Source organism: Larimichthys crocea, chromosome XXIII (assembly GCF_000972845.2).
Source record: "Larimichthys crocea isolate SSNF chromosome XXIII, L_crocea_2.0, whole genome shotgun sequence".
NCBI classification, from domain to species: domain Eukaryota; kingdom Metazoa; phylum Chordata; class Actinopteri; family Sciaenidae; genus Larimichthys; species Larimichthys crocea.
In genome coordinates, this window is record NC_040033.1 from 10,778,564 (window position 1) to 11,355,279 (window position 576,716).

General features: G+C 41.5%; 21 protein-coding genes, 1 long non-coding RNA gene and 2 other non-coding genes across 46 annotated transcripts; 11 read left to right on the forward strand and 13 right to left on the reverse strand.

The window, feature by feature from the left end:
• Positions 1-1,642: 1,642 nt before the first annotated feature.
• trnay-gua (transfer RNA tyrosine (anticodon GUA)) lies at positions 1,643-1,728 on the reverse strand. Its single transcript is given in 2 exon segments — positions 1,643-1,678; positions 1,692-1,728. It is a non-coding gene; the product is annotated as a tRNA-Tyr (tRNA).
• A 387-nt stretch (positions 1,729-2,115) lies between these two features.
• trnaa-agc (transfer RNA alanine (anticodon AGC)) lies at positions 2,116-2,188 on the forward strand. Its single transcript has one exon. It is a non-coding gene; the product is annotated as a tRNA-Ala (tRNA).
• Positions 2,189-5,096: 2,908 nt separating this feature from the next.
• Positions 5,097-9,936, forward strand: trim55b (tripartite motif containing 55b). The gene is made up of 8 exons (XM_027274014.1): positions 5,097-5,732; positions 6,299-6,468; positions 7,079-7,256; positions 7,357-7,452; positions 8,148-8,381; positions 8,473-8,495; positions 8,861-8,985; positions 9,083-9,936. Exons 1-8 carry the CDS (start codon positions 5,604-5,606, stop codon positions 9,253-9,255), a joined length of 1,128 nt encoding a protein of 375 aa, XP_027129815.1. The 5' UTR covers positions 5,097-5,603; the 3' UTR covers positions 9,256-9,936.
• A 1,444-nt stretch (positions 9,937-11,380) lies between these two features.
• crhb (corticotropin releasing hormone b) lies at positions 11,381-12,640 on the reverse strand. The gene is made up of 2 exons (XM_010734210.3): positions 12,418-12,640; positions 11,381-12,025 (listed from the first exon to the last, which is right to left on the reverse strand). The coding sequence occupies exon 2, from the start codon at positions 12,003-12,005 to the stop codon at positions 11,499-11,501; it is 507 nt and encodes a 168-aa protein (XP_010732512.1). The 5' UTR covers positions 12,006-12,025; positions 12,418-12,640; the 3' UTR covers positions 11,381-11,498.
• An 18,952-nt stretch (positions 12,641-31,592) lies between these two features.
• rrs1 (ribosome biogenesis regulator 1 homolog) lies at positions 31,593-32,996 on the forward strand. The gene has a single exon (XM_010734191.3). The coding sequence runs from the start codon at positions 31,646-31,648 to the stop codon at positions 32,723-32,725; it is 1,080 nt and encodes a 359-aa protein (XP_010732493.2). The 5' UTR covers positions 31,593-31,645; the 3' UTR covers positions 32,726-32,996.
• A 2,252-nt stretch (positions 32,997-35,248) lies between these two features.
• Positions 35,249-39,036, forward strand: si:dkey-97a13.12 (vexin). The gene is made up of 5 exons (XM_019273685.2): positions 35,249-35,468; positions 35,704-35,735; positions 36,216-36,383; positions 37,333-37,409; positions 38,108-39,036. The coding sequence occupies exons 1-5, from the start codon at positions 35,402-35,404 to the stop codon at positions 38,364-38,366; spliced, it is 603 nt and encodes a 200-aa protein (XP_019129230.2). The 5' UTR covers positions 35,249-35,401; the 3' UTR covers positions 38,367-39,036.
• Positions 39,037-41,397: 2,361 nt separating this feature from the next.
• mybl1 (v-myb avian myeloblastosis viral oncogene homolog-like 1) lies at positions 41,398-54,016 on the reverse strand. 3 transcript variants are annotated; one of them, XM_019273673.2, is made up of 16 exons: positions 53,540-54,016; positions 50,576-50,675; positions 50,212-50,283; positions 49,867-49,959; positions 48,877-49,097; positions 48,575-48,776; positions 48,411-48,485; positions 47,998-48,108; positions 46,896-47,135; positions 46,420-46,785; positions 46,165-46,304; positions 45,911-46,025; positions 45,690-45,806; positions 45,497-45,601; positions 44,995-45,186; positions 41,398-44,566 (listed from the first exon to the last, which is right to left on the reverse strand). In XM_019273673.2, the coding sequence occupies exons 1-16, from the start codon at positions 53,560-53,562 to the stop codon at positions 44,441-44,443; spliced, it is 2,298 nt and encodes a 765-aa protein (XP_019129218.2). In that variant the 5' UTR covers positions 53,563-54,016; the 3' UTR covers positions 41,398-44,440. The 3 variants fall into 3 exon arrangements, with proteins under 3 accessions (XP_019129218.2, XP_019129217.2, XP_019129219.2); XM_019273672.2 differs by having other exon boundaries at positions 46,420-46,803; XM_019273674.2 differs by lacking the exon at positions 47,998-48,108 and having other exon boundaries at positions 46,420-46,803.
• A 3,336-nt stretch (positions 54,017-57,352) lies between these two features.
• Positions 57,353-68,912, forward strand: sgk3 (serum/glucocorticoid regulated kinase family member 3). Its single transcript, XM_010734166.3, has 17 exons — positions 57,353-57,642; positions 61,674-61,858; positions 62,019-62,102; positions 62,317-62,389; positions 63,243-63,318; positions 63,556-63,631; positions 63,947-63,996; positions 64,129-64,186; positions 64,544-64,627; positions 64,724-64,855; positions 65,402-65,514; positions 65,923-65,959; positions 66,349-66,435; positions 66,780-66,875; positions 67,052-67,207; positions 67,415-67,504; positions 68,000-68,912. Exons 2-17 carry the CDS (start codon positions 61,763-61,765, stop codon positions 68,168-68,170), a joined length of 1,479 nt encoding a protein of 492 aa, XP_010732468.1. The 5' UTR covers positions 57,353-57,642; positions 61,674-61,762; the 3' UTR covers positions 68,171-68,912.
• A 93-nt stretch (positions 68,913-69,005) lies between these two features.
• mcmdc2 (minichromosome maintenance domain containing 2) lies at positions 69,006-79,306 on the forward strand. 4 transcript variants are annotated; one of them, XM_027274237.1, is made up of 15 exons: positions 69,007-69,211; positions 69,318-69,448; positions 69,528-69,587; positions 69,707-69,902; positions 70,075-70,197; positions 70,291-70,392; positions 71,739-71,867; positions 72,001-72,238; positions 72,318-72,523; positions 72,605-72,801; positions 73,234-73,413; positions 73,542-73,681; positions 74,135-74,244; positions 74,454-74,648; positions 79,204-79,306. In XM_027274237.1, exons 1-14 carry the CDS (start codon positions 69,115-69,117, stop codon positions 74,618-74,620), a joined length of 2,076 nt encoding a protein of 691 aa, XP_027130038.1. In that variant the 5' UTR covers positions 69,007-69,114; the 3' UTR covers positions 74,621-74,648; positions 79,204-79,306. The 4 variants fall into 4 exon arrangements, 3 of the variants coding, with proteins under 3 accessions (XP_027130038.1, XP_027130036.1, XP_010732434.3); XM_027274235.1 differs by having other exon boundaries at positions 79,190-79,302; XM_010734132.3 differs by having other exon boundaries at positions 72,635-72,801; positions 79,190-79,302.
• Positions 74,892-77,458, reverse strand: LOC104921577 (uncharacterized). Its single transcript, XR_797073.3, has 7 exons — positions 77,326-77,458; positions 76,343-76,393; positions 76,170-76,233; positions 75,866-75,937; positions 75,410-75,468; positions 75,140-75,192; positions 74,892-74,995 (listed from the first exon to the last, which is right to left on the reverse strand). It is a non-coding gene; the product is annotated as an uncharacterized LOC104921577 (long non-coding RNA).
• Positions 78,187-79,885, reverse strand: tcf24 (transcription factor 24). The gene is made up of 2 exons (XM_019273671.2): positions 79,111-79,885; positions 78,187-78,865 (listed from the first exon to the last, which is right to left on the reverse strand). The coding sequence occupies exons 1-2, from the start codon at positions 79,585-79,587 to the stop codon at positions 78,755-78,757; spliced, it is 588 nt and encodes a 195-aa protein (XP_019129216.2). The 5' UTR covers positions 79,588-79,885; the 3' UTR covers positions 78,187-78,754.
• Positions 79,886-81,407: 1,522 nt separating this feature from the next.
• Positions 81,408-87,327, reverse strand: ppp1r42 (protein phosphatase 1, regulatory subunit 42). Its single transcript, XM_010734103.3, has 9 exons — positions 87,191-87,327; positions 86,169-86,367; positions 85,921-86,087; positions 85,686-85,824; positions 84,782-84,898; positions 82,995-83,112; positions 82,667-82,801; positions 82,231-82,315; positions 81,408-81,812 (listed from the first exon to the last, which is right to left on the reverse strand). Exons 2-9 carry the CDS (start codon positions 86,298-86,300, stop codon positions 81,734-81,736), a joined length of 972 nt encoding a protein of 323 aa, XP_010732405.2. The 5' UTR covers positions 86,301-86,367; positions 87,191-87,327; the 3' UTR covers positions 81,408-81,733.
• A 2,148-nt stretch (positions 87,328-89,475) lies between these two features.
• On the reverse strand, positions 89,476-94,512 carry cops5 (COP9 signalosome subunit 5). Its single transcript, XM_010734089.3, has 8 exons — positions 94,234-94,512; positions 93,843-94,077; positions 92,652-92,780; positions 92,174-92,239; positions 91,796-91,881; positions 91,483-91,594; positions 90,600-90,748; positions 89,476-89,757 (listed from the first exon to the last, which is right to left on the reverse strand). The coding sequence occupies exons 1-8, from the start codon at positions 94,368-94,370 to the stop codon at positions 89,670-89,672; spliced, it is 1,002 nt and encodes a 333-aa protein (XP_010732391.1). The 5' UTR covers positions 94,371-94,512; the 3' UTR covers positions 89,476-89,669.
• Positions 94,513-94,692: 180 nt separating this feature from the next.
• Positions 94,693-106,834, forward strand: cspp1a (centrosome and spindle pole associated protein 1a). The gene is made up of 30 exons (XM_027274417.1): positions 94,693-94,860; positions 95,290-95,428; positions 95,515-95,597; positions 95,690-95,787; positions 95,903-95,983; positions 96,520-96,621; positions 96,762-97,123; positions 97,245-97,322; positions 97,911-98,002; positions 98,084-98,180; positions 98,280-98,337; positions 98,562-98,890; positions 98,983-99,107; positions 99,774-99,861; positions 100,011-100,194; positions 100,555-100,702; positions 100,808-100,954; positions 101,072-101,139; positions 101,330-101,473; positions 101,590-101,733; positions 101,826-101,924; positions 102,006-102,066; positions 102,160-102,286; positions 103,006-103,145; positions 104,209-104,346; positions 104,428-104,462; positions 104,560-104,623; positions 105,179-105,288; positions 105,478-105,619; positions 105,938-106,834. The coding sequence occupies exons 3-30, from the start codon at positions 95,549-95,551 to the stop codon at positions 106,129-106,131; spliced, it is 3,504 nt and encodes a 1,167-aa protein (XP_027130218.1). The 5' UTR covers positions 94,693-94,860; positions 95,290-95,428; positions 95,515-95,548; the 3' UTR covers positions 106,132-106,834.
• arfgef1 (ADP-ribosylation factor guanine nucleotide-exchange factor 1 (brefeldin A-inhibited)) lies at positions 106,523-154,068 on the reverse strand. 2 transcript variants are annotated; one of them, XM_019273707.2, is made up of 40 exons: positions 153,684-154,068; positions 137,100-137,130; positions 134,598-134,754; positions 134,187-134,333; positions 132,847-133,026; positions 132,338-132,391; positions 129,773-130,124; positions 129,112-129,231; positions 127,851-128,098; positions 127,418-127,551; positions 124,515-124,749; positions 123,401-123,500; positions 123,020-123,159; positions 122,800-122,908; positions 119,869-120,070; positions 119,656-119,767; positions 118,456-118,661; positions 118,246-118,330; positions 117,942-118,107; positions 117,313-117,464; positions 117,099-117,227; positions 116,852-117,010; positions 116,237-116,381; positions 116,014-116,104; positions 115,629-115,669; positions 115,315-115,484; positions 114,605-114,756; positions 113,465-113,637; positions 113,167-113,327; positions 112,632-112,762; positions 112,308-112,437; positions 111,885-112,020; positions 111,383-111,521; positions 111,032-111,104; positions 110,721-110,874; positions 110,491-110,630; positions 110,216-110,387; positions 109,953-110,091; positions 108,088-108,205; positions 106,523-107,933 (listed from the first exon to the last, which is right to left on the reverse strand). In XM_019273707.2, exons 1-40 carry the CDS (start codon positions 153,805-153,807, stop codon positions 107,712-107,714), a joined length of 5,829 nt encoding a protein of 1,942 aa, XP_019129252.2. In that variant the 5' UTR covers positions 153,808-154,068; the 3' UTR covers positions 106,523-107,711. The 2 variants fall into 2 exon arrangements, with proteins under 2 accessions (XP_019129252.2, XP_010732371.2); XM_010734069.3 differs by lacking the exon at positions 132,338-132,391.
• Positions 154,069-155,301: 1,233 nt separating this feature from the next.
• Positions 155,302-172,154, reverse strand: cpa6 (carboxypeptidase A6). Its single transcript, XM_010734057.3, has 11 exons — positions 171,795-172,154; positions 169,217-169,292; positions 163,284-163,408; positions 161,299-161,413; positions 160,687-160,788; positions 160,480-160,584; positions 159,304-159,414; positions 158,720-158,810; positions 157,661-157,863; positions 157,380-157,464; positions 155,302-156,624 (listed from the first exon to the last, which is right to left on the reverse strand). The coding sequence occupies exons 1-11, from the start codon at positions 172,025-172,027 to the stop codon at positions 156,410-156,412; spliced, it is 1,461 nt and encodes a 486-aa protein (XP_010732359.1). The 5' UTR covers positions 172,028-172,154; the 3' UTR covers positions 155,302-156,409.
• A 7,622-nt stretch (positions 172,155-179,776) lies between these two features.
• On the forward strand, positions 179,777-265,440 carry prex2 (phosphatidylinositol-3,4,5-trisphosphate-dependent Rac exchange factor 2). Its single transcript, XM_019273722.2, has 41 exons — positions 179,777-180,271; positions 195,975-196,046; positions 197,059-197,181; positions 198,630-198,734; positions 200,620-200,721; positions 201,688-201,849; positions 205,091-205,224; positions 206,011-206,114; positions 207,627-207,776; positions 208,346-208,487; positions 212,639-212,739; positions 213,725-213,828; positions 213,927-213,976; positions 217,791-217,866; positions 218,671-218,743; positions 220,272-220,414; positions 220,759-220,851; positions 221,978-222,126; positions 222,251-222,336; positions 224,321-224,457; positions 226,120-226,237; positions 226,899-227,083; positions 228,973-229,134; positions 231,256-231,478; positions 231,568-231,775; positions 235,206-235,385; positions 235,471-235,565; positions 236,522-236,604; positions 237,376-237,466; positions 239,635-239,763; positions 240,662-240,703; positions 241,895-241,992; positions 242,097-242,243; positions 244,791-244,893; positions 245,062-245,205; positions 245,318-245,432; positions 255,045-255,111; positions 255,554-255,744; positions 259,009-259,111; positions 262,545-262,612; positions 264,516-265,440. Exons 1-41 carry the CDS (start codon positions 180,134-180,136, stop codon positions 264,559-264,561), a joined length of 4,842 nt encoding a protein of 1,613 aa, XP_019129267.1. The 5' UTR covers positions 179,777-180,133; the 3' UTR covers positions 264,562-265,440.
• Positions 265,441-265,664: 224 nt separating this feature from the next.
• On the forward strand, positions 265,665-321,956 carry cxxiiih8orf34 (chromosome XXIII C8orf34 homolog). The gene is made up of 16 exons (XM_027273988.1): positions 265,665-266,001; positions 266,095-266,260; positions 277,059-277,203; positions 277,431-277,562; positions 279,586-279,705; positions 279,926-279,954; positions 281,203-281,366; positions 285,221-285,387; positions 297,992-298,127; positions 302,286-302,371; positions 302,485-302,558; positions 309,296-309,422; positions 313,150-313,640; positions 315,376-315,472; positions 318,137-318,175; positions 319,000-321,956. Exons 2-16 carry the CDS (start codon positions 266,192-266,194, stop codon positions 319,005-319,007), a joined length of 1,884 nt encoding a protein of 627 aa, XP_027129789.1. The 5' UTR covers positions 265,665-266,001; positions 266,095-266,191; the 3' UTR covers positions 319,008-321,956.
• Positions 321,957-322,486: 530 nt separating this feature from the next.
• On the forward strand, positions 322,487-404,538 carry sulf1 (sulfatase 1). Of its 11 annotated transcripts, XM_019258549.2 has the most exons (24): positions 322,488-322,643; positions 359,249-359,317; positions 360,570-360,648; positions 368,922-369,281; positions 382,622-382,920; positions 383,378-383,617; positions 384,268-384,419; positions 387,069-387,238; positions 390,046-390,196; positions 390,291-390,466; positions 390,591-390,719; positions 391,296-391,352; positions 393,654-393,780; positions 395,941-396,148; positions 396,717-396,963; positions 397,048-397,144; positions 397,251-397,345; positions 397,519-397,590; positions 398,383-398,555; positions 398,648-398,790; positions 398,915-399,038; positions 400,485-400,518; positions 401,508-401,558; positions 402,325-402,504. In XM_019258549.2, exons 5-24 carry the CDS (start codon positions 382,746-382,748, stop codon positions 402,356-402,358), a joined length of 2,655 nt encoding a protein of 884 aa, XP_019114094.1. In that variant the 5' UTR covers positions 322,488-322,643; positions 359,249-359,317; positions 360,570-360,648; positions 368,922-369,281; positions 382,622-382,745; the 3' UTR covers positions 402,359-402,504. The 11 variants fall into 11 exon arrangements, with proteins under 11 accessions (XP_027129799.1, XP_019114094.1, XP_027129800.1 ...); XM_027273999.1 differs by lacking the exon at positions 401,508-401,558; XM_027273992.1 differs by lacking the exons at positions 400,485-400,518; positions 401,508-401,558 and having other exon boundaries at positions 402,325-404,538.
• Positions 404,539-405,238: 700 nt separating this feature from the next.
• Positions 405,239-442,362, reverse strand: slco5a1 (solute carrier organic anion transporter family member 5A1). 4 transcript variants are annotated; one of them, XM_027274002.1, is made up of 12 exons: positions 442,251-442,328; positions 441,822-441,897; positions 441,687-441,737; positions 440,327-441,320; positions 421,830-421,962; positions 421,513-421,730; positions 416,866-417,030; positions 412,837-413,035; positions 410,109-410,268; positions 409,352-409,593; positions 409,162-409,226; positions 405,239-408,186 (listed from the first exon to the last, which is right to left on the reverse strand). In XM_027274002.1, exons 4-12 carry the CDS (start codon positions 441,282-441,284, stop codon positions 407,729-407,731), a joined length of 2,598 nt encoding a protein of 865 aa, XP_027129803.1. In that variant the 5' UTR covers positions 441,285-441,320; positions 441,687-441,737; positions 441,822-441,897; positions 442,251-442,328; the 3' UTR covers positions 405,239-407,728. The 4 variants fall into 4 exon arrangements, with proteins under 4 accessions (XP_027129803.1, XP_027129804.1, XP_027129802.1 ...); XM_027274003.1 differs by lacking the exon at positions 441,822-441,897 and having other exon boundaries at positions 442,251-442,362; XM_027274001.1 differs by lacking the exon at positions 441,822-441,897 and having other exon boundaries at positions 441,636-441,737; positions 442,251-442,362.
• Positions 442,363-465,787: 23,425 nt separating this feature from the next.
• prdm14 (PR domain containing 14) lies at positions 465,788-471,059 on the reverse strand. The gene is made up of 9 exons (XM_010733995.3): positions 470,871-471,059; positions 469,268-469,943; positions 468,967-469,020; positions 468,706-468,866; positions 468,335-468,605; positions 468,050-468,252; positions 467,556-467,657; positions 466,628-466,847; positions 465,788-466,293 (listed from the first exon to the last, which is right to left on the reverse strand). The coding sequence occupies exons 2-9, from the start codon at positions 469,899-469,901 to the stop codon at positions 466,142-466,144; spliced, it is 1,797 nt and encodes a 598-aa protein (XP_010732297.3). The 5' UTR covers positions 469,902-469,943; positions 470,871-471,059; the 3' UTR covers positions 465,788-466,141.
• A 1,808-nt stretch (positions 471,060-472,867) lies between these two features.
• ncoa2 (nuclear receptor coactivator 2) lies at positions 472,868-526,209 on the reverse strand. Of its 4 annotated transcripts, none has more exons than XM_027274062.1 (22): positions 525,921-526,209; positions 511,262-511,347; positions 502,590-502,697; positions 501,710-501,882; positions 498,010-498,113; positions 495,220-495,397; positions 493,480-493,668; positions 491,311-491,412; positions 489,969-490,109; positions 489,574-489,721; positions 487,705-489,058; positions 482,029-482,227; positions 481,620-481,826; positions 480,653-480,856; positions 480,196-480,325; positions 479,906-480,071; positions 479,487-479,783; positions 478,960-479,037; positions 478,287-478,767; positions 477,264-477,441; positions 476,670-476,874; positions 472,868-475,533 (listed from the first exon to the last, which is right to left on the reverse strand). In XM_027274062.1, the coding sequence occupies exons 3-22, from the start codon at positions 502,676-502,678 to the stop codon at positions 475,522-475,524; spliced, it is 4,635 nt and encodes a 1,544-aa protein (XP_027129863.1). In that variant the 5' UTR covers positions 502,679-502,697; positions 511,262-511,347; positions 525,921-526,209; the 3' UTR covers positions 472,868-475,521. The 4 variants fall into 4 exon arrangements, with proteins under 4 accessions (XP_027129863.1, XP_010732269.2, XP_010732278.2 ...); XM_010733967.3 differs by having other exon boundaries at positions 479,897-480,071; positions 525,921-526,208; XM_010733976.3 differs by having other exon boundaries at positions 478,530-478,767; positions 479,897-480,071; positions 525,921-526,207.
• A 1,628-nt stretch (positions 526,210-527,837) lies between these two features.
• On the reverse strand, positions 527,838-534,764 carry tram1 (translocation associated membrane protein 1). The gene is made up of 11 exons (XM_010733949.3): positions 534,462-534,764; positions 532,874-532,937; positions 531,691-531,809; positions 531,492-531,608; positions 531,342-531,400; positions 531,144-531,228; positions 530,850-530,920; positions 530,628-530,732; positions 530,393-530,536; positions 529,710-529,861; positions 527,838-529,426 (listed from the first exon to the last, which is right to left on the reverse strand). The coding sequence occupies exons 1-11, from the start codon at positions 534,585-534,587 to the stop codon at positions 529,356-529,358; spliced, it is 1,113 nt and encodes a 370-aa protein (XP_010732251.1). The 5' UTR covers positions 534,588-534,764; the 3' UTR covers positions 527,838-529,355.
• A 2,556-nt stretch (positions 534,765-537,320) lies between these two features.
• xkr9 (XK, Kell blood group complex subunit-related family, member 9) lies at positions 537,321-539,954 on the forward strand. Its single transcript, XM_010733938.3, has 4 exons — positions 537,321-537,413; positions 538,131-538,574; positions 538,918-539,129; positions 539,220-539,954. The coding sequence occupies exons 2-4, from the start codon at positions 538,141-538,143 to the stop codon at positions 539,855-539,857; spliced, it is 1,284 nt and encodes a 427-aa protein (XP_010732240.3). The 5' UTR covers positions 537,321-537,413; positions 538,131-538,140; the 3' UTR covers positions 539,858-539,954.
• Positions 539,955-576,716: the final 36,762 nt, after the last annotated feature.

Here is a 576,716-nt window from a genome sequence, read left to right on the forward strand (position 1 = left end):
CGGCAACATGATAGTATTGCTAGTTTATTATGGTATATTTGTATTTTTTCCATCCCTGATCACATCCTAAGTGATGTTTTGAGGTGAAGAATTACATTCTAGTGGGTCATTTGAGGACACATGTGCAAATGCCGAGATAAACAACATTATGTGAGAATGCATACCAAGACCTTTTAAATCTCTGGCAGTGACTATTACCATCTGTATGAATACAATATGACTTCCACCTAACTGAAATATTTATACAAGAGAACAGATGGCACCCTTTGCTCTGCTCCCTATTCTGGCCTCATATACACTTTTATCTTTGTTTATGAGCTTGTAGACCTTTATGTGTGGTTGTGTGTGAATGCATGTGCCCAACACACCCTCTTGTGTATTTTGTAGCCTTGGCAGTACCTGTAGACCCTTTTACTAGAAAATCAAAACAGCATGTACAACCTCTGAGCAGAACAGGGGAAGGAGGTTCACGCTGAGCCCTTAAAGACTTTTTAATTAATACTGAATGAAGTGATGTGCCCACAGCATCACAAAGTAACAAGGGAAGATCATTTTAGTAGAATACTCGACTACATAGACAGGAGGAGTCAGTTGAATCATGCCTGTACTTATCATATAAACCAGTAAAACATGATTTTCATTTCGAATTAAATTTTGAATCTTTAAAACTTGGTACTTGCTTTATAGCTGTGGCAAAATGTTCTCACTTTAAAGTATGTCCTTGATCTGTCTATACTTGAGAGACCTCATAAATGAATGAAAATAAATAAAAACACTCATACACTTGTATGAAATTAAGCACTCTACTACTATTTAGATGTTTCAGTTTGTAATTTCCATTACAATACTGCCGACGAGAACCACTAGACAGAGGACAGCATCTGTGTAAGAACACAGAAAATATCACCCTTTACAAACAAAGACACTTTATTAGTGTGTGTGTGATGCTCGCTGCAGTGCTAATTATCGTTTCTGAGTCACCCATCTAAATGTGCCTGTAGTACATTTGTAGACCAGTCAAAGCAAATGATAATGTTTGGTTTCACTTTGCAACCAAATCAGACACCAAACAAGTCCACATTTTTTATTGAACATGCAGATCAACAATGCAGAGAAAAACTGGCATGTTTTCAGACAGAACAATGGCTATAATTGAAGTATTTTGTTAAAAAAAGAAACTCTACAAGATAGTTTGGTGAGTTTAGTTGATAAATGAATACACAGATTTATACAAGTGGGGTTGCTGTCAACTACTAAGCTTGAAGCGAAGCAATACAGTCGTCCCTCGCTATATCACTGTTCACTTTTCGCGGACTCGCTGTTTCGCGGATTTTTATCAGTGTAATTTTGCATGCTTTTTTTTTTACAGCGTACTGTACAGTATGAGCGCGCATTTTGTTCTGCGTCCTAAATTGGCTAAGGGAGAACCGCACTGCGTCCTGATTAAGGAAGTACTGTACATATGCGTGTAAAAAGGTGTATAAAAGTGTGTGGTTAGGGGTTTTACGGCCTTAAAACATGTATAATACTTGTAAAACATACTTCGCGGGTTTCGTTTATTGCGGGCTATTTTTAGAACGTATCCCCCGCGATAAACGAGGGACCACTGTATACAAAAATGCATATTCGGAAAAAGTAACTCTCCTTCGAGCCGGATTCGAACCAGCGACCTAAGGATTTCCATGTATCCGCTACAGTCCTCCGCTCTACCAACTGAGCTATCGAAGGGAGGTGTTTATCTTGACCCAACTCACTCTTTTTATACCGTCATGTAAATACGACGCAAACCGAGTTAAATTAATGATTTCGTGATAATCATCGCAAGGTCGCGTCTGCTCCAGCTCAAATTGTTTAAACTAGGCCGAGACAGACGAGATTATCCTGAGTTGTATGACTCGATATCATTGGGTTAGCTGCTAGCTCGCTACTGACGCTAAGCTAACTCATTAATGCTTGCGAGTTTGTCGTAATAATAGTAATAATACCAAAAGGACCTCAGCATTCATCCGTCACGTACAGTACCACAAGAAACCAACATTATACCAGACATCATATACGCGTTTCTCGATATTCTGATGACTGCAAATTAGCGAGCTACTATAACATGTGTTCGAAGGGGAATTAGCTCAAATGGTAGAGCGCTCGCTTAGCATGCGAGAGGTAGCGGGATCGATGCCCGCATTCTCCAAAATATTTGTTTTCGGCTGAGATGAGTTACAATTTTTCTACAAACTACAGTGCCAATTGTCAGAGAGATGTTACAGAATGTTCCCTTCCTGTTGTAGTAAGTTAATGTTATAAAAATACCTTTTAATGGCAATCTTCAGTTTGTCGCACGAGGTTTCCAGCGATCTAAATAAATAGCATACAGGCCAAGTTAACATTTCAAGGGGGAAAAATTCATTAGATGTTACTAACCAAACTTCCCCGGAGTTTCTGTGCTCTGTCGTCCAGCAGGTTCTCATGGATCGTGGCTGCTGCTGTGATCCTGCACGACATCCACTACATATATTATTACATTTTTATCATTCATTGTGATTCATTGTCATTTTGTCAGTCATTGTAATTGTACAATATGTTTGTGTTGATTTGTCCTGTACACGTGACATCCATTGCACGTCTGTCCGTCCTGGGAGAGGGATCCCTCCTCTGTGGCTCTTCCTGAGGTTCTTCCACCTTTTTTCCCTGTTAAAGTTTTTGTGGGCAAGTTTTTCCTCATCGAACCGAGGGTCTAAGGACAGAGGGTGTCACCCCTGTACAAAATTGCCCTCTGAGGCAAATGTACTTTGTGACTTTGGGCTATACAAATAAAATTGATTTGATTTGATTTGATGTTTATGTGTTAGCTTAGTACATTTGTTTAGTTTTTATATACCCCCTTTCTATAAAAACAGCTGTGCATGTATTGTTTAAACACAAGATTTAGTTAGAAAAATAAGCTAAAGTAAGGATCATTTGTGTACTTTTTATTGATATACATTTTACACATGCTTGACCTCGACATCCAACAGATTTGTAGAAGTGATGCAAAGCCTCCACCCCCCTCTAAAACTGGACACTATCTGATCTTTTCACTAACCTAACAAGAACTATCTGTTGACTAACCTAACAAAAATATTTCCTAACCTGTTTACTAAAAAATGTACTAAACTAACTAACTAGTTTGGATCAGATAGTGTCCAGTGTGTGTGGCGACAGCCTGATGAGGAATACCAAGACAACTGTGTGTTGCCTACAGTGAAGCATGGTGGTGGTAGCATCATGGTCTGGGGCTGCATGAGCGCTGGCAGCACTGAGGAAACCGGAAACCGGCCGCAGGGCACGATAACGACCCCAAACACACCTCCAAGATGACAACTGCCTTGCTGAGGAAGCTGAAGATGATGGTGATGATGGTGATGGTCACTCTCCAGACCTAGACTCAGTGGAGCACCTGTGAAGCATCCTGCAGCAGACGGTGGAGGAGAGCAAGGTGTCCAACGCCCACCTGCTTTGTAACGTTGTCATGGAGGAGAGAGAGAGAGAGAGAGAGAGAGAGAGAGAGAGAGAGAGAGAGAGAGAGAGAGGAGCAGTGGCAGCTGCCTCAGACACCGATAGGGCAGTGGCAGCTGCCTCAGACACCGGCAACTGCTGCAGCAGGTCAGTGGCAGCTGCCGCGGCAGGTCGGTGGCAGCTGCCTCAGACACCGGCAACTGCCGCGGCAGGTCCATGGCAGCTGCCTCAAACACCAGCAGCTGCCTCGACAGGTTAGTGGCAGCTGCCTCAGATACTGACCTCAGATACCTACAGCTGCCACGGCAGGTCAGTGGCAGCTGCCTCAGACACCGGCAACTGCCGCGGCAGGTCCGTGGCAGCTGCCGCGCCAGCTGCCGCGCCAGGTCGGTGGCAGCTGCCTCAGACATTGCTAGGGCAGTGGCAGCTGCCTCAAACACCAGCAGCTGCCTCGACAGGTTAGTGGCAGCTGCCTCAGATACTGACCTCAGATACCTACAGCTGCCACGGCAGGTCAGTGGCAGCTGCCTCAGACACTGCTAGGGCAGTGGCAGCTAGCAGTGTCTGAGGCAGCTCAGGCTGCCACCGGAAGTGAGCCAGCCCTTGCTGTGTGTCTGTGCATCTGTCTGTCTGTGAGAGGGGCCAGGTGGAGTCCACCAATCAGAGCAGAGCAATCAACCGCAGCCGCTCCTGTGACATTTAATCAGAGCAGAGCAATCAACCGCAGCCGCTCCTGTGACATTTGACGCCTCTGAGAGGAAAAACTGCTTGAAAAGCTCGATTTCTGTCCAAAACCACATTTCCAATCATTTAAACCGGCTTCACTTTTAGCATCTCAAGCTCTTCCTGAACGTCTAAATATATATTTTGTAGTTAGGAAATTGGACCTGAACATAGGAGTAGATGCGGCCGTGCAATGGTGTTGCTTGCGCATCATCGTTAATTGTACATATTAAGTTTATTGGTATACCGCACATAAAATTGTGGTAAAATTTCTTGTGGCATTAAAGCCAGCTATATGTATTTATATGGATATGTGCGTTCAAACACAGAGTAATACATTACTTACCAAAGCACGGACGGATAGTCAGAGGGGAAATGATCGCGACGGGCCAAAATATAAGCAGCAGCGGGAGGAACGTGATTGGTCAAAAGTAAGCCCACAGGGAGGGACGTGATTGGTCAAAAGTAAGTCCACAAGGAGAGACGTGATTGGTCAAAAGTAAGCCCACAAGGAGGGACGTGATTGGACAAAAGTAAGTCCACAGGACGAACGTGCTCGGCTGATGTGGGCTTACTTCGGGTTTACTTTGGGCTTATGCGAGAGGTAGCAGGCTCGATGCCCGCATTCTCCAAAATATTTGTTTTAGGCTGAGATGATTTACAATGTTTCCACAAACTACAGTGCCAATAGTCAGCCAAATGTTATAGGATGCGATCCCAATAAAACACAATGTTCCCCTTCTGTTGTAGTAAGTTAATGTTATAAAAATACATTTTAAAGGCAATCTAAAAAAGAAAAGAAAAGAAAATAGCATACAGGCCAAGTTAACTTTTCAAAGGGTAAAATTTGATTATTTGTTTAGTTCTTATATACCCTCTTATGTAAAAACAGCTGTTCGTGTATTGTTTAAACACAAGATTTAGTTGCTAAAGTAAGGATCATTTGTGTACTTTTTATTTCTATACATTTTACACACCTTTGACCTCGACATCCAACAGATTTGTAGCAGTGATGCAAAGCCTCCACCCCCCTCTAAAACACATGTACATACACTGCATACACCACAGTCACAGTCACACACAGCAGTGTGTAGAGGTGGATGTAGAGGCCGGTGTATAGGCAGCTGTTCAGTACTGCCCTGCTCAGTTTCAAATATGGGCAAGGTAAAAATGGCAACCTTAGACGTGACAGCAATAGCTGCTAAAAACAGAACTGACACCAGCGAGATAGGAGCCCACACCCGCTAGGACAAGAGCAGCAGGGCTCACTCCTCAGGCCTACTGTCGATCGCTTTCAGAAACTAGACTACTTTATTAACTTCACCAGCTTTTGGGCGTCTTAGCCAGTTCAGTTTTGATAGTGTTGTATGTCTTGTTAACGTCCAAACATGAACAGCATGGATAACCTGGAGAAACAGCTGATTTGTCCCATATGTCTGGAGATGTTTACAAAGCCTGTGGTTATTCTACCCTGCCAGCACAACCTCTGCAGAAAATGTGCCAATGATATTTTTCAGGTAAGCAACTAAACAAAAAGACACTTTTTTGTATTCAGAGAAACATATTTATTAGTTTTAGGAACACTGTTGATGTATATACAGCTTATGTCATGTAAACTACTAATATTGTTTAAAAAAAATGCCCTACAGGCCCAACTAGGAACTATATGTTATCATATGTAATTAGTGTTAGACTGAAAATCAGCACATTGCGTGTTACAACCTTGGCTATATTAGGGGGTAAACACACTTTATCCACCTCTTTTAAATGAGGCTGAGACTTTACTATCTATTTTCAGATTAACTGTACTGTATTAATCTGTATTCACTACTACACACCTAATTAAAGTGTTCATAATGAAAATGTAAGGCTGCGTTTACAAACATTATTGATTTAATGATTCATTACCATCAGAAAACTTGAATTTAAATGAAGTGTCATGTGTTTAAGTCCCTGCATTAAAAGATCTGTTAGCCAGTGTGGGGGTGGTAGCATATGAAATAATGATGCTTGCAATTGAGATGAATCTATTTATTTAAACCCTGTGCTGTCATACTGAATCATGTGTTTACACTGTCCACAGGCGTCAAATCCGTACCTCCCAACAAGAGGTGGCTCGTTGACGTCTGGTGGCCGCTTCCGATGCCCGTCCTGCAGACATGAGGTGGTTCTGGACAGGCATGGTGTTTACGGGCTCCAGAGGAACCTGCTGGTGGAGAATATCATCGATATGTTCAAACAGGAGTCCAGCAGGTGAGACAGATCAAACACAGATGTACCGTGCTCATTTGAATACGTATAAACTGGCGGTGTGAAGGCAGGAAATGTAGCATTGCTGGTTGGGCCTCAGTGCCAGTGGCTTCTGAGTCAGATAGCTGAATTGGATGACAAGGGGTTTCTAGTTTTAGTCATCTATCTACACAGATGGTGAGTAGATGGTTGCATAGCCACAAGACTTGTATGACATATGATCCACAACAACCATACACTCACGATGCTCAACCTCATGGTGGATCAAAATTAGATATCTGAGTGAAATATTCTGTGGATAATTACAGTAACTGATGTACTGAGTGACATTTAAATGTAAGTACGAATCATTCATAGAAGATTGAAATAATAGTAGTCAATTATAATGCTATACACCTGCACACATGCCTCTACAATGCAGTGTTCCGATGATGTATTGATTACAGTGCGGTGCAGTCCATGTGCATAGCAAGGCAAGACTGATGGATCATCAATAAACTACCGAGATGTGTACCTGTGGCATTATCAAACTGACATTACGTGTCGCATCAATATGCGCCGAAATGTAGCGACCTGACAGGAAGATCCCACTGTTGTCTTTCAAACTCAACAGCAGCAAGCCAGCGCCGGAGAGAAAGCAGGAGACGCCCATGTGTGACGTTCACGAGGATGAAAAGATCAACATTTACTGCGTCACCCACAGTGTGCCCACGTGCTCCATGTGTAAGGTATTTGGTGCTCACGTAAACTGCGAGGTGGCGCCCATCACCAGCATCTACCAGACAAAGAAGGTGAGGCCTGAAATACTCATGGAGGTCATGAAGAATAAGAACATTCGTCACCATGAAACATTTATTCGGGTATTTACCCTGCCATGTCCTTGCACCCCAGACAGAGCTGAGTGACGGGATTGCCATGATGGTTGGTAACAACGACAGGATGCAAGGCATCGTTAGTCAGCTAGAAGAAGCCTGTCGTGCCATAGAGGTCAGTGTCCAACTGCTGCGGCGCCTGCCCGCTCACTCACACAGCAAGCACTCGCTCTGTGCACACACTAATGTACCTGCACTCACCTGCACAGACGTATGAACAGACCGAATGTGTCCTTGTCACCCCCCACTCTCTCTGCTTTTATCTGTCTCTGAGATTCAGACAGAGAGATGGCGAGAGGATAAATTAATGTTTTGATGCCTCCGCCTGTCTCTCTTTCCCACATTTTCTTCTATAAGCACTTAGCGGTACACTCCATCCTGCTTCTGGCCCAGTGTAATTGATGGAGGGAGAACAGACAGCTTTCCTATGCTTCACGTGCCACAGTTGGACATAGTAAGAGAGGAAGTTGGACTGGCTCCAGTCCCCCATGTGTTACCCTCGGTGTCGCTACTCAGGACAGACATGCAGAATGAGCTTCACTGTCCTGCCTGCACATATGGCACTACCGGATGGGTGGAAGACGGGCGAACTGGAACATTTGTTGTTCACAGTATTTACACAGCCGTACACAGAAAGCATCTATTACCTCATTTTCTTTGGCTTGATCTAAACTCTGTTGTACCCAAGAGTTGCATTTCATTTTTACACCTACAAAACTATGATAAGCAATTAATGAATGCACTTTCAGATGTCAATGTATATGCATGTGTGCTTGTGTCTGCTTCCGTCTCTCACTCACGCACGTTTAGGAGAACGGTCGGAGGCAGAAGACTCTGGTGTGCGAGAAGTTCGACCAGCTTTACACCATCCTGGAGGAGAAGAAGAGGCAGATGAGTCAGAAGGTGACGGTCGAACAGGAAGAGAAGGTGAACTATATCCGGAGTTTGACAAGGAAGTACGGAGACCACCTGGAGGAGAGCTGTAAGATTGTGGAGAAGGGGATCCAGACTATGGAGGAGCCGGAAATGGCTTTATTTCTACAGGTCAGAGTCAATACCAAATGGGGTTCAAACTTTTAAACTGGTTGCCAGTATTTTATGTATGAGTTGGATATTTGTTCTTTCTCTCCTTCAGAACACAAAGCCTCTCCTCAAAATGTGAGTACATGTTTCTGACTCACTGTTAGAATATTATATTAATAACTACAACGGGGTATGTCTATTTTTTTCTTTTTTTTTGTTCCCTTTTGTTGATTGCAGTGTTTGGTGTCATATTCTTGCGAAAGGATTTACCAAATATACATCTGCACCTCCACATAAAGCCAACAATCTAACGCAGCAAGATCACACCTGCTGTCTGGGAGCTGTCAAAGCTAATTCTGTGAAATGTAGCAAAGAGCTATCTTTAGCTGTAGCCTCCCGAAATAACCTGTGGAATGTGGTAAAAATCACAGATTAATGATGCATAACAAGCGTGTGATTTTCTTTCCTTATAAAATGCTAATTGCACTTTGTGTACTCAGGATTGCAGATGCATCCAGTACAGCACACTTGGACAAAGTTGAACGTGGCTATGAGAATATGGATCATTACAAAGTTGAGTTCAAGAAAGAGGGCAAGGCCCTGCGCAGCATTGACTTCATCCAAGGTGACAACAACAGATTTGACGGTGGCAGCATTTTCCTGCTCTCAGCTCAGACTTGTAATAATCTTCACTTTTATTTCCCTTCCTGTTCCTTCTATAGATGACGAAGACGAGGACGAAGAGGATGAGGATGGAGAAGCAGGCGCTGAGGAAGGAGAGGGGGCTCAGACTGTTTTAGGAGGTAGTGCTGTTTCAGCCGCCTCTGTCCAACCCTCCGCCCCACAACAGGTGAACTCCCCCCCAAGCACAGCCATGAGTTCTGCCTCGACCTAGCCGTCTGCCACCCACCCACCGGCCTAAACAACCCCTAAACCAGGAGCAGAGTTTGCTCCTAGATGTTAATTTCAGGTCAGTTGTGATACTTTTTCTCCCAGATTGGGGAACAACGTGACGGATTTAGGTCTGTGCTGAAGGGAAAGTCTGAGTTGCTGAGGTAGATCTAAAGGAAGAGACTAAAGTTGCGATTCCCTTCTCTCTCTCTCTCTTTAATTGTGTTAGTGTGCATCACTGCATACTCACTGATCTTATGTGCTTTTTTGAATAATTAAATACACATTTTAGTTCCTCCTTTAGCTGTTTTTTGACAGGCTTTGAGTGTCTACTGGTTATTTCCAGAATTTAGACGTATTCATACATTTTTTATGTAGCTGACCTTTAGCGACTCAATGCTTAAACTACATGATTAGAGAGGACGACAAGGGGGCCGCAGGTATCCCTCCCTGTCGTATACTTTTTTTTTAATGACCGATATGACTTTATGAGTAGGGTAGCAGAGTACAAAACTATCACTGTAATATTTCAGCGTTTCATACATGCAACAGCCTGTATTATGTGTTGTGTTCTTTGGTGTGTAACACAGGTATATTTTCCTATCATGGACAAAAAACATCATGTTTTTGCCCTGTTATTGTGTATGATATGTTAGTGTCATTAAAACAGAATTGTACAAACACCTACAGGATTTCTCAAGTCTTGGTTTGATACCACAACTGTTTCATCTCTCTACCACACGCGTCGCTGTACTTTGTGTGGCAATTTGTGCCTGGACTGAATTACCAATGAAATAGATTTTGTGTAACACCCTACACGTTTGTGCGTCTGTGTGTGTATGTGTACAGAAAAAAAAAACTCCTTCCCTTTATCTCCCCTTCACACACTGGTTTGGTTTATTTCTGTCAAAGCAAAATCCACCCAGAAGACGTATTAGCGCCAATTTTATATCTTGTTCAGACAGTTTATCTACAGTGTGGTCCTGATATCGTTCCTGGCTACAAACTAATGTCCATATCAGAATGCAGCGAACCTCAGGTTCCCAGTTCTCTGTTTGCTGCCTTGCGATGGTCTCACCTTTCCTCTGACTCCACTATTGAGGTAGTCCCATGTAATTATTCTGTGAGTGAGTTGGATCCTTTACAAATGGGCTCAATGCAGCACTAAGCCCTAAGTTGCTAAGTGGGCCAAACAGAATAGGATGACTCACACCCACAGCTCTTGTTTAGTTTACCCTAACACTGTGGGTCAAGGATCATCACAGCATGCACACAAACACACACACACACACAATATCTTTCACACTCATTAGCTATCAGTGGTGCATCTTTCAGTTGCCTCTTGCTGGTATAATGAAGACTGCTTCATGAGGATTAAGGGTTTAGGAGAAAGGGGCGCCGGATGAATGTTCTTACAACATCCTTATAAACATGTTTGATAAATGTTTTTTTTGTCGTTACAGCTCTTTTTGTGTTTGTGTGTAAGAGAGGAGGCACGGTGTTAACCCACGACTTGGCTCCAGAGCAATGCCACGGTTACACCATATAAGATTTTTATATTCTGTTAGAAAAACCTCTCTTGATCAATCAATATTTGTGTAGGCAAGACGAAGAAGATGCAGTGGCCATTTGTGCTCTCTCTCCAACCAACTGTTTGCTTTTTGCCATGAACCTTTATGCAGTTTCTCCAATTTAAAATCTATATGTCAGGAACCATTACGAAGGCGTACGTTAATCTAATTAGTAATTAAAATAAGTGGGAATAGTTAGCTTTCTATTAATTCATATGTAAGGATATTCACAGAGAAGTGTAACCATTGCTTTTAATTTTTTATTAAAAAATATAGATATAAGACATTCTCTTGCACAACAGAAAATGACTGGTTGCACATAAGTTTATTAACAAACATAAATGTCATAAATACAGTGATTCATAATCTAAAACAAAATGCCAGTTTTTGTCAATGCACTATTCCATGTCTTAACCAAAAGTATTTCATCTCAAATATGAAGAACGGTGTTAATTCTACAGATTTGACACCAACATTAAAATGGCAAGGTACAATCGGATCATAATAAGTCAAGCCCGTTCCGCTCCATAGTTTGAGGTTAAAGCTATAAATAATAGAGTGATAAAGCAGCACTATATTGTACAGAGCATGTTTTGTGCTGATGGTAAAAATGCAAAAAAGAAAAAAGAAATAAAAGAAAAGGAAGGGAGATCTTTGGCGGACTGGAAAGAGGTCTTCATTTCCCGAAGAGCTCCATCATTCTTCTGTTATTTTGCGCTTGCTGGGCCAGCTGTTCCGCCCTGGACATCTCCATCATCTCCCGGAGCAGGTGGAAGGTCAGATCAAGGGATATCGGCGGGTCCTCGGACCTCCTTCCCCTCTCCATCGACTCATCCTCGCGGTCTCCGAAGCCGCTTATGAGCGCCCTGATGTTCCCAACTTTCCCTTGTAAAAGACGCCGCGTCAGCTGGAGTTGCAATGCTCTGTTGTAAATAGCAGGTGATCCGCCGGGATACATGGACGATGATGGGAAAGAGTTAGAGTCCCCGTTGCCCAGTCGGATGAAATACTCCTCTCCAAGCCGCTCCAGGATGGGACCAGACTGCTGTTGCTGCTGGGAGTTTTGGGTTTGGGGAGCTGGGACGCGCAGGGCACCGCCAGGGCTCTCAATAGCCCGACATTCGTAGCGGGGTAAGAAGGCAACTAGCAGAATCACGGTGGTTCCAAGTAAATTGAGCTTCATGTCAGGATATCAGCAGGAATCTGAGAAGAAAAACAAATGCCTGGGTTATTTTCATCTCATGTTTATTTTATCCAAATTCAAGAGAAATGTGCTGCGTAATGAGAAATTTACGCACGAAAGAAAGACATTATATAAATGTAATGTGGCATATTTCATGCGTAAAAAGAGGATTTTTAGATTATTATGGATAAACTGTGAAGGTGTCCCTGCCACCCATGCTTGTTTGAGTACTATAAAACAAAATCAAGGACAAAAATCTACTTTTGTAAATAAATTTGTTAAAGCAAAGATCTGTTTCATCAGCTCTGTTTGAAGTTCAGTTCCGCCGAGAAAATGAGAATATGTAACAAACCAAAGAAGGCATGCAGACAAAGTCACAATATGTATTAAAAATAAATGAAGCTTTTCGTACCTTCAGTCTTTAGAGGAGGTCCAGTACAGACGTGTAGGTTGCCAGGTAGTTGGCGAGATGCCGCCCTCCTTCACTCCTTTGAAGAAACAAGTATATAGTTACTTAAAGAGTAGATGCTGAGTGGACTTATATAGCCAACCTCACTATAAGTGTCGCGCTTCAAGCTGAGATTGAGTCTGCGCGTTCTTGCATGGGTGTAACGTGAATGGACGCCTCTGACAAAGTGCTTTAGTTTAGATGAGATGAGTCATATGTGAGTGTGCGCGCGCGTGCACGAGCGTCTACCTCTGTGCTTTCAGAATAGCCCTATAGGTGCCACACCTGCTGGCATTTTCACTTGAATGAGTTAGTTCGGGATAATTGCGGTGGATTCTGAGAGGAAAATGCACAAAAGTGAACGACTGAGTATAAGGTCAAGATAAGTTTGACATTGTGCTGTTTTCTTTCTTGCTTCCACAGCTTCATGATGTGTCCAGAATTGTATTTAAATGTGCTTTTGCATGACAGAAATACACCTTATGAAGCACCTTTTCATTTTTGATCCACTAAGGTAACACTTATAGAGCCATAATGCATAAATGCATAAATAATTATGAGACTAAACAGAGTTGAAATGCATCAAATAGTTGCAGGCACAACAGGTTTATTTTGGTGCAATCTGCAGGACAGACTTTGTTTCTGCATGTTGCACCATACTAATGATTCCAAAGCTGTCTCTCAGTTGACCTGTGTTGTATTCAGCGAACGTGCATCAGCAAACAGCTCTGGCTGAGAGAGGGGCATTGTCTTCCAGTGATTCATTGCTGCTGCACATACGTACGTCACTACCTCTGCCACCGGGTGCCTCGGCCACCTCACTCCAGAGGGGCCCATCGCCAAGCCACGCATTCAAGATGGAGAGCTTAATCCAATACCAGATGAGCCATTTGAATTTTAAACAGTTTGATGACAAAAAAAGTTGAAGTCCCACTTGTCGGTTTCTCTGTATGTTTCACACTTTATACGTTACACCTCATGACTAATACTCATGTCAAAAATGTTCAAAAGTTGGCATTTTTTCTCACAAGTATAAACTCCACATATTTGTTAAGTTACCTTTTATAATAAACACTTTTCCATTAATTCCTGAACAGTACTTTTTTTTTCACCCAGACATTCAGCCCGGAGAAAAAGTTCCAGACATACAGTACATGCAGAGGTCAAAGTGACTTAGCACACACTGTGCACTCAAGTAAAAAAACAGTCAATTTAAGAGAGAGCAGAGGCGAACATTTGATTTTTGTAAAATGTAATCATGGAGTAGAAGGTGGATTTTCCTTCATGAATATCTGCCATCTTTTTCAGAAATTCACATACGGAAGGTGGATTAGATTAGTGAGTAGGCATCAGAGTGTGATTTTCAGATGGTGTGAAATTGTTTCTCCTATAGCATCTTCACTTTGTCGCTCTTTGTGCTCGGTGCTGCTCCAGGGAAGGTGTCAGGTCCCATCATGAGAAACACATGTTGGCTGACACAAATAGAAATCACCTCCAGATGAGAGATTGACTGCTCGTGGTCAATTCATGTCACCTCATTTTCAAATCACTGTCCGTGCACAGATCACTGGAAGAGAAATCCTCTTCTGTGACGCCACACCGGAAAAGACTCAGGCTTAAAACATTATCCCTTTGTTTCCTCAATTAGAGCAAGTCACTCAGACGATTAGATTAGATAAAATTTTAATGGTTCCTCCAGGGAAACAGGGATGTTGTCACTTATTATGGCCTTTGTGGCTGACCTCTTTCTGCTGGTAGACAATGAGAAATAAGCATGTTAAGATGAAAATCTGTCCTTAGGAAAGTTGAATCCTCACAGCAGACACTGCAAACTGCCTCTGAGAAAGGATTTCACTCCACAACTCCATGGCAACAGATGATTTTAATTGATAATTTGCTTTTCCAATGGTCATCTGCATCAAAGAGGGACAAGTGCTTTTTACCAAACTGTCCCTTCTAAAATAATTGGACAGCTCTTCCCAGTGGATTGAGCCGTGTTTCCGGTGTGCACCTCGACTTTGACAAACTCATTTTAACAAACAAGGTCACTTTGAATGTTTAAATGAGTATGAACAGGTATTCTGGTGTTGATTGCTGGGACTGCAGCAGAGCCCAGGGCTCAACACTCAGACCACCACCTGACCTCAGTACTGTAGCTCAGGTGTCCTTCTGGTTTATAGTCCAGTGATATAACCTGTTATAAGAACACCTCTCTAATAGAAGCGAGAGCTTGGCCTTTCATCTTGAGAAAGAAGACGTGGAAATTTTACAGAAACGGCTTTCTTCTTTTACAATTGACCACAAAACTACACAAGGCTTTTAAACAATCAGCCCCACTAGATATGTAAGTAATTAAATGAGTGAAAATGTTCAGTCATGGTAGTTTAAGGCTAAATAGACTCATTAATTATGCAGAATGAAAGCTGCTGGCTAGTGTCTCCTCTTGATTTTAAAGTATTCTCGGTGCATCTTTTAAAAAGGAGCTGTTTTGAATTTGTCCTGACGCATGTCTCAACACATTTGAAATGATAAAATACAACAATCCTCTGCAGCTCTTCAAATGATCACCTTTTGAAAAATTCAATGTGAGACAGCTGGCTTTTCCCGGGTTTCTCCATTTCCGTTTGCATGCATCTTAACAGTATGTAGGCAGCCTGTATGAGTACGTGTGAAGCAAAGCTGTCCATAATGCAGCAAAAAAAAACCCTGAGGGCCATTCTGTCTGTATGAATCTAATGTGTAGCTCTGAAGGTGTTAAACCAGAGGCTTCCCTAATGCTTGTTCACATAGTGGATGCTTGTCTCCTCACACAAGGGTCATGGAAGGAAAACAACATCTGTAAGGACAATGTTTAATCTTTTCTAATTATTCATGGCTTCAACTTTAACAATTACGCGGAGCAAACATATAAATAACTTTAATTTAAAAGGCTTATGTTTAAATTGGATAGTAGATACTTTGGTTTAACCTTCTGTCTATGCATAATGTACTGAATACATTAAATTAAAGGAGAAGTCTGGTGTTTTTCTATATTTTTCTTATTGCCAACAAATCCTATGAAAACCCCAAAACCAACAACCTGCTGGCCCATCCTTTATTACTTTCCGACACGTCTACCCTGTCTGTGGCATTCAGCCACCAGCCTATTTGTTCTTATAAAGGCGTACATCTTTTTAAACGGGTCACAAATATATAGTTTCATTTCTATAAAAACCTCAATAATTTCCTAGAACAGCTGCAGATTTTTGTCAAAGGTTACCCAAAACAAGAATCCATGTTGCATTTCTTTCTGAATACGCATTTGGTGGGCTTGTTATTGTTTACAGCACCGGGATGGCGGATGTTGGACATAAAATAAAGTGCCCGTGTTCATCTTCATGAACGAGCACGTCACCCGGTGCTACAGTGTGGCTCATTGATGTGTTTTTAATAGGTTTTGAGCAATAATGACGCTCTATGGCACAGAGGAATAAGATATATCATGCTTTGGAAATCCAATTCAAATCCAATATTTGTTGAAATGATCATTTAATTGTTGTCATTGGAGGAAAAGGCCATTTTCATTATTTCATCCTGTCATGTTCATAAAATGAGATATATGCTTAAGGGTTTAGTTCCATTTCATGAAATGTTAAATGTAAAATAATCTCCTTCTGTGCATGAATTCATGTTATCAAGTGATATTTTATTCACTGTATATGAATAATGTTTTACTCAAACGCATGGCAGCAGATGTCCACTCTTGGACAGTGTAGATTTGATTCGCTTCTTACAAAGATTGCCTCCTCAAGAGAAATCTAGGGCAAAGCCATTCTACCAAAATTTTAACCCAATCATTTGTAACCTATTTGTTTCTATCAAACTGCGTCTGTCAGTTTGGACGCAGCCATAAAGTGTGATAGGCAGGAGAACAAAGTAACTTGAGGGCCTTGGCGCAGAATGATTGACAACCATCATATGTACCGACACTGTCAGTTATCATACAGGCCAACATGACAGAAGACAGCCAGAGAAGAGGAACATTTCAAATGGTTTTCTTTATTTTAGACCTGGTTTGTCTCTGAGCGCCAGCGACCTTAAAAAAAAAACCCTTTTCTTTCAGCGCAGCTACCCTCATTTCATGGAACACAAAGGCTAAAATTGTTGAACAAATTTCTTCCTGTTTGTCACTTTCTCACAGTTCATCAGGGGTTAACTTGAATGTGTTCATAGAAGGACTTTTTATCTGGCTTAATATCCAAAACAAGTTCATCAGACGGAGTAAAGTTGCCAATATGCAGATTAAAATGGATATGCTTGCTATTATATAACCATTTTTTCCCTTATGTAATATTTTAGTGTGTATTGCAAAACCCTATCTTGTGCTTTGTTTCTAAGAGCGCCCAGTTTTGGTAGATTTAAGATGTATTTATTGTGAAGTGGACTGCTAATGAGAGGAAACAGTCAGTGTAGTTGGAAGCAGCGTGGCCTTTTCTTCCTTTCTTCACCCGAGCATGTCTGCTGAAGATTTTGTCTTTCCTATAAAAAGATCACAATAAGTTGTGTTCAACATAAAGATAACCAAAACTGCGTCATAATATAAATGCACATCTATCACCACACAGCAATGACCAGCATAGTCAACACATCTGACATCAATTATGCCAGAGTTGACTTCTTGGCTTTTGCATGCAAGAAATTGAAGATGGGATATTCTTATTCTGAGTGATGACTACTTCACTGAGCTGACAAGAAGGTTTCCAAGAAAGCCTTTGTTGTACAAAACTGGTTGCTTCTCACCCCGTCTTAAAGTCGAGTGCACAAAATCTCTCGGTTTTAGTGGGCATTTGCTCCATAGCGCACATAATGGATGTCCTCCACCACATTAGAACCCATGCAGGCCAGTGAACATGCAGTGAAATCAGCTGCAGTTTATACAAGATGTGTTGCATTGTTGTTTTCCAGAAAGTGCATTTCGAATAGTCTAACGAGGAAAACAATGGGCCCGAGCTGTCAGTGGCAAACAGGGTCAAGAAATATGTTTACAGCCCTGAGCACACGAATATAGTCTTGATTTTGTCTTGATCACATCAGAAGATAATCAGGAGAGTGTCTGTCCAATAAAAACATGCTGCACATAACTGACCTCATTATCTGTTTGTTTTACCCCTGAGTAAATCGAATGACTCATCCTTTGTTTTGTTTTCTCTGTTTTACCGGTTAAGATCGGAAGATGAGTGAGGGTTTTCTACAGTAAGCTGCAAAGCATCCCTCTTCTCTAATTATTTGTGTGGGTGTCTATGTTACCTCCTGTTCTCTCTGACCATCAGCGAGGAGCTAACAGACACTGATCACAAAGTGGCACTAAGCCAAAATCAGAAAATGAGACAATTACAGCAGCACTCTGGAAGAAACAACTGAAAAAAAAGGAGAAACTCTTTGGCTTTTGTGTCTGTACAATGAATAATATGTTTTTAATAAATAAAATTGTGGTGCATAAACTGTGTCAGAGAATCATCGCTGGACTGAACTTTGTTCCCTGTGATTAATTTAATTGAGTGGCTTTAATTTAAAAGCTTCCTCCCTTGGCATCAATCAACTGAACTAGTCAAATAAAACTAATGCAATGAATCAATCAACAGAGATACACATATTAATCTGCTCCTCTGTCAGGAGCCTTTCAACACAGGCTTAACCCTCCCGGAGAGAGGGAGAGCGTGAATGTATACTGTATGGATGATTAGAGATACAGAAAACACATACGTGGGGAAACAGAGAGGTGGAAGATAGAGGTAGCGTCAGGAGGGATGGCAGGTAGTTGGACACGCAAGCCGGTCTCATAAATTCATCAGCGTGATTGATTGGACGACTCAAGAGTGACATTGTTTCTTGGGATGAGCAACATATAGAGGCAGCTGTCAGGGAGAGAAGAGGTGCCAGGAACTGCACTGTCCTTCACTGTCTGCTCTTTATCCCGTGATGATGGGAGGTCATCCAAACATTTAGCAATACGGAGGATCTGGTATGGCTGTCCCTTGAGGTGTTTACGTAGAAACATAACTTTGACGTTTGAGGACAGGGAACAAGCACAAAGTTGACAGCTTGTGTCAAACATGATACGTAGATTATCCCAAGAAATGTGCCTTTCGGCATAAAGTGCCTTCAAAAATCATCATCTGCAGACTGAATTAATTTTAGATGAGGATCTCTTAAATTCCTTGACATTTTAGGAAAAGCGCAAAGGTCAAAAGGTAACAAAGTTCACCCATCGGCACTTTTAATTATATCAACGCTTAAAGTTATGCATAGATAACAGCGTTCCCGCTTTGATTAACAGGTAGGTGCCATTAAACATGATTTGTTTGAACACCCAGGTGTCATCCGGCCTAGTTCAGGTCCGCCAAAGATTCACGTCTTTGCCGATTTTTAAATTAGGCCAGGCAGAAGAGGCAGGATTGCCAACATGGTGGCCAAATGGCTCTTTAGAAACCTGTGGATGACGTCACGGACAAGACATCCATTCTTTAAATTGAGTTGAGATTATTTCTATATTACCAGCCTTAAAAGGACCAGTGTGTAGGATTTAGCGGCATCTAGCAGTGACGTTGCAGATTACAACAAACCCCCTTTCCACCCTTCTAAAACTTTCCTCCTCCGTGCTCTCTAAAGTTTTATTTACTGGCTTCTGTACCGCTAAAGGGTAAAAAAAAATTTGCTTCTGTTTATATGCTCTGAATTGCAGCTGCCAGGCTGTTGTTACGCTGCCAAGCATATTGACCTTGTGAAAGTCTTTGCATCCTGATATGTTAAAGCACCGCTGTGTCTGAGCCCAGAGGATACGCGTGGTCCTCACACAGCCACCGCCTCAGCTTCTGCAGTGACGGTAGCACGTTGCAGGTTGCTCACGATGTAATCCATCTTCTTCTTCTTCTTTCTTTTCTTTTTTTTTTAACTTCAGTTTATCCACAGTCTCTGCTGCAGCTGTTTTGGCAGACCTTAGGATACCCTGCTGGCAATGCACTGATGCTACTACCAGTTGCCTGTTTTGTTTTTGTTTTGTCTCATACAGGGTTATCTGTGTCAAGAGCGAGACCTCTGCAGCCCTGTTGTGTATTTTATTTTTTTATTTTTTTGTTCTAGTGCTGCAGCTCACTGCTTAACCGTCTCTTCCAGGGTCTACTTTCACTACTACAGATCCTATTTTTGGTCTCTCTTGGCATCAAGTTTTGCACATTTAAATCCCTCTGTTAGAATTAAGTAACCTCGATCTGTAGATTTAACAGTTTCAGTTTGCTTGCTAACACTGACCTCTGTATGTAGTCTAAGCTGCTTACCACATCCTGCCTCAGCTCCTAAATCTCTTCTTTGTTGCAAGGTTCACATTAAACCATCTTCTTAATCTTTAGAAAAAGCCTCTCCAGTATCTAAAAATTTGTATCTTTGCCATGCAGTGTGTCTTTCTTTTACCTTACACTTCACATTAACACATTATTTCCCGCTGCAAATCATCATAAAAAAAACTAAGACAAATATAATCATAATAACTGGTAATGACGTAACCTTCAGTGGTGTTTTCTTTCTAGTCCGCAGTGAAGTTTTTGATTTTACCTGCCTGTCAAAGCGCTGTGATACAGCACAGACATGTTTTTTTTTAGATATCTAATCATATGACAATTAAATCAACTTTGTTGACACAGAGATAATTATGATCTTTGAAACTAAAAAATAATTTACGTCGCGTGACGTAAAAATTGACGTTCGTCTCTTTCGCCCTTGCCTTATCGAGACAGCAATTTAGATTAGCTTTCACGATTCCTTGCAATTCAATTACGCCGCCTTTTAAAAACTCACTAAGTGCTGTGTGATGGCGAGGGGTTGTGATTGCTGCACAGTTTATTCTACTGCAGGATACCGTAGGCCTAAATAGAAGAAATTAATTTCATCTCAGGTCTGAGTACCCTCATTAACATAGCTAATTGTTGTTTGCACTTTTACATATTAAACAGAGAAAATAGCCAAATGTTACTCAACAAGTTTGCTAAGAACTTTGAACAGTTTGATTACTGCTCTGTGACCACAGTTTGCAAGCTGTGTTTTGTAATTAGACGGTGTGTGTGTGTGTGTTTTTCTCTCTCTGTTCAATCCCTCCTGATGTGTCCAGTTCACTGGGCTGTGCATACAACTCCCACACAGGCGATTGTCAACTCAGGTGGGCTTCCCCAAGCTCCTTGACCCCTCTCAACATGAGCGAGCATGAATTACATTAGCCACAGTTATGTAAACATTAATTAGACGAGAGACTTAGATAGTGGCACATAACCAATCTCTCACTTTGCACTGAGCTGGAAGGGTTTTTTGTATCCTAGTGCATGTGTATGTATGCATGGGTATGTGTTTATATCATGCTCACGATAATGCATACACTAATAAACCTCCAGCTGAAGGCAACACGAGCTGAGACTAAGTATACGCAGCCATCTGCCTGATTGAGTTGTGTGATATAACACAGAGCCCCGGGGTGGATAAAGTTTAGTTTAACTTGGATTGGCAATGACTTTCAAACAAGGCAGAAGGAACAGGGGCCTAACTAACCACAAGTAGGTTGTAGATAGCCTGAAGCAATTCACACAATTATAGTCAAGATGCTGCTTTGTTGCACCCCTCCTCCCCGCCTGTAACGGCATGTAAAGAATCACAAAATGGATCCGGCATCCGTTATCTGTTCTAAATCATCTGTGACACTGAATCATCTTGTTTTATTTGGGAGTACATATGGAGTTGAGGCCTTGCGGCTGTCACTCTGCGTTACTCTCCACTGACACCATGTACACAAGCAACGAGCAAATGAAACCGGAGTGTGAATTATCCATAAATCTGTTCTCGGGAGAAAAGTAAGGAGAAAAATAAACCTGAGAACGAGCACAGCAGTGGTGATGTTTGGCGTTTCATTTCACAAACGCTTGTTGTAGGAATGAAAAAGTGAATGTGTGACGAAGGTTAAGATCTCAGAGAATTACTGATCTCTGTCATTCAACAGCTTTCTCCACTCCAAAAATGACATTGACACAGTGACGAGAGTCCCAAAACCAACACCTCACATCTAACATCAGAGGACCGAGTGAGTGTGGACAAAATAACAGAAATACCAGATAATATGAAGCACCTAAAAGGGAAGCAGCATCACACTTTGCTTTAAAAACAGATTCAAGCCTTCTTTAGATGCTGTCACAGCCTGAAACTGTGTTTGTGTATCCTCTTTGAAGGATGAAGGAGGTGGAAATCTGCTTTTTCGTGCAGAAGTCCAAAACTCCGAACAAAACCATGAAGTTTCATTGATGTTCAGATCTTTTCATTCCTCAGGGGAGCAGGTTTCTATGCTCCTCACGCCAGTTTTTTGCTTCTTTGTGCACAGACATAGATAGATAAAAGTGGTTTCTGAAAGGCAGCCCTGCCATACATTCAAGCTAAGGTCATAACCTACAGTTCTCTTCAGAATCAGAGACAACGGTGCCAATTCAATTTAGGCCACATTCAAGGCTGTACATTCGAGGCACTTAACCACTACACTCTTAAGTGTCCATTTGTGACAGGTGCTCCTCTTTCCTGATGCACTTTGTCCACGTCCAGCACCTACTGTCGTGATTTCTGGTAATTGGCCCATTGTGCTTTGCAAACATACATTAATCGTTTAAAGCTGATACATTTGCCTAAAAGGCAATCAACATATAAATGACTCACCTTCACATTTGTACTTGTAATGTACGAATCCCATTTTGCATGTGGTGTTTTGTACAAAAATTGCAAAGACCCAAGATTGGCTTTTAAATGCAAATCAAAAAGAAATGAATTTCAGCCAATAAAATTGCAATAAAATCTTGATCATAACTCATTAATCTGAGCTTTACTTGCTCCTGATCATTCTAACACAAACTCTAAGATCAAATGTTATTTTAGGTCCCATTTTGTTCCAAAGGTACTCTAAACCTGAGTCGTATTGTGAAATTCTTCTAAATTGTTTTACTTACTCAGACTCTCGGGCATGTGGAGGGAAAAAAGGCAGGGATTAAATTTACATTTCAAAGCGAGCATACCGATGCTCGAGGGTCCCTGCATAGATGTATGTGATCCATATTATTTATAGCTCAGGAACGTCCCCTGGGATCCTGATGCAGTTCGGCGTCTGTCATGCTACAAGTGAGGACAGTTGGGTGAATGTAGCTCGCAATTAGTGACTGTTGCATCACGTCAGGCCAAAGCGTTGCATGATGCGTGACCGACATTTATTCACAGCATTGATCGGACAACTTTTTGGAGAACAAAGCAAACTGGCTGACAGGAGTCACTTTGAAGAACGTAGTCATGAGAGCAGGAGAAGGGCTTTATATTGTATCATCGCTTGATTCTCTGCTCCAACATATATCAGGGATGTTTAGCATGCCAGCGACACACTGACACTCTGTTAGCGATAAGTGACAGTGGCCCCGAGGATGAGTGGAGCAAGGTGACTTCTGCCCTTTTGCTAATGAGCACTGCTCCTCTGACTCATTCAACAACATTGACTGATACAGGAGGAGTCGCTCCTGTTGAATGGTGCAGTATTCCCTGGTGATTATGTTGGAATCTCAGCCTCGGGGTGCAATACTCTGCACTGAATATATCAGACAAAAGAGCACTTGCAAAGAGTGCAACATCATCACCCGCTGAAGATGTAAGCAATGTTAGAAATGGACTAATGGGTTGTCCAATTAGAGAGAAGGAAAAAGGAAAAAAATGCAAAAAGCTTCACGGCCACTACCAGAATAAATTAGAGTTACAAAAGAAGCCAAACGAAACAAGTTCACCTCTAAACTTGACCTCTGTGTCAATGATTTGGAATAATCTTTTACATCCTGAATTACATTTTCACTTTCCAGCTCTGCTCACAACTGATTAAGGGTTTTTTGAAGTTCAGCAGACAGATAAAATGTCCGAATGACTCTACAAATCCCTCTTGAAAACATCAGCGATGCATGACTCGCAGCCCACGAGGGAGACAACAGCACTTCCACGGTGTCTTCAGTGCATCTCTGAAAAGGCCAATTTGTCAGATGTCAGAACGCATATTTCGCTTGAAACAATTTCTTTCGGTATCATTTTTTCCCCCCTCTTACATTCCCCGTGGTCCGTTGCCATCAAATCAGTTGGCGTCAAGTTGAGTAGCACTTAGTGACTAAAAGCCCTCTTGTCTTTGATAAAGCATGTGAAGGGTACACCACCAGGATGGCTTACTCTCTTTAGTATATAAAGCTACACTTTCACGCAGACTGATCAGCGCTCCAGTGATATACATGAAATTACACGCGTCGTGTTCAGCTCTTAACTGTGCGCATCGATAATGATTAGGCCTTTCTCCAGAATAATGTCTGATTGACCAAATTCTACATCCTTCCTGCAGTGAACAATTCTCCAGAGGAATTAGTGGCTGTCCGCATTCATTAAGCTCAGTATCAGTCTAATTATGCGCCAATGTGCACCTACGGACTAATTAACAGGGGATCAATAAGGGCCCTGGATGCCCCTCACGTAAGGGCCCTGTGCTCAGCCCACTCATTATTGGAGCTGCACTGAAGCTTCAAAGAGGATTTCTCAGGCTTTACCTCCAGGCACTGGATGACACATTAGGTTACACAGGTTTGGCAAAAGTTGGTGTTTCTGCTCCTCTCTCTCTCTCACTCTCATTCTATGTGTGTGTTGCTGGATCTGATTATAAGTATGTGAAAAATACCACAGGCTGTAGAAGAAGATGACAAACTATTTAAAGACACTCCACAAGTCATGAGGCCCAGTGGAGATTTAACATGATTATGAGGGTGGTGAAAGACTCTGCGAAGGAATCTGCGACAGCACAGATTTAACCACCGTACGTCTGCGTTGCATCTCATCTAACTGTGGCTCACATGGCTCAATCCAAAAGTACTTATACGTCTTATGTTTAATTATCAAACCAAAAGTGTAAAAACAACAGTTCACTGTCTGGCCAAGACACTTACACTTCATTTTTGTCTTTGTTCATAGGACCAGCGTGTAGGATTTATGGCATCTGGCAGTGCAACCACCTTGCCTACAGCAAAAAGAGTGTCTGCTTGACGTCACTCACAGGTTTCCGAAGAGCCATTTTGAGGCGAAAAATCTCGGCCACAGGCAGCTGCCATGTTGGCTTACCTCTTCTGCCTCCCAGCTAAGGGAAAAATCGGCAACGACGTGGAACATTGGCAGACCTAAGGCGGACTGAATGAAGCCTGGGTGCTCAAACAAGCTATGTGTAACAGTGCCACCTGTCAATCAAAGCGGCAACACCGTTAATTATCCATACTTAGATACATACATAACATTACTTACATACATAATATAATTTGAACTGAGTGAGTTAAATAGAAATTCAGACTCCGTCCAGTTGTCATGAACAAGGACATTATGTAAACTGTTTTTGTACCAGGCTGTAAACATGTTTATTTCTGCTGTGAAGTTAGACATTTTTACATAGGGGCTTATGGAGGGAGATTCGTTCTGTAGCCAGCCTCGAGTGGCCGTTTGAGGAACTGCAGTTTTTGGCACATAGGCGTCACACAACCACAGAGGTTGTTGCTTGCATGAAACACACCAACTAACTAAAGCCGGTTTGTCCGCCCTGGGCTACTGTAGAAACAATGCAGTCTGACGTGGCGGATTCTGTGGAAGAGCACCTGCAGGTACAAAAGTCTCATTCTAAGGTAACAAAATTACAATGATTCTTGTTTTCAGGCGATTATACACAAATGAAAACATAGTTATGCATATTATATATTTAATTTCTGTCACATTCTGTAAATAAAATTGAATTTCACAGCTTGGACCTTGAAACACACCAGATATGTTAATTAGTTATCTTTAGACACACAGAGCTGGCCTAACTGTTTCCAGTATTTGTGATAAGTTAAGCTAATCTGCTGTTGGTGTGCTTTAACTTTTGTGACATGTGAGAGGTATCGATTTTCTTAATTAACAAAAATGCAAATAAGCAAATTAGAATTATCAATTTTTGGACTCACAATGTGATGTGGAATTTTCTATCCTTAGCTAACTTGAGGTCATGTGGAGCCTTTGAGGTCCTCGGCAGTATTGATTGTTTGTCTTTGACTGGGTGCCACCATATCTCAACACTGTAGTGGCCAGGGTCGAAGAGGCCTGTTGCTGCCTTCATAGACATAATAGATAGCTGGCTGTCGACGTTCCAATCTGCGTAAACAGACATCTGTATCTCCAGACTAGATGCTGACAATAACGCCTGCATGAATAAAAACATTCTCTTTGACTAATTCTGGGCGTATAGTATTTGTGGTGTTATCTTGGGGTTTAAAGGTTACCCACCAGCACGAGTTCGGCAGAATGTGAGACCGACTCAGGCACTTCTGATGAACTTTGAGAGTGTCTCTAATTCTCCTTGATCAAGCATCAATAAATAATACAGCATAAGACATCAGAGGCTCCTGAACACTTTCTTCCTTCCTGACCTCACCATTGACCTTTGACTTCAGCAATTTCTCCACAACACAATAGACTAAATAGACCAAAAAAAAGATCAAAATGGATGCAGAGAAATCATCAGAACATTTCACATATTCTCCTTCCCTCCACCTATGTTACCCACAGTGCAACTTGACTGTCATCATTTCGATATGAGATCAGGTATTATGCTAGAAGCAGTTAATGTAGCCTTAAGCCATCGGCCTCAAGCAGATATAAGATAAGAGCCACAGAGATCTGGCAAGTTCAGAGTTTCAGTTTTATTACATTGACTGATCTATTGGTACTTCTGGATTTTAAGTTATCATATGTTAGATTGAATTAAAATGACAGGAAGGCTCCGACCTTATACAAGGTGCTGTAAGCTGACGAAATAAAACAAGAGAGAAATGAGTGATGAAGGAGACAGAAAAGGAACCTTCAATCGAATCGTTTCATCATTTTTCTCGCAAAGTTGTGAGGCAACTTGGTGCAGCCCCGGCTCAGCAGAGTACAGGGTGTACCTGATGATGTCACTGCGATAAGCCCCCACAGTGCTGCTGAATACCAAACTGAGGGACGACCTCTGTAAGTTGCCATGACACCAGGCACTAACCAGCTCTGTCTGGTTCCAACATCCAGCATGGAGCCTCTGCAGCACATACACACTTGCACGTCATGCACTCACTTATAGCATGATCGTGTACCTCCTCACACACACACACACACACACACACACACACACACAGTGGTGATGTGTGATGTGTGTAATGATATCTCAAGGACTCTCCCCTCCATGTCATGCTGATTCCAGGAACCCAGCCAGGTTTTGGGGAGCAGTTGCAACTTTTTTTTCGCTCACGTCAGGGTGTGCACTTCCGGGAGACAACAGCTGTGTTTCCCGCACACCTGCACACAACACACCCACTGTGACCTGGCTCCACAGAGCTGGGTAATACCTGCCACAGCGTGAGGTCTCAACACAGGATTACCTTTTTTTTTAAAAGATCTAAAATGAATACAAGAGATGCAGCAAAGTGAGCAAGCCCTTGTTGATGCCCCTTCATCAGAAAAAAAAAACAAGAAAACAGATGATGCGGTTTATCTTGTGGCTTGTCCTTCTCGGAGTGTGAGATACCATGCCGAGCAGGCGGTAGTTTAGGAGCAGCAGGCGGCTGTGAGGCAAATGGTGTTTCTGTCCCAAACACAGCAGATCAATAAAGGCTCTGACCTCAACTGTCATCCAAGTAAACTCTGTTCGCCAGGGGACGTTCATTTCCCTTTCACAGCGCAAACAGGAAGTAGTGGATGTAATCTACAGAAGTGCCTAAGCCTATCAGCTAACAGCTCAGTCATGTGGATTTTTAATTTTGCATGAGCAGCTTAGGGTAACCTTACCTTATTGATTCCTCTCTGAGAAAACATGTCACGTGACACTCCTACCCATGATATTACCATGATGGATCTATAGTTCGCTGTATGTTCAGGGAATATTTTTAAGCCTGCCTGTATGCCTCTGTGACACGTGTGAACCTTAAAAATCCTCCTCTACTGGCTCAATCATTCATTTGTTCCCCCTGTGGAAAAGCAGGCTTGTTCTTTGAAGGCAGTAAACAGCATGATATGCCAGAAAATCCTTGAAATAAAATGTGCAAAAAAAACAACTTTCTATGTCCTCCAGCCAAGCAGGTCAAAGAATTTTATGTAATAATACAACGACTATAAATACACGAGCAAACTGTCAGCAGCTAATCACGTCAGATTTATGCCAGAATGGTGCTGATGAGATTACTTTGCCCTCCTTCTTGTATCTGGCCCTCCGGCGCTTTCACCTCTTCTTTGATGCTAACGGGTCAAGTTTTGGAAGCAGGGGGAAGTTTTAAGCCTCGAGCCAGTTTTTGCATGAATGAATGTCCTTTCTTTCCCCCTGTGATTCATGAATCACAGTGGCCAACAGTCAGTAGGTATTTAAAGATGAAGATGACAAAAAGTGAAGCGCACAGTTTTTTTTTTCACATGGGCAACATTTTAAAGAGTTGTTTCTATAACGCATCTAATATACTACAAAGGCTTGAAAACAGTGTGACAGTGTAAATGTAGTAATGTGGAATGAAACTTCACTTGTAGAGATTTTTTTTTTTAGAAAACTGTTTCTTTTGCATGTTTTCCCCTGAGATTTTTTATAGTATCATACATACAAACACCGTGAGGGCATCGCCTGATGCAGATACAGCTGAATTATAGACATAATCCAAAAAAAAAGAGCTTATACCTGCCAGAAATGGACACCAGCTTGTCCACTCAGTCCAGACTTAAAGGGTTAGAAATGTATTTATTTGAACTTTATTCAGCCAGTTATTATCTGTTTTATAGTAGAGATCTATCTTTTTCTAACTTTTACTTGTAACAGAGTATTTCTACACTGTGGTATTGCTACTTTTACATATGTAAAATGCTTCTTCCACCATCATATATTACACTGTGAACTCAGGTGAGACTCAGTCAGTTGGACAATGTCAGATTAAAATTCCCCTTCAAGTCCAAAATGTCCAATTTTTCAGGAACTTAAGGGGGAAAAAAGGAGTGAAAGAATCAGCTTGGTAAAGAGGATTGAGCTCCTTTTGGCTGAAACTAACAAATAAAAAATAAAAAACCTGCGAGGGTTTTCACATGAAAGCAGCGATATGTTATGGAGAGAACTATTTCTAAATCTTATCCTTTAAGCACATTTAAGAGCTGTGGAGACGCAGCCACAGAGAGTGCCAATGACTTTGCTCCATGGTCACAGCTCATAGATAACTTTATCCGGCCTGTGATGTGTATTCTTCCATAAAAGAAACACCATGGAAAAACTAATCCTGTTTGGCTGAATTCACCCCAGATCAAAAGTCAGCAAAAAACCTTCAGCACTTGTGGAGACAGTGGAAGACACTGGCTGCAAGGCCAGCAGCTAACTAGTGGACTGTTTAAATTGGGCGACTTTGGAGGATATACATCCACGTCACAGGGGACCTTATAGCCTGCTCTAAATCAGGACAGGGCCACTAATTACGCATTTCCTCCTCACATCTCCAAACACAGCATCACTTGTGACCTTATCTCTGTGCCTGTCAGAGTGTTAGCATTCACATGGCAAGTGTGGCGATGAATGTAATTACTGGAGCCCAAAATAATAACACCGTCGCCTTTGAGCAACCACCAGCCAGTCAATTGTAATAAGACCCCCTCCTCCTCCTCCTCCTCTCTCTCCCTCTCCATCTCCTCCAAATCAGTGGAGACAAGGACAAAAATAGAGTTATTAAGAGTCCTGGATCTATGGGAGAAACACATACAGAATATATTACAGAGAGGGGAGCATATTAATACTTCAGTGAATTTAATCTCTCATGAAAACACTTATAGTAATCCTATTAGGAAGTTTATCACAACTTCATAACTTTAAAAGAGTCACGGTGCAGAAACTCAGAGAAGCTTTAATATATTCCTAAATTGTTTAAAAGAGTATAGACTATTTTGGAGGAAACACTGCACTGCAAACTGCTATATTTTTATTTTCCTCTGTTTGAAATGTAAATTTCATAGTTCACAAATATATTTTTATTTTCGTTTTTCATGAATCATTGTTATTTTGGTTTTCATGTCCCAGCACTGTCGTGTTTTGTCACTGATGTATTGTATTTTTAACAGTAAGATGCACTGTCTAAACCTTCTTAAGCCTGCACACTCATACAAACCAGCTACTGAACATTATTAAGTATACATATATATATTCATTTTTGTGTATGTGTGGAAATAAAAAAGTTGAGCAATCCCCATCTGGGCAGTAACTATTTCTATTTTGGATCAAATCATAAAATGGATTGTTGAAAGGAAGAATACTAAAAACAGTAAACTGTAATCCAGTTTTGGTTTCTACATGAATCAAATCTTCAGTTTGTTGTTCAAAGCTTTTTGGTCAGATTGGGATTGGTCATATAGTACAACATTTCCATCGCATAGTATATATGCATATTTATTTACATTTTACAATTGATTTGAAGTAGATAAAGTAGATACTAGGAAAGGACAGAAAGGTTTTTAAAAACGAGGATTAGGCCCCATAAAACAATCCCCCAAATAGGAATAATAATAATATTTTTATCTCTGCAGGATGATGTATGTGCAATTTGACACCTGAAGGCTCTTTTCACATTCACCTGCTGACGGGGAAAAGTTTCTCTAAGGAGTCTAAGGTGTGAACATACAGTACAAGATGACTTTGTGGCATCACAACTAATTTGGAGTGTGACACGGAGACTCATGGAAACTCCAGTGTACTGTACATACGCAGAAAATGAACTTTTCAATGAAGTAGGAGACACGTGCCTTTTATTTCCACCAGGATCAGGTTATTTCCCAAGTAGGTTTTAGAATTATATATGTACAATATGTTATGTAAAGGAAAAGAGCTGTAGAGTGTGCAGGATATTTAAATGTGCAACATAAGAATACAAGATTCATTCATGTTGATTATTTCACAGCAATAATTGTGCTGTATACACACAAGGTGTGTTAGTATTTCAGACAGAAAACAGGCAGATGATATACACAAAAGGCACGAGGTAGATACAGTATAAATAGAATAAAGTCTGAAGAACTTATAGTTCTAATCATGTAGAAATATAAACAAGAAAAATAAACACACACATAAACTCTCTGTGCAGTAACTTGTGCATTGTGCAATCTTATTCAGAGAGAAAGCCAGTGCAAGTTATGTTTTAGGGTCTGGTCTGCACTGGGAAAATAATTGCACAGTGTTGTGTAGTTTAAGTAAGATGTAAGATGTATAGAGATATGGCATATGAAATTATAATAACAGTGCTTAAAAAAACAACTATATCTCATTGAGAGAGAAGATATAATGAGTGTCTTGAAACATATCTGAAAGAAAATATTCTAGAGAGAAACAGAACTTGATATCACCTTTCTGTACTTGTAGCATTACTTTTATAGTTAATATGTGTCGTTATTGAATTTAAAAAGTTCAAAATGACACAAACAGACAAAAATGAAGTGGAACAATCTCACATATAATATTATATATGAATGTCTTGAAACATATCTAGAAGGAAATATTATAGAGAGAGAAAGCACTTTTTTTTCTTTCGTATGTATTGATATTTGATTGATATTTGATAGATATTATATAAATTATATTAATATTTGATCATATATTATTTATTTGTATGTATTTATAGTTTTGTGATTGTTTATTGTAGCCTTACTTTCATAGTTTCTGTGTTTTTGTTTAAATGACACAGACAAAAATGAAGTGGAACAATGGTACATATAATATTATATATGAATGTCTTGAAACATATTATAGAGATAGACAGCACTTTTCTTTTTCTTTCTTATATATTGATATTTGATTGATATTTGATAGATATTATATATATTATATTAATATTTGATCATATATTATTTATTTGTATATATTTATAGTTTTGTGATTGTTTATTGTAGCCTTACTTTCAGAGTTTCTGTGTTTTTGTTTAAATGACACAAACAGATAAAAATGCAGTGGAACAATGTCGCCATCTCGTGGCCACACGTGGAACTGCATGCTGCAGCTGTGACCCGGAAGTAGTTTAGGTGTGTTTTTCTCTCTCTCGCACGTTGGGTGCTGGAGGTTTTAACGCCACTGTCCAACATGGCCGCGTGCAGCGTGGAGGAGCTGCTGGCTAAAGCCGAGCGAGAAGAAGCCGAGAAGCTGAAGAGCATCACGGTCCACAAAGAGCTGGACGTGGAGTTTGACATCGGAAACCTGCTGGCCTGTGACAAAAACCGCATCGAGTCGCGGGACTTCAGGGGACAGAAGAAAGAGGACTTCCTGCGGTCGTTGGCTCGGGACAACACGCAGCTGCTCGTCAACGAGATCTGGAAACAACCCACGGAGAGAGTCGAGGAGGCGATAGTGGTCAAACTACCCGATTCAGTGACCCCGCTGCCCAGAGAGAAACCACCTCCGAAACCCAGACCTCCGACAAAATGGGAAGAGTTCGCCAAGCTGAAGGGCATACAGAAGAAGAAGAAGACCAACCTGGTTTGGGATGAAACTGCCAAAGAGTGGAGGAGGCGCTGGGGCTACAAGAGGGCCAAAGATGACACCAAGGAGTGGCTGATCGAGGTGCCAGAGACCGCAGACCCTAATGAAGACCAGTTCGCCAAACGCGTAAAAGCCAAGAAGGAGAGAGTGGCCAAAAACGAGTTCAACAGGCTGAAGAACATCGCCAGGGCGCAGAAGATTAAAGTACCAGGTGTGGGGCTCACCCCTGCAGCCCAGCAGTCTAAAGACGACCTGTCCAGAGCTGTGAGTGTGGCCAAGACCTCCACAGCATCCGTGGGGAGGTTTCAGGACCGGCTGCCCAAAGAGAAGCCACCAAAGAACACAGGCAAGAAGAGGAAGTTTGAGCCCCTCATCGGCAACTTCTCCAACGAGAAGCAGAAGCAGCTGGACATGCTGAACCTCATGGACAGCAAGAAGCCCAAGTTGGACATCACCAAGGCTGTCAACAAACAGATGAGAGAGGAGGACAGAGAGGAGGCCGCCGCCAAATACAAGAAGGGAGCGGGGAAGAAGGGACGCAAAGGAAACATGTCAGGAAAGGGCAAAGGAAAGGGTGGGAAGGGGAAAGGAGGCAAATCTGGGGGAGGTAAATTTGGAGGGGGTAAACCTGGCGGGGGTAAATTTGGAGGGGGGAAGAAAAGAGGCAAACCTGGGAAGCACTGAGGACTTTAAACCTCCTGCCTACACCTGTGTGTGCCTTGGCATCAAAACATCGGACTGGACTTGAATGATGCGATGTGAAGTGACTGATCTGTGAATGAGGGTTGTCGTGTTGGGACTGTCCAGGAGTTTTTGTGGCTCTATCACTGTTTGAGCTGTCATCAAATCTGTAAATATCTGTCCCAGCGTTCATGAGGCTGACTGACTTAATATGTGTATTATTAATGAAAAAATACTTTAAAGTGCAGCCCAAATTAAAAAATCAGGTCATTGATTCCTTTCTTGTTTTGTGAGTATCTTAATATAACTTCACAGCAGATATTTTTCATATTTCTTTACATACATTTGTTTGTAATAGCAGAAAAAAACAGATGCAACTAATAGCATTGCACATATTTCCACCTGTGTAATTTTCTCAATGATTACACAAAAGATGTCCAATGTGGGGAAAAATGTATGATTTAAATCAAAAGTATTTGAAATGTTGTAGAGAAAGACTTAAATATAGAGTGTATTGTTTATTTGAGACAAAATATAATATTTTGATCATTTTAGTCAACGAGAACTTAAATACTGTTTTGACAGTAAACAAAAATACGTTGGAGTTATAGTAAAGTAGTTTAGAAAAAAGGTACGGTCGAATAGTTAAATTACCTTATGTCCTTTCCTAAACACTTTTCCTTGACCTCGATGGAAAACGTCATGAGGTCAAGGAGAGATGTGAAGGAGAATTCATAAGGACTTAGGAAAAGTGCTCAGAAAATCTGACTGCACTTTTTTTAAATATATTTTTTGGGGATTTATTGGAAATTGTAAAGTGTTGAGAGAGCACAGGGGAATAACAGGAAGGACTGTGCCTTTGTACATGAGGTATGTGAGCTAACTGGCATTTTGTCATGAAATAGTATAAACAAAGGCATTATCAAGAATACTAATTAAGGTTGTGTTCCATTTATTAGTATTACTGCTAACAGCTGCTGTGAGAAAGGTTTCTTTGATTTGTTATAGCAGGAAAATCACAGGTGTTTACATTAACAGTGGCTCTCTGCGTGAGTCCTCTGAGTCAGTATGCACTACACCAAGAACAGCTAAAAAGAATTCAGCCGTACTTCACCGTAGTAATTCAAACCTGTCAAAATATAAACAGCAAAAAGGCCTATTTATCGGTCTATATGTTGAGTGATAAGCATGAACTCTGTGCTGATATTAGACTGAGTTTGTGGGAAAAGTTAGTAGGTCTGGTGTTAAAAGTTTTACATATTAAAAGTCTGTTGCAAAAGCTGATATGAAAAGTGAACTTCATTTGCCCTGACATTATTACTTAACACTGATACTCTTAAATGTTTGAACATTGAGGTGCTCTGTGCACCGTGTATTCTCTTCTCCTCAGAGGTAAACATCAGATCTCTTTTCTAAGCGGCTTAGCTTTGGTTTTCGGTTATGTAAAGGCTTTTCTTCGGCCTTGGTGTCTAGACAGGAGGCACCACACTGAATTAGGAGCAGAGAGAAGAGTTAGAGATAACAAAAAAAGTTCATCAAAGAGCATTCGACTCAAAAACAGACGGTGAACTGATGAAATTTCATGTGCTACCTGTTTTGAAAGAGAGTCCTTGGGGCTAGAGGAGGTGCAGGACAATGAAGTGTTTTGCAGGACAACTTAGGTCAAAGATAATGAGGTTAATTAGTTGTCTCATTCATTTTCAGACATACACATTTCTCCTTTTTCAGTTCACTAACCTAATCCACATCTTTCCTGACAAGGTTTCAACCTTAATCCCTGCAGACAATGATTGCTTTTAACTGGGAAAATTAAATCAAGGCAGTTTACTCGCAGTAAATGAAGTCGTTTTGCAGTTAAACTTCATTGCATGTCATTTCTACAATGCTTTTAATGGTTTGCAGCAAACAACTTCCATCGCTCAGATCATGATTGTCTGGCTGAGTGATCTCTCGTGTTATTGATGGATGCTTTTTAATCGCTGACAGAAGCTCACAGCCAAGCTCCATCGCACCAGAGCGGGAGAGGAGAGGCGTGTGTGTGTGTGTGTGTGTTTGTGTTTGTGTGTGTGTGTGTGTGTGAGGAGGGGGGGTTCAATCGCCATCTGTTGAGCAGTCCGCCACCCCGTTCCAAGCCCATTCATCTTTGTCTCTGCTCACCCAGGCCACTGGAAAATGGGACACAGTCAATAACCCTAAATCAATCAGGCACTCTTGATGAGGTAAAATTATGAATTCTCATCCACGTCAGGCGAACAGTGGCAGCGGCCTCTAAACTTCTCTCACATGTGACCAGATGGTCAAAGAACAATAGGAACTGGCATGAAAAAATGAGGTGGTCAAGCATGATCTCTGACATGAAGACTGCCTTTTATTCCACTGCTGAGCTAAAATATTGGAAAATAAATCGATCTCTAGTGATATTTAATCTTGAAAATTAAGAAAAACTCCACTTTTTGTCTAATAATCAAACACTTTCCTGCCTCAAACTAAAGATTTTATTCGCCCCTGCTCTTGTGCTGTACATGTTTGTGTGTGTTGCACCCCTGGAAGGATGCGTTGTTGCTCGTGTCCAGCTCCAGTCAGTGCTGCAGTGGATTACTCAGCTGCATTTACTTAAAGGTAGTGCAGAGAGAGTGCGGGAGGCTTTCGTCTTCAGTGTGAAAGAGTCAGATCTTCAAGATGCAGCGCATCTACATGCACAGCAATGAACACTTTGAAGTCTTCACCACTGTCCTTGCTCCACAAGGTGAGTGGAATCATATCTGCAGTGAAGTGTGGCGTAGCATGACATTATTTACATTGTTAGTAAGAGCGAGACGGCATATCAGTGTCAGATGATTAATAAATAATGGGATAATTTTCTCTCCCTATGGTGGATTGTTCATTTGTAGTTGTAGCGTTTATGTAAAGAATACTTCAGAAATCAGAAAACTAATCTTTTTTCTTTTTGCTGATTCATTTCCACTCTTCATGGTTAACAGGCAGGTATCGATACAGAGCAGAGGCTGAAAAGGCAAGTTAAACATTTATTTAAAAATCCTTTTAATATATATGAATAAAAATGTTGCATTGGCTGATAATAAGCAGAAATATGAAGCCAAACAACTCATCTAATGTTTTCTACGTCCTGTATCTACTGGAGATTGGTTGAGTTTGACATTGATGGTATATAAAGTCAGTCATTTTCCTTTGGCTCTATTTTATTTGATCTAATCTATCTGTGATAACTATATTTAGGAGGAACACATAATGAAGAGTAGACCCAGATTTAGGGTTTCTATTTCACTTGCACAGCAGTTAATCTCTGAGTCCTGACACATAATCCTCTCCAGTCTGACCTGTAGACTGCACAGACAGCCTCCCACATCTTTTATCAGCACAGCTAAAATGAATGCAACAAACTGCACTTTATTCATGTGTGAAATTTCAATAAGTGCATCTTGCAGTTTGAAATGTAATAAAAAAAGACTGTAACTCTCCCTCTGTCCTTTAGATGGTAGTGGTGCACAGCTACAGGCCCCACTGGCCAGATGAGCTTGAGCTGTCTCCAGGTGACGTCATCATGGTGCTGTCCAAACATGAGGAGGAGAGGTGGTTTGGGCGGCTGCAGGACGGCCAGCGGGGCTACTTCCCCGCCTCCTGTGTGATGGAGCTGAGCCAGGTTGGTTGGCTGCCTGAATGAGCTCAGCAATGCAGCATTACTGGACTGTGTTGCTGCTGCTGCTGCTTCTGCTTAATGTCAGAAGGCAGATTGTACTTTCTGTTCTTCTTGTCCTGCTCTTCCACAACAGTGTAGCTTTTAAACACCATGAAAACATAGTTTATTAATCAGGATTGATTTTTACAGAGGCACTCCAACCATTTTGCAAATGAAGTTCAGTTACTCATCATAAGTACATAAGTCTAATAACCCCAATGATGTCATGTTGTCTGACCAAAAGCTCTACAAACTGGCAAACTGGAGTTGTGCTCTTCGGAATAAGTGAGCATTTGGGAGGTCTAATGAAATATATTACTGAGTTGCATTATGGGAAATGTAGTAGTCCTTTCTTTTAGTTTGATCACTGCTGGAGACTAAAAGTCTGTCACACCTTGGCCTTTTTTTAACCTGTTTCTTGTGAGTTATGAAAGAGTATGACTCAACCTCTGGAGCATCCTTTTAAAATTAGGAAGAAAATAGAAATAGAAAATACTTCACCTTTGAGTTTTTAGGCATAAACAGGACAACAACTATAACTTTTCTATTTTAAGCTCTCTGGCAATGTTTCTTTGATCATGAGTGTGTTTTGCAGCATAAATAAACGTAATATAATATTATATATGAAGGAGTATAATATTAATATTATAAATAGAGTTAATTCTTGACTTTTACTATAACAAAATCAAGACCAAACTGTACAAATTAATTTATATTTCTGTACTGTCACTATCTAAATAAAGAAATCCATTAAAGCTAAATACAGTCAGCAGATTTTGAGTAGTCCAATGTGATTTAATGTGAAAAAAAAGTAGCAGCAGATGAAAAGGTAGTGGAGGAAGCATACAGTTTATTTCAGGACATCTGTAGGACATTTTTAACTCAGACACACTCAACGGTTTCTATTTTTCAGGTGATTCTTTCACAAAAAGTCCCTCCAAGGAGCTCAGCCTGCCACAACGTTTCAGGTGTACACAGCAGACACGGACAGTAAGTGTTAAACTCATACAGCAGCGATAACAACAAATACACACACGTTTCCCCCCCTTCAGCAAGTCCATGCATACACATCGTGCACACACCCAGCAGCTGTTTCATCACCGAACCCCCACACATCCCCCTTCCCTAAATCCCATCCCATTGCTCTCCGCCCAGCGCCCCTGAACAGGTGGCCCCTCTCGTCCCTCATTAGTTGACAAAGCACACTGATTACTAACCCCCCTAAAAACACACACACACACACATATGCAGGCGTACACTCACACACACACAGGCTAGTCAATCCCCTCTCACTGCACTGCATCTCATTAAAAAAGGAACAGGAGGGAAAGGAATGACTTTTTTCATCTAAGAAGATCTGAAAATGTTTGACAGCTCAGTCGAAATCTTACGGGAACATTTATGATAGACGGTCAAATGCAAAATAAGTTTTTCATGAAGGCAGTTAATTCAGCAGAACTTGTTCGACAGGTTACTGTATCTCTCTTGTAGTTTATTTAACAGTAGGGGGCATTTATTTTTGACAGCCTGCCACTGAACTTTGCTCACACACTCACATAAACACACACACACACACCACACAGAGCCCTCTGTACAGCTCCGTGCCTGTCTTGTCTACTAGCGGTGGAATTTGGGTCATGAGGAATAAACAGGCCCTTTGTGTTTGTTATTTCCTCTTTGTCCCCCAGTGGACACATTCTGCAGGCACTCAGGAGGGGGAGCAGAGGAGGTGGAGTAGGAGTAGGAGGGGGAATGGGGCTGGATGGGGGCCAAGGCAAGAACGAGGGCCCCTTCCTGGTGCGGAGGCCCCAGATCCCTGTGCCTCAGCCCGTGGCCTCCCAACCTCAGACACACAGATCCCCAGGCCTGCTCAACAGGATCTTGTCCAAGTGCCGGAAAAAGAGTGAATGCCAAGGAGCTACAAACGGGGCCTTCGAAGGCGACTAAGAGGCCCTCGTCTTTGTCCTGGGTGGCTGAGCCGGGTTCACTTTGGTGGGGCTGCGTTGGGGGTGTATGTGTGTAAACGGAGGAGCCTCTGAAACATGAAAAGACAAGTCTTGAATATCCTGATGCAGGCAGATACTCATCGTCATGTCAGGTGTTCTCGACTTGGCTGCAGATTGTTGAATGGTGAGTGCACAAACCTAAACCAGTGATGTCACAGAAGGAGATTTTCCTATTGCATCCAATGGACTATGCCTGATGTGACATCACTGATGGGGGGGAGTGGCTACTAATGTAACATACCTGAAAGTCTGAATGTACAGAGAGCTGAGCAGCTGCTGTTTTCTGCCTTGTTTTGCAGCATAGCAAAATCAAATGCCAGACTTATGCTTTGGAAAATATATAATTACAATCACAGCTATAATACGGGTAGTAAAATAGTAGATAGTAATAATCAATGAAGCATTATGTGATGCTTCACTGATCAAATGTTGTCGATTTTAAAGCTGTTACAGAAGAGAAATGTTATTCTATTTTATTACATATTTTATTGTCAGTGCGCAACTTCATCTGCTTGCGTGGATCTGTTAATATGTATATTTTTGGCTGCTTAATATGCAATTATTACGATTATAAAACCAGTAAACCCTTACAAGGCTAGCCTCTTTTTATTTCAGTGGAAACATCCGTCACTTTATAACCTCATACTTCAGCTCCTGTTCATTTTTCTTTGAACACACTGGGCCTCCTTCCTATTTAACAGTGCTGGAGTCGGGGGGGGGACTCTCTCAAGCGAAAGGAAGTGTGATTGAGGCCTGCTGAAAGCCTCGCCAAAGGACCAGGGATTGTGCCGGTTGCCCCGGCAACACCAAAGCAGCTCTCAGATGTCGCATGTAGTCGTCTTCGTCTTCTTCTTCTTCGGCGGTGCCTCCCAGCATGTCTCCGTAGCAGGGTCTCTATAGGGTGGGCTGTAGATTACCTCCTTGCAAAACCAAACCTAATCCTAACCTTGGCCTTGACCTCCGTAGGGAAACACACTCCTCCTCCTCTTCCTCCCCCACCGTTTGATATTCACTGTTGTATAATCCTTTGTAATAAAGGCTGTAGGAGGCAGTCACTCTGGGGCCAGTGTTTGGGCGGCATGTCTTGCACTGGAAGGGTGTAAATGTTACAAAGAGAGATAGCTCCACTGAGCAAAGTCTGATTCATGAGAAAAATATCTGAGTGGGCCATTCCACCGTCATTACAGCTTATCTTGAGCTCGTGACTCTCACTTCTAGATAGTAGGAATTTACTGGGAATATTCAATATTTCAATGACCACATATGACAGGATATAAACGAATGTAACGTGCTGCTTTTTTCACCTGGGAGTATAAATTGTAGATTAGTGCTCACTTATAAGTGGTAAGTCATTTCAGATAAGGTCACAAGATTTTTTTTTACAGTTTCATTTTTACACTGAAGTAAATCACCCACTGTAGGTGTTGTTTCAAAGCAGTGAAACTCTCCAGTCAAATGTGAGCCTGACTTACCTCACACGGCGCTGACACACACAAGTGGAAACAGTGACCTATATAGGGTGGAAAAGGCCAGGGTCCAATTTTAATACACACACACACACACACACACACACACACAGACACACAAACCCAGTGCTGTGGACTCTCCCGCCTAAAAGTGCCCTATCCTTACTGTGTTGTGCTGGGTGTCTTCAGGGAGGATAGGGGAGAGGAGAGAGAGAGGGAGAGGGGGGAGGAGGGGTAACAGGGTGCCTGCCAGATGACTGCTCTGTCAGCCCAATAATGGGCTGCCATCTGCTGTCTAGCATACACAAAGGCAAACAGTGTGTGTGTGTGTGTGTGTGTGCTTGCTTTTGGGTGTGTGCTCAGAGGAAGAGGGCAGGGTAGATTTGGTTGGTCGCCTGCAGGCTCTGTTTCATGTCTTCAGTGTACAAAGTGGACACAAAAATGAACACACACACACCTCCATTAATGCCTAGCTCAATAAGTGTAGACATGCCGGTACTGGACCTGTACTGGATAATAAAAAATGGGTGGTGCCCTCTATGCCATCAAGTTTTGCTGTATATTCAAATTTTAAAAAATGGAAAATATAAATCTCCCTTGCTTTTAATAAATGTCACAATAACAAGCACCAAGTCTTGTCTGTATACAAACAAGAATGTGTCTATACGTCAATAAGTCACTAAAGTCTAAAGGACTGCTTCCCTTACATACATGCATGAAGCATAAGGTGGAGGGCTGATGCCAATAACCAATTAAGAGGCAAAAGGTCCCTGACATCTTTCAACTCTTAGCGCGGGTCAACTAAGAACAAAGGATCCTCTTGTACAAGATCGAGAGCGATGGGAGGACAGATTGATTAAGTGGACGTGGCGTGCATGTGGCGCCCGTGTGTTTATGTGCACATTGTTTATATGCATGCGCGCTCCTGCTCCTTCAGCATAAGGCAAGTCGTCACGTTCTTTGCCTCCCTCCATTTGGGGGGCAATTGAGTGAATGGGCCTGTAAAACCAACAGCCCCGAGGACAAAGGAGCCCGGGGGCATTAAGTCATGGGTGAGTGGGCCCCTTTAGGGCCAGCAGCTGACCCTGTGGAGAGGCCTCTTGTTCTGGTGGAGGGGGCTCGTGTCCCTGGACCCCAGGCCAAGTTGACAGCATCCCAACATATACATACACACACACACATGACAGAGGGGTTCAGCTTAAACCACTCTATCAGTTGTAAAGGCTTAACAATTCTCCTACACGGCTGTCAAGTCCACCTGGATAAAAAATGACAACATACAATGAAAGTTGGGGGATTTCCATATTTCCCCACCGAGAAAATGGCTTTCGAGATTCAGTTTTTGGCAAGAGCTCAACAGTTTGGTATGCCTGCTGTGAGCATGTCAGAAAAACTAAAGGATCATCAGAAATCTTTATTATGTGGGAAATACCATGTAACCTATACTAATTTGGGGCACTTGGCAGAGAGAGATAAAACACCATGAAAAAACATAGACACACAAAATTTTAAATGCCATAGATGTCATGCAACGTGTGCATTTATTTATTTTTTTCCAAATTAAGTACACGGTTACAAAGACAGTTGGCAGGATTTCTATGGTACCTTATGGTTATGATTTCAACTGAAAATGCTACAAAATATAGAGCGAGTGTTACACCTTGTGATTCACCTCGTCAATTAAAGCAAAGTCCAGCATCTTATGTATTGCTCATGCATAACTACAGTAGTATATAACAGCTGCTACTATCCTGTATATGTACTTAATTCCCTCAAAACCTATGATGTTACATGGCCGAATGTTGTTAAAGGTACAGACATATTAACTCGGACTTAACAAATGGAATGTACAAACCAACAAACAGAACATATAACACAATTATATACAGATTAGACACATTGCAGCCACCAGATTCATATACAAACGCCATGTGGATGTTAGTCTACTTCCTGTTTTAGAGTTGTGTTTTTACTCCTGATCTTTCCACTTGATCTCCCTGACAAGATTCCCTTCTTATTCACACTTAAAATGCTTAATGCAGGATAATCCAGATTAAAACCGGATTCACTAATGCCGATAACACAAAGAAGACCGTTTGGAGCTATAGTGTTACTTCACCAGATTATAGAAATGTTTGCTTCAGGGTGGTTATAAACGATGTGAATCAGCCTGTTAACATGGAAGCACAGTGCAGTACATTTCTTCAGAAATCACACCCAAATTCGTGCATATTTATGTTACATTTCAAGAGTTTTGTTTCTTGCAAAGAGTGTCAAATAATGAGTGAGAAGATAGGGGGTTTGGTGTCTTGCTCAAGGGCATTTCAGCAGGATACAAGGTTATTAAGATACTTGCTGTTGCAGGGATCAAATATAGGTCTTGTAGTAACAGGATGATGTTAGTTAGTTCTTAAAAATGTTGTATGTAAGGCTTTAAAGTAGTGCATACATTTCTGCAGCAGGACAGGAGTAAAATGTTGAAATCAAGCAGCGAGATCTTAATGTCAGCATTCATTACAAAACGGGGAGACAGCTGTCCGACACACACAGACTCTCACACACACACACTCACACAAAACAAAATTAAAAATAAGGACAAGAGCTACAACATCAGAATGAACAAACATTTAAAATTAAATGATGAGTAAAAAGTGCAATTTGTTTATGATTAGAGGTCGGAGATGGAGTCCTGCTACCTAATAGCGAAGAACGCATTTGAATCAAAGGAGAAGAAAATGTGTATCTATATGTATCTAATCTATATGTTACAAGATCACAGATACAACTACACAACGATTATTTGCTAAATCTTGCCTGATCAGGAAAAAGTTATTATTAACATATTAAATTAGTGGCAGTGCATGTTCTTCTAACTTGGAGTAATGAAACTGAATGGTAGCCCAATCCTGATTTTGAAAGAGAAAAGACAATAAAAATCTTCAATAATTTCTCTCTTTTTTCTTTTTTTTAGAAATAAATAAATTAGTAGACATTAAATAAATAAAAACCTACAGCCTTCACATAAAAAGTAAATCCTTCTCGACCAAATGCTTCGTTGTAGAACACTGATGACATGAAAACTGGTCTGCATCAACTGCGACACACTAAAAACGACTGACCAAAGCGATGGTGACCATTCATCCTCGATCACAGAGAGAACTGCTTTAGTGTAGTGTAGAGCAAGTGAGGGTTTTTAGGCTGTTTTGTCAGCAAAGTTAAACTTCTTAAAAACTCATGGTGTCCGATTTTATATTAATATCTAAGCTTTAGAGCTGTCAGATAATAAATAAAACAAACAGAAATAAAACATTAAAAAAGGTACCCTTCCATTTTTGAGGTTCTTACACGTGTACATTGCAATGAAATACATTCAACCGATGTCTCGACGGACACTATGGCCTTGGAAAGGAGACGTTGTGTTGTTAATAAAAAAAGATACCATCACAAGTGCTATCCAGTTTGCCCTTAAAAACACTGCGCCTTTCTCAGCAGCAAAAATCAACTCAGTAGTGCAATACTGACAGCTTCTTATTTCCATCCTCAAAAACTTCACATCACCGTGGATACGCATTCAGCAACGTAACACTACCGTCACGAAAAAAAAAACACGTAACTGCATTTTTGCTTCTAGGATTTTCAAAGTGATTGTTAATATTATATTCTATGATGGAGTATTAGAGCCACGCGTAAGAGGAAGTTTGATTTGCCTTTTCGTGAAATAAAGTCGATATTTCAGGATTTAAAAGAATAAATCAAACTGTAGCTAAAATTGTGCCTCACAATCGTTTTTTAGTAACAATTAAATTATTGCTCATTTGGCACAAAAATAGTGTGGTAATAAATGTTAATACTCGTGCCAAAAATTGCTGTTCAGAGGGATAAAACACAAATTTGGAAGAGGTGCTCTTTTAACTTGATTCTCATTTCTCATTTTTCCCCTTATGCCTGTCCCTAATACTCTTGTATATTCGGTATTGTGTATGTATGTGTTGTTAAAAACCCATGGTGTGATTTTAAAAAATACATGGGTGTCAAAAAAAGCTACACATTTTTTTGCATGTACGTGGTTTTTGTCCGATAACAGCAATGGGGCAGTTTAGCAAAACAAGCCGGAGGAGAAACACAATGAGTAGCGTTACATTATAAAATGTCTTTCTTGTCATTTAAACAATATATTAACAATATAAAACTCAGAAGCAGCCACTGCTAGTAATAAACACTATTTCTACAGCCTACTGTATGTGCAGGTTGTTTCAACGTTACTGACTAGTGCAGAAAAAAAGTTCTAGCCTGTACAAAACTGTTTATGTTGCCAGGTTGTGTGTATTCAAAGGAAAAGACGAGCCAAACCGATGAACGAGAAGCAGGCAGTGACCTAGAAATGTGTTGAAAACAATACCAGCAGCCGTGCCTTTCGTGGACGTCCTTGGCAGTGCATTTCTGCTTCAGAAATAATAAAATAAAATCATTTGTCTTCACTGGATTGTCTCTTACGGGATTCAGTGGAGGTTTCAGTTGTTGGACGGGCATAGTAGTGTTGCCTGCGCCTTTAAAGCACAAGGGCCCTTGAGATAGAGCCAGATGACGGGTAAGGGTTCAGGTACTGACGGGCCTGTTCTGTCATGATCAGCTGGTCCTCTGTCTTTCCATAAACCACCGCTTCCCAATCACTCACCTGCAGAGAAGGCAGGCAACGATCACCAATGGTTGCCAAAGTAGCTTACACATCATTATGCAACACATCATAGGGACAGTTTATAACATTATGTATATCTTAACAGTTGCAACTTATTTATTCAAAAGGTTCCTTGTGAAGTTTTGGACCTCTAGTAGCGCTATGGAGCAGTACAGGTGGCGGAAACATACTGAGAAATGCTGCAACCAGCACAGGCTACATACATACTTACAAAACTTTGCAAGAGTTATGGGGAAGGAAAAGCTTCCATGATGTTTGGATACATGCAATGTGTTTTGTTGACTAATGCTTAATGTAAACAGAACTTGTGTTTGAAAACTCCACAGACCCCCTTTAACAAATACCAATAGGAAACTCAATCAGAAAAAATATTTTCTCCTATTTTATTTAAAGACTGCTCTACATACCTGTACGGTGGCGTGTTTTGGTGCTTTGTGGGAAGCAAGAAGCTTCTTCATCCGGGGGCCAGTAAAGCGATGAGGATGAACGGGGACTAATGAGGGCTCCTCTTGGCTAGAAGACAAAGAGTGGCTACACTCCTCCTGCTCGGAGATCGGGGTGATCAGTGAAGAGTTGGACAGTAGACTTTCATCTGGCACCTGTGATATGAGGTTCAATAAATGGAGTTGTTAAATAAACAAGGCAAGAAATGATGAAGCTAAACCAAATTCATAAAGTATAAGTAGCATTTTATAGAGATGTCTGCCATTAGAAACCATTTCAAAGGCTCAATATACCCATTTATTGATAATGTTTATACCAGAAACTCCAGAAACTGAACGTGCATGTGTATGAAACACACTTGGGAATTTCCCAATACAGCCACATCTCACTATTATTAGCCAATGAGTTGTTTCTCACCTAGCTAAAGGATCTGAACCAGTGATTTTAACCAGTATCGTGACTCACTTCTGCGATGTTGTGCTGCTCCTGGAAGAGTTGGACGTTTAGGCAGTCTTTCCCCCAGGGGTCCAGGACAAGAGACTTACGCACCTTTCTAGCTGGGCCATCAATCTGAAATCAAAGGACAGAAAATGCTCTAGTTCTATTTAAGCATCACAATTGAGCTCATTAGGGAAGAAAGTGTACATGCCATACGTACATTATGTTTCCACACTCTGTAGTCTGGCTGGATGTCTGCTCTGTTAAAGATGTCCGCTCCAGTCTCCTGTTTTAGAACTTCTCGAATGTCTTCTTCTAGGAAAGCCAGTGGTTGTGGCTGAAAAACACGACACATGTGAATATATTGTAAAAAGATCATGCAGTCATGGACTGCACAAAATAAGAAAAGGTTATTATGAACAGCCACATTTGACCTCTCACCTCCATCTTCAGTGGCCCGTGCATTTTCTCCTGGGCAGCCAAAGCATTTTTGAAGGGAGTCGGTGTCCTCGGGGTTGGGATCATGACAGTTTTACGGAACTTGGGAGTCCGGGATCTATAAAGTTGACAGAAAGTTTTATACATCGAGGACTCTCCTCCCAACAATCTGATCAACTTAAGATTAATAAAAGGATTCCAGCTTTTATGCCTTTTATCTTTTGTGAGACATATACAGCGTTTATATATTTATTTACCCATCATTCTCTTTCTGGTGCTTAGGTGTTGTTTCTTTTTGGAGTGGCGTGTTGAGAAGACACCTTTGGCCACACACAGGAGTTGAGGTGAGGGCAGGGTTATCCAGATTCAGATGCTCCGCCCCCGATATGTTACAGAACTGAGAAAACAGACAGACACATTAGTCACGTGAACAAATCAACAACATCAACTCTACGAGGACGTAGTCAAGCTGGGGCGAGGATGAGGGTGTGTCAAAGAAAGAATTCATTTACTCGTGACGGGGTGAACGGCAGTGACTTTGTGGGCGTTTTCTTGGGAGAATTTGAGATATTTTCCAAGAAGGAGGAGCAGGTCCTGTCGCACAAAGGGGATGGTTCCCCCCTCTCTCTTCTCCTTTTCCTCCCAATGGATGCCTGGGAGGGTTTGGATGAGTTGATAGGAGTCAGAGAGGTGACACCGACCAGCCCAAATGCAGCACAGTTCTTATCGCGACCGGAGATGGCAGTGGGAGTGTAGCCCATTGAATTGTCAATCGTCCTCTCTTGCAGGAGACTGGCGTAGCCGGCCTGGTTGTGTCTGGGTGGTGTCGCTGCCTCTGACAAGTCGAAACTGGCCACGTCGCTCCATGCAACAGGGTCCTGCAGAGCAAAACACATCTACAGTAGATCTTTAATACATTCATGACTTCCATTCAGTAAATTCACACTGACATACTTTTATATTTTCTTGTGCTCCTTCTGTTACTCACTGAGTCAATGAGCTCCATAGTCTCTGCAAACTCCGGTATGGTCTGCAGGGTAGAGAGCACAGTGCTGGCCTCTACGGCCAGGAACTTGCTGGGGGAGACAGGAAGCTGTGGTGGAGGTCCCTGTGGGATCTCAGGGCCTCTCCAGGACCTTCTCTCCGCTTGCTCCTCTAGGCTGCTGCTACTTGTGGTCATTGTATCATCTGACACACTGTCGGACCAGGCTGAGCACTGCTCCAGACTCTGATGGGGGCAGGATTAGAGAAAACTGGTGTTAGGTCTCTGGCTCCTGCAGATCTGATTTAATGGTGCGAGATTGGTAGATGTCAAATAACATCATTCTAAATTTGGATCTGTTTTAATATAATCTGTGACTAAAGAAAAGTGTGGAAAACACTAGTGATGCTACAAGATATCAAACCAATCTTCACCATTTAATCATTCGAGATGAAGTCACTGACTGTGAAGAATGAATGGAGTTAATTAAATGTGAAGACAGTGTCAGGGAGGGACAGGACAGGAACAGGAGAGACAGAGGAAGGTGCTTGGCTCAAACTGCTGGCTGAGCGTGGGCATGGGGAGGGGGGATGAAGGAGCGGGTTCATGTTTGGAACGATGGTAATGGGGTGGAGGTAGGTAGGACGGCTACCAAGCACAGCTTCAGGCCAGTCTGAATGAGTAGCGAGATGGGTAAGGTAGTTACTATAGCAACACTACAGCAAATCAGGCTACAGACACACATACATGTGCGCCATTCTCGTTTTCACATGTATACACTGCAAAAAGTCATTCAGGTCTCAAGTCTTAAAATGTTTTTCCCCCTTAAAAGTAAGGAAAAGTCCACTGAGAAGATGGGATTTATGAATTTTCTATAAACAAGTGTTAAGTGTAAGGTGTTGGAAATAACACCTGGCTCAAGAAAATCCATAACATTCTCTCTGTATCTCATCTCTAATATCTAATTTTAAGACTCAATGTTGAAATCAATAACACATTTAACATTACAAATGACTGTTAAATAACTTTTTACAGTGTATGTAAGCTACAAACACACGCAGGCTATGCTGACTAAGTATGCAAACACACGTTCGGAGTGTGTTCTTACACATGGACCTCTGCACTGCACTTGTCGTTGGACTTCATTCTCTGCTGACATAAGCAGCAGTTCAAGCTCCTTAATTCTTTGCTCTCTGTCAGGATCATCCAGGCAGGATGGCTGAAATAAACAAACGTCAGGGAAGAGAGGTCGAGAGGACAGGAGGAAAGGAAGAAGTTAAGAAATGCAGACAAAAAAAACAGATTCACATATAAAATATTTATGGGAGCATTTGAGATTTACTCTCTTTCTTTTTTTTTTAATCTGTTATTGAATGTTAGGTGAAAATAACAGGACGTTCAAGTGTTTGATTTGAAGTCCAGAGTTAGCGATCACAAAGAACTACAGAAAGTGCAGAAAATAAAGATTGTCACAAGTTTTTTTTTCCCTCTAAAATGCAAAAGAAATACACAAAGACTCACCGATATGAAGCCTGAATTATCAGGAAGACTCTCCATCAAGTGTCCACTGTGAGGATCATAAGGATATCCGCCCATCTAAAAACAGATAATCACACTTAAATAAAGGAATGAAATTAAAGACATATGGAAACACTCATTGTGTGGAGTCCAGAAGGGAAGTGGACCTGGTTGGGTCCAAGTATCGGCAAGGGACTGCGATCGCAGTGCTGGGGCTCTGTTGGAGTCGGAGGACACGGTCTGTGGTGGCGTCTCTTCGCTCCAGTATGAGAAGAGGTGAAATTTTTGCTGCCATCTTGCAGGTACCCCTCATGCTCCACCTTCCTCCTCATGGTTGAGTTCCAGTGGTTCTTGATGGAGTTGTCCGTCCTGTTGGGGGAGAAGATCGGTAACATTTTAGCAAAAATGACTCTGTTGATGACCCGAATTGGAAGTGGAGATACACAATGTGCGCACAACATTACGTCACCTTCCAGGAAGAAGCTTGGAGATCTCTGCCCAGCGGTTGCCAAGCCGTTTGTGGGCCTCATAGATGATTCGGTCCTCTTCCTGAGTCCATGAAGACTTCTTCACCTCTGGGTTAAGGTGATTATGCCACCGTTCACGGCACTGCTTTCCAATCCTTCCCTGGAGGTGCTTAGCGATCACAGACCAACGCTTGGGGCCATACTTGTGCACCAGATCAATAACCTGCGTAAGTATTTAGTATTAGTAAATTATAATAAATACACTGCTGCATATTCGGTTCTTTGTCATGTTTTGGTTAATGACAAAGATGAAGTCAGGCTCTTATTGAATTCATTAAAACTTCAAGCTTGTATAAAAAAGGAAATCGCATCTTTCTCCTTTTCTCATTTATAGCCAACAGCAGGGCCAGTGTTTGGAGAGCTTCGACTGTAGAAGCAGCACAGCTTGTTTGGCTCTTTCCCTCAAGGCTGAAAAATGTTGTGATGTCACCATTGGCAGCACAAGCTATAATTGATAGGTCTGTGTTTCTGTTATGATGCCAAGATGTTGGAGGAATGAGGCACCATTCTTGACATTCTTGAAGAATCGTGATCCATTTATGGAATGCATTGTTGATCTTAGAGCTGCGGAAGAGATATTAGAGCTTCACTCTGTACAAAGAAGGGCCGGGCTCTAAACTAGTGACTTGGAAAGTCTGTGTTTTATTAGGGATGACGTAGTGGAGCCTTTACTTTGCAAAAGGGGAGGAAAAAAAAAAGGGAAGAAGCTAAGGCAAAGAAAGTTTTAGCGGGAAGTGAGCTTGCGCATGTGCACAGCCTCGTTGGTCTTGGAGGTAAAAGATACATTGCATATTGTGGCATTTGTGTTTGCACTGTGTTCTTTTACTGAGACTAAGCTGCTCTCCACACAGCTTCCTTCTGTCTCTCCTATCATTTACCTATTTTATCATCTCTCTTTCTATCTAGAACAGGCTACTCCCAGCTCCTCTTACCTTTTGATCCTCCTCTTTTGTCCAGGGTCCTTTCACCAGCTCGGGGTTGAGCACCTTCTGCCAGCGGTGCTGACACTGGCCATCTGTCCTCCCCTGTGACAGAGACGCATAAAGCACAACACCTCATTACACCACACCACTACCTCACAGTTACACCTACTCTTGACAGCTGTAAATACATCTGCCTCTCATTTACGGCACCTATGACTTCACTGTTGAGGAACAAGGCTAATTATAGATTACTAATGGTTTGGATGATCATTCACTGCTCAGAGAGGTGGACCAATGTGGCAGCAAAATACTACTCTGAATACTTATTAAACAATGCAAGCACATTGTACTTACTGGGAAAAAGTTAGATATTAATTTCCAGGAGTCGGTTCCATGTTGCTCTACAAGTTTTTTCAGCTTTTCATCCTAAGAAAGAGGGGCGGGAAAAGGAGACACAGAGTGAAAACACTACCCACCCTGAGGAACTTAACCTAGATTAACACACTGTCTACTTTCACTGCATTACTGATGAAAAAACAGCAGTGATCATGCTTAAGATTCAAGAGACAAACTTAAACATGTTCTTATTTGCAAGAAGATAAAACACAAATATCATACAGTACCGGTATAAGTAAGTAAGTCAACATTTGAGTCACTCAGAAAAACCTACAAAATCCCCCATAAGTCCAGACTGCACTCGTGCCTTTGATAAACTTACCTCATCTCGGGACCACTTTACTTTACACAGGGTCTTTTTATCTTTGCTCTTCTCTTTACTCTCTGGGTCTGTGGAGTGTAGCTCTTCGTCCTCGTCATTGCTAAAAATGCACAGGGCGAACGAGGACAGGGAGTAAAAGAAGAGCAGATTTTATTAACAACATAGAGCCAGAAATGTTCTAAAAAAAAAAGTTCAAAGACTGTAAGCAGGGATAGTGACATAAATATGGCACTGCATGGAAATTTGCTAATACAGCCACTAGTATCAGTACCTCAGTTTCAGATTAGTCATAATAATATATGCAAATGCAAACATGCAAAGCTCTCTGCTTGTAATAGATATCCTGTTGCACACAGTTTCCCTTACTAGGGAAAGACACAATGGAGCTTAACAAATAGACAAGTTTAAGTAGATTTCTCTAATTAATTTATCAATTTAAATTTGGTTTTTCATTTTTTGTAATACATGAACAGATAAGTGAAAGTTGGTCACCGGTGAATTTACTTACATTACTTAGGTTAACCTGACATTTATAATCTAAGTAAATTCACCGGTTGTGGTGGAGCATTACTCTTTCCATGTCACAGCCAAAACAAGCCAGACAGGACGATAAAAGGAAACATAGAAACATGGATGGCATCTGCAAGAGGCTTTCAGTTATTTTAAGTGATTCAAGAACAAAAATGATACAACAGCACTGACCCTGACGCCTTGCTAATATTGCCTTCAGACTGCTTTAGTGATTCAAATAACCAATAATGTAATAGGTAAGCAAACACCTCACATAGAGACGAGGTTGTTCATGAGACTCATGGGTTTCAATGTGAAATATAATAACAATGTATGAGTACAACTTGGTTTAGGGGGGCCACAAGCGTCTGACAAACCTTGTCAGGATAAAAAGGAAAGAAAGAAACGACTTTGGTTCATACACGACTGCATACAAGAACACAAAATTCCTCTCTACTGACACAAGAAGTTGGCAGGTAGCACTGTACTTCTGTGTTCCCATAAAAGTTGCTGCTGGGCAACACTTTCTTTGTGGTAGTGGAGAGGAGTTTAATAAAATGGAGGAGAAATTAAGTCATCCATCCCTGAGAGCTGGTACTACACAGCAGACCTTTACGATCACATACACAAGAGGAAAACAGCGCTTTCCGTGGGTCTCGAGTCAGACTGCGTATGAAAGGTCTTCTTCAGTGTAGAAACTTGCCCACTGCAATTGAATTTTGACGTGGCCTGATTTCCTCTGCAGAGCAAAGAGAAGTGGGGAAGTGTATCTGGACCTATGGCTGAGCAGGAAGGAGGGGAGTCAAGGGGCTGGAGAAAAGGGGCAATCCCACATAAACAGGCTCTTTCACCTCCAGAGGTGTGGGAGTGTGTGTCATTGAGATGGAGGAGGCGGTGTGCTGGGGTGTGGTCAGGGGAATGGCAAAGCCCTAACGGTCCAGTTCGTTCAAAAAGTTTAAAAAAAACAGGAAGACTTATGTAACCCCTTCACATTTTGTTTAACACATCATTTACGGACCTAAAAACTATAAATGGAAGAATATAATAGTCAAATGTGCTTTATAGGTTGTAAAAGGAACAAATGTGGTATCAGCTGAAAGCTTCTGTAGCATTAAAACAAACAGAAACCAATGTACCAAACATCAGTCATAAACAGTTACACAGTTGCACAGGATTTGGGTTCCTCAGGTCAAACCCAGAGCTGTGTCCTTGTGAAAGAAAAGAGGCACCCACCTCTCTGTGCGTGCTGTGTGGTGGAGATTAGTCAGAAACAAGCAATCAATTCAAGCTCAATGCAAATAGCACTAAATCTGCAACTAGCATTAGTTCTGTTGTTGGTTGATCTGGTGATTTCCCACAATCTCCCACACCACTTCATAAAAATAGCTTGTTTTGTCAACACGAAACCCCCAAAAGACTTTACTCTGAGATACAGCTGAGAATAGTGGTAAATCTTCACATTTGAAATCTGTAAATTTCTGGCAGATCTGTTGATAAATAACTTAAAATGTGTAATTGAAAAAAATTTGGCGGATACTATTATGTTGATAAACTAATCCGTTAACTATTCCAGCCCCTAATTGTGCGTTTTAAATATTAATAATCATAACACTTGTTTTCAAGTGGCTGTTGTTGAACGTTTATCGATGTGCTGCTACCTCGGCCACTATAATTTGACAGTCTAATCACAAACTGACATGTATGTTTGTTTTTCTCAGGTACTTTTTGAAGATAAGGCTTTGGAAAAACAAAGAAGGCCTCTGGGATATATATTTTTTTTTTTTATCTCACATGCTTTTTTCAAAAACAGAAAGCCAAGAGCTGGATACTATATAAATTTTATATATATATATATATATATATATATATATATATATATATATATATATATATACATATATCATATATACATATATACATATAACCACACACATACATACATACATTTAAACACAATTATTTTTTACAGGATGTAGCTTTTTCTTTTTCAGACTGACTGAAGAAAAAAAGGTTTTATTTATTGCACCCAGTCTGACTGACTTGTCACTTTTAACTAATGTGTCTCCAAGGATGCTGCTGTTGCATAGCTGCTGTTTGACAATGGGCAGCGCGCCTCCCATTGCACAGCAAACATATCATGCAGCCTATGCATACAGTATTGTTAATACAACAGTACACAGAAGACAGACAACAGTAGGATAGAATTACGAGCTGCAATTACAACTTAAAGGATCGTGCATTAACCATGAATTATGCATTTGAATATGCATACTGCAAAGTTACCACTGCAGTATAGCTGTGCATGCACACGTGCAGTGTACCTTGTCCTGTCATGAATGAAAGTTGGTGCAGTGTGAAAGTCCACACTGTGATACACTTATGTTATTTTTACTGTAGGTGCACAGAAGCACCGGTGACTGTGGCATATAGCAGACAGTGTTTTATTATTATTACCTGCGTGGTTTCACGTTGTCCATGACAGTCGGTGGGATGATTGAACCTTTTCAAAGACGAACCTGTGTTTGCCGGCTTTATAAAAATCCCACGTTAATACATGTGTATCCATAGAAATCGCTGTCTGTCAGTCATCGCTCGTTTCCTCGCTAGCATTATGCGGCTAGCCAGTGAGCTAAGTTAATGTACAGTCCATAACATTACGCTCTCTGTGTGAAAGCCTGACTCAGCGTGGTGAGCATCGTTCCAAAAAACAACAAAAAAAGCGTCACTCCGTCCTCTTCTTTTGCTTGTTTCTAAAAATAATAATAATATGGCAACATAAAGAGCCGATATCACGCAGGAGAGACTAACTCATCGCTTCATTACTCGCTGTTTCCGTCTAACTTGTCTGTGTTTCTGTTTGGCGTTATGATTTTTGTCCATCCCGCCGATTCTCGCGCCCAGCCCTCTGCGCAGGCGGCCTCGCCTCTGATTGGTCAGAAACGGGGCCTTGCGAAAAGAGGGAGCTGGTACTCGAAGCTGATAGGACAAGAAACGAGGAGAGGCTCGCGTGTGATTGGTTAGAAGTGGGAGTGGGTTTTAGTTTGATTGGTTGAGAGTGGGAAAGAGGCGGGCGCTGAGTTATAGACGACTGTGCTGTCACCTTCTGCAGCAGAATAGATCTTTTCATCAAGGCGGCGGTGGCTCAAAGTGGGCTGCGGGGACTCTCAGAGGCCCTTCAGGGGGTTTCAGGGGCTTCCCGGCCTCACAGTTTCACTAGAAGCAGGCGCCCATTAATCACAACTCAAATCCTGTCCCCTAATTTATAGAGCTGAGAGGTTATTTACATATTTAACAAGAAGTATTAATAGTAGAAGATAACTCTACTGAACATGAAATGTAGATTTTTACCAGATGGTGGACATGTATGTTGAAGTGCATTGTGCATTGATGTATGCCACTTTATGTTGTTGATTCAAAAGGCCAATGCCTTTGAATTGACATGACTTATTTCTTCAATATATGATGCATAATAATTGCATCATATTTAAGAAGAGGCTTGAAAATTACTCAAAACTAACAGAGAATATTCACAGCATTCAAACTCTGGCATGGATAATACAATGTTTCCTTTTCCTTTGGCACACAACCCTTTGCATATCTACAGTACACGGCTCTGCTCCTCCTTTATACTATGTTCTGCTGACATCTTGTGGACAAAACTTTGGCATCTGTTTATTGGTTTCATTCATATAAAGCCAAAAAGATGTTTGCCACTGGAAACGTGTTTTTCACATACTACCTTATCTGAGCGTTTATACAGATTGCACTATTATTCATTTATTACATCATATCTTGTTTTTTCGCCTGCGCACTATCAGCTCCAAGCAGGTAGGTCAGTGGTGCAATGCGTCTTTATGGATTTTGACAATGGATAATAGACATAGTTATAGACTACACGAAGTTCAGTCCATTTATCGCCTTTTGTTATCAAAATCTATAAAGTCTCAGATTATCTTACATTTGTCACTTGTAAGTCGTTAATTTCTAATATACACTGCATAATTACCTCATCACAATTTTGATGTAGTCATAATTAGAATTTTATATTTATCATTCATGCTTCTTGGTCTATTTATTTATTTTTCTTGCGGTAAAATTAGAATATATACGATTTTTTGGATAATGTGCATGTCCTGCCTTTCTACCTGTAGGTGACACTGTTTAACTTGTCAATGTTGTCATTCCCGAGTGTAAAAATAACCGTGTGAAGTAAACATCAAGCAGGCCGGAAATTAGTTAAAGTGCTTCTCAAACTAAAAGCACGAATTCTGTCAATCTAAAACAATGATAATGTGAAATCACAAAAATCTTTCTTAGATAAATACTACAAACCACAAATACTTCCATTAACTTTTGCATATGCACCACTAAATTACAATATCACCTAAAGGCAATAAAGACAAGGCCTTTAAACACGATCTACATTATTACCTAATGAAATCCTGTCTTGTAATTTTTTAAATTTTTTTAACTGATATATATTCCCATATAAATTTGTTACATTATATATAATTTATACACAGTGCACTGAATTAACTGTTTCAAAATAAAAGTAGAGACAGTTGTGATAGAGGAAAATGTTAGTGCTGTTAGTGTCTATGTGGTTGGTCTTAATGAGTGTAGGTGGAAATGAAACAGAAAGAAAATGAAAAGTAAGAACAGAATCTTATCTTATCTTATCTTGAATGCAAAGGAGTAAAATGCTTAATTTGTTTCTCTGATTATCAAGTAGCATCAAAATAGAAATAAATGAGGCTGCTCCCCCTCGCTCCCTCAGACCTTCCTCCACCATTCACCTGACTGTCCACTACGCCCGTCTCACCACCATGGGGAGCAGAGCTTTCAGCCGCTCTGTTCCCCAGCTCTGGACCTCTTTACCCCCCTGTCATAAAGAAACATCAACTCACTCTCACAATTCAAGTCTGCACTTAAAACCCACCTGTTTAAAATAGCATTTTCCGTCTGATTCAATTGCATTGTCCTATTTTAACCTGTTTTTAATGTTGCATTCTTGCAATTTGATATACTTTATGGTTCTTTTTGTTTGTTTCTGCTATTTGCTGTCTACTCTCATTTATTGCAAGGTGTCCTTGGGTGACAGAAAGGCGCCTATGAAATAAAATGTATTCCTCTTCTACTTTCGGCTTTTTTCCTTTCAGGGGTTGTCACAGCGAATCAGTTGCCTCCATCTAACCCTGTCTTCTGCATCCTCTTCTCTCACACCAACTACCTTCATTTCCTCTTTCACTGCATCCATAAACCTCCTCTTTGGTCTTCCTCTAGGCCTCCTAGTCTGGCAGTTCAAAACTCAGCATCCTTCTACCAATATATTCACTATCTCTCCTCTGGACATGTCCGAACCATCTCAGTCTGCCCTATCTCCAAAACCTCCAACATGTGCTGTCCCTCTGATGTACTCATTCCTGATCCTATCCATCTTGGTCAGAACCTCAGCATCTTCATTCTGCTACCTCCAGCTCTGCCTCCTGTCTTTTCCTCAGAATCAGAATCAGAAGTACTTTATTAATGAACGGTATGTAAACGGTATATATAAACGGTAAGAGATAGCAAGAAAAACAGTATTAAGAAAACAAAAAATTATTTAGAAACCGTCTAGTTGTACCCTCGCCTCTTGCGAGGTCACTCTAAACTCTTCTCTGTGGTCGTCCCCAAATGGTGGAATGACCTACCAATGGCTACTAGAACAGCAACATCCATTTCGACCTTTAAAAAACTTGTAAAAACCTTTCTGTTTCGAGAATGCTTCCCTGCCTAACAAAACTAACAAAAACTAACAAACTACTCAGTGCTCCTTTACACCTTTTCGCTTATGTCCTCCTCTGTAAGTCACTTTGGCTAAAAGCGTCTGCTAAATGCAATGTAATGTAATGTAATGTAATTATATGTTTTATGGTCAATAAGTTGTGCATCTTTATCTTGACTTTGCCTTCTTGTTATTTATTATTATTATTTATTAATTTTGAATTATTTTTGTTGTTGTTGTTCTTCCAATGTTCTATTAGCTTAATCTTGTAAAATGTGAAACTCAATAAAAAATGTAAATCATTAAAAGAAAAAAAAAAAAAAATTAACAATATACCCTATACAGTGGCACTGTCTCTAGACCAAACAACCTCGCTGGTCTCACCACAGTTTTGTACACCTTTCATTTTAGCTGAAACTCTTCTATCACACATGGCATTTATTTTGAAAAGCCGCCCCGGATGTGCCCTGGTGTGTTCCGTCTCTCGTGTCGGCGGTTAGTGCAGTTGTGAGGTCCCGTGACAAATTTCATTGGAACTTTCTACGTCCAGGAAAGAGACACTGATGTTTCCTGCTTCTCTTTGAACAAACGCTTTATGGGCAGCGAGAAGACACACTTTCAGTTTTATGTTTTGTTTTTTTTTTGGAGGGGGGGAGAGAGAGGTGGGTGGACTCTTTTTGTCCGAAACAAAACGGGAACAATGTTTAATGTACTGACAGTTTAAAAAAAATGCTGTAACATCCCCAACTGGACCTACGAAGAACAGATGAACACCGCGTCAAGATACTGTCAGGTACGAGATGTTCGTGTCCTTTCTAACCACTAAACTCTATATAAGTAAGAAAACGTGTTTTGTAGGTAGTAGTAAAGGGATAACTGTTAGCTATTACATAACATTAACTTTTTATAGTTGGGAGACGAGATAAATATATAAACAACTGACTTTGCTGTGTATCATACATTGTGTACAGTCAATATTAGACGCAGGATCCTGGTAGTAAAGTCAAAGCTTTCATTTCGTGTGTGTGTGTATGTGCGTGTCGGTATTTCGGCATTTGTGTGTGTGTTTGCAACTCCTCCCTCATCTGGCTCAGTTTTTCCTCCTCTCCTCTCCTCGACATGGAGATGTTTTTTTTTTTTTTGTTTTCTCCTGTAATACACGTGATCTGTGCTGAGATTTAAACAAAAAAAAAGTAGTGTTAAGTTAACGCACAGCCTCAGGTGAACAAAAAAAAAGAAAAAAGATTGAGCTCACCAAACTGCTTTTGCCCAAATTAAACAGAAGTAGGCGAGGTCTACTTTTTTCTTTCTTTTTTTCTTGCAGTGTTGCGTTCAAGGAACATGTTGTCCAACCCCCCTCAGTAATTGTTCTCTGTGAAATTATGTCAGACCTCACTCATCCAGTGTTGTGTTTATTCAGCTGTGTGGTATGGACAGTGACACACAACCATTTCTAAGATGGATGATGTGTATATGAATATTTGGGCGACGACAAATACAAATTTGTAGTGCCACAAAGGATGCTTTTCTTCATAATCCATCTTTCTCCATGTGGAAATCTGCTTATTTTCCATTTGTCGGGGGGGTTCACAGCTGGTTCCTTGATGTAACAGGTGGCACCAATGACCATGTTATGTATACCAGAGTTTCCAAGTCATAGAAAAGTTGGACTTCATAGCACAGTATCTGAGAGCTCTACGTTTGTGTGAAATGTGGCGTGGGAGTTCAAAAGTCGCCTTGGCTTTGTAACATTCTCTGATCTAATTTTGTCACTTTGTCAGCATGCAAAGTCGATTCGAACTTGTTTCTAAAAAGGAAGTCAGCACCGCCAGTTTGCAGACAGTGGATGTCTGTAAGCTGTCTGGACAGTCAAGGTTAAGTTAGGCATGTGTCCAGATGCTGAGGTCAGTCGCACGTACAGTGAGGGTTGACTGAGTTCAAGCCCTTCAGCACTTCTCCAGCTGCACTTCCTCAATCAGAGATCTGTGTCGGTTGCATTATAATGAGATACCTCTAAACCAGAATAATGTTCATCCTATTCAGTTTTCTCCCGCGTGAAACAGATATTACGCAGCAGGTGTATTGTCAACGTTTAAACATTTTAAGTTTGTCTAAACAGATTCGAGTACATTTATTTGTGTTGAATTAAAGTTAAAAGCACCTGTTCAAAAAGTGACAGCTCTTCTGAAACAGACTGTCTTCCTGTTTCAGGGCTTTTTGTGGTTATGACCACCAACATTAACTATAGCAGTCTGTGTTTGTGAGTGGATGCATGCCTGATTAAGCTATCACATCTGATTTACCATTGCTGGGTGACTTCTGGCTTGTTTTCTCACTAAAAATGCTCGTCACGCGTGATACACAGCCGCACACACACACACACAGAGAAAAAATACGTACGACATCCTCATAGGATGTCCACAGGCAAGGATGTGTGTTTGAGCTAAGCAGGAAGAATGCTATTTTTGATCCCCTGTAGTAGTGTAGCGTATTTGTGCCTGTCAGCACAAGTTAAGTCATGTTGTGGTGTGAATACAGGGCATGCTGAGCTCACACTGCAGCTAGGGAACATTTCAACACGTTTTTAATCCTTATAACAAACTAGACAATGTGTGTAAGTGGGGTGTGGTGAGCTACAGCATTCCACGAAGGAGTAGCAGTGTCAGCCGAAAAAAATCGTAGCCGTACTCAGCGGTCATAGGTTGTGATTTCCTTGAACTAAAATATTTCTGGAATGTTAAAAAGTGGGTCCTACCCAGTGACGTTCAGAGTCAGCTAACCATTAAAACATGCACAGATGTGAGGCAGCTCATTTGCACATACTTCAGCAACTCTCTTCATTTAATAGCCACGTTTTTGTTTTTTTTAAAACACAAAAAAGACCTGACTATTTCCCACAAGGGTTGCAAAGCCAAAATTTGTCACCTGCACATAGCTGGTGGTTGTTTCACACAGTGATAGTCTTTTTAAGATACATAACAAGAGGTGTAACTGACACTTAATCGATTAGACAGAAAATTGAAAAAATACTTAGCAGACTACTCTATAAAAATAATCATTAGCTAGTTACAGGCATTGTTTTAGTTTGAACTATTTCAAAATAAAAGTAAAGACAGTCGTGATAAAGGGAAATGTTAATGCTGTTGGTGTCTTCGTAGTTTGTCTGAAAATGAAACTAAAAGAAAATTAAAAGTAGAAACCCGAGGAGAGAAAAAAGGAGCCTAGTGATGAAGAGGGCATGAAGGTCCATCTGATTGCACACATGCATTTTAAAGAGGCCTCTGGTCTTTTCCTGTACCCTCACCCCAACGTGAGCAGAATGAGATGTCCCCTCGGGGGTGCGTTCAAGATCAATACGCAGGCAGAGAAAGTTAAACCAAAACAGGTTTTTCCGTGTGTTGTAAGCAAACAACTGTGAGATTAACAACGGCGGTGGTTCGAGAGACAAAGCTACTGAACAAACTGGGCTGATGTCACCAACATCAAACAATGGACAAGTCAGGGCGGCGGACAAAGACCTTTGTTATAAAAAAAAAAAAACGGACGTTACATAACTCACGGTGAAGGAAAAGAGGTATGTACTCTGTGTGTGATCACACAGTGTTTGGTATTTACCTTACACAAAATAGTTATATATCATGACCTCAGGTCAGCTGCAATTCTCTCATTAGACTCTTTGCAATAATAATGAACTTTGCCCCCCCTCCTTCGCCTTCAGGGAGCCGGGGTCGTGACCTTTTGTTACTACACTTGTCAGAGGAAGGAGTCTATTACGCCTCAGCCCTGAGCTTTATTTCACTCTTCAAACATTGTGGAAGAACAACTCCGGGGGTCTTACTCTTAACCTATTGTGTAACTCCTGCTTCAAAGACCCCTGGAAGGTTATTTTAAAAATACCTTTCTACTGACTGGACCATGCGAGAAATGTCACAGACCCAGCATGTGTAACAGAGATAGTGTGTGTGTGTATGTGTGTGAATGAGTGTTTGGATGTGTGTGGGCGTTCACATGTTAGAGAGGGTACGTGTGAGATGAATGCACGCGGAGGAGTCTGCACAGAAAGAGACTTGTAATTCTCATGTGAGGGAGATTGATCGCATCATTAAATGAGAAAGAAAGAAAAGTCATTAACCACTTAGCGCTGTGGTGTTATTTATCTAAGAGGAGGACGGGAGGTGGGAGGAGATATTCATGCTTTAGAGGAAGGAGTGAGTTAACCGGTTACTCAGGGAGGGAGCCAGCCTGCTGTCATGTTGCAGCTTGCTGTGCCTCCTGTTGTTGCCTCTGTAGTTTTGCTACAGTCTTTATCCTTCACGAAAGCACAAGGATTTCAACCAGCCCTGCGTTTACAGGCAACATATCACTTGATGTTTTTGCTAAATGCCTATTAGCAGCATTTTTAAATCTGACCATTTGCATCCCAAACAACGTGTCTTAGTGATTTATTTATCGGCAGATTCAAAGTATTTAGACCATCACTATGTGGCACTATAACTTGTTGAAAACCATACATATAATAGTTAATTGCAGTTGTTCTGAATGCTAATTGTCCCAGTAAATGGCTGTTTAAAAGACGGGATAGATTGATGGATGAGCTGATGTTTCATTTTGTCAGCAGTCAACAGGGCTGTGTCACGCTTCACCCATCAAAGAATTACCTCGAAGAATCAAACTAATTAATTAAAAGCTGCTAACAAAGTTTAGTATCTGTCAGGTATCGGCAACATGACTACTGCAGACTGAAATGTGTTGAGAGCAGAAGAACATCAGTTTCATTTCCTGAATAACAGAGAGGTCTGTTCTCTTTTTTTTTCCCCTCTGCAGCAGTGACCCAGGATGGGGATGGGCCAGTTGTATACTTGAAGTTTCATCCGGAGGAGGACCCATTACTTTATGACCTTGCACCTTTTTGAATGCCGACAGCTTCTAAGATGGAGGAGCAGCCCAGTCTCCCCAATGTCAGCATACCCTGCCACAACGAGCAGAGGGACAAGAAGAAACGTTACACAGTGCGTGCCGAGTTTTTGTTCATTGTTCAGTTTGCCCTTTTGAGAAGAACACATCAATTTAAATGTCAGGTGTCAAGTGTCTATAAATGTTATTGCTTTTAAATAACAATTTGATACTACTACTTTTTTTTTTACATGGACTTTCTTTGCATTTTTTCAGGTTTACAAAGTGATAGTCAATGTTGGACAACAGGAATGGTTTGTCTTCAGGCGTTATGCAGAGTTTGATAAACTCTACAACATAGTGAGTGGTGAAACAATATCATTTTGATTTTACACCATACCTAACACATTACCATAATTCTGTTTGTGAGTTTTTTGATTCCCTTAGTCTTTAATTCACTAACTTTTATGACACACTCACATTGACATTTAGAATAATTATATACTTGTGACCATAGATGTTTCATAACCCTTAACATCATTTTCTCTGTTGCTGTCATATTTTTTTAATGCAGTTAAGGAAACAGTTTCCATCTATGAACTTGAAAATTCCTGCCAAGAGGATATTTGGCGACAATTTTGACCCCGGTAAGTGTTAATGCTGAGCAGCACCCCCAAAAATCAAGCATAATAAAACCTGTCAGTTAAACTTATCATGACTTTCTCCTTTTTACTGTATGTACACTGTTCACTAGTATTTATGGGAAATATTTGACTGTTTTTATTTTTTTATCAATATTATGTCTACTATAACACTATTATAAATCTAATTTAAGGCCAGTCAGACTGGATCTATCACACATGAACACACTGTGGTGTTTTAGGGAGTTTAGTGTGCCCCATGGAATTAAAATGACCAAAGACGTCAGGGCACATTGTCAGACAGATCCAGAAAGTTCAACTTAGCCAGAGCTACAGCTAGAGTACATAAGGCAACTGCAATTACAGCTGCGTACAGTAACATATATAGGCCATTAATACAACAGGATGTGTGATTAGGTTATAGATCGAAGTATTGAAATATATATAGTAACTAGAGCTTGCTCTAATTATTTAAGGTTTAAAAGTACAGTACAGGCTCGGCCTTGATTCTCTATTCACAGCTGTTACTCTGTTAACAGCAGTGTCTCATATGAATGAATACATCACTTAGTTTTTTAATGCTTGCTTTGACATACAGTATGTTGGTGTTCATGGTTGCTGTCTGCTTGTGAAACACTGTAAAATTGTTATATATCTATATAGTATACATGTAAATGCAGTGAATGCAGCATTTTGGGTGACATAATTTAATAGACTGCTAGTTTCTCTCAGCTCCCCCAACTCACAACAGAATCCCAGTCCCTGATGTTAAACGAAAATATGCATTTTCTTTTTGCTTGATTCATGTTGCTTGGCTAGAGTAAGATAGTATTTTTTAATATATGCATCTGCCCAATAGAGTTCATCAAGCAAAGAAGGGCAGGGTTGCATGAGTTCATCAAGCGAATCGTCTCCCATCCCCAGCTTTGCAACCAGTAAGTGTTCATGTTTATCACTGTCATTATATTACATTATATTGTTGACTTTACTAAGATGAATGGCTTCAATGATCTGAATCCGAAAGTCTAATAAGATCAAATTTGTTTATCCATGCTTCACACTTGGCATAAATTAGATTAAAAATATGGATTACGTCTTTGTCATGTTTTACTTGCTAATAATACTTTGCGTTTGTTTTATTTAACGGCTTTGGTCCCTCTTAAACTTTACAGTCCAGATGTGAGGACCTTTCTACTGATGGACAAAATGCAAAATTTTTCAGATGCCTCTGAGGATGAAGATGACAAAGTAAGTAACTCATCAACCAATTTTATTGGATCAGTTTCTATTTTTCTTAATTTATTTTTTTGTTTTCCTGCTGATAGTCCAGATATTTTGGAGTAGTTAGGACCTCCACCTCTGTTTTTGTTATGTCCAGGCTGTGTTGTAGAGATGTTGATTCAGCTCTATCTCCCAATGTGTAGTTTGTAATTGGTAGCAGCTGATAGAATCTGTTTAGATGTCTCTGATCAGCAGTTAATCAGTGTTGGGTGTGTGTTAGTTTTAGCTTATAGTTACATCTTGAAGGTTAACCCAGATAATGTTTTCTCTGATGTTTAACAGAACAACTCTACCTCCAGAAACATTAACCTGGGACCCTCTGGAAATCCACAGTATGTTTACTATTTAAATACTCCTTTAAGGAAACATAATGTTTTAGCACAAAGCAGGTTGCTTCAAACTTTGTTCTTGTGTAATCGTATACAGTACTTTGTATTTTTACATCAGTATCATTTTTATTTCAGTGCCAAACCCACAGACTTTGACTTTTTGAAAGTCATAGGGAAGGGGAGTTTTGGGAAGGTACGTGACCAACACAATGCTGGAAAGTACTTTCTGTTCATGTTAGAGTGAGAATTGTAACAGGTACAGTCTTAATTTATGGATCTGTTTAGATAACGTTATACAAGAATAATGTCGATTTACAGTGTGTGTATATATATATATATATATATATATATATATATATTTATATTACATTTGTGAGTTACATTTATGTGTAGCGCTGCCTTGAAATGTTTCTGTTGTTGTTTTTGTATCTGTGTAACAACAAGTTTTAGTTCTGCATGTGTTGGCCTTTGTAGGAAGTGAGAATGAGATCTGGAATCACTCTGGTTTACACTGTTGATGCAATGCTTAACATGCTCTCTCGTGATGCAGGTTTTCCTTGCAAAACGCAAACATGATGGAAAATATTATGCTGTCAAGGTCTTACAGAAAAAGGTCATTCTTAACAGAAAAGAGGTAACTTGTCGATCAAATATGACTCCAACCATGTCCACATTTCAGGCATACATGTCTTCATTCTAATTCTTCTGCTAATTCACTCCTTCCAATCAGCAAAAACACATCATGGCAGAGCGCAACGTGCTGCTGAAGAATGTGAAACATCCATTCCTTGTTGGACTTCATTATTCCTTCCAGACCACAGACAAGTTGTACTTCGTCTTGGATTTTGTCAATGGAGGAGAAGTGAGTGGTTTCAGTTTTTTACCACTCACACGGTAATGAGTCACAAAGCCAAGAACAGCTCAGAATGGCAGGAACACAGGAAATATGTATTAAACCGCTTTAATAAATCTCTCCAGGGCAGCATGTTAAAACACTTCCATGTGTGAAAGTCTTGAGAGATCACGACATTGCTCAGAATGGCTCCTGAGTGTTACTTCCTCTGCCGATCTTCTTCAAGTGTGATCAGCTTTTTTAAAGCTGCCATGTGTGACTTACTGTGTGGGAATGACTAACCACTACAGTCTGTATCCAAGTTAGTTTGCCTCTTGCCCTTCTGAATAAGTTGACCACAAAGCCCAGTAACATGTAAATTAAATCAAATCAATATTTTCCAGTCAGAGTTATTTGATGAATTAGATGAATCAATTTTTATACATAAGGACTGAAGTATTTTTTTTGCAACTTTATCATATCATGGTTAATGATTTTAATTTTGGTGGTTTGTTTTATACAACACAGCTGCCATGTAATTCACTCCAAAAATCAAATGGAGCTTTTTCATTTCAGCTTTTCTTCCATCTTCAAAAAGAGCGGACATTCCCAGAGCCCAGAGCAAAATTCTACATTGCTGAAATGGCAAGTGCGCTGGGATATCTGCACTCTCTCAACATTGTTTACAGGTGTGTGGCGGTTTAATCAAAGTGTAAACACATGCTTAGATAAGTTCATTAAGGATCAAACTAAAAGATGTCTTGTCAGTTAATGTAAGTCAGATCTATTCAGAGCTGTAACTACTGTTTGTTTTAGTGTTTTAACCACCTTACACTCTACAATTCCTCACAAGATTTTCACCTGATTCACCATTTCTTCACCAGATCTTCATATGAGTAGATGTAATTTACAGAAATGTACATTTCAGTTAAAATAAATCAGTTAAAAGACTATATATAATACATTTTATATTTACATTTGACTTTTTCTGTTTGCTGGTCAAAATATCTGAGGGATATGGGGTTGCAATGGGCGGATGTTTCCAGATCCTAGCTATGGCCCTCTTTACTAAAATTCATTTGTGTTATTTTGTCCAGAGACTTGAAGCCAGAAAACATCCTCCTTGACCATGAAGTGAGTGTCTATTTTTTTAACCAAGCACACAGCTATGTAATTCATATATAATCATGAATATACCCGGAAAAGCTGGTTGCAGACTCATTACAAAAGACCATAACATGTGCAGCACAAATGTCATTCTTCATGAGTCATAATTGTACCACCAGTGAACAACAGTGTCATTTCCAGGTCCAGCTGGACATAATGCATGTGATTGGATTAGATTTTACTAATGATTTTCCTGCCTAGCCTTATTGAAAAAGTAGGGAGCGATGAATGGGACTAACTGAGCCACGGTGCAGCCAACATTCCTGGGCAACAATAGAATCCTCAGTCCCCGAGGATAATGAGCTGCTTGTGTGGCACATGTTGTCTGAAAACGTCCCCGTGTCCTCTCTTTAAAGGGGCATATCATTTTGACGGATTTTGGATTGTGCAAGGAAGGCATTTCCCAGACCGACACCACCACGACATTTTGTGGAACACCTGAGGTATGGCGACTTTGAGTTGGATGCCTGATAACTGACATTTTTGCACCAGATTGTTCCAAAGAGGTCTCGCCTTCAGTGTCAATAAGGAGTAATCATTAACAGACTTTTTGGAATAAATCGTTGTTTCGTTAAAGATTTTACAAGTTTGAGTGTATTCCATGTAGCGGCTATACTGCTCTATGTGTTTGTGTGTGTGTGTTAGTCACATTTTCCAGGAGGAAAACTGGCTTTTATGTGCAAAAATAGCTGATAGGTGATATACATTTAATTGTTGTACTTTAAGCCAGGAGGGAAATGTAAAAGTTAATCTTATATTATTATATTTGTGTGATTCTTCCAACCAGTACTTAGCTCCAGAGGTCCTGAGGAAGCAGCCGTATGATAACACAGTAGACTGGTGGTGTCTGGGTTCAGTGCTGTATGAAATGCTCTTCGGCTTGGTGAGTTTTTAGCTTGATCCCACAGTTAACAGTACATTTCTTTTTGTTTGCTTTTGATTGGCAATTGGTTGTGATGTACTGCGCAACTCCTGCTACTACTGCTAAGTGTTAAGACACATCATTGTACCGCCACGCTCTCTTACATGCCTCTACTTCTCTTTTATCTCATATCCTAGCCGCCATTCTACAGCAGGGACACACATGAAATGTATGACAACATCCTCCACAAGCCATTGGCAATGCGCCCTGGTGCATCCAGCACAGCCTGGTCTCTCCTCCAGGGTCTGCTAGAGAAAGATGGCACACACAGACTGGGGTCTAGGGATGATTTTGTGAGTGGGATTATTCATTGCACTTGTCTAGATACAGATCCGATGTGTACAGGAGAATTTCCTTTTCTTGGGCTCCATCTGGTGGCTGCTCTGTATACACCGTGTGACTGTTGCTAATGCATTACAGATGTACAGTCATTGATGACATTTCAATCAGCTAACGTTCTATAAATAGAAAACATCTGGTTACTTATTCTGTGTTCTCAGAATGAGATCAGAGCACACTGCTTCTTCTCCTCTATCAACTGGGATGACCTTGTACAGAAGAAGATCCCTCCTCCATTCACACCCAACGTGGTAAATAATTGTTTCTTGCCTAGTACTCAAAGAATCCAAGGATTTGGACGACATTATATGTTATATTTCATTATAGTTAAGCACTGCTATTTAGTAAATAAAAGTCCTCCTGCGCTCAAACATATATTTTCTTTTTGTTCCTTCTCAGTTTGAGCTTAATTATGCAGAATGATTTTTTTGCTATTGTCTTTGATTATACACTAGATTGCACAGGTATTTCTAATTAACAGTGGATGTTGCCTAATTAAGTACCATCTTTTAAACTACTTCATAAAATTCATTTTATACTTAATTTCATGTAATGTTTCTTAATTTTATTAACTATTTTGCATATATTTGACTGTAAAAACTGTTAATGGTAACTTTATTGTTGTGTTTTATGTACTCTAATTTAGTCATTTTTATGAAGAGAAACATGCATTTGTTTTATGTGTTCAATGAATGTTAATATGACCCATGTTTCATTCTCCCCCTCCTCCTCCAATGTTTTTGCAGAGCTCTTACTGTGATATCTCTAACTTCGATCCCGAGTTCACAGATGAGATGGTTCCCAACTCCGTCTGTTGGTCTCAAGACCATTCCATAGTCAACGCCAGTGTAATGGAGGCAGACGATGCTTTTGTGGGCTTCTCTTACGCCCCACCGTCTGATGACTCTTTCCTATGAGCACATTCCTAATGAGGTCTTCACTCGCCTTAACCATCATAACTTCTTTTGACTAAAGGGAAGAATTTATACCATGGATGAACTTGTTCGATGAAGCCAAAGCAAGGAGCTGAGAAGAAACTCACGACAGATTTTGGTTGGAACGAAGTGTGCCAGAAAAGTCTTTATATTTTACCGATTTGTATTTATATAAATATATAGATATATAATATACATAGCAGATGATATTTTTAAAAATTAAGGATGGATATCCTCTATTAGTGTAATTTCTGGTGGTTTCTAAATGAGCCTTCATAAAGCCTTAAATTTGTCCCTTAAATGAAATCCATAAGCAGTTTTCTGAGAAACTTGAACAATTCACTGGACTTAAAGAAAAAAAAAAAACACCATTTGACTGTCAGATGTAAGTGTGTTTGTCCATGTAATTACTGTACAAATAAACTCATGTATCATATTCATTTTAACTGAGCTGGAAATAGGGATTACTTGAGAGACCACTAAATAAAGCATTTTGGTTTATAGGTCACTTTGTAAAAAAAACAAAAAAAACAAACGTCTTCAGTTACCATTTCGTTTGTCTTTGCTGAGTTATTTTTCTATTGAATTGTTTGTGTTTATTTTCTTTTTTTTTTTTTGCCTTAACACATTTGCATAAATTAGAAATCCACAATGCTTTGCTTCGCCTGGAAATTAAGTAGGCCTATACTCCTGCTGCACAATAATAAAAAAATGTCAAAGTAAAGAGTCTGTGTATTTTTATATTAATAATATATCTTTTAAAACGTATAATTCATAATACCTTTTTTTTTATTACGTTGTAATCGTACCATATCTGAGCCTTTCTTTTACTGTTACCATGGCAACGTGGTTGCAGCTAGCGCGCCAAGCAACCTGTAAACGTTAAAAACTGTTAAAAAACTACTACTTCATTACATTAAGTGAACATGGCTGACATTTTATCGTTAAAAGAAGCAGCTCTGGTCTATTTGGACAGAAGTGGTGGCCTTCAGAAACTGGTTGAGGACTGCAAACCGTTCAGCGGTAGGCCTGCTAAATACTAAAGCTAAAAATGACGCAGCTACTTTTAAAGATAATGTGGGAGTTGTAGCCACATTGCTAACTCCTTTTGCCCCCTTTTGCTTTCCAGACCCCCAACAGGTTGAAGCAGTCTACAGGTTGTGTATCAGTGTGAATCCCTCCGATGTGATAGAGGTGGATCCCGTATTGGGTGACTGTGTTCTGCATAATCCTTTAGCAGCAACTGCGTTGTTTAAGTCTGTAAGTGGAGACTGTGAGCTAAGCTAAAAATAAAATGTAAACTTACTTACTGTGTGATTAACTACATCTGCCTCTTTAGGTCTGCTTCCTGGCCATAAAGACGCTTTCGCTTGTTGAAAAAATACACACAGAGAGTCAGGTATGAATGAATGGTGTAGGTGTTTCCTCCCATGCAGCTGACAGGGGAAGTTTAAACTTGAGAAACTTGATTATCAGCTCGGTCCAGTGACAGTGTGTCATCTGATTGTTCCCTGTGAGGTCAATGTGATTCTGAAGTTGACACACCTGCCTCCGTTCCCTGAGTACACGTTGGACCTCTGTAGTTTTCCTCGAGGGTATGGTCCAGTGAGGCCGGTCTCCATGGAGGGACTGGTCATTGCCTTGACAAGAGTCACGAAATACACACAGGGGGCAAGGTTCCTCTGCGTTAATGATGACTGTCCCTGCTCTACAGGTAATGCAGGGAAGACACGCCGTCACATCATGAACCTTTCTAGTCATTCTAGTAGTATCACATGTAAACACAGTTAGGTTTGTACACAATGAATGTAATTCTCCTACAAGTAGCATTCATAGACTTAAACTTGGATTCACATTTGATTTTATTTCCCGGATGCTGACTTCAGGGTTTCACCACATTCGTGTCCATGCACCTGGAGCCACAGAGTCAGCTACCGTGGGAAACAACTTCAGCTGCATGATCTGTAGTTACCCACTGAAAGAGGATGTGAAGTTTAGAGTGTTGGGAGGTGAGAGTGATGCCTCTGAATGGTGGACGTCACCGGAGATATCTGAAGAGGTTAAAAGAAAATTGTGCATTGGTGTGATCTGTATGTTTGCAGACAAACAACTTGTGGAGCTCATCCATGTCAAAGCACTGGATGGTCTAAGTGCCTATCAGCAAAGCTCACTCAGGTACCAGTCTGTCACCCTGTTTCTCAGAGGTAGGTCTACTTCAAGTTTACAGAATGTATGGGCTTTATATCGCTCAAACACAGGCCCACTCTATAATTGTGCCCCCTATTATGGCATCACACAGACAACAAATTGATTAAATCTGATAATTGCAACATAAAATATGGAAAACAAAACTAGTAGCCTGTTTCCATCTGAGAGAAGTGTGGGGGTGGGGGGGGTGGACTAGCAGCATGAAATACAACACATCATAATGAAAATAAAAACACACATCAAGGGTTCGCATTAGGGTAACTTAATATTAAAACAACAAAGAATACACAATGAAAACAAACAAGTCCAGAGTGCAGCTAGTTGTTTATTTCATCACTGATCCGCTCTTTCAAACATGATTTGAATTTGTTTGTTTTTTGGCATGTCAAAGTCTGTTTAATCTGGAAAACAGCTGCAGAACACAAGAATGACTTCTTTCCCTCACAAAATATAAACTAAGCAGCACAAAATCAGATGCTCTACCCCTGCTGTAGTATGCGCTGATGTTGTTTGTTCATCAACTAGTGAGCTGTTTCAAGCATCCAGCATCCATTTCAGGATGCAACCACTTTGCTGAAGTGTCCTTGATCCTCTGTTGCATAGCTGTAAAGCACATTGGCCTTTTTATTTGTGTAGCACAGAACAAATGAGTGCTTTTAGTTTGAGGCCCTGTTAGGGTTTTTTTTTTTTTACGTTAAAAAGGCTCAGTTTTCATGTGCAAGTGAAAATCTTGAAGGAGACACTGTGCTATAGATTAATTTCCTCATTTAAAGGGGTATTATTTGTTTGTAAAATCATATTCTCATCCATTATATTCACCCCAAGTCCTGAATAATGTGGTTGTAATAGCTTATATTTACAGACAGTCAGATGTATTGAGGTTTGCCATTAATTTTCTCCGACTTTCCGAATGAGGCACACTTTGTAACACAAACTTAGTGGGGGAGAGTTCAAATAAATAGATTTTTGTGCAGCCAGCCGCACACAGTGCCTCATGGTGGGATATTAAGTGTTTCTGTCCCCTCTAATAACATTGTCCAGCCAGTACCCCTGAGAGCTTAGCAAATCTCAGCACCAGGATTAACATATTCTGTTGACCCAGTCCTGTAGAGGAATTCAATACACTGGGTTCCCGTTACTAAACATATATGTTAATAAGTGCAAGGAACACTCATTAGCTGGCGGTGCAATTCGCACACAGAGAAATCTTTGTTCTGAAGGCCTCACTCTGTTTCTCTTGGCAGTGGTTTGTAGGTGGCATGCATGTTTCTTCAATAATCACTAGGCAGCACAGAACAACCCCGTTTGAGTGTTATTGCTTTGTTTTCCCCCATTCACACAGATGAGCTGTGTAACTCAATGAGAATCGGTCGGCTCTACAGGGTGTTAGGCATTCCTGCGCATGTGCACCAGTGGCCCAGTATTACCTGGAGTGTAGAGGCAAATAGTGTCCAACCGTGGGAGCCAGAGTGTAAGGCAGTAAATGATCTTATCCTAAATCCTGCTGCAAATCTGCAGAAAACTCACATCTCCACACTGCGTATTATGATTAATCAGAACAATGTTCTTGTTTTATATACAACATCGTGTATTGAAACCTACAGATCCCCATAAAGTCAGCGCCAGCTTCCAGAAGCTGTTGAAGTCCACGGCTGGTTCTCCCTGGAGGTTCTCTGCCGTTGTGGCTCATTTCTTTGGGTCTGACGTGGCTCCTCCAGGCCTCTACAATACCTTAAAGCTGGGCTTGTTGCTCAGCTTGGTGCAGACGAGATCAGATGAAAAAGACACATTTCACAACTTGGATCTCCTAGTTGTCACCACTGACACTCTTATACCGGACAGGTGAAGTGGTCTGCATGAGCCAACACAAGAATATAAAGCCTGAGATTTAATCCTTGTCATTACCCTGTGTTTGTGGCAGACTAATGATGTACAGCCTGGCCTTGGCGTGTCGTGGGGTCAGGCATCAGGCCTCAGGGGAGATGTTTGCATCTCTGTCCAAGGACCAACACGGGACAGGCACTGCTAACATCCATGCTGGTTCTGCCCTGCTAGCCAGTGGAGGGATTTGCATGTTGGGAGATCTTGGCTGTTACAAAAAGGACAGATTGGATGCCATTCAGTCGGGTAGAGTATCAAAGTGCTTAAATTAAGTTTTATGGCATTAGCTATAAAGAATATGGATTTCTGCTACACTTAAAAAGCTAGTGTTCTTTCATCCCACTGACTTTTTCTCAGTTCTGGAGAGCTGCACAGTGTCTGTGTTCATCCCAGGGAAGAAGTATGGTGAAGATGCTGACCAGCAGCTTTCCTTTCCAGTCCAGTGCAGCTTCTGGGCTCTCACAGAGTCTACAGATGCCTCTCGACGGTCTGGGAGGGCAGACTACGCCATACTGGGAACAGCAGTGGGTTCAATTACGACTTGGTGTTGTATAGCTCACTTAAAACATGGTCTGAATGTGCAATAGCAGGTCTGTGTTAAGATTAAAATATTAGTGAAACTTGTCCTGTACGAGTATACAGCGAGTTCAAGAATTGTCACGTTTCATTCCACACAGATCTTGTTTGTAGATAGTACGGACAAAACAGGAAATTTAGACAATTTACTTTTCTTGAAGGAAGTGCCCTGCCCAGACAACATGACTTCACCACAGAGCCCTAGAGGAAAATAAGCGCTTTGTTTTGTTTGTTTTTTTTTGCAGGGGAAAGGTTGACAATAAACTGTACAAGCAGTTAAACAGAAGTTTCAGAGATGCCAGTTTACCTCACTGTGACAGGTTAACACTTTAAAAAACATTATGCAGCTTTCTGATGCCCAGTCTCTTCTCTGTGAGCAGGAAATGGGTCCAGTACCACTTCAGCTGGCAGATGCCTTTGGCCTAGTCATTCAGTGTAAAGACATGGCAGGAGAGCAGGCCCTACTTGCTCAGACAGTCCACACCCTGCAGCAGGCAGTACATCCTGGAAAACCCCTGTACTCATCCTGCTGGGAGTTTTCTACTCAAGACTACAAGGAGGTGAACAAACACGTTATGCTACCAAGTCCTTTGCATATTTTTTTTTCATTAAAATCACCTGCCTTAATTTGAATGTTTATACATCGACCTTAAAATACATTTGCTGAAATGAATTTTACGGCTTCCAGCTGGTGGCTCATGCACAGAGTTTGCAAGTGGAGCTCACCCCTGAAGCCGAGAAAATAATCCACGGTTACTACATGGCCAGCCGTAGAGTCCGGACACAGAGTCAGGGTGTCAAGATGTCTGTGGCCTCTATCAAACTACTGTAAGCACCCTCTGAATGAATGAGTTTTAATATTCTATTTTTACTTTCTGCATCACAACCAGAGAAAGTAAACATCATGAGTCATTGTCCAGTGTAATGTCACCTATCATCCACTAGATGGAGAACTTTCATCCAAACTGTACTCTCAAATGACTATTTTTCATTCGGTTATGACATATGTTTACAAATGTTTTTCAGTGTGGTGACATATTTTACGTGAAGCTAAAACTATGAAAATAAATCTGTTTTCGGGCCACAAGACAGAAATGTCACATTAAGTCTTAAATCTCAAAACATTTACATGGCCTGTACAAGTTATGATTACTTTCAATTATCTGTTGCCATCCTACTTTATACAACTTTACAGATTTTTTCATTCATCATAAAAAATAATTTAAAAAAACCCACTCAGGCAAACATTTATAAATGGTCTTTCATATGTTTTTGGCGAAGGATCTCTTTGGCTGAGGCTCACTGCAAGTTATGTCTCCGAACCCGTGTACTGGAGGAAGACGCTGTGATTGCTGTGCTCCTCTGTGAAAATTCAGTCACTCTCAAGCATGGTAGTATATTTTTTTGGATCACCCCCTCCTTAATGCTACCAGTAACTACAATTATGGCACTCATGAATTTAATGTTGTATTTTATGTCTATCCTGTATTTTTAATATGCTGTTAATTCATATAAAACCAGTTACTGTACATACAGCTTTATTAAGCACCTCAGACATGTTTCAGGTTTTTTCTCAAGGGATACCCGTTTCTTCCTACAGGGGCCTCTGCTCTCGTTATTCCACCAGATGCAGTGTTTCCTTGTGACCTGGGAGATGTGGATGGTTTGCACAAGAGAGACGTGACCCTGGATGAGCTCCACCAGAATATCCTACGCTTCATCTACGCCTACGCACCAGGAGCAGACGCATACATCACGGAGCAGTAAGGCCTCTCCATAGGTTCAAAAATCACAGGTAGGCAGCACAAGATCCCACTAACCACACCTCATTAATAATGACTGAGTACTGTTTCCTACATGTCTTCAGTTCGACTCATCAAGTCAAGTCAGACATACAAAAACACCTTGAAATTAATAGTAATAGGTGGGTAGTGGTGATATTTACCAAGATCTGAATACAGCACATGTCTAAAAAGGAAAATCTCTAAAAATACTAACAGAAACCTATGCAGGGAACAACTTCAAATGAGTCAAGCCATTGTTCTTGCAGACAGGTTTTATTAATGGACAGCATCAAATTTCAAAAAGAAATCTGGCAAATAACTCATGACTTCCTCCAAACGGCGATCAGCTCCAGCAACACTGTAGAAAAAAAAAGAAAGAAAACACGTCAAGGACAGTACTTTAAATTACTGAGTGTCCATATTGAAATTAAGCCTGTCAACAAATGTTGCCTTCATATGGAATTCACATTTTAGCCATTTACAGTTCACGTTTGGCTCTTACCTTTCAAATGAAGCTGCTCCATAAGCAATCTCAGCTGCTTGGCTCCATAAACCCTGCAAAATCCATAATATATAAATCAGTTTTGGAGGGAAAGTGATTTGTGGTTTTACACCTTTGTCTTTTAGTTCAGTTAGTCACATTCTCAGCAGCCCATTTTGGTCTGATGGGTAAACGGCGAAAAGGTGAACTCATCATTACTAGTCCTAAAGCAAACATGCCGGTTTAGATTAACTGGGACAAATAGAAAAGTTGAGCACAGCTTTTACTTACCATAGATGAGATGAAGCAAACACTTCAGTGTTTTTGTTCTGTTGGTACTAACAGCTCACCTGTAAAGGGAATATGGAAGATTGTTTAATTCCATAAGTCAAGTGGATATTTCCTGTCTGCACGTGACTGAAATCCAGACTGTCAGGACAATAGTGCAGTAGGCTGAGTAAAATGAAGGTTTCAGCTGGTAATTCAGTTGCCACAATTCTCACCATTCTATTGTCTGATGGGTAAACGGCGAAAAGGGTGAACTCATCACTATTTCCAGCTGCAAGAGTTGCTACTGCTCAAGCTTTAGAAAATCATCCAAGCAGACAAGCTATTTCTGACTTAAGCTGAGCAATTCCCTAAAGTAATTATACTTCGGTCACTCCCATAACTCAGTCCCAATTATTATGTCTGGTGGATAAAATTAAAGTATCAGCATAAAGTGTACAGCAGTGCCAACAAACTCACCTCTTGACCAGTACACGAGAGAAATGATTACACATCTGGTGCATCTCCAGACTTGCAGCACGTCAAATGCAGCTGAAGGGGGAAAAACAAAAAAACAAGACTGAGACGAACTTCCCAAATAAATATGCACATCTCATTTACTCTTTGGTAAAAACCAGTCATGACTGGTCTTAATGCGCTGGCAAGTCAGTTAGTCACAGTTTCACCACGTTATTGTCTGATGGGTAAACGGCAAAAATGTTAAATCATCACTATTCCAGCATACTGTAAAGCACAGCAAGACCAAAAACAGGTAAATGCTCACCTTAAGTTTCACATGGTCACGACCAAATATCGGCCATCTATCGTTTGCAGTGGTGACCTGACATCTGAAAGTTTAAAAATAAATAAAAATTAGTACACACGGCACTTATTCATAGTTGTTTCAAAAGCCCAAAACCAATCCTGCAACTTTTTTATAACAAAGTTTGAGCTTACTTTATCAGGTGTACCAATCGTAGATCGAGCTTGCCATCTTCATCTGCACACCTATGAAAAAGAATAAGTCAGTCTTAATACATGTTCAATATTTTCCCACAAGACCTGTACTAGTCTGTCAGAGACTTCAGATAATTACTCTCTGGAGCGACCTATTGATTTTCAGCTCGCATGAATAAGACGTACTGAAGAAATAGCCAATAAAGTGACGTTCGGTGACTGATCACCTGAAGGTCAAAGGGTACAGTGTAACACAGCTTGGGAGCATGGCTAACATTGCAGGTTTGAGAGCCCGGGGTTCAACAGCAGGTCACGACCTCTGCCATGACCTTATGTCCTCCGAGGGGGCCATGATGACTTCTCCCAGTGAAATAATGGGAGAGGGCAATTCCCTGACCAGCAGCTCTTCTGCTGACCCCTGGACACAGCCACATACGGTCAGGGCTGCGAGAAGGTGAATGACAGAGGGCGTTTTTCCCTCTTTTGAACTGTCCACAAGGATGATTTATTGCATCACATCAGGGATGAGACCTGTCTATAAGCGAGACATCAAACCTGGCTTACTAGTAAGTTTAGGCCAACCTGAAACTCAGCAATTCAGCATAATTTAGATTGCAATAAACGTAATGCATAGAATATATAAACACAGGATGAAGATATATATTTATATAGTGCAGGCCTTGTATTGGGCTAAATCCACACCACAAACCACGTGTTTTTGTAGTTGCTAAGCGTCGTGACTAAACAGATAAATTAACCTGCAATATCACGCGTAAGCTGTTTTATTTGACCTTATATATTAAGTGACTAAAGTGTGTTTTGTTCAGGTCCTCTTGAGTCTGCGCTCGTTTTTTTTCCTCCACGTGGCCGAAGCATGAGCTAGCTCGCTAGCCGTGAGCTAACCAGCAATGCTGCCGTTCAGGAGCTAAAAACACGTCCACGACATGCAAACATCTTCATCAAACAATCTTAGTATTGCTTACCTCCGTGCTGAAGGTTATACACATGGATCTGGCTTCGTGGTGTTCAGACATGACGAGGAGCAGGTCTGCTCTCCGTCCATGGCTGAGGCTGCAGAGCAAGAGGACGGACTTCCGGCTCCGGCTCTCTTTTCAATGCGCCCCGAGGCTGCGCACTGCAGCTACAGCTGAGCAGTGACTGTCAGCACAGACTACACACTAACGCGTTAAAGCTCAAACTCCAGATAGAAAAATCACAAATGAATGCATTCTCTCAGTTTCGTTACACAAAAGCAGCTTATAGTGGAAATTTAGACTGTTTCTTATTTTACTTTAGCTCCCTAACTTAACCTGTTAACTCCCTAAATAATAAAAATAAACATATACTGCCGTTTGTTTCCTTTTTATGCTGCGCAATGATGTGACTCACACACACATTCATCAGTATTTTAAGAAGTCACATCAGATATAATAAGTTAAGCAGACACTCTTGCTACTTTTTGCTCCCACTTAAATGATAAACTGTCAAACTGTTAAATGTGGAGAGGCTCATTTGCCCCAAATTTCAAATTTATTTGTACAAATAATTATTGTTTGCTTTCTTAAACATGTTGACACTATAAACACAGCTGCAACACCATAAACTATGTATATGTTTATTATCATTTAAGCCTGATGGCCTGCTGCATATTCTCCAGTCAAGTGCAGTCATTTTACTGCGCTTAAATTTTTCTATTGTGACCTATTAAAATTATATTACATTTTATTTAGCCTACAAGCACCACGGCTTTGATTAAATGTTACTAATTATCGCGGGGATAGTGCGACTGTCTGCCCACAAGAACAGTCTTAAATGGTCAGAACTTAAATTATTATTTCTAAATAAGCCTAATGAAAAACCTTCATGGATTTTCTATGATCATGAAAGCTTGTAGGAGACTCGTCTTCTTTCACTGAAGTCATTTATTCACAAACACATTTACAACCATGCATGTAAAAATAAGAAGGAACATGAGATGAAGAGTCCTCCATTGTTGACTCTCTGACAGACCACTTCACATGACAGATGTTAAGTTATTCACACATGCATTTAGTGCAAATGTTTTCAACTGAAAGTGCACACCTCAAGCATGACGGGCTCATTATTAGCCCGCGGAATTTCTGCAAATATCATACCTGGGACATGTATGGAGCTGCACAATGCAAGGGCAAACAAGATTAGCCAGAAAATAAAACAACAGAGATAACATAACGTATGCTTTCTCAAAAAAAAAAAAATTAAAAAAATGACACAATAAAATTCACAATATATTAATTTACAAATGTCTTTCTATTGGTAGAGCTTTAGTGGGAGTTAAAAATCAGATGAGCGTAATTGTTTCACAATCATATGCTGCTGCATGACCTCATGCAAATATGAAATCGTTTCATACTGATGGTTTAAGCCTGTTTGTTACTGGGAGGTGGACGATGACGGGCCTTGGTTCTCTGACTCTGAAGGATTTGTGGTGTTGAGGAACTGTCCGCTTGCTCCGACGTACAGTCTGGATCGCATGGGCCATTTCTGCAAAGACATTTCATCTGTTATTAAATCAGCCTCTAAAAAAATAATAAATAAGGTCAAAGCATGATGATGCATGGTTTGGAAATGTTTTACATCAACTAATTATAACTGATACCTTTTACATTTATCCGTGTAGTATTAAAAAACTATTTCACAATAAAAAATCGTAATTGACAACAAAAACAAATAAACATCTAACATTATTATTATTATTATTATTACTTTCTAAATGTATTGTTACTGACCTTGACTGGATGCAGGTAGCCATCACCTTTCAAAGAGTGTAACGCCTCTGTTTGCTTTGTGCTCTCTCCCTCCTCCGAGCCTTCTTCTTGCAGTGTTCTTGTCAAATGGGCAATATAGGTGGTGGCCAGTATCAACACGTCGAGTTTGGACAGCTTGGTGTCCGGCGGCACGGACGGCAAAGTCCTTTGTAGCTCCAGGAACGCGGTTCTCAGGGTTTGCACCCGGCTCCTCTCCCGCGCTGCGTTAGCTGCTGCCGGGCGTCCTCTGCCGCCGAGCCCGCCGGTCTGGAGCACCCTGGCCCGCTGGAGGTCCCGACGACGACCGTCCGGACTGGGACTGGAGCTCGGACTGGATGTAGGGCTGTCATCCACCGCCGCCCCGGAGCAATTACCGCTGTCCATTCGGAGCGTCTGCCTTCCAACCATCGGGGTGCACTCACAGACCTGAAGAATTACACAAGATGGATGAAGACACATGAAGCAGTTTTTTAGTAGTTTAACCTGGACTTTATATTGTGCAGGTTTTATTAAGCTCAAGTTATTTTACACGACAACTTATGCATTATTTATTGTAGCCTATATTTGCATCTGCTCCACCTTTAACTTAAACTTGATATATATTTATATAATTGAAGTTATTGCCTTTGCATCTATTTATTAAACTTAAATGTTCTACAGTCCATTACTGAAATATGTGCTGTCAAACTGCATGTTGCTGCAAAATAAACACAACACATTCCTAGTCAACAAATCATCCACTAACAAACAAAACTTTAACATGACAGAACAGACAGCTGTCCAAAGCTGCACCAGAGACACCTGAATTCATGCTGACTGCTCAGTGACATGTCCAAAGACCTGCAGTACAAATGAAGTCCGTGCCAGGCGTGTTGCCAGTGTACAAACTCATGAGAGCAGTTTCTGGCCGGCGGTTTGATATAAAATGTTTTACCTCTGGTTTCTCTCAAAGGCGCTGTCTTGAAAAACGACATGAAGGCAATCCAAAAGAGGGGCTTCGATAGGAGAGAGAATTTGCTCTTCAAGTGCAGAAGAATCCCAGTCCACGTCCAGCTTATCCTTATAAAGTGGTGCGTCTGCAGAAAAGGTGCGCACCAAGTCCCCGTACGCTCATCCAACACTTCACCTGTGTGCGTAAAAGTCTCAGGAGCCCTTAATTTATTGGATACACAAAGCGGCGGACAAGTATTTCACTCCGACGTAATTAATCACTCGGCCCATAACACTCCCTCGCAGTGCAGAAGACTGCTCTTTCCCTTTCCTAACTTATTTCTGTCTGAGGGCAGCAGAGGCTCGTTTTCAACGCCAGAGGCAGGACTTCTCTTTTCCTTTAACTCTGATATGTTTTCGGACATATCCCACTCTAATTGGCTGCGAACCTGACACTGTATTTTCTTTAGAAGCCTATCAAAAAGTGGCACCGGGAAGAAAGTTAGTCAGAATTAACCTCCAAAATGTGGCTCGTCATGGTCAGAAATAAAGGTTAGTCTTTCAAAACGCTATTTGCAATAGACCTTGAAGACAAGCTGACAAGTGTAAGGTGATATGCAAAACATTTGACTAATTGCCAGGGTGTCTTGAATTGCAAGCTCATTGGAACAGCTAATAAATAAACTCCTGCGCTGCAATCAACAGGCAGGCATTGGAGGAAATTCTTGCGAGACTCACAAATTAATCACTCTGATTTCCAGGCGTCCAAATGGAGATGTCGGCAAATTAATGAAAGGAATTATTCATAATATGTATATCCTCGGACTGTTCTTAATAAACATTGTTTTTGTAAGGATGGAGTAACAGTATTGCTCCGGGCCACTAATTATAAGGTAAGTAAAAAAAAAGGTTAAGTAAGCTTGTTTCCCTAATAACCTTTCAGGGGTTACACACCCACGTGGCTCCCAAATAACTCATCCAGTAACAATGAGGACAATAAACACGCCCGTATTGTTACTGTATTTGCTATAAAAGAGGCTTGAATAATTTATCACGTTTGTTTAAACAGAAGCTTGTGTTAGTTTTAGATAATGTAAAGCCTTGTAATGGCAAGGCAGAGTGATCATTTAGATTGTGCCACCCTGCATCTCATGGTTCACTTATTTGCCCGTAATACATGCAGAAGAAAAATGACATACACCACCAGAAAATGCAGGACTATCAGCAAGTAACAGTTTGAGTTGGATAGATTATTTATACCGTCAGACCCCAAAAATGTAATTGGAAATAAACCAGCTGTGAAAGTGAGGGAAGTAAATGTGAGCAAGCCATTAATTCACTGTTTTATTCTTTTATTTTGTTAACATTTCCAGACTATTAACTCATTTATAGAAACTTACATTTAGTTATAACAGAAAGATTTAAAAAAAAATGTTGTGGGGGGAAAAAAAAGTCACATTTATAAACCACTATCATCCGAGTTCAAGGAAGCTCCTGCAGCTATGGATATCACAGCTTGTGGGTGACAGCACTGTCCTGCTTAATATACAAGGATAAAAGATCTGCAGCTGTGATGACTAAGGTGATCAAACAAAGCAGTAGCAGGGTTAGTCCTGAGCTCTGGCTAATGTGTGTGTGTGTGGAGGAGGTGGAGATTTCAGTGGACTGGTTTGTCTTAAGCATCAGCGTGACTGCAGATGGGCGATGAGACAGGCGCATGGCTGAGAAGTCTGCATTTTTTTACATTTTGCGCCCTATGATATCAGAAAAAGAAGAAGCATTATCAGTCAGGGAATATTTTTCATGCATTTCTCTGTGGCTTTGAATTTAGTGAATGTTTAATGGAGACTGCTATGATCACAAAATAGTATAGAATTGATCAAACTGACACAAAATGACTGATACTATTTTACAGTAAAACTAATCTAAATAAATACATTTCTTCTTAAATTTTGAGAAGAATTGTGAGACGGATCAGGATGTGGGGGGCGAGTCTATTAGCACTTCTTCATAATTTGTACATTTCATCATATAATATACAAATTCTGTATGACAGCTGAGAATTTAATGTCTACACTTAAATTGTTACTAAGTAATAAAATGGACAAAAGTGTGTAAAAAATTTGGACTCTCCCACGTTAGCTGAGATCTGTTTAAACTATGATATCAGACCTGATAGGCTGCTGCGGATTCCACCTCTGCAGGCTGTGGCCGTGGATGTGACCAAGATGTGGATCCTGACCCATGTTGAAGTAGTCTGGAGTACAAAGTCACACCAGAAGACACACACACACACAGACACGCAAACAAATTCAAATGAGTAAAGCATAATAAAGTTAAGGATGGCAACAGAAAAGACTGTGGAAGTCTTTAAAATACAATTAACACTTTTTTATGGTTTACACATTTTCCAGAAAAAAATATTATATATTATCAGAATGTGGTTGTTTTCAATAATATGGCTTTCTACATTATCACACTTAAATAACTGCTACATTTAATTAAATCAAAGATCTGTCTGTGCCAATACAAAAGACAGAAAGTCTTTGAATTATAATTAGAAAATAACTGAGATAAAGTGGTCGACGTTAGATTAAAAAAGACTTACTTGTTATGGGATAGAGGACCGGCGGTCCGGCCGTTATTTGTTTCTTGTTTTTTTTCTTCTTTGCGTCTTTGGATGCTTTCCAGTTAATAAGAAACTGTCTGGTTAACTCATTAATTTCCCTGCCATCGAGAGTCACTATACAAATAAATAAAGAATAAAAAACAAGAATAAAAAACAAGAATTACATTTAAATTAAAAAGAAAAACGTGTATATTTTTTTACTTTTATCATGAAGTGGTGGCTTAAATCTTAGCCTGGGAAAGTCGAAGAAATAAAGTACATTTTCAGATTAGGATGCCATAAAGCAGGAAAATGAATAATATCTCACCGAGGCTATTGCACACAGTTATCAGGCGGTCTCTGTACTTTGGTTTTTTACACACAGGATTCCCACTCAAATCCATTTGAAGCAGCTGAGGCCAGTGGCTGAACACATGCTCTAACTCCTGAAAAATAGACAAAAAAGGGAAACTTCAACTATATGTTACGTTTTCATTTTAATACTAACAGTTCAAATGGTAATACTGTGTCTCTAAAGTTCAGTATTCACAGGAAACAATAGAAAACTATTTAAAACAAATATGCATATTTATAATATGATTAATAATCAAAACATTAGGAAACTTTTAAAGACGTGGTATAAGTGAATGGCAGTGTGAAGTACAAGGGCCAATGGAAAGCGCATAAACAACACATCAGTCTATTTTAATAAACAGTGTCGCCGGTGTCATGTAACTACAAGTTTTCTCCTGGGGCAGTGTGAGACTGGCTCCTCCAGCCAGTTGCCTGCAGTTGTATGTTTATCTAAAGGCACATTAATCCAAGCCTGGAAATATGAATACTCTCTGGACACGCTCTGATTGTTCATTGCCTTCCTGTCTTGGCCAAAGCGCTTCCACTTTTCCAGCTCGTGCTGCAATCAGTTCAGAGGGGACCCCTGAGCACCGCGCGCTCCCAGGCTTTGATAAATGATCGTGTCAGGGCCGTCACTCAGAAGGCCCTCACCGAAGAGCAGCCCAGCGCCAAATTGCCCCCCACGCGGGGGCGTGGAGAACAGCAAAGGCTGGATACTCACTAAGCCTGGCTGCTTCTCTCGCCTGGACTAATGATGGGCCAGTTATGAACCTGTATTTGACCAGGGCTTCGATTCCCCTGTCCTCTCTGCCCTGCACACAGCTAACGGTCTCTGAAGATGCTCCCCATTTTTCACCCTGGCTGACTGCCTGTCATAATCTATTTTAAAAATCTATAATGTTTCCTCTGGATTCTGAGCAAATGGCGCAGGAGGAGGGATTGATCCTTTGGAGTGCTGTCTTTGCAGGATCAATAGTGGCAGACGGGTTGTATAAATTATAGGAGATATCTGCTAAAAATGACACGTGTACAGCAATTACCTGCATCAACGTCTCAAAACAAAATCACTTGTGTTCTTAGCAGTGTCGTCAGTTATAAAGTGTTTTCAATGTGTTACTCTGGTGTCAAAGAAACAAGAATTAAGCCTTTTAAATGAAGTAATTAACCTTTTAAGTGAATGCAAACTAAAAAATTACTGCCATGAGAGAGAGTACGCCTCAAAAACAAGCAGCTCATTTTTCAAGGAAGTCAGAGAACATAAATCATATCTCTGCCTCGGATGAATCTCCCATAATGTTAAGTAGTGGTGGTTTAGGGTATCAAATAGAGGATTCTGAGGCAGAGAGGAAAAATCAGCCTCCCAAGGAAAGAGAGAAACTTGTGCTTGTTTAAAGCTGTCAGCGAGAAAAGTCTCAGGGGAATAGCTCGCTGATTTGTTGAATAATTCTGACCCTGTGCGAGTCATGGAGACTGGGAACCTATGGCGGGATTTGCAGGATTTGGTTCTTTAGAACCCTGTTCTCCATATCATTTCACACATCGCTGCAGAAAGCTACGGAACAATGTTAATACTGACACGATCAACTAATAGCCGGTATGTTGACTTTAATGCAGCGTGTCACGCATAGTTGCTGTGATGTGGTGCCATTCACTTTGACTGCAGTGCACAACATGCAGCCAGTTTCTACATCTGTCACACCGGAGAAGACGATTTTAATGGCGACACACTTTTAGTGAAGTGTTTGAAAAAGCTATATTTACCTCCATATTGTGCAATTTATTGTCAGCAGCAGAAAAATGCTGGAGCTCCATCAGCACCGTCAGGCCCTTGATGTCATCAATGTTGTTGTGACTGATATTCAGGACAGAAAGAGATTCCTGTGCAAAGAGATTAATAAATAGAGAAGAGTTCAATACAATACATTACTCAAAAGGTAATCAAAGATATTCAAATATGTAACATAAATTCCCCAAAAAAGGCATTGCAAGTACATTAACATGAATTTATAATGGGCACAAAACCATCCTTAGAAGAAGCACATTACAGTACTATTATGTGTGGCCAAAATAAATATGCACTTTACATTATTTTCACTTTTTTCTTTGCTTGTGATCCACCGGGATTAATCATTTAGATACTTTATATGGCTCTTTATATGTCTGGACTACTGGGATCACTTCCAAATCGGACTCTAGATAGTGCTGTTGCTAAATATTCATCTTGGTTTGAAGTTCTATAATGGCACATTTATAAAAAGCTGGAACTCTTTAAATTTGCACAGCAATTTCTTTAATTATCCAAACAAACAAGAAGCTGAGACTTTTGGTGTGTTTATCCATGGCCTGGGCAGTAAAAGAAGTAAACAAACCTAACTGATTTGTCAGACCAGAGAGAGAGCAACAGAGGTCTCATTGACATCATCAAACCCAGCACAATACTGCTTTTACATGGATCACTGGCCTCTGAGAAATCTGAGATCTTTTAAACTGGATGTGATAACCTCCCAGGTTGATACAGCACACATATCCTGGTGTTTAATAAGAAAAAACAGACCTTCCTTTAATATTTGAATACATTTAGAGAGCCCAAATTATGTGTGATTGCGGGACATCCTTTGTTTCCTCGTCCTATCTTTGTGCTGAACAGAGTAAAAATAGGTCATACAGCGAGTGAGAGGAGAGTCTTGGGGTCAAGGAGCAACTTTTCCCCTGGTGCCAGCCTCTGATTCTCCAGATGAAGCTCCTTGAGCTCACAGAGGGTCTCCAAGCCATCCACCACTGCAATCCTGTTTCCACCCAGATACCTACAGAGCAGGAACAACCACACACATGTTCACACACCGTAGACTAGAATGATTATCACAGCACGGGACAACAATCAATCAAAGTTGTCTACTCACAGTTTGGAGAGCTTCTGCAGATTGGAGAGATTATCTATCTGACTGATGTTGTTGTTCTGCATGTACAGATGGGTGAGGTTGAAGGCAAAATCCAGGTTGCAAATGTGCGTGATCTGATTATCGTACAGGTAAAGGACGGTGAGGTTTCTACACATGGAGAGATCACCCTGAAAAACAGAATTAAAAAAGTGAGGCGTCGAAGAGGAACGGGGGAATCAAAACACCAGCGTTAATTAATGGCTACTTACGATATCTTCGATATTCTTGCTGGAAAAGTGGAGGTGGGTGAGTGTCTTCAGGTACTCTGGGAAGGCGAGGCCCCTTTTCTTTTTGAAGTGGTTTCTGGATTTAGCAATCAGATCTACGGTCAGGCGTACCATGGTGGCTCAGAGAGGATCCTTTTCAGCTTCAGCCAAGCATTCAGCCCACAGTGACTAGATCTGTCCGCTTGGGAGAAAAAAAATACACGTGCGCTGAAATAGACCTTAACTGGCAAACAAATGTTCCCCTGAATAACTATTTACTAACACAAAATACTATCGCATTTGTAATCACAAGTGACAGGCGAAGATTAACCTTATCTGCCCTAAAAAACCTAATTGTCAATTCGCAATCGGAGATAATTGATGAAATAAAACATCGTTATTCTCCAGGAAACTTGCTAAGAGGCCAAAGGTTTGGCGACCCCTCCATTTGTGTTGTCAATTCCCAAAGCAGAGCTTCAACTACTTCCTTTCATTCAGTACTCATGGGGCTTGTTTATTAGCTTGACCCCATACTGAGATATGAAAATCTGCACTTTGACTTCACATTGCAAATATGCTTTATTATACATAACCTCCCCAATAATAGTGTGTATGTGGGGCCAAAATATGGTGGTGGTGGGTTAGGGACAAAGATGTGACAGCAGGTCTTTTCCATACTTGATCTCAGGACATCAGGCTGAGGTTACAGGAGACAAGAGACACTGATCAATAAGCAGTGCTGAACTATGGACAGAAGCTATAGGCTAACTGGACTCACACACCCCTGGGTCTGTCCTCTCCTGGGACTTTGGGGACTTGCAGTTTATCACTGTCAAAGAAAGTGCGACACTCATGGATGAGACAGGAGATATCAGCTAAAGTTAATGGAGGTATTGATAGGCGCCGGTTTATGGATGCTAATTAGCGATGGCTACTTTCAACGTAGCGTCTTCTTGAAGTAAATTTAGCACAAATTAAATTTATTACTCTGCAAAACTATAATTTATATAACTAAACTCTCCTACCTCTCGACGTCCTTCAGCAAATGTTTCAAATGCGAGTCAGTTTTCTAAAATAAAAAAGGAGTTGTAAAGCGAGCCGCGGTTCAGACTGCTGTGTTTGAGACCATCATGTTGCTATGGAAACCACGCAAGCAACGCGTCGGTCACAAAATCTGCAGGGTCACAAAATTCTTTGTAACACCGGTGAAATAAATGTAATAATTTCTGTGACATTTGGGATGCTTGGCAGTGTTATTTGGGGTTATTTTAGGTAAGTACCAGTAGTTGTTGAATGAACTAGTACATTGATTTAGTTTTTAAATATATTTATTTGCATTGAAATTGTATTATTGCAAATAAAAGAAAGATAAATGGTCATAGATGTATTATGTTTTTGATTGAAGAGAGTGACTAAACAAATTCTGCTTTATTATTCTATAATCTAGAAATGGCATTGGAGGAATTTAACAGGAATGTCACACTATCCAAGTCTTATAATGGCCTTATTACACACACATTACCACAAATCACACTCACTGTACTAAATGTATACTAAATCTTTATGCTGTTTATATATTCTGCTTGCTTCTTTCTAGCTGACATGACATTTCCCCAATCTGTAGTGTCTATCTATTTTTCAAAGCACCATACCACAGCCCACTTCTCCCAGTGACCCCTGGCATTGTTAATCTACATCATGTCAAGACCCGGGTTTCCTGTAAGTGACTTGCCTCCACTTATGCGGGAGCACATGGTCTGAAAGGAAGTGTAGCACCTCCAGATTTCTGAGCTGGGATCAACTTCTTCACACACGGCACCACCGCTTGTGGGATTAATTCCTCTGAGAGCCAAACTAAACATCACATCTCCAGATCTTAGATCATTAGATCTATAGGGCATAAATACTATATCTCCCCATAGCCATTAATCATGAGCCTTATCAATTTGCTGATCCCATATCAGTCAATGTCAAATCAGCCAGCTGTATTTTTGTGTGGACAGCAGAGAAGGCATTCCACTGCAATCTGTGAAAGCGTGTGTGTTACACTAATGGAGAACATACTGAAATAGAGAAGAACATACTGTACTGTGGAATTAGAAAATTGCTAAATGTTAAAAGAGTAAGGTAAAAATACACGGCTAAAGGACTTTTGGCTGCCCACAATTTGACTTGATTAGAATTAACATAAATTTTCCTATTCCACCTTTAGTCATGCATACAAATGTCCATCTGGTGATAATCACAATATTTACATGTCCAACGAGTTCAATATGTTCCACTGATACTTAAATCACCATGAAAGACCAAACATTAGGTCAAAGTATTTTAGAAAAGCATACTCTAAATACTTTCTCAGCACTGTGACAGTCATCCATGTAATGCATTTAAATAACTGGCAAAAACATGAGCTATTCAGTAGACCGTGTGCAGAAAAACTATTCAACAATTTCAAATTCCTAAATTACATTAATTATAATCTAATAAGTCTCCTCTTCCTAAACTGCTGTACCGAACACCCCTCCAATTTAAGGCATGGCTTAAATACTGGTAAAAGAAAATCATTATAAGAAGTGGTGCCAAAGCTCATGCACATGAGAAAAAACAGACACCTTCACTGCCCCACTGGGACGGTCTCCTCTGCGATACATGACATCAAAAATATACATTTAGCCATTACAATACCATAAAAAAAAAGACATGACACAAACCCAGGCCAATGCGGCTGTCTGTAAAAAAAGGCAGACTCGGTGAGTGTCTGCTTCGATGGAGAGCAGACACGGTAGGTGAATAGACTCCAGTGTGTACAGCTTCTGTTTCTGCGCTGCATCACTGCCACACCACAACCTGACGAGCTGCCGGAGTGTGTACCACCGAGAGCCAAACTGTGCTGGGAGTGACTCCGCAGAGACATCCCACACATGGCAGCCGATTCCCTTTGAGCCTATGCAGAAGCTTGAGTTTGTTGTTCCATTATGTAATGCTGTGACAGGCTACACTTGGATGAGTGACTGGTGCTAGGTTAGACTATGCATTAAATGCAGCCGCGGTGTGTATGTGTGTTCATATGTCGGACCGCAGAAGAACACGGGCCTACGTGCGAAAAGATTTTTAGCAACAGCCAGAACATGAAGGGAAACAATGCCACAGTGCCTCACACCTTAAGAATATGTAAAGACTAATGACCACCTCATAGTACGCAAGTGAAATTCTTAAATTTCCCACTTAAAACATACTTTGTTCTTTAATACAGACATGCATTTCCATATATAATTTTGTTGAGAAAGTATGAAATACCCACATACGGCTCTTGCGTTTTATGTTTTATTTTATTTCCTTAATGTATAATCCTTAACTACTTCTAGGACAAAAGAAGAAATACAATTAACAAAACTCTCCCAAGGTCAGTCACAGATAACACTACCCTTAGCAGTTAAACACAAACCATAAACCAATAAGTGCTAGACATGCACGAGAAATCCAAAATCGGCTCATAGTTCAGGTTTAATTGGATGTGTTGATTTGATTGAAGAGTTTGTCCTTAATGACTTGAGACATCAGGCCATGAATTGCCTCTATGGTTGTCTTGCAGCTGAAACAAAACGCAGAGAGAAATGGAGATTAGATCAATGACCCCAGCAAAACAGACGCAGTGCACACACACACACAGATGTAACATCTAGTTACTATTAATGAAACTAGTATAAATAAACAAATTAAAAGACTCAGTTTTCTGTTTTGGTTGGTTTAAATCACAGAAGCATTTAATTATAGTGCATTAAAAAGCAAAATAATAGAAAATAGCGCAGGTTTACACATTTCTTTTTATTTTATTTTTCATGTTTGAATTGCTCTGCTTATAATTAAGACACATCGGAGAATATCAGCAGCTATTTTGAAAATGAATTAATTGTTTAAATCATTCTGTGTTGTTGGAAACTGAATCTCTAAACTGAATCTGGTCCTACAAAACAAAACACTTAAAGGTGTCATTTAGAAAACTCTGATGGGCACTTTTAATTTTTGTCTGACATTTGATAGAAAAAAAGATTCATTAACTGAAAATACAGTCGATTATAGCAGACTGAGTAGTGACAGAAATATTATCAGCTGCAGCACGAAACGTTGATTTTTAAATTCAAACTGAACCACAAAATATTTCTAGTAGTTATCCATCATACAAGTCCCTAATTACACTATTTTCCTTTGTTGAATACCATAACATAAGGACAAATATGTGTCATCAACAAATGAGTTAAATTGGCAAATACTGTACATCACACAGTAACAAAACATGATGAAATAAATTAAAAGTAATGCCATCATCCACTTTCTTTTTAGGATCTATAATATACAGTAAGCAATGGGAAGAACACTGAAAAGACAGTTCCCAAATTAAATGAAATTCATGTTAGCTCAGCGGGCCAAGCTTACCTATCTCGTGTTGCTTTGGCCAGTTTGTCCTCAGACTTCCTGTCATGTGTGTCCAACCCGAGCATGAAGCTGCCTCTTCCGAGCTGAGCCTCCGACTGCTCCAGCTTCTCCGACAGGTCAAACACCTGGCCTGTGGTGTAGTCCGAGTTCTGACCATCCAACAAACGCACACACAGACACAGAAACCCATTCATGCACAATTTGTCCACAAAAGCTAGACAACAGATTTTTCAAAAAAAGAATTTTGACGGTGGCTACAAATCTGTCTAACAAGCTGTAGGTACACTTTGTGTGTTGTGCTGAATGAAAAGAAGTCGGTGAAAAGTTTACTTAAGGTGAGGCCGTGTTTTTAGTGGAAAAGGTAATTAAAAACACAATGACACAGGGGCCCCTGACTAGGGTGACAGTGTAGCAACTGACAAAGCCTGTCACCCAAGGAGCAGCTCGTTCTTGACATGTAGTCAATTCATCTTCATCCAGAATGCCAAAGAGCCAACTGTTTGGATAAGCCTGATGCCTATTTAGGCTGTTTAGTCAAGCTCGGGACAGAGTGACTGCATCCACAAAGGGAATTCACATGAGGCGCTTTCAATCTTTAGAGTGTACTGTGGGGGGAGGAGGAGATGAGCCATGGTGAACCACAACAGTATCTGTATCACTGGAGTCAGGTCCAAGTTTAATGCTTATATCCTTTGTTAAAAAGTTTCAATTAAGCGTATTATTAAAATCAATAAACAAGGACTCTTGGCTACTAAGCAGCAATTAATCACGACATCACAAGCGGGCGACCACATGTCTCAATGAGTTATAGAGTAATAATTAACCATAAATCAAAATGTCAGACAATTAGCAAACATATAACTTTTTGAAGTTGCCTACATACCGTGAGGAGACTTGAGGAACTTAAGGTATTGACCCAATATTTATTCCAAAGGAGTTCCAGCAGCTTTCGGTCAAGGGAGGACTTGAAGTAAGTTACCTCCAAGGCATAATACCTAAATGAAACAAATCAAAGCGAAAACATGAGCCACGTATGGCACACAGTCATACATTTATATGCACACTATATTAAAAGTACTGCAGTTAAGGTAAGGATTTTTAAAATAGAAATGTACTTGATATGCACAAGTATTGATGTAAATATCCCCAACATGGTGATATAGGGTGAAGAGTAAATTATATATATTAATACTCACTGTTTACAGTGAACACCAAAGTCTTCAATCTTGTTCAAGGGGATTGTCTGGTATTCTGAGGGTCCTTCATCAGGAGGTTTATAACCCTGAAAATAAAAAATAAAAAAAAATACTGAGAAATACAACAATCCAAACAGTTTTTAGGTAACATAACCAGATTATTAATTACAACACTATTGTAAAATTAAGTAATAAGATAGACTTCAAATTACAAGATCATAACTTCTAGTTTATTTACAAATATATACAAAAACCCAAATTAAAAAACTACAAACATGAGAAAGAGCACACGTGCGCATGAATCATTGCTTAGCTAATTGTTTTATTACTTTTAGAATTAAGAGTCTCAAGAGACGTTATCTACAGTCTTTGTTTTACCTTTGGGTAGGTCCTGAAGGCGCCAAGGTTGACTTTCCCCGCAGAAATAGTCCGAGTAGGGTCGATCTTTAGGAAGCAAGATACAGTAGAACAGGAAAACAAAGTCAGGGGTCATACAAACCTCCAGGGACCACTCAAATCTGGCCACCAGGAGCATTTTACTATGGCTGTCAGTGCGCTGAAAATACACACTTAATTATATGCCGCCCATGGCATTTAAGCACTGCCTAAGCCAAATGGAGAGTAAATAGCATATATGGTTGCAATAGCAAAATATTCATCAGTACTACATGGAAACGTACAACTCATACATCAACAATCTCACCCCCTTCTCAGTTACCGTCACATTAACTTGTACTGTCATACTTAGAAAGACTTCCTTTCCTGAATACCATTTTAATGGGGTGCAAATTAGAAATCACAGTAAATGAAGCATTTAGCTTGAGAAGAAAAATGTTTACTATTTCCACGTTCTTACCACGACGGCCACGAAAGGCTCCTGAAACTGCTGGTTGAGCATCTGAGTGCTGACGTCTATGCCCGAGAGCCAGCATCCATAACCCGGGTGACTGTGGTACCAGCCGATAGCATTCTCCAACCGGCCAACCTGAGGGATTAGAGATAGATGTAGGTTCTTATTACTTGCATGAAATACACGATTATACAAGAATACAACAGATTTTTTTTATTTTAAATACAGTGAGTATAAAAATATTGATCAAATATTATTATTACTGCTGGGATTTGGTGCAGTCCATAGATTTTTTTTTTTTTTTTTCAGGGAATAATGGAACTTCAAACTACTTTGAATTTAGCAACAGTATTAAATTATGACGGATGCTTTGAAGAAGAAAGAAACATATCCAGTCGTGTAGCAGCCATGTGAGAAGACATATTGACGTAAGACGTATTGTGTGATACAGGTGAGATAGCGGTGAGAAATGGATAACGATGATCTGATATATGTAATCTTATACTTCAAGAATAATTTGGCTTAGCATAGTGGGTTAAGCCGCCGCCCCGTGGGTAGAGGCTAGAGTCCTCACTGCAGCTGGCCCCGGTTCGAATCCCGCATTGGACCGCCATTTACTGCGTGTCACTCCCTCTGCCCCCTGCTTCCTGTCTATCTTCAGCTGTACTATCATTAAAGGCATAAAAGGCCAAAAAAATAATCTTGAAAAAAAAAAAAAAAAAAAGAAGAATTTGGCTTTTACATGTTTCAAAATAAAATTCTCAATCAATCAATTTGAGTAATCAACAGAGAAACAGTTTATGGATAAAGTACTGATTTGATTTAGACAAAATCAGTAAATGAATCCTTCTACAGATCAAGCTATTTCATCACACTGCTGCAATATTATTAAAAAAAAAACAAAATGCCCATATGGTATTCCTGCTCATAGTTTTTTGCAACATTGCATATTTTTTTTTATTTCCTAATGTAACAAAAGATAATAAAGGCATAACTACCATAGTATTAATGGCAGACACATGTATTAAATCTGACACCCAAGCACTTATTAATGGCTTAATGTCTAGTCCACATTACAGTAAAGTTGCCCAAACATCTACAGAAAGTGATGCACAATACATCCTAACAGCATAAGGTGTGCATGCAGTCATTAAATCTGTGAGACACCGTATTATTATTGGCAGTCAGTGTCCTGACCTGTTTGGCGTTTTCAATGTAGGCAGCCATGTATTCATACGCTGCAGCCTGGGCGTTGACCCGAGTTTCTGTGCCCTCCACGGGCAACGCGAAGCTGTCCATGATGATCATAGTCTCACCATCCACCTTCCCCAGCATGAGGCCCATCACCTCCAGGTTTCCCCCAGACCTGGCGTGCATCACCATCTTTAACAGGGCCAAGGCTGAGATCTTGCAGTACTTGAAATAGTGGTGACTATGAGTCAAAGATATAAAAAGAAAAGATTTAAATATCAGGCTTGTTGACAAACAAACCGATGCTAGTTTGTAGCCAAGCTATCACGGGTGTTTTAACGATAACACACGACAGTAAGCATTTACGGTGACTTAAACACTGACAGCTTGTACTCACTCTTTTGTCCATGGCTTCGCAGCGAGGATTTCTTGTTGTTGTTTTTTGTCATACTTGTAAATTTCATCTATGCTCTGAACTTCCTGCATGCTGTTGGTTAGCTCCCATGTTTTCTGAGCCGTGCTGCTGCCCGCCATGATGAAACAGCAAAGCCAAAACAAACGAGTAGTTAAAAAAAACAACCCTACGTCTGCTCAAATACACGAACAGCTGTTTTTTTTATTATTATTATTATTTAACCGAAGATTTTGATACCGTAACAGGGCCAAACCTCCAACTGATCAGGTAGCCATGACAGTAAATGATACCAACACAACCAAAGCGCATTCACGGAGGGGGGGCGTTTGTCTCAGTGTTACACAAATATGCTGTTTTTATATCTGTATGCTACGTGGCATTTTGTGAAAAAAATTAAAACAGAGTCACGTGTAACAAAAACATTTTACCCGAAGCGACTTTTACCGTGGTTATCGCTTAAATTAAAGTACGATCACCCCTCTGACAGGATGCATGGTTTCGTCCTGGAAGGGCTTTTACTATAACCGTCGGGGACACACTGACATCTAGCGGCAGTCTTCAGAAAAGCAGGCTCACTCATTAAGGCGTTTGCAATCACGAAAAACAAAGGTATTTTTACTTTAAAACTGTATTCACCATTCATTAATGACACTAAATTCGTCACCACATTAACGCAAACCGCTAGTAATGCAAGTTTGGTACTTCATTTATATTGTTTGTTGTTAGGTTAGCTGGTAAACCTGATTTCCCGCTGAGGTTTATAAAGTTAAAACCATTTCAGCAACCCACATCGTAAAACAACCAATATTACCAACTAATATAGCAACTATTACAGTGATTTTAACGGGTCTCAGTTATGTTTTCTTTGTTTTAAAGCTTCAAGCTTGCAGGGTTAGTTAGCCTCTCCCAGGAGGACCTTTTGTGTCATGGTTGCCTATAGCAACGGAAAGATGCTTTGCGCCATGCTGACAATCTAGACAAGGACATTTCTCAGACAAATAATATAAATATAATAATATACATTACAATCTTATGTAGAACATCTGTGGCCTGAGTCTCAGCTGAAACTATTACATATTTTGATGGATGTACATATTAATAAATGGACGACAATGGGACGAGCATGAAGAGGAAACACCGAGATATATCAGTGTGAATTCGTACATGCAAAATCGAGGTATGTGAAAATGTGGTGATTGGATTATTACCACAAAAAGCAAATGCACTTTATGTTTTTACATCGTGTGTGAATGTTCTCTCCAGTAAGCGGCTGTGATATAAACAACACTGCGTGGATATGCCTCCAGCATCACCAGCACAAGGATTAAACCCCAATCCAGACAGAGGTATTGTAAATGTGTGGATCTGGAAAGATTACATTCTTTGAGCATAGGGTTGTGTCATACAGTTTATGTGTTTTATATTTGATACTTCCCAGGTTTGGGCTTAAGTTTGTTGCTGGGAACTGACTATGAAAGGAAGAAGTATAAACTTCAGCAGGAGCTCCAACTGGACTACAAACAACATGTTGCCAAGGTCTGATGATGTATTCATAAACAATCTTTAAGACATGTTTCACTGAAATGGCATTGTTTTGCATTTTGCTGACTCACCATGCTGTACTTTGTTGTCATGCTCTCTCTCTCTCCAGAAAAAGGACCTGAAAACCAGTGAAGCTCATCCGCAACCCCAGGGTCTTTCTTTACCTATTGATGACAAGACAACATTTCAGGTGTGTGTCTGTGTGGGTACTTCATTAAGTACATTTGTGTGTGTTTGTCTGTGTGTGTCTCTGAATGTGACACACTCACAACAAGACTAATATCATCCTCCGGAGCTGGGGATTGTGGCTTCAATTCCCACCTGGGTCATGTGCTTCCATTTGTATGATTGTGTGAATGATTGTAATTTATAAAGGTGTGTGAAAAAACTAACTACACATAATCCAAATAATTTCCATAATTAATATAAAATGCAACATTGTATCTATGACAATATTAGAGACTCAGTTCCAAACCTTTCTGAGAAAAACTGAACCACAAACGGCTTAAAGGAGTTACAGATGAGACAGTGATATATGAAATCTTCATGAATGTGTCTTATATTCAAAACATGAGCTTCTACATATTTATGCATATTTAATTTGATTGTTATATGTGTTGACACATTTGAACACAGCACTGAAAATATGTAGCTAGTAAGCTGGTGCTCTACCTGAATGAGATGGCTGCTTCAAAGACTCACAGACTGAATTTGTTTCTCTCACAGGAAAAACTAAGAGAGGAGAGAAATAAAGAATACAACCTCTTCCTACAGGAGCAAGCTCAAATCAAAAGTCTAAGGAGGAGAACACTTCCTGTCACTTCAAAGGTAATGAGAATTATCAATAAACAGCACGTTGAGCTCCCTAAACAAAAAGACTTGGTGTGTTTGGTATGTGTTGTAAAACTTATGCACTTATAGTGCACAGGTTTAAAATACCTTTAGGTTTTTAACATTTTCAATTGCAGCCTGGACAGGATAAAGCTTCAGATGCTGTGTGCCTTGCTTCTCCCGCGTCTCCTCTACCCATCCTCAATGCCCATACAAACATGCACCCTCCTCCCAGAGAGCGCCCTGCATCCAGGAGAGATGCTGCCACTCTGACGGAGGCAGTGGATAATGGAAAAAGGACAGGGGTTTCAGGTCCAGGCCATCGGGGACGAAAGCGATGGCAACTCCATAGACTAAAAGAGCCCTATAGCTCAGAGGAGGAGCTGATCACAGACACAGAGGAGGAGTTGGAGTTCAGACACAGGAGGAGGCGAGACAGACGCTCTCCAGAGCCTGAGTACAAAGAGGAGAGGAAAACCAGAGAACGCAGAGCTAACAGGTGTAGCTTTTTTTTCTGTAGTATGATTTTGAGCTATTTTAATCTATTACATATATACCAAAGACAGAAGGTCAGGTATGATAATATTACTCTCCGTCTCTCTTGTATATCTCTATAACAGAGTTCCTCGCGACTTAAAAGAGGTGGAGGACCCTGCTGTTCATGATCAGAACAACAATGAATGGGTTTGGAAGTCAGGGTAAGAAAGATGACAGCTCAGGTCTGCAGAAATGACATTTGTAACGCTGAAACAGAATTATTAATTATTAATGGAGACAGTATTCGCAATAGGAGATGGAGAGCCAATAACATCCTCCTGGAAAGTCACATAAATTTTCTCAATCAATAAAGTAATGTGATTGAATGAGCCAGCACAGGGTGATTGTAACACAAGGCAGGTATTGATACTTGCTGCCACGCTCAGTTATTGCCCTCCAGCACTTTTCTTACATCCTGTTGCCTTGAATTTTTTTCCCTTTTTTGCCATTAAGTCGAGCCACTCTCAATAAGCTGTTAACGATGTGGGGTGGTGAGGTAAGGTGAGCCTTGGCCCATCTCCAGGCAGACAATTACTCAGCCCTGCTCTATCAGAGGAGGTGGATTGATTGGAGAACTCTCCGTGACTCTGAGACCAGAAACCTCTGCAGGAAAACTGTGAGGCGGTGTATGATGTAGAATGGTAGCTGGGTGTGGCTCAGATGGGAGCTGATGTGCTTTGCTGTTACCCTTATATGCTGATAGTAATTGGATGACTCTTGTTGTGTGTCTGTGTATTTGTGTTTAATAGTCCGCAAATGCCAGACAGCATGAAGACGGCTGCAAGATCAAGACCTGCTACCAGCAAGGATAAAGCAGAGTTTGCTACTGGACTCCTGATTGGTAATTCTTATTGCATGGTGCCCTTTGGAGTTTTTCAGCATCATAGTTGACAGCACTCGTGTGTTTCTGGTTCTCATGCAGGAGCAACAGAAGAGCAGACGGCCTCTCATTTGAGGAAAGAACAGTATAAGCAAGAGCTGCTGAAACAAATTGCTGAACAGCAGGAAAACAAGATGAGGTGAGTATTTATTTACTAAATCAACATTTTCATTAGAGTTGTTTCAGTTGGCACGTCCATGTAAGTCAAGAAGGCACAAAGGATGATTTTTTTTTTCAGGGAGAAGAAACTTGAGCTGAGGGTTGCTGCAACAGGGGCCACAGACCCCGAGAAAAAGGTACAGAATGACAAGACCTGGCAAATGTTTTATTACATGATTCCATGATGTGATCTTCTAATGACGACAGCTCGATTAACACGTCATAAACCGTTTATCACTGTTACTGATGAGGCTTGTATTAATTTGATTATATTGTCGCATTGAACAACACCTCATATTGAAGTTTTCTTAATATTTGTTGCCTGATGGAATTCATTTGCATGATTCATCACCTCTTCTAGCCTGACCGAATCAAGCAGTTTGGGGCTGTAAATCGGCATTATGACAGCTGGAGAAGAGATGTCCCGTACAAGCCTGGAGTAGATGTGGAAACTGTAGGGAAGGACCCAGATCCAAGGCCTAAAGAAGACAAACCTGCTAAGGACAGAGAACAAAGAGCCCCTCCAGGAAAGTACCATGTGGACTACAATACACCTCTCAGTCAGCTGACAGGGAAGACGATGTCTGGGTCTGAAACAAAAGCAGCACGAGGTGTCTCCTCACTGGATTATTTCAGTGAGGACTACAACAGGGATTTCTCAAACATGATAGGAGAGGTGGCCGTCCCGAGGTAGCTCACCGTCGCTCTGTGTTCCCATACATGAATGAAATCAACGACTCTGCTGTGGATTCACTGTTGTTTCTGTGATTGTGTTTTTTCAGGGTTGCTGGCATTCCTCCTCCTGTTCCTCCCACTGTAACTAATAATCACCAGACTCCTTATGATGCAGCGTATTACTACTATGGAACCAGGAATCCATTAGATCCAAATCTTCATTACAATCAGAGTATAGTATAACAACTATCTTCATTTATGTATATTTTATGGATCATCTACTGCGTTTTAAGATTGATTGATTTTCAAATTGTATGGAAATGTTTGGAGGTAGAACAAAGGCCAATCTAAAACAATGCATTACACCTTGAGAAATAGTCAGCTGTAATGTAAAGTATGCATATTTGTAGTAAAACCTTGCATGTTCCACTGGCAATGCTGTGTCTAATGTCTTCACGGTCATAAACTGACTCTAACTGGTATCTGGCAGTTTCGCCTTAGATAGGAGTAATTCACATTATCTTAAATAAACTCCCAGACCTCTCTGTAGAGAATGATTACCATTTATTATGGAGCCCCTTTATCGCCATACCAGTGGCCAAGAGGACTTGGCATAACAAATCATAAATCTCATTTTACTGCAGAACTGATTTTGTTACTAAGGGGGATATACAGTTTATTCAATATGAGTTTAGTAGATCCAGATGGATCTCACTTCATCCAGCTGGTCTGTTTGGTTACATTTATTTTCTTTCCATTTGAATTTTGCTGCCAATTTTTCTACCCTGGTCTGAGCTCACAGACTTATTGATGTTGGAGAAAAGAAAAACTGGCAGACAGCTTGAAGAGATAACTAATGAAACTGTAAAATCTGTTTGTGTGTATTATCTTGTCTTAGATGGCTTGCCTGAAGGGGAGAAGCAGTCTGGGAATTTCCACAGCCCTCCTCCGAGACCACCTCCACTCAGACCCACTGGCCACGCTGAGTTAGTGTCCATCATGACTAAGTTTATTTAGATACTGAATCCATTGTACACAATTTAAAATCTAAAATGTGCTGCATTCCTATTCTTTACACTGAAAATCAATTTGCAGAGTGCAAGTGTTTACATTTGTGTATTTTTCTTTCTTCCAGAAGAGGGCTCTCACTGCATGTCCTGTCAGTACCTCCTGCACACTTGCCTCTTCATCATTTCTCACTCTGTCTTTCTGCTTCTAGAGTACCTGATCAGCATAGATCATCCCCCTTGGATTTTGAAGACAAGTCCAAGCAGAGGAGAGAGAATGCACTTAGCTACCAAGAAGCACTCAGACAGCAGGTACAGCTACAAAATATCATCTGACAATAAATAGACCACCATGTTTTTATATATAATGACTTCACAAATTACTATGACAGTTTCCAGTTTGTGTTTTGTGCAGTGTGAGTTTTCAGCAGTGAGTTGGATGTTTTTAGGCAACTCTGTTTGGGTAAGGGGGTTGAGGGAGCAGCACACTGTCTGCCATGGTAATGATTGCTACAACAGGCTGTTACAGGAGGAAACCAGACTATTTCTATGACTCATGTTAGAGACAGACCAGATATGTTGACAGTTAGATATCAGACTGTGGCAGAGTCAGTATTTCCCCTTGGATAAAAAAAAAACTTTTGAAATATCCTTTCTTCCATGTATGTGTAGATCAAAGAAAGACAGGAGCGTAAAAGAAGAGAGAAAGAAGAGAAGGAGCGATACGATGCCAAGATAGAGGCTGAGATGATGGCGTACAACCCCTGGGGGAGAAGTGGTGGAGGCGCTCCAATCAAAGACCAAAAAGGCAACGTTGTCAGTAAGTCAGCTTTTACTCTCTTTTAATGAGGTCTGAGATAAAACCTGATAAATCATAATAAACACACACTGCGTTTTATGAACTTACGTTTCCATTCCTTTCCAGATGACCTGAGTGAAATGCACAGGATCAACGAGGAGTCATATAGGAATCCCGTGTCCAGTAATAGTGGGCAGATACAAGGCCTTTTGATGAGGGATGAACACACTTCTGGAGTTGAAGCCAGGGCTCCCCTTTCTCATCGACTATCAGGTAGTGATTGTGTCAAAGCTGTGGTAAACAAACACTAGTGTATTTCAGTCTGCTGTGTGCACTGTGCATGTTGCTCGTCTTTGGAGACAGATTACTTTCTGTCTCACTTCCTTACAGGCTTCAATGATCAGCCGACAAATGAGCTCCACATGCAGGACAGATACAAAAAAGACCTTAAACAGCAGGTGGGTCTTAGGCCACTACCTTCAGTCTATGTATGTAACTGCTTTGCCAAACAAAACATGAAACGCTTTAACATGTGTTTCCCTTTTCATTAAATCTTTATTGGTTCCAATCAATAAAAAGTGTTCCCGAGCACTTTGATGAAGTTGTAAATGAACTATAAATGTGACCTAACCTTCTCATTACCAACAGATTGAGGAAAATAAACGAAAGCAAGAAGAAGAGCGAGAACGAATGAGGATTGAAGAGGAAAAAGAAGAGAAGAGGCTGGCAGAACAAAGAGCTTGCATACAGCGGGAATACGAAGAGGAGCAAAGGAAGGTAAAGAAGGTTGAGGTGAGGAGTTCATCTCTTTAATGAAAAGCACTGCATCGCTCCTTCTTCTTTACAGTCGAGGGATTCTCCTCACACTGCTATTGCAATTGAAAAACAGTTTTCTTTACTCTCTGCAGCATAGCCTGGAAAGTTGGATCCATGAACCTAAAACACAACAGCAGCAGGAGGAAAAGGATGTGAGGCAGAAACAAGAGATTGAAAAGAAGACACCAGAGAGTGCCAGGGACAGAGAGGAGAAAAGGGAGCAGCTGAATTATGAGGTACACGAAGCATGAAAAGTCATTGGTACTGTAGCCTGCAGTTTTATTGAACTTTTCCGTCACATAATGCGATTCTGCTCGTATATTTGCAGAGAACGCCGTCTCCTCCCGTCCCAGCCTTGCAGCCGAAGCAGAAAAATCTCATCGCATCCAGACCGTCCTCTGTTGTAAGCCAACTCTCCTCCAGGACTGTGAGTCACTTGTAAATGGATGCAAATATTTTCACATTAAGGCTGTTTTGATCTAAATCTAAATCTAAATTTCCATAACAGGAGCGTTCTGTGTCAGCACCACACTACCGACCAATCCCGGTGAAAATACCCCAGCCACAAGGTGAGACAGTCTTGAGTTCTGTACCCCTTCCTAAAAAAAACCCAAATGCCTGGCTGCTTGTAGAACATAAATTACCACCTCTGCTTGCTACAGATGGTCAGCAGGAGGTGCTCAGAGAGTTGTCAGCCCTCCGGAGGTACCTGAGGAAAGAGCAGAGACAACTGGAGGTTCAGCTGGGGCAGACGGATCAAGAGGAAAGTCACTACACTCCAACCAACAGGTATTATAGTCAGACACCCCTGAACAGCAGGGGTAATTTGTGCAGGTACAACGTGCCCAGGATTAATAGGAATCAGGAATAGGATCATTTTCTTCCTAAGAAGAGAATTTCTAATTAGAGATCCTATTAGATGTGCTCTACCCCTTCAGGTCCAATTTAACCTAATGCACCCTCAGATGCATTTAAGGTGAAGACACAATACTAATTGTAAGGAGGCTTTCTTGTTCTCTGAGTTAATGAAAATGACCCAGGTCAAATGGGCTATCGTCCAATCTCCATTCAAATGGAGAGTTCATTACTGCAGTAATTTAACAATATGATCCCCCAAAAGGAAAATTTCTGTCTTCACCGCTCTAACCACCCTGAAGAACACACGTGATATAGCATGCGAGTAAATTCCCCACTGAAAACACAGGAATGTACTACAAGCTACCTGTAAAGTCGCTGCTTATATTCAAATAAGTTTTTTTTTTTTGAAAATCATCAGAGAAATGCCTTTGAATTAGTGCCAGGTCCACTGCTTTTCTTTGGTTCCAATATACAGTAAGCTGCTTACACAGAAAGCCCCACGCTTTAGACCTCATAAAAGCATTTGGAAGTGCTTAACACACGCAAACCAGGTGTTATGTCCTTACTATTTCAAAAATACTCACTAATCCACCCTGACTTATGGGGCCTGGTGTTTGAGTGAAACTGCATTATTTTCTTTCTTTGCTCAGGCCCAGAGGACGGCCGAGAGTGGATGCCTTCGAATCGACACGCAAGGATGCTGTCCAGCCGTTAACCGGGGGTCCCCCCTCTGATGCTGCATGTGTTAATATGCAAAATATCAGGGAGTTCAACCAGCTTAAATACAGAGGTAATGACTACTGATCAGATCACCCAAAAAAGAAAAAACAGTCAGTTCTCCGTGTGATCAGTGTGCCTCAAACATGCCCTGGACTGCAGGATCATGAGCAGTGATCCTCTGCCTGCCAGTGCCAGTTCAATCCTTCCCTATGACACAGAGGTTAACAAGTAGTCATGACTGCAAGAAGAGGCCATACAATGTATTTACAAACTGCAACTTAGACTTTTCACGGTGGTTAAATCTCTGTGCGAGTGAAACATCACTCATATAATAGTGGTGAATTGAACATCATCCCTTGATGACAAAAACCACTGAACTGAAACCAATCGCAGAGTGCTTACTTTGCTCCTGTACTCTGAACTGGCCCATTTTTCCAACTTGGAGAAAGCGATTGAAAAAGCCTTGAAATTGCCTTGGTCACGGTGTTGATGTAAGGACAAGAGATGAGGATCACTGCGGTCCTGTGGTGACCAACTGGCCATCGCCAGATGGTTTTAACTTTCCAGAGCCTCATCAGTCCCTCTAGCCACAGTGAAACTTTAATCTCATGAGGTCATATCAGTGACAGGCAGTTTGGCAGCATAAACAGAGAATGTAATGCAAGCGACCAAGGAAATGGCTTTGGATGGGTTCCCAGACCGAGTTAATGTAGGGGTCTGAGAGACACTCAGAGCTCCAGCTTGTATGTAAGACCAACAAAATAGGAAGAAATGCTATGTTGTGACGAATTGACTAAATTACTTATCAAACTTCCACATTTAAAGTATGGATTTATGCCAGCCTTACGTCCTAAAGCTGCATCAGATCCTCTCAGTCGCAGTCGAACCTTGACTGGATGTAGCTCGGCTGTGGAACTGCTGAGTCACAGCCAAGCTGCTGTTTCAGAGAGGGAGCGATTAAAGATCACTCTAACGTGGATGAAAAATGTTGATTTCTCTTGTCTGCCTTTACTCTGTGCACTCCCAAGCTTATTTTTCTTATTCTCATCACTCTAACGCTGCATCAATTAGAAAAAAACAACTTGACTGCTACTATAAGAGATGTGGGACAATGCCTTTCCCTTATTTGTCAGACACAGCATCTCGTGAGGAGGTCCGTCACATGTACCCTGACCCTCCCACTGACGAACAAAGTCTGGATATTCAACAGCAGGCACTTCTTCGTGAACAACAACGCAAAATCAGACTCATGAAGAGAGAGGAAGAGCCCGGTCAGTGAGCGCACACACACACATTTTTTCTCAAACTGTTGTGCTTTTTTTTTTTTTAACTCTCATTTTGTTTCGCTCCAGACTTTTTGGACCAGCAACTGAACCACTATCGTTCTGTGAGTGGTCGTTTAAATATGTATTTTCATTGGAATAGACTTTGCTATTCTTATGGGTGCATGTTTAATTGGTGCCTGTGTTCATTCTTTCTCTCAGAGGAACAAACATGGACGCTACATCCACAGAGACTCTGTATTGCCGTCTGAGACTGCTTTTTTTGGTAAGCCTGGCTAAACATAGGCTGTTTGCAAGGACTGTGGCTGTTCCTCTTTTCTCCTTCTTTCAAGTATGAAGAAAGAGTTCACATCAGTGAGGACAAAATATGCTTTTGGGCTTCCAGACCATTTTTTTTTATAAAAGGTGACATAGCTTGGGAGGTCATCTACATATACCCTCACAATACCAAACTACAACAGCATTTTGCGCCAGACTAATTTAACTCTTTGTCTCCGTGCCAGACTCATTGTGACGCATGCCAGCTTGCGTCTCTGTGTTGCCGCCGGTGCCAGTGCTTGGTGCAAGGTGCATATGCCAGCTGCATGGTGGCGATAGCACAGTGCCAGCCATTGGGAATGGGGGCAGTAGAGAAATTGTTAAAAAGCCTACTGCAGGAAGTGGGGCATTTGAACACCCTCTACCCTTTTCTAGTGGAAAGTTTTGCTGAATGGAGTGATTCTCATACTACACATTATGTGAACTGAAGGAACTTTTCTGTCTCTGTCCAGCTGTAAAGAGATCTGCGTGTAATGATCCGTGACTTTTTGGGCTTTGTCAGATGTTTACAGTGGTGATCCATGTGAAGAGCAGGTTCATCAGCAGAGACCCTCCCAGCACTCAGCACAGCACCGGGAGAGGACAGCCCCACGGAGGAGACATGACTATGATGTATGGTGCTAATCAGTAAATGGATTCTTTTGTTTGCTTCAGGTCAAAACAATCCGAGTCACTACAGTGCGAGAACAGCATCTCTCTCTCTCTGATGCTTTCAGTGCTGTGTTACTCAAGTTCCTTTCATTTGTCTGATTTTACAACATCAACATTCTTCCTTCTGATCTCTTTGTTATTTTAATACAGGAGGTGGCTTTATGCATGGATCAGAGCCATAACAACCAGCCAGATGGTCAGTCTTCGAACTTTGAATCTAAAGTCAGGGCCCGCAACCAGAATCGCATCATAAGACGAGACACTTGCACTAGTGATCACAACAGCACATCAGGTAACAAGAAACATTCTACAGTATTTAAACAAGTGGGGGCATAGAGGAGTGTTGACCCACTGAGAAAGGATGGAATTAATTCCTCTCTTCCTCTCATCTTATGTTTCATTAGAAAGAAAAAATGCATATTACTGAGTTTTGCCACCTTTTCTACAAAGATGAGACAGATGTTAACTATTGTTTTAGAATAATTAAAAACTATTTTGGAAATGATTACAACTAAATAAACTGTATAGTAAATGTACATGCTGAATTTTAAATTCTGATTTCCTAAAGCAATGTGTAATGTAGAAAAAAATAAGCCTCTGTACTCTCCAGAGAGGCTGCATGGTGATGAAGTGGATGCCTTGTCTCTGCGCTCTGCCTTGGAGAGGCGTGTCTCCGTGGAGACCGTAGCCACAGAGCCCTGGCTGCGGCCTGGCACGTCGGATGCTGTAAAACGCTCAGGCTACAGGGAGACACCGAACAGTAGGATGGACGCTCCACCCTGGCTGACGCACCGTGCCATATAGCTTTCCATTACTTGGTATCAAAGGATAGGAAACTGCAGAGTGAGGAGAGTTCCTCTTTTCTTTGGATGCAGGTGGCGGCTCACCTAAACATCGAATCACTTTCCACTGACCAACAATTGTAGAGACTGGTTAGATTACTAAAGCTTGCTAAGGACAGAGTCTGTAAAAATATTGCTCTCAGTATGAAAAGTGCACTTTTTACCCTTAGAATTAATGGCTTAGCCCGTTTTGTATTTTCCATATTTGTACATGTACCATTAACACGTGTTAATAGTTATTTTAGTTATAAATATACACCATTTTATTTTATAATAAAAAATGTTTTGTGATTAATGGAGAACAATAAACAGTCCTGTCATTCAGAAGTCAGTGATTCAGCATTTCAAATCAACCAAGTTCAAAAACTTTATTGACCTAGAACCTGATTAGAATGCCAGATGATGTATCGTACAGAAAGTTGTACATAATCTTTTTTGCAACATAGAAAACTTTACATTGCTGTATCATATACATTTTGTTTTCTACATCCATGAGCAGGAATGCATCCCATTCATACTTAAAGCACAGCTAACATTTGTCATTTTCTCTATACATATTACTTTCCCCCAAACCAAAAGAAGAAGAAAAAAAACAAAAACATTAAATATATTATTAACTTTTGATTTTGTACACAAGAGTGAGAAACTAAACTCAAACATTAAAACAGACTAGTGACTCAAAAGCAGCTAGCATCAGGTTGCTCTCATTATCTTCCAGTTTCAGAAGCCCCAGTTATCGCCGATCTCCGATAAAAACCTAAGAACATATAAAATGGAATAATTTAACCCTTCACTTTCCACGACCTTCATCAATTACAAATCATTCTGTATCTGCGGGAGATGGTACAGTCAAATAAATTATCACAAAAGTAAAATCTCCAGTGCATTCAAAAAAAGATATCAAGTGCAGCAAATCCAGAGGAGGAAAAAAAATAAAATAAACAAAAATAAATGAAATCTAGTGTTATAAGATTATATTACATAGCGGCAGATCTGTACAACTAGTTTCATCCAAGAGGCTATCAATACTAATGTTAGCCATCTGCGGTGCAGACAAAGAGATCATTACTATCAATGTGTGACAAATGTCACATTTCATAGTTACTAAATATGTCTTTTTGCATGTTGTTGAAACCATTCATTCTTTACTTGTTAAATATACAGTAAGAAGCACACATTTTTTTTGAAATATTTCCTTCTGAGCAGATCAGAGATATTGGTAACTATCAGTTGTTTATCAGTAGTTTTATCCAGTGGATGCATCGCTACACCATGTACAAGACATTACTGTTTTCATCAAGTTCTCCGTCTGTTTGTGTGTATAGGCGTGCCTGTGTGTGTGTGTGTGTGTGTGTGTGTGTGTGTGTGGTGACGGGGGTTAAGGGTGCGGGTGGGTGGTAGCAGGTAGCCAATTAATAATCAGCTATTTAAGTCAAGTGTTGTGTATGAACCACGTGGAGCGCCCTGAGATGACGCAGGGTCACAGCGCACAGATCTAAAAAAGGGTGGTGGCCCCAAGTGGAGCTGTTTGTGGTGCGCCCATCATTGGGCCTCCTCGCCGGCCTCCTCCCCCACCTCTGTGTCGGCCTCCTGCTCAACATGTGCCGGCTGAGGTTCTGGTTCGGGCTCAGGCAGCTGTGCGATGTGAAACACGAGGCCGATGCGCAGGTAGAACTTTCTTAGAACAGCCCGGAGCTCGGGGATCAGGTCGAACTGCATGATCTCGCACAGCAGAGGGTAGTATCTGGACGCATGAGCCTTGAACTGAAGGTGGAGGAGTGATAAGACAGAGAGAGAGAGAGAGAGAGAGAGTGAGACGAAGCCAGAGTCACCGTTGTCTTTGTGCTACACAGAATAAACAGACCCTATTAGGCGGTTAAGTCAGGAAAAGATGCCATCGAGTGTTTCGGCTCCTTACCCTTTCATCGCTGATCTTTAGCACCTTGGTGAGGAAGAGCAGCAGCAGGTTAGTCCAGGCCTCTCTGTGGCTCTCTGAGGTCAGAGCCAAGAAGTATGCTACAGCCTCACTGCACACGCTACACAACACGGAGAAAGAGAAACATTTCAGAAATGTGCGTTTACACATCAAACCAAAGGATTTTCTCGTCCAACCCTACGGCTCTCCTCTGACATCGATGCCATCTGTTAGCCATTCATACGCCTTTCTCCTCCCACTCCAGTCTCCTAATCGCCTCCCAAATCTGCTTTGCACCCTGCACTAATCAAACCGAACACGTGGCCTCTGGTAAACAAGTGTGTGTGTGTGTGTGATTTTATCAATACGTGTGTGCCCGTGTTGCTGGTGAATGACAGGATGACATGTTTGATAAAGAGGGAAAGAATGCAGAAGACGAAGCGTGATGACACATAATAGTGTTCCACGAATAAGAATTTCTGAGCGACTCGCACACACAGACACCATCCTCCTCTTCTCCTCTTTTCTCTAATAATGACTGCAAGTAGGAGAGACAGGCAATGATCCTGCTTTATCTTGATATCATCATCAATTCGAGGGTGAGGCTGGGAGAGAAAGGGACTGAAAAAAAAATACATTCAGCAATGACAGCGGTGCTCACTGAACGATGAAACTCAATGGAACTTAGTGTGCTGATTTCTTTTTTGGATCTTCACAGCAGACAGCGTACGTTTCAAAGAGGTGCAGATCTGTGCAGGCGCCGAATCTTTGCCACAAGTAACTGACTGTAGATAGTGACATCAAAACAGCCTCCCCTCCCTCTCTGGGGCCAGTGTCTTTTTGATTTCTCCTTCCTCTAAGGTGGCTATTGACGTTTCTGCCCAGAGAAATGTGATTTCTTTATTCCCGCGATGAAACTAACGATGGTGAGCGACGTCTCGGGCTTCACTCCAAGTTTGACCAATTTGCCCTCAGCTCAGAGAACAAATACGTACAACTCAGACGCATGCACGGACCTGGTGTGGACCAATTTAGTCAATATTAATATTTCACAGACATACTGGCAGAAGCATCCCCGATACAGTGCCAGTTGATTCTGCAAGAATGATGGTAAAAAAACCCTTAAAGATCTGGAGGTTTTTCATCAACTAGAAACTGCCCCCGTCCGACTTAATGATTTTTATTAAAATAATTATTTTCTTCAGGATGTTTAAACGTTAAAAATATAAAAAAGCAACACTGAACTCTTCAAATAATAAACATAATTAGAGCAAAAAATTTCCATCCATCTATCTCATGCACGCTTAATTACACCATGACTTAAATAACTAAACAAGCTAATTTTTGCTGTTCTGAATGCATTCATTATGTTTCTTTTGCCAACTACCAGCAACAAAACATCCAATTAGTTTCTGGATTCTGTCAAATTGAAAGCACATTTTCAGGCATATGGACACATAAATTCCAATTGTTTCAACTGTCTCTTAACAGATGTTTAGCAGAAGTGTTGTACTCTGCAGACGGCATCATTAGTGGAATGAATACAGAGACGAAAAGCGGAATCCATTATAAAGATCAGTCGTTTAACCTGTTAAGGGGAGTCTGCCCTGCTGCGCCTGCTAATGTGGTGGTCACTGACAAATGCATCTCGGTGCACTTCAGTCATTTTCTGTGGGCAGACTGTGAAACAGTCACAGGGGGACTTGAAGGTTAACTGCAAAGATGAGTACCAGAACAATATGAGAAGAGTGGAAAATCATATCTGATATTAATGGAGTAGATGTAATCTTCAGATCCACAGACTAAAACCTGCTACGACTGAACTGAAGGGTCAGCAGCTGCAGTGAGGTCACATGTTTGTTCCTTACTTGAGCAGTCGTCTCTGGACCTCCTCCCAGGCGTCCCGGCGACTCTCGTCGGTGTACATGCGAAACAGGATGCGTAGGCCGCACGCCAGGCTGCTGGTCTCCTGCTTCAGCAGGTTGGGCTTTGACTTTCCTTTGAAACCTTCAACACACGCACAAATACAGACACTTTTAATTTTATATTATGATACATTATCCCAAAGCTGTCCAAGAAGCAACACAGCCTGAGGTAAAGTGCTAATCACAGTCTCGCTTTCGTGCCCTACCTGCTTTCCACAGTAAAGTCCTCTGATCGTTGTTGGAGTTGAAAGCCTTGGCAAAGCAGTGCGACTCCAGCAGGCAGTCCAGCAGCTTGAAGAGCTGTTCTGAGGTCAGGTAGCGATACATGCCCTGGTCCTGGGTCTCCACTGGGACGTCTGCTGCATACACAGCATCCCTCTACAAAAAGACAAAGCATTTAACACATTATAATTGACAGCAGAACTAAAACTCTGAAACAAAAACCACAACAAATGATTCTGTTAGCAGATCATGTTTGTACCTGAGCAGCAGCAAAGTTCTCAGCGTCTTCCTTCTTACTGGTGGCAGGAAAAAACACAATGTTATCAATGGTCTGGATCAGCTCCAGCTGGACGACACACTTTATCAGCAACGCTGAGAATAAGCGCTGCTCCAGGACCTCTGTGGAACATACAGGTAAACCTCCATCAGAACACTGTCACACACAAACAAACAACGGAAGTCATGTTTGAGTAAAGCCACAGGGCTTACTTGTTGGGGTCCTGCTCCTGGAGCCATCCTCACACATGCCCGAGTTGTACTGACTCTGCCGACGGTTCTCCATGGCAACCCTATCAGCGCTGCTGATGGAGTGCTGATCATCAGAGCGGGACTGGATATCCACTGACTTCTGGGAAATGGAGTCCTGAGAGCAAAGAAGGCTTAGAGTTACTGCAAGCCTATGTATGTATACACATATATTTAAAAGTTTAGTTGATGTACAAAAACTTATGTACAAGACAAATGTTTTGTTTCCAAGCTGTAAAAAGTAGGCAAAACTTAAAAACACTGCATTTCCTCACCAGCTGTTTGTCTGACAGAATCTGTGTCGTCAGGTGTTCTCCCTCTGCTCCCGCTGGCCTCCATGTTAACAGCCTGAAACACAGTTTACACAATAAATCACATGAAATCATGGATAGAATGAAAAACAACTTCCAGCCAGAAAATGAACTGAGCTAGAAAATCCATCAAGCTAAACGAGTCTTAATTTGATTAAAGACTTTGTTGATTGCTATTTCCATTACTTTAGAAATGTCTGTTTGTATTTCAAAAAGTATGAGTATGAGTATGATTTTAAATTGTATTTTTTTGTGTGATTCTATTTGTCCCGGTCTGACTTTGAAAAGCAGGTGGTTTTATATTCAGCAGCTTACGCATGAGGGATGGTGGTCTTGAAGATGTCCAGCATGCAGTTACACGTCTTGTCCCAGGTCTCCGGAGAAAATTTCTCTCCGTTTAGGATGACCACGTTCTCTAGACAGTTGGTGCCTGAGCGGGCGAGCTGCTCATTATCTACAGATGCACAGATGAAGAGGAGGAGGAGGAGGAGGGAGAGACAAAGGAAGTGTAAAAAAAAAAAAAAAAAAAAAAAAGCTGTATAGATATAATGTCCTCTGAGATTTCTGTCATTTTTTTAAAATCTGTTTTCCCATCAACAACTGTAAAATATGAAAAATGTATCGATTATTTGCTTAATTTCCGTCTTCTTATAAAGTGCTGCTCCAGTATTGATGCAGCACATAAAAGCCCAGAGGCAATCTTTAATTTCTGCAGCAAAGTCCTGCTCACAGCTGCTGCCCTAATGCCTGTTTGAACCCTTCCACTGCACACAAATTCAACTTCAACAGGAGACAGAAAGGGTTGCCGTGTGCTCACCTTGCTGGACACACCAGTAGAGTTGAGACAGAATGTCATCCAGCAGGACGTCACTGAGGGCCTCAAAGTATTGGGTGAAGACGTCACAGATGGCATAAAGTGCATGGTTGCAGGTGGTGGTCATCCACTCTGCTTTCTGAGGGTGCAACACAACCTCGGTGAGATTTTTTTTTCCGATCAACACAAGAACAAAAACTATAACACAAGAGGGATGCAGCGATTATAGGCTGAGGAATAATCACAGTTTCACCATTATTCTCCCGCTTTGTTGCTGCGCTGAAAGCCCACTGCTACTTTATTAATTGTTGTTTTGGTGAAGGTTTATAGTCAAATTGTTTAATCGCTGCATCCCTGATGGTGGCTGTATTTCAATATTTACTATACTAAATAATGAAAACAGCTAGATTTGAAAGGCTTGTGTACCTCAGTCTGTTGCTCAGGCAGCTTCATGTTGTCAAAGATCCTAAAAACAATTCTGAACAGGTCTTGCCACCAGTGTTTCTCAAAGGTGTGTCCGTAGGTCTTCATCACTTCAAACATCACCGTCAGCCCCCTGGGAAATGCACACACACACACACGTTCTTCTACAGCTGACACTTTCTCTTGCTCACAACGTCTTTTATATTTCGCAAACACTGAATGTGCCTGTACTTGTCTTAATTGCTCAATTAAAATAATCCAGTTTTATGCCTTCGGTGATGACCACCATCTTAAAGTAATAGCAGGCCAAAGGTGAACACCACCTACCTGGTCCTGACATCCAGCTTACACCTGTTGATGATGCAGGACAGCTCGAAAAGAATGGGGAACCAACCCCGCACCCACACGCGGTCCTCAGGCGCTACATTCATGTCATCACTGGTGTAGTCTTTGAACGCCTGCCAGAGAAATAAGAGCCATGTTCACCGCTTTACCACTTCTGCCTAAGGGGAGAATTAACCCTCCTGAACAAACACACATTCTCACACATACTGTGGGTGGCCCCGATACACACTATACCCACTCAATCTCTTTTCTGCTTTCCTGATGCATAGATTATCCCTTTTATGATGTCAAGGGCGAGAAAATAATTATAGTGGTACGCCAAAGCTGCCCCAGTAAACGCTTGCATGAGGCACATTTCTCTATTATTCTTGATTCAGTTATAGCATAGCTTTATCTCATTTCTTGCTGCTTCAAAAAAAAAAAAGAAAACAATAAAATTCATAGTCTACTTGCCAGTTATGGCACCTTCACAGTTCGAAATAAACTGTTCTTTACCACAGCAGGGTGTGATACTGACCTGAGGCCTCTCTGAGACATATTTGGCGCAGTGTCTGATGAGGCGGATGGCTTCCATGCTGGTGTCTGGGAAGGAGGCATTGCAGGCGAACTCTGACAGACACTTAACGGCATCCTGGAAGGAGTCGATGGTGGCCGCAAAGTGCTTTTCAAATACATTCGCTGGAAGGCGGAATAGAGGGAGATTGAGGCAAGAATAATGGAGGTGGAGGGAGGTAACGATAGATGACAGATGACTGTGCATGTCTGTGCGTGTGTGTTTGTGTGTGTGTGTGTGTGTGTGTGTGTGCTGGACTTACTGACGATATGGCCGGTGGTCTGAAAGGCCAGCTCTACAATGCTCTCGTCCTGGTCAGAAGCAGCCAGGTGGAAGACGGAGAAGATGTTCTTCCAGCCTGAGCGAATATTCGCTGCCTGGGAGTTAACCATCTGTGCTATACAGCGCACCACCATGTCTCTGATGGTGGGAGACCTGTACAGGAAATAGGGTGTAAAAGAAAAAGACGTGGAGGAGGAGGAGGAGGAGAATGAATCGAAAGGACAGGGGTGAAAACAAAGAGGAAAGAGTGTGGAAATTAAGTAGGAAGACTCAAATCAATTAAAAAAGAAGGTAATTCACCTCTTCATTGATGTCAATTATCTTTAAAAGCTCTTAATAACGCCCCTGAATCCCACCATCATTCCAGCACTGGCTAGTCTTGGCACAACATGTTTTTACAGCAACTGTTGCCATAGCGAAGAGCACTCCTAATTGCTCAGTAGTTATGAATGAGAAAAAACTGCCTCCACTTATCGTCTCTCTCTGTCTGTCTGTCTCTCTCACACTCACCAACACACAGGAGCGGAGCATGAGTGAGTCTAATGGACACACTGCGCTGCAGGGTTTACATGGCTGCCTGCCATCTCCTCTCTGCCGAGGCTCTCAGCCTGTTCAATCTGTGGGTGGATTTATACTTACACCGCTACTCCTGTTTCACATGAATGAAAAGGGATGCTGCGGTAAAACAGCTCGCCTTTTTTTTATTGACGTCGACAATTACAACGGCAAAAATCAAATTCATGACGGCTGTTGGGAATCTATTCAAGACTTGATTCGGAGCGAGCAAGGAAATGAAAAGGGCTTTTTACACGAATTCACTGAAAGGGTAACGCAAACAGACTGAAATGGGTCAGTTGAAATGTTTCGCTTGGCAAACAATATGCTTACTCACTGCTCTGAGAAAGAGAGACGGAAAGAAAGAGAATAATAGATGAAGCTAAGAGCTGCTACAGAGGTTGAGGATGGGGAGGAGGGGAGTCCGCAGCCATGTGAGCAACAGCCCAGAAATAGTAACTACTCAAAGCCACAGTACAGGCGTTGTGTTTTGCACCAACCGATCTACATGGGATGAGGAACATGAGCACACACTCACAGATAAATGCACCACTTGTCTCTTTACCTGTTCTTTTTCATGATATGCTCAAAAGGCCTCAGAAAGTCTTTCTGGAATCTGAAGTTGGCCAGCTCGCCCTTCTCCAGAAATTTCATGGACAGTTGCCTGAGAGAGTCCACAGCGAAAATCGCCACATCTTCATTTGTATTACATCCAACCTGCACGGAGGTAAAACACATCTCAGTAACATGACACTATTTGTTTTTGTTGTTACATATTTTTAATGAATTCAACAAGTAAGGCGTAGCTTTTACTAGAACAAAATGTTCCTTCAGTGAGACTGAAAAACAAACATGTGCACAGATGAAACGGTTCACCCTCCAGCAGGAAAACAGAAAAATAAAGAATAAAATCCACTTTCCAGCATGATAAATGACAAACTCAGTTTGCAGCTACAGAGTGAGAAGAAGAGCCTCAGTGAGTCCTTGAATAAAAGTACCAAAAAGCTTTTCTGGCAACAATTTGTGTTCATCAGTGACTGAAATCAGCCTTCTGTAAAACAGAAAGATGGGAGAGAAAGTCGACAGTCCTTTTGTAGCTCATCCAGTCCGTTCCCAATTGAGGAAGTCCATCCACAGGATTTTATACATTTTTAATGATGCAAATAACTAAACAAAATAAATATATCTGACACTATTCTTAGTTTATCTCTCTACAGCAGAACTATACTGTATCCACGTCTTAAAAACGCGTTTCTGTAACCAGTCCTCACACACCTTGTTGAAGTGGTCTCCGATAACCTCCCAGATCCTGGACCACTGCAGCCTGATGCGGCCCATGTTGTAGTAGGAGATCTCGACTATTTTTTGCAGGCTGAACATGCGTGGGTGTGTGGGCGAGGCCAGCTCATCCATGGACACAGCACACAGCCAGCGCACGAAATCGACTGACGAATAGAGAGAAGATGTTGGAAATGAGCGAAGAAAAAAAGCTGCTTTGTACGGGCAAAGTGACTCACGACGATCAAAAATAGACAGAATGTACCTGTCCTTGGAGCAATAAGAGTAACGCAGTACGTAGCTAGACTCACCTATTGCATTACCATCCAGTCTGGTAGAACCGGTGAATATCCTAAAGCAGAAAAATATGTGAACATTATTATTTAAAAGCCACATCATGTGACGAGATTTGACAACACAGATTCACATTTATGCCAAAAAATACAGGCATGCATGTCTGATGCAAAAATAAAATATATGCTCAAAACCTTTATAACCATGCCTTTTATTGTGATTTTAATCAGTGTTACTTTGAATGTTTTGCTCTGATAAGAAGTGGTTTTCATCTTATTGAGAATTTCTCTCCTGTCTTTGTTTGTACTAGAAACTATGACCAACAGTAATTAGTAATAATTAGTTTAATATGACTTGGAACTGAGTAAGTATTTATAATTAAATCCAGGGTGACTACAGTACCTGTCCACAGCCACCACCACACTCTGAGAGCTGGTCTCGCCGATGGACTCCTGAATACTAGCGATCTGCTTTCGGTCCACCGTCCCTCCGACTGCAGAACAAAGCACACAGGATTATAAATCATACAGAGAAATGAAAGCACTTTACCATTTTAATACTAAAACGGGACAAGGCTGTGACACTGGAATTGTTTTACAATATGTATTCATAAGCCGGCGCTGACCTAGACCCAGGTACTCGTCATTGCTCTGCTCCTTTGTGCTTGTAACAAAGCCCTCTTTGCCCCGCACCGTCCCTGAGATGTAGCGTGCCTTCACCCCTGTGCCGATCAGCTGAGCCAGCTCCAGCTGACTGATGCACTTCATGATCTATGAAGGGACAAGACAGAGACATTATTAGAGAAACAAACATGTCGGAAATAATAGAGATTGACACCGTGAAAACTGGAACAGACTTGAAAGACTGAGGAGGGAAAAATAACAAAATACCCAACAAACAAGCAACAGATATGACTGTAACAATTAAATGAAACATTACGCTACCAGTAAACCAATTAGAGTCATACCCGTAATATTGTTTGGGTCAGCAACTGCTGTACTGCTTGTTTAAAAAGTAACAAATGTTAAACGCTGTATTGTTTTAAATACAAATGTTCTTTTTTAAGTAATAACCCTCAAGAGGCTGTGTTGGTTTGTTTCATGCTGTGCCTGGCAACCACTCTAAGACAATAAACCATGAACATCCCAGTGGAAAAATAGGCCTGCTGTGGCTCATAGCATGAATCATGACAGAGACACAATAGTAGAGAGGAAATACAGTAAATGAAAGACGAGCAAACCTCGTGCCAGGAGTTGCCCAGGTAGTTGCCGTCAGTGTGGGCCACAGTGATGAGGGTCTTGATGGTGTCGATGTTCTTCTGCTTCATTTCTGAGATGCCAGAGCTGGCTGTCAGCAGAGTGAACCTGGCCAGTGCCTGCACATATGCATCTCTCTCCAGCTGTTGCAGAGACACAAAGACAAGTCGGTGTGTGTCAACATGCTGCACGTTGAGCGATACAGTAATCCACCAGTTCAGACTGCAGTACCTGTATGGAGAAGATGCATGCTATCCTGATGGCACAACGGATTCCCTCCAGACACAGTGAGGCCACGTCGGTGTCATCGCAGTCCTGAAGACCCACGCTGAACGCAGCCAGGAAGGGTGTCCATGCCAGCTGAGGACCAACAGAGTGAATTGAATTTGAATGTGTATGTACGTCATAGCACACGTGTGTGTGTGTCTATGTCTGATCGTGTTACCTTGAACATAGGCCTGACGTGCTCCAGGTGTGTGGCGCTGGTGAAGGGAGCCTGGACGTGACTGACGGCCTCCATCAGAGCTTTGGCCGTCTTGGCCATCTGTTCCATCTCCACGTTGTACAGCAGACGCCTCTGCTTCTCACTGGCAACACCTGAGCGAGAGTCAACACCAGTCGTGAACACAAACACACACTGAGCTTTTTACAGCAAGAAAAAAAACTCAGCAATGAAAACAGTGCAGCTTTTCATCTGACAAGCTCTGCACTGTGGAAAAGAAGCTGAACTATCAAAGACAAAATATGAAGTCGGGCTCTTCATGGCTGTTGAAACTTTTAACAGCTCATTTAAGTGTTTCTCACAGAACAATTTATTCCAAATGTGAACAAGCCAATGCACTGCCTATTACATCTTTTTATTATGCATATAACTCTGCTATTTAATGGGTTATTGTGACTGACTTTTATTGACAAATCAGCAGCTAAATCTAATCACTTTACATCCGACACATCACATTTAAATCGTCACAGCAACAAAGATATCAGGTAAACGGCTCTGGAAAATAACTGGAATATTTAATTTATCGTTGTGTTTATTACATCTTTGTGACATCGGATCGCAGTGAGACTCACTCTGCTTGTTGGATTTCATGGTGAGCTCTTTCGTCTCCTTCATGGCGATCTTTTTCCCCGCGATCTCGTCGTAGATGGCCGAGAGGTATTCCTCAGGTAGGTCTTTGCTGTCGTTGATGCCACGGTTCATCTTGATGTATTGCTCCTTTGTCATTTTGTTCTTCACCTTTTCACAACGACAAGGATAAGGGTCAAAAGCCGCTTATGCGTTCCCTGTGATTTATGTCGTGCTGATATCACAGGGAATCACCGCTGTTAAAACATGTTCCCAAAGGCCGCCACCTCACTCAGGTGAAGTGCTTACCTGTGGGCTGTGAAGGTCTGTTGTCAACATAATGATTGAGTAGGCAAGAACGTATGCGGTGTCAGCACTGGCAAAGAGGGTTTGCCTGAAAAATTTAAGCGAAGTGGAGGTTAGGGAAAGACAGAATGCATATTAATATCACAGCGTGTTGGATGTGCGCCATGGAAAATGAAATTCAGCTATTTCCGCAGCCAGGAGACGAAAACTCACCCCTGATTGCATTCGAGATATCTTGCTGCGAATTTTTCCATAAGCCGGTCGATCTTCTGGGCCTCTCCGGGGAGCCGAAAGCCCTCCAGGAACATCCGTAGTGCAGAAACAAAGTCTTTGCCCTGGAAGTCCATTTGATCCACGTAGGCGTACATCACCTCTTTATTGAAACGGTCGTTATCTCCGAGGAATTCTCCCACTTGGGTCTAAGAGAGCGAAAGCCAGAGGTCAGTCTTATTTTAACATGTCGATGAATGAAACACAGATATCAAACCAAGACAGTCCAGATAACAGAACCTATAGGCTGTTTTTCTTACCCTCCACATGTTTATTGTCAAGCTATCTATTACGTCTATGAAGACAACATGGCAAATAGAGAGATAGGCTCAAGCAAAGCCAAACAACTACTACTGCCGAGGACCTCAAGGCCCACACGTGGCCGCGTGTAACCTAAGGACAGAAAATAAGAACCACTGTTCTAACAGCAGGACTACGTGAATTCTATAAATACACGTAAGCCTTTCTCCTGTGGTGCCACTAACATCTAAGGGCCTCTCGTTTCTAACCAGGTGTTATGAACTCTCTTTAATGCTGATTACCGCTGTGCAGTGACACCCTCGAGGCTGTCAAGTCAAGGCAAAGTGTGCTCCTCATTAGAGTTAACATTTACACTGCTTACAGGACTCTGGGTTAGAGTGGCTGGGTGCCTGTGTAATGCCGGCGGACAGGCGTTAAGTTATTGCATGGCTTCTGTGTGGTTTGGCTACCTGATGCACAAGGCTGGACTGGCTAGTTGTTTATTTGCTAAGCGGTTTACTGCTACTTCAGCTCTTAGACACTCATTTTCTTTAAGAGGACTCCACAGACAACCCTAATAAAAGGTGATGGAGCTGAACAAGCTGTCTGTTGTCCATTCGGGATGGTGCAGACTTCAGCCATCCAAGATATATTTATCTATCTCACATAGATCAGAGACAAAAGCCCTCAAATCAGGACAAAGGTGGAGGCTGGAGGGAATGCTGATATGAGCACACACAAGACACATTTTTGTGGTGGAATTCATCACTTCTTTACATAAAAAAAGTAGAAGCATGTGGAATATGCCTCATCTGACATCAGTTGAGATGTGAGCACAGCAGCTCTCTAGTCTGTGCTTGGTTTTAGCTGTGAAACTGAACAAAAAACAGGGTGACTTATTACCGAATCAAGCCTCTCTTCCTGGTGCAGGAACTGAGCGAGATCCTCCGGTGTTGTGCCCAGCATGCCTTGCTCTTGAAGGTACTGTATCCCTCTCTTTGGTTTCTTGTTGAACCTGTGTAAGATCCAGAGACACGGAACAAACTGTAGCCGATGCAGCGTCACAATATCAACAGAATAAGATTAAAAAATGTAAGCTCGCGCAGCAAAACGTACAGGTCAATGCCTTGCTCGATGATCTCCTTTTGCTGTTTGAGAACCTCAAACTGCTCTGGGTTGTCGGTGCCTGACATCTGGGTGCTGTAGCTGCCGATGCCAGACGAGGCTGTGGAGTCCAGCGAGTTAATGCTCCCATAGCGGTTTATGGTCTCGGGGGCCTTTGTTTCTGAGCTCTCCTGCTCTGATGGTTTCTCTTGGCCTGAAGAGCAAAAAAAAACATGAGATGAGATAACCCAGAAGGGATGAGCATTTCTATTATTGCTCTATGAAGAAACTGCCTTAAACCATCACAAAAGGTGAAAGTTTTTAATTGAAACTCTGTCGTTGGCACAAACTCAGCCTGGAAGCTTAAAAAGTGAGTTAACTTAAAGCTACTGTGGGAGAGAGACTTCGGTAATTGAAAGAGGAAACTGCAACACACAGACCAAAAATGACCCTGAGGCCGTCTTAATGATTGTTGTTGGAAGGGAGGGTATGCACACTGGCGTTACTCGCACGCACATAGGACCACAGCCTAATAAAACTCCAGAAAATACACACTTTTTCAGAGCAGGGCAGGGTAGGGAAGGGAGGATATAATAAAAAAAAAGGTAGGTTATCTAAAAAAGCTGCAGGCATCCAAAAAGGAAGCAGCCAGAACATAAAGGACAAGAGAGGTGGATTTCTTAAGCCTGCTGAGACGAGCTCAAGGATCTGCTGCTGTTGCTTCTGGAGCAGGTCCACTCTGTAAACCTTGTGCTAGAGCCACACGGCGTCTGATTACCCACTGGAAACTCCTTAAAACATTCAGGACAGTGTGACAGTAATGTGAGCTGGCAGTGTGCTTCCCTTTCTTAGGCTTACAGAGCTAAGAGAAAAAAAGGTGAAGGGACACAGAGGGGAGTTAAAATGAACTGAAGGTTTAAGCTGAACACTGGGGAAAGACTTTATAAGATATTCAAGCAACATTTGTATCCATCGAGTTCTCTGCTATTAGTTATAAGTGAATCCATACGTGGTTACAATCTATAGGGTGTAAGTGACTAACCCTACAAACAACACAGGTTATATGATGCAAGACTAGTACAAAAATCACCTGAAGCTAAAGACACAACAGGTTTAAAGCGACGATTCCCATCACAGCAACACGTTCTAGCAAACACTCCACACTGCTCTCTATTACCTGCTCTTGCTTTGAGGTCAACCAAAAAAAAAAGAAAGAAAATGACACAACAAGAGACAATTCAAAGAGTGAAGGTGACGTATTGTACTTACACAAGTCAATGTTTACTATTCAAAAATCACATCACACTTCTGTTGTATGAGGAGGGGGAAACAGTCTTTATTTGAAATCCCCAACAGCCGGCAGTGTGAATTTAACATTCAACATTCAAATTCTGACCTCTGAATTCCTGCTGGATTACTAATGAGTTGTCATGAGTTTTGGCAAGATAACGTCCGTGTGAGTTAACGCAGCTGCCTCAGCTGGTTAGCCTTGACAGCTTAGCCCGAGGCTAGCCTGTGGATAAGTCCCAGAGACTTGTGGGATATCCTTCCAGCCCTTTCACTTCTCAGTTTGAGCTCCTCCTTTGGAAAACAACAGAAATCCTCTGGTGTGTGGAAGACCCAGGGGCCAGTTTCACATACAGGATACGCTCTGTATGTTGTAGATGTTGCTCCGCGGCTCGGCTTCAGGTATCGCTTAGTTTTAGTTTTTAGACTAAACCTTCTGGATTAGCCTGTCTGTGATGGCCCTATGGGCATTATCTCTCTGCCTCCCTCAGGCTGGAGCTGAGCTGATGAATGTTCGCTTCCCTTCCCCCTGATGAATGCCAACTGTCAATCCCGCAAACGACTGCAACCGAGCTGATGGATGCGAGCTTTACCACTAACCCCAGTTAACCTCAACGACGAACTGCTGCCAAAAGCTGGGAAAGACTAGCTGTAACCTTGGCAGTTTCGTCTCTCTGGCACAACACAAGTTAAATTTTCCACTTTTGGGGAAAAACAACAATCTGGAGTTTTATGGGCAAAGCCAACAAAGCGTGATATTGCGAGCACACAAACAATTCCAGCATGTACCATCTGTATTTCAGCTGTGAACGTAAAATCAAACAACTTTTGATGCCATCTTGACAGAAAATATGGAATACAATGATGCATCGCTGACTTCCCCTTGAAGTTTAATTCATCCTTCAAAAATAGTGGTAGGATTCAGCAGTCAGAGATCAGTTCTTTTATTTTTAACTAGACTAAAAAGCAAACATGAAATCTACCACTTGTGTCTTGAGACTAAATATTTAGTCAGTGTGTAACAATAGACACAAAGGTCATATCGTACTCAGTCTGACAGTCTAGATAAACACACTCATGTTCAGTGCATCACAACTTCTGCCACTCCCTTCCCACACAGCCAAAACCTCAGACAAAAACCTCTTGTTCGAACACAACATCAACCAAATCACCAGAACGGCCCTTTCCAAAAAAACTTTCTCATCTCCGCCCATCACTCTCCTTCCCCGCGGCCAAAACTTTATCACATCCCGAATAGACTACAGCAACATCATCCAAAGTACTAAATAAATTCAAACACATCCATAAAGCTGCTGCCGTCTGCTCATCCAGTCGGCCTGTCCTTCAGAAACTCTGCTGGCTCACTGCCCTACAAAGGATCCGATTCAAAATGTATTCTCATAACTCACAAATCCCTCCATAACCAGGCTCCCTGCTACCTCAGTGACCTGCTCCACTACCGCAGCTCCTCTGATGCCTTCCTGTCTCTACTACTAAGAGCTTAGGGTGACAGAGCCTCTCTGGAAACTTCATAGACTCTACCAACATGTTTATATTCACAACACTACCCAAACTCACCTTTTTAAAACTTTGTGATTGTTATGTTGTATAATTTATTTGTGTTGTTACTAATATTATTATCAGTGTGAGTCTTACCGAGGCTGGTCTGAGAGTTGGGGTTGACGTATTGGTCTTTACTCCATTCAACCATACATTTCAAGATGGACACTAAACATTCAAGACCTTTCTTCCTCAGGGTCAGCTCCTAAAAGGAGATGCACAAAAAGTTAGCCCAATTATTCTCTAGAACATTTTAAATGCTCCTGTAATAAGAAAAAAATAAAACACCAGAATAAAGGAAGAATAAAAATATCACCTGTACGGGTGTCGTGCCAAGTTCATGACCTCCGCGACCCTGTGCAATTTTTGAGAGGTCATTGACCAATCGCTCAAATATGTTAGCAGCATTCAAGTCACAATCGTAGTTTACGTAGATGTCCACCACACTCTGGGCATCTGAGAGAGACAAATGAGACACAGAGGGAGTTTGTCAGCGAGAAACAGACTGATTTTATGGAGCCTAACACCACTAAGTGTACCTTTTATAAAGACTTTTATTACAAATCATAAAATTAACTGAATTTTTTTATAAAATATGATGTGATTTAAGCACATTTAGCAAAACTAGAAGCTTCTCTCCTACGCCTCTATTTACTGCCTCATTATCATAAGCACATGAAAAAAAAGAAAGACACACCTGCACATATTCTAGTGAGGGTTTGTATGACCATCCACTTGTGGTCGTAGGAGCTTGTGGACGTCTCAAGAATGTAGAGGAAAATCTCCTTGAAGAACACCTGCAGACAGAGAGTCCACGTGACAGTGAGAAACTACGACATGTAAAGAGGAGAGGTAAAAACACCATCGACTGTCTGCGTGACCAACACGACACGCAATATTCTCCGGGAGCCCACATGAGCTTCCATCTACGGTAAACATAGAGGGTGATTAGAAAGTTTGAACCGACTCAAACAGAATAATAAAATGGAGGAGCAGCAGAGAGCAGGTCATAGTGAAACCCTCAGTTGCACCGAGGTGGAGGAATGTTACAGCACTCTGTGAGAAACCACATCTCCCATACATCATTTATGTCAGCTGCCCGCTGTGCTGAGAAATGTCGGTGTCAATATCAGAATATAGAATATAGTGCATGTGTTGTTTTCCAACCAGGAGAGACTGGTGTTAATAGAAAGAAGAAGAGAAGCACCGTGTCTATTTAGGTAAAGCAGGTGAATATAAACCTATCGTGTGCTGTGGAAGGAGGACGAAGCCGGGAACAATTTTAGAGTGCTGCTTTTATAACTATAGTCTGTTACAGTTGATCTTTTTTCAGTCTTTCCCCGCAATCTTTCCACTTTAGTCACAACTAGTCATTAATTTACTGTTTTTCCTAGAAAGACTATCAGCTGACAGAGAAGGTGTGAAACTGTCGCTCCTTCTTAAGAAGTGGTGGGTGGATGTATGGTATAAATATAGCTACTGCGCTTAGCCAACTAGTTCATCAGGTTTTCCCTGCATATATAAAATCAAAATAGAGCTGGGGAAAACAAGTTAAATGGAAAAGAACAGGACACTAGACAGCACATAGAGGAGGTCAGTGCTGAAGAATGGAGGATGTGTTGAGTTATACTCAAGTGCTCAAGCTGTAAAAAAAAAAAACAAACTACATTGGGTGTTGACAAACCATGAAAATGATAGATGTATTATAGTTTTATCTCATTAAGGTCTATTCAGGCAACAGATATCTTTGTCATTACCTTGACATTTTGACAAGCTGACAACTTAAACCTGAAATTTCCTTGATGTTTTACCTCGATTTGCATCTTGAGGTGCGTCTTGAAGTGGGACAGCAGAGTGAGGAAAATGGAAAGAGAGAGTTCGAAGACCTCAGGCACAGAGGAGACGCCGTTCTTGGACAGGGCCACGCACAGGTACTGCTTGATGGCGTTGATGAACATCTCATTAGTCTTGAAGATGGGCCCGGCGTTCTGCAGAATGGAGAGGAGCAGCTGGAGGGACAGGACCTTTGATCGCAGCTCATGGGACCTGAGGCGGAGGTAGAGAAGAGGCAGAAGTTCAAGCACTGTTTCCATGCATGTGAAGATTATGCAGTGCAGTAATTAAAAGTATTTGTGTAAAGTCAGAGAAGAATGCCAAATATTATAGTAGTTCCCAAAATTATGCAGAAAGTGAAGGTCTGAATCTGTCTGCATCTTTAGCTCTTCCACTGTATTGTGTACCCCAACTCTTTGAGAATAAAGCTGGCTCCTGCATAAAACAACTTGAGGGATTTATTCCAGCCATCTGCTCAAGACTCTGGGAACACAATGTCCAATCTGATGAGCATTAACATTTCAGACATACAATAGATGCAGCGATAAAAATGAAATAAGTCTTACATGTCCTTCAAGCCAAGTTACACCTCATAGAAACAGCCTTGTAATGCACACTGAGACCACATCATACTATATCTCCCCATCGGAGAGTTAAAATATTCGACAGCAAAGAAATGCTAGGGCGACTGAATCAAAGCTTCTGTGTGTGTGGAGCCTCAGCTTGTCTGAACTGTTTTTTTCCCCCGCAGCAGCAGGACTGAAATGCTGGAGCTCAAAAAACATACTTTCAGCCACTTTAAATTCTGAGATTGGCTGCTTCCCTGCCATGTCTACCATCTCTGGCGAGCAGACTAAGTTTGATTTAAGTGGCGCACAACAAAAATATGTCTCTACTTTTTCCTGCCCAAAAATATGGACTCTTACTCTTTCCAAAAGGGCTACATACAGAGACATTGTTAGGTAAATATTTATATATACACGATGTTTACAAATCAAGAAAAAAATTTGGTAATATAAATAGCTTAAAATGAAGTGTGTAAGATTCTGGCTCTCTATTTTCAGAATAAGGCAGAAATGAAACACAATATTCATACTCATCGCCTGAAAATAAGAATCTTTTTATTTTTTCTGAACCACGATGAGTTCAAATGGAGAGAGATGGTAAGGACTACACTGTCAAATTTGACAAAAGTCTGATGTCCCGGTGAAGAGGAGCAACAATTTTGTTATCCCTATAATAATGTGTCTGATAATCCCTCTTCAGACCAGATGTGTACCTTCTGATCCACCATGCAGATACAAAATACTCCCTGACAGTAATAATGATGCAGCTCTTCAGTCTGTGCAGTGTTTGTAAAACATCACACAGAACAACCTTGTTAGGAGGGTAAAGGTTTGTGTCTGGCAGTGACACACAGACACACACCGCACTCTTCCATTATTTATGACTGAGCTTATATTTTGCGAAAAACTGGAAAGATTAGATGAATAAAAAAGTAAACAAACAAATATCTATATCATCACGCCCAGACACTGTGTGAATTGAGTTATAAACAGAAACCAGATGCAGAAAATCCAGTTTCACAAAAGCTGCCTCTATCAGGACGAACCAATCAGATGACTCTGTTTGAGCAGGCCAGAGCACGGTCAGAAGAAATATTGAATGATGGCACAATCTGATTATTTTTCCTCTCTGTGGTGCTTTGAAAAAAAAAGGGGAACGACTAAAAAAGGGGATTCTGCGCTTCATGAAAGCAGGAAGTGATTCAGAAAATGCTGAGCGATGCCTCATTGTCTCCTTCATCACCACTTATCAAACACTATCGTTATCACTGGAGCAATCCTCATTATGAACCATGACTCACATCTATTCTTATACCCATCGCGCTCACATCGAGGCGGTGCAGGGATGGTCACAGTGGTTTGACTAACTATAGAACAGAGCACAAAATGACTATCGATGCGTTCAGGAACAAAAGCTGGAAAATATCTGAATGACAAAGAACACATTTTCAAACATCCGTATTATGTTTCCACCAATATAACCTGGGTGGTTTGGCAGTATCATGAAGTGGAAGTTCCCCTTTCTGCTGTGTATCCAGTGTAAAAGGTTCACTGTTGGTAATGTTCAGGCAAGTAAAGCAGCAATAGTTAAAAGAAGAGTTAATATTTAGTGGTAAAGATTTGTTTAAGTTAAAAGAGCTGAGGTTAATGTTTGTTATGGCCTTTATAGGAAGGCATAGTGTAACTCAAAAGCAGGGCTGCAACTAAACCTTACTGAATAATCTGTGAGCTACTTTAATTGATTTAACTGATTCATTGTCTGGTCTAATAAAGAATATTTTCATAAATCTCCATTGAAATTTCACAGTGCCCATGGCGACATGTTCATCTTGGTTTAAAGATACTCAGTGTATTACTATGACTAATAAAACCAGCACATATTCTCATTTGAACAAGTTTTGCCTACAAAATTACTTAAAAAGTTAAACACTAACAAAAATTATTGTCGATCAATGTTCTGTCAATCGACTCATCAAACAATTAACTGCTTATTTCAGCTCAAGTAACTGAATGCAAGGAAGTACATGGACTTGAAACTTTAACAAAGCAAAAGACTAACGATTGCAAATTCAGAGTTCACTCAAAATATTCTACAAATTTGAGAATTAAGTAAATCCATGTTGTTTGAGATAACAACAAATGTAAATGTGTACAGATATTTATTACTCCAGCCACCAGAGCACTATTACTATCAGACTACAGCCTATTTCTATATGCACTTGTTAGACTTAGAAACAAGACTTTAAGAAGACCAAGCTTTCAGATAAAAAAAACAACCAAACAACAATATTGTAATCTGATTTTTGAATTCTTACTTAGGATCTGGTGGTCCATCTGACAGCGGCTTCATTGACAGCTTGCAGAGTGAGCGAAAGACAAGGAAGGCATCTTTCTGGAGGATGTGAGAAAACTTTGCTCCTGGTGGCTGACCGGGTGCTGCTCCTGATTCCTACAAAGTAACAAAGACAATAAAAATCAGTGTGCAGTTAGCAACGTATTCTTTCTGAATCTCAGATCCTCCAGCCTATTATTAGTTAGTAGTCATAACAGTGCAAGTGTTTTTCAAGATGTCTTCCGATTAAATCAACTAGTTAATTTTCCTTGGACTCTCACCCAGTACTGCGATTCTCCCGGGCCAAAATGTTATGATAACACATAAATATCAAACACTGACTTTAACAAACATGTAAAGCGCTATAAATCTTTAGCAGCATGTTTTGTTTTACACAGCCCTGGTCCGTCCTTCACCTGAGTGTCATTGGACGAGACAGACAGTCTGTCATCAGGCAGCGAGGGGGTGAAGCTGGCAGAAATAGGTGTGCCGGGGATGCCGTTGGCATGGACATGCTCGCTGTCACTACCCAAGGTGCCCTCGTCCTCCAGGGAGCTCTGGGTGCCCTCTGTCACCGCCTCAGCTGGCTCCAACTCTGCCGGCTCACCCTCACCACCAGGCTCTTTGGTGTCAGAGCAAAGGTTTGTGGGGTCCAAGCAGTGCCCTGTGGTAAAGATGGAGCAGAGAGGAGTTGAATTTATTTCTAGTCTGAAGATAGTTAAGTACTTTGAAACATCCTCTACCAGGGCTACATCGCCTGACATTAAAACTGTCAGACTGCAATCTGTAATTTGATGTGACATTTTGGTCAAGTACAAAGAGAGAAAATGACAGTGGCACTACAACAGCATGTTCAGCAGTATATAAGAGAAGTCGGGTTAAGAAAGAATACTAAAGCGCATTTCTGCACAAGATCCTCTCAACCACTAAAGCCTGTTTGTCAAATTGCTGCTCAAGGGTAAAAGTGCATTTGTAAAAGGAAGCACTAGTTTTTTTTCTGTGTAGTAAGATGATTGAAGATTCAAGTCTTTTTTTCCCCCCAACCATAGAAAAAAAACAAAAAACTTTTGCACACAAAGACAGAGCTAAGAGTGCGTTGCCTTCTTTCTTTCAGCATAGAAAAGAACTTCAGGCGGCTTGACCTGACCCAAAATTATACCATAGCTTCCGAGAAGGCTGGGTTTTCAGACTTCTGCGTGTCCTTTAAGACACATTTTGTACCCGGACAGGTGCATGTTACTTGTTAAACAAAAGACAGCCTGGAAGCCCAGTTCACTTGTTTGCTGAGGTGCAGGTTGTATAATTAGTGAAGTGTGCCTCTCTCCTTTTCCATATGTATTTAAGAAAGGAGAGAGCAAATAATAGGAGGAGGAAATTATGCATGTGGCTGATTCATGATTGATAAGGGTCAGTTTTGCAGTCGGTGGGGAAGTAAATATTCAAATAAGCCATAGTTTACAGAACTAGAACTGTCAAAGACAGCAAACACTACAACAGAGGGTGAACAAAATAAAGTACTAAACAAATAGCAGAGGGGCAGCTATACGTTGAACTGCTAATGCACCACAACAAACACACTCACTTGATACTTAGGAAGTAATCCTTTCTTTTGTGTGTATGAATATCTTCATATATATTTATATTTAGTTTGCGTTCTCCAAATGAAACACATCTCACCTCCTGCAACAGTGTTAACCACCTCCTGCAGAATACTCTGGACGATTTCCTGGGCTTTCTCCTCGTAGTTTGGGGTCTGTGCATCCTCTTCCTCACCTGGATGTTGCTGGGCTGCTGCATCTAAACAACACACACATACACACACAGTTGAAGAAAAAAACCCTTCTTTATTGACTAAAGCACTCAGCGGGAAATCACATCCGTTCTGCTGTAAGCACAGAGCTTTCTCTGGGAGCATGCATTCAGTTACAATGTGATTGACAGGCTATTTTTTAATCCTGCTTCATATTCTTCATCAGTGAATGAGCCATTGTAGTGTGAATGTGGTATCAAATGTTTGTAACAGTAAACACTGGTTCTGGCTTCTTTCTTTCCTTTGAATGAAATTGCACAAAATGTCAAGAGGGAGGCTTTTATCGAGCTTATTCGGGGGGTTTATTGTAATTCTACGCGTTGTTGTTAGCAAACACACCAGACTAGGATGTACACAGCTAAAGAGATGTTTAAAATATCTTCATAAATAAGATCTTAAACATTTCTGTGGCTGTTTATCAAACGTGTATGGAATGTGTACAGGATATTGAGGCAGAAGACACTATAATATGTGGAGGGTCAATTCAAAATTGCATAAAGGGGTCAATATAAAATCCAGCGGGCTTACTCTGTGCTGCTGCAGTGGCTTGATCAGCCTCAGTCTGTTCATTTTCAGTCCCGCAGAAATCAGAACCATTCTCTGGATCTGGGCTCTCGTAGACGGGCCCCTGTTCTCCCTGCTCCTCCTGCTCCCCAGACACAGATCTGCTGCTTCCCTCCAGGGCGGGTGTCGAAGGGGTGGACGGGGTGGATGGGATGGTGATGCTGGGAGTTGTAGGAGTGACGGGCCCATTGGCCTCCAAGGCTGGATCCTTGGCCGGCGGGTGAATGGGAGTCTGGGGAGAATCTGGCTCAGTGTGCTGCGTTACCGGGGAATGCTGCCGGTGACGATCTCTCTCCAGCTGCTTTGCTTCCTGCAGCTGTGAGGGGGTGGAGGTCACACACACACACACGTACAAGAAATAAAAAAAACAAAAAAAACAAAAAAAAAAAATACACAGACCATACACACAAAAAACAGGAAAAGCATTCAAAGAACGGGCACATGCAACACACACATACGCACACACAGAAAGACACAGGTTAAGACTATGTAAACAAACTCATAACAGCAATTACAAGTTTGTACAACCTGTCTAGATTCTCTGAGGGCTCACTAAACCTGAAGCAGAGCCACAATGCTTCCAGATGTCAAAGCAGAGAGCAAGGGGTTCTTTCATTGTAACATCTAAAGAGTGTCAGCATACATTAGATGTGTACTCTTATGGAAATGTATATGAAGACGCACTCACTGAGAAGTAGGACATGCTACTAAAACAGCGATGAGACAAACTTTGTGGAATCGATTCATGCTGGCTTGTGTCTATTTTAGTCCGTTGGTGGCAGAAGGTGTTTCTGATGGAAAATGGCTCATACAGCCGTGTGTCCTGGCTGATGCGTCACGGCTGACATAAGCTACCACTGCTCCTGATACGGAGTACTTGGAAAGTGTTGCTGTGCTTTAGTTTGGTAGGTCATGAGCAAAAAGTGGGTCACGAGACATTTGCACACGGTTTGTGGTTTAAAGATTATGTGATGTTAGTGGATATCGTGCTATTGCAGATAATAGATTGCTTCATGGCAGTGGTAAAGTTTGGCTTTGAGCAGAGGAAAAACTACTACCGCTGATCTCTGTTGATCTTGGAGGAGGAGGAAAGAAAAAGTACTTAAATGCACAGTTACACACTTTTTCATAGCAGACACCAATACAAGTTCCAGAAAAGAGGGCACACAATTACAAGCAGTGGAGGTTCTCTCAGCCAAGCTAAATTAACAACAGCCCATGGTGCATTTTCAATCCAAAGTGCATTTGTAGATTTGTCGGGCGTAAATGTTAAAAACAAAACAAATTATAGACTTGACTTGAGGAGTGACTTAAAGAGAAAAGGCACGGTGAATAAAGAGGAACGTGACTTACAGATGGAAATATAAACAATGCGACACATTTACAAAACACTGGTGATGGATGGAGATCCTTCTATCTACAGCAGACGAGATTTTTTTTAATTGATAAGTGTAATTAACAGCATTAATCTGACAAGTGCAGGGACACTGGTGGCAAATGTGTTTTTGTTTCAGTGAAGCAGTCATCACCCACTCTAGCCACGAGTCACAATTATACAATCTGTTTCATGCTGTTCCTTCGTAGAACGTCTCACAAGCCTTTCACATCTACTTCTACACACACAAACTTATTAATCCCATTATGTCTTGTTTTTTAAAACCACGCTTCCAGACACTGTTCGGATCTAATTAAATGAGCCTGCTGCTGTTGCCACGTTTAAATGTAAGCAAACTAAATTCAGTGACACGGCATTCTGAATGAAACAATTAGTATTGAATATGAGCAACAGTAACACGGCCAGATGACGCACCTCGGCTGGAGGGGACAGGCAAGGAGGCAGCACAAACAAACTAAGCTCATTATTTAAATGCCACCTCAGTCAGATAGTCAAGGCTCAGTCCTTGTGAGAGTGAGCCAGACAAACACAGAGTATATGTGTGTATGTGATCACACTGTGCTAAGCTGCAGTCAGGAGGATGCATCTACACACAAACACAGAAAGTGGATCTCCCTGTGCAGTAGCGCAACACTATGCAGGCAGTGACAACACAACAATAGGCCTCTGCCTCAAAGTCTGCCTTGTGTCTCTATCTCTCTACCCCTGACTGCTTCTTTATGTTTCTCCGTCTGGGTCTGACTCAATACCAGTCGCTCATTGTTCTAAAAGAACTATATTAGGCCTTTGGAGAGACAAACATAACAAGAAAAGCTGTCAGGAATGAGACAGGCGCAGCTGACCTGCGATAAAACATTTACCACACCCGGGTGTGAATGTACAACTCAAATGTAAATCGGTGCAGAAAAAGCAAGATGATTTTTTAGGCAAGTCAACAGAAGCCACGGCAAGCATATGGTGGAAAAAAAAAGGTACACAGCATACCTGCTCCTGTGCAGTGTAGGAGCAAAGGAAGAGAACGGGATGAGTGCATGAATGGATGACGATAAAGCTTAATGCGCAAACACAGATAACACAGAGAAGAGTTTAAAGAGTTCTGATCAGGCAAGTCACGGCAGTCCTGCACGCTTTACCTGGCGGTCACGCTTTCTGGAGGCCAGAGACCAAGATAGCTTGTGATTTGTAAGCTATGTGTCCAAAAGGAAGGGAGGGAGGCAGGTGAGGAGGGGGGAAAAGTGTCATTCAAAAAGAAAAAGATGACATTAGAGCAAGCTTTTTTTTTTGAAAAGGCAACACCTAAAAATGTCCCTCTGGACACAAAGCAAACAGTAGACTTCAATTCAATTAGGAATAGGTGGTTTGAGTAAACCATTAAGCAGAAAGCTTTCACCACAGAATATAATGTCTTTCATTATATTACAATCCAATCTGACTCCATGCCAAAACAGTTTTGAATATCGCTAATTTGTTGCAGCGTTTCTTAAACTGCAACCTCGCATATTTTTGAGTCTAAAAGTTGTAGTTTGTTTGATTAAAGAAAAGGCTCGAGGCGGGAGTTGCCCTATCTCTCACTTTTGTGCATCTGTCTACATAAATAGCACTGAGTGTTATAAGTGAGGTGTTTCCAGACGGTTGGACATACTGCTTGATTCTCCATGCGTGCAAAGATGACGTTGAGCATCTGTGTGAGCGTGGCCTTGGCTGTGGTCTGGTTGATGAGGTTCTTGCTGGCCAGGTAGATGTTGTAACACGTGCGGACGGCCTGCAGCACGGTGCCCTCGTGGATCTCTATGTGCTGGGAGGTCACCGCTGTCAACAGAGCCTGGAAGAAAGAGGAAAGAGAGTGAGTGAGAGAGGGGAAGACGGGTGGTGGCGAAGTGGCTGATACTGATACTGCCGTTGATCGTTTGTTTATAATACTTTGAATACTGCTTTATTATGACAGATTTCCTTTCTTCAGATGGGCCATGGTGTATATTTTGAAGATGAAACCTCATAACGTCTCTAAAAGAGACAGTCACACTTACGTGCTCTGGAAATTTTACACGCCAGTGTTAAAAAGGGGCCTGAATCTTTTGCCAAGTCTCGCTGGTAGCTGACCTGCTCAGGACCTGGTCACACCTCCAAGTTATAGAACAGATGAGAGTATATTTTGCCTACAGTACAACACCTCAAAGATCTGATTTCTTTGAATGCTTTTAAATCCATATTAAAAGACCTAGAGACTGAATCAATGGGGTGTCGTTGTTTCAACTGATGATGTTGAATTCATGGCTTGTATTGCACTTTTATTATTTTTCAGATTTTTATTATGTTTCGTAGTATTGTCTGTGTGTCTTGTATCCGTTTTAATTTGACTTGTTCTCAGTTTGTGGTGCTGCCTGTCTTGGCCAGGACTCCCTTGAAAAGAGATTTTTAATCTCAATGGGATTTTTTCTTGGTTAAACAAAAGTTAAAAAAAAACAAAAAAACAGGATGATTATGTAAGAAAAGCAGGAATTTGTTTTTAATTACTTGGACACTACTGTCTAATCAGGCCAGATCATTGGAGGGCACACTTTAGTCAGTGACCTTTAGAAAGGTCACGAATGCTACAAGTACAACAAATATAATTACACTGTTTACTTGGTGTGGAAGATGGGAAAAATGTCTACTGAGCGCTGCACTCTCCGCTTCACGCTTTAATCACTTAGTTAAGGCTCGTCTCCCTGTAAATTATCACATTTATTACACGATTACACACTGAACTACAGCTAAATGAGACTTTTCAAATGACATATTGACTCATAAACTAAAACTCTGGACCGCAGCTACATATAGTGTTGCCAATTAATTTAATTGGCTATCAGTTAACCGAACTGCATATCAAAGAGATACAGAGAGACAGAAATCATCATAATTCTGATGGTGAATTAAGGCATTAATGCGTGTATCTGTGTAATACACTGCGACGTTTCAGAAGACAAAAAGACGGCAGCACACCTTAATAATCTGTAGTTGCACACCCTCGTCAGTCTGCGGCCCTTGGAAACAAGCGCAGATGGTCTCGATGATCCTGTCGATGAGCTTCTTGCCCGGGGCCGTGCTGTCCGGGGCACTGCCCGTCAGGTGGCCGTACGCTATCAGCTTCTACAAGATGCATACATATGCAAACACGCAGGCACACACACACACATACAAAAACAACTTGTGATGCTTAAGAACATGACATGTTAGCCTTTATTGTCATGACATTTTCTGCAAAATGACCTTAGTGTGGATACTTGAATGTTTATTTTTAAGTTGTCTCTGGCTGAAGTTGGTGTAAGAACAAATAAAGAACCCACAATAGCCATACAGAAACACTCGTGCAAACATTTGAGTGTCTGTAGTCTGACTTGTCCTGCCACTGACCTGTAAACAGTCGAGCGAGGTGATGACGATGCGAGGACATTTGGACTGACATGCTAGCTCAAACGGCAAGAAGTACTTGTCGGCTTCAATGAAGTTGGTCTTTGATTTGATTGGCGGTAAAGTGCTGGAGCCCGATTTGCCGTCTCCACTGGGCGGACTAGGGAGGAACAACACGGAACAAAAGAAAGAGAGAGATAGAGAGAGCATGAAATAAACACAGCGATCACATGGTTCAGTCTGTCAAGCAGAGTCACTAGAAAAGAAGCAGGGTTCAAAAATCAGCCTGACACGCACTCACACTCCCCTGGACATTTAGGCATGACTAACAGTGCGTGAAAAAAAAGTGAGCGCAAAGAACAACGTCTTCTCTTCCGCAGTTGTAACACGACATTAAACATGCTAAATCTAAAAACATCTTGCCCTGCATCCTCTTCCTCAGGGAAAATGCAGAGTAACAAAATCTTTATTACACCGAGTTTAATGTAGTGCCTGACTGCTTCAAATTTTTCACTTGATCTCTCTCTCGGGAGGGGCACTAATCCCTGAGGTTTGTTATTCAGCCTCAGACTTTGCCACGTCTTCATGCTGACAAAGCATCCCCAAGCCTCTGACTAAATCTTAAATCAAATTATACAGCTATTATTTGTTTCTGATTCTTTTTTGTAAAGAGCAGAGACGTGGACATAAAATATGGATCATTGCTTTCAGCAGCCATGTGGCTACAGCATCCACGAGCACAACCACCACACCCAGACTGCAACTGCTGGAATAACAGAGAAAGGGAGGGAGGCATGGAAGGAGACGGACAGAGGGAGGGAGAGACGGAGGGGTTGCATTGTTTATGTCTTGGCAATGCAAAAGGATGACTCCAGCTCTTTTTAGAGGAACGACCTCAATGGGTATAACAGGGCACAATCAAGAGAGGAACAGACAAAGAGTGGAAGGTCGAAGTGCTTTGTAAAGGAAGGGAGATAAAAATGTTTTAAAGGGAGCTATTTGGAAACAGAAGAGAAAAGACTGCGGCGAGCAGTGCGAATTAAAGAAGAATTAGAGAGATCAAGAGATCAGAGAGGAAAAACAGTAGAACGGAGGAAGAGTTAAGAGGAACAAAGAGATATCTGAAAACAAAAGAGGAAACAGGCAAAGTGAGCGAGTAGCATGAATTAAAGAGGAATTAGAAAGACAGTACAAATATAAAAACATAAAAAATGTTCTTTCTTTAACAGCCTTCTCATCATTATTGAAACATTTTGGACCATTTTTTTTCGACCGTGATTCAGCAAACAGAGCATCCACTCCGTCGGCTCATCTGTATGGTTTCGACCCAGCCTCCATCCCTCTCAGCTATTGTGCTGTGTGTCTCCAGGGAGCTCTTCTCCTCTGGCTTATTCTTGCACTCCCAGCTTAATATCAGCTGGCCTGTCCTCTCCTGTATAATCAGCCCAACGTCAGACTTAGCCTGCTTATAAAATATAATATGGCCATTAACTGGCTTTCAGTCAGACAAGAGGGGTCTGCATCTACGACTCCCTGCTATCGCGGGCTCCTTTATATGAAGCTAGCAGCACATGGGAAGGTGGCTCTGCACGGCAGTAAATCGATGTAATATCAATACTGTCATGTATGATTAAATGTCAATATCTGGTTATAGAAATACTGACACGCATCTTAAATGTCACACTTGAAAGTTCATCCTTGACCTTGGAAACAGCAGTTGCACCATTTTATTGTTTTATCTATGGTATAAACAATTCACTCAACTAAAAACCTGTTAAATCACGATGCATATTTATATAGTGGTATAAAATGAATATTCTGTCATACACCAGTACTGTTGTTAAATCTGGTCTCATCAAACGACACTGCAGTATGAATGCACAAAGGGAAGCAATGTAAAAAGGACTGCAGGCTCACAAAATTATATATATATTTGTATTCCTGTGAGACTATTGCATTTATATGACATGAATAAGAGGTGAGAGTTAGTTAAAGGACCTGAGATGAATTCAAATGCAGCAACATTTTTTTGTGACACTTTATACACATGGGTGTGGCTGCACAAGTATCTATCTTTGATCTAGAAGTCTTAACCTTAAGGGGGGAAAAAATTTGAATGGTTACTGGTAAATGCTAATTTGAAGAGGATGGAAAAAGCTGGAGAGAAATAATGGGCAGTGAATATGTAGCATGGAAATGCATAAAAACGGGGAGAGGGAAATAAAAATGAAACGGCAGGAGGAAGAAAAGATGGAGAAGACGGGGAAGAGGAGAAGTGGCACTTCATGCTACGTTTCATTCCAAAGCACACGTAAGCTGGCAGCCCATACACGAACACACCGTACACACACACACACACACACACACACTGAACACAGGAGAAAGCAACAGAGAGTGTTGCAGTTGAGCCATGAATTTTACAGTGCCCGAGCAGGCAGACAGAGACAAAACCCATTAAATGACCCTCAGTGCATTATTGTGTTTTGTAATTAATCAATCACTTACCTTAGTTTTTCTGATTCCTCTTTGATTTCCTCTGAAATAGAAAGAAGAAGAAGGGAAGAGATGTTAAATTAGTCAAGTATGGAGCCTTGGAGTATAACATTTTTTTGCCATATTTAACTCTAGTTAATGATACTGTGGGGAGTAGAGCACATATCGGGCCTGTCAAAACAGATGATGTGACTTGTCTATGAAGGGGAGAGGCTTTTTAGAAAACTCCTGAAAGCACAGCTTAAGTGTTTGCACCTCAAATCAGACGATGTTTTTCAGTGCCTGTGTGTGTGCAGCCATCAATTTTCCTCCCAGAGATTTAGGCTGCAAACTGTGCTGCGCTGACACTGACATTTAACTGCACATATCTGACAATGTCAAAAAAAAAAAAAAAAAAAAGAAGCAAAATGCAATGCGGAAAAAATATGTGCGCTAAATGTATTCACGCAGAAAAATCGGTGCGCTGCGTTTCTTTTTTCCCCCCCTAAACCGTCATGGCGACAGGCTTGTTGACGTCCCACCACCAAGCAGAAAGGAGCCTGGTTAATGTATTGCCTCAGCTGCAGCTCAGCCCCAGAAATGTAATCATTATTCACTCTGTGCCGCGTCCATGAGCCAGGCCAACATTTGTGTTTATTTCACAGATCTCCAGGCATGAAAGCAGTTGTATGAACTTGCTGAGCACTGGCACGGAAGAGCAGGAAAAAAAAAAAAAAGACAGACACACAGAGTGAGGGATGAGAGAGAAAGAGACAGAAATAGAGCGAGCGAAAGAGAGGCCAATTGGTACTAGACATTAAAAAGGGGGGCTTCAATGAGGAAGCTTTTAAAAACACAGAGGCAATCGGCAAAGTCCTCACCAGCCTGCGATGGTTGGGAAAAATCCCAGTAACGCAATGACCAATTATTTCCCTGCTAGAAGGCTAACAGTCCTTTCAAAGAAATCCACTCGGAGAGAATATTTAACACTTAACACTCCGTGGAATTAAATAAAAGCTGATTTCAACCATGTTTTACTGTATTACCCATGAGGGACAGGAGGGGGAAAAGTCACAAGTGGTAGAAGCAAAGCCAAACATCACTTTTGATTTTGGGGCGTTGATGCTGATTTATACATGTGACTGCATACATGCAGTCACATATTGGCCTGCACGACTCGTGTGAGTATCTGTGGACCCAAATCCAAGTGCTATCAGCACCTTGTCATCATTTTCTACTCTATTATTCTGAGACTGAGCAGGGTTTGTGGATCCCTTGACCCAGGTCTTGGCTATATTACAGTTGCGTGCTGTAATGTGTGTGTGTGTGTGTGTGTGTGTGTGTGTGTGTGTGTGTGTGTGTGTGTGTGTGTGTAGTAACCTGAGACTGTTGTGATGGCTGTGCTGCACTGGGCAACAAGTCAAAGAGAGTTGGTGGATCAGGTACAGAGTGACTGAAGCCTTCACTGTCTACAGACAGATTAGGAATGTGACTAATGATATTTTTTTTATTATCCATAAGTCTGTTTTTTTTTTGTTTTTTTATGAATTATTTCATCTATAAAGTGTCACTGAGACCAAGATGATATGATTCAATTGCTTGTTTTATCCCACTAATAATACAAATATATTAAGATTTGTCCATTCGTATATATATATATTTTAGAAGGTGCAAGCTGCGTATGTTTCTTGATAAATGATTAATCAAGTACCAACAGACCATTATTTGAATTATTGATTCGTATTTTAAGTTTATTGTGTTCATTAATTGAGTAATTGTTTGGCTATAAAATGCCAAACAGGCCAAAACTCAACAGTATTAAAGAAAGCAATTTTTACTTAAAATTGACTAATAATTTAATTACAATAATGTGAAACCTGTTTGGAAATATAATGATATTTCTGAAGCAGATATTCCAACATTTTTGTGACAGTTTGCACTGAATTTGATATGCGATGGATAAATGGATGCTTGACCTGAGATGCACTTTAGCTGCCGCAGTAAGATGGAGGTTACAGCGTTCATCAATCTAACTTTGGGCTCGGAGACAGACTGATGCAGTCAGTGTGTATGAAGCATGAGATTTAACAGGAACAAAGAAAAACACACAGCAGAGAGATAAAGAGACAGATGGAGAGATGCAGATGTGGATATGCTGCGAAGATCCCAGGCACTGCTAATGGACGCGTTATAACGCTGACAACGTTCTCATATTAACGCTGCCCTTTTGCTTTTTATTGTAGGGAACATTTTTGGAACATCTCTCATTATACCGTATTTGTTTTTAGTACTTTTGAGCATACCGTCGCAACTGTCTCACTGCAGATAAAACCTCAGAATTGTATGAATAAGTTTTGGTTCCTAAGCGAGAGGTGTTGGTGCCTTTTAACTACTTTTACGGCTACTTTTTGTCCTGACCATGCATGTGTTATAGCATATGACCTGAATTTAAAGTCAGTTGTTTTATCACTACGGCTGGAAAAAAAATATCTTGTTTGTGATTAATTTATCTTCAAATTGTTTATTTTGTCTGACCACCACTTATTTAGCACCTTTCTGGTCTTCCAACCATTCAAAGCGCTTTCACACCACATATCACGTTCACCCATTCACACATACACTCATAAACTTATGGCATTAGCCGGCATGCAAGGTGCCAGCTGCTCATCGGTTTTAAGAGATAACCATTCATACGCATTCACACATCGATGACGAGGCCTTCGGGAGCAATTTGGCTTCAGTATCTTGCCCAAGGACACTTCGACATGCAGACTGGAGGAGCTGGGGATCAAACTGCTGATCGTCTGATTAGTGGACCCACTCTACCTCCTGAGCCACGGCCACAAAGATACAAAACAAAGGATAGTTGCAAAATGTCATATTTCGGATGCTGGAACCAGCAAATGTTTTGCATTTTCGCTTAATGAAGGATGAGTTATCAGAATTGTTTTTGATTCATTTTCTGTTGATCGACTGATACATTAATTGTCACTATATAAATACTGGATTATGATGCTGATATGAGTATTCATCCGTATAATCCTCTTGCTCCGTGTATCCCGTCCCAAACTCTGAGATTCTTAAAAACCAATCAGCTCCAGAGTTTTGTTTGTTTGTGTTTTTCCACTAAAGTGAAGTATAACCCGATCTCTCCCAGCTCCCCTTTCACTTTAGCTAGAGTGCTAGACAAACCAAACATCACAGAGCTGGACTCAAAAGTAGTCCAATATCACACTGTACTGCAGGCGGTCTCTGCCTCCAGCTCTTCTTAGCCTCTGTGTACATCTGCTGCTCTGCAGTCTATAATATAAAAGTTACAGCAGGACTCTTGAGGTGAAATTACAAACTTGCTGGCCCAGGCTATTCCACTTTTAATATTAGCCCCATGACATTTGATTTATGAAGCACAGGGTTGTCAGATTTATGCAAATACATGCACAAGTCAAACAAAGAGACAGACAGACAGGTGGGCACACAGGCTGATGGGAGTTGTTACATTGACCGTGTAAGTAACAGTCGGATTAATTAGCTCGGTGTGTCAGGACTGTGTTGATGAGGAATTGTCACCCCAGGATTTGAACAGTGAAACCATGGCAACGGTGGGAGGTGGTGTTGGTGATGAGAAAGAAGAGATATACAAGCGCTGGATACTCTCGGGAATGGGCAGGCGCGAGCCGAAAATTAAAGCTGTGGAATCACGACTGATCTGGCGGCTACCGGTTTCAAAACAAACACACACAGTTAACAGAGTGCAGACATATGCCGGGAGAGGAAAACACCAAACACCAGACACCAAGCCTACAACAATTATTTATTCATGAACACCTTTTTTTTTTAAAACCAAATTAGCCATGATAAAACTGTAACAAATGTTGCACTAAGTGAACCCAGTAAACGTGAATTAGTCATCACAAAATGACTAATCATCCCAAAAAGTCCCAAAAAATTCATAAGTACAGGGGCACAAGAATAATTCACAGGAAGATCAAAAGTAGCTATAATTTAGTTGACAACTTGAATAAAACCAAAGCCAGAAGAGCATCTTGTACACATTAAATATCTGAATACAAGCTTAGAATATGACCTGAGCCCAGACATGGCAGCTTTTTGTCACTTATTTGCCCAACCTCACTCAGCTCTGCAGCAGCCATACTAAATACTGCTGACCTTGAAGATGCTGTGTTCTGTTTGTCCGAGGGCCCGCCCTCAGCTAATCAAAGGAGAACCAACAACGGCGGCAGTTGTTAAAACCTCGTACACGCTAGTTTCACACAAGACCACGGTAATGATGATAGATGAAACCGAATGGCTCACCACTTTTCGATCTAATGAGTCCACAAGAACAAGACTCTACTTTTTGTGAATCAACTTGTGAAACTGAAACTTGAGACACCTACAAATGACGTCTCCACACATCCTTGATTATATCTTAAAAGCTTCTTTCTGAGAAGTCTAATCTGGCTCAAAATAACTCATTGATTTGCACAGGAAATGCGCTGTTAGAGGATTGCTATAATTTTTAAAAAATCATAACATGTAACACTGAATTACAGGCTCGATTTTGCTGTAACATCCGCGTCGTCGCTGTGCTGATGCTTCGGAAGATGAAAATAGGATTACTGACCCTCAGCAATCTCCCCTGAGGTTGAAACACTGCTTTTACCAAACCCCAGTGGGGTTGTGGCATACATAAGACACCCATTTTACTGACCAGATACATTAGAGAGAGCCATCCTGCTCTCATGCGAGCTATAGCCCTGACCAGACCCCAACATAAAGCCTTCAAGAGCTCCATAATATATGAGAGCAGTCCGCTAAACCCTGAATCACCTCAACCGTTTCCCCTCATCTTCAAGCTACTTTTTCTGTCTCTTACCCTGACTTTGACCCAGATCCTTACAGTAGATGACAGTAAGACATTAAATGAGCATTAATGTCAGCACATCACATTCCCGCTCAGCCTACATTTAACTTTTACTTCATCATCTAGAGACAAGTGGGTCAGATACATGTAAAAATCTCCTTTTTTTCCTCTGGTGAGTTATTACACGGGGCTACCGCTGCTAATACTTGAGCAGCAGTGACCATAAAGGCCAGCCCTGACCGAAAGTCAGTCAAGATACTCCAAGTGTAAGCCTTTTACTCTAGTTTCAGTTTGGACAGAATCTTATATACCCCGAGGCAGTCATCTATTCCAGGGCCCCCTAAAGCTGCCTCTAAGCTTGGGAGAAGGTCAGTCAAAAGCTGGCTAATCATTTCTCCACTGCTCTGGAGTGACTGCAGTCTCCAAGCCTGGATAAAGGCGAGTGTGGCCAGAGAGAGACTTCTGTGAGCTAGCAAGAGTATGAAACAGATATTGATATTGTAGTGTGTAAATTATCAACAACCTTTGTCCTTCTGATGGGGAAATAAAACACTTCCTGATACATTCAGCTCTACAACCCTGCCCCCAGTCCATACCATGGCACACGTAAAAGATCGTGTCAATGCAGCCAGCCATTACAAAAAAAATGACACATAGAACCATATTAGAGACAAGACTGCACAAACATTCCTGCATGTCAGCCTTTGTGACAGACTTATTAAAGTAAACATAATAGCCCAGGTCACTCGGTACAACAAACTCTGATATACGACACCTGCACGACAAGGCAGTCTGTGAAAAATGCATGAGACGATGACGACATTGAGACAACAGCTTCGGCACCTCAACCCCAAAGTCAACTCACGCAAAACAACCGAATGCCACCCCTGTCAGCATAATGGAAAACACCTACAAGGTTAAACTTGCACACACAGTGCACATGTGATTAGTACTGCACTGCACTGTATGAGGACTGTGAAGTATAAGTGAGAGCTGCTGAAATCCCCCCACGAGAAGGATAGCTGTTGTTATGAGACAGAGAGAGAAGCACAGCAACCTCACAGCTTCAGGTGACAGTGTGTGAATGAGAATCTAGGATAAACACACAGCCTGATCTAGGCTGAAAAAGCGGCGACATCGCACTCAGTCGCTGAACTTGACGGTGAGCAGAGACAGGTTTCTGCAGCGCTTTATGTAATACATGTTTCAAAAGGGGCTTATCAGTGGTGATCCCCCCCCCCTTCAATCACACTTAGACTGAGCTACAGCAAAAGCTGATCATGGCTTAGATATCAAGTGCACAATGGTGCAGTCAGCCTATTAGGATGCAAATGTGCAGCCGTAATAGATAAGGATGATGAATCAGCAAGGGAAGTATTTGGGAAGCTGTAGGTGAGAAGCAGGATTGTAGCGGTGTTAACAGTTCAAATCCCCAAAGAATTTATAGAAAAATCCGAGCAGAGTAGGAGTAAGAAATCCAAAAAAACTACTACCAAAATCCCTGGAGCATTGCAGTTTACACCCCTTTGCTCCGAATGTGAGTTTATGCATCTGGTTGCAAGTAAACAGTGTTACTGACATACATATTCATTAAACCTTCACTGAATAAATAAACACTAGAGACTTTACTGTGTTTACTACGACATACAATGTTGCATTTGAGAAAATGCAGAAGCCGTTAACACATACAAGTGGAATGACAGTCTGCTTTCGCGGTGTATCACGTCAAAGTCCGACTGCTTCTGGAGGCAGCATGACAAAACAACCTGCTTCTCGTCTCTCACCACTGACAAGAGCTGCTCGCAGGCTAACTCCAGCCTCCTCCTTCCTGGGCGCCACCCTGCCGATAGTAGCGTGACAAAGCACTCCTCAGCTAGCAGCAGCAGCAGAGCACCCTGCCGGGAGTGTCCGCCATGGGGGAGGACAACTCGCCAGAACCATCAACACTGGAATCACAGGTCCTATCCCCTCCCACAGTGTGTTTGGGTTCAAGGAATGTGTGCTTGTGCAACAGTGCATTACAGAAATGTAATGGGATTAGCTACTTGGGCTGCAAGTAAATAATAATGAGCAGAAAATCTTTCCTGATAAAATTATCTTGGAAAATTATGGATGTAATTATAAGTATTATAAAGGAATTCACTGCTGAAATATGTGATAAGTGATGACGCTGTCCATCTGAGGGGCCTGTGCCATTAGAGACAGAAAAGTAAAATAAAGTGAACAAATCACATGAGAAAGAATATTCGAAGGAATATTAAAAACACACTTTTACAATTCACTCAGTGCCACTGTGACACAAATAAAACACAACAACTGCTCTCCAATTAAAGGCTCCCTGTGGAGTGATTAACCTAGTAGCAGTAGAGAGTTGTTTTTACAGGACTTTCTAGGATCTCCCTTTTATTTATGTTGTGCATGCATACAAGGGACACATACACATACAGCCAATGGTTTTCATCAACAGGTGGCGCTAACAAGCCAAGATATGCAGCAATGTACCAACAAAGACAGGGAAGACAAAGACTAATAAACCTGAAAACAGCTTGTTACATGTTTTATGATGAAGGGAATGTTTCTTAAAGTTTGTCTAAAGTAAGAATAATATATGTTCTGAGTTTGTCAGACCAAAGAATGAAGTGTTATTAACCACCCGGCCAAATTTAATGATTAAAAATATCGACAAGTTTATGAAATTAGGTGTCAAAATCAGGTGAAGATGAGCAGTATTCTCAGTGCCAGGACTGCTGGGGCGTGTCCACTGAAGCCACGTCCACATGTGGGAGCGGTTAAGCAGCCATTTTGAAGTGACTGAAGCGTGTCAGATGAGTTCAGGAAATAACATGACTAACTTTGAAACACTGAATGAGATTAATTAATCTCTATCTCTCTGCTAGGGGTGGCCTCAACGTGTCATCGAGCCACGCTTTTAAGGACCGCCCACAAAATCCTGGACTGAAAACTGGTGAAAAACTGTTTAAACCTCTAACTCCACATTTCAGTAATTTATCGTACAAAGTCTTTTCACATGTTTTCAGCAACTATTTACCAACATATTTAATGTATTTGAAAGAAATCTCAGAATTTCCATTACACAAACTTTAAAGACAAACGTTTTCCTCATTACTTCACTGTGACCATCCATCAATAATACAGGTCCATGACACAGCTGCACATTGTCCACACATAGGGCCACATTATATTTGTAAACCAGTCAAACCAGTCATGCACGATAGCTTGGATTACCATTTCCTTTAGTGTTCTGTTAAAAGTCTAACTTTTGCCTGTGGAAAGTGAAGCATCAGTGTAAATCTGATGCGAAAGAGTTTGGACAGGATAAATACGTGAATGCAGTTTTTAACGAGCAGCAGCTAATCCCAGATAAAGTAAATCTGCAAAACGTGTACTGTAAATAGAGGCAGTGTAACCATTACTTCAACCCAAAGGTTTCTGCTTGCTGACGCACGCTGTCAATGCAGACACTTCGTTTTAAAACACCAGGCTATTTATTTCCTCATGCAGCTCTGCAGTTCTCCTGCAAAACTATGTGCCAGGAAAGGATTCCTAGTGTACAAAATGTGATCTTACACCTGAAATGCAATGGATTACAATAAACAAAGTAATAATACAGATATATATCTAATTAAAAATGCAGTGATTGACCCTTTTATCAACTGAAATGCTGCAAAATGAGAGAAGATATCTTTTACCAACGCCTAGCACAGATCTGTCTGACAAAGTACCTGTATCCACTTACTCGACTCTCCTAGGCTCATCTGACTGGTGTCATTATTTAGAGTAGGCATCCAACAGTGTGTACAGCAGGTAGAGCCATGCAATGACAGGCCCGGGAGGCTGCACACACCTGGGCAAATATTCCTGCTGACTAAAGCTGTTGGATCAACGCTAATTCAATAAGCAGACGTTCTGCCAGCAAGACGATCGCACATAGGATCACCATAAAAACATACACAGAGATACAGTACACACACACGCACACTGAATGCGCATGCACAAACACCTAAAATCTCATGAGAGAGCCAACATTTCATCAATTAAGACACAGCAGAGCCTGCACACTGGCAGCAGGGACAGAGATAAACAGACAGCTCTCTGGAGACGCTCTGCAGTACGTCACAAGGCCGGCAGCAAGAAAACAGCTCGCCAGGAGGGGGACAACGGGTTCAGACACAAAATGAGGAGAAAAGGCGACAGGGAGCGGGGACAAGGACGAGACCCGGCTTCCAAAACAAATCGGATATATAAACCTGCCTCGAGCTGTGGTTTGTGTCCGCGTGCTGTTTGCGTGTGTGTATGTAGGCGCTCATATTACAAGGTTACTAGAGGGGAACTGTATGCTTGGTGTCATTTAAACACTGTAGTGTGACATGTTTTGCTCTCTCTCGCTCTCTCTGTGCGCATTAGAAAGAAGGTTGAATGCATCTTAATCACTTCCTCCCCTTTGGCTGGGTCACAAATTTGCAATATGATAACACAGACTCCTTCTTAATGGGCTTCCAACAATCTCCACACACACACACACACGCTCACACTCAGAGGAGAGGTTAGAGGTCATTCTCTGACTCATCACCTGAGCAAGGAGACAGACACCCACAACTCCTGCAGTAGCATTTCCATTTCAAAGAGCTAAGAGTCCATCTGCATCTGGCACGAATCCCATGCTTGGCTCTAACCACTCCATGCAGATCAGCTAAAATTCGAACCAGTGCCCGATTGTTTCCACCTCAGTGAAATGCAGTAATCACGGTAACTGTGTGTCTCCAGATATGGACCACTGACTATGCAGGATGTTCAAACAGGTAAAGCAAAACAAAGGTGTGTGCTGGGACGAGATAAGAGAAATGAATCGAGGAGACAAGAACAGACTTAGGACTTACATGGACATAAACTGGAGCTTTAACATGTAGTTATATGAAGTTTTATCTCAATCCAGAGTCTAACACTGACCCCATTATGCAGGCCGTGAACATTATTACATCTCTGGTGTATTCATTAATCAAGCAACAGAGTTTTGTAATAAGATAATGTCCACAGGCATTATAATAAAGACTACACTGCAGCTTTGCACCGCTAAGATAATCTGAGGATGAATCTACGTGTTGGTGTCCATCTCCACCTCCCACCAAACACAGATAAACACGGTGCAGCTGCGACCACCACGGAGAGCCTGAGAAAAATCAGACCCCTGACATTTCTATTGTCCGGGGCTGAAAGGGAAAGGTTGCACAGCAGTAATTACATTTGGAGGGGAAGAAGGAAACACTGTCAGAGGTTGTCTGGGCTACCTAATCGCGCGTGCGCTCGTGTGTGCGTGCCTGTATTTCTGCGTTATGTCTGTGGTGTGTGTATCCCAACCAACCCCCTCACTCACACTTGCATAAGCCTGTGTCTAATCAATAGTCTCACTCCCATAGCTGAATCAAGGTTCTTATTTTCGAGCCAAAAAGTCACTAAGCGCTCGGCCTCCACAAGGCCTTGATTACTCAGCTATTGGCTTTGTTATTGAAATGAATTCATCTATAATAACTCCGCTGCTGATACATGATTTGGCACTTTTCGGCCGACCTGCCATCATTCAGGCCGCAGCATGCTTAGCAGCAGTTAAAATGTGAGTAAGCGGAGTAAAAATGGAGCACTGGGGTGAGAAAAGATGATTTTTGAAATCTCCTCACAATATAAACTACAATGATATTGTGGCTGTCTTTAACATTACATTAGCCACCTCACTTGGGATCCAGATGTGATGTTAAACAACCAGATTGTCAAAAATCACTGCAACAGGTAGTTCTGTAACGACTGCACACCATACGACTTGAATTGGTGGACATGAAGTGGTGGACAGAGTCACACAATAATATAGCAAATACCCAAACCACAGAGGGGACAAAGCAGCAGCTAACAAAGTCAGCTCCCCTCACTGCTTAATCATGTGTATGGTTGTTGGATTTTGTCGAAAAATGGGTTTTAATTTCAGTTCAACATTACGCTAATTCCCCTCTGTGTAACATTGCCTCTTTCCTCACAGGCCTTCCTTGTTTTGAACTGCGTCTTCCTCCCGCCGTCTCCCTCAGTAATGGTGATGTATCATACTCTTGGCACCGACTTTCTTTAGATTAACACAAATTATAGATCAACAGAAGACAGAGAACACAAACAAATACAAAAACCAGGAGACGACACAGAAACGGAGGAGGAAAAAAAAGGGGAAGGGTTTCTCTTCATTCGGCTCATCTGTATGCAGTATAATTAATTTATCACTTATCCTGAGACTGAAGGAGGCATCAGTGGAGAGGAATAATGTATTATGTATGGAGGTATCAGTGTTAGAAAAAAAAAACACAGACTGTTACTTCTAGATTCAAAACCGTCTCCTACGTATAGATAAAAGGATTATTTATGCTTTCAGAGCAAGCACTGGCCATGCCATGTTGACTACTCCACCGCTCATTATCTGAATACCAGTCAACCTTTGGGGGTTACAAGCAGCTTAAGTGTCTGCATTTAGTCTGGAGGGGAGAAACGAGACAGAAACCAGGCACGGGGCCTCACCCTGTCTCATTTCTCCCATTACTTCAGTGCAATGTAACACTTGATTGTGGAAGAATTTATCTCAACATATCTTTAAACACACACAGCACATTCACAATCTAGGAAAGAACTTTTGCCCTATTTTAATCCGTATAATGAATAATCTTTCATCTTTATCAAGCAAAAAGATAAAACTGTTGCTGGTTCGGGATTCTCAAATGTGAGTAACGCTGTTTTTAATGCATTAAATTTCTTCGGTTTTCGTACTTTTGGTCAGACAAAGCGGTCAATTTGAAGACATCACCTTGGGCTGAAAACTTGCTCAAACCTTAATAATCAATGGATTAGATAATTATGCAAATAATCACAACAAGCTAGAAGGAGAGACACACACTTCTTGAACAGAGTTTAGTCTATCTTTCTGGAAGCAGGTATAGGTGCCTTTCACACAGGACCATAACACATACATGCACACATATTTGATTCCAGTTTAAGTCAAACAAACAGTATAACAGCCTTAGGATAACTCATCTCTTGCCATGAACATCTACAGCTCCCTGACAAATAAAAGGTGACATGAAAATGTAGCTGACGGCCACCATCTCTTCCCTCATTTACACTTTCTCATCCTCAGCAATGGCTGCAAGTTTCATCAGCAAGGTTGCCTGACGTTCCCCCCGCTGCATGGAAAACAGAATAAAACTGCCTGACTTCAGCTTCTCGGTTGATGAATTTCTGTCAGGAATAGGAAGGATGCTGGGTTTAAAAAAAAAAAGGTTGTCAAGTACACAAATCAGGAAGGCTTTTATTATTCAGTAAAAGGACAGACATTGGACGCTGTAAGGGTCTTTAGGGAGTCATGGTAAAAATCTTTAATTAACAAACAGGATCTAGTGCTTATCACGGGTGAGCATGTGGTGAAGTATGGTGCAGCTTATCGTGAGGGAGCATGTGTTCGCAGTCCTTAATGATCAGAGCTACATTCATCCCATTAGCTTCCCTGCCAAGTTTGCCAAATGTAAAGAAAAGGTGGAGCGTGCAGGCGGTAGTCTTGAGTTTGGTGCAAAAGAGCAGCTTGTAAACTCTGTTTACAGCTTTTATTCAAGGTTCTTTTGACCTTGGATGGGAAAGATATTTGGCCCACAGTTACGCCACAAATGCTTTGGCATTACTTGTCAAATGATGTGGTTTTCCGTTTGGTCTAATTAAATCTTGCAGTGAAGAAAATGCCGTGTACGAGCATGAATCATTTCTTAATACTCAAAAGAGTTTAAAATTAGGTGCACTGATGTTAACGAACTAATGATTGTTGACTTTCATAGATCTTGAATGTGACTGTTCAGCAACAAAAACACAAAAAAAATACAAAAACAACTGATTCACAGGTATCTTTGAGAGGTGCCGGACGATGAAAAACTCCAAAAGAGGGAACGGTATTTTTCAGATTTAAATTGGAACTAACTGATTAAAGGCTAGGCTAACAAATAGGCTAATCATTACAGCTCCAGGTTTAACCAACATGTAACAACATCGCCTGACTTGTCTGTCTGCAGCAGACATTACAGTTTTAAGAGGAATAATGCTGATGAATTTAGGGGAGTAGATGAAGACTAATGAATCAATTAAAGGAAACAAACACAGCATGCCAAGATTCAGTGGACCATGTCAATATAGCTGCTAGCCCCTGGTTAACTGTAATTTCTTTTGCTTGTTGCAAAACATTTAGATTTAATAAATGACGAACCCCTCACACCATCAGGAACACACCACAGGCACTCGAAGCATCGGCATCTCCGAGCAACCGAGCAAACTGACAACGACACTCTTCGTAAAACTTTGTGGCATAAAATCCACACACTGCTCTCACATAGAGTTAGACTAGTCTAATTGTTCCTTACCTGCCACAGCAGAACTAAAAAACAAGCTCCTGATGGAGAAAATCCAGTATTTAGAAATCCATGGGAGTCCTCAAGAGTTGGTGGACCGAACCAGGAACAAAAGACGACTGAATAATGGATTTCATCAGGTGGCAATAAAGTGGCCTTAGTGGCCAGTAAGTTGTGTTGTTATAAGTTGTGTAGGTAATTAAAGCTATGGGTACTGAGTAAATACCTGAATTCGTGATGAGCAAAGACATACTGAGCTTCAGACAAAGCTTGCCTCAAGAACGTGAACAGAATATGTATCTGCAGGTTCCCAAAAATTGAAGGGAGACATCAAGAATGCAGCTCAAACTTGTTTCCGGGTTGCTGCGACCTCTGCAGCTGACCCTCAGATCACGCACCCTATGGGGAGAGATAATGAGCGTGTGCTCAGCAGGATGCAACTCTTTAAGTGACTGCTAGCTTGGAAACAGGTTCTCACTTCTTTTAGAGCCTCGGCTTATAAAAAAGTCTCTTGATTTAGCTCTTTATACATTCACAGTGTGACTGTTTCTTTCAACAGCAAGAAACACACATGAACTACTTAAGTCAAAAGAGGAAAGTTTGGCTTTAGAAACAATGGAACCATCAACAAAGCCAGCGTCATATGAAACTGGAAACGTGTGACAACAATGAACCAAAGATGCTATGTTTGCGTCTGAGGGGCCTTTTGATATTTTGAGTTAACCGTCAGTCATACCTTCTTTCTGCTCTGTAGCTGGGTTATCAGACAGCTCCTCTTCAAAAGAAGCCAAGGACGGTGTGATCCAAAGATAACAGGACTGTGCACCGCTGCAGTTTGGAGCGTGTGAGAAATTGAGATGGTATTCTTTTTTTTTCTGAGAAACTGCTGAGTGACATTTTGATAATCCAAGAGAAAGGTCAGTTTAGTAGCGAGGAGGATGGACTGTCTGGCAAGGACAGTCTAGCCAGAGACCTTTACCTCATTCCTATACATTAAAACTCTGCAGTGATTCACTACCAGGAAGGGCTGCAACCAAAAAAACAAATGAGCTACCACAATATATATACACACCTAAAACTGTATGAAAAGCTGAGTAAAAATACCATCTTGTGTTATAGAGGGAGAGATTCAAACAATATCTGTAGTGTCAATGAACAACAGGGGAACTTTCAGTGACAGCAAAGAGGAAACTCTGGCACAGGCACTCTCTCTGAGATGTCTCTGAGCCCCCAAGAGCTAGAGGGGATTATGTAAGTCACTCAGTATACTGGGTCACCCAGTCGTTTTTTTGATATGCACTACAACTCCAGCGCTGCTATACTCGCTACAGAGACTCTCATTTTTGTAGAATTTTAGCGTACGGCTGAGCGTCAGTGTGAAGCTACAATCAGCACAGACAGGTAATTATAACGGGATTTGATACAAATGTATTTTGCACCGCAATGCCACGCCGTGGTTGGGATTTTTACCTGAATATCATTCTCTCCTTTTTCTGACCTGAGAAGACCCACACAGCCACTGACTGTGTGACTAATACTGCTTGTTTAGAAGGGAAAGTACACCCTAAAATAGACGCCAGTGTGAATTTCAATCAGCAGCGTAGAGACAGACTGTAGTCATGATGTCATCTGGATTAAAAACGTGGAGCTGCTCCATAAAGAGTAAACAATGGAACAGCAGCGAGGGTGCTATACGACAGTAAGAAGACATGATGGCATTATTGGTTTATGGTAATTTTTGACTATGGGATTTCTGACTCACAGTTGGACGACCCACATTTCAATAAAACCTATAGGGTGAGCGACAAATTCACTTATAAAGAATAAAGGCTTGGTGACATCAGCGGTTAAAGTCCTAATGCAAAGAAACAACACCGCCTCCCTCTCCCTAAAAATTGCACCGTTTTTTTCTTCTGTCGCTCTACAGACAATAAAGAGAGGGGAAGGAATACATCGCTCGTGTGAGTGGGTTGGTCTCACAAAACATCAGAGCAAGCCTTGACAAACAACGATGAGTGTATTTAGCCTTCAAGGCCACTGCAAAACCCTACGACAGCTGAATGAGCTGAGAAAGGCAGCAACTGTCAGGGCAGGTAGGGTGTTTGGCTGGGGCACGACATGGACTCATTGTTTCTCTGCTAGTGTCATATTACTCCCCTTTGCAGGACAAAACCCAGCTTGTTCCAGCAGATAAAAAAAAAAAAAAGTCTTGACAAAACACTGACTATAATATTATGAAGGCAATATTTAATCTGCTCTGATATTATATGGATTTCTGTTTTGTCTAAATTTCTTTAAAACTGTATAGTTGTTATTAGTAGTAGTCACCCCCCAAGGACGCATTTCGGAGAATACACCTGCTAACAAATAGTTTAGTAAAGCCAGTTAAAGTAAAAACCGGACGTTAAGTGATGTCGACTTCAAAATAAAAGCGGCGTAAATGCAACAACCGCAAACCTGCTTGTGGAAAAAAAATATATATAATAAGAGAAAGTCTACAATTTCATAGTAATTATTGCCACGTCTCTATTTTCATTATTTCCTACTTTGTTCACCATTACGTGTATTTTTAACTGTACTTTTACTGTAGCTATGACCGGAAATGCTACGGTGCTACTTCTAACAACTTGACAATGTTCTTAGCATTAGAGGTGCTAGTGACAGCTGTCACCTTTTTGCTTTAACTACACGTAGTTTTACAACATAATAATAATAAAAGATGAAAGCCCGGAGTAGTTAATAATTAAACACATTCATAAACAATAAGATGCATTCAAACACTCCCTGTAATGAACGGGGCACGGCTACGTCTGTTGTGTTACCAGGAAGAGACACAAACATCTCACCTTTAGCTAGGTTAAACACATGAACTGAGCCGTTTCCATGGAGATACTTCACACTAAGACGAAGGTGTAAGGTGTAGTTGTGGTGTAAGTTGATACTGAAGGCGGGTGGAGACGTTAGCAACTTTGTTTTCGTCCCGGTGTGTCCGGCCTGTTCTCACGTCGCTACTAGTTTCGCAGCATCGGTTTCAGTGTTGCAAACACCCACCCCTCCTGCACCATTTCCGTGTTTTATACTGGATCTTTTCCACGACAGCTCCATGCCACGTCAATTAAACACGCAGCTTTTTGCTCTATAACAACCCGAGACAATAAGACACTTAAATGCATATGGTGGTGCCGAAACGCTGCGACGTCGTTGCTGAATTAACCGGTTAATAAGTGAAAAAGGGTGCATGACGTGTCTAAATCAATGAGTCCAAGAAAAGCTATGTATAAAAAACAAATAACGTGATGCTAAAGCGACAAGACTTACCTAGTGCCACCTCGCAGGCTTTGCGCAGTTGTGAATGGTGAGCCTTTTTCACCTCCTTGTCGGCTAGGATCTTTTCCAAAGCTCGTGTGAGGAACATGTTTTTCGTCTTTTTGCCCTCAAACATGTCGCACCGGAATTTGGGGCGAGGTGTGTGTGTGTGTGTGTGCCTTGGTCCCAAGAGGGAAGAGGGAAGGGGTGGGGGGTGGGCTGCAGCCGCCTCGAAATGGAGATGTATTCCTTTACAAATGTCAAGCCGCAGAGCCCCCTAACAGACAAACATAAATACAAACACACAAGGTGGGGTAAATCCCTCAGATTTCCATTAACGACCTGCCTCCTGCGCCATGTTGGAGAGAGGAAACGACGTCACGTAACGTTTGAGGACGGACGGCCGCAGTGAGGCAGCATGGAGAGAGAGAGAGGGAGAGAGAGAGAGAGAGAGAGGAGTGTAGTCTTACAGATCAGCTTTCACCACATATAACATGTTTAAATCTACATAATCTGATCTATACACACATGTGGCTCACTCAGCTCGGATTGTAAAATAACTGGTATTAATATGTCATGAATCAAACCCAGCGTGTCATCTTCTTTTTGCTGAATAAAACATGACACTCTCACACTCTCACACACTAAGAATATATGCACATTATTCAGTACTCATGTGAGTACGTTTATGTAAGCCTCAATGTGAATATGAACAGGAAAGTTAAGCATCCAATTTGTGATTATTTTTTTTTTACAGGTATATCCAAATTTAATTGAAGACATTTAGAATAAGTCTTTTTTTTAAAATCAAATTTCAATCAAATCAATTTTATTTGTATAGCCCAAAGTCACAAAGTACATTTGCCTCAGAGGGCTTTACAATCTGTACAGGGAGTGACACCCTCTGTCCTTAGACCCTCGGTTCGAGTGAGGAAAAACTTGCCCACAAAAAACCTTTTAACAGGGAAAAAATGTGGAAGAAACCTCAGGAAGAGCCACAGAGGAGGGATCCCTCTCCCAGGACGGACAGACGTGCAATGGATGTCACGTGTACAGGACAAGTTAACACAAACATATTGTACAATTACAATAACTGACAAAATGACAATGAATCATAATGAATGATGTAAATGATTACAGTAACAGATATGGCAGTAATAATGACAGTAATAATATATGTAGTGGATTTTATGATTCTCAGATGATCATACTTCAAAAATAAGTACGTTTCATTCCAGCATTTAGAAATATTAGTGAAGTAAATACTCTTTCCCTTGCCCGTATTAATTAAAAGACAATTGAGAGGCTAGAGTTTTGATTAGTCCTCCATATTTCAGCTTTTTTTTTTTTGTTTGTCTTCCACTGTCCACAACATTGTAATTATGAATGTGTGAAACCTGTAATTATTCAGATTTTGTTAAAGCAAACAAATGCCCATTACTTTGTAATCGTATCTCTTTATTTAATCCTTTGCTTGATGCTTCACCTCAGCTGTGACTGTGTGTACCCACATGTTTAGCGTCACTACATCGCCTTTTGCAGCCTCTGGTAACATTTGGCAACAAGTCCAACAGAAAATACATCCATAAAATCTGGCAATTTGACAACACAGATTTGGCAGTTGTGGGAGGCAGAGTTCACTTTAAACTTTGGGATGTCTTATGTGTCCGTTTCTGAATCCATAAATAAGAGCTGAGCTGCAGAATCAGAGACGGGATATGAGGGGTGGAAAGGAAAACGAGGAGGATGCTTTAAAAGAGAGAGCTTGACTTAAAATGTTGCATTTGAAGCTGTTATTTTAGAATGACACTGGTCAGTGAGTTTATTATAACGAAAGTGACTAAAATAATGTTTATTATTATGTGTACAAAACATGTAGAAAACACAAATGTAGATTTAATTTTAAAACAACAGACTGACAAGTAGAATGAACATTTACTGTGTTATATAACAACAATTTATTCAAGTCAGACATTTATTAGAATCTCATGTTAAGCACATAAGCTGTCAAAAGTAAACATTTTGGACTCTGTCGTTGATCCATACCTGAGTAATGACACAGTAAGCTACTGAAGTGACAGGTCATTCTTTCCAGATCTCAAACATTTAACGAAAAGACATCTCAATTAAAACTAAACCCAAGATTGTCAGGTGATAGCATATTGTGTACACCAACAATGTTGCAGTAATAAAGGCATTGACACATTAATGTTATAGTTGAACATCTAAACCGGCACTTGGTAATAATAAAAAGCAAACAGAATAAAAATAGAGATATGGGTATATTCATTAAAAATAGTTTGTTTAACATAATATATTTTCAGAAGATATTAAAATCTTAGTTGTTTCCTTTAAAAAAAAAAAAGTGCTGCTGTATCATGACAAGTGCTCACATGACCACCATTCACTAGAAGAAGCTTATGTTATGGAAAAGTCTGCTTTTTTTGTAAATGGAGATAATTACATGCTAGAGAGGATGTTCCCTCCTGTATATGTATATTAACAGACTGGTCACTTTGAGGATTCATGGTTATTGATACAAAAAAACATCATTTCATATGATACCAGAAAAGGAAATTGAGGTAAACAACCTCAAAAACAAGAAACGCAAATTAAAATTCATGCTTTGCTGGTCCTTGTCAGTTCATCTCCTGATAATATCTGGGAAGAATATGAAATCTCAAGAGATATATGAGGTGTTGAGATAAGTAACTGTGAGGGTTGAGCTGCATATGTGCTCATATATATGGAAATCTGTCCTTGTGTGTCTCACACTTCTTCAGGAGACCTGATGCAATGGCCTTCACTGCCCTCATAGTCTCAGTGCAGGTCGGGTTGATCAGAGATTCAGGCAGGAGGAAGCCAAAGTATCCTGTATCCCTCAACTCGAATGCGAATGCATATGGGATCCCGTTTCTGTAGGCCCAGTCTATAGAGCTGCCAGAGCTGACATCTGTGAAAAGGTTCAACAAACAATAAAAATGTATTTTACAAACGTCAGTGGTTGTTTGCATGGTGAAACATAAATACATCTGACAATCAGTGGTGCATAGTTTTGCATTTCACAGGAAAATACTGTAACTTTTTACTGCACTACATTTTATCAACAGCTAGAGTTAACATTCACAGCAGAACCAGTTTATGGTCTGGTTTATCTCATGCAGTGTTATAGTAGTTAAAATGAGCTCCACTTTAATGTACAGCTTGAATATATACATCAATAATAATCACCAGAGAATATAATATTGTAACCCTTCTGCGAGTACTTAAGTGCATTTTGTTACTACTTCTGTACTTTAGTACACATAAAAGTTTAACGCAAGACTTTTACTTGTAATGGAGCATTTTTGACTGAGGTCATGCTACTTTTACATAGTAAATTATTTGAATATTACTTCAACCACTGCTGACAATAAATCAATTCAGTTTTAGCTCATCCTGAAAGCATTTCATTCTTAATGGTAAAACATCTCCATCTCTGCATTTAGCTCCTCTCAAAGGGTAAATACAGCATACTGAGTGCAAGACTTGATTGAATTTATATGCAAAAGAAAACTGGCACTTCTCCCTACTTCATAAGATGACTAAGCATCTATTTTTTTTGCCTGCCATTTAAAAAAAACACAGAAATTAGAAGGTTTGACATGACAAAAAGTCAATTATTTTTGTTTTCTATACCTGGAAGTGAAGAGAAAATATAGTACTCACACAGAGTTGTGGAGGCAGGTCCATATCTATACCTCACTCCATAGGCGGAGTACAGGGCTGTCACTGCATTATGAGCTGCTAACTCCTGGACAGTGAAAGCACAAGACCGCCTCATTAGTGATCCTATACGTCTTTAAAGAAGAATTTAATATCAAAGCATTCCTGTTTAGTAACTCCAACATACAACCATACAGTAGGCCACTGGAAGGTGATAGATAGATACAATATTGTTTTAAAGACTTGCAGATTATTGGTTAATTATCAAGCAATGGATCTCTTACCACGCAGTTGAAGTTGGGGATAGTGGCATATTTGTAGGAATAAGGGTAAAGCAGCATTTGGGCGTAGGCGTGGATGGATATATATGCTTTGACACGTTTCTTGTGCTTGCGCAAGAACTTGGCAACAGCCTTGACTTCAGGTTCAGATTCAGGGAAGGGGCCGCAGTAGGTGTCATCACAGGGATGAGAGGAGGCACCCTCATCTAGGGAAGGAAAGGAGGAAAAATAGGCCTCTTAATCACACCATGTGATCAAGATGGACTTTATATATTCTGGACACAATCCGGCTTCAAAAATAAAACAAATTCAGACAGACACAGATTGAAATCACCATGTTCACATTATAATGCCAAAGATAATTGAAGTCAGAGATAATAAGGTTCCAAAATGCTTTGCAGAAACCCATTGCCAAAACCAATCGATAGGAATAAATGATTATGGTTAAATTTGATGTGATCTATAAATAATAGAAGCAATGTGATGGTCATATTGTTAATGAGTAAGTATGGACTTCAGCCAGGCTGAAAGTTATCTTAGAACCGACTATGTCCTGTTATATGCATCTCTGCAGTAGTCCCTTACTCAAGTAGAAACTCATACACATGGGTGGATTAAAAACAATATATGTTGTTCCTTTTTCCCGTTTTTTTTTGCCAAAGTCATAGTTTTCACTGACAGCAGATTACCCAGAAAGATTACCCAAACACCCAATTTGTGAGGTAATATTCCTTCAGTTTCAATTGTCTCTTAACTCACATCAAATCTCTATATGTCTGTCTGTACCGCAAATCTCTCTGCTATAGTCTCAGAGCCCTCCTGCAGTGATGATGATTCAGCAGAACCCCCACCCCCCCTCCCTCCAAGCACCATCAACACCACCTCCCACCAGACACTAAATGGCATCAAACAGAGATTGTTGTCACCACACAAATATTTTATCCACAGCTTACACTCATTAATAGACAGAAAACGACTACATCAGCAACAGATTATAAGGAGTGTCTTGCCAGTTTCGCAGTGTGCGTGTCTCTGTATGTGTGAGAAAGAGATCAAACTCACCACACCATTTCACTTTCCAGTTTCTGTTAGCGTCCACTCCTCGGCAGTGGAACTTGTGATTTTTTGACCTTGTTTTCCTCCAGAATCGATCCTACAGGAGAAAATAAGGACACTATGATTGTGTGCTAGATGTCTATTGACAATCAGACTCATCGAACAAATGGAGCTACCTGCCAGCTCCAAAAAAATCCACCTGGCACTCACACAGCTCTGGTTGGTCTATTACTAACCACAGATATGTAGACAGTAGATGAGGGCCATTTTTCACTCAAGTATACATAGATACAGCAATAAAGGACCACATAAAAACCATCCTCGTTTCTCTCTGCTATATACTTCTGATCCTCTCACAGAATATTCAGTATATTGCCTCGAACATATTTCTGGGCAGAAGTGATGTATCACCAGTTTTTATTCTGAATAGTATTTGCTCTGGAATAAAATAAAGAGGCTTCTCGATTGGGCCCTGGATTCTTCTGTAAAAACGACCTTCCCTCAAAGAAAACAATCAAAACTTCTGACTCATACTGTTTGAAAAAGAAAGCCATCGACAGTAAGATATTGTGCATGCAGAAAGACAGTACCGTCGTCCAGCTGAAATGATATCCATCCACGTTGAAGACAGGCATGATGTAGAAGTTGAGCTGGTTAAGGAGTCGTCTCATCATAGAGTCATACTGGTATGAGTTGATGGCCTTAAATTATAATATAAAACATTATAATTACAGAGCATTGACTGATCACACAGATCTTTATTGTTTTGAGCTCATGCATGGTTGTTTTTAAATGCACAGTAGATTAATACTCTGAGGATTGGCATGGGCACTGTGCTAATACTGCTTGTACCTGCTCTTTAAACAGACTCAAGGTTAATGTGCCTTAAGCCTTAAACAAAGATGGCACCCTGACCTCCAGTGGTCAACCTTAGTTACTACATTAAAGTTGATTCGTATTCTAGGACATATGTTCGTGCGAAGTGGAGCATCTTTGACTGTTTCCCTGAGACAAATGTTTTCGTTTCTTGTTCTTTTCTTCTCCTTTCTTTATTTTTATATCACTCTGTTTCTGATTTCCTGCTGTTATTTGTCCTATTCACTCAAAGAGACAAGAAGAATTCCAATATTGCACTTGTAAATCCTTGTGAAGTCCTAAAGTGAACTAGTCATGTATTATAGTTAGTCTCTCGTGTGTCTGTAGAGCACAAAAAAACATTGTTTTATACATACTACTTTATAGTGACACGCTGAAGCAGTTATTTTTGTCAACATCAGTTCATTTGGTTTGAAATATTTCTTGTTTGAGCATGTTGCTATCATGTAAGTATTCCTTAAAAGAGGCTGCTTAATATTCATAGACTTTCCTTTAATTATTTTAACGTTCTGGCACTCACTGTGCTGCAAATCCCACTCATCTGGCATCTATGCAGTATAAAACGAGTCATTAAAGGTTATTGCAGTAAATGTCGGGCTCTGGTCTGGTACCGTCCTCATTTCAGAGGGTACTAACTAAGACTTTAAGGGCGTGACGGAACTTGTGTAAACGTCTGGGTTATGTTTAACATCTGAACAATAAAGGGTGTTCTTGACAAGTGAACAGATGTTCATGCTTTGTTGAAGACCCTAGAGACCAACCAAACATTACAAACTGCTTGCTGCAGGCCGTCATTTAAGTTAAGACACTGTTGGAACATGCATTCGTGCAAACAATGCACAAAGTGCAAATGGTGTATTTAAATTAGGAGACTGGAAAAAGAAGACTACCTCTTTGACAAACCACTGGCAGAAGGCAGGTCCTATCCACTCTCTGGCGTGGACACCACAGTCGATCCACACAGCTTTTTTCTGATGACGACTTCTCTTTCCTATCTGGCAGGAGACAAGTGCTGTCAGTTTTAGAGTAGCATTCATTTGCAAATGCGCCTGTGTGTCATTTTTCATGTGCGTGTCTCACTTGCTTTCTCTCCTTACCTGAAGCACATAAAGCGGTCTCCCCTCGTACGACTTCCCGATGGAGAACATGTCAACCAGGTCGGAGTGGGTTCTGTTCATCTCAAACATCCAGCTCTGGATCTGAAGGGCAGAAAATAATGTAAAATTCAAAAATTTGTTTACAAGGTTTACAAAAGTAAATGGGGAAAATAGTGAAGTGAAAAGATAAGTATGTCTATAGAGTATGAGCCTTTGTTTGCGTGATGTGTCTGCACAGGCACAGAGTGATGCATGCATTTGTGTTTTACAATGAAGGAGAGGATCAAAGCTCGGAGTACTCAAGTTTTGTTTAGGCTCTGAGGAAGTGTGTGTGTGTGTGTGGAATTCATGCTACTTCGTAGGGCCTGACAGATTCATGAACCAGGAGTCTGGTAGAGCTGGGAAAATAAACACTAAAGCTGTGAAGTGTCTGAAGAAGAGTGCATGTCCCTATCTGTGAGGGCACGAAGCAGTAGGAGAGAGACACCTGTGGAACGGTGTAATTGGGAGTTTGAGAGCACCTTGGAGAGGATGTTTGTTTACTTTCTGTGTGCATTGGATTAGAGAGCAGAGGAGAGTGAGAGATAGGTAGATGGTGCGCTTTACATCTACCTCTTCCAGAGAGTGGTAAACCTCGTAGTCATACTGAGACTCTGACCTCCGCTTGCGAGAGGAGCGATATCCCGTCTGCTTTTCAATTTCCTTCTGTAGATTGGAGATAAACACCCTGTGGATGGTAGAGAGTGAGTTAGACAACACATGGTAGACACGATAGCCAACCATTGTAACACTGCAAACTATACACTAGGATTTCCAATATTTCTTCTTGTACTTTCTAATAAGCTTTATAAGTTGTAACAGCTGTAAATCATTTAACAATGTTTTGTAGATCAGTAATCAGGATTCAATAAACACCTTTGAGTTACTTCTGATTATTCATTTCTTACATAACTTGCTCTATCTTTTGAGTGAGTGAGTAAGCCAATGATAAAGTCATAATAAGTCATACTGTAGAGCGGTAGTTAATTGTTAGTAAAGGGCTCTTTCACTATAATAATCCAGAAAATGTAATTTATAAGTGCATTCATGACTCTTCAAATAGCCTAAAACTGTGAATTTTAGAAATAGTACAGCTACCACAAATATGATAGAGATGATTGGCTAATCAACGAATCCTTTCAGCTGTATACATAACTAAATAATCTAACCTTTCTGAGCTTTCAAGTGCATCTCATGGTCTTCAGTATAGAGCTGGCACATACAGGTCACGTGGGTGAAACTTTAGTCATGTGAAGGGTGTGTTTCGATAGCTGGCAACCTAAATGTTGTTACTGTTTTCATTAATAACTCATCTATTAAGTACAGATAAATTTATGAATAGTCATTAAGAAAACCTTTTATTACAACTTAGAAACACAAAAGAGAGATACCCATGTAGCTACTGTATAACAGCGTGCATGGAAAATGGCTGCAGATTGGTCCTGTTAAGTGGTTGTAATTAAATTTCTATACATTAGGAATTTCTCATGGCTTGTCAGTAGTTTTCTGAGTGTGTAAGAGTGTTTTTACTGTCTCAGCTTGACATTTGCGTGACATGTTTATAGCTCTGCACTCACAGCATTAACTCTAACATGATGCGTCTAAGTGTCACAGAGTGTTGATGGCTGGTATGAAGTGATGGATCAGGGGTTCTGAATTTATTGTTGACTCATTCCTAATGCCAAGTACACAACTGCTTTCACTCGTCGTCTTCTTTTCCAATATCTGAACCAGTTTTCTGCATCAGCACTCAACCTCTTTGAAAGCACAAATGATTCTACTTATGTCGCTGCTGTCTATCAGTAAATCAAATGTGTTGCAAATTATCCAAAACCATAATTATTATCATCATTATCTGTTTATAGACTGCTCACTATGCCTCTTCACTTCCCACCCCAACCTAAAACAGATGACGTGTTTTTATAGCAGCTATGTGGGACGCCAGAAGAACATTTCCTCACGACGACCTTATATATACAGCTATATCCATAACTACCTCCATAACACTAAAGAAAATGGATTATTTCCCTGAAAGTAGAATTTGATCTTTGATGCATCTTTCCCTCAAAACCCAACCATCTACCAAAGACGGTCCCCTGCAGTGTTAACCATTTTCTCACTCAATCAACACAGAGCAGAAATAAAAGGATCTGCAATTCATCCCCGGGGACGAGACGACAATGGACTTCTTTCTATCTGCGGCTGCGGCTGCTTTGATAAACCTCCATCACTTCAGCGTTAATTTTGATGAGGGATGGGGTAGAGAGATGAAAGGGAACAGATTGGGAAAGGGCTTATGATGTACTGGGTGTGTGTTTTTTCGTGAGTCCCAGCTTTGAGGAAGTATGAGTGTGTTTTGTGCATGCAAACTGACTCTGCATGTGCAAATCGTATATTCTGTCCAGGGAAAGCTGTGTAATTTCAACAGCCTTTGGATAACAGATGTGTCTCGGGGGCTGCAAACAAGATTACCAAAATGTGTGAGAGTACTCAAGCAAGCACGCATGTGTACTGCAGTATGTCTCTGTGTTTATGACTGGCGGTCGCTTCAGTCTTACCGATAATCAATATGCTCCTGCTTTAAGCGTGCATGTAAACCTTGCGTGTCATTGCGCTTCACATGGACGTCCACAGTGGCATTGTGAGAGATTAGAGTAGCACTGTTGGGCTGCCAGAGGTCCACCTGAAGGAACAGGATAAATATATTAGATCAGACGTTACAGAGATACAAACACCAAAATTTCAATATTAGTACATACACTGTATATATCATGAAGTGATACTGGGGTGCAGATGTTTTAACTCATCGAGAGTGTGTGTGTGTCCTGTTTTTTGCATGTCTCGTCCACTTCACTTATTTATCCTGTGTTTACTGAGGCTGGCAGGGAGAGATAATTAAGAAAATTGTACAAGGACAAGAGAGACAGGTTAGGGAAGTATCATTTGGATATGAAACATAATGCTCATTACTGAGCAGAAAACCAAAAAAGGACATTATGATATTAACTGTATCAGTGGGGAGGTGTCCGAGACAGCCCATTTAAAAAAAAATGTATAAGAACAAACTGTTAGAGCTCCTCAGGGAGCCTTTTCTCTGTAACCCCTTTTTGTGTGTTGCACTGTTAAACACTCCTTCTTGTACAAGAATAATGAATTCAACCTAAACTTTGACACTTGACGAATCCAGTCTTCCTTATTCAAGGGTTTTTCTTAAAAAATTCCCATAACAAGTAGTATCAGTTAAGAAACTGTAATGAACAACAATATTTTGACTAGAATGTCTGTTTTTGTTTAACTCAGCTAATTAAATACCTGACATCTCAAAGTATATCAAATGGATATACTGTTAAACAGTTTTTTGGCTGACTTGCTGTGACTTTATTGATAAAAGATGTGCGGTGCAGCTACTTTCCTCTACCAATATGAAAACTGATAGCTCAAATCATGGTTTCTCCCAAACTGAGACAAATACAAAAGGTACAGTCAGGTGTGACTAAATAAATGTAACTGATTGTGGAAACACTGAATTTAAGACAAGGAAAATGATGAGATTGACATGAATCTTTATCTAATCTGGCTCTGCTATGTTTTGTCTGATATCTTATCCACTTAACAAGATGGGTACTGGATTTACTATTTACGACAAAAACACAGTAGACCACTATGTAATGTTATGTCTGCCATCTAAACTAAACTAAACTAAACTAAACTCAACTAAAGAGCAAGACTCGACTCCGAAAACAACCTAATCATCTTCTCTTCAGGGTGTTTAAAAGAGCACCAAACATTTGGTGATGATCACCAATTTGTGTCGGTGAGACCTGAACAGTTTAACATTCCTCTCCTCTCTACCTTCAAGCGATGGACTAAATCAGGGGGAATGTTGATGACGCTTAGGCGTTAATGGTGCAAAGCGCACTCTGATGTGTCTCGTTAACAACCTGCAGCGAATGACTCTCCCTCTGCTTCCCTCTCTACTGTCTGACCTCGTATTCGCAACAGAAATCCTGTCTTTCAGAGCCTGTTATCAAGGCGTGATAGTCGGGTCTGTTAACTTAAGCTGAAACAGACAGCTCACCGGCTACGTTAGCCCACTATATAAACACAGACACCATGTGGTAACTGATAAAATAACACAGAAACTAAAAGAATTTTCCGAGCACTGATGTACAAATGATACGCACAGTAGTCACTGCAAAGAGGATCCTGCATATTCAGTGCTGAACAGACATGTGTGAGTGTCCTCAGCTGGATTTAATTTCTACTGTAGCATGGGCGGCAGAGACATGCAGGCTGGCACACATGCTTGTTAATGTGTCAATTGGTTTAATGGTTTACAGCAATGCATACCAGATTAATTTAACTTTGTTTAGAGCCAGAGGGGTAGAAAATCCTTAACTGGAATGTTTGGTGCCCTCCAGTATAAACCGCTCTCTACTGCTGCACTTTTATGGCGTTTCCAAATGGTTAAGTGCCACAAATGTTTCAGCACCGCTCCTCTGTTAGCCAAACAAATCCAAAACACATATGCCTAAAAGGGCAGGTTCCTGATCAGATAACACAACCCCTCACAAACATTTTTTTTCAATTTAAAACTTTATGGTTGTTATTTATGAGCCCTAAAGATGCATTCTTTGTCTGCTTTATAAGTCTTCTGTCTCCTGATTTTTTAATGTGATTCTTCTTTTTTTTTTTTATGTGCGTGTGTGTGTGTATCTGTGTATACGGAGCAGCTATAAATTGAATTTGTGTTGTTTTGGTTGATGTAATACTGACATGGGCAGAAGAAGAAAGGAAAAGTTATGGTTCAATAAAAAGAGTTGGGTTTCCTTAAGGCAGATGAGGTGAAGCTGTAACTGAGTGTTTATATGTCAAGTGAAAGAAAACGAGCCAAAGTAAAACACGAGTGAGTAAGTAAATATGTTATAGCCATAATAGGTCTAATAGAGTTACATGAGAAGATTGATACCACTCTAAGCAGCTGTAGCAGCTTAGCTTAGCACAAATATTTCAAACATGGCGAAACAGCTCCCCTGTCTCTGTCCAAAGCTTACAAAGTCCGCCTAGAAACATTTCTGAAGCTCACTAATTATCGCTTTATATCTTGTTAGTTTAATCTGTACAAATCAACAAGTTGTGGCTGATTTATGTGCTGGATTATTTAACGGCCAAGCATAGCAACTGAGGTTTAGTTGTCAACATAAGGTTGCCAGGCAGTGGAGAGCCCAGGAAGTTAGACCCCTTCTTAAGCGAACCAGCTGTTGGTTCCAGTTTCATCTTTTCAGTATTTATCTAACTGTCAGCAAAGAAAGCAAATAGGCGTATTTTCTAAAAAAAATGTCAAAATAGTCCTTTGATATTCTGTCTAGGGGTTAAAGTGGGCTTTAGCAGATGGGGAACTCTAACATCCGGTGTAATGGATGGAAAAAACAGGTAATTTGAAGATGTATACAGATCCCAGAACAATAAAGGAGTATCAGGCCAGTCAAATATAATTTAATACGTCAATAAATAATACTGTTGGTTAAATATTTAAGCAAAAAATCAAAAGAATCTTTTCCTATGAGCTCAGCTCAGATGTGTTCCAGCCCTCTTTGATTAACTTCAACTTCAACCTAACTTAATAGGCAGGTTTCAAAGTATCATCGTCATTTTAGGTGTTTTTCAAGCAAACAAAATGGAATTAAACCAAGTGATCAGCAAAAAAAAAAAAAACCTTGTACAAACATCAATCATGCATCACATAAGATCCATCACAGATCCAAAAATGAAACATTCATTCCTAAAATACTGTATAGCTGAGTTTAAATGTGAATTATAATGAATTATAGTATACTTAAGTCTCTTCTCGTGATGAAACAGTCTGTCAGAAGAGATTAACTGTAATAATGATGTCATTTATAAATAAATGCTAAACCAGCTTCACAGACAGTAAATAATGGAATAATGAATTGGATGCAATGACAGCAGTGATGGTAATATTTTTGGTGCATGTCTTTCACGGATTTAATTCCTGGAAAAACTTTTATGATCCAGGAAAGAGAGAGAGAGAGAGACAAAGAGACAGCTTCTCTATCGTGAGGATTTTCTTTTCCTTTTCTCTGCTTTGTGTAATAAGAAGAATGCCGACCAAGTGAGCAATCTAATGCCATCACCATGGGTTTAAGGGAATTGGCATCAAGGTTTTTCAACATTCTTGAACAAAATGTTTAAATGATAAAGTTAGCTACAGCCATAGTTTACAAAGAACCACTCCAGCAACTGAAGTGGTAATGACAAACACCAAAGTAATTATTAACTTTTTGTGAAAATTCAACATGTAGAAATCTTATCTTGACAATGTGTGGCTTTTATGAAGGTATTTGCTCTACTGGGTGCATTCAGGAGCTGTTGGGTTTCTTTTCTAGGTTGCTCAGAGTTCAGCTCTCAGTCTAGGTTTACTTCATCCTTGTATTACTTTTTAATACAGATAGTTTCACTCAGGCTTTCACAGCTCTTGCTATCTACCATTTATGTTGCTTAAATTTGTCCTGAAGTGTTTTTTTGCTGCTCCTGGAAATGCAGAACACATTGATTTTTGTGTACCTGGGTTTTTTCTTGGGAATCACCAGCAGGTGCTTGGAGTGGTGAAATCTTTCACGTGTACAAGTTAAACAACGTGTCAATCAGCATAGTAATAAAAAAAAATTATGACTTGAAGAAATGTGTTATTTTGTTGACAATGGATCTGATTCTTGATTTCCTTGCAATCTATAGTGACAGTGGTTGTTTATTACTTGACCTCATGCCTAGCAGGAGGCTGAAAAATGTTTCTCTGGCGCTGGAGGCATAGCAGTGTGGCTAAGCTACTGAAAACACATTTCACAGCTGTCCAAACAGTAGCTGCCACTGTCTCGGTTGGCCTTGGAGCACCGTGTCCGCTGCCCTTACATACATAAAACTCCGTCCAGGTCCTGACCAGGGGCCTGGCTCTCGCCCGTTATTCCTCACCGCAAATCATAAACATTTACTGAACCCTCTTTTGCCCTCTTCTGTTCTTTCCCTACTCAGAGCTGTATTGGTTCTGGATCACTAAACGACAGCCTGACCTGAACCCAAACAGAAGCCTTTCATACAGAAAATGTTGATGAGACACAAACACAAACCAAGCAGACCAAACCAAAGTGGAGAAACGGACCACACTGCCAAAGGGCTGTAGAACTGCAGAGACTGAAATCTCTTCAACCCTAACAGAGAAAGTCTCTAAAATGTTTTCTTTCTTTTATTCAATTAGCTGTTCAGTTATGTTGTTTGTAACTTTTATTTTAACAGCTACATAAAAAATTCAACAAAAATAACAAAACCTTAACTACACCAACGATCACAGAGCTTTAATGGCCTCTATTTTCACTGTAATTAGTAACAGATTACATAATGCCTTCCAGGAAACATCCTGGGAAATTATTGGGGGAAAGACCCGTAAAATAAAATGTGAGATCGTAATAAAGGTAATTAAACAAAATAAACCATGAGATGCAGTTCAAAGCTTTAGCACTAGTACGTATAGCTAAATAACTCACGCAACTTATGGTAAAACAAAAGATTCCATTAACACATGGCTTTGTATTGAAGTCAGGGGGTTACAAATACACAATCACTAAATCATTTTTGTTTCTTTCCAAATATTTCATAAACATTTTTCTAAAATCACTGTAGGGCTGCCTTTCATTTATCATTGCTCTGTTAGTTTCTTCAACTACAGTAAGAAACTTTTGTGCAATCAGTTTTTGTGTTGTCATGCATCTATTAGTCACTAGTTATTACTATAAAGTAATCACTGTCATCTTATATTCACAAATGTGCTTTGGTATTTTATGAGCACAATTTCCCTAATTGCACCAATAATCTGCAGAGGAATAGTTATACTCAAAAAAATGATTTTCACTTTAATCTGTTCAATCAATTATTCAAAGTAGTTCTCTGACTATTTCTTGAATAAGAATGTCTATGCTTGTCTATGCGAAACGTCGCTGTGTATTTGCAAACTAAAACAATGTACAAAGGGAGGTCAATCCATGCTCCTGAGGCTGATGGGTAATTACTCCCAAATGAGTGTGGGAATAAAGGCGAGGCCTTCGTGTCCTCCAGGATCTTTGAAACACATGTTTATATAGTTTCTAAACTGCAGCATCATTATAAAGAAATGTTTTGTATTTTCCTCCAATTCCTCTCTTGGGGTTTCTCTCTGAAACGCAACACAAAGCATCCTATCAACAATGTCTCAGACTGTCAGACCGGGAATATGTCGTGGCTGTGACAGATGACCACACTCGGCTGCTCCTTGTCTCTCTGTTTTGACTATCGCTGTCCCCAGACCTCTGTCACATCACTTTCTTTTACCACCAGCGTCACCCGTCACTCTGTCTGTGAATGCTGGTCAAGTGTCACAGAAGGACCACTGGGGGCCGGTGTAAGAATGTAATAACAATTTTTAAAAAATATATGCACCAACCTTCATATGTCCCAGGATTTTCTTGAGCACTTGGACCTCCTCATCATTACTCGGAGTTATCCTGAAGACTTGATCACTGCAAAGACAACAGGGCAAACAAGTGTCGGCTTACAACTGGGATCAAACTGTCCCAAAGGGTTTTTACGGCACTAAAATTGACTGCGACGTGGCTTGGATCCATTTCAAAAAGGCATGAAGTCACAGGTAATGTAAGCTCCTTTTGTGTTGACGGAAAGTGACACTTATAATAGCAGATGTTGGATGGTGAACTGGGTGGTTCCTCTTTTATAGGGTGGTTCATCTGTCCTGTGGATGACAGGTTCAAACCTCAGTCAAACAATCTGCGTTAGACATCATTATAGGATTAGATTTCATATTTTCCAGCTCTGCAGATAGCACCTGGAACTTGTTTTTTTTTTTTTTTGGCACATTCAGATGACGACATGAGGCTTAAAATGAATCTGTAGTATAGTGAATTTATATTAATTCTGCTTTTGCTGACATTGAGTACTTTTATTTACCAAGATTTAAGAAGGAGAGTCAACTGCTATAGCATACATGAGTTAAATTTGTTCAGTATGCAGATGTATCATTCTTAACATGTTGGTTTTGGCAGATAATTGTGACTGTGATCTGAAGCTTTAGAGTCTTTCTCACTCAATCTGCAAACCACATCTTTTATATCACCTAGCGATAAAACAAAGATGCTCTTTATCCTCACCCTGCTTCTTACATAGTGTTGCTTTCTGTTCCTGGAGTTGACCTAAGAGATAACATGTTGCCAATAATTTATTATAGTCTCCTAATTATAGACTATCTATGTCTGCTGAAGTTACCTGTCTGTGTGCCAGGTTGTATGTGTCCCCTTTTTTAAGAAATCTCTTTCTTCCTCTCTCTTGGTGTCTTCATCTCTAATGTTTTCTGATATTTCAAAGGTTTTTTTTTTTTTTTTTTACAATGTGTCACACAGGATATTGGGGCCCAACTAAACAAATGTGGCAGCAGGCCACTTTGAGGTTTGAGGAACAAAAGGGTCCGGGGTGTCCCATGTGAGCTGACCACAACACTCATGAAAATCAGCCTGTTTCCATGGCGACGGCATTGATAGAAAGTGGACTTCAAAGCAAACAGGCTGTCAGTAGGGTTTTTTTCATTTTATTTTGGAGGAAACACAAATGGAAACACGTATTTCCCCTTCTGAAACATCAGAGAAACGTGTTTTCATACCAAATTAGAGTGGTGTTTTTTGTTTTCAGTGGAGCATACAGTTCCACTGGAAAAAAAAATAAAAAAAATAAGTGGCACCCCCAGAGCTCTGGTCCAAATTGAACCATTTTGTAATTTTTTTTGTAATTCTCAAAAATGACAGACTGTTTTTGTTACAGTGTTGGCCTGGCAAGGGCCTTTTGCTTTGCATCTACCAGCTGCAGGGCTTTCTGAGCTAAAGCTGTCCTTAAGTTGTCAGTCTGCTGATTCCCACAGCAGTACTGTCTCTGGGATGGAAGCAATTTGCTTTTAAGATCCGGTCCTTAATTCAAGACGTTTACTCTTAGCAGTGTCTTGATACTGTGATAAAGTACAATCATCTTTTCTCAATATCCAAATCTTAGTGTTCAATGATGTCAAGATGATCAATCCATAAATGATATGAAATATCTTCTTTTTTTTTCAGGCAAGAGTAGAACAACACCCACCATGGGCCCCTGCACAGCGCTATACATATTTGGACTTTTTGTGTCAAACCAGAGGTGGTGTGAGCTACACAATTTTTGGAGCATATCCAAAATATATGTTGTTTGAGACAGACGAGGAGGGGGTTTCCAGCAGAGGTGGGCTCCCTCCGCTAAATTACATGAAAAGCTCTTTTGAAAAACAGACCATAAACCCTGACATGCCCCAGTCATGCCTTCTATATGTTTACCCAAATTACTATGTATTCATCTCCAGATGGTCCCATTTGGAGACCATCTATTTGTCCAACTACCCCCAAGATTTCACATCCAAGGTCAAATCCTGAATTATATTTAGGGTCCAGGTGGAGAAGGTGTGCGCCCCACATTCTGCCTCATGCAGGCAGACTGGTATGTCAAAGCTTTGGACAGAAAATGACTGTTTGGAAAAATCTGTTCCCTCTTGTGATCATAGAATCACATGGCGACACAGTGAGAGCTGGAGTTTGTTGCCATCTTACAGCTATAATTTTTGAAATGAATACTTTGTGCATTTTTGACAGGCCACTGTTGCTGCAAGCATCCCCACTCTCATCTGTGCCTATCATGAGCAATCTGAATGCCTCTCTGCAGCACAGAACAGATACAATCTTATCCAAAAAAAAAAAAAAAAACATCAGACAACTTGATCAGTCTAGGGTAAACTAAAAACAGAAGTTAGTGAACATAAAGACTTTCTTTGTTCATTCTCTATAGGCTCAACATAAGATAAAGGTGGTGTCTTGGTGTTTATGATCTCCGCAGAAAACTTCTCATCTGGCTGTGCGCTCTTTCTGCAGAATGAGAGCGCATGATCCTCTCTAGCAGACGCTGATGAGCCCCAGAAATGAATGGGGGTCTTTACTCACCCTGCGTAGCGGTTGTTGTAGAGATAGGCACCGACTGGACATAGCACGTTGCTGCAGATTATCACACAAGCCAGTAAAACGGAGGCGCGAAATGCGCTCCTGTGGTCCATCCTTGGCCAGCAGATCAAAGGCTGAAGATACCGATTATAGGCTCCCCTTCTGCAGGACGCACGCCGACTTATTAGAACATAAAGTGTGATTGCAACCCAAAAGGACTCGGTCCAGCGCACCATCAGCAGATTGGCAAAGTGACTTTTTCTTTTGTCGCGCTGCGCTCTCCGGTAGTTGTCCCTCTGATACAGAAGGTGCAAAAGGTGAGAAAGTCGGTCATCTGGTACAGGGGGGGAAGCATTTACCAGCTCTTTGAAGCTCTGGAGGGAATTGTGGGGTAGCAGCTCTTTTTAAAATGAGGAGGACCTGAGTCACGTGGCCCGGTGTCGGCGAAGTTGGTAACTGGATCCCAGATCAGTGGTGCGCGCTGAGCGCTCAGGGGATAATCTATAGAGAGCCGTGAACACATGTTTGCATTCGCTAAATGTGACTTTTAAAGTGTTAAATTATGTTTCTCTTAACACTGAAAGTGATGCATAAAGTTTTTTCTGTGGAGACATGAACTGTATCGCGTAACTCATCTTTATCACAGAGGAACAACAGGCTTATTCTTCCAGTGCGCTCAGCTCAGGTCCTTTGAAGGAGACACTCAGCTCTTTTCTCGTCTTGATAAAACATCTGAGTTTTCATCTCACTGCCAAATGTGCTGCTGATGTCCACCGGTTCACATCATACACATGATGCACATTCACATTCAGTCAATCTGATATCCCAGTCAGCATCATATTATAGTGCTATCATGTAGTCCATGTAACTTGAGTAGTAGTCCCACGTGGACAGGAAGAAAATAATGAATCCAGAAAACAATAAGGGAGTATTGTTCATACAGACTTTAAGAGCTCATTGAGCTCCTGAATCCTCAGCTTCCTGTTTGCTTATACCTCTATACCCCAAAGCCAATGTGAGCTCTGTCAGTGCCTTGGCTGGGCTCCATCAGGAATCCCTCTGTGGAGCTTTAGGTGGCTCTCCCTGTTATTCTAGGCTTTTCGTGCCTCCGTTTGATCCTCTGCTTATCACCCAACACGGTGATTAAATGTCTAAGTCAACTGCCAGCCTTTTTCCTTTTGTGATTGCATAGCAGCAGCACATTTTTCACATGCTTCTCTATAGTGTCAACAGTGCGCCACCTGTTTTACACCCAATTACCGTACAACAGACCCAAAACACTCCAGGCTCCTTCTGAATCCATCCGCTCCAAACACAAATAGACATTACAGTAGACTGGGTCAGGAATGCTTCAGTGCACAAAAGTTGTAGATAAGTGCAGTAGGAATCTTAATTATATAGTTTAGTTAATGATATTTACAGATCACAGGTGCTCAAATAAGCAGAGGAATTCATAACATGATGACTTGAGGAAGGGATTTATGTAGCAGTGGGATTGTCTTCTCTTTCATTTAGTTTGAAAGCTTTTAAAGATTTACTGACGATACAAACTAGAGACTAATAGCCATGATGGCTTTGAGATGACATACTGTGAGTCTTATTTGACTTGTTGACATATAATAGAGCCAAAAGCTTAAAGATCGGCAGTTGTTCATTAGCTTGGCATGCTGATATATTCACTCCAAATGACAATGACAACATCTTAATATGAAGGTCTGGAGTCTGGAGAAAGGTATTGCAGTTGTTTGATGGTAGCAATATTCTGTTGTCTGGGTACCTGTTGTCCATCAAATACTGCACCATACCATGTGGAAATGTTTATAACCCTGCTTCATCTTCTTATTATTGTTCCCTTTCAATTCCTGCAGATCCCAGACCTTTATAATAGGTTCAAAGTTCCTAAACTTGAAAGAGAATTGCTTATAAACTCAGTGGCTCATAAACTGGTTCAATGTGTGACATAAATACACTACTGCCTTTTGATACCTAAGTATGCACCTTTACATATTCTGAATACTGTGAATACTTTGCAGATTCCTGCATAAATCTGTAAAGCTCTTTTTATTTAAATAACAGATTGTACATATTTATAATATCTACTTAGGATTCATGACCTGTTAGTACTTCTTTCTTTTTATTTTCTATATAGTTTTCTACTTAATATGTTTCTAATCTGCCAAAACACCAAGGTAAATTTGTTGATGATATGTTTTAGACATCCACTCCATAAAATGATCAACCATTTCAGTATGACCTCGGCTTTAAAACAAAGTTAAACACAATAACATGGATTTTCATGTATCTTGTACATCTGTGACAGTTTATGTGCAACCACTACTCTGCCCAAATCCCAAATAAGTCTATTTGGATTTCTTTTAGTGGAGTTTTATAACTGTAAGATGTCTATGAGCTCTACAACTTGACCCCATGCATAACATATTAACATAACATACTGAATAGAATAACATACAGGACATTTCTCACCATTTTGTCACCTCCATCTGAAGTGAAGCCTATGAGAAGAGTTAAATCTTAAATATTGTGTTTTGATAATGTCAGAAAGTTGCTTTTGCAATTTTTATTATTACTATTTAGTAGAGTGAGATCCCAAACGATGATGAAATAAAGTGAATGTGAACAAAATGTCAGGGTTTAAGTGATGGTACTTATGTATTAATTGCATTTCAGTAAGGAGCACTTCATCAGCACATCAAAGCTGATTCACAGTGAACACATCTCTGGTTTAAATTCCATAAAAATCCTTCTCGTCATTGGAAAATGTCGTCAGTACTGAAATTGAATGTACCAGGGTTTAAAGAGGGATTTTCTGACAGACCTATCTTTCAGAAATAATATAGACCCAGAAACTAAAGTGTTTTTGAGCACCATGACAGCGGCACACAGAAGCATATTCATGAAATGCTTGCTTTGAGTTCCATGTATATCATGTTCGGGGATTTGTGGGGAGAGCGAAAAGGCTTGCATGTAAAGGCTGTTACGTTGGCTGGTCATTTAAGCATGACGTTGGGCATGCAGACGTAGATTGAGGGCACAGTGTGGTGGTCTCTGTGTTGTTTTTAACACACAGGAACGCAGACCTGGGCATGTGGCACTGCTCTGGGCTGTGGTCTGCGGGAAGGTGAAGAACCAAGCATCTTTCTTAGAGCTCAGTCTAACAGCGTGCAAATCTTAGAGTGGCACTGAGGTCCAGTAAATCACCATGTTCCTCTCTGACTCTCAAACTGTGCTGAGGGGTGTGAATGAGCTCTTTGATAAGCATGAGGTCTGAAAGTGGGGCTTGCGCTAGTCATGGTGGCGATGAGGGGAGGGGGTGTGGTCAAACTGTTGGGCCTAACTGCAGCTCTTTGTGATGTCTTTAGGGCTTCTTCAGGATCTGAGAGGTCCCAGCTGACCCTGAACAGGGCTGTGAGTGCAACATCTATGACCCTTTGACCCTGAGGGGAGAAGTAAAGAAAAAAGAGAAGTGGGGGTTAAAGATGATGTGCAGTCAGGGAGGCAGCACAAAGTGGACCATTTGGCAGCTAGAAAAAGTCACAATGAATGGAGAATTTAGGGGAAGATAATCTCAATGACAATGATTTAATGTTTGCAATCATCAATCATTGTGAGATCATAGATTAAACATCGGTTACACTAAGCATTGCTCAGACATCTGCAGCCCACAGATCTCCATCTGTTAGATTACAAAGCACAAAGACTTGCTTACAGTAATAGAAGTTGGGAATGAGAAGCACAATGAAGAACAGGGGGTCTTGGCAGTAGAGCACAGTGGTTAAAGAACAAGCGTACAGTCAATAAAGTGGAAGAAGATTTCTGTGCTGCTTCGGTTATTGTTGCTCCAACCATCAAGTCAGCCTACAGTAAAAAAGAGGCTGGTCCCTACCTTGTTGGCTTTTTTCTCTTTAAATTACCGGTAGTGAGTTTTTTCCTTATGATGTTTAGAGGCCTGAAGAGGTAAAACTGTTAAGTAATTCACAGGAAGAAAGGAGGAAAATCTGGGGAAAAAAAAGAAGACTTTTAGTGAGCTGTAAAATCTAATTAATCTTTAGTGGAATACCTTCCCAAAAAAAGATTTAATTACAGGATCAAAATCCAATGTACAAAGGAGGCAGTGTGTAACCTACATTTAGTGCACACTAGAGACCTGGGAATTTAACTTGTTTAATATTGAAGGTGCAATATGTCTATAAATGTCTATGAAAAATCAGTGTTACTACTGAATTTAATCCAGGCATCCTCATTCAGTTCAATTGCCAAGTCTCTTTTCCGCTTATTTAATACTAACACAGTGTATTCTGTAGAAAGAGAGAACACCACTTTGTAAAAACCTTCCATAAAATAATTACTCTTTCCATTTCTTAATAAAAAATCTTCCACATTGCATAGAGATGGCATAACCCTGAAGTCTGGTCATTTAGACAACAATGGTGGATTTGAAGAGAGGCAAAAAAAAGTGAGATGACGGTATCCCAAATTTGGTTTTGAATCTAATGAAAGGATTTTAAACTGTTTTTTTTGCAGCAAATAAGCAGCAATTCTAATCTCTTCATCATAACATTGATTCACTAAATAGTGTTTTCTATGCCTGGTGTAAATCATTTCTTGTTAGAGAGATGGCTCGTTATTTTTACCACAGCATCTCAATATCATACTGGGAATCAAGTATTCATATACTGAATATATATACAGTGTGTATATGATGTATTTGATTAATAGCTGCAGGGATGTAAATTATATCCCTGGTAAAATAGGAACATCAGTCCCTCAGGATATGTAAACTTGTACGAAACGAATAATATATACATACAAGTTGGTTTGGTTTAGAAACATGCCAGGACTTCATAAAAGCACTTATCTTGACTTCCTGTTGTGCACCACTGCAATAGGAACTATTAACTAAACTAAATTAACACCAATGCAGAGATTGTTATTCACTTTATCTTAAAGTTAAGTATGAATGGCGTTTTTGTAACATAAATGTACTCACTCATGGCTGTAGTTGTGTCACATGTGACATGGAATGGCTTCCCTTGGCAAATATCTTGTTTTTCCTGTCTGTCATTTAAGATCTGCCAGGAAAAAAAAAAGGTTTTATCTAATTAAAAAGTACCCACAGCTTGGTCCTAATATAGGCTGTAGTGAACCTGATTTCAAATCCCACTGAACAAAAGAATATGTTTGACTGACAGTACTGCAGATATGTGACATTGTAATGTTGGTTTTGGCTGCTATAAACTAATTCCCTGAAGGCAATAAGAAAATAGGGGTTTACAAGGTCATATCAGTGTAACTTAACACTGTTATCACCGCTCATGTTTGATGTTAAGTGCAATAATCAGAATAAAAACAGCTCATATCAGCCTGACACTCCTTTTCCAATGGGAAGAACAGAACACTTCCCGGCAACCCTCAGCAAGGCAGCACTAAACCACAAATAATAGAAGTTAATTCCAAAGACCAAAGTCATGGGCAATAAAATCTGAGGGTCTGGAAATTTACCTGCACTGGAATGGCTAATGTGAAACCATAATTAAGTTGGTCTACCGCAAATGTCGTCAAGGTTTCTTTATTTTTTCAGACTATGACCTAAATTGAGTACATTGGCACTGAGAGTCAGGCTCATTCAGACTTTGAAGAGCTTTGTCAATAAATAGACCCATTATGAGGGCTGATCTGCGGCTCTGTTTGATGGAAAATCCCCTTTTGATTCATAGCAGGATCAGTATTTTAGTCAAAAAACAACAGTGCACTCTGGTGGTAGCAAAGAAACATTACAGCACATAAGTGCACTGCCAGGAAATACACTAAAAGTGTGCATTCTGCGTTTAACCACCAGAGTATACTACATGTCAAGATTTACTCAAGTTTAAGAGCCATGTCCTCGGCTCACCCCACAAAACTGACACTAACCTGTAAATGAGACATAAACTAGATCCATAAAATAAAGACTCCCTCTGGTGCTAATACATTAGGGCAGCAGTCATCAGTTAATCCCTTTTTATTGAGGTGGATAAGCTGAGAGACATAAAGAAAAATGTCATGGGACAAAGTGTATGAATATGATACAGAATGGAGTTTTTTTTTTTGAACCCCTGCTTGTTGGGATGTTAATCCTTAAATCATTATTGTGGTCTTTAAATGGCTCCCCTAAAATCCCCTCAAAAGACTTTCAAGCTGCTGAATTAAAGATGGTTTTATTGTTGACTGCGATGCTTTTGTAGCCAGGGACAAAAAAAAAGACTCTAACTATGTCTAATTCAATGTATAAACACTCATCCAGCTTCTTAAGTAGCTGCCCCTACATTGTAATGTGAGCAGGGAGCAAGAGGGAAGTCTGAACATAGCTTTTCACCTATGAAAGTGAAAAACGTGTCCTAATTAAACACTGACTGACCGCTGTTTGTGTGTGTGTGTGTGTCTTTTTCCATCTCTGTGTCCATGCTTTTATACTTTCTTCCTGGATTTTTTAATAGATGTAGTCTACAAGGATTCATGCATTATCAGCTTATTAAGATGAGTTGAGATGCAAGAGCAGCGGCTTGCTTAATTAAGAGAAAGATCTGACCTGAAAAAAAGAACACCAGGCAGAGGCACTTTGCTGCAGACAGGACACATTTGTAACAAAAGAACTGCCGCAAGACATTCTCTGAGGTTATTTACTGTGGTGCAGTTTGTATTTTTCAATTTGTCAAGGCTGTATCAATTACACTTAATTAGCATGAGCATGTGTTGTCATTAATTGTGCCTGCCAGACAGAAACAACATAGTTAGAGGAATAATAGCTTCATTATGATAGTACTGTGGGGGGAAAATAGTGTTTCTCCTACTATCTGTGTCATAAAAGAGATTTTCGAATCTGCAAACACAAGCAGGAAAGTGAAGCGACTTTAGGTTTTATGCAGTGCATGTCCATCTTTGACTCACTCTCTTCTTTAAGTTCACTTAATGCACGTGTGTTTGTAGACAATATATCCGGTAAACACATATGCATTTTGAAAATAGAATCATTGACATAGGCATAGTGTGAATTGGGTGTATGTTTCAGCCCTGTGATGGTGTACAATGCCTCTTGACCAAAGCCAGTATGAATTTCCATAAATAAGAGAGGGACACAGGTATATATGTCTCAAAATATCTCATAACATCTGTCTGGATTTTAAATTTCTACTCATCTAAAGACTCAATAGTGTTGGAAATCAGGTTCCCTATACAGAAATATTGGCGATATGGTAATTTGCAACTAAACTGAAGTTTTATGTTTTTATTTTAATCACTTAATTTACCTCTTACTGTGCTTTATGACAAAGAAAAAGAAAGCAATTGAAGTACTTATAATACATCATAATTATCTTGCATGGTTAAGTTCTGCAGTGACACTCAGTATGGTTTTGGCTCTGTCTTGACAAGGTTTCCAGGGGTTTTCAAACAAGTAAGGGAAACTTTAATTTGCCATTTATTTCACTCAATAAATTTCAGCGTGGAGAAAATGAGTAAAAATGGAGTAAAAGTGTAGGCTGTGCTGCTGTGCTGTATCTGATCTCCATCCTATCTTTACAGAAATAGACTGTGTCATCATCTTAGCCTCATGTAATGTGTCTCTGTGGTTATAGGACACAAAGTTTGTGAACATCCTTGTGTCCTGTGAAGCCACAGGGAGATACAACTAGAAAAGTACAATAACCCCGAAAGTACAGGTGTTTTCCCTTCAAAATAAAAGAAAAACGCATCATAAGCAGGTATTAATTCAGCAAGTGTACATTAAATTCCCCCTTAAGTCGCATTCAACATTTTCCAGCAGCAGATTCAATCGATTGTAAATCCTCTAGAAGATCATGAGAAAGTGTTTATGTTTTTATTTCTCAGAACCTGTTGCTGTGGTTTTATTTTGAAAACAACATCCGGACATGAGTGTGTATTGTGTTTAACTTGGCTGGTCCTGCTCTGCGTTAAAGGCTGCTGGGAGGCTGGATGAACATTTTAGAAGTCACATGGACTCAACTTTCAAACTGGTGTCCTTTACTTGTCCGCTCCTCTGTGAGCAGCTGTCTCACGTTGTGTTGTGATTTCCATCTTAAAAACTTTTCAAACTTTTTATGCGTTTTCATCCATTATCCCGGCATTGTTTTTATTTTTTATTTTTAAAAAATATACTTTTCGTGGACTTCCAGCGCAGAAACCGGTTTCCCTCATCAGTTTTTGGGGGGAATGCTGCAAACTTTGCAACACCTTCGCATGTGAAAACAAAAAAACAAAAATCACTTTGGTGATGTGAAACTTTTTTTTTGCCGAAGGGAAATAAGGTTTGCATTTATTTACTCACAATGACTGAGGAGAGCAGGAGTGAACACAGAGCTGAAAGCGGGAAGGATCTGGAGAAACAGCTCCGGCTGCGAGTGTGCGTCCTAAATGAAGTTTTAAAGACTGAACGGGATTATGTTGGGACACTAGAGTTTCTCTCGGTGAGTTTTTGAGAATAATTCTAATCAGAGACGACACAAAACTGCACATTTAACTCAAGAAAATAAAACCCCAGAGCAAACAGACAAAAACAGCCAGCCTGTTTAGTATGCATGGTGCATCAGTATGCATCAGGCTCCAGACCAAGATGTGTTACATGTTAATATCCTGCAGCACAAACTCCCCCTGCATGCTCCTGTTTATTTTATTAATGTCTAACACGAAACTTTTCATTTGTTACCTGTAGCGCTCTCTGAACCCGTCCAGTTTAGTGGAGATATTAACTTTTCAGATTGCAAGTGTGAAATTGGGAAAGCAGACACAAAAAAGGCATGGCACAGCTTTAGTGCTTGCACAGCCAGTGTGATGTTTATAATCCTCTTCTCAGTCTACTCATCGGCTGTTAGAGGCTCATAGTGGTTTATCTGGCAATAATTTATTTAAACAGTCATCACTGGGTTTTTAAAGACCACAGATCACAACAAAAGAAAGTGTTTAAATGTCAGAATTCTCATAATATTTACTACTTAGGAAGTGTTTACCTCTGGATTGTTGTCCCCATTTTCTCAATCATTCCATGTTAACCTGAAGGAAAGAACAAGCTAAAAAAAAATTCATCTGGGAAAACGTCTATAATGACATCTGTATTTCAGCTCAGTGTCTTTGTCACACTCAAGCATGTAACTTGTGCTGTTCCATATCATTACCTCACTTCTCACACAGTGTAGAAAATCCAGGAGAGCGAGTTTTACTGCTTCCAGTGCCAGCTTCTGATCAAATCCAGAAGCAGGGCGTCTTGCCAAGGACGGCACAGGTGGACTCAAATGAAAACCACTGGCACTCAGCTGGTAACACATCTCCGGCCGCACACTGTGCATAACTCTTGGTTGCTGCAACACAGGATTGATGTGCTGTCAGCTTGATGGCATTACATAAAAGTAACACCTAACCTCAAAGGCTGGAGGGAAGAGAAACTTTGGCAGTGTCTCCTGTTTTAAAAGCAGAACGCTGTGAAAAGTTGCCACTGTGCAGAGTTGATGATCAAGTCTTATTTGACAAACAAAGCTGAGGCTGCTGAGAATGTGAGAAGTGAAATATCTTGCAGTAAAGCCCTGATATGATGTGATCTGTGCTGTGGGTTTGGAGGGCTTCCACCGTGTTTCCTCAGCAGTTTCAGCTTCTCCGAACAATGGGAACTTTGCCGGGAAATCAGGTTGAAGGGGCACTGTGTTGTGTGTCATTAAGAGTGCTATTTCCCAGACCACATTTATGAACGTGTACACCCTGACCTCCCTCCCACTGCCCAGATGTTTCCAATGTTGGACAGAGAGACCAGGGAGGGGGTGCAGCTCTATCTGGCCTTTCTTAGAAGTGGCATCACTGGAGAAATGGAGGAGGCGATTACATTAGGGAATGTGTCCTCTGTCCTGGTGGTGGGGGTTTGGGGAATGCAGCCAGCCCTCCTTCATCTCCCCTGTTGTGCTGGAACTGGGATTCATTTCAGAAGTGTCTGATCCTTACAAGGCAACTCTGTTCTGGGACTGGGAATGTCAGGATGGATGGATCAGATTGAGATCTCACAGTGAAAGATAACTATTGTTAGTTTAGCTGCATGTCATAGCTGATGGGGCTGGTTGATGTTGATGATAAAGAAGCTAGAAAGTGAGTTAAAAAGACAAGGAGTCACAATTATCTACAGTCTTATCATCCGTGAGGTCCTGGGGAGCATCGAGGAAGATACTCACAGTGATCAAAGACAGCCCAACTTGGGAGAGGGGTCACATTGAACACTTTCATCTGATCACACACCCAAACGCACGCCTGCCTCCCCCGCTTCCTCTACTGCCAGTTACGAACCACACAAGTTTCAGTGTGTCTAGAGGTCAGAATGGAGAACAACCCGCTCCCCCCCCCCTCTGTGAGACTCCCTGGTGGGATAATCCAGGGGACTCCGAGTACCAGCAGGGAAGGCGTAGACGGGATATTGCTCGAAGGGTGAAAGGGAAAAGGGTAGAATGGATCTTTGCAGTAGATATTGCCAGATAGGGTGAAGGGGGAGGAGGGGGGGTGTGGAGATCTCCACAAGTGGCTGGGCTTGGTGCCTTTTCTTGTAAACCATATTTCCTGGAGGAGGAATTCCTCCGAGGTTAGGAAATGCTGGGGAACAATGAGGCTCCGGTCAGTAGCCGAAGTTGAACAGTAGAGCAGAGATTGCTGCTGCTGATCCGTGGGACTTAAACACAATGCACCTCGCACATGCTTTACTCTTAAGGTAGTGGAAAATAACAGAGATGATTAGAGCAATTTGTCTCAGGATAGTCTGAGTCCATTGTGCGGGCGTACATAACCTCTCGTGGGAAAAATATGCAGATTGCATCTTGAACGTCTCAGCATTATAGGCACCACCTTTTGGACTGCATGTACTAAACTTACACCGTAGTCTGACAGCGAGAGGAAGGCTTCTGGGGAAGCTGTCTGAAATATCTTACATAATGAACAATTATAGCTGGAGATAGTGGGCGGCGGTGGTCACTGGTGTTTATTTTGGACGGCTACGAGCCAATAAAATGCCGGTCATTCTTAGAAATGTCTCAATGAGGGGAACAAATCACGACTTAATGTAAACAGTCACTTTAATGAGGTGTTCTGTAGTTTTCTTTAGTGAGCGTGTCAAATGAAATACTTTTTCTTAAGCTTCTGCCATTGTTCACTGTTGATAGAGAGACACTGAGAGCCATGTGCTTGCATGATAAGCACTTAGGAGAGAGAATGCAAGAAAGGACAACGAAGGAAACCTTTCATGTCCTGATTCTGGAGCGAGATCTCAGCCACAACTTAACTTAATATATTCCAAAGAGCTTTGCAGTGCATTAAGTGGTCCCTCAGCTGTTGCCTTCCTCTCCCCAACAAAAGCCTGCTGAACTACGAAGCAGCCACAGTGTAATGTTTAAAACATTATTAATCCCTTGCATGAATTGAAAATTAATAAATGTGGTTTAAGATATTGTGGTGCGACAGAATCTCCACATTTCAAGAAAAATTCCATATGTATTTTCAGATCTTTTGAATGCAGCTGCATACGATTATCCTTGTTATATTTTGGGGTTTTATGTGTAAAGATTATTGGTCAGCAAACACGTCGTTGGTCACTTTTAGTCAGTAAATTTTTCAGAGAAAAGGGCTGCAGGAAGTCATGTCAGGAATCAAGCCTAATGGAGAAAGCAGCCGCAAGGAGGGATAATTTACTGGCACTCCCAGGTGTTCAAGTGAACCGTGTGTTAGTGTGTGTCTGTTTGTGTACAGAGGTTTCTCCTGTCTCGTTCTTGCAAGGTTTGGGTTTGTTTACATCCCAGCTGAGACGATCAGGTTGGCTAGACCAAGAAGTTTTGCTTCTAACATATGAGAAGTGAGCAGTCCTGAAGGTCACGAAAGGTCCTCACACACAGGTCACGACCTCCTGTTCCTATCTCTTTCCTGTCTGTTAATCTGTAGACTTCATGCCAAATGCCAGCTCCCCTCTGTGTTCCGTTGGAAACAGGAATGGAAGATGCTGGCTGGTCAGTGTGTCCTGATTTGACAAAAACTCTGAAAACAAAACTGTGTAAACAGAGAAAAGCTTTCAGTGTGTGTGTCTCCAGTATCAGGCTATATATGGATACATGTGTTTATGTAGGAAAACAAAGCAAAAATAATCTTTTTTCGATTTTAAGAAATCATGTCACAATTTAAGTGAGAATTATTAAAGTATGAAAACTTACCATGTAGTATTTTACTCACAGTAAAAAGCTAATTTAATTGGTTGTTGACCCGTGTACAGGTGAGAAGTCAGAAATGTTAAGAGCTGCTGTCTGGTTCTGTTGGAGGAGGAGCAGAAGGAGATTCAGGGTTAAAGAGTGCAAAAGCAATTTTCGTTTATGTGTTTAATTAGACTGACACCACGTGATATAGCCCACAGTAGAGATTCTACAAAGCTATTTAAATAGTTTTATAAGTGACAGATCAGATAAGACGGTCTGTATCTGCATTTTCATTGCTTACATTAGTTTGTCTCTACCCTGGGCTGCACTTGGTGATAAGAGATTCCACGGAGAGCAGCATGTTCGCATAGGCTGCTGATTCTGCCCCGATTGTGCTCTTCTTTATTCCGTAATTACTCCCTTTATTCAGAGCTGATGGTCGCCCCATCGCACTGTTGCTACCTCCTATGCCATCTAACCTGTCATGTACATCAAATATCTCTTTCTGCTGCTCTTTCTATCTAGTTTTACACCACTGTGTGCTTGAGGAAGCAGTGACTGTATATGGTCCATCTATTATGGATTATGTGTTGACAAGATGCAAGGTGCATTTTTCCATTTTCTTTCTGTGTAGAGGTTTATTTTGATCCCTACTGCACTAAATTGGAGCCTGTTTCTACTTACTTACTTATTCCATGTACACAAGTGCCTGTTCTTTTATGTTTGTGCGTGTTTGTAAGGTGATACATTTTTCTCCTTGACTCTGTTTTTATAATTGGATTAGGTCAGTCCCTCTACTCTGAGAATACAGATAGTTTCTCTCTTATGTCTGTGCCCAGTGTGAGGCCCCTAAAGTGATGATGTGGCTCTCTTGCATTTCAATTTCACACCACTGTTGCCACTACACAAGAGGCCTGCCAGATTATTGGGAAATGCATTCAGTCTCCGTTTGCTCATACTGTATATTTATTTTGTGCCTTTTTAAAGTTTTGCAGCATCAGTAGATGCATTGTGTTATAAATGTGTGCGTAAACCTGTTTAGCACCACGTCTTAAAGCTAAATCTGTCTTTTAGCCAGCCTGAAAATGAATGATTGTACGGATTAGCTCTGCAACAACAGAGCCCTCTCCTGCAGAGCATTTTGTGTCAACCTTGAGTCCCATATCAATAAAAACAGAGTGGGATAATCCTTCATCTTCGCATTCTGCTGTGGGAGCTGCTGTGTTTTGCATTCCTTTCAATATTTTATCCATTTCATCTTTACAAAGAAAGATTTAGCAGTTTCCTAGATGCAGCAAATGTGATTAGCATTGGAAAACATTCAGTAACATGCATGGCTACATCATGCCAAATTGTAGAATAAATATTGAATATTGTAATGTTCAGAGAGTCTTGAGGATGAATTTGATTTTAAGGGTTGTTTTTAATCTCTCTAAGGTTGCCAAAGTGAACGGTTTTGCTTGGGTAAAGATCCTCTATGCTGCTTCTGTTTAGACATTTCACCTATATAAATGTAGTTTATTTTAAATAGTTCACCATTAATATTCACTGTTTAGGTGAGTGCTAAATTACAAGATAGATACTAGGCTCATGTCTATATGGTGAACATGACACTAAAACCAGCAGCTGGTTAGGCAAGTGTAAAACATTTACGTTTAGTTGACTCTTTTATACAAAAGGACTTACAGGGTGCAATTTGGGGTTCAATATCCTGCCCAAGGACACTACGACATGCAAACTAGAGCAGCTGGGGATCGAACCACCGATCATCTGATTAGTGGACAACCCGCTGTATCTCCTGAGCCATAGCCGTCCGTAAAAAGTGGAAACGGGGTGAAACATCTCGCCTGGCTGATAATGAACAGTGATAACAAAATCTGATGGGGGAGTTCTGATTATTTTAGACTGAGGGAACCAGCAGAGACTCAAAGTTTTTACACCTTTTTGTTCATAGCAAACAAATGAGATATCATATGTTAATTATTGAGCTTTAGAGGTGCTTCTGGGCAGATTTAGTTCGCTGTTTCCCCATGTGTCCAGTCTTTATGCTGAGCTAACCAGCTGCTTTCTTCTAAACTGCAGTTGAGTATTAGTTAGAGACAAAGAAACTGCTTTTAGTTCCTTTCTAGTCTACTCAGTGACTATTGATGACTGTTTGGTTACAGTGTTTTACACCTTCTTTCTGTCCCCTGAGCAGGTTCTTGCACTGTAGAGACTTCTTTTGCTTTTGTGTCAGAGGCCATTTTTCAAGCAGGATTTCCTTCCTTCCTGGCCCTCCCCGTCTTTACATTGTGCTGCATGTTTCCTGCTTCAACACACACACACACACACACATACACACACACTCGCACACTTCCCCCACTGTCTACACCGGGCCAGGGAAAGAAGAGTTGCCCACTTGGCAACGTTAGGCTTCATTGCATAGGGGATAGGGCTGCAAGGACCCCTGCATTGAATCCATCAAGTGGATTCAGCTCAGGAGGCAGAGGTGGTGCTGTCCTGCTGCCCAGAGGAGAAGGCAGCCTTTGATTTAGCCAGTGCCAGCTGCCTGGTCACATGGTGCTTACGTGCGTCAAGTAGAAGAGTGGCGGGACTACGGTAGACACTTGTCAGGACGCTCATGGAGTGTGAAGGAGGTCATCATCACAAGGGGGCCTGTGTTTTAGCTGGCGTGCTCTGCCGCAGGGAACACACACACACACATATGCACACACACACACTCAGATCAGTATGCCTGCCGTGTCGGTTTAGCACTCTCAAACCTGCTTCAGCATTGCCATAATCTTCCATGACAGTAGAAGAAGTACAATATGTTTACAAGTTAATAAAGGCTGTTCTGAGGCTCATTTACCAGATGAGGGTATTGTTTGTAAAACAAAACAAAACAAAAAAAAGCATGGACCATGTGGTTTGGTATCATAAAGTCTCCCATAAACTCTGTATTTCAGCCCTCGCTTCTTTTCAAATTTTGACTTTTTTTTGATGAAGTGTCCTCGGGATATGTTTAGACGAGTTTGCATGCTCTTTCTTCGTGGTTTAAACTCACACTTTCCATGGCATTCATGTCTCTGTCCATCCTGCATTTCTGGGCTCAGAATCCATAAACATCCAGAACAGCCCAGACAGACATGATGGGAAATTCCACTTCACTTCAAATTATTTAATTAAGCACTCGAATCAGATTTTCTATAGAAGCCTTGAGAGTTAGACAAGTATCTCTCTGTCTGGAAGCACGTCTTGTCCATAGACATCCTTTCCTCTGTCTGTCTGTCTGTCTGTCTGTTTTATTTTCAGTTTCTGAAAATGAATCTTTAATACCAACAACTGGACCTTGTTTTAGGCAATGAGCAAGCCACTGCATTCAACATTTCTAAATAGCTAAAAACTAGAGGTCAAATGAGTATATTTTATCAAGTTTTTATGGCAAATGCCGGTGCTGTAGTACTTAAGATTTGTTTTGAGACTGCACTTTTACTTGGTCTTGTCTTGGTCTTAGAGGAATCAGGCTTTTATTTCAAGACTGATCAAGACTACAACTGCAAGGATATCAGTAAGTTGCCTGTGCATTGTCTGATTTTTTTTTTTTATTAACAGCATTACAGTGATGTAAAACCTGCTTCAAATGCAACCAATAATAACTTGACTCATTTCTAATTTGAAATTTATGTTACTGTTAATGGTCACCCCTCCCCACCCAACCTTCACATGCACTCCAGAAACGTGAATACAGAAGATGAAGAAGCTGTGGCTGTCTGGGAGCCAAACCTTGTGTAATAAAATGTAGCTACCTAGATCACAAAGGGTTAATCTACAAAACAGCTTTAAAGAAAATGAATGAGGTGAATATTAGCTACCTAAGTAGGCTATATACTGTCTGGTCTTGGTCTTGGTTTTGACTTGATGTCAACCCCTATCAATAGATAGATCAATAGACTCATGGCTTTTCACATTATACAGTCACTTCCTGCATTGTTCTCATCAAGACATTGATTAAAGCAGTTTTAAAGTTGCCGTCAGTATATTTTAAACAGATCTGTTCGTGCCGTGGTTATGAAAATTTCACCTTGTTGTTTGTACAAAGTGAAAATGTCATTGAAACGCCAGTCGAGTTGAATGCAAAGATCTACATTTCTGTTGTGATAAAGTTAGATATCTGTTGCAAAATCAACCAGGCAGGTGCCATCTGGGAAACTCGATATCTAAAATGTACGCTTTAATTGAAAAATAAAAGCAAATATCCCTGAGTAGCTAAATTACAAAGAAAGTCCAGGAAAAATAAATCTATTACTCCTTTCTTCACAAAGATGAGCACACTGCTTTCTCATTATTAATAACATTTATCAGCAAAAAAGTAAATTGCTGACTTAAATAGTATATAAGCTAAAGAAGCAGAAGTTCAGGCTGGTTTCCATTCTTTCTTATTTGAAAGACAAAGTGCTCTAAATCAAGCTGAGGTCTATAGTGCTCCGTTGCACCCATGTTGGCTCGGTGCCTCCTGCTCTGTCCATTCACAGACAGAAAGAAAGGCATGATGAGTAAAGCCCTGGCAGGAAGGGATATTTGTACTGGTGGGAATGCTCTCAACAGTTGTGCTTGTGGAGAAACTAGTAAGGTAGCTGTTCAATTCTCCATTGACAGAGTCCGGTTCTATGTGTGAGGCTGACGCTGCAAGTTTCCTTTTTTCTTGCCAGTCCTGCTGAGATGGATGGTAAGGGAGGAGGGGGCCTCCAGTGGACGATTTGAAGTCTAAAGTGGTAATCAAATACAGTCTGGGTGTGTGACAGTCATGCTTGGAAGTGTGCCACAGATTGGGAGACTGATTATTCTGCTTAGTCATCTCGCAGATCAATTCAGAGTCCTGGTGTGTGGCTCTGATGGGAATTGCCAGCTATCAGTGGGTAATGGTTTGCTCGGCTGCACATGGAGATTGGGGAAGCATGGCAGGGTTGGTCTCTAAAGACTAACTGTCATCTACTGGTGGCAGGTCTCACTACTTAATATCCAATTTCACAAGTCAAAAGATCTTCCTAATATGCTGAAGATGTCTGCCATTTCTGGTGCCGTGATGGGTGAAATTGAACAGACCCACAGCAGGTCAGGTATTTAGTTTAACGGACATGACCACAAGCGTCATTTTATGCTTATGTGCTTATTTCACTCCAGTGTCAACTTTGCAAGTAGCTCTCCAGGAGTCGGGCGCAGACATCGAGCAGACATATTCATTAGATAAATTGCCTCATTCCAGCTCCAGCTGTTTTATGTGTTGCCTTGGGTGCCAGGGTCACTGGAAGGACGAGAATAGCATCAAAGAGGACAATTTTTCTTTACCCTTCACAGACAATAGTGAGTTCTTGGAGATGCCTCAAAGCATATTTCTGGGTTGGTCTGAATTTTTTGGTTAACAATCCAGATTTTTTTCCTGCATTTTTCACAAAACAGGCATTTCCTAAAACAATAAACTTTCAAATGATATTCCAGATATGCTCTCTTAATGTCCTAAAAGAATTTTTTTTAAGCTATAATACTTCATTTATTTGTGGGAGTCAGCTGGTGCTTAAACAGACCTTTAAACTGAAAGGGGGAAAAAGACAAATGAACTTTTGTCCAGCAGAAGAACCTGTATTCTCTGTTTTTAATTAAAACCTGAGGCCCTGCTTTGAGCTGTGCAGATGAGCCTTAATAGTCGCTCCCAAGATAGACATATTAACATTCCCCGCTGTATTTATAGCGTCTGTTTCCTGTATACATTCCCCGTGGAAAGAAACGGGACAGTTTGGGAAAACTAGCCAGAGATCTAATACGATGGGAAGCTCAGGATGACTCCTGGAGGTGTCATCAGGACCTGTTAAAGACAGGAGGCTTCAGGGAGAGAATCACTACAAAGAGCCTTTTCTCTCTTTTCCGGATGTTCCCCAGTGTGCTCACAGCGTCAGAGACAGACTCTGTCTCTGGTCAGGCCTTTTTGGGGGAAGTTCGGTTTTTGCTTGCCAGGAATTTGGTGTGTGTGTGTATAGGTGTGTGTATTGGAGGCCTCTTTGCAGGAGATTTAACCCTGTAATGTTGAATTCCCGGTTTAAAAGCAGTTCCTCTGTGCAGGAAGTATGGTAAAGGCACCATATCCTCCCTACAGGGTTGTCGTGTTAAGAAGGCCAAACAAGGCCGTCTTTCTTTTCCTCTCTTCCTCGCCCTCCTCTACTTCCTCTCTATCTGTTTATTCTTTCTGCTGCATCTCTGTCAACCTCCCTCAAGTTCTCACCAATGCAGACACGTGCACACACACACACAAATCACAGCAAACACAGAGACTCAGGTGTTTTTGGAGAGCTTGCCTGAGGTTGCCAAGCTGCTAGCGCACCTGTTACCTGCTGTCCTGCTGTACTGTTATGCAGAGTGCTTTACTTTTCATCCTGCCATCCTGGGGGGGACAGATGCATGACAAAGAAACATACACATACTGAAAAAGACTGTTACATTAATGAGCATAACTTCACAGTCTGGTGATTCACTACAGTGGGCTCTTTCGTTTAGAAGCTTTTGTTTGTGTCTCCATCTCTGGCTTTGAATGGTCTTTGTCTCGTCTTTTTTTTTTGCTTTGTTTTTTTACAAGAGACTATTCTTTCACAGATGGTGGAATAGACTCTGATAAAATACACATATCTGTAGAAACATCATTATAAATTGTAATCTATAATTTACAAAATTAAATATAATACAAAATGGACAAATTCTTGTGTACACAGAGAGTTTATGCATGTGTGTTTGTTTGCCAACTCTCCAATCATGACAACAAAGCAGATCAGTGAATCACCAGTAGACAAAAGAGGTAGTATGTCCAATAGACCCAGAAAGGCCTATTCATTCTTCCAGAGTTTATACTGGTGACCAGTGCCAATGAACTCAGATTGGACCTTTTTCCATTGTTAGCAACAGATCCCACATCACAGCAATAGCAATCAAACTTTGGTAACAGAAGAAGTTTTAAAATTGTGCTGACAGATGTACTATATGCCTTTTTGTTTTACTCCTTTTTAATAACTCTGCTTCAGTATTTTTAATTTCAGGGAGAGCATGGTGTTCTACAGTCGAAGCAATCGACCCACAGGGACCTAAAATGGTTGTTTTGCGTGTAATACATCAAACAGGGCCTGTGTTCCTGCCCACTCCTCCAATAGCTTTAACTTAAATGCATTAGCAGATGTTTGAGGCTAGCTTTGTACTTGATTCAAACAAATTTTTGTAGCATGGGAGCAGCTAAAAAGCTTTCTGTTATTTTCTTCTTTTTTTTTTATCAAAGCAATTTGCTACATCATTTTGCTCTCTTGGATCTGTTTAACGCTCTTTTCTTCTCAGGGTTGGGATTTGTATTCCCATCACAGCCCATCTGCCGGGTGTGTGGCTGCGTAACGTGATCAACAACATGCTTTTTCTGTTCTCTTTGCACTTTCTTCGTTCTCTTGTCCGCTTAATTTGCATTTACTCTAGCAAGCACATGCTCAGTTGGCAAAAATACTGTACACACACTTTATTTTAAATCCCAAGAATGTCCATCATTGTCCTCTTGTTATATCATTGTTAGTGTACATGTTTGAGGAAGCAAGTGGCCTCTGTTTTTGCCAAACTCTCTGGTGTGATTCATCTGTTTCATTGACACGGAGATTAACATATACAGGAGGAGTGGCTAGCCTTCCGCCAGTTGCATCTTTCCAATCTGGCAGAGGGATGCCGAGGGGGGACAACATTGCATAATGTCCATTCACAAAGTGTCCTGAACTCACTTGGCGCAACCACACTCTGTCGGCATGGAAACAGCCCTCCAGCCAGTCTGTTACCCCTCTCCCTTTCCTTTCCCACCAAAGTCCAGAGGATGCTGGGTGTAATTCCAACTAGCCTACTTTTTTGCTGCAGTTATTGAGCGAGCTGTCACTCATGTTGGATCGAGGCAGTTTTCCGTTCCAGAGCAACTGCTCAGTCATAGTAAGTAGGTAATGGGAAGGTCTATAATGCGGCCTGCAGGTCTGCTAACTAAACCCGATTTCAGTCTCCAGATTTGAGTTTTACCGTGACAGTGAAGGTCAGGTTGTTATCCCGTTTTCTTCCCACACATTTGAGCAATACTGCTTCACAAGCAGTACAGCCTAGGATTTCCACTACCACACCTTTGTTGCTCACAGCATGCGAGCTATAGTGTTGATTAATGGCAGGTAGAGCCACATTCAGTGATTGGACCAATCAATTCATCAGACCCATCTGCTCCGTGGAGTAATGAAAACTTTAATGGGGTTTTAATGTGCAGTCTCCTCTCAGCCATCAGAGTGGCAATCCAGGTGATTATACCTGGGCTGCGGGGAATGAAATGACATTCTGAGAGAGGTTTTTTTTTCTTGTTGATACATGATTAAGGATAGAAAATGTGCGTACTGTATGTTCAACGGATATGACAAGAAAATAACAGCTGCTGCTTAATTCTTTTGCCAACTAAAAGAAGAAGAAAAAAAGTGATTTTTAGATTTGAACCGCTTCGAATGAGTGATGTGTGTGTATCTTGGTGTGTTTGTGAGGGTGAGTGGATGCCATATGGGAGATAATTTTCTCTGAATGTCCAATGAAAAGAACATTGCAAAAAAAACGCTGATTTTGTCCAACTCTTTTATCATCTTTGTCTTCTGAACCCTTTACTCTAACTTTACTGCCAATGATAAAAACAAACTATACTCAATGCAAAATCTGCTTGTGATTCAGTAGAGGCCAGTGCCCAGACATGTTGTATTCCTGCTAGACAGCACATCCAGTCCTAGGGAACAAAATGTGTCCCTCTGGAATTCAATTGGTCGTTACAGAGTATGAGGACAAAGACGGCAACCGTGGTGGACGATGAGTGGAAATGAGTTTCTAAAAAAAATGGACTGAAGTCAGAGGTAGAGTCAAGTCTCAAAACTGCATCTTTTAAATTGAATTAGTTTCTAGTTAGTAACTATTAACAACATAGACCGAACAGTATATTCTCTCTTGTACCCAAAGCTTTAAGCCAGAGAACAGATGCTCTGCTCCGCTATCCAATCGAGACAAATCCTGGACATGCTCTGCTGACACTGAATTACAATACTGGATTTGTATGACTCATACAACACTAGATTTAAATACAATACATTCAGGCTTTTACAAAAGCTGTGCATTATGTACTGCAGTGCTGTCAGGTACTGTAAATGCAAACCTGGAAATGGGCTTATATTCACAGTCAACCTGGGTGCTGTTATTGTGTCCATAAATCCATTCAGCTTCCCATTCACTGTCCGTGGAGCTGCTCCAGGATCAGTCTCTTAACGACGTCAACAAGGCAGTCTTGGCGGTGTCTTTGGAAGAGACATGTTCGTTTTCCACAAATCAAGTCTGAACCGTCCACACAACTGGAGGAATAACATGAGCAGCGTCTCAAATGAGTTGTTCAGACTTTTGTGAGTCTATTCTCTGTGTGGTATTTATCTTAAACTGTGTGATAGATGTTTTCAATTTTACAGCATCACTTCTGCACGACAAAAACACTTCCTTATCTTTTGGGTGATAACACAATTTATTATCTCTATCCACCCAATCAGATTTAGAGTTCCTGCACTCCATAATGCTCCATAATTTTTCTTATATTGTCATAGGCATCTGCAGTGAGCCCCCCTATAGCCGTAGATATACCGTGTAATTAGTGCTTTGCAGATAAAGTGATTATTTCCTATTGAATTGACTCTTGCTATTATTATTATACTATTACTGAAACTGAAGTCATAGACTTCCTAATGAGCCCGTGTTTGATGTCACGCCTCAGTGACGGGGCTGAGGATGAAGCAGGGTTTTTGTTGCAAATTAGCACTAGTTTTGCTCAACCAAGGTCTTGTACTATAAGCCCCGTCAGGCCTTTGCGAGGGTCTTTCGAAGTCTGCTCCGTGTTTGTACAGATTAGACTTGCTAATCAGATGCTAATGCTTGTGAGTGGCAGAGTTGCGAGGCAAGGCAGCTACAGAATGGTAATCAGCGTAGAGTTGGCCTACAACAAAGAGGCTGATTATTTAAGCCCACTTTCTTTCTTTTTTTTTTTTTCCAACCACAAGCCCAGATTCAAGCATTCACTTATATACAGTTCCATTTGAAGTGTTGCTTGACGTCAATACAGTGTGATTAAGATAATTTCAGTTATTTTTTGTCATGTCGGTGTGTTTTCCAATGGAGCGTTGCCTTTTGTAATTAGCTGGAAATTGAGATTTGACAACCGAGTTAGCCAAACCACCTTTCCATCTGCTCACAATTAATCAAGTGAAACATTTCAATAAGCTTACTGTTGTTGTCGCACAACCACTCACTTAGATCTTGATGTCAAGGAATATTTCTTGGCTTGTCTGCTCATTAAAATAAGCTGTTTACATCCTTTGTGGTTGCATTATGTGAGCTTGCTCAGGTCAAGCTGCCTGCTGTGTGGCTGTACTGGGTGACAGATGGCATTATAGCCCTCAGTGGGGCAGTAAAGGGATGTTGGGGGGTCAACTGCATAGACAGATGTAACGTCACACTAAAGTATGCATCACACTGCCTTTCAGTGTGGAGCTATGGAGCTGCTGCTGCTGCTGTTAGTTTGTTTCATACTGTACCATGAAATTAAGCTTTGTTCTGTTGAAGTGTTTTTCTGTGTCAGAATGTGTTGTCTGAGTGCCTATTATGTTGTCTGTCATGCTGCGATGGGTGAGTAGGACTGGTGTGATCAGTGACAGGTTATTGATTAAGTCAGAATTTGAGTTTTGACAGCCCTGCTGCATTCTGGGAGTTGTGTTTACTAAATGGTTGATGGATGGATAGACACAGCTGGAATACAACTGCTGGTTAAAGTAACCTCGCTTTTCTGTGGTTAATTTATCATCAGCCTCGTGAATCTTCCCACCGTGTTTTTAGCAGACAGGTGCGGCGTAATGAAATCCAAAGTGCATGCTTTTATTTCTACTCAGAGATCTCATCTCTGCTTTTATCTTACTTGAGTTACTGCGTTTTATGCCATTTGTGGGATAAATGAAGTTAGATGTGTGACATGGGGGAAATAAAAAAAAAATGTCAGCAAGACAAAACCCACATCACACAAGTGTGATTTGTGTGATGTTATGCCAAGGACATTTTTTTTTTCCTGCTGCTTAACTTGCTCTTATTCAATTTTGACAGCAAGATGAACAGCAGGGACGTTGTTGTTGCTATTGAATGCAATATCTCATCTACTTTATATTTTATGAAAGTTTTCATTTTTAAGCCTTGCTTTGGATTTCATCATGGCTAGTGATGTGCATTACAGACATCAATCAAAATCAAGTGTGATGCCGTCAATTTTCTGCACAGTTTTCTACTGAAGATAGATTCCCGAACCGTAGTACACACTACACACATGAAAATAAAGAAAAAGAGTCTTGTCTGGTACCAGTTGATGGATGTCTTCTTCTTTTAAAAGTTCTCCCTCAGGCAGAGTTCAGAAAACGACTAATTCTTCCTTCACATTTTAAGAATATATTCGAAGCACACCCTCTTAATTTGCCATTTTCACAAAGTGCCCTGAAGCATCAAATGGGTTGTCAAGGGTTTGTGCAGTGAAGCAGCCTGGGAAACCATCGTCCTTGGGGACTGAAGAAAGTAAGAGCACTTCCCATCCATCTCAATTCAAACACCGTTGGCCTCTTCAACTCCTAGCCACTTAACATCGCCTTATCCTGCGCCGCAATTATTGTGTTTTTTTTCATCTGGTGCAAAGATTGAGTTTCTTGTGTATCAGGTGTCCAAGTGTTACCAATTCGCTCTGGCGACCAAGTGTTGCAGCTGCACACAAAGCCTCAAATCTAGTCTTCTATTTGTCCCGTTAAAGGTACAAGCGATCAGACCCCAAAGCGTAATTTAACACCTGGACCAGTTCACATGTGTTAACTGTTGCTTTTTCTTTTCTGCTCTGCTTCAGGTGTTTCTACATCGTCTCAACCAGTATGCAGCCACCAAAATCGACAAGAACATCACAGAGGAGACTGTTAAGGTGAGGGTCAATCTGTGAGGTATGAGACCGCATAATTAAGATTTGTAAAAATATTAAGGGCAATTGACTTTTACTCTGCCTGCACGTATAGTAACATGATCCATGAAAAGACCGGAAATTACACTGAGAATCTAATAAAGTGAGTCTCTTGTTTGAGGTGCTCTTTCAGCCTAAAATAGGCAAGTTCTGAATGAAGAAAGAAGTAGTGGGCGATGCAGGAAGCAGCTGTAAATATCATCTATTTATAAGTGATTCCGGCTGGCGGATAATAAAGGATGCTCTCTCACAGTGGGAGTGTGTCTGTGGCTGTTTCAGTAAGCTTGCTTACTCTTGAAGGTAAACACACATTCAGTGGATATTTACTGCATATCCCGTGTTTTGGAATACGTCTATCCATGCTATGTTTTGTTTGGGAACATGCTGTCCAGAGAGGGGTTTGGATAACGTGGGTCATAATGGGGTTGGGCAGCAGCACGCTGTGATGTCACCAAGCCATGACATCCAGTCCTTCAGAGCAGAAGTGCATTGAAGTGCAGGTTTTGCTAGATTTTAGGCTGTTCCCAGTATCGCTAAAGATTTTTTTTTTTACCCATAAAAGACTTCTCTGGTTTTCATGCTTTGATTTTTATTCCACTAGCTTCTTTCTCTATCCAAAGTCAGCATATTGTTTTGTCTTTGTCCTAATATCGCCACAAAAATGACATAAAAGAGAAGTCAGCACCACATGAAGGCAAAGTTTCCATACAACAGATCTTGAAAATGCACTCCCTTTTTTTTAGCTTCTTTGATGAAATATATCTAATAATTTTTGAAATTTAAATATCAAAGATTTCTCAAGCCAAGATGCCCATTACAAAGAAACCTCAGTCCTTCTTCTGTGGCCTCATAAATTCCTTCAGCTAGTGCCACTTACCACTCCTAGGAGAAAACAGCTACACACAAACAACATAGACACTTACAATCCTACAGTCACTTGACAATCCAGTGTCTTTATGTGCTTTTTCTCTCTAAGGTTTTATTCTCCAACATTGAGGAGATTCTGGCTGTACACAAAGACTTCCTGTCTATGGTGGAAGAGCTGCTCCAGCCTGACCCGCATGCTCACCATGAAATCGGGCGCTGCTTCTTGCACTTTGTAAGTTACATGTCATTCACTACAAGCCCCATAACTTAATGCATCCTCTCTTTCAAGTCGATCATGTCACCATCTTGTCCAAACTCTTCTAGTTCGGTCACAGCTCTGTTCGCAATAAACCTAAAGAATCTCTCTCCTACTTGACTATCAGAGCTCCAATGCAGTTATAAAATGATAAGATACACCACATGTTGTCAATTTATCTCCCAGGGTTACCCATGATGATAGAGTGCACATGTGTGATTTGCTTGATAGGGCTCGCATATACTGCTCACGCCTGCTATAAATCACATTCCTTTGATGCAGGGCCTTGAGGCACACTGGCATATAATAGGTTTCAAAGTCAAATAAATCTTACCATCCTTCTGTTGGGCCAAAGGTGACTTCTCTGGACCCTGATGTAGCATTGGACTGCTGTTGATACAGGTGAAAGAGAGATAATGTAGCAAAACAGATGGCATAGTTATGTTAAAGTTGGACAATGTCATTAAAAAAAATTCACAGCATAACTCAAAACCCGTGACTCATGACCATAATTCAGTCATGGGTGACCATGTGAGTCCATAGACATAAGACTTGGACACATTTTCTATTTTTCTCCCTTCTCGATTAGCTTTTTGTCGTGGTTTCCTTCCCTGTAGTGATTTATTGATGCATTGAAATTTCCAAGAGAGAATTACACAATCTAACTTTACTACAAAAACACCAATAGGTAAGTAAGCCAGCTGGACAGGGCTGCTCAAATCAAAGTCCCTCTGTGATTCAGGCCTGAAAATTAGTTCACGCTAACTAAATGCTGACTGCACCCCTCCCTGTTGGACTACAGTAAAATCAGCCCCCAGGGTCAAAAAAAATACTCTTTTGGGGGGTTCATAAACTTCTTTGAAAGCATGATTCGAAAAGAAGGGTATACTCTACAGTTAATCATAAAGTTGTATTTTTCTAAGCGCCCCCGCTTGTTGTTATGACGGTTATGTCTCTTCACATCACCAGCTTTGTCCTCTAAGGCAAATTAGCATGGCTGAAGACCATGTACTATTTTTGCTGCAGTGACTTTGTAGTGAGTGATTTAAAGGCTGTGTGGTCTGGTCCCACTGCTGTCTTTCAAAGACAATGGAATATGAATGTCTTGAAAACTGCTTTGGTGGAAAGTTGTTGGTCATATGGCTGCAAGACAGATGACAGCATACTATATACATGATGGAGAGGAGGCTGAGGAGAAGAGTACATACCCACTGTGAATGCTATAATTCACGTTCGCTGTGTGGTCTGTTTTTGCCTTCTTTTCTTTCGTTTTTTTCCTGATTTCTCGTCAGTGTTTTTGTCTTCTCTTTTGCCTTTTTCTCTTTGACTTTGTCACCCTCTTTCTCTTACTCTCCGACTGTAATTTGTTCCTTGTACACCTCATGTATCCTTCTCACCTTGTCTTTTTTTTTGGGCTGTTGCAGAGGAGCCGTTTCCAGATTTATGATGAATACTGCGGGAATCATGAGAAGGCCCAGAGGCTGCTGCTGGAGCTCAATAAAATCAGGAGTGTCCGGACATGTTTACTGGTGAGAAGTGGCTGTAAATGCGAACATAATGTCTAATTTATAACTTACAACAAATAAATGACATCCAAATTAGTCTCAGAAGAACAGTACTCCTGTTTGTTCGTTTCTAAATGATTTTTTAAATTAGTTACAACATCATCAATAGTTGCATAACTCTTTCTAGCACATCACGTCTTCTTGTACTAGATTATTAAACACTCCTATGATGAGATAAGAATGGCTGATCTTCAGCACCAATCTTCAAGTCCAAGTCGGGTCACGTGTGATCAGAACTGGACTGTTCTCGTATGCAAACACACGTCGTACAAACACACAGTCACCCACACATGGCAGCTGGACAGTGTAAGAAACCCTGTACTTTATGTTCCAGTGTGTCTGACAGCTGATGTGACTCTGCCCCTTGCGTGGGTGGACTCCTCTTCCTGTCCCGACACTCTGAGAGTCTTTTAGGTCCACAGGGGAGCATCATGTTGTTAGAACAAAAGATGACTACATCCATTTTTCTGGCATGCTAAACTGTGTTTGCGAGTGCATCTGTGTGCGTTTTAAGGTCAAAATTGTTGCCCTTTTTTCTTTTCCATCGCCTCTTGCATCTCTTCACTCAATGCTGTTGCAGCCATATTTTTCCTTTTATTTATATGCTTTGACAGTTTGTATTACTAGTCCTTCTTGCCACTCCTTTGCCACAGAGTGACACTCAGAGTATCACTGTCACCCGTAATGTTTTAGGACATCCATAAAAAAACGGAGCACTTTGAAATTGGGATCTACAGCAGAGTTGCTCACCCAGAAGAACCAGAGTATGACCACAGACTCGCTTGTATTGATTGGCTGGTTCTCTGGTGAAGCCTGTGACCTTTTCCTTGAGACTGGAATTGATGGAGTCAGAAATGAAACACACACTTGCACTATATACACAACATCAGATAAGTGTGTCCGTGTGTGTGAGAATATCTGTGTCTGATTTACTGTCCATGTGTGCCTTTAATCTAGGAAGCCAGAGGAGGCAAAGGTATTAATTGACTTTGATTTAATGGAGTCTTTATGGCCTTGACCTTTCTGTGACCTAGCCTTCTACCAGGGCTATATGGGTCTCGTATTACCCACCAACCTTCATTTAGCTACGGGCCAATATACCTCAGGTCACCTCCTTGGCCTTGCAGTGACCAGGGTGGGGATATCCGCTAACCTACACTAAACCTTTGGCCTACTGGCTACTATAAAGCCTGGTTTGTTGTTTACTCTGTAATTCAGCACCTCATGAGAATTTCAGGTGAGAGGAAGGTGAGAATGGATATTAGCAGTTGACCTCATAACCTGTAACCTACCACATGTAGGTGAGGGTCACTTTGATCGACCAAAGTCAGAGTTTATCCCCTTTGTTTATTCTACATCTAAATTTAGGCACCACCATTTTCAACAACTATTGGATAACGTGCCATGACATTTTGTATAGACATTCATGGTCCCCAGATGATGAATCATGCTGAATTAGGTGATCCCAACTTTTCCTGTAGTGCTACTTGCAGGTTCAAATTCAGGTTGTCCAATAGTTTGGTTTATCACTATAATTCCTGCAAGACTAATAACATTTCTTACATCACTCAAGCTCGTTTCTCACTCAGGCTATTACGATAACACGGTGACCTTTCTACTACAGTAACACCATCACCACACAGAACAAGTATAAAATACTGCTGATACTACAAAAACCCTTCTGATATATGTTGCCAAAGACTTTTATTCTAACACTGCTCCTGGCAAATTATTACATTTACTTCACCATGACTGCTGAATTTAAATACAAATGTTGGACTGCGGCTATTATCTGGTTCTCTTTGCAGTAAGCATTAGCCTTTTTTAAACCTCCTCTCCTCTCTTACAGAACTGCATGTTACTGGGAGGCAGAAAAAACACAGAGGTCCCATTGGAGGGTTACCTTGTCGCTCCTATACAGAGGATCTGCAAGTACCCACTGCTGCTCAGAGTGAGTATGGACTTGTGCATGTTGTGGAGATACCACAACTTTGTGCCATCTCTGTAGGGCACTACTCTACTCCTCTTTTCATCCACCACCACCTTCTCATTAGTTAGGGCTGTCTGGTCCCATTCACATCAACCTCTCCCTCGCTAATGAAACACTGGTCTCATATTCTGACACGTCTCTGCTTTAGTACTCCAGCACAACCACATCGCAGCAATAACACAAGACCTATCATCACCTCCCCTGACCAGCTGCTCATTCAAACACTTTGACTGGGCTCATTCATACCTGCTCTCTGAGTTGTTAGTTTTGAAATTTCCATTTCCCAACTTGAAACGTGAGCGAAACCAAATACACTTTCAAAGGCTTGTTTGAGTTTGTGATCTGCGCTGTCCCATCTCATTCATCTTGTTATGATCTATTAATTCACCCAGGCGTTCTCTAAACAGCCACCAGCATGGGCACAGAGAGAGATGTAATAATAATAAGGGGGTAATCTGATGCTCTGCCATTTGAAGTCTTCCAGCTGCTGGGGCCTCCTCCTCCTTGAAAATGACACAGATCGCCATCACCGGCTGCAGATATATCAAGAACGGTGTAAATCAGCCCTATAGTAGCTGACACGATGAAAAACTGACACAGTGTTTAGACTATAGACGCAGAGATTGCCATCGCTTATGCTAGACTGTTGTGTGCAGTGACAGAGGTTTTAATTGCTAAACTCCGTAACCACTGAAAGGTAAGCGAATGCAGCCTGGATAGGAAATGAAATCTATTTTTCTTTCATGCTTATCTACTGGAAAAAATGGAATATATATTCATAATTACGTTTTCATCAGTGAACAATCACCTGAAAATAAGAATAGTTGTATTTTCATTTTCAAGCCTTTTATATCTACAGTGAGAGCGGGACCACTTCCACGGTGTATGTGTATGTAACTAGTTTTTTTGTGTGTTTTACACATGCAGGAGCTGCTGAAAAGGACCCCTAGGAAGCACAACGACTATGCCCTGGTGCAGGAATCTCTTCAGGTGATGAAGGCTGTGTGCTCCAGCATCAACGAAGCCAAGAGACAGATGGAGAAGTTGGAGATTTTGGAGGAATGGCAGTCCCACATCGAGGGCTGGGAGGTGGGCCTCAACTACACTGTATACACTGTTTTGAATCCCTAAATCCCATCCAATGAGTTCAACTTTAATGGCTTCTGACTTCTTGGTGTGCTGTCAGAGTTAGCTTATGGGTTTCTTGTAGCCTTTAACACATATAGTTTTCCCCCCACTAAAGCTCAAAGTCATGACTTATTGAAAGCCACTTACCCTATGCCAGCAATTCAACAAGAATTCCAAGTGGCGTGACTTTTGTAGCCTTTTAAGCTGTCTTGTTCTCTCAGGGAACAATGACTTGTATTCACAATGGCCAAATTCTTTCTGCCTGGGTGAGCCTGTTGCCTGTGGTTAAAGCGGTCATGCTTTAGGGTGACTGATCCAATCATCATCAGGTAGCACTTCTTGGTCTGCGAGTTGCCTTAGATTGGTTTTCTTCCTGAGTTCAGGGATGCCTTCAGGGTACAGTGTGTCAGATTTAGGGGCTCTATTTACAGAATATGGCAGAAGTGAAATATAATATTATAACTATCTTTCATGCGTCGTAAATAATCACCTGAAAATAAGAATTGTTATGCTGAGCCATGTTTCTACTGTAACAGTCTTACCAAATACTTGATCTAGTTACTTTACCCTGGAATGGGGGGTGAGGCAAAGGGGTTGCATTCAGAAACTACACCAGGATGCCACTAAATCCTACACACTGGTGCTTTAATTAGGGGTCAGTAGGTCTAGTGGTTGTTGGCAAGAGAAAACAGCAGTGGTAATTGTAAGAGGCTGGGATTCTTATGCAAGTGACCTGGCTTCATGCAAAGAGAGCCTAAAGGCTTCCTGGACACATGCAGACAAATACACATTGCCAGTGTTGATACAGCTTCTTACTAAGGTGTAGGCAGTAACAGAGTGTTGCTTCTTGATAAAACTCAGGCCTTTAACTCAGATATGACAAGATAAAAGCACGATTAGATTTCCTTGCATGTAACAGATGTTCACGTTTCGGTGAATGTGTTGTTTCAGGGTCTGTGTTGTTACAGAATTAATGGGGCATTTAAAAAAGGCTTTTAGTAAGTTTATTTTGGTTCATAGTAAAATATAATGCAGGAGCATAAAAGGTTGGGCACAAAAAGCCCCAAAACATCTTGAAACCATTAATATAGAAAAAACTTCAAGGCTTCTAATGGATTTAGACAGATAATTAGGCGTATATACAAAATTCTGTTGTACACTTAATTAATCTCAGGATTAGGTCACAAAATAAACACTGCAGGTTTGGGGTATACTGTATACATATCCCACATACACACACACAAATAGTTCCAAATCTAAGAATAGTGTGATCAGAATGAGGCTTAGTGTTGGGTGGGGTGACATCTTGTACTCGATCCTGACTGTAGCTACTCTGCGGTTTCCCCTCAGCACTTTTATTAATTGTAAACATTAGCTCATTCTGGAGCAGGACCCTGTGACTGTTGCACGCCAGGCTCTGCAGCTCTAAATGAGATGGAACTAAAGAAGAAGAGAGAAAGAAAAGGGGAAAATGGAGAGAGAGAGAGAAAGTGATGGTTGCATCTCGCAAAGCATGTGTGGGTGTTTGAAGAATGATGGAGGGATGGGGAGCGCTGTTTTTTCCGTTCCTGCTCCTCCGCCTGGACTGATTGCTTGTTAGTGCTGACCTGCTCCACAGCTGGCCGCCTTCGGGGCATCCTGGCAGGTTCACCTCGCGTGGGAGAGACAGGGCGATGGCCCGCCGTGGTCACCATGGTGACGACTGCCAGCATTTGTCAAGGCGGTGATTGCCAGTTGGTTAGTGTTGCAAGTGTCTGTGTTTTGTCACTGTGCACCATAGAAATATGTTAATTTTAGAGCAGCGGGTAGTAGTTTCCAGTTGTGTTTCACTTCACATTCTGTTCTCTTGTGTAAGTTTAATTAGTGTTCTTAAAACCTACTTGAGTTGCGGAGTTTGCTTGATTTGGCTCTAAATAATTTCAGTAAAATTCTCTCATCTCGTCAGCTTTGACAAAAACCACTTCAGAGTTCAACACAAACTTTTCTACCATACTTTTTTTCTTTAATTAATGGCATGTCCTGTTTTGTCATTTCTAATTTTTTATTCTTTTCTGTAGTTGTTATGTCTGGCAATTGTCTGACTATAAAAATAGAGGGTTGAAAGTTAGATGAAACAGATGACCAAGGGTTTAAAGTGTTGTTTGACTTTTAAACTGAATACACCCTCCGTGGAGCTTTGGCTTGGAACATGATTGATGTGAAGAGTGATAGAAAAATGCTGAGAAAAAGAAAAAGGCTAAACCAGAAGAGGCAAATGGGCAGTGGGTTTCAGTTAAAAGCGCATGAAACACAAAGAGGAAGTGTCGGTTCTTCCATTAAGGAAATGCAGCTTTATAGTCTGGATCAGTGTGATGTTGCTATTGGCCCCTTCAAGTGACCGAGACAAGTTGGCCTTTCCATGTCTGGTGTGCACACATTCGCTGGCTGCAAATTAGTTTAACATCTGGCCATGAGCTGGGGAGTTAAAAAGCCCTGAAAGAGCGGGGGACTTAAAAAAAAAAAAAGTGTGGAGGAAGGAGTGAAAGAGATAGAGGAATAGACGAGGGAATCAAGAGGAATGGGAGAGAGTGAGAGATAATCAGCAGAAGGGAAGGGAGGAGAAGGAGAGTGAAAAGGGCGAGGAAAAAAGAAGGAAAAAGCAGGATAGGTTTTGGCCGGCTGATGTCTCCAGCAGGAGGAAATGCTTAGCACATTTTCCGGCTCTGTGCGCATGGGAGTTATTTTTAGCTCTGAAGGGCCGATCAAACGTGGTACATAAATTCCCAGAGCAGGCAAGGTAGGGGAAAAGACAGCACACTTTATCACTTGCAGCAGAAACCCCCAACCAATATGGTGACCAGGCGCGACAATGCAACACATAGTTTGACTGGACGGGATGTTATTCTATAGAAGCCATTAACCGCCGTGCATTTTAAAGTCCCACAGCAATCTGCTCCGAGGAAGCAGGGAGTGTTTTTACAGACCCCTGAGAGAGGGAACAGGAAAGGCTGGGATTTGTAATCCCTCCTCCTGTTCAGACACTATGTGTGAACATTGAATAGTATCGAAAAAATTTGTAAAAAAAAAAGAAAGTTGATTTGCTAGTTGGAATAATGTATTTCCAGCATTCCCTTGTGTGTTAATTTGTGTCCAAGCATCTGTTTCACTCTTCTGTTTTTTTTTTTCTGTCTGTTTGACCTTTTGTCCACATGTCCGTTTGCAGGGCTCTAACATCACAGATACATGCACGGAGATGCTCATGCATGGCGTCCTCCTGAAGATTTCAGCTGGAAACATACAAGAGAGGATTTTCTTCCTTTTTGACAAGCTTCTGGTCTATTGCAAGAAGAAAAACAGGTGCCTTGACTTTCTTTTATTCATTACTCTGCAGACAAAATCCACAAAGCAGAAGACGGATATAAATTCTCATTACGGTGTATATATTTTTTTATGAGACTGAATAAAAATATTGCTTATGCTAATTTTCTTTATAACTTCTCTCTGTATCTGTAGTTCTACAGAACATTTAGAGCACTGCCCTTATAAATAATTCACACTTGTTTTGCTTTTTTCTTTTTAAAGAAAGAGGAGCAGCAAACACTTTTTTCAGTTTTGTGAGGGGGTTTAAAATGCACTTATGCACTAGAGGAGACACGTGAGAACTCGGGGAAACAAGGACATTTGATTTGCCTACATACCATCTGTGGACACATATTCTTTTTCTAGTAGATTTCATGTGGAAATACACTAAATAATATGAAAGTTATTATGATCAGTGCAAGTTGAGTCAGGATTGCTGACCACTGTTTAACAATTTAGAAATAGTCTCTTCTGAATAAAATAGTCTCTATTTTGCAAGATCTGTGCTGCTCACACTAAGCTACTGATGCAGCTTTTGTTTACTCACCACCTTCCAAGCTGCCGCCTGCTTCGATTTGCTTTTACTTGTATGGGCTGTACATAGTGCAGTGTCTGCAGGTAGTAAATAAAAACAGATCCATTCACTGACCCAAGAAAGTTGCTATGGCTTAAACTCAATTAATTTGTACATATTGGCAAACGTTGGGTGATTATAACAAAATGTAAGTGAAACTAATTGTGCAGTAAGCAATGACATGATGGTTGTTCCTCTCTCCATTCAAGGCGCTTAAAAAACAGCAAGACTGCCACAGAGGGTCCTCGCTACCTGTTCAGAGGGAGAATCAACACAGAGGTGATGGAGGTGGAAAATGTGGATGATGGCACGGGTAAGTGGTCTTGTGAAAAGATGCATTTACTTTGGACAAATAAATGTTTATGTGGCTAGATTTTCTTTCCCTTTTTGTGCTCCCTCGCTTTCAGCTCCTCATTTTTTATTTCAGCTCTCCTGGCAGCAGAGGTTTAAACATGTGCCATAATAACCAACACAGGAACGTTGACAACATAGTCTTTGGCTTGAGCTGGTGCACAACTGTGTGATTTTTATACTTGGATCGCCGATGGAAAAATAAGATTTACCTATAAACATTTTTTTAGACCTCTATAGTTATATATCCTTGGGACTGCGCTGCTGCTAGTACTTGGTGAACTCGGCTTGTGTCTTTTGGCCTCACATAGCCACTGATTATCATTTATATTTGTAGAAGCCACCATTTCCTCTTCAGCAGACCTAGATGGGCAGTAATATTGGGTGTTTTTGGTGAGAGATGGATGGGTTTAGGTCTGGAGAGGGAGGATAAACACGTGAGGTAGGCGGCGGTGCAGTAACTCTTGGGTGTTCTGCACCACAGGCGGGAGATCTCGATCTGAAATCCAGGGCGACAGGAATATTTTAGCTTAGATTCCTACGTAATGAAAGCACCGCGACGTTTTCCCAGGCGCACACTTGCTGCCTGAGGTTGAAAAACGCCCTCGAGGCATGCCATATAAAGGACACCACATTGTAGATGCTTTTAGACGTGATTGTAATTGATGATTGTAATGGTTTGCTTTTTGTTACACCCTCCAGAGGGAGAAAATCAGAGGTCAGACTGGGAAGCTTTTGAAATGTTCTCTAAGGTGGAAATAATGATGGAGATTCAACTAACGGTCAAGAGTTCATCTCCATTGGCTTTCGATTTTTTTATACTTGACTGTACGTGTTTGATCACAAGTATCCATCAGCTCTGTGGGAGTATTCTGACGACTCAGTAGTAGATTATGCTGATGGATGGCTCTTTTTCTGTATGTGCGCTCCCTCATTTATCTCATTAAAGGAGAAGAGCGATAATCAATGAAGCACTCAATAGAGGCCATGAGGGCCGGCACTAGAGCTAGAAAAATGAGTCTCGAGCGAATGTTTGCACCAAGATGGAGTGTATTATTCTCAATACTTTCATAATGGATGTTGTTTTTGGAAAACAGACCCCACACTACTGTACGAGAAAGCCTTAATTCATCAGATAATGTGTTGTCTGTTCTTGTCTATTTTCTATTTGAGCACAATGATATTTTTCGTCTTTTTCCCTGAAAGTCACTGGACTTGTGCCACATGTTATTGCTGTGTTTTATGCGGTAACCCTTGTTTACTGTGAACCCGATTTCCAAACAACTCTGTTTACAGTGTCATGATCAGTACGACCACTAATTGACAGCCCTCCCCTTCAAACGTGAAAAACTCCTCTGTGCCTAAATGAGTCAGAAAAGTGGATTTGTGTTGTTCCCCACCCCTCGCGAGGAGAGGACTTTATAAAACTAGTGAAGTCAAACTCTCTGCTCTGCTCTCCACCTCTGCTTTACAGCTGACTACCACAGCAGCGGGAACATAGTAAACAACGGCTGGAAGATCCACAACACGGCCAAGAACAAGTGGTTCGTCTGCATGGCTAAGACCCCGGAGGAGAAGCAGGAGTGGCTGGAGGCCATCATGAAAGAAAGGGAGCGGAGGAAAAGTAAGAAGGCGCTTCAGAGTATCAGTATCAGGGTGGGGGTCGGTTCACTTTTAATGCAGTCACTTAGGGAAACTCATTTCCTTTTTCTTTTTTTTCTTTTCAACATGTGTCTTGAATCAAATAACTGAGAATATATGCTGTGCTCGGGAAAATCAATACAGAAAAATTTAACCGGCAATCATTTAAAGTGAGCCCTGATTAGCTGTGGGATGTGAAAGAAAAGAAAAAAAAAAGTGAGCACTGCAGCATTACTGTGTGCAGAGTGTTAAAACAGATTTGCAGGTTGTCACTCATACAAGGAAAACTCACAGTGAAAGGCAGCATATTTTCAGTTTCTGTTTGACCCATTTTGAGATTGTGGACATGATAAACTCCTCACAGTCTCAGTCATTAGTCCTGCTGTAAGCACAGACGCTGAAAGGTGCTAATTACCTTGTGAAATTGGGACGCATTAACCTTCGCAAGCGATCAACTGATGTCACATCTACTCTAGAAGCTGAGTGCAAAGATTATTTATGCCACGATATTGACAGGCTTTTTGCGCCCGCCCTCCTTCCTCTTCTGCATAGGTCTGAGGCTCGGCATGGAGCAGGATACGTGGGTGATGGTGTCAGAGAAGGGAGAGAAGCTCTACCACCTCATGACCAAGGGTCACCTCATTAAAGACCGGAAACGCAAGCTCACCACCTTCCCCAAGTGCTTCCTGGGAAGGTAAGACTCATCATGCCGCCTATCTCGACACTTCGGTTTGTCCGGCGAGGAAGCTGCTGAGTGTTCAGTCCCTGCGGTTTCCTCTGTGTCACATCGGTGTGAACTCTGTAACTGTGAGAGACTAAGTGAGCGTCAAAGTTGATGACGGTGATGTGACGCTCTGAGATAAAGTACATATTTAATGTGTACTTCTGTGTATTCTCAGATGTACGGCTCTTTGAGAGGCCTTGCACAGTATTAAGTGAGTAATATTAGCACCTACAGTATATGGTAATATCTTCAGAGCAGATTACATGTAAGACTGTTGTAATATAGATTTACGTCCCTGCTTTCATTTTTAAAATTGGCAAGGATTTATAAAGCGAGCAGCTGGGAAGAAGAAAGCGTCGGCACTTTTTGTTCTGGAGATTGTGTGTTATGTATATCTGCAGTTTCAGTCATGGGAAAATCAAATCCAGCCAGATTTAGCCCATGAATCTTATTTAAGGATTATTGGTGTGGTGTCTAGGGACGGATCGGCCATCGAATGCCAGTCGTAAATCACAGGGAGATATCCCAGTGCTGCTCAGCTGACTGCCCGCTTTCTCCCTCGCCCATGTTAGATTACAATAAGCTCTCTGCTGAGGAATCCATGAGGTAACTGCAGCAGAGGGCCCATTATGCCACAGGGCAGCTGTGTGTGAGCGTGTGTCTTTGTATCAACACTGTATGTGTGCGCTTGTAACATGTCGGTCGTCTTTTCGCGTCCTTGAGTATTCACAGCTTTGCCAGCGCACTTTCCATGTTTACTTTTAATGAGTCTAAACATGCCAATCCAGCCTCCAGTCCCTGATAGGTGAGAATATTTACTGTAAAGGTTGTTGGAAATCCGGTCCTTGAGCTATTTTGAGCATGCATGAGTTAGTGTCTTCCTCTCAGTGTTTGCCTTTCATCATATAAAATCAATGATGTAGATGTCTTGCTGTCATATCAGTTTGCCAGGTTTTCATGCATTTAAATCAGTTTTTGATCAGGGTTTAATCCTGTCCAGGGAAATACTTCAAATTAAAAGTCTTGAATTCTGGATCTCCTGCAATAAACTTCAAAATGCACTATTGTGGGTGCACAGACTGTAACTCCAATTACTGATGTATGTAACGGTGTCATATGACCCCTCAAAATACCTGCTTTTTTTTATTGCGCCTTTTGGCTTCTTACTTGATAGGATATTGCACCTCTTCGTGAGAAAGTGCAAAAACCCATATCCTCAATTTTTATTAAATTTTTCACATTCAACACCAATTACTTTTTTGCAATGATGTGCACATTATAGACCTATGTGGGGAGCACACATTGTGAGAATGAGAGAGTGACAAAGCTGGATCTGGATAATAAAATCTGCAAACATCTGGCTGTAGCCAAAGCGCTCTCCATGTTTGAAAAAGAAAATTGTATGTGACGGCCAAATGTCTTTTTATAGAGTGATGACAATATGCAATTTTAGAAGGGTTGGAAATTAAATTAAATATTTTTACAAGACAATCTTGGTTGGATGTTATTTAAACTGTGCTCCTATCTTGACTCTTGAAATCCCATAACAAATTTCCCTTGTAAACGCCCCACTGCAGCTCCGAATGACCCGTGTTTTTCCATTTGTTTTAGATTTTTACGGAGATGTTTTGACTGGTAATAATCACCCGAGCTTAAACAGTCATTTCAAAATCACTGTTATTTTTAAAAGCATGGAGAAAAAAAAAAGAAACGTCAACCAAAAAGTCGAGTTGGACATAGTTGTGGCCATGTTATATCGCATGGTGGTTTGGAATGAGGAGTTACTTTCTCCTTTGGTCCATGCAGACAACACCAGATCCCTCGCGGTCTGGAAAAGGAATGGATCTGTCAGCTAAAAAGATTAAAAGGATCAGATGGTGGTCATATGTGGGCACCTCATTGAGTCTGAAGAGATCATATGGTGAGAAAGCAGCTCAGGGAAGCTCCCTTTAGAAACCTATCCCCCTATATATAACCTGACCAACACCTGGATGACCACTTGTGGGTGTAAAGATATCTCTAGCCTCCTTTGTACTTCCCCTGTCTGAGATGACTTTGGAGATGATTACATGTAGGCGTAATTGGTGAATTGGAACCAGCATGGCATGTCTCTGATGAAAGCCACATTGCCTATGGCTTCAACTCAGCCCACTCCCTCCATTGTGAAATGCTTTGCCTTTATTCTCCTTCCACGCCTCCTCTTTCTCTTTTTGATTTTTTTTTTTTTTTTTGAAGGCCAAAAGCTATTTTTGGGTCTCGAACTCCTCCCCTTGAAGTGGTACAATCGTATTTGTGGTTTGGTTCCTGTGACAGTGTAATTCATCAAGGAAAACGTGTGTGACAGCCACCTAGCTTGCAGTCATCATCCAATTTTAAACTTGGAATAAACAGAAAAACAAAGTGGTAGACTTTTCTACATATAAGAGACAATAGTGTCTGCTTGTTGTGATAGATGTTGATGAAAAGGTTAGACATCCTATGAGAAATGCTCTTTATCTTTGTCAGCCTCCGCTCTTTCTTTTTGACATTACTTGCACCTTTTGCTCTATCAGTCTTAGCATGAAGACTGGAAACAGGAGGAAACAGCGAGCACAGCTCTGTCTGAATGTAACAATGTCCACTTAACTGCACCTCCAAATGTCACTAATTCACAGAATATATCTTGTTCGTTTAGTTTGTGCAAAAACTGAAGTGTTTCCGAAATAGTTAAGTTGGGATTTTACAGCTGACTAAGCAAACTAAGTGAGACTCCTTGTCTCCGTTTTTAAAGCCCTTGAGAACTTAACATAAAACATTAAGTAGGTCCAATGTATTAAAAATGTAATGGTCAAAAACTAAGCTAATCTGCTTCATCAGTACTGTCATCATTTATTCATTCAAATATTGCCATGTGACCTTGTGACTTCAACTGTTTTCCAACTTTCCAAACCATTAAGAGTAGCAAGAACCAAAACCCATAAAACTCTCATGTGAAATAAATGATTTGTCTAGCTTCTAACTTTTCAAAGTTCACCAAGGACCCCATTGTGTATAATAAGAAGTTCATTTACAAACCTCTTGGTTTTGAGGTCTTAAAGTCGTAAATATTGATATATTTGATTTGGTCAGTTTCACCCAGCTCCACATGTACATTTAAATCGCATGAAGCTGTTTATTGCATATGTGACCCTAATCTGCTTGAGGCCATGAGAACTGTGTTGTCCAAACTTTTATGGTATTTTTCCTTCCACGGTTAAGGTATAAAGGTTGACAAATTGACGTTGTTATAGACTTGTGTTTTTCCCTTGTGGTCTGTTATGGAGAGAAAAGACGCCAAGGATGAGTGGTTAAAGAGTGTAAGATGTTGAATGGACAGATGAGAGGGTGGAGGTGGGATGTTTGTTCAGTTGTTTCTCTAAAACCTTTTAGAATTGCTCTTCTTGGCCTGACAATGAAACTGGGCCACCTCGTCACGGCCTGGGAGTGAATTCCACAGAATTCCAGTGGTGCTGCTTTCCGTGTTTGTTTGGAGACCGAACATCAAGGATGTAATCATATCGGCTACTGCTACTCTGCCTGCTCTCTCTCTCTTTCTTTGTTTTGTCCACTTACACTCTCCCTCTCTGAGTCACTAAATTATGGAGAATTATCCCATTTAGCTCATTTGGGGCATCGTAAGTTCAGATGCTGTTTGTTGTTCTGGCGGCGAGTTTGTAAATGACGCAGAGCAAGAAAATATCTTGAATTTTACATCATGAACTTTGCAAGTTCCGATTAAATCCTTGTATTTGAGAGTGTTATGTTGTATGTCTAAAATAAATAAAGTTAAACTAGACAAAACACAAACTAAAGGTCCCTAGTTGTTTAAACTCACAGATATGACTCTTCACAGTAAATAAATCATTCTTCTTTGCCAAGATAGTGTTTGTTGCCACATCAATTTAGACTAAACTTTGTTTGTAGCATGTTGTAAAGGCTTTCTATAGTTTTCCAATAATCAAGAGTTATCAAACCTCTCTCTACTGATCACACACATTGTCCTTCATGCTGCGATGGGATTTCTCGTGGGGATTTTTTGTTGTGTTATCCCTGTTTGATTGTGTGGGTGTTATATTATGCCAGTGTTGTTTGTGTCTCCCCAGTGAGTTTGTATCTTGGCTGATGGAGATCGGTGAAACAGGCAATCCAGAGGAAGGGGTTCACCTGGGTCAAGCTCTGCTGGAGAATGGCATCATCCACCATGGTTGGTTCTTACAATTTTCTCCTTTCTTTTCTCCCACTCGTTTGCTGTTCCATATCTAAAAACCAAATCTACCGCAGTCCAATTCACTTTGTGCTGCGCAGCGTAGAGCATGCCATTGCCTGACCTAACCTCTAGCTGTGTCCAATAAATGTTCCTCATTCACTGAATATTTTTCCTCCCTGGCTTGAGCCTACGGCTGCCTTATTTATGTTGGAGCAGGTGTCCCATTTAAACACTCCCTTGACACAATGTTTAGGTAAGGGATTATAATTATTAATCTCTTCTTGCCGTAATGTTTGTGTTATAGTTGCTCAGTGGCTGTTCTGTGGCTTTGTGTAACAAGTGTAGTTAGTGCATGAGGCTTAAGCTGGCTAATGCTTTGCATTCACACTAAATGGCGCATACTGCCCTGCATGTAGGTTTTCCCTCAAAAGAGTAGGGCCCCAAGCCAAGCTGTATCTTAAATCACTTGGGGGTGCTTTATTGCTTCCTCACAGAGAAATGAGACTGGGCTTTAGAGCTGTTTCTGACAAGGAGGAATAACTCCGAGCCCCTCTGAGCTCTCTCGCGCTGCAGTTAGAAGTCCCCATGTGAAAAACGATAGAATATCTTTTCATAAAAAAAAACCTTTAATGGAACCTGCATGGCTTTAGCCACGAATAGAGAGCCAACTGTTATTACTGTTAGGAGGCTCCTCCACAAAGTGCCCTAAAGGAAGAGGAGCAGGGAGCTCTGAGCAGCTGTGTTATCTGTGACCACTCTGTATAAGGTTTGAATCTTCCTCTTGTCTGGAAAGCTTGTTTCACCATGCAGCCCTGCTTGGCTTGAATATGCTTTTAAACCTCTTATACTTTCAAACTTGAAGCAACATGAATAATGCTCCCTCAGGGTTTGGGTTTGACTTTTCCACTTGTTTTTTCTTCGTCTTTCATTTCTGGCACATCTCCTTTCAGAAACCTCCTCATGTTTTGTATTGCATTTTTAGTCACGGACAAATACCAGTTCAAACCTGAGCCTGTACTTTACCGCTTTCGCTACGACGATGGCACCTACCACCCCAGAAGTGACATGCATGATGTCATATCTAAGGTAACAGTGCAACAGCAGAGCCTAATTTAATATAAATTACATTTTACACACCTATCACTGATGTAATGGAGATCTTCTCTCTTGTTTTTTTCTCTCAGGGTGTTCGACTCTTCTGTCGTCTTCACAGCCTCTTCACTCCTGTCATCAGGTAAGCAGCCATTTTCCTTTACACTCTATTACAACTCAGCCAGGTGGGGCTCCAGTAGCTTAGTATCTGACTCGTGCTCCTAAAAATAGCTCCACCACAAAGCAGCCAGACTGGAGGAGAGAAATATCATGGTGAACTATGAGCTCATTGTTTTTAAAGAGGAACTGACTTAGGCGGAGTTGGCGCAGATGGTGATGGAGTGAGGCCGGGCCTGTGGATGATCGAGCTTGGCAGGTTTTTATCTGCCCGGTCTCAAAACACAGATGTGGTGAAGGAGTCATATGGGACACAGATAAATGGCTGACATTGTGATGAATCGCTGTTGGTGCTTTTGAGATTTAGTGTTCAACGTTTAATAGCCTTTTGGAAAATGACTGCATGTAAACAGTGTGATAAGTCACAGATAAAAGTTTCAATGCTTGGCTGTGGAAATAGTTGTGGTAGCGGAAATCACTCCTAACTAGAAGTAACAAGGTTCACTTATTAGCTTATTTCCTTAAGTATATTCCTGTGCAGCAGCACATCCAAATTCATTCTTGACCTTTGAAATCATAGTGTGACACAACTATCCCTTCTTAATAGCTTTCAGTCTGTCAAGATGATCCTCATCCGCATAAATGTTTATTCTTCTTAATATCTTAATATTTTAACCAAACAATACCCACTCAAGGTCTTAATACTAGCTTTTTTGGTGCTTTCACATGGTCTTCATCAGCATGAAAGTTTGTTGTTCTTAGATTGGCAACTTTAACCCTCCTCAACTTTTAATTCCTAAAAATGCTAGATATTAAATTTAAACAACTACTGAGCATATCGACATCTCCATAACAATATCCTCTGATGAAGACCATGGCATACTGTTGCAAGCTCCAAGTAAGTAAGTAAAAGGATAGGATGAAGCATTGGAGCAGTGCGACAAATGCTTCAGACAAAAATAAAGTCATGATCCTGCATTTTTCCGAGCTTTAAGTAAGCCAACATGGGCGGGAAATTCCCCAAAATGCTATGGATGAAACTTAAATAGCTTTTATGTCCACATCTATCTGCATGAAAGCTAAGAAATGTTGTCTTCTTTCTATTCTCTGTTCTCTGAATAAGACTGTGTAATGTGGTCTAAAGCTTGGAAAAAAACTAATAAGTAGACCCTGAATTATGATTGTTATGTCAAAGGGTATTGTTCGTTTTTGTACTTTCCCCTGCGGGTAAATCCAAACCTACGGGTGATTCTTGGTCATTTGTTGTGTCTCTACACTATGTTTAGATCACATGACTCAGTCCATTCATCACAGCTACAAATAGCCTAGTTTCTATTATAAAGCATTTCACAGAAGCCATTCAGTTACAACACACAGGTCTTAGACATTTTACTCAGGGTGTTTGACGGCATATTGATCCTGTGCTCTTAAAAGGTGCGGCACAGAGTCATGCTGCTGGAAGCAAACATTGATTCCAATTCTTCAAAATACAGCATGATACAAAATAGCCATTTGATATCTGAAGTTCGGCACTGTTGTTGTCAAAGTTTCAGGCCTGAAATCGGATGAAGTTTCTGTGTTACATTATATCTCATTCAGACACGCGCTTAATTGGTAATTAGTGTAAACATGTGAAACCAGAAACATCCAGCATGCCCATGAAATAGTCATTTAAACCGAAACAGGTGTTTTTTGAGCTTTTTTGGCATGTGAAACATCACTTTGTCCAACAGAGTTTCGAAGTGGAGCAAACTCATTTTATAGAATCATTTTGCAAGCATTGCGTTGGTTTTCTAAGTGTTGTAAATTCCAGTTGATCAGTGTTTGAGGTGCAGGCTGCTAATGTGTTTTACCGCAAAGCAGGTTGCCTAATTATGCTGGATTTTAAAAAAAGCCTGATGAAAAGCTTTAATTTTACACCAATAAAACTGTCCCATAGCTGAAGGGGGCACACAGATCCTGCATGTTTTCCAGCATAGAAGCATCTCTGTATTTCTGTTTGATGCAAGCCTAAAGGGTGATTTTATGCGTGTGTGTGTCAGCATTCAGTCCATCAGGATTTGTATTGAGGCCAAATCTCTTTATGTAAAAAACTCTTGTTGGTGCACTAGAGTTGTGTGTGTCGTTAGCCAGCATATCCGTGCAGTGTATTCTTACTAAGAGCCCAGTACAATGCATCACAGGGCCTGGGAATGCCAGAGTTTAATTGGAGCAACCAGCCCTTGCCTAATTAGGTATAATTTCCTGGCCAAGTGACAGCAAATAAGTAACGGGGGGGGACCTAGGCTATGAAACCCTCACACCCCCACACAGCTTCTCTTCCTCACAAAAAAACTGTGAATCCATCCACTCTAGGGAATCTGATCTGATTACACAGTTTAAAATGTCCACTATCAGCTAACACTGTGTACATATTTTAATGATACAGTGAGAAGACATTTCAATATGCACACAGGGAGGGCTGCAAACCCACACAACACAGCGAAGGTGACTCATAAATTATCTTCAGAAAAAAATTGGGAAAAACTGAGATCACAGTTCAGCGTCTGAGAAATATTGACAAGTTTTCTTCATTATGCCGAAGAATTCTTCAGAAACTCAATATTTATGGATGTAGGTGTGGGATTTTCAAAATAACTAACGATGTGGTACACTGTACTTGAGTAATTCATCAGGACTGAAGCAGTTGATTAAAGCTTGAACTTTCAGTACGCTCTGTGTAATATATTCCAAAGAATGCTTTGAAAATGCAACATTTGCCTACATCATCCTCTCCGAACAAAATGTCAAGGCAAACTTTCCTCTTTGGACAGCAAGTTTAAAAACCACCTCTCTGACCTTTCCCTCTGTTACTCCTCACACTGCTGTTTCCTAATGCCGGACATATGGCTGCCCACTGAACCGCTTTTTCCCCCCCCCATCTTTCACTCTGACAGCCTCACTGTGTACCAGCCGCTCTATTCCCATCTCACCATGTCGAGGATCGCATTCAGGGGGAAAACAGAGTTCATTTTGCCTCTTCTGGTCCAAGTGGTTTATGCATGGCAAGGGCATGCATAATACCAACACTAGGGTCCTCATCAGAAACCATCACAGGCTGTCAAATACAATTATGCAGCAAAATTTTCCATTGTGGAGGAAACAGGGCAGCATTCGGCCTCTCACGCTTCACATTATGAAGAGCTTTAGACAGCTGAGATTGGACTTTAACTTGGCACACATGTCATGTTTGACTTGTCTGAACTGTGTGTGTGTGTGTGTGTGTGTGTGGTTGTGTGTGTGTCTGAGTGAGTGTTTGCATGTGGTGGAAATGGTGAAGTGGTGTAAGTCACGGTGGTTCTGGACTTTCCCGCCCTACAGCTAGGCCCCTGTGCGTCCCCGGAGAGGCCCCTGTGTTCATGGGAAAGTCACAGCTCGATTTCAGACAGCATTCTCTGGGTCTGTGCGGCTGTGTGGGTAACACTGAGAACAGCAACACCAAACTGACATGGGGCACCCCAGTGCCAAACGCTGCAGGGGCCGTTACCAGCCATGCTCGGAGGAATGCTGTTTTGTTGTCACCAGCTGTCAGAAACTCACTTAGATTTATGACGCAACTGCCAGAGCTTGAAAAGTGACCACGCCTTGCTGACAGTGGGAATTATTAGTCCTCTTTTTAGGCATTATGTTTAAATGGACCAAGCATTTACTGCTCTGCATGTTAACCATCTGGGTTTAATACAGTTAAACTGAATGACGGAGTTTAATAGTAACATGGCATAGTTCATGTCCAAGTTTAAAGGTATATTTTTGTTTTTCTACTCCTTCTCATGAAGTTTTGTTCCCTTTTGCCCATCCAGGGATAAAGACTACCATTTGCGGACCTACAAATCAGTGGTGATGGCCAACAAGCTGATAGATTGGCTTATTGCACAGGTAAGGCCAAAAACTGCTTGATCTGCAGTAATGGTTGAGCAATATTATCATATATACATATATATTCTTTCAGAGGAATCTCATGATATGATTATATAGTCCTATTGTTTTTCTGCAGTAATGCATAACTTAAAACACATCAGTTCGATTGTTATCCGTGTCGTTTTTTGCGGGTCACTTCAAATGTGCAACAGAGGAAAAGAAACTGATACAACAAAGTGTTTCTTGCCATCAGACTTCAGACTCTCAGCGGAGCCAAATAGGAAACGAAGAAAGAAAAGCAGAATTGATTTGACAGCTGAGCTTTATTGACTTTGACAGGAAGCTTTGAGGTTGACAGATTGATAGTCCTGTTCAGGATGACAACAAAGAAATGAAATGTATATGGCGACCACCACAGAATCAATGGCAGACATCACATGTTAGTGTGTGCATATAATTGCGTTTGTGTGGTAGTCTATATGAATTTGACCCCAGCCGGCGAGTAGCTCCCACTGAGACTTCAAGAGCTGTCACACTATGTTGTCTAGACGTGATTTTGGCAGTGTTTAAGATGGAGCGTGGAGTGGCTCTCCTGGCCTCGGGGCATTTGGATGCTGTAACAAAGGAAGGGGGAGTATGAGTGTGACATTTCCCTAAACACACAATGTCCTTTGTTCTGTCTCTCTTTTTGCTTCATTTTGTCTCATTCTCTTTTGCCTTTCCCCCCCTTGACTCATTTACTCTGTCCCCTTTTTGCTTAAAATCTGTCTCATTTTTCCACTGTATCCTTCCTCTTTCTCTTTCTGTTTTCTTCTGGTGCAGGGAGACTGCAGAACCAGAGAGGAAGCGTTGATCTTGGGGGTGGAGCTGTGCGACAATGGCTTCATGCATCACGGTACGGCACTTTTCACTGCTGAGGGGTTTCAACAGAGCAAAAGAAAAAGAAACTGTGATCCCGCTGATCACAAACCGTGGAATCCTCACCATCATTGACCAAATGAGAGTTGAATGTTTTGAAGAAACCGCACAGAGGACGCCTGGCATTTAGCATCCTGTTTTAGAACACAACCACTCTTGTTCTCTTTCCATTTCTACTTATAATCCCTTTGACACACTGCAGAAATAGAATATTTTTTCCAATCCAGCAAATGAATTTGTATGTGTGCATATGTCTGGTTAGGGCTCTGATTGCATTCAAGCATACTATCATTAACTCCATGCGTACTTGTGTGCATATGACTTCAGTAACCAAGCACAGGATATATGCATGGTTTGCTTTAGCTGTGAGAACTTGGCATGTAACACATGGATGTTTGTCAGCTTAAGTGCAGAACTTGTCAGTAGCCATGGTTACAGTTTGTTTATCTGAGTCAGGCTTGTTTTTAACTCTGCACTTCCCACGTGCCAAAGTCCACATCATACACACTGCTGTATGAGTCATAGTGTGTCTCCTCGTACCTCTGATGTAACTGCTCTGAACTACCCACAGTTCAGGCCTCACACTACAAATTACCGTCACATCTATAAAGCATAGCAGTCTCAGTCATCAAACTTCCTACTTCCTGTCACTTCAACAGTCTTCAGGGTAATTTTTACCATTCGTGCCAGTAAGTTTTTTGGCCCGACGATGTAGCTATTAAAACTACTGGCGCTGTATCGGATCTTGAGGGGAATGAAGTGAGGGAAGAAGGTAACTCTTGTTTTTCCCCTCAGGGCTATTTCTTCATTTTAAAATTGAAGTTATGGTGAAGGCGTTATGTTGCCATGGAGACTGGGTTCATTCGAAAGTGATATTTTATGACAAATGCAGGGTCTCCCTTTCTCTCATGATGTGAATTAGTGCAATTTGGGATACATGGTCCATTTGGCATCTGACTAATAATGATTAAACCTCTGAGCTTAATGCAAAATGTTTGATTGAATGAGAACCTGCTTTAACTTAATATGGTTGTGCTTATTTTTTCTGTATTATTGAAATATGAATGCATTTTCTACATTTCGAAGCGTCCATTGGTTTCCATTCATTTCTCTACAATTCGTCAAGTCTTCATAAGTGTTTGTCAAAGGTACAGAGCAGTTTTGAGGTAATGCAGTGCATGTTCTTCAAATCCAACAGCTGTCAGAAATGCATTAGCATGAGAAAGTTGATGTTACTTTGTCAAAAATGACAAAAATGATTGATTACACAATTTGAGCAAGAGCCTGTTCACTGATTTTCACACGATTTAAATGGAAACAAACTAAAAAAAAACTAAAACAAAGATGTTTGTAATTACACATGGTCTGCAGTCAAGGAGCTAAAACTTTTCAAACGCCGTTTTGAAGTTTAGTCTATTTGCCAGTAATATGACTAGTCAGCAAGTTTTCATTTGTTTGTTTATCTGATATTCGTTCATGTTTGACTTTGTTGTTACTTTCTTCAGTGCTGGAAAAGAGTGAATTCAAGGACGAGCCCTTGTTGTTTCGTTTCTTTGCTGACGAGGAGATGGAGGGCTCCAACACCAAACACAAACCCATGAAGCATGACCTGAAAATAGTCGAGAATGTCATCTCCAAGTCTCTTCTGGTGAGCGCTCTCTAACAGTACTCTTTGGTGGCTTATTGATTAGCTCTCAGTCTATCCAGTATGCTGTGACTTTGCTATAACTCACCCACAACTCAAAACAAACCAATGGCACAGTAAGTCATTAGGAAGCCCACAGCTGTGAGGAGGAAAAGTCATAACACTGCAAAAGTCCATTTTATACTTCAGTAAGCATTCTTTTCAGAGGAGTGAGCAAATACGAACATGGCCGCTATCAGCCTGTACCAGTATCTGCTTCTGGTGTGTGTATTTGCGCTCTGTAAAAATGTCTTGGTCTGCTGGCTTGGGATTTTGCTGATGGGAGACGTGTCGTTTTTTCCCCCCAGATAAGACCCAGTGATGGAGGTTACGGCTTTACCCTGGAAGAGAGGAACAGAGTCCCCATCATCAAATCTGTAGAGAAGGGTTCCCCAGCTGAGGTGTGAATGCACACACACACACATACACACACACACACACACACACACACACACACACACACACACACACACACACATACCCACACACACACACACACACACACACACACACACTTTTACTCCACACATGTACTTTTCCTTAACACAATGGATACAAAGAGGACAGAGTACATGTTTATATAACATTACATAGTACAGCACAACTAATGTGAAGGCTTTTTAGGCTTAAATCCAGGTGGTTGCAATTTAAGTCAATTTCACAAATTTGCGTTCCCCGAAGTTGAATTGTATGTGGAAAGCAATGTACAAATTCCTTTTCCCGTCTCTGCAAATCCACTGAGTGCAACCATTTTATTTAATTAATTGGTTTCCAAAAAGGTTTTACCTTCAGTATCGTACAGTGGAGAGTAAATCCATGTAATCCCTGCTATAGCGAAAGTAGCACCCAAGATCCAAGGGTGTTTTAGCTTTACGGTTTTCAGACTGCGGTTCAGTGTATCCTCTTTTTCTGTATTTAATTTTCTTCTTCTCCAAAGCTGTGATGCCTTTATAGCAGAAGCCTTTTTTGTTAAAATGTGGTTGGATCATCAGTCATAAAAAATCTAAATCTCTAAACTGTTTGCTCCTAAACTAAACCTGCTTCATGGTGATGGACACTGATGCTAACATTAGAAGCATTTTCATGAAGTAGAGCACATTAAAGGGCGCCATATTTTCTGAGGTCTCCTTTGGTGTTTAGCTTTGATCTGCTAGATGGAAATGGGACAGAGGAGTCTGAAGGCAAATATGATCAATCTAAGCGCACGACCCGTAATTCCCTCCAGCCTTGAAGTAGCACTGAATGTGCCTGGAAGGTCTGGATTGCATATTGCATTTTGTGTGTTTGCTTTTAAATATTCAGTCTGAGACAATGAAATCCACAACAGGATCCAGCTGTACACTCATAGATAAAAGCTATGCCATATTGTCTGGGAGTGTGTACACTTTTCTTTGTGATATATAGAAATCCTTTGGGAATATTGCTATACCAGAAAAATTGACTTCTGATATTAAAACAAGATGCTTGCCTCTGTACTTTTCTATCACCTATTCTTTTCTCTTCTTTTCTATTGTATTCTGCTGTAAGATGGCTGGCCTGGAGGTGGGGAAGAAGTTGTTTGCCATAAATGGAGACCTGGTGTTCCTCAGGCCTTTCTCTGAAGTGGAAGTCCTCCTCAGGCAGTGTTTCAACAACAAGGGACCCATCAGGGTGCTTGTCAGCACCAAGCCAAGAGAGTACGTCTGATCCGCATATGCACATGCATTAATCTGTGCATGCTTTATGTGTACAGGATAACAAAGAGACATTGTCAAAGTCATGTTGTATCAACTTTCTTATTTTCCCTCCTCTTGTACCCAGGACGGTAAAGATTCCAGACTCTGCTGATGGATTGGGTTTCCAGATTCGTGGTTTCGGTCCATCTGTGGTCCATGCTGTTGGGAGAGGTAAGAGATCGCCACCTCCACCACTTGAGCTGTCTGGCCTCATCAGAAAAGGGCCTCCCATCACCTTTTTGCTATTGTGGCACAGCTGGCAAGCAGCTGCCACAGCAATCTTTTGGGGAGTGCGTGACTTGGCCACAGGAGGCCAATTTTCCTCGCTCATGCTCTCCATGTGGCTCAGCTGGTTGGTTCATGGTGCTGCCAAAACGGAGAATTATCTGGTTATTAGTCTACTTCCCGCATTGCAATAATTCCCATTTACCTCTTCACATTTTCCTTCATGGTTCAGGTCCTCCGTCTGATGGAAAAGTGCTGATCATTTTTTTTTTTTCCAAAAGAGTGTCTCTTTTTCTCCAAACACAACATGTTTAGTAGCACTCCTCTCAGGTCTGGCACAAGATAGGATCCAATCCAAAAACAATCCATGCCCTTGTCTGGCCGTTCTCAGGGGAATTGAATCTTGTTTTTTTTCCTTAAGCAATCTAAGTGGGATAGCAGGGTATAAATGTGTGTGTGTGTGTGAGACTGTGACTATGACTGTGCTTGTGTGTCTGTGTGTGTGATGGCCTGATGATGTGGTTGCCTGGGAACCTGCTGTGTGTTCAAGTAGATGCTCTGATCCCCCTGAGACAAACCTGATGATGTAGGAGGTGTCTAATCCCTTGGATTGTCATAACGGCTGCTGTCCCCTGGTGTCTAAGGTCAACAGGAGCAGGTAATACCAATTAGAGACAGAGACAAGGAGATCATTAAAAATTAATTTCAAATTGCACTTCAGTGTATTGTCGTCGTTGATACTGGCATTGTTGTTGTCGGTTAGCTCTCGTTTCTGTGATGCTTTTCACGCTGCACTTCTTCAAGGTCACTCTTCAGATTTTTTTCTTTAAAAAAGTTTGTGGTAAATTTGACCAGGTCAGTTCTTCACATTGGTTGAAAGTGAAATATTTTCAACAACTGCAAGATGAAATTTTGTACAAACATTCAAGATCCCTAGAGGATAAACCTACTACTGTCTTCCAGTTTTCCTGTAAAGCAACAAGCAAGTTGAAATTTGGCCGATAGTTTGTTTTTTGACCAAATACTATCAACTTTTTTCTAATTAACAAATGTCAGTAGTGCTGACATGCTAAACTAAGTTGATGAAAACACTGATAATACCACTGAGCCGTGAACCTTTCCATTTTTATGCAACTAGAACATGTTGTTTCTCTTGTAAACATAAAACACCATGTTAATGATTTTTTTTTTCAAAAAGAGACACACCTAAGACAGCCTGTGTGAAACAAATATTAATAAATAAAAGCTGTGTTCAACCCGCAGGCAAAAATAGATACACACACACACACACACACACGCGCGCGAAGCAAACCAAGCTGAATAACATGAATGTTAGAGGGCTGTATCTTGTACCACACTTGTTTAATCCATATCCTGGCCTTGTCCGTAGTCTGCTTTTATTATTAGGTACAGTCGATCTGTCTAATTACTAAAACAGCAGAGGAACCTCAGCTTTATAATTTTATTCTTACAATACTTGGCAAAAGGAATCCAGTTTCTGTATATTGCAATTTGAGGTATGCCTAATGTGTGTTTAAGGAGCTATGAAAACAAATGGTAGGAATATTTAGTCTGCCATGCACTTCCTTCTGATAGCTGTAAACCTTGAAGTTCTCTTATGGTCTGAATCACATCCCTCAAAGAGGCCTCCGTCTACCCCAGATAAACAACTTCCCTCCTCTCTACGCACTCTCTCACACTCCTCCAGAGCTGCCAAAACAGGAAACTAAAGTTGCAAATTCAAAGACGAAAAAAAGGAATGTCGTTCAGCCTAATTTTGTGTACAGGATGTGGAATATGTCACAGTTATTTTTTGGGACGTGCCGGCGTTGTGTTTCATCCGGATTCCGCTTTCACCTGCATAATTATGCACAGTAGTTATTGCCCTTGACATCTCTCCTTTTCCTCTCTTGTGTCTGTCTCACCCCAGGCACTGTGGCAGCCATCGCCGGTCTCCACCCGGGCCAGTGCATCATCAAGGTGAATGGCATCAATGTGAGCAAGGAGAGCCATGCCAGTGTCATCGCTCATGTCACAGCATGCAGGAAGTACCGACGGCCTACACAGGTGAGGCGGGAGGAGAAGGAAACGGGGGGTAAACTGCAGGGTACATCCAACTGGACACTGCAGATTTTGGAAAGTTTTACTTCAGGGGGGAAAGAGTTTACCCAATATTTAGTTTATCACACATTCTGTGTGAATACTGTGAAGATATATTCCCCTGAGTTTATCCCCCTGCAATTATGTTTGATTTGGAGGTCACACATTCATTTCCCATGACCTACACTTGTTGAAGTTGATATAATTTGAAATGTATGTTAAGTGAACTGATAGTTACGCAATGAGACTAAAAGGAGGAGAAGTGTGGGAGATTATAAAAGAACAAAAGGCACAAAAAGAGGGAAACAAAGACTAGATGACCGTGAGAATGAAACACAGCAGAGAGACTTAGCTCCCGTTTACCTTCATCTCTCTCTCTCTCTCTCTCTCTCTCTCTCTGACTCCCTCTTTCCTTCTCTTGGGTCATTACGCAGAAATAATAGTAGTTTTGGCTCCTCCAGCGCTGACCCCTGGCTCACAGTGGTGGGCCTGCTCTGGGAGACTGGCAGGCTGCAGAGAGGTGGGAAAGGATCTGGGGGTGGCTGGGGCTCAGAGTTGGTGAGATCCCTGAAGGCAGGGTTGAGAAAGATGAAGGAAAATATGGTGAATAAGCCAGCCAGGGTTTTTTTTTCTTCTTCTTTTTTTTTTTACCCTGGGAGAGTGGTTGACAGCCGGTAGACTTGTGGTGGGCAGAGAAAGCAAGTTGAGTCCACCTGTTGAAGGTGGGAAAAACGTTTGAAAATAGAAACCTAAGGATGTGTGTATGGTGTGAGTTAGTGTAGTGTGTCACTATAATTGAGCCCCGTGGGGACTTCAGGCTTACTGAAGCACTTCAGGGTTCTAACACTACTGGAGATCTGGTTTACATCAAGTACGGACACAGAGGAACCACCCTCTCTCTCTTTCTCTGTCTCTTTCTGTGTGTGGTTGTACGCTAGAAGACCACAGACCAGTAGGCAGGCACAGCATGTAGCCTTGGCAGAAAACCCACTGTGGGCTTGGGTGTGGAGAGAACAGACACAGACAGATACACAGACTCACACACACACACACACACACACACACACACACACACACAGAGCTGTGTGGCACACTAGAGCGAGTTGATGAGATTGGCATGGGTTTGCTTTTGCGGTCTCACCAAGCACCGTATTCCCATATGTTTGTGATGGCTTTTCACTGTATGCTTTGCCAACCCAACTGTGACAGCGCACACCATATCTGAGCAGAATCAGCTAAACATGCTGTATCAGACCCAAACCTCAGCTCAAGTGTACACACACACACACAGACACACACACACAAAGACACACACATGAGTTCTGTGTACTCACAGTTTTATTTTTTCTCATTTTCCATGTGCGACTGAATGCCACCTGTTAACCACAGTTGTGACTCAGTTTAATTCCAACAAGTTTTAGAGTCCAAGTTTCCTCTAATTAGAAAAATCAAATTATTTGATGGAGACAAGCAAAACATTTATGAGTAACAGATTTTGTTAATTCTTGGTTCTTCTTAAAGTGATGTGGCTCTCTTGCCACTCTTGCCAAAAACTTTCTATTTCAATCGTTTTTCTAAGTTCTGTGCAAAAACATTCTCAATGAATTCTTTTATTGTAACCCCGTGCAGCAAGATACCATTAAGTGGGTGTACAACAACAGTGAGAGCGCCCAAGAGGACAACCAGAAAACAAACCAGAAGCCAACGCCTGAGGAGAACGGAGACGGCTTTGAGTGTAAAGTAGAAGGTGACCATACACACACACACACACATGCACACACACACACACACACAAGCACAAAAGCACAGGAAACTACAGGAGAATTACTCCTACGGGAAAATAAATTCCACTCAAGGTGTCTGTGGATGTAACACAGGCTTGTTCACGGGAACACAAGCCCTGTCGTGCTCTCCACTTAACAAGTCAGACGCAGCTCCAAGCAAGCTCATCTGGAGAGTGTTAGTCTGTGAAATAGTCGCCTCTTCAGGCTCATCAAGTGTTAATTTTCCCCCTACGATTTATGGATCCCAATGAGAAAGTAAAACAGGAGAGCTATTCCCCTTATAGCAAACAGCTCCGGAGCAGGATTTATTGCCATATTAAGTCTTCGAGTTAGCATAGGGCCGGTTAACTTAAAGCCCTTGGAATTGCTCATCATTTGGTAATTTGGTGGGAAGCCATGTGGAGAGGGTTTTTCTCTGAAATGAACTGCAGATTTGGTGGTCTGAGGCCTCCTACAGTGCAGAAAGTGCTATGATGAAAACACTTCTTGTGGTGAAGATCGTGAAACTTTGTGTTTATCACAAGAACATGATCAGAACATCATTTATGTGATCCGTGCACGTGTGCTGCCAGAAATCTGTTTTCACCACTGTCACTTTATACTTCTGTGTTTCTACGATCTCAGAGGTGATGGACAAATTCAACACTATAGCCATCATCGACGGGAAGAAGGACCACGTAAGTCTGACAGTAGACAACGTTCACCTGGAGTACGGAGTGATGTACGAGTATGACAGCACAGCTGGCATCAAGTGTCACGTGCTGGAAAAGATGGTCGAACCCAAGGGATTCTTCAGCCTCACCGCTAAGGTATTCTGTCTGTTCAGTTCAACAATGTGATCTGATAGCTGTGTAACGAGATGCTGACACATTACTCAATAACAATACATGTGTCAGGATTAATGACAGTATGTCCAGTTTAAGATTCTGGACATCTGAACTGGACTTTAGGCTGATTGGTTGGTTGAGCATCTGGTTAATGAGCCGTTTATTTTTATTAGGTAATTCAATAAATGTGCTTTTTTGGATTTCGCCTCCAGGCCAGGTTACCCACAAAACACCAGGTCCACTTTATGGTAGTTTGATTAATTGAAGCACAATATTTACACTTTTACCTATATTTGATATGCTGTCTTTTACAGTATAAGGGTTTGTGTTGAAATCTTGTTGTAATACCTTTATTATTTCAGTCGATATTATGCTTAAATTGAGCATATTCCTTACCACATTTGTGTTTGATCACATGCATCACTTGTACTTTATTAGAAATCATCATAAACCTGCAATGTGCATTTCACAAAAAGTGGGAGGACTAGGCCCTCATCTAAGGCCTCGATACAGCCCTACAGGAATGTCTCGTTCACTTAATGGCAATTACTTAGAATTTATGAAGCAAACATGTCGTTTAAGCTTTAGACTTTGTGCAGCAGTCTGTGGATAACATAGAGAGACAGGGGGAAAATTTTATTACCTTTTAGCAGATGAATAGCACTGTTGTTGGTATTCATCACCTCAGAGCTGAGCTATACTTGATGAGGGAGAATAATGAAGACATAAACAAACCATGAAAACGCTTCTGTCTTTCACCGAGTAGCAGTAGATGAACCTGACTGATCAGGACATTCATTTTTCTTTATATATGATTATTTATGTAGGTGAAATCTCAGTAGAATTTCGAATCAAGAACTTTGTAACGGCATCTCTCCTCAAAATGACGCACAAATCTCACAGCGTGTTTTTTTTTTTTCTTTTTCGATTTGAATACTTAGCCGGATACAGCCAACAGCTCCCCTGGTGCGTAGATTGAGTGTCTTGATGCTAGTTAAAACTGACAGCTTTATTTTAGTCATGTTAGTTCCCGGCTGTGTTAAGTGCATGCTTTTTACATCCCAGCGGCGATGTTCACAGAATGATCATTATTGATTTAGGATACACAGAGGAAAGAAGATTCACTCAGACTTGATGCACACATGCTGGTCTGGGAAATAAAACACAGTTTGCAGCATCTTTCTGCCAAATCTCATGATGAACAACATTACTCTTCTTCATTGTAAATTAGCAGAGATCACAAGTTGGGTTCATGTCTTAAACTGATCTAGATTTACAGCCCTGGTGTTCTAAAGTCTTTCAAAGCAACATCTTAAATGAAAGTCAGTGACATCAACACATATAAAACTAAAAAAAAAAAGTAGTTTCCAATTCCTCCAGAGTGAAAGTAAATTTAGTATTATTACAAACATCTGCCCTAGCAGTCCACTATGTCCTCTGAGATTTGTGTGATGTTGAATTTTAATACAGGTTTTTTTTTGTGCTCCAGTCTACTATTACATTTCCTCCCCTGCTTTTTCTCTCTCCTCCATCGGGCATCTCATTAAGGCGGCTCAGAGATTTGTGTCTCTCTTCCCCCCTCATATCTAATCTCTGATCTGGAGAGTCAGAGTCTACATACGTGCAGCATATGTAGACTCCATTTATCAATAGCGCATGGAAATTTTTAGATATCCAAGTTAAACCGCTCATGAAATGCTTTGGAGGAATCAGCCCCCAAGCCAAACGTTATTTTGTTTTCCGATGAGAAAGAGCTCGTTCATTCATTTACATCCCATTAGTTGTTTTGTTTTTTTTCCGAAAGAGATTTTTTAGAGGCATTTGCGTAGCAGTTAATCATCCCTGTCTTTGTTTGCCCTTTCTCTGACCAGATCCTGGAGGCGCTGGCGCGTAACGATGACACGCTGGTGCAGATGTGTGGCAGGTTAAGTTTCAGCTGTGATGTGATCCCGGAGGAGCTGCAGGTACGCTTCAGTGCCATGTGTGGCGAAAGGGTGGAGCACATTAATCGGCGTATCACCAACTACAGAAAGGTAACTATCCTGTGCTGCTGCTGTGACAAACAAAAAGGCACTTTTTTTCTTTGATACAGTATTTCTCTTCACTGTTAGCTGCATACGTATATGTTTTTACACACATTGAAACCATAATGGTCTTCTGCAATATTCTGTAGTTCGACAGTAATAGAAACAGGGTGCAGCCAGTGTAGAAACGCCACTTTTACATAGTTTTCGCTGTGGTTCCATGCTGTGGTTCTTGTCCTTAAAGAAAGAGTTGAAATCCTGCTGAACCACTTCCCCGTAGATGCACTGTGATAGAATTTCTATAACCTCCACTGAGGAAAACATAGTAAGATGTAAAAGACGTACTGTAGATGTCCTTGATGGATGCTGGTTGTCATCAACATGTCAGATGTATGAAACACACTCCAAACAAGTTGAACACAAGTGTCAGTATGTGAAGGCTGCTGTGCTAGAATGTAATCAGTTGACCTGAGACTGAGGCAGAAATATAAAGATATCTGTCAGTATCTTGCAAACTTGTCACTAAGTTTGTGAATATGTGTGCAACTCGTAGCATTATCTGGCGCTTTGTTTGTAACTAGGTTACAGCTGGTTGTCGACAGAGCCAAAGTATTTTCAGCACTTTTCATTCACATCTGTAAGCATGTGTCTATAGGCCAAACATCTCAATGCGTGCAAATGTGCGTGAGAAGGAATAAGCAAAAATATCTGACTCAACATTCGAGTGGGCCTTGGATTAATTACCAGTCACTTATAAATAGCCCTGCGTAGCCACAGCCAGGACTTTTGTTGTGTAAGATCCCCTCCTGCACTGGAGCATTCCTTCTCAGACCCCTAGAGAGAAAGGAGGGGGGGGGACCAAAGTGGAAGAATGAGAGAAGAAGCAAGATGTGAGAGAGAAGGAAGGATGAAAGAGGAAGGAACTGACATGAAGAGACAGGATAGATACAAGGATGAGGATGATGTTAACCCGAGGCGTGGAAATAAGAGTTCACAAACCTCTAGAGACAGAGATGTGGTGAGACTCTTTGGTCTCAAGAGAGGGGTCAGCTCATGGTCCATCTGGAGCACATCATCTCACTCGGAGCAGCAGCTTCATACTGCAGCTATCTGAGATAACGGAGAGGACATGTTTGGTTTAAGTTCCTTAGGTAACATATACATTATGTAGTGTTTATATTGCTTGACAGCCCAAGTTGCTAAAAACTGATCTGACGGCTCATGGCATCTACTGTGTAAAATCCAAGACAGGATGTGATGGAGGGTTCAAGGAAAGTGCAACCAAATGTTGCAAAAAAGAAAAAATGTGTTTGTGATATTCTGTATCAGCTCTATTGGATCCGAGCAGTCCTTCAGGCTCCCTGCGTATTTTGTTTTACATGGAGATGCTATCTCGTAGCACAGCAGGGATGGGTGGAGTTTGATGTCCTATACAAGTTTCATAGCATTAAACCACCAAGGAAGATATCCTCTCTCATTCAACAGCGTATGCTATCCATGTGCTGTTATCTGAAAGGATCTTTATTTTTTATTTTGTCAGTGGGAAGTGTGTTTGATATTGCTGTAATAAAAACAAAGCCACAGTTCCTTTGCAACAAATTCAAGACATGAACTCACATCCTGGAGGTTACAAATCAAATCTTGAACGGCAAAAACATCATTTCATCATGTAATCTAAACAAAATGATGATATGAGCTGCTATACATCAGCTTAATTTAATTCACATCAATAGAAATGATAAATGTGTGTTTGGGGTCTGGGGTTCTTCACATATGTGAGCAATGATGATGGTATGTGTCTGTGTTGGATCTTTGATTTGGTTGAGATATTTGAGCAGTCACATAAAATGTAGAAAGTGTACAGTAATGGGTGTTTAAACTTCTTCTGGTCATACATGTGAAGCAAGACAGTACATGCAGTTGACAGATATTGCTGTAGTGTGTTTCACATGGAGCCTTTTATTCTTGTGCCGGTCAGGTACAAAGACTTTTGAAGTCTGCCTGTTCTCTCATTTCAATTCCTATTCCGTACTTTTGATTACTATTGATTGTGAACCTACCTGCAATATCTTTCCCCATATTTCTCACAAATTATCACACCTCTCTCTCTCTCTCAACTTTCTTTTACAGTTTGCTCGGGTTCTGAAGAACAGAGCGTGGCCCACCTTTAAGCAGGCTAAAGCCAAGGTGTCCCCCCTCCACAGCAGTGACTTCTGCCCTACAAACTGTCATATCAACGTGATGGAGGTGTCCTACCCAAAGACCACCACCTCTCTGGGTAGTGCCTTTGGTGTGCAGCTGGACAACAGGAAGAACACGCTGGAGAAGGGAGGACGCAGCAGTGTTGATCAGGGTGAGTAAGAACGGGGAGCATGAAATCCTTATAATGCATCTGAATCTGCTGTGAAATCACAGACTTTTTACTGGTTTGTTTTGTCTCAGGTAAGCTAAACCCCATGGTTAATGTCCAGCATACTATCACCACTATGGCTGCACCATCGGGTCACAGCCTGGGCAGGACAGAGGGCCATGGCCTTCGTTTCCTGCTCAGAGAGGAAGACCTGCTCACCTTGGATGCGTACCAGAAACTCCTCTACAAACTCACAACAGTTGTCAAGGAGATGGAGACACATGGGGCCCATATTCATGAGTGAGTGGCTATATGTACATAGTTACAGTATATACAACATCTGTACCTGTACGGTCACATTAATGTTAAGGTTCAAAGTGGTCTAAATTGCAAACATAAACACCCACACAAGAAACACATGTTTGTTTGTCTCTCGTATGCACAGACCTCCTGCAAATCATTCCCATGTGAGACACGATGTTCTGTTTCATTAACTGGGATCGAGTTTGAGATTAATCTATTCCGACATATTACCCACAAATTGCAAAAACAAAGAGTGAAACCGATGTTTTTTTTTTGAAACACTTCAAATCCCTTTGTGTTCATGATAGAAAGAGATACCATCCTGTTGATTCTGTTTTTGATTTGATTGAAAATGTCCTTTGAAATCAGATTGCCTCATATAACAATCTGTAACTTTTAGCACAGCCTGGTCAGTGTGCTGCATCTGGCACTGGGCGGGCATACATTTTGGTTATTACTCTAGCACCTGTGTGAGTGTGTGTGTGTGTGTGCTGTGCTGTGCGTGAGAGCGAAACAGAAAAACAGATTTTATAAGTCAATTTGGTGGATTTTCTTTAGCGTATGTTTGCACAACTTGTGCACAGGTATGCTCAAGCTCCATTTCTGCTCAGGATTTTAAATCTGATATGGTATGTGTGTCTGTGTGTCTGTGTGTGTGTGTGTGTGTGTGTGTGTGTTGTTAGATCAGGGTTTCCTGGCTGGCCACTCTGTGTTCAGTGCGGTCGCTGGGTTCATTGTTTGGAGGCACACGAGTCTATGGAAAGGAAATGGGAAACACCGCTCCAGTTTGACCTCCCCCACCACCAAACAGGAAATACAATCTCAATGAAGTGGAGGGTGTGTCGTTAGGCCAGGTGCCCTCTGGAAATGCCATTCAGCAACAATGGACGACTGATATATGCATGCACAGTAGAAAAAAAACACACCAACACACACAGACCTGCTTGTATATTAATAAAACCTCTAAAATGATCAAAGTATCAGATGTCCCGTGCAGACGTTGATAATTATTGGTGGGAAGCTGACTGATTACAATATATGTGTGTGTTATGAATCTTTAGATGATCATCTGATTGATTTAGTCATTAGAAGTCTCCTCAGCGAAGGCAGCAGCCTTCGCAGAATGACATTAAAAGTCGGTAGATGGAATGGAGCTGTCACCTAACCGTGGTAATAATGAGTGAGTCCACAGCGGGGCTCTTAATGACTGCGTCTGGACAAATTTTGTCATGCTCCTGTCGGTGCCAATTAGTGTAGTCGTGTCCACATGCATTCGAATAGTCTGAGACACAGCTAGCGCCGGGATAATGACCTTTACCATCCGCTATCTGTTTAAACATGCAGACGTACACACACATGCACACTTTGCATGCGCTGTGTGGGTGGGTGTGTGTTCTGTTTCACAACAGCGGAACTAAAATGGGATGCGTTGGTAGTGGTTGCGGCCTGTGTGCATTACTCTGACCTCTGCGGGTGTGTTCAACCCTCCTGAGCTCTTCATTAGATTAGTTTGCATAATAACCTATTTGTTGACTGGCCTAGGGTCAACGTTACTTGTTTTGTGCACACACACCCCTTTCTCTGCTATCTCTGCTGGTTTTGTTGAGGTCTCTCAGCGTCCCTTTGTCCTGTCTCATTTCCTATATGTCTTGCTTTCTACACACCCCGTCAGCCCACATAGACACTGTCGTTCTCCACTCACCGCACTGGGTGTAACTAACTTTGACAGCACCACTCTATAGTGATATAATAATGAACTGAAGTAGCTATATTTATGACACACCCCCACCATTCCCAACCCAAAGTCAAGAGAGGAAGTCTACCGGTACATTCATCTGAGATTAGAAATATCCTCAAGTAATTTAGGAAAAGAAAACAACTGAATGTAGAGTGGAGTTACATAATTTCTTGGCTCGTCCTAGAGTAATCCATTTTGAGGCGGCGACCTGTGAACTTTTTGGCCTCTGGGCCACAGACGAGGGGTCACAGCTGTGTGTGGACGTGCCCCGTGGCGTGCTTCATATCAGGACCTCCTCCCTTCCTGGATCAAATACCCACCCTCCCCTACTCTCCTCCTCCATTTTCACATATTTTCCTTATTCTGCGCACATCATTAATAGCATCCTGACTGGCAGGGGTTTCACAGCTATAGGGCCCTCTGACTTATTTACCTCAGCATGGATTAACGCATGCAAATGTCCTATGGCAAAACCGCCTCATGTGGAGCTTTGTAATGCAAATACACTTATAGGTGCAATGGAGCGATTGATGTCTAATGATTTAATGTGTCGAAGTGCGCTAAAGAGCTTCCTGTGAGAGATTAAGAGATCTTTCTGATTGCTTGCGATAAGCAGCGGTGTACTTTGGCCTGCTCTCGTCTGTTTTCTCCCCCTCTTTTCTCTTTCTGTTGAAGCCCCTTCTGGGATCCAGTCATTGTTATTCTCTCTCACTCCCTCCGATAGTTTGCGCCCCAAAGGCCCCAAACTGCGCTCCCTTCTTTATTAACCAATAGCCAATCACAGAGCCCGGAAAGCTTCTCCATGGCGATGGAATGCCACTCTACTTTGGAGGGGCATTGTGGTGGCTCCAGGAGTGGACCATAATGAGGGCATCTCTGTGGCCTCGTCAGCCTGTGAATGGGTAAAAAAGGGCATCAATGAGAGAGAGGAATGGGAAAGGAAAAGGAGAGATGTTTAAAAGCATTTGGGTAAGCATGATAGAGACAGGTTGTTTACTTCACGTAGCTCTGAGCAGCCTTAAGCCGCTCCTCCCTACTGCCTCTGCTTTAAAATGTCCTTAACGCTGATGTTATGACACAATGGAAAATGTAAGCGGACACAAATTAAAATAAGGTTGAAAATGTAAACAGACATTGCGTGTCAGAGTATGTGCGTGTGGAGAGAGAGCGAGAGATCAAAAAAAGTCCAAGCCCAGCATTTATTGGAATATGGCTTTAAATGCCACCATGTGTTGCTGCAACTGTGAAAATATCCCGGGCCGGGTCTCTTCCTGCTCTTCTGATAGTCGTCTGATACAACACATGCCGCTGGTAACAGCGAGAGCTGATCCTTGCAGCGCAGTTGCAGCCTGTTGACACAGCTGTACCCTGCTACATGTTTGAACCTATTAATATGATGTGGATCCCTGACCATCTGAAGCTGTTGTGCGGAAGCCAAGTACAAACAGGTCGGGATTTTGTTTGGCCATCTCAGCTGTTGGAGCCCCACGTGCATACTACATACACTGTATGTACAGTTCAAAATGTTACAGTGCGGGGACACACGTAAGAGCTTCCTGTGTTTCATTAGTCTGATCAAAGAGGATGTTTTTATCCTGCTGTCGCAATTGTTAGTTTTGGATGAATGTAATAGCTGTTGTAAGTAACCCCTTCTCTCTTTCTTTCTACTGTTTTCTTTCTCTCCATCAGCCTTTTATCCTCCATCACCCATCCTCCGGCAACAGAGGCAAGGACCCCAGAGAGCTACATATCAGCAGAGAGTGAAGGGGAGAAGGGGGAGCGGAACGGGAAGAAAGTGTGTTTTAATGTTGCAGGAGACGAGCAGGAGGACTCCGGACATGACACAATCAGCAACCGAGACTCATACAGGTAAAACAAAGTGGAAGAAATGGCATACCATATTGTTGCAAGTATATTTTCTCTCTAATGTGTATCTGCCTGTTTTTTTTCTCAGTGACTGTAATAGCAACAGGAACTCCATCGCCTCCTTCACCAGTATCTGCAGCAGCCACTGTAGCTCCTACGTTCACAGCGATGAGATGGACTCAGGTACACAAATGCTGACATTAGTCTCCACCTCACTTCAAGTTCAAGTTCAAGTTGAGACATACCGAGAATTGAAATTACGTTTCTCTCTGTCCAAACAGCACTAAACATGAAATATAAAATACAAGATATAAGTGAAGATGTAAACATATATATAAAATAAAAATTATGAAATAAAAATAAAGAATAAAAATATATATATATATATATATACACACACACACACATACAATATATACAAGCTAAAAGACATCCGGGAATAGAAGAGTCTGGAGATATAAATAGTATGAGCCGTATAAGCAGAATTATCAATATAAATATAGTATGGCGATATGATATAAATATAAATAAAGCAGTATGGTAGAATTGTAAATTGACAGAATTCAGTAGGAACAGGTCTATAGAATGGAATATGTAAACAGGTGTACATAGTTCACACATAAGTTGAAGATAGAAAATAGCTATAACTTACAGTATATGGCCATAATCAGCACAATACAGTGTGACTATGTGACAATAAAATGTTCCCATTTGAGTGTCATAATCCATAACCCCAGTCAACCACAGCACTGCCAAAAAAAAAAAAGTCCCATAATTGACGGGTCATGATTATAATCTAGCTGCATGATTCAGGAAGGCAAGAACACAAAAGCCTGAAGTTGAATCTAATTGGATATGACAGCCGTTTGGCCACACATCCCAGCTGGATTTGTCATTAACATCTTACACAGCTGTGTATCCTGTCAAATATCCTTTCCCTCCGTCTCTTAGGATGTTACACACACACAACCATACACACACATTGCAGCTATAGGTGATGTCAAATGTGTTTCTCTTTAGCCTCAAAGCTAAGAAGTTTTACATTTGAAAGAAATGTATAGATTTGGAGTCTGGAGTAAACGTGCATGTGTTTAACACATTTCCTTTAGTGCAGTAATGCTATAACCACATCTCTGCAGGGGATGAGATGCCCTCCAGTGTGTGGCTGTCCCACGACAAGCAGAAGAAACTTCACAGCTTTTTGGAACATCTGTTTAGTCAGGTGGGTCAGCAAAACATCTGCACAGATGTGATTGATGTGACTTATTAGTGCTAAGACCAAGAAAAACTTTTTTAGAAAAAAAAAAGTTGTTTTCTTTCCTCGACATCCCTTAAATCCACTCCATCTTGCAGATAAACATTCTTGAATCTTTTATATTTTATTGATCCCCCTAAGAAATACATTACATAATGTTTTTGTTCTCTTGTTAAGGTGGAAGGTCAAAACCATATTTCATGTGCAACTTAATGTTTTTAAAGAAAGAATTTTGTGCATGCAGAACAGATATTGTGGGTGTGTTTTTTTTTTTTGACAGCCTTAAACTGACCCATGACCTTTCTGACACCTTTGAAGCAAAGGTTGACCATATCTGATTACACACACACACACACAGACACACAGACACACACATACATGTATACACCATGCGCTTGAATCTTTATGAGGATGTCTCCATCAGCAGTGGAAAGGCAAAAAAAAAACTACGGTGTGCTGTCTCTGCACTTTTGGGCTGCTTCCTGTCATTTGTTTTATTGTAGAGCAGTTTCCCCAGCTTTGTTTACATACTGCATAGCAAATTGTATTCATTGAGACTCTGTGGAATTGTGTGTGTGTGTGTGTGTGTGTGTGTGTGTGTGTGTTACAGAGAGAGTGAAAGAAGCAGGTGTTATGTGTGGGCAGCAGTTTTTGCTTCCCTCCACATACTTTTGATCTTAGGTTAGTGGGAAACTGTATCATGTAAGTGCTCCAACTTGACCCTTTTGCTTTCTTCAGGTGGACTCAATCACCAGCATGCTGAGAGGAGCAGTGGTAGCTCGGGCGTTCGAGCAGACCAAGTGCTTCACACCAGGAAGAGGATTACAAGGTAAAACACCAGGACTGTTGTGATGTGCTCCTGGCTCTGAAACACTCATCTCTTAGCACCGTGTATCTAGTAGTTTGAGCAAGCAATTGTAAAATCTCTTAGCACCGTGTATCTAGTAGTTTGAGCAAGCAATTGTAAAAAAAGTTAACCTTTCAGGATTAAAAACATATTCCACTGCAGCAGTATATGCGTTCCTTGTGTGAGGAATGGGTTTATTTGGATGGCGTAGCTCTGCTTCCTGGGCCATGCTGGGCTGCACATAGGGCCTGAGAGAAGAAAGATAATATTGGAGAAATTCTTGAGCCCATCCAGCACCAGTACTGAGAGAAAACAGAGCACATGCTGGAAATGTCGCAGCCGCCGCAGCCTGCATATAGTGGCTGCAACTTCCTGTTGTGTAGTGTGTGTGTGTGTGTGTGCACAGATGTGATGCGGTGAGAAACATGGGGGAAGGATTGTAGGTGGATTCCAACATCCTTTAAAAAAAAATGCTTCCCATACATTTTCTCCTCTCTTTATTCCTCTCAGATATCCCACTGCACTCGACTCTGAAACACTTGACATTGTTGAAACAGTCCCACTTAGTTCCACACTCATCTCCAGTTTAGTTATTGTAGTGCTGCTTACTAGTCAGTGGAAAATGTGAACCGGCAGCAACTCCTGTGCTCGTGTGCTATCTCATCATGTTGTTTTTTACGACGTGTTTATTTGCCGCCTCACCTCATCTTTGCCTTGCTGTTTTTACCCCACTAGTCTATTGTTACATTTTATATCTCACAGGAAAATGTAGGAAATGTTGCTGGAAGGGGCTAAATTTGTCCTTATTACCCCCCACAAATATAAACTGGCTTACATTGCCCTTTCTTGATCTTTGGAACTCGGATGACTCAACCCTTTTCAAGATTAGATAGTGGAAAACTAAGCTCAAAAACTTTAAAAGTGGTGCAGCATGGACTCTGCAGACTTTGCAAACCTGTTTTTGTCTGTGTTGTATTATGTCAAGCTTTAATAAGCTCTGATGTGAACTAAGTTTGCTTATTTTATGTCCTTGAAAGTGACTTTAATGGAGTGTGATGAGCACTTAAAGCCAAAGAGCAGATTACACAGTTATTCTGTATGTTTTGATAAGTGTTGCTTCCAAACACCCCAACCCATTTGGCACACAAACTCCCCTCTCATCTCAGGCTGTCTTGAAGTGAGCGTAGATCTGCTTGAACTGAAAATAGGTCTGCTCATGTTTTGTGTGCGTGTGTGCATAAATGCCCTCAGGAGGGATGTGAAGGCCTTGATCACAGCTGATCCATCTCCACTCCAGTAATGTGTGTGGTTGATAACAGAGCAAATAGGATTATCTAACAAGTGGAGCGTTCCTGCATCTGATCTCTCACTTTCCCTGTCGGCCTAAGACAGACAAACGTACACTCCAAACCCTCTTGAAGCCTCTGTTAAAAAAGCCGCCTCTTTATCTTTCGTCTCCAAAGTAAACTTCATTACAAGTCATTCTGTCTAGTTTTGAAAGGTGTTACGCCAGATTGACAGACCTTTATACGCATGTTTTGCCACTGCAAAGACAAGATAGATTAGATTGTGGGTGGTCTAACACTGGTGGAGGAATATTGCTTGGTTCTAGGCCTGTCCGATTTATGATTCTTTAAACATTTCATATAGAGAGGGACAGAAGGAAGAAATAAAAGAGAGAAATAACATGCAATTGATGTGAGAGGAGACATATAAAGAGTAACTGAGATGTAAAGAGTATGATGAATAGAGGTGATTTTGAGTCTAATGTATTTATTGACTGAACAGTCTCCTAAATAATGGGAGTAATAAGTGTGTTATACCTTTAAAGAGTTATCATGCTCTAACTGCTTTAGAAAAGTAACGGATGTTTTATGATGCCAATAAACATCTGCAAATAGAGTTGAAATGAGAGTCGGGGAGAAAGAGAGGTGAAGAAGAGTGAATGGTGGTGAAGGAAGACGCATGAGAGGGGGAATGAAGAGAACTGTTTATAAAATAAACATCTATTTCCTTCCTCACTATTAAATAATGCAAAAGGTGGACAATTTGTCATATAAACCCACTTTTTCTTCACACATACAGTCATACATCTACCTGCTCTAGGCGTATTCTAACTCTCTGTATTTATCTGTGTGTGTTTCTGTCAGAGTTTCAGCAGGAGATGGAGCCCAAGGTGAACTGCACCAAAAAGTTGCGCCTTCACGTCAAGCAGGATCCTTGGAACCTCCCCAGCAGCGTGCAGACCCTCACGCAAACCATCGCGAAATATGTCGAGGGTCAGTGTGCACCCTATCCCTTCCGAACACGGTTAACACACCCACACTGTCACGTGCAGTATTTCATGAAAAAGCATGCCAGGCTTTAGGAGGTAATGCACATTCAATTGACCAATTCTCCAGTGTGCCTCATCGTATTTATTAGATGCAGTAATAGCCAATGTAACAGTTACAGGCAGTCCCAAACCACTAACTGTGCTGCTCTCTTTAAACTTTAAACCTAAAACTACCCTGGGATACATCAATTTGGAACTACAGAATAGGAGCTGGAAACAAGCAAGTTGCACACTGTGACATTTTATTTTATCTGCGCAGACAGTTCAGCCTCATTTATTCGGAACATGAGTGTGTTGTCTTGTGTATGTTGGCACACAGATTGAACACACGGACACATATGTACATACAGACACACCCCAGGCAAACACACTGAAATACAAACAGCCCAAACCAGAGACCAGCCACATGACACTCCTGGGAAAGGTGAGTTGGCGGTCACGACTGAGAGTGTACAAATAAGCAGAGTCAATATTAATGTGCAGCTTGGCCTGCGTATACCACTTTTTTTCCCCCTACCTCTCCCCATGATGGCTTTTTCATGCAGTGCAGAGTCCTGCCAAGCTTCCTGCGGCTCTGATATGACTATAAACAAATAAGGATTTATGTTATTATCTTTGCCTGTGGCTGAGTTTTATGATTTTTTTTTCTTATATGTGAAGATAAACAGCTGTGGAGCTAGGATGAAGCCGAAGAATTATACAACATCGTCCTATTTATGGCTTGAAAGGTTTGAGTGTATAGTATAGGGTCATACTCCTGGAGTAAGGGTGTAAAGCTCTTTAGGAGTTAATATAAGGTTGTTCACTGCCTCACTGGATTGCTTTTATTTGTTTCTTTTCAGAGGTGAAGACACGGCTGCTCTTGGTCTTACTTCAATATACAGGTTGGTCTGTCTCCTCCTGCAGTAATGCATAAATACAGAATACAGCGTCGACTGAAATTTTAATGCATTTTGCACAAAAATAAATAAATAAATAAAAACATATCCTTCAAAGAAGACACAAAGTAAGATCCTGCACTGGTGAACCAATCTGTGACCTCAATTCAACAAACAGGGAAGAAAGAGGCAACTCAAAAAGTAAACATGAATATAAAGAGGGAAAAATAAGAGATATTTATAAACTAGGAGAGGACATTGAACATGCTGAGAGTCTAGTTACATATAATTAAAACATCTGCAATTATTTCAGAGCATAATCTCTGATTATATATATCGATAATTGTTACAAGTACAAGAACTTATGTGTTGGTGCCCCCGGTGTCCTGTTCGGTTCTGCTACTTTAGTCTATGTATCTTTATTTTGTTTGTTTTTTTGTTCTTATCCTTATAAAGTTAAATAAGAGTAACAACAGATTATGAGATACACCATAAGGCTTCCTCAGCACTCATAGATATGAATAAATTAATCTTGGCACTGGCACTTGGCTTACAGCACTACTAAACTCGGATGCCAACCCCTTAAGAGAAACTATGCTGATGAAATTTAGATGTTGTGTTTTTTTAATGTACGTCTTGGAAATATACGTTAATAAGAAAATGTAAAAAGGGCAGATTTTAGTTTCTTAGGTTGTGGTGGGATTGGTTAATAGTGTCAGAGAGTTTGCAGTCGTTCCTACAAACACATTATTCATTTCTGTGGGGTTCATGAACTCATTTTTTACTTTTTCAGAGGGCCTATTTCTCAGGAAAATATGGCAGCCAATTATTTCCCACTTGGGCACATCTGTCATTTGCTCTCATTTTTTTTTCCTTCTGATACAATATTTAATATTTAATAAAAAAGAAAAAGCAGCCGAGACGTTTTGTCACCTTATTCAAAGTTTAAAAATTGCCATAGCATAGAGTCTGACCTAAAAAAAAGCTGTTTAATTAGCATAACAAATTTATGCCACTCATTTTTGTCACTCCTTTTCTCGTAATGTGTTGCCTCAGCACTTTGCAGCTCAGATTTTAATCTTCGTTCATTCAGTTTTGTGCGTCTTTCATCGCTCTCTGACTATTTCTCTCACTTTCTTTTATTGTTTGTAACATTGCTTTCCTCTCGGGCTCACATCCTCTTTGCTTCTCCTGTAGACTCAGAGATCCAGTTGCGTCGAGATATGGTGTTCTGCCAGTCCCTGGTTGCAGCTGTCTGTGCCTTCTCAGAGCACCTACTGGCCGTCCTCAACCAGGTGAATTATACATACTTATTTATGGCTGAAAATATCTCTTTCATGTTTGCTTGTTTGCTTGTTTTACTCAGCTCATTCCTTAGTTTCTTTGTGTCCACTCTCAGTTCCACAATGTAGGCAGGGAGCCGGACCAGGACAGCTCGGACCCGCAGGACCTTCAGGAGGCCCAGGAAGCCAGCCGTCGTTGGCTGGAGCAGATCGCCAGTGCTGGGCTGCTCTTCCACTTCCAGTCCCTCCTCTCCCCCAATCTGGTGAGCGACGTGCCAGTTCTCAGTTAATCTGCTTTAACAGACACTGTGAAAAAACAGGAGTTCCTGTCTGTATACACAAATAACCATGTGGATTCATTGTAAACTGACCAGTCCTGTAGTTGTGCATTGCCAAAATATAACCGTACATATATTTACATTTGCCATTTTGGCTCTGAGTCCGTGTAACGCTGTGCTATAGTGAAGAAAATAAGATGGAATCTACAATTTACCCGTTTAGATCATCAATCAAGATGACGCTACTGGGCTGCATGGTGGACAGTAAAAAAAAAAAATCACTAGAATGTGCTGAGCTTTATACACAGCGTGCCCACAGTGACTGTGTAGGGATGTGGTCTGAATCGCTGAGGTGTGCCACTGATTTGCAGAGCCAGATCCCACAGCAAACCTCCCTACTCATTTGTTACTCAAATAACAGACAGCTTCACCGTCATTTGGATAGTTGCTGTTTAAGCTGGAACTGTTGTCTGGGGATATTGTGGAAATGTCACAAACAGCCAACAACCTTAAAAAAGAGACAAAAAAATGTTGATGTGTTAAAAATGAGACTTTTCAGAACTAACTTTAGGTTATCTTATATCACACATTCACTGAAAAGCTACTAGAGAGGACGGAGACTGAGGTTAATAAAATCTCATTTTATATTGGAAAAAAGAACTTGGGAGTCCGGTGAAAAGACCGTCCACAGAGGAGTTAATTATGAGCAGCCACTGTGGATTGCTAAAATTGAACTCAGCACACACCATGACCTCACTAAGATCCATATTAACCTTTCCCTCTGAGATTTGCTTTTAATCATTTCGAATTTTTCAACCATGTTAAAGAAACCAGAACTCGAAATTTAAGCAACTAAATGACTGTAAAATATTCTTCCAAAGCCCCTTAGTGTTTCTTTTCTGCATTTTGCGTCATCAACCACAGAGAAAAACATTTTTTTTTATTGGGATGAGGTACTTAGATTTAGTTTCTATTTCTATCTTCATTCACTGGGAATTTGAAACACAGGAAGTGCTTTAAAAAATTGTGTTTTGGCGGCTTACGTCAGGTCCCCAGAAATCATTGGCGCTTTTCCCTCTTCCTCCTGCGTTGCTGTCTCTCTCTTTCTGTTTTTGTCTTTCTCTCTCCTCCTTTTTTTCTCAAGACATTTCTCTTTCAAGTGTCCCCGTGGAACAAAACAGGGTCTCAATACCTGCAGGTGATTCCAGTGAAATCTCAGCACGCTCCTTTTTTTAGGGCACCACATGAAAGGCACCAAACTGGGGATGCTGCTGGATGTGTGTGCCTCTATGTCTGAGTGTTTGTGTATACTGAATGTGTGTGTGTGTGTGTGTGTTGGGCGTTTTTATGCAACACCCTAACCCTAATGAAGAAAAGAAAGAGGGGAGGGAGGGTGACAGAGGAGTGTAGAGTGTCACAGTCTGAAATATTTGACCTGCTATTGCTGGGGCCATAGGCAGATGTGCTTGATGATATGTGTGTGTGTGTGTGTGTGTGTGTGTGTGAGGATGCTGAGTGCTTGTTTGAAAAGGAAACATGCGCACGTACAATCAGAGATATAAACAAACGCAAACAAGCTAAAGCAAACATAAAAACAGACAAAGACGTAAGCGTACACACGCTGTCATATATACGCAAACACAAGTCGTCTCCGCAGATCGGCAGATTTATTTTTAGGAATGTACGCAAATATACACGCACACTCTCAAAGAGGTGCAAGTAACAAAGTTCATTTGCTCAAGCTGCTATGCTTCTTTACTGTAGTTACTAGGTTATTCGCAGATTTAGATTTTTTTTAGATGAGCTGATTAAATCTCCCCCCACCCGAAGGCGAAGGGAGGCTACCCTCTCGTCCACCGGGGTGAACCCCAACGTACAGGCGCCGAGCCAGGGGGGAAACAAGCATTCCCACCCCCGCTCTGCGCCTCTCATGGATGGATGGATGGATGGATGGATGATCAAACCTAGTGAATTTCATCAAATGACAAGCGATATAAGTAGCAAAATATCACCTCCATAAAAAAATAAAATATACATATACTGTGTATGATAATATCACACCATGAAAAGGGCCTTTCTGCATCTCTTCAAAAGGAGCATGAAACACTGGTGGTTTAAATTATATCACACAAGGAAAAATTAAAACAATTAAAATTTCACTGACCTTTTTAAACTTTTTAAACCACAGCCAGCCCAGTTGAAAAGTTGTACAGTGTGACTCTCTCTAAGGTAGTCATCAGTTGTTAGGGTAAAGGTTCAAGGAGCTTATTCTGTCAATGTGCAGAGTATTGATCAACTCACTAAGCCACTGCTTGACTGTGGGAACCTCATTTTTCTTCCACAATACAAAATGTTTCTTGGCTGAGGACATTCTGTACAATGCTACTTTTCACTCTAATAGTACTCCTAGTCCTATAAATAGTGTACAATTGATGAAGTTGTCCTTTTGTGTAGCTCCTTTTTTACCAGGGAAATCTGAATGTTTTCTCCACCTCTACACTCACACTTGTATGTTATCTTTCTTTCTTGCAGACCGATGAGCAGGCCATGTTGGAGGACACTCAGGTGGCGCTGATTGACCTGGAGAAGGTCACATTCTACTTCCAGCAGTTTGAAGGGGAGCCACTTGTGGCCAGTATGTACACTTACAACCTTTAGCTCACACGTATCTTGCATTCATGGCTTTTTTAAATTTTTAAACATCACTCTCATTCACACCATTGCTACAGGACATTTTCTGAAAACAGGCTGAGCTTTAAATAATGCTGTTAAATAATCTATTACCACCCCTGCCTTCTGGCAGACATGCCCATTTCATACCAGGTGGAGGGCACCCGTCAGACCTTGAAGGTTTGCTTCTACCTTGAGAGTTTCTACTTCTCCCAGTTGCCTCACAGGCTGAGAAATGGAGGAGGCATCAAAATCTACCCTGTGCTCTTCACACAAGGTATAGCGAGTTTAAGTCGGCATGTGGAGCAGAGATGAAAGCGGCTTTATAGATGATCGTGAACACTGCAGCATCTTTATCTCCTTAACTCTTTGGTTTGATCCCTCTCTAGCACTGGAGAGTATGGAGGGTTACTACTACAGAGACAATGTGTCCGTGGAAGAATACCAGGCTCAAATCAATGCTGCCTCATTGGATAAGGTCAAACAGTACTACAAGAGACTGAGGTATGTTATATGCGACATATATACGCAAGTACTTTATATATCCTGTGTGAACTGGCACTGCATTAATATAAATCAACATGACCTCCCATTCAGGCCAGGCTTGACTCTCAATGCACAGCAGGGCCTCAAGGTGATTGGCTGAGAGATACACAGCGGGGATGTTTTATGATTGGTTGCGAACACACACAGCAGGGGCAGCAGTGATTGGATGAGGGTGCCCAGCGTGTCACCTCCGCTGATGTAGTGCTTCTGTGTAGCTTCTGCACTCAGCCACCTCACACCCCATTGGTTTGCTGCACACCCGAGACCCTCTGTGATTGGCCAGGCATGGATAATTTAATGAGGTGGAAAACGATAGGAAGGAAACTGACACTTTTGGGAGTTGAAAATAAAGCCTCTGCTTTATTTAATCTCCTGAATGTATGACTGTGCGGCGTGCTGTCTGAATGTGAATGGAGTTTCACATTAGATGCCACCTCGTGATTTCAGGGACTGAAAGTCACATTTAAACCAGCTGTGTGTAGTCTGTGAGTGCCTGTGAATGCACAAGACTCATTAGGATTTCATATTTAGCAAATATTGGAGACTGTAATTAGCAAACGAGATGTTGCTTTTGCAAAATGTCCTACATTAGCGCAGATCCGAGAGATTTATGGACACTCACTTATACCTGATCCTCTTGAAGTCTGCTAATTAGACAATCTGTTATCATAGATAACAGCCTTCTTTCTCTTCATATATATGAGTTTAGTTTCAGATGAGTTGCTAATTTACTGCAGATACTGTATCATCAACATAAAACGATATAGACCGATACCATCTAGAAGGAATCAGTCACACTCATGGAAAGCCACTGGCAAGCCTGGCAAGAGCGTATTCCCTCTTTGAATACCTAGGAGGGCGACTGGTCGACACATCAGCTTCGACGAAACATCTGCCGCTGATTGTGTGGATAATTAAACACAGAGCAGAGCTCGCAGCGAAACTTCATCTTGTTATTTAGGGGCAATCTGCTATGGGGGATTGGATGATTTACAGCTTGAGCAGTCATGTGTCATAGCAGTACCGATCCTCTGCGACAAAAACATTAATTTACTGGGATTGCTTTCCGCTGAGAGTTTTTAATTTGTTCGCAGCGTTTAGCTTTGATGACTGAAAAGAATTTCACGGATTCATTTCTGCGAGTGTCTGATTTCCCAAAGCACAGTTGTGGATACAACATTATGCTGGGTCATTTAATCTTTTCGCGCATCAGGCCTTTCCAATTGTCCTTCTGTCACTTTGTGTAATGATATTGTGCTCTAGATCTTCTGGGACTTACAACCTTTTAATAGTGAAGTATTGGCATTTTGTGGTATCTCTTTAATTTTATTGAGTCCTTGTTTGTAGACTGCAGTTAGGACTTCCTGATCAGTCTTTAAAATGTCACCATTCTAATTAAGAACCACAGGGAGAGATATGTTATGTGTACAAATGTGCTAGGGCGCCTGCAGCACATTTGTAACATCAAATTAACTTAATAAACTTTCATTATTTAAACTATAAATGCAGATCCTTACTGGAAATCAGCCATGTGATTCAGAATAGCCTGTGTTTTTGTATGCATGCACGTGTACTGTACATTTATGTACAGTTTGACCTGTGCAGAAAGAGTCTAATTGAATTGACAGCCGAGGCTCCAGCTGTAACACAGAGCAGATGTGTGCTGACAGGCAAACGAGAGTTAGAGGTGCTGGCTAGGGATGTGGGTAGGCAGTGTATTTCAAAACCCCAACTGGAGTGAAACTGTTAAAAAAATATATATATATCTTTTCTCAAATACTCAATCTCCTTTTCAATCTCCCCACCTGTTGGAACCCCTGAAGTGCAGATCATTTATGTCCAAATCCAATCAGCTCTCTGAACTCTACAGACACTTTTCTGGTCTCCAGCTGTGTTTTTACTGTAGCACAGTGGGTGAATTAGTAGGTGTTGGAATAATGCTTCATACAAGTCACCTTTTAAAAGAAGCAGTGTGCAGGAGTCTTGTTGCTGCAGAATATCTCTTAAAAGGCAAAGATACAGTACAATGGTTAACAGCGGCAGAATGTAACAGTACATTTACTGAAGCTACAAATATGAAATACTACTTTTATGGTACTTTATACTTACACTGACAGGGAAATATTGTATTTTTTACTTTACTACATATACTGTATGTATAGTTATACACTATATAGCTATAGACAGCTGTAGCTCAATGTTACTTTGCAGGCTTAAAGTACAGAATAACTGATAAATTTGTAAAATATGATGCATTGTTCCAGAAAAAACTACCCTACAGGATATAACGTCATCAGAATTATCTCTATGTACAACAGGAAAAGTCTACTTATAGTACATATTACTGGATCAGTAAGACATAATCCAGTATATATTTGATAGTTAACATTATATGCATGATTAGCATTTTTGACATCTTAAGCAAAAGTATATAAATATTATTAGCAAAATGTACTTAAGTAACAGTATCAATGCATGCCCTGGTGGTAATGGTGAGATATCTAGAGCTTCCGCCAACTGTTATTTTCATTATGAATTTGCACACTATTTATTATCTTGATTATTCATTTCGTAAATTGCAATAAATAGTGAAACATGCCCAACTTACTTAGTAAACTAAACTTACTACTTACTGAAACAGCTAAAACACTGAATCAATTAAAATACAGTAGTTGCTGATTAATTTTCATTTCATCAAACTTTGGCAGGTGACTTGCATCAGAAGTATGTTGTTTCTTCCACTCACTGGTGTTCAACACTCAGTGAATACAGTGCCTATGTAATATTACCAGTAGTTTTCTTTTGCCATGTGTCTTTAGGCTGACCACAGACCAGCCTGTGATGTCACTCCTCTCTCTATTGCTGCGTTCCAACCTCAGGCACCTCGTTATCCTTGGAGCCCGGCCATGGCAGTGTTGGGTTAAACCCACACTATGGGCTGGAGCCAAAGGCTGACTGACAGAGAGAAACAGCACATGCAGTACTGAACTGAATGAACTTCAGCATTTTCATGTTGTCAACCCCCCCAAACACACTCCTCTTACACCACAGACTCAGATTTAAAAGCCCTGAGACGTAGTTGTTTTAGGAGCTGAAGTGAATTTTCTAACTGTTAACATTGCATGTGGAGAAATAATAGTGATGAGGATGAAAATTTGCATTTTTGCTCATAAATGCTTGTATTGGGATCATTTATTTTAAATTAAATTAACAAGAAAGAAAGTTTCTCATTATGCTTTGAAACCCCCAGAACCCTGTTGTGATAAAATAAGAATTCTCAAAAGTTTCAAAGGTTTTGCATTTTGCATTATCCAGTTTCAGAGCAGCAAATTATACCACTGTGGGGGTTACTGTAAGATTTCCCAGCGGCCTTTCTGTCTCTGCCTTTCAGTTTCCTTACCCACACTAAGATACAGTATGATTCGAGCAAACCTGATGAAGTCATTCAGGTCTTCTGCAAAACATAAACTCACTGACTAAATCACAAGCACATGGCTGGTGCCACAGGAGTCAGCGGCATATAGAGCCAGAACATGCATGCACATTTTCAGGCTTTCATAAACCATCTCAGATGACAGGATGTTTGAACATGTACCGACTGACAGTTTCCTTAGTTGTAGCCTCGTTGGTTCTCATCAAGCAAGAGCACACTGTTGACTTTAATGAAGGGAATAAAGTAATTGTCCCTCATTTTCCTGTCAGAAATTGTGAGATATGTGTGCAATTGTATCTTTTTTTTAGGGAAGAAATGGAAGAAAGAAATGCTCCGAACATAAAACATATTATCCTTCAGGACGCCGTCAGAATGGAAGAGGAGAAATTGAAAGGGGACTATAGATCACCAGAGCAGGTTGGGAAGATGGAGGGGATTTCAGCAGGGGGAAGAGGATGATGGGTTGAGGAGGAGAGTGTGCAAGAGAGGGTTAGTCAAAGGGGGCAGGGTGGAGATGGGAGAACCAGAACAGAGTCTTGCAAATGTTTTATTCAAGGGGAGAGATTATTGCAGGCTTGTGGCTTCGTCTCATTTTGCTCTTATTGACAGGAATTTTCAGGAGGGAATCGTATATTCCCCTTGCATGCTTCCTTGCTATTGATTTAGGGAGCATGGTGCAACAAGCATTGTGAAAGAGTAACAAGAAAAAAACCCAGGATGTACTACATGCTGTCTGCCGGTGAATCGTATATGTGACATATTGTTGCAGTAACCTGTGAGTGTAAGTTAAAACCTCCTGGCACGGCTGAGGCAGGAGTCTTGCACTGGATGCATTAGGCTTTTCTCCCTAATTGAAATGCATTTGGCAGTAGTGAGTAAATGTTTGGCACTGTATCACAAGGTAGTTGTGAAATTTCCACATCTCATGGCTCCTTTGACGAAACTGCTTGATTTATGTGGATATTCAAACCCTCCACAGTCTGACAAACGGCGTATAATGATGGTATGGTGGCGTAAAGGATGAGCAATAAGCTTGGATGTATGGCACTGTCCAGCAAACGGCATATATTATTATTATTACTACTACAAATTCTTGTATTTTACGCTTTGTTAGTTAAAGAGTCATCAGTCATCATCACGACACAGCACGGCTTCTAGGTCATTTGTGCTCGCAGTGTTTGCTCTCCCATCAGAAAGAGGGAATTGGTAATCACACCACTGCAGTGCAGTTTGTCTTGATTAAACAAAAATGCTTGATGCTTAGTGCAGGTCAGACAGAGAGTGTCAGATTCAACCCAGTAGCCAGCTCCCTCACTCCGTCCTTTATCTCTGTTACCCCCCTGGCTAGAGCAGAGATCGATTCCCTCACTCTTGTTCAGACGTGACCCAGTGTTTAGAGTGTGAATATGCAAGATACAAGTGCTGCATGCACAACAGCATGATTAATGCTACTCTCCCATGGGGTAATGACTGCTACCTCAGGTTAGGCTTTGTAGTCGTATATATACATATTTCTGCATCACAAACATGTGACCACATCCATATATAAAAGTCCTTGACAGCTCAGCTTTGTGTAAATCATGTTGTTTGTTCTCAACAGGAGACGATAGATGGGTGTGGAATCACTTTAACTTGTTCAGCACACAGACATGAATCCCACCACTGTCCCCAACATCAAAACAACACCACAAATCTGTAGCTCAAACAGCAAAGTTGTTCCATGTAATTGATGATAGTTCTGGTCTTCCCTGAGGCAAGGCCATGCAGCAATGATTAATACAACAATAGCTACTGCAGCAGGTTGCCACATTTTCCATATGATATATATTAGTATTGTAATGCACCAGTGCAGCTAGTTTGCTAAAAGTAGGATTTATAGGATGGCTGCATCTGTAACTTGAGAAATCATTTTAGTTTTTCTCAGGCTGAAAAAATACTTTTTTTACTTGAGCAATCATAACTCATTACGGCTTTTATCTTAGCTTCAGCAGGGACGCAGTGGAAATTTGGTCATTTATTTGTTCTAAACAGAAGCAGACCTTTCCTTCTATCCGTGTTCCTCCAGTTTAGGAAGTGATGAAAATGCTACAGTGTTTGCTCCGCCACTGGGAGTCCCAATTCACCAGAGCACCAGAGAGAAAGGTGGTGAGGCTTCATTCTGCTCCAGCGCGTGTGCATTGAACCCCTGTTTATAAAGCCCAGTAATGCCGAGCATCAAAAACCTGGTTCTATTTATCATATCGCTTTGATTCTTGCACTGAACGGCCGTAATGATGACAGTTCTGCACTTGATGTTTAATATTGTAAAAAAAAAAAAAAAGACCTTGACTCATCTTTCCGCAAGTAAAAAAAATCGCCTTTTACAACGAGCCAAGAATACTTTGCATCGAATTATGTGCAGCATCAGGGCCATTAATCTTTCTCCATTTTAAGCCCATTGCTATTTTTTGCATTGTAATATATGCAGTAACTGCATGTGTGTCTTCAATGATGGTGATTTAGTGATAATGTGTTTTCATCTGGCTCTGACACTGATACCCCATTAGCTCTAATCTGTTTTTTGGTGTCAAGGACCAGACATTTGTTTCCTGGTCTTGCCTGACTTTGCAAAAGCCTCAACATACAGTATGAGTGAAATAATGTATTTGTAGGGATTTTATCATCATTCCACAGCTACCTTTGCAGAGCTACTACATTATTCCTGGCATGTGCTTCCATATTAAACTGTGGCTGACATATAGCTGGTCATAAATATTTGGCTGGAGGTGTAAACAGGAAGGAGATGTGGGGTAAGGATACGACCTCCAGCACACTTCACACACACGGTCTCGATGGTGTATCATCACTGAGTGGCATGACGGCTCCTGGAAGTCCTCATTAGCCCCTAGGCAGCTCTGCCACACACTGCAGGGATTTGTGGGGGATTTAATAACGCCGAGTGTCATTCGTCATGGCGGTGTGAGTGATTTACATGGACCAGCATGCACCTCTGCAGGATCACATATAATGTCATAAATCCTAGACACTTTACTTGTGTCCTCATGAGGGAACGGGTGTGAAACCAAATCCACAGAAGACGTTTATTCGACACGTTTTTTTTTCTCAAGTCTTTCAAGGTATTTCAGGGATCATTTTTGTTTCTTTTGTACTTTTCGATCGGAGGATGTCATTCTAATGTGCCCATTCCCACACTACTTTCTCTGAAAACATCTGTGCCTCAGATCCTTCTTCTTTGACGCTGCAGCTGACTACTAATTCTCTCGTGCTGTAAAAGACCTCTAGCGTCCTATTGTCATGAAGGAAGCAGAAACAAAGAGAATTAAGTATTCTCATCGGCCCAATAAAATAAAACCAGCTACACACTGAGCAGGTCATCTCTGGCCTGCAGCCAAATCCTCCATTAGAGTCCCATGTAAAAACCTGTTCTCCATGTGTGTGTGTGTGGTCGGTGGAGGGTTAGTTATTGCAGAAAAAGCTACAAGCAGGCTGCACCTATATTTTCATTTTTATTTTTACTGAAACATGGGAATAAAGTTAACAGAGTAATGAGCCTGATCACACAGAGTTTTCTGTTTAGATTCACCCTGACTAACAGATGGTGGTTTGAAGTTTTAATTGGTGTTAAATTCCCTTAAAAGACTTGAGAATTAACCTAGAGACATTGATATTTTTTAGCTTTAATGTCTGAAAATGCTAATGGATAAGAAAAAATGGTAACAAGCTTGTGAATAAGCCCTCAATGTACTGCCATTAAAATGTAGCTGTTGGAGTCCAGGGGCTTAAACCCAACAAATGATAGACACCCAGTGGTTTTTGACCTTATACCTATGGTGTATTATATACTTAACCACATGGCGTTGTGTTTTCACACTGTGTGTGGGCTTAAAACCTCATTTGTCATCCATAATAAATGTTTGTAAGGTGCTCGGTTTCCAAAACCTGACAAAAAAATCATTGGTTCAGATGTAACGCAGGTCCTCTTTAAACCACACATCACCCGTAGTCTGACTCCTATTATTTTGTCATTAGAGACCTCCAGGAGAGTCGGCCCTGGTCCTCAAGCTGTGGCTGGTGGTATTTTTTGAACAACTCTTACAGCAATAGGATGAAATAATCAGTGGGTATTATGACCTTGCTTTTGCAGAAGAGGCGTGCAAGGACAAGACGAGGTGCTTTTTATTTAGTCTGAGACAGGTAAACAAATGTGTGCAGATGAAGTAGAGGCAGAAGTCGAGTCGTCTCAGACAGATTCTATTATGGACCTTTAAAGATAAATGTCTGAGCAGCTGACCGATAAGCAAGAGAGACAAGGGTGAGTGGACTCACAGTTGAGGGAGACAGATAACAGACCATACATGCAGCAAGAGTCAGACTAGGAACTATTTCAGGACAAGGTTTTGATTTCCATTAAAGTTTCTTTTGTGTTCTGTTATATCGCTTCACTGAATCTCGCCTCTCTCTTTGTAAGACCTGTTGAGAGAATAATGTTTTGCTAGGGAACTGTTGGATCCAGCTTTTAGTCCCTGCAGCCCATGTTTAGTACGGCAACACCCCACACACACACACACACACACACACACACACACACACACACACACACACACACACACACACACACACACACACACAAAGAAGTGCGTACACATACATACACAGTGTGCATGCCCGGCGTTTACTGTAGGAAATCCAATATTTAGAGCTTTAAACTGTCAACCCGACAAATCACTGGCACGTTATCCTTCATATAGTTTGTTGGCCGGTATGTAAGAGGTGTGTATTGGATGCAGAGGTGCGTGTGTAACTCGTGAGCATCTTTTGAATGATAAGGCCATCTTGAAACAATTACATGGGCTGTTAACTCCATCTGAAACCTTAGCAAACTCTCGCTCGCAGTCATTTAGTAGAGCACGCCACAAGGTTAAAGGATAATTTGCTGGATAGGGATTAAATACTTGGAAACCTTCAGCAAGTGAGGGCATAAACTGAACAGGTTACTCATCCTTGTCGAAGAAATGTGTGTTGCATCGATGATTTATATGTGAATGAGCTAAAGTGAATAGGAAACAAGCGTAAAACATAGCCTCATTAGCCTAAATGGTTGAAAGCAGTGTACTATGGAGGGTTAAGGACCTTCCTATATGTACTGTATGCATCTGTAGCCCCAGTGGGTGCAGCTATGTTCCCGACAGTTCCCTGACTTTAAAGTGTATAGGTCATGTTTGTGCGTGTTCTCAATGACTGATCATTTCAACTCAGCTGGTTTATAATCACTATAAAATCTCATATCAGGGTAACTCTGCTCTGATGAATTAATTTCATTAATATTATGTCAGCCAGAAATACCACAGTCATAATGAATGCCTCCTTGGCCTGATTTTAATCACTTAATAGCAGAGCGAATGCAGATGAATGAGCCCCGCTTCAGTGATTCTTGTAAACAATTTTCCTCCATCACAGACTGGCGTTGCTGCATCTCCCAAAAATACATTTTTTCCCCCTTACTATTTGCAATTTCAACAATGTACACTGTACACCACGTGTCGTGAGTTATTATAGCGTCTGTTGAGAAGTAATGGCGTATGTGTTTTTATTACAACCGGTTCAATGTGGTGTAGTGTATCTATTTTTAGCACACTGCTGGATTACTGAGATTTGATGGAGTCACAGACTGCTGAGTTTGCACCAGTGGCACTACACGTCAGATGGGCTCATTGCGGCATACATCCTCTGTGTCTGCATAAGGACACCAGTCCAGTGCTGCCTCCAGCGTGCGAAAAAGGGAAAAAAAAAAGCCACTGTACTCCATGAATGAATGAAGCAATGGCATTTGGAGTGATGCCCAGGACAAGAGATGCTTAGTCTGTGTTTCTGCTGAGCAGCGCCCAAGTTACTTTCATGATTGATTGTCAGATGGTGGAGCTCCATAATGAGCAGGTGGCCTACTTTTCCCAGAAAAGCAGCCAGAGCCCTTGATGACCTACAGTAATGATGCGGGATAAAGAATGCCACTGTGTTTTTTTCAGGCGATGGAGCTTCTAAAAAACAAACTTGTGTGATGATTGCTAAATAAAGTCTACTACAGTACGTCACCACTATTTTCCCCCCACTCCTTATATGAACTGTTGTTTCTCCCCTAGGGCTTTCTACCTGGATCGGTCCAACATGCCACCTTGCTCTGCACCCAAAGCTGCCCTCATAGATAAGGTAAGAACAGCCTCATGCTGCATTCGTGACCTCATGGAAAAATTGAAGAACGGGATTAGATCTTAACGCTGCATTGTGGAAGTGTTTGCACATGTAACTCGTTGGAACCTCCTCCAGAGTTTCTAAATCAACTGATATGAAAAGTCAAGCAGGGAGAAGAGCTGCAGCAAATGCCAGTTTACTTAAGCAAGCAGCATTAACTGCATTAGTGTGACGTAAAGTTCTAAATATTCCCCAAATCATACCTGCGATTACCTAATATTGCCTGTGGTTAGCACTTGGAAGCAGGCACACTGTGAATCTAACTGACAGCACAAGCACTTCACATTCTGCAGATCTGCTCTTTTTATGCACTGCTTTGCTCATAAACAGCTTGCTAGTGGGTTTTTTTTCCCCCCCTCGTTGGATTCTGCACAAACCCTCTCCTTCTGTGCCTACCCAGCTGATGCGTCCCCTGAACGCTCTGGAGGAGCTCTACCGTCTGATGGAGAGTTTTATCAGTTGTCGCCGCACTGCCGCCTGTCAGTACACAGCCTGCGGGGCTTCAGGAGTGGGGCTGCTCACTGTGGCCTCTGAGCTCTGCTCTCGTCTGGGAGCCACGCACATCGTCATGTGCAACAGCGGCGTTCATCGGTGAGTGTGTGTGTGTTTGGGCACGTACGCTGTACATGTCTTGATGATCCGCCTCCAGTTCAATTATACGTTCCTGCTTATCGTTTTCTTCCCTTTGACAGCTCTCGTGCAGTTCTCCTTTCTCTTTCATCTCTCTTGAATTAACCTCAAACCTTTACCATTTCTACCACACTGATTCAGAGCATCTCTTTTATACTCTGACTACCTCTCAACCTCACAAGAACCCTTCACTCCTCACCCGTGGCGATTTTCTATTAATACGCATTTCTCTGAATTAATTACAACCAGGGTATTTTAGTTAATATGGCCCATTGTTCCTCCAGATTAGAGACTTTTAAGAAGGCATAGCACTTTTCACAGGAAGGAGACAGGTCAATTACTTCCATTCTCATTGAGTTCTATATATGGCTGCCTAATTCACCTGCTGCTGAGGGCACCATTCATCAATGCGCGGGGACGGAAATATCCTGATCGTTTGTCACCACTGATCTCCAGTTCCAGCTTCCATCTTTCATCTCTTACACTGATCTTTTCCTCTACCCTCCCACCACATCTCTCTGATACCCTCTTTCTTTACCCCATGGCAGTTTCCATATCTTCTTGTCTCAGTCACACACACAGGCCCACACACACACATAACACACACACGCGCGGGCACACTCACCCATTCGCCGGATGTGACTGATGACTTGATAAAGTGCCGTGGATAGAGCCGCCTGGTTGCCTGAGCTCTAATAGAAAGTTCCTGTCTGTGCAATGACTGCTGGTACTTTATTAACCCACAGGCCGTTGGTGTATATGTGTGTGTCTGTGCAATTATACACACAAGCCACAACTCACCCACACAGGCAAGCTAAGTGTACCGTGACACAGCAGGTGACAAGGCCTGCCATATTTAGGATTATTTGTGAACTGGCTTTCTCCTTAAACACTGTTTTGCCCTCCAAAGCTGCAGACTGACAGGTGTATTGGATTCATAGGGGAGCGGGTTACTTCGCCTGATGCAACTGTCCACGAAAATCAATGTTATTAACTTTGACAGTCAGGGTTTTTATGTATAACCCCCTTACTATTGACAGAATACAGATTATATATGAATAAACCAATTTCATTGCTTTCTCTGTATAATTTCAACATTAAATTATTATTTTTTAAAAAGAATCTCTGTATTGCTCATTTAAATGGTGAGCGCACAAATCTGGCATAATTGAAAAACCTATGAAATCAAGCCAGTAGATTAGTAATGTGGAAATTGCATTATCAGTGTGGCAGCCTTCTCAGGCACTATTGATTGGATTAGTTGACTTGATGGATGAGTTTTAATAACAGTGAAAGCGTGATATTTTGGGGGCATCAGCAGTTATGCTGCGCTCCTCTCTTCTCCAGATTTTTTTTTTCCCCCACAAAAACCATTAGAGAGGCAAAAGATGAGTTCACTGTCTGACGTGAAAATGATTGCACAAAGCTCTGATTCACAAGGCACTCACTTGAACAAATACTTGGTACCTTATCCCTGTTTTTATTCATTATAGTCACATTTTCAAGCACTACTCATTCCTCCTCATTCTGCTCCCTGCATCTTCTCAGTCGCTCCTTTCCTTTCTTTTTGTTTGTCGCTCTCTTGTTTCTTCTAATTTATCAGTACGGACTTGGCTGTGGAGGAGTGTAAATGGGATATGGGCTGGAACAACATGAAACAGATGGGTATAAATCACCTCATCCTATCTAGCCCTAATGAAAAGGGAAGCCGTGCAGCCTTTCATACACACACACTCACACACAGATTTTGTGCAGTTCCTTCATCCTGCTCCAGCTGAAGAGATATTTAAAGATCCCCCCCCCTCCCTGTCCTTTGTCGGTGTGGGAAGCTCAAAATGGGTGCTTAAAATATTCCGGGGTGGCCCTGCAAAAGGACATCTTTTGCAATTTTCCACTGGGATATCTTTTTGGCACATACTGGAGATGATTGTTGAGTTCATTACTTTTATCACATCATGTTGTGCTGTTATGAAGTTATGCAACTGGAACTCGAGGACACTTTTAAATCTTGATATGATTGACTCAAAGTAATGGCTTCTGGCAGCAATAAATCCCTTAACACCCACCTCATTTTTAAGTTGGTGAAGTGTGAAAACCCTACGACAAGAGAAGGAGCTATTAAAACAAACAGCTCAGATTTCTTAGCAGTCACATGGCAATGTGACTTCATGAAACTGAGCTTGGCAGCGTTGGGACTCTGGATAGTTCAATTTGCAGTGAAAAGGCTCTGGATCGATATAGTAGTACAGCTTGTTATCATAGAAAGGTCACCAGCAGCCTTGATACCTGTCACTGCTTCTCTAAGGATTCATCCACATGCTGCCGGCTTCCTTTGTGTGTGTGTGTGTGTGTGTGTGTGTGTCTATGTATGTGCCTGGCAACAGAGTTTGCTGTAACCAATGAATCACAGACTCACGTCAACACTCGTTTTACACACATCACACCCTTATGTTAGTGAGAGTACATCGCCTCTGCCACAGGAGACGCACTGACTTGTCCTTGGACCTTTTTCTCTCAGTCACAACTAGAAGTATCAATCCTGATGATGCGAAAACAGGCAAGCCTCCTCCAAGTTCTGAAAGTCCGAGATGATGTTTAAGCCTCTATTTTTCTTTTCTGCTCTGCCTAAAAGCAAAGATCAGGTTTGTTATTCTCCCGATGCCACGTGTTTGCTTGCCATGAGTGACATTTCTGCAGCTAGTGAAATGATTCATTAGGGAGGAGATGAGCAAAGGTGAAGCAGAGGGAATGTGACGACAATGACAAGGTGTCAAGAAGAGGAAAAAAGCTCGCGGAGAGATTCGATAGAGTCGTACTGAATTCTGCATATCTGGATGGAGCAGAGAGTTTGAGTTTTGGGATGCTTTTGCGTTCTGTTGATGTTTGTTTCAGTCTAAAGTCTCACTTTCTCTCCATCTGTTGCAAAGACTGCTTTTATTGCCATGAAAGCACGTTGAGAATGAGATGCCGTTGAGTCAGAGAAGGTGTTTCTTGTCACTGTCGATGGTTTTATTGTGTCAGGTACAGACTGTATGCTTTGATAGTAGGGCACCTGTGAACTAGAAAATAAATATGTGTTTACCATCACAAAAAAAGCATCAACAGGAGGAATATTCTGCATTATGATATGCTCATACCCCAATTCAGCATTATCCATTCCTTCAGTGAGCGTCTAATGAAAATGCAGATGAAGAGCTTGACTTTGTTTTCTTCTGTGACCAACAGCTGCACCCTGAGTGTGACACTGGAGCAGGCCATCCTGCTTGCCCGAAACCACGGCCTGCCCCCTCGCTGCATCATGCAGGCCACTGATGTCATGAGGAAACAGGTATGTGTTTAGTTACTGTGTGCATAGCCTCTCTTTTTATTTCTACTCTCAGCTTTCTGTTAGTACTGCTACAGTCTTCTAATGCTGCAGTCCCCACGGTGGTTTTCTAACTCCAAGTGAATCTGTGCATCAATCCACAGCGCAGCTTCCACATCCAAAATCATTAGATGAACTGTATGCTTCATTGAGTCAAACTACAGTACGAGGCCAAAACAGTATTAACAATGGATTTAACAGTGTCAATAGAGGATAAGTTATGTCCTTTTAGCTTCCATGGTCAATATTTGATTTCTTTTAGACAATATTACCTCAGTAGGAATTACATTTTTTAAAGGCAGCCAGCATTTTCGGTGATGAAAGTGTTTGCTGCCGTCCACAAGCAATAATATTTATAATATAATTTAATCGCTTCCCCTGTTTCACCCCTATCTGATCTCAATTTTATCATATATGCATTCACTGCAACCTGAATATGAATGTAACCAAATGAGGGAGTTAAAAAAAGAAAAAAGCAATAAGGCGCTGAACAGATTCCGGAGCTTGTTTGTTTGTTGGCATGTCTATTTGGGGTCAAGGGATGGAATTTCCATTACTTTCTCAGTGCATACACATATTCACCCCACAAAAGGCTCCAGCCGTGACCAGATCTTGGCCCATATCTGAGGCTCTCATTAGAAGTTCTGTGAGTGGTAGTTATATTGCTGTTTGCAGTGAGAGAAGAGGTTAGTCGAGAGGCTGCGATCCTGCAGGAGGAAAGGCATTTAATTTCTACACTCAGAGAGCTGGGCTGCCAGCCAGGAGGGTGCAACTCCTTACATTGTGTGACCTTGAGTGCTACTGTATGTGGCTAGGAGTAAAAAAAAAAAATCCATCTTATGACTGGCGTGGTTTGAGATATTTTTAATGTAATACGAAAAGGTACACTTATGAAAATCCGCTGTTTTGGTTCATTTATCTTGTTTGCTTGCTAGAGCAGAACTTTTCTCATTATATTTCTTTTCACTGTGTCATTTTTCTACATCTGTAGTTATGTTTTTTTTGTTTTTTGTTTTTTGTTGTTTTCTTGCGTCACCACTGACCTAGACTTCGCTGAGAAGCGGTGCTTCAGTCCAGATAGAGAGCAGAGGGAGGTCTGCTCCTCTGTGTCTGACTGTGTGTGTGTCCTTGCTCTCAGACATCAGCTGATGAATCTGATGAATATGAATATCACACAGGGTTCAGATGGCGCCTCTTCTTTCTCGCTGAATAGTCATACTTACTCACAAAAAGGTTATCTGCACAGCATCCGGCCCCAGCAGGACCCATCCATCAAGCCCAGACAACATCATCCAGAAGAGAATGCATGAATGATTTGTGCAAAATGGGTCCAATCACAGCTTGATTTGTAATCTTCTGCATAGCAATTTCTGTTATTTGGACTGAATAGGAAGAATATATATAAGATTACATAAACTTAAAAAAACTTTTTTGGACTTTTTTCCCCCGTTTCAGCATGTGGAAGAAATTCTAAATGCTTTCTGAATGCTTTATGTATTTAAACTTCTAGTAAATCCAGAGAAAACTTGGCAGCCCTGACGATGACAGATTAAATGGAATAAACTAGATCCAACGTGCTGAATAAAAAACGTCCCTCCTGATATTTATTTCACTCTCTCGTTGATGTTCCAAACATTAAGGCTAAGAGCATCATCTAGAAAAGAATCACATACCATGTTTTTGTTATTCAGTAATACATAAATGTGAAAAAAATAAATAAATACATGCAGTATTTAAAATCCATGAGTGAATCAGTATGCATAATATACAAGCAGTGAAGGACTTCATGTATTTTGTCCAATAGATGTTCAACTATATGGGTACTGAGTATTTTTATTCAAGCTAGTGACGTAACCTGATGGATTGCAGTGTGGGTCATTTGTCAGTTGATCTACCACTTTGGTCCAGACAAAAATATCCCAAGAACTATTGGATGAGTTGCCATGAAATTTTGTACAGATAGTTCTGATCCCCAGAGACTAAACTATAAAGACTTTGGTGATCCTCTGGTGTTGGCATCACTGTGAACTTGATATTTTTGTTTTTTTCTTAGATATCTTGACAGCTATACAATGGATCGCCTTGACATTTGCCACAGGGTGCACTGTGATGACTTTGGTGCTCCTCTGACTTCTAATTTAGCACCATCACCAGTTGAAACTTTTGATTTATGTAATACTTTACAACCGTTTACCTGCTAAACTAATTACATTCTTGCGAACCTCAGCTGTATTTTGTGTTTGCCGATAATAATCACATGTAAACATGCTAAACTGAGACGCTGAGCATAGAAAACATTATACTTGTTAATCATCAGCATGCCACCTTTGTCATTGTATGACATGCAGACGTCATCATTTATCTCAAGTACAGCCTACATAGCTGCTAGCATGACTGTAAACTCGTGTTTACTTGTGAGGCGTGTCAAAAACAAACTCCTCATTATTGACTCATCATTTGTGTTTCAGCGATCTTAGGTATGTAAATGAAGTTACCGTAAAAAGAGCTGTTTTCCCTTTTGTATCTAACTCATCTGATCCACTCTGGGTGTCTTGTCCTTTGGGGACATTAGGGGACATCTCTGTCTGGAGGCATCAGAATGGATGGCTGTGATAGGCATCGAATAATTGCTGATGCTATCCTGCTATCTGGACGTAACTTGTGGCAGACAGTGAGATGGCAAATGGCAGAGTTGTGACCAAGAGGTCCGCTAATGCACTTTTGGCCAGTCGCTCCCTCTCTATTCAAAGAGGTCATCAGCATCTCCTCTTTGAGCAACGATTCGATCGTGTTTTTTTTGCTTGCATGTGTGCGTCACAGAGAGAGAGGGGGCATATTTGTGAGTGCAGGTGTTCTTGTCTCTAAATGAGAGGCTGAGTTGCTTCCTGCCCCCCTGCAGTCGTGTATCTTCCGACTGCGCACAGCAAGCAGACTACAGGAGCATTAGTAAAGAGCAGACATGCTCCTGACTGGGTATAATCAAACTCTGCGACACACACATACAGGAGCCATTTATCTTCTAAATGCCTTACTAATTACTTTTATGTACTTAAAAAGACTATTCTGCATGTACTCTTTTGCAAACATGGTTAAAAGAAGACAGATACTAAAGATAGGCAGCACACAGCAGCTATAGTTTCAATTTTAGGGCCTTAACATGCAACATATCATTATTATATATTTATAAATGATGTTTAAAGTATTATGGGGGGGAACTTCATTCCATGATATGTATTCAGGCCAGGGTGGTGTCCTATCATAGCTCATCTGGGGCCTAGCAGATTTAAAATATGTGCTTCTTGTGTTTCTGAAGTTCTCCTCTCTATAGTATTATCCTTAGCTCCTGTTGCACCTGATCCATAATGTCATGAATTGTTTATGTGTGTTTGTCTTTTAGGGGGCAAGAGTTCAGAATTCTGCCAAAAATCTGGGAGTGAGAGATCGCACGCCGTCATCAGTCCCAAGGTAAAACTACACTCACGTCCTGTTATGTTGGGCAAGTTCAGCATTGTAAATTAGAGGATCTTAGCATTGCTTTGCATAATATGGCTCATTAACTACAAATCAAATACATTACATTACTGCTAGCCATTTTGAAGACAAGTTTTTGAATGATTTCCCCACTTCCAGGAAGCCATTTGTTTCCATTAATTGTACTTGGACATTAAATCAACTTGCAGATATTCAAAGAATGCCTCAGTTTGAGTCGCCTTTATTTTTGTTTAAAGATATATTCTCACATCATATTTGGAAGCAGGGGCTGTTTTGAATCTTTTTTTTATTGGTGCTTTCATGGACTGTTTTGAAAATTTGATAGCCTGCAATCAAAACATCAAAACTAATAGATGTTTGACTGACTCTGACTGCAGATTATGTGGATAGTCTAATTAATAGATCTTTGACTGAGTCTGACTGCAGATTATGTGGATAGTCTGTAATAAGGCTGGTTCTGTAATAGAAATAGCTGATTTTTGGAAGAGGTCAAAGACTGAAGGAACAAGCAGTGGGGAATACTCTTTACTATTTTTACTTTCTATCTTTCCAGATTTAAAAATCCCACCACACACTGTATCTTGTCCTGACTCATGAATCTTGGATATACTTACTTTAACTCTTGAACTTGAACATTATGCACCCGACCATGAGGCAATGGTATACATTTGACCCAAAGAATAAATATAATATATAGTATATAATAAATAAATAAAGTGTTCCCTGAAAGATAACAAAGCAGTCTAAAAACCTGGCCAGCAGTATGAATACATGCAGCAATAATGTCCATCTCTGTGCAGTTAGTGTAATCCAGCCTTTTCCAAAGTGCATGTATTTGTACTACACTGTAGGTCTATGTAGGTGCTTTTGTGCAGGCCTGCGGCCAAATGGTTCCATTAGAGGGGAGCTCCCTGCACTCAGTAGCCCCAAGATGAGGACAAGGACTGCCTCAGCCATTTGGCTGTGACATATAGGCTTTTGCGTGACAGGCAGCCCTTTTGAACCTTTTAGTGAAATTGACAAATACAATTAAGTAGCGGGATGATTAGTGTTGAGACATTATGGTCGGAGAGCAAAATTGCTGCACTCTCAGTAGGTTTATGTCATAATTGTTGCAGTGTGAGTGACTGCTGCAGAATATGTAAGTGTGCTTTGTGGAATCATGAGACATTTTTGGTTGTTCACTGATGCGTAGATGATAGGTGATGTGGAGACTCATCAGGTCTCATCAAGACCAAAAGATGCAAATAGTGCAATTGATTCTTTAAACTACAGAAGACAGCCGGGCTGTATTTGTGCAGCTCATATTGGAGAAAATTGTAGAGAGATTAGAAAAAACCCTGATCAATGAGGAATAATACAAAATAAATGTGCTGTTAAAGTGATGGTTTCTGTTCATTAGGGCTGCAGTAATATTATATGGACTGTAAGAAGTGCAATGGTAGGATTAGTTTTTATGGACTTCATAATGGTTATAGCATAAAAAGGAAGGCAGCCAACCAGTGTGCAGAGTTTCTAATTCCCCTGCAACAGCAAACAAGTGTAACTATTGCATAATTCAAAGTCATATTTTTGTTATCAAGCTGTATTATACAGTTTTTACACTTGTGAAGATGAAAGCTAAACTCAGACGTCTTTTACTGTTTGAGCCTAGTTAATGTTGTCTGACTGGATGCATGCTGCTAAGGACAATTATTTTTCCAGTGGTGACAGTTTTCTTCCCAAGACTGCAGCTAAATCTGTGGTTATATTTCCTTTGCAAATATTGAAGTGCCATTTCTCAACAGATCATCTGCAGATCATTGCTTTGTGTTGTTAACGGGACGATACTAGAATGTAATTAAATGCCATTCTGCGTGTATGTTTCTCTGATCAGATTGTACAAGCTGTGCCAGCCTCCACCCCCTGACGGTGACCCATAATGCATTGTATCCAGGAAGCTGAAGGAGTCCCAAACATCCATTTCCCTCTGTGCACCCATGAAGGATCAACCTAATTAAAAACAGTTATTGGGTCCATTTTTATAGCTGCCTAAAGTGTAAATAGAATTTAAAAACCGTAAATAGTATTTTTAATACATTATATTTTTCACTGTTGTACTTTATACATATTTTAAGTTCTTTTTTTCATATAGTGCATCCGACAAGACAATGATTCAGAGTGAGAAAAGATTTATACCCTGCAGTTATATTAGCCCAATGAAAGGAATGAATCCCATCAGTTCACTGTCTGCGCATTACGGGCTGAAAATCATGTTTGTTTTCATGAGGGTCATTTGCATTTCATCTTATTATTTTAATTTGCATATGAACTAAGCAAGATAATATTGATTAAAAGGATATTGGATGAAATTTGGCTGTGTGTGGTGTTCAAATTAGCCAATAATTTGTCTGCTTTCTCCTCAGCTTTAACCGCTACGCTTTATCAAAATCTGTCAGTATCGGATAACCATATGAATGTGTGTTTTTGTAACGTTCCTCGTGATGTTTATTCCCTTGTAAATATACATGTTTGGAGTGCGAAGGTGCTTTAAAAGAATGCCCTTGTTTCCCATCTGTCTGTTACATGCATGCATATGAAGATTTTCAATGGTCTATCAGTATTAACATATAATAGTTTTTTTTGGAAGTAGAGCTATGAGATATATTCTGTTATTTTATATTGACAGTACTCAGGATTAAAGTGTCTCTCTGTTACTTATAATTGGATGCATTATTGTAGATGGATGTCTAGCTCACTACTATGCAAACAAACAAGTGGTAATAAAACTGCATCAATAAGCTCCTATAATGTTTACTGTATACTGTTTGTCTCTGTTTCATTCATCTAAAAACAGTTTTCTTTACTGTCATGTATAAAATATATAAACATTAATTAAAAATATTTTTTACATCACCATTTTTTTCTTGCTTAAGAAGCTTATTGGGACAGTGGAAGTAAAATGAATTATTATTTTTTTTAATAAATAGACTTTGTTGAACTTTCAGCTTTGCCTTCACTAATTAGCAGGACTCGCCACACCTGCGTTAGCGCACGTGCTGTTGCGCAGTCGTATCGCGCGTGGACATTCCGCTCCGTGCTCAGGTGCGCGCGTTACCGCGTTGAACGCAGCCCGCCGGATAAACGGGAGCGGGGTGGCACCGGTAACACTGCTGGCAGCCAGTGAGCGCAAGATTTGTAGTCTCTGTCACAAGAGCAGCCGTGCTATTGGTTTCTATAGGGGAAGGCTGCCGAGAGAGAGAGTCAGTGAGGCGACAAACTGGGGATGGTCCCGGGCTGAGTCCTCCACAATGAGCCGGGCTCAGAGCCGCCTGCTCCTCCACACTTGACGCAAGCCCGTCTGAACTTAACACGGCTCCACGGTAAAAAGACACAGTGGTTGAGGTGGTGTGGAGCTTCTTTTTTTTATTTTTTTTGTAATTTTTTTTTTTTTTTTGCACATTTGTGTCGCCGAGACGTCTCTTGAAGGACGAATGACACCGGCTCACCTCATGGTTTCATCCCGCTGAAAGAAAGAAAGAAAGAAAAGAAGGAGGCAACAACACTTTCCTTATGGCGTCTCCACAACAGTCCAGAATTCAGTCGTATCTGGAAAGGAACAAAATCGGACCCCTGTTTGAGGTGAGTGTGTGGATGGAACTCTGAAGTTCTTGTCTGCCAATTTTAAAGGAGCATTGCTTTGCACCACTGACTGCGTTAATCCGCTTTTAAAATGTAAGTTGCGCTAAACGATGAGCACATCTGCAATGTGAGCTGTCACACAGAGGAGCTGGATTATTACTCCACATGTCACATACATGTACTGTACATGCCACGTATCATATGTTGATAAAACTGAAATCCATTTGATTCTCTCTCTTTTTTTTAATGCACTTTGGTGTCATTTCCTTCCTCAAACGTCCCACTGCTCTCCGTTTACCGGAGCACAGAGCCCCATAAAGGAACACTGGCTGCTGTGTTTGCCCTCACGTTTCACTGCTTAGCCTTTCCATCAGTGATTTGCATTTCAAAAGATGATGCTGTGCCACTGCCTGACTCGACATTGTTACAGTTTTGTTGGAGTTGGGGAGGGGATGGGCGACACTCAGTTGTAATTCATACTGCACAGCAGGGCTGGCTTTACTGTGCGTTCTGCTACAGAGGACACAGCCTAACTGATTACCTGGCTCCCTGTGTGTTTGTCAGACAGGGAATCTGTGTGTTGTACACTTTGTTTGGCATCTAAGCAACCTGGGAGGTGAGGGGGGGAGCATGACTTCATCCTTTGTTTGCTGTTGGATTTCCTAGCTGAAAGCAGGGACTGCACAGGTGTGAGCCTTGATCAGAGTAAAGACAAAACTGTCCACTGGCTTTTGTCTGACATGCAGCAGATCTGTGTGTCTGTCTATCTATGGGGTTTTTCCACCATGCAATACAAAGCTGGGGATACAGTAGGATGACATGAACTGTGTTTATGGTGTGTTGGCAAAAAGTGCTGACATGTCAGTTTATTTGCTTCATCACACACACAAACACAGGCTGCACGTTAAACAGATGTAAGAGCACTGGTGAGGCTTGTTTCAGCACCGTGGACAGAGACTCGTGTCTACACAGTAGCGTTTAACCAGCGAAAGAGCCGAGAAACCGTCTCGTGTGTTTGTGTGAGGCCACGGCAATCAGTAAGGCTCAACTGCACACTGATAGTCCTCTGTGTGCTCTCTCTGTTTGTTTTTCCTCCCTCCATCTTCCTCCTCCACCTGTCTCCCCCTCTGTACTCTCGCCTCTCCCGTTTGTTGTCTCCTTTTTTATGTGACAATTAAAGACGATTAAAGCAAAGTGATTTAAAGGGGGCGCTGATTAAAAACCTTTGTTGTGAAGATCAATGAGCTTATTTCCTTAGGATTTTCACAAGTGTATGTGTGTGCGCTTAAGCAGTTTTTATGCTGACCAACAAGGACACTGAGTTGTTTGGACTGTGGATGGTGTATTGTGCGGTGTAGATTTTCAGGGGAAACTGACATTTTTTATTTTTTTTTTTAAAGTAGGTGAGAAAGAGGTAGTAAGAGGAGGATATATGAAAACTCTCCTGGGTCTGCCACTCTCCTCATGAGAAAATGATGTAGCTGCTACCTGCCACAAAAACCCTTGTTGTCCCAGAGAAAAAACCCATCCGTGTGCATTCGGTTGTGAAGAATAATAATCCAGGAGGGATTCAGCAATTCTTCTTGCAATTTTCGCTTTTCATCAGATGTAGAGAATCGGTGCAGCTGAAGTGATACTACTAGTTGTTCTGCTAAAAGTTTTGATTGCCATTTCAAACATGAATACAGCACTCCCAAAGCTGTTTCCAAATACAAGCACACAATGAAGAAATAAGTATTTTTCTGCTATTGCAATACAAAACAAAACCTTGCAATACAAAACACAGCAACATAATGGCAATGTGATGGCAAATTCATAATTTTTGGGCTGTAACAAAACCAGCAGCAATAATTACAGCAATTAAGGCAAAATAGTAATTGGACTGCACGTATTGCAGCACACTGAGGGTTTCTATAGTAAATCACAATTTTCTCAGACAGAATAAATGGACTGTCTCCCACTTATCTGGTTGTTTTCCAAAACCGTTCACAGTATTATTCATTTAAAAGGCTGTTATACTCTTTGTTTATGTACACATACTGCCTACTTAATACTTAATGTGTTGCGGAGCCTTTACAAATACAAGCATGTCCCGCAGCATCTAAGATATGAGTGGACATGTATGTTAAAGCACCATCCTGGGTTCCCTACTTCATGTTGTGTAAACACCACCTCCAGTTCCTCCACTTTGAAATTTGTCTCGTCTCCTCCTCCTCCTCATACCCCCAGCACACAGCTGCAGTATTAAACAGTCTGTAACAGCGAGTGGGGGTTCATTTACTCACTCTGATGAGACACAGCTTATGATTTGCCATAGAATTGATTTTTTTTTTTCCCCCCTCACTAATGAAATGGTTGCTTTGCAGAGATAGCAAGCTGAGTCAACACCGACTGAATATTCTCCAAAAACTGAAGCAGCCTTTCATAATAATTGAAGTAATTGCACTCCAGATTGTTGTCAGCCACTTTCCCATTTTAGCAAATTGATATTCTTTTCAAACACCTACTCTTTTCCAATCACTTAACAGTTTCAGTGTAGTGTAACCTTTCAGATTTTCACGTTGCATTAAGAATTCCAGTCAGTATAGTTAGGTATGCTTTTTTTAAAATAAGTTGTATGATACATATAGGAAAAAGATACAGCAAGCATTTCTGTTAGCAGTTGTCTCTCTGCAACATACAGAGGATAAAAGTCGTCCTCGTCTCTTCTTTGTAGGATCTGTGGGATCTATCTGCAGGCTTCTGGCATTTAAACTTGTGTAACAGGACCACTCGGAAAAAATGAGCAGACTTTGCCTTCATCAGCAGACAGTGTAAAACCTGCTCTGATGTTCCTCCCTGCTGTGAACAGTCAATCATATCTTAGACGATATAATTGTGCTATTGGAACAGCGTATAGTCTGGACAAAAAAAAATGTCACTAGTTTGAACTGGAATAGCGTTCAAATGTTGTGTTATAACACAGTTCTGTGGAAGAATTGGATGCCTTTGTTCATGGAGAAGTCTGAGTTTTCCCTTTGGGACTTTAATGGCTTGAATGTACGTCTGATAATATCTACTGTTAACTGAGTATTGGTCTCAGCTCTGGGGATTGTCAAGGTTACTTGCTGATATTATGAAGAACTAATGAGTGAAAAACTGCATACACATTACAGTTATGTTTACTCTTTTTATTTGTGCACAAGAACACATACAAAACATGCACAGTGAGAACATTACATAGGTATTAAATGGATTATCATCTATCACCTCATGCTTATCCTATTTCATGTGTATATTTTTGTCAGTCTTTTATAGTTTATAGTTTAGTTTATAGTTTTAGTAGTGACGTGTAGTTACAGTCTAACGTTTCCTTTCACATAGAACAATGATTCCAATTAGTTCTTCTCAGTGAGAATTTAAGATATTAGATAAATAAAGAAAAAGGGACAGTATTGAACGTTCACTCTGTTTCAGTCAGTCACTTTAAGTGTAGCAATTGAAATCAGTGAGCTAGTGCTCCTACTTGTGGTAAAGTTAAATGGCTTTGCTTCTCCCAATAAATTTCCCTGAGGAAACTAAGTCGCTCCTTCCACGTGAAAAAGGTCCACTCCAATCTGTTGTGTAGTGTTTCTAATCTGCTGTACTGTAAAGAGTCATGGACACACACACACACACACACACACACACACACACACACACACACACATGCCCACTGTCTGACCTATTGATCCACTCCCTTAAGAGGTAATTTATTGGATGTGGTGTGATTGGGTATGGGCTATTTTCACCTACATTACTAGCAGGGTGCTCTGTCTTTTTGTCTCGGTAAAATGACATAAGTGGTATTTCTGTATGCATGTAACCTTCTTTTAGTATGTCATAACCATTTGATTCACCATAGCGATTGATTTTTGTATGAGAATTTCACGAGCTGACTTGCATTCAGTATCAATTCTGTACATCTGTAGGAAAAAAGGCAGAAAACGTGTCATAAATAGTCAGCATCTGGCTTTGAAATTTTTGTTATTCTTGACCCTCTGAGATGCATTAACAGAAACACACACAGACAATTTACACAAGGTTCAGATACATCAGGAAGAATCCATGAGAGGTCCTTTTACATCTACAAACACACCTGGAAACATTTCTGTCTGACAGGGTTACTTTGTCATTGGAATACCTCCTACACATCTGGTAATAATAACCCAGTAATTTCATCTTGGTTGTGGGTTTTCTCATGTATGTTTATTATTTCACCTCACTGTTCAAAGCAAAAATCTGCAAAATGTGATCAGTTGTTACAGAAAAATGCTGACCATTTGATACTTGCTTTTATTCATGCTGGAGAGGTTAAAGATGATGAATGCAGGTGCATCACCTTACACCTTCATCATGTCTAGGCATGATTAAGTACATAGATTTTTTTTTATTATCCATGCCATGGGGATTGTTATAGCATATTTACATTTAAACATTAAAGATGCTCACTCTGACTTCAATTTTGAAATCCTATTATAAAATGTGAAGGCACGCTAAAAGTCAATACAATCAATTAGAGTAAAATGATTTGCAGTTTCCTTTGGCAGTTTCTTACGAAACCATGTGCAAATTGAAATGAGGCCTTTCACTTTGTCTCGTGGGACAGGGTAAGATGGTTTAATTCATATTCAATTCACATCAATGCCAAAATTCAGGGGAGAGATACAGTTTGTGATTGGTTAAACTCTAAAGATGCAATGTACCAGACAAAACAGTCTTCAGATCAATTACAGCATGTGTTCATTTTCTCCAAACCACTTTTTGTTTAGAGGACTGATGGAAGTTGATGACTTGATATGACAGGCATTTGGTGATGCATGGGTTAATACAGCTCCCCTTCAGGCACAGTTCGTCTGTAATTACTACAGGACAGACAGCTAACCAGGCAACCTACGCCAGGTCCTGGTCCTGGGGGAGTAAAGAAAGGGGGCGAATAGGAAAGGCAAATCTGAGAGATCAGATCAGACAGTGAGACGATGAGTGAAGTCCAATATGAGGAAGATTTAGAGCGTGCAGCGTGAGGCAGTGAGTGGGTACGGGAAACTGAAAGAGAAAGGGGAGTGTACAGTGGCTGTGGTGCATGCTAATAAAGTTATCATGTCCACTGAGCCTGAGCCTGAGGATGTTGATGGCTGACTGCTGTGTGTAATTGATAGTCGTGCTGGTGGTGTGGAAGAGCTGATCATCTGATACACAATCTTGTCTGTTCGCCTTTATTTGTCCAGCTGGTGACTAGTGTCTGTGTTTGTACAAACAGGGGTTAATATGTATCTATGCACATGTGTACTTTATATACTGTATGTATTAAAAGTATACTGTATGTGTTACAAGTATACTGTATGTATTACAAGTCTGTGAAAGGGAAAATTCACATTTTTCTATGATAAAACAATATTCACATGCAGTTTTTGGTCACTGTAACTCAGTTTCATTGTAAGTAATTGGGGAAGACAGCCATAGTCCTCATTCAGTGCTTTCCAAACAGATGCAGATCATCTGAGTTTGACAAATCAAGCAGGAATCTTTCAAAATGAGTCTTTTTAATATACATACCTTCTTTGTGCTTCTCCGGACAGTGTTTCTTTTTAATCAGAACACAGATTTACCAATTTATATACCTGTTTTCTTCCTTTTTAAATCTCTTGAGGAAGAGATTTCTACAAAGCGACATGTGTATACATGGGCATGTGAGGTTTTTTTTTCTTTCTTTTTTTTAAGGTGGACTTGAAATGTGAACCTTTCCTGAAAGGCTTAGTTATGATAGCTTAACTTTTGCAAAGGTGCCTAAATCATTGAACTGCTTGAGCTGTAAGAATGTACTTTATAGTGATTTATTCTTCATCGTCCTGCCCTAAAAAAATCTATTAAATATGCAGCACCATAATTCACTGCTGTCCTGACCAAACCACCTGAGATCAGTTTATAAGGCTGCAGCTAATGGTTTTCATTATTTGATTCTTTTTTCAATTAATTGAAATTTTTTTTGAGTAAATAGTTCAACATGAAGACATCAAGTGGAAGTATATAGTATCTATTTAGATTAGCATAAATGGGAGATTAGAGCCCATAGATGTGAAGCATTTTCATCTGCCGCATATGAAGATGGGCAATGTGCTCTAGGCACTGTATATGGTCGAGTACAGCCTGTAGGTGAATGATGGAAACTCCCAGTTGAATCTCTTGGAAACATCCTGAAGGTCATGGTGGTGATAGGGAAGAATTGCGGTGATATTTAAAGAGCAGCATTATACTTTTTAACTCGACAGATCATTGGTCAGATATGGTGGTGTCAGATATGTGAGTGTAGAGAGGTAGATTTCCAATGGGATAAAAAGAAAAACGTAAAATACTGACATTTGAGAATAACTTTATACTTTCACACTATAAGTGACATTTGGATACATCTTAAACGAATTAGCTGATTGAGTGACTCATAGTGAGCTAGGTCTCATCACTTATGGTCTTATTTCTGAAGCTGCAAAACATGGTGTAGTGTAGGGTGTATGGTGTATAGTGATGAAACCTCACTTGAGGCAGTGCTGCAGGACAGAGTAAGTGAGGAGTGAGGGCATCCATTTCTTGTGTGTATCAGTGGGACAGATAAAAGCATCTCTTCTGATTATCTGGTAGTGCCAGCCTGGTCAGGTGACATTGCCTCTCCCACAGTCTCCTCTTCCGCCTGATCTCTCCTGCTCTTGTCTGCCTGCTTATTCAAGGTCTGGATGTCTTCCAGTTGCATCTCTCCCTCTTTCGTCACATCATTCTCCTTTTTTTTTTTCCAATAATGACCTCTTTCTGTATATGAAGCACATTGGAAAGACACACCGATGTCACCTTAAATACCCTATGATATTACTACACTGTATTCCCCTATTTCATTGACAAACAGCAGGTAAATCAATGGCAGTCAGTGGCCTCGAGTTCAGGGACAGGGAGCCCTCTTGGGAGTCTCGGAAGTGCTGTTGCTGCATGTAAATTTTTTATATTTAAAAAAATGTTTTTATACGAGGACAAACCTGAAGAAAACGTGTCAGGTTTTATAGCTGATCAGAGGCATAGTTTTTGAGTTTCTTTTTTTTATTTTTTTTTTAGTCCAGAATGTGCAACAATGATTTTTAACCAGCCTAACATGAAAATATAATGTAAATACACACAATATTTTGCCGCAGTATTCCTGTCTAGCCTCACAGTTGCAGCTACAGACAGACTTTGTCTCGTCTCAGTAGACTGCAATGGATACACTGCCTCCCAGGAAGGCAGGCATCATAGAAAGCTGGCTTGTGCTGCCTCAGTTTCTCCTCACATCCAGACATCCATAGCTCAAGCAGTCCATGAGGAGTCTGCAACAGCTGAGGCTAAAATTCATCTGCTCACAGGCTGACAAGAAAGAAAAGAGTAAAGCTTAGGCCAAGTCACTTAAATCACAGAGCTTATGTAGCTGCATCAGTTCTGTCAGTACCATTTTTTTTTTCCAGTCCACCTTTTCTCCACTGTGCTCACACATACTGATAACTCCTTTGATTCCCAAGAGAAATTTGTCTTTTTTTTAAGCCTTCACAGAGAGGTAAGTGTCCAGGTTCAGAAATAGAGAAGCACCCCTTGAGAAAGAAAGATTTCTCAAACTTCTGAGCAGGGTGGGTGTTCTCTGTCACCTTAATTTTTCTTTTTCCTCTTCATACCACTCCATCTCCACTCTGTCTGTTCTTCAATATACCACCCATACATGACCTTCCTTCAAAACTTTCCAGGTTTGCCATCCCCTTCCTTTTGAACTCTGTTCCACTTTATTTTGGGGAGTTTGTTTAAGTTGCAGGGATACAGGGAGCATCAGTGAGAGTATCATGATTGTCATTGTCCCCAGGGGGAGTTCTTGAGAGCTTCCAAGGACACGGGTGTCCCTTGGCTGGCTGACAGCTTGTCAATTACCGTCACCAAACCAAACTGCCTGGGGGCACGGAGATATCTCACCCCGACAACAGATCTGCACAGATATAAACTGAACGTCTTGGATGCTAACTCCACCTGTTGGTCTGCTTATAGTACACTGGTGCAGGCGCTAAAGCTTTCTGCATCTTTTTATCTCGCTTGCACACACACCAGCATATGCTAGAGATGCTGTTTTTGCTGATGCAAGCACTCCTGGCTGCAAGTCTACTTCTATATAGAAATGTTGACCCATTTGAGCCTACATCTTACTGTGGTTCCTGTCAAAGATGATTCAAATAGCATGGGGTTTTGAAACAGAACTCATGCCATTTAAAGTGCCTCATTATCATAGAAAGTGAAAGTGTCAGATTCTCTTACCTTGCTCTGGTGTATATGTGACTTATGTAATGTATGCACTATGCAGATACTGTGGAGTTTGTTACTTATAGTATGTCTCTTTGCTTTTTTTTATGACTCATATCGTAGATGGTGAAGGACACAAAGGTACAAAGGGTGCATTAGCTCATTCAGCAGCCTGTGTCATACTGGCAAAACACTCTACAGAATGTGCAATCAATATATGTTGGCACGCGAGCATTTTACTGTACAGACGTGGGCAGAATGCAGAGTTACCCACATGTGCCGTCGTTTCTCGAACAATCCCCAGAATCTACATTATCTATCCATCTGCCACCATTTGCTACATGCATCCAGGTCATCCTTGCATTACTCTCTCTCTACACACATCTGTGTGTGCGGTTTCCACTGAGAAACACAATCATGAAAATCATCACGTGGCAGTCATCTATAAAAAGAACTGCACATCCTTCCCTTTACCCCCTTCCCCACAGAAAACTATTAAGACTTGGAAAGCCTGTGGTCCTTAACAGACTTCTGCTAGTTTGGCTTCCTGTATAATCTACCAAATTACAACCTTCATTTATAGACCTCCTGTTGGTAGGTTAGTTAAATTACCCACAGGAGCTACTAAGCAGTAATTACAACTTTTACATCTTAGCATCGTTAGTGGTTTATAATTGTTAGACACAGGCCACAGAAATCCATTACATAAGCTCTTAGTGCTCAGTATATCCTCTTCCAAGATTTTATCATATGGCTATTGCTCAGAAATGGCATCATTGTTCTTTCCTGAAGAGCTTAGATCACTTCAACTTTATCTCTTACAGGCAGAGGAGCAAGGTTTTTCCGGCCCTCAGATCTGCAGTCTGCAGAGAAACATTTCAGCATGTTCCCTGTTTGTCCATTCACATGCTGTTTGCTGTCAGAGCTGCTGTAGACTCTCGGGCAGGGCAGGAATGTCCCCCTGACCAATTACCTGATTAGCTTTCTGAGCACACACAGTGCAGCCAAGGCTAGCCAGCACTAATACACATGTAGAATGTCTCCCTGCAGCCCAACCCGCCCACTAAAACACACACATGCAGATATATGAGCATGTCCACAAGGGCAAACCCATACCAGCTACATGACTCTGTTTGTTCACACATAAGAATGTACAAATGATATGCTTGTCACACACACACTCATTTTATCCATACATAGCTGCCAATTCGCTGCAGTCCACTAATGACTCTCTTTGCTTCTCTGCAGTAATCGTCCTGAAGTCAGCCTCAGCTGCTCTGGCTGGCTTAAACTGGTCAAACAGAGTTCATTCTCATATCATACCATACCATGCCAGCACACACTCACACACAGAGACACATGTTCGTTTCACTTCACTCATCAGCTTCGAAGAGACAGTTATTTCCTACAGCTGTGATAATAGAAGTAATGCCTTGTACCAAAAACAGTTTTTGGCATTCTGTGGGAAAAAAATCATTACTTTTCACATTGAATTTGTACTTTTACCTTGTCTGCTATTAAGTTCATTTTTAAAGAATATGCACCATGGCACAGTACAGAGATAGGACGTGATTGGTTCTGACATGACTGGCACAACTGATGTTGAATTCCCATCGTGGATTTGACGGATTTTGAATTAGCATGCAGACTAAGATGTGGCCTTTTAACCCCAACACCTGTTACTGTTTCCTCCTTATGAGCTTTCATCCTTACTGCAGTACCTTTCTTCTTTTTGGTTTGTCCTATGAGCATTATTAGACCTTCCTGTTCAGTGTCTCATGTCCTCACAGTAACTTTCTCTCTACTTTTCCCTTTACATCCTTTTTACACATTCAATCAAATCAATTTTGTAAGAGACAAGTAGTGGAAATTAAATCATGGATTATATTTCCTCATCATACTTCTTCATCATTATTTCCCACAGTGCAGTCTGTCGGTCCTATCCATATGTCTCTACATGTGTCCGTTCTTCCACCAGGCCCAATATATCAGATACTGCTCATTCAATATCTTATATTATCAGGGAATACACCATCTTCTTGCTTTGCAACACTATTTTAAAAATGCACAGATTGAACAAAGGCTGTTGTGTTTGTTAACTTGTTTGTCCTTGTGTCTTGGCAGACTGATTTGATTTCTGATGAAGCTTGCTGACATGTTTGGTACTAATTGGTACAGAAGGGAAGTGCTCCCATCTTTGGGGACATGGTGTCTAGTTATGTTTGCCTTGACTTTTATTATTTAGGATAGTGACACTTGGTGTAGCACATTCCTGAAACTACCGTGAAGATAAGGGGATTATCCTACAGCTTTGGCCAGTTCTCCTCTCACATACCCTCCCTTGATAGTAAAGTCTACAAAATAGTACTGTGTAACACTTGTCTTTCTCCACTTCAGCATGGTGGGTAGTCCACTGGCCACACTCTCTCACTGCTTTTTGTAATGCCACTTTCATCTAACTTCTCTCTGCTTTACTCTGCTCCTATAGGAGTTGATGACCAAATTGATAACTGAGACTCCAGACCATCCAATCCCTTTTCTCATTGATCACCTGCAGACCAAGCAAGACAGCCCTGGCAAGCTGCACAGAGCTCTCTCTGGCTCCGCAGCACTGTGGGCGCAGAGCTCCCCAGGTCGGTACGAACAGATGCAAGTATGCATAATGTACACACATTTGTCTTTGCATATACTCCTCTCCATAACATACACAGTATTTGATGACTATGCTCTAAGAGACCTAATCTGCATCTGTGGACAGAGACAACAGAGCTTGCAGTGTAAACTTGGCCTGTATTTATGCTTTCTAGAATTTGCATAACATGGCATTATGAACAAAAAATGTGACTATCTCTATTAACAGAAAGCAAAAACCCTCGAAGGGAGTACAGCAACTATGAGAAGCCATGGCAAATTCACCCAAAGAAACCGAAAAAATCCAAGAGCGACCTGGCTGTTTCCAGCATCTCTCCTCCCTCACCAGAATCCAAGTCTTGTAAGTTTCTTTTTTGGGTCCTACTTTCTGAATTTCTTTTTGTGATCACGTCAGTTGCACGCACACACACGCACAGACACAATCCATTTTAGAACATGAAGCTGCACAGTTTTGATACATGTTGTATCCCAATTACACGCACCATTGGGTTTAATCTCCATTTTTAATTTGATATAATTATATCTAATTAAAGTTAGTCACAGTGTATAGTCCAGTGTCCTCCTTCCAGCCTCCCAGAGGCCTGCAGATGACTTCATTAGAATGTGCCACATTTTACAGACTTGCTGCTGCACTCCAAAGATGAATTGTGCGCAACGTTCTTACATTAATGCAAAATGGATGCAGATGAGAAGATTTTTCTGGCAGTAACTTTTTTCACTTCACTTATAAATTACTGTAGCTATGATGTTCAAGTGAAGTATTGCACTTGAGACAATGAGGCTAGGTCAAATGGGGAGCAAGCAGAGCCATGCACGAATTCAATAATTTAACATTGTGCTCTGTCACTGCCAGACAAAGTCTATTTTAGGCTGCCGTCTAAGCATTTTTCACAATCAAGAAGAAATGGGTGTAGGGATGAGTGCATGAAGTCAGAAGAAAACAAGTGAGAGGAAGAAGTCAGAAATAAAGTAAGCGACACTCAGCACATAGTGCTGCGTTTACGTTTGGAGCATTATCAGCATTCCTGCTACCCCTTCAGAGTAAGAAACCTTCAAAGTACATTTAAAGTCAAATCACATTAAAAAATCATGCATAGGTGTTTTGGTGTGCAGAGCTCATGAAAATTTTAAATCAAACGATCTGCTGCTCATCATTATTGCACAGTGTAGCCAGACCAACAGAAAAGCTGTCATAAATATACAGAGGTTACACCATTATGCTTGATCTTTCTTTATGTGTACAGTTGCTGAGCTCTGTGCTTCACTTCTACTTGACTGATGCTTTAATGGGTGGCCCCAGTGGGAACTGAATCCGTAACCCCTTAATCTAGGTCATTAAGATACAACACAGCCCTTTGCACAGAGCAGCAGCAACAACACAGCACACATATGAGCAGAGAGAGGACAGAGAGGCACTCTTTGCCGGAAGTAATGAAAGAATTTTTTTTTTCCCCCTCCAGTCTGCATTTGGCAGAGACATTTGCTCTGTTTATGGTTGTTACAATGCCAAGCAGCTTAGTCAGGGTAAACAAGGGTAGAGGATGGCAGATTGTAGCAGCAATGCTGTCAAATAGTCACATTCAAATGTATTTATTTATCTGTGTGTGTGTGTGTGTATACGCGAGAACAGACTGGTGATGTTTACTCTCCACACCTGCCATCACATACTGTATGTGTTTCAGTCAAAATGATGCAAATATCTTCTGATATCGTTTTGCATTATATTCTCATTACCATGTCTGTTCAAGCAGTGAACAGCGGGTAGCAGACCTCCAGTAGCCTACATTTGTTTGGCATCTCTTCATAACCCACTGGTTTTTCATGTTAATTCAAATTCAGCTGTGTTAGAGCATAAGAACATTGAATGCGGATGAACTACAAATAGTCCCTCTCCTATAACAGAATGTCACTCTTCCTTTTGTATAAATAATGTCTGAACCCAATGATGAATTAACCATCATATACAAGCTAAGAGATGCTGTTAGGACATCAGGCAGGATATCAGTGCAGTATGTGGGTCATTTCCTGCTCCTGTTTGAGTTATTTTGAATGTTAATTAAAGAGACTGACAGACACTGTCCCCTGGCCTTCATTCAGTGAGCTCTGTGCTTCTGAAAGAGATATGTTGACTTTTCTGCTAGTGTTTTCATTCCACTCCATCATGCAGTAGTTCCCAAAGTCCTGTTTGGACAAATGTGCATAAAGCTGTGGTGATCAAATCACAGTATGGTTGTTTTTTTCTGTTCTTATTTTCAGAAAGTTTGGTCGGATTTATTGTTATTAAACAAACAAAAAAAATCAAACAATCTTTATTTGTGGTGCTTTCAGAAAATGTGACAAAATTGTATGTTTGTGATGTTCAGTGCCGCGGTCAATTGAGTACCCGTCCTGGGACTGGAGGGAGAGCCGGGACTTTGACGAACTCAACCACATTCTGCAGGAGAGCAAGAAGCTGGGAAAGGCCCTGGAGAGTCTGTCACGCAGTGAGTGGCATACACGGAACATACAGAGCAGTGTTTAATACATCTAAACATGAAGAAGTGAAGTGAAGACCTTTCTGTAAATGTCTGTAAATCCTGAGAGGAAACCGGATAGAGCAGCTAATCGTACAAGCCCACTACTAAACTCAGAAGCAGCCTAAGCTGGATTTTGAACTGTGTTAGATGCTTCTCTGTGCTTTAAACCACTTTCTTCTCTCTGCAGGCATCGCCATCTCAGATGAGCTTGACCAGGTAGACGTTAACCTAACTGGAGTCTTTATTAAACTCACACACTTGCATTGCAGTCATGTGGAAATGGAGCTCTGTCACTCATCACTCTGCAGCATCACTCACGCTACATCAAGTAAAAGCCATGTTTCATAACTTTCACTCGGTTGACAGAGCAGCACAACTCTTTTTATAATGATGAACTGCTATCTCATGGGAGTGATATGTGAGAGTGATACTTCAGTAAGCATGTCCTCCATCTCCCTATCCTTCGCGGCTTCAGTGTGCATCTTACCTTCGAAAGCTTTGTCTGAGCTCCATCTTTTTTGTCCTCGCCTGGCCCCAATTCTCTCCCAACACAATAGTGCAGTGCCTGCCCAAGCTGGAGATGCACAGAGCGATTTGGAAATGATGGGCCTGGATGAGAAACACAACATATGTTTTGACAGGGACTTCACTTTTTGCTCAGTGCAGCAGTACATGTCCAACTTCCTTGGCTCTCAGCCCAGAGATTTTCCTTCTTTTCTGCGGGACGGGGCAGGGAATGAATACTAAACACCTGCTCCGATCATGCAGAGACAATAGTATTTGATACTATCCTGGATTTAGTCAAAGGCAAGCAGACACATCTTTGCTTTTTGTACTGAGCAGGGTTGCAAATGTATGCCGACTAGCTTTGGGAGAAGAATGGGAGGGAGATGAATCTCAGACAATACTTTGCTGTTTTTTAAAACTCCATTCTCTTAAAAATACATTGTGTTAAAGCAACATTGCATAGAAATTGGTAGTTTTGCAATTTAGGGCCCCGAGTGCAATACCACTGTCATAAAAAATGGACAGCTGTACACGTGTATTTGTTATGATCACTTCTAATCAAGAACTAGTCTTTGCTAGTGTGTAACAACACAAGACATAGCAGCCAGCTAATATTACTTCCTTGTCAGCAAGATCAAGTCCAGCTTAGCGTAGGCCTGTCAGTCTTTATTTTACAAAGCCTGCCAAAAAGTCAGTACCATTGTCTTCTTTTATTTTCTCCTGTAGCTTCCTCCATCAACTTCCTCTTTGGTCTTTTTGCCTCTGGCATTATGTCCATAGAGGCTGCTCAGCCCAGTTATATTGCCTACTTGCCTATCACTGGTTACCCTGTGTCTGAAAAACTCCTTGTCCTGGTGGTCACTTCCACCTGCACACATTTTCATTTAAATCTGCATCTTTGTCTTTGTCTGTCAGTCTGTTGTTTTGTCTCTTATTATTTTTGTGTTGCTCTTTTAGAACTTGGGAGGCTATAACTCAGTCCTGCGTCCTCGGGTGGTCGGGGAATGGGTTGGTCGAGAAGAGGAGGATGCAGATCCGTTGGCAGCTGAAATGCTGCATCCCCCAGTTCCTCGAGCTAAAACTGAAGTGTGCTGGAGTGGAGAGAGCAGCCCTGCTGGGAGGTTGGTGTTTGGCATTATGTACATATTGAGTCATCTATATAAGTGTGTGTGACTCATTCAAATGATAAAAAAAGTTTAAAACTTACAGAAAGTTCATAAAGCTATTGTTGGTTCTTTTTAAAATGAGATAGACTTCTAACTGTGCTGCCTGAGGAATGCCCATCTGAATGGGTTTGATAATCCCATTTCAAAGGCACGATCAAACATGCTTGCCATGATACTGCTTCAACCCAATTTTGAATTAAAACTAACCTCATTTCTGTGTGCTCAAGGCCAGAGGAATTTTGTGCTTGTTATTTAACAAAATGGCCTGCCTTTGACAATATAACTGTTAAATCATTTGTTGGCCTCTCAGTAAGGATTTTTTTTTGTTAGCTGTTACTGCTCTGTGTATGTGTGTTTCACATGCACTGCACCTTCTGATATGACTAATTAGAGGAAGATCGGATATAAAACCATAAATCATGTGCGGGCCTGAGCTGACATACACACAGTGTTAATCTCATTAGGTTACTGTATGGGTGGATTATAGGGAGGAATCACTTAGTTAGAAGTCTGAGCTGGGAGATAGGGATATGTGTGGGCTCACTGATGAGCTCTGCTCTGTGTGTGTTTGTAACTGTGACATTTTGTGTTTACCTTATGAAGAGTGTGAGAAGGTTGTTGTGTGTTTGGACTGATACAGCATCCCAAAATCAGTTTCTGATAGAGGTAGGGGTATCTGATAGATCATTTATATCAACTCTGAATTGCATTTACTGAGAACTTGCTCCCTCTTGAAATCCCGTTTGAGGGTTGAGATCACTTTCATATCCTCTGAGCTGTTTTTTGGCCAAGCCACAAAGTCAAAAAATAGGGAGATCTGAAAAACAAACAAAAAAAAAATTATTATTTGTCTCTATTTAAGGTCAGGATATGGTGTAAGGCAGAGGTTTTCAAACTGTGAGGCTCACCTCCCTGCCAAGAGTTGGAGGTGGGGGGCATGGGAGAGTTGAAAGATGGTGGGGTAGCAGAGGCAGCGATTGTGAGGCAAAGACGCTGTGTGAGGTAAAAGGGACAGGTGCATTCCAAAATCAAACAATGGGGGGTTCATTATTGCTTTCTTCGAGTTAGAAATCTGACCAAACATACGATACACATTTTTAAAAAAGCACGATTACATATGCATCACAAATAACCTTCCGTAAATCTGCTAAATATGCTTGTTACAACTCAGAACCTAACTGAGAATCACAAGTTGAAGTTTATTTTTGTATCAAAGTAATTTATTGTTGGTTGCCAGCACATCTATGATTACATTGCAAACAAGAACTGCTAATAACTAAAATCTTTAATGGTGCCAATTTGCCAAAATGTAAACAAATTAGGGCTTAAAAAAATAATAAAAAACTGAGGGCGACTTGAAGCAGGATTTTGTTGGTTTCTGGTTTCTAATTTCTATCAGATGAGATAAAAATGACCACTCTGAGCAAGTGGAAAACTGGCAACGACCAATGCTGCCCTATCTTAAAACCCCATCTGAGCCTTAATAGGCCATCCCCTCTGGTGCTCATACACTTTCAGTCTAGGGTACTCAGATTTTCTCATGTATCTGACCTTATTTGTGAAACCAGTCCATCTTTCCCCTCTTACTTTGGTAGTTTACTTGTTTTCATTTTCAATTTTCTTGCCTCTGTCGCTCATTCCAGCCCACCTGTCACTGAGGACCAAAAGCAGAGCTGACAGGTGCTGGTGGCTCTCTGTATGATTGGCTGCAAAGTTTAGAAGGATAAGTGCAAGGGGCACATGGGAAATCAGATGCAACTGTGGAAGACATGTATAGAAAATGGCTTATTTTGACACAGTCCATTGCACGGGGACTTCCTTATCCCATGTCCATGCCATAAACTGTACCTCTCTCTTCTAACCTCCCTGTTATGTCTTTAGATTTCTTCCTGAAACACCAACATATACTGAATCCTTATAGTACGGAAATATGATACCAGGGAAAAATCATGATAAACACAGAGCGAGGGGAAAGCCAGCTGTACACCTGCATTTTTTTTTATGGTCATATTTATCCTCTTAATGACAGGGTTATACCACCTGAGGTTGCTCCTTAAGGAGGAAAACTTGCTGACACTGGAGCTGCCAGCAGGCAGAGTGAGCCAGAGATTTTCAGAGGAGATATGAGCCCATAATATGGTGCAACACATAAAAATAACTGCTTAATATAAGTTTTGTTTGTTGTCCTCAACTTTACTTTCTATTAAAAAGGTAGTTTGGAACCACAGGAAAATGTTTTGATCAAAGAGTTTGGTTAGATAAAGAAAAGAGAACAGTTGTGCAGAATCACTCCACCCACCTCGCCTTTTCATATTAGCAGATTTAATTGTCACAGAAATACCATATGGGAGAGTGTGAAGACCTATCTATCACTTCATGACCCTTCGCAATTATCTGGTAAATAGAAGCATTAAACTGAGATAAGCATCAAATTAATACTCTTCCACTGCTCTAATCCACGCCCTCAGCCTGTGGGATACAGAAATTAATTTCTCCAACATGGAGGTAATGCAGAAGTCAGCCTTCATAAATGTATTTGTAGCTGTAACTGTATAGGAAGGAGACATTATTTGGTAATTTTTTTTCCATTAGCCATTTAATTTTTCTCCATGTGCCAGGCTTAAACAAGGGTAACAAAATATATTTCTGAGAAATGAATAAAAGCATTTGATTTATTTTCATCTATGTATAGTTTTTAATTTAAAAACGGCCTCAGAGACTGCTAGGCTGTAAGTAAATGGGGATGGATACTGCACAAAGGATATTTTCATAGCTGCATGCTCTTGCTCATGTTTATGGCTACAGCATATATAATAAATGTTAATGAAAGTTTTCATGATAAAATGAATATTGCAGTATGAAGACAAAAATCAATTCTGAATGGAAAAGAGCAGTATTCAGGTTCATTATTAGATTTTAGCAATGTTAAGTGAATCAGATTTGTATAAACATTTTATGTTTTTTATTAAAAATGCAGAATCTGCTTCTCCCCTTGCTTTACTTCAGTGATCAAAAGATTAAAACAAATCCCTCCTCTGCAAGTCATCTGTTCCATCTTTGTTTAATAATCTGGATTTGATTATTGTCTCTTCTGCAGACTAAAAACTATAGAAGATGCTTTAAACACCTCATATCCATCAACATGCTTTTAAAACCTCCATGGCTTTTTAACCCTACATCCTCTAAATACTACTGCTAATGGTTTGTAGTTAGGGCTACAAATATTTCTCTGTTGCTCACCTCAAAACCATTATTTCTTCTTATCTTCTCCCTGCTAACCATTTACAGCAAGGGTTTCTACCCCTACATGGCACTTGAAATGATTGTATGGTATTTTGTCTCTAACAACCAGGGAATGGCTGCCAAAAGCAACAAGTGGTGAAACTTCAACACTTTAAATGTAGTTACACATTTGCAGACCGCTGATGCAAATGCAATATTTTATACTTGCTGAAAAGCCTCAGCCAGATACAAGCCCGACAGTTAGTCAGGATATAATTACTATAGGAGCATAATTATTATAAAGACGTGTTCTTTTTGTAGGTATATGTCTCAGTACCTGACAGCATGTTACTAATGATGATGATAGCTTCATATTATAGTGCTTTATTTAAAATGGGGATTGTGTCTGGAAAGTAATCAGCTACAACGGATGTATGTAAAGTGATAAAAATGTATTCGGTTATTTCAAATATTTTTTTTATTAAACGTTACATATAAAAATAGATTTTTGTATGTGAATAGAAAAACCTTTGTGCTCTCACTGTCTGCTCCTAAGCCCTGACTCCTCTTGTGTTTGCCTCATCCAGCTTGAAGATGGAAACAAAGAGCAAAGGACTAAGGGAGCAGCAGCAGCATCACAAGAAGCTCCTGGCAGCCATGTTGTCCCAGGACTCCTTTGATTCGGTCCATAGCCCCGCTCCCTCCGTGGCAGAGGAAGAGATGGAGGATGAGGATGATGCCATGGAGCTTCTGGGTAATGTCGTATTCTGTGCATACAACACCTTTTTACATAAGCAGACACACGTCGTGTAAACGGTGTTGTGCAGTGTGAATCAATTCCATTCATTTCTGCAAATAAAAGTTTAGATTAAAAAAGCCATTGATCATAGCGCTGAGCTGCTTTTGAGCCAGACTGACAGACTGGTGACGATGCGTTACTGTGTGTGTATAGGTATCAGCAAATTCCCTGTTGGTGAGTGAGACAGACACTTGTTTTTTTACCATCTTAGACTCAAGGAGAACAGCTTGCTTTGTTTACTGTGTGTGTGTGTGTGGTAAAGACTATCAAATTACAGCTGTAACATTTCCTATTGATTGTCGTTCCCCTTGCAGAGCTCATTAGCGGTGTAAGTTTAAGATACAATCAATCTGTTTTGATATTCAGAAGTCTAAATGTATTTCAAAGACTTCATAAAAACTACAATGCTATAATGTGTTTAAGAAGTATAAAGCTTGTTTTGGGCTTTGAGGTAGTATGAGACAAATTTCTGACTTGAAAAGATCAGGAGGATGGGAAGGACATTTTTACCTAGTACTAGTGTGAAGGAATGAACACGTTTGCAGTGTTTAAAAAAAAAAAAATACAGTACCTTCTGTGTGTGAAACATTTATAGATACACTGACCTTGAAAGCATTAGACATGTTGAGTTGTTTTTTCCCAGCTGGAAAAATTGTTGCTCTTGGCCTTACGTGGTTACTAGTATTGAATATACTTTGTCCGGCTACATACATGTAAACAAATGCTGAGATATTTTATCAGGCTAAAGTAGGAAAGCACTTACTGAGAGAAAAGTGAACTATAAAAAAAATAAAAGTGGTAGATTCCTTTAATAAATATAGGGGCTTAAAAGGGAGAAATGGTTGCACATATGCAGACTTGTAGACGCGTACTTACTGTTCTATATGTAGTTGCTGGATGAGCAAAGCAGCAGCAGTCAGTTTATGTATGGTACTTAAAAGCACTTTAGTAGTAGCTGTTAAAGGAAACTATGCTTCCTGTTTATATAGTCTGTCCAGATGCTCTCAGCCAGTTAGTCTAGGTATTCGCTCTGACAACTGAAGAATCACAGAGAAGAACTTTGATTTACCTTTTGTGTGTGTGTGTGTACATTCCTTCATGCCGGCCATGCCTTCAAGTACTGACTTACAGTAAGATGAATGAGCAGGTGACAAAGGAGGCGTAGAGAGTATCTGAAGTAAATGCTTGTTTTGGCTTCATTCAGTAGAAGGTGTGAGAGTTGGTCACCCTGTGTCTGTGCAGACACAGCATGTAATGCCTCACGCCAAATTGAATTTGTTATCCGAAATATTTTTTGCGTGGTGAAGAAACTGTGTCACTTGTCACCCTGCTTACTTCTCTGCTGTGTGGTCATATTTATATGCAGGGGTGATCCCTTAGAGTAAGGCAGTGCAGGAACAAAGGAAGGTCATACACCCATATGCATACAACAAGGTATGCAGCACAAATTTTAAAGTTAAAGCATAACTTTGACAATTTAATACACTCGTAACTCAAGAATCCTTTAGAATTGTTGAAATGCTATAAAAAGTCAGCATTTCTCCAATTACAACTTATTGTTAAGTCATGTACTTTCTTCTAGGTTCACTCGCAATGCCTGACATACAGTACTTCTTTGAGGGATGTCAACCCACAACCTGATCTTTTTTATTTCCTTATGTCTACAACATGGGCCCCAATTACAGTGCTTCAGCATGACTCCAGTCTCCTCAGAGCTGCTGCTCTGCGGTAACACAATCTATGTATGTCTTTGCCCTCTGCTGTACTGTCACAGCACTAAGGCAGTTGTGCTTGTTAGCAGCGTCTTTTCATTGGGGTCATTCACAGGGTCACGTTTCTTTATTGATGTGTGGCACAGGTTGCACGGGCAAAGAGCTGGAGCAGCAACGAATGATTGTTCTGATTCTCAAAACTACGGATTGTGTTCAAACTAAGTCAAATAGCCAGGATTCATTCACTCTGTCAGCATCTAAAAGTTTGAAATGTTTCGGTCCACCAGTGACTCTAAAACACGTGCATTTTATTATGGTAATTGTTTTTATAGTAGGCTCAGTCATCGACTGCTGTGAAAAAGTATACATCGTATTCAACTGCTCGTTATCAAGCTGCTTCTCCATAATTGGAAGAAATCTTGTAAACACATTGTATATAGCAGACTTGCTTTTATTTGAACCGAACATAGTTGTAATACAGGACAGCAGTATATAATACCTAGAGATACAGCCATAAAGCTGGATGTTGATGGTCTGTGATGGCCCTCCTTAATCATAGCTCTGATCCCAGGCATACTCCCCTAGTGGCTTTTACACTATGGACCAGGGCAGTAATTCAAAGAAAATAATGCAGCAAGGTCATTTCTGATCCTCTGTCAAGGCCTGGTTATGGTCCAATCTGCAGGGACTACTGCTGCTGTGTTGACTATCATTCTGAGTGACTTGCCTTGCTACTGTAGACTTGATGAAACTGATGCTAACCTGAAATATGGCCTGGTGAGCTTGGAGAAATGAATGACCCTCAGGAGAATTTTTGGGCCTCATTTAGAAAGAGTCTTGGCACAAATTCTGTGGATATGACCAAATGCATGCCAAAGGTGACTGATGATACTTGGCACGGATGGTGATCTTGTGATAGTATATTGATTCCTGAAGGAGATATTTATCTTTTTTTTTCTTGCTGGTGTCCATATGAAGGTTAAAACATATGGTCTGCTTCTTAGCAGTACTCCTGCAGCTGGTAGGGATTCGTTGACTTGCCTCAGGACTCTACACTGTGGAGGGTGTAGTGAATCAATGGATGCTCTCTGAAACTCTATGATGTAGCAAAAGATAAATGTACTGCAACTGCAATTAGTACAGTTATCTTAGCACTGCTAATGTCATAATGAACATGTAATAATATCAATACCTCACTCCATTACTACCATTTTTATGTCATTAATACATAGCAAACATTTTTTTTGCTTAACTAGCTATATGGTACATTTCTACATGTGTCTAAAGGTCTCTACTTACTCTTCATGTTGGAGGCACAATTTAACCATTTGCTTAGGACGCCCTCTAGTGGCTAAAATGTGGCATTACTGATGCTGTACATAAAGTCTGTTTAGAAACATCGAGCCAGGTCAAAAAGTAAATCAAAACCCTTATTAGAGTGTCAGATGAGTACATCTGAATTTAAGTGAAGTGGCAGAAAATATGCACAGACTAATGATTTGCAATCAGTGTATCCTTGACTAATACGGTATCATTAGACAGCTATTAAAATAAAGGTTTTGGATTCAGCAGGTTACAATCATTTCAAGTGCCATGTAAACCAAAGACAGTCATGTTTGCTTATGTTTCATATACCACACATTTCAGCTTCTCAAACATCTGACTTCACACAAACACGCAGTGTTTTATTTGGTATATTGCAGTCTCGTACGGTGAGATTCTGATCACAGACACTCATCCCTAAGGGAACATATGTTTACTCCAGATGCACATCAGTAGTTTTTTCTGTTATCAGATAAGCAGAGCTCTGTTCGTCATACCTGCTTGTTGTGCTGACTGGTGTACCGACAAATTCACACTACCCAAATGAGAGCAATTATATTAGCAAGAAAATGAACAGGTCCCATGGTGCGGATGTGATCAGTCACTTTTTGTGTGTCTAAATCTCTGGAGGATATAGAGAAGAGAGTTCAGAGCTGCAGTAAACACTGAACATATTGCAAAATATCCACTGGGAGGCAGGAAAGGAGCACCAGTTTGTCCTACTGTGTAACAACTACAACTTGTAGAGAATAAGACGCGTAATAAAAGTCGGCTTAGAAGATTCCAAAAAAGTTAGCAACTAATTTCCATTTCGATTTTGAGCAGAAGGGTTTTGAGAATTGGATGTATTTTGCCAGCACCTGAATAAGGAGAGAAAATGAGAAAATAATAAGATCTTTTTGGAATGGTTTACAGTACTGCTAGCCAAGTTAGTCAAGATTGAATACAATTATAAAAACCAAAGACATGGCTTAAGGTTGATTTTGTTTTGTTCATATTGTTCCAAAAAAAAAAACTCTAATCAGCTTAGCTCTTATTGATTCTCTAGTTGCTTGTGGGGATGGCACTGTGTTTTCCCAGTTGTTTTCATTAGCTCTGTGCTTAATATTTACCACAGTCAAAACCATATTGAAAATGAATATGACTCACATGTTCTTGTAAAGCGATGGAAAATGTCAAGTTTCTAGCTTTTGCTGGGCGGCGAGACCACAACTTTATACTGATCTGAAATAAGAAACAAGCTGAGTTCAGTGTGTGGGGAGAAACACCCTGTTTCTGGCCTTGCAGTGTTATTTTATGGTAAGTTAATGAGACGCGTTAGCCAGTTCCCCACTGTAAACTTGTTCTCGTCATCTTTGGTGGAAGTGTTCCATTTCATAGATGTACCCTTTTGAATAAAAAAAAAAAAGTGTTATTTACATCATGTAGACATTGACAAACATTATCATTTGTCAAGTTTTATAATGAACATGTACAGTTGTTGTTGTTGTTGTACATCTTCCTCAGTACTTACTTAAGGAGTGATGGAGAGTTGATGCTCCAACTGCTTGTATTAAAGGTTCAAGGGGTTAAAGAGTTTTCCTTAGAAGGAACACTTTCAGATGTTGCTTTCTACTTGGGAGAGCCTGTGAGAGGGTTGCAACATCCCACTTCACATGCATACACATTTTCACAGCAGTAGAAAGTAACAAAGCTCCTCTCAGTGTGAATCATCCATGCTTCAGACATCAGACCCCTCCGCATGAGTCCACAGACCCTTTTAGTATGTTGACCCACTCTGGCATGATTCCTGAAACAGGAGAGGAGGACGTGAGAGTAGCTTTACCCACTCTTGCTGATTCACAGTGACAGTGAGGATCTGATGGGGGCAGGATAAGGGCAGGATAAAGCTATGTCTGATCTTTGATACACAGAATAAAGCGGGGTCTGCTGGATGAGTTACAGTGCCTGTGTGTGGCTCTTTTGTTTGAGAACATCGTATCTTCCTTGATCAAGCAGATGGTACCGTACAATAGCACCGTTTTTGTTTTGTTTTTTGTTAATAGAAAAGGTTTTCAATCTTTACTGTCTTTGCAACCATGAAATTTAAGTGAAAGATGTTTTATGTTAGGAGTTCATCTACTGCATATAGACCCCTTGCATCTGAGGGTGATTAAGGTCTTAGCCTTTCGACCCACGGAGGTCTGAACATTTACTTAGTCCTACTAAATGACTTCCTGTGTTGAAAGAGCAAAGCTGTTATTAGTTTTATGGCAGATAGGAATGACAAATATTTGTTGTGAATATTAAGAAGAGGCCCCTTAAAATTCTTGTCATTCTATTCTGCATTTCCTGAGAGAAATATCCAATGGAAACAGTGTGTTTAAAAACCAGTGATGGAAGAAATCTTCAGATATCAATGCTTAATTGTAAGGATCCTATTAAAAGTGAAATCCTGCATTGTAATATCCAAAGAAAAATAACATGTATATCTCAATATTACTTTTGTGATGGTGTGTAAGCCCTCGTATAGCTGTAATATATTCAAAGATTCCTCACAGAGCTGCTAGCATGGCTGCCAAAAGTGGAGCTAAATTGACCTGTTTCACATTCTGTTGGATAATTCAAACAAACGCGTCATATTTTGTTAGTTTATGTCTATTTGTTCATCTTAATTAGTTCGGTAAATAGTACAGAGCAGCAAAAACTGCATATGACATTAAGGTATAAAGTAGTATATAAAATATGGAAATGCTCAAGTACAGTACAAGTATTGCTTTTAGTTACTTTCCACTGTCGGGAGCTTGATATGGTAATGTGACCCACAGTGCCTGTGTGTCCCTGCATGTGAAGGACTGATTGCAGCACTAAGAGCTGTCTCTTTGTCCTCTGCCTTACAACATTCAGATTTCCAGAGTTAGCAGACAAGGCACGCACTCCCTGACGCCAGCAGCAGTAACAACTCTCCCCCCACACACACAGACACACTCCCGTCACCCCCATTGCCCCCTTCATCCTTGCCCAAACAACCAAAGATACAACAGTTCCCCTGGAAACAGCGTAAACCAACAACAACACAGCAGTATCATTGCGGTGCATTGAGAGAAGAGGGAGGAGGAGGTGGAGGAGAACTTGTGTCAGCGCTGAGTTGCCTCAGCACTAAATCTTTCACTTGTAATACAAGCTTGAGAGGGCTGGGTTCACCTCTGAAGGTTTCGCCGGCTTGATGGTGAAAAGAATGTCCCCAGTAAAAGTCTAACTGCGCCCAATTTGACGCCTGTAAAAGTCTCCACTGTGCAGATGGATACACTAATCGAGAGGCAAATTGCTGTGGTATTACGGTGGTATTACTGGAAGCAATTATCAATAGGAAAGTAGACTGCTGTGATCATACCATAAATCTAGCAGTAGTCATTACGCAGAGTATGGCCAAGCACCAGCCAGCACACGTATCTCCGGTGTGCATAAGCGCCTTAGATGAACTGAGCAGATTATCTGAATAGAAGGCAGCTGAATGGACACAGTAATGCCGTATTGTGGCTACTCTGGGCAGACAGAAGCAAGAGATTGCAGATAGACACCAAGGATGATAAGGGACTCGTGTGAATAGAAGCATTGTGTTAATTCAGTTTAATCGGCCCCACCCTGACCATGTTGTGTGCAGCTTTCTCTAAAAGTACAACAAACAATCTAAAATAAAGTTACATCACTGTTCTCTGGCTCCTCTGGCAGCACGGCTTGCAGCAAGATTCGGATTTAAGAGACAAATAGATGAGAGAGTTATAGACTTGATGTCATTATGCAGTAACTGGTATGAATGTGTGAATACAAATGTCGATCTCTACCTGTATCTCTGTGTGAGGTAGTGTGTGTGTGTGTGTGTGTGGCTGTATCTATGTGTTTATCACAAACAGGCAGGGAAACAATGATCTACTGAATGAAGTGTAGACATTAAGTCGAAGGAGAGAATTGTTTGTACTACATCAAGGCATACGCCATCACTCATGTTAACTGATGTTTGTTTTGCTAAAATTGCTCTTCTATCATCAACATCTCTCTGGACTCTTCTTGTACAGGCACATTCCTGTTTGACGGATGACTTAATTCTTTTATAAGAGATTAAAATCATCCTTTTGAACTGTAGATGGCAGCCTTGATCCTGGCAGATCGCTGATATATTTACTGCATAATTATATTTACAAAAAAAATTCTATCTTGAAGCTCAGAGTTCATGTTTTAGCAACAATTCAAAATTCTGTTTGAAACCTTCAACATACAAGAGCTCTCAAGTCACTTTTCCTGCTACACCGTCTATCATTGTAGTGCATCAATAGATCAAGCTCTGCTGTGTCTACGCCGATGTCTTAATCTCTGCAATATTTGCGGTCAGAAAGCGAGTTGAAAGGAGGTTTGCACCAAGGTCTGCGATAAGACTTTCCACAGGCCTCAGAGCTGTGATGTTACCCTGCTCATGTGTGTCCCCATCTGATTCTGATCAAGGTTTTTACTGCCGCACTCGGAGTTGTGGGGTGCTTGGAGCCTAACAGGCATATTCTTAGGCCAGGAGGGGAGGAGGGTGCCATTGAAAGCCGAGACATAATTATGAAATGTAAGTTGGAATATTGTTTTTATTACAAAGCCAAACAAATGTGTCTGCCGCGACTCACATCAAAGATGTCTGTGTGACGACTAACCGCCGAGTGCAGGCTTTGTGCTCGAGGCTTAATGAAAAGCAAATGCTGGTTGTATGTGTGAGGGCAACAAAAGTGTGAGGTCTGCAAGTGTCACTGTAAGCGTTAGGTTGAGTACGTGTCTGTGTGCCTTTTTATCTATATCTAGTATGCCGCTCACATGTGGGTCTGCGTGTGTGTGTGTGTGTGTGTGTGTGTGAGAATGCAGGCTACACGGCAAGGAGCAAGGCGTGTATCATTTACAGGCTATTAATTAGAGCCCGGCGTGTGGTGAGACGTCGTCACTGCACATGAAAGAATGGAAAATTCAATTATTTCTCATAGAGGCATGAGAAACAATAACTACAGTGCTTGATGAAATGCTTTAGGTTTGGTGCAGTAGATGAAGTGTGTGCGTGCTTGTCTCCCCACTTTACGTGTGGGGTAGCACATTAGATGAACCCCCCCCCCATACATCTGTCAACGCGTCATCTGACTAGGTGTATATTAAGTTATTTTGAAGGCTGTGTGCTAATTATGACTCCAGCTCTGTTTTTAGCTGTATGAAGAGCAGCAAAGAGCCAGCCAGTCCGTCGCTGTCTAAACAACATTAAATTACATGGAAACTTGGAAAGACACAAACACTATCTGTGCACTCTGCGCTTCTCATTTTCTTGTTTTACTGTGAGTGAGTGATTGCGGCACGGAATTCCACATCGCTCAGGCCTTTTGTTGAGATTGCATCGCTCGAATAGTTTCCATTCCCCCCACCACCCCTCCTAACTACCCCCAGTTCAGAGCCATTTTATTTATCTGCCATGTCTCATCGTTAGACAGGGGGAGCACGCATGGCTGCCCCGGTGCCCAGGGAGTGGAAATGTGACGGGCTGACAAACGGGCGAGTGTGGACAGACGTTTGTTGTGTCTAGACAGAGGCCTGGGAGGCTGTCATGGTCTCAGGGTAAACTGGTCTCACGGGAGACACACTGTAAACTTATCATGGTGGTATTGTGTGGAAAGCATGCTGGGCTCTATTGTGAACATAGAGAGTATGCACTCAGTCATATGTGTTTGACTAAGTAGACGCGGCAAAGAAAGGAACACTTCGACACACTAAATCTTGTGTGTGAGCATGGATTTGGGAAGGTGAGGTGTCTCTGTTAGACGCTTTTGTAACATTTTATTTAGGAAAGTCTGCCTATAGATAGACAATGTGACACACATGAACATATCTAACTAAGTTTGTAGTTAAATCTAACCAAACCACCACAGTGGTGTATAATATCAGAAAATAATTTTATTCGTGAAACTCTTGAATTACTAAATCTCAACAAATACGCTGTTGAAATGTTACAAATACTCTATAAACTCTGTAGACAGACTATCCAAATGTATGATCATCTTTGATAGATAATTGAACATAATTTTGATGCTGACATTTAAAGTTTAGTTAGGAAATATGGCCAATTAAATGGTGCTCCATAATCTGAAATCTCTGTTTCTGTTTGTTTGAGACCACAAAACTCCAATTTTCTTGACAAATAAGAAACAATTGCTGCGGTCATATGCAGTCATCAGGCAACAGTGTGAGCGTATGTGTCAGAATACTTGTGTGCATGTAAAAGCAGTCATTTGCAATGCTAACACCAAAACCTCAACTGGTGAGATGCAAATTCATCACTTTAGCACTTCATACACAGGCCCTCCTCAGAGACAGCGTAGTGTCGACACAGAAATCTGTCACCTCTCCTCCCCAGTAGATGGGAGTTGGATTCATAGAGGGCTGATATGGCTGAGGTTCAGATTGCTGTTGCACAGATGAAGGGCTGTCCTCTCTCTTAAAGCCTGCACTTGGAGAGACAAAAGGATTTAAACTTAGAATAAAGATTGGAAAGTCACACTTCTTTCTTCACAGTCGTACATTTGCGCTTTCATACCTGCAAGCTATCCCAGAAATCTACTGCATGGACCGTGAGCAGCAACAGTACACCAGGAAAAGCTCACCTCTGCAGTAGTTGTAACCTTTTCCTATTAACTCATCTCACAAACAAGCAAGCACATACAAAACCAGTTAGGCTGACAAGCAATCACGATTCCCTTCACGTTTGCATCTGTGACTGTTGACATTATCGGGAAATATTGTCCTCTCTCCTCTCATCTGGCCAAAAGTAAGAACCGCTGCAAGTGTGGAACAAATTGCTCAGCTACATTGATTCAGAACATTTTTTTTCTGTATGGGATGCACTCCAGATAAAAGCCTTTGTTTACCTCAGCGACCTTTGAGATTAGCTTTTCCTTCCCTCAGACACTGAGGTCTTTCTCTCCATTATTGTGTCATTTTATCTTGACAGAAGGAAACAAGTCCAAGAGACAAAGCGGGAGTTGAGGTGACAAGCAGCTGTGTACACTGAGGTCATGTTCTTTTTTTCAGGGTCAGAGCCGCTTGCTGTTATTCTTTCGGTGTTTCATGAAAGCTGCAGCTTCGCAAGTGAATGTTTCCAAGTGTCAAGTAATGATTTGCATCATAGGCTATGACCCAAAGAAAATCTGGCATGTCACATTAGTCAGTTGCCAAAAGGGGGGATAATGGTTCGAAGGGGAAGAAGTGGGAATGGACGAAGAGAAAAGAGGGAAAGGTGAAGGCCCAAACTTGAGCAGTTCCCACGACCAGCAAATTGCCCAAATCGCTGGTGGCTCTCTCTGTCCCCACCCCCCTCCAATGCATACCGTGATGAATGGGACATTTAATATTGCCCTGCTTAAGGGTATTACTGGAATGTATCTGTCCTCCTCAGAACACTAAAACAACACTCGTTCTCAGGCAGCCTGGACACGATGTGAGTGGCATGACCAGACTTTGTTAAAGCTATTAAATAAAAATATTGATTTTGGTCCTTTTCCAACTGTTTTTGGTGTTTAAGACCGTAATATAGTCGGAACTAATTAAGAGTTTGTTTTGGCTGTTTGTTGGCTGAGCACTGAAATAGTTTTCATTTAAAAGACATGAAATATGTTTTGTTTAAAAACTCAAATCGGGAGTTAATGTATTATCATTATTCATTTATTAGAAAGAGACACACTGCTATCAAGGCTAAAAACACACTAAAAGTGTGTTTAACTCCATACAGACTTATTATATTTGCTCTGGCATTGTGGTTTGTGGAAAAATACTAAGCTAAGAATCAATTAACACAAGACTCTGCTAATCAGGTGAGATTAGTGGATTAGACTGTCTCGTCAGAATGATTTCCTGACATCTAGAGGAGACAGGTAACATTTTCTGGCTTTGTGCCACGCTGATGGATAGAGGGAGCGAGTTCTCATGAGCAAGTGTCATCTAATCTAATCCAGGTGATTAGTCATGCATTCTCCTCTTTCAAGGTGTGAGGCCCATTTTTTTCCCCAAAAAAAACCGAGGGCCAGGTAATGCGATCTCTCAGTGAAAAGTATCAATGTTGGTTTCAAATGACTCGACACACACATAGACAGAGACAGGCACGAACTGCACAGCACTGTACGCACAATGACAGAAACAATGGCAGCCAGAGTGGAGAATACACTGCATGTCCTGAAGGCGACCCCCACCACCCACTGGCAAAGCTCCTAAATTCTTCTGGTCTGATGGGAAGAATGGGACAAATATTGTTATGGTGACCGGTCAAAATGTTCTGTGTAATTCAACATGTGTTTGAAAAGCTTGACCAGCACACTTAACCAAGCAAGAGTCCAGATACCCACTCACTATTCATTCTCATAACAGGGAAAGTACTGCAATATGTTTTATCTCTTGATGATGCATTCAAAACCAAAATGGTCTGGCCGGTTCTGACTCTCCCTTTTGATCCTCAGCTATATTTTAAAAACCGTTACAGTTCTCCTCTTTGCTACAGAAAACATTAACTTCATATTATTCTACTTAACTGCTGTTCTTTCATAAATCTTGTTATTGGCATGATTTATGTTTTCTTTCCTTATCATGCCAGTTCAGTGTCGATTAAAGAAATGTGTGTCTTGATGCTGAAAATGTAGCACGCTGGTACAATAACTGGTGATCCCGTTTTGTCCTGTATCACATCCAGATTTGAAACTTTCAATCTTTACACATGGAGGGTTTCATCCCAAAAGGGAACAGCTGTATTTTTGAGATAAAGCAGAACGGAGAGCAAGGGCAGACATAAGTAAAGTTTATTTAACATGTACGTGAGGGAAAAAAAAGTAAAAGGCACCTGTTATCTCTGTGTGTTTGTGTGGGTGTAAATGTGTGTTCACATTGCGGCTGTGGAGAAAAACAGACAGAGTAAGAGGTTAGGTCGAACAATACTGGCGTGTCTGATACATATGGACTTCTTTAGAGCGTCGGAGGGGAGAGGGTCTATGTGTGTGTGCTCTTGAGGACACAGGGAGAGATCAGACGAAACCCAACTTTCCAGCTCTCCATCTCCCTCTTACCGCTGATTTCTCCTCGCCGACTTCATTGTTCTTTGTCCTTTTCCTCCTCATCTTGTTAGCGTACCCTTCCTGTCTCTGTGCTGCCATGATGCGGCGCTGTCATCAGCTCTTCCACACCACTCCTTTTATAACAAAGGGTTTTGTGTTGATGACGCAAAGTGAATGTGTATGTGTTTGTGGATGTATGCGTGTGAGTGACTGAGCACAGCAGCAGGACCCAGTTGAGAATGTTTATTTACTGTGATGTGCTTGCTTGCTCCATTGACTCTAAGCAGACTGTCATCACCGGGCATCAAATTGACAAAAAAGAGACCAAAGTATGATTAATGGCCGTCTTTTCTCTCTCTTGTTTTCTCTCTCTTTTCATTGGGTTTCCTTCACCTTCCTCTGTCTCTTTATGTTTCTCTTTGGCTCCCTCCCCCTCAGAGGACCTGGATGACCTGCGGATGGAGGGTGTGACGGGCTTGGCTCCATCCGGCAGTAAGTTCAGCCAGGGACGCAGCTCCTATCAGCCTGAACCACAGGCCAAAGTTACACTCAACATCTGCTCTAGGTGTGCCAGGTAAATGTTACCACCTTCTCTTATCTGGTGAAGAGATTTTGTTTTTCAAAACAGCACAGCCCTCAGTCTGTTCAGGGCTTTAAAGGAATAGTTCAAAATTATCTCATTTGCTTTCTTGCAGAGAGTTATGAGTAGATCAATAGCACTATCGATGCAGTAAAGGTCAGCCAGTAGACTGCTTTATATGGGGGGAAAAAAACAACAAGTTGTAGTTTTAAAAGAGGGTTATTTGCTCGACCAGGCATACGAAAGTTACTCCTTATGTCTTATCATAATCATAAGAAACCCGCAGAGACATCTAGAGAGCACTGTGCCAGGCCAAGAAAAAGTCCAGCACACAACTCCTTCTAAAACATGATATAAGACATAACGGGTTAATCAATTACCTTTAGAGGTGCTGGTAGATGGATTTTGTTTGCTTTGGACAGAGAAAGATTTTCCAGTCTTTATGTTGAGCTAAGTTAACCAGCTGCTGGCTAAAGCTTCATATGGTATTGATCTTCTCATCTGACTCTTGGCAAGAAAGCTAATAAACATATCTTCCAAAATGTCAAACAATTGCTTTAAGGTTTTTAATTCTATGAATTCAACTATATTTTAGCCACGGTAAACTTGCAGCATTTACTGTAATTGTAATTATTATTTTCTTTCCATCATCCAAACTTGTTCTTACCCTGGGTCATGTTTCCCCTTCGTGCCATACCTTCCACTCCCCCACCCATTTTTTTTCTGCCATCTGTATCAGACGTAACATACCTTAGCATTCAGAACGGAGAATAATATCATATCTGAAGTGCATTCCGGTGTTGCCTGTTTTCACAAATCACCCCGTGCACTGATAATCGTCTCCGTTATCACCCTTTCTCTCCTCTATCTTCTCTACTCTACTGTTTTTTTTCTCTTCTGTCACATTTCCTGTTCCCCGTGATCCACAGCATCAGTCAATAGCTCAGATTTCAGAGTGTTGGGTGTGATACCATACATGTAGGCAGGTGTGGGCAGGACTCTTCCTTGATGCCAGTCAAAGATAAACTGGTATCTGTTCGATGAGACGCCAGGCACACATCTGCCAGCATGGCCTTCTCTGTTTGGGGTTTGGAATTTGCTTGTTTCCTACTCTTCTTTCATTCATGCTGGTTATCAGTTTCGCTCCAGAGGTTTTGCAGGAGGATGAATGGTATCGGTGGATTTTTTTGTTGGCAGTTTATCGACTGGATGTTTTTAAGCAAATAGTTTATACCTATGGCTTATCATTGAGTCCCCGGGTCGGATCAGTGGCCAAGCAAGCAGCATCTGAGTCTGGAGTCGTTTTTTGGCTCATTTGCTGAGTTTCTTTTTTTTTTTCCTTCTTTTTTTCTCATGACATGAAATGTCAGACATCTGTTCTCCTTCTCTGTCTTCTTCTCTACTCCTTGTTCAGTCCAAATTCTTGCTTCGTCCTCTATAACCTGACCACAAATCCTCCCCAAGTTTTACTGGCGAAGGAGTCGTGGTCTTTCGTAGTCATTTTTGGTGAGTGTAAGGGCCATAAACAGATCACTAAGCTGGAAAAGTGTTGCACGCATGGTATGCCTTTTGTGCTATTCTGAAGACACGTAATTCTGAAATCAGGAATAGTGCAGGAGTTCATGCATGCAGACACAGATGGATCGTGGATCTGCACATTAAACGTGTGCGTGCATGTCTTTGCACGTATTCACACAGAATGCCTCTGTGAAGGGAAGATGGCGGAGGCAGAGGTCAGGGAGCAGTTTGAAAAGGGGCAATCCTTATAGAGACTTTGTGCAGTGTCCACTAGAGCATCATGCCTTAATGGAAACACCTTTCAGACATGCTTCTGCAGACACTACAGATTTAACCATTTACTCAGGCTGAAGTTTTAAAGCTGAAGGTAATTTTTACAGTTAGGTTAGTATAAAATGAAGGCGTCTGAAGATTGGGACACTCACAAAGCTAGTAGGAACTTGGCTGGTCCTGTATCAAACTGTGAAGACTGAAGTTGGACAAGCATTCCTCACATACCCGTCACCCCTCAGGCTTCTTTTTCTGCCTGTGAGCTCTGATGGCTTAGTGAGGTCCAGCATTCTGTGCGTTGCACTTTTGTTCCAAAGCACATACACTGTATTCACTCCCTGTCGTTTTCGAAGCGGTCAAACGAAACCGAGCCATTTGGCTTTACTCTGTACTGCCCAAAGCCAAAGAGAGGTGACGCTTACTTTCACACCCACAGCGTGAAGGCGACAACTCGGTTCCTCCCCTGCGAACATTTATTAATTTCCAGCTGTGCTGCTGTATGTTACTGTGTTCAAGATCCACCTGTACAAAAGACGTAAATTAATTAACATTATACAGACAAAAAACACTTCAAGAAAAGACTTTAAAGGAGGCTTTATAGTCATTGAAATACTGTATTTGCTATTTTGGGCCCCAGGATTTAGTTATTAAATGTATTAATAGTATATATTATTAGAGATGTTATGTATATACTGTACATTTTAATGTGTGTATTATCTTGTAGTGTATTGATAAAATGAAAGCAAGTACCAAAAAACTAGAGACTTCTATAATTTTCATTGCATCATTGACTTTAAATTGATGACAAATAAGCCTTTCATGATAGCATCACTTTTCCTTTTGAACTAGCTGACCCCAAACTTTTCCCCAGCATTTGGACACCTTCCTCGGCCATTGTCTTTTTTTTTCGCCCAAACTTCTGTCCACACTACCAAACAGTCCAGTCAGCCTGTGTGGCTCCTAACCAGCAGTGGCAGGTCAGGAAACACGCTGCTTCCTCTGGCTCTCTGCTGGTTGGTTGAAGTGTAAAGTGCCATGTGGCCTGTGTGTTGTGGGCATGTCTCTGTCTCTCGGGCTATAGCTGTGGTCGCACCAGCATTTCATCCACCTCCTTCATGCACTCGATCAGTTCTTTTAATGGCTATGCACTCCTGCCACAAAACCTCCTGTGTGCAAACGCATCCCAGCTCTTGGGCAAAGTCCGAGAGGAGTCGGTGGTGCGGTTCAAGGAAATTGGTAGATCTCCACAAACCTCACTTGAGCTTGTAGTTCTCATTAAATTAATTGTTTTCATATCAGGAATGTACTGAGGGAATGGTAGTCAGGACTTGTGGCCATGAGCAGCTTTTGTTCAGAGAATGGGAAGGGCTTTGTGATAGTCATCTTGGATATTTTAATGGTCTTATAAAGACCATTAAAGAGAGAGAAAGACAAGAAGAAGGATGTATAAAGAAGAAAAAGAAATAGAATACACTTTTAAAAAGCTGTGTGCTGCTTTTACCCTCGTTGTAGAGGTGGAAACCATGAGGCCCTGCGGCTGTGACAGAATGCAGCCATGCCATAAAAGCGCATGGATTGCTTTTCTTTGTCTTTAGCTAATGGTTGCGCCAATGACATAGAAATATAGCACGCAGTGAAAACAGCTAAAGTAGTGTGTAATTAGAGTTAAAATGTGGTATGATTTACAGTTGTTAAAATATGCTGTAGAAAAATATCACACTGATGTTGATGTGTATGAATTAGTTTGCAGAAAAGCGTAAATTCCGTTAAATGCCACTTGTAACATGTTTATCTATCCACTGAAAGGGGGAGAATAAGGGAGACAAATCTTTCAGACCCGCATCCATTTCAGTCCAAACTGATATTTTTGGGGAAGAAAAAAAAAAAAGCTATAGGGGCTTGGAACGCATTATGATAAAGAAGTGAATGATTTAAGAGGAAGCAGAATCTGTGCCAGCTTCTGAAACAAGTGAGCTGTCTACAATTATATCCATGCACCATATGTCTGTGAATGCATTACTTTGGTTTCATGTCAACACAAGATTTCAAATGTTCTTTTTCAGCAAGATGAAAAGCTGTGATGAAACGATAGAATTTGTGCCCCAAAGTTGACCCCCGTGTTGTTGTTTTCTTGGTACCATCCCAGATTTTGCAGGAGAAGAGATTGTTAACTCACTAAACACTTCCTCTTTGTTTTATCGCCTCAGACTGATAGAGACTTGCTTGTCTTTTTACTATCTGGCATTCAATTTACAAACATGCACTGCAGTCTTGTGACTGAAAAATGCTGATTTCTGAGATTATATAAATGGACTCGACTACCAAGGTGTACAGTAGTGTATATGTGTTACGTGTTGTCTCTAGGTTGCAGGGGGACAGCCTATCAGACACCAGATCTGAAGAAGAGCACAGGCCTCACATATCTGAACAAGCTGTACCTGACATCTCATGTAAGTTGAACAACACAGCTCAAATTTTCTTTAAATTTTTGTGGTCTCACGCTCCGCTCTCTCCCTCTTTTTTTTTTTTTTTTTTTCCTGTTTGTGTGTGTTGTCTGGAGCAGCTCCATTGCCCGGGGTGGACACAGTGGCGGGACGGTTGCAGGAATGCGAGGCCTTGTCTCAAGTGTCAGCCTCTGTAAGTGTCCTCCCTACATCCATCACCAAACAATTAAGATCATTTTACAGCCATCAATTACCATGTCGCTTTCTCCTCCTCAGCCTCTATTGTCCCGAGAGTGAGTGAAAAACCACCTCAAGCTTCTTGTTAATAGGACAGGATCCAAGAAAAACTGATCCATCTTTATGTGGGCATTTCAGCTTACACAACAGTTGATAGTGTTAAATAAGTGATACCCCAATCAGAAATCTCCCTATATCACTTTGCTGGTCTCTCGGGGCTCTGAAAAGATATAAATGAAAAGAATATCTGGTGACACAACAATTGAGGCTTATTTAGACGTTTTATACAATAGGCCTAAATATTTATGGGAGCACACACAGTTTTGTATAATACAAGGCTTGCGTGATAACCTCACATGCTTCAGGGGAAGAACTCCATTGTATAGACGCCTAATGTGGTACACACCAGACTCAGACACAGGCAAACACTCACATGCTGTTAATAAAGCGGTCAGCTAAGACGCCGGTACCTTTGTATAATTACCCTCCCAAAAAAGCCAATACTTTTTTTTTTTTTTTTCTTCTTTTAATATAATTGCCCAATCTAAGTGTTAGACAAGGCTTTTTACGGCATTTTCTAAAGAAAGAAAGGGTTCGGAGCCAAGGAATTGCTCCGTGTGCGGAGCAGATGCAGTGAGGCTCCAGACTAACTGGGAGCAGACTTCTAGAGACTGAAGTCCCCATTGATTCAAAGCCTGTAGTCGGAAGTCTGATGGATTAGGCCACTATCCAGATATTCAAAAGACTGTGCATTATAACAACTGCCATTCTTATAAATTTCAAACATTATCCATTTTTTAATATTTCAAGTGTAAAAGGCTTGCTCACATACTCAGATTTGAGCTGATTAGTCTACCGCTGACCTTCATGTCTACATGAAGCCTTTATTATATTTATTTGCTTATACCACAGGGACTAAACACTCCCAAGTCTTCATTTGCACTACATCTATAAAGGTTGAGCAGTGTCTGGCACATTTAAGAACAAGGTACTAATGTGTCCCACATGGAAGCCACAAGTGAAAACGTCTCCTGTCATCTACTGTAGCTGATGTGGTTGTTTTGTGCTTAATTGCTTATGTTTGGCTGTCTTTGAAAGGCAAATGCATTTGTAATAGCTTGTTAGTTTAACTGGTTCTTCAGGGGCTTGTGGACCACAATCACTGCCACCAATACAATGGTTTGGGAAAAAAATGTAATGTATTGTATAGAAGCAAATGCAATGCTTCATGAGCTTATTTAGAAAAAACAATGGTCATACAGTATGAGACATAACTCAACTTATTATTTCATATTTTCTGCTTTAGTGCTTGCTTATATTTGTACGTATATTTGTGAGAATCTTCCTTGCACTGGTGTTGCTTTTTCACTTGTTGCACTGGTTATTAGTGGTAAGTAAGAAAGGATGCATGCAACCTTTTCTAGGTTTGAAATTTTTAAGATGTATTTAATTATTAGCACATTTCATCACGCATGCATGGCTGTCGTTAAATGAAGTATGCCTTGCATTGTGCATTGCCTTGGTTTTGGCAGTAAAAAGGTTGGTGATGTTGGAAAGTAAACACTGTTAATGGTTATCATTATTAGTCCGACAGGCCCCCTGCCTGTGCCAGCTCTTTTAGGTGATAATTGCCCCATAAAGACAAATACTTTCCTAAAGCAATCGCCAGAGCAAATTCCCCAAGCAAAGTTTCCTTTGTGAGTGTTAAATGATATGTTTTAATCAAATTGACTTGTACAGTATGGGTGTTACCATCATAAAACCTGCCAGGGGGAACAGTTCATTTGTATGGTAGAAATAAGATAATTAGCGTGATGCAATGCCATGTGCATGATACAATGCAGAGCCGTTGCGATGGCTTATTTTTGTTTCCAGGGAATTTTGGCAGAATTTCAGCCGATACACTGTATGGCTTTTTATATTTGGCACCAGTCTGCTCCCCACACCTCTACAGTCATGCATGCATGGTTATCCTCTGAGCAAATCTTTGTGATTTTAGAGCATAGCCCATATAGTGCAGTTTTATTCCTCCAAAGGTTTATTTAGGATCTCAAGATTTTCTACACTAGACATTTAGTTATTTAGTTTCTTTTACATTAATTTGTCTTAAGACAGAGTTGTGTTGGAATTCTTGTTATCATGCATTTCAAACAGTTTTAAATATTTAATTTTAATCTAAGAAAAGTATGGTGGAACATTTAGATTATTTTATGCTTGCTGATCTCTTAAGCAGATATTCTTTCAACATGCACCTAAACCTGAACAATAGCCCATCTTCACTGGAAGCTGGTACTATATAGTATAGCTTTGTCAGAGGCTAAGCTTTGATTGAGAGTGATGGAGCACGTATATAGTATAGGTAGAAATGCTTGCCTTAATTCTACGTATATCTCTGGCATTTGCTGTTTCTCTGGTCCACTCTCTTGCTGCTGTCTTTTCTCTGTTCCGACTCCTCTCTCTTGGTCCAGCACGCTACTGTGTTATGAGGGAGAGTGATTAGCTAACTGGATGCAGGCATGGCAGTCACACTCCCCTGGCGCTGCTCTCCTGAGCCCTAAACAATATCTTACTCAGTATGTTAAGCCTGTGTAATGAATATGAAAAAAGGGGAGCTAACTAATGTCAGCTTTTGGATTTAGCGATCACCATAAGAGGTTATCAATGGATCTAATAAGTATATTTTGAACAATATTAAAGTAAAAATCCCAAAATGAATTCTGTTGTAGAACTTAATATATTTACTTCACAGTATGCATCCACAGTCTACATTCGACTGTATCTGTGTTCCTCCTTGTGTAAACAGACCAGAACAAGACTACTCTTACTTGTACAGAAACCCTCACAGCAGAATTATATATGTATATGTATATGTTGTGGCATGCATTGATTTTGAGGGTTCTGCTAAATATAGAAGCTTTTACTTGGCAACACGTTATTTGTTATGTGACTGTGAGCTATATAGCCTACGTTTATCTTCAAGATTATGATTCCAATCTAACTGCTATTCGACACTCACTAAATGAACAAAGTACTCTTTCATTTGCCCTCTTACAAGTTTTCACCCCTTGTGCACTCCTGTTGGCGCAACACTTCATTTTCTCTGTTGGCTGTTCTTCCATGACTGAAGGATAACACTTGAATAAAAGTCTTAACTGTATTATTGTCAATATCCTGTTTGCTTTTGGCAATGCTGGCTCAGTGTTTGGGCCGCTGAGCCTGCGAGTCCTGTATACAGTCCATAAAATCCATTAGGTGATTCTGCTGTGAGCCAAAACAACAGGCACTCATTACAAACTGAGTGTTGCTCCTCATATACCATAGATATGCAAGCTACTGCAGAATAAGCTACAACTGCAAAATCAGTTATTTGGAAAGCATACAGTATTTGTGATTTCTCACAGTTAAGTTTATTGGATGAACCCATTTGTGGATTTGAATTTAATAGGAAAGATATTCAATGAAATACGTAAGTTGTCTAATCAAACAAATGGAGGAAAGTGTATGTATAATACTGGTAATGGTTGTCTTGTGGTGACGGCGCTATCTGCATGTTTAAAGGGCTGGTAATCAGTAAAATCCAAAACTTTGTTGTTTGGTTAGAATAAAAATAACCCAGGGCTACAATACGCAATGTTCTTTATCTCATATATGTGCAGATGAACTCCTTATGCTGACAAGCTCCTATCTGCCAGGATCTTCTCTTCTGTCAACTCATCCTCAACCCGATTTGACAAAAAGCAGTACTCGCTGGGCTGCCATTGGTCTTTTGCTTCTGATTTATATCATTTTGGATGTTTTTTGAGATTTCCATCATGGATTTTAAAGTGATCCCATGAGATAATAGTCTGGCTTTGCAAAGCTCACGTGGCAGTTATCCAGTCATACTAAAAGTAAAGTTACATTTTATTAGTCTGTTCTGTTTCAGTCTTCTTCTTTGCTAGAGGAGGTTCTTCAGCATCAGATGAGTCATGCTACCAAAAGGAAAAGTTTTTCTATTTTAGAGACTATAGGTATTGGGAACTACTTTAGTTCAGGGAGTAAGTAGCCCTGATGCTGAAACTAATGCTGCTCACCTGTGTGTGTCTGTGTGCTGCTGTTTTATACATGGTCCTCTGTTGGTGTATGTATTTTGTGTGTGTATTAGTCCATGTGCTACTCTGCCTGACCACCAGTCCATCAATTGTGCTTTGCAAAGCCAGCAGTGGGCTCAAACCTCCAACCCAGCCCAGCCATGTTTGAGGTCTGTGACTGCATGCACACATCCCCAGCAAGTCTTGCTGTATGGAGGGCAATTCTGGACTGAACCCCAGATTGTGCTGATTATTACTGCTGACCACACACGTATAGCTGCACACATGCAGGCTATAAAATATTTAACTCTAGACTTCCATCCTCTCTCTTTCTGTCTTGTTTGGACTCAACATGGAATCAATTTGGCAAGAACCGAGACCCTTGTTTGTTAGTTGGGGAGAAGCACCAGAGGGTTTTTCCCTGTTCTCTTTTAGCTTTTTTAGTTTTGTCATACTGGGAGGGGGATTATACAACTTGGGTTTTGCACCACTGACATTAATATACTCATAAGTCATTGCAAAATCATAGTCGCTCTTTAGTTTGGAGATGAAAAGGCATTCCTTCCTATCTCTATGTCTCCCTAGATTAAAGCATCCAATCTAAGCAACCAAACAAAGGAAAAATGTTTGACTCATTAGCACTCGTGTCATACGTTATTGCTAGATAAGGACAATGGTTGCTCTAAACTATGGTGGAAGGGAAATCCCTTTTCATCACTTCATTGTGCCTCTTTACTGTGTAATCAGGTCCTTGTTTTGCCCCTATGTTCCATTTGCAGCCTCACTGTTTTGTACATGATCTTGTGATATGCACGATTACGGTACACCAAACATGTTGACATCTTCCAGGTGACTTTGTAAATATGTCTGCCTTCACCAAACTTGATGAAACAACAGTCATATTGATTGTAATGTCTGTTTATTTATTGATGTTATCTAAGGATGTGAATTGCTTGCAGACTCAGTATATCCTGTTTGTTTGCCCAGCAATGGCATTGTACAGTACCACCAGCCTCCAGTCTGCAGTCTCCAGGATATATGGTCCTGATTACAGTATACATACACTTTTCTTTAGTGGACAGAAGAGCTTGAGGGTAGAAGCAGTGCAAATTTTAGGAAATGGACATTGCTGATAAGAGAGAATCTCCATTATATATTAACTGGTCTTATACAGCATATTTCTATATAACTATAGTTGAACCTTGACTTGTATTTCCAAAAGAATCATAGCTGTAACGCCATTATAATATAATGACTTACAGTATAATAAAGCTTATGAGAATGCATTTGGGAAACTTAAAGAAGGAATCTGTTGGTGGCCTTGTTTTCCAGAGCTGAGAAGACCCAGAGAGAGAGAAAGACAAGATGATGTCATGCTATTGGATTTGGGGGGGGATACCACCAAAGAGAGAGAAATAAAGTTGGGAAGGGGATTCAGTTGTAATGTTCAGCCCGCCTTGCTGCTTTATGAGGGCTGTAATTAAGGATTTGGCTTGTGGTGTTGTGGTCCTGCTGCCACAGAGGGCCTCATGTATATGACAGGCACAAAGATCAATGCCATAGACTCTGGAATCCTGTTCTGTCATTTATCAGAGGATAGCAACTTAACTTGTTTTTCGCTCTACCTCTTCTTTTGAAGAAAACATTTAATTGCATCAAATGACTGGCTTGTTATATCCCAGGTTTGTCTTTAGGTGTTGTTAGACTACACCGCATGGTATATCAGCAGATCTCCCAGGGCCTTACTCTGTGTCAGCACTTTGTCAAGTCAACTCTGTCTCCCATTAAGTTCTTAGCACATCAGATGATGTAAGCGCTGGCATCAGAGCTATTATAACGTATCTAATGTAAACCAAACTTACAGGAGGTAAAATTGTGGCTGACAGATTTTATTTCTCACCTGTGCTTAAAGCTCATGTGCACTTGGTCCGTTGGCTTGACAGATCATCTGGCCACTTGTGTCCCATCAAAGGAATAAATCAGAGGATTAGGCATGCTGCCATTACAGGACTTGGCAACCTGAGTCTGCTTAACAGGTCCCTTTCCAAATCATACACTTGGCCTGAAAGAGGTAGGAGCAAAACAGGCCAATGCAGCCCCTTTAAGTGATCCAATCTGCCTTTTTTAGAATTTATCTCCTTTCATACATTTTGGAATATGGAATATTTTCTGTATAATACCTAATATTGCGTGCTCTTGAACTCTCCAAAATGGCAGATTTATTGTTCCTTAACTGCTTTCGTTCTCCAAAATGGCAGATTTATTGTTCCTTAACTGCTTTCGTAAGTTTGCTGCTGTCAGGCTATTTGCCAACAGACTAGTGTGCATACAAGTTCCTATAGATTAACTGATAGCTATTCAAATATGTCCTGAACCACTACTGAAAGTCCATCGTCCCGCATCCACTAAACAGAGCGCACTGCATGCTCCAAGCTTTCATCTGCACTTGCTGTGGTTTCTTGTGTTTTTCTAAAGCCCATAAAATAATAATTGCCCCTTTTTTTTTCTCCCGCAGATATGGCTCAGATATTTCCAGCAATAGCTGAAAATTACATAAAGAGTTAATTGAAGGGTCTTTCGTCTAATGTGACTTTCTCTCTTTTCTGTTCTCCACGCTAACTAGCGTCAGGCTGTCTGGGAGGCTGATCTGAAGGCTGTGAGAGGTGGGAGCTCTGTCGGGCAGACGGGCCTGCTACTGGGCGACTCCCTCTTTTCTAAAGAGCTGGAGAACATGGGCAAACAGCTTGCTGGTAGGCAGTAGGGTGTGTGTGTGTGTGTGTGTGTGTGTGTGTGTGTGTGTGTTTGTGTGTGCGCTGTGCCTTTGTGTATATACAGTATGAGTTTGTCTGTATATTTATTGATGGCTTTAATGGTGAATAGAATGGGTAAGTCAGATCAAGTACTCTCATTGGAATACAAAAGTATCTCATACACACACACACACACACACACATACACACACACACACACACACACACACACACACTTTTAACTACAGAGACTTAGGAAATAAAAAGGGGTTTAGAGAGCACTTATGAGAAGTGGGAGGGTGAGAGTCCGGCCAAAGAATGCACTGCTTTTGGCCAAAGGATTTTCTTAGTTAATTAAAAACTGATCTTCCTGCTAAAGTGTGTCAAGACTAAATAGAAAAACTAATTAAAGTAATTTCCACATGCCAGGAATTAATCTGAACTCTCAGCTTTGACAGTTTCAATCAGTAATGCTCTGCTCTGCTGAGTCACTGTGCTGGAGACAGTTTGTGTCCGACAGAATAGAAATTTTTTCCTAATGTAGTTCAAGGCTCATCTTTGATATATGTGACGTCTGCTTGACTCAGAGACTGCTTTTGTTGTCATGATGATCAAGCGTGTATCCTCTTATGAATCAGATGAAAGCCTGGAGTGGAGGCCAGAGGGAATGTCGCCATTTACCATCATGTGTCACCCACTTGTTTATGCTTGTCCTCCCACTCTGTTTGACAGCGTCACTGTGCGTAGAGACCTTGTACACGCCTTCACATACCACACTTATATGAAGCATATTGGTCCGACTTAGCAAACCTATTACTGTCATGCAGCAGTGCTCCCAGCTGCCCTGATCTGTTCAGCTCATCTACACATGTACACTGAATACACTGGTTCCCTCAATGCCTTTAGAACAAAACAGCATGCTGGACTATTTGTGTTAACAACACACTCATTTTTGCCCAAGAGGTCCTCAGATGGCATTCATTTCTAGCTGTTTTATGCTGAGTTACTGAATATTCAAACCAGGGGCTCCCACCAGGCAGTTCAGTGGAGCTGTTCAACGAGCTAATTCAACTCTTTCAAGCCTTTATTAGCTGCTAATACTTTCCATGTTTAAAACCAGAGACTCACTTTTCATCTTACATTGTTACCCCAATTATGTGGTTGTGAAATCACCCCTTGTCTGTCTTTTTATTTTACAATATACAAATACATTATTGCTCACTGACTGTCATTTAATGATGTGATTAAATGCAGTGTAACGATTGAATGTAGCTTCATCTAGGGATGGTTTTAAAATGTCTTGTATCATTGATACGATACATTACTTTTGAGAATATGAACACAAACCAAAACAACGCCCTTTTTTTTTCAGTTTTTCCATGCTCAATTCATCAGTGTGTTCAGTGTAAAGGGTTTTATGCTCGAGTAAAGAGTTTCTGATTTAAAAGCCAGAAATATCTGAGCAGAGTACAAGTCTTTCCAAGCTCTTGATTTTTGTTTTGATATTTAAACAGGTTCAAGGTGTTTGTACTTATCAAAGCAAATGGCTAATATTTTGATTTCTTCAGGCACGCAGCATATCGTATTGTTGTAAGCCTGCAGATAAAATACAGACGAGCAATATGTTATTAGCACTTGAGTTTATTTTTAGAGGAGGAACCAAATAAAGTTTGAATGAGTTCTGAATGGTTGTATAGCGTGCTGTGGCCCTGTACTCTCTCACCACGTGCAACTGCTGCTTGATCAAAGACTTTAATAGGTTAGATCTGTTTCTATTTCTTCTTGTCTCCTTCTCTCTGTCTTTCACTGTCTCATTTTCTCCCTGTCTTTTTTTTTCCACTTCGTATTACTTAAAGACTGGATGAAAACTTATCAAAGGTTTCTACCATATGGATTTTGATGCTACCTCTTTGATGTCTAGTAGCTGTCATTTTATATCAGTGTCTATGAGGTGGCTTATAGTATTTCTGTGTTGAACACAGTCAACTGCTTAGAATTTAAAAATAAAGCTGCTTTTGATAGCCTGCTCATGAATGGCAGGAAGTAAGGGGAAGAAACTGGTTTACAATAAAATCATGAGTGTAGCAACCATTTATGGATAGGGAGAAAGATTTTCACAACAAACACATGTGGTGTTTATCATTATAGTGGTAAATGTTTTAATATATCTCAAACATCTACTTTATGGGAACCGATTACTAATGAACATATCCTGTTTATGATATAATGATAACATCAGTCATGGTGTGGGTGGTTAAGGGCTTTAACTGGTAATTTTCTTCTTATGTATACAGTAAGTATTTCACTGCCAACCAGAGGTGACTGGCCCCCAGTAGGTCTTATGGTCCCCATCTAGCTGTTCAACCTATTGATACAGCCTCTTTATGGTTTGTAATGTTACATGCTGGAGACTTGCCATTGCAACAAGCTCATGACATGCCCTGAACACCCCACAAAGTTACTTATCTTCCAACCTTCAATCACAGTGAGACCAAGAAAGGCCGTGCTGTAACCTGTATCTTCAGTTTTCCTACTTATTACTTGGAGACGTGTAGAATATACTCCGGTTAAAGCAACACAGAAGCAATGTCATGCAGATTATTGAGCACATGGGCAAGGCATTGAACAGTATGTGCTCTGCCTTGCATCTCGCTATAAAGGTTGACCTTCATACAATCGGGGCTGATTAAGCACAGAAACAGCAATCTAATTATGCATGTCAAAGAATTAAATGTATTTGATCCCTGAAGGATTGTATACAAAACAGTCTGGAACAGATTTCAAACCAACTAAGTAATGTCCCAAAGCTGAATTTAGAGCAGTATTGCAGACATTTTTGGGTTTGCATACTAAATGGATATTTGTAAGGATAGAAGAGGATAGAATATGGCTCATATTTCTGTATGGAAAGATGTTGTTTTTATAGGAAAGAAGCACAATTTGCATAAAAACAAGGAAGACAAGGTTTGTGAAATACTTGTCATACCTGCTTTTGTTATTTATCTAATGTCACACACATACCGTTTTCCAAAAGTACTTGCTTCTGATGAGTCATTCCTGAAAGTATCCCTCTCAAATGATAATTCCCAGACTGGTTTGTTGATTCCGGATTGCCAAAGTCTTGAACAAAAGCATAAAACACGGAAAAAATGACACAGATGTTGATCACAGAAGTTGGCAGCATCACTTCTTTCACAAACAGAAATGTTTTTGAGACTACCAGTGAGGCAAACAAATGTGTTTTTGTCAGGAACAGGAACATTTGTTTTTTTTACCAGACTGTGCTTACTGTAGATCAACTTGGAAGCTTTTCTGACAGAGGAAGCTAGATTCACCACAATTTACAGGGTCTATAAATACTGTCATCATTGCCCAGAAGAAGGATTAAACCAAGCAGTCTCGCCCACTTTAATGCTCAGTAAAGTTTGTGAATCATCAGTCTTCTAGGACGTATACTAACCTCATAGCACAGTCCCTGAATATGTAATAAAAAATAGCCTGTCTGTATGTTGGATTCTCTCAGTCCATTCAGCATCTTTATCTGGGAATTGTTATAGGCATTGCTGTGTTACAGTCTATAGACACTGTTTAAATACTCTCATTTAAATGTGTTGGGGAAAAATGTGATTTGTGATACAAATACCATACAATTTAGCTCAGTTACTGTATCTGTTGTCTCTGAAATCTGGATGTTGACTTCTGTTATCTCCCCCTATTTTCCTTGCAGAAGTTGAAAAGGATCTGGCCAAGCTGGCAGAAGTAGGGAAAATGACCACTCGGAGCTCCAATAATCCGCACAGTAGTCTGCTCCACACCCCTCTGCGTCACAGAACACTACCTGACACACTTCCTCTCACCAGCCTGGTCTCTAGACCCCAGTCTCCAGCTGGCAGCCTCTCAGGCAAGCCCTGTGGTGTGGGCCTTCCCTTGCTCAGCCCCAAGCCCACCTCGCTGGTCATGGGTCGGACTCAATCTCCCAGCAACTCTGGGAGCAGGACTCATACCCCCAGAACACCCAGCCGGCCCCTGACCCCAAATAGTTTACTGACACGCTCCACCTTTAACCCTGGAGCTCATAAAGAAGTGACCTTCAGGAGGTCACGGAGCCGTCCTGTGACACCCACAAGTCAGCCCATACATCCCCGACCACTGCTCACCCCTCCTGGACTAAGCACTACAGACAGCCTTGGTGCCAGCCTACGGGCCTATCTGTCTGAGGTAAGACCATCAACAGGGAGGTATATCATCTAAGTCACCTTGGTGACTTAAACAATAATGCATGAGAAGATGTCATAATATGGGAAAATAAACAACAAAGGGGAATTGAGTTAAGAAAATATAATTCTTCTTTTCAAAAGATGGTTATTGTGGTGAATAGCAGCGCTGTAACTGTTAGTTACTGGAATAGTTTGACATTTTTGGGAAATGTGTGTACATGCTTACAAGAAATGCATGAGAAGATTGATAGCACTCTGATGTTTGTCCATTAAATATGGAGTTACAGCCAGAAGACAGTTAGCTTAGCTTAACATGACTGAAAACATGGGGAAACCACACGAGTTACGATGGCCAGCCAAAAATCAGTCCAGCACATAAACATGGGTTTTGTATGTATTTTTTTCAGACAGAGCCAGACTAACTGTTTTCCCCCTGGTTTCAGTCTTAATGCTGTGCTAAGCTCATCATCTCCTGGCTGTAGCTTCATATTTAACGAATAAACATGTAGAGTGGTATCAGTCTTATCTACATTTTGGGCAGAGGTGAATAAGCATATTTAACAAAGTGTCAATCTATTCCCTTAGCTATTGCAGTATCTTCCATGGTGTGATCAAATTCCTTACATTTAAGATGTATTTACTCTAGAAATGTGTGTTAAACAGAGTAAATTTGTCATTAACTTTGGGTCATGGACTTGAAAAATCACTCAAAGTTTATTGAAATGTTTCAGCATTGTGAGCATGAACTTGTGCTGAGCTCAAATAGGCTCCATGCCCAAGTAAAGCTGGCTGTAGAGCCTTTACACTAAAAGATTATTACCGAGAACACCAGAATACACAATATCACACATGTGCAGAGCCTCACAAACACACATGCTTCGTGTGGGGTTTAATGGAGAGTCATGGAGGTCTGTACAGTAGTATGTCCTTTCATTGTGGAAAAATGAGTCTGGCATAAAAGGAGAACTTTCAATGGGATTTCTTTCTTATACCGCTTTCATGATTCACTTAACAGCGGCGCTGTTAAATATGAGACCTTTTTTGAAGGCTTTATTAATGGTGGGCAGGAATTCTGCAGTCCTTCTGTATACTCTTTGACAGTTATGCTAGTTGACACCCTATAGTGAGCTTGTCCAAAACACTAGTGCACCCAGTCTGCTTTTATTGAGACCACCTGGCACCATGCAGAAAACCTAAAGGCCCTAAAGGAGGCCTATTTAGAGAGTTAAGGAATCCTGAATCTTTTTAAATACTGGATGTACATGAATGAAAAGCTGTATCTGCTTGTTTTCTTGTCATTTAAAGGATTGGGGCTGCATCATTTTAGCACTGAAAGTAAGAAGACCAAAAGGTCCTTGTCCTGAGGACTGTCAGTATAAGTACCACTATGTCCTTATGTGTGTGTGTCAGTTTTTTCATGGAATCATTGCCACTTTAACTTAATACCATTGGAGCCTTCAACAGGACAAAGGAAACATGTATCTGTTAGAATTTGAAGACATTTGACAAATGAGTTTAGACTTGAGTTTGAAATCTGAAACTAAATGAGACCTTGCAGCTGGATTGAATGCATATTTCTGTACATGTGTTTTCCTTTCATTCACTACAAGAGTTTGAATAAGACATGCAGTGTTTGTACAGTAGATGGACGAACAGACTGCTGCTCATTATCTTCACAGAATATGAATTAACGCAGTCTTCCATCACTTCTGTTCTGTTCTATTTTTCCACATCAGGATGAGTTTTACCAGCAGTTACAGGCCATCAGACAGCCTTGGCATATTCCCAGTGATACAGACAGTGACATCCTGGAGCCTCCTGAGCAGGATAAGAGTGAGTGACCTACCTTGCTCCTCCTTCCCACTGTCTTTTGTTTGTTTTATACACCATTAATCATCTATTCATTTGGGTCTTTTTCCTAGAGAGTGCAAACATTCACAGTTAAGTTGCTGGGAGTTCCTCAAAGTCTCTGAGTTCATGAATTTGACAAATTGCTACCCTAATGTTTCTTTCTTTGTAAGACGTGAGGGTCATTTCATTAGTATAATGTCACTTTTATGACAGTGAGGTACTAAGTGGCTATAGATCTGTTAAAAAAGTGAAGATTAATGTGCAAGTATTCCTTGTAAAATTTTGAGTTAAAGCACATTTTTCCACATCTTACAGTTGGGTGGAATCTTGTGGGATTTCATAGCGGCGAAATGTTGTCATGTAAAATTTTCTTTCCTGGCATCATGTAAGAGATATATCTCTATCGAGATCCAGTCGATAGACATGAACGGTTCTTGCTTGAATGTCATAAATACAGTCATAGTAGTGGTCTGGCTGGGATACAGTATAGTACATTATCCTGGCTTTGAACATGACAGAATTAGATCAGACCTCCTTGAATGTTCTGGTCCATAAATCTCATGAATGTATGTGGCAATATGGTCTGACTGTCAGAGGCTTGTAGTTCTCAATTCACTGAGGTCCACTAAGGAACTGTCAAATTTATGATCTCCTAACATATGGTGAAACTTCTCTGGTCCTCAAAAAGTGTAACATTTGTTCTGATAGTGGCACAAACAACCATAGGCTTAAAAAAATCAATCGATTTTGTCCCCCTGGGAGCAGATTATTAGATCATCACAGGATATGGTCTGCAGTGTTGATATTTTTGCCTAGGGATGGCAGTAAGTGGAAAGTTTGGAAGTGGAAAGACAATACATAAATCTACAAATGTATACAAATAGAATTTTTGGACTAGTTAAAGTTAAAAAGACATAATGACTGAATGAATAATGAATGAATAATCCTGTTGGGACAATGAAAGTCCTTACAAAAGACATCAATCTTTTGAGAGATCTTTTAAACAGAGTACGTCCAAGAGAAGATTTGACCCTATTACCCAAATTTCATTGTAATTTGACTTGTAGCTGCAAAGATAACTTGCTCTGAAGCACCATGTTGGATGGACAGAGCTAACCAGCAACAAAACACACTGACTGGCACTGGCAGATTTAGATCCTACCACTACTGGAGCAGAAATTCCAACTTTGAAGCTATGATTGAGTCCAAAAATTATATATGCCGTGAATTTAGAAATGTTCGGAAATTACCTTGGCCCTGTTTTCTCAGTAAACAAAGCATCAGCTACTCAAACTGAAAATCAACTGCATGTGTGACTCAAAAAGACAGTTTTCACTGACGTAATGACGCAAGAATCCCAGTCAAACAAAAGATCAAGCAGGCAAATGGTTGTCACATGGAAATCTAACCCTCCTGACAAGTTCCTCTAGAGAGTCCTTGTTTTGCCAAATGTGTATCTTGCAAAAGAAATGGATAAATTTTCCTAATAGCCCCCGGGGGCCTGCTCTAAGCCTTGGCAATGGTAATGGCATGTTGTGAAAGGATATGAGCCGCACATTGAATTAGAGGTGGCTCAGACACAGGGAGAGAGAGACTGACAGAGGAAAAGAGACACAACAGCCACAAGACGTGACAAAGCGCTTTCTGGCGTGAGAGAGGGCCCACAGGACTGTTAGAGAAATCTGGTTTGTATGTTTTTGTGTGTGTGCGCATGTGTAAGTGGGTGTATTAAACTTGTGAGTGATTGTATTAGTCAGGGTAAGACATTAAAATATTTTCAGAGAGCATTTTTACCCCCAGGGTACTTTTTTGACCTGTGAAATAATACAGCTGAATTGCATACTGGCAACTAAACGTTTTTTTATAATTCTCATCTACAAACAAAGGAACAATCAGAGAAATCTTCTTTTGCCTTCTTACTTAGACATTTTACACATTTTAAACCCAAGTGTGGACATGTTTGTACACGAAGTGGTTTGCTCTGGGTGGTTGAGTCTGTCCAAGTACCTGTATGCACATGTGTGGCCATGAACACGGGGCTCACTTCATTAGCACAGTGACACCCTCTTCCCAGTATCACAGCAGATGTGTCTGAGCTGGCGCCAAGTATATGGTGAGAGCTAAATAATGGGGAAAGAATTCTATAGCTATTTCCTGTTATTCTATAAACTTCCACAATGGGACAACCACACATACCACAATGGAGATGAAAGAAATCTGTCCCTTTTCTCATTTTTGTTACTAATGACTGGCTGTCCCACTAAGCACAGTAATAAATTGAACAAAGACATCTAGGCCTACAGTGGACATAAATCAGTGTGTTACATTATATACCTGTCAAGATTGCTTATAGGATTCAGTATTTATAGATGTGTTGTGTTATTAATCTGCAGATAATCATTAATCACTAATTCCAGAAGCATGAGTGATGTCTGGTGGAGGCCTGGTGGAGAGTTGTATGACTCGATACTCTCTGATGCAGTCTGGAGTCTTATTTGTTGTTTCCATACAAAAACTGGATGCTTGCTGTAGCTTAATGGAAAGATATAGCATTAGTAGTTATGACTATTCTCGTATAACTCTTTGAAAACCAGCAAATCAGCATATATCCAAAATGTTAAACTATTTCTTGTTATTTTTTCACAGGTGGTGCACGAGATGCCAATAAGAGATCTGTGTTTTCAGGTGAGAATCTGAAACATTTAGAGGCTTTACATCATAAAACCCACAGAGACAGACTCACCTCAGTGTGCTGTATCATTTGAGTCAGGAACCAATTTTGCTAGAAACTGCTTCAAGTTTAGAGAGCCTCAATGTCTGTCAATGACCTCATTTGCAGAGCCACAACATGTTACCCAAATAACTACCAATGGGTGACTTACTGTAGAAGCCTCCACCTTCATTTATGGTCCATTCAATTACAGTTGCAGGCTAAATGGAGGGCACAGTGGCTCTGAAATGTGATTGGTGGAGGCTGGCCATGTGTGGAGACAGGAGCGCCGTTGCCCAGTTCCATTAAGTCACTTTGGTTCTGAGTTTACACGCAGCAGACAGCGTCAACTCTCAGCGTCAACATTTGGGAGAAGGAGAAAGTCTGTCTGGTTTGAGGTTGTCTGCGGTTCTCCTTCTTGTGGCTCTGGAGGTGCCCACAGTTCCCAGTGTTAGTGTGCCAGTCTGGAGGGAGATCTGAGAGCAGGCTGCTGCTGCTTGGCTATCAGCAAGGCCAGAGAATTGCCACGGCAACCAAACTCAAAGCTCCTTGCTTAAGTCACCCCAATCACTGCTCTGCCAGAACTTATTGTGAAATATGATCATTGGAACCTAAACTGCAGCAACAGGGCTCATTTTCCACCTCATGTTTGTCTATGACATGTTCAAGTATTAAATGGCTGTTTTATATAATAATATAATTTTATAATAATTACCCCAGTTATTTTTCTTATTAGCGGTTAAATGGGTCTGATTTTGGTTTCTAGGAGACTAATGTTTTTGTCTATCATTTTTCACAGGCCTATAGTGACGAAGACCAGAGACGTTGATCCAATCAAACTATTATGCAAACCACTGGACATTTTGAATATGTGTACAGACACAATTATTTTTATAATTCAAATGAATGAAAAAAAAAAAAGATTGTATACTTTTTTCACAGATGTTTCATAGACATTGTACTGTAAGTGTATGATAAAATGTGAAAACATTAAGAGTATGGAATATAATGTTTATTTTTGTTTGCTCTATAGCATGCTATTGAACTTCCATGTTGAGTCCAGAAACAGATGCATTTTGTTGTCGATGGACTCTTTTTTTTTTTTTCTAGGCCTAGTGCATATTCACATTGTGAGGGCAGCACACCCATGTTAAGAAAACATTTATTGATATGCACTGTTAAAAGATGTAGAGTTTCTCAAATAGTAAATACGCAAGTTGTGGAGGGAATACAAGGAATGCTGTTATATTAATTAAAAGGATTTGGTGCACACGTCCCCATTCTGTGTTTGACCCTAATGTATCTCACATTGTTATGCAAACACTAAAAGAGCCACTCCCCGTCTCATTAAAACGCACACTGAAGTCGTTCTTTAAATGACTAAAACAGCCATAACAGTTTTTGTTTAATCTAGTCTTTCCCAGAGAGTTGATCCATCGAACTGTGTCTCACATCTACTGTGGTGCTGACAGAGACACTGAAATCTGCTCTGACCATGACTACATTGCTTGTGTCGTGTGTGTTTGCTTGGGCACGTGTTGGTTAAACTGTGGTTGTCTGAGTGTTACACAGGCGACGTCAGCTCTAGAGAGACACACATACACCGCGGACACACCCTCCAGCCTGACAGAGTCCGATTCCTCCATTTCGAACCCTACTGAGTTTTGTGGTATGGTAAACCCTGCAATACCAACTTTTCAGTCTGTCTCCTGGGATGTGGTGAACAAAACTACTCAACTTTCCAGTCTCATGTGACTGAGGGTGAGTCCTGTAAAAAGGATGTGTGAGAAGACTAATCACTGAAAGCCCCATCCTGTAAAACATGGTATGTAGATTCATGTCGAATGTATTTCAGCACGTCATGTGCTCATTGGAAAGGGATGTGGTTTTGAAAGATCTGTGGAAGAATTTGAGGACATGGCATAATCGAGTCACAGTGGTGCCTTGATATAATCTTTATATCGCTATAAACAATATTTTTCTGTCAGAAGAGGGAAATTACAATTTTCACATTTCATATTCCATTTTCGCTTTGTTGGATTTGGGAGCGTGATTGCCATCTGGTCTTGTTCCGCAGATCACCAGCACGCTAACTCCGTTTATACTATCAATATTTTCTCTGAGTTCACATGTCTCCTCCAGTCATTCATTTCTTATGTCAGCAAAATATCAAGGCATGAGGAGTTCTGGAATAAGACAGTTTGGGAGATGAAGACTTAAATTACTGCCACAGATGTCACACAAAGACAGCGCTCTGATGCTTTCCCTCCCTCTGTGTATCTGAGAATGTCTCAGTATGTCACATCTTATAAAGATGAAATGGTGGAGCCATTACTGATGCCTCCTCTTGCCACAACTTGTATACTATCATATTTCAGATCATAGCTATCTGATTATTCCAAAGATGATTGTGATTGTTTATTTCATTAGGCTCACTCAGTTAGATCAAACTGGATCTTTATCAATCATGTCATGTTCATGAGAATCCAGGAGCTCAAGTTTCATAATGTTAATGCCATCTCTCTGTAGTTATGAAACCTCCAATATCTTCTTAAAGTCTGTTCAGTACTGTGCAGGCTTTATACACCAACCCCATTCAAAGTAACTGCAGGGGCCACCCAGGAATAGCGGCAGACATCACTGTACTTACTGGGAGATCTGGACCACCATCAATGGTCAGCAGACTGACCCAGGTCTTAATTTACAACTGAACAGACTGGGATTTTTCCTGATGTACAGCACAAATAACTCTATGGTGGAAGAGAAATATGCTTTGAAGGCATATAAAGTCAGCATCATTCACTGCTTGAAAACCTGTGCAGACATTTTTTTGGTTCATACATTTCCCTTGTTATAATATTAAAAGCCTGCAATCTGAATAAATTATCTCTTCAAGCTACACTACCACTGCACTATGTCTGATTATGTTGGAGCTCTATATTAAAGCCTTTTTGTGAGAACTTTTCTGCATGACCAAATGGTGAGGTTTGTGTGGCTGTTTTCATGGCAATTTAGAACATAATCAACAATCTGGACTTTGTTTTCTGTGTTCATTGAAGTGAACTGCCTGTTCTCACAGAGCTAATGAATTCAGCCTCCACTGTTATTTAGCTGTTAACTTCTTCAAGTCTGTCAGCGACATCAAAGTTATTGTGTTGCTCTGTGCTGCTATTTGAAGCCAAACTGCAGAAGTCTTGCTCAACTAAAGCAGCTCACTTTGTTTAAGAAAATTTGTTGTAATAAACATTCATAGATGCAGTAAAACGCTTTCAGTCCGACCTGTGTCATATCCTGTTGTCAGCGCAGACTTGTTCATGTTCACAGCCAGTATTGAATTACCACTTAGGCATGCATTTTGTTAACCGCATAGCATTTGGGGAGCTGATGATTAAAAAAGAAACATAAAAGAATAGCTCTCTATATATTTTATCAGCGAAGTTGGGTGACAGTGAGGAAGTGTGACACTATCAAAGCTTCTTGGGATTGCTGTTGTTGATTGCTCACAAAATAATTCCAAAATTCCCAATCACTACATCGTCAAATTGTGCCAAAATGTGTGTATTAGAACAAGCTGTTAAAAAAATTGTGACTGTTCAAATAATATTTCTGACTATCTAAAGCATGGTTACAGGTGTTTTTTTATTTTACAATGTACTGCAAAAAGTCTTTCTGGGTCCCAGGTGCAGCAGCCACTGCACCACAATCACAGCACAGCCCAGCACTGTAGCAAAGTGGGCAGAATTGTGTATTTATGTAAAGAATTTTCAATAATAAACCTGTATTTCCTTTTTCTTTACTGTGCAGTCTCTCATTGTGTTTTATACTTTAAGCCGGGGGAGTTTCATATCCATCACGATGTTAAAAGTTCTCCATATGTAAGTCATGTTGAATTATAATTCAAACTAATAGGACATGGATTCTTGTTATAACTCCTCATCAGCCTCTTTTTGGTTCAGTGTTCATATAAATATATATTTTTTTTACATTTGATTTATGCAGCAAGAGCTATGTTCAAGTCAGAGAAGAAAACAAATAACCAGAGTGCAGGTTGTTGGCTGCAGTTTTGAAGACATTTCCAGATTTGTAAAAGTCTGTGTAAGCCAATATTTAATTTACTGCACAATCAAAAAAAAAAAAAGTCATTTTCTTAAAACGTTAAAGCAGGGAACCTCCTTGCTCGTAAAACATGTCTCATATTAACTGCATTAACTATATTAAAACGGTCTGTGTTGATTAATCAGCTGAAGCCTTTCGACATATATAGGCATCACTTCCGGTTGCCATCTTCATTTGTGTTGACGTGAACGTGTTAATGACGCAGCCTAATTAGTACTTTAGAGAGTTTTCTGGAAGCGTGCCTAAAACATTAAGTATTTAATATCCTATAGGATTTTTTTTAAAACTTTACGAACTCATGACAGGAGGGGCACGGCCACGTTGAAGGTAAGACTAACTTTACGTTCATTTAAAACATTTAAACCTCACTCGCGTTGTGCTCAGCTGTGGCGTGTATTGCTTATTATCGAGCAAACTAAATCACCACCAGTTTTATTTTTTGCTGTGATAACATTTCACGAAACCGTCCCTCTTTAACATGTATTGTTAATGTGACACAGCTATGCTTTTTTTTTTGTGTTTTGTCGCTGAAGCATGTACGATTATGCCTTTATGTATTAGGCACGCATCTTAAATCCATCCACCACCCCCCAGTTCAAGTATGAAATGTTTAAACCTCAGGCAGCAGAATGAAAATAGTCTTTGACCAGTCTTACCCCAACATTGTAAACCAGAAGATATCCATCATTGTTGTGTGGATAGTTGAGGCTGTTAGGTTTGGCAGGAGTTGTGAAGTGTTGAAGGACATGCTGTATGTATTAAACAAGTGTTATGTTTTTTAGAGCTGAATAGATTTCCTAACATTTTCAGCTGTTTGCTGTGGCAGTTTATTGGCCTCCCCCTTTTTTTTTCATTTTTTTTTTTTCATTACAACTAGACATGATATAGTAGAACAGACATTAGTTTATTTAATATTTTTTCCATAAAGATCACAAATTTTATGATAAATGACAAGGAAATTGCTCATCCCCTTTTGGTGTGTTGCGTTTTGAAAGAAAAATATCACTACTGGGATTAGCGAATGCTTGTATGATCCTTTCGGAACATCATGTGTTTAATGTTGTTCCAAAGAGGAGTTCAGCAAATCCAGAAGGATTTCATAGTGGATGGATAAACAGAAATCCTGTTGTGACCTCTGGCTGATTGTGAAGCTTTTCTGTCGACTCCCTGTAAAAATCACCGAAGGCCCAGGAGTCTCGAGAGCACTCCTGCACTTCAAGGTTCAATTGTGAGACCTTGATGTGCGAGAACAGTAGTCTAAGCTGTCTCGTCTGTATCTCCCTTCTCAGTCTCAGCACACACTAATTCATGGTTCTTCCCCCTGACCATGATGCGGTCACTGTTCCAGACGCTTGGGGATCCTTTCAAAAGGCTGGGGCTCTGTGTGTGTTACACATTGGCAGGCCTTGTGGTGGGTGAGGCTTAGACCTGGGTCAGATGACTCATCCAAACTCAGAGTTTGTCTCCCGAGTCCAGGGAATCTTAGTGCTCACATTAGTCTTATTATTGTTTCAAATACAGGGATTTGATCTTGGTCTCGTGGTGCACCGTGTCTTGGAAATGGTTGCTTGTGCGAATATGTTTTGTTCCTGTCTGGAGTGGACTGAAACCAAATATTGTGGCAGGGACATAAAGGCGCTGTTAACCCAATCATATGTATACCTATTGTCAAACTGCTTTGTCTCCACATCCAACCAAAGCTCCCTCAGGGTAATGTGGAACACCTCCACTGCGGCACTTATACTTGGATTTTGTTTCACCATCAGAGCTGATGGTTTCACTATCCTGTGGTCCAAAATAGGGTTTTTTTTCTCTTTTATGTTTTCATTAACATATAAAGTTGCAGTCAATTTATTGAGTCTCCACATGGCTTTTTACTCAAGCTGTGATTTATTACACAATCTCATGCAGCTTTATTCTAATTGGCTGCCGGCATACTTTTTTATTCGTTCACCAATTTATCAAAGCCGTCTGCCAGAGGCTGTCGGCTGTGGTGGGTTAGATGTATCTGTGTATCTTAATTCTGTAGCTCACTTTTATGTATTCACTCTCCATTTACTCCTTCAGCCATGTCAAATGTCCAGTAGAAATCCTCTTTGTCTTTTATGATAATTATTTACATAGTCCATATGGCTACTCATCTGATTCACCATGACCAGTCAAACATGATCAGAGAAGCTAAATTAACATCAGTTCTCCCACCAGATGCTAAGTGGATTCATATTCCAGTAAAAGCATTGTCATGTTTGCCTCTGTTGAAGAGATGCGATAAATATTTGTGGGATGTTCGCACTAGAGATTTTAGGGATGATAATAAATGGTCCGGCCTAGCTCGCCAGATCACATGAAGTGAAGTAGCTGTATGCCGTGGCCTTGCGTATAATGAGGATTGATTCTCTTTGCTACACTTTAAACATTTGCTAATCACTTTGGATACATTTTTGGCTTGATTATGTCTGCCCTCAGCAAAACCTTACTACCACCGCAAAAAAAATCCCAGCCCCATTGACTGTGCAGAAACATTAATTTTGAAGTGATCTTTGGAACTGATTCAAGTGTGATTCTCACAAAATGCTGTTTTCCTTTGCTCCCTCCCTTCCCCTCTCGCGGTAATGAATTCTTAAGCACTTGAGCAATCAGCCTTACAGGTTCCAGATAACCCATTGCTCTTAACCTCTGGATACAGAAACTCAATAAGCGGTAGACATAATATTGAACAATTTGATTTGGAAATAAAGGCTCTTTTGTAGTGTCCGTGTTTCTTCATCAGGTCTCCAAGGGACACAATGCAGAAAAAGGGTGGAGTACGATTGAATGATGATGCTATTACTGGCCAGTCTGGAGGGGGAGGTGAGCTGTGTGATCGGCTCTGTTCAATAACCCTTAAATGGATCTCTGACCACGGGAGACCAGAGACTGTCTGTACTAATGCCAGAAGAAGTTTGACGGCTTTAAGCTGCTTCACACCTGCTGCTCTTCTCTTTTCTCTCTTTCCCTCTGCTCTCTCCTTCAGAGTATCATGTCCCTTTTTTTGGCAAGTAGTCCATGAGTGGCCCTTTGTTGCCTTTCTTTTTGCACATACTTGTCACCAGCATTAGCTTCAGTCGGTTGATGACGTTTAAGGGCCATTGGCTTGTCGGTCACAGCAAGGGAAATGGCAAAGGACAGATTAATTGTCGTAGTGTGAGTAACATTGGAAGTGTTTGGTTCTCTTCCTTCGCAATCACCAAGATGACGCGGTTTCCCCTCATCAAAGACCAATGCTGCCAAAAGTCTGATCTCAATTTCCCAGCAATGCAACGTGAGATGGAATTATTCAGGGGTCATGATACATTGGCTTCATCTCGGTTGAACCGAAGCATGGTGGACAGACCGGAACATTAACAAGTCTTATTTGTTGTTGTGACGGAGTTTGTCATGATTTGCTTAAGATGTCGAGAGTATCAACATAGAAAGAAGAAGAATTTCCTGCACTTTTTGGGGCAGAGCTAGGATAAAAATCCTTTCTGAGTCATAAGTGTTTTTGCTCTGGCTGTACAAAATGCTTTCCTTTTTCTGGGTTTCAGTTTTATGATTTTGAACAAAGAATGATTGGATGCCTAAACCAGCTGTCCTAGATTGTTTTTTTTCTCACTATATCTCCCCTAAGGACAGCCTAAACCTCTTTTACTATTTAGGGCCATTTCAATCAAAATGTTGTAAATGTGGTGTTTATCCAAATTGAGTACCTCTGGAACCTCGGTTTTTCGTTTAAACCACGGGAATAGAGTTGACTTAAAAGAAAATGTTGTGTTAGAAGGTTACACAGCAGGTAGGCTATCTCAACTGCCGGCTATGGAGCATTTTTTCAGCCACACTCTGTTTTGCCTGCTACTAAGCAGTGACCACAAAGATCTCTAGAAGTGGGTAAAGAAATGGTACAATCTTGTAAAATTCTGCAACCCACAAGTGTGAGCTTATACAGTATGTGCTGTAGGGTAGGCATACAGGCAAACTTAATAGTACATGATCTCACTGGTGTCAGCGCACGAGTGAACATGAAAATAAAATGGATTTATTGGATAAGAGGGAAACACTACTTTTTGGTATCCAAAACAACTTTGTGCTGAATGGGTAGAAACACTAAGCAACACGTCATCACTACTATATAGAATGAATATGACACGAGTTATGAGAGAGTAGATCCACTAGACTTTTGGACTTCACTTGGAAGTCCTATAATGTAAGAATTATTGAGAGGTCTGCTCGCTTTATCATTTCCAGCCTTTGAAAACCTCTCTCTTAACCATTGCTAGATGATGATACATTCAGTTGAGACCTTTTTAAGTTTACAATAACAACCTAAAAGAGGCAGTTATCAAATTATTCAGTCCCTGGTACTCAATGTGAATCATAAACTGTCTTTATTGCAGGAAAAAAAGTACAGCCCATTACTTCTGTCTACTGACTGTTCTGTTCTCTGTCTTCTTTATGATGGTTCCCATTACAAGATCAGCACACTGAATCATCCCCTGCCTCTTGCATCATCCCATTGGGGTAGCATCTGCCTACAAAATCCTCTCTTTAAAATTCTTTTGATATTTATGTCACGCATTGGCTCATCTCAAAAAGGGGCCAGTGAATGAATGAAGAAAAATCATTGATAACCAGGCAATTTTAGTGTTCCTCCATGATGTCAGTGAGTTTAGCTCATGGTTGGACTTAGCACGCTGAGGAGTCTTTCAAGTCTAGGCCAAACATTGAGGGGTTTGGGGCTGATACTAGTTTCTCTGATACATTTCCATCAAGCTGAGAGGTGTTTGGGACTTGCCAACAGTTTTGAGGAGGAAAATAAAGAAGAGCAACTAGAAAAAAAAAAAGACAAGAAGGTTAGAATGATGAAAAAATGTCTCTTTGCCAACAGCTGTGGGGGTTTTTTTTTGTCTTAGATCAGAGCAGGGAGATACAGGGAGTGATAGTGGGAGGAGGTTGAACTGTGCCAGCCCTCCACAAGAGGGCACAGATGATGTTGCTGGAGGAAGCCAACTAAGTCTCCTCCTGGAGTGTTTTTGATGACATGCCTGGTTGGTAGGACCCTTCATTTTGAGCCCTAGGCCGGCTCCGGTCATTAGTCCCTTATTGTTATGCATCATATGTCTAGTTTCTGCTGAAAGACTGAAAAGTCCCTGGTTGCAGAATGTTATGTGATAGCTCAATGTCCATCTAAACACCAACCTGGGCAGTTGACTTGAATACAGATACAGGATATCTTTTTAGTGTCTGTTTTGAAGGCTACAGAGTGATGCTACAAAATATAACAGGCAGATGTGAAGCCCAAGAGGCAGTCTTTAATTCATGATGTTTATTTTCTGTTTCTTTTTTGATTGTAAACTGAATATTTTGGGGATTTATAGATTAATCAGTAATGAAAAAAAAATTAGTTGCAGTCCTACAAATTACAAAGTAAACCTGGGAGGTATTACTTTTAGTATTTACTTTCAGCACTTTTTTGGCTTACTGCCTTTTAACTGTGTAATGAAGCAAAAAAACGATCTAATAATTGCATAATATGGTTGATTTGGTTAAAGTTCCAGCAGCCGGCTGCTCTTCAGTTACAATGATTGTTCTTGTAGCTGCTGCACAGTTAGTCAACAGAACACTGGAAATGTACTTAGCAACTCCATGGTGTAAATTTTTTAAAGACATTTCTGGTAAAACACTTGTACTTGATCCTATTTTCCATTTATAAATTAAGGTTTAAACATCTATAATGTTGTTTATTTCCCCTTCCTGGTCAGATTTACCACCTCTGTCTGTCTTTGCTTTTCCGAGCAGGACTATGAAGTGATCATAATGGTATCACCTGCCCCTTTTAGTGCTGGATGTCAGACGCTGACACAGAAAAAGCAGTCGGGGTTTGATTTACGGGAACATGTGGTGTGGGCTGCTGTTTGTCCTTGCAGTTGGTGTGCTGTTACAGAGCCTTCAACTCTGTAGATGGCCCCATATGGTGCAGAAGACATCTGAAGTTGTCGTACTGTGTCTGGAGTTTTGCTTGGATTGCAAAGAAGATGGAGTGGTTTGTTCAAGGGATGGGAATTTTTAACTGACTAGCTGAGTGTGTTCTACATCAAAAACAATAATTACTCAAACTGAACTGGTGCTTTGAATTTATGTTGTAAAAAACAGCATTAAACTATATTCTTGTGATTAGTTCTTTTGATTGGAGCATGTTAAAATTGATTATTGTACTTGTGTCACACTTTCCTATAATTTCTGCAGTTTACCGAGACATGTTATTCTTTTGGGTGGTGAAAACCCGTCTTTACATGAAAACTGTAGTATAGGAATCTGAATTCTGGCCCCCTTTTCCTCATAAACCTAATTGATACCTACGGCTAGCGGTGAAGTGTAAACAGATAGGCAGCTGGTGAGACAGCCATGTGTCTTGGATAGAACAGCCACCCAAGCCATAATGTAGTGCAGTTTGGATTGTTCACTCCCTCTTCTGTGGCTGTCAGGGCTGAACAGAGGCGAGGAGACGACCACACAAAAGAAATATTTGTCCAATCTGTCCAAGCAAACTCCCCAATTGAGGACTGAACTTTCCCATCGCATTGCTCTGTGTCTGTGTGACATGTAATTGAAAGAGGAATGATGCTTTGAACTGAGAGGGAGGCAGCCATTGCATTTAAAAACATTGTTGTGCAATGACCACTGACAAATTATGCACCTGTTTCACAAAATTTTGACCTGGTGACAGGCGAAAATATATTTAGCTTTTATGATAAGGAAGTAGAAGGTAGACAAAACAATAGCTTGGCAGCATTTTCAAAGCTCCTTTTGCTTTGTAACAAAACATTTAAAGCTACAGGAGGAATTTAGACCATACTTTCTTGCATTAATGTTTATCTAAAGATCTTAAATATGTTATTTTAATACACCACATTAAAGAGTTTTTAGACTTTTTGAAATAAACCAAGTCTTTATGTCTGGACAATGATTACCATATGCAAACATCAAATATATCCTCATTGTGCCATAGTTGAAGGCTTGCCATTTAAACACAGTGTTTTTCAAAGTACCATGGTCCATAGATCTCCCCGCCGTTCAGAAAACGGGGTTTCCTCCCGTCAGTATCTTCAGGCTTCTCAGACGGCTTTGCTACCCAGTGTCACAAAGAGCCAGGAAGTATCGTTTTCTGTGCGACTACTAAAACGTTTATCTCTCTCAATTCATGAGTGTTGGGTCTGCCGTCAAGAACTCTGATTCAGTGTGTTTGTGTGTGTGTGTAGACTCAAATGGTTTGCCAGTGTGAAGTGAAAAGGGTTGCCAGGGTGGTGAAAGCAAGCTGTTTGCTCATGTCCAGACCCGCAGAATGGATGAGGACACAGATGGGATTTCTCTCTGGTGGACTTTTCTTCTGACCTAGCCTCTCTGTGTTTGGAGAGACATGGAAACCTCAGCTAGAATGGACAGGCATCTTATTGAATGAAGGAAGACTTAGGGCTTTCACCCAACAGGATTTGAATAGGATGTGGGAGACAGACAGTGAAAGTTGTGTGTGGAGATTGGGGGGTGGAGGGGGTTTGTAAAGATGAGGTCAATATAATGTGAATGGCCCATGCTGTCACCAATTGCTCTCTCCTTTTCACTTTTGGAATGAAAACATGTTTTTAGATACTAATGAACTTACTGACCATGCGCATGTGTGTCCAGAGCCTGCGGTAAATTGATATGAGATGGTGGTTTCTACCATAGTTGTCTAATACAACTCAGCCGCGTCCGGGCTTTGCCCTCTGAGGCTCCGTAGAGCTGCACTACCATAAAACTTCAAAGCCTGGACTAAAGAAATCATCTGGGTTTGTTTCTCTCCATGCCAAGTACTTCTAGTTTTCTCTAGAGAACCATGGGGGGATTCACAGAACGGCAGCACATTTTCAAAGAAAATGAAGTGCATCTCCAAGAATTGTATCCAAGAAACCGTTCTTGGCTTATTGCAAGAGGGCAACCTCAATACTGTATCTGAAGTTAATACCAGTATGTTGTAATAGGAGAGATGGTGCTGAAACAGATTTTCCATGACTGGTCTGCTGGTCTATCCAACCACATGACGATGTATCGGCATTACCTTTTTACACCACATTGCTTTTAAAAGAAAACGGTATAGGGAAATAAAGGTGTTGTTGGGATTCCTCTTTAGAGAACAGTGTGTTTTTGTAGCAACTCTGTTAAAACATTTAAAACAGATTCTATTAGAAATGTCATCAACACATCCTCTACCTTTTTTATTTTTTCAGTTTTTTTTTTGTAGTTTCAACAGGGAATTCCAGTTACAAATTGTTAACATCAAAACAGAGTTTCCAAAAAGGAAGTTTCCTAATCCACCAAAGTAAGTTGCTCTATGATTCCCTTTATCATGCAGTAGGTGTTAGTCATTCGCTTGTTGTCAGGCCTTATGCCTGGGACTAATTTGTTATTAGAGACCCTGCCAGAAGCTAAATTATCCAGACAGCATTGCTCCCAGGGTCACAGGAGCACGAAGTTCTTTTCCATGATAAGATGGCTAGTCCAGGAGAGAAAATGTGGATTTTGTTGGAAGCGTGGTTACTGTAGCATTTAAAGATTAGCTTTCAAAGGAGGCCCATACGCACAGGAGGCACAGAGATGATGTTCTCACGCAGGTTACACCAAGCCAATTGATACAGTGTTGGGTACTGAATATACTTCTTCCACTGCAAAAGCAAATTTTTTCACAGCATATGAAAGGCAGTTAAAAGAATCCAACTCTTTTTGTGTTGACAAAGATTGCACCAGTGTCTTTAATAATTGCTGTTCCTTATTGGGGGTGAGTTGTTGTGCACCAGGTGAGAGTTTGTATCTCAGGGCTGTGTTTAAGAGTCAAGGTAAAATGGGGGTGGAGGTGATCCGACGGTGCAGTTGTGACTTGCTGACAGGTGTAGCAAGACTAGGGGTGTAAGGTCAAGAAGGTTTCCATGGCGATACAGGTCTGGAACTGCTTCTGGTAGTTGGACAGAACAACCAATCAAAAGAGCTCCTGTTATCACTCCTACAGTATATTATATAATTATTTTGAGGTATTCATTTAACTTACCTTGCCATCACATTTTAGCATGTAACTAAACGTAGATGTATACCAGGGTACAGAAACATAACTACATAGCAGGCTGGTACTAAAACAAAATATTACAGGAAATGCAAAACCTATTTTAAATTACATTCCATCGATGTCATATTCAGTTTAATTTGGTAGTATTTTGACGGTACAGTGTGTTGCAAATGAAACTCATTTAAAAATATATATTTTTAGAGATTGCTCCATGTTCCGCAAGTAGTTTAGGTACAACCAGTGGTACGTGTACCATAGCTGGAGAACAAGTGACTTATCATAACCATCAGAGAACAACATTGACATTGAATGAAATGCAATGAAGGATATTAATAAGGATGCATCATTATTTTTCAAAAAATGCAGTTTAGCATTTGCTGCTACAAGTGCCCTAGATGTGCAGGTTTGAGCCTAATAAAGAGTGAAGTGGTATTGTGTATTGTGTTCGCTGTTGCAAAGTAAATAAAGTTCCTGTTTATAAATGCCACCACAAGATGATGATCAAATAGTTCCAGTGAATATCAAATATCAAGTATTGAAAACAGTTATTGTTAAGCATCTGCTTTCAGTTTACTTGGGATGTGAAGCCCTGAAGTAGACCTTGCCTTTGAGCAAGAAGAGATGGTGTTATAGAAAAATGAGCATTCATCATTCTTCAGAGAAACTGAAGGTTCCATTATGCAAACACTCTTAGTTCGCCAGGGTATTAGAAATGTTGCCTACATATGTTTTAACCAGTGTGCAAAAACATACATGATTACATTTGTACAAATGCATTCTTTCTCATTTAAGATGGTGCTACTTAAAAACCACAGTCGACAGCAGAGGTGACAGAGCCTCGATGTACGCCGGACCCAGTGGAACAGAACTTTGTTTCAGAAGTGCAGAATGGGCCCATTAACATCAGGTTAAACCAACACTGGGAATGGGAGTGACGCCAAGATCATTAGAGCGAGCGAGCGAGCGCTGGGAAGGGTCAGGTTACATGTCGCCGACCCCAGACCTGCTCTGAACCTGTCTGTCAGACGAGAGGTAGGGGCAGAGATGGAGAGTGAGTGAAGAGGAGGAGGAGGAAGAAAAGACTGACGAGTGACACATTTTGACACACGTTTTTCTGAATGGCGTCCATTCAGCTGGACACTGCTGCTTACTTTGGCAGCGGAGAAGAGCCTAATCAGATCTGATGCTTGTATTTCAAGTCACAGGATCATTAACAAAGCTCTGTGCACTCTCTCTTTGTTTTTGGACAGCTTGCTGCCAGTGAGTTCGATTTTACCCCAAATCTATATGTTTTCCTAATGATTCCTGCAGTAAAAAAGGACAAAGTGAACTTAATCTATTAACATACAGTAGTTGGTCATTTTCGTCTGGCAACACAAAAGTAATATTGCAATACGGATCGATGTTATGTCAGTGATTTGCTACAGCGCTCTGAATCCAACACTGGGATATCTGTGGCCTGGATGTGACATCATGCAGGGAGGTGAACCCACCACTGGGTCAGGCCCTAATGAGACCCACAAGAGTCATTACAGTCAGTGGGAGAAAGTTAGACTGTTGAGGGTAGCAAACCACCGGGTGGAGCAGGCCCCCCTCTCTCCCTCCATTCCTACTCCAGGCACCCCCTCCACACCAGTCCTCCTCTTCTACCAGCTGGCTAACAGATGGAAGGACCTGTTGGCCAAGAAAGTGAAGGAGGAGAAGGGAATGTGGGCGAGAAGTGAGGGGCGGGGGGCGAATTTCAGTGACAGACATATTGAATGATAAGCAAATTTGCGGATGCTTGAATCAGAGCTCGGGGGGGATTGCTTACATATTTCCCCCCCTCATTGTGAAGAAGTGTGACAAGTGTGTGTGTGTGTGTGTGTGCGTGTAGAGGCGGCATTTGGCTAGGGTCGCTGATTGGGTTATGCAATGTTAGCGTTTGGTGTGTTTGTTTACAAGGCTTGTGAAATGGAGGAAGTCAGATTGTGCGGGGGAGGGTGATGAGAATGTCAGAGGATGGGAGAGAGAGCGGGTACAGGCCGTACAACTTGCGGGGTTGATGTGTGTGTGTTTGCTTTTGTGGTCAAGGAGCGCTGCAGTCAGAATGATCTCTGTCCTGCTGTTATTTACCTTCCAGGCCCTTTTAGAGAGGAAACCAGTGGGTGTGGTGGGATCAACAGGGACTTGTCCTCCTCGATTTATACAAACACCACCTCCTCAGATCGGCTGAGGGTTTGCTCTGTCCGTGTGCTATTGAGTACAAAATTTTTAAGCTGTATGCACAGGTGGCAGCTATGGAAAAGCAAGTCAGGTCCCAGTTTAACTGCTGTCTTTGTTGGTTTTGGTCTCAGTAGATATATTGTACCTTTTTTATGACATTTGATAAGTTCTGTAAAAAGTACAATATGTGCATTGATAAAATATCTTATACAGATGTAGCAACTTAAAAGTTCCCGTGTTTCCGTGACGGAACCGTGACGGGACCGTGGCTGTTCCGTCACAGGTCCTGTCAAGGTCCTTGGCTGGTGCGTGACCGAAATGTAATCCCCCGCGATGACGTAGTCAGTGAGGCCCCGACTGGAAACGCCCCTAAGCAGTCTGTGTGAAAACCAGCTGCAATGCCTCATTTGTCCACGGGGAGGAGCAGTGATGTTCCGCTCTCACCGTCGACTGTCTAAAGACACATCTGAACAGATACGCCGGGGTGAGCTGATCAGCTGATCAGCGGATCAGTTGATGGAAAAAAAAAAAAGTTGTGATAAGATAACAGTGAGGCAGCAACAAGAACATGCCAACATAAACGCGTTATTAAAGAAAACTCCGCTCGTAACGTCCGTAACATAGCCTAGATGTTGTTGATTTAAACAGTGACCATAGGCTAAATGGCGTAAAGCGCAAATCGAAAGAATTACGGGTGAATCAAGTATGAAATAAGTCAAGTATTTTTGGTTTTAATAAAGTTTGCAGTATAAGCTTACGAAACCATCAAACATATATTTAGGCATTCCATGAAAGACTTTATTCGCAAGGAGGCTAAGCCAGGCACAAAACAGGAGCTCGTCGAGGACATACAGACGTTTTGGCAAAGGAGAGTCACCGTGGACTTTTGCAACAGACTTCTCTCTGGACTTTAAAAAGCTGTGCCGTGTATTATTATAATGGAGGGAGGCATAGTGGAAAATAAACAGTGGTGTCCATGTAGAATAAAAACATAACATATATACTGCAAACTTTATTAAGACCAAACATACTTCACTTATTTCATACATATTGTAACGGGCTGTGTATACACTGTGGCTGTTGAGTTGTGTTCAGTAAGTTAGGCTGCAGTGTATGGGGTGACGCCTGGGGGGGTGGCGTTGTTAGAGGCTGTGAAGCCTGTCAGTCATGGCAGTTGCCATGGCGATGAGGGGCACGAAGTAGCTAATGTGTTAATGTTATATGCTGCTGTGCTTGCCTGGTTTTATTGTTTTTTTGCCGTTGGCTACGGCCACAGGAGCCTGTGATCCAGATTAGGAATAAAGTCCAGCAAAACCAGTTGCTTCGTAGTTTCATTGTTCCGGGTCACTACAATATTCTTTCCATTTACGCCATTTAGCCTATGGAATGGACGAAAATGAAAAGGAGTCATTCATGTTCATGAACACACTCAAATCACAAGGCTGCTGTATAGTATGCAGTACTCAAACCAGCTGCATTCTTCGCTCTGTGATCTGTGACACTGGGAGACCAAAAAGCCCATCAAGTGCAAACAATGAGATGCTAATGAGGTTTGTATGGTTTACCTGGCCTAAAGCGTGCACTACAGTAAATACCTGCATAACAAAGGGCTTCCAAAACGCTCGTCTCTGCAGCTCTATGTCGCACAACAACAACGAGCCCTCCCCTCCAAATAAACTGTTAATTAAAAATAAACCATCGCTTGTATCTGCAGGTCTGACACACAGGCCTGGCAGCCCTGAGACGTCCGAACCGTTTTTTGTAACTTTTTTAAGGGTTAGTTTGTTGTTTACATGCAGATAAACGAGAGAGAGGCGCGAACACAAGAGAAGAGACGCTCCTGTAATTATGCAAAGACTAGTGGTGGCCATAGATTAGTCGCGCCAATCAAACAGCTGATTGCGCCAATGCCGGCCGGCATTAGCGGGATCAGCTGTTTCTCTGAGTAAACAAAGGCAGCTGTCCAGGTGGAAGCGGCATTTAAAAAACATCACCAAGAAAAACCACGAGAAAAACATGACAAAAGCACAAAACTCTCTAAACTGCTATAGAGATCAGGACTCCACGGAGTTACAGTGAAGAAAACAAAAACGAACAAAAGAGAAAAAAGTAAAAAAAAGTAAAAAAGCGACCTGAGAGGCTGGAACAGCTTTGCAAATAGATTAATGGTGATATTTTTTTATCGCCCGATAAGAGTCTCACGTTAACGCAGCACGTTAACGCCGATAACGGCCCACCGCTAGTAAAGACAGAACAGCCTAGATGTTGTTGATTTGGTGAATGCTGACATGTTAGATATAAACACCTTAAATTTAATTTCAATTCATGTACACGCTCAAATTATACGGCTACTGTACAGTATGCAGTAGTCAAACCAGCTGCATTTTCCGCTCTGTGATCTGTGACACTGAGAGACCAAAAAGCCCATTACTGTAAGCGCAAACAAAAGGTTGAGCAACGAGAATGCTAACGAGGTGTGTAAGCTACGTCATCTCCAGGTAGAACAACTGTAAAAAAGTTCTGTGAGAGAAGCGCCATCTCCTGGTCATACCCTGTAATTACACGAATGGGTGGAGTTACAGTAAAAAATAGACACGCCCGGGAGAAGGAGGGGGGTCTCTCCTTTCCCGGGACTTTGCAGGGAACCGGCTGGAAGTCAGCTGGAAGACGGCTGCCATTCAGCTGGCGTTCAGCTTGAACGGGAACTTTTAAGTTGCTACTACTGTAACAACCATTTTCTGTTTACTGTGAACAAGCCTTCAAATGAACTTCATGTTTTGTTTTTTTTGCCAATAGTAACCTATCATAATATTTTGAATGTAATATATTTCTGGTTTTATTACCACAGGATGGCAGACACACTTTTCTCATTAAATGACATGTTTGAAACACCTGAAGAAACATTTTCTCGCTGGTGTTGACAAAGCTGTGCGCTGAATCACTCTTTTCTTTTTTTAGCTTCACTGTTTCAATCGTAATAATGGCAATTTTTTCTGTTAAGATAAACCTACTGTAGCTGATTGAGACACCTCTAGCACATTGTTGGCATTTTTCCTCTATAAAGTCTGTCGCACAATTATAAATGTCAGCTGCTTCCGTCTCATCTCTTGTCTATCATTTCATGATCATAAGGGTAATTTAATGGATCTAAAATCTAATATTCACATGTGGATGCCGTGTGGTTTTGAAGATAATTCAGATAAAATAAAAAATCAGGATTAACAGCACCGAAGAATATTTCTTATTTCTCCATCTTTTATGGTTAATCATCTGTTTGTAGAGTTTAGCTATGATCTACTGTTCATTCTTAAAGAGGTAGATAATACAAAGACTGATTTGGTTTTATCAGGGTGACAATGCCCCTGTAAAACCATTTAACATTTCAATGTTAAATGGTGACATCTGACACTGATGGCTTAACACTTGGGTGATGATATTTCTCTTATTTCCTGTCTGAGAGTCATCTCCAGCGATTGTTTTTGTTTTCCATCCTGCTCATAAACAAAGGAAATTAATTTGTTGTGTAAGGCCCCACACCTTCAACACAAGTCTTGTACTGAAGCAGTGAAGCAGAATCAGGTTACATGTCTTAACTATGCTAAATAGACTAAATATATTGTTTAAAAGTATTTGAATTAAATAATCAATTCTTAATGAATCCTGATGTTTTCCTCAGTTATTCACAGCGCACTCAGTCCTATTTCATTTATTTAGTGGCACCTTTCATGGCATTCAAGGTCAGCTTACATCGTACTTTCATCAAGACCATCAAAAACATACAACCAACAAAGTAATAAATCATTTCAATCAATAAATAAGACATGCAATAATCCACAAGGCAGCAATAATATTGTTAAAAAATATTGATCTTATACTTTAAGATAATAGCTAATAAAGAAAACTTAACTTAAAAATATGGGTTTTAAGAGCAGTTTTAAAATGTGTAATGGAGTCCAGTATACAGCTGTGAAGGGGAAGGGAGCCATTGGCACCCATTGGCCTGAGGTTGATGGCTGGTGGTGCCAGTAGACCTGCTGATGAAGACGGTAGGGAGTGAGAGGGAGTATAACTCTAAAGGAAGTCTCTGAGATAAGCAGGGGATAGGTTATGAAGTGCTCTGCTAATAGTACAATTTTCTAAATTGAGCTGTGGTGATTCAAGGAGCCATTCATATGACGTGTTCATGTACGTGCCACAGATGATGAGTTGAGGTTGGTGAATAAGTTTGTTGGGGATGACAGCCAGGATTGCATTGCAGAAGTCAACGTGATGTGACCAAGGCTTTGACTAAAACTTCCATGGAGTGTTGTTTTAGGGCAGGGCGTAGTCTGGAGATGTTTCGCAGATGGAAAAAGGAATCCAGGAAATATTGTTTATGTGGCTGGAGAACCAAAAAGTATTGTCCAGTGTAACACCAAGGCTCCTATGAAGAGTATTTCAGTTTTACTGCTGTTGTTTTTAAGTAGAATAAATCTTCCAAAACTGTTGGGAAACTCTACCTTCCTTTCTTAATCCACCTCCTCAAGTTTTTATAGCTGTGTCTCTTTTCCTCAGTTATGATAGAAAAGTACATCTGGCAGTGTACAGGGTGTCATATTTGTTGCCTTGCAACATGTTCTGTATATCAGCATGCTGTACTCATATCTGTTGGATATTTCAGGGGAATCCTGACATGAACAAGCTTTCCTCCTCAGCTCAACTCTGTTTTCTTTCTCACAGCTCTCAAGATATTTCAGTACATTTCAACACAAGTACCCTACTGTTACTGTCACATGGTTTGGACCTCTTGTCCCTTTTTAACTTTCTGGTCCCTGAGATCTTTTATCCATTACTTTGCTGAATATATTGTTTACCACTTTCTTATCAGGGAGTTTTCTTTCAGTTTCTATTGATGGACTCGTCACTTTTGTTGAAGTGTGTCTTTTAATACTGGTGACCTCACTCAGCAGATGCGGGCTCCAGCTTGGCATAATGTCTTGGTAACAGTAATCGGCTTCAGCTGTAGTTTTTAGGCAACTTTATGTTTTTCTTTCAGTTTCCTCAACTATAATAACATCTACCTGACCCTTGATGATCAGCAACAGTTTCCTTTATGAATGACTCCTTTAGTATCCATTTACATTCATTAAACTCAGCTACGCTTTTACAACAGTATGAATGACAATTACTGTCATTGCTGTTTCTCGAGTCAAAGCCTTCACTTCCTCTCGCCCGCCCTCTTCTCCACCTCCTACCTTGTTCTCTCTTGTACCTTCCTTACAACCCAAGACTGTAAAATGCTAATTTGCCAGTCAGTTGTCTCAGGGTTTTGTATTTGGCTGCGGAGGGCAGGCCAGACCCGGCTGGGACAGTTGAGGTAGTTGAGGGACAGCTGCTCTGCAGCTCACCGACTGTGTGAGAAAATAGTCATCACAGGACACTCCTCAGGGCTTTTCTGTTCTCTTGCCCCGTGTTCTGTCCTGTTGGGAATGAGGCACAGGGCCATTCAGACTCATATACCCAGCAGCAGCACCAACAGAGCTTCTGCTGTTGTCTGCTTTGAGGGAGTTTGTCCAAAAAGCTAGACGTCACCTGGCCATTCTGAAATATTCATTTGAGTTAGACTGAATATAGCTCTGTGTTTTAAGGGTCAGACTTTTCTGCATCTTTCTTTATTGCTGTCTGAGCTAAAGGGCATTCTTGGGGGGGAAAAAGACTTTTAATAATGTGAGAAACACGCTTGACTTGAAGTTTTGAATACCTTGTTGAACAGCCAGGAATGTTGAAGTGAGTGTGCTTTTATTCTCTGTAACGTTTGGGCATAAAGATGGATGGCATCCTGTGGGGCTGATTGACCCACTGATGTGTGGCACCTATGTAGCTTGTGCTAAATGTGTTGTTTGTTTTTTGTTGATTCAGTATGTACTCAAATTGGATTTATGTCTGTCTGAGCAGTAGGTTAGAAGTTACTCCCAAGAGAATGTGCTAAAATAAACTGTTATGCCCCTATAGATCCTTAGGGAGAGCCCATAAACGCAAATTCCTCTCACAACTGAAATCTCCTTGTCTCTTGGAGTGAAGGGAAAATTATTGGACATTCATTGAACATTCAAGGGTTATTTTTGTTAGGTGTTGAGTCTTTGTACATCATAACTTACCGAGACTGTCTGCACATGGCGAGATTGAAATTGTCCATATTCGTGATTGGTTTGAGATCCTTGTAAAGGTTCTTTCTTTGTCATGTTTGTCCATTCACAGGTACAGACCCCAATGCACTTGGTATGTCTTTAACCCCATGAAACTTTTTAATTAGTCTAAGCTGTTAAGTGCTGTTTGCGTGACTGGAAAATACCCCAGTGTTCTTTAATAACCCACCGAGTTCATAGAGCTACTGTTTGTGCTGTAGACTATATGGCAATGTGCCATAATGTACCAAATGAGTGAACTGGCATCATTTGTAAAATCCTCAAAACATGCAAGCCGTAAACATTTTTAAAAGAGGAAGAGCAAACATCCAGGTGTAAGTGAACGTGAGTGTTAACGTCCCTTTGCTGTGTGACTGAAGATAACTAGGCTAGGTTGACTGGCCGAGACCTGCTGATAAGATCAGGAGATGTCTGGAGTTATTGGAGTCTCTCTTTGCAGGCTGTCATTTCCTCTTTTACGCGTCTCTGCTTAAAGACGCAATTGAATAACCTTTATTAGCCCGTTAGTTCTCAGCCTAGACGTCCACTGCTTCCACCTAGTCTCTATTTCTAAGTCTGTCTGAAGTTGTGCCGTTGAGACAGGTACGCTGCTCGAGCAATTAACTGCCAGAAACCGAACAATGGCTTCTCATGTGTCTATATAGAAGATAATATCTTTGCTTTGTATGGATATTCTGTTTTAAATCACATAAATGAGTGTTAAATGACAACGCGCAGGATATTATCAGTGTGAATTAGGGTTAAAATATGACTGGAGGCGAGTGGCATCCAAATGAGAACTGGCACGCACTGTTTCACATCTGTGTTTTTAAAGTTGTTTTTAATTAGTTGTACCCATTATTTTTTATTTAGCCCTTGAGTCAAAGTTTGGCCAGTGATGTGTTTAGCGCCTCAGTTATGTTTTGACACAGATTTCTGTCCGTTTTATCTTCTAACATCTGAAAATGAGGTTATATGTACAACATGTGGATGCCTCTAATGAAGATCCCTGGCCGGAATCGCTGAAAGTTTTGGCATTGCGCTCAAAGTATAGCAAGTCTGAAGGAGTTATCTCTGTGCACATGCATATGAATTGATTTATGATACAATTTTAGGGACAGCACAGGTTTAAACAAATTATTGCAGCCTTCCTTTTTTTTTTATGTTTATAGAATCTGTAAACAGAAAATTCCTTGAAATATGGCCAGTCTTTGATGCAAAATGTCTGCTCCTCAGAATTAATGCTTCCATCACTCAATAAACTATGTTAAAGGTGAACACTTAGATAAGCACCATGCAACATATCATCCTGGTTTTCCTCAATGGACGGCCTTTTTTAACATTGAAATAAGTCCAGAACCTGAGTGCTAGTGTAACTCATCAGCAGGCTTTGTTTTTACAACGTTCATATAAAGGGTTTCTGGCATTCATCTCGTGGACACAGATTCTTCCCAATAGGCATGTTTTCCTGTGTTTGACGATTAAAAGGAGTTTGGCTGTATTTCAACGATCGTCATTGTCAGTGTATCTAAGGGGAGATATAACTAAAGTTAAGGGTGGAGTGGCTCTTACTTGTGTAGGCAGGAAAACCTTCCTTTCTTCCTTTCCTGTCTATTAAAGCCACACCATGCTTACAAAGAAGCTTATGACAATAATATCTCAGTAAGGGGAATTTGCATGCAGATATATTTTCCTGTTGTCGCTGTTTAGAGCACTTTGTATTCACACTGCATCTCCACCCAGCCAAAAGTGTAGCACCTAACTTTTTCATTGCCACTTATTCTTCCATTTTATCATTTAATGTGTAAAACGTTTCAGCACTTCTTGAAACATTTTCCTCTAGCTTTATAAAGTGCTGTGAAATAGTTATCTAACATTTTGTTTATAAATTGAGCTGGTTATTTTACTGTCCAAAAGTTAGATGCTTCCAGATCCCTCCCAGTAGAAGCTTAGACATCCCTGTTCTCCAGCTATTAGGAATGACCCAGTCAGTGCAATGTGATCAATATGTTTTCCTTTCCTCTTTCAAGTCAGTGATGGTCCTAAATGGGTCCTGCAGCCTTGGCCTGTCTGGCCTTTCTCCCAGCCACACTAATCAGGGACCCTTGTGTATGCCTGTCTGGCTCTTTCACAGCCAGCCTGGGAGCTCCCCCTAATTTATGAGTCATTTCCCAAAGAAAACACGCCGCCTCAGCAAGACCTGATATAAAGATACAGGACAGTTTAAGTGAGGTTTGATTACTGAAAGGGTGGAGGGGTGGCTAGAGGAGATGGTAGAAAGGAAGATGGAGTGATGTCTGACAGGAGCATAAAGGGATTTATGAAGCACCTATGACACCAGTCAACATCTGGAATGATTGCAGGAGGGAGAATAAAGGATTAGAGGGAGGTGGATAGAGGAAGGAAGAAAATAAGGTGGGAAATGATATAGAGGGTAGCAAAGGAGGACATCCATACAGAAGTTGGTAGGATAAGTGACTTGCTGTGACTAAAATTTAATTTAAAGTTAAAAATAAAATTCTTTATATCCTCTGCATTTACAAATCCCTAACATTACCAAGTGATTAGGACACGCCGCACAGAGACATTAATGTCTATACAAATTTGTGCACCAATCCATCCAGTAAAGATGCAAAGATATTTCCCTGGACAAGGGAAAGCTTTTACCTGCTGGTGGCGCTAGATGAAAAGTCAAGGGATTGCCATTCATGGACTGATCACCCTGAGAGCCATGTCATTAAGTGACTAAAGAGTAATTCTGATAGTAGTTATGAATAAGAAAAATCATTAATAAAAAAAAGGGATTGCACCAATAACTCTACATGGAATACTAAACAACATCTTCGTGGTCGACTTCCATCTATTCACACAAAAATAGGGTCAATATTAGAGGAAGCTATGAACTGTTATCATACCACCTGTGTTTTGAAAAGTGCATTCAACTGACTTAATGCCTCTCTGTTCATCAACACTGTCATTAGATAACTATAATGTAAGGGCTAATGTTCTTTTTACTGTGGTTATATAGCTGTTAAAAAACAGACAATCCGTAGCCAGAGCTCTGCTTTTCTATCATCAAAGAAATAATAACTCTATTAGTGATCTGTTCATGAAAAACTGGCTTGTTGCAGTGTAATAGAGTGACACAAGGAAACCCAGTACAAGCAAGAGACCTCCAACTTTGATGTCAGTATATAAGCTGTCAACTTTTCCTCAAAGAGAGCTTTCTTTCCTACTTATGGCAGGGTGACTCCTGCTCCTTGATCCTCTGCTGCTTTCTCATAGTCAGTCCAAATCCATCTCACTCGTGTAAGTCTGTGCCTCTTTAGCCAGGCAGCCCTACAGTCGCAGCCTTTTTGTATCCCAAGGCTACAAAAATAAACACTTCAAAGTGCAAATGCCAGTGTTTGTTCTCTCTTACACAGGAATTAAGCATGGGATATTTGAGGCAAAGCCATATTTACTGTCAGGGGGGAGGTGGAGCTATTTTAACAGGTGTGTTCAGTTTCCATCCCTTTTATTAATTTGTCACATTATATTTCTTTTGGTGCCGTGGAGTCCAGATAAACACAGCAGTGGCCTGTAATGCTTCACTGCCTTGTTTTGATTTTTGTTTTTCAGGTCTGGCCTCAAGGTTAAGTCAGTTAGTTGTGATATATTATGGATCCATTTCTTGTTATCTTCACTTGATAATTCAATTTTGTGACCCAGCATTACATAATATTGTTCTGAGCTTCTTTCCCTGCTGCTCTTCAAGTTAAAGATATCAGCCCAATGTTTTGTTTTAATGATTGAGAATATGAGTCACTTATTAAATAATTTTGAACATGATGGATTTACTCCCCTGATAGTTATTTGATTAAGCCAAGTCATTTCACTGTGAACTTATTGGCATATCACTGCACAGTGTAAATAATACAGACATCACAGCAGCAGGGATTGTACCATATAAATATTGTATCCCGTCTAATGTAGCCATTTATTTGTCTAGCTTGGGTTTCCCCAAGCTTTTTATTCACACAATAGTTTCCCATTGTTTATAATTTGTGTATATCAAGTGACCGCTACAATGCCTCTACTTAAGGGGAAAATCTAGTAAACGAGCCTTGGCTTTTGAAAAGTCTGACTGTGAAGAAAAATCCATCTTCTATTCGAATAAATAGAAATAAATTGTGAAGATAATGATCTCACAGAATTCATCCTGGCCACTCAAAAGGCTAATGGAGCTAAGTCAGATCGTCCTCAGCCGTTTATGACTGGCTGTGTGTCTGTCAGATCCAGATGTTTCTCCAGCGCCTATTAAACAGTGAGCATATTGTCATCGAAGCAGTAAATTTGAGAGCGGGAAGAAGGGGAAAAAATGATCTTTTCAGATGGCAGGGTGTAGTAGTTTTCAGTTTACACTCATCACACACACTTTGTTCTTCTGTTGCAGCCTTGTTTCAAACCTGGAATAACAGGTGTTTTTCATTTATGTTCTTCCGTACACGGTCTTTTAGTTCCCCGCCTGTCTAGTACTATCTTCTTGAGCTACTTTAACTTCTCTTTCCTCTGTGAAAGAACATGCATTTAACAAAAACAAACATGCTACCCTTTAGTGTCAGATGTCACAATTGTCCGCTCAGGACTGCTTTGCTCACTAGTGTCCTCCTTTTGTATAGAAAACTGGAATGTTTTCAGGTCACAGGAATTGTGATCCTTACAACATGGAGCCATGCATTATCCTGCTGCAACATGAGGCTGACTGGGGCTCATTTCATGCTAGCCTGTCAGTAAGGAGGTAAACAGCACTACAAAGTTATCTTTATAGCTTTGTGCACCTTTATTATGAGGATTGTGTACGTGTTTGTATATTTCTGCATACTGGGGTCCCCAGACAGTTTAAGAATTGCATCGATTGGGTGTGACTGGAAAGCTGAGACTCTTGTGAATTCAGTGTCAAATTGTATTGTATTCATGTGTGGTGATTTTAGGCCCCGTAGTAGCCATTTCATTGTCGTGAGACCATTCTGTTTGTTTTTTTTAACTTGACCTGACTGTATAAATTGACCTATTGTGACCTCTGGGATAATCACAGCCTCATGACTTTATAGAATCAGAAACTAGAGACTGGGGGTATTCAGAGGATGATTGTGGCTTTCCTGTGTATTTTGACAATAAGGCGGTTTCGGAGCAATTTCCTGAAGAGAAGTGCCAAACAATCACAGAAAAATGCAATTCTTATAGAAATCTCCAATTGTGATACCAAAGCTTGGCATTACTTTTTCTACGGTGTTCCACAAAGTCTTGGTGTCGCAGGACTTTTATCAGTTTTTGAGGGGTCAAAAATTCTTCATGTTGTCTACTGGGATGACATGGATGGATAGATGGATGGATAGATGGATGGATGGATGGATGCCCAAAGGGAAATCAAAGGCAAAAACAACAAACGTGTTACATTTACAAGAACCAGAATATAAAATACACATTACAAGAATAGAGAAGACATGGAAATGAATGGAAAGTATTTTAATTCTTCTGTTTGTGTTTACTGTTTTCCTGTTCTGTTCTTGATTAACCAAATTCCATTAGTCTGCACTTAGATCTAAACAAACGAAGTTTTGTTTCATGCAAAATCCATGCCATTATTTATTTTGAGATTAACCAACCAGCAGTTCATCACAGCTGGCAGCAGCCGGTAAAGACACAACAAGACAGATCCTACCCTACCCCACCTCCCTGCACTTTTCACTGATGTCTGTGCCCGCAATGTACTTTCACTTTCCAGGATTACTGTCAAGGCTGGCTCCAACTTTCAAAGGCTTAGTTGGAAAAATCACAACAAAAAGTGGTGTTAAAAGTTGTGGAGGGCCACATAAAGACAACAGCATGTACTCTCTCATAAAGCAGCGTGAAGCAGGACAGTCACAAAAGCCTTCAAGGACATTGCTGCAGGAGTCTCAAAAGTTCACTCAAACTTCTACAGAGTGAGCTGGCCTGGCTCGGCTTCTCAAAACAAAATCTTCTGGTAACAAATAAGGACTAATTTGCGGTGGAGGAAGTACTCAGATGTTTTACTTTAGTTAAAGTTGCAATGCCACAGTGCAAAAATACCCCGATATATGTTGAAGTTATGCATTTATATAACTAAAGGTACAAAAGTATTGGGATCAAAATTCATGGGGTGAGTTGTTATTGATTTATTGGAAGAAATAGAATGTAGTACAGTGAGAAAAACGACTTAGTTACCAGTGGAAATAATAAGTAACTGTTTTCTGAAACTGTCAATAAGAGCAAGTTAAAGTCTCTTGTACAGTTGGGCCACTGTTTTAGGGTTATATAGCAGCCTGGAGAACGTGAAGACCAGTAGGTCATTGAGTTTATCAATGGGGCACCTCCCATAACAGATGTTTTATTGAATGACACATGACAGCTTCTAAACCTGCCAGTCAACTCCTTACGCTTAAATACCTCACACACACACACACACACACACACACACACACACACACACACACACACACACACACACACAAACCAAACACTTTTTTCTTTCTCTCTCTCTCTCAAATGAATGTTGTGGTCATTACAAAGAAAGCAACTCTTTTTAAAAGCTGCATTAAACGCTGAAATTAAAGCTGTATTAAGTCCCAGTGGACTGAATTGTAATGGCTAACATGTTAGTAAACAACTGACTTCCTCTGGCACACACAGAACAACACAAAGTGTCTCATTGGAGTTGTGTTTCCACCACCTGATGGATTTAGGTCACTTCCTTTTTAAGCTGTAATTTGGTCTCCTTGCTCTTGAGAAAATATATTAGGGGCTTTAGCATTATTAGTTGCAATATATTTCTTTACTTACTTGTGATTTTTGGACTTGACAGACAGTCATTAGTCCTGTAGCTGCTGGACACAGCTGAAAAAGTTTCCAAAAAGACTTCCAAGAACAAAAAGCGGGGACTGTATATTTTGTGAAAAGCTCTTAAAGAGTGACAAAGGATTTCATCATCCAGTGTACTCGATTTTGAGTATAGGTGTAGATTACAGTGTAAAGTGGAGTTTTCTAACTTGGAATCGAAAAGACAAGGAGCTTTGAAGAAACCAAACTGTACAAGCCAACACAAAAATAACCTGTACATGATGTCTACATCTTTTATAAGACATGAGAAGGAAACATATAGTATGGATCCCAGCTGGTATGCCTCTATTTCAGCTAGAGTCGCTGTCTAAATGTGAGTCATTAGTAAAGTGGGACCATTTATTCCACATCTGGACAACACAGATATATTTTAGAGGAAATGGTTGACATTTTTCACAAATTTCCAGTTATGCGCAAGTAATGACCAACAACCAGATAGTAATTCACACTGAGGAATCCCTGACAAGGAGCAAAGAGGCAAGTTTTGTTTTTTTTAACAATACTGGCTTTCTTCATTTCCCTCCATCATTTTCACATAGACACTTCCAAATCTAGGGGATGGTTTTCACATGGGTGGGAGGGAGGTATAGCTAGTTTTTTGACATTTAGCCCCTCAGCTGAGGCCCACAGGCCCCTTCTTTTCAGCTGCTGGCAGAACAAGGTTGCTACTTGTCCTAGAATCTTGGAGTCATAAATCAATACACAACCTCGACTTGGAATCTATAACTATAAACCAGCAACACTTTTGATAGATATCCAGATTAAAGATGTCCAGGGTAAACAATCATTGCCAGGTCTGCTACATCTAATGTACCTGCAGCCCCCTCCCACGCTAATATAAACACACACACACACACCCGCACACACACGCACACACACAAATGTTACTTAAGAATTACAACACTGTTTGTTACTGCGCTCACTTTCAGACCTAGTGTTGTGTAGTCGCTGGGTGGCCATGCACCATTTGTTGTTGATGACATGTTCAAAGAAGCAGATGGATGCCAAGTTTATTGTTGATTTATTACTTTTGACAACCAGCGGCCCTTTGTAAGGAAAAATATGTCTTGTATTTATATTTTGGTATTGTATGTGCTGGTGGCCCGTATCTCACCCCAAAGCTACAACCATGCAACTTCCCTAATTAAAGTAATATGAAGGCACTTTTCTTGGTATTTAATCTTTGGGGCATAAGATATAATACCCCAATCTATTTCCTTCCTCTCTTTTGACAGATAGCTTTCACATGGGATAGCAGAACATCAATATTTTAACACCTCATCTTGCTGTGCCAAAACCAGCTTTCATGTTATATCAAAATAAGGGTTTATACATTTTATTGTAGGAAACAATTCCTTGCTGGTAAATTCCTTCCACAACCTCACTTTGGAGGTCTGAGGTTAGTGGTGTTGTTATGTTGTTCACAGCAAGGGTGCTGGAGTGACAGCCATTGCTTGGGGTATTAGTGTGTTGGTGTTCTGTCATGGCACTCTGAAGATGGTTTGTCTGGTGCAGGCCACATCATTTCCAGCGGGTACCACGAAACCAAAATAGGAAGGCTGGTTTTTACATTTTCTTGGTTTGTTGTTGGAAATGAAGCTGCTTTTGAGGTCCTAGCTCTGTCTTTGTGTTGATAAAATAATCCTTATTTTTCCGCACATCAGTCAACGTTGGACAAATATTCTCTGTCCTGCTTATTGTTTACACCCATTAAATGGCATTTAAACCCTCGTGGGTGAAGCAAAATTACCCTAAATGGCATTACTTTTGAAGACTCGCTCTAAATGATTTATAAGCGTTCATTGATGATAACCCAAAAATACTTTTCACCGCATCAGACAGATTCAAGTTCAACTGCTCCTACACGGTGATGTCATATATAAAACTATGCGGGCCCCTGCTCTGCTAATGATGTGGTGAGAACAATATCTTCTACAGCATCAATGCAGCGATAGTGAGTTTGATTAATGATCTGGAGGAGACACAACTAGCAGATGGCATGCTGATCTCATGTTTTTGGTGGGCTTGTTTGAGCGCAGCAGCTGTGAGGCCTGCACTTAAAGCAATGTGTGGAGCACGGGGCTGTCATTAGAACAAGCACTTTATAGAGGAGATGGAGTCCAATCACCTCTGACTGCCAGGAGACAAGTCCATGGCTATTCCTGGTAGGTTGTCTGCCTTATCTGGGCTGCAGATGGGTGGGCAGATACTTGACGAGGGTGCACCATGAGGCTTGAGACACAGCGATGGCGTAAGAGGAAAGTATGATTGTGATTTTTAAAAGGATTTTTTTTTTTATACTTTCAGTGTGGTTATGACCCATTGTGTCCATTCTGTGTAATAGTTCCTGTGCTTTCATATCGGAGGTATTTCCTAACATGCAGAAACACATTTTCTGTAAGTAATCTTTAAACAAGTGGATATTGGCTATGACATTTGCTGTAGGGAAGAGGCCTTTTTATTGGAGACATGAAAGCCCTGTTCAAATATGAGTCATTTCTATAAATTGATCTATCAGTGTGTGTTGTTTGACAGGACAGGCGTCCCGAGGATGGCATTAGGAGCCATTATTGTTTTCTCAGATGGAAACCAGGCCTCTGGCCCTCCGGATGGCTGCAGTGTACAACACTCTGATTAGGACTGCCACCACAGGGACCTAAAGGAGCCTTTTGAGAATCAAATAGAACTTAAAGAAAGGGAGCTGCTGCAGCCAAAGTGAGCTGCACGGCTTCTGAAGAACATCAGCTAGGCAAAGTCAAAAGACTGTGTAATGGTTGTCAAATTGGAGGTGAAAGAACTGCAGGCGGTGGATAAATCCTGACGTTGTTCATTAAAGATGAATCAACCGCTGCCTAAATCTCCCAAATTACATGAATACAGTTAGACAGAGTTTGGTTCTCATTCCCTTTAGCTCTAGAAGGGATATTATCTTGGCAAAATGTCCAGCAGATGCACTCCATTTTTACAGATCAAAGGGCCAGAAAACAAGCATAGCAGCGTCATGCCTACTGTATTTCACATCTGGCCCTGGGGATGTCAGTCATGTGTGGCCGCTTGTCATAATTTGGATGGTTCAGCCTTCAGTCTTCATTTAGAGGCATACTGTTGTGAGTTACAGCTAATGTAGTTATTTTTCATAAACTAGATTGTTTTACAAACATATGGATTTTTGTTGTGTACTTGCGCTGACCTCTGAATTGTAACATGGATGGATGAGGCACTGTATTCATTGTACTGTTGGGAAATCTCAATCGTTGCAGTGCTTCACTGAAAAATGTATTGTGCAGGTCAGCATCCTTGTAGTATGAAATATGGATTGGGCCTCTTCAAATAGGAAATGGATTAGTGAGAGCCAACTCATCTTTTGGAGTAGGCTAAATTCTGCAATTGCTTTAAAATTCCAACTTCTTATTTGCTTTGCTCAGCCAGTGTCTCTGCTTAAAGAGGAATTTCTTTTCCTCAACATAGCTTGGTTTATTCAGTGAATATGGACTGCTGTCCTCTCTAAATGGTGTTAAGAATAAGTGTCTAATTCTATTGTGTCTATGAGGTCATATCAGTGTAGAGGTCTAGTGAGAAGAAACTGAAAAGATTTAAAGGTAGGATGTCAGTATAATGAAGCGATTCTCTGATTTAGATTAAATACAATAATATGAACCCCCCTTTGGCTTTACAAAGTTAAACAGTCTGTGAGCCAATTAATTTATCTCTGTCACAGGAGCTGGACACATTGCTGACATTTAGGGATGCCCTCATCAAGTTCTTTTGGCCCTGATCCTGGTCTGAGTTTTAATATTGGTTATCTGCCAATGCAGAGTCAGATCTGATACTTACATGTACTTTTAAATGTTGGTTAAATATGTATCAGACACGTTAAACTAACAGCTGTAGCGTACTTGATTTTACACCTCATTTTTCACTAGCTGGTGGTCCTGGTTCAAAATATAGTTGTGTTTTTTAAGCTTACATTATTGAGATGATATGAAGGTTTGACTGAAGGACTGCAGCTCCTTAAGCTGATGTGATGATGACTGGCTTGGGGCATCCTGAATGACATTACAGTTGCAGCTCGGTGGTTTGTGTGGTTGCGCACCGAAGAAATTTCCCCTTTTTTAAAACTCAGTTTAGGTTAAAGTACTTCTGAACAACAGTGGAAGCGGATGCCTATGTGTGCACACACGTCATTGTAAATAAGTGAAAATGGTGTCCTGGCCCTGAGCTCAGGTTGCAGCTCCCAGATGGTTCCTTAATCTGTAGGTCCCACTCAGGTCAGCTCCAGCAGAGCAAGGTAACACGAGCCAAACTCATAACCCCGCCATCCTCCAAAAATGCATCCATGGAGACCGAGACAGATGACTTTAATGTCTTCACTTCTTCTGAAAACCGAGCCACATGGAGCTCAGCGAGCAATGATCGAGGGGTAGCCTAACTGAAACCTATTATCTACAAGACCTGCTGCTGTGAGCTTAAGTCCCCTCTCACTGTGTGCTTTTGATGACGAAGCTTAGACCTAGTGGAAAGGAGCTTGAACATGATAGTGGTCAACTTACCTAAGACGTCACCTCATCATTTCCCACTCAATCACTAGCAAGGTCATAGCTCTGCCCTGTGTAGTCATTTCACATACTATAGTACAGGCGTTGCACCACTTTCCATAGCTGGACCAAACCGCACCAAAATGCTCTGTTTCAAAGCCAAGGTAAGAAATTACAGCACACTCCTGAGGGTTTGATCCCTGGCCAGATAACGAACTGCCTGATGAGATTGGGTTACCCCCCTTCTAGTCTTAGAAGAGAACTACCACAGCAGGTCCCGAGCTTCAACTGTGATAAAATGCCTCTCTGTTGGAGTTCTCCCATTTCCTTCTTATGTATAATGTCTAATAATTTCCATGCTCCGATATCAGTTGACTTTACGGGGTTTGAGTGTGTTTTTGCAGCCAAGTTACAGCTGGAAAGCTTTTTCAGGGCCAACCTGAAGGGTGTGAATGAGCAGCTGACCCATAATTTCACATTCCAGCTTTGAGTGTTTTGAAATTAGCCCCTGAAATGAAAGGCTCTGTCTTTGCTCCTTTTGATATCTTGCGTTAAACGTCTTCAGTGCTTTGCTCCTACTGTTTGTGACTATTGTCTTTTTTAGTATCTCAAAATCTTTTTTTTTATCAGTTTGACTTTTATTCTGTTTGATGACTCAGGGTTCAAGTTCCTCTGCAAGGTAAATGGAGCGTTACTGATGAGACTAGTTGGAGGATAATTACTGCTTTTGCTACCCTACTGTGGTGTATGCACCTTCACAGTAGGCAGAAATAAATGGATCCTTTTCCTCTCCGCCTCCCTGTGGACACTGTAAAACACCTCTTAAGATAAAAATTTTAGTGCATAGGGTATGCTTTCACCAACACAGAAACCACATATGCCAGCCACTAGTAAGAACAGGGTCTTGTTGTTCAGTAATCTACTTCAACACCGCAGCATTTTTTAAGGCTTTATAGAGTCACTTTTTCAGTACCTGCATTCTATTCGTTTGTGTCCGTTTGTGTGTTTTCTTACAAAATAGGAAGAAAAAAAAAACCCTGTCATAAACGCATTGTGAAAAGTATTGAGGTTGATGTTTATAAGAAGGTGCAGACGTTTGTGCTTGTCAACATGTGTTTTCTTTTTTCCACTGACCCTCAAAGGATCCCAGTGATCTTAATGAAACCAATTTTCATATAAAGACGCCTTTTAGCTTTGGCTCCTTGCATGAAGGCAGTAGCTTTTTGGATTCAGCCGCTATGAGGAGACCTGGCCTTTGAAGTAGCCTCTGGTTATTTTTCTGCTTGACAGATCAGAGCAACTGTGCAGAAATCAAAAGGGAAGTGCCCTGCCGCCCCAGGTAAATGGTAACTCAGGACTGAGCTGGGACATTTTGAAAGCTAATATGGCTACTGCTGAGTTAGGGCCATCTGGACAATTTGCCCTCCATCCAAATTCTTGAAAATGTGATGCTTAATAGAATGAGATTGTGTGCTTGCACTGTTGAGCAGACTTGTGCCAGAGGTGTATCATGTGACTCATCATAAAATACTGCTGCACACCTCAGAGAGTGTGAAAGACAGACCTGAGAGTCTGAGACAGCGTTTGTTGCTGGTGAGGTGTTGACCAAGACTATCCAGGCATGTCTGACCAGTCTCCACTCCTATAGCAGGAATGCAGAGTGCGGGAAAAAAAAGTTCAGAAAATTCTTGAGACTCTAAAGATCCTATGCAGCACCTGGTGGAGTTAATTTTCCCCATGGGAACAGTGGGTATTGAGGGATGAGACACGGTCAATTTAGCTAAGTGAGATGTGCTTCTCCACCAAGCAATATCTATCTCCCTGTCTCCCAGTGCAATTGTCCCTTAACCAGGGCAATGAGAGAGAGGACGACAAGGTTTCCACAGCACTTGCATTTCATTTTCCAATGTCCCCTGGAGGGTTTCAAAACAAGCTCTGGGGTTAAGAACAAAATCACTGAAAGCCGTTACACCACAACTGATGCCTAGTCAGGTCTGCTTCTCATTGGAAGGGATCTTGGGTGAGGGAGCGGGCTTACCAGGAAGAAGTTGCATACAATCAATGCCACATTGGCGCTCAACCCCGCTAAAATTATAGATGCCATACATACACACAAACTTAACACTGATGTAAATAAAAGAAGAAGTAGATTGCCTAAAACTAAAAAATAAAATGTTCTTTTGTCTGTTGGTAGCTGTAGAAACGTATTATTAATGATCCTGATCATTTTATGTGTTGTGTAATCTGCCCCCTTGTGTGGCCCACGTGTGGTTACTTTTTCAGGAGGTTCTGGTAATCAGTTGACCGCACACTGCATTATCGTTTAATTTATTTCAGGGGGACGGTCTGCAACAGCTTTCACATGCAACCACAGGAAAAAAAAAACACATTTGTTGAAATATTTGATATATATCAAACATAAATAAATAAATAAAATACAATAAAGGACTGTATTTCAGAAAACAACCTTTTGCCTGGTGCAGATTATCTACATTATGTATTATGTTAACGACTAAGGGCAGGTATTTGTTTTTGGGGGTTTTTTTTGTATAAATGGCAGGTTTACTGTAAATGATGTAAAAGAAAGTGACCTTCATATATTCTGGCTGCTTTGTACTGTCAAAGTAATGAAGGACATGTTTTTAAAACTGTCTGTACCATAAATTATTGTTGCATTGTCTGTCCAAGGTCCAAATATGAAGTCTAATTAATTAAAAAATATCATGGATTATACCATGTCTGGTCCCACCACAAATAGGCTGCCAAACCAATTTTTGTTTATGACCCCTGAAAATTCTGCTACATCATAAGTTGCATACAACTATTGTATTGTTGCTTATGCTTTGTACAACCATCAGTGTAAGGACTTTGTTTTTTTGTTTTTTCTTTTGTCCATAAATCTTCCTTTTATGCAGCCAAGTTTGGTACATAAGTTTAGTAAATACATTTTTCAGCCACAGTGTAACCTTACATATTTAGAATAAATAAATAAAGAGTGATGAATGCCAAAGACTGTAGTGTGTGAGACTGGGTCTAGTCACACTGAGTCACATCCCAGAAAGACAGGTCAGAGACAAGACTAAACCAAATTCTAATAGGATGTTCAACAAAATGACCTTAAAAGCATATGAATTACTGTTTTGTACCTGTATGTCTCTGTCTAACTTTCCTTAGCTAATCTTTACAATAAGAAAGGAATAATAGTATAAAAGGTAAAGCTTAAGAAAAAAAGAAGAAGAAAAAGACATTTCGAGGAACAGGTGGCCATGTAAGGTATGGACTGCAATATGGACCCATGCTGTTACTGTACTGTTTTGCATATGAAGGCTAACCCAGATGTTTGCCTTAACTGGGCCAGATGTTTTGATAGATTTGGTTCAGATTTTTTGCTATCAGGGTACATGCTACACTGAAAATTCAGTTTAATTGTCTGTTTTAGCAGTTGGAGCGGAAACTAACAAAAAAATAACATAAATAATGTATCTTTTCATTTGCAACTTTAAGCAGATCTCAGGATAAATGAATAGTGCATTAGATTTTGCTGGGGGTTTTTTTTCCAAGTGAACTTTGTTTTACTCAACCCACTCTGAACTGCAGCTGTACGCCTTCGATGATAAAGATTAAAATGGAGAAATGGCAATTACCATTAAATGATTTAGTGTAGACAACAAGGTAATTTAATAACCGTTTCATGTACAATGTTCTATAGAAAGCATTTTCTAGTGTGCTATATAGATTGGCTTAATATAGTGTTGTTCTTGTGCAAGGTTGTTTATCTAGACCAGTGGTGGAGATGATTTAGTGTTGTTTTGATACAGCTGCTTGTGGGCCTGCTGGGCCAAGGGAAGCTGGGAGGTCTTGGAGGAAAGGAAAGGAGTTAGAAGAGGATATGGGTAGAGGTTGATTTATCTACAGTCTGAGTTTAACCTGAGCTTCTCTTAACCACCAACTCTGAGGGATACAGGGCAGGCACACAACACACAAGCAAGCCAGAGAGATTGATGTGGGAAAGCCTTTGGAGAGTTTTATCTGATCTCAAACTCTTAAATAAAAACAATGCACAAACACAAACAAGTGCTCTCACAGTCTTGTGTGTGGGCCCCTTCGTGATAAATGTTATATTCAAAAATGACATTATTTAAATTTAGTTTAATGGTGATGTTACTGAAGACACAAATATACAAGGACGGGCAGGAATCAAAAATGATATATAATAGACAGAGCAGCAGTGGCGGAGGAAGTAATAGTTATACCAGACTGAAACAATACTGCTACGAGGTAAAATCCCTCATTAAAATATAACTTAAATCAAACTTTGTAATGATTAGTGTGTTGTTTAAAAGTACTCAATGCAGAAAAATGCAGAAATCCTGAACATTACAGTATTAAAGTGCTTGTTTTATCCCACCCATCAAAAGTACGAACCTCAAAATTATTCAAACTAAATTGAAAATAATAAAGTAGTTAAAAGAAAAGTAGCAAATCCTCATATGTGAAGCTAAAACTATGAAATTAGTTTTTTTTTCTCAGTTCACCAGCCATTGGCATTTAGACCAAAGAGTTCATTTTTAACCCTGGGGACAGGTTGTGTAGTTAAAATACTTGAAGGTAAATTCTTATCCCTTGCTCATAAATTCATAGCAGGACCATTTTTCATTTTTCCCAGTTTTTTGCGCCGTTTCTGTTTTCACTTTGTCATTTCTCACTGGCCGTCATGTTGGCGTTGACACATTTGTCTGCCTCTTCTGTCAACATGACATAACACCAAGACTGGGCCCTGCAACAACTTTATAGGCCTTGTGTCTTTCCTATTACTTTGAAAACTGTCAGTCAGTATTGGCAACAAACAGGACTGCATATGTATGTGTGACATGCAATAAATAAGTCCACAGCAAAGCCTTTTATTTTTTTTTTAAGAGAAAGATCGCCTTAGGGTTTGGTTCACACAACACTGAGGGCTGATATCTGATAACTTTCTCCTATCCAATGGATGGCCAGAACAAACTTGCCAATAATGATTGGTATGTGTTGAAGACTGAGCCCAGAGCTGATGCTGATGTCGGACCAAAAAAAACTGCTGATAGTCTCTGCAGCACATTTACAAAGATTAGGCTAGAATTGCCTCATACCATGTCCTTATTAAAAAGAAAAGTGCCTGATCTTTTTTTTTTTCCATTGATGAGGCCTATTTTAGACGGGATTAGGGAAACTTTGTGCGGATTGCCGTTGCAATGTTCTGTTGCTAACATTAAGAGGATGTGGGCCTTTTAATACTTCAATATGTTTTGCATTAGGTCTGAGCATGTTTGCCTCCCTCAGGGAGTTAAACATGTTAGCAGATAACACATTTTTTCTCAAGCTCAAGTTTTTGGGTACCTGTATCTCTTACCACTGTGTGTGAGGAGGAGAGATCCTTTAAAAACTACTGGGAAAAAAAAACTGCTGTCATAATGCCCAAATGTTGGAAGCTGATACGTGGTGAAATCAGAGATGGTTTCGTAATAAAATGACACTTAAACAAAAAGGTAAGAGAGCGTAAAACGGCAGCAAAGAAAAACTTGACTGTTACCTTAAATAGATGTTCTCTGGTTTTGGCATTTGTCTCTGTGGACTGGAGGCTTGGTTTCTGTCCTGCTGCTAATAATGTAATGGCCACTTTTGGCTCCCTGTACACTATTTAATCTCAGACACACACTGCCAGCATGGGTATTTGGCCCTTCTGCTAATAAACAATGGCAGGAGTTGACGCTCCTTTGTGTCTGTTTGTGTGTGTCTGTGCGCATGCATGTGCACGTGTTCCTGTGTTTTGTATTGTGGTCTGGGCAAACCCAACTTGGCTCTGTTTGAACGCGGTAGGATAAAGCCTCATACATTTTAATATATTGCCCCCATGTCAAGCAAGAAGGAGCAAACACAATGCCATGGTGGGGGGGGGGGGGCTATTTGGTAATGAAAATCAGCTTCAGAAGCACCATTTTTTTTTTTTTTTAAATGGGGGGCTGCTGCCATGTATTTGTGTATACAGACTAGGGAGACAGTAGGGTTGCCAGGTTAGGCGTCCACCCCCCGCTTTTATTTTTTATTGTGACCTAACAGCGAAAAATAGACATCTGGTAAAATTTGTGTTGCGTGTCCTTAAATAAAATGCATTCAAGGGAGAATTTTTGCATATGCATTATATCAGTTATAGACACAGATTATTGAAAACCACCTGTTTAAATTGAAGTCTGCAATCCTCTAGCCAGATTAAGAGAAATGATTTCAAACTTGACCTGTTGCCCTCTCATCAATCTTCACTTCAAGAGACTGTGGCGTACCTAACTACAGTGTTTGCCTCCACTACATTTGTGCTCAAGAGGACTCTTTAAGACGAGGGGGGATTCAGTGAGAGTCCATGGCTAAAGTGTCATACCCTACTAATCCCAGACCTCTCTGACTCCTCTAACCCAAGTCAAAGGTCACACGTCCTCCCCGCCACTCTGACCACATTGTAATGTGTTCAGGGTCAGTTTATCTGAGAGGAACAATGTAACGCTTAGGTGGATCAGGACGTTTCCTCCAAGTCTTGTCGTGGAACATTAAGTAATGCCGCAAAGCCACTACATTGTTGAGGGATTATCACTCTGATTGTAGGCCTTATTTGTTCTATTTATAGCTGTAAATAGTTGCATTTCTGCTCCTTTCCAGATGGCTTTCATGGCCAAGACTTGCAAGCCCTTGACAATTGCCTCCAAAAGTTTGGCTTGTGTACAGCACACTGGCACCACACACACATCTCAGCCAAACGCTCTGTTTGCCTGCTGTGTGCCTGTGAGTAATTTGGAGTGGAGTGGCCTTGTCAGTCAAAAACAGTGCAAAGGGCTCAATTTTAAGTGTTTTATATTCTGGGATATATTTATGAAGTCTTAATTGTGGTAGCAAAGACATTGAAGTGAAAGTCCTTTGACTTCCTGCTGATCCAGATTTCTACATTTGTGGTGCCAGCAGCCTAGTTTTCTTTGACTTGGATATAAAACTTGAGGTTGTGATTTCTATTTGGCTGGTGATGCGAGAGGACCAACTTGCTGTTTGACATGGAACACCATTGTGTAATGTCATTACAGAAGATGCCAAGAGCATGGGGTTCATATGGCAAACTTGATGTGATGTGGAAAGTGCACAGAGCACATTTTATAGGCAATTTTCTGTCAAACTTTTTGACTCTACATATTTGTGGCCGAGCTCAGTTGCTGTTTGTCCAAAACAGGATTCAGACAGTTTCCCCAAAACGGAATGATTTAACCTGATATATCAGAAAGTTTGCAGCATTTGGCTGGACTTTACATCCGCTTGCAAAAGGCTTAAACAGGCTCCAGCGGCCTATGATCCAACTTTACCTGCAGCTAAACGCCTCAGCTGTGTCTCCCTAATCCACACTTTCCATGACGAAATAGAAATTAGTCAGCTCCATATTCCTCGTGCCGTCTGTCTCAGGCTTCCAGCTCAGCAGAACATTTACATGGATACTTTTGGGAAAACAAAGCATAACCATAACGTGGTTTCACATAATGCAGTTTTTGGATCTAGAGTGATAGAATTTGTAGTACGAGTAGAATCTGAGGTTTTCTTATTGTGTTACTCTTTCACTCATTTTCACCATAAAGTTGAGATTAGAAGAATACTTGTCTTTACTGCCTGCTGTCAGTTTATATATGTCATTCTCTTAACATACCTGGATGGGATTAGACAAGTGCAGAAAACTCTTCCACAGCTGTGATGTTTTGCGTTCCCAAAGCATGTTTATCTAAGCTATAGGCTATAATATTTATGACTGTTTTTAATTCACTCAGCGTACAGTTTTGATTTCACCATCAGCTCAAGTGGTGTACAATATGTGGCAAGGGGTCCATAAAGCCTTCAACATGTTTTATCCCTTTCTTTCTTACGTGTACGGTTTCAGCATGTCTGACACCAAGCTAAACACATTCATCACAGTATAAAATGAAACACTGTTTTTTCCATTTTTTTTTCTTTTTTTAGGGATTCAAATTGAACCCTCGCGTAGAGTTCGGCTGCAGGATATCTGAGTTCATCGGCTGCATTAGAAATGTGAGATTTCTAAACACATCTACGGCATGTACTGTGTCTATTATGTCCTATTTCAAAGTGTCTGTGGCTCACTACGCCAGTGAATGTTTTAGCATAAGAAATGCTGTATATCGTTTTCCCTCCTTGCAAAAATATAGTTGATTTATGGGTAAAAGAAACTGGACATGCACTGTTATGATACAAATCCTCCTGCCTCCCACTAACTTTATCCTGCTCGGCACCGGCTCAGTCATGAAAGTCTTCAGTCATTCCGTTACGGATGTTCTCTGGATCCTTTGGCCATCTGGACCCGGATAGGAACAGGAAATGAAGAATGAGGAATTAAGAGGGGTTCTTTTTAGGATATGAAAGCTTGAAAAAGAAAGGCTGAGCACCCCTTTTTCACAGTTTAAGCTACACAAATTAAGGCACCGTCTTTTTTTTTTTTTATACCTCCTTAACTACTTCCTTTCTATCTTTCCTTTGTTCATTCTTCTCTTCCCGTCTTTATTTAAGTGCTGGAAGGTGTTTTATTCATTGTAATATTTAATATTTTCAAAAGACAGTTCTTCTTAGATATAATGTGCCAGGGAATGATGAGTAAAATTAGTCAGAACATGTATATTTCTTTCATTCTAGTAAAGCTCAAATACTCAATTTAGAAAAATGCCACGTACGGTACCAAATACTGTGTGTGTTAACCCTCCCCTACTTTCTTTTCCCATTGCTTCCTTTTCTCCTTTTGTCCCACTTTGTTAATCCATTTTCCATGTTTCTTGCGAGGATTGTCACAATTAAATTTCACTTGACTTCAATGTTATCATGCAGTACATCTGCCCCCGCAGCCTCAGATGGTGCCAGTTTTGCCTGTGAAAAATCATTGAGCACAGTGTTATCAGATGGTCTCGGTAAAATTCAGAGAGCTCAACCGGCTTGCCAACACAGGAGGGATGGAGGAGACAGGGAGAGAGAGAACACACATTAGGTTTTATTAACCTTGTTTCTATCTTTACTTTCTCATCTGAAATTATGTTTTTATGTAGAAAGTTTTTGTAAAAACGCTTGCTTGCATTTCCAAGTTTTATGTTCAAGATAGGTCAGATTTATAAAATCGAATTGAAACTCATTGCTCACGGAGAGTGCTTGCTTGTCTTTTTTAAATGGTCAATGTGGGTGAGATTCCATGACCCAAGAGGGAAGATAAGTACTTACTAGGAGGATATTCTGAATTCCTGTATTGTTTTTCTGCCCTCTAATGTACCTCTCTTTGCAGGGGTGTATTAACTGCAACAGCTTCATATCTGTGTCATCTCGGAGAGAAGGAAATCTGCTGAAACAGAGGTTAATGACGGGTAGGAGTCATGATAGATGATATGTTTTCACCTACATTTTTTCACATCATGTCATTGAGCTAATGTACCCCCAAATACATATTTCCCCTCGTATTTCTCTCCCGCTTTCATTGTCCGTCTTTGTGAATATGAGGCCAGTTATAGAACGGCACACAGAACAGTGGAGGAGCCCCGTCTCTTCTCATGCATATTCAAGCAAGCGTGCACACACACACAGAGAGACACACACTCGCACACTGTGAAAGGCAGCTTGGCTCTTGGTCAAGGGATCTCTACTAAAGACTGGTCCTGGACGAGAGTGCTGATCGGCAGCCAAGCAGGACAGTTACAAAGTGGAGCACGGGAGGCCCCGCCATGTTTGCCGAGATCTAAAGCCTCTTTCTCCAAAGCTTTGTTTGCATTTTGTTCAGTGCGGCAGCTGAACAGTACACAGAAAAGCCTTTTCTTAGCCTTTCTCTGTCCACTCTTTTTTCGCTTTTCACTTTCTCTGACTCGGCTGCTTTCTGACAGTTGATTCAATTCCTGTGTACTAAAGGAAATTATGTGCTTAATTGGATTATTGGGAGTTTTCTTCAAATGAGTGCTCACCCACCCACACAGCCCCAGCCCCAATTCTCCTCCGGGACGGGCTGTCTGCTACATGTTTCCAGACTCCACAGTCTGCAGGATGCAGAGCATGAAATGAAAACCTGTGAGTGTGTTACAGTTTAATAATATATTATATCTCAGTAAATATGATATTAGTCATGAAGATTGTTTATACTGCTTTGATTACGGAACAGTTTTAAACAATCACGTTTAAAAATGTACATAGACAGAACATAAAAAAAAAGAGCAAATTAATTTTTTTCTGTCTCACACACACACACACACACGGTAAATGTGTACAATGTGAAAATTCAAACTGATATGCGGCATGAAAGCAAGTCTAGCTGTCAGACATCTCTGCTGGCCATCACATTCAGCGTGCAACTTGGCCCAAGTTTATAGAGACACAATAGTGTCCAAACGCACACAGGCATCGCTGGAATTTGCACCTGTTGGAGACCTGGCTCTTGCCGTCTTGCTCTCTTGAAGGCTGTCCCTCCTGGCCCTTTCTGTGAAATAGACAGTGTTTAATAATCTAGGGGATGATGAGAGACCTGAAAATGATGGTATGGAAATGGTGAAATAAACCTTAGAAGGAGGAAAGTAGGCAGAGAGAGTAGATGAGAGGGCCTGGGGGTATAAAAGAGGCTGAATGACGGAGCTTAGAGGAGGGGAGGGTCCTACTCTTGTACCTATTCTCATACAAATGATCTCTTGCGCTGTGTGGCCCTTCAGTAGGTCATAAACATCCCAGTGGTTGTGCAGTTGTGTAGTGGTGAGCCGTTCATGTTACTGATTTTCTCCTAGAGAGAGGAAGCGGAGTCCAGGGCACAGATTAAAAGGTCTCTCTTCCCACCCGCGTGCGAATCACAAATCACACAGAGCCGCAGTGCTTCCCCTCGCCCAGGAACCCAACAAACACCCTGTTCAAAACCACAGCCACATCCCTGTGTTTTCATCTTACTGGGCACAGAAAACATAGTATGTAATCTAATTAAACTGCAGCGTGTGTACCAAGTCTTCCATATGGACACCAGTGCTGCAGTGGATATCTTATTAGCTTGCCAGTTTAGTTCTTGTGTCTCATTATTAGGTATTTTGCTTGTTAGTTGCAGTTTGGTGGCTGTTAAAAGTGGAATGTATCATGAATCTACTACATGTCAAGACTCTATGTATGCATTAACATGATCTCCCTCTTTTTCTTGCCACATTCTACTGACAAATGAAAATTCAGCTCTTATTGTGGCCCGGGGACAGTTAAGGGCCTCTGAGGGGATAATTGAACGGCCTATCTGCCCTACGCAAATCCTAATTCTCTCCTCTCAACAGGCTGCTGGCGGCATGCTTTATGGGATTATTTTCAACTAGGCATTTTGAATGTAGCATACATAGGTCTTCCTTCCCACGTACAGCCTTCCCCCTTTTCTCCTTGTCCCTGCCTTTCACCTTCTCGCCTGAGAGGATTAGTCAGGCTTCCGGAAACGGAGCACCACTCGGTGAGAATGAGACTTCCAAAAGCTCCTCCAAGACAGGAAGGACCTGGACACTGGCTTTATGACAACAATTACTGCCTCCTCTCAATGTCTTTTGGGGGTCTTTTTGAGCAGTTAACAAAAAGTTGGTCTATGTTTTTTTTGCGCAGAGAGTATCAGTGTAAACAAACTCTTTAGGAGCAGATTTTTCTGCTACCCAAGAGACTGAGTGGAGTCTGTGGAGGCACAGGGTATGAAGGGAAATGATTATTTGTTGAATGCGTTATTGTTTGGTGGTGTGGAGTCTGTTGATTTGTGGCTACAGTGGAACTCTGCTCGCGGGGTCAATGATATGCTTTACCAATGTCTTTTTTCCTTTTATCTCTAATAAATCTTTTTGGAGGTAAAAAACACATTCTTTCCTGAGATTAAAATATATCTTTGGCCTATTGACAGTTCCAGGAAAAGGGTTCATATTCAGGTGGGGCTTAATCATATTTTATACTGAGCAAGATAAACTACCTAAACAGACAATGTTTCTCTCCCTTCCTTTCAGTGTAAAAACCGAGTCGATATACTGAATGTGCCAACATTGACAAAACAGTTTATCTTAACTCAGTTTGACCTAAACAACTAAAGTGTGGGTTTCCTCTACATATCCGAAAGAAGATAAATAAAGATGACATGCAAATACCGTCAAGATGCGTTGTTGTTAAAAATAACACACGAGGAAATATAAACGCAATCAAACGAAACAACTGGTACAATATTTTAAAAAAGTCAAACTAAATAAAAATAAACATGTAGGACACATAAATTATATCAATAGCTCAACTGTCAAAGTCTAAATGAGCAGTCTCATTAGAAATATTACCCAGAAGATGAAGAAGCAGAAGTGAGAAGTAGGTCACACCAGAATTATAGACTGGGAATTGGCGGGGGATTTTCAATTGTTAAATTTTTGCACCAAGATTTCTTCTTGGGTGAAGGCGACCTGACCCTCACTGTGAGTTATATTTTGGCCCAGGTGGAAAAACAGCTGTTATATATTTTCTGCTATTGAGCTGTCCATGAAAATGTCTTAGTACTTATGAGAGGTGTTACAAAGTATGTGTTTGCAAAGCGTGATTAAATCAAATCACTGCAGCTTTTCTTCCTCGTCAGCCAGAACCCAGCCACACTTTCATGTCCTTAACAAATGCTTTGTTCTCTTGTACTGCTACATGACTGACAAAAGACACCAACACGTTGTGTAAATTCGAAACTACAAGTGAAATTCATTGGTATTTCAGATTAAAGGGTCCCTGGGGCTTTGCTTGTGGAACCTGGTCACTACATGAGCACCATTGTCTTAGCTGTCAGAATGTCTTTTATCTTCTTACTTGGACCTAGTATCTCCCCACTGTATCTATCCCCTATCTTCATGGCTTACAGCACTAGTTCCCAGCTATTTACCCATATACTGAACCTTAAGGCCATCCCAGGCCATTCCTATCATCCTGTGATTCACCAGATTAGAGCAATGAAAGAAAAAGATTTCTACAGAAGTCTTTCTATGTAAAATTTTTATCATTACTCTAAATATAAAACACTCAGTTTGGAGACCAATTGAATAAGACTGTTACTGTATTCAAAGCAACACTATTGAAATATTTGTTAGATGGACTTAGAGATTTGATAAATCTGTCCATGCATTCTGACGACATGGGGCCCCCCAATTTGCCACACAATTTTTAAAGGCTTGATCAGTAAAGGTCTCTGTGTGTTCTCAAGTGCCTCTGGCAGCTCGTCAGAGCCAAGGAATCAGTCTGCGCTGACAGTTGTTGTTATTTGGAAAGCTGGACGCATTTACCTTTTTTCATGCCAAGAATTATCCAATATAGACTGCATTCCACTTGAACTAGATATGCGTAAATTAGTAAGTATTTGCGCCTGTTCATCATTACCAATGGTACAACCTGTCGTTTTATATTTTGTGTGGAAATCAGACTTATAGTTTTCTTTAGATCAAAAATGATCATCAGCAGGGTTAAGCTGACTGGAGCTGTAAGAACAACATGACGACTGTGACATAAAGGCAGTATAGCTTATGGAAACGATTGCCTTCAGTGAAGGATAGGTCACTTTTGCTTTATGTTATTGGGAAAGATAAACATGCTAACTAATCTAATGACATTTAGGGTAATACGTTGGTTAAAGGTCCCTTAGATTCGATTATGTGATCAAAATGCAATATTATGTTCCATTGAAAGCAGAATTGACTTTTATACTCTTAATACTGATGGATGTGGCCATGGTGGACCATCATGCAAACATCTGCTAGAGATGTGACAGCACATCTGGCATCTGACTGTGACTGTGAAGTCTGTTGGTGGCTGTTGTTATTAACTGACCTCTAAATCCTATCATCATTATCTGACACTTGATCTCAGGTTACTGTTAATGAGTTCATTATGTGTTGGTCTATTCCCTTTGTCTGCAGCACTACCTGTTAGATGCTTGACAGTGTTTTTTTCAGGAATAGGTGTCGGCCTTGATGTTTATTGTAGAAATGGCAACTTTTTAAGTAAAAAGAAAAAAGCCTAGTGATTTATATGGTGTTATTTAGTATTTGATGCATTACCTGTGAATTAAATTCTCCACACACATAACAAAGCATGTGTATAACAGCACAAATAACTCTGTTGTGAATGCCAAGATAAGGGCAATAGCTCAGTTAAACTGTTTAAATGCCATTAGCTGTAATTTACATGTTTTTGGTAGTTGGGCTGCCACAAAACATACAATTTCTTCCACAACTTGACATGACTTGGTTTTAAAATGTTTGTTTTTTTAAATGTGTCCCTGTCAGGGTTTGGCTTTATTTGGGATATCGTGGCAGATGCTGCTATTCAAGTCTGCACGGATGTGTGGGTTTCATGCATGTTAAATCACATACGTGTAGTACAAGGGCACGCGCAATGGCACGGCAGGAGGGTGGCGTGAGGAGAGCTCCCTCCACATGCGTGTGCTGCGTGTTCAGCTGTCACCGGAGCCCCCCCTTCTCCTCCATCCCCCCGCTTTCTCTCTCTATTTTTCCTTTACCCTTGACACCCCCCTGTCCCTACTGTATTCCTGTCTCCACGCTGTCCTTCCTTTCTCCTGCCTTTCATTTCTCCTCATAGCCCTGTATATTCATGACCAACTGTGCGTGTCCTCTCCTGCTTTCCTGCTGTATCCCAGTCATCCCCAGCTCTCAGCTGTGCCTCTCTGGCATGAACTTAAGATGACACTGATTCAACCCCCTGAAGTGTGAGGGGTCCTGGGAACCAGCAGGACCAAAGCAAATGTAGTACTTAGGAAAAATAACGCCATGGAGTACCTTTCTTTACAAATTCGATCACACCTGGGCTTAGCTGGAGAAAACCGTTTTTTTTTGTTTTTTTTTGTTCTCTAATGTGGCTATAAGCGCTGCCTCCAGACTTGGCAGTTAATTAGTTTGTAGTTGATGTATGGTCTTTAGTATCTATAACTCAAGGGGATCTTAAGCAGCATAGATTTAATACTTAGATACCCACCAGTCAGCTGACACGAGCCTAAAGCACTGCATTACAGAGGGAAATTAGCATGGCAGGAGCCATGTGCTTGGCATTTAAAATTCTGTCTAGCACAAGACAATGTCACCCCTCGGTTTGCCTTCCTCCACATCCTGGCTGTATCCCCCAGCTCTCTATACTGGCACAGCTATGACACCCCTATGTATCTCATTCAGCCATAGAGAATGGGGCTAGTGAACCGAGTAGCCCCCCAACACTGGCCTCTGCCTGCACCTGCAGGCCCAACTGATGGTTAGAAAGCTGGAAAGGAAAAAGGGGGAAATGAGTTTGAGATCTGAGGAGGCTTGGATGGAGTTTAAAAGTAAAGCTTGTACAAGAGACAAGAGTATGACATTATACTGTATGGGCGACCCAGAGAGATTACAAAATAAGAGATAGCTGGTCACGGCAAAATAATTTCTGTATTAGATCTCCACCATGACGGCCTTGGTCAATTCTTTGTCGAGCGAGGACTGGGAGAAGGAGAGTGAATGGGGGTTACCAGAGAACCACTGGCCCCCCTGCAGGTCATTCAGTCATTCATAAGATGAGGCTATTTTATAGACCTCCCTCTACCCTTGCTTTTTTGTCGCTCTTGTGGAAATCAGTGGAAGTAAAAATGGAAAATGGAGATTAAAAGTGATCATGCAAAACGGATGATGTGCGTTGGCAGACCAGCTTCTACCCTCTTGAAAGTTTGGTCAATAGGTGGGTAAGGCTTGCTGGATAAGGCTCTAGGCTAGATGTTTTCCTCACAGAAACTTAGCCTGATAACCTTTTATGTCTGAATGGATTTATGATGTTTACAGATGTGCTCAGCTTATGAAAAAACAGACCCTCTCCCCCAGTGGGGCGGCCATCTTTAATCCAGTAAAGAGCACAGGGATTTGGTCGCCCCTGGCCTGCCTGAAGGCCCTTTGGAAACCTCTCGGCCGTGAGAATGGGGGCTGGGGTTGGAGGTGTGGGTTGGGATGTGTGTAGCCATGCAGGAGGGGCTGGGGACAGTCTTTGTGAATTTAGTTAATCTAATTTGAGCTCTTTTCCCCCTAAGGCCCTTTTTTCTCCCTCACCGCTGCCCCTGTTTCAAACATCAGTCCAAGCTGGGGAAAGTTTCACGTGTCTCTGGTGAAAATAGGCTTTGTTTAGTTTAATCCAATATCCTGATATGTAAACCCGAGGGGGATACAACTGGGAGCACCCACCGAAAAACAAGTGCTGTTTGTGTGCAGTGCATTCAAATGAAAATGGAAAGAAGATACACATGGGAGATCTGAGCAATATTACAACATAACATGTATTAATTTTTACCAGTCAGGTCATGTTACATACAAATAGTTTTTGTTGAAGACTGTTCTCTATGAAAGGAAGTGATTCTAAAAAAGAAATGCATAAATATGTATAAGGATGAATAAAATCTACCACTGATTAAAGTTTGATTAAAGGTCAGTTGGATCAAAGTCTTAATTACCTGTCTGCAAACCTGTTTGAACTTAATAGTATTCATCAAAGGACAACTTGAAACAGAGGCTGCTTATAGAATGTAAATGAACCACTTAGAAGCCTTTCTTCCGAGTTTCACACCTCTGATTAACTCATTGTGATGCTGTCGGATATCAAGCGGGTATTAACTCATTAGGGTTTGCCTTTGAAGTTGCTCCTGAATATCATCAGGGTCTTGTAATCCTTTTTTAATGGCTCAGTGAGTAGGACAGTGGTTCAACAAAATGATTAATGTGACAGCCTTTCTCACCTAATGCTCGCAAGTGTTTTGCATGAATGGGTCGAAAATTGGTTGATTCGTTTAGGAAATGCACCGGTAATGGCTTTAATGTCGAAGGGTTGATAGTAAATGGTAAATGTTTGCTTTATCAGTCTGCTGCCATCTAGCCGTAAACCCATACCACGTCTTATCTTGACTTCTTTTCCTTTTCTTTCTCTCGCTCTCTGTCTCACTCTTTCCTTAGCTTTGTAATTTTAGTGCCTTCCCCTCTGCCCTCCTTTTTAACTTAAGGCAATAGGCGGTGAAGGGCAGGAATGCAGCCGAGGGACTGTAAGGATTTATCACACGGAGGTGTGAGGGTTGCTGCCTGTGCTTCTGTGTCTGGAGATGTAACAGTTTAGTGCCAACAGCATTCTCACCACAGAGCCAATACAGAATTTTACTGCTTTTTTTTAAGTTTGATTCTTTAGACCACATACTCTGGCTGCAGGGAGGGACACAGGAGGAAAGGGGTCAGGGACAGAGGTATAGTCATTTCTGTGTGTGTGTGTGCCTGTGCCTGGGGGTTTCAGCTTAAGATTGGTGTGAGAATTGCTAATGAACATTACCAGTACAGTAATATAAAGTATAAGAGCCGTTTATCTCCATCTTCTTCTTATCTGTGCTTTTGCCACTTAAACACTCTCTCTCTTTTCTCTCTCTCTCTCCTCTCGCGCTCTCTCTCTCACCCTCTCTCCCCTCCCATTCCTTCTCTTTCCACTCCTCTCACTCTCCCTGTCCCTTCCTCCTTCTCTGCCTCTCAGGTTACGATGACTGGGGGTTTTCTTGCTTCCATCTCATAGAGTGTGTGTGTGTGTGTGTGTCTGTTTGTGTGTGTGTGTGTGCGTGTGTGACTGCGTGCGTGTGTGTCTCCCTCAGTGCTGAGCTGTGTCCTTGTCCCTGCCTCCTGGCAGCAAGGAGCCACCCAGCAGCCGGTCTGTGATTGGGCAGGGGAGTGGGTTTCTTGACACAGCGCGGTGCTGACTGCTCCGGGACGTGTTTCAACAGATGGTCGAGGTTAGAGAGTGTCATCACATCGGAGAGAGGATTAGAGGAGAGAGGTTGTCTTCCAGGAGCTGTGTGGTCCCCCCTACTCTTCAACCCAAAGTCCCCAATCCCAAGACACAAACCCCTCTATGAGCAAAGGGAGACCCGGTGAAGAAACGCGAGAGGAAAACACAGAGAGGAATCCTAGCCTTGCCTCTCACTCGGCCAGCACTCTGCTCTCCTGCCTTTCAGGTATTTAACTTTCTCACTGTCTTTTTTTTATGTCTATATTCTGCTGTTTAGTTCTCTTTCACCACTGCTTTTTGCAGTGTCTGCGCCTGTTAGTTTGTTCTGTTGGCAATCAATTTCTGATGCAGCATACAGTCAGGAGTGGGAGTCCACAAGTGCAGTAAATTTAAGTTGCCTGCACAGCAGCTCTGTGTGTGCTGGACTTCATAGTTTTCCCCCTGAATGACAGGAATTCCCTCCGTCGCAAATTCCTCCGTCTCAGGGGATTAGAAGGCAGCGCATTCCATTAATGTCATTTTTTTCCCCCTCCCAATCCATAAGCACCCATCTGTTAATTTCTAGTTTCCTGAATGCATGATGTTGGAAAGTGAAAGGAAGCTACTGTAGATCTGAAAAAGCCTGCTGTCACTTAAAGTATGCAGCATAATGAGACAGTGAGGCATCCTATGGGTTATAATACTGACAAGGGTATTTTTATTCTGTTTGCATGTCCTGACTGTATTATTTTCTTTTTTTTGTATCCTAAAAACTTTAGAGAGCATTAATCTCTTCCTTATTAACTCCGTCACTGTCAGTTCTTATAGCAGGCAATTAAAGCATACTTTTTCCGCATTCCCAAAACTCAGTGTGGCATTTAACATTCCCTCACTTCAGCCCAGATAAGTTTTTTCATAAATCTTATTCAGAGTGCACCTCTGGCAGATCGTGTCAGTGTACGCTAAATGGATGAGCTGCTGAAGAGCGCTTTCCGGACAAACTGTCAGAGCTAAGTAGAGAGACAGAGACTCAGAGAATGTTCACCTCACTTCAGCTATTGAGCTCTAGTCAAGTGAGAAGGGAAGCTTGCCAGTGGAGTGGGAATATGATGTATAGTATTTATACCTAGCTCCAGGCACTGTGTGTGTGTGTGTGTGTGTGTGTGTGTGTGTGTGTGTGTGTGTGTGTGTGTGTGTGTGTGTGTGTGTGTGTGTGTGTGTGTGTGTGTGTATAAGGTGTTTGCAAATGGAGATTGTGCAGCTGTGAAAGGCTGTGTGGACAGCAGCCGGGCTGAGACGAGAGGAGGTTGTATGCGTGAAAGCTGCTGTTGTGTGAATTTGTGTTTACCTTGGTAAACCAGTCGTAGCTACACTTCCTGCTTGTTACTTGAAGTATTTAACACAACCACCAATAGGTTGTGATGACTGCTGCTTTAAGGACAGTAGAGACATTTGTTGTTTGGTTGTGTGAGCAGATCAATGAGGGAAACGGTTGAAAAGATTTTGAGAGAACTGGGAGAGATAGTCTTTTCTTTATTTTATATATAATAAAACACATTGTGTCTGACTGCTTAAAAAAAAAAGAAATTCTAAACACATTTTAGCTGAGTGATATGATTTTCTCTTAATGTCATTGACTTTGGAATACTCCTTCTCACGTGTATTGTCTTAATGCTTTTTACTTACTGTACCTGTCCACAAAAACTGGAGACTTTACCTTGTAGGTTAGTTTTTCTTGAATAGCAAATGTATGCTGTGTTCCTATTTAAAGCAGATTGCTTGTACCGGGCACAATTAGCCAAAAAAATGTCACTGGCTTAGATTTCAACACAATAGCAGTGCCAATTTGTCTTACTGAATGAGAAAGCTATAGAAATATAGAAAAGCCTAACTTCAGACATTCAGCTTTCACAAGACCGATCCATAAATCTTCCCGGTTTCACCTGGCAGCATTGAGATTCAATTTCTGATTAACTTACCCAGAGCATAGCAAAGCAGCTTTAGAGCGTTTTAAATAAGCAGCGACGACTGCCAGCTCAGAAGAAAAAGGTAGATCCTTTAAACTGTTTAGCTTCACTGCGCTACAAACAAGAGAATGAGCAGCTGCTGCAAATAATTAGGTTCTGGGGGGTAGACGCTTGCCAAGACAAACGTTGTTCCAGTAGTAGCTCTGCCATCACTCGAATCTACTTTGGTGTGTGCGTGCGTGCACGTGAAAGCAACAAGTGAAGTAATTTGTTCTTCTGATAAGTATGCTGAGTGACCGAGTGTAAGGGAAGGGGAAGAGGTAGTATCTGTGCTTTTTATTGTTTTGTACAAACGGGAGAAAAAGTGTGTGTGTGCGTGTGTACTTTGAATGCCAGCCACAGTGAATCAGACTTCCCAGACATCTTACGTGACTTCTTACATCCGACTGATGAACAATCTCATGGAAGACTAATTATTATAGGAAATGAGAAGGCCATTAAATATGTGCTTTGGTTCTAATATGTGTTCTACCTGTCGAAAGTACTGCATTACATGATGGTGCTAGTATGAGTGAGATGTGGAGTTTCTTTCTTTTCCTTTACCTTTTCCATTCTTTCCTTCTCATAAACTCAGAATATAAAACCATCACTCTCTTCTTTCCAAAATCGACACCATAATTTTATCTCGGTTGAGTCACACTGTTATCACGCTGCATTGTGCACGATCAACTTGACCCCACAATGACAGCAGTCACATGTCATTATGGGGTTCTCTCGGTCGCAGTTAAATTGAAAGCCTTGCAGATGAGTTTCCATTCTCCTGTAAGAATAGGGAGATGCACACAGCCAATAAAAAAAGGAGTTGAGATGGAGAAAAACTGGATCTGGAACTGCACACTTTGTGTTATCCAACCTGCTATGATTGGTTGTTTGATTAAATTGCACCTAATCACTTCAACTAGCTGACGATTGAATGAGTGCCCACATTGAATTATTCAACATCTTTGCTTTGGAAGACTGGTTCCTATGATTTTTCCTCTCTCTGGAAAATTTAACTGTAGTTTGTGTGTGTTCTCTTGTGTGCGAGCATGTTAAGAAAAGATTTCCTAAACCACCCTCTCCTCCGGCACTTGTTTATCTCTTCAGCTTAATGATAGTGTTCCTCATACTAGCCTGATTGCATAGTAGCGTTGAAGTAGATTGCACAGTCCTATCACTGCAAATGACCAGTATTTGAACAGTGAGCATTTGGCATGCTTTTATTTATGTGGGATCTAGAAAGGCTATCTTTAGATGAGTCAGCCACTTTCCCAGTTCTTTTGTTGTCCTTACTGATCAAACATTTCCATGGAGTTTCAATGCACTCGCTGCACATACAGCCCTTAAACATGTCCTTGACTTTTGAGGACGTATCTCCAGGGAAATATGCCATGCATATCTGGATGCGCAAAGACACACTGCCTGCATAGATCTATTTTTGGGGTATTGGGTAGCTCACAATAGCACCCCCATGTGTTTGTTCAGCCTCTCATTTGAGTGGTAAAGGTCAGGGCATGCAAACATCACATTCAGCTCATCAATGGTAGGAATGCCTGATCCCCCCCAACCTTCGATCTAGTGCTTGCACACGTTAAAGAGAGCAGCAAAGCGGACGCATATATAATACTTTAGGGGGTTTTTTTGCACATTTTTTTGGCACACTCTTTGGCCTCTGCTCAGACGAGTTAGAAAGAGAAGATATGTATTGTGATGAAAAGGTTTTACAGAGTTCAAAGTAGATGGTTGCAACAGTGAGGAATGACCCCTGACCAGGTCCTTGTAATTTTGGCCTGAGAAAGAATAGAGAAAGAGAAGATGTGGGATTGCTGTTTGGCTTTATTCACAAATGTACGCTTTTACCCACCGAGCTAGAGAAAGGGGATTTTAATGCTTTTTTTGGTGATATCCCCATCAGCTTTTGTTCAAATGTCACTGCACATAGATGCAGCAAGGGCTTAGGAGGGAGAAAGAGAAAGCTGGGTCAAGAGAGACACAGAGGGGGAAGTAGAAGAGGGATAAAGTAGAAGAGGCCAAGATAAGAGAAAGGGAGGTGTGAACATGTGATAAAGAGGGGAAGAAAGTAGTTCCAAGATCCAGTGATCTTGTCGTGATCAGAGGCTTGATCTGATGCACACGTTCTTGGTTGTCACCGACACGTGCGCGCATTTGAAACACATGGACACAAACATAATCTTGTGACTCGGGCATGTACAAAGGAGAAACAGAAGAGAAAAAAAAAACGTGTACACACACACACACACACTATCCACAAGCTTACCCCCCTCTGTCCTCCACCCCCCAGAGGGCTGCACTGTCCCTGCTTTGTCATCTCTACTTGTCCAATAATCCCCTCCCCAGGGAGAAGCAATCTGTTTTAGATTTGAAAGAGAAAGGGCCCTGCCTGTATCACGTACAATTAAGCAGCCGTCAGAATGCGTCGGCGTAAGTTTGGAGGGAGAAGTTCTGCCACTGGGGGGGTTGTCCCTTTTATCCACCGCCTTTCCAGAATGGAGATAATGGGGTAGGAGGTTTGGAGGGATGGGAAGGGATAGGGGGGAGCAGAAGGGATGAATACATTTCCTCACCCCTCCATCCCGCTCCACAGCTCGACTAATAGAAGCCAGCATGCGTTTGTTTCAGCTCTTCTGCTCCCTTTCTTCCCTTCTCCCCCGGAGCGGGCAAACACATTCAGCCTCTGCCAGCACTCCCCTCATCTGCCCGTGTGCGTCTGTGTGTGTGTGTGCGTGTGCATGCACAAACACTTATATGTGTGGACTTGGCCATGTGCTACTGGTAGCCTCTGGTCCTGTTTGCCCTTACTTGAACAGCCCCACATTGCCATGTGGATGCCGAACGGCTGGATATTTGAACAGTTGTAGTATTAAAGGCTGAGCAGTTTTGTTTATACTGACAGGGTCCAGCATTGCATGACACGCATTATCTTCGCTTCGCTTTTCTTGAATTGCCCGCGGCAAGTTCAGCTGAGTTTGGCTGGTGTCTCTCGAACATGTTGGGATGATGTGTTGCCTGCATTCCTTCAACTTGGACTCAAATGCAAAGGAATGGCAGCACTTGGAGGGGTAAGGTTCCTGTTTTATGCTTTGTAAGCTAATTGATCTTTCAACAGATACTGTATTTTAGATATTTTACAACGCACTAAGATCTGGATTTCTTTTTGCCAGACAGGATAAAGTTAATCAAATTACAAATGACGTTACTGCATGCTTTAGAAAGCCACACACTGAGCCAGAGGCAATGGAAAGGAGAGCTCCCCTGTGTACAAATTACAGGTTACGTGTCTGTCTGTGTTCACGTCTGACTGATTCTTGCTCTGGCTGTTTCAGTGAATGACTAGTGCCTAGTGACTAACGCACATGGAGTATATGATATCCAAATACGCGCACACACGTATATGCCTACAGGCATGGACAGAAGGGAGTGCTGAGCAGGCACAGGTGCGATCGGACGAATGCGTTTTTATGAGTGGTATCATGTTGGTGTGTCACAGCCATGGAGTTTGTTTATGGCGTCCAGGGTCACGCAGGCTGGTTCTCATGGTCTATGTTTGTCTACGGTTCCCAGAGAATAAGCCTACACATGTTCTGCATTTTAGGGGTGTTTAGTTTCATGCGCCAGCAGCAGCACTTCTACACTTAACTAGGGTTTGCTGACTGATCCGCTACCACCTCACCTTGAGGAATCTACCTTTTTTCTCTCTTTTTAATTGATTGCCACTCAAATTAACTGGGTTTGAACTGGAATAACCATTAAATGTAAGTGAATTGAATTATCATTGTACATCAACATTAGCAGCCTCTACAGGTCAGTAGATAGCGCTGTCTGTAATTTTTAGAAAAAAAGAGAGTATTGTTATTATCTCAATCATCTGCTAAACTATGTTAATTGGTTAGGTTTGAAACATACAAATCATCTTCATAGACAAAACAAGTGCTACACTTGTTTCCTCTTTGAATGTGTGTTTATTTCAGGTGCAAACAGTCATCCAATTGTATGTCTGTTTGGATTTATGTCATAAATGTGATGTTTCAAGGTTTAATTTTCCCAGCAGGCACAGTACTTGTTCAGTTTGCATCCAGGACGTTCTGTTTACTTATTTGTTTTCCTTTTTTTTTTTTTTTGCTGCTAAGTGAAGACAACTCTATTTTTATTCTAAGTACAGAAACACACACGCAGCAATGGGAGGGGGAGGGAGTAAAGCTCAGTTTGTTATGTAAAACATTTTTCAACCTTATCCTACTTAAATCAAGACAGCACGTTCCATGGTGCATCCATATGGTATAATGTCAGTCACTCAGCAGCCCATATGGGTGGTTCTTTATTTTTAAGTTGTCCTGCACTGCAGTCTTTTTTTCTTTTTATTAATCATAATCAGTGCTTGTAGAGAGAGAAGTCTTCCCGATGATGACAATTGCCAACTCAAGTCTTTTTTTTCCTTGTCAGTTTCCATGATATTTAAGAAAGAGGATTCAACTCGCACTTCTCAAGTCAGTAGCCGGTGAATATTACAGGGCTGTTAAACTTGGTGAACAGCCGAGCATTAACAGAAACAAATCCTTCAGACTTTGCTCTTTCTGTCACTCTCTCCCTCCCTCGCTCTCTCTCTCTTGCTCTCTGTCGCTCTCTCTCTCTCTCTTTTCCTCTGTCTCTCCTTCTTTCCCTGTGCCACCATGCTGCTGATTTCATGGAAAAGAAGTCAATCTCTTTATTCTTCACAATTACCTCAGTGGAAACCCATTGAAGCAATTTGCCGTAGCTCTCTTTTGTGGTAAAAGGAATAATTTATCTGGGGTATATTTGACGAGTCAAAGAGACAAGAAAGCCACCCGTGAGTGAGCAGTACGTCCTCCTCCCTCTCTCACTACGACTTTCTCTGGAGCTCTCGCAGCCTGATAGAGTGTTTCTGATGGAAGTGTGGGTTTTGACAAGAAAGTGGCTGGAGGAATATTAATGCGCTGTATTTTATTCATCTGAGGTCGTCTATCGCTAATGGTTTCCATTCATGGCTTAGAATAGATTTAACAAGAAAGTGCTTACATTAGGCTCATATCATATAACTGTGGCTGCTGAGCCTCTGATTGTGATTCCATGTTTTCATATCACACTATAAATCAGAGGAGTGGTTTCCCTTTCATTCACTCCCTCCCTCTTTCTCTCACCCTTTTCCCTCACCCTCTCGAATGGTAAATCTGCTTTTCCACTTGTAAAATTGAACCTCACTTGAAAAGAAAGCATACTGGAAGAACATAGTATTAGGAAAAGCATGAAAAAACATTAGGGATTGTGTATTTTGATATGCATTTTCATGATATTGTTTTCATATATGTGTGTGCATATATATATATAAATATATTAATATATATAGATATATATAAAAATATATAATATATATATATAATAAAAGCTGATTTATGCCATACTGTTTGCCTAATTTGAATGGCAGGGCCATATAATGGCCTCCTTTTCTGAATTTCCATCAGTGCAATGAACATAATGATGAGTGATACCAGTCGTACTGACCAACACTAAACCCCGTTTGTCAGTGTTACCAGCATGAGGCTTAGATATACAGACCTCAACAGAGAGTGTCTATAATTAAGGTTATGAACGCTTAAATACACACCACCTTGAGGACAGGAACACACATGCACACACACATACACAAATAAATACAGGGAGCTTTCTCCATTTCTGAAATGACCTTGTGTGTTTTTTAATCATTTCCCTCTTAGGGTTCTCAAAACCACCCCATGATTTCCAACAGACCACCTGGTGGCCCGCAAGCCATTCCCACTTTGAAGTCTTTTGGACCAGGATTCATTTAATTATACATTAAGATGCATCCACAATATTGATGGGGTGGCCTGGCAGCCTTGGCACTACAAAGGGTCTCTTACCAGGTCCGAGAGAAACATGAGGGGTTTAACTAATAGCCGTGAATGCACTCACTCCAGGTTCACATTTCACTGAATTGAGGCCATTCTTCTTCATTAAAGTGGCCTGCGTTGTACTCAAAACACGCCGCATACCAGTGGATGTAAAACATTTCTAGCTATAACATCTGAAGTTTTATAGTTGTAACATGGACGAAACGAAGATTCTGAATGTGCCTGTCAAGGTTAAGAGTTGTGTAGCCATAAACATGTAGGAACAAAGAGCCAGTGATCGCTCCTCACTGCCTTGCACTTGGTTTTCTCGCTGGAATTTTGTCATAGATCCTACACCAATTTGGGGATTTTGGTCAAACAAATCAGTGGAGTTAAGAGTCTGAAAACACCAAGGTCTGAGCATTTTCCGAGTGCATGCCCACAGCCAAGTGAGTGCACTGGGACAGAGCTCTCCTTCAGTCAGCTCAGTGTGGCTGACGGGCGGGTCTTGGTGGGTACAATGTGCTGCCCTTGGCCTGCCGGGCACAGCGGACCCTGACACAGGCCCTCCTCAGTGTAAAAGGCCCTCGTCAGTCCTCATGGCAGCAGACCAGCCAAATTCCCTCGGATTACAGAAATATTTGGACAAACCTTAATCTAAGGCATTGCAATAATCATTTTTTTTCCCTCTGAAATGGAGAGGGAGCAATCAGTCTGCACTGAAGAATGTCACTTGTCTGAAGCAAAAATCAAGAGATGTAACATTGTCATTCTCCTTTGCTGCGTCTCTAAGATCAGTTTGCAGCATACTATCTTTCGACTCCATTTTCTCTCATGGAAGATCATGAGTGAAGTCCCCACACAAAGTTGTGACTGCATGCAGAAAGGCCTTTGCTGTTTATAGTCACAGATTTCGAATTATGCCATCAGACTTGAATTCCCCTCTCTTTGCCATTGTTCCTCCGTGACTTGGCTGCCTTGGTGATGGACTGAGCAAATAGAGAGGGAGCGAGAGACAGGAAAGACAGGAATAAGAGGGATTTGAGGTACTTTGAAATGGCCATTGTCCTTAATAGTAGGGCCTTTTATGAATGACTGATTTACTTTGGTGAAGCATGGCATCTGTTTTGGGTTTGACTTGCATCTTGTTTTGGAAAGGTGAACCCACTCACCTCAGTGCTCTCCAACTTGAATAAGATTCAAAGTCTGCGGGCAGACACATTACAAGGCAAATGCGCTGCTCTAAGGGATGCAGGGACTCATGGCTGTCAATCATTGTGTTTTCCACAGAAGAAATCCCTTATGTGTCCTCACAGTGCGTCTGCTGTTCTTCAGTGACAGCTGATAAATGTACAGGCTGATAAATGTAAAGACTGCCACTGTTGACTGAACAGAACTTAAGCCAGATGCAGCCTGTTAGCCTGTGCTGAAATGAATATGCAGGCCAATCACAACCAGCCTTTTTACAAGACTTTTGTTACCTTCATACCTCTGCACTGAGCCCCCTTCACTCAATTTTTTCTTCCCTCAGAGTTTCCCCTCTTAACCCCTGTGTGTGGGTAGCCTCAGGTTGCTGAGGTTAGGTTAAACAAGCCACCATCAAAGCCATATTACCACTCGGGTCAGAGGAGGGTCGAGGTGCAGCAGGGTGTGTGGTTTGAGGCCCTAACTGGAGGGCACTACTGCCAACCAGCCAAAAAGTACTGCCCTGGATGGTTACACAAGCTGCAACTCTATTATGTTCAGCTTGACTCAGTGCACAAAGCACAGCTGTCTGTGCGGCCATACCAAATCACTGAGCAATGCTGCATGTGCCAAAGGAAAGTAAGTGAAAGAGCGGTTTTCTGCAAGTAAAGTAGGAAAAAAAAAACTTTACAATCATGAAAGTAAAGATTAGTAGGGTGTTGAGGTGTGCTAAAAGTCCCTAGTGTTGATGGCCATTAATCTGAAAATTGCACATCTTTTATGTATCTGGCAGCTGTGTGTCTGAAAACTCCATAGTGGCCTTTTTGTTCCAGTCCTTTGAACCCCTGGGCATTTTACGTTCCTCCCATCCCTCCCCAATATTCTTCCTCCAGCTTAACCATGATGAGTACAGTAAGGGCTCATTTAAAGGGTCATTAGTGCTAATCCTCCAAAACAATGAGGAAGGAGAAACAATGTGCTCCCTAGTCCTCTGACTCTGTCCAGGAATAAAGACCTCTTGTCTGTCCCACAGATGTATAGAAGAAGCTTGTTCTACTTATATCACGCTAGATGACATAAATAAATGACTCATTCAAAATGAAGGGTTTATGAAAATGACACGAAACATTATTCTCACAGAGGAGTTCATGAAATTGGCAACATGCATTTTAACTTGGAGGCAAGTAAGAAGCAGTGGCAATAACAGAGAAGAGGCTCAGAAGCCAACTATATAATAACTTTCAGGTTTTAGCGTATTTGCTTATATTGATTCTTGTATTTACAATCTATGAGCTGTTTGAATACATCCAGGAGTGTTTACAGCTGGATGTAGGGGTTACCTTCCCAGTTGCGTGTGTGCAAATGTGCCCAAGGACAAGAACTCTGGATAACACTTATTAAAGCGTGTGTACAAAACAAAACATTTTAGAAGTGGCTGTGTTTGAACACATTGATCTAATTCAGTTAATCTTACGCAGTTAATCCTCTTAACCCACAATGATTAAAGCGGCATTAAACTGTCCAATCTGGACAATTTAATAGATAATAATAGAATAGATTTGTGCTTTGAGCTGTTGATTTGTCTCTCACATGCATATTTGAACCATGTTTTGCATTAATTTTGTATCTCCTCTCTGTAGCCAATTGACTTTACCACTTAGACGAAGGCTTAGGTTGTTTTTGGTGCTTAACTATTTTAAATGTTTGTAATGAAGAAATATCTTCTAAATACCCTAAGTTATATTTTGGTTGTTGAGTAAAGTCACTCTTTTTTTCTCCATGTGAACAGGAAACATGCTTCATTTTCTATAGGCAGCCAACTGCCATCAATCTACCTCTGCTCTACAAACAGCAGCCGCTAATCTCTCCCCACTGGTCGTGCCACTTAGCTGGTCATTTCCTCTAGCGGCTTACAGCTCCATCTGTCAACATGAAGAAGTCAGGTTACTGAGGATGCTACATAAATAAATAATTGTGGCGTTTTCCTTTGATGAGGGGTGACTTTCAGATGGACAGCTGTCCGAAGATCCAGGGGTACGTTTGGCAGACGCGGAGCTGCTAGAAATCCTTTGTAGTCATAAGTGAACTTCAGATGACCGAGCGAGGAAAGTGGATCAGGTAAAATTGAATTAGGATGAGAGGTAACCGAAAGGACAACAGCTGTGTCGTTTTGCCTGCGTAACTGCAGTCCACGTCCCATTGGTTGTTATGCGTGGCACTTTATTGGCCCTGCCATCTCTGTGGTTTCTGACAGTGTAGCCATTGATACCACTACAGCTAACCACATCAGCACCACAAGGTTTGTATCAGATTCCACAATGAACCTTCTTGTCTGTTTTCTCACTTCTCTAAGTCGCATGAAGAGGCTATTGCTGGGAACCGTTGGCATGTAAAATTGAATTTGCACTGGGTGCTAGCATTACACTCGTTGGCTGGCTGACTGACCTACAGTTGATTTTCAAGTGTTCCACAGCTTGACAGAAATAGAGACTTGAATTTTGTCTAGATTTGGGCTGCGTCTATTGTTTCTGGGAAACGTTCCCATTTCTGTAGGAGGACTCAAACCCTCACAGCAGGAGAATTGTTTTTTTGTGGGAGAAAGTGTCTTATGAGTTTCTGTGTGTCACCATATGTTTGTACAGTAGTTTGCGTTGTGTGTGTAATTCACTGTGAGGTTCTGTGCACTCTGCCATCCTGCGCTGGAGGGGTGTTTGTCCAAACGGCGCCAATGTTTGCACAGGGTCTGTCATGATGACTAGGCTGGCTGGCCCCGGACACTGCACATCTAAAACGCAGGACAGACCAAAGTTCTCTTAAAGCCCCATCTGAAGCTCTGCTTATCGCAGACAACATCTACCTGGAGGGATAACAGATAACCAGTGAAGTGCAAGGAAAAAGACGTGACTCACCTATTCATCCATTTGATGTGTTGGTTGTAGAAGATAATTTGTAGTGGTGTTATCTTATGTATGGGCATCTGTTTAATGCGTCAATAAGTGTTGATGAAGGCTTTTACTGAAGGTCTTTGTGTGTGTTTGCATGTGTAGTAGCTGGACAAATACATGGCAATGGTCTATAAATTCTCACACACACATGCATTATTGGTTAGGACTAACACCACATATCAACATAATAATCTCCATTTGTATTAAGAGTCAAGACACCATAAATGATGACTTATTTTAGGTTCTATTCATTGCCAATGGAGACTGGCCCTTTGGGTAGGGGTGGAGCCACTCAGTGGGGTTTGACCAGGCTCAGGTGTCCTAGACCTGCCATTTGTTTTCAGGCCATTAACTCAGAATAGCAAGCAGTATGGTGCCACTCACACACACTGTCACACACACTGTCCATAAGGCACTTTTTCACCAGCAATGATGGAGTACTGTATTGTTACAGCGTCATAGTTCATCACACAGCTCGGAGCCATTCTTTCACACATATTATTGCTATTGAAAGTTACCTGCTAATTTAAATCAAAGTGTCCATGCACTCAATCTTGTCATGATACAGTGGGTTGTGACGTGTGATGACTGTTTGTGTGATGGCATAATATCCATCTTCTTTTGAAGTTGGGCTTAGCGCTAGTATACATTTTACACGGTTTCCCTGGAAGTGAGGCAAAGCATATGCAGACTTGTTATGACAAACATGACATTGTAACTGAGCAAGAGGCTGCAAAGTGCTATGATGACTCAGTGGTAATCTGTGATTGGCGACAGTGGCACTGAGGTTAATGTAGCGGAACCCTCTCTCCGCCTCCCTTGCCCCCAAACCCCCTCCCCCCCTAGTGTGGTCCCATTCTCGCCACCGGCCCTCTGTCACGCTTGACTCACCAGGGGGTGACTTTTGAGTGACAGGTGGAAGGTGGTCAGCGATTGGCTGACACTGGAAAGTAGCTGTGGGTGTTTGACTACAAACAGCCAATGGCACAGTCTCTGCACAGTTTAGCTTAAAAACAGCTCTTGAGTAGTGTTAGAGAGTTTCCGTGTGTGTGTTATCTGAAACAGAAGGAGGGAGTGAGAAACACAAGAAAAAAACAAATGGATCGAATGAGGAGAGGCCAAACAAAATGAGACTAACGGGATTCTCTGAGGTGAGACTTGCGTTTCTAGATCGTCGCGGTAGTTATGTTTTTTCAGTTTAGGTCAGGAGAGTTGATGATGATGGGAAGTATTGATGGTGTTTCAGTCAGGATGCCAACATATGTTGAAACTGTTGAGTAAGTTTTCCTCTGTGGACCCTCAAGGGCTAAAAGACAGAGGAATCTATTTTGGTTTCTCTGTTTTTGTTAAAACTGTTGTCTTTGAATATGATTTGTGACCAGATGCACCCTATTTCACTGCAGTAAAGTGCTTAAGTGTTCCCAGAGGGAATCTAGGCTTTGACTGTCTGAGGACATGATGCAGTTCTCTATTCTACTATGTTAAAATTGCCCACTTTATTTCTTTTTTTTCCTGTGTTCCTAGTTCTAATGTCTCCTTGTGTTTCCTTCTTCTGTCTCTTTGCAGTCGACCACAGCTGCGAGAGCGGCACGGGTGTGAGTGAGTGGCCTGGCTGGACCTCTTCTCCCTCCCTCCATCTCTCCATTAATCCTCCCTTCTAACCATCCCGTCTCTAGTCGTCTCAGGCACCATGCTGGTGCAGTGGCTGGCTTGGTTGGCCCTGCTGTCTCTGGACTGGGCTCCAGGCAGCTGGGCCTTCATCACCACGAGGGCTCAGGGCCTGAGGGGTCGCATCCAGAGAGACCGCAGAAACATCCGGCCCAACATTATCCTCATTATGACTGACGACCAGGATGTTGAGTTGGGTAAGGTTGGCAAGCTTCCTGGTCTTTCTGGAATTCTTCGGACTCTTTTTACTTTTTATTTGGGTCCTATTTTTTTTCCTTTGTACAATGTTTCTTGTTCTTCTCTGTGATTTTTCTCTTAACCGGTTTCTTTGTCTTGGTGGGTATTTGCATCAGCATGTATATGGTCCTTCTCCACACATTAAATATTAAATACAGGCCATAAGCCGGAGCTGAGTGGCCATCTGGCCTAAGAGCTGAATTATAATTTTTGCCACTTAGAGAATTTGATAAGTAAAGGTCAGATTGTCCAAATACACTAAACTGAGTTTATCAACATAAAAATAGTGGGTACATTTTCTTAGTGTGATTTTAAAAAAACATGTCACATCATTGTGTGTCTATTTTTCATATTATTAACAATGCATTTTTACAAAATTAAGATTTCAGTGAAACTGACACTGACCTTGTCTTCCAGGTTCACTCCAGGTAATGAATAAAACCCGTAAGATCATGGAAGACGGAGGCACAAGTTTCACCAATGCCTTTGTCACCACACCAATGTGCTGCCCATCACGGTCCTCCATGTTGACGGGCAAATACGTCCACAACCACAACACCTACACCAACAACGAGAACTGCTCCTCCCCTTCTTGGCAAGTTCAGCACGAGCCACGCTCATTCGCTGTCTATCTCAACAACACGGGCTACAGGACAGGTTGGTGAACAAAAACACATACACAAATATTTCTACGTATTTCTATGTACAATAATCAGTCCACCAAAGTCCTCTAAAGCAGGTGCTGCTCTTCAGGTTATGATTGGGTAGCATCTCTATCGTCATCTCACTTTTTGCCAAGATACTGTCAATCACCACCAGCTCAGATGTCCTCCTGGCCTCTGTATTTTCACTCAATGCAAATTTTTATAGTAAGCTAGACTCCACCGCCCTGCCTGGCTGTCTACTGTGAGAAATGCAAACAGAGTGAGAGTGCCAGGTCGCTGTCATGTCTCATCAGACAGTGTCTGCGTGAATGATCGGCAGGCGTTGGACTGGGCAGCTCAGTGGGGTCCTGTGGGTTGCAGCACGGCCTGTGGTTTTTCGAGCTGATGCGTTAGTCTGCAATTAGCTTTCTCTGGGACAGGCTGGCTCTCTGCCCAGCCTATCCGAGAATGCTGTGCAGCGAGGCCAGGGAAAAAGAAACAGGCAGAAAAGTTATGCGTCGCATAATCGCACACACAGATAAAGTCACACAGACCCACAGAACTGAGATTTCCACAGTCATAAGCAAACAAAGAAAGCGTGGATTTATGGCAGAAGACTGCGTGTTTAAAGAAAACTCCTCTTTCTCTCCCCCTCTTGTACAGGCTTCTTCGGCAAGTACCTCAATGAGTACAACGGCAGCTACATCCCACCTGGGTGGCGCGAATGGGTTGGATTGATAAAAAATTCCCGCTTCTATAATTACACTGTCTGTCGGAACGGTTACAAGGAGAAACACGGTGCAGACTATGCCAAGGTATGTGTTCCCATGATCTCTAAAAAGGGACCATTAACTCAATCACTCATTTGTTTTCCCTTTATGACCTAATATAAAGACCTTGCCTGACAAATTGCAGGTTCCACTCCGCTTATAAATACAGACAGCGATTATCACGGTGTTGTGATCCAGGCTGACAGGAATTCTCATTCGAGAATTAAAGGGAACAAGCCGACTTGAAGTGGCGTCTCCTCTTTCTGCTGTGTCCTTTTATTATGACGCACCTTACCTCAACTTTTAGACACTGTAAAATCGAAGCATATTTATGAGAAGTCAACATTACCTGTGATAAATACCACCCTGCATTTGTTTTTGTCTCTCTCCCTGTCTGTCTACCTTTTCCCTCTTCTTTTTGTTCCACTATGAAGTTTTACAGAATGATTTTGTGCTTTAATTCCACAATAAAAAGGAGGGGGAATTTCATTTTTCCGCTGTTCGAGATAAACACTGTGGTTACAGTCTTTTTGTGGCTCTGAATGACATGGGTCATCAATCTTCCACAAATGTTTTTTTTAAGAGCTGTCAGCTTGTTTTTCCAGCTCCAATATCTTCCTAGGTAGCGTAGTCCTGGGTACGTGAGGAATCCACGGGGAGGGTTTATAGTTTGGATACATGTCAAGTTTCAAGATGGCCTACCCAAAAGATGAGCAAACAAATGTTTGGACTGCTATTCCTCTGCCATCTTGGACTGAGGTGTAAAGTTACCCACAAGCTGAGGCCAAGGTGTTTACATGACATGGGCTTGGTCAGCAGATTGTGGTTTAAAACCAAATGGACACACTATTTGCTATTTACTGCCAAAAACCATTAACCTGCTACCGCTAGGAAAAACACAGCTCCTCTTTTTAGATTCACACAGGGTGAGAAGGTCATGGTATTCCACACAGAATGCAGCTGGTACATTGTGATTATAGGAGGCACTTGCCCAGTGATTTCATTCAATTTGGTCCCATTTGATTTTCCGTCTGTAGGAGGATGGGTTCATTGAGGTTGAGGCTTTTGTCAAGGATCTTTTGTGTGAGATTTAGTTTGATGATTCATACTTTTTTTTCGTTTTCATTTCAAATTCCATGACAGAAGTCAACTGTCAGAAAGGCTCAAAGCAGCCCACGTAGCCAGATGTGATTTGTCGGAGTCATCAGTGCTAACAGAAATTTCCACTGATTAGTGATAAAGCAGCTTGGAATTAATAGACTCCTGTGTTATTATGGAATTAAATCATGTGTGAATGAGTTTGTGTTATGTGAATGCCGTTTAGTCTTCCATCATCTCCAAATGGTTCTGGGAAAAGTGATACTCTTCACCTCCCTGACCATTTTATAGCTGGTAGCCAGGCATTCCCCATGACACTGTCACTTCCTTCTGACCTTCCAGAGCCTCTTTAGCAGCAGTGGCTTAGCTTTTGGAGAGCTGGTAGCACGGGGAAAACAAGTATGGCAATACTTTGCCATGTGCACGCAATCACCAGCCACCATGGGCATGGGCAGCCGCCAGGCCATTAAAGCTGGCCTGGCTATAAAGCCTATTAATAGAGACAGGATGAATCAGCCAAACCCACTTCTGACATTTCAGGGAAATCACCCTTTACCCTTTCATTCTGAGCCTGGCACTCCCTTCCGCATGTTGTATGCCAGACAGCGGCATGCCAAAGCTGCAGGTAGAATGGTTAATCTACTGTTGGAAACTTGGCAAATGCTATTGTGATTTTAGTTCAGGGTGTGACCTGCTATACAGTTTAAAAAAGAGGCTCCGTCACGCCTGGAATAAAAGTTTTGATAAATGTTACGCCTCTGAGTTGTTTGATGCGACAATTTCACATTTCCTGAGTCTAAGCTCTTCATGGGAAGCTGCACTTTCATTCATTCTGTTGTCCCCTCTCGAAAATATGAAAAACATAACAGTCAGGGTGTTAGGGAAGTTTCCCATCTCCTTTTATACAGTCATCACTCGCTCCAGTTCATTGCTTTAGTAATGCCTGAGGCTTGTGTCTTTTGAGGCTACTGTGCCTGATTTGTGTGTTCTATTATCTCCCAGAGTGAATCAGTGAGAAGGAAAGAAAACACATGTTAAGGGGAAGGGGATAAAGTACAGTGGAGCTAATAGGAGAATGGGAATAGATAGCCCGGAGTGGAGTAGAGGGGTAGAAGCTGTCATAACAACATACCATTTGAGAGCGCCAGGCTCCTCTCACCATCAAGTGGTGTCACATTCAATAGTGCAGAGATTCACTGATGAGGCAACAGCCCATATACTGTATACACACACACACACCCAGACTTCAGCGCACACTCTCATTTACACACACACACACACACACACACACACACACACACACACACACACAGGCAAGCTGCCAGCTGTTGACTCGACAGATTGGTAGTGTACTCAATGGCCCCAGTTCATATCCCCACTGGCCCCTCTCCATTTATTTGAAAATGGCTGGACGAGGGAAAGCAACATGTCATGGTGATTGGGCTGAGTTTTATCAAAGCTCGTGTTGTTTTGAATTTTTTCCCCTCAATTCCACCTTCTCTTTTAGCCTTGTCTAGGTTGGATTTTAGCCCTGCAGCACCTAATAATTCCTATTTATTCATGATATTTGCTCTCTCTCTCTGTTTTTTTTTCCAGGACTATTTCACAGATCTGATCACCAACGACAGCATCAACTTTTTCCGCATGTCCAAACGGGTGTACCCTCACCGTCCTGTCATGATGGTTATCAGTCACGCTGCTCCTCATGGCCCTGAGGACTCGGCTCCACAGTACGCAGAGCACTTCCCAAATGCTTCGCAGCACATGTAAGTTACATTCAGGTTCACGTTATCACACGCACTCATCTGGGTTCCACCACAGGTCTTTTAACCCTGTAAAATAATGAAAAATGAATGTTTGGGCCTCAGATTTTAAGATCATATACGCAGACATTCTGGCAGCTTTCATCTGCTGCCGTATGGAATTTTTCTTGTTAACATCCAATTTGAGTTTTTATGATTTGGTGTGCCTAACGTTATTACAGTGCTCACGCCCCTCAATCCCCAGTGATGACAGGTTGCTTAGACGCTGTTAGGGCCGACAACTCTGCGAGCATGAAATCAAAATGATTTATCATCCAAGAATGGCTAGGGCACATACCATTAAGAAGGATCAGGGGTGGCTTTTTTTTTTTTACGGAACACTGAGCTCATGCCAAACCCACATTGGCCTCCCACAACTCTCATCACTAAGTTGAGGCAGCGCTGCAATACTCTGCGTCGTTCCATGGCAACATGCCTTGCCATCTCTTGGTGGGCCCTCCAACAGGCTCCCAGGATGCACTACTTCACTGTGTGGGGGGAGGGATGGTGTTTTAGAGAAGCAGATGTAGGCTGCCACTTGTGTTCAATATTCCTCTTCTTTTTTTTCTCTGCTTCCCAGCGCTTTCAGTGTTTCCTACTTCCTTTCTCTCACTTTCTATCCACTTAACATTCCCCCAGGCCTGTTTGAGCTCCCGCTTTTGTCACTCTATCTGTATATCTCTGTCTGTCTCTGTTTATCTCTTCCTCTCTGTCTTGTCTTGTTTTTCTCATCCTTTGCCGCTCTCCTCACCCCTCCTTCTTCCCCTCCTGTGAAATTTGCAAAGGACTTCCTGATCCTGTCCATATCAATCAGTAGTTTCTCCCCGCAGCTCTTGGGACGAGAGGAATGCATTGTGCTCTCTGGAACACCCTTTGTGACATTATTAATTTATTTTTAGCTCGAGCCCGGGGTGAAGGGGGGGTTGGACAGGGGCCTGCGGGTGACTAAAGAGGGTTGCCCCAGTGATTGTGTGTAGGTGCAGTGTGTCTGGAATATGTGGTTACTGCAGCAGCACAGGTGGTTGGTATAGGTGGGTGTTTGTTGACTACACACTTCTAGAACATTTTTTTTTTTTACTACCAAATATTGTGGAACAAATTCTTTTACAGATATGAGTTTTGGTAACTCTCTGTAAAATCCAGTAATTAATCCACTAATAGGAAGATGTGGCTGAAAATGTTTCTGGTCTTCCACTTTCTGTCTTTGCTGCAGATGCCATATACCTCTCCTTCATAATGCGCAGAGTTTGGAAGAGACTGCGTGGCAGTAAAAGGAGGAGCCGCCTCATAAATCAAATGAGCGTCTGTATTTTTGACAGCAACAATAGCAGGGGAGGGTTTGATGTTAATGTCATTAACATTCTTGGTTGAAGGTGTTTTTACCCTGTCTCTTAGATGTAAGCCAAGCTCCCGACTTATTTTAAACACTATAGATGTGCTGCGGTTTCTCAATGGCATGTCTCTGTATAGCAGGGAGTTAAATGGAAGTTATTCTGGTCGTCACTCAGCAAGTTGCTTTAGGGAACGTCACTAATCCTCATGCGAGATGTGTCTATGTTAAGTTTTATGAGGTCAGGAGGCATTCTGAGGTGAACAGTGGGCTCTGGGCTGCTCTGATCCAGGGCTAATACCCACAAAAACACGACCTATATCTGACAGGTGGCAGGTGTGACCTCTCCTATGGACTGGCTTCATTCCGCTGACCTCTGCATTCCTGGTTCTCTGGTGCCCAGGGCCCCATACCTTGGTGGCCCATTGCCCATAGACAGGTCCCTTTTGTGGTGCTTATTAGACCGCCTGGCTAGGTGGGTGAAGAGTTCACCCTTCTTACAAAGCAGGTCTGAGCAGACGAGGGTAGAAGGCAGCTCACTCAGTCAGAGCAAAGCAGTTCCCATAGCAGGTCTTCATTAAGTATCCAAGTCTTGATACTTTGTCCCGTGGCTGCTTTTCAAGGACAGTTTATTATAGTTTATTTTAGGAGTGAATTACTTGTAGTAGAAAGGAAATTATTGGTTATTTATTGGACTACAAAGCTGACAGATTCTGGGGCTACCTACACATGCCTGCAGAATATTATTTATATACTGTTTTGCTTTGAACTGCAAACACAAAGTCAACTTCATACATTAGTCTACTATACATCTCCCTGCTTTGCTTTATAGCTTGTACTGCAGACAGGTGAACAGCTCCTCTCAGCTATAACTCCGCAAACAAGACCGCCTCTCCCTCCCTCTTGCTCCTCATTCACTCCTGTTATTCCCCCATTTCAAATGACCATGACTTATTGAGTTTTTGGTCCAGAAGTTGTTGCAAACTTGACTTTGGGGCCTATTATTTTCTTAAGCATGTGCCAACCCTCAAATGACTTGTCTGTGCCAAGAGCTCAGTGAAGCGAGAAGACTCTCGTCTCTGTGTGAGGGGAGAGATGGTCGGAGAGAGGTGTGGAAAAACAGCTAAGGTGCTGGCTGCTGACTATTAAGACGTTTCCTTCAACAAACACAGCGGCTATTGATGCGTGTCAAACGCAGTGGACAACTGTGGCACCTGTTACTGAGCATGAGTTTGAGAAAAGTAGCAGACAGGTGTTTTCTGGCAACTTAAATGGGGTCTTTACAGCTGTTACGTGCTCTGATAAGTCACATCTAGAAAAGATTTTCTTACGTCTTTGCAACTTTATTAGGCACACAGTATATATTTACGTCGTATGAACCCTAAAAACAGGGAGTTTTGTTCACGTCTGTCTCGTCTCTGCATCCTTTGTTTCCTCCCAGCACCCCCAGCTACAACTATGCCCCGAATATGGACAAACACTGGATCATGCAGTACACAGGCCCCATGAGACCCATTCACATGGAATTCACCAACTTCCTCCATCGGAAGAGGTTACAGACTCTCATGTCTGTGGATGACTCAGTGCAGAAGGCAAGTGTGATTATTAATGGACTTTTTTTTTTGGATTTTAATATCTGGTTAGTCCACTGTCAATCATCTTATCATGGCTCATTTTACTTCCCAGGTTTATGAGATGCTAGAGGAAAGTGGAGAGCTGGACAACACTTACATCATCTACACAGCAGACCATGGCTACCACATTGGTCAGTTTGGATTAGTCAAGGGCAAGTCGATGCCTTATGACTTTGACATCCGTGTGCCGTTCTTCCTGAGGGGACCCAACGTAGAGCCAGGGGCAGTGTAAGTCCAAGGAACAGTTCTTGTGACTTGACTTCAGAAACAGAGACACATTGTTTGCTGTTTAATATCACCATATGTATTTCAGGAAATATTAAGTCAACCTTATGTATATGTACTTCTTCAGGAACCCTCATCTGGTACTTAACATTGACCTAGCTCCCACGATCCTCCACATTGCTGGGCTGGACACCCCCCCAGACATGGATGGAAAGTCCATCCTTAAGCTGCTGGAACAGGACAGGACTGGCAATAGGTCTGTATGAATTCGTCATGCTATGCCGTAATGGATATTATGTACAATAATTGCACAGTGTGTATGATATGTGCAACAGTCCTATTCATTTGCCATTATTGAGCAAATGCAAATTTCCATGGCCAAAATAATTGCTATTGCTCCAGCTGAGCACAATGTGGGTTCAGGGCAATTTGGTGGATTTTCCTTGGCTGTGGGACTTTGGCTGAGATTCACCAAGGTTCCTCATGTGAAGTTTCCTGTAGAATTTGTTTGTGAGTTGGATCATTTGTTTCCGTAGCAGAACCCACTGTACACTGTCCAATCCGAAAACAAAATCATTGTGCCTGCTATTGTTAATATATCTGCACTATTGAAGAAACAGTCACAATGGATAATGTTCCAGGCTAAAAGGAAGAACTTGGACAATCTGTTTAATGCTCAAAGAGAGTTTACGCCATTCCCTTGAAGCCACAACGTCTTGAGTTTGCTATGATCAACATAATGTTGGCTAGATGCATACCTGACATACTGTAGCTGATGCTGAGTGCATAGGCCATATGAATTCTATAAACTTTGTGCGTTTTGTTTTCCTAGATTCAAACCCAACCGGAAACCCAAAGTCTGGAGGGACACATTCCTGGTGGAGCGAGGGTAAACTTAAGTTCTTTATTCCCTTTCCACACCACAGGCACATCCATGTCATTGCAGAGCATTGTGTGTCACACAAACCTGACAAAACATTTCAGTGAACCCGAAATGTGCAAATCTCCATGCACGTTCCCCTTTTCCAGCAACACAGCCGCTTTTCCTAGTTATTTGTTATCTGACAGACATTTCCTGACCACAGTTGGCTTGGAAGGCAATGGCGTGGAAGAGGATGAAATATTCTAAGTTGTTTGGTAAAGCTATAAGCAGCTGGCAAATTATGACAGTTCACGCAAGAGGCGCTGACACATGTGTAACCAGGCCATTTGATCACTTACAAGAAAAACAAGCAGAGTCTTTGTCTTCTAAAGGGGGCTTGCATATATTGAGCACACGATCAGGCCTCTAAACCTGACTTAGCCTGCTGTTACTGCACTGAAGGAGACAGACGGAAGATACATTTCAGTAACATGGTAGAGCCAGACCTGTGAAAAATAAACAAAGGCTAGCCAGGCTCAGGATGATGTTACCTGAAGAATGGCTAGAGGGCTCACACTCAATCCACTCACAGGACATGTCACCAGCTCCCCCAGTGTGGAATGCAGCAGCCACAGTACAGCCAAACGCTCAACTGTTTCCCCAAGACTGTTTTCTTTGTAGCGCACGCGATCGCATACAGTACATGCTCTCTCACAAACCCCGTCAGGTCTTTATTTAACCTCTCGTCTGTTGCCAGATATATGTTGCAGAAAATGATACTTCCAATCTGACAGCTGGCTTTTGTTCACCTAACATGTTAAGCTGTGGTAATGCCAGGGGTACACTGACAGAAACCTGACAACTTGGGAGATGAATAATCCCATCAAGCTTGTCTTCGCATGACACAAGTGGCCGAGCAAAAAAAGGAAAAAAAAAGGTTGACATGAAGGAAATAAGAAAGGAAAGACATCAGGGAATCGGTAGGAAAACGAAGAAGGTGAGAACAGTAATGCTGGTTGAGACCAGATTGTGCTGGCAGCATGTGTGGTGATACTGTATATTACAGTATGTCATGTTCTCCCGTACAGCTGCTGTTTTTCCCCCACTATCATTTCCTCACAGTCCCTTTTTTTTTTTTCCCAAATCTTGGCTCTCCCATCTCCTTTCCACTAATTTGCTCATCTGCCAGCGACTGCGTCAACATCTGGAGACACGTATTCAAGAATATAAAAGAAGCACTAGTTAGCTCTGCTTGCACCACACGCAGATCAGTCCTCCCGCTGGCTTATGTTTGTGTGACAGAAGACCTACCCGGTCTGTGGACCGCTGTCTGTGAAATGAAAAGAGTATGACCTCTGACCTGTACGGGCTTTAGCTCTTTTAATCCATTCCTCCATTAATCCACGCTGTTTAAAAAAGCCTGTCTTCTTTTGTGCCTGTCTCTAAATGCTGAGATTAGCCTTCACAGACCTTTCACTCTGTTACTCGGCCACAGATGTAGCAGCGCACACAGTAGCTAATGTTTTTTTGTACAGTTCCTCTCACCAGTCATGTGATACAGCCTGTGATTTAATATCCTCACATGACCTTACAGTACAGTACCGCTGAGCCTGTGAAATGCTGACTGACAGCTGGGGCTGACTGTGTTGTTTGGGAATCATCTACGTAATGCAGCCATCAGGGAGTGACATCGACAACAACTGCTGGCGCTTTAATCGCCCTTGGCTAAAAGCTGGAGACTACAGCCAAGCCAAGTGTGTGAACATTGGCTGTTTTCCCCTGGAAAAAAGATGGGTTCGGACACAACACGACAATGGCCCTACTCTTAAAGAGGACAGGTTGTTCTGTGCTTCGTAGTCGCCGTCGTTCTGTCTGTCTGTCTGTCGTGAGCAGACAGGCCATGTTGGCAGAGGGTTAAGGATAGAGAAGGGGGTGGGGGTGGTGGGGGGTTGGCATGGCCCTAATAGACACTCAGCCAGGCCTTGTGGTGGTAGCACAGGAGAAGTGGGCAGGGCAGTTGAACGTGATGCCAAGCCAAGGTCAAACAGCTTGGCCCGGAGCTGAGCACTGGTGTGAGGCTGAGCCTGAGCTCCATGCCCAGACCCTCTGGCACGACACAGACACTACATAACTTATCCATTTACTGGCCATGCCCATGAGAAGCGCACAGCACTGGCCGTGACAGAAAGTAAAAAACAGGAAACTCTTAAACTGAATAAAACTTTAATTCAGCTCACATACTTTAATAGTTTAATAGTATATAGACTCTCTGAATAAGCCCTTTCTGTTGATGCTCTCCTCTTAATTCTGTTTATTTGTGTTATGCAGAAAGATCCTAAGAAAGAAGGATGACTCAGTGAACACTCAGCACACCAACAGCCTTCCCAAGTACAAGAAGGTCAAAGAGACTTGCCAGCAGGCCGAATTCCAGACACCCTGCGAACAGCCTGGACAGGTAAAACAAACACACCCATGTGCACTCTGCAAGACTTTGTGAGCAGAAAATGAGCTCCCCTGATATCCACTAAGGAAAGTTTCTTCAGATCTTTTTGAACAGTAATGAGTACCACTCTTGCAGTGACCTCCATGCTGCCTCTTGAGCTATTCCACAGAGCCACAAGTGAAATAGTCATTTACAGTACATCATTTGGTTCTTAACTGGACCCCTTTGCACTGTTTTGCGGTGCATTCATTTGTTGGTACTTCCCTTTCATCTGTGCCCATTAAATCTCTAGCAGACCAACAGCCAAGTGCTACAGTATGTGGCCTTGGAGCACGCAGACCAGAACAATACAAATTGTTACAAGTTTCAGGTAGCGTTAAATGATGGGCAGAGTCACTGAGGGGCTGACTAATACAATCCAGATCCGGTTATGGTCTTATAAATGTGCGTATGTAAGAATCGGTTATTAAAAACAGGCAACTGAGCAATTTTTATTTGAGTTCAGCAGTTTGCGATGTGTCATGAGAATTCATATGAGAGTATGGGTACAGTATGTGTGTGTGTGCACCTGTAATAGTGCACAAAACATGTAGAACTGGAATCATTTACAGTCATACATCATAATATGTAGCTGCATAGCATGGAAGATAACACTTAACCATAAATGGCCCCTCTGGCATGACTTATCGTGGCCTCCCAGTGAGCAGACTGAAAGCCAGTGCAGTGTTTCTTACTAAATTACAGGGGAAATGGTACTTAGACACAACAGGCAAGGGCTTTATCTCTCCTCCTCATTTCATTCTAATCTCCCTTTGCACAGAGAAGCTTAATAAAGAGCGCAGATCCAACTCACGTCCCTGTCACAGAGCAAATAAAAAATCTGGCTCAAACTGAAACATTGTACGGGATCTTCAACGAGGACATTAAACCTCAGACTTGAACCCAACTTAGGCTAGTATGAGAGAAGTTTTGTTTTTGAAAACCCTTAAAAGTTACTGCCTGTTCAAGACCACACGCTCTTGGTTCAGACAGACCAGTTTTTTCTATGAACGCTCTGTTGTGTTTTTGTCAGAGCTGTTGTGGTCCTTTTGGAATCGATCATGTGATAACGGTAAGAGTTTTGTTGTGGGCAGACCAGACTTACTCACCAGGGACATAAAGAAACCTCTGTTACTCTATGTTTTTTGGGGGTACATGACAGTGCGAGTGAGTTGCAGTGCTCTGGGTCTTAACTCTTCCCACTCCTCCTCCTCGGTTTCTCATCCATCTCTGCTGTCCTGCTGCTGTAGTGATACCATTGTGGCTTAAAAGCGCACACAGGAGGGAGGGTAAGGGAGAAGGTTAAAGAAAGACAGAGGCCGTTTTCATCCCTAAGTGACGATACATCTCTCTCCTTCTCCCTCGCGTTTTGTCTAATGCTGATATAACAGCTCTGTTGGTCCCATAAGCTCTTCATCACTGCGCCTTCCAGAAGAAACCTGATCTGCCTTATGGCCCTTTGTTTGGACCCTCGTTCCCACACTCACCACTGATCGTCTGCGCCGCGCTCTGCAGATGTGTCTCTTCCATTTATATAAGACCTAAACGGTGGTACTACTCACAGAAATTATCCCCAGCTTTCTTTTCCTACAGGGAATAGATGTTGAGAAAGACACGGAGGATGTAGGCAAGTGCGTGGATATGTATTTACACAATTATGCTGGTGACGCACTTGGCACAGACATACCCACTGTGAGAGTGATAGGGGTTTCCACTTTATTTTCTAGACACCAGACAGGCCCAATTCATCTCATGTGGTCGTTTTGGTTTATCTTTCCTGCTGCTTTTGGATGCCATTCTTTCCCACAGGCGGAGATTTGCCCGATATGTATGTCACAAGCATGTGTTTCTCAAGGAGCTTCAAAAACCGCAGCAAAACAGAGGCTTTGTCTGAGATTAAGTTTTTTTATATTGTTAACATCTATAGCACTTATTAGATATGTCAGAAAATCTGTTCATTGCTAGAGTAACATGTGGAAAATGTAAAAGAAATATAGATCAAGGACTCTTTGGTTTGTTCTAATTTCTACAAATCTAGACATACAAATTAAGTTAGGAGACAGAAAATCACATAAGGGGATGTTACAGCTCCCTTTTTATTTCTGTTTTTTTTTCCCCTGCTGCTTTTGACAGAAATGGCATTGTGTGGAGGAAATCACAGGCAAGTGGAGGATACAGAAGTGTAAAGGTGGTTCGAAAGAAGGCTCCAGGAAGAGGGCCCGCAGCCTGAAGCCCCGCAGCAGTTACGACAACAGAGACAGGGGCTGTGACTGCGGGGATGCCGCCTTTAAACCCTCCAGAACGGACCGACGCGCCCATCGACAGCTCTCATCTGGCCAGCGTGAGTGCACACACGCCATGTTGCTTCTCCATGTGATACTGCATTAGAATATAAATTGATTTCAAGTGATGGAGGAGTGGATATACACGTGTAGGATTAATGTGGTTATTTCAGTTCAGCAGCGGGGGAGACCTGGCATGGGGCAGACTCAGATTAACATCCAGCTTTTTCTCAGCTCATAACGTTGTATTGATGTATGTCTCTCAATAGCAGTTGGAAAAGAGAAGTCTGCAAAGGCTCAAGGCTTGATTTCCTGTAATGGATTATTTATGCTCTAAAAGGAGACAGATGCACGGAAAAAGCAAACATCCTGCAACAAGTCCTGCAATTTGTTCTGTGGACGTTGTTTTGCGTGCTGTTGGTTTTGAGTAGTTTGATGCCCTCTAGTGTCATTTACAAAACATGCAACTCAAGCATGAACATTAGTAATCCTTCACGATGCACTCCAGAAATGGCCCAAAATGACACTTGATATTAGAAACAGTCAGACTTAGACATTGGGGTTTGATTGATCAGGATAAATTTGTAGACTGAAAGCATTGTTTGACTTAAGTCTTCTTTTCTATAGGTTATCGTCCACGTTTCGTCCACACCCGGCCGGCCAGGTCTCTGTCTGTTGAATTTGAAGGTCAGATATATGACATTGACCTTCAAGCGGATGATCAGTCAGCTGTCCGCCGCCGCGTCATCTCAAAGCGCCACTACAACCCAGAGGACCCAGAGTTCGATTTGGGCACAGATGACGGTTCGGAGGAAATGTTGGCGGACGATACCAATGCCGTTGGATACCCAAACTCTGTAAAAGTTACTCACAAGTGAGAAAGCATCCTCCAGTTAATGACTTCACTTCTCACTCTGTCAAAAGAGCGGTGTCTGACAGGCGTTTATATCTCTTCCAGGTGTTTTATCTTGATGAATGACAGTGTCCATTGTGAAAGAGAAATCTACCAGTCCTCCAGAGCCTGGAAAGACCATAAGAGTTATGTGGACCAGGAGGTGAGTGTACAAGGAACCATGAGCCTGCTACTAACACACTAGTGGACAATGATTTGCCATACTAGATCAAAGATGACCGAACGTATTGGTGTGTGTTTGATTCCAGATTGAAGCACTTCAAGACAAAATCAAAAACCTCCGGGAAGTGAGAGGCCACCTGAAGAGGACACGACCAGACGAGTGCGACTGCGGAAAGAAGAGGTTAGTCGTTTAAATCTCACCTCCAAAATACGTTTCTCTCTTTGAATGTTTTTGAGTCATCGTATAACCTGTTTAAGGCCGGATGCAAAAACCCTACGGGAGTCCACGCCTGAAGAAAAAAAACCAAAGTGTTCTGTCTGGTCCTTAGTCTCTTTCTCTGTTTATAAAACCAGCTATTATAACAAAGGAGACAGAAACAAGGCAGAGAGATTGAAGAACAGGAAAGATCAACTCCATCCGTTTAAGTGAGTTTCTCTTCCCCTTTAATTATGGGTTTGTCCCCATTTAGTGTCACCCCATAACTTATTAATTAATACTGACCATGGCTTATAACTTGTATAAGAAAATGTTGTATATTATGATGTATAACTGTACTTTGTTGTCACTGTGAATATCTGCATGGTCACTGCATGGTTTAAACATAAAGCTCACCTTCATTTAGATAACGTTGTAGTTCTTATGTGAGTAGTTCAGCGTGTGTGTGTGTTTTGTACATGTACTGTGATGACTGTGGTCCTAAAAAACGAAATGAGTTTTTAAAAGGAGCATGTTATGTGGACATTTTCATTCAGTATTTGGTTCCTGGGTTTGAGCTTAAATGACAAAGCAGATGTATGGCTATTTTATGCGCGCGTGTCTGGAAGTGATTGAGTCGCATGGAAAGATAGAATGACTCAACAGAGAAGGAAATCAGTCAATCCCTCAAACACAGTGATCAACTTGCACCAGGACACATTGGGAACAGATTGTGCCAATACGAAGCAGCTGGTTTTTTTCACAGTGCCTGTTTTGCGTTCTCGCAAGGGGAGTAAGAGGGGGACAGTGGCTAGAATGTCATCCCGGAGAAAATTGGACATAGCGAGAGCTTAAACATGAAAGTAAACAGACTGTCACATCCTGGCATCGGCTGTGCCTTCTGGAAGTCCCCCTCCGGATCTTCCATCACTGCGGTTACTGGCATTAGACAGGGCAGGGGCTGATGTCATCGCTGCATCGCGCTTTTTTCTTTCTAATTCTCTCGCGTTTCTGCCCTTCAGGGAGGCTGCGCAGGAATTAGACAGCAGGGCCCAGTTGTACAACGAGATTCGGAGAAGGAAGAAGGAAAGGAAGGAGAAGAAACGGCAGAGGAAAGGAGACGACTGCAGCCTGCCTGGCCTCACTTGTTTCACACATAACAATGATCACTGGCAGACCGCTCCCCTGTGGTCGTGTATGTATATTGACTTAAAGCTCCCACTTGTAAACTCTGTTTGTTAGCGGCTGCAGTAAAACTAACGGCAACAAATCTTGATCACTGTCCAGTGGGCGGATTCTGTGCGTGCACCAGCTCCAACAACAACACCTACTGGTGCCTGAGAACCATCAACGAGACCCACAACACGCTGTTCTGCGAGTTCTCAACCGGCTTCCTGGAGTACTTTGACCTCAACAGTGACCCCTACCAGGTGAGCGAGCGTTTGCTGGAGATGGGCAAACATACAACACAATACAATACAACACTATGACACAAAAAGATTTTTTTTTTTATGTGTGTGATTTGTTAAATTTCTGTTTGTTTTACCCATGCAGCTGACCAACGCGGTATATGCAGTCGATCGGGAGGTACTGAACTCTCTCCACGCTCAGCTGATGGAGATGAGGAGTTGCCAAGGTTACAAGCAGTGTAACCCTCGCCCCAAAGGATTGGATGCAGGTAAAAAAAAGCAGCTCATTTTCTGCCTTTATTGTTCTTCTTAACCTAAAATGGTTTGACGTATGGAGTGTCACACCGGGTGTTAGTGGTAGTTGTGATGCCAACAGTGACTGAAACAGATTTTGCACATGGAAGAATTAGAGTGAAGCGAACAGATCAAATAAATTTGACTTTAGTGAGTATATAATGTAATAATCATAACATCATATATTTCAGTCTAGTCTTTTGGTGTGTTTTGAATCTGTTTCAGTCTCATGCATGCTGCATGTGTTTGGGGAACGATCCACTCAGTGACGAATGCTGACATTTCAGGTGGAGGTCAAGGAATCATCACCGAGTCTTGTGTGTCCTTATGTTAATGTGTGTTTAATGTTTTTTTTTTTCATGATGACACACACACACACACACAAACACACACAAACACTCTGCCTTCTCCTTCTCAACCCTAGGACCTTCCACTTCTTAAATAAACACTCAAATAGTGTGTGTTACAATAAAAATAAGTCCATGTTAGAGCTCTGGCCACCGTCCCCTTTGTGACTCACTGAGTGTTAGAGACATTATTTCGAGGATGCTGTCATCACAGCAATTAAGGCCGTCATTTTATGTGAACCCGTCACATGCCGCCGCTATAATCAGCCACAATATGTTTTTTTTACTACTACCACATGGTCCAAGCATCCTCACAGAGCAGACGTCCCAGCAATGGAGGTGCTTAAATAACTAATACCGCAATGGCCAAAGCCTGCGAGGTTCGTGTGTGGCATGAACTGGCTGCGTTGTTTATGTCCTGAGGATAAAAACTTAATGTCTGTAATTACCAGCTGGAGAGTGGAGCACTGGGGCGGCCAAGCTGCTCTGAGAAAACTGATTGTGTTTCAGCGCTGGCATGCCGGACTTGTCAGAACCGTGCCAACACATGTCACATAGCAGCCTAAAATCTCTTACTTGTACTGGCTGCCCTTGCGCGGGGTACGATGCCAACGCCGTGAACCAATGAAAATTGCTGTTGTGGTTACATCAAGCGATGTTTTTGTTGGAGGGATAGATTATTAAAAAGGCGAAATGGATCTAGCAGTTACTTGCATCTATTTACAGAGTGTGACCTAACTTTCATAATCACCTGACTGGATATGTAACCTTGTATGTTTTTTTTGCTTTGAAGGGGAAACCCTGTTGAAACTCACACAAACCACTCTTTTCTGATCAATCCTCATCTCTCCGTTCAGCCTTGATCACACGGCCCTTTCAAATCTTTTCCCCTCCCTGTTTCCTCCTCCATTCCTCCCTTCCTCACTCTGATCATCCGATAATCGCATTTCTCCATAGGGAAGTAGCAGCCGTGCATGAAGAAATCTTCAGTGTGAATGATCTATTTATCTCCCTCCCCGTATCTCCTTGAATCGAAGCATTAACAAACCGATTGCTTTTATTTTTCCTGATCAGGAGGTAAAGATGGAGGAAGCTATGAGCCACACAGGTATCCACCAATTTTTGTTTCTCTTCAGTGGCTTTTTTTTTCTTTAACACCTGCATGGGCCGAAATTGCCTCATTCCCACTAATACATCCATACATACATGGAGTGCTGGCGCTTAATCTGTGGCTGCATGCTGGGGACACCCTAACAAATCATAACATGATTTATTTTATTTTGTTGTTGTTGTTGTTCTCTCATTAAAGCAGCTTCATTTGTCGTCACCTCTGTTTGCGCACCATCTGCCTTCACTTTTATCTGCTGTGTATCCTCTGCCGCATATTTTCACACCTTTCGCTTCGAGAGTGCGACATTTTTTTTACAAAGGTCGTCTGAAATCTTCGACTCAAAGTTTAATCCTTTTTTTTTTTTTTTTTTTTTTTAGCTCATCTTACGTTAGCATGGCTAAAATATTAATAAAGAATTAAGAAGTCACGTAGCGGAGATGCTGAATATGTGCTTCTACTTGAGACCCAAGCATCAAGTGCACGTGAATGACAATGCATGATCCTGTCACCACCCCCACCCTTCATGCATCACATTCTACATAAAAAGCTCTAAAGGAGGAGTTTGACATTTTGGGGGAATGAGCTCATTTGCTTTCTTGCCCGATAGTCGGGTGAGAAGATGAACGCCTCTCTCATGTCTAAGTATGAAGCTTGAGCCAGCAGCTGGTTGACTTGGCCTGGCACTGTCAATAACTGTAAGTTATCTGAATACCAACCTGGCTGTAGCTTCATATTTACCCGACGGAGATCGATTTTCTCATCTCACTCTCGGAAAGAAAGGGAAAAGCTTCTCCAAAAATCTGGAACTGTTCCTTTATAAAAATCATCCTCCATGCCATGTGTCAGCCATCAGCACCTTTTAGCGTAACATGACATCCAGATAGCTCTCATTTTGCTCATGGCCATTAGCTTTGTGGTAGAGTGAGACACTTGAGTTGCCATGTGTCCTCCCCAACTGACCTGTGTTTCTGGCACCTGCTTACCAGGCAACAGCAGCATCGAAAGTGGTCAAAGAGGAGACCAAGCCTCTCCTTCCTGTGAGTCCCCCACCCCCCCCTCCCCCTCGAGCCTACATCCAAAAAAAACATCTGCATTCTCTAGCTGCAGTAGTCACAAGAAATGCTGATCTCGCAAAAAGGAAATCCTTTAAAAGTGGCACTGATGCTTCTTTTCCTCAATTTGTACTCGCAGACATCAAACTGAGCCCAACTCTGATTTAGCCTTCTGCTGCATTTTTTTTTTTTCTGGGGATACATCAATCACCTGCAAGCTCATGTTCTGATTTTTTTTTTTCCCCCTCCTTTGAGCATCTTCTTGTTTTGGTGATCACCTTTTTGTTTCCTCTGCTGTTCAGTTCTTTTATTTCCAGGTTGCCTGACTTTGCATTTCAACCCAGTCCAGGCCTATCATTGACTATACCGTTACATTTCTCTTGTGCAGCTTAGTGTGTTAGTCTGTTACGATGGATCATTAAATATTTTTTTTTCTTTTCAGTCTGTCTTTCTAATGTGAATTTCTAAGGCAGCATGTGTTTGCACTACTCATGGCTTGAGCTTAGTGTGGGTGCTGTGTTGATCTAGTTTATCTAATGCTAGTTTATCTAAAGTGTGTGTGTGTGTGTGTGTGTGTGTGTGTGTGTGTGTGTGTGTGTGTGTGTGGGGCCTCAGACCCCACGGAGCTGGCTGCATTAGTGAGAGCCGGAGGCTGGGCATGACTGCATGGTGTCTGAGCAAACTTGAAAAGAGCTCCCTGTTCTTTGTCCTCCAGATCCTTACAGTCTTCTGTTTCTTTGTTTTTTGGCAGCACACAGCCAATATGGGACGGACGACAGGGTTAAACTACCCAACTTGACAGATGAGGAGGTAAACTGGCAGGGACTGGAGGATCTGTATAGCATAAACGAAAGCCTTTATGAATGTAGGCCTGACTACAGCCCCAGCCCAGACGACTGGGCCAACTTCCAGAAGGATGTAGATAATATATTTGCACTGCGACACGTTTTAAATAAATTCAACCGAACCCATCAGCTTGACGACTCCACCCTGCCAGAGCTGGGCTCCGGGGCCGGGGGTGGAGGCCTTGAAGAGGGAAGCGGAGAAGAGTTGGCCTCGGTTGGTGATGTCCAGCCGGGCCTGGCCACAGAGGCTCGCCTCACCACCCCCGCCCCCAGCAAAACGCCACCGGCACCACCCCCACCCAAGCCCACACTGGAAAGGAAACTGGAATCTGTTGTCAATGACCTTCCTGAGAAGAGGCCTATAGACAGACCTGGGGGGTCACCGGTGATGGTTTCATCATCATCATCTTCATCATCAGGTCCAAGAGGAGGGGGGTTAATCTTTCAGGAGGAGATGGAAGGAGACATATTCAGCGGGAATGGACTGACGGAACTGGAAACACGACACGACAGCCTGCTGCGTACTCACAACAGCCTCGAGGCTCAGCTGGAGCCCGGCCTGGGCCACGGAGAGGAGAGCAGCCCTCAGGGTCTTGGCCTGGGCCTGGACCTCGAAGAAGAGGAGGACATATTCCAGGCCCAAGGCTACCTCCCTTTCTCCCCGCGGCGGACACTGAGGCCCGAGGTGCAGGCCAGCACCACCGGGAGCCCCCCCACCACAGAGACTAGCACCCCACAGAGTGTCGGGTTGGTACTACAGGTGCTGCCTCAGTCGACCCTGCCCCTCACCTTGGACTACGAGGGCAGCGGCTCTCCCTCCAATCACACCCTCTGAGACAGACGCATGAGCTGGCTTGCCAGCCAATGAGCTGCTGGTCGCCATAGAGACACAGAGACAGCGATTGGGAGATGAGCTCGCCAAGAGAAACGGCGAGTGATGCCACCTCAGTCAGTCAGAGTTGTATAATGAGTATTAAAGTTATTGTTTATTTTTTTACAGGTGCCTACATTTATTAGTAAACAGTGTTATTTTTTTGTTTTTATTTTTCAAATATATATTTAGAAACGAGAAAAAAAAAAGCCTTAATGCAGCTAAACTTGTTGGGATTACAAATGATTATTCCCATAACACCATTGATGTTTTTAATATATGTTTTTATGAAAAACGAGTGAGTGGTGAAACCATTTCAACATCTGAATGAGTAGTTAGCATTAGTCAGCTTTAGGTACGCTCCAGTCTTTAAAGAATCTAATAATCAGCAGACGCTTCATCAGAACACTAAATACATAACATATGCAACACACAATACACAGGCAACATTTGACCCCAAATGCACTTCTGAACTTTTCCATTATGACCTTCACCCTCCACGGTTTGTGGATATGAAATCAGATTTTATGAAATTATTACTACTGATTACTGTCAGTTCTGTTTTAGAACCAACATAAACACACATTGTTTTTAAATTCGCTCTCTGGGATTATTTTTCCCTCCTCGCCATGTATCAGTAATGATATCAGACAGTTTAGACAATCATGGGGCAGTTTAACAGCTGACATCATCTGAATGATCCTGATACTCTACGCTCACCATTTTCTGATTAGTTGCACCACTTGCACCAGCTCGGACTCTTCACGGCAGATTTAATTTTGAACACGAGTCAAAGTTTCCTTTTTAATAATCACAAGTAAACACGACCACCTGGGGGTTGGAAAATGTTCTTTGTGTAACTTTTTTTTTTCTTTTTTGGAAATGTCACAGATTAATTATGTGGTGTATGACGTAGTGCTTTGATAATCCACCAATTCATTTTGAATGTAACTGTGTACTCCCCTTTAAAACTGGTTGACGGCCATGTAAGACACTGCAACGTGGCCTAAAGCTTAAATTTTTCAGGGCCATTGAGGGCAAAATGTTTCACCTTTCCGCCAGGAGTTCATCCCTGCTGTTGTAGTGTTGGTGCTTCCAAAGAGTGACCGAGATGTTAGAAAACTAGTTCTGCAAAAACCTGATGCTGTCCTTTTTCTTACTTGACGGTGTGTGTAGAAGTGTTAGAACAAGTCTGGTTTCGGGAAAGCCATGAAGCTGTTTAAAAAAAATAAACTCTTTCAACCATCCCGGTGATGTTTCAGCCTCGAGTGTTGTCTGTAAATGGTGCTTTTTGCAATAACACAACCACAAGCCAAGTTCGATTTTTCCATTTTTTAATGACAAATATCAAGTATTCAAGGCATTTGTAAACCAAGTGTTCACAAACATCAATTAGTCTTTTTGCTCCAGAGGAACAAAATCATTAAGAGCTCGACTTTCAGAATACAGCTTCTGTTCTGTCCAGGAAATTCACTTTCAGTTCAAATACTATGAAAGGAAAATGTATTAAAGCAACTCTACAACCTGAAGTCATCGTCCAGGCGTTTGAACAGCAGGACGCTGCGGTACAGTAAATGATCTGTGTGGCATCACTGTATGATTCTCTACCCATCCCTGCAAAGAGTGCACTTCACTCAGTCATGTTCATTTGGTATTTCAATAGTAAGAAATATTTAAATTGTAAGATGACCGGACGAGGAACACATTTGGCTTTTCAGGATCAATAATCCTACATCGGTATTCCCTTTGACACTGCAGAGCACTAGTGGAAGGGGTAGAGAATCATTACGGATGGAGATAACGGCATCCTGGGTAGCAGAATTTAAATTAAGTCAGTCAATTTTGTAGTCCATAACAGAAAAAAAATACCCCACCTCACATGTAAAGCGAACTCAACCTTTCCCATGTGAATAATACTGTTCAGGCACCGCGACACAAATCCACCAATGTTTTTTTTTTTGTAGCTTTAATCTTATTTTTCTTTTTAAACTATGTCATGGGTTAGTTCATAAATATGCTCCTAACTATGTGTGAGCTCTATAATACGCTTCATTTGCTTTGTCAATATTTACACAATGATCACTTATGAATATGCAATTTGAGGTACTAAGTCACGATACTAAAAATTAGTCACTGCCATTACCACTTGATAATCTTAACTCGGCAGAGTACCAACCAATCTTGGGCAAAAATGTTAACTTTTAAAATGTATTCACTGCATCAGAGTCTCCATTCCTTTGCAAACTTTAAAAAAAAAAAGATTATTTTCCTTTATTAGACAACAGAAGCAGACAGGAGACGAGAGAGAGACAAAGGGGTATGACATGCAACAAAGGGCGTTGCGAAGGCCATGCAGCATGCTCAGTAACCATTCAGCTACCAAGGTGCTCCCCTTTGAATACTTTAACAAATGAAGTGATCAAAATATAAAATACAATAACTTTATTAGACTTATCTTGTATCCCGCCCCCTCCTCCAAAAAGAAAAAAAAATACTTATAAAAATGTGTTTTTCAAAACAAGTGCCACAGATTTGACTTTTTTTGTATGCAGCCAATAAATCTGATCAGGAACAAAGCTTTATTTATTTTTATTTTTTTTTAAACACAAATCTTAGCCATCTTAGCACCTCTAATATTCTAATACTCTCAAACACTACCTGCCCTTATTGAAAAGTCAGGTAAATCCATAAAATATCAGGAGCCTAAAAGGTAAAAAGAAAATTAGACACTTCTATTAAAACGGTTAAGGCTCATGCAAGCAACATGCCTCTGTTGGTTTTAGACACATTGGACTTCAAAACGAGCAGATAGAATTTTTTAAAAATCTTGACTTGTCACATGACAACCGCGGCCATAAATACATGTGAAAGACGGCAGATTATCTTTGGGAAATTGGAGAGCGTAAATTCAGTGCAGTGATTTAAGTTTAATAATTAACCTTTTAACCAAGAGTGTCATAGTACAGTAGGTCTGACAAACGGCAACATTCACTGGCCTTCACACAATCATCTCTCTGGCCACTAGAGGTCCCCGCAAAACACCCAGGAACCACTGAATACTCAGATTACTCTTGCTGATAAAAGGAGGTTCACTGTTTTACATGCTTGCCGCACTACTTCTTTTTTTTTCTTCTTCTTCTTTAAAGCCTAGACTACTATAACTACTATGTACATCTGATGACCAATAGAATGGAGAAGCCATTACAATGTAGAGCCAAAATGATGCATCCTTTAGTGTTGTTGATTGTTGCAATAGGCTAGATACAAATCATTTTACTTTGTGGTTTCAAAAATGGATCAAATTTGTTGAGAAAACAGCAGCTTTGCCACATTTTCTTCAATCTCCATCGCGTTTCCAGTGTCAAGTAAAAATCACATCTTTCGGACACAGTAGCTTCAGCACATGGTCAGAGATGAGATTGTTCCTGGCTCCTGTTTGGGCTTGTTATTACACACTGTAATAAAGTAGTGTGATGTGTGTTAGGAAATATAGATTTCTTGCTCACTGACGAGACAAGTAAAACTAATGCCATTAGTGTTAAATCGGCTTTAAGCTACATGGTTACCATGCCATAGCGAGTAAAACGTCCACTGGGGGCGCGATGACTCGAGCTCGGTGACGACTGTTCCCCCCGAACACAAAAGCTGAGGGCAATAAAGCAGAATATTGTCGCTCAACTGACAGGACAGTGACTGGCTTTATCAGTGGCTAGCATTTTACCCTGGTAGCTAGCTTTGTTATACTGGACTGGCCGAGACAGCCTGAGAGGCACTGTTACAAAAAAGGAATTTAAAACAAAAAAGAGGATTTAAAACAAAAATCTCACTTTTCTGAAGATGCAAATGATACATGTTAACCAGACAAGAGCACAGGGTTGAGCGGCGACAGATTGCTGATATGTTCACAGCTCAGACTGTAAGAAAAAAAGACGACAACGTGGTTTGAATTGAGCGGGGAAGAAGAAAGAGGTACGAATGTAGAACACAGAGGGAGCTGTACAGTACTGAGGAGCTGTACGTAGGATCTTGCATAGTACAGGTTTGTCAGTTGTGCTTTAGATGCTGTGTCGATGATGACTCATCTGGTCTGTACAGAGGTTTTAATGCCCTGCTCTTTTAACAGTAGCACCGTGTGATGTCTTTACATCGTCCCGACCTTGTCATGGAGATCTGACCTTCTGCATGGATGCTGTGTGTGGCTGCAGCTGATGATACGCTCAGAATAAAAAGAACATCTTCATGTTGTTATAAACAATGAGCAGCCCTTTAAAGTGTGATGGGACGCACCCCGTGTGTCTCTGCCCGTCAGCCCTACAGCAGCTGTGGAACCCCGTATGGTGTCCGATAGGTGTAAAGCGCCGTGTGGTGCAGAAACACAGACAGGAAGGCACACGTCACGATGAACCCCCCGCCCCCAGAGAGGGAGGTCTGTCGTGCTCTCAGACATGGGCAGAGCCTATGTGGTGATGGGGCAACAGGATAGGCGGGGTTATTGCTTTGAGGCCGTTGCCGGGGCAGCTGAGGCTGCTGTGGCCACGGTTGAGCAGCAGCGCGGCGGGCGGGTCAGGCCGAGGCGGGATGAACACCGGGCAGGAGCGGGTGCGCGCATGGCTTTTGTGGCCTCCGGCGTGGCAGATGAGCTCGCTGACGGTGCCCAGCGGAGGCAGGTGCTGGCGCCAGCGCTCCGCTCGGTCCTCCTTGTGCTTGATCGAGTACCAGGTGAGGAAGATGAAGATGAAGCCGACGAACTTGAGGCTGGCGGCCAGGCCGAAGTAGACGAAGCGGAACGAGGTGACGTCGTACTCCCAGCACGAGCCGTGAACGCCGCAGTCCTGCTGCCACAGCATGCAGGTGGTGTCGATCACAGCACCGAAGTAGATGGGCGTGGGGATGTAGGCTGAGGGAGCAGAGACATGACGTGATTAATAACCTCGATGACCTCCACTTTGTCCCACATCCAAACTACATACAAATACACAGACGGTTTTTCATGTGTGTATTAAAACTTTTTTAGGTAAATCTGAAAATTATGAAAACTTCATCTTGTCTGCCAATGCACACAGTATAATGTATGTCTGTTGTGTCAGTATAACACAGTAACACAATTTCTTTTTACACATACGTGATACACACAGTGTGTACAATCAGTATGTCATGGAATTTGGAAACGCTTGAATGTAGATTGTCTTGTAGCACCATCATTCTACCACTTGGTGGCACCATTTCATGCGGATCAGAAGCAGCTTTGACACCCTCGTGTACATCAGAGTGGACAAAATAACAGAAACACCTTTCAAAATAATTAATACAGTATAACGCCACCATTAACTCCGGCCTCTCCCTGGACACAAAAACACAACACGAGTAACTTCATGTTGTACAGCATTGCATAATTAACTGATAACCGACTGTACGACCTCACAAATACACACTTGCTCATGCCCCCTTTCTACATCTTGAGATGGTTTAAGAGAAGTTATGTGACAGCTTTATGTTCGCACAGCCATACCGAGCACATCAGAGGCATGTTAGGGCAGTGCTCACTAACCCTGAGGGCTTTCCTACACAGGAGTTCACAGAGGTCCACTACAGCGCACTGCATCCCTGCTCTCTTTAAAATTGTAGGGTGTTAGCAAGGACGAGAGAGCGTATTAGAGCCGGTGAAAACAGAGAAATGGATTACAGACCAGCTGGAAAAGCCTCAGCAATAAAAATGAGATGAGACTGTTAAAAGATCTTTGAACCTTTAACATCTGCTCTACTAGATACAATAGACAAATTATTATGTTTCTGTTCACAAGGACACAAAACATACAGTGGATGACTCTAATACGTTTACCATTCGTCATAGTGTAAATATTAAAGAGCTTACCAAGAGTTCGGAGCAAGACGAACTGCATCCCAAGAGCAAAAGGCCTCTCCTGTTCATCAACAGACCTGACACAGAGAAACACCATGTATGTGATACAGATTTACTGTGTGCATGTTTTAAGAGAGTGGACACAGACAGAGACCAACTCAGTCCTAGAGGAAGACAAATTGAACTCTGTGTGGTCTCTTACCTGAGTGTGACGATGATGGCGGAGGGCTGGGCGCAGGCGGTGATGAGGGTGACGATGAAGAGGAAGATGAGGAAAGGAATGAGGGTGTTGCAGGTGCGGTCGCATTTCCCCGACACGGCGTAGCCGTTCTCGTTCAGGTAGGTTTTAACGATGACCAGCTGGAGCTGGTTGACCTGTCCCCCGGAGGACGGAGTGATGACCTGCCTGCTCTGCACGCAGCCGCAGTCGGTGTAGTTCCTAATCTGTAGTCCGAAACAAACCGGAGCAAATCATACAATGTACTCTCTTTTTTAAATGGACTAATTCTGTTCAAATCGTAGCTACGTTAACAAATATAATGTGAATTCAGACACACACGCACAGACAGACTGGGTGGCACCAGCGATCTAATCAGTGATCTGGATAAAGAATTTGGACATTTCCTTTCCTCGTGTTGTTATAATTTCCTATCCGACATTGTTGTGGAGCCTGACACTTCCCGTGCTTTCAGTGGGGGGAATGTTCAGAGGACAGCTCTTTGTGTATTCAGCATGATTAATGTGTCCTTGAGCAAAGTTCTCTGAAATCATTCCCATCAATCCTTTTTGATTCTACTTGATGTAGAAATGGCTACATAGCAATTATTTCATAGGAAATTAGATGAGAAAACAGTGAAGCTGGGAGTGCAGCGATTGTGTGTGTGTGTGTGTGTGTGTGTGTGTGTGTGTGTGTGTGTGTGTGTGTGTGTGTGTGTGTGTGTGTGTGTGCGCGCGCTCACCCCGGTGCTGTCATTGCCCACGGTGCTGCATCCAGCCAGGCAGGGGTTGAAATAGGTAATGCCATCGGAGCCGCAGACCGGAGCGTACTCGTGGATCCTGCAGCCACAGTTTACGTTGCAACTGCCCGTCAGGTTCCTGTGGGTCATCGTCAGGGTCGGACTGCAGACACAGGAAACATTTGTTAGGAACAAGAGGGACCCATCATATCCATTTACTGTGCCCCACTACCACATAACTGAGCTCTGGAGCCTGGATTCTCAGTGCCATTTCTTTGTGGTCTTTAAGCAGTCGGCCACTTATCTCTCTTAGGTTTTCATTTCAGCGCAGGGCCTACGTGCTTCTTTGTAACACTTTTTTTCCTAGCCTTTCAAAAACATATTGGATATGTTCAAAAGCATCGACGAGGCTGTTTTTCTTCTTTAGTTTGTGCATTTTCGCAGTAACGCTGTGTCAGCGAGGGCCAGTGGCAGGGGACTCGGCCATTTAACTATCTGTAGGGGGGGTTTATTAATTTTCTACATGTTCATTTATTTAGGTTAGTGTCAGTGCCCTGCTGGGATGGCAGCACGGCATTTAGCTGCAGCAAAATTGAAAGCAAATTCATGGTGCTATGTGTCACATTTTTAAACCATATTTCCCATCAAACCTAGTGCTTCCAGCTGCAAAGAGGATAATACGTCTTGTTCCCAATCTCCTTCCCTTCATGGCATCACTCCGTATTATTTTACAGTAAAATGAATGTCTGTTTAGTGCAGAGCGTGTCTGATATGAAGCAAAGAGGCAGCCATTCTCCTCAGCCATGTTTACTGGAGTTTGTGTCTCAATATTAATCTTCTGCACATAATCCTTTTAATTAGCTTTAATCTAGCCCTCCGCCGGTTTGTGTGATGTGTGATGATAAGAGGACAAAGACGAAGGGGCTCGAGGAAGTGACACCTCCAGCGACTCGATAGGCAGTGTGGGAACGGTCGCTGTAAGCCAAACAGGACTTTGGCTTCGTCTGAACCGGGAGCAGTGAAGCGAGTCCTGGGTTTTTTCTGGGAAGCTTTGCTGTGAGCCCTGCGGAACAGCCGGGGACGAGCACTAACAACACAGCAGCCTGGGAGCGACGCTGACACACACACACAGACACACAGACACACACACACAGCTGTGGGCACAGGGCATTCCCACCTTCAATGTCAGGGACTATATGTGAAAACAAACACCAACAAACAAACCCAACACTGACAGGACATCTCTTTCTGAAAGTTTGGATTCTGATCAGATTTTTTATGATTATTTGTACGACACGAGCATATTAAAAACTGCCAACTAGGAAAATTCTTTTTCTTTTTTTACTTCAGTGAATCATTTTCAAGCCATGCCCAGCCTCATTTTCATATTGCTTATAAGACGGGAAGCAAATTTGGGCCTGTCCTGACATAACAGTGTCACATTCCAGACACTGTGTGTGAGAGAGAGAGGGAGTGTGTGTGTGTGTGTGTGTGTGTGTGTGTGTGTGTGTGTGCATAAACCGGTCCGAATGAACCCTGCTGAAGGCGTAAGCTCACTGCACTGATTGCAAATGTCCTTTTTTTTTTTTAGCCCCAAAACTAAACCTCCAGCCTTCGCTGAACTCTCCAGATGTTGTGTCACTGCATAAACCCCAAACAGAGAGCCAAAGTGAGCGAGTGGCTTAATGTGGTTTGGCACTGCAGACACGGAACAGGGAGGATGATGGGAAACAAATTCTGCGGTCTTACTTTAGAACAAAGAGTCAGATCAATGGATCATTATTTTGCTGCTTTATGAACACGTTTGCAGATATCCAAGAGTACTGCATACCTTGACCTTTGGTGTTTGTCTTCTTTGTCAAACAGTCTCCTACGTCTAGACTGGTGTGCGAGTACAGACGAGTGGCACAAAGGGTGGGCTTGGACTCAACATTCCTCATGAAGGTGCTAGCAGTGTCTAGTGACCGGTGCTGTTCATAATGAGGAGCCCCACTGGCTCACAGGTCATGTTGACCTCCCTATAAACACCGGCTTAAACAAAGACTGCAGTTATTAATGGGTCAGCTATGGGGGCTTTAAAGGCCACTCGGACTATTTGGCAAATAATCTCTTTGATTAACGTAGTTATGTGAAAAGTAAATTTCACAGAGGTTTAGCAGTTTCACCTTTGTGTGTTTGACGCTGAGATGGTGCCGTTAGCTGACTGAATTCAACGGCGTCCACTAGAATGAGGAAGGATATCAATACAGTAGATATGCAATATGTCCGCAGTGCATCATCCAAGGTGACTCCATGTGTCTGTCTGTGCGAGTAACCGTGTGTGCCAACAGACGCGCACGTATTTGCTTATCCGCGGGCCCTGACACACGGGCATGACTGTTTGTTAACTCTGCAGCCTGGCTGCTGATGTGGTGTCGAGCGGCGGCTTCAGAAATAGAGGTGGCAGAGTGATTCACTGGTGCCACGAGAGCAGATGCCAGCGTTGCTAATTAGTCATTCGCACTCCCAACACAACGCCACAACACATGAGGATGATGGGAGCGGTGACAGCGTCCAAGGCCCGAAAACCTCCGCTGGGATTTCAGATATCATTTTATGTGCAGACTAAGGTTTTTTTTGAAAGACAAAAGTGTATACCTGGCTCCCCAAGAACAACATATGATATGATTAATTTTGTGTACGGTCACAGAAAAGGAGCTTATGAAGCAAAAGGCAGACAGAGAATCCTCACCCAGTGGTGTAAGGTATGTTGATGCCTCCTAAATTGATGCTCTCACAGCCCACTATGAAGAGCGTGGAGAAGCAGAGCAAAGACACCCCGCTGCAGATCATGGCGAGCTTGGCTGACTCTCTTGCACCGAGCTTCAGCTTCTTGATGATGTAGCCCCCCAGCACGATGCCCACCCCGGCGCTGGGTACGATGATCACACCTGCGAGAGAGATCAGGGAAAAAGAAAGAGCAGGTGAGACGGAGGGAAGACTTCACGTGTCGCACAGAAATAGAGCAGCTAATTTATGTCGTGAGGAAATGTTAACACTGAATAAATTACTGTAAGGCATGACTCTAATCTACAGTATCTTCATCTGGCCCCCGCTAACATAACCGTGTGAAAATGTCACGCTCTTGAAAGATGAAAGATGTCTTGTTGGACACTTTCAGTCTGAATGTGACTTCCCCTGTTAAACTAAGAATAAATAACTTCAAAAAAGGAAAAACAGACTCAGAAAAGGCTTTGCTGCATCACTGTGACCAGGCTACGCTGCAGGCTACCCGTGAGTCATTTCTAGGCTGCGGCACGTGCTCTCAGTCCACTTGAGCTAGTCTAATTGACAGCATGAAGAAAGGCAAAGCTGCACATGGCAGCCCAGCCACAGGCGCACGCGCCGGGTAACGAGCAAGACAGGGTCAGTCATCGGGGGCGGAGGGTCGTCTGAAAGATAGAGGATCAACAGAGAAGTGATCCAAATACACAGAAATGTCATCTGGCTTCTCCCTCTGTATATGTGCAAGCGATAGAGACAGTGTCTCTGTGAGAGCTAGGCAACAGACAGCTGTAGAATAAAATGATCCTGTAAGTGCATGTTTCTGTGCTTTCTGCAGGATTAAACGTGTGCACAGACAAACCAGATATCATATCAGTGACATAAAGACGCGCACATATCTTATCTGGATTAACAGCTTTGCTGGTATAAATGTGAGTGATTTTTGTGAGGGAGTTATTTGATAAATGCGTGTGTGTCAGTGCTAATACATTACAGAGATCCTACATCGATGAAGCCGTGACTCTCGTGTCAAACGTTTGTGCTGCTGACGTCAACTGAGGCTCGTACGGCAGGGACAGAGAAGATAAGATATGAAAGCAACAGTGGCTGAGGTTATGAGTGTCAAACAAGAGAGAGAGAGAGAGAGAGGAAAAAAGAGTCAGGAAAACAGGCAGAGCAGCAACAGCAGCATGGGGGGGCTGCAGCTGAGGGAGGCGTGTGTGATATGTTACAGTGCTATTTCTGTAGCAACATCTAATGAGCATGTAGCACTGGTGGGTCTTGAACAGGGCAAGATACACACTCGTCGAGGTGGTAATTTGCAGGATTTATCTCATCTTTGGGACTTCACTGTGGTTTTTATGCTTCATTTCCAACAGGTCGCTTCAGTAAGACGAATGTATGACGTCTCTTTTTAGGATTAAATTCATCACTTCCCGTGCAGCTCAGAAATTTTACCTGAAAGACTCTGACCTGACACTCTTAATTTAAGCTTTTATACTGATTTTTCTCAGTTTACACTGGCAATTAAGGCTACGCTCTATTAGCTGGTTCCATTTTGGAAACAAGCCATAAACACGATGCTGACGTCGCCTTGTGTCACCTTTTAAGTTGATAAAAATGAACTTCTGTTGCAACGAGCACGAATGACGCGACATTAGTATTCATTTGAAATTGTCTTTCTGGCTACTTAATGAATGTGAGAACAGTATTCACTTTTTAGATCTGATTTTCTCTCTCCGCCAAGTCCTGAGGGAAATATGTGGCTCTTTAGCAGCTAAATGCTCAACTATTTTCACCAGCTAGTTGCCAACCTTGTCAGCTTGCAGTCTGCTGCTCACACGGAGTGTTTCAGTGGATTTATAAAGAGCATGTTTAGCTGAAAGCAGTCACAAAAAGATTGCTATAGCTAAATCTTTTCTTTTTCAAGTTTTTAGCCATGCTGCTACTTGCAAAAATAATGATATTCCTATCAGCCTCAACTGAACTTAGCAAATTGTTACTTTATTTTCTTTCTAGTATTTTTTTAGTTCTCTGAATGTCAAGCTTTATTTTTTTGTCCTTAAATATGAACTTCTGTTGCTTAAAAGGTCCAGTATGTAATATTTAGTGACATCTAGCAGTGTAGATGCAACCAAATGAACACACCTCGCCTCACCTTCCTCTTCCTCAAGCTTGAAGGAGAACCTACAGTGGCTGGGAACCCCCTAAAAAAAACATGAAAGAGCCTATCTATAGCCAGTGTTTGGTTTGTCTAGGAACATGCTGGTGTGACATGGCAGCCCCACTCCTTCAGTTGTTATAAAGAGCCCATTGTATGTCAACAAAAGCCCAAGATTTATTATTTTCAAGTGATTATAGACTAATTAAAACACACTTTTATTGATTATTATATTCCATACCTGCAACCTTCTGCCAATAAATCTTTATTGACCTTTAAAATAATTGAAAGCTCATCCTAACTAGATTATGTTTGATAAATTGGCCTCAATTTAAAACCACAATCAAAGCCTAACTATATTGTTATTACTTGATAAAATGTTGCAAATAATTAAATTAAGCAAACAAAAAACACCTTTCTGGTCTTCTGGTTAAAAAAAAACAATCCCTCATGTTCCTCCTCCTCCTCAACCATCATCACATCCCAGCAGCTTGGCATCATTTGGGTAGCCATGGCGACTGCACCACCCGTTTGCCCTTACCCCTTGTATCCTGGCAACAAGCAGATGAGATTAGGCAATGGTATTGTGTGTGTGTGTGTATATGTGTGTGCTGCGTGTCTCGAGATGACCATATGTTAGCCAGCAGCATTCTTGAACACACACACAGAGGGTAGTGTGTGTGTGTGTGTGTGTGTGTGTGTGTGTGTGTGTGTCTATGTTATGATGAATGCATCTCCAGCAGTCAAGAGAGACTTGAGTGTTGCAGTCAGGGGATGTAATGGAAGCTCATCACTGAATGAAAGTCAAAGAGACTCCGTGACTCATAGCGCTGCCGCCCGACTGTGAATCACGGTGCACACGTGGAGAGGTGAGAACAAATGTGCGCTTTAACTGGTGAAGACTAATGGTGCATACATGATGATATATCATTTATTATCCAGTCCAGGATCAGGACACATAGAATGAATGTAGAATAAACACAAAAGTTTTTCATTAGACGTTAGTGTTGAAAAAAAATAATGTGAGCGTGTATTTATGTAAATATTTTACATGCAGGTTTAAAATTAAAACTCTCACAATTATAATATGATTTCTTCCTTGTAAACATTACAGAAAATGCTGCAGACTAGAGTGATACATTGTGATTACTCAGTGCAGAGGACAGTTTTGCCTCATATTTCAGGGACAAGTCAATTAACCTATGAAACGACTGTTATAAAAGGCAAATAAACACACAATTTCTCCTACTAAAGATGTCCAGCGTGTCTCTCTCACAACTGGAAAGTAATAGCCGAGCTACCAGAGGAGGAAGATCCAATTTTCTTGTCCTCAATGCATCGATTTTGGAGATTTTCTTACCACATCTTACCTGTGCTTATTTTAAAGTGATAAAAACCACTATTTGATTAATCAGTTCGTCTCTTGACAGACCAACAACTAGAATGATACAAAGGTATCATCAAGCAGAAACACCAAAGCTTCTGAAATGAGAACTTTTCTTCATTTTATATACATTGGAAATTGAATCTTTAGGTTTAGGACACTCAGTCAGACAACACAAGTATTCTGAAGTTGCACTTATGCAAATTTTTACTATTTACTAATACCAAAAATGATAAAGATGATTCTCTAATCAAAAATGAATAATTAGTTTCATCCCTAGTTGTTTTGATTTTTCATTTCATCTTACAGGCGAGCCATACAACGCCATCATATTCTTCTGGATCTTTTGAAATGGAAGCATGATTTTCCTTTATTGCTCACAACATACGGTAAGGAGTGAATGAGTGAATTGAATTAACAAAGACAGCCACACTGTCTAAAGAACCACTTACCGGTGTATATGCTGGCGTTGGAGGCGGGGATACCAAACTGTGACTCGATAAACTTGGGAATGAAGGTGATGAAGGCGGTGACAATGGCGCACTCCGCCGTGTAGGACAGGCTGACGAACAGGAAGGTCATGTTGCTGAGGATCCTCAGCGCTGCCTTGGGGAGGTCTGCGGAGCAATACGAGACAAGATGGAGCACTTCATTACAGGTGGTGCTGTAATTAACACCCGATCAGGCTCTTAATTTGCTTCTCACTCCCACACAAACCGAACCCGACGGAATCGTCAGAAGAAGAATCATTACGGGAAAGCTGTAATTAAGAAAAGACAGAAAAAGCCGTGTCTGTAGCCCAATAAACCTTATGTAATGATAACCTTAGGTAATAATAGAGTGGAGTTAACACCGTCTTTAAATGTCTCTGAAACACACACACACAAATAAACGCTCACATTCAACCTTGTCTCATTACAGCTGGATTAGTAACCTTGTTTCATGCAACACAGATGCTAGTCGTAGCCTGAAACACTGTCATGCTATAAGAAACTTGTATAGCTAGCAGCGACTTTGCTGTATGTGTAGATCATTGGATCTCTGCTGCGAGCCCCAAAACAAACCAAGCTCTGCAAATGCAGCCTGAATGCAGTCATCCTTGTTTCATCAACAACAAGGGCAAACATGCCCTTTATGTGTTGCTCGAGGACAGCGGCCATGTGATTTGGTTAACATGACGCAGAATGCCCTCTCGTCCCGTCACTCAAAAGTTATGTGGGCAAACTGTAAGTACATTACTGTTACCAGGCAGAACAACACACTTGTTTTGACAAACAGAACTGCGTAGGAAGCGCTATGATTCGATCGATCCCCGAAGATAAAACTCATGATGTCACCTCTCTTCATCGGAGGAAATGCGGCACGGAATCGTTTTCCAAACACGAGCTATAACGGAGGTTCAGTTTCTTAAACACAGACACATCAGCAGGGCAGATGCTTGCTGTCATGGCAACTCAAATGTGGGCCTCCCTCGTGAACGACTATCTTTTCAAAAATCATGACGCTGGCATCATGTCGTCCATAAAGCGACTCCTGAAGAGCCTTAAATGATAAAAATGTGTTTTCTATTCTTTGCTTGTGTCCAAGGGTGAATCTGAGGGCATGTACTATGCCAGATATGTCAAAAATGCATTCATCAACACAATGTTTCTGACATTTGCTGTGGCATGTACACAATAAAAAGGTAACCTTGGCTGACTCTGTTATATAAATCCTGCATGTCTCCTAAGCTAATCGGCACAACAGCAGCAGTATAAAACTGGAGAGAGTCTGTCACTGTCAGGTAGCTTTAAGGCTACTATTCCAGTTTTTTTGTTTTGTGTCTAGCCTCTTGCATTTGAAAAGTGTGCTTCAAATGCCCTTGCTAGAGACACCAAGTGGCAGAAAACACTGTTCTCAGGGTCATTGGAACATACGAGCTACTTCATCTCAACAAGACTGAGGCAAAAGATTTCAGGAGCCGGTTTGACAGAATGGGGATCTCTGCAATCCACAGGGACCTCAGATTCAAGCTGCTGCTTTTTTACATTATAAGAGAAAGTTGATGTAGTAAGAGCACCTGGTTATTGTTTCCTGAGGAAGACATGCTACATTGACTTGAGCTGGAGCGAACTGCTGTTAGAGTGGATGGCTGCTTTGTTTTCTTGTCTTGCTTCTTACATTCATGACCATAACCGCAATGACAAAAAAAAGCTAAAAAGATTCATAGCTTGAGTTCATGAAAGATTTTTTTATTTATTTTTTTTACACCGTGCGAACTGAAGACAGCAAAGAGAGGTGCTCTCTCTTTGCTTTTTCATGCAGCTGAAATCCAAAAAAGGTTCCAGCAAAGGTCCCTCCATCAAAAATAATGATCAGTAACTTAAAGAAGCGAGTTGCTTATGTGCACAAAAAGCTTCTATATTCAATGAATTTGAAATTTGGAGGCTTTTTTCCAGCATGAAAAATGTGTTAGGATGAAAGATGGGGGAGGACAGCTACCACTTTATCAGAGTCTTTCAAACTAAAATATTATCTTCAGGTTTTCAGATTTAGTTTTTGTTCTTTTTCCGTGCCGTCCTTTCTCTCTCACTCCCTGTGTGCTCCATTAAGGGCCACGTCCGAGAACAGAAGTCACACTAAAAAAACATTTGGCATCTCCAGTGTTTTAAGCTCTTGGCTGGGGGAAGACATTATGACTTTACAGACTTAAGGCCATCATGGGGGGTTACTTCTGTGCCATGTGCTTCACGCACACGGCAAAGAAAGAACAAAAGAAACAGCAGGAAGTACGTAAAGTGGATTATTATCGTCCTTTATTGGGGAGGGCATTTTGAAGCTGGCCAGCCTGACTTGGCGGCTCGGTGCCTTGATTTGGGGATAGCCGTCTCAGCACTAATTCAACTAATCTGGTTGTAGGCGGGCAAATGTTAGCATCTGTCAGTGTTATCTCAGATCAAAAGGTAGAATTAGAATAGTGACGCTAATTATTTCATTCCTGTGGAGCTGGGCTGTAATCTTGTCTGGAGGGGGGACAGATGGCGAGGTCCTGTTGACGTCTACAGCAGCTGCTCTCTTAATCAGACAGACCACTGGCTCGCAATAGTTGCCACACTTGCTCTTTTTTTTGGGAGAATTCATTTGATGACTATGTCAAATTGTTTCAACCGTCATCTTTTTGCAGAATATTTCCCCTTGAGCAGAGATAATAGCATAATAGTAGATAATAATATTTACTTATAGATAATAGAGTCACATGACATGTACTCACATGATAAGAGTTTTTATAAATGTATAATCTGACAAATAATCTGTTATCTGAACATGAGAATGAGAAACCAAAACTTACATCCAAACTTTTGGCTTAACAGAAGCTGTGCCTTCTGCTAGCATTCAACAATTAGTCGATCGACAGAAAATATATCACCAACTTATCTTATTAATCAATTAATTCTTTAAAATCGTATCTGCTTCTAGCTTCTCCAATATGAGGATTTGAAACTGTGGTGCAGTGGTTAGCACTGTCGCCTCACACGCCTCACGCTTCCTCCCACAGTCCAAAGACACTTAATAAGTTAATAGGTGACTCTAAATTGCCCGTAGTGTGAATATTTGTTTGTTTCCATGTGCCTTGAGATAAATTAGTCAGCTTAAAGGCAAAGATTTCCTATTTTCTGACAGGCAATTAGTCAATTAATTGACTGAGCACATAATGAAAATAAAGTTAGTAAGTAGAATCTATGGGAGAAACTGAGCACTGTGTTAATAGCAAAATATACATTTACATGACTATATCTATGTCTTCTAAATCCCGTCCAGTAAGTAATCCGCTATTAAAATACGGTTGCAATATACAGTAAGCTGCTGCAGTTATTCATCTACGCTCGCTAAAACTCCATGAAATGCAGAATCTAAGAAATGTTAGGAACTGCCTGCAAACAGCAGCTGACCGAGGTCTATAATCAAAAGTGCGTCCTTCTGATGTGCATTACTGGAAATATTCAGTGTTAGCATTTTTCAGTGTTTGCTGGTGATCTGAAGGGCAAGAAAATGCACCTCAGTGCCGCATATCCTTCACAGAAAGTGCTGAATTGGTGCTATAGACAAACACACATACACCTCAATAGAAGGACGCGCTCGGCAGCAAAATACATTACAGATCCAAATATTGAAGTGCTCGAGTCTGCAAAATTAGCCATAGTTTGCACAACAGTCCAAAACATCCTGCTGGGACAAGTAAAACAGCAGGCGATCCACCACTGAGCTGAGAAAGCTATAATGCATTCATGCTTACAGTGTGTATTATCTGTTCTCCGAGACTAAATCCTGTCTCTGGGAAACCCATACAAGCATGAATCTATCTGTGTGCACCCGTTTAAATACATATCACAGTTCATTTTAGCCGTCTTGCATATAATAAAGAGTGGGAACGGACACATATGCTATAGTTTTGCTCTCCTGCCGAGTCTGTCTACTCCTGTGTGTGGAAACGTGACCGAGTTCCCCTGAGAGCTCATTTAAACAGAGAGAGAGCTGTCTGACTGCGAGCTAAGGAAAAAAATAAAAAAATCAAACAAAAAGGACACCGGGAAACACTGAAGGAGAATTCATCTTAACCACGGGGCTCTCCCAGGGAAAACCAGGAGATTCCTGGTATATCAGGCTCAGAGAATACATAACAAACACACAGAGGTGCACATCTGCAAGCAGTTTGACAAACGTCTCCAATATTTTCATTCTAACTGAAGAAGGCATGTTTTGGATTGGAATAATGTCAAAAACATATTGTCCTTAATTAAAAATCATGAAGCCTTCGACAGTGACTTTTAACCATGTTAGCTATAAATTTACTGAAGTAAAGAGAAGCTGGCGTCCACTATAACTGCCCATGTTTACAGTGAATTACCTGCTTCATTAGTCAACCGTGTGGACAACCTCCTCCGTTACAAATCAATAAGATCTTTAAAGGAGATCTCATTGGAGCTTCCACTATTAGATAAGATGACAAATCCTGACCATCGATTGGATTATAGCCCATTTGTACATCAATAGCTCGCTCATTCTCGTACACCAAGCAGTCCAGAGGTGTAAAAGATGGGCAGATGTTATCTGTTACTCACCTTTGATGTCCTTTCCAAAGCCCATGGAGGAGGAGACATTTTGGCTTTTGCTGCTCGACTTTTCCTTCATCACATCGTCGTCACTGGACACGTCACCGGGCGAGCTGATCTTTTTCTTCTTCCTCTTTTTGTGCCGCGGAGGCAGCTTTTTGGGGAAGGCAAACATGGGAAAGATGACCAGGAGCATGGCTATGGCACACAAGAGAAAGCCGCTCCACCTGAGAGGAAGAAACGGATAGGTTGTTATTGAGAACAGATCACACTGGGAACGCATGCAAAGGCTTGGGGTGGTCGTATAGATGCATGGGCGTGTTTACCAGTTGCCAACAAAGCGAGGGTCGTTCTGGTCGATGTTGACTACAGTTTTGGGGTCGACATAGAAGCCAATGAGGACGCCTCCCAGCAAGTAGCCAGCTGCAGGTCCCAGGGCTCCCATCACATACATAATGGCTGGAAGAAACACAGAAAGAACCAATCAGAAACATTTCCAAACATACTCTTCAAAATACTTTCAAACTGGAAACACTATAAATAAGTTTTGATGAGCATAAACTCTCAGGATTAAAACAGGAAGACATCACTTTGTTTCAGAGCCTACAAGTTTTTCCACGTTCTTCATTAAAGCTCTTAATGACCCACTGTTACCCGTGACTGTTTAAATTAGACTTGTGGGAACTGTTCATTACTCCTGATGCATCGTCCAGCGTGTTCAGAACACCTGCACTGAGATCAGTGGGAACTCCACCGGCCCAGAGGTCATTTCTCACAGCCTTAAAATGTCTGCAAGTGTTGACTCCAGAGGTCTCACTCTGACCTGAGGGCACGCTTGTGGCACTCTAACACTAGCAAACCTCAGAGGGAGTGTGGGGTAGGACGGCATTAACCCTCTGGGGCTCTCAAACCATCACTGAGGTGAGGCAATCACGCTTCGTCACTTTGCCGCAGGAAGGAAAAAGTAATTAAAGTTAGATAACCTCAGATGGACAAGTGGAAAAACCTCCTGCGGACATCCAGTAGAGATGCACGTCAAAGCCATTTACTAGCTGTAATCAGGGGGCAAAACTTTCTATAATTACACCTGGAACATTGCCTCTAGCCATCAGTTTGTGTGTGTGTGTGTGTGTGTGTGTGTGTGTGTGTGTGTGTGTGTGTGTGTGTGTGAGACTGAGGGAAGGGATTAGCTCTTTATGAGTGGTGTGTGTGTGTGTGTGTGTGTGTGTGTGTGTGTGTGTGTGTGTGTGTGCGTGCATATGCATTAAAATGCTTCTGTGAAGTACACGACATTCTCACCCAGCAAAACGTTCCCGTTCCTCTATTTGTTTCTCTCAAATGTCACTTTCTTGGATGCCCGCACTAAAACCCATCTGCAGTTTATGTGCGTGTGTGTTCAAACGTGTGTCTTTGTTTAGCAGCAGGTGTGTTGTGTGTCCAGAACAGCCCTCAAATGTCTAATCTCGCCTCAAGAGACCAGAGAATCACCTCCTCTCTGCCAGATTACATAACTAACCCATGCATACAGACACAAAACACACACAAACCTCTCCTCCGTCAACAACATTTTGTTTTTGTCAGAGTGGAAGCTCAAAAAGCCATTTCATCTCAGTCTGTTTTGCCAAATGTTTCATCGGCCCTGCCAATATTTGCATATAGCATCCCAACACTTTGAGTGCTTTTTGGACATCCTTTTCCAAACCTGGACATGGCTAACAGAGCCCACACATGCATGTTGACTCCTGCGGGGTGGTTCCAACAATGTCAAAGCCCACATGCTTATCTAGACTTAATTAAATCATGGCCTCCTTAAACAAAAACTATAGGGAAAAAGAGAAAGAGAGGAAAATATTGCTTAAAGAACAAAAGGCCCTTTAACAAAACCTTCTTATCAGCCTAAAGCAGGCGCACAGACACACGTTTACACACATGAACATAAAATGTAACAACAATGGTCAATTCGCCTGACTCCGACGACTTTTATGTTTCTGCACACATACAGTGTGATGAAGTGGAAAAGGTAAAACATGTCAAGTGTGTTACGTGTGAGGCCTGAAGGTTCCGTTCCTATAAAATCGACATGAGTAGACATGAATCACTTCTCTACACACCTAAATCAGGTGTCCGTCCCTCTTTCGCATCTCCTGCCTCTTTCTGTCTTTCCTCTCCCATATCATATTTTATTTTATCTTTTTAACTCCTTTCACTGTGCCGTTTCTCATATCCTCCTGGGCTGTAGAGTCAATTCAGCGCAGCAGTCAAACCGTTAGACAATGGTAACTGGATGAATTACCATACGGAGACAATAAACAATTAATTATAGCTGGCAAGGACGACAAGAGGTCTTATCTTATTATCTCCATCTTGAAATTAAAAAAGAATGTCTCACAAAGCCTTAGCTAGTGAATCACACGTTTGCGGTAGACAGCATAATGGCTCCCATCTATAAAGCGCAGAACATAGTCTGCAATATATAGTCTGGCTATAACGCCGACTAGACCTTGACGACGGAGTCTGAACAGGTGGTACACATAATTGTATAGATTGCAAATTCAAATCTCCTGCCTTTAAAATACATTTAAAAAAAAGCCATTTCAGCAGAAAGTAATGAAGTGATTGAAGAGTTGACAGGTGCATACAAATAAACCCCCTCAGAGATTGTTTCTAAACTGTACATTAGCTTACAAAAACAAAGAGAAGAAAGTCACTGCTTGTAAAAATTTAAACTGGGACCAGAAATGAACATTAAACATCTGATATTTTTAATCATTCAAATGTGGCTAAGTGGTTAATAACACTTTCCTCTTTGATGTGACAACCTCCTAACACATATGTATTCTGACTTTACACAGGCTTTAATCTATCAAACAGTGACTGGCCTCCATATCTAGAATGCTATAAACGTTTGCTAGTTCCAACACATGGAGGGAATTTTGATGGATACCCAATGACAAATTTAAAAAGAAGGAGAAGAAAGAAGAAGATCTCTTCAAAATCCTGATACTTCCATGGAAAAACTGACTAATTATCTAAGAACTAAAGACAATGACCTATAAACAACACAGGAAAAATGATAAATCATTCTCATCACCTCACCTTGCAGACTGCTGACCCTTCCTGTGCCCTGAATATAATACACTATCATTTAAACACACTGTGGCTTGAGCCAGGCACACTGAGTGCACCCAACCGTCCACTCATCAGGCGAAAGGTTAAGCGGCAGGTATGGTTCTTTGGTTGCCCTCCAATCTGCATCCTCCTTGTTGCTGGGCACCCAGGCAGGGACGGCCATATTTTATCCCCCTTGGGTGATTTTGTAAGCGCCTGCCTTGCCACTCCATTCATCACATTAACAGTGTTCTGCCCGATTGGAGGACGGAGGGAGGTCATAAACCGCGCCTGACTCGTTGCCCTGACCCTGCCCGCTCGGCACTGAGCCAGGATATTTGGGGATGAAGGGATTGGAGGGCTGCGGCTGGACTGAAGGGCAGCCAGGGCAGAGCCATGTGGGATTGAGGAATATGCTGGCACAGCAGCAGCACCCAGTCACACACATACACGTGTACTGCTGTGACATACGTCAGTGAAGCACAGAGGGTGCCTGCCAATGCAGAACGCATGGCACACTACAGGCTCACTTTACTCAGTTACGCAATGGACCTTTACCAGCAGCATGTGAAGGACAATGCATTACAGGCTTTATATTGCTTTCTACACGTGTGGAGGTAATGGATTAGAAGCTCTCCATTGCAGTTATTGGTTTTTCACTCTTATGTTATACAAAGTCAGCATCTAAACCATCTATGGGACCAAACAGCTTGACTTTCAGTAGGTAGTGGTGATTCTGTGCTGACTTTGTTAAATGCATTAGACATGCTTGAAAAGATACAAATTGAGGATGGAGCCACAAAGCATGCAAGTTAACATATTACAGGAAGAATCCAATATCAGCAACACGATATTAATGAGGTCTGAGACAAAGTTTATTGCACGAGACCCTGAATACACACACACACGTGAGCACTGGATAGAAAAGTCAAAGCTTCAATTACAACTCGGTGGCTTTAACATCAACCAAGGTCAGACTCCCCCCCCCTGCATCTTGAATACACACATGAACGCTTATGTGCATTCACGTGGACACATTACAGCAGAGGTGCAAGGGCATCTGGGGTAAGAGGGAAGGAGGGGTAAGGTTAGCGAGTTTTATTATGCATCATTGACCCCAATTTAGTGTTTAGTGCTCCAGTGTTTTGTGATGAATGGACACAGCAGTGTCAAGCAGAAGGAGGAAAGATTCACATGACAATAATCCGGAAGGAGAAAGGCAATATAGTTGGATATAGAGAGAAACGGGGCACAGGCTAACTTAACTTGGCAGAGAGAGAAACTGGAGACAAGGAAAAACAGATGAGGTAGGAAGAAACAGAATAAGATCTGAGAGGGGAAGCGAGAGAAACGGAGAGAGAGAAAAGGAGAGGAGCTCGGCTGCAATCTGTGGTGACTGATCCTGCTGTGTAACAGAGTGATAAAGCTTGCTCAGCAACATCCCTCTCATATCTAACCTTCAGGGACCAGTGGTGCTCTGTTGTCTTCACTCTGCCTCCTCCACACTCCTCCCGACTCTCTGCATTCATGAGTGGCACTGACTCATTCAGAGATTGTAGGAATGAATAAAAAAAGAAGAATGGCAGCAAAGAGCAGAAGAGGTGTGAATTAGAAGCATGATTGGGAGAAGGTAAAAGGCCAGGTGGCTGCTGATCCTTTTGGTGAATTGGTGAAATTATCTTCACTTTAGAGCTGCTGTGTTGTTTATTATTTTGTTATGTTGCTTTGCAGCTATCTAGGGCTGCAATCTTGTCAAAAGTGAAATGCTCATCACAATTTTCCACAGTACAAGATGATGTTTATGAGGACCAACCATGAGTCCAAAACAAACATATAAACAGAGAAATAAATAGCATTTAAAAAGATTTTTTGTTTGACTTAAATCTGTGTAAGGGCAATTCTGAGATTTCTTTCAAAATACATTGAATATGTTGCAAAATAGTTGCTAAAAACGTGAAAAGACTTTGAACTGAAATGTGGAGTTAGACGTTTAAACAGTTTTTCAGTCCTACATTTTTTTGGGTGGTCCTAAAGGGTGGCTCAATGACACACTGAGGCCACCCTGCGCATAACCCTGCACCCCTGGCAGAGAGACAGAGATTAATTCATCTCGTTCAGAGTGTTTCAATCTTAGTCATGTCATTTTTTGACACATTTCAGTCACTTGTGTGTGCACGAGTGGGCATGGCTTGAGCGCATTCAGCAGAAACACTGCTCATTTTTACCTGATTTTGACACGTACTTTCATAAACTTGTCGACATTTTTAATCATTCAAATTTGGCTGGGTGGTTAATAACACTGAATTCTTTGGTCTGACAAACGTATTAACCTTACTTCTCACAGACTTTAAATAGCTGGTCAATAATCAAAGATTATTGATACATTTTCAGTTCATTGACTCTTTTCTTAATTGACCACTCATTTCATGTCACAGTTCGAATTGTAACCGCCAGCCTCCCTTCTCTGAAAGATGGCAACCTTTGCAGAAAACGCAAGGAATCCTGGGATATATACCCAGCTGTTTCCATCGTCGTGTTGGCTTTGAGTGGAATTTCAGGCATAACAAGAAAATGGTGTCTGTGGTGTGTGCGTGCGTGTCCCCCTCCCCCATCAACCTCTCCTGACCTTCTGTTCTCCTCACCCCTCACCCTTGAGACACAGCCAGAGCCGCAAAGAAGGAAGGAAGAGAACGCAGTGCAACCGGACCTGATGAGAAAGCTCATTGCACCTTAATGAAGCAGCTCCCCGGTGGCCAAACTCATTACCGCAGATTAATGATTTGATTTAATCACGTGGACAAAATAAGGGGACAGGACCTTTCACTACCTCTCCAGAACGCTGCAGGGTTAAAAGGTTGAGAAGAGCCATCAATGTCAGGCTGCCCTCGTCACATCTGCAGCTCCACAGAGTCCCAGTCTGTTTATGTTTACATGCCGACCATGTGCAGTAAGTCTCATTTGTTTTGGAATTTGTTTCTCTCCTGTCACTATCCTGCAATAAAGGCTGCTGAGGTATGAGCCTGGCTCCGTAATCCCTCTCCGCTCTCTGGCTGGAAACTTAGTTTCAATGAATTATGTAGCGCTCTACCTGGCCATTAGCCTACAAAGCTCAGTCAGCCTAAAACAAGCCTGGGAATGGATGGCAGGCAGCAACACAACGACCTTGGATCTGTATTCAGTGTGTTACGCCAGATCTGTCTAATCTTTAAAAGATGCAATCGCATTCTCTTCACTGCATTACTCAAGAGCCGTGTCATGTTGATTTATGGAGCATTATGCGCCGCACATTACCTTTTCACTGTGACGTGGCATAATAATCGATTTCCACACCTGCTGAATGAGAGGAAAAGAAAAACCTAAATGAGCTATTCTGCTTCACTTAATAACATCTACTTTATGCAATACGTCAGCACCCACTTCAGAATTCTGATACGCTGCACTGTACGGTCCACCTCAAACACCTAAAGCTCTTTGGAAAGTGGAGCTGCAGGTGACGACTGTACGACAGATGATCTATGCAGTTTGCTGCTGTTAAGAGAGAGACAGAACGAAAAGAGAGGCACAACGCTCTACATATCCCTGTGTTATGGGGATCAATTCAGTCATGTGACCTTCCCCCGGCCGAGAGACAAGAGGAGGAAAAAGACAATGAAATAGGGGAACGACGGCATTGTTATGGCGACTTGCTGACATAGCAGTGTCTTCTTACAAGTCCTAACCTTACGGTTCTACCCAGAGGGCATCCACGGGGACTGTGGCCTCTCACACACACATATATATATATATCTATATACAAAGTAATAGCAGTGGACAAACTGCATTATCATTAGCAATAACAGTTATCTAGACAATACTCAAACAACCAGAAAGCCATATTGTATATCCAAAGGCATGTTTTTCTTTAAATCCATTAGCTGCAGAAAGCAAAGAGGGTATTGATCTTTAGAACAAAATTACATAGAAACAAAACTTATATACTCTCATCGTCTTCATAAGTCCAGTGTATTGCATTGCAATAATGAAACATGAGCTTTTGAAATTTTGTTAAATAAAGTTAAGTAGGAATGAAGGCCGTGACGCACAAGATTAATGAGCTTCTGTAATTTCCTGTCTGTCGCATAAACAGGCAGGATACTGACCAGCCTGCTCTGTGTGTGTTTGCGTGTGTGTGTGCGCGTGTGTGTGGTTATCCCCACACACAGCCTGGTGTCATTTGCATGTAATTTTAATGGAGGTAAACACAGTGGACAGCCGTGCACAATGGCACCACGCTCCGGCACTTATAAAATCGGAAGCTGCAGATGCATCTGTGTGCCTGTCCTGCTGCCTTCAGGAATTAAATGAACTGCACGAGAAGCTTTTCATACAGAAGAAAAGCAACAACAGATACTGAAATATGAAATCGTCATACAAATTCAGAAAGTACTGCTTGCTTGTGGCACCACTGCAAATTGGGGCCGAGAACATATAAGCGCAGATTCTCATTCATAGGCTTGAGAGAGGAGTTGTCTTTGTGTGACTGTGCGTGTTCTTGCATTAAGCATCAGGTGAATAATGGAAAAAAGGTCTATATAGGTACTTGCGCAAGCGATTCCTATAGAATAATAAGAGCAAGCAGAGAGGAATCAGATGGAAATCAGCAGACATTAACAGAGTAAAAGACCAAGTAAAGTTAAAGTAGAGGTGGGTGGTAGAGATGGTGGAAATTAAGTCAGACCTGGACAGAGAAACTCATACATACACACATTATAGTGGCCTGTTCAAATGAGATGAAATTAAATGGGTGGGATTGGTAATCATAATCCAGATCCAGTCAGTGCTATCCATTAGGCATCCAAGCTCACGTACAAGTAAATGTGAACAACCACACAAGCACATATTGTGCAAAAATAGACAGAGACTGATGATGAAAACTGGAGAACACCGGGCAGCTGCACAGCTCCAGTCTGGTACAAACAGGTCAAGAAGCCATTTTGTGCCGGCAGATATTGTCTCTGTGATGAAAACACGCAGATTTAGCTTTGCAGTGTCACACCAGTTGGTTTGGCACGTCGGTTTGGGCACCCAAACAGAGCACAGCCTCAGCAGGTCTAAAAATATGCCACTGCTACGTGTGTGCACGCACTTGCCAGCATCGGTGAACTTGACACACAGCAAAAGACAATATCTTTTCTATTATGGAAAAAAAGAAATGGCATGCTCATTTTCATGTAACACACAGCAGAAGCAATCAGCGAAAGGTTTACACAGCGCTGGTGTCCCACAGGCAGAGCACTAGGTGGTAAAAGACTAAAAGGTAAGTATGGAGCTCAGATCACGCCTTGTAGCATATTTCAATGGATCAAGTACAGTAAAAAACTTTGATCCTGGTGTGCAGTCAGTACAGGCTGGCACAGACTGAGAGTCAAGACTTTATCAGTCAGACACGACTTCTAATAACCATATGAACAGTGACATCAAAGCCTTTCTTGCTCTTGAAAATCAACTTTAAGGCCACCCATCAGGATTTTGTACCACTTTACCTTGAGGCGTTACTGTTATAAGCCCCCTTAAGCGAAGACATGACTGGTCACAAGGCGCATAAAGAACTTGATCAGCATCTTAGATCTGCCCTTTCCCGTTCTTTTTCCCCTGCTACTCTTCTATGCAGCAAACTCTGACCCTGTGACCTTGTCTCTTCAATTCATAAATCTACTATGCACACTTCACGAGTGCTTTTTTTAAAGTAAAGTATCTGAAATCGTGTCCTCTTTGTCATACCAAAGCTCCTTGCTGCAGAACAATAATTTCCAAATCTTTGCCGTAGTGCAGGGAAAGCCATGTGCAATAACACACTGTAAAACGGTTTCTATGCAAGATGTTATGGTGCAGTAGCAAAGATGCATAACGGTGTGCAAACATAAGAAAAAGTTCTGGTGGCAGTGACCTTCCTCACCACTTCAGTTTACAGCATGCAAGGCGTTCCCATCTTTTGCAACTTTTGCATGATTCAGAGGGGTCATGGATCCTAACTCTGACACCAAATGAGCACTTTCTGCTGATTCTGATGCTGGCCTAAGGCTTCTGGGCCTGCACGAACAGCAAAAGACCGCAAATCTGCTGCTGACGACGTCCACCAGAATCCACTTAAGGGTTAGAATGGGCTGGGTGGGGGGGTACGGCTGAATGCAAAGAATCTAAATTGGCAAAGTCGCCAAAAATGAACTGGAGTGCAGAGCCCAGCCAGCGATGCACATTAGGTCAGTCCTCAGCTGTTCACTCTTCTGTGACTGGGCCTCTGAATCCATCACTGTCAGGTGAACAAATGCTCTGTCCGGGACAAAAGATTCCAAGTCTGAGTTTATAAAACACTTTTGAAATCAAATTTACTCAAGTGGGGGTTCCTTTTTAAAAACTATTGTGATTTATGCTGAATGAAACAACAACAACGTGTTTCTTGGTGACTTATGTCCCAATTGCTGTTTTACATAATTCCGTATTCTGATTGATGCTGAAAGTTACTCTCTGTTGCAAGGCTTACATTTTATTGTGGCTCCCAGTGATAGAGCTATAGCAGTAGAGACTGAATGCACCAGCCTCTGACTGATGCGGTTGTAAACTTATTTATTGTTCGCTCGGAAAGCCTATTGTAAGACAAACCTGATAAAGCTTGTGGCACACAACACTGCACACAGTTGCACTTGTTATTTTTATAAACAGGATCTGCTGGAGATTGTTGATAGGAGAGTGTGTGATGATTCATCCCTGATGTTACTGTTGTATAAAATTCGGTTTTCAAAAAAAAAGGTAGACGTTTGTGACTGCTGTGCACAAAGAAACTTCACTTTATTGTCAGAAGAGTTTGTTGGAAAGGAGGAGAAAAGCTCTCACCATCTATGCCAGCGTTATAAAGCGTTATTTATGAGACAGAAATCTATTTCACTCTTTCTTCCTCCCAATCTCCCCTTGTGACAAGCCAATCAAACCAACACAGTTCTCTTTAAAAAAAGGTTTAGTGATGGGATGTCGTTCGAAGAAAAATGTGATAATTCCTTTGTGCTTCATCACTTTCATATTACTTCACTTTCTAAAATTTCTTAGACGTCTTTCACACACTGCCACATTTAGTGAATCCTTCTGCTCTCTACATAATTGTCTAATCCATCATATTTTGTGATTTCTTTTATCCTAATCCATCTTTGTGACTTTTACTCCCGTTCCTATCTACATCATTTGAGATAATACACAATTGTTAGTTCATCCTGGACTGACTGCTTGTAATGAATTGAAAAGGGCAGATTCAAGTACTTTCGGACTATGAAAGCTCCTCTTTAGACGAGTTAAGGTCTGTGTGTACTTTGCAAATGTACAGAACATAACGTACAGGCTGAGCAACAGCCTTTTCCCCCCACTTTCTAAACAAGCTGTTAAATCAATTATTCCAGATTAGGGTTAGTCATCAGAAATGTGGGATAAGGGGTATTGTCGAGGTTTATAAAAGGACTTTTCAGGTGAAGATTGACCATGCTGTTTGTCAAACAGTAGGAGTCATTTTGGGGGGATAAACTGGGCATTTACCCTCTTCAGTTGACGTAAACAGCATGCCGTTATTATGCCTGATCAAAACATGTACGCCTTTCTGCCAATCTGAGGACATCCTTTCATTCGCTTCTGCCAAAACACACACACACACACACACACACACACACACACGCCAGTGAAGTGCTCATAAATCCAGCGTCAAACACACCAAGTCTGTCACCACTCTGTGTGTTTGTCTTTGCATAGATAATGTTCCAGCATTTGAGAGAGTGGCAGTCTAATCTTTCAGCTGGTGAGCAACCATGAATGGGGCATCTGGTCTTGGGGGGGGGATATAACCGCATTACAGACGTGAGTATGCAGGGGCTTAGGTGTTAGTTTGCCACAAGCTTGCACCTGCAGCTTTTCAGCCTCTCCCATTGACAAACGTGGCACAGCAATCTGCTCCGTGGTGCTAAAAGCGGGTGCCCCCCACTCCTCATCCTCAGCTGGTGCCAAAGAATTTGTCCGATTCATCAGTGCATCCTCCTTTCTAATTCCTGTACTAGCTACTCCTGAAGAGGAAAGTATACAAGTTAGAAGGTTGTTTCCAAATCTACAGACCACACACGAAAAATACGGTGAAAGTTCACACGCAAAGCACTATTTCTAGCATGTGTCTTGCCTTCGAGAAAACATAACATGAGATTAACCAGGATATCAAAGGCATGTTCTTAATCATATTTACACGGCTCTTTATGCCAAGTGTGTTTATGCAAATTTCTGAGCTTCATTTCCTTGGCAACAGTGGAAAAAACTAAATGGTAGGATAAAAAGGCCAAACTGACATATAAATAAGCTGAGTTTATCTGATCTTAACCATGATTACTTTGATTAAGAGTTCATGAGAACAGAATTACGGTAGAAAAACACAAAAGCAGATGGAGTGACTACACACCGCTGGGCCTTGATGCAGGCAGGTAAACAGTTTCTGTACACTGTTCTGCTGCAGAGGTGCCTCCTACACACTGTGACGGGCGTGTATTGAGCCAGCCTTGACGTTGATGGGTCGGACTTCTCTGCAGTCTCATCACACGGGCGCATGTGTTCAAATACCGCTAGCATGCTCGTAGGAAAACCAAGTACACTTTGCAACACAAAACTCCGCCTCCTGCAAACACTTGTGCTCGCTCTCAACAACCCCCCCCCCCAAAGCCCCAAACCTCACCCACCCCCAACTGCAGGTGCACGCACACATACACACACATATGTATATATGTGCGCACAGACACCCCCTGTGCATGCACAGTGCCAGCTCTCAACAGCTGCTCTCTCACCATTCACACCCCTAACAACCAGGCCCCCCCTAAAATGTAAACCACACAGCTACAGGAACAAAAGCATCAAAAATTTGTGTTACAGCAGCAAGCTTTGGAAAAAAAAAAGTGCCGGTATCTAGCTAAAAGTGAAAAGAATCCTACATTTAATAAACTGTCAGACAGCATTTTCCCCATGTTCCTCCCACAACAACGAGCAAACGCAGCTAACATCATTGGACGACTCCTGTCAAAACACTGTCTCTCCAATGAGCTGTATCGCGGTTATATGTTAGCCTATTAGGCTGCGTTATATAATGCGCAACCAGCTTTACGCTACATTTAGTGGCATAAGAGAGTCTGGCAGAGCCGTTAAGACAGACGGATGAATGTGCACGGTAAAACATCGCCCCGGTCTGTGCGCCTGTCAGGCTACATTTTTGGCTTTAGTGCATTATTTTTCAGCACATCTGGCTGTACGTGCGCATGTGTGTGTGTGTGTGTGTGCAGCAGTGATCCCACAGGGCTAGGTCAGGAATTGTTTAGTGCCATCCCTCTCCCTCAGAGTGGGCTCCTGTCCCTCCGGGAGGTTCAACACAGATGGGTCTAATATGTGCAGCCTGCACAGTAGACTAACAGCTGAAGGTCAGAAGGGGACAAATGGCAATTTAAGAAAAAAAAAAAAAAGGACACCCAGTGTGTAAAATAAACTAAACACATTAAAAAGTAATGCTTTATTTTTAATCACTAATGTTACCCTAGTGAGTCATTCAGTTTGGATACGCATATGGAGAATAATATTTGCAGACATTATCCTCATATTTGTGAACAATAGCATTTGTTCGTCAGATACCGCTGCTTCTGTGTGCGCCGCATGTTCTTACACTTATGGAAATGCCAACACTTCACCCCTCCAGCAGCAAAGGGGTCAAGGAGAACAATAGCCGGTCCACCGCTCTAAAGGGCACAACACTAGACTGGAGGAATTTTTTTTTATGTTCATCATTTCTGTAGCAAAATAACACTCCTGACAACACCCCCAAAGGCTGAATCGAGCTGCAGGGCAGAGTGAGCTGAGCAGATAAGATGCACAAGAGGTCGGGGGAGAGGTAATGTAACCGCCTGAATTAGATGTACAGGCTCTCTCTCTCTCTTTTCAGTATATGTAACTATTTGAACGAGAGAGAGTTGATGCAGGTCAAATCCCAACGCAGTTCAGTCTTTTTGGGGAATCTGGTGCGTGACATAAACAGTACCCTCTGTGCTGATAGCCATCAGGACATACTGTGCTATGGGCAACAGATAAACATCTGGTAATTGTTGGCAACAACTCATTTCCGGAGTGGACACAACAAGCAAAGGAAGGACATGTTTCTCCTCACAATGCTGATTAGTTTAATCAGAGAAAATACAGAGAGAGGCTGCAGGTTTTGAGTGCTTTCAGGCAGCAGAGATGAAAAGGCGAAAGGACCGCCAGAGTGAAGTGTCCTCTTGTTTTTTGTTTTTTTTTTACTGGCCATAAAACACTTCCAGGAGAAGCAGTATTTAAGTCAGCGAGTAAAATATATTATGCCATTTGCAAGTACAGATGTCACATTGAGATGTGTCATCAGTTAGATGTGAATCAGGATCGTTTGTGAATGAGGCACTGTAATTTATCCAGATTGACAGACTTATGTAATCCAGCAAGATGTTCAATAATTAGGATTCATGGCTTTGTGGGTGGGAGTGGAAGTGTCTGCGGTTCCTGTGTTTTTTTTACCATATAACATCTGCCCAAATACATAAACCACTCAGCCATACAGTTAATCAGTCTGAACGTCATATCTGATTTCCCAAGCAGATTTCTGATGTTTAAACATCCCAAAATGCATGAGAAGGAACAATTCCCTAACAGTGTATTCGTTCAGTGAGAATTAAACCACTTCAAAGGTATTTCAGAGCATTATTTAATTTTCAACCTGAGCCAACAAGAGCCAGGGATCAAGGAGCATTTGGAAGAACAACATGGACCAAAGAGTCAGCAAGAACAAAGAAAAAAATGTCAATTTCTTTCCTGCACAGCTGAAAACAAAAGGTTTCTCAGCGCTCCTGCTATCACAAAAAACCTCTTGTGGCATTTCCCCAGGAACCTTCCCACACTGTCAAAACAACCCGGCCACAACATTGAAAAATATCCAGAAGTCTTTGGCCAATGGAGGTTGAGTGATGACCGCACTACAGTTATTGCGTTTAAGACCCCTGCCTCTGGACACAAAACAGACTCCCACACTTGCTTGAACTTTCGCTGCCTCATTCCATCACTCCTACTCTTCCTGTGGACTGATTAAAGATGAAATCTGAGAGGTGCAGGTTGGCGGAGAGGAAAACAGTAATAAGATTTTGAAGCACAGACAGTTGTCAGCAGTGGCACTAGATCGGCCTCACAGGGGTCAGCATTTCACAAGGGAGTCGTAGTAATAGTTGGCAGCCCGGCAGTATGCAGCTAAAAAGGTCGTCTGCTGCTGAGTAACGCTGAAGGCTTGTGTGTCCAAGAGGACTGAGTGGAGGAAGAGGGGGCAGAGATATTTAAAACCTACTTGAGAATAAGCCAAAGGGACAGTGATGAAACCAGAGCCGGCTTCGTTCTATATGTGTGCCATCCTGTGGCGGGGCCCAAACGTGTACCCTAACCAATCCTGAAATGAGATCGGTCGGCCTGAAGGGGCAAGCCAGAATCTCTGGGGACTTGTGTGTTTGCTTCTGTTTGTGCACAATCTGCATTTGCTTTGGCTGCAAAGCAGAACAGGACACACGTTTTAATAAAATTGACTGAGTGAGGACAGAAAGGGACGTGCCAGGGCCGTGACTGATAATCCTCAAAGTCACAAAAAAAATGTTGTTGAATGCTGCATTCCTGTTTTTTTTCCTTCCTCTGTAATCTGGTCAGGACAGATATTGCGCACACACAAAACACACCTCAGGAGAGAGAGACTGTGAGCAACTGTTCTTTCTAAATCTGTCAGGGGGAGAGAGCCGAGAACACACCCCTTGTACTTATGCAAGCATGAGAGTGCGTCTGTATGAATCAGAGAGTGCAGACAAGACCAGTGTTCAAGCTGTCCCTGCGGGTGTTAAGGCTCCTTCTCTTCCTAAACTGGGCACCACCTCTCTTCCTCCTCCTCCTTAGTAAATAAACAGGCTTCCACAGTCCCACTGTGTCAGGCTGGGGCTCCATCAGATACCCTTGGGTTTTTCTAACAAAACATTAATAATACACAAGCACCAATAATACACACCAGTATGTTAGTTTCAGAGTCATCTGGAGTGCAAACTAGTTAATGCAGAGGCAGCGGCCTTGAGGAATCAATTAACCTTATCCTGCATGCAGAGCGAGCAGCTATGTGGATATTTGTATGCAAAAGAGGCTGCAAAGTCTAGACAATAAAAAGGTTATTAAAGAACAACAGTGCATAAACATATGGCTGTAATAATAGTTGTGACGCTCCACCCATTTTCTTAAAGGCTGTCCTGACCAACCTCGGCATGCAATTAGCTGACAAGGGAGGGTTGATTTAATTGACCCGGGCTTTCCAGGATATGAAAGCTGGCCGATGTGTTCACTCTGCTTTAGTGCTTTAGTTTTAATAAAGCTACCTTGTGATTGACATTGTCCAGCATAACTCAGCGGGTTCACGGAAACTCAGACCAAACTGTCAACCCAGGCAGTGCTGATCAAATATTAAATCGAGATCCTGTTACTGTATTTCCTAATTCTTGGCAGATGTTTTGATAAACATATTTTTGTGTACTGTTTAGCTGTAATATGAGAAAGGTTGTGACACGGGCAGGCTGGCTTTTTGTCCTGCTTGAAAATTGAAACAAAACCAAGACAAACCAACTCAAAGTACACCCACCCTCCAGCTCCACGTTCTCGTCCAGATCTGGTCATTTCCTGGCTCCAAAAAACTAAGATGGCAACCACCATGATGCCAAACTTGAGGCTTCAAAACGGTTGTCCACAAACCAACGGGTGACGTCGCACTAGGTTTACACTTTGTTTAGATTCAATTTCTTGCGTGGATGACTCTTCTGGAAGGTAAAGTGGCCACGCAGACAGCAATCTAAATCAGAGCTGACCTCTCCATTGTCCCACATCAATAGCAGCTTCTCAGCATCATTAGCTTGTAAATCACTCAAGCAATCAGTGGAAGAAAAAAAAAAAGGATTCCCCCTATAACTGGAGGTCACAGCCTCTATCCAAAGAACAGATCAACAATTCAATGAGATCTGTGGATCATTATGTTGCCAAATCAGACACAGATGGGGACAGATTGGAGACATTCAGAAATAACAAAACAAGGACAAAAGCTGGGCACTATTTCAAATAAGTTCACTTCCAGTTGAACCTGTACTGTGGATGGTTACTAAAACGAAGAACAGAAACCTCATCTAATACAACGAGCCACTTTCACACAAGATGGAGTGGCTTCTCAGAAGGGCACAGAGAAACATTCACCATAGTAACACCAAGAATGGTATGTTGTAAATCTGTCGGGGCAGAATGAGAGAAAAGACTGAGGAAAGAGGCAAAAATGTGCACTCGAGCCACCAGTTCTTGTCTTCTACTCTCTAGAGAAGTACTATAAACCACAACAACAAAAGGGGGAGATCTTGAAAAATCTAAATTAGCTATACCCTTATTTTCACAAATTCCTCAAAAAGTAGGGTAAAAGTTCAGATGCTGTGCCCGTTACATTGCCATAGTGATGTGGGGCGAGAGCTGGGAAATGGGGTGACAGGTCAGAGGGAATACCCTACTGCGTATGCATGCATACACAAAGATAACATCCTGACAAAAAGACACACACTCTCTCTTTCTCTCCCTCCAAGGGCACCAGAAGTACCCCTCGGTGTAAACCGCATTGTCCTACAAAAGCGAGCAACTCCTCCCCTCTGAGCCAGTGTAAATTGAGATGGGGTTTACATTAATGGGTTTCGGGGGGGGGAACACCTTGAGGTGAAATATGGGGGAAGTCTCTTCTAGATATGGGTAGCCTACATGTCTTACAAAATACAAAATGAAGTCGGGAAAATGTGGAAATGGCTGCGGATGAACGGGTTTCGAGTGATGCTTGATTTTCTTTCTTGTAGGGGGAGATGGAGGGGGAGGGGTGAAGGTTAAAAAGAGGACATTTCAATGTTAATTCTTACTTGCCCAAAAGTATGTTTTTTTCTGAGTTTTGACAAGGTGAAACAAAGAGTATCTGAAGCACAAATCAGAACATTTACCCTCACTCCTCTGCCCCCCCTGACATGTCAGAACATGCCTCTTGTTTTCCCAAACAAAGCTTCACTAGAACGAAACAGATTATCCCTCTGAAAATAGCCATCAAGGTCACCAGGGCAAGTGCTGCTTTTGATGGATATCTATAAAAAGGAGGATGTCTTGACGGTAATGACTCAATAAGCGTTACGAGAGCCCTGATGCATTTGCTCTGGAGTGGCTTGCCAAGGTGAGGGCACGGCGAGTCTGTGTTTGAGGTTGTTTTCCCCCTTGTTTTTTTCGATAGCTATGCTGCATTGGCTCCCTGTGACGCAGGGATCTGATCAATACTGGGTTCTTGGGGGCAGCGAAGCAGGCAAGCGAAAAGACTCGACAGCGAATGTGCTCCATAGGCTGTGTAATGTTGTGATCAAGGGGCTGGTGTCAGCACTGTGGCTAATGCTGTGCATCCAACACGAGTCCGTGAATGCACGCAGACGAGGGAAGACAGATGAAAACAAAAACACATTTAGTCAATTATTCGATCGGATGAGCCACTGGAAGTTTAGTCGATCAATAGTTTGTTAGTAATTGAGGATTATGTAACCTCAGTGTGAACAAAGGAATAGTTAGTGGGACAAAACAAGCACTCCCACGGCTCTGTGAACACGTGAGGGCCATTTGTCACCATATTCTGACATTTTATAGTGTAAACTATTTGACTGTTAATCAAAAATATAAAACATAATCATTAATTGCAGCCATAAATATAGGTCAGTGGGACGGTGACCATCTGTGTTAGTCACTGCACCAGATTGAGGGGTGCCCCATGTCCCAATAACCCAGACAGGAGGATTACTTCTGCAATTATACACTCCCCTATGAGCTATGTGGCTGTGATACGATATGTGGTCTGTATAGGGACGACTAGTGCCAGCAGCAGATGAAGTTCATGATGCCTGTACATGTACCTATCATTTGGAATACATTCAAACATGCCAGAAACTCGCCCTTTTTTGGCTGAACATGAGAGCACGTTACTTTTATTGTTGCCAGCCTTCCGTGCGAGCGCACACACACACACACACACACACACGCCTGAGGATACAGCAGTATTGTCATACAGACAGTCCAGGACCATTAATCATAAGCAACCCAGTTCTGCTTCTCGTCCCACAGTATTCTCATGTGCTTCTGGCCCAGGGTTGACTTTGCAGTCTCTGTATTTACCTCAGTGTGGTGCAGAGGTTGCACGCCATGGAGATTAAATCAAAAGGACAGAGGGCAGAAGGGGACATGAGTCTGGGATTGTTGAACTCGGTGAGTATTCGTACATGCACATACAATTCCCAGTAAACATGATCAAGAACCGGTTCAAAGCTGTCTTTTAAATCTGTCAAAAATCTGTTTATAATGAAAATGAAATCAGCTCGGATACTTGACACAAATTGTGTTAGTGATCACTAACACGGTCGCACACCAGCGCTGTGGAGCAAGACTGGTGAAACTGCTCAACTCTAAAAGGCAGCCTGTGTGAAAGCACCAAACTGCAGCATTATTCCTTCACTTTGAGTAAACGTCAGTCATAAGCAAGGACAATGAAATGGATTATAGTGCTTAAATGCGCCATTAATCTAGTAGATGCAGCACTTACCCAGGTAGAGAGATGCATTTTCTTTCTTCACATTGTCGTCCAGGTAGGTGGGCCCCAGCGTGTAGATTGGCGTTGACCCCATGCCCACCAGAATCTGGGCGCAGATGAACAGAGTCACATACAGGTTGTGCTCGTTGCCCTCCTGGTCGCGGGGGCATGATGCCACGTCGAGCAGGTCGCGCCCGCTGCCGTTGCTGCTCTGACAGAGGCCTTCGTGGCCCGCTGATGAGTTCATCTCCTGGATCTGGTAGGGGGGTGAGATGAAGTGGGGAAGGGAAAACAATGCTGCCCCTATAGCGATGATCACACCACCCACAGCCAGCCAGCGTGGCCTCTGACCTCTGCCACCAAAGTAGGAGATGAAGACCACCACCAGCAAGCTGCCAATGTCGAAGCAGCTGACCAGCAGGCCGGACTCAGAGCTGCGCAGACTGTAACGCTTCTCAATGGTGGTGATGACACTGCTCAGGTAGCCCGAGACCATCAGGGACTGAATGAAGGTCAGGTAACACATGCAGAAAAGGAAGCAGCGGGAGTCCCTAAGGATGACCCGCACATACTTTCTGGCTGGGATGCGGATAAGGCGGGTGAGAGAGAAACCAAGTTTTTTACCCCCTGAGCCAGCGACCCTGTGACCCTCCACAGGTAAAGAGCTGCTGAGCCCCACCATGCTGGACATAGAGGGGGAGAAGTCTGTCCGGGATGAGGGGGACTCTGCCTGGCTTGACTCTGGGGTTTTCGGCTGGAGCTCGTTGCACTCCTGCACGGCCACACAGGTACGGGTGGTGTTAACCAGGCGAGGCTCTGCTGCCTTTCGTTCTGGCCGACATGGTCCATTCAGGATGGGTAAGCTTTTGGACTTGAAGCTTTCCGGGTGCATGTACTGGTCCTGGAGCTCACGGATCTCCAGAGACTCAGACGTGTCACTCCCCGTTTCGTCGTTGTCCGATGAAGTCATGGCGCAGCTGAAGATGTGGCTACCGTCAACTGCTGGCTGTGAGACAGTCAGAAAACTAGTACCACATGAGGACAAGGTGGAGCTGCTGCAGGGCTGGGTGGTGGAGCAAAGACTGCCCTCCCTGTAGGACTGGGGCGGACTGAATGCCTCTGGTTATGAGCATGTTTCACTCCACATAGTGCCAAACTATACTTACAAGACACTACTGACAGCGGTATCCTGGTTTAATACACAAGAACACCACCTTTCTTCATTTAACACTTCAAAATACTGACTAAGGAGTGAATTGTTTACAATAAAAACACATGTAACCAATAATAAAAAGGTGCTGTCGTTATAATGTTCCCCTACTTTAGGCTCCCACGTTGATATTGATTTTAAGGCTCTTTGTTAGATAGCAACCTTGATTCAGGGTTTTTTCTGTTTCCTTTGTCCCATAGCTGTGCAGCAATCCTAGAAAACAAAAAAAATTAAACATAAACAAATATATATTTTAAAAATAAAAACGGTTGGACACATTTATAGATAAATACCTACAAAAAAAAAACTAAATCTTTTCACTCCTGGTGGTATGGTAATATGTCCACCCTGCTCACTTCACGTCGCTAAATTGCTAAAAAAAAAACACACAAAGAAAATATCAAACATAAGCAAGAAAAATAATAAAGCAAAAGCAAGAAGAAAACAGTCGCGTCAGTGTCAAAGTGTCGCAGCGGGTAAAAAAAAAAAAAAAAAGCTAAATAACACCCAGCTTTGTCAAAACGAGAAATATACCTAGAGAACAAAAGACCACGCTGGCCACAAACGTCTCAGTCATGACTTTGTAAAGAAATAAAAACAAATTCATACCGAAACATTTCTCAAATTAAAACACAAAGAAGTCCCGGCCTCGACGGAAACGCAGACAAACATTATTTGACATAACTTCTAGGAAAGACTAGAGGCACAGAGGGCTGTAATACTCACACAGGACAGGGGGAGGTAGCCTGTTGTTCTCCACGGAGCGGCCACTGAATGAAATGTGTTTGATGCGGATGGCTGCTGCTGCTGCTGCTGCTGCTGCTGCGTTCAGGACAGTAGGAAAACGTCAGCGTCAGAGTTTGGAGCACCAATAAAGTGTGGAGAAAATACGCTGAACGTGTACAATTTTTATTACGCACACTCATAAAGATTATAAAAAAATATATTGGAGAACTGATATGTACAAAAGTATTTGGTCGATACATTTATTCATTAATAATACTACTATTTTTTTCCTATAATTCTTAAGTTGCTTGTTTATGTTTCAGCTTTAAATTACAAAAAAACGAAACACATTTTTCTCACTTTTGTTAGTATTTTCGCCAAACACACAAATACACGTCAAATCTTCTTTAATATTTTCAAGTTAGGAGCTGAAAGTAAAAAGAGCAGGAGGCGACTTGAACGCAGCAAAACGTGGGGGTGAATTGTTTTTTTTTTTACATCAGCCACATTGGGACTTGTAGTTTATTTAGCGAGTCTATCAGCTCATCGCCTCTCTGCGTGACTACACGTAAATAAAATGAGTTAACACCGGCTCTCTGAAAACATTATCGACACTTGATACTACTGGAAATATGAATACATTCACACTTTCATTCAGTTTATTTAGAATACACTGACTCTAGGACTTCATACACCAGCATGCTTTGCGGCTCCATATGGTGGGTTGTTTAGTACTACGTCATCTGGACAGCTGGGACCCTTGCTGACCCAGCAGTGATTGACTGGTCACCGGCTCATATACACAATGGGCTCTGTGCCTGGCAGTCTCTCTGACGCAGTAAATTGTAAACAAAAAATGTCAAGTGAAGGGATTTTATTTCTTCAGAGAGTACTACCACTCAGTCATTGATGAAAAGTACCTCAACTCAGAGATTATGATGAAGCCCTCACTGGAATAACTCCCTCTGCCTTGGAGGAATACAGCTCATTCAGCTTTTTAAAGCTAAAACTAATCATTGTGAAGTACTTACATCAGCAAGATATGCTTACGTTAATGTAAATTATGTGAATTGTGTCTTTTGAGGGGGACAAATACAGATTTGATGAGCCTATGATCAGAATTGATTTATCATATTGAGGCCCAATGCAACCGAATCTATCAGGCAAAAAGAATGATATTATAATGTATAAATAAAGTTAGTGAATCTGTTATAAATATCAGCATTTGGCATGATTTGATTTATTTTGAAAGGTTACATTTCACTGAATTGATATTAAATGGAAAAATTCTGTGCTGACAGAATAAGATGTACCTTTTTTTGTAGAGAGTGTGGCTCCCCATTGCTTGTCAGAGGGATGGATGACTTTCCCCAAGGTCATTAATTTATTTCCTGGACTAGGTGGGCTGGGTGATCAATCCATCTCCTCCTCCTCCTCCTCCTCCTTGTTCTTCATTCCGATGCTCTTTGGTTTCTCCTCAGCATTTAAACACAGCCTGAATGTCAGAGCTCTGCTTCACTTCCCACAATGTGCATAAGCAAATGTCTAATTTTTTTTTTTGATGTCTCCTAACATTAATAACACTTTTTTCTAAATCCAAAATGACACACAAGCTCAGCTTCTTCCTACCATATACTGTCCAGGCTTATGCAGTCCACCATGTCATTGTGTGTCTTAAAGGGAGTGACTGTCTCTCAGCAGTCATTTAGAGGGATCAATGAGAAGCATCATAGGCCTCTGTTCAAGAGTTTTTCGTCTCTGTCTCCAGCTATCAGCACGCAGCAGGCTAATCGATGCCACAAACCACCATGAATACACAACGGTGTGAGGCATGAGAGGAATTATTAACAGATAGTGGTACTGTGTTGTCTCTGCAGCATCTCTGCAAGTATACCTACGGTAGAAAATGTATTATAGAGGACATGCATGTAAAAACTTGAGAGAAAAAGAATTTCCCCTCGAGGGATCAATAAAATATCTATTCCAAACATGCGATCTGCTTATGTGTTGCCTAACCTACAGTATCCTAAAATATGTACTGTTAATACACCATGTATGTTGGCTTCATTTATGTTGACAAAAATAAACATATATTGTCTGGCAGATATATTTTTTTCTTATTTCCTATCCCTTTTTTTTGTTTGTTTGTTTTAAGCCTGATTGACACAATTCTACGCTGTCAGAATAATTTGAACGTTATTTGGCAGGCGTTATTCTGTACTGAATGGAGTTGTGTTAAAGTACAGATTCTCTAGTATGGATTTCCCTTTCATGTTTCAACTTTTCAACAAAAATGATAGAGGTTCAGTAAAACTGACACTCAATGACACTACAGCCAGAGATTCTTGACACTAGCAACTCGCTCAATGACACTACAGCCAGAGATTCTTGACACTAGCAACTCGTCGCGTTTCTTATAATGATATATATACTGTTATATTACATTACATATATGAATTATATACATTATGTGTGTGCCATTGTGTGACACACACATATCGTTGAAACTTTGAATTATAAATGACCCCATCTTTAAAAAGGTCTGGCAAAGGCAGATGGTACATAAGTCAAACACAATACTGTAGATCTAATTCTTTGTAATAAAGAACAATCAATAGTAGGCAAGTAGGTCTTCATAGACAAGGAATTAACCATGTTGTTTTGGTGGATAACAAACATTAAGTAGAAAATATGAGAATAAAAGACAAAGTATTAACACAGCAGATTTATGGCCAGCTAAATGTCATTGATTTAGAGAAGTTACACTGTCAGCCCAGGGACATTTAGTTAGCCCATGACATTTCTTCAAACAGAGAGAAAGTGAGACTTGAGACTTCACTTTTTTTCCAAAGGGATAATATGTTCATGCCTTCTGAGAAATAATTTTAATGGAGTACAGTGCAGCTCTAGAAGAATTTGGCTTGAATGCCCCGCAGCAGCAGAAGAACAAAACATGTCTGTTTCAGCAGCAGAAAAACAAACAGAAAACTTCCCATGTGAACGACTGAACCAGAACAATAGAGGAAGAACAAGCATGCCTGCATTTTTAAAAGGGGGGGGTCCCTACAAAGCTTTATTTCATATCTAAATGTTTCCCACAACCACTGCCAACAGTGATCGCTGTATTGCATTCCTTATAGACCCAGCAGTAAAATACACAGCCTCTCATTAGAACAACTGTAACAGTTTATCGCTCACAGGGGGTCAGAAATCAAACCTATTTAAAATATCAATATTTGTGGGCAACATTCAGACCAGTGTTACGATCATTCCCTATTAACTGTGTACGATTCAATGAAAGTAAATAATAAACCACATAAATAGCAGAACTGTAAGTAATGTATTTATAATATGATGGAGCACTGATTTTAAAACTGCTTCCACAAAGCACAGAAATACAACACCACCCTCTAGTGCTCAATCTACTTTAATAAGGCCAGGGTCTGCAGAGCGTTTGTGTTTCTGAACATCACCAGTAGATGGTGCTTTGTCCTAAAGATTGTTGGCATCAAACAAACAGAGGGCTGGGTTGCTTCCTATGATACCTGGTGAAATTAGTGCTTGAGATTTGAAAAAAACAAAGCTGTTTTGTTTGTTTTTTCTTTTTTTTTCTTTGCTTTGGGTTTTTTGAAGCAGCATCCACTGATTTTACACTATTGCATAATGTCTTCTAGGCTGGAGAGCTGCCTTAAAAACTAATTTATAATCTCATTAGGTTATCTCAAACTGGGTTTAAGACTGCAGAAATCTGAATTAGAAACTGTGGAAAAGGAACTGGAAGGATGTGGGGTACCAGGTGGGAACAATCTAACAAATGTTGTTGTATCATATAAGGGACTAAATTTCCAAAAGTTTCCAAAGTTACTTAGTTTGGTGAAAGTCTACTAACAAATCATTTTTGTACCCCCTTGAAATAATAATAATTTAAAAAACAAAAACTTGCCAACTGTTTTGGTAAAGTCTTTTAACTGGCTGTATAAACTGTATAAAACCCAGAAGGACTGTCAAATGTTGTATGAGTTTGTTAGTTTTGTTTTTCACTTTAGTACTGTATTATCAGGGAAATTTACCTACGTATTAAAAATAAAAGTACATAATGCAGAAAAATGTCCTCTGTGTCTGTAATACTATTATTAAATCATTATCAGCCACATATTCAATGTAAAAGCAGAAGTGTGCTGCTGTTGTTTATTGTATTTTCTATGACACTGAAACAAATTAACAGATTAATCTGCTGATTATTCGCCCTATGAATTGATTGATTGTTTGGTTAATAAAGACAGTGGTGAAAAATGTCACAATTACCTCAGGGTCAAAGTGACAGCTTTACAACTTGTTTTGTCCAGACAATAGAACAAATCTTAAAAATATTACAAAATAAAACAAAAATAATTAAAATTGAAATATTAATAACAAATGTTATTACTGAAATGATTATCAAAATAGTTACTAGTTAATTTACTGTCAGTTAACAAATTAATGAATGGATTAATCATTTCATCTGTGCTATATACTTTTGTGTAGTTTAATTTATAATAAAAATATTTTAGAAATAAAAATATTTTATCACCTTGTCACGTGTTTTGTATGCAAATGTCTTAATTTGTAAAGTAACTCATACTAAGTACAAAGTCAAAATAATTTTTAAAAATACAATATTTCCCTCTGAAATGTGTACATAAGTAGAGTACTTGCATAAATGTAGTAAGTTACATTACTGCCAATGATAGTCAGCTGTTTCCACATTTTATACACATTAGATCAGGTCTTAATGTTGTCTGGTCAAAGTGTTTGTTACAGAGATACTGTGTCTGTGAGTCTGTCAGTTCATGAGTGATGACATCATCATCATCATCATCATCATCATCATCATCATCATCATCATCTGCAGCCTGGTCCAACACTTCCCATGGCCTTGGGCTGGTCTCCCTCAGCTCCATCCCACACTCTTCCTGTTAACCACCCCAACTTTATTGACATTACAGGAATCACTAATGAAACGTCGTCTGTTTCTCTGCTCCAGCACTGTGTCTGCGCCTGTAGTGCTATTAAAAGAGATCACACACACACAAACCTACACAGACACGCACGTTCAAAAATATACTGTACATCCCCATCCCCCATGATTCATGTCTACACACAGCAGCCTTTTCCTGTATGTAGCCTTGGCTATTGTATCCACCAAGTAACATACGGGAAAATGCAATAATGCATTTGAGGTGTGTGCATCTGTAACTGGAAGTCCAGGGTGCAAGTATGAGTTCCAGTATACCTGCGCCATAATGAAGCATCATTAATCCTATATTTTTAGTGGGCTCTTCATCTTAGGGCCTCGTTGCTGTGTTTGCGTCCAGAAAAGAGGTGAAGGAAACAATTCAATCGTCTCAGACTGTTGCACAGTTTCATCAGCTAATGGCTTTACAACAGCACTCAAAGATATAGGAGGACTCTATGCTTGAACTATAACCCTCTGTGGTACTGTTTTACCACATTCTGTTTACTGGAAAAGGCATCCTTTTAAATTAGTCGTCCTCTTTGTGCTGCTTTCTAAGGTCAACATTCTTGTGTTGTGGACAGACTCCCTGGTCTGTAGTCAGGACTACTCCCCAACTTAGTTTACCAATTCAGAGGGGCTTGCAACTCCGCAAGCCCGAGAGCGACTGATACATATGAATAAAGCAAGCATCCCAGGACAGAAGGGTGGTGTAGTAATTGTGTTAAAAAGTGCAAGGGCCCCAAAATAAAGACCACCGGTATAAGCCTGTGGAGGCCCCCTGACTGTGCGGAGCAATCCCAGCAGATTGGGCTCCATGCTTATGCAAAAGCCCTCACCCCCTCCTCTCCAGACCCATCACTCTCAATCCTACCATCACCTCCAAGGGCCTGATTGGTAGGCCAGGTCACCCAATGAGTGGATTTATACAGAGGACCCTACATGACAAAGACTGACTGAATGTCCCTTTCCTAATATATCATGAGGACATTAACAAATATGTTCCATTGCTAAGAAAAGCACAACAGCTCCCTTCCCTGCAGGGATCTTTAACACTGATAACACACAGCTTCGATTAGCAGAGATCCCCCCTGCTGAGGGGAGCAGTGGAAAACATTTGACTGATTATAGATTACTGTAATGCTAGTTTTAATTTAAACAAGCTTGCATTTCTGTATTATGTGTAACATAATCAAAACTGACATACTTCTTATGTGATTTAATCTAGTTTTCTAGTATATATCGAATAGAATATCAATAGAATATCAGTATATATATGTGTGTTATCTTATTTTAATTCAGTACATACAGGATAATTCAATTAAATCTAAATTAATTAAAGCACATGTGAACTTAGATGTTATATTTATATTTTTATAATTCATTAATGACATTATTAAGCTGCTTTGCTATCATTTTTGCACTTAAAACAGTAATTCTAGCTCATTTTATGGAAGTAAACACCCAAAGCTACTTCTCATTAATCAAATTCCAGTTACATTTATTTGCCTTAAGAAAAAAAGATTATCAAAGCACCAGAAACACAGATAAAAAAAAGTGGTAGTCATTTATTTTAATATTTGAAAACAGGACCTAAGTAAATAAGCTTAACACATTCTATTTAATAGACAGCATCTGATGATGATGCATGTGGGTGACTGTGCTGCAGGTATGAGTTGGGGAAAAAAGCAGTTTAGCTGCATACTCAGCATGTCTGTCCTTCTAGAAGAGACCCTGAATTTACTGTAAACAGGGGCACTGTTTCAAGCACTCTCTCAATTCCCCTAACACATATGGAAATGGGCCATACCTTTAGGGCTTTGTGCTCCTCCAAGAGCATCCACACAGTCCTCACAATGTTAAAGGAGGGACTGGAAAACATTTCATATTCATGGGGCACAATTACCTCCATATGAATGGAATAATTGCTCTTTAGAGGCTTAAGCTACCAACTGAAGTATGTGTGCATTTTTCAGGCCCTTGGGCTAAGTTGATCTAGCCATCTAAACAGAGGGTGTGCTCTATCATCTGTTGGATGGAAGGAACATTTGACCGCTCTGTCGGCCTCTATAAGTCTGTGACATGAGTTCTGGTATAATGTACAGTGCGTTCATTGGTGTGTGTGTCTGTGTGTGTGTCAAGGATTGCTTTATCTTGTGTATCTGTTTATCTGATTGCCTTTTGGCTGAAAAGAAATGCAGGCCTTTAAGACGATCATTATGTTTGTTTGTTTTTGTTTTGAAAAGGAAGCAGGGTTGCCAAAGATAGCAGTAAAATAATATAATTAAAGCGGCAACAAATACTGTTTGGATGCAGAACTTTGACAGGAAAGAAAATATATTTGTGGTGCATTGCTGATTGAAATATCAACGTAACGGCATTAGATCATGACAACTGTATCCTACATGTGAACCAAAATGAAGTTTTTGGACCAGCTGTTGATAATAAAAATGTGTGTGTTACCCATTGAAAACAATTAAGCTGTGATGCACCCCTTTTCCTATGAACAGGGTGGGTCCTGCTTGGATGAACCTAAAGGGAAATCCCTTTCCTATTGTTGTCATACCACCCTGACACACACCAGCTCCTCAGAAGCTAAAGGTACTTGAGCGTGTGTCTTCTTAACCCCTGAAGAGGATCCTTCTGCCCAGCTCATCCCACTAATTACCTTCCAGCCATACTGTAAATGGGCCACTCCTGATAATCAGCCTAAGCTGGGAGGAAGGTTGTATGGAAGCACAGACAGAAGGACACATAGATGGATAGGGGATGAAAGGAAAGGGGGTATTTCAATGAAACTGATTAGCTGGGGCCAAAAGCCTCAGTTTGACAAGTTGTAAAGTTTTGATGGCATCATCCCTGATGCATACTGTGGCTTAAGATCATCCCCAACTGAGCAGCTGATTGGCTTCTTTTTCTTAAGTGTGTTTCTGTTTATGGAGTTTGGAAACTATGCATACATGCCTGTTTTTGTACCATCAATCCTCTCCAACGAGACGTGGTTTAAACTAAAGAGAATGTCAAATAGAAGCGGGTCTGAGAGTTTTAACAGTAGTTGAGAGTGTGTGGCTCGGATACAGATTTGAAACATTCAAAGAGAGATACAAGAGTACAAACAGGCATTTGCCTTATCACGTCACATGATGGTTTTTCAGGTGATGTCAGGACTTTTTGATTGTCTTGAATATTTAAAGCCACACAAATTACAACTGTAGGGTGCTTTGGGATGCCTGAATTTTACTTTTCCAAAGGACAGGACTAGTGGTATTCTATATCCTTTTTTCATTGTCAACAAATCCCATGAAAAACCTCCAAACCAATTGCTTTTTATCCTATAAACATGTATCGAATGTGTATTGAGCTCCAATATTGTCCAAAAACAATTATAAACAAATGATTGAGTCACACAATCATACAGGGTGACATGTTTCTTGATCACATTGAACATGGACATTTCATTTTTTGTCAAACTGGTACATTTACGTGCTACAAATAATCACTTGTGCACCACATCTGCAGCTGAAAATAACAAATACACAATTTCTTCCTCTTTGACAAACATTTGCAAAAAAAACTACAACATCCAGCTGTTTAAGGAAATTATTTAGCCATTTTTAAAAAAGGAAACTATATACTTGTGACCCATTTTTTTTAATTTAGGTCCCCCGGAGAACAAATTGGCTTAGAAAATACAGAAAACATTAGCACAAAGACTGCAGGCCTTTCCTTGTTCTTCATCCCACTTCTGGATCACCCCAATGGCCCCACACACACGTCCTTCTCTTACAGTAGTCAGGTTCTTGAGACACAGCTGCTAACAGAGCAGTGCCTTCTGCCCCCGATCCACACGTCGACACACACGCACACACAAACACACACACACACACACATACAATGCAGCGGTGTTTGCACTGTAATTACTGCAACACCGTCTTTGTCTGGACCATAATCTGAGGGATCCATTGTTGGTCATACGTGCCTGCTCCTTCATTATTACCAATACTCACCCTCCTCCTTGTCCCTCATACCACCCCCAAAACCCTTCCAAAAGGCTGTCTCTCTTTCAGCCCCCTCCGCCCACACACACAAGGGAAGTGTGCTGCACCACAAAAGGACTAAAAAGAGGCACAATTAGCCCTGTGACAGTAACCCCTGGCACGACCCAGGAAGCATGCCGCACAATGGGGCAAACTTTTATACGACACTTTAATGCAAACACTGGAGTGTGCTGCCTCGTGCCTCAGTGCTTAGAGCCTGGCCACTCTCATCTCTGGCCTTTGTGACTGAGAAACAAGCGGTCATTCATTTCATTTATTGGTTACCCATTAATTGGAGAGACACGGCATTACTATTGAGGCAGTGGTGTTACACAGGCTGGATGAAAAAAGAAGAAATCATCAGTGGGCAGAGCCTTTAATTGAATCCCATACTAGTCATTTAGAGATTGCTCTGTCAATGATTATAGGGATCAATACAGTGGGGGGCAATTCCTATCTGAGATGGGGTGGACACCCACACACAACTCTTCGAGTGCATCAAGTAGAGTAGGAGATTTAGTTTGCAAACTCTTATCCCTCTTGCAAAACGCCTTACACAATCTTGCAACACAGAATCACACACACATCCTTCCCTTGTTTGTGCTGCTAAGCCGTGTCAGAGCACTTCAACAGGTCTCCACTGCTGCTCCGTATCAGCACTGCAGGACCCACATTAATGATCGTCAGACTTAAATAAACCCTCTGTGGTTGTTCTCTATCGATCAGATGATCTGGCTATCAGATAAGCTAACAGATCTATGAGGGACTCATGCTGTAATTGAGTTGCTCTTCAGGAGTGTGTGTGTGTGTGTGAGTGTGTATGTGTGTGTGCCAGTGTTCAAGGCACATCATATATGCCCAAGGTATGCTCCTGGAGGATTATAAACACACTTTGGCACACATAGTGTTGCTTTTTTTTGTGATTGTGTGTGTGTGTTTCACACTGTCAACCCGACTGGGAGATGTGCTCCCTGTGCTAATTATGAGTTGTAAAGCAGGTTGTGATTGCGGTTGTTGGTTTGAGTCCCAGAGGGGGATCAGTATTCAGTCTCTCCACTGCTGTGTGATTAGAGAGACCAGAGAGAGGAGGAGGGTAAAGTTTAGGTTGAAATGTTGAACCAATTAATGCAAAGAAGTAGAAAATCCTGCTGCCACATGTATTTTGTTTTTTGCCCTTTTGTTATTATAGTTAATAGTTTTGTTGCTCAGATGTCAAACAGTTTAATAAAAAGTCTGACCTTTCTCATTTTTTGAACTATGAAAAGTATTTTTCTGTGTTGCACAAAACCAAACACTTTTTTAATACTTTTATATATTAAAAAAAAACACGTATATTGAACTCAGATTTTGCGTGTCATCTGTAAAAAGGCTGTAAGAAAACATTGGCGTAAAGTCGAGAATCCAAAGAAGTAAAAGTAATTGAATGCAGGAAATGTATTCAATGGAAAAACTAGCCAAACTATTGAAAGTTAAACTGACAGGAATGGACGTTTATATGAAATAAGATGCTGAGCAAGTAGCTGTTTAATATCTGAATAAGTGGAAATGAGAATGTCTGGGATTTTACTGCCACATTTCTGTTAAAGGTCCTGTGTAAGATTTAGAGGGCTCTATTTAAAGAATATGGCAGAAATTCAGAAATTAAATATATCTATGTTATATATATATTTTTTTATTATTATTACCTTAGAATGAGTCTTTTATATCTTACAGACTTGGCCTCCCCTAGCCCAGAAAATTTTTCATGCGTTTTTTAGTTCCTCCTTTTTGCTTCAAAGGGGAGGTTGGAGTGAGGGGGCTGCAATCATCAAGTAGATGCCACTAAATTCTACACAGTGGTCCTTTAAATCTTAAAAAAACACAATAAAAATTAAAACATTAAAAAGAAAGAAAAGCAAAGAAAGAAAGAAAGGGGGTTGAAATGTATTTTACTGACACATGAACGCTGATCATGAAGTGCTTTCAGGTCACAGTTTTGAGTAAACAAACTGATACCACTAATACACTTCAGAGGGGATACTAATTAAGTTACACAAGTAGTTATAGTGCCATAAACTGTTTCTGTATGTGTGTATGTGCGGGTATGTGCGTGTCTGTATTCCCACTGTGTGTGTGTGTGTGTGTGTGTGCGTGCATGGCACTTCCATGCTTCTGTGACCACCTGACGCTAATCTTACCTGTCAGCTCCCTTACCACAGCACCCATATCGGCGACATACTGGACTAACTAACAGACACACACACCATAATCATCCAGCAGGAGATGGGTTACAGGACAACAGTCACAATTAATGGACACTCAGTCTGGGAACCGACTTCATTAGGTGTGTATTTTTTCCTCCGGAGTTGAAGGGACAGTCTAATGGTCAGGTTTAAGGCTAATAGGGCACAGGGGGATAGGAGCACCTGAGTAAGGCCCACTGCTTGCATATTACAGACACATACACTATACTGAAGCAGAGGGGAAAGGGGAGAGGAAGTAAAATACTTTCTCATGAAAAGGTTCACTCCACATATTTTCTCATTTTGCTTTTGAGTTATCTAGCCAGTTTGGGTTTTATCTGTAGACTTTTTTTAAATTTCTTTGGCAGAAAGTAGTTCCAATAAAATGTTCCAGACAGATCTGTGGATTATTATTATTATTATTATTATTATTATATTATGTATTATTATATTAGTAATTATTATTATTTATTATATTTATTATTATAATTATTTATTTATTTATTTGAGTGTACTTTAAACTCTGGGCAAAGGGGGGGAATCAAAAACCTATACCAGAAATGACAGTAATTGTAACCCTGCCACTGATAATCAACATGGCTTTTGGCCGCTGTCACTACCCGCTGTCATCGCTCTAAATATGAGGTTTCAGCAGTCAGACTTATCACTATCAATATTAGCTTTAACTGAACTTATAAATGCAGGAATGTGGATTTATTTACACTGGAATCATATTAAGGGAAAATTGTGAGCCCGTTGTGTAAAACACCGTCCAAAGCAGGATGTCTATCATGACAGCCTGACCCTGACCTTAAAGAGCAGCTCCAGTTTGCATAACTCACACACAGTTACCTCTGTGGCAACAGCCAGGATCCACATCTCAGGCTCTAAATCAGGGCCTGTAGCCCATTAGAATTTTTCGAGCCTGTCTCCTCCTCCTCTGCTCCAGACAGGACTGATGTTTGCAGAGGAGCATCATCGCTCACAGCTGCTGCTGCTGCTGTAAATCTGGCCAGCCTCATCCATCCGCCAAGAAAGCCAAATGAGCTCATCCTTTTGGCCTCACGTGGCACCTCCGTTGCAGTGGTGAAATATCGAGGATGATGATGTTGGCGATTATTGGTGATTTCCTCAGCTGTGTATGTGTCATTAGGGAGGAGGAGGGGATTGTTGTTCTTTGTCTTGTTTATGTGGGGAAGGCCTACTCAACGCAGGATGAATTGTCTGTCCTCAGGTCACTGTTTGGATCACCTGGCTGATTGTATTTCAGTTGTTGATTAACTAAGGCTGGATTAATGTGTGAGCTATATATGGCAAAAAAAAAGAAAGAGTGATCAATCTAACTGTGTCCTTTCACAGCCACTGTCTTCATAAATCTGTACTTTATAAATGGAGCACTGAAGTTCTCTATCTCTTTCCAAGGCAAATACTGTAGACCCCTGCTCCTCTCCTCTCTCCTCATCTCCATGTTCCCTCTTCCTTTAATTACTGTGTTCATGCTTGACGGCCACTGATGACTTGATTAAGCCTGCCGTGTGCAGTTCCAGTCTCTACCCTGCTGATGAATGAGTCTAAAGCTTATTAACTTACTCATTCAGATCAATAAGGCGCTGGGTTTGAACACTGCAAGGACAGAGAGGAAGCCGCTGTTCTGTTGCCCTCTACGCTGGCAGCAGGGATGAAATCATCACACATGATTAGCCTGTGTAACCAATCTGGCTGCTCTGTGGAGAGAGGAGTACAGGTGAATTGATTTTCTGGATTACTTTCAGTTGCAGTGCTTTCTTCACACGACTGTCATGATAAATATTGCTGCTTTTGCAAACATATTTAATTCCGTAGATTAAAACTGATCAGAAATGTTCATTTTAAGACATACACATCAGGATAAAGACTTTAAAAAGAGCTTGACATGGAGGGAATTTGAACGGAAAGACATAAACAATAAAAAGTGTAGGGTGTTTATTATATTTGAGACTGGGTCTTACACCTTTTACCCTTCCTGACAATAAATCAGACAATAAGTTGAGTTATCTATTAGGATTTTTGCTTCTAATTGCAGAAAAATTGATCATGGCCTCCCAATGAAAGCCAGATCCCCAAATGTTGAGCGACTTGCAAGCAGTTAAGATATGTCATAGAGATGATCGTGGCAAAACAGAAATAGTTTTTCAGTTATGTGTTGGACTGATTTGATTAACAAACTACTAAAAAGTTGTTTGCCAAAGTGGTATCACATGCTACAAAAAAAGTAATTCTCAAACACATTACCCACACAGAATACTGTTACAGAAAACAGATTTATACCCAGGAGGTCTTCTGACAGCATCCAGGAGGCAGCAGATGAAGATGGGTAGGTCTAAACCTTATTCCCCCGAGGAGGCCTTTCAGCTCCACCAGGGCCTTTAGAAATGAGACGCTCATCATTGAAGCTAATTTGACCTCCAATGGAGGCAGTCAGCGTGCGAGTAGCCTATGCAGTGGTGAACAGATATTGTTTGAAGGCGACATCTTACCTGGTAATCCTCAGAATAGGAGATTATGACTGAGGAAGGTGCCATGTGTCTGTCTGTCTGCACCCTGGAGCCACAAAATCTCTCTTCACATTCCAATATTGATCATCTTTTTGCCCTGCAGATTCAGTCTGTTATGCTAAGAGGTGCCAGTATTGATGTATTGTGGTCAGTGATACAGACAGGGAGCCCACACACACATAAGAGAGCGGAAAGGTGTTTGATTCATTTTTCATGTCAAGAAAACAGATGCTTCCTGTTGCAGAGAAGATGCAGATCATACGATATCCCCCAATACGCCCCCCACGTCTGAGAACTATCTCTGGTTTTGTCAGGGTCCTTAATGAACAGGACTTTGTAATGTAAGCCTTTAACTGTTAGCAGGCCTGGCTAGGCTAAACAAGACTTGGTGCAGGAGTGCCTGTATTGACCTTTGTTTCCCCTTTGCTGGCTGCTGTGTTTGGAGCACGTGTGAGAGTGTGAGGGTCTTCTGGGAAGAGCCCTTTAAGATGATGTGCACCATTAATGTGACTGTAGGTCAGCTCCATTTCAGAGACATTGATCTGCTCCTGGAGCTTACAGAGTGGCGTGGCAGCAGAGCTGACTCAGTCAGAGACTGAAAGGTTGGAGAGAAGGACCAGAGGTGGATCTAAGAATGATGTAATGAAGGGTGCTAATGCAAGAATACTGTGGGTTTCACTATATTTACTTATTTAATTTGACCTACTATACTTTATGTATTTGAGAAAGCAGGAAAATCGCGACTACTACTTTTTCTATTTTTTCTGAATAAATGAAATATCTATTTTTTTCTTTTGTGATTACCACTAGTGCAGGATTAAACAAAATAAAACACTGATTTTATGTGGATTGATTAACAAACCAAAAGCATAGATTCTTTTTTAAGTTAGTTAAACAGGAACAGTACAGATAAACACTTTTACATATGAAGAAATGCAATAGATGTAATGCGTATAGAGTGTTTAGCTAAATCAGTAGTGACCATCCTTGGTTAGGCTTTTAAATTCAGATTAAAACAAATGTGGTGTTGTCTTGTGGTAGTCGAGGCATTTTATAGTCACATAAAATTCCCTCCACCTCCTCAGCCTCCTTCGGTATTAGCCTGTAGTCGTGCAGGTATTATAAATATTTTTAAATATTTTTTTTTTAGCCTTTTCAAGCTTTATTTGATAGAGACAGCTGAAGAGTGACAGGAATGCGGGGAGAGAGAGACGGGGAATGACATGCAGGAAAGAGCCACAGGTCAGATTCGAACCCTAGGCTTCCTCAGCAAGGACTGAACCTACCAACTGAGCTGAACACCATGCCATTTTAAATATTTTTAAAGTGTGTTAATGTCTATTAGCTGTTATGTATCTTAGCATAACATGAACATGCCAAACTAAAACAAATAATGCTGCAAGATTTTTTTAAGACTCGGGTCTTAGGTTTGTGTGATTCTACATGTGTGACAAGAGGACCCATTTAAAATGTATTCAATATTAACGTCTTTGTTGTGATTAAATCACTGTTTCACATTTTTAAAACTTGAAATTGTTTGTCCCATTTTGCATTCCAACCTGTTCACCTAGATAGGTTTTTTGATTTGTTGTAACCTCTTAAACTAAAGCGTGTAATTGAAATAATTAAAGAGAAGACATGTGAAGGAATCTATTTCACAAAATCCATGAAAAAAGCCAGAGTTACGTTTCATAGCAAGACTCTAGACACTCAGCAGGCACCGATAAATCCTGAAGTGAAGAAAATACTTGCAGAGCTCTGCAGTTTTTCTCTGATGAATGCACATTATCAGAAATATAGACTGACTCTTACTGTATATCCGAGTCTGAGCCATCTTCTGTGAGTTCTATTACCTCAGTCAATAACAACATTGTCAATAAAGTAGTCTGGGATGTGTAGTTTGTATTAAGTGAGGGTTTGTGTCTTTTTCAAGTATTGAATATTTAGTTAAAATAAAACAAACTGGTCTATTTGATCAGACATTACTGAAATGGAAAATGTCACAGGGTAACTGATAATGCTTTGATAATGCTTGACTACAAAAAGCAGCGGTGATTGCCACCACTAATTAATTGCTCTGGTGTTACCAGATGAATCAATGACAATCCGAAGATTGTCTGTGGCCGAGATGAATCTCATGTGTTGGAGATTGTTAAAAAAGCATAAACAGATCAATGGAGCTCCACTTTATAGGCTTGGATATGGTTTAGATATCCGCTCTGCTTGATGTTGGAGTGTGTGTGTGGGGCCCGACGGTTTGCCTGGTAACCAGAGCCGTAACACAAGCCCATTTAGCATATGGCATTTTTACCACGGAGAGGTAAACACAGTGGGGAGGCCAGGAGAATAGTAAAACACACTGCTCGAGCCAGATCTCCCTGTGGACCCACACAGGGTGGACACACACAGAGGACACAGTGTCCAGTCCCAATGACAAGCTGAGGTCACTCTGCTCAATACACAAAGCTATTCTCTAGTTTTCTGTGTGTCTTTCATTTAATCGCACCTGGTCTTACTTGCTCCACACACTAATCTTAAAGTTTCTCATCCATAAACCCTTCCTCAAACCCTGCAACCGTTATTTCCCTCGCTCTTTGGGTCATTTGAATGTGTCACAACACTAAAGGATGTTGATATCAACTGTCAAACCTTAAAACCCTAATGGGGCTTTTTTAAAGTGACAATCTTAACAGATCAATGCACCCGTCAGGAGTCAGATTACAAAGGCCGTCAATGACCACACGTGAAGGAGAGGAGAAAAAAAGAAGGGGAACAACATGACACTGGAAGCATATGACAAAGTCAGCCTGAACCGTCCCCGCAGACACGGAGCAGAGACATTGTGCATACTAACCTGCAGCTAGGTTTAAGGGATGCCTTGGGGTAATTGTGCTGCAGCCATCGTTTGTCCACTCAGGAAGGCTTACCGGGGCGAGGCTTCTCCTCAACAAACTGCTGAAAGGGCGTAAAAGACCAGTGCTGGCGGGGTGTTAAAAAGTTAGATGCCGGGAAGCAGCACTAAGGTGACGCTAGGCTAGAGAGAAGCCATAAAGGCCTGTTAGGGTACATTAGGTGCAGGAGAGGGTCATAATGCTTCATGAATGTTTCAGCAGGACGGGGGGGCATTTGTCTTCCAGCCCTACTGTCAAAAAGCCATCATGACTCAGTGTTGGGGGTGGGCTGCGGCTCCAGGGCAAAGACACTCACGGACATGGACAAAGCACTGAGGAACACTCACACATATCACGACAAACCAAGAGAAGTACATATACTCTTAGCTGTGGTAGTGCACTCAGTACCCACCTCATCTTTCACAGTCTTCATCATCTCCATCACTGTCAAAGCACTGGGCCATCGCTCACTCAATCACTGCCTCCTGTCTCCTGGATGGACAGGTTTAAGACCTTTTAGTTTTACACTAGTCTCACCAATGTTTGCCTCCATCGCATCAAGCATCAAGTGCTTAAACAGTCATTCCAGCCCTGAGGTAGCTGCTAAACATTCACACCCCAGGGCCTTTCAGCCTTGTCTCCCCTTTAACCCTGTGGACCTCTGGGAGCTGCCTGGGGTCACGGTCAATTGTCCCGTGAACAATAGAAGGGTAGCTGTGAAAGCAACGGAGACTATATAACCTGGATGGTGAACTGTGTTGTTAAAAAGCAGTGGAAGGAAGGAGTAGACCCTAAAAGAAGAGGATATTGAACCTGACATCAAGGTTTTATCATCAAGTGTCCCAACACTGGTGTCTAAAGGATGTTCCTGACAGCATTTTGATTTGACATTGACAGTGCAACCTCTGAGCTGCATCATATTTTCCCCATTTAGAGCCAAAAATCTAAAGACATTTGGATTTGCACTTTGGTATTCCAGTACATTACAGTCTTGGCTCAAGGGGAGGCAGTACAATGGAGTTACCGACAAACTATACCTCACCAGAGGTACAACAGATCAGGTGATGGTGTTCAGGATTACCTTTACAGGTTTCATAAGAACACTGAACATAACACTGGACACATCACACATACATAAGTAGAGGAGGTTGTTGGTGGGATCTGAAAGGCTCCCATGATTTCAGACCTAAAAGCACCCCCTGGGTTTTAATCCTTTTGCTGCTTCACATACTAACTTCTTTTAGATACGCCTCTCCCCAAATCAGACTGTAAGCTGATAGAGCGGCAGTATTACAGTGATTAGAGAGGCTGAGGTGAGGGGTTGCTGAGAGGAGGAGGGAACTAACTGGCTGATAAAGCAGTTGTCCTTCCTTGTCTATGTGCTGTTAGCTTTTGTTAAATGTGACTGACAGCTATTGATGGATATGTTGCCGACCTGCCCCTCCTCTGTCCATCACTCCGCATGTGTGTGTGTGTTTCTACACAGCATGAACACATGTATGGGCACGCATGTGTAGATTTTGTGCATTTGCTCGGCTACATGCACACGCGCTCCCACACATTGGTGTTTGTGTGCACACCAGGGCTTGCTTTTGTAGGGTTATAGTGCACTGTGTGGCTCACTCCTGTACTCTCATGATGGTCCGTGGGGAAATCAATCATCAGCTGTCCTGTGTGGCTGGTTGGTGATTGTGCATTTTTTCAGGAAGAAGAGATGAAGGAAACAAGGGAGGTGAGGATAAGACAAGAGTGTTGATTAGCTAATCCACTTCAAGACAGGTTGAAATCTTCTGACTTCCTTCACTATCTCCTGCTCTACATATGACATATGGCTAATTCCTTTTCTTAAATATATAAAACACACTCCATATCCCCCTGCTTACCCTCTCTCCGACAGTATACAGAAGGAAAGCAAACAGATCTATTTGACAGGACGGTGCAGAGTCGATGACTGCCATACGTCAGTGTTGCCCTCTAGGTGTTCATCTAAATGGACAGCTTAGTTAGGATTAGTTGGACTAACAGCAAACATCTTTAGAGGCAGGGAGGTCACCTCGTCTGTGCATGGATGCGCATGTGGCAGGAGTACAGTGTCCATATGTTGTAAATCCTTTCCTTAGGGACAACACATGCAGTCCTTCTTTTACTGGTAGAAAGTACACATTCTTTTAACATTTAACCCCCCTCTGATCTCTGAAAACCCCAAATTAGATTTCATGAAATATCAATTGCGCCTCAAATTGGATTCAGAATGTCCAAATTTAAAGATTCCTTGGGAATACTCTGCTGAAATTTCACACCAGTGGATTTATGCAGGCATGCGCCAGTGTGTGTCTTTCCTCTGGCCAATATTGTCGTAGCAGCATGAGGTCCAACTGCCCTAAAGTCAGTTTAAGACATCCCAGGGTCTTTTAGCACCACAACCCCACTGAGAAAAACATTCGCCTGAGAATAGACCCTGGCACAACAGGCCGAGACCATAATGTAACTGTCACATAGGAATTATATGGTCACAGTCCATCAGAGCAACACATATACAAGAAAATTAGCATTTTTTAAATGTATTTTTTTTGTTGGAAAGTCAGCATCAGGCTCCAATTTCTGGCAATTTATCCAGCTAGTTGAACAGATATGATGACATGTGCACATGCAAACACACAGATGGAGGGAGGCAAAAAAAAAAAACGTGGGGTGATTCAAAACCAACAGAGGGAGGGATGTAAGGAGTACTGTAACAGTAGCTCCTCTCCTCACGACCGAACTGCTAACTTCTTCACCCGCAGGGATAACAGTTGGGCACATACAATAGCCTTTTTCGCATAAAGACACACAAATAGCACACCAAGAACTATTGTAAAGCGAAACGCATGGGGAGAGGAACCCTATAACACTTTCTAACATCCCGAATGACAAAGCCAGATGTCAGCCTACAAGCAGATTTACTCCATTCAGCACTGTTGCATATGAATCGGCCTAAAAGAAGAGCCTGGCGATCCATCAGAGGTTAAACAGTTCAAACAGGAGCAAGGAAATAATGTTTTTTTTTTTTAAGATTAGTTTGACAGATAGATACACAGGTCCCATGAGCTCAGGTATACAGTACATTTTATGATGGGTTACTTTGGGGCCTGCTGGGGGTCATGTGAGTGTGTGTGTGTGAGTGTGTTGGGGGGGCGGTGGGCCAAAATATGTTGCCCCTTGGGACCACAGTGGAACCTCACACCAGCCCCCACAGAGAAGGATAAGGCCATCTGCCCTCCTCACGCATCAATCCCATCTAGAAGACACACACACACACACACACACACACACACACTGAGTGCTGGGTAGCAATATGGAGAGGCTTTGCAGACAGTGTTTGATCTGCCTTTCATCCAGCCAGCAGCACACAGGCCGCTGAGCCTCTGTGTGTGTCTCCTGCTGTACTGTCCACTGTCCCAGTGGAAATCACCAGCCGATAACAACAGCTCTGACCTGAAGCATGAATGGCAGGACACAAGCTGATCAGCCTCATCTCTTGACTGAGGGGGCTAGAGGGTGTGTGGTGGTGGGGGGGTGGCACAGCTCAGTGGATCCATTCAAACTTAAATGACTTAACTCAAACGTTTCTTTAAAGGCAGAAGTCAAACAGATGACGTGCCACTGTGACGTGAGCGAGTTAAAAGTTAAATTCAGAGTGAAGGCAGGCGACAGAGAAGCAGCAAAGCTAAGCTCATTGTGTCATGCTTCCTAAAATTGCACATAAAATAAAATAAAGAGATTAAAGAAATCGAGGTGAGCTATGATTATTTGGGTAGCAGCTTTCAAACAAAAGCAGTGCTTTGAGTAGATGAAGAAAATCGATTTGAATAATGGGATAAAAACAAAATGACACATTAATCAATGGGTCGGAAATGTAGTTACAGTGCAGACATAAGCTTCTTCAAATTTAATAAAAGAAAGAAAAGTGTAAAAACAAATGGAATGAACACAATTCTCGTGTAGTGTAATAAATTGCATAGCTTTTAATTGGACTGATATGAAACTAAATTCATGAAGATCAAAAACAATTTGGTGGTTTTCCAGTGGCAGAAGAGAGAGAGACACAGTCGCCTGATGTGTGGATCCCATCTCAAAACGCGAGTCAGCTCTTATCAAAACGTTCATAAGTTTTTGGAGAGCGTATATGCTGATATTGCTGGAAAAGTGTCTTTATCTATGAAAAGAGAAGCAGATTCTCTTTCATCTTCATCAGGACTGACTTTTCATGTGGTCTGAGGCAGACTGGGGGCACAGATGGACAAGAGAGCTGGTGTGGTTATAGTTTATGAGTCACTCAGCTGAGAGTCTGAAGCCTGTCTGGAAACAGGGGCTAGCCTCAACATCAGCCAGACACACACACACACACACACACACACACACACACACACACACACACACACACACACACACACACACTACACTGACAGCTATTAGGAAATCAATAGAAGCTAATACATCAGAGTATTTGACCACTCAGCTCCACTAGCTTAGCAGACTGAGAGGAAGAAGAGAAGAGAAGAAAAGAAAAGAGAAGAGAAGAGAAGAGAAGAGGAGAAGAGGAGAGAAGAGAAGAGAAGAGAAGAGGAGAGAAGAGAAGAGATCTATCAATTATGCTGTATGAAGAAATGCATTTAACAAAGCATAGTTTGCTTCAAATGTAAGATCATCCCTGCAACAGCAATCCTCTTTATATCAATGGACATTACTAATTGATCGCAGCATCAAATCCAGTTGTGGCCAACGCTTACGGGATGACTTGAGTGTTATAAAACAAATTGTTTTGTAGAGAGTTATAGCCATTTGTTTTAATCTCAGAGGGAATTCATCGCAGCAAACCTACGCCAGAAAACCCCATGGCTCCTATCATTAATATCACATTAATATAGAGATTAATCTGATGGATAGCTCTCCAGAGGCCCCTGTTAACTTGCCAGGAGGTTAAATGTGAAATCAATCCGTATAAACGACCTGAATAAAAATTCGTCCATGCTGGAGCGTCGAGTCCTAAATCAGCCAATCAAAGAGGTGCTAGTAAAACCAGTCTTTTAGCACGGCTTGCTAACAATCTCAGTATTTCAGCCGTGGCAGCTCATTCTCCATTTTTCTCCTTCTGTCTTTCTTTTTTGTCTTTTGTTTCTTGTCCCATCCTTCTCCTCCACCCCTCCGCTCCTGGAAGGCCACAAAGGGGAGTAGCCTCTCCTTTCAGAGCAGGCTCCCTCTGTGGAGGCTCGGGGGTTGTATACATGGGAGGTGCAGGTCCAATGAAGGGTGATCTACACTTGTTCAAGCAGCCATATTTTGGCTATTTGAAGGGAGAGGGAGGCTGTTAAACACTGAGTGAGGAGGTGACCCCCGACCCTGAAGGCTGCTCTCCATCCGTTGCAGAAGATAAACAGAGTGGCAGTGCAGAGTGACTTTACTGCTCCTCTGCCTGCAGACAGCTTGACATCTAATTTTCACTCTGATTGCAAGACAGGAAGATTTCAGATAATCTGGGCTGATAATCAGTTTTATCTTTTATGCTTCATGCAAAAACACCCTTTGTCAGTCAATTCCTTTTTTTTTGTTGCCCTTTTTTTTGCTTTATTTATATATTTTTGTGCATCTTGGTTTCCTGGCACTCACTTAGCACTATCACAGCATTGTGATGTCTGATTACATGCCCTCAGTGTGAAGTATGGTGACCCAGAGGTTAGAGGTGACATAACAGAGCACTGACACAAAGGCTGGACACTGTGTCATCTGTCAGACCCCATGCTGCTGCCACCACCAGTACCAATTGGGGCTTTCCTCAAATTAACCCCAACACACACTCATACAGACAGACAGACAATCTGTTACTCTATCTATCTATCTATCTATCTATCTATCTATCTATCTATCTATCTATCTATCTATCTATCTATCTATCTATCTATCTATCTATCTATCTATCTATCTATCTATCTGAGGACAACACATGTGGGGCAGTTGGTGACAGTGCGAGGGCAGATGTCAGTCACGGTGTGCTCCTTTGTGCGTAAAGCAATAGACCACCTTACTGCTGCACTCTATTGTCATTCATTTGGTCCAGTGGGGTTTGTTCATTTTTTTTTTTTACTGTGAGCACACAGTCTCCAATTCATCACTCGGGTACATATAAACACAGTAGACAGTGGATGCACACAAAGAGACACATGCACTTACTGAATGCGGGTGATAAGTGGAGCTGCATGCAAGATGCACAGACGTTCAACCCAACACTGTCTTGATAAATGCGCTGACACTGATTCTTTTGGACGAGACACGATCAAATAAAAATAACCTTTTAGTATCACAGGTGAAATAACTTGCAAATTAATCTCATTACACTGCTGGAATAAAATATTTGTCCCATTTTATTACTTAGAGCAATGTATTTTGTTTCTTTTTTAACCCAAAAATAAAGATATTATAAATCTTGTAGATACAAAAATGTGTGTTCTTTTAAATGAGTTTTTACCACTTTATTCTAAACTGATCTTTTACTGGAAGACATAAAGCAAACCCAACAATCTTGTTTCCATGCGCTGATTTTTTATTTGTTAGTCATGAAAAAGCAGACGCTCATAGAGAACAAATGAGGACACTTTCGATTGCTTTTGCAGCCTTACATAACAGTAAAAAATATGATCATACATTATAAATTAAAAGAGGGTATAACATTTATTTTATACACAAATAAGCTCAAATCTACAATGATAAAAAATAGCTTTGCTTTTCAAGCTTAGTCGATGCAAGAATAATAATAATAATAATAATAATAATAATAATAATAATAATAATAACTGTGGTTATTATTATTATGGAATTACAGTGGGTTCACAAAACCATTGCAGAATGCTTTAAGCCACAAAACAACAGACAACATATTTTAACATATTATAAATAGATTTAGACACATTTTTGCCAACAATTTAAATAATGACGAGCCTATTTAAATAGGCCTATTATAGAACAACATATTTTTTTTCTTAAGCAGCATTTACATAAAGAAAAACCACGAGATCCTACCTTATAGGCCTTACTTATTTATCCCTCATGGCATTATCACAATGTTCCCGTATGGATTTAGTCTTTTATATATATATCGTCTAAAATCCTGTAAAATATCAGGCCCGCATGATTAGAATCGTTCTTTGTCAGGATTGAGTACATTTTTAGCTCATGTTTGATTAATTCCAGGGCCGATATTCTGGATTTAAAACTGTCAACCCGGTGTAAGGAAGGTTTTGTCCGGTTTTTGGATTGTCCTTCACTGGAAACAAGGAGTCCTTCTGTAATCCATTCCCCGGAGGAGACGGGAGAACTGAGCTGTCCAAGATTTCTGCAGAGCGAGAAAACAACTTAATAAATAACCAGTATAATAATACATAATATATAACGTTTTAATTTTGCAGCCTACAATATAAATTCCTCCGAATCGATATGATAAAAAACTAATATTTGCTCATAAATGATGATATGATAAAAACAACAACATGCTGACATTAAAAACAACAATACATTTATTATGTAATTACATCACTGTGGGATAATAATTCAATTTAATTCGAATAATTAAATTGCGTGCATTATCTTAATGCCTTTCGACTTCAGAATAAAAAATGTTAAAAGATCTGTTAGGCCTTTAACTGCTATTCGAAAGAATAATAACTTACTTTTGTGACTTTTCATGTGGTACTGAAGTTCCTGCTCGTCCTGAAAAGAAGCTCCGCACAGGTCGCAGGGATGAGGCTTGTCCTTGGCGTGAGTCCTCCGGACGTGGCTGTCGTGGGCAGCGTGGGAGGCGAAAGCCTTCCCGCAGTGCTTGCACTTGAAGGGCCTCTCTCCGGAGTGCTGTCGGATGTGTGTTCGCAGAATACTGGAGGCAGTGAAGGCCTGGAGGAGAGAGGGAAAATAAAAAAAGTTTATTTATTTAGTAAATTCACAATTTTTTGGCGACAATTATGTTGTCAGGAGAAACATATTTTAAAGGGTTTAAAGACAGTTTAGAGAAACGAGAAGCTCATTCTAGTTATTTTTCAAATAAATTTGTTTTTTTTTCACTTCTAGCAACTTTATGTAAGAATTATTTATTTAAAAATAACCTTTGAATATTGTTTTATTGTCGTTTGACGTTTCTTATTATTATTCCATTTTGAAAAATGACTGTAAACCTCTCTGGCCTCATTGCTTAAACCGAGATAAAGAGAAGGAGGATTGGGTTAAACAAAACCCTTCTCCGGGTATATAAAAGAGGGGAGGATATCCAAGAGGAAAAAAAAAGAACAAAACAACACTTCTGCTCGTTCCAGGGGCCGTAAATTCAAAGTATAATCTCGGCAGACAAAAGGGTGGGTGTACATCTGGCGATAATTAGCATGTAAGTGTCTTGGTGGAGCGTGCCCGTCCACGGGAACAATAATGAGGAGGCTCGAGCCAAATGCGCCGTGAAACGAGGAAGCAGTGGATGGATCCGAAATGATGCAGGTTTTAAAAAAAAGATGCGTGCGAGGAAGAAGAAGAGGAAAACACGACTATCCTGCAAGATAAAAGAGTTTCTATAGCCAATATGGCACCATGCGATCTTTGGAGAAGGTTTCTTACCTTATTGCAGTACACACACTTGTATGGCCGCTCTCCAGAGTGCACACGCATGTGTTTGTTGAGACTGGACGACTGAGAGAAACTCTTTCCACACACCGAGCACTGCAGATAAATAAATAAATAAAATCAGGATTGAGAAAAGTCATTTCAACTCATTAGAGTTTATTCAAAATTAAGACATTTTGTTCTTTAGGGAGGTAAAATAGGACTAATGTGTTTAAAAATGATGGGGAAAAACCTGAATCTGTGTTCTTTGTTAAAACAATTTTAATAAACTATCTTAATGTTCTTTGCTTGTGATGATTTAGGCTGTATCCTCTCTACAAACCGGAGGTCCTGCAGGAGTGTTGGCCTCATAAAAAACCTGAATCCGCTGTGTGGAGCTGTTCTTTCAGCACCACACAAACTTTTTTCCCATGCACTTTGCAATGATGTCATGATGTAATGATGTGATGGTCTGCAGTGTGGGGATGGTGTGGACATGGTCTCGGTACCTTGTGAGGCCTGTGTTTTTCGTGAACGTGTAAGATGTGGATCCTTAATCTGTCTCTCTTCTCGAAGGATCTGTTGCAGAGGTGACACGGGAACTTTCTGTCGCCCTGGTCCACGCAGCGTGTGTACTTGAGATGTTTGTCTCTGTAGTACTTGTACGCAAACACCTTCCCGCATCTGTCACACTTGAAGCCCTCACCGGAATCTGTGTAGAAACAAATGTGTTAAGTATGGTAAGAGTGAAAAAAGGCAAAGAGTGAAGTGAACAGAAGGTTTAAGAGTCTGACCTTCAGCGGGAGGAATCACGTTGTTGTCCTCTCTGGGGTCTTTCAGGGTGAGGGGGATGCCGAGGAACTGCATGTAGCAGTCACCATACCACACCAGCAGCTCCTGTCCTGGACGGATCTCCTTGCAGGTCTCGTAAAAGATCTGACCCTGGACCTGTACAGCAATCAGATTCTGCTCGTCTGGGAAACGGGCACACTTCACTAAAGACATCCAGTTCCCTGAGCCTCCCCTGCCATCCACAAAATGACTCAAGCGGCCGTTTTCAAACACCTGAAGGAGGAAAAAACAGTGTTTTACATTAGATATGAGTCAAAACGATCAAACTCATTTCTTCATGAGGTAGACAAGGCTTGGAAAAAGGACAAATTACCTCCCACATCAGAGTGTTGTCGTCGTATGTTTTAATCTCGCTGGTGTTGACAAGTTTCCCTTGGAAAGGTCCAAAGCGCGTCCCTTTGGGGATGCTGCTTTTGTCTGTGAAAACTCCACGGTGTGGGACATTTCCCCAAGTTGCCTGGAGGATGGTTAACCCTGAAACACAATGTGAAAAAAACAAAAACAAGAGTGAGTTTCAAATACAGAGAATCAAATGTGATTTATTATATTAATAGAAAAGTTTGGCAGGTCTTACCCTCTGGAAGTTCAAGAGTTTCTTTGTCCAGTGGGAGAATGTGAGAGTCAGAAACTGGAGGAGAAAACAAACACGAATTAATAAATGGGGAATAAAACTATGGCTTTGTTAATCCAATTTCTAGGGGGATCTTAAAGCAGGTTATGACTGACTAAATATGATAAAAAGTACAAAGCAATATCAGACTATTAGACAGACAGATGTCCATATGTTATTTGGACATTTTCGCTCGCAGGATATTGGTTCCACCAAGGCCAAAATCTCTTAAATGAATATCCAATAACTGAGGGAGAAGTCTCACCTGGCTTTTCGGGCAGGGTCAGTCCTGATATAGCGTGACCCACGCTTCGGTCCTGGCTGCTGGAGTACCCGTAGAGCACCATGAACAAGTCATCCTCACTAAAATTATAAGACGTGCGCGTTTTTTCTGGCGACAGGTCTGCGCTCCGGAGCCGAAACAAACTCCCCTTAGGCGGTGAGGTGGTGGAGGAAGATGCAGATGAAGACCTTTCACTAGACGGGCTGCTGAAGTCTGAAGACAGCGGTCCTGCGGCGTGCTCGGTCACCACAGCTGCAAGCTCCTCTGGTTTGGAGTAGAGCTGGTGTCCGGGCAACATCTGGCTCAAGTAAGGGAAGCCGGAGGCGCTCAACATGTGTTCATGCAGGACCGAAGCGTGGTGGCCGCCCTGACCGAGGAACGGAGTGGCTCCGCCGTGCAAGCTGAGCGGCAAGGACGCCTGAGTGTCCGACACAAGACGACCGAGAGACTTGAGCGGGTGGAGGAGGTTGTGAGTCCGCGGGAAGAAGTCCATGTAGTGGTGGGGACCTGGTAGAGGGGCAGGGTAGAAACCCCGAGCGGGACTACCCTTCAGCATGCCGCCTTGGTAGCTCTTGTCCTTCAGCACTACAGGGATGCTGGACAGGGACACCGACATGACAGCGCGGAGGTGAAGCAAAGGTTCAAATGGAGAAGGATCCTTCAGTGGAGGAGATGGGAGAAGAGAGAGGGGGGAGGGAGAGGAAGTGTGGGGGGTGAGTTATAAAAGTTTAATGCAAGAAATCTAAAAAGGGAAACATGACGTCAGAGGTCGACCACACCTGAATTAGTTAGTTTAGTTTAGTGATTCAACTAGTATAGCTTACAAAACAGAGTTAAAGCAATGTAACATAAGATGCAAACTGCAGATCCCGTAAGGATAATAAGTCTGATGATGTTTGAATGAACTTACAACTTATAAAACATATCCAAGAATTTCTGTTTCTTAATGAAAGCCTCGTCTACAGATAGGGGTGAAAATATTGAACAAAGCTTTTGCAGAATAAGTAAAAAAAAGCTATGCACGGTGAAACTGGACAGCCGATTTTGCAATATTTCCAGCTGAGAGGACACACACACACACACACACACACACACACACACCGGACACACACATCAGATGTTCATCATCAGCGGCTTTAAATGACCGGCCTGGATATGGTGTGTTCTCCTTTTTTTTTTTGGAGGGGAATGGTTTATCAATCAGCCGGTAAATAGAGAGACAAATCAGGGTCATGACACTAATGAAAGAAGAGCGGGGCCAGAGCAGAGGTCAACATTAATGAAGCTTTTTATGGACTTTACAATGACCGTGTAATCATTGCGAATAAGTGATCAGAAGAGGGAGTGTTAACAATATGGGAGCTAAAAAAAAAAGATTCTAATAAAGAAAAATGAAAGAATCTGAATTTAACAGGAGAGGATTCGTGCGTAATTTCAAACCTATGAAAAAACTATTGGTAATATCTCAATCCTATATTAGAATATACAATATTCCTATCACATTAACAACTAACTGAAGTGAAGCACCACAGATAGATAGGTAGAAATATGCAGTGATTTTTAGTAAACTGGAAAAGAAGCTTACCTTGTTAGATGAATTCAGGATGTTTCACAGTGGAGTTGTCTCTGTCATGTCCACAGGCTTCACTTTTAACAACCTCCCGTGTCTGAAATCAATCACACAGCCGACAAATCTCCAAATTGTGCAGGTTTTAAGCCCAGCAGGTCTAAACTCGTTGTTGCTCTCTCCGTCTTTATGTTGGTCTGTGGTCATCTGAGGGCACCTATACTGTACACAGTCAGGTCTGCTGGAGATGCTCCGCAGCACCTTCTTCCTATTGGCCAGGAATCAGCTCAGCCTCATGCATCTCAATGCCCCCCCATAGGAATACATTTTCTCAGGGACAACCCACCCCTTTAACTTCTCCACAGCGGCCTGCTTTCTCTGCTTCACAATGAGGCTGATTGAGAGAGGTTCCCCAAACATTTCCATACAAGGACCCCCACCCCAACCCAACACACACACACACACACATGATAGGATTTTATCTGAGTGACCCCCTGTGGAGTATGGACATGTGTTGTTATGACTTGGATGTGGTGAATTAGGAAGAGAGAAAAGAATTTATCGGCTTCATCTCTCTCTCACAGCGCCAAACTTCACTGAGTAAGACACTCCGGTGTAATTTAACCCGCTTCTTACACGGATCTGTTGATTTTAAAATGACTTTTATAGAAATTCTGCTTTCACATTATTTGTATTTTGTGTTATTTTGAATATATTTGATAGATGAATTTGTGTTTTGTATGTTTTTTTTTCTTATTTTATTTGTATAAAGGCTGATACGGGACGGGCACAATGCTGGTATGTGCCATTTGCCCATTTGGCCATATAAAAATAAATAAATAAACACATAGGTCTACATATGAATTCATATTTATATCATGTTTTAGGCTATTAAATAACATTGAATGCAATCGCTACAATATTTCTTTGTAAGGAGTCTTTAGTTATTTTCGGGGAAGGTCATCTTTATGTGTGCCACTTCTAATGCATCATTACTTAAAATTGATTATTTTACAGTTAAACTGTATTTACTTAAATTTGATATTAGTTTTTATTACTTTCGCATGGCCTTCTTTATTGAATCTACAGTGTGATATAGTACATTCAATTAAAAGCTGTTTCAATCTATAAAAACTAAACACTTTGCGTCTTGGTGCGTTTTTTTATATATTGAAAAATACAATAAAATGATACATGGAGGCCCGAGCTCATGCCTGCTTCTCTCCCCCTTCAATCACATGAAATAAAAGCCACTCGATATAAATACTGCAATAACAGAATTCTTTATTTACAAGGCAAATAGCATCAGCGAAGCCATATTAGTTCACAACTTGCATAACTGTGGTTTTTAACTTCTCTTGTATATCTAATTTTGCATAAAACGCTCACACACACACACAGGGATACAAAGATGGATGCGGGTATACCGTGTGATTCCTGTGAACAATGCAAGAAAAAAAAAATATCTCGGGAAAACACAACAGTAAGCTTTCTTCAGAAAGTCCATATAGTATATTACATATTGCTTCAATATCCCTATGTATCATCTTTTTTTTTCTCCATACAAACAGTGAGAGGAGGAGGAGGGGGAAATGAAATAACCCAACACAGAAACAGAGAGAGAGCAATGATGAGACAGTTCAACTGTGACCCGAGTCTCCAGCGGCTGCGCAGAGTTGAACAATGGATGCACCCATTCAATATTGTACACAAGTCATTATACAAATTTATACAGACAGCGGTGTAATGTACAAGAACGAGAACGGACGAAATCTAAGGCATTATGCTAGGGTTTGTAGCATTTCAAGGTTGCATCTTAGCTCTAAGAAATTGGCAGACAATACAAAAAGGGCATTTAAAGTTCTGCAAAACTTAAAAGTTAAGAGAGAAACCAAAAAAAATCATTTAGTGGGTCCAAAGCCTGGATATTTGTAAAGGGGCAAAAATTATTTATTTGCACCTGTCCTCATTATAAATGCTAAAAAAATGCATTGCTACCACATGGCTTTTAAATCTTTTTTTCAAAATGTTGACAATCTTTGGAAATTTGCAAAGGGCTCTGAATCATTCTTTTTTTTTTTAATGGCTCAAAAAGGCTTGTTTCTGCACGACTGTATGATACAATCAAAACAGCATTTATTTAAAAAAGTGTGATCTCCTGTAGGCCGTGTGCAGCAAAACAACCGCAGGACATCTGCAATGATGACAAGCAAAAAAAAAACATTAATGCAGACTTACTCTGTCCCGAAAGTTGATTTGCTACAGCTTCAAATTTCATGTAGAACTTAATTAAAAACAAAACAAAACAAACATCAGAAGCAACAATGGGCAACCTCCTGTAACTGTACAACACCATGTTGTCAACAGGTTGACATCACACGCCATCAGTCACATCCTTAGGCCTTAAATGACAATACATTCAGAATGATTCTCTTCCTGTTTTATGCTGCACCGTCTACATTAGACCCTGTTAAGTGACATCATCTTAAAATTTCTGGTTTTTCTGTGGACCTCAAAGCGTACTAACCGACAGGTCGTCTCTCACTATGAAAATAAAAGCTGGTAGAATTCAGAAATCCAATTGAAAAGGTGAGGATTATTTGGCTTGCTCCAAGTCTGTCCTGGGTTAAAATAGTTGATATAAAAAGTTTTGCTTTTTTTTTTTGTTGTTGTTGTTGAGGAAAATGTACTTTTTGAGGTTAGAGAAGATGACTTGCTTTAATTCTTGTGAAGGTCAAACCGAACCCCTCCTGGGGCACAAGAATAGCATGTCATTACTGAACACTTTATAGTTGAACTAACTGCCTGAGGTCATAAAATATGGCTAAGTGTCTGTCAGAGCAGGTCTCGTGAACCGTGCAGTCTTAACTCTGACCTCTGCTATAGGAGAGTGGCTGGAGGCAGAGAGGGCGTGTGTCAACAAGGGGATCACAAACTACTTCCCTCTACAAGGCCTCAGCCAATGCTGCATAATCTAACAGGAACGCTGTGGGTGGATGTAGACTTTCTTGGTACAAACTGCAATAAAAAACTGTGTTTAATACTGCATCCAAACGTGGAGCAAAAATGTGTCCTTTTTATTCAGGAAACTGTACAAAAATTACAAAAACAAAAACACAAAAAAACCCCAAGAGTTTCTCAAGTAATCGTTATTGCTTGTTTACATCACAACAGAACAGTTTGCACCTAGCAGCTTGTATGAAGCATTTTTCCACTCCAGACAACATAGAAAGCACACGTCTGTTATTTTTTTTTTTTTGAGTTATTGTATGGCTGTGTTGAAGTTGTCTTTTTTTTTCTTTCCTTTTTTTTTGTGGTGTTCTATGCTAAAGGCAGAGAAGCAAGCGATAATCTGTACACTGTATACACAGCACACCCCCTTACAACCCTTTCCTACCCCCCCACCCCTGTCTGCATCGTACCAGAACATCAGAACTTGAAAGCTCCCACTCCACTTCCCAAAAACAACTAAAGAGAAAAAAAAACAAACCCTGCTCTGCTTTAAGAGGCAGTTGTGACCAGACGGGGGAACCAAACCCTAAGGAATAAAATAAATAAGAAAGAAAATGTTTTACTTATTGTTATGTACAATCTCTGTAATTCATTTTTAAAACCATATATGATTTTGACATCTTCTTCTGAAACTACAGGACCAAAGCATAATCCATAATTCAGGTTAATAGAAGAATCTTCTCAGAAAGAATACAACCATTACTGTTAAAATTATAAAAAAAAAAAAAAAGTGCCTCTTTCACACTTTTAGAAATATTTTTTTCTCGTTGCTACTAGGATAAAGAATCATCTACAATAATTAAAATGAATCTATACAGAAAAATAAAACTTAATTTAATACACTATATAAACCTCTTGACTAAATTAGTCTAATCATACAAATCACCATTCCACTCAAACCATTCTTCTGCAGTGTTTTTCAAGATCAGTTTTTTCAACCATATCTTCATTCTACATCTTAATTCTCACAAGAAAAAAAAAGAACAAAACAAAACAAAAAAAACATCAACTAAAATAATAATAAAATAAAGAAACAGCAAAAAGGCAAAACCGGCTAAGTGTTTGAGCTCCATCCATAATTTGAACATAACTTGGAGTCTTTGCTGCCATTTTGGAACTATGTGGAAATGTCACAAACGTGAGAGAAAGGTAGGACATAAAAGAAGAAAGAAAAAAAAAAAAAATCAGTGTACGTCATTTTCTTGAGATGAGATTGTAAATGGCCGCTGTCCACTGAGAGGAATACATTCATCAGAGCAAGGGATCCCCACCCACTGCTGCCCCCTTAGGTCAGTGTCCCTCACCAGGAGGCCTACAGTAAGTCACACTACGGTGAATGCAGCTGGACAGGCAGACAGACTGGCTCATCACAAGGCTCTCCTCCAGGAGGGTTAGGCATGTTGTACAGAGATCCACAATCCTTCCCCAGGTCTCTTCACACTCCTGTGTCTGTTCAGGGCCGGGCTCCTCCGGGTGCTCGCCGAAGAGGTCCAGCTTGGGACAGACGGCCAACCTAGGCTGGGAAGACGGGGTCAGGGCACGGCCTGGCTGGTTCAAGGGGCAGTCGGTTGGTTACATGTTTGTACAATTTTTAAAGGGCCAACGTGCTCCTTGCACCAGCTGATCACTGAGGTTCAGAATAAGAGCTCCATGAGGGTCAACAGTATTTCTGCAGAAGAAAAACAACATGTTAAGTTAATCTAGCAGCAGAAGGGACTTGGTTAACTTGAACTTGAAGAACTTGTCTGAAGTAAATCAGCCACGTGTGCAAAAGACTATAAACAATTAGAAACCATATAGGAACACACCATCAGGCTTAAAACAAGTCAGTAGATTACAAAAGCCTGCACTAATGGCCAAACGGTAAATAATTGAAATTATCTGAGTGCCAATATATTTCTATAATCCTGGAAGGAGGATAAATCAAGTGACAGATATACTGGTATGTTACAACAGTCTGAAGTGCAGACAATCAAACAGCAGCATCTTGGTTAAATATTCATGGCCCTTTATTGGGCTTAAAAGCATCATGAGCAACATCAGTGCAGTCCACATACCAAGCTAACAATACCAAGGAGACAAAAGGAAGAAGGATTAACATGGCTGACATTAAATAATCACATGAAATGGGAGTGCTGACAAAGTGAAAATATTCATCAAAGTCTGACTTTTCACCTCTCACATTTTATTGCTGTCTCTGTGTGCGTCAGTTTGACAGGTCGGTGCCATACAGAGTCAAGTTTTCTTCTCTTGTTAAGCGAATGAGCTGATTAGTCTTAAGTCCAGACTGGCCAGTAACATATACAGTAACATCTATATAGTCTAAATGGTCTGGCTCTAAAGTGCCCACTGCTAATTACATCATTGTCCTCTAAGTTCATGTGAAGCATCAGAACTCCGGTTGAAGGAGTTACGTAAACTACTGAGTAAATTATTCACTAGCATGGCTGTTCAATAAGTGTACCCAAACACTTAGGGTCTTACAATAAGACAAACACACACATAAGAAGCCTGGAGTGGTGAGGAAGAAAGGCGGACCTTTTAGTTTTTCTTGGTCCCCCGATTACTGTGTAAGACTTTAAAAGGGGTCCAGTTTGTTACCCTCTAAAGGCTTAAACTGTCAAAGTGTGTTTGACTTATATTCCTAATGTAAACGAACACATGTAACGATGTTACTAGGCCACTCAAACACCTCTAATCTGGCCTGGCTGAATGATGCCCAACAGCGCAATGCTTGAAAACAGCTAATGTTTGGAAAAATTCCCATTTAAAGAATAAATGTGTCAGTGTTGTCCCAGTGTTTACCTGTTCTTGCCCCATGGAGGGCAGGCCGGGTGAGGGCCCTGAAGCCATGGACGTGACGCTCATCTGTCCGGCCATCTGGCCCATGCTGCTGGTTGCCATGTTGGTGGCCATGGAGACGTTGTTGAGGTTCATGCCATTGCCGTTGTACATGTTGCTGTTATTCTGCTGGGTGAACTGCGGTGACGCCTGCTGCTGCGAGAACATACTGGGGGAGAGGGGAGGAGAAGCAAAAATCAAGATTGGGTGATCTCAAACATTTTGCTAAAGGAGGACGAAAGAAAGCACACGTGTGGATATGTTCGACAATTCCAAGAAGCTATTTTGACTATTTTTATAGGAAGAAAATACATTCCTACTATTGTCATTACATATCGTGATTGCTTCAAACTTTTGGGAGGGGGTTGAGCTATAAGCAGTAGCTACACTAGATATTAGCAGTTCATGTGCCAATGGACAGCTAACCATCAATAAATAAAAGACATGATGAGTCTTTAACAGACATCAGATATCCTAGCAAAGTGTAAGTACACCGTATTTAAGGGTCTAATTCAGGCACTAAAGGGTTATTTAGGACCAAGTTCTATCCATCTTTACCTGTTGCCTCCCATGTTGCCCTGTGGCCAGCCGTTCATGTCAGGGGAACCCTGAAAAGCAGCGTTTCCTTGGCCTTGCTGCATCATTGGGGACTGTGTGTGGGCCATGCGGGGAGAAAGCAGGGGGCTCTGTGGTGTGCCGGGACCTCCAAAGCCTCCGTCTGCCTGTTGGCTCATACCTGTGGTGGACGCATCAAGACAGGTCAAGCACTCTGGACCTGCAAAGACTTTACTACACACCAATGTACTGAGTGGTAACATTCCATGTATTTACACAACCATGCCAACATGAAGATGAACATTTTGGCAGAGAATGAGCAACTCAGCAAGCACGATGATTAGTGTGACTGAAGACTGTCCATTCAAGATTATTGACAGGCAGTTACTACATTTCCTACATGCATGTAAAGGAAGGAAGTAGGAAGAAAGGGATTAAGGGGGTGGCTTGGGAGAAAAGGGAAAGAAAGAAGTAATGTCTAATGGAAGTTCTCACTCTGCACGAACCCACGGGCCAGAAGGAGTTAAGGATAAATGTCATAAACATGTCATTATACAAATGAGATTATCAGATTACGCCCGGATTATCGCCACACTGTCAGATTGACAGGCACAGCCTTGATTATTGCCCCGCCTACTCAGAATCAACAAAGAGTCAGATGTCAGTGTTTATCCTCAGTTATGCTTTCATTACTTTGCCCCTGGTGCCCTCTGGTGGAGCAAGAGTGTATGACCAGTACACCATTTTGGACAGTCAGACTATAGGATCACACTTCCAGACAACAACTCACATCAAATTAAGTCAAGTTATGAAATTGAAGAGTAAAATATGTGGTATGATTTGGATCATTCAATGACAGTTGATCAGCGCATAACATTACAGATCATGTGGTTGCCGCTGCTAAAAAAGCATGTGATGCTGTGCAACTATCAACACACAGACACAATGGCGCACACACACGCACTCACACACACACACAGGTTGTAAGGTGAAGTGTGTGGTAGGCTGGGGGTGTGGGAGCAGTACCTGAGTTGGGAAACTGAAAGGCACTGTGCTGAATTTGGGGGCTGAGTACGGCCCCGTACTGTCCGCCCATCATGTTTGTGTTTCCCATCATCATCTGTGAGGAGGAGGAGGAGGTGGAGGAAGAGGAGGAGGTGCCATGCAGGTGGAGCTGAGGGTTGGGGGGGAGAGAGGGCAGGCTGGGGGAGAGAGGGGAGGAGAAAGGACTGGTAGGGGGAGGTGGCGAGGCCAGGCCTGTACTGGTACCGTAGCTGGGCGGGTAGGGGAACTGCTGGGGGTTGGCCTGGGGGATCCTGGGGTTACTCATGCCTCCGGCGGCCATGTTGGGAGGCAGGTTGAGGCCCTGGGCCCTCATGGCCATGCTCCGCTGCTGCTGGACCTGCTGGGCCTGCTGGGCCTGCTGGGCTTGCTGCTGCCTCTGTCTCAAGTGATTACTCAGCAGCTCCCGCTGACGCTGTGCCAACATCTGAGCATTGATGGTCCCCTGGAAGTGTGAGCAAAATGATATGTAAGAACAGAAGACAGAAAAAGATCATAGATCTGTATTAAATATGTCTACAACATAAACACTGAAATCAAAACCTTACATTCACCAAAAGCCATCAGCGAACTAAAGACTACCTACAGTCATAACGTGTCTGTGTAGACAGATCGTTTGACTGCAGATATGACCTACCTGGTTCGGAGCACTGGCCCTAAGAGGTAGGTTCACATTTGACACACTACTCATCTGAGTCATCATTGGTTGACGGTTCTGGTGGGACGAGAAACAGAAAGAGGTTAACGTAAACAACACAGTCTAATGAAATGATATCTTTACATTTCTTTATTACTACATTTAAAAAAAAGGTTCCAGCTAGTAAAGAGTTAAAGAAATACAAAAATATATGAATTTGACTTAATTGAAATAATATAGATTCCACAGAAATGATTACATTAATTATTTAATTAATCTTTTCTGTGGCACAATTTCAGTGCAACCTTATGAATATTATTACAATAAATGCCATGAAAGTCCAGCAGGTGGCAGGTAGACCTAAATGTCCCGACTACTCCCTGTGCCAAAATGTCAACCTCAAGGATAATTACACAACTCCCAACACACAGTGACTGATCAAACAGCATGGTTGCGTAAGAACGATTAAAGAATCAATGGACGGTTTCCCTTCCAGCAGTGTCAGGACAGTGTAGAGGCAAATGTACCTGCTGTGACTGTAGCCGGTGCTGGAGCTGCAGTCGTAGTGTGTTGGGCTGGTTGGGGACGACGCCGGCGGGCCTGAGTCCGGGCCGGGCCTGCATCCTCATCATGGGGTAACCCGGCCGTGGACCCATCTGGCTAGATATGGGGTGGAAGCCTTGCTCTTGCATGGCAGCACTGGGGTAGCCCCTTTGGACCATGTGGGATGGTGGGGGAGCAAATTGTTGGGTGTACATCGGGGGCTTTTGGTCTATCATCATGGAGGGGTCCTGGGGGAACTGGTCTGGTTCCAGTGATTGGCTCTGAAACGGGGCGCAACAGAAACATATTTTAAGGGCCATAAAAAAAACAATGATAAAAAGTCACTAAAACCAGAACAAAACTAAACATTAATGTGATGATTCATGGATCTCACTTGTTCTACCAGAGCAGGGATCCCCAGAGCACGATCAATCTCCTCCAGGCCATCAAAATCTTTTAGTGCGGTGTAGAGCTGGGACATCAGGGCTCCCTCGTCGACTGCACTGCCCTCACCAGAGCTGATGCCCGTACTACACAGCAAGTCGTCCTGGGGTGCTGAGTGCACTGGCCTGAGCAGAGAGAAAACATGAAAGGTCATTAATATATTTTCCCAATGAGAGTAGTATAATAAGGAAATTTGCTAAGAGGCAGATTTTTTATTATTAGTAACGTAATGGTAATTAAGTATCTTACCTGGTCTGGTTTACGAAAGCTGTCTGGTCGATGGGCATCATGCTGTCTGGCCAGGGGGCTGTCTGGTTGGGTGGGGCCTGTTGTTGGGAGAAATGGTGGCCGGCCATACCAATATCCATATCAGGTTGAGCTGAATAGAGGGAAAACAATGCAGATTTAAAGCAGGGTTGTACATTCATTTCTTGAGCGCAGTACTAAAGTCAGCCACGGGGTGGCAACCTTTAACACTGAGCAGCAATAATATGATATGGGGGAGTTGAGGTCTTCTGTGCCTCACCAGTCTCTCTGCACCATAAGTTTTAGAAGGATTATGGGTGATAACTCAGTAAAGGTGAATCTATAAAAATTCAAATGCTTTGCAGGGGCTTATTGTCACGAGTCAGTCTGTTATCTACTACTGTCATCCATATGTCAAACTATGTAACCTGTGTTTTTATAGGGTACACTGAATTCTCACCATTTGCCATCAATGGGGACTGGAGCATCTGTCGGGGCCCTGGCTGGCTGTTAGGCCTCATGGGAGCACTGTTGGGCCCCATCCTGCCCTGCATGGCACCTTGCTGCCCAGGGCCGGATGATCCCAGAGGAGGGGCAGAGGCTGAACCCACCCAGCCCTCCTGTTGCTGCATGCCAGGCCTTGGACCACCTGGAGCCATCAGTCCTAGAGGAGCAAAGACAAGACAGGGAGATGAGAAATGGTGAGAAATGCCTCATGACAGATCTCGCTGAAATCCTCTGTCCCCATGATGCAATGGTGTGATATAAAGGGGAAAATCTATGTAGTAGTGGGGGATGTTTGAGGACTGCTAATATGTGGGAGTAACAGTGAAAGAAACGTGCCAGTGTGGGTGAGTAAATACTTCCTGTCACAGGAAGTGAGTCACTGTACCATGACATGATATGTCAGACACACAGAGGGAAATTGGTCTTTCCTCAGAATTTGGAAAGCAACAACAACTGCTAAAAAAACCAAACATGCAAAAGGGACGTAAATGTGCTTTATTAACTGTTTTTCAGTCGAGCTTAAGTAGAAATCACACATCAGAAAGACCTGAAATAATGACATTTACATGTAACAACAACAACCATAACTAGCTGAAATTAATTCTGTTATTTGTTGAGTTTAATGCTTTTATTTTGATAGCTACTATAAAGTGTTCAATGGCCAGAAAATTTGTTCTTTGGAAGCCGTTTTATTGTGTTTGATAACTCACTCATAAACATGCTGTTTACCAAGTTTTTTTTTGTGATCAGTATGTTTTCTAACCTTAGCACTGACTATGTAGAAAGGGCATTAATGTAATGTCAGTCAGAGCTTGTATCTTTGTTTGAACACACACTATTTTAACTGAAGTTCACTGAACAACAAAGATATCACCACACAAATTCAGACAATAACCGGACCACAAAAGCATAAGACCCACCTGTGTTGACCATACCAGCCTGGTTAGCCATCATGCCATGATTTCCCACCATGCCTTGCTGCTGTTGCTGCTGTATTAGAGTGTATGGGCTGGTGGCCCTTATGGGGTACTGTAACGAGGGCTGCTGGGGGGACACATTCATGTCCAGAGACACGCTCCTCACAGGCAGACCCCTGCCTGGCTGGCCTGGTCGGACACCTCCAAAGTCTGAAGACAGGAATAAACGTGTTTATCCATGTGCAACGATGGAAAAATCAATGAATAAAACAGTTTGATCAGTTTGAGAGCCACATATTTAAAACCGTATGGCCTCTGATGGGAGTGATTTTCGACATAATGTGGTTGGTAAGGGGAAAACCCCGGTGCGTGCTTTTATTTCCAAGTAAGTGTGCGCAAGTGTGCGACTCACTCGTTGGGCCCATGCCAGTCCCGATGCCCCTGTGTGGCTGCTGTGCTGTCATGGCAGGACTGGTCTCGGACATCTGCAGGATGTCATTGATGATGTTCTGCTTGTCCATGGGACTGGGCAATGAGACGGGCCGCGGCTCACAGAAGAGCTGGGGCTGAGCACTCTGGAGGTCATTCAGGATGTCATCCAGCTCTGACGACTATAAAGAGCAGAGAGGAAAAGGCAAAGTGTGAAAACAAGAAACAGATGAGCCACTTAGGACTCTATTTAGAAAGCAATTGCTGCTTCACCTGCAGACACACAAACACACATTTACATGTGACAGGCATTCACATTTACTGGGAGCAAACCAAGTCTGTAAACACTACAACACTTGCATGAGGAGCCTTTATCTGGGAGATGGGAACAGCAGGCTTGGCCTTGTTTATAATACAGCAGTAACCCCAGGATAAAACCACTTACCATCAAATCTAGGCCACCTTTCACTTTGACTTAACTTATCAGACATGTACTACTCCTCACTTCACGACTGGTGTTTTCAAACTACAACTGCGCCTGTTCCAATTTTTAAAGTCCACATATTTAAGAATATCACATCGATTTGAACGTCATTTTTTTGTCCCCACTGAAAACAAAAAAAAACAGCAAAGACAGAAAAGACGAGGCTACTGAAGCTGCTTTCTGCTGAGTAACATGGGCAGCAGGAGTTTAGTTGTTGCCAAAGTTTAAATTGCTCTGTGCCCCCCTACAGCAAACAGCTGGACTGAGCCTGCCCAATACAGCCCGAGGCTGCATTCATACACAGCTGGGCTTTGGACTATCTGACCGGTTTTTGTTTAGTTTTTCACACAACTATCTTAAACAAAGACAAGGCCATGCTGGGATCTGGTTTCACTTGCTGAACTGAAGAATTGCTTCGACTATGACAGATGAATCTCTTGGAAGCTGTTTTTTTTGTTGTTGTTTGTTTTAGTCCACTTTCTTTGACACACAGGGGGTGGACAAAATAACAGCTACGCCTATGTAGTCTAACACAAAGAAGACATTTTTCACAGAAAAGTGGAATTGTAATTTAACAAAAAACCCCAAAAACAAACAAACATTAAATGCAGCATTATTGTATTAATCTTTTCACTGACAGGCAAAAAACTAAAAACTAAATCATAGGTTGGTCAAAATTGAACAGAAACATCAACATAGGTGACCATAGTTCTTCTTAGAGAGGCCTGGGGGACTTTGGGTAAATAAGTTGCACTGGCTCCAACCGGCCACGAGAGTGCAGCACACTTGGAATCACTGACAGCTCCTGATCGTGACATACTGTACAGCAGGAAAACAGCACACCAGCCACTGTGTCGATGTTGTACTGTAATGACGTGAGGCACGTCTGTGAGGCATGTGAATGCCACTAAAGGCTGCAGGGCTGCCAAAAAACGTTGGTTGGGTAATGTTAAGTAGCCAAGGACTAACTAAGGACTAAAGCCTGCATGTGCTGTAAAGACCTTCTGGATCCTCCACCTTCAGAAGATTCTGTTATAAAAGCACTGCACAACGCTGATCACTCTGAACAGCAGACAAGCATACAGGATATGTGGGAGAGCTAGAGAGAAGCAAAGTGAGGGGTGGGGTGGTGGTAGTGGTGGTGGTGGTGGTGGGAGAGAGAAAAGCCCTAATGAGGTCAGGAATGATGTAATGCTCCTGTATGCTCTCAGTTTGCTTTTTTTTTCTTCCTCCTCTCCAATTCGCTCTCCTCCCACTTTCTATTCTCTCGTCTTCTCTAGTTGCTTTTACCCTTAATGGGTCCTATTTCTATCAATCCCTGTTACTCTCTCCTTTCAACGCATGGCAGTGCATGTAATGCAATCCATGTCCTTTTTTCTGCACCTCGGGCTGCTATATTGTATTTGGTTAAAACTGCATGGATTTGTGAGGCCAAATTACCATAATCAAATATTTAGTCTCAAGCCATGTCCCGTCTTTACGGTAAGTTCTTCATGTCAGAGCGATATTCTCACTGGAAGAGCAGCTAAGGACACATACTGTGCACGACAAGATGTAGTTTGTTTAAAGGGTATACGTGCATATTTAAAAAGCCTGTATGTTTTTCTTCTCAGAGATTTATCCCCACACCCAACAGACAAATAAGAATTGCTTCCTAGTTGGAGAAAAATGAGTAAAACTAAAAACGTAACTATTCGGTCCTCTTAAATTGTGGTCACTTAATTTTAAAAATATACTTTGCATCCTGGATTTTAACAATGTTTAATACAAAAGAACTAGGACTTAAATCCATCTGGGACTTAAACCGAACATGTGTGTAAATGAGCGAGTTGTCAACATTATTAAATGATAAACCTTCTAATCTTTAATTCATGCACAGTACGTGCCCTAATGTCAATGTGGCATTATGGGCGGTAGCACCGCTGTGCCTCTCTGACCTAACCCATGCCATTTTTATAGGAAAGGGAACTGAGAAACAGGTTGGGTAAAGCAGAACTACCACTGTCAAGTAAGGCGAAAAGAAATGTCATATCAACCCAGACATGTGCTGGCCTTTTGTCAGCTAAAAATAAGAACTTAACAAAAACAACTAAACTAGTCACCACCTGAAAGAGCTGAAACTGCATTTTTTTAAGTCACAAGCACAGCTGCAATAAGTGCAATCCTTCCATACTGCGATATCTGAAGGTTAACTGCCATGTTGGGAGTATAGAGAGTACTTCTTCTTCCTTCTTTGCTGTTTATTATTATGCCGTGAATCTGATTACATAATTTGAAATTATACGTATCACTGATTTGTTCTCTGTGTCATATCTTGAGGCTTTGGGTGGCATCAAAACGGGAAGTTAAACCAAGCACATCAACAAAGTTGCAACACACTGAAGGGTTGTGTTTTAATGCCAGGACTGGTTAAGAAGAGAGAAATTCTTTTTTTATACTGACGTATTTGCCAATAACACAAGCTCTCATTCTTTCCTGATGGCAGCGCCTACTCTTCACATAATGATAGAGGATCAATTATTCTTCTAATGTTTCTGACAGCTAGTGTAATAACCCCTCCTCTGTGCTTCAGAGGATTACTGGCTCACCGGTTTGTAAAAACTCTTCACATATACAGTACAAAAGGACCTGTGTGATGTCTTAGACGGTACGTATATTTGCCTATGAGTGAGCACCAAAGGAAATGACATGTCTTAACTTGCAGTTCGACGCTGTATTATCTTTATATAAAAATAGTATTCAAGCCAGCAGAAGGAAAACAGAAGGATTGGACAGTATAGGAGGAGATAACTTCATTGTTCTTTTTTACCTGCTCGCTCATATTCAGGGTCACGGGGGTGGGGGTAATTGTTAACTACATCTGTCTTATAGTTTATAAATAAAAATACTCAATATTAGGCATAGATGCCAAAGCAATGAACAACTCACGCAACCACATAATCTATGACATTTGCTTAATTTGACAGTTCTGATTGCTAATAAAATATATATGTTTCACGCCATGTCATAATACGGTGTAGAATGAAGATAAACTAAATTAAGTATGTGCATTAAAATAAGGAAACTTCTTTAATGGAAACCGCTTGAGTAGACGGCGTGTTTAGATGACACTGTTTGCAATAACCACAGGAACACACAATTGAAAGACATAGATAATCCTGCCTCCCATTGTGCCATGGGACTAGATGATCATACCCGTGCTTCCTTCAGCCCTCAGCTAAGCTGCTGCTACTACTGAGCTTTGCTCTGATTTCTCATTTAGCTCTGCTCCAGCCATCAATAATTGAGCCCTCAAACAATCATGAGAAAGAGAGGGGCAGAGGAAGATACAGGGGAGGGGAGGGAGGGAGATGCAGCAGAGAAAACAGTGGGTGAGGTTAGCAGAGAGAAGGATGAGTGGACTTTTTAACTAGTACAGTCAGCTTTCACACATGGCTGAGCAGCAATTCACCACTAAGGAACAGAAACCCACTCACACACATGTAATGGCTTTAATGAAGTCAGAGCTTAGTTCATGTATAACAAATGCTCAGGTTCTCTGTTGGAAACCATAGTCAGTGTAAAATGTTAAACTGGAATAAGCATCTCTAAGTGCTGTTTTAGTCTCCATCTAACTGTGATTTTGCCAATTTCATCTGTACCAGCCACACTCGGCCTCTTATAGACAATAAAACCTCGAGTATCAGGACATATATTGAAGCTCTATTTCTCTAAATTTCTATTCTCCCTCCATTGTTTCTTGTACATTGCTTGTTCTACAAACACACCACTCCCTCTCCCCTCCATCTCCATGGTAGCAGAGAGGACATGCAGGAGCATATGGCTCATCATTTTCACTCTGCCTGCCGAGGCTGGGCTCTCCTGGGGGTATCTACACCTCTCTCATCTCTCTTTCTTTGTTCAGTTCAACAGCAGCTCTTATTATCCATCCAATCACCTTTCTCTCTTTCTTCATATGTACCCAAGTGGCCATGCACATACTGTATGTACGGAGCTAGCGCGCATTGCTACCTGACGATCTGTATGTGGGGGGGTTCTGTGTGCATGGGAAAACCCACACGGTTTCTGCAGAAATAAGCCACAAAGAAGGAAGGAAACAATAAGAAGCAACTCCCTATAAGAGCAATAAACGGATGCTGGTTAAACCTGCTGATCTGTCTTTGCGTGAGGATCAAGAGTGGTTTGGACACTGCTTTGCTGGTTTATGAAAGGATGAACATGCATTTCTACAAAAAACTGACTTGGTGAATGGTGCGAGTTGCACCTAGACTGGTCTAAGAAAAGGAAGGCAATGAGAGAAATACAGCGCAAAGTGTACAAGACCGTGCTTGTAATTCTATGTAATTGTGTGGTTTAGCTGTTACGTGTGTGATAGAATTACAGTTGCTCGACTTGTGCCTTTACTGTGTGTTTAATGGAGCGTGTCATACACAGGTTTCCTGTACATAAAGGTTTTGGTTTTATTTTCTGCATTAAGAGAATCAGCAAGTTGAAACCTCTGCTTTTTTGAGTTTCACCAGCAACACTATCCCCGCTCACTTCCTTTTACCTCTTTTCTCCCTTTACTCTCTTTCAACGCCAGGCCTGACCTGAGCTTGGTGCCAAACCTGAGAATTCTGGCCAAACGCAACCAGGATCAAATGGCAGGAGAACCACAGGGGCTCCTTCCAAATGTCACAGTTGTTTGAAGCTGGCGGACTACTTCCCTCTGCTTGTGCTGCCAACACATAGGCAGTGAAAGGATAAGATGTGTTCATATAATTGAATGAAAACAAAACATGCATGATGTCTTAAGTGTATATGACAAGACTGCGAATCTGAATGTGACTGCATGTATGCTGCAAATACTGTCTGACCTCGACACTGCCAGACCGTTTGTGTGTTTAGCTGTAGCATCCTGTGTGGACATGGGACTTGGAGGAGCCAACATCTGCTACCTAACCCAGATTAACGCTCAGACAGAGGCAAGTGGAGCAATACAGGGCAAAAAAAAGTTTGGGTTTTTGCAATGGGCTACAGAGAAGGAGGTTACAAAATCAGTTTTAGGGCAGCTCTAGTTCTTTCATCACTTGAAGATGGAAGTGATACAGTGAACAAGCTACATTTCAAACAGGAGGACAGAATGTTTATTTAATGTGCACACAAAGAGGAGTGCAGCTTTTTGTAAAAACTGACCTGTTCAGCCCGGTCGTATCCTGTGTCTTGTTTTTCCGCCTTGACAAGGGGGTGCTTGCCTCCTTCGACCTTCACCTCCCCGGGCTCCAGCTTAGGGACCTTGTCCTTCATTACAGTGTCATCCTTATCCAGTAGGTAGCGTAGCAGGGCATTGTCTTTCTTCTTGGGGCTCAAGGGCTCCTGCTTCGGAGCAATCTCTCCACCAGAAGCTGTACTGCCGGCGGCCTGAGCTTGCTCTAGCTCTTTGCCTGTGGCCTCCGCAGTGAGTTTTGCCAGATCTACAGGAGACGTACTGTTCTGAAGCAGTTGGTGGAGGATCTTGTGTTTTTCTTTAAGGGATGTGGCATGAGTGTTCCCTCCAGTGTGGACACCCCGGGCCCCTGTCCCAGCCTGGTCCTTGCCCTCACCTCCTGCACCAGGGGACAGGGGCGTCTCTAGAGGCTCCGGCTTGGTGGTGAGCAGCTGCAGTAGCTTGGTGTGGCTCTTGCCGTCATGAAGACGGTTGTGAGCGTCGTGGCCCTCAGAGGGTCCTTCCCTCTCCTCCTTGGGCTCAGTTAGGTTGCTCTCTGTCTGGCCTTGGGGGTGCCCCTGACCCATCTCTGTGTGAGGTCCATATGAGTCTCCTGTGCCACCAGTAGTGCCGCTGCCTCCGCCAAGTTTTGACATCAGATGAGTGTTTACCCCTGACCCTTGTGTGACCCCAGCTGGTGAGCCTATCTTTCGGTCTGGAGACCCCAGTGTGTGTGCATGAGGGGGCCCATGCCCGTGTCCAACTCCGTGGCACTCACTAAGGGCCTGCAGAGCTGAAAGAGAACTGCTAGTGTAGCTGTTAGCATGGGCGCTAGTGGTGCTACTACTACCTGCTCCTCCAGGCCCTCCACCACACATCCCCACTGGGGAGGGTGAGTGCAGGCCACCTGCTACACGTGGGCTGCCTGCCCCCCCAGGACTCCCTCGGTGCCTGGGTGACAGCATAGAGTTCTGTTGAGGTGGATGGGGCCCACCAGCTGGGCTGGGGCTAGCGCGAGAGGGGCTGTTCATCCTCCAGTTAGGACCCTGCTGTGGCGGCTGCATGCCCCCAGTGTGGTTGTGTGGTGGGGGACAGCCAAAACGGTAGCCCTGCATATGGCCCCCCATGGCTGCTGGCTCTCTGGGACCAGCAGAGCCTGGAGGGGAAAAAGGCGTGCTGTTGCTGCTGATGGTAGTGTCTTGGCCCTGAGGCCCTGAACCTGGCAAACTGCCTGGGGTTGGAGGAGTCATGGAGGGAGTGGAGGAGTTCATCGGTTTGGGAGCCATCCCTGTGGCCTGACTGCCAGGACCCATGTCCTGGCCCATTCCGCACACTGTCTGTTCCCTAGAGGTTAAAAAAACAAACAGACGCAGATAACAGTTACTTCAACAGTTTGCATTACCAAGAACTTTCTGCAGTTAAAGTTAGAAGATTGGCCACTGCAGTCGCAATTGCGACATTGTTTTTGGAAAAGGGCAATTGCTGCTGATTTCTCTAAATATTATCTTGCTGCTCTTTGAATACCACAAACTGAATTTGGTTGTTTAAATTCTACATTGAATTTGTGGCAGAAGTCTCAGTAGTAACTGAACAAACACAGCCAAAACTGTCTGCCATGGTGGGAAAGTCTGTTTCACTTTTCTTTTGAATGAACAAACCTTAATGTCTGATTTACCTGCACCCTGAAAACCAGAACATTGTCAAGCATGACTTTACATATTAACCCATCTGCACAGAACACATGACAGGTCATGCTGCAGGGCACTAACAGGCTAAAACATGTAGCCAAGTTCATGCTGTAGATTTGTCTCTCTCTCTCTCTCTCTCTCCCTGACACAGGTGTAGGTAGGGAGACATACCTCTGAAGAATGTGCAGGGACATGTAGAGCTGGGGCTCATTGGTGGCAGCTGAGCGCACCAGTTTACTCTTGGTGTGCGCTGACACGATGGTTCCATCGGAGAGGGAGAAACGATAGATGGGGCTGAATGCCTGGCCATGGCGGAGCACTAAGGACACACAAAACACTTTTACTTAGATGATATTCGCACTGGGATAAGGAGAAGATGAGATAAGGTTTTAACCTTAGGTTTTATATAAAACAAGGAATGGATTGAGTGGCGCACAGCACCCATGACGATCAAATCACTTTTCTATACAAATGCAGTTGTTGGACAACATGATCAGAAACACTAACGGAAATAACTATGAGGGCCAAGAATTAAACAGAATACTCTTTTCAGTGGGTGGCTTTACCTTCCTGCTGATGTCTCTTGGCAAAAGACATCTCTCCATCATTCTGTAGGTGGAACCTCTGGATGCAGCGCCGCACCAAATCCTCCCAGCCCGGCTTCATGGACGCCCGCAGGAGACTGGTATCCAGGGACGTTATCTTACCTAAACACAGAGGACAGGATTAGGGAGGCCTTAGTCAGAAATGGGAGTAAGGATTTCTATACCTGTGCACAAACCAACACCAGCTGAGCTGATGGGGATTCATACATATAAATGTGGAGCAGCTTGTTGATCTTCCCTCCGGCAACCCTGCTGCACAGGTTTGATATCGGTTGAAGGAACAGAGAAGATTTATTATATTGACATCTTCATTACAACTCGTCAACTTAGCGAGAAATGTCTTCTGTGGAGAAAGTCCTGGCTACATGAGATTAAGACAGGCAAACACAAGTACAAATACTGTCAGTACAAACCGTAAGATGGCCATTTACACACTGAATACGAGAGGGAGAAGGATTCATTTTAAAAAAGTCACCAGGGAAGCTTAAGCTCAGCTATCTTTAGAGCTAAACACACACACACACATAGCAGTGTAACAGTTGTCCCTCACTGGATTGCAATTTTATATGGAGGCAGTGATGCATCTGAAGGGCTGACAAGCAGACTGCTGCTTGAGTGACAGCCATTGGAACCGACTAAAGACTTGTCATGGTAGCAATTTATATTTACATCATATCCAACAAGTTGTCCTAATCTAAAGAAGATTGTAGCAATATTTTGAAGATAATCATGCTCTCAATCTTGATACTTATTTAAAAACAAACACAGGCATGCATACCTGCACACCTACACAAATCTGGGTGGAGATCTACAGTAAATTACTATATGTCAGCAAGTAACGATGAGTGTGCACTTGTGTGTTGCGTCTGTGTGTGTATGCCGCACACAAACGGTACATCAAAGACCAGGTGAAACGCAGACAACTGTCTGCATCGATGCGCCAGTGCTCAGACACTTTACCTCCCAGAATGCAGACAGAGGTGGGCAGCAGATTCAACTAACGCGTTCAATCCTTTAGGGCCTTTACCAAGGATATAATAATCTTTAAATACCTAAACTGTAGTGTGAGGTGATTAATGGGCTGGCAACATAAGGGATGAGATGGTGCTGAGCATGTGCCTGAGTCGAGGCTCTAAATTATTTTTTGCAACTCAGGGAAAAGCTTTTCAAACAGCTGTATGTGTGAAAATGCTAAATTGTTAGCAGGGGATCTGAGATGGTCTATTAGGATTTACCGGACACCGCTTTTTCCTGAGGGTCAAGAAAATGTTTGTGGTTGTGGCTTTGTGACTGATTTGGGTACCTTGCAGGTCCTGGCGCGTGGTGAAGCTCTCATGCGGGGGAAGCATGGGTCTTTCCTTCATGGGTACTCTGCGAGCCACACAGATCAGACACGACTGAAAGTCTAAAAAAGAGAGAGAGATAGAAAAAACAGAGGGAACATGTGGAGGAAAGAAAAGATCAGGTAGAGGATATAACAAAGAGGACAGGGCGGTGAGAGAGGGGATGAAGGGGGATGGGAGAGGAGAGAGAGAGAGGAGTGGATTGGGGTGTGAATGATAGAGACAGAGGGAGGGAAAGAAAATGAAATGCATGTTATTCCCAGGCAGCATAATTAATACAGTTATTAATGAGCATGGGGATCAGGGCTCCGCTCCTTTCATGAGGAGGAGCAGCTATTGCTGGCAAGGGAAATGATGAAGTGCGACCTTTGAAGGTGTGTGTGTGTATTTGTGCTCATGTGTGTGTGCGTCTCCGGTTGGTCTCACCTACAGTGCCATCTCACACCGATGACACCTCCCCTGGCCGAACATTAAAGATTGCCATCCCTCAATCATGACAGCTGCCTCTAACTCACACACACACACACGCACACATAGATGACACTGCCAAGTCCAGGACTAGGGTGACCCCAAAAAGTCTGCCATCTAACTTTCCTGTGCCAGTAATACCCACAATCCCACACATGTTTCTGGCAGAGAAATGCATGCTGACACACACATACACACATTCCTCATTTTGACTTGTAAACAGAGCCTCTTGGGTGGTCCGGCTCTTAGATCTGTGAATCCCTCTAAATTTTCCTTCTCTCTCTCTCACTCTCTCTCCTTCCTTCCTCTGTCTCTGGTTGGACAAATTCCTGCAACTGTAACCACTGATCCTGCTTTGCCACACACACACAAACACACACCTCTGGCCTGGGTCCTAGTCAGTCTATTTGCCAAAGTATGGTTGGCAAGCAGCTGGTGCACAAAGGAAGCCAGAGAGGGGAAAAGACAGGTTGAGACTAGACTTGGAGTGAAACATTTGCATTTCCACTTATTGTTTTAAATAACCACTGAGTTATAGTTTGGCAGTGATGACTTATGGCTGCTCATTAAAGCCACAGAGCAAATGGGATTTAGGTGGTTAAGATCTAGAATGCAATTGTTTAGAGAACGTTACCTATCGATGCTTTTGCAGAGTGCTGAAATCTTTGGATAAATGACACTGACTTGTGATGGAAATTTACTCAAACTATGGGATCTCAAGTTCCTGTCAAAGCCATAAAAACCACTGGAAATGCCCAGTGACCTCTCAGTGACTGAACACTGTAGGAGAGCAGAGGCAACATACAATTTAAATTATTTCCCAGGAAAAGCAAGCAGATGTTTAAACCGGTGGCTACAGCGAACACAGCTTCTCTTTCTCTTCGCAAATATGCTCCAAAAGCATGTTTCAAAATGTTGATATGTCCAGAATATTTTGAAGGTTATCAAAAGGCTGGTTTATTGACGCAATACACGTGATTAAAAAACAGCCACATCCTTTACTTGGAGTCATAAGCCCAGGTTTGTGAGGGATGTACATGAATTATAGATGGGCTTTAATGACAGCTGCCCAGCCTCTCGTCTCCCTTGTGTCACTTAACTTTTCATGGATGTAAGTTGAGTGGCACCAGCACTGCTCTTCAGCTACTTATACCCCTTTTCACACACAATGCCAGGTACGAGCTTCAATGTAGCTAGATCTCAACAGCTATTCATAATAAATCCAAACGTAATTGGCTGCCAGACAACAGAGTTGTCCCCCCGTTTTCTACATACCTTCTTTATTTTGTACACCATTGTTCAAAGACAGTTTTAGGCTCATTTCTCTTGAGTAATCCTTCATTCCTCAGGTCTGAATAGTTCTTTTGTCTGTCGTGAGCTGACTTTTGCCTCCGCAGAGTGTTTTAGAAATTATTCCACCAATTACATATTATTTCAGGACTTATTAATTTGCAAGCTCTCAGATACTAATCTCTCAAGTTTCTGATATTTCTTAATTCACTCTTCTACTCTTTCATTTTATAATTGCTCTAGATTTAAAATTATTAAACAGATCCCAAAACTAATCTCGCTCAAGGTTGTTTCTGTAGGGTCACTACATTAGTGTCAAACGATCCTCCAAATCGCTTTTCCCACACTATCTCCCCTCTCTCCCTGCATACCGTCTCCTTCCTCCTTGATGGACTTGGGCTCCGAAACGGCGAAACACTGCATGGTCTCATATTTCTGCTGCTGAGGCTCATGCTCGTGCGGCTCATCCTGGCTCTCGCTGTGGGGGTTGACCAGCATTCGGCAGTTGAATGTGTGACTGTTCCTCCTCGGACCCTCGCTGGACCAAGGGACGCCGTTCACTACAACAGAAGGCAAAAAAGGAGACGTGAGATTTACAATGTGGCTTCCTGGGGATTTTATTTGATGAATTTTACCGCAGCCAAAAACTGAACAACAAATCGGGAGCTGCGACGAGCGAGCCAAGAGAGGCTACCACACTGCAAGTGAAAGACATAATGAGAGCAAGACAGAGAGAATGAAGCCGGAAAAAAGTGTAAAAAAGGAGAGAGCGGTTGCTGGGTAGAGATCAGTCATAATGAGCAGTTGGAACCCTGAGCCCTGTGCCATCTATCCACAGCCATGCATCACAGCCAGGCCTCCATATGCATGTCCTCTAAAAACACCATTGCCAATCTTTCTTATTCTCTCCAACACTTACACAGGCGCGAGAAAACATGCATGTAAATGCATGTGCGAGCAGACACGTAGAAAGAAAAAAAAAGAAGAGAAATAAATAAAAAGCCATGTACAGTCACACACAACTCATTTAACTCAAACTCCCATCACACTCCATCTGGTTTGTGATCTCATTCAGTGCATTGATAATCTCCCAGTATCTGGGACACAGCCCACTGATCGTTTCCAGGGTACTCCGCTCTGTGCTGCTCCCCCACCCAGATGGCTGGGCACTCAGACCTCAATCCGGAGCACCGGGACAGAAGAGGCAAGGAAGGGGAGAAGGGACTTAAAAAGAGCTCCTGGTGGGGTGCACTGACATACATTACAATCACCTCTTGCGCAGAGGAGATGAAGAGGTAGGATGTACAGGAAGGTATAAAAGAAGAGTAGAGAAGAAAGGTAAGGGAAATGTATGGAAATACATTTTTTCATGAGACGAGCATCGCTGGGAGAAAGACAATGCTTTTCAGGGACGCTGGGAAATGGGAAAGTGAGATCATGAAAATGGGAACTTGGTGAGAATAACACGCAGAGTGAAGAGAAGGGGAGGGAAGGACATGAGATGAGATATAGGAAGGGAGCCATGCTGCTGACAGGGGAGAGAGACGCTGAAAAAGGAAGTTAATTAGCTGAAAAGGGAGGGAGGAAGAAGAGAGGAGCAAGAGCAAATGTCTGGGCTGAGAATCAGCAAAAGAGAAAATGAAGAACCTATAGGTTTCACGCAATGTGCCAAACCCTGTATATAAAAGCTTACATAGCATTTCCCACATCCTCTCTCTGTTGCAGTTTTAAACAGTGAACAATTTTTTGTGTTTTAATTAAACTGACAACACTATCAAACAGCCACCTACAACATACCTCTCTGAACACAAGAGAAGAAGAAGGGCGAGGGTGTTGTGAGAGGAGGAAGCACACTATGTAAAAAGCAAGAGTTTGAGGACAGGGTGTAAACGAGAGCCTGCTAAGTTATGAGCAGAGGTAAGAATGATGCAACACAGAGGACATACATACAGAGTGAGGAGAACAGAGGGAGAGAGAGAGAAAAAGAGAGAGAAAGAGAGAGAGATGTAGAATGCAAGTGACACAGCAAGACAGAAATCGACAGGTAGAAAAAGCCTGAAAGTGAAGCGAATGCTGGCATGGAAAAAAAAAAAAATCAGCTTGAGGCTAACCGAGGGATTTGGGCAGCAGGTTCTTGATGAACTCGGCGTGATCCCCGACGTGCAGCACGCTGTAGACACTGGTGTTCATCAGCTCCTCCTGGTTGTAGCGTAGGTACTGGGTCACGTTCTCTGACACGAACACAATGTTGCCCTCCATGTTCACCACGAAGAAGAAGCCGTCCAGGGCCTGGAGGGGGTGAAAGGAGGAGAAAAATAACAGAAGTTCATTTATTGACGTCCGATGCCACAAGCTAAATTGGGTTCACGAACAGGCCTTTATAAATGGCCAGTTATAAACGCAGAGAGAGGGGGGTGGGGGAGTTCTACAGCCTGCACTGTGTGTGCATCTTTGGTTGTCTGAGGTTAAAAGAAGCAAATTTCAAAAATGTAGGACAAAACTATTCAAGGAACGGTTCTATTAATTCCCTGGCTTCCTTAATGATAGCTTATTATCTTTAGGCCACATGAGCCTGATTTGGGGTTAATGTACATCAGCTAACACGCACATACAGTACTGAAATTTCAGCACGTCTCATCAAGCTGTGCAATATGCAGAACATCTACATTTGATCTAAATACAGGCGATTAGCACAGATTAGTGCATTGTGCGCTGGGTCCTTTCATCATCAGCTACATATGCTCAACATCTGTGAGTCTGATAGAAAGTGAGATACAAGCAGGTGCCTGCAGACACTGGAGGATGTGAAGGAGGAGGATCTCTTAATTGAAAGAATACAGCCCCAGGTCAGCCATTACACACAAGATGGTGTCAATTAGGCCATCAAATCACCCAGAGCCCTTAAAAAGGGGGATTCTGCTGGTTGTAAAGCTATAAAATCTAGTGTCAAGGTAAGAAAAAGAAAGAGACTCCTGCCAAGGTGTCTGCTTCTCATCACTGCTTAGATAATCATTACCTCCACATACACACAGCCTACAAGACGTGCATATATACACCTTTTTTTTTTTTTTTTAAATAACGCATCAACTGCCTGTCTCTGTAACTACCCTGTATAACATACCGGGGATCCCAGCGGGCTAAATTTTGGGGTTGTAGCCAACTCAGGTCCCAGGTTACGCATGATCACATTGGGATACAAGTTTTCCCTCGCCTGCATTAACGCAGCACGAGCTGAAAATAGAATTAAGGGGCTCTCATCTATCACTGCATGAAGCGGAGTGGTTCCAAAATGCAACACGGTTGTGCAAGTCCACCCTGTGTGAAGAAAGGCCATGTACTGGACAAGTAGGGCAAACAGAAACAGAGCAAACGCTCTTCAGTGCCAACTATCGCCTTCTTCCAGACATAATGCCTTTAGCCAATACGTTAATTTACAATGGCCTGATTAAATATACAATGTAGAGATGACTAAAGCTGATAAATACATACATTCTAAATAAATATGCTCTCAGCCACCATACTCTCCATGTTCATGTTCTACTTTGCACCTATTGTCTTGATATATGACTCTATTTCTCTTAACCTCCTGCAGCAATGTACAGTAGGCAGTGAATTGTTATAGTGTAGGGAGTAGGGTCAGCTCGACTCCCCTCTCCCCTCTTGGTGTTACTGTTATTTATGACATGCTACTGGTGCTTTGCAAACAGGGTTTCTCTTCACATAAATTCTGGCTAAACATGCTGCATGACAAAGCATTACTCTCTCTCTAAAAACAATTTAAACAGGTCTCTGGTAGAGCGCAGTACTGAACCTCGATGCTTTTTTTTTTTTGGTACAGAAAAAGAATGCGTATGTATCACTGAGTTTTGGGTACCTTTATTTGGCATCAAATCTCTCCTTTATTGTTGATGTCTCCACATATTTTACAGAAATCATATTGCCACTAGTGTTCAAAGATTTTCAGATGACGTACACAAGATGAGACCTAGTCTCTAGTCTTGTCACACCACGAAAACAGCAACCATATGGAGCAGTTAGGAATGCAAACTATAAGCCATGACAGCCATGTGACACAACATGACTAAAGAACTGCACACTAATGTTTTCTCACAGTCTTCTCGGTCTTCCAGGGTGTGTAACAGAGTGGGAGGCAGAGAGCCTTGGAGGAGGGTCATGGGGCGCGTGGGTGCATTTCCTGCCGCTGGCCATTCTCCTCAGAGCATCCTGTAATAAGCCCGGGCTGGCGGACGGGAGCTGCGGCTAGAGCGGGTGTGAATGGCTGATCGCTGTGTTTGGGGGCTGCTGACAGATGGGAAAGCATGCAGGCTGCACCGGGCTATATTTAGCGGCGAGTTAGTATGTCGATTCAGTGACGCTGGACCAGGAGAGCTATAAATATTCCATGACAGGACAGATCTAGAGGCGAACGAAGAGAAGATGGGGAGAGCGAGAGAGAGAGAGAGAGAAAGAGGGAGGGAGAAAGAAAGAAAAGAGAAGTGAACAAGTAAGAGAGAGAAAGGGAGGGGGGCGGAGTGAGTGAGAGGACAGGCTCAATGGACTGATTCATTCGCCAGGCTGTTGCTTTCTTTCCCATTATACGTAAGCACTTCAGTGGCCCTCCACAGGACAACGAGGCCATTGCTCCGCTCGGTGATTTACAGCCAATCCAGGGAAGATACAAGATGCTGGCAGCTTTTACACCGCAGAGCTCCACGCACACACACATACAACTGGCCCATTTGTGATTGTTCACTGCGGATGGCACTCTTCATTATATACCAATCATGATTTAAAGAGAAGAGGATATCCTATGTGAGTGTTCAGTGTGGGGTACTTCAGCCCGTGCGTTTGTGTGTGGCATTTCGAGAGGACACCGTGAATAAGCAAAGCCCTCTACCCACCTCCAGCATCATTGGTCCCAAGGCATCTTTGTCGATCACACTTTGGCCTGTTGATGAGACATCAGCCTTCTGTACCTCCTCCTCATTTGCGGCTGCAGCTTTCTCTGTTAACAGGAGAGTCAGTGAAAAATGTTTAGAGGCAAAAGAGAAACACAGAATCATGCATGGAGGGAGAGAGAGAGAGAGAGACAACATTTTTCTTTTCCCACTGAAATTGACCACAGGTCACTTGTTGACAAGACTTTTAACAAGTAGCTTTGCTGCGACAAAGCAAACACATTTTGTTCCTTTGTCAAAACATGTTGCCATGGCTCAAACCCAAGCATTGAGCAACGAGCGGAGTGAAAGGTTGTTGTAAATGAGTGTCAGAGCACGCAGCTGCCACACTGGTGGCAGTCACTGGATGGATTGCATTGTCGAAAAAATAAAAGTCTATTATGGAAACACTGACAGTGTGTAAACAACTGTTGCTACTATTACGTCAAGCAATAAGTCGGACCTTAGAAACCAAACAAGTTTTTAAATACACTGTGATCACAAAGTAAGTGTTTTCAACTCTGACTTCATTATGTGTCCATCAGATTAGTAAACAGTTAAACGAACAAACTAGACAATTAAAAACAGCTGCGTTGAGGTAAACAAACACTTCCAGTGATAAAATTAGTGGCAGGACAGTATGAACTGCTTTCTGAAATGTACCTCTCAACTACTCTCTTTAAGGTGGTCTGATGATCTGCCACAGTAATTATTTCAGACTGTCAAGAAACAGCGAGCAATTCTTGAGAGTCTTTATTTTGAACTATTCCTACAAGAACAGATTTTACATTCTGAATGCTCTTCAGCACTGATACTGTTTAGCCATGGGGTAGCCTCACTTTTTCATCTGGGCAGCCTTTCTCAAATAACTGGAGCTGGCAGTGTCTCTTCTTGACCTCATACTCCTAGTGTAATTTACAAGTATGGATATAGAATATAGCTTGTGGCGCATACAGATATGCATGGCACCTATGCACATATGGCACCAATATTATATACCTTTGCAAAACACAAGCTAGCTGAATGATTATGTTTCCAAATGATAAACATAGCACCTTTCAAACCTTTTAAAGAAAAGATCATGTGACTTATTTACTTAGAAGTGAAAATCATGTAGGCTCCTGTACCTGCACTACGGTGTGCTGTGCATTTGTCCATGTGAGTGATTGGGTTAATAACCACGCAGAGAAGCCTTATGTTGAGAGCGTAGGCTGCCCTACTTTTGGAGATGATGATGAGAGGCGGAATATGAGTGGGCTGTTGGGGGGGGACACATTTAACTGTCGCACCATGCCAAGAAGAGGGCTGACCATATGGTGAGAGAATGTTGTGGTGAAAAGCAAACAAAATCATGTCCTTCCCTCTCTCTCTTATTTTTTTTTTTTGGTTTTGTTTTTGGGTGTAGACGTGTGAAAGCTGACACAAATGCAGGTTTCCCCCCTGCTCCGCGGGCTCGTGCAACACCGCGCAGACCCACATTCATCTCTTTCAGCATTAATGATGTGTGTATCAGCAGGACCTCTCCAGGCCCAGCGGGGCCCGGTATACCAGCACAGCTGCCCTGGGTACAGACCCATCACTCAGTGTCAGTGCAACCCTCTCTGGCTCTCTGTCCGTCTGCAGAGCTGTGCCACAGATAGAAGGAGGAGCTGAATTTTTTATAAGGGTTGCGTTTGGTAATTACTAAAATGTGACATAATCTGCAACTGGCAAGACGTTTGCCATATACTCCATTCTGCACTTTTGAATTAAAAAACAATGTATCTGGACAGTGTCCACATGTGTATAATGAATTAAAAAAAATAGGAACTAACAGCACTAAATTATCTACTAGCAGCAACTTAACAGCTACTGTATATTTCAGCTTCCAGCCAATGAGGGCAGGTCTTTACTGTGTTGGCAAGAGGGAGCAATGAAGAGTGTCAAGAAAGCTGTAAAACTCTTGGCTATGCCATTATTTTATAGGCGCCATAAAGATATCATTACTCAACATATTGTCTATTAAGATGCAACAAGCTGGAAACAGTAAAAGCGCCAAATATATGCCACGCATAAACAACTCCACCCTGATTTCAATTAGCGAAATGTATGCAGACGGCAGTAAGAGGAACAAACAGGGATAAATTAAAAAGCTTTCAGTGGGAGGCCACTTTTTCAAAGGCCATCGTCCCTGCATTGCACTTCTCTGCAGGGCTGTGACACCAATCAGGGAGAGTTATTAAGTCACATTAGTGTAATTTAATACATTCTGAAATGTCACCATAAACTGAGAATATCTTTTACACATAGTATTGATGTTCTTAGGGAGGGGAAACAATAACAGGCCTATAGAAAGAGAGCTTGTGTGCCATAAACAATCTGATACAGCCATAGAACATAACACTAACCAGATGACAGACGAGGTGTAAAGAAATAAAGAACTGGTGGTGGTAAAATGATCCACTTTGAGTATAAAAGACATTTAAATGCTTTCAGTTCATCCCTGGTTCAACAACAAATGCAGCGAGAAAGAAAAATGAATGGCTGCTAAAATCGCTGTGCCTCTGAACTGTGCGGCGGCTCTCTATGTCAGCTAGGAAAAAAAAAAAAAGGTGGCCGCTGAGGTCTAAGGAACAAAGCAGAGGAGTGAGGACTGTTTAGCCCTTTCCTTCAGTGGTTGCTGTACAAACAGAATTATGCCTTTAGAGGCGGACAGGGGATGTCATCCTGTCATCTCACCTTAAAAAAAAAAAAAAGAGTGAGGGTTAGAGGGAGGGAGAGGGAAATAAGACTTTGGTGTGTGATTTTTGCATCACATTGCTCACCATTACATAACGTTTAGCTCTGTGAGTCACAAAAAAACAAGATGACATCATTAGCTGATCTGATTCACATAAACCCCGAGTGGGCCACTCTTTGTCTACCAGTAGCTCAGCAGCTTTTCTTGTATGCATCATCCGAGCCTCATCATAATTTAGTATTTGCCTTTAAATTCATCTGAGGAAGGTTATGACTTTTTTTTTAGCTACCTCTAAGTAAAAAAAAAAAAAAAAGAAAGATTCCACTGATCTTGTTTCAGTAAATCCAACATTAGAAAAAAAAAAAAAACAGTAAAAAGACAGACCTCAACTAATTGCTAAAGACTACTAAGAAGGAGAAGCTGGCAAGTACAACTGAACAGGCTGATCCATTTGCCTGATGTTCTGGCTCAGGATGGAAGTGGGAAAGATCGGCAGCCAACACAAAAACTGCCCTGGTTCATTCACATTAAATACTGAAGTGGTGGAGGGAACATTAAATCAATTGTGCTGGTCTTTAATAACAAACATCAGTTGTTGTTTGTGGAGAAGATTCCAAACCTTAATATTTATACAATCAGTCTGCCAACACAGTGCCACCTGCGCCACTTGTTGTTGTCGTAAGGTTCCAATATTAAACACAACATCCTGAACATATTCATAATATTGTAGAAGCTCATTCAAAGAATAAATAGCTTCATCTAACAGGTGTTAAATCCATTTGCACACATTCAAAAAGGGAAAGAAATTGGATGAACGAATATAGTGAATAAAGGGTTTAGAAAAAGCAGCTAGTTGAAGTGTAACTCTTGTACTTTAGGACCTATCACCTTAATTCAACAGACATAAAAAGTATATATATTTTTTTTTTAAATGACAGGCTGTACCTTGCTCCTTTATTTGTCTGATCTGTTTCACAGTTTCCTTCAGGATTGCACATTTGTCAGGCTTGACATTGAAGTTGTCGATGTCGTTGAAGTTGGCGAAGATCAGCTCGGCGAGCTCTTCGATGTATTTGTTCTCGTGCTCGCGGTTGCGCTTTTCGTTGCTCCGCTTTGGGCTACGGGGGGGACAAAGAACACTGAGGTCAGAAAATGAAAGCAACAGAGAAGACAGTGACAGCAGGAGGGAGACAAAAAGCATGGAAAATTGTTGGGTAAACATTATGTATGTTAAGAGCAATTCTACCACAATAACAGAATAAAGGTCGCAAAGAAAGATAAGAAAAGAGGATCCATCTTCATGACTGAAAAGGCCTCTTATTTAGTCAGTCTAAGGGCACACCATTTACAGCAACCCTTGACATAGAGGAGAAGGATAAAGATAAAGATAATTATTCTCTACATTACTATAAATGTATTTATATATTTAACCATTAGCCCTCTTTATCGTGCCAACATAGAGCACTGCAACAGTGAGGAAAAGCCTCGTTCTTGAGTGCTACAGATGAATTATGCAGATTTATTGTACAGACTTCAACACTGCTTAAGGCTATGATGCCACAATAACATTATGCTACTGTATATTTCAGGATGTAAGTAACTCAAGCTTGATTTTACTTAAACCGTCTTAGAATGGGTAATCGATGGTGCAGGAGGAAATGTGCAATTTTGCAAAGCGTGGGGAAAAGTTGTTAACCACCAACCAACCATTTTTTTTTTCATCGCTTTTGAGAGTATACAGTTAAATCAAGGAGGAAATGTCTTCAAGTAGGGAGATTTTTTTTGGTGGGGGAATGTGCTTCTTGGCCAGAGGTATCAGTCTTACCTGGGTCCTAGAAGTTCGGCAGAACATTCTTTGCGTTTTCGCGACTCTGCCCTGGCAGGGTCAGATGAGTTTTCACCGACTCCACTCATCCTCAATGCATATCAGCGTCTGGAAAACACAGAGACAAAAAATAAATATGCAAGACATAAATGCGCATACACACCCGACATATGATGGATCGATTACAAACTCCAACAACAACAGTTATGTGGAATATAATAATATATACTGTAGGTGTTGGAGCAGGCCGGCATAGGCATCTGCATGCAATGCGCGCACACACAGACACACACAGACAATCCAGCGCTGGGGGCACAGGTTGATCCACTCCAGGAGAAATGAGTGAAAATGGAGCGGAGAAAGAGATTCAATCATTTCTCTCTGATGGTGCAGCTCTCCCCAGAGAGCCTGAAATGAGAACACGGCGCTTCGCCCACAGCACCAGACTGCACGCTCAACCATATACCAAGAAAAACCCATTCGTTACACGAAACCAAGCAAAGCCAGCTCGCAGTGAGAGCCGAGCGCGCTTCCAATCACAACATGTGTTTGCGTGCCTTTACAGAGGACCTCTGAGGACGCTTCACCTGCAGCCGTTTGTAAGTGTCACTCAAAAATTTATCTGAGTATTCATTTTTTTACGACTTCACTATCCTAAGTGACAAGCTGAGTGATGTTTCCGTTACGCCCCACACACTGCTAGCTTTATCTGCAGGACAAGATAACATGAGTCATATTGTGCTCTTAATCTAAATCATTCACAACAACTCGAGAGCCTTTGGAGAGTCCGAAAAGTTTGTCCCTCTGCAGATGTTCAACATCAATACCGACATATTTTATTCTGCTCCTCCTCTTACCCTGCAAGCCAGCACAGGCTGGACTTGCCACTAAATGAAAGATAATCAATTATTGATCGATGTAATGTCTTATTAATTACCACCATCATCTGCACCAAAATTTGATGGCGGCTAATAGACTAATCGAGCTAATATATTGAGCTATCTGGTGCATAGAAGACGTGAACATTTATCGTCGTCCAAAGCAAGTAATGACATTTAAAAAATACATGCATAAAAATGATTTCTTCTTGGTTCATGCAAGGTGGGTGATCTGCAGCCTTTTGCCTTGAGATAGCTATGGAGAGAGGGGGGGACAGAAAGACGACATAGAGAAAGAAAAAGACTTCTTTCCTCCAGTACAGTGCACAAGCTGTGTTGTGATACACTCTCAGCCACTCCAACCATGGAAACGGCTGTGACACACACCACTTGCTGCTCAGCCATTACATAAGGCATAACGGAGTACAGCACAGCACAATGTAGAGCAGGGAGGAATAGCATAGCTTAGCAGAAGCAGGCTAAACTAAAAAAAGGGAGCTAGTGACCATGCAAACTTGAGTCTGGCTCCCTCCTGGCCTGGAGTGACCTACTTAAAGCTAATGGTAGGGTCTGCGCTCAAATGGATGAAGTCAAAGCGGTGGTGATTGGCTAGAGAGAGGCAGAGGAGACTCTGAAGGGTAAAACCCATTTCCACTCTCCTGTTGACAAGTGACTTGAGCGCGATTGGCCTGTGCAGTGTATGGACAGGTAATGAACACAATGAACACACCGTGCATGTGTCCTTGCATTATGCTCCTTTGAACGCCATCAGGGTGTCTTTATGCCGTGGCACTGTGCTGTCCACTGAAATTATACCGGTCTCTATAGCAGAGGTTATGTGCTTTTATTAATGACAACAGAAACAGGCCATTAAACTCTTGTGGCTAAGTGGCACTCTCTCGGTTCCTATTGGTTGTGCCTGAGCTTTCCAAGTTACCATGGGGACTCTAGACCTGATTGGTTGTGCCCGTCCCACCGGGCCGGATATGATTGGTTGCCTTCGTCTCCTTGACATGGCAGTAATGATGGGTCAGTGTACGTTGAGACAAATAAGAGAGACTGAAAGCACCGGGCACGTCTCAATGACACAAACGCAGACAGCCAGACATCTCGGGCGGCAGGCTGGCAGGCCGTTTTCTTTTTGTTGCTGGGGGGTACAATGTTCACATGGGCAGACTAGAGAATGCCCCGGATCTCTGGGCAGCTATTAACAGCTGGGCACTGGTGTTAGCACTTACTGTACAGAGCTGTGTCACCGAGTTAATTGTCAACATCAGCCACTAGGGGAGAGTTCCTCTTTCTTGCCAAAACTCTTGCAGGCCACAGTAAATCTGGAAATAAATGAATGGTATGTTGCTCTGAGGTTTTCTTCTTCTTCTTTACACACAAACAAATATCAGTACAGCTGCCTGTTACACACTCCAATACACACAACACACACTGAGTAATCAGAGATGTCAGGCAGTGATGTTGATAATGGAGTTGTCAATGATGACACCGACAATCATGTTTATGGCTCTGAATGCAGGTACAGCCCTGAGCTTAGCCCAACGATGACGCCTACTAATCTATCTTCAGGATGACACATGCATATAAATTATTCACTCACAACTTCTGTCGCTAACGACTGAAAAAGACAGGCACAACAACCAATTTTGCCTCGTTAAACAGAGCTATTTAAAAAAGGAAACTGAGAGCAACAAAAAAATGTTTCCACTGCTGTGTACAACACAACTCTTTAACCACCCCCTGAAAATTAATTAACAATTTTCTTCAGATTTGTTATTATTTTCAATAGAACTAATGCTGACCCAACACTAGAGGATAACTAGGTAGATGTTTGATGCGGGGTTGTTCTTCATGTTACAGTCTGATTTCAGGATTCGAAACAAGAGATGCTGTGATCCAAACATGTTTAATATTTAGAACTTGCAATCCTGTAGTGTGATATTGAACAAAAAACCTGTAATAGCAAATGAAAGTGAGCTGTTCGGGAAGCGTCACCGCTGGTTCTTTTTTTTTCTCCCCGGTGTGAAACATAGCACGCACAAGTGCGACCAGCTGATGATGACAGTCCGTCTCTTTGTTGGGGTTTTTTCTGAAGTCATGCTTGATCAGAGGAGTTTCTGTGAGATTTTTTAGTCCCTAAAGTCGCCACTCCAAAAAGGTATTATGACTGTTTTGTCACACATTTTTAAAAACAGTTTAGATTTGAGATTCAGATTGAGCTTGTGCACTAAGCATGTGTTTCTTGTTATCAACTGAAGACCGGGCTAGCATGAGCTTTAGCTACCATGCAGACAATGAAATTACCTCCAGGACATGTTAAAAACTGCGGTAACATTGCCAGTATCGTATAGATCTACTGAGCATAGATCAATTCATGCATGCATAAGAGACTGCTATCCACACACACACCTGTGCTGTGTGCAAATATCATTCACTCGGGAGTGATGCAGGGTAAGCGGGGGATTGTGTAAGTACCCTCATTATATACAGGACTGATTGGCATATTCTGAAAATGTCAAATTTGCACTTCATCAAGCAGTCAGTTCATTTAGCTCATTAGGTTTGCAAGTTGAGACATATAGCACATCGGTCTCAGCTACCTTATATGAGTCATAGATGGTGTGAAAACAGCTGAACTAGAGTTGAAGGGAAGTACTTCAGCTAGTGAGACTGTATCTGCTTTTATATATATATATATATATATATATATATTATATATATATATATATATATATATATATATAAATATATATATCTATATATATATATATATATATATATCTATCTAAAAGGACGACGCACGATAATACTTGATAAACGGGGGAACTGCAATCTACAGTTTGTTTGGTCACCTTCTTCCTGTTGCTGGCAAAGCGCTGGCAGACTGATGATCACTGGGAAAGTACAGACTGGAGATCTGACTGGAAGTGATGCTGGGGTCATGAGGTTTATTGGTAGCTAGATAGCCTTGCATGTAGTTGTTTTGCTACTTTGAAGCTGTGATGAGCTTAGGTTTCCTCTTACATAAGTGTAGTAAACACCTCCACCCGGACCGGACCCCCCCCTTCCCATCTCTCTCGCGCACAAACACGCGCTTATAAGACGGGCGACCATAATTGTATATTTGCGTGCTGACAGGTCAGCCCTGCCAGTGTGAACTCAACACTTCTCACTTCATTACAGGTTTTCAGCTTCTATCTGTGTGACTGACTCACAAGGCTAAATGAAGGGTTAGGTTATTAAACCACTGTGAGCAACCACAACCACTGCCTCAGCAACAAAACATTGATGATTTTCCAATATCTGGAGCTGTTTATTACACTGATGCGCAACAAGTGAGATTTTAATACCTCCATGATATGCAAAATATGAAATATTTACTTTTAACTGTATAAAACAACAGTAATGAAGTTACACAGGCGAGCTTTAAAAAAGCAAAGTAACAACAAAAGATTACACACAGACACAAGTTTAAGTTTGAAAAAAATCAATTGACTTTGAAAGCACTAGGTGCACTTGAGGGAGGTGATCATAGGTGTGTGTCATTGCTTATGTCTTAGGTGTCACGAGAGCAGACTCTCCAGGACTGAGCTGGAGCCAACCTGTCTGGCGGGAGAGGAATGCAGAGACAACAAGGGGCTGCTGCTGCTGCTACTGCTGCTGAGACGACAACGTTTCCTCCTGTCAAACTCAGCTGCTACAACCTGTACATGACATGCTGTATCACAGCGCAATAAACACCTCAAAAGCAAAACAAATTAAACCTTTAAAACCCAACTGTTAGACTGTGAAGCTGCCCGACTTGTACGATATGAAAGGGGGAGATTTACTTTGCGACTTTGGGCTAAAACCGCGATGTCAGACGACATGGTGACGTTTTCCGAAGGGGGTGCTCAAAAGCAGCCAGCGGTGGGCTTCTATTGTCCGAATTTCAAGACTTTGTTTTGGTCTGCAAGTGTGGAGCTGTCAGTTTCACAACAATGTAGATCCTTTCAGAATTTTGATGGCAAGAAGGAAAAGTTGTCATTTTTTAAAATGTGCAACATACTTTAACACTGTATGGAATGACTGATGCCAATAAATTAGACAAATGTTTTCAAAAATTAAGTAACAAAATAAGTAAAAACAATTAATAACAAGTACCTAAACAGGAATATTCTAGTCAATTACGCAAAACCTCCTGAGGCAAAGTAGTGACTATGGGTCTCTTTTGTGTGATACATATTCAACTACATAATGTATTGTCTTTTTCAAATTCATATCATAAAGTTATGGTCATATTTCATCATTATATACATTTCAGGCAGGTTGCAAGAGATGTATTATTTTGCATAAATTTACCATATTGTAATACACACTCCACTTTATTATGTACACCTTTAAAATCTAATACAATTCGACAGTTCAGTCATAGATTCCTTTATATAGATCATTTTTTTAAACGACAGATAGGTGTTGTTTTAATTAAATGTTTGTTATTGATGTTGTTGTGTGTAGCGGTGTCGAACTGTACTGCCTTAATATTGAGAGATTTCCAAACATTGCAAGAGAAGAAAATCAAGTCAAGTCCACAACATGGCACAAAATTAACACCATGCACCAGGCAAATATGGACGTAGTTAGTAGATTTTCTTCACTCAACAGCCAAATAAAACTATGTTAATCTATTGAGTTGGACTGCAAGAGTGTATATTGAAATAAACAAATATCTTTATTAATATGTGATACGTATTTTAGCCAAGTTACCCAACCCCCGACAATGCAAATGTTTCTTCCACATTGGATGCATCTGTGTCCGACTTTGTAATGTGCTTCTCGACAAAAACTAAACAAAAAAAAAACACTGTGCAGCTGTGACGCCACCTTCTAACAAACTTACTACTACTACTACTACTAGACTGTTTTTCTTAAACAAAATTCAGCTGCCATAACCACACAAAATGTGCCAGGCTGCATGCACATCACCAGAGGGGGGGGGGGACCCTTCAAAAGCAATGAATCACCAATTCCAGTCATAGTATAATGGAGGGAAAAAGCGGATGCAGAGAGGGAATAAATACTTTTTTTTTTTTTTTATAAATACAGCGTCTGATTGCCAAGAGGAGAGGGCATGTGCCAGTATGCAATTCCTGTAATCATGTGGGTTAGCAGGGCTTTGATTATAAAGACACACCCAGTGCTTCTGGAGCTCAGAGAGTGCTGGGCATGACTGTGCATTAAACTGCATCAAAAGCTATTGGGGAAGTGTTTGAAGTCTTCTGCACTATAATAATGAGGGGCCCCTCCAGAAAGTGCAAAACCACTGTGGGGCAGTGAACAATGTCTTGCTGGTGTGTAATCTGTCCTCACATGGCTTCTTGGCACAACAGGCCCAGAGAGAGAGAGAAAGAGAGAATTGGAGAACAAGAGTGCACCAATAAAGAGTGCTTCTGGAGGGCTGCAACATGGGCCATTTATTTCCCCCAAACTGAAGAGGAAATCATGACAGGGGAGGGGCCCAGAGGACTCGTGTCTTCTCATTTTACATCTCAATATTTGCAAGGGTGAGGAGAAGTGCTGAGAGAGCCAAAACACACAGAAACATGCTGGAACCATGTCAGATGGTATTAAAGACAAACGTGTATTTAAAAACAATATCATTTTCCACAAAACGCAACTTGGGTGGGGGTCTGCGGTGAACTCTGGCCTCCGCTGACAGCTGCCGTTACCTTGAACCAGATGTTCTGATATTAGGTTTGGGTCAAGGGAGAGGCATATGGGGGAATGTGATGATGGATAGAAAGAGATTAAGAGCAAAGTGAATTTGAAACCTTGAATCTTGGGTGAATTTAACAAGACTTGAGTGATGGGCATGTCACCGCCGAACATATAGAGGGAATCAGTTCAATGACGGAGTGAGGCAACGGAGAGAATGAAAGAGCAGGGTGCAAAGGAAGATGAGGAAACAAAGGGAACAAAAATAGGTCATGGGAGAAAGTTCGCAGAGTGTATGGCGTTGTGTTCAGTAGACCCTGGGTGTCAGTGTTCTGAGACTGTATTTTCATAGTAAGCAAATACATATAGTCAGCTCTCATCTCTCTCCTTTAAGCTCACTCTCTATTACTCACCTACTTCTGTGCGATGCCTACGAGTTACTTAAATGACATTTAAACCCCCCATTTATCTAGTTACTCACAAATCTACTTTATCCAAATGACAACACACAAACAAACCACTATTGACGTACTACACAGAGAGGTATGCACCTTGCCTGCTACCAAGTCCCACTCAAGAGCTCGTCCACTCTAGAATCACTGCAAGGTAATGGCTCTAAAGTGCCGGAGTGCAACCAAGAGCCAGGCCCCCTCCTCCTCCCCATTTACTGAAAGCTGATCACGCTCATGAATCTTTAACACTGGCAGTCACTTCAGGATGTCGCAGGATAGGAAAGGGGAGGGGTTTCTGTATAATAAGTACAGAACGCTCTGGCTGTCAAAGAGAAACACAGAGGAGAGCTCGAATCAAGGAGCAGACAAAGAGTCAAGGGATTGTTAAATTGATTAACTGGTATAAATAAGAACCTCTCCACAACCATCTTGTCAACAATTCATCTGTGGCTGATAGCGCATCAGATTATTGTATAAAGTTAAATATATGGACTTTCTGAGCTGATCTCTATGTATGATCTGTATCGGGGTCAATCGAGGTATTTGTAAGCCATTGTGCTGGGTAGCTATCAAACACCTTGTTGTGCTAAGCACTGGATACGAGTGAAATGTGGAGCCGGAAACACTTTCAATGAACGATGCCCACACCGACAGTGCATTTTTCAGGTGTACTATGCCTCTACAGTGTTGATGTTGACATCAGAATGTATTTAAACGTCTGCATTTTGTTCATGACGCTCAACTGTCAACCGATACTATACAAAACACTGCAAACTGAATTAACGTCACCATTTTTTTTTTACCATAGGTCAACATAAATCTACGTGTGCCCTGCGTCAGCGATACTACACGGGAAAATATAAATATTAGACTGAGACTCTGAACACACTCTATGTTAGATGACTCATATTGAGGGCAAGAAAAAAAAACAGTAACAGCTCTTGACGAGAAGCACAAAAGCGTAACACATTAGTAAAAAGAATGGGCAGTGCAGCCACACTCATGACAGTTAATGTAAACTATTAGCTTGAGAATTCACTCAGAAAAATGATGTTGACTGCTGGCATTGCAGTAATCCTAAAAGACACATCCTAGCCATGAATCTTTCACACAAGATGGATTATTGCTGCGGACCAACGGGACTATTGGATGCAGCCCGCACAACGGCGAGATGTGGACACTACCGGATGTTAGGAAAAAAGGAAGAAATGTGCAAATAATGAGGCCAGTGGGTGTCGGTGGGGGGGGTGGAAATCAGCAGACGTCCATCTCACTCGTATCTGCACAATTTAGGGAAACCCTCAATATGACGCATTGTTAAAAAGTGAATCCTGACATGTAAACAACGTTATCACTTTGTGTCCCATCTGACAGTGGTGGCAGAATGCCTGGAGGTTTTCATATCAAAACCACCATCAACGGTCTCCCCCTTTTAGTGAGAGAAATCATTTAAGAAACACGAGCCAATAAAACAAATGCTGCATGAGCGGAAATGTGGGATTGTTTTCACAGCCGCACATTAAGTATCATAAATGTCATTAAAAACAATTCAAGACTGAAAAGTACTGGAGTGTCTATTTGCCACATTGCACAGTAGAGTTGTGTAAAAGCAAGAGTTGGCTGTGGCTTTGATTCTCACCTTGGTTTCAGTCCAGAGAGTCCCTCAGGCCATTGCTGCAAGACGGTAATGCTAGGAAACCTTTAAGCATCATCCACTTCTCCCTGCTGGAAGAAAGAACAGCAAGATTGGGATGTGCAGCACAAAGGTATTACAATGTAAGGGAATGCTTTAAGATCGTGGTAATCATTTTTGTACATGATGATAACTGAATTTGTAATAACAGGTTTAGCAAACTCATTTTCATTCTTGACTCATGTGCTGATTATTTTCTTCATCAATGGCAAAACGGGAAAATGCCTGTTGGATAGTCTTCGAATTTCTTGTTTTGTCCTAAGCGCAAATTAAGTTTACTATCATATAAAAAGCAGAAAATCAAAACAGTTGATTAGGTGATTCATTTATTTCTGTCTTTTAATCCCTGTTACACTAAAAAGTGTTTATAGTTTTCAGAATGTGGACCACTCATCACACACAGATGATTCAGGACATGGCTCCCATGAAAATCTCATCAGAAAAGACAAGAGAAATCCTTGAAACAACTATTGAGATGGGGTTCTCTTACAAGGATGTTTAGGTGTAAAAAGGATTTAATCTCATGCTGTCCATGTTTCATCATTAATCTGCACAATAATTACTATAAGCTGCACAAGATCTAGATAAGTATTGCCATAGTACAGCGTGCATATGACAAATCATACTGCGAGTTCTCACAGCCAACCCTCACTGAGTAAACTCACTGAGTTTCGATACACATTTGAAAACGGATAATTAAAAAGGAAACAGGTACTTCAACACAAAATGATGTACTTCTGTATTATAAGTAAGAGTGCAATCAGTCTAAGTACACGGACAAAAAAATGCCAGCCCCTTTTTCAAATAGCTAACAGCCATTCAGTTAACTGTTAATGTGCTTCTTACAACAAGTCATCATATCTAGTGCAAACTGTTTGCATTAAGTTAGCATGGAGCTGCAAGTTAAGTGTCTATGGGGTCTTTTTATCTCCTTGGGGACCTTACAGCCTATTACATCGTCGAACAGAGTGTGTCTTTTTAATCTCATAGCACAATTAATTAGACAGGAGAAAAGTTTCAATTTTAAATCATATTCCCATTTGGATAATTAGAAAATGCAACTCGTAACTCAAGAAAAAAAAAAAAAAAAAGGGACTCTATTTGTCTATGCTGAAAAAAAAAAAACCCTCCCCATCAAAGGTTTCCGTGGAGGAGCTCATCTTGTACAGTGTGTAGCCCGATGAAGGGAGAGCCAGCCAGCCAGCCTCTTCTTGGCCTGGGCGATTTCTCCCAAATACCTGCCAAGTGAGCCAGCTGAGGAATGCGTTCACGTGATGTCATGCGCTGACATAACTGGAGAGTAAACCGATTCCCCTTTTCAACCCTGCACAGGTCCGTAGCTAGAAGCCATGTGGAAAGGTGATATTCGGTACTCTCAACTGCTGCACGCCACACACCCAAACAGCTGAAATCTGTGATGAATGAGGGAAGGTGGCCAAATGTCTAATTTAAATATGAAATCGTGACTCATCTTTAGCATCTGTGTAGGACTAAACATGATGCACAGGGAATGAGCCGATACGTCTTGAATGTCAAAGTCAATCATCTTTTAAATTAGATTCTATATTTCTTAACTGCACCTTCCTCTTCTCCCTTGCCCTTTCCTGCATGGCTCATAGCTCTCATCCTCTGGAGGAATTTCCTCTGAGCTTTAATGCTGTCACATGCTCAGTCTCAGTACGGCCCTTGATCTGCGGACTGAGTGACAGAATAACACCAAGAGTGTGAAAACACTCTATTGAACTACATTAGGAGCAATCATTTTTTTTAGATCGCCAAACTAGATGAAGAAATTCCAAGTGATAGATTTTTTTTTCTTTCCCCCACAGAAAAGAGTCCTTTCTTTGTTCATAAATTTAAGTCAATTGCTGAGAGGCTCCATTTAATAATAGTGATTTCCTCGCAGAAAATCAATCAGCAGTACAAGAGGAAGACATGAATCATGGGTAGATGATGTCACACAACACAGAGATTTGTTTCACAAGCAAAAACTGAAGCAACTGTACATCCAGTTACATTTTAACTGACTAGTGTGGTAGCCTGTGTGGTAGCCTGTGCTTGAATACTTTTATACAGGTTTAATTCCCCATGTGAAGTATGGGCAATATTCAGCATCTAAGAATGTACCAAACAACCGTTTCACATATTTAGACCAGCTGAGCTATGCCAACACTTCCTGTGATATTAGGGGTGAGGACCCGCTAGTGACACTTTTGGTGTGATTCAGGACCACAGGGAAGTCACACCAGATGCATGCATGCACATATGTCTGCATGCAAATCATCTAGACATGTAGGAATAGTTCTTGTTGAGAACTGGTTCCGTGTGTTTCAATCCCATGAAATCGTTTGGCAGTTTATCTAACGATTCCCTTATCGATTCCAGAAAGCACGAATTACGTTGCGTAACTTCTTGCGGAAGTTACGCACGCTCGATTCCAGCAAGCGTGAGAAATTACGCCACGTAACTTACGCAAGTTTCGCACGTGCAGTGCACAATAGTAAACAATGTCACCCACTCGATTCAAACGCTACAAAGTTTGGCTGCATTTTACCAAAACAGATGGCAACAGCTCGACTTGAAATCATTGCAAAGTGGAGATAAGAGCATCGGGAAGGAACACGACGAACATGCAGAAACATTTGCGCACACAACATGCAATATTTTTAAATGAATGTCGTGTTTTTGACACGCTTCGGACTGGAGACGAATCTCAACCTAGCAGCAGGGGCAGCAGCCAGGCTATGACCACCTCTGCGGTTACTACGGAAGGTAAATAACACACCTCCATCATGTTAGCACGATGTGCTTCTTTGTAAAACATGCTATAACAGTTCACATTAAACGAATGCTTTCTGCATTACACTTAGAAGATGACCATGACGAGGGAGAGAGTCTGGCTGGCTCAGAGGCTGGCAGCTGTACTAGTAGGCTACTCGCTCCAGTTCACTACCTCCTCTAGCTGATGCTGATCAAACTGTTTGTTCTCCTTTTTTTCCCCAAATGAGAATCGATAAAGAATCGAATCGTTAAGCAGAATCGATAATAGAATCGGAATCGTAAAAATATTATCAATTCCCATCCCGAAGGAGGAGTAGTGCTCCTTATGAAGAAGGCTTTGCCCCTTGATAGGAGCGTTTTTTTATGCTTGAAGGTCTATTCTGCTTGGCACAGAAGTGCCAACTGACACATGATGTCACCTAAACAAAAGCACACAACCCTGCCAAGACTGCCACTGAGCTTTGACAGCAACATTAATTGAGTTTCATGTTACCCTGAATACTGGCATGGCACAATCAATAAAGCTACTTGTAAGTTAAAAATGAAGTCCATTTCATGAAATAAAAACACTCAATACAAATATTAAAAGTCACAAAGACAGATGAAGCTAGAGCAATATACACACAGGCCGAAACGGTAAAGCTCACACCTTCTCCAAAACCCGATACATTGCATTTACCCGTCCAACCATCTGTTGGTATTTAAAGGGAGGTCAAAGATCATCGGGTGAAAAGTTCAAGCGTTCCTTAAACAGACCACAGCAAATTAAATCATAATTACTAATAGACAGTTTAATTGCCTCACATAATCTTTAATGTTTGCGACAAAACAAAATGATCCCTGTCCAATGAAAGTCAAACAACACCATTACCGAGTTTGAAACTAAACAGAAAAACACCATGAAAGACAACTTAACCTGACTGAATGACTATAACAGATTTTAGGTTCATACAGCCTTGGATGTGGCACGCTCATCACAGAAGCAGATGGATCATAGAAGGTGAGCAGAAATGTTACCCAAAGCCAAGCTTTGCGGGTAGTTGTAATCCCTTCTTTCTCCCACCGTTGGCAATGGGTTCCTCCTGAGTGAAAAGCTTTGTCACCCAGGCTGGGCTAACAATGCTAATGAGCCAGCTAATCAGGTTCAGATAGGACAAAGGGGTGGATAGTTCATGTGCTAGAAATTGACCATAATGGACAGGTCACAGAAGGGCTAAACGCCAATGGAGCCCCTACTGTGTGCCTTTTGAATGGCTCACTAATGGCCTTCAATTCAATAAGAATCAAGGCTGATGTCGACCATAATGAAAACACCTGGCCTTTAAGTGCTGGTCAACGGCAAGGTTTGGTCAAGATTCTCTTCCTAACCAATAATCAATTGATTTTGGTCCATCTGGGGTGCAAAGTAGTAACTGTGGTAAACCACATAATCAGATTATGCAGCCAAACAAAGATTTCGTCATATGGATAAAGGCACAGGGTGACAAAAGTATACATGTTTCGCCACAAATAGGGCTTGTGACAGCTTAAAAAGTTTCGAAGTATTGTTTTTTTTTCCAAAGCTCACAGCAGCAGGTTTAAACCCATGACGTGGCCATTGGAAAAACTAAAACTTCACTGCCTCTGTTATGTGTTTGGATGCCCCAGAACAAGGCACTCAATACACATTTATGTGAATGGAGATGCTCAACAGCAAACATTACAGGAATGTGGTTGTACTGGCTTCTCTTTGGGGAGATGTTTAACTGTCGTGCTGTAACGCAAAACTAAGCTGAAAAAAGGCACCCAGGGGTAACTTTAATAGATAGAAAAAAAGAAAATTATTTTCACAAACCTTTTTTAAAAAGATGAACCACTCTCTAACTATTCACTGAATCACATTCATCAGACAATGCCAGAAATAATAAATAAATGAATTAATGAAAAGTGCCAATTTGAATGTCTCACTTCACTATAGATATAAAAGACTGCTAAAGATTTGTACTTTTTTCACTGAAATCTTTGGAAACATCAGCACAGAGATCCTCACATGAAGCTCTTACTTAATACACTGGCACTATGCCAGCAGATTTCAATGGGCTGCTCTGATGCAGATGCAACCCTGCATGCCAGGTGCCCTTACATCTGTTGCTCAAAACAGCCAACAGCCAGCTCGTTCAGCTGTGATCTCGGGGACAGTAAACACAAATGTATAAGTAACATAATGAGGCTGATAAGCCATGGTGTAAAAGGTGAGTCATTATGACAAGAGAAAGCAAATGTGTGGAGCTGAAACCGCTATGGAAATGCAGAGTGAGGGTGTGGGCAGAAAGAACAATTTGAACGTACAGCTGACTGTATCATGCTTTTAAGATGATTTGGAGCTTCGTCTTGTGACTGCTCTACATGTCAGCTGTGTGCGTGTCTATTGTGCCTGTGTGTGTGTCCACCATCTTTTATTGCCCGTCACAGTTTGTGAGGAATTAGTTCCTGTGGAGGCCTGAGGCCATACAGTGGCAGTAGACTCAGGATAAGGAGGTGCCATGTTAGCAGGGAGGGGAGGGGAAGAGGAGATCAGCTGACACAACTATGTCAGTTTATCATCTAAAGGCTTGAGACAATGTGACAGGCCAATGCACAACAAACACACATACAGTGTCTGACAACCAAAGCACGGCTACAGAAAACTAGTTCAATTTGGACTTAAATTAGCCAGAGGAGAGTAGATGGCTCTTGGTGTTTGTCTGCTCCAGTGAATTAACGTGTGAGCAGAGAAACAATCTGTGGAGCACGTTTAGGAAGATGCCTTTAAACCCCAGCATTACCTGATTAAGAGCACTGCTGCTCTGACAGTGGAACATGTAATTGGACCAGACAGAGCAAAGAGCAAAGTGAAGCAGCCTTCTCTCGCTCGGTCATTCCCTCCATTTACAGTCCTCTGCTGAAACACTTGGCGACAGCCAGGTCAGGTAGACCCTTCAACTATGTCTACTTAACCTTTATTTAGCTATTTAGCACAGCAAGTCATTGACAAAAGGTGACTAACAGGAGCTAACGTGATATTTTTTTACTAATTGGGGTTTCTGTGAAATCAAAGATTATAGGTCCAGGTTTGAAGTAAATGTGTTGAGATGTCTATAGTATAATATTTGGGAAAAGAGTGTATTTGTCACCTCCTACCCTTCCTAATAATAGCTACGTTGAGAATTACCAACAAGGTATTATAGAGATAAATTCAGATCTTATTGGGCCACTCACAACCATTTATCTAATATGGAATTAGACTGCGTGTCCCAATTAGTGTTCCCAAACACTGCCGATAAATTATCTTAATATTCAGTTTTTAATGATGGTGAACTATATGACGACATCTGTAATTCTGTCATTACCTGTTATTTTGATTAAAAAGGCCAAAGAACCCCACTCCTACACTGACCTTTTAAATGAAGATATTGTGTGTCAGCTTCTGTAGTGGGAGCATTGGTGTAACAACATGGCTCTGAATCTCCTGTGTAATCTCCTCTCCAATGAGTGCTTTTGTTTTGCACTCCACTGCCAGATGAGATGGGAGGCGGTTTTGTTTTGACGGCCCGCCACATCTTCAGGTGCCAAAACCACAAACCTCTGGAGTAAAAGGTATGAATGGTAGCACTTTAACGTGCAAACAAACACATGCACTTACATATGCCATGTGGGACAAATATGGGCGCGTGTGATGGGGGGGAAGGGTGTAATTAAATTATGTCGAATTTCAGCACCTGGATATATTAAACCAGAAATTGTTTTGTTAGCATTAGTATCGGGAAAAAAAACACAAATGGCAAAAAGAAAAATATAAATCTCTATAAACTCAAGAACTTGCGCAGCAGGAATTATTTGTCACTGTGTTAACAGCCATGTTGCTGTCATGTTTTTCATTGTTGCCCATTTGATTCTGTCCTTTTCATGTTGCGGCAGTGGTGGGGGTGTATTCATCTCAATTTCTACAACATATGTTGTGCATGTTCAATACCAATTATATTAGGGGACGGTGGAAAAATGCTTTCTTGTCCCTCTACCAACATTAAAAATGTGCAAAACCTACCTTAATTTATTTAATTACTATCAACAGGGCCTATACAAACTAAACCCCAACATTACATCTATTTCACTAGCAAGTAATGTATTCTTAGTCAAAGCCTGACATTGCTTCTGTCTCCAGTCCATGAAAGAGCCATACTGTTTCATTTGAGTGACGTATTCCTTCATTACAATCAACACAACAGGTGCAGTGTATTTTTCTGAGCAGTTCCTACTTGCAAAATAGAGTAAACACTGAACCTTCATGTTTACATGGTATAAGCATCTTAGATAGGGTTGCAAAGGGGTAGATTTCTGGAAACTTTCAATGGGAAGTTAAGTTGGGGAATTTCCATAGGAATTATGGAAATTTATAGGAATTAACTGGAAATTGGGGGTACTTTAAACGAACTGTATCATATCCAAACATAAATATAAACACTGTTTTGTCATAAGCAGACATCCATGCAAAATAATTAAATTAAAAAAACATGACATGTTTTAATTATTTTATTGAACAATATTATGTAGTCCACAGGCTTACTGGTGTGGCTTCAATAGTCTTGTGCTCTGGGCTCCAAAGTGTGGCCCAGGGTTGTAGAAATCATCTGTGCATGTGATGGAGGAATGCACAGTGCATGTAGGGAGCGTGGCCTCAATAGCTCTGCAGTAAGCAGTATGCTATGTGCATGTGATGGAGGAATAGCAGATATTCAGGTGTACTTGCATGAAATCTGGTGTTTTTTGTCAAGATTGTGCTAAAAATATTTTCCCACAACAGTATTTAAGTTCCCTGTTAAGGGCCAATTGTTTTTTCTATTAATCTATATCAATTTTCAGTTTATTCCCGTTTATTCCCAAAAAATCCCGTTAATTGCCATGGTAAGTTTCCAACTTTGAAAATTCCCAGAATTTTCCAACCCTAATCTTAGACATATAATCTATAAAAATAAAATTTAGGGTTTTCATAAATGGAGCTGGAATAATTATATCCACCTCGTCAATAGAGAAAAACTACTTTCTTTTCTTTTCCTAAATTTCTCTTTGGTTGTTCAGTATCAGGAGGTTTGTTTGATGTGAGAACATTTTCTACTATTCTCCCTGGTCTGGTGTCGCCCTATAGTTTTAGTCCTCATCATATTTCTTCTCAAATGAGGGGAAATAATTGGTACACTCTGTTCTACTTCACTGTACAATACTTAAAAGAGCTGATTCACATGCACACCGTGTTCACCTACTCATATTGGTCGTTTCACTCACCATTTACGGTTCATTGTGGGAGTTAACGGGGCGTGATATGAGGCTCGTGAACCTGTGCAACATTTTATGTTCTCAGCAATTAATAAAAGGAAAACAAGTACTTCAGGCTGATGACTCTGTGCTTAATTTAGCCACAATAACCTACAGTATATGTGAACTGTACATTATGGGTGGAAAACACAGGTCAGCTAAGGAGATTCCCTTCCCTGATGAAAACAGTAAAGATAAAGCAAGCAAAACCATATTATAGGTCACCGAGGGAACACTGCTGAGTCAGCACAGAGCGAGAGACAGTGAGCGAGAATGTGAGGGAGAGAGGGAAAGAGAAATCATACTGGTCAGAGTTTGACCCTCACAATGTGTACAGAAATGAAAAGCCTTAAACTGAATCCCCACATTCCTCTGGCTTTATGACAAGCGAGTGAGAAATGCTCCTGCTCTGCACATGTCATTCCATGCTACCTTAGCCCCGGCCTGCGATGCTGGTGAACGTATGCCGTTTACCTCCACTGCAGAATAATACTGCATGCTGGGTTTTTTTTCTCTTTTTTGGGGGGGCGATTCGCGCTGCATATTTTTGGACCACCCACCCAAGTCCGGCAGGCAGCTTGCTCAATCCAAGTTTTCTCGCCCTCCCTCGGTGCCAAGGATTCCACCCTGGGCAGTGGGAAAGGTGCCAACCACATGCTAGCACCCAGTGCCACAAACACATTGTGGAGGGGGGGAGGGAGCAATTCACTCACACAAATTAAGACTTCAAAGCGCACTGCTTAACCTTTATGTACGACTCCGTCCTGCCATGCATCAATTTAGAGAATACCTTTATGATCCATCTTCGTCTTTCCTTGGGGTCTGTTTTTATACGCCTTTCCATAAAGAGCTTTATAAGCTCCATGTGTAAATAAGTACTTTTTAAATTGCATATTTTATCATCATCATCAGAGCAGTGATGACTGTGGAAAGAAAAAAGGAAGCCCAGCTCGTCTAAAATGAAAATGAGGTGCTTACAGTACACATTCAAAACAGTATCCGTTATTAGATCTACTATGTTGTACAGCTACGCAATACCAGCCGCACAACACAAGGGAAAACAGCTGCAGAAGCATTGTCACATAGTCATGTGACCTCTGTTGCCTCCTCTGTTCAAGCCAAACTGGCTAAGGGGCACCTTCTCGGCGATGAGCAGTAGACACCACAATATCATTTAGCTTGGGAGATCAATATGCACTTTGCAGTAGCTGACCTACATAAGTGGAGGAGCGTGTACAGGAGCGTCTGTGAGCCTCAAGTTCCTTGGAGCGCCTGGTCGGAGTCTCCATGGGAGTAAAGCATGAGGCAGCTGATGGTGTGCTGTTACAAATCTCAGTTCTGAAAACATTACAGATTCAAATAATGAGCCGCGTCGCTCTAACATGAACCGACATGAAAATGATAACAGACAAGTCAAGGACACTTCCAACGGTGCTTTTGTTTGCCAACAGAGCTGAAAGGTTTTTCAGTGTTACTTTTGAGAGACATTCTCTTCCATGGCCTGTCATCACAGATTGGACTTCTTGATAGCCAAACACTGGGCAGGCGGACTAAAAAAGGTGTAACTTATCCAAGAGTTGATACAGGCTCCAATGCTGGATTCAATATTCTCTGAAAACACGTAATGTCCTTCTCCTGTTGATCACGAGAAAAAGAATAATTCAGCTTATATCTGTCTGCACGTTGAATCTTCAACTCTTTCACGACAAGCACTGTGCTTTCTGGGTAACACAAAAAAAAACTTGTACAGGCTGTTGTTAACAAGACAGGATCTACTCTCAACACAGATAAATGGGTTGGCTGATTTGAGGTCAGCTAAACAACACAATAACAACATGCCTTGAAGCAGAGAGAGAGTAAATACTCCCGCTCCTCCTCCTCCTCCATGTCAAAGCCCTCTCAGCGAGCTTTCCATCAACCATCTCTGCCTCGCTTTAGACGTCTCTCCTCTGCCTTTTTTCCCCCCTCCCCTCCTCTCTCCCTCTGCTGTAAAAACCTGGCCATTTCCCCACAGCTCATCCCTCACGCCCACCCAGGACCTGTCACACTGCTGTTTCCATGACAACACAAACGCAGAGACAGCAGGGTGAGATGCCCAGCGAGACAAGGCAAACAGATACCAGGGGGAGCGGTGCATCATGTCAAGAATACACTGTGGACCTTATACGGCATGTGATGGACAGATAACACAATGTAGTCCGATCTGTTACATCTTAACTTGCGGGGGGAAAAACCACATGGTTTCTTGTGTGTTTGTCTGACTTGTCTTATCGCAGCCAAAGTCTATCAGTTCGGTCTAACTATCTAAAGGTTATTTATTAAATAAGAAAAACATAAAAGAAGGGGAAATTCTCATAAATTAAGTATTCTTTAAAAACGGTCTAGCATTTTTTCCCATTCCTTGCTGTATGTTTTTGAGAAAGGGCATTTATACTTTGCAACATTCGTATGACAGCCCCAAATCCTGCTGGCCTCTTGGTGCTGGATGTTGTCATTTGACATTGCTTTAAAAAAAAAAAAAAAAAAAAAAGAGTAGCACATGAGTACAAGTTAAAGAGCCGCCTGTGTGAGAGAGAGAGGAGTGTGGTGTTGTTCAGAAGCTGGCCATACTAAGCGGCAGAGACAGGGATGTCATTTTCCAGCCTGGGTCGAATGAGTCAACTTAATGTTGTTAGCAAAGAGAAGTGTGTGGAAACAAGGAACCGTGTATTTAACTAGTCGAATGTGACGTGTTTACAAAGAGACTTATGTCATTTTATGACGTAAGTATTGCTTGGATTGTTTATTTATCATCTTTAGCTTCAACACAATATGGCAAGATTTCTCAGACATGAAAACTATTAATTTTCATTTTTAATAAATCTGATAACATATTGAAATTGCTTGTGTTGACCAACCAGTCTGAGCCTTCAAGCATACTCAATTCACTATCGTAGAAGACAGGCAAATGTTAAAATTTTCAACTTGCAACCAGAAAAGCTTTAAATTTGACAAATGATTAATCTTTTATCAGAATGTTCGACTGATAGACTATTTTATTGACTGGCTAATGATTTCGGCTCTAAAAGCCTAGAGGCGAGCTTTGAAGACGTGTTATAAATGTTCTAAAACTGTTCGTGATTTGAATGGAGCTTTGATTACAAGCCGGAAATAAGTTCAGTTGTTAAGATAAGCGTAATGCCCTAATAACAATGGGCCAGAATTTCCTGGGGACCTCATGTGATTTAGGCATTTACCCTATCATTTGTGTCATGCGGTGCATTCACTTTAGATAAAAAAAAAATGCACATTTCACTTAGATTTACTGACCAAATTGTAGATTATCCACAGACAGAGTCTGTGTAGCTCAGTGAAACTCGATTCAATCGAAACTCGATTTTGTGCTCAATATTTTGTTGTTCAATCAGTATTGACCCAAAGTATACTTCTCACTGCAGCAACCCCAAAATATTGAATAAAAGTAAATTTAAAGAAACAGAAGAAATAAAAAATAAAATACAGAGCTGTTTCACAGAACGCTCAAGACAATTATATATGATTCAGTTTTTTTTCTTGGCCTTGCTAGTCAAAGACAGAAGATGTTTTAGACTACCTACAACTTTGGAGCAATCTCTGCAGTTACTGTATTTTGCACCATCTTATAATATATATGATCGTCAATACAAAATAGCATTTAAGTTTAAGGTTATAGCACAGATTGCATCGTATTAGGCCAATAGTGACAGACAAAATCCCCAGAACTAGCAGCGTATACTACAGAACAAGGGTCAAACTATAACTGTGTCGCTCAGGTGATGCAGCAAAGCGACTTATCACAGGGCAAAAGTCATAGATTACAAAATGAGAGGTTGCACTGGAAAATGCTGTTTTGTTTATAGAATTAAGAACACACACTGAACAACCCAAAAGAGCCAAACGGCACCACAGAAAGACGAGTTTGTGTGAAGGAAATTACAGGGCTGAGTGGCTTCCAGACAGAGAGGAGAAGACAGCTAACGAGGGATAGATAGAGATTGTTTCCGAATCATGTGACAAGCCGGGCATTACTGTCACACACCTGTTGCTAGAGCCATAGTTTACAACGTGTTCGGGGAGAGACTTACTTCAGAGGTAACACCCGTTACACAGGCTATGCTAAGGCAGTGTGAGAAAACCTCCAGTCAGTTATCCTTGTGTAAACATCCACATACTTGCATACACACTCGCATGAATTCCTGGACTGTCATCATCCCAACAGTCATCCTTCTGCACTGTCAAAACAACATGCAAGTAACGTAATCAGCCAACGGCAAAACCCTCTGTTATATGAATATAATAACAAGGTTTCCAAAATCTTTCTTGTTATGGACCCCTACAATTGATGAAAATTAGGCTACAGACCCCCCAATTTGAGAGGATTTCCTCCTCCTCTGAGTAATATTTAATAAAGTTAAGGTTTATAAAGTCTTCATTGTCAATCAATGATGAAATCAGAAAGCTATCAAAACAGCCAAACCCTTTCCTTGTGCCATCTTTCTAAAATGGAATAAATCTTTAAAATACTCTATTCCTCCTTTTGCCCGGGACCCCCTTACAACTGACTCCAGTTGGTCCCCGGACCCCATTTTGAGAAACCAATTATACATAAGTATGTTTTGACCTTAAAATGAAACAAACAAAAAGCAATACTAGGTACACACTGTAGGAATGCACGATTCTCTCTGTGCAGGACTACGTTTCTTTCAAACAAGAAGAGGATGCTTCATGTCCTCATCTAACACTCCCAAATCTAAACCGGGTCAGTTTGGAGGGAAACTTGACTTCTTGACTTGTCCTGTCTTCCAAGGACAAACGGTTTGATCAGCCACAAGCCACAAAAATAAATACTTGTATATTTTTTGTTTCACTGCAAATCAAAACGTCAATAACTTACACTGAAGAATATATAAAGCTACTGAGGCTGACAGAAGGAGTTTACATGCACACATACATGACATGCAGGTTTCTTTAAGCTCAGCCATTTAAAATGCATCTGGGCCTTTTTTTTCAATGTGCTGTCAACCACATTTTCACCATGCTTACTTTGCATGTGACTACCGGTACATCTGTCTGAAAACCAAGTCATCACATCTGCACAAGTTGGAGCCAAATCGCAGCTGGACAACATGTCACGTTAAATCTCCCTGTCTGTGATGTGTGTGACCAGGAGCACTGTGCACCATCAGGTGGGTTAGGGTGATGCAACAGAAACTGCTCAACTGGTTCCACGGGATGCGTTCCTCCAGCATTACTGAGAGGAGCGCTGACAATCATTGAAATGGCACAAGCTGTCTTTGCCTGTATAGTCCTGAATCAGTCAAGCAGGAGAGCCCTTAAAAGGAGTGCAGTGTACTCCCAAACACAGGCACAACAAAGCAACACACATAAGCAAGCATCCCCCCTATATACTGCCTGCCTGCCTTACATTTTCAGGGTGCATCTCCTGCAATTTAAAGTCTGGCCTTTATTTACATCTCATCATTTTTTAAGTTATTTTGGACAGCAACACCACCAAGAAACTGCAAAAGCCCTGTGCAGACTTTTTCCTCCCCTCATCTTGGCAATCTTAAAGTGAAAAGCAGTACAGGATTTCTGCTGTATAGCTCAGTCTATTGATAACTTCTTTTAAATATAATAAATAAGTGCTCATCTTATAGCTCGGCTGCTAACACATAGCATATTAGTGGTGGAGCATAGCCAAACACAAGAGGAAAAAAAAAATGAGTGCACCCCCTTTTTTGTCAACTTACCTAACGTAGCAAGTAGTACGGGGGCATGGTTAACACCACAACAAACAAGGTTAAGTGCCCGCTCAAACACATGGTGGTGAGAAGTGTCCTGACTCACTCAGTATATTCCTGACAACGACGGTCCAAAAAAAAAAAAAAAAAAAAAAGAAAAAGCAGCAGCCCAGACTTAGCCCGCAGCTAAAACAGTTAGCATGCTAACTAACGTCCCTGCTGTTAACTGGCGAACTTAGAGTGTGTGTGTGTGTGTGTGTGTGTGTGTGTGTGTGTGTGTGCACCCGCTCACTCAGCACAAAATAAAACAATGACATATGAAAGTATTGTGCACGTTGTGGGGTTTGTACTTTTACCCCCCACCGCACCTAAAAAAAACGTACATGTCACCAAACACCACCGCCACCAAATTTTTAAAAACATATATATTTTTTAAAAAACAAACAAACGACATACGCTGCAATAACTCGCTTTGCAAAAACGCTCGCTTGTTAATTGAGTTCGCTGCAGAAATATAAATAAAAAACTATTGACACAGGCTTAGCCAAGAAGCTAACGCTGTGCTAATAGGCTAACGCCGAAGCCGAGAGCCTGTGCCAGACAGACACACAACCGAGATTGAAGCCCTCACATTGGGAGAACGGATTTCAACAACGCTAAAAAAAAAAACACACACACAACCACGTCCGTCCCTCCCCAGTCCTCAACAAGAGGCACCAACACGTGTGGCTACTTACGATTTAATACTTTCCTCCGTGTCCTCGCTGTTAAATTCCGTTTATCAGACGCGGCTCTGACCTTCGCGGTAGTGAAACAACATTTCTGCTGGCTAACTGTGCCGCCATGTTACTCCTGCTGTGCAAACCAATGCTGAGTGTTTATCTGGCTGGTAGCTGCTATCCTCCCCCACACCAAACCACATCACGGAGCTCCGAGCTGAGCACTATCAACTCAGTTACCGCCGGGGGTTTGTAAGCAACACTACGGTGGCAACACCAGGATGACACGGTGCTTTTGCGGGTTTAATGAATAGCATTAATTTGTCGACATTTAAAAAAATAAATAAAAAAAACCTGACAAACCACTAACAGTTAGTTAAAAAAACACCACCGAGTCACGCATGTCAGTGGCTTTAATTTGAATGTATGTTATCTACATACATCTAAAACTACAGCATGATCCCATTCCAGCTTAAGTGTATTACAAATAGACTTTCTACACCTGTGGGCTGCTTATCAAGACGTATGTACATTTAAGGTCATAAAGATTTATGTGAGCCTATAAAATGATGAGTGTAAGCACTGAGCCGCAAATTAAAAAAAAGGGTTGTTAAAGGGAAATGTAGTGTGGGTGAATCCCTTTTTAACGCATATCTAAAAGTTCAAATTTCAGGTTTGAAATACTACACTTGCTGTAACATTTTTATCACTTGACAGTAGCCAAACAAGTGACGAGACCGGGCGACATTTCAAAATGTGATTTTTATTAGATAATTTTAATGAATTAACACAATGTTTTAAGGCCCAAGCTGCAATCTGCCATTACAGGCTTTAGAAATATCACAAATGAGCGTGTCCTACTTCTGTAGCTACGTTGATTTACAGCGTGGTCAACTCTCCATGGATCAACACAAGCGAGCAGGCGTTTTATTTTTTATTTTTTATTCCAGTTAAAACTTGTGCAACAACCCCACCTAGTGGTTTGTAGGTCACATGATCAACACAGTGGTTTCTACATGTTTTCATGAACATGACTAAAAAGACCAGAGAACAGAAACTCTCCATGTGGACACATTCAACCACACACACACACACACACGACACCATTTGTTTAGGTTTTTCTCGCAGTTGCTCCCGTTTGGCAGGGATTGTATTGTCTTTGTTTACCTGAGGGCAGGACGTGTTCAGGACAATGCTCGCTAACATATTTAATATGTGCCTCATATGTGCTACTTTTGGATCAGGGCCACAGCTACCAATAAAATTTTTGAACACTTTTTTTGAATAACTAAAAAACTATTTGACTGATAAACTAAACTTCTCTCATTTAAATAATTTCCTGGCAATGCGGAGAAGGAATCTTCATGGGTGGATATAAAGTATACACATTAGCTGGAAAGTTAACCTAATAAATAAAACCTGATAATACAAATTATTAAAACAATTTTCTGATAGTAATGAGTATAGGACGGACTTATCCTCCTGTCAGTCACTGCTACAACATTTGATTAACATGTTTTGTCTTTAAAATTAAAATGTGAACAGTAAATGTAATCAAGAGTCTTGATGAAAGAAGGTGTCATGTGCTGTAAAGATTGTAAACCACCCTGAAGTGTGTTTGTGATATTGGGATATATTGAAGGATCACTAATATTGAAGGTCTGCATGTCGAAGTGTCCTTGGGCAAGACACTGAACCCCAAATTGCTCCCGAAGGCTGTGCCATCGGTGTGTGAATGTGTATGAATGGTTAGATCCGCAAACTGATGAGCAGTTGGCACCTTGCATGGTAGCCAATGCCATCAGTGTATGAATGTGTGTGAACGGGGTGAATGGGATATGTAGTGTAGAGCGCTTTGAGTGGTCGGAAGACTAGAAAGGCGCTATATAAGTACAGTCCATTTACCACTACAGCAAAATAATTATGATGATGCTCTATTTTTCAATAAATCATTTTATTCTTTCGTAGGATATATAAACCCTCAGAACAAGTTGAGAAAACCACATACACTGCTGATATACCGCCAGGAGACGAACCATGACTCACCTCTGTGTCCCTAAAATTAGTTAATGGGTTGATTCTTCAGAATAAGCCAGTGTTACCTTGGTGATTGATTCTTACAATACAGCTGAGTGCCACAACTGCACTCCATAGATTTGTAAATCTTTTTTATGGCATGTTAAGTAAAAGGCATACAGTATATCAACAGTCAAACAGGCTCATTTGGCACAGTCAACACTGGGTAGGAGGGGGAGGGTGGACAGACAGCCATACAAAATATGGTTCTCATTCTCAGTCCGTGCTTTTACAACAAATCTTGTGGTCATTTTTAATCTAAGCAGTAATATGCAAGGCCAAATGAATAAAGTAAAACCACTCCACAGATACAGCAAATGTAGAAGAACTGCTTGATTTTGTCCTTTTCCATCTCTTATAAAGTTATCTCATAACACTCAAAAACACAAAGTCCGTTCATTCATCGACGGTATTATAGGCAGAACCGTAATAGATTATAATTTCATGGCAAGGAACATGTTCTGATTACAAAGCTGCTCTGAACTCCAATTAAATGCTACATCAGGTCACAGGGCAGTTTTGCACAATACTGAACTGTCAATCTACGTACAACACTAGTGATGTCTCCTCTTGTCATTGTTTGCTATTACACACTCTTCCATATCCATCTATCCATAAGAGGATATTGAAAATTGTCATATTCTACTTTGCACTCCATCTTTTCATCCTTTTAGACATGCTGCAAACACTCTAACATTTTTGTTTTGCTGTGTGAGTTTCAAGTCTGGGGTGCGAATCTAGTCATATCCTAAAGATGGAGATTATCAACAAGACTTGTATGTCACTCATGGAAAAATAAGAGATATCATAAGGAAACTCCATACAATGTTTACAAAAAAATCCCTCAAAAGAGGGATAGGAGTCAGTGGCAAAGAAGAGGAGCCGGGCTAGCAGTTACAAATACAAGCAAAAACAAAAAAAAGGGAACTAAAAACACAGGCTGGAATACACAGTATTTAGGAAAAAGCATGAAATGACCTGACTTGGGAGAAACATTAAACACTGAAATCATTATTCCTGAAATTTTAAAATTACACACCCTGTACAAAACAATCCGTATCAATAGGCACTTCTTAAATAAAGGTTTTTTTTTTTATAGTTTATTTCTGAATTTGTTTTCTTTTTTTCATTCAAAAATGGCACAGCAGAGCAATGATTTCGTAAATCAAGGCGTGCTGGACGACTGGCGACAAGTAAAGCTAAATGCATTCTGGCCCTGGAAGTTCAGCTGGGAGGTCAAGTCCTGTGTGGGAGCTGAAAATGCATATCATGGCGGAGGAGCTGGAGAAAGTGTTGGTTGGATATAGCCAAGGAGGCACGGGGAGGGAAGATGGTTCTTTGAGAAGTGGGTGATAGAGGGGGCTGAGGGGAATGTATTTATGATGACTTCTCTTTTCTTGCTCTTGGTGAATCAGCTGCGTGGGAGTTCACTCCATTTACTCCATTGGCTGAAAAGAAAGGACACATCGACATGAGTTTCATTTAACTAATTAATGATTTTAAATGGATGTTAAGCATTTAATGATCGGCAATGCATGTATGGATTCTACTGTAACATATGTGTTCTTAAGGTTATACAACTCTGTGGTTTCCCATTTTTTCTTTTTTTACTTCCCATTAATGACTTTTGTCTGTTTCTTTAAAACAGTGGGTGCTCTGATATGCATTGTATCGCTTGGGTAAATGTTCAGTTCTTTGCAGACAAAGAAGTACTTTGTGCTCGTTGCTCACCTTTGTCTTTCTTTGATTTGCTCTTGGAAGGAACTTGTTTCTTTTTCAAGGTCTGAGCTTGGGCATGCTCTCTCCACCGGCGCAGCTGAAAGTTGATAAATTTCCACATCATGAAGGCCTGAGTGAGGCAGATGGCGGCCAGGACAGTTATCCTAACGGAGAGGGGGGAAACAGTCAGTAACTCTTTTTGGCAATACATGTGCTTGAGGTAAGATTTGTCTTTGCATTTCATTCTAATTTATTGAAGCTGGTGTTGAAGTATTCTTTTCCTCTTCCACAATGGAGCCCTTCCTCCTCCTTCCTTCCTTTATGACTGTTGAAACTCAGCACTACATGCAGACTCTAGAAATAAGCTCTTGTTCCTTTATTCACAGCGGCAAACCTCATGATGACAGATGATCTTTATATTGGCTTAAAATGTACATTTAACCTCCACTGCAGTTGTGCAGTAAATAATTCAATACAATGAGGAAAAATACGGAAGATTAACAAATGACTCAAGCATGCATTACAATTAGCAATTCTAATAATGCTGAAGAATTTCAGAGTAGATTTTCTTTTGTGGCACGATGAATGTTAAATTTAAAAAAGGCATAAATCCACATCAATTATGTTAAATATTTCTATTCTTAAGTATTATTTTAAGATGAAGCAGTCCTGTTTCTCTTCTCAGACACACTCACCGAACAAAAATGACATTAAAGTTTCCCGCAGCCAAATCAAAGCCTTGATTCTCAGCTGTGGCAAGGCCAAAGCCCACGGTGAGGACAGACAGGGACAGGGTGAGCAGCCGTCCAAGGACAAACAAGACGGCCCATATGGTGAACCTGGAAGACCATGATACAGCATTGAAAACCTCTCCGATCAGTATTTCTTGTGAAGAAAGTGAAATCATTAAGGTTGTGAATCAGAACTCACCCTGTTTGTCTGTTCTCATTGCTGAAGTAGACCAGGCGGGAAACGTGGAACAGGAGCTCGACAAAGTAGTGCAACACGAGCAGGACCAGACCCAGACGGTTCAGACTGAAAGCCACAAGCAGGCATGATTTTTCTTTATTACAACTGACAGGAACAACCCAGGGGGACACCACTAGTGTCTCACACACATAATTTTAGGCTTTCTTAAGTGGCAGTTCTTACTTCAGAATGTAGGCGCCTGCAATGTGAACCAGGTACAGGAAGATGTACACAAGCTGGCGTGGAATATCCTCCTAAATAGTAAACACAAAGGATGGGAGGTCAGAAATGGTCAAAATATTTACAGCAGAGCGGCTCTGCACATAGAATTAAGAAGAGCGCGATTCTTTGAAACAATGCAACGTAACCAAGGAAGTCAAACAGGATACAGGCTCGGGGTCCAAACACAAGCTACAATACGTCATATCATTCCAAAACGATGGGCCCACAACACAACTAACCCACCCACCCACATACCTTCTTTGTCTTTTGGAAATACAGTTCTGGGAGAGCGTGCAACCAGTAGCCCAGCTGACAAATAAAGTAGAATTTCATCTGGAATCTGAAGGAAAAAAAATGTAACGCTTTTATAATTCAGAGGTAAAGTAATGTATGTGACATGTGACAGTTTTTTTCCCATTTAAATCAGAAAGAACACAAAACATTTTAACTTACGGCATCAGTGTATGGGGATAACCCTCCCACAGGGTCACTGGATTGGACAGGAAGTTTTCCTAAAGACAAAATCAACATTTAAATTACACTCATGAACAGATTTTGCACCAATTTGAACAACAACATTTCCATCTTAGCTACTGTACGTACAGAAAGCAGGATGCTCGCGCCCCAACCGAAGGAGAATAAGTAGAAGGCACTAAGTTGGCCCGACTCGTTGAACTTGCTGTGCTTAGTTTTGGAGAAGTGCTTCTTCCTGTTGATTTTCTGCAAAGATGGACAACGACAAACAATGCAGAACTGGTACTAGAGATTTAAATCTGCACACTCATGCGTGTGTCTCACTTACATCCAGCACATACTCCTGGATAATGGCGTGCATGATGATGGCCACCAGCATGTAGAAGAAGACGGTTGCCAAGTCCTTGATGCCATGGTGGAAGTGGTTCACAGCTGTCTCATCTGGGCCTTTATGGAGCATACAGAGTCAGACAGTCATTAATGATAAAAAGTATTAAAAAAAGATATCTTCTTTTGTCTGGCAATGTGTTTTGCTTATATCCCAAAATGTCGGCTACGCCCTGTTCATGCAGACCTTTGATCCTTAACACAAACCGCAGAGCCATTTCAATTCATTCCAGTGAATCATTAGTTTAATAACTTTAATTCCTGAGGTGAGGTGTTTGGATTAATGAGTCTCGACCGTGCAGTATTACACCACTTTAAAACTACCAGTCATTTACTATCTCAGCATAAAGCCTTGTCCTTTCTAAAGTTACATATTATCCATACAGCCTCCAACTTGGTATCTGTGAAACACTGTGATTAATGAGAGGAGCTGTAGCAGAGAGATAGATGATACAACATGAACACAGTTCCCAGCAAACAGTTTGAGAAAGCCTGAGTAGTGCCCACATAAAGAAATCAATCCAATCGCTGATAAGAGAAAAAAAAAACACCATGTCGTGATTGAATTTGATCCACTACAGAGAAATTTAGGTGCTGCATGTTATTTGCCTGATTTGATAAATGCTGTAAATAAGTTACAGAGCCAGAGAGTAAGTGGTAAGGTCTCTCAGATAAGAGATAAAACTAACAGCTGGCAATCTGCAAACCTCCCGCCAGAGTACAAAAAAAACTCTGAGGTCGAACTTTCCTTCGACAGTATCTGAAGTTGGCAAAGAAATTGTTAACCTTGAAATGAGCAGGACTTGAATTGAGAGGCCTATATTACACCTTAGCCCAAATTCACCCGGCACAACCTTGCCACAAGAGAACTTTATAAATCAGGCAGACTAAATTTAGCTCCAAAGGGAGAGAGAGAGAAAAAAAAAAGCTCTCAAATGGGTTTGTGTAAGGCCACGCAAGTACCGCTCCAGAATCCAAATGAGAGACTTCCAGCCAGACAACTCGGAGAGAATACTGCATCATAATGTGAAAGCCAAAAAACTTGCTTGTATTCATTTCAAGACATTCATCATCTCTCCTCGCCGTGTGTGTCTTTTACACGGCCAATTTAATCCTTCACTTACCGTTTGTTGATATGGTGACGTTGTACTGGACGGTTATGAACAACACTGCAAACTTTGAGGTGACCTGTAGAAAACAAACAAAATTAGATAAGCGACGATGCATGCGTGTGTCATTTATGCAAAGATCAAACTGAACACAGCTTTACTCTCAAATCAAACAGGTTACTTTAATTTATTCACATTCAAACTTGGGAGTACTGCATTTACATATCAGTGATCAGCTGCAAGATCCATGACGGAGTGGCTGTAACAATGACTTATATATGAATACGTTTTATTTTGACAATATATCATAAAACTAATACCAATAAAACCATAAGAACATATGAAAATGATACAATATCATTGTAACAGCAAAAGAAAGGTGATAAAGCACCATAAACTCCTCCTTTAGGGGTTTTATGATTAGAATAAATAGAATATTTGAATGGCACAGACATTGAAATTACCTCTATACATCACAATGACTGCATATTATTATACAGGGGTTATATGACTGATCATTAAACATGACCCAACCATAAACATGTATTGCATGAGCCGCGAATAGAGCTGTATTAAGACGGTTAAACAATAAGGGCAAATGGGAAGTTGCTTATTCCTCCTTCACAACAAAAGACCTACGTGTTGCGACTAACTGAGATATACACAGACGAACACCGACTAAAATGATCATAAATAATAACCATCATTTTGAGACGGTTTATGGTGCCACTGCGATACAACGAATTAAAAGAGAGAGGGAAAAGGAAAGGGCTTTTATTTTGTTAAAACAAAAACAGGAAGGAGTTGGGGGAAGAAAAAAAAACGTCGCCGCGTTGACATCAATGGCGCCGATTTCCACTGAGGGATGAAACACGGTTTAAAAAAAGACAGAAATGTGTGTGAAAGTAAAAAAAGCCGTGGCGTGGTGCACAGACACCGGCCGCGTTTATGCGTGTGGACGCCGGCTCGGTGTGTGCAGGTCCCCGCGGCGTCGAGTTAAACAGCTCCGAGAGCAACTTTCGGTTTTCGGTGCAGAAGCGGGTTTGTGTGATGACAGCCCTCTCTCCCTCTCTCTCTCTCCCTCTCTCTCTCTCTCAGTCGTTGTATGATTGCCACGTAACACATCTACGCATAAACTAACCCGAGTCGAGAGCGTTGCACAATATTGTCAGCAAGCGAGATCGATGCACCGTGTTGCACACGTGTGGTTATAAATCTGCAGAAATAAAATGTTGCACATGGGGGGAAATAAAAACAAAAACTTTTTAGTTTTTGTAAATCAAACGGCGGGGCCTGTTTTTAGATTGAGTGATTTGAAAATATCGATTTAAAGCATGGGGAGCAGACAGATGTAACTATAGTTTACACTTTAATAAAAGCTGGGTTTAATGAGACACAAAAAAGGCACCGTGCAGAGAAAAACTTTCGATCAAGACAGAGAGGAAGTAGTGTGAAGAATAGATCAGACAGCCATGTCAGTTTCCAGGAGAACAGATGGGGAGTATTCGGCATCTTGTCTCCGAATAGCCGGTCCACACTGCCGGGCGAGCATCCCCCTCCATAACACACACACACACACACTTCATTCAACATGTGGACTTACCTCAAACATCAGCCCGAGAAGAAACACCATAGCAACACAGGAAACAATATCTGCATGGTTCTGGATGACAAACTCATGGCTCAGCACCGGCGGATTCTTGTTAGTCTTTTTTCGGATGTTCCCCATGTCGACTCGCCTCAAACTTTGTGTGCCACACGCAGCGCAGAAGTGCTTTCTATCAGATTATTATTAATTAATTATTATTATTATTATTATCCGTCTGTGCGAGGACGCTCCTGCTTCCTACAAGCAAAGGGCCAGGCAGCTATTGAATGGCGTGTCACTCTTCTGCTAGTGGGAGGGTCCACGCAGAGAGAGAGGGAGAGAGATAGAGAGAGAGGGAGCAGATGCGCATGCGCAGGGCAAGAGAAACATCTGGGGTTCTCTATCGTCGCCTAGAGGTTTGGAGTGTAAGAGTGACTACATCTGTTATACTGGACTTTATCTCACTTTTTTGTTGGTTCATTTGACATGTATGCTGTCCTCAAAAAGCCTGTTGACACACATTATAACAGATAATCAAGGCTGCGTGAACAGTAGTTCAGAAATACTTTATTAATTAATATTATGAATAATAATAATCCCCACAGGGAATTTTTTTACAGCAGCTCCCAAACTGTAAGTTTGCTAGTAAGTAATAGCAAGAAAAAACATTTGAACACTATACAAGTTGGAGAGTAACATCCCAAGAAAAAAAAGAAAAAAAACTTTAATGCTATACACCTATAAGATATCCAATTTAATACTATATACACAGGTATAAATAACAGTAGAATAAAAAACAAGTAACAGTGAACTATGCTATATGTAAATCTAAAACCTTATGAAGAATTTAGTCTTTGAGAGACTGTACAGAGAATACACACTGATTGTGCATGCATGAGAAAATTGCACATGTATTGCACAAGCAAGTTCGGTAGCTACTGGACTTGACTTGGAGTGTCTGATATTTTGAGGGAGGAGTTGTAGAGACTGATGCTCACAGGTAGAAAAGACTTCTTGTGTCTTGGTGCCAGCAGTCTCTGGCTGAAGGTGCTCCTGAGTCTGTCCAGCACCTCATGGAGTGGGTGGGAGTCATAGTCCAAGACAGCCCGCACCTTAGACAGCATCCTCCTTTCCAACACCACAGTCAGCGAGTCCATCTGCACCCCCACAACATCACTGGCCTTACGAACAAGTCTATTAATCCTGTTGGCACAACACTCATATCTGTTAAACAGATAGTTCAATAAACAGATTCTGTTTATTGAACTACAGCGTTAACTACAGAGGTAAAATGAAGCTGCTGCGAGCTGCTGGTTAGCCTAGTCCAGCATAAAGACTGGAAACAAGAGGGTAGCCTGGCTCTGTCCAAAGGTTACACCACCTACAGTACCAACATTTTTAAACCTCATTATTTAATGTGAAAAAGTGTAAAAATGATACATGGTTTACATGTTGAAAACCTCACACTTCTACACCCAAAGAAGAGGAAACACATTTCTTTATTCTACACAGCTTTAATGTCATATGATAAAGAGTCCACCACTGAGATCTGAGATCATTGGAGTGAAGGTGCCTCACCAGGCAGAAATATGTATACTTATCCATTAATATATTAATAATTAATTACCTGTATTTATCCAAAACACTTATTGTCAGTCCTAAACAGTCAGCTTTAAATTGACTTTGGACTGCTGCAGGCCAGGAGAATGGTCGCTCTATCTTGGAGGAAAATGGATTTCTTACATGCTGGTTGGTACTGTCCCCTTTCCAAGAGTCTGGCACAAAATCTCCAGTTTTATAGCCTTCATATTTACCTGACAGATATGGGAGTAGCATCTATATCTTCTCATCTGACAACGTGTCAAAAAACACATGCAAAAATGTTCAAACTTTGCTGATAGACACATACACCATGCACTACAGTAGGAGGAATGCCATTTCAGTGGGAGCTCATGCCTGCCCCCTGCATCCTTGCAGGTTTATCCAGCCCTGAGATTACAGCAGAAAACTGTGTAAAATAAGTATGACTAATCTGCCTAGACTACCAAACACTATTAAAAGCAAACAATAAACACATAAACAGACTCTCTCACTGAATTTAATGCAAATGAATCACCGATACAGTACTGATACAGTTCATTAGTTTCAGATATATTTGACTTATTTTAATACACTAAATTTCAGACTTACAGCCAGACTGTGGCTAAATAGCATTACGTTAAAGAACAATAGATAAGAGTCACAAAGTCAGTATGCTAATTTAAGAAATGCCAGTTACACAGCAACATGTAGCTAAAGTTTAGTAATATTAGCATTACACATCATAAGCTACTGGTCATACCAGAACAAATAGAGCTGTAGCTGTAAAACCCCTGATAGCATTGAACTGAGCAAGGGTACTTTTTAGTGCTTGTTAATTTAACTTTCAGTTTGTAATATGTAAAATGTGTTGTGTCTTCTTTTATATAGTCTGTCTTTAAATGTGATTACTATTATCAAAATACCACAATAAATAATAATAAACCACAATAAGAGTATTTCCTGTTCACATTGTTACATAAGATATTACCACACTTACTATAGGCGCTTAGATTACAGGAAAGCCATCATGTGAGTTGTGACATCACTTTTTTCTGTCCACAGTTAATAAAAAATTCATCTGACTTTGTGTATACACTTCCTCTTGTAAAGTGTCAGGGAGATACCCTACTATTTCATTACTGACCAATGTTTAAGCACAAAAAAATGCCTGTAGAGGGGAATTTAAAGTATGAACTGTCACGGTCATGCGCATGCACACAGATCTATTATGTAATCTTTTTTTTTTCCGGCTTGACTTTATTAGTTCATAGTGGTGTCACTGAGGTGGGGCTTGTACGTTTCAGGGAAAGAGAAAGATAATTCACACATGCAGAAGTGTTTGCCTCTCTGCCGTACACAGCTGTCTACCATGGAAAAATTGTACTGGTAAGTTAAACTTTGCTTTTTGTCTGTGTGTGGGTGGGTGGCTGTGATCTTTGTAGAATGACACTAATAGCTGTGCGTAATTTAAGAAATAATATCAAATTCGGATTTGTATATGAGCTCAAAATAACTTATACAGAAACTTTATGAAAACACAATAAATGAACACCACTATGACTTTGTTTTCTTGACATGAAAAGAAAATATCAATGTCTTTTTGATAGCATGCTACCTTAAATTTGGTTGCCCTTATATGTGTCTTTTGTCACTTGTCTTTATCATCAATGGCGTCTCATTAATGGGTTTAATATTATGAAGCTTGAAGATGTAAAGAGACTTTACATGTAGTTATTCTGTGATCTGGTAAATAGGTAATCAAAACCCATTATATGACAAGTGTAAAAAAAGACTTTGGAATGAGCAAGGCAGGGTTTATTATCATTGCTGCTGATAAAATCAGTAAATGTTTGTCAACACATATATCAGGTCTCAGTAATAATAAAGTTCCTATGATACAGATCAAGGTACAGCACACTGTGACGCAGCAGGTGACTGCAGTCACGTCCCATTTCATGGGTTCACCGGTCATGAGCAATTATTGGTTTTAACATTGTGGTAAATCTGCACATGATTTTAGCAAAATGCTTGTCCATGTGAAGAACTTGTGAAATCTTTTTTGTGATACTCACATGTTTTAATCACATTGTACTGCTTTTACAGATCCACAAAAATGGCTCCAGAACTTCCGGATTCCACCACCAAACTGTCCACCACAGCTTTTATTCCGGACCTTCAAAAAGAAGCCACATTTCTACCTTCATCACAGGATAATCTTCTAAACAAAATGACAGACGGTTCAGAGACAGCTCCAGAGAATCAGTACACAAAACTGCGGTGGTTACTAACCATTGCTGGACTGATCTTTTATGTGGTGGACATTTGGACAGATGTTTTACTGGCCCTGAAATATTTTCAAGAGAAACATTTTGTGTGGACTGGACTGACTCTGATGTTTGTTTTGGCGGGGCTGCTGGTGACACAGATCTTCAGTTATGCATGGTACTCGGGCGACATGAATGATCCTGAAGAGAAAGAAAACGTACCAAGAATGTCCAAAGGTGGATTTGCTGCCCTGCACGTATTTGGCATGGGCATCTTCACCAGGTATGGAATTAAAACAACAATGATGATGAATGGTATCGACTTACAGCACTGCATCTTAGGAAGGCACTGACGCTTGTTATTATATCTGCAAAATAACAGGAGTTACTTTTGAACCCTGCAATAAAGAGTGCTTTTATGTTGTGGCTCAAAATGTGCAGTATGCACAGTGGTGTGCTATTATGGAATGTGCAAACTGGAATGACCACATTTAAGCTGCAGTGTAAGAAAAAAACTTGTAAATGCATCATCGCCTGTGCAGCAGCAAAATATGAATGAGTAACAAATGTACTGTAATATAAAACAACCTGTCTGACTGCTTACATTGTGTTTTGCCTGTTGCTAGGTATTACCACCTGCTGAAACAAGGGTTCAAAGTGGTTTGGACATCGAATTCCTCTTCAGACGAAGAAAAGAAAGCTGTGCACCACAAACTGTTTTGTCTAGCTGCTGATCTGAGCATGCTGAAACTGTTTGAGTCTTTCATTGAGAGTGTTCCTCAACTGCTTCTACAGCTATACATAGTGATGGGCCGCTCTGAGTGTTCGGTCATGCAGTGTAAGTAGAAGCAGAAAGTCAAAATTGATGCATATTCATGAATTTACAGTATCATTATTTTTTTTTTTACCATTTGTCAATTTCTTTCAGGTTTATCTATGGTGTTCTCCTTCTTTAACGTCGCCTGGGCCCTGGTGGACTATCGTCGCTGCCTGCGTAGATCCCTCCCTCAAACCATAGAAATGCCCTCTGGCCTTCCCACAGCAGTCTACCTTTTCTACAAACTCTGTACCATCACCAGCCACATTCTCAGTTGCACCCTTCTCCTCATTCTGAACACCTACAGCACAATAGCCCTTACCATCCTCTGGCTGCTAGGGACAATCTGGGCACACTCGCTTAAGACCAACTTCTGCTCATCCAGAAGCCTTGAGTTTCTGTACCGAGCTGTCATCGGAGTCATCCTTACATTTACCTTTTTCAACGTCAAAGGACAAAACACCAGAGCTGAAATGATCATCTACTACTTGATCCATTCTTATATAAATATTTCGGCTCTTATACTACTGGCTCTGTTTAAACCAGAGTTAATGATGACCACGTTTCTGCTAACGGTCATTGGTTTAATTGTTGGATGTTCGGTGCTGGGGCTGGTGTTTCTTGTACTGTACTATCTCTTCCTGCACCCCAAAGAAACTGAGCCCCGAGTGTCAGATGAGGTGGATGGCCCCGGAAACAATACCAGAAACGAGACCAACAAAAGAATAAGCAACTTTATACAGCCTTAAAGAACTTTTTAAAATCATATTAATATTGTGCTCATTATTCATTACATGTTAATGCTGCTATCATGTTATCCAACCTGAAGTAAAGTTTGCCTTCTCATTCCTGGCAGAAATGGCTAAGCAATTAGTGCAATATTTAAATGCCTTGTATTTATTCTTGTTTTCATGAATTTGTTGATATATATTTATTTTTATCCTGTCTATAAAATCTCATTTATTTAGGGTACCGTTGTAGCTTACCTGGTAGAGTGCATAACACAGACCAAACCTGAGTCCTGATTGCTGTGGTCTGGGTTCAAGTCTGGTCTGGGCCCTGTGTCATCACCCTGTTTCTCTTTTCTGTCAAATAAGTCAAAATGCTAAAGTGCAATATTATTTATATTATTTGTTGTCAGTCCTTAGACAGTTCAGAGGAGTAAACTTGTAGTAGCATTATTACCTGGCACACAGTTGGACACTATTTGTTGGGTATGGACAGAAATTTTCTTCAAGCCTGTAATGCACATATTAAACACAAGGTGGCATTATTGTCTAGGCTGACTTTTCTAGGTGAGCGTGTATACTGCTGGACCCACATCAACAAAATTTGTATATTTGTTATATCTCTTGTCTGAAAAAATGCAACAATGTCACTGTCATGTTTTGTTCTTTAATATTTGCCCAGTTGGACATAATCTCACAATGCCTAATTATTCTTTAAATTCTACACTATAAGTGTATAATGATTTATGTGATTCCTTAATTAAATTATTCAGTCCTTTATTTTAAGTTGGGTTGAACAAGAAGATGCTTAATTAATCTCTTCAAATAAGTGTAACGATTTACAAGACCTGGAATGGATTCAGTGACAATCCAGCACAATGGATGTTCACCAGCACAAGGCATGAACTTAAAGTGTCTCCTATTCAAATCATGTTACTGACCTTGAATGAAACTATAAATATCAGCTACTACTTTTTTTCACTATAATCCATAACCTGGAAGCTAAACATTTCCCTTGCCGCAGAAATGATGAACATAGGGGTCACGGATGAGCTAACTAAAAATAACAAATCAGTACTAATTTTGTTTTGACTACCAGCAAAATATTGTGTGAGTCAGGCCGGAGAGATGAGGACGCTATTCCTTCCTAGCCATGGCAGGGGGAAGGTGGGGGTGGCCATGCTGGACCGGCCCAGTGTGAGCTCACCTGGGAGGAACGCTGACAAACCGCAGGGTCCAGAGTGCACGATGCAGGCATTTTTTTTTATTTTTTTTTACCCCCTTCTCTTCCTTTAATTCAGCCAAAGTCAGAGACGTTTTGACTTGTTTACTCCAAGGGGCCACTTTAACTTTCATCTGTCAGTTGTACTCTGTCAGAGGCACTCCATAAAATGACAAATTTAAGCGAGGGGCTTGTGTTGGAGAGGAAATGATTCACTGCTAGGTAGTTACCACACAGAATTCAGTTTTACTGTGGCGCTGCAGTGGACAGACTCTAACTCTTTGACTCTTGTCTATAAAATGCATGTTCTTTCTGTCTATTTAAAGAAGATGTATTGGTTCTAATAGCTCTATAGCTATAGAGTAAATAGGCAGACATTGTCTGAGAGTAGAGTAATTAGAGGAACTGAATCTCAAAATGATGCTGATAGCTTACCTTTGGAACCAAAGGGAGTATATTGCACCGTTGCACCTGTAGGCAGAACACATCATTATGGAGATAATAAAATGACTTCATCCTTTGCATTTCAGATGATGGATACTCCCCTCTTTCCCCATCCACTGTATATTTCCTTGGATTCAGTGGACTAATGCGACGTAAACCTGCCAAAGGGACTTTTATTGGGAGAAGATGCATGTGTCCTGGGCCGGGGTCTTAAGCAGTCTCTCCCTCTCTGTCTTCCTTTGCTTTTGTTGAGCTATACTTTTGGCTGTGACTCACCACTGATAGCGTTGCCAGAGACCAGTCACAAGTCATTGGGATGAAACGTGTTGAGTAAAGCATTACCTCTCTCTCTCTCTCTAGGAGAAAACAAGCAGAGAGAAGTCTGGCGTTGACAACCTCTCTGTAATTTCCACTTCTGGCACTGAGAGCTTAATACCCAGTAATCTCTCACTCTGATCTCACTGTGATGCACCTCCAAGAGGAGCTGGAGAGTGTGGTGAAACTCTAAGAAACTAATAGCAAATCAAAGATGATGATACATGACAGTGCAAGATGAATCTCCAGAGCACCACAGGCCTTCATCTCATTTAGCCAAGGACACAAAATCTCATTCTGAACACTGACCACTGAAGAGGACAAACGTGCAAACACTAAGTCTGGTGAACACACACTGCCGTCACTGTCAGCAACTCCCTTTTGTCTGATTGAATGGCCCTCAACGTCTACATAAACAACCTTGACCGCTGACCTCTCTATAACCATCACTAGCTTTTCACCAAATCTTATCTTTTTGTTTTCCATCACCACATCCTGTAACAGCCGGTCAGGAGGGGGGCATTCCTGGCGTACGCCATCCCCACAATTTGTACAGACACAATAAACCCAGAGAGGCAGGCTGTTTTTCATTAGTGCTTCAAAGTCCATATAAACCATGATTAATGAAGTCCTGAGATGTTGTATGTCTTTAATTATTATGACTTGACTGCCGCACCAGTGCCGCAGATGCATTAGCAATGTTGGCGATCTGTACACATCTGCCTGGCTCGTTCTGACATGGCAGCTTCGTCTCATTCTTGGAGAATTCCCCGAATGGAGGAGGAGGGAGGGCGGCAGGGGGAGTGATAGAAGCCCCCCCTTTTCTTTTTCTTTTTTTTTTTTGCAATGGCACAGAAGTTTCTTTAATCACTGTACATGCACACTTACAAATGAGTTTGGGCAGTGACAGATTGGAGAGCAGGCTGAGGATAATTACATGCAGTGGGCTGGTGTGTGATCAGAGCGTGGCATTGCATTACCCAGAGGGTTCTGTAAATAAAGTCCTCATGCAATGAATGAGGATATTGTAAAGTGCATTATGCTGGGTACAATAGCCCTGCCATTGTTACTATTTGGATTTCTGCTCCAGAGTAGCTGATGGTGTAGTGTGACAAGAACTGCAACAGGGAAGTCAATCTAGGCTTAAGCAGAAAATATTGTGGATGAGGTCAGTTGTTACCACAAATCTGACATAAGGCACCAATTATCTACAGTAACTACACAAATACTAGAGAGAATTAGCTTTAGGTAAGATATTATTCTCTGAGGATTTAAGGGTAAATATATTTTTAACTTCATTTAGAAGTGTATTATATCAAAAATGAAAATTTTGTTAATTTAGAGCTCTATCCAGGTGATGCTGTTATTGCTGTACAATCACAGTCCAGTAGTGTCTGACTGTTTTTTCCAATTGGCTGCCGCAAACTTTGGGGAAGGCCCCTCGTGCACATAAAGCGAGGTCCACATAGACATGGTTAAACGAAGACCTGCCCGCACAGAGGCTTGACCTCAACCCCAATGAATACCTCTAGGTGGAATTAAAACATGATTGCGAGGCAGGCCTTCTCGTCCAACAAGTCAGTGCTCAATGGACGCACTCCAAAATCTTATGGTTAGACTTTCCAGAAGACTGGCGTCTGTTATAGTCACAAAGAGGAGGTGAATGGGATGTCCAACATGCTCATATAGGTGACTGGTCCAGCCAGTGCAGCAAAGATGTTCTGTATGCGCACAGGTTTTGCGACGTGAAAAGGTTCTACAGTTTTTATTATGTCAACCGAGAACATTCACACCTGGGAGCTGCCTGAAACAACCACAGTTTCACACTGCTGTCCTCAGAACAGCTCCATCGGGGCAGTTGGTGTTTAGTGCTCTTTGGGAATTTAACGATACTTGTTGAGGAAGGAAAGTGCGGTAGTTAATCACCTCCTACTTCCAGATTTTCCCAGCCAGTTCATGGATTCAGTTTGGGACTTACCAGTCTATTTAAATACACTGATTGTTTGACATACTGTAAAGGATTTATTGGCCAAATTAATTCACAAACAGTTCTTTCGTGGCTAAAGTAACATAAAACAAACGCTAGAAAGAATGTAAACCAGCTTATTTCCAACATGCCATCTTAGCCTTATGACCAGCCTTTCTCAAACCCAGATGAGAGTCTTCTTAAAAGGACTCTAAAAGAATTGCGGGAGTAATTAAACAAAGTGTACTCTCTACTCTGCGTCATGTCCAGACAGTGGGACACAGAAACAAAGAGTAAAGAGGAAGCTCATTTGTATAATCCTCATTTAGTGCAGGCGGTTTATGTTTCACAGTCATGGACTGAGCACTAACATAATAGTGCTACCCATCCTAGCCCTCACACTCAGCTCTCTCTCACACAGACGTACACACAGATAGAAAACAGAAGCCATGTTTGTGTTGGGCACACTCCCACAGCATGCAGGATGATGGATTATAGAGTGTTCCTGTTTATTTATGCTGCGCTGGGTAGAGGAATATGGGCAAAGACCTCATGCATACAGCCTATGTATGGCAAATACAATCAGCCGTAAAATAAGATTGCATATTATGAATGAGAAATGGGTTCACACATGCATACACACAAAGAGCACTGGGCCGCAATCAAACACACATGCACGCACACACACATGTATACTCGTCTTTTTGCAGAGGAAGCTTGTCTTGATTAACCTGGCCGGGGGAACCCGACATGTTTTTCCTTTTACGTCATGGCCTGTTCCCTGAGTGGCTCAGTCGAAGCCATCAATTCTAGTTTGTCTGCAGTTTGTCTGTTTGAATTTTTTGCTAATCTGTATTATTCATTGATGGCCTGTTGGCCTCGCACAGGAAGTGCTGAGTGAAGACTGTCGTGGTATTTATTTCACCCAGACATCATACATCATTTTTTCTTTTTCTTTTTCCAAAAAAAAAAAAAAAAATGCATCTCTATGTTAGACCACCTCCCTCTGCCTCTGCTTTTAAGAATGAACGTTTCTGGTGTTTTGAAGTGTTTCTCCATAGATTCTCTTTGGACAAGAGCTGCAGAAGGAGAGGATTATCAGCACGATCCATAAAAACAAGGGGGAGGTGCACAAAGCATCTGTGACTGTGCGACTACGAGGGACAAATGTTTTTCTCTCATACAGCTACTCTCTGAGCTGCGTACAATACAGCTTATCACCCCCTTGACAATTTTGTGTTTCTCCCAGTATCAGAAGGCCCATAGATCTTGAGTGGAGGAAAAGATGCTATGCCTGATTATAACAAGAGGTCAGGTCTTTGATGATGGTACGGTGAAATTTGTTATATGTTAAGCCAGTGCTAATGTGATTATGGACATTGATCCATTAAATCTACTGTAAAAATGCAGCCTGCACTAGTTTTGAACTCGATACTGGGGAGAAATGTGAGAGGTACTGTGAAACATTAAAGACGCTTTGATGTAATATTTAACCCATCTGCAGCGAACGCGGGGAAATGTCCATAAAACGCATTTTGGGCTAAAGTAAGAGGGACACGCCGGTGTGAGAAATGGGATGTGTGATTTTTCTCTCCGGTCTCTTGCAGTGTCGTTGCAGTGTAGGCATGAAAAGGGGCAACTGCCTGTTACGATTACCCTGGAGGACGTTTTATCAGGGCAATAAAATCAGGCTCTCTGTGGCTGGAATACATTGTGGAACTCCCCCGCCTACCGGGATCAGCATGAGTCTCACACTGTCACCTCACTCCTCTTCTGCCATGGGAAATAAGGGTTTAAAGTTTACCAAGTTTGCCTTTTAAGTGTTTAGGCTGATTATTATACCTTCATTTGAAGGCCCTTTTAAGGTCATTACTTTCCCTCCAAAAATCTCTGCCAGGAATCCTACCAAATACCAAAAAAATCAACCAATGAACAAAATGTGTTGTTCACAGCTAGTTTGTTTATAAAAATAATTAACCGTCTATTAACAGATCGAATAAATAGACACTGTGATCACGGCTCGATCTGTAGACTTCTGTCTAACTGGTCGTTCCTCTACTTGAAAGGATTTAGCAAACCTTGTTTTGTGTACAATGACTAGCTGGATATTAACCAGTTGGTCCACCACATTTGATATTTTTTATTCACTGATGGCAACAATCTAAATATCAATATGTAAATTTTGTTGTAAGCCATAGCTATGTCACGAACCAGCTTAGCCTTGACGTAGCTCTATATTTAGCTTTCTGAGGCAAAGAGTGCTGTAACTCTAGTAACTGCAAAATAATCCCCCAAAACATACTCATGGCGTAATATTATTTTTTATCGTAAAACAAATATCAAAAAGTCAGATTGTGGTCTTAACTCAATTTCGACCAAATATGTCTACTACCTTCTGCCACCGACTGTAGCCACGACCTGACAGCACAATGATTGTGTGCTAAGGTCATCACTCCATTCTTCTAAATATTGAGGATGCAGAGTGTAACTGAGGACTTCAACCATGTTTTTACCAGACCATGAGGAAATTACTTAATTTAATTGTGGGTTCACAATAATTTCCGAGAGAGTATGCCACTTTTTTTTTTTCTTCAAAGTGTGTCTTTCTCATTTTCTAATTGTAATTTGTTCAGTACATTGGATCGGATAACATATACTGTATGAGACCACCACCAATGTACTGTATGAGTCTTTAGTTTTATCTGATTTCATGAGTCTGCCATGAACTGTTAATGCTGTATAATGTTGCACTAACGATGCCATATTGTGTAAGATCAAACATTTGGTGATTGATTGAGAGTTAACAGGACTAAAGATGATGAACTCAGTCCTATCATAGGCAAGTATTTGCCAGCAAGGAAAGTCTTGCCTAATATAGGGATCCTTTTTTTATGTATTCACAGGGATAGACACTTATAACCTTCCTTCATCCTAGAAGACGGAAATACAGAACCGGGCTCACATGAATGCTGTCTGTCCACATTCATTTGGGTGTCAAAAAAGCTGTCAGTATGGCGTCTCCTTGGGATGTCCACAGTGCACGGCCTTTCACTCTGGCCCATAATGCAACAAAGGTGTGGTGACTGAGTAATCTCCTTAAACAGGCTCCCTGGCAAAGCCACGGGTTCACTCCTGGGCCCCAAAGTCTCTACCAGAGGAAACTACACCCCCCTTAGATCCCAACTCAGATAAAGCACACTGGTGACATCACCGTCCCCCCCCCTTTTTTAAAAACATCCCAGTGGTCCTCCCTTATTAGCATGTGCAGTGTAGCGGGCAGCGGGAATAATAATGTGTTCTCCCTCTCACACCGACTGAACTATTTGGGTTGAAACCACAAAGCCCCAGGCTTCAGCCAAGCTAAATAACAGTCAGGGGGAAGATGGTCAAAGCATCACAATTAGAGGCAGTTTACTTTGTATTCTGCCCATGCCAGAAGGATCACAGACTATAATTTGCGCCAAAGATGTTTGAGAGTTTATGTTGCTGGAGAAATCTGTGGAAAGTTTATGAAGGTTTCAGATAGAGGAGTGTGGTCAGAGGTGATGCTGGGTGAAAGTTGAACAGTTAAGTGGTAACGATGTAAAGTGCTGTTTTACAGAGACCATCTACTCGAGCTGAAGAAAAATTCAAGTGAGTTTGCGTGAAGGTCAAGGAACATACAAAAGAGCAAAGAATGAATGAATGGCCTTTTCTTAAAAGGGCAATGGGGAACTCAAACAAACACTCCCCTGCGTCCCAATATTAACAAATGATTCTGCGATAGGAGCTCTAACTTTGACTTATGATTATTATTGATCTTTTTATGAAGCGTGTGAAACAAAACTACACTTTATGCCACCCAAGGGTCCTGTCCATGCTGGGCTCAACCATATATACCCAGAGAGGGCTTTGAGTTCAGGCAGGCACATGTGGGATTTCCCCTACAAACACACACACACACACACACGAACAAACACAGCATTATTATAAAGCTCTGTTGAGGAGTTTTGGCTTGTGTACAGTAGGTTGCTTATAAGGCCCTTTGCTGCTTTCTTGACAAACAGGATGAAGTGGGGCTGAGCACAGATGTATAAGTAACTGTTTCTATGAATATGCTCCACCACACAGCTCTGAATGGACTTCAGTTTCATTACGCCAAGGTAAGAGATTATCCAACACTGTACCTGCAGCGTTTATTTGTTCAGAAACAGATCTTTAGATTAATCTGACTCCACGTTTGTTGTCTCAATGCTCTATGGTATTAATTCCAGCCAAAATACATGCAGCATGCCAATATATTATTATTACTTGAGAAATAAATTCAACTATTACTGTTAATATTCAAATTTCAAAATGATTTTGACTGGTTTACAAGAGATAGTTGATTAAGGGTAGAGGTAAATTTGAAGTAGAATGCATTATTACTGCTATGGAAAACATATTTATTCATTGTGCTAAAGAGAAAAAAGCTTTGAGAGCTACCAGAACATAAATCAATAGTTCTGCATATTGTCACTGCCACAAACACTTCTGGGTTATTGTTTAAATTCAGTTGTGTTCTCTAAATGTATAAACACAGACTATTCTGAACATAGGTACTAGATACTGGACTTTTATACAGTGCAGTGAGTTGCTGCATATCACTGCCTGATATCTGCCCAGTAGATGGCGGTATATGTACATGGAAGTGCTGTCCTTGTGTGGTTCGAGGCCCCGACCGTCCAGGTCTTCCAGTGACTGGCTGCCCCTGTCTGAGCTGAGGCCAGCGGTCAGAGAGACACCTGATCCGGCCTCATTACCTTCATCAGCACTCCGCACTAATTAACCCATCGGCCAACTCTCCACTTGGACTAAAACAAACTGTCCTTTGCCTAATTACGTTTTTAATGAAAACCTTTTAGTATATTCACTTCTTTAAGACAATAACACTCGAACTCATGTTACTTACTTAGATGGACGAATAATTGACAAGCACTATTTCAAAATCTTATTTTTCTCTTGCGGCGACAATTACAAATAATCTACAGAAACTGATAATTAATCGTGGGAATATTACAGCACGAAACGGAGGGAGAAAAAATAACTGAGTGGGTTACTTAAAAATGTGGATAGAGATAATCACATTCAGGAAAAAAAATAATCTTGGAGGAATATTTCAACGCTGATCGATTTTTTAAAAACTAAAATATATTAAAATATCATATCAGCATGGTTAATGCTTACGCAGTATTACAGAATAGCTCTCATATGCGACTCCATAATATGTAAAGGTAAAAAAAAGTTGTAACAAAATAAAAGAATATATAATTTATGTTGTTGAAATTAGCATTTTATATAAAAAACTGTTTTTATTTGCACTTAAATAATTTAGAATGTATTTATTTATTTCACCTTCGTTTTGAGTCGACTTTTGCAATTAAGGTAATTATGGTATCATTATAATTCAGAGAAACAAGTTATGTAATATAATATTCAGGATGCAAATGCATTATTATTATTATCATTATTTTTTATTATTTCAACATGGCATTGTCGACATGTCGAAGCGGCTGAATAATTTACCACAATATTATCTATCGATCGACTGTACAGAAAAGAGGTGATCCGTGCGCAGCTCTCCGGTGTGCAGCAATATGGGCTACAGTAAATGTCTCACTCACAACAGCGAGTGATCGATAATCTCGGCGGTTTGGGACAGTGGGGGCAAGTCACATGACGGCAGATTCCATGAGAGAGGCAGCAGGACAGGGCCAACCTTGACACTAAAAGGACTATTGAGTTTCAAGACAGCGAGAAGTTCAGGTTTCATACCTAAAATGAAGTGGCCACAATTAATGAAACCGGAAAATTACAGTTGGTTGCTGGATGTCTGCAAATCAAAGCTATATAACCTATATAGATTTATGAATGTGTTTTTATTTTTTATTTTTTGCAAAAGCAGCATAAGATTAAAAAAATCTGAATTAGCATATTTCAACTTTTTTAAAAATGGTTTTAAAAAAGTCTGAAAATCATGTTTAAATTCTAAATGAAATATGCAGAAATGAAAAACTCTCATCCAAAAAAAAACAAAAAATCAAAAAATCAAAAGTGAAAATGAGTTTTGATTCAGGTCTGACACCAATACTGTCTTCAATAATGTTCCCACCTGTCCTGGAAAGTGATAAAGCTCTTCATCTCACTTGCATGCTTTGCCAGGAAGTGACGGCCTAATGCTCCTACTTAATGATTTCCACAGGATAGGCTGCGCATGACAGACGCCAGAGAATCAGCCCTCATCACAACACACACACACACACACACATACACACCAATACTATCTATAAGAGGGATACTACACTTGGTCCAGTGCGTCTCAGCCTTGCCTGTGTTTGTATAAGCTTGATTTTCACAACTGGAAAGTAATAGCCATCTGCCGAAGCCGGCTGGAGGGGTATCATATGTGAGCAGGTAACCGACGGCTATTAAAATCACACACACTTGGTCCTGAGCTCCTCTCACTCTCTTCCTCTCGCTCACACACACACACACATTCGCACACATTCGCACACACACACACATTGCAAGTTGCTGCAGGAGACTTAAAGAGAAGGGGAGAGAGGAAGAAAGGCAGAGATGAAATATAGTGCCGGCGCCGGTCTGTCAGAAACTCTAACACTGGCAGGACATGCCAGGCAGAGGAACATGGCATTGATGGTAAAAATGATTTATAGGTGTAATATTTGATAAACCTACAGTACAAGAGGTTTGTTTTCGCTGTACAGAGGCAGACATGAAGGTGAAAGTGTAGACAATCTAGAAGGTAGAAGTGAAATGTTTTTTAGAAATGTATCACGTTGCCGTCTGTGGTAAGACAGAAAGACAGACAGGTGCTCACGTAGAAGGACAGAGCCAGCCAGGCTGCCCAACATAAATCCAGGACACACTTATAACCCAACTGACAGGTGAGTGAAGTCAGTGAGGTCCACGTTAGCCGCATTCCCAGGCCTCGTCTCTCCAGGTAGTGTGGGAAGGCTAACTCTGTGCTCCTCCCTTCACCCCCTGCTCAAAGGGCGTGTGCGACCCCGTGATGACATATGACCTCTTCAATGGCCCTCCCGAGCCGCATCTGTCATTTCCCACAATCCCGCTCCCATTTTCATCTCAGGGTAAGCCCGAAATTACAGGAAAGAACAGTGGAAGCTTCCTCTTGCCACAAGACTAGAATACAATCCGAGTGCAGTCGGTTTCAACACAGTTGATTTGTGATAGGAACGGATCGTAAATATGCACTATGTTCACTTTTTTTTTTTGCAGGATATAGAGTTTACAATAACCTTCAGTTTTTTCTCGGTTTTTGCTTTTTATTCTTGTAAACAAATGAATGTTTTGGATTGGTGTCTTAATTCAGCACCTAAATTTGTGTATTTGTGAAATAATAAAGTGAGCATTCCCAAATGCATTACCAGCTGAAAAAAAAAATAGCTGCACATTTTAACATCTCATTTATTCAGAGGATATAGGGAACGCTCATTTATTCCCCCGGCTATCTGTAATGGTCTAATTACCCTCTAAAAGCTTCTCCATTGGCGTCTGTGTAATGAGGCCCCTGTAGACTACAGGTTGACATAAGACTGCCTTCAGCTCACCCCCGCTGCACCTTAACCCCCACCCCTTTCCACTCTCGCCCCATCCGGCCTCAAGGGCCTAAAGCGGGCCGAGGAGTCCATCTGCACAGGACAGGGCGAGCGCAGATGGAAGCCATTGAGGTGGAACATACAGGAGAGGTCCTGACAAGATAAAGATATCAGGAGCAGACAAGGGCAAAGGAACATATTGATGGAGAGGGCCTCTCTCAGGGCACGCTGACACCAGATACCTGCTATTTAAAACAGTGGTTTCGCTTGCTCATGGATTTGTCCATGCTGCAGTGCCATAACCTAACTGGGAGGGCCACAAACTCTCTCTTTCTCTATCTCTCTTCCCCTCCACCTCCCTCCTCCCTCTTCATCCTCTGTGCCTTAACCCTCTTTTACACAGTGTCAAGCAGACAAACACAGTCACCCCTATAACTGCTAATGCTGCCGACATAAGGCTCCATCTTTGGTCCCCAATGAAATCGGAATATGTGTTATGGAGTTCCAAACTGGATCATATTAAAATGATCCTCCCCTCTCTCTCTCAGACTCTTCCTCACGGACTTAACCATTAGTGTTGCTCTAGTCTTTCAGTGCGACAGGGGCCCCCGCTCAGGCTTGTCTGGCTGAGGGCCAATGCCCCTCTGAGGACGGATGCTGGGATCCAGTCTACCCATTGGCCATGCATTGTGTGGAGCCAAGTGACAGTGAGTCTTGGGCAACAGCTGAAAGACGCTGGCAGTATGAGCCTATATGGGGGGAAGGGGTTCAATCTGGCTTTGAGCTCTGCCTAAATCTCACAAAAGTGGAAACATTATAACACAAAAATGTAGTTGTTGTTTGTAGCAGACGTGGGGATTTTAGCTCCAACAGTTGGGTTCCATTTGGGATTTTCCAAGTTTTTAAAATACCTAGGATCATCAAGATTCAAGTTTAACAAATCTTTTCATCTTCAACAAACAGAACAGTACAAAGATAGCCGAAATATTACTGTTCAAATGCTTGAAATCAACCCAAAAAATGACATCTTTTTGATGAACAGGACTGGTCAGTTTGAATCCACAATGAATAGAAATATCAATTTCTTTAAAGAACGTGAACTTGAGTGACTCCAAACAATTTTTCAGGGGCTCTTACCTCTTGAATATTGAACTTTTGTTACTTATATCATTGTTTCATTCACCCAGACATACCTCCCTCTCTCCTAGCCCATTAGCCCACTCTGTCCTTCTACAGTACACCCCCCTCCGCCCCAGCTGGCCCCTCCCATGTCCAAAGCCCATTATAGCCCCTCAGTCCATTTCCCCCATCACCAGCTATCCCTACTCCCGCCCTCTTGTCACATACCCCTGCCCCTGCCTTGTCACACCCCTGCACTGATGGATGGTCGGGGTCAGTGGTTCAGCTGTGGAGTTCAAGCCTGCGGGCTCCATGGACTCCCCCTCCTCCACCCCTCCAAACCTTTTACTACTCCTTCTCTCTCCTCCCTCTCGGATGAAAACAATGTCAGAAACCCAAAGCTGGGCACTCAGCTGAGAAAACTCATAACTCTCCCCTCAGCGCCCACCTTCCCCAACACTCACTGTTAACACTTTCATTCCTCACTGGGCCCTCAAATAGACCCGGCTTACTGGGGCCACATAAATCACCAGGGGGGTCACAATGGGCCTAGAGTCAGGCCTCACCTCATGTTGAATGGGTAGAAGCAGGTCACTCACTGTCATTGCACTGTGAGTTATCTCTTTATAATGACGCCTCTTGGCTGTCTGTGAATGTCTATAAGCCTGTGTGTGTGAAATTGTGATTGAATGTTATTGATCTTTTTTTTATAATAAGTCTTCAGCTTTAATTTTTTTGCCACTGAGGCAAATTAGAAGAATTGTTTTTGCTACTTTTGGCTGAGAGTTGCATTAGCTCACCATGCTGCTGTTTATTGCCTGATTGCCTGGTTTCACATCACTGGAACACGTTGCTCTTGATCACCCCTGTCGTAACGACTCCATAGCGGAGGTATCTGGAGAGTCTCAGATCCTAGACCCGAATCTCTACTGACACACAATCTGCTGTTATGCTAATCACAATGTTTAGGAACACTGAACCGACAAGGGGGTCGGGACAGGGCTGGACAGGGTTTGGGGTGGGAGGCCTGACGAATTCCAGTAGTTTTGAAACGTGGCAATTATCAGCATTAGCCTGCACCCCCGACCCAAACCGCCAAAGTGAGCGGAAATGGCAGCAATCAGGCCCGATTTCCCTCAGAGATGCTGGATGGGCTGGACACACACATCCCAAAGACATGGGCCCTCAGTCAGGGAAGGAGAGCAGCACCAGAGCCCAGCAAGCCCCCTGACAGATGGGAGCTGAGCGGGGCAAGTCCTGGGGCTGACAGCAATGTTGCCAAAATTGCTCTTGGATTGACTAACAATTAAGATATCAAAAGAGATCACGGCAGCTCACTGACAGCTGCTTCAATTGTTTGCACCTGCTCCTCTGGTGTTCTGCACATGTCTGGCATGGATTAGGCCGACTCGTGCTGGCCACATTTCACCTTTCCACAAGTGATTTACTCCAGAATCATCCTCCTGCCTCACTAGCTTGTTGAACACACCCTGCAGCTATTCTCCCATTAAGAAGAGGGGGGAGGGAGGGTGGTCAGCGTAATGGCATCATTATCATTGTCATTGTCATTAGCAGCATTGTTATGTTTCTCTCATCTCGTCTTTTACTACTGTTTAACCTCTCCAGTGCAGTAGATGCATCTGTGCATTTTCAACTTGAACTGCACATGATATGACCAAGAACCGAAGACTATCCTGTCTGTTGTGTACACAGTCTACCTCAAGTGTAATATATATGTGGTTGGTTTGTGAAATCCCAGGGGTGTTTTCTTTACATCGCATCAGTGGCTTTTCAGCACACTTGCAGAAGACCTTGATAAGCCTGTGAAAACTGAACTCTGGGTTTGAAGCCCTGGCATGATAAAGAAAGCCTTTGTGTGGTGTACTGCTGCCTGCTGGTACCCTATCCCACCGGGCTAGGGATGGATGGATAGACGGATGGACAGACTGATGGGATAAAACACGGGTAAAACAATGTTGAACAGCTCACTATACCTGTTCTGTCGTCCCTTGCGAGGGAATAGAGCTTGGCACACACACGCATTAAGGTGGAGTCGGCTCAGGTGCTGTTATGATTGGTCAAGGAGAGATGTAGTGTTATACTGTCAGGTGAGCATCCCTGTCTTTGTCCTCAGACATCTGTTTGTATGGAGAAGCAGCTGAAGGATGAAGAGTGAGGAGCACCTGGGACGAATGAACACACACATACATGGATGCACAAGCGCACAGTTATGTATTTGTATTTGTGTGTGTGTGTGTGCGCGCAGTTCAAACAGGGCAACTCTCTCCTATTATCTTTCCATCAGCTTTAGGCTCCATTAAAACTGCCCTCCCCTCTGTGCACAATAACACCAGTATTCTCTGTGTGCTGTCATTGTCCAGGCCCATAAGGCACGGTTGCCCCCTTTTTTTTACCTGAAGGAAAGCTTTCTCTTTGTGTGTGCATGTGTGTGTGCCAGTATGTACCAACAGTATTGCTTATGAACCTGTAGACAAGCCAATTACCAAAGTATGCCCCCCAAAAAAACAAGAACAGGAAGGAAGGATGTAGAGGTGGCAGCCGGTATACCCCTCCCACTACCACCTTACACAACCGCACATACACACATACACACCACTCCTCCCCTTGTCTGGCAGGGGGAGACGAGGCCAGTTGTACCCAGTGCCAACCCCTCTGGAGCCAGGCCAATCCCGCTGGACCCTCTGGATCGTATTCTGGTGTGGGCCGTTGTGGCTGGTTGGTCCCACTGTGTAATTCTAGCTCTGTCTCTGACACAGTACAGGTATGTCCCCTGTGGCCCAGATTACCAGGGGACTGTGTAAACAGCCCTGCTAATCTGAGGAAGTATCCTGTTGGCATATTTGTGAAGCCTGCCTCAGCGACAGGTTTGGTATTTCATTTAGTAAGCCATTTTGGGCATCAGAGGGGGAAATTGAGTGTCATTTTTTTTCAAATTTGAGTTAGCATCACTTCAGAAAGAGACTTTTTTTGTTTTGTTTTTATTCCTTCACAAACCGGCACATAAAAAAACCCTGTGTGAATGCCTCAAATTCTTCATTTTGATATGAATTATCCCTTTGCGTATGAACCTTCTACATGAGAAGTAAAAAATTGTCATGAAAACATATCTGAGATCATCTCACGAATAATGATGTTTCTAAAATATCTTTAAATTCATTTTTTTTCACATCATTCTTTTTATTTGGGAATGCATTATAAAATAATGAAATGTGTATATGTATCATAGATGAAAAGTAATATAAAATTTTTATTACAGTAACTTTAGACTACTCTAATATATTGGGGAAAGGCTTAGACAACCCTTCAAATGACCTTACCAAAATCTCTGTATCACCTGGCTTACCTTTTGTCATGGAGAATTCGGGTCCCTGCATCTTTAAGACACTTTAATCTGCTAACAGCTTGGGCTTGGGCCACTCGGTCATTTCTTTGGCCCTCTTTCCATTGTCCTATATGTCATCTCCAGGCAGACACTGTTTAGATATTAATGCTGCATGATGAGATGGCCTCCTTACAAGGCTGCCCTTACTGGATAATTGATCATGTAGTGAATGACATGATGTGGTTCAGGTTTAGGTCTTGCTGCTCCACCACAGAGGCATGATCAACTTTTTTTTCTTTAGGTAGGTAACAACTTTATAGTCTCAGGCGGACAAATTATTGCGTATTAAGACTTCAGTTGAAGATGAAGATTGGATAAACACTAAGTGGGGGAATCTCATTCATTCCCTGTCTATAGAAGAGAAGAGAACAATCTAGCCATAAATGGAGAAAAAAACAGAAGTTCCTGGAAAATCCAGAGAGACATAAATCACACATTAAATAATAATTCTTACTGTGGAATACAAACAAGTTTAAAAATCTCAGAGTGGTTTCTTTGATTACTTTTCTGTTGCAGCAACTAATCCCAGGGCCAAATGAGAGAAGTAATGAGCATTCTTTTCTGACATGAGTGTGTTTATAGCAGTGCAACTCTAGCATGTAAAGAGAGACGCATGGAAGCACTTCTCTTCCTTGGAATAAAGTAATTAAGGATCTCTCGCCCATTTTTTTTTTCTCCTGCTCTCAGCCAAAGAACCTAGCTTTCTGTATGTCAGTCGATCATCGCTGCAACTTGACATCCTGACCCGGACATTTAATTTATTGATCTTCATTTTATTCGGATGTAAGGTCCCTTTGCTCTTTTAAATTAATCCAGGTTAATTTGGCCGGGCCCCCTATCCCACCCAGGATGAATGGGCCCTCTGTTGGGCAGAGCTGGCCCTGGCCACCCAGTTTTATGGGAATCTGCAGTGAATTAGAAAATCTGTCAATGCGAGAGGAGCTGCACTGCGCGGATATGCCGTGTCACTCCACCTGTAAAAGAACTGCTCTTTGTCCATTATCTCCCAGGCTTACCTGAGGAGAGTTAACCTTGAGGTCAATAACATCTCCATGGTGTTTCATGACTGGCTGGGCCTGGGCCGGGGGTCTGAGGAGAGCCATTGTTAACACGGGGGCTGCAGACCCACACTTCCTCCCTCTTTGGCTCTCCCCATCAAATACCTCTGGGAAACAGATCTGTAAAGAGCAGTGACGGGAGCCATAAAGATGTGATCACTTTCACAGGAAAGAGCAGCCACTGTACTAGTTTGTCTTCATTGTGGTTAATATAAACGGTTCATTTCTTTAAATGAAGTTACAGCATCAGCGTTTGTTACCCCAAAGTGTAATTTTCTTGGCATCCTGTAGAAATTTTACCTTGAAACCTTTTTAAATTTAGCCTCATAATTACACATAATATATAACTCTACACTAATGCTCCATCTATGGACTGCTCTGAAACCAGGGATGTGGAACTTTTGGCTGCATGCTCTCTTCCTCTTATTTCCCCCTCTTATATGATTCATGCTCTTCTCTAGCGTGGTCTTTGTAGTTAAGCATGCTGGTATTCAAATCTAAGCATCCCAGATTGGACTATAATTTGCCTGTGCATATCTATTGCTCTCTCCGTAATCATCCACATGGTAGAAATAAATGTAAGACTGTAGGAAAGTTTTAGGTAGTGTGCCAGGCAAATAACAACTATTTTGTCACAGCAGCGCAGCATTATTCCTCTCAATCCCAACCCTGCTGTGCGTAACAGGAAAGATATTTATATTATGGTTGCCAGAAATAGATTTAAGATCATCACAAGGACTAAACTTACTTGTAGACTAATTAAAAAACATATTTCAGGCTCTATTGTGACCGTATAAACAATTTGAGATTATAGTCTGCAGCATTCATTTGATTATGTCCATTTTTGCGTCTGCGGTGACCTTACACAAATTGACGCGTAATAACAAGTCAGTTGAGGGTGACTGTTTTGAAATGCTCATCTGTTTAGATGGAGCCATTTGAATAGGATTTGACCTGCATGTAAATGGTGGGTTGGGAGAAGTTTACACTGAAAGCAAGCAGGCAGGTGCAGAGAACAGGAAAGTCCAGGTGTGCTGCCGCTGACAATGACACAGACCCACACTGTGTGTTGCTGTTGATCTTCCAGCTACAAACCAGAGGAATATGTAATTCTTCTAGAAAGTTACTTCATTGAATTTGTAGACTTGACCTCGCTTGTTGCAGTGATATCTTTTTAGCCCGTTCAACTCTCCGTCAGAACACACGAGGAACAAAGGATTTGCCCAATTTGACTGGATATTTTCTAGTCAGTCATGCATTTGTCAACAAAGGCCAACAAAGCGAGACAGACAGCTATGCGCTACGCAAGCTGACAGCAAATTAAACAGTGCTGGACTGATTACCGCTTGCTGTCCAACATGGATTTATTTTACCAAACAAAGCAGAGACAAATGTCTTTTATTGAGGTGCTCATGGGAAACGTCTTTTTCCCATGTTAAGCACAACCATGCGTGCCTTGGCTGTGCAGCACTTAGGCCTAGGCTAATCAGGTATAGATCTGTGCTGTGGAATAGAGGTCCCTCTTTGCCTCCGATCATGGAAAACTATGTTGTCATTGCATTCACTAACAGCCCCAAGGGGGTGGTGTGGAGGCAAGGGAACATGTCCGGCCAAGCACATCACCTGTTCCTCAAACCAAAATAGGACACAACTTGAGATTCAATTTTAGCAGCCAGTGGGGCTAACCAACAGCAACGACAGGGGTGTAACGACTGGTGATGAGTGATGATCACAGGCCTTCACTCACAATCAGCAGTCTCTGGTGGCCTCATTTCACTATACCTGCCACTTACTGCAGCCTGCCATCAACCGCGGAAACTATTAATAACCCTGGATATTAAGATTTGGTTCTCTATTCAGGCCTTATTTGAAATTATCCACACAGCAGAGGGGATTATACTGTTATTTGTTTGGGAGAGGTAGTTTCTGCTTTATACCATTTGAGTATAAGAGGTTCTAAAGACGTTTGTGCCATCTGTGCTTTCATTTCTGAGATCATCTCACTGGTAACAATGGAAATTAGACCATAGCTGAGAGGACAGGACAAGCTAAATCAAGCAAAGCCTTGGAGAAAGTGAAAAAAGCTCATGTTTCCTGCGAAATCTGTATCTGAGTAACATAATCAAAAAGATTAAAACTCAAATAATCAAACTGGGCAGTAATCAAAATCACAAATCTTCCTCAAAGGAAGAGACTGATCCGTTTCCTTGATTTCAGCAGCTGCATTCGACTTTTTCCTGCATTCAATTTGCGTCTCGTCTCGCTGCCATATTAAAACACAATAAACCGCAAAACAAATATTTGTTTTTGTTTTCTCCCTGGAAGTAGAGGGCTTTGAAATCCAAACCAGCCGACTCGTAGCTCAAACTGGTGCTGTGAAATGTAAAGTGACAAAGCATTTTTCTCTCTCCCTCCGAGACTTTTTTTTTAACCTGCTAAGAACAGCAGATGTTTCACTTTTTCATCATTTGGAAAATTTATACCTGCCTTTTTTCTGCTATTGTATATTTAATCCTTTGTGAAGGCTTGTGGTTATTTGCGGTTGTAATTAGGCTGTTTCCATTAAGGAATATTACTGCTAAATAGATCCATTACTCTCGACCCTACTTCGTCATAGGAAAATGCCCGACCACCAGTGTGATTGGAAGGAGGCCCAGCCTGGATCTCAGAACAGAAAAGACTCACACCTGAGTGAGACAGAGGCAAAGCTGGAGTTCCATATTGTAACCTGAATCTATTTTCTGTTGCTTATATGGTTCCCGGTCAAGGTGGCTACAGGCTCAGGAAAGTAGCTGTGATGTCTAGCTAGCCATTCCCTTCAACTCTTCCTGGGGATCCTGAGACATTACTGATATCCCTTCAAGTTGGAGATACTTGAACCATCCTAAATGGGATTTTTTTCAAGGCAAAGCAGCAGCACCTATGTTCCATGCGTAGTAGAGTGTTCAGTTTGGTGGCTTAATCTGATCTTAACCTTTATTGGAAGTAGAAGAAGAAGAAGAAGAAGAAGAAGAAGCCATGTGATATACTACTATAGTACTGTGGAGATGGACAGTTCACTTATCCCATCCATATATGGTTTTAAGAGGAAAAACACATCCATCATCAAGTGAAAGAGGGCAACATTTAACATGTACAATAAGTGGGGCCTTATATAAGACACACATTGTCTTCTTAAGGTCTGTGTTGAAAACTTTGACTCTTTTCCTCCCTGTCACGATCACGCCAGCATTGACAGAGTTCACACCCTGCAGCGCTTTTTGTCACCGATACCTCTGCGCAGTCCCCTAAATGGGTGACACAGACACTAGGATGTCACCTGGACTTTGTTTCTTAGCGTGCCTCCACCTCTCCACCCACGCCCCTTGGGGTGATTCCCAGCCTCAGCTCCTCTCACTCCTCCCTTTTTGTATTGAGAGACTAAACAATGCACCCCAAAGCCTGAAGGCTATTTTTACACCTCTGAGCTTTGTTGGCCTCTCTCCTCCCTCTTTTTGTTAAATGTACAAAATGACAGGGCCGATCAATTGCAAAAAAAAAATATTTTTCGTGAACTTTGGAATAAGTGCATGTGGCCCACAGGGCTGTTCCACAAAAGACTGAAGGCTTTATTGTTGTTGTGTGCCATTATGGTGGCAACCCATAGCGTGACAGAACTGTGACAACAGCTCCTTTCAGTTTTAATGCTGAGTGACGTATTGTTGATAATCATGAACAGATTGAGATCCTCCATGCTGCTTATATTAGAGAGTGGTGCAGTTGGCATACGTTATGTGGAAAAATGCTGTTATTATGACTATCATTCCTACAGTGTTTGATTTAGTTGATGGGAAGCACCCTTCTCGAAAAATGAAGTATTGCTGTCTATTATAACCAGAATGAGCTTGTTATTATAAGAATGGTGGGAGCGGTTTTTTGGAAGGTCTTTTACATGATGTTGAGTTCAAATTAGTTTCCTAAAAAAACATACAACTGTGTCACAGTAAACCAAGAATACTCTGGCTGGTGGACTTTGTTTGACTACGAACCTCAAGTCATTAGAAAATAATGCACTTCCTTAAATTCTCCAGTGAATAACATAAATGCTACAGCAAAACATGCCAATCCACAGTTTACCGGTTATGTGTCAGTAAATGAATTTGGCGTTTGTTCTTCCTAACATTCTGCCCCGTCAGTGAAGCGTGCACATGGATCTTGCTCTTCATTGTTATTAAGTGCCTTGTATCCTTTCCCTGGTCTTAACCGTGATGACAATGCTTTCCAAATCCCAATCATTTAGAATTCTGTAAACAGACCACCGCTTTCATGTGAGCACAAACTACACAGTGAATACCCTCTAATAGCGCATATCAATTGCTATTAGGACCAGGGGAAAAAGAAGAGAAAAAAAGGAGAAAACCCCCCGAAAAAAACAGGGGGGTCCGATTATCCCTGAGTCTCTAACAGGCCAAATAAATAGTACCATGTGAGTGATTTGGCCCAGATGGACACCCGAGTCCAGGGGAGTTAGAATTGTCCAAAAACCATCAGCGTTTAGGAGGGAAGTCGGGGTACCTGCCTTACCTCAGCATCCCCTCATCATTAAGGGCTTAGTGTCCCAAATGGATTTTACAGTCACTGCTCTGGGACACATGCTGGCATGAAGGCTACGAGCTGCTCTAGGCTGCACAGCCCAATGAAAACCACTTGTAGAGTCAGAGGTGGACCTTTGAAAGAAGGATAAAAGTATTACATGATTATGATTTCACAAAGATGGCAATACAAGTTAAAAGGTTAATCCAAACGACAAAAAAATAGATTTATTTCCTAATTATGCCCCAGTCGCATCTAGCTGTGTGGCTAGTTTTTTTGTGCCTAGATTTTGGGATGTCTTTTTCTGAGATTTCACAACCCAAACATAATGCAGTTTCATTTGCTGCACTCACAGCATTAATAATGATATTTAAACAGGACAGCTAGTTATTTTTAGGATGCTATCTGCTTATGTTTAGCAGTTTGTGTTACTATGCTAAATGCTATTTAGCTCTAAAACACAGAGGCTTATGGATGCGTCAGTAGTTTTGCAGGTATTTAGTACTAAACCAATGTGTTTAATGCAAGCAAGAGAAATTAAAGCAAACAATTTATCCATTAGCTGTCAAGACATTTTATTCAATACCACAACTATCATATGCCTTGCCCTGATTGCCAGAAGAACCTTAACTGTCTGTACAAAATGTTATGTTCATCGATCCAGAAGCTGTTGAGATATTACACTCTGGACCGAGGTTGACTGACAGGCTGACAGGCCTGACATTGCCATCCCGAGAGCCAGGGCTAAAAAATGCAACAGATATATGACTATCAATGTCTGAGTTACTTTAAATAATCCACAGACCGTGCTATGTGCAGTTTTCTTTGTTTCTTTGTATTGGAAAAATAGCCCTATTAAATCTGTTGACGGGGAGGTCTGTGGATTATCCAGAATAACAGTTTCTGGAAATACTTTTTGTTCTGTCTGTCTCTCTGTTTCTGGAAAAAGAGAATTTTTCAAGTGTAATTTCTCAGCGCTGTGAACACTACAAGCGAAATTCCATTCACCTCTGTTGCATTGGGGTTAAAGCAGAAACTGCAAAGACAGATCATTTCATAAAAAGAAAAATGTAGTACCTACATAGCTGTATAGCACAAGGGGTGTGTCACAAAGTATTTTTTGTATTCGGGTGAACAAACTCTGATTGTTTATCTGTTTCTACAGGTATTTGATTAGGATTGATGAAAAACATACAACCCCCTAATTATATGCATGTTTAGATACCACTAGTGGTAAGTGAGAAGATATGTATTTCAGACTGGAAAGGGCATCCAACAGAATGATTGTACTGTCAAATGCAGATCTTGGCACTCTTCCCATCAGGGCAACGTCTGCCTCTACAGTCAGCCTCATTTGTGTGTGTAAATAAGCCCGAGCCACGGCGACACTGGGCTCTGGCTATGGAAATGAGCCACAGTGTGTCAACAGCCTTAAAGCAGTTTGGATCAGTTTGCTCATCCTGCTTCATTTAGGATTTTCTGAGACAATGCAGACTGGGTGACTTTACCTGTTTGTCAGCCTCAATCTCACAGACTGATGGTTTTATTTTTGTGTGTTCAGCATTCAGCTTATTTCGCTTACTTTAAACATCTTGGAGATACTGTAAAGAGCAGGCGACATCTGTCTACCTGTCAGTGACCTCCTTGACATGAGTTTTTGTAACCTAATAGCACACAGAAAACGTAGTGACCTTCTGCAGCCACGAGCCAGTGTTGCAGGGAGCGTAGTTAAGCCAAGTGAGTCCAGAGAAACTGTGTCCTGCTTCTTAGTCATGGGCCTGCATGTCTAAATGCAGCAGCACATGGAAATGGTTGCAGTGGAGCTGACCGTGAGCTGCCCAGTCAGTGCTGTTTGTGAGAGATGGAGCCTGTCTTTTATCAGTCCCCATTAGAGGGGACAGGGGTCTGGTGTGAGTGTGTTGCCTGTGTCTGTGTGTGTGCGTGTGTGTGTGTGTGTGTGTGTGACTTGCTCGAGCAGCCACATTAATCTCCATGAGTGAGCGCTAGCAGGTGTTAACCTATGTCAACCCTAATCGCCACGGCAACAGAGTCGTGGCACCTGGAGGTGTCTGTGAGGCTGTGTCATGTTTTGATCATCACCCTCCACTCCCAATACACACACACACACACACACATATGCTACGTACATATAAATACAACATAAAGATACAAATAACTTGAATAGTACGACATTTTAGAAGACAGGTCCATTAGTTTTCTTGCCAAAGATTAGATGAGAGATTTGATACCAACCTCTTTGTTCTCTCCGTTTTTCTAAATAAGGCTGAAGTTAAACCGAAGTGTAAAGTTGTAGTTTTACAGGTAGTTTCCTGCCTGACTATTTCTCAGCCTGTAGCAGCGACTTCCTTCTGTCCCTAGGTGCTGGTAGGCAGACTGATTTAAAGCTTTGGAGAGATCCAGGCCTGCTGTACTTATTTATCTAATAATGATATTTTCATTATTTTGTTTACTTGTTATTCAGCAGAAGAACAAAATCGTCAAGAAGTAAAAACAGCTTTCTGAATGATTCAGTCATTCCCTCAAATTACAAGAAAAGCATCATTTGCTTCAAGGGCAGCATCCAGTCATCCTCTGTAGGCCCTTAAGCACAAGATGAGACTATCTTTTGGGATCAACTTCAAAATATCTTCCTTACAGTGTAATCATTTCAGCTGAGGTCAAGTACTGATGGTTTTCGGGAGAGCTCTCTTAATGCACCCTTAAGTCCTCTGGCTCTTTGGCTACGTTTGTCTGGCAGACAGGAGTAAGCGATGGCTTGTGGAGGAAATGCTTGTGGAGGACTTCAGGCTGGAATGCGGCGTGGTCTGCTCCCAGAAGGCCGTGCTGCAGAGGCCCCAGTGTGGCTGCCACACGCCGTGATTGCCAGGGGTCACCGCCCGAGCCTGGACCCTTCAGCCCCAGACTTACTACGCATGATTTGGGGTTCACATGTCAGAATATTTCTCCGTTTGTTGGCCAACCCCCACATTGTTCCTTCACCCACCCATCATCCTCTGGAACTGTAAGCAGTCGGAGAATGTGTGCAAGTGAGAGTGTCAGATAAGCACATTCAGATCAGAGATAGAAAAAGAAAAATTAGGAATGAGATAGAGTGTGACATAGAGAACAGTGATCTCGCTGGGAGCTATGTTGCTGCGGCGTTGTTTACCTTCTGAAGGAGGTGATGGTGAAGCAAAGCACAGCTAGCTAATGCTGGGTGGCAGCTCTCTGAAGCCGGGCCCCGTGGGCTTTCTGTTGGCCGGCCCAGCTGTCATCTTTCTAATGATTTCTTTATTTTGCAGGAAGAGCTTGTCGCCAGGGGAAACGCGCTACTTCCGGCATGGGGAAACCCGACGCTGTACCAGGCTGACGCTGGGACCCACAACGTCTGCAGCCACATCACAAGGGACCAACACACCCTTTCATCCTGCCTGTGTTTCTTTGCTTTCTTTCTCCCTCTATCCACACAGTCATCAGTATCACCCTTTCTTTTAGAGCTCCCATTTGTCCTCGGGGGGTTTAACTTTACTTCTCAGTAGTAATAGTTTTCTTTTGACTTCTAAATGATTATTTAGCATTCCATTTTGTAACTCATAAGAGCGCCGCTCAAACCTTGATAAGATCTAATTACTCTTCAACTTGTAAATTGAAGTCGTCTTCCTAAAAACTTGTTGATTTGTTGTGAATTTGTCTTTTAAAAGGCAACACTTATGTTTTGCGCGTTAAAGTTGAGATGGAATATGCGTATATCTGTAGACGAATTCAAACCTATCATTAACCATGACTGGATTCCACTCTTTTTAAAACAGTTGTTGTAACTTCAGCAGATAAACGTACCAATTTCTATCATAATCGTCTGCATCAAAATGTTTTTGACCACATTTGAACCTTGCGATTGATTTTGTAATGTATCTGAAATCCATTAGTGAGTTTGGCCCTGGCCAGTTGGATCGGGGTGAGCAGGGTTACGGGGCCCGCAATGACTGATCTCACACTGGTGAGGCTTCTCTCAGAGGGCGAGCTCGCACACATCCCAAGAGCCCTCGCTTTCTTCCAGCCCGCCGTCAGAAACCTTGAGAGGGCCTTGAAGGAAAGAAAACGAAACCCCCCCCCACCTCCCACCACCCCGCTCCTCTCCCTTCCCCTCCGCCTGAGTCGAGCATAATCAAGCCCAGCCTCCCAATCATGAAACCCAAGTTGAGCGCGACTTACAGCAGTTCCCTGTGCTTCTCTCCAGGCCCCTTGCTGCTGATTGTTCCAGAAACAACAGATGGAAATTATGAGCGTAAACATGTAAATATTGCAGGAGTCATGGCTGAGAGCAGCGTGGAGCAGAGGTCCTCTCCGCCATCACAGGGAAGCTATTACAACATGAAACGGAGCAAAGCCTTCAGAAAACAACCACTTTGTGTCAGAAGTGATAGCTGTCAGGATCCAACACACAGAAGCATAAACACACACACACACACACACACACATAAACACACGCAGTCCAACCAAACCGACATAAAAGAAACACTGAAATCAAGCGTATGTGACTGGTTAAGGCTGAGTCACTTTTTGGTCGATCTAATCTGATGAGCAATGCGGCGAACAAAGTGAGCGATGACACGATTTTGAAAAGAAAAATATCAGTTGGGACACTTGAAAGAAAGAGAAATAATTCATCATAAAAAAACAACAGTAAATATATATCTTTGTGTATCTTACAAAGAAAATGACCTTGCTGACAAAAAAGACTATATATAAGTCTGTGTGTGTGTGTCCTGTATGTAAAATTGCTCTCGTTTTGATAGATCTTAATTGTGGTCAAGCAATCTATATGGGGCACCTGAGAGTCAAAGCATGCAGCACAGCTGAAATGTAAACATTTTTCAGAGACTGATTGGTATCCAAACCACAGGACCGTTACCTGTCAAGTCCGAGCAGTGCTTACTAACTTGATGAGATGTGTGTGTGTGGGAGAGCGTGTGTAAATTTGCGTGTACATACATGATTATGTATGATTGAAACCCAGGCCCGCTCGAGACACTAAAAAAGCTCTGGTTAAAATCAGAGAGTCTGCTCCGCTCCAGACTGACAATGTCGTCAAATAATCTAAATTCTCTGTGATTTGGTTTCTGACAACACGAGGGGGGAAAAAAGACTTTGCAGACTTTGTACATTTGCACAGAGAGCGAACTTCGATGAACCAGACAAACATTTATTCAAGCTTATATGATGGACAAAACCTGGCAGTTGACATTTGAGATCTTAGATACAGATTTAAAAAAAACTCTGATATCGAAATATCCATGCGCATGTTGATCAATCTCTTGAATTTGTGTTATACATTTCTAACCTGGTGAAACACTGAAACAATTAATTAGTCAGCTGGAAATTAATCAGCAACATTTTAGTAATTGTTTAACCTGTTTGACTAAAGTTCTGTTATGAAACAATACAACAATTTCTTTTTAAATGTAATTTTAAATGTGAAGTTCCTGCTTTTCTCTCCTTTTTATCCTTGAATATATAACTTTGTACATTGTAGCATTCGCTTTTGACATTTTATAGAATACAAATTGAGTAAAAATGTATAGATTTATTCATAATTTGTTTTCTATTTTACTGATATATATTTATGTGTTACCAATGAAATGAATTCTACACAGAAAGCTGTCGTATTATTAGTGTTACAACATTCATTTAATTTTTTTTGTCACAGATCACACTGAAAAAAAAAAAGAATCAGCTCACTTCCCTTGTTTTATATAGAGGTCTTCAGCTGTGACTTTATGGTCCTCACCACATAGCCATTGTGTTGTCTGCGAGCTGCGAGCTCCACCATTAAAGCTCAGTGATTGACAGCTGTGCCCGGCCTGGAAACTCTGTTGGGGGCTCAACACTATGGGGAGGCTGCCATTGATATCCGTTGTGTAATTTTCTATTGGCAGGTGGGTGATGGCTGTGATTAAATCTGGGCTTTAGCCCCTGCCATCAGCATTATTGTGTCGGGATTCCCCGAGTCCCTGCTCTCCGGATCCTCTGTCACATTCTGTCATGCCAGCTTTGGACCCTGCCAGCTGGCCCCGTGGCATGGCATAACACAGACTATGTTAGCCCCACTAGGGCCCCCGCCTATGCTATCTCTCTCTCATACACTCTCTCAATCATGCCCTCTCACTCTTTCTCCCCTCCTCCCCCTTTCCCACCCTCCATCACCCACCATTTAAAGCCCCACGCTGTCATCCAGCAGTTCAACAGCAGCACTGTTTTATTTATTTTAGTCTTCTGCCGTTCTCTCAAGCAATGCATCTGTCCATCATGCTTTGCAGATCAGCTGAGTACAGCCTCCGGTGGCGGGAGGAGGGTCACACCAGGTTTACGATGTAATTCGTGTGGGCGAGCTACGTGGGTGTTAGTGATTACTGCTAAATGTCTAAGACGTGCAGGTCTGCTCTTGGTGGGCACAGACTGGGACAGCGGCTAAAGGTCAGGCGTGCTAAAACAGAGACGCTTCCTATTGATGTCTGACTGGTGTGTTTGTTTAAGAGCAAGGAGGCGAGGAGAGCCGTGGCTGCTCTCATTGGCTTTGGCTGAGGCCACTTTACCTCACACACATAATTGGGGAGGCTTCAGGAAGAGTTTGAATCATCTCTGGGCCGTCAACATCATAATTACCCCATTTGCCCTCCGAACACTGACAAATTATTCTGAGGTAATCTGACCTTTTCTGAAAGGGCAAATACGGTTGATTCAAATACTTACGGAGACATAAAAAAAATAATTGCAAAACGGCATAGAAAATTAGCTTGAATCCTAGAGCTATTATATGGGAACAGTCTCTCTGAATGACTGTTTACATGATTCAATTATCTGCTAAGTGTGTCAATTTAAAAATCAACATAACTAACATGATAAAAAATGATTTTGTTACAGTCTAGTTCTTTAAGACCACGAGCTTAACGGATGAAGTGCACAAGCCAGGGCTGAAGAAAATAATGATTAAATCTGGTTTACTCTTAAAACATGTGGTTTGGATGAAAATCTGTCAGCTAGAAATAAAAGTGTAACCACCTAATGTGCTTTTTTAAAAAACATTTTTTTTAATATACTTTTCCAACAACAGACTAATCTCTAAAGAAAAATCTCAAGCATCTGACAGCAAATGGATTATATGAAGTTATATTAAAGGACCCGTGCACATCCAAAATATGTTTACATATGTTTATGTTTTACTCATGCTTTAAATTACATATATCTAATACACACCAGTGTGCATCTTCATGCTGTATATGTGCATGCGTGTGCTATCTCTTACAGTTACATTCGAATATTATGTTTCCACACGGCTCAGCTTTCTCTCATTTTGTCTGGTGACCGAAGTAGTTTACTGATTCAAAATTAGCCTGCGACACGTCAGGTGCGTACAGTATATCATCAGCGCAGTGACCTCTTGAATAGCACACCTCATGCTGTGAATGTGTCAATATTATGAAGTGCTGTCATCTGATCTAATGGGGTCTATGTCAGTGGACAAGCTGTGACCCATGCCTACACAGTCACACACACACACACACACACACACACACACACACACAGAGGGACAGCGCCTGTGTCACTCTGCCTATTCCTGGCTATTGTTTTAACAAAATGGTTTACCCATGTGCAATTTGTTCAGGGCTGTATTTGTGACTGGAGATGTATCTGATTACATTCTTCCTTGCCATAAGACTGCGGCTGACTTGGGCGCTCCGTTGACAGGAGCGTTTTCCTTCGAATTTGCAGATTCAGTGACAGGCGTTCCTATTCCGTCAACTTAAAATCAAGGCCAGAAAGAGAAATGCATTGCAGCCTTGCCGGTCTAGCCTCTGCCTGTCTTTACTAGAGCAACTTGTAATGTTATGAGCCGTCTTGGAACACAGGCTGAATTTGGCAACACTGGAGTAAAATCAAAATTTGCGCGTGTGTGTGTGCGTCTGTGTGTCTGCGCCCTGCGTTTTCATTAATGTGCGCAGATGTGTGGACACCTCTGAGATGCCTGTAAAAAGCAACAAATGCCAAAACACACAAGAGACATTAGATGTGTGCTCAAAGAGGGCCTGTCTGCCTAATTTCAACACAGCTGACGTGGAAAAATAGATGTTAAATTATCATCATTATTACCGCTTGTTTTTATTTCATCTGCTGCAGCACAGTGTCTGCCATTGATGTTGCCTTCATCTGACTTTCTTTATTGTTTACCTTTAGTATCTATATCTGTTTACCTTGGGTGTGGGTGATTCCTTTGGGTGCTTAAAATGATTTAGCCGATGACCTCATCCAGTATACGCACTTGTCAACTGAAGTAAGCGTGGAATCGGTTCATACAGAACATTTTGTTGAAGTTTCTTTTTTTTCAAAGTGGATGTAAATGATATATTTTCTCACATAGTTGAATAGTCTGGGAGTCGGGAGGGTTGTCATAGATGTAGCCAGCTCAGTTCAGCTGGCCCTGCTAGTAGACATGCATACTGGCAGTGTGCTCATCACAGAAGGTAATACTGTCAAGTGAAAGGGTGTCTGTGTGCCACATGAGCATACCAAAGCTGTGATGTACACTTCACCTCCACAATCCTCTCTATTTGACACCAAACCAAACACATCAGACAATCAGAAATAATTCTCTCTGGTTCATATCCACGTGTGATCCGCGTACAAACACACACAGACTCATGCACCGACTGTGTCTGGGACTCGGCGAATCCCAACGGTAAAAAGCCACATTAAAGGTGAGTGTTGTTATTCTGCCTTCAGTCCTGCTAGACTCATCAGTTATCCTCTATGGCCTCCAGGATGTCTGCCATCCCCTTCCCTCCATCCCCTCCCTCCTGTTTGTTTTAAGAAAAATCCCACTCTCAATATGGGAGTACGGAGTGGGTGAGTCTGACACAAAAGTAAAAACACATCTTTCATGTCTAAATAAATCTGACAAAGAAATGCTTTATGAACTGCCACCTGAAGGTAGTCCTAAAAGCCACAGTGAGCAAAGTGGCCATAACATTTAATCCAATTGGCTTCCTAGCTCCAAAACCGTCTTAGCAGATGGTAGGCTGTAATATGAAAGTTATTCACCCACTCACTACGGCGGCGCGTCTGTTATATCACCATGTCCTGTTATTCTTTATGGCTTCCATAGGCACTAAAGAGGAGAGAAGTTATTTTCTTTTCATTACTTCTCTCTCTTGGGGGACTGGGAGACTTGGTCCAGCTCTTCCCCTTCAGTCCAGAAATTCTTTTCAATTAAAGGCCTATCCTACCAGATGGTAGAGACATTAGACCAGCACTCTGTTGATGTGCCGCCCCTGCAGCCGATGGACAGCCATTTCATTTACCAGGCAGTAAATCTTAAGGCACCTAATGCCTCGCAGCACAGGCCCGCCAGCGCCCGACAACACACCCCAACCCGGGGCCAAAAAGCGTTATGAGCTGCGCTGAACTTCTACCGTGCGATCCGCTCCGCTCCCTCAATCACACATGTATTGTCTTTGCCACAGATCAATTAAAAGGATGAGGTCTAAAAAAAGGGGCCATTTGTAGAATGGACGTCCTCTAAGAAGCGAAACAGCAGCAGAGAGCATTGGAAGCGTGAATAATTTATCCCGAAACCCTATCACAGCGTTTGTATCAGTTTCCATCATAAAGCTTGGCGAGGGAGGGGGGGTGGAGGGAATACATCAGCCTGTGTGACAGGCTCTGCGGGGAGGGTACAGTAGAGGGTCTTCTGGGCAACCACATACACATAAATCCACCCGCTGTCACCGGAGGAAGAGGATGAGAGGAAATGGCACAGTGAGAGCGTGGCATGGAGACTTTGCCAAGTCTTTTGCAAAAAAATCAAATGTTTAAAGATTTATACAGTGACAATCGTATATATTTTTGGAGACTATAAAGGCTTTTGGTGAGAGTTTGATGTGTTTTAGGGTCATAAAACTCCTAAATGTATTTAAGAACAGCAGAAAAAAGGCATGAAAATCATCAAACTTTTCACACATTCTTTTACACGATAGCCACAATTTACAGCACAGTCTATTGTGGTTTTATTGAGGCATATAAAAACCAGGTGAAACTGATGAATTCAGCTTTTTTGCAAAAAGTGTAATGTCTACTGCAGCTACTGCTAAAATATACAAAGAGAAACAAGAAGCTTCTGGATTCACAATTAATTTCTTCCCGTCTTAATCTCGAATTTGTTTTAACAATGAGTGGTATGTATCCGTGTCTCAGTTTGGAGAACTGAGATGAACTTCACCATACACGTACTGTAAGGGAGAAGTAGGGCGTCTCTCATTGCTCTCTCTCTCTCTGTCTGTTTTTTCTTTGTGTTTTCACTGACATGTTGAAAAGATAATTTTGCATTTGGGAGCTAACCTGCTCTGAAGAAACGTCCGATTCCATAATACATATACCAGACACTGATTGCTTATCAAAGGAAATTGTCCAGTGCGTTAAATTTAGTGTGTGTTTTTCCTCTATTGCTTTAGTCTGCATGAAATATGAGTTTGTGATGAGATGACAGACAGAGGCAGACAGGTTAGGATCGTATGAATACAGAAAACACCTTTTCTTCCCTCACCTGCAGGACAAAAAGTACAAAAAACAAAAAAAGGTTAGAGAAGAGAGTGTCCTTTACCGGAAAGTGGTGAGCTAAAGATGTAGATGTATTCTGTTTCCTGTAGCTCGTCCAGCTGATTTTATGGTAATGTATGTGAAGACCAGCTATTGCGTAAATAATGTCTCCTCTGTTTCTTGAACATAAATACAGATTTGATATTTGATAACTGATAAATATGGACAGATCATGTTATGTGTTCATTTACATCTCTATCAAATGTCTGCTTGGAATATAAAGATACATGTAACTGAATGATATACGTAGCGTGGGAAAACAGGATTCTAATGTAGTGTGTTTTGATGAAAGACATCATAGTTCATTTGCTACCCATTTCCTGTCACGTTTGGAGACTTGTAAAAAACAGAGCTCCCGGTGAGTGAGTGAAAAGCAGCTAGTCTGAGCTCACCTCGGCTCTGTCCAGGCCAGTAATCACAGCCCTTAACTCCCACTGTTCCCAGCTGCCGAGGCAGGGAGGAAGAGGAGCTGGGGACTGGCTGGCTGCTACTGCCAGCATGCTCACCGCGATCTGCGTCTGAAGCCTGGGCCAAACCTCCCCTTGTCCCAGCGGAAAGTGCCATTTTTCTGCAAGAGTGAGTGAAAGTCTGGTTTCAGACGGAGAAGGCAGCTTGTTAGGCTGCTCTCTGCCTTTACCCACTCCTCGTTCAACGGGAGCACTGGGACACTGGAGGAAATCCCACAGAGTTGAAAAGAGACTCAGTCAAAACAAAGGCTCCTGTCAGGGCCAGAGACCACAACCATTTTCACACATTGTTCTACCTGGTAAAGGTGTTTGCAGTCACTTAACTTATTACATAGATGGGTGGAGAGGGGACCAGGTTGGCCTGATGTATTTTACATTGAGGGAAAAATTTCCATTTTATTACAATTTGGGTTTCTTACTTCAGTAGTAGAGCATAAGCTTAGCATAAAGTCTGAAAAGAGAGATATATAGCTAGCCTAGGTCTATACAAAGTTTAAAACATCCACCCTGCAGCATCCCTAAAACTCACTAATGAATATGTTAATAGCTTGTTTATTTTATTTGCACACAAACAGAAATGTAAAAAGGACTTGTGGTTTTAAGCGGAGTTACATACAGGAACTATTTCTTTGTCATTTGCACAGACATCCCGGAGTCTTACCATCACCCCGAGGACAAAGCAAAGAGCAGAGACCGTGATGCCAGGCTATCTGTTTTCCCCTTCTCCTAGTCTTTATGTTAAAGTAAGCTAATAATCTCCTCGCTGTAGGGTCATAATCAACCGACAGATGAGAATGATATTGATCCTCCCGCCTAATTCTCTACAAGAAAACAAATACATGAATTCCCCAACCCATACCTTTAAATGTGCTTCGGTGTCTACTGAGTTCATTAATGCCTTTTTTCTTTGTTCTAAATATCAACCAGAAAATTATGTATTTACTTATTCAACAAGCAACACCAGCTGCATGTTTGGAAAACCTATTGATAAGGCTCATTACTCAGTGTCAGTGCTAGTATAAAAATGCATAAAATCTCAAGTTTAATCAGTGGGAAATTCAAGGTAAGAGGACAAAATGGAACAGAACTGTTGAAGCAATATTTACAATATTTATAATTCTAGAAATATATTACAATAATAACATTAAAACAAGCACGTATATTTCAGATTGCATTAAAACAATTTGTTTTAGAAAATAAGCTGACTCACTCCTCCTCTATTGTGATAATGACTAATAATGATAATATTACTGATATTGTGTTAAATTGCCCTAATATGCGAATCAATAAAGGATTGACTTTCCTGGTGAACATCACAGTTGTTACATTAGTCATGACTTCCGTATGTCTGACTCCCGCTTGTCCATCTTTTGTCCTAATCTGTCCTGCATGTAACATGTCTCTGTCTTTTTTTTTTTCTCCCTTGCAGACAGAGGGGTTTGAGGGTGAAGTGTCATTTTACTCAGCATCCATAAATAGAACGTGCGGAGCATATCCCCCATGGAGGTGAATGCATATCATGTTAGCGGGGCTGAGTAGGTGCTAACCTGCTGCTGGCAACCTCCACACTAAACAATACTTGTTACAGAGAAACACAGAAATTGGATCACTGTTGTGTGAAAAGTGAACTAATGTTATGTGGAGTAAAACACAAGAAAGTGTAACGCAATCTAATGCTTATTGTTGTCAAGAACTGGTTCCCTTGACAGAATTACATTACAAGTAATTGAATAACAACAGGAATGTCTTTAGATTGTATCGTGTGATATGTCTGATTAACATTAGGTAAAATACTCAACCTGAATAATGTTGAAATCAAATTTAAAAATGTGTTTTTTTTCCCACTCCAGATAAAAAAAAGGGGGAAAAAAGGAAAATTATCAACTAAACTGAGAGAATATTTTGAGTTTTTCCTGTTTTCATTTTTATCCGTGTTGGATGAAATTAGGTGACACGTTAAAGCGAGACTGAGTAACAGCCAAATGCTGAAACATTTAGCTAACATGCTGCTTAAGCAATTAGTTAAACAGTTGTAGCTGAATGCTTAGCGACTGTAGTGAAAGCAAAAGTCGGGAAAAGTCATAAAATCAGCAAAATGAATCAGTATTATGATTTGTACAGAGAAATGCACCTACAAAACCTAGCCACCCCAAGCCATTGGTCATACTAGACAACGTGGCAACGAAACCTCTCAGTGTACTGAACTGATCACAGTGTATTTCATTACTTATAATTCTTCATTTTCATTTTAAGAGGAAAAATATGTTATTTGTCCTGCCACAAGTTAGTCTGCCACAAAGTCTTGCTTTTAAGATTAGGGTTTGACCGGAGGTTTGTTAAAAGAAATTAAACGTTGTGTAAACGTCCCTCTGATACTATCTAAAAGTTTCACTTATGTCTTGCCAAGGTTAAATCTGCAACAAATTATCTGATTCAGTCTTTCCTTTACAGGCCTAATCATCCAAGACCCTTAAATACAGACTGGGTCTTGTGGTTAGGTGAGTAACAATGTGTAAAAATTACACGCATTAAGGCAGTGTCAATTACAGAAACCTCAATGTTGCTATTAACATAGAGCAGACACGCCACCATTTTGAGCTATGACACCGCACACGCCCTGATATTTACCTGAACTGGTGTTGGAAAGTCAGTTGAAAACCAAAAAATATCCCGGGGCATCGAACAAGCCGCCTGAGAAACCACTAACAAGTCTGCTTCCTTCCGAACAACACCCTCCTCCCCCCGCAGTAAAAGTCTGCGAGCCATGCCAGCGAACATAAAGACATAAAGACGTGATAACTAATATAGCCTTGGCTACCTCGGCATGCCCTGCAGTCACAGGCCTATTGTTGTCGTGCTCTTTTGAAGCCTGGGAAAAATATCAAAGTGTTGGAGGCTGACAGAACTTTGAACAATTAGACTTTGGATCGGTGACAGGAAAACCTTAGACAACAGGAGAGAGAGAGATGGAGTGAAAAAGAAAGAAACTGACAGATAGGGAGAGAAAGGCTGAAGTGTGTGTGCTGTGATTTTGGTTTTTCCAATTTCTGACTGATGGGATGAGGAGCAGGGGGGGGGATTCAGATATTACTGTCCTGAAGCATGACAGGTTGACAAGGCAGCCTTCATTTGAAGCTTTACAGGAAGGAGCAGGTCACTCACAAGCCCTGGCACATACATGATAGACATGCAAACATGCAATATAGACACACAACCACACGCATAAAGACATGCTCAGGAATGTGTGTCTGAAAAACAGTGTTATAGGGTGGACTCATCGCATTGAATCGCATTGAACAGTGGAGCAGACAGGCCAGGGTGGATGCCAAAGACCTCTAATCATCCCGTTTCCAATAGGAACGAGCCTGTCAAATTGGTATCCTCCATCTGACAGGCGGAGCGAGAGAGGAAGAGAGAGAACGGGAGAGGAAGAGAGCGAGAAAAGGAGAACGTCTGGCCTCGCTACAGCCTGTGCTGCTCCCCTGTTCCCAGCCAATGCAGGAAATGAAGAAATAGGATCACATCAAAATATGCAAGCCCTATCATCCCGAGCACACCTTTCCAAAGGCCATAGACAAGCCAACATAGGATTTAAGAGATTAACCTTTTGCCAGATTAAACAATTGTATGGAGTTTATTAAGAAATGTGTTTTAACGATGAGTCAAAAATGTTCTGATGACTACAGTAAAATAAATCAACCGTCCAGAGACTTGCCAACCAACATAAAACTTCCCCAAAAAGAGATTACGGAGCGATAATTAAACAATCGAACCAAAGTAGAAAAAACACTAATCTCTGTTTTCGATGGTTTCGAGCTCGCATACAAGGCTACGCTGCAGGTGAAAACACTGAATTACATCATTGGGTTGTAAAACGATTGAAACAAAGGTATTAAAAACACATCAATGAGCCACAGTGATACACAGGATGATGTTTTCCTTCATTACAGTTGGGAACTGTAGTTTATTTTGAGTCCACACACATCTTCTTGGCACATTATATACTCAACGGCGCATTAAAGATGCATTCATGTGCGGTTGAAAATAGTTCCCGGCAAATTTACTC

Excerpts from the sequence above, each read along its gene's own strand:
- trim55b (XM_027274014.1), top strand. The coding sequence starts at position 5,604 with ATGAACAGCATGGATAACCTGGAGAAACAGCTGATTTGTCCCATATGT. Across the intron at positions 5,733-6,298 it reads GTGCCAATGATATTTTTCAG|GCGTCAAATCCGTACCTCCC; the intron begins GTAAGCAACTAA and ends CACTGTCCACAG. Across the intron at positions 8,986-9,082 it reads CAGCATTGACTTCATCCAAG|ATGACGAAGACGAGGACGAA; the intron begins GTGACAACAACA and ends TTCCTTCTATAG.
- crhb (XM_010734210.3), bottom strand. The coding sequence starts at position 12,005 with ATGAAGCTCAATTTACTTGGAACCACCGTGATTCTGCTAGTTGCCTTC.
- rrs1 (XM_010734191.3), top strand. The coding sequence starts at position 31,646 with ATGGCCGCGTGCAGCGTGGAGGAGCTGCTGGCTAAAGCCGAGCGAGAA.
- si:dkey-97a13.12 (XM_019273685.2), top strand. The coding sequence starts at position 35,402 with ATGCAGCGCATCTACATGCACAGCAATGAACACTTTGAAGTCTTCACC. Across the intron at positions 35,469-35,703 it reads CACTGTCCTTGCTCCACAAG|GCAGGTATCGATACAGAGCA; the intron begins GTGAGTGGAATC and ends CATGGTTAACAG. Across the intron at positions 36,384-37,332 it reads GTGTGATGGAGCTGAGCCAG|GTGATTCTTTCACAAAAAGT; the intron begins GTTGGTTGGCTG and ends TCTATTTTTCAG.
- mybl1 (XM_019273672.2), bottom strand. The coding sequence starts at position 53,562 with ATGGACAACGTGAAACCACGCAG. Across the intron at positions 47,136-47,997 it reads TGCAGTGCAGAGGTCCATGT|AGTCTGGAGCAGTGCTCAGC; the intron begins GTAAGAACACAC and ends TGCCCCCATCAG. Across the intron at positions 46,026-46,164 it reads CACCAGAAAGAGAATGATGG|ATCCCGGACTCCCAAGTTCC; the intron begins GTAAATAAATAT and ends TCAACTTTATAG.
- sgk3 (XM_010734166.3), top strand. The coding sequence starts at position 61,763 with ATGCCGACAGCTTCTAAGATGGAGGAGCAGCCCAGTCTCCCCAATGTC. Across the intron at positions 62,103-62,316 it reads TTGATAAACTCTACAACATA|TTAAGGAAACAGTTTCCATC; the intron begins GTGAGTGGTGAA and ends TTTTTAATGCAG. Across the intron at positions 66,876-67,051 it reads ATGAAATGCTCTTCGGCTTG|CCGCCATTCTACAGCAGGGA; the intron begins GTGAGTTTTTAG and ends CTCATATCCTAG.
- mcmdc2 (XM_027274237.1), top strand. The coding sequence starts at position 69,115 with ATGGCTGACATTTTATCGTTAAAAGAAGCAGCTCTGGTCTATTTGGAC. Across the intron at positions 69,588-69,706 it reads AAATACACACAGAGAGTCAG|GTCAATGTGATTCTGAAGTT; the intron begins GTATGAATGAAT and ends GTTCCCTGTGAG. Across the intron at positions 72,802-73,233 it reads ACGCCATACTGGGAACAGCA|GAAATGGGTCCAGTACCACT; the intron begins GTGGGTTCAATT and ends CTCTGTGAGCAG.
- tcf24 (XM_019273671.2), bottom strand. The coding sequence starts at position 79,587 with ATGTGTCTTCATCCATCTTGTGTAATTCTTCAGGTCTGTGAGTGCACC. Across the intron at positions 78,866-79,110 it reads GCTACCTGCATCCAGTCAAG|AAATGGCCCATGCGATCCAG; the intron begins GTCAGTAACAAT and ends ATGTCTTTGCAG.
- ppp1r42 (XM_010734103.3), bottom strand. The coding sequence starts at position 86,300 with ATGGTACGCCTGACCGTAGATCTGATTGCTAAATCCAGAAACCACTTC. Across the intron at positions 83,113-84,781 it reads ATAAATTGCACAATATGGAG|GAGTTAGAGCATGTGTTCAG; the intron begins GTAAATATAGCT and ends TCTATTTTTCAG. Across the intron at positions 81,813-82,230 it reads AATCCGCAGCAGCCTATCAG|GGCGCAAAATGTAAAAAAAT; the intron begins GTCTGATATCAT and ends CTGATATCATAG.
- cops5 (XM_010734089.3), bottom strand. The coding sequence starts at position 94,370 with ATGGCGGGCAGCAGCACGGCTCAGAAAACATGGGAGCTAACCAACAGC. Across the intron at positions 91,595-91,795 it reads TTTGGTGTTCACTGTAAACA|GTATTATGCCTTGGAGGTAA; the intron begins GTGAGTATTAAT and ends TGTTTCATTTAG. Across the intron at positions 90,749-91,482 it reads GTTCCTCAAGTCTCCTCACG|AACTCGGACTACACCACAGG; the intron begins GTATGTAGGCAA and ends TTGGATGGTCAG.
- cspp1a (XM_027274417.1), top strand. The coding sequence starts at position 95,549 with ATGCCTCCAGCATCACCAGCACAAGGATTAAACCCCAATCCAGACAGA. Across the intron at positions 95,984-96,519 it reads ATGACAAGACAACATTTCAG|GAAAAACTAAGAGAGGAGAG; the intron begins GTGTGTGTCTGT and ends TTTCTCTCACAG. Across the intron at positions 102,287-103,005 it reads CACTACACTCCAACCAACAG|GCCCAGAGGACGGCCGAGAG; the intron begins GTATTATAGTCA and ends TTCTTTGCTCAG.
- arfgef1 (XM_019273707.2), bottom strand. The coding sequence starts at position 153,807 with ATGTTTGAGGGCAAAAAGACGAAAAACATGTTCCTCACACGAGCTTTG. Across the intron at positions 114,757-115,314 it reads TCGGAGACCACTTCAACAAG|GTTGGATGTAATACAAATGA; the intron begins GTGTGTGAGGAC and ends ACCTCCGTGCAG. Across the intron at positions 108,206-109,952 it reads GTCCAGAGACGACTGCTCAA|CGTGTGCAGTGAGGCTGTAG; the intron begins GTAAGGAACAAA and ends CGTGTTGTGTAG.
- cpa6 (XM_010734057.3), bottom strand. The coding sequence starts at position 172,027 with ATGGTGCGCTGGACCGAGTCCTTTTGGGTTGCAATCACACTTTATGTT. Across the intron at positions 169,293-171,794 it reads TACAACAACCGCTACGCAGG|TGATCAAGTCTTCAGGATAA; the intron begins GTGAGTAAAGAC and ends TTGTCTTTGCAG. Across the intron at positions 158,811-159,303 it reads ATCATTTCAGCTGGACGACG|GATCGATTCTGGAGGAAAAC; the intron begins GTACTGTCTTTC and ends TTTCTCCTGTAG.
- prex2 (XM_019273722.2), top strand. The coding sequence starts at position 180,134 with ATGACTGAGGAGAGCAGGAGTGAACACAGAGCTGAAAGCGGGAAGGAT. Across the intron at positions 222,337-224,320 it reads GGTCCATGCTGTTGGGAGAG|GCACTGTGGCAGCCATCGCC; the intron begins GTAAGAGATCGC and ends GTCTCACCCCAG. Across the intron at positions 231,776-235,205 it reads CATGGGGCCCATATTCATGA|CCTTTTATCCTCCATCACCC; the intron begins GTGAGTGGCTAT and ends TCTCTCCATCAG.
- cxxiiih8orf34 (XM_027273988.1), top strand. The coding sequence starts at position 266,192 with ATGGCGTCTCCACAACAGTCCAGAATTCAGTCGTATCTGGAAAGGAAC. Across the intron at positions 277,563-279,585 it reads CTCACCAGAATCCAAGTCTT|TGCCGCGGTCAATTGAGTAC; the intron begins GTAAGTTTCTTT and ends TGTGATGTTCAG. Across the intron at positions 302,372-302,484 it reads AGCTGTACCTGACATCTCAT|CTCCATTGCCCGGGGTGGAC; the intron begins GTAAGTTGAACA and ends TGTCTGGAGCAG.
- sulf1 (XM_027273992.1), top strand. The coding sequence starts at position 382,746 with ATGCTGGTGCAGTGGCTGGCTTGGTTGGCCCTGCTGTCTCTGGACTGG. Across the intron at positions 384,420-387,068 it reads ACGGTGCAGACTATGCCAAG|GACTATTTCACAGATCTGAT; the intron begins GTATGTGTTCCC and ends TTTTTTTTCCAG. Across the intron at positions 397,145-397,250 it reads AGAGTTATGTGGACCAGGAG|ATTGAAGCACTTCAAGACAA; the intron begins GTGAGTGTACAA and ends GTTTGATTCCAG.
- slco5a1 (XM_027274003.1), bottom strand. The coding sequence starts at position 441,284 with ATGACTTCATCGGACAACGACGAAACGGGGAGTGACACGTCTGAGTCT. Across the intron at positions 421,963-440,326 it reads AAATGCATCTCTCTACCTGG|CCATTATGTATGTGATGGGA; the intron begins GTAAGTGCTGCA and ends TGTTTCTTCCAG. Across the intron at positions 417,031-421,512 it reads CTTTGGAAAGGACATCAAAG|ACCTCCCCAAGGCAGCGCTG; the intron begins GTGAGTAACAGA and ends ATTGCTCCGCAG.
- prdm14 (XM_010733995.3), bottom strand. The coding sequence starts at position 469,901 with ATGTCGGTGTCCCTGTCCAGCATCCCTGTAGTGCTGAAGGACAAGAGC. Across the intron at positions 469,021-469,267 it reads GACCCTGCCCGAAAAGCCAG|TTTCTGACTCTCACATTCTC; the intron begins GTGAGACTTCTC and ends TTTCTCCTCCAG. Across the intron at positions 466,294-466,627 it reads CCACATGAAAAGTCACAAAA|AAATCTTGGACAGCTCAGTT; the intron begins GTAAGTTATTAT and ends CTCGCTCTGCAG.
- ncoa2 (XM_010733967.3), bottom strand. The coding sequence starts at position 502,678 with ATGAGTGGAGTCGGTGAAAACTCATCTGACCCTGCCAGGGCAGAGTCG. Across the intron at positions 498,114-501,709 it reads CAGACAAATAAAGGAGCAAG|AGAAAGCTGCAGCCGCAAAT; the intron begins GTACAGCCTGTC and ends TCCTGTTAACAG. Across the intron at positions 479,784-479,896 it reads TCCCTGCTCTGGTAGAACAA|AGCCAATCACTGGAACCAGA; the intron begins GTGAGATCCATG and ends GCCCCGTTTCAG.
- tram1 (XM_010733949.3), bottom strand. The coding sequence starts at position 534,587 with ATGGGGAACATCCGAAAAAAGACTAACAAGAATCCGCCGGTGCTGAGC. Across the intron at positions 532,938-534,461 it reads TTCTCGGGCTGATGTTTGAG|GTCACCTCAAAGTTTGCAGT; the intron begins GTAAGTCCACAT and ends TGTTTTCTACAG. Across the intron at positions 531,810-532,873 it reads CGTCACCATATCAACAAACG|GCCCAGATGAGACAGCTGTG; the intron begins GTAAGTGAAGGA and ends TGCTCCATAAAG.
- xkr9 (XM_010733938.3), top strand. The coding sequence starts at position 538,141 with ATGGCTCCAGAACTTCCGGATTCCACCACCAAACTGTCCACCACAGCT. Across the intron at positions 538,575-538,917 it reads GGCATGGGCATCTTCACCAG|GTATTACCACCTGCTGAAAC; the intron begins GTATGGAATTAA and ends GCCTGTTGCTAG. Across the intron at positions 539,130-539,219 it reads TGAGTGTTCGGTCATGCAGT|GTTTATCTATGGTGTTCTCC; the intron begins GTAAGTAGAAGC and ends AATTTCTTTCAG.